Source organism: Rhinolophus ferrumequinum, chromosome 17 (genome assembly GCF_004115265.2).
Source record: "Rhinolophus ferrumequinum isolate MPI-CBG mRhiFer1 chromosome 17, mRhiFer1_v1.p, whole genome shotgun sequence".
Classification (NCBI taxonomy): Eukaryota; Metazoa; Chordata; class Mammalia; order Chiroptera; family Rhinolophidae; genus Rhinolophus; species Rhinolophus ferrumequinum.
The window spans coordinates 31,382,383-31,794,466 of NC_046300.1; the positions used below are offsets into that span (position 1 = coordinate 31,382,383).

General features: G+C 39.0%; 3 protein-coding genes and 4 pseudogenes across 3 annotated transcripts; 5 read left to right on the forward strand and 2 right to left on the reverse strand.

The window, feature by feature from the left end:
- The first annotated feature begins 1,463 nt into the window (after window positions 1–1,463).
- On the forward strand, window positions 1,464–99,499 carry LOC117036601 (collagen alpha-4(VI) chain-like). The gene is made up of 38 exons (XM_033131593.1): window positions 1,464–1,548; window positions 11,537–11,625; window positions 16,230–16,844; window positions 17,205–17,792; window positions 18,702–19,313; window positions 21,509–22,138; window positions 26,066–26,611; window positions 26,977–27,531; window positions 32,246–32,580; window positions 33,669–33,747; window positions 35,712–35,857; window positions 36,010–36,102; window positions 37,723–37,776; window positions 45,170–45,241; window positions 46,330–46,356; window positions 47,805–47,849; window positions 49,861–49,914; window positions 53,159–53,221; window positions 53,563–53,628; window positions 59,526–59,579; window positions 59,695–59,730; window positions 65,372–65,434; window positions 67,191–67,253; window positions 68,285–68,347; window positions 68,855–68,917; window positions 70,979–71,029; window positions 74,733–74,768; window positions 74,873–74,935; window positions 76,258–76,320; window positions 77,542–77,577; window positions 78,655–78,691; window positions 80,656–80,667; window positions 80,754–81,247; window positions 89,350–89,440; window positions 90,717–91,400; window positions 93,164–93,260; window positions 93,762–93,970; window positions 98,887–99,499. Exons 2-38 carry the CDS (start codon window positions 11,550–11,552, stop codon window positions 99,060–99,062), a joined length of 7,047 nt encoding a protein of 2,348 aa, XP_032987484.1. The 5' UTR covers window positions 1,464–1,548; window positions 11,537–11,549; the 3' UTR covers window positions 99,063–99,499.
- Window positions 22,351–22,500, forward strand: LOC117037348 (uncharacterized; annotated as a pseudogene).
- On the reverse strand, window positions 57,773–58,909 carry LOC117036600 (leucine-rich repeat-containing protein 34-like; annotated as a pseudogene).
- A 51,241-nt stretch (window positions 99,500–150,740) lies between the features above and the next one.
- COL6A5 (collagen type VI alpha 5 chain) lies at window positions 150,741–264,574 on the forward strand. Its single transcript, XM_033131493.1, is given in 42 exon segments — window positions 150,741–150,997; window positions 172,866–172,961; window positions 174,405–175,004; window positions 179,738–180,370; window positions 185,045–185,605; window positions 188,699–189,253; window positions 191,328–191,903; window positions 194,774–195,349; window positions 197,126–197,466; window positions 197,572–197,653; window positions 199,476–199,618; window positions 200,161–200,253; window positions 202,380–202,433; window positions 204,219–204,290; window positions 204,632–204,658; window positions 204,766–204,810; window positions 204,925–204,978; window positions 206,848–206,910; window positions 207,600–207,665; window positions 208,077–208,130; window positions 211,369–211,404; window positions 211,927–211,989; window positions 213,665–213,727; window positions 214,782–214,844; window positions 216,156–216,218; window positions 217,559–217,609; window positions 217,733–217,768; window positions 219,265–219,327; window positions 220,400–220,462; window positions 222,733–222,768; window positions 222,885–222,921; window positions 226,130–226,141; window positions 227,118–227,605; window positions 230,419–230,512; window positions 231,058–231,717; window positions 236,962–237,052; window positions 239,970–240,127; window positions 240,130–240,177; window positions 255,769–256,458; window positions 257,790–257,886; window positions 258,649–258,893; window positions 263,805–264,574. Coding segments are annotated over 41 exon segments (7,839 nt in total). The 5' UTR covers window positions 150,741–150,997; window positions 172,866–172,894; the 3' UTR covers window positions 263,825–264,574.
- Window positions 175,041–177,456, forward strand: LOC117037071 (NEDD8-activating enzyme E1 catalytic subunit-like; annotated as a pseudogene).
- Window positions 264,575–285,281: 20,707 nt separating the features above from the next.
- On the reverse strand, window positions 285,282–285,656 carry LOC117037183 (60S ribosomal protein L31-like; annotated as a pseudogene).
- A 3,079-nt stretch (window positions 285,657–288,735) lies between these two features.
- COL6A6 (collagen type VI alpha 6 chain) lies at window positions 288,736–411,624 on the forward strand. Its single transcript, XM_033131771.1, is given in 39 exon segments — window positions 288,736–288,925; window positions 323,575–323,674; window positions 326,090–326,686; window positions 328,010–328,630; window positions 329,720–330,280; window positions 331,075–331,632; window positions 334,621–335,196; window positions 337,089–337,658; window positions 345,367–345,710; window positions 345,795–345,873; window positions 349,166–349,320; window positions 351,701–351,793; window positions 353,321–353,374; window positions 355,161–355,232; window positions 355,321–355,347; window positions 355,682–355,726; window positions 355,816–355,869; window positions 356,950–357,012; window positions 361,194–361,259; window positions 362,541–362,594; window positions 368,437–368,472; window positions 370,054–370,116; window positions 371,747–371,809; window positions 378,529–378,591; window positions 382,461–382,523; window positions 383,329–383,379; window positions 385,766–385,801; window positions 386,422–386,484; window positions 389,253–389,315; window positions 390,452–390,487; window positions 390,604–390,640; window positions 392,776–392,787; window positions 396,160–396,653; window positions 399,031–399,127; window positions 402,088–402,759; window positions 405,626–405,719; window positions 411,405–411,474; window positions 411,476–411,568; window positions 411,571–411,624. Coding segments are annotated over 38 exon segments (6,810 nt in total). The 5' UTR covers window positions 288,736–288,925; window positions 323,575–323,613.
- The last annotated feature ends 460 nt before the right edge of the window (window positions 411,625–412,084 follow it).

The following is a 412,084-nucleotide window of genomic DNA, read 5'->3' on the forward strand; positions in this document are numbered from 1 at the left end:
GAGAACCATGCTTTCCAGCTATACATGAAATGACTCTATGTCTGAGCAGAACAAAATTGTGCCCACTTATCCCCACATCGTGAATAATTAAGGGAAAATTGATGAAACGTGAACTAGCTTATCATTTTAGAAGTTATCCTCTGTGTAGGAAGCTCTCTAGGTTTTATGCCAAATTTCAAAATCTTGGGAAAACCCAGAGAAGTTTGAACTCTGTTAGTGATATACGGTCCTAATGACAGTTTATTTCAGGAAATTTTATTTGACCACATTTCCTTGAATGCTTGGACCAGAAAACTAAACAACATTCCAAGAATGGGTCTTCTGATTTTGAGATATTATATACAAAACGTGATAGAGATGGTAGCTGACCACTCTTGCTCCCCATCTTTCCTCCGTCTCCTTCTTCCATGGTAATAGAGTTGAGCGGGGCACACGGCTGCCTAATTGGAAATCAAATTGCAAGTCTTCTCTGCTGCTAGGTGTGGCTGTGTGACTAAGCTCTGACCAGTGGAATGTGAGTGGAAGGATTGTGAGTAACTTCTGCCTCACTTATTTAGGAGGAAGTTTCTAGGTTTAACTCTTTCATCCTTCCCACTGGCTACCCTGGTGGTACTTGCAGATACCACATGTTGAATATTAGCCTGGGTCCCTGAATGACTGTCTGGAGGAAAGCCTCTTGCTGACCTAGACTACCCAACTTGGACCGAATTAGGTGAGAGGGAAATGATCTCTGTTCTTTAAGCAATATTATTGTTAAGTCATTGTTACAGCAGCTTACTCTTACCCTAACTCATGTATACATATGTATAAATAGTTATATATTTCCTTTAACTCCATCCTGACCCTTAATCTGGTTGGTATGAGCTAGTTTAGAGCATCCAAGGTGAATATAGTTACTTGAGCTTCAACCTGCTTGGTGAAGGTTATTAATGCAGGGAGTGTTTGTCATTGTTCAGTTCATTAATTTATCCATCCATCCACCCACCCATCCACCATACATGCTGTTTTGAGACATGATACATGCAAGACTCTTTGCTGGGGGATATCCAGGGGATATGAATGGCACAAAGATGAACGATATTCACTCCCTGCTTTCAAGGAGCTTATAGTCTAGAGACATTGCATGGAGACTAAATCATTCAAATAGGTATAATTAGGGTCAATTTTTATTCTAAAAATTTTAAATTAAATTTGAAGAAGACTAGTTTAATTTACATTATTTTTATTGTTAATTTTTTTGAGAATGCTCTCTCTGATAAATTTTTATATTCCTTTCCAAGACCAGTGTTTGCAGAATGAAGGACCAAGTACCATTTTTATTTAATGGCAATAAAGCATGTGTGAGCAGAAGCAATGTGTCACTCACCATAAACACAGTCCTCACTCCTCCTTTTGCTCCTCCTACTTTCAGGAGAATCTTTTTCCAGTATTAAACAGCAGAAAAGCTGATGTGTCATTGTGCCCTTGAGCCTTCCTGCACTGTAGGCTCAAACAGCTTCTTAAGGGATGAAGAATAATTGAAAGGACCAGCCAGAACTGCTTTGCCAGGTAGGAGGAAATTCCTTTTCCCAGGGATAGTTTTCTTGGTGGGAACTCTAGTTTCTTTGCAATTAGTTTTTGCAAATACACTGCTTCTCTTTCATTTCTAGGCAGAGACACAAAAACATATAGACAGATAGAGGAGAAAGAAATAGAGACTGAAAGAGAGACCTTGAATAGCAAAGAGATGGAGAGAAATTGAAACAGGGAGAAAGATGTAGAGAAAAAAACACAAAAACCAAAGAGTATCTGTTAGATATACATAGAAAGAGGAACCTCTAAATGAAAAATATGACAAAAAGGGATCTGCAAGTCTTTGAACTTTTATTAAGCAGGAAGATGTGAAATATTTTGAGATTGTGCCTAGAATTTATCATCTCTGTGGAAAGGAGAAACTGACTTATGAGGACTCACACATGTTGCATGAAGTATTTTATTGATGCAAATCTTTGGAAGACTTTAAAAATGGAGGTTAGTGTTAGAATGTAAGGCCAAAGGAAGAAGAAAACACTAAAGATTTAATGTGTAAACAGACGTAGTAGAGAGATAAAACTCAGGTAAAAATGACTCTCCCTCTCAGAGCATTCCCAGTGTAAATAGGTGCAATTTTGAGTTAGAAATAGGAGTTTTTGTCCATCCAGTTTGCCAGGATTCGTACAATTTGACTACAATTTTCCTTCACATTTGACTACTATACACAATTTTAATAAATAAGTTAGATGATTATTTAAATTTTGTAATGCACACAGCAAAATTTAAAGAATTCTGAGAATATGTGTTCACTCAGCCATTAACATTTTAATATAATTGCTTTTCACATATCGATCCCTCTATCCATCCCTTAATCCAGCTTATTATTTTATGCAGTTTAAAGTAAATTGTAGAAATCAGTACAGTTCTTCCTAAATACTTCAGCATACATATAATTTACTAGAACTCAAGAAAGTGATTATTTTTATAAAGAACTGCAAGAAAAGTTAAGGTTAAGTTGTTCAGATTTAGATTTTGTATGCATTTTTTTAGATAACTAGGGCTGGTATATCTACATTTAAATTCATTGAACCAATACAGGGATTGATGACTGTTAAGGATGACTTCTGTGGGGTGAAAGGATCAAATATTGGCTGAGAATTATTCCACAGGATCTGCAGGAGAAAAATCTATCACCTTTTTGTCTCTTTTGTATTGATCTTCAGAGACTAAGAAATAGGCCCAGGGAATACCAAATACAGAAGGGTCCTTTTTTATTTCAGCCCCTGAGTGTATAGCCCATAGGGTTTTTGAAAGTAGTCTACCATTACATAATTCTGTCTGGAAGTTTATGACTCATAGGAATAGGTTTTGAAGTCTAAGGTGGTGTTTATTCTGCCACGGACCAAGAGTAATGGAGCCCTGTCTATATTTTTACAGAAACTGCAAATATGGTGCGTTACAGAATCACTAGGAAGTGAAATGGTGGATATTATCTATCTGATATTTTGGTCTGAAATATTCTGGGCCTTAAAACGTGATGACTCCTTTTTAAAAGATCATATAGGAAATTGTTTTGCCCAAGCATTCCAACCTAATCTTGAGTCTTATGTTTGAGCAACTCACTAGCTAAGTGAATTTTTGTGGCTGTGAGTTTTAAAAGATTCATCCTTCTGGCTACATCTCTCCCTGCCCCCCTGGCACACGAGTTGCAGTCCCAGACTGGCTTCATTTTAGATTTCTCAAAGGTCTCAAACCAAGCCCCTTCCAACACTATGCCCATGATCTGGTTTTACCCATTCTACAGATTTTCCAAATGTTTAGATTTATGCTGTTTGTTCTAATTATATTTTTAATACAAATGAATTAAAAATATAAATGTAATTAAAATGTAAAAGTAAATCCAGTTGGCTTTGAGTCCTCCATTTACCAAAAATTAATGGCCTAGGGGGCAATAATCTTCCCAAGAGTGCCTCTAAATCTTTGTATAGAACATTCTATCTTAAGAACAGGAAGCCATTTTTTCATTCTGAGCAAATGAATTTATGCAACAAATATTTGTTGAGTACCTGCTATGTGCCAGGCCCTGGGGATACAAAGAGACTCCTTGTAGTGCTTGTATTCTATCTAAAGGTGGAGGTGTGACAACAGATGATTAATAAAAACCATGATGAATATTATATAGCATGTTAGGAGGTAATAAGAACTATGGGAAAAGAAGAAAAGCAGAACAGGGTTTGGATGTGCTGGGAGGACAAAGGTGGGTAGCAATTCTAAGTAGAATGACCAGGGTGGACCTTACTGTGAAGGTGACATTTGAGCAAAGACTTGAGGAAGATGAGGGAATTACCCATGTGAATATATGTGGACATATGGGGAAGAGTGTTAGAGGCAGAGGAAACAGCATGTGCAAAGACCCCAAACAGGGAGTGTAACTGGTTTATTTGAAGAACATCCAGTAGGCCAATGTGATCCAAGTATACTGAGTGAAGGTGAGAGACGAGTCAGAGAGAAAACTGGGGGGGCCAGATCACAAAGGGCCTTGTAGTCTGTTTTTGTCTTTTCACTCTAAGGGAATCAGAGAGCCATTGAAAGGCTTTGAGCAGAGGTGACATGGGTTTTAAAAAGATTTCCCTGGATATATACTGAGAATAGACGTAAGGGAAAAAGGTTAGGAGCAAGGAGACCCATGGTGGTTGCTGTAGCAATCAAACAAGAGAGGTGAGGGTGGCTCAACACAGGTTGTTTATAGTAGAATTTGTGAGAGATGATCAATTTTAGAATAGGCAGCTTCAATGGTGAGCCAACAGGATTTCCTGACCAGTTAAACATAGGGTGGGTTTGTGAGAGAGAGGAGTTAATGACGACTGCATGGCATTTGGTTTGTGCTTCGAGAAGGTTGCCCTTGACATGAATTGAGAGAAATTCAATGAGAGAGGGAAGAAGAAAGGAAGAGATACAAAAGACCAAAGAAGGGAACTGTTCTAGGTGCTGAGCATATATAAATGATGAAAACACAGTCTTAACCAAGCCCGGTTATTCGTTAAAATAAGTGTGCATGGTTCAGAGGAAGAACAGAACAGGAAGCGATTTGCCGTCAGGCTTGGGTTAGGGTGGTGCCATCTGAGCTGGGTTTTGAAAGATGAGTAGGAGCCTGACAGGTGTGTGTGTGTGTGTGTGTGTGTGTGTGTGCACGTGCGCATGTTTTTTGGGGTCAAGGAAAAGAGTGGATCCTTCTAGGTAGAGGGAAGGGATAAATGACCTATTGTGAATCTGCAATGTCTGAATGAACTTGGAAAAATACACTGTCTTATAATTATGCGATCTTCAGAAAGTTAGCATAGTCACTGCGTCCTACAACCTGTAAAGAAATATCTTTATGAGGGTCAGATTGGTTTGTGCTGACACATTTAATGGGAATTTTTCAATATCTCTTAAAAAATTTTATTATGTACTATTTAACATATTCAGAAACAATACAAAGAATAGTTCCATGGCATTTTGTTATTTCAAGTTGAAGTCCTGGAGACAAAAGTGAAAGATTTAGCTCAAAGAACAGAGGCAGCTAGTTTCGAAGAGTTTGTCTCATCCAAGTGACCACACTGCCACCAGCTTGGGGTCACAACTGGTACCCTACTCCTTTGGTATAGAGAGTCTTCTCTCACTGTTGTAAAACTATTACAATCCAAAATCTTACTTTCATCAAAGCATGGTTATTTCCTAGACGTAATGAAATAAAAAATATAGTCATAGCTCTTTGATTCAAGCAAAGCATACTCTTGGAATAAAAAATGTGGAGGCTTGGTTCTCTCAGTGAGAAAGGACTAAATTTTGGAGACTTTGTTTCGTAGATTATTGCTTGACAAAGGTAATAGTAACCTCTCAAGTTTTATAGCTTTTTCCAAAGTCCTTTCTCCTCCATTAACTTATGCTATCCTCATAATAAGCCTGCCAAGTGGTGATGGCAAGGTTTCATCGCCTCGTTTTGATGCTGACAGAGCTGAGGCTTAGAGAGTTCAAAAGACTTTCAAGAAGCCACATAACAAGACTGTGCCAGGGGTGACACTTGAACCAGAGAATTCAAATTCTGTACAATTCTTACTGCTCCATACTACACTCTCTCTCTAGTTTCTGGAGCAACCTTTTTCTGAAAGGACATAAAAGAAATAAAGGACCGTGTATGTGGCACCAGACTAGCTAATTGCAGAGGGCCATCTTGTCCTTGTTCACTGTCATGACCAGCTCTTTCTATGTTTTCTGGTGACAGGAAGTAAAGAGTGGCAGAGTGCCTTGACCTACCCAGGGCCTTTGGAGAGGCCTGATCGGCTTAGTGTAGGCATCCTTCCTGAAGGAAACCTCAGAAATATAGGCTAGTTATTCCTATTTCTCTGGTGAGACCAAGCTCATGAAATGCTGGGGTGATGGAGTTTATCAGCCACACTTAAATTGAAAGAGTTTGAGAAAATATTCCTTTTTCATTGGATCAAATCATTCAGTACTTTGTTTAATCATTTATACAATGATCATACAAGGAAAGATTTATCTGTCGGCTTCAATGTACCCCACACTGCAATGATTTCCCAGACCAAGCCTCTATCCCCCGTGTGTTCACAGCCCAGTGAGGGAGACAAACAATTAAGCAGGCAGTGACAATGCAATAGGGCAAATGACATACCTGATGCATGAATCAGGAGTTAGGGGAAACTAGATGAATCAGGATATGAAGAGTACTTAGGATGGTTAAAAACTGCCCAAAAGCTGAGATTTTGTTCAGTTCCAAAGTTTTAAACACCTTACAAATTAATTGTATGTTAATCTTGTAATTACCACAGCTGATGGGAGTATCGTGGGTATCAGCACCCCTATATTGCTTTGCTGAACATCGTCATCCGTATCCTTCCCTAGAGGAAGGCTTTAAACTGCATCTTGTTATATTTTTCTTTCAGAGCCTAATGACACATTAATTTTCATTGAAATGTTTGACTTAGCCTCCCACAAATATTTTAGGACAAAGTTGTATATATAGCCAAGCTGGCACGAGACTTGTGAATGGGCACAGAAAGCAAATGTTAGTGTTTGTGCAATAGGTTAAGGCTAACCTTTAGTTTCTTTTAGCCGTCAGACATGCTGTGTGGATTCTAACATGTTGTATACAGAAGAATCTGTTCATGTTCCCCAATTGTTTGTCTTCTGGAGCTTCCTGTTGTCTAGATGTGGTACACTGCACGCCTGTCTTATAGGAAAGCCAAATCTATGGTGCTTAAAATTATCCTGTTTAAGTGACCAGAAAAGAGAGAGAGAGAGAAAGAGAGAGACAAAGACAGAAGAGAACATAGCTCTGGAGTTCAGAGTAGTGTATAATTAGAAAGAAAAATGAAAAAAAGTGTTAAATTAATTTTGCATATTTGCATTGGATCTTTCATCCAAATATATTAAAGCTTCTGCTTACTTCTCAGTCAGGTAAATATAAACAAAACATTTTTTAATTGATCATCTCTTCCCTTTCCCCACTTAGCTGATAATAGGCACTTGATTTTCACCTTATGGAGCTAGAGATGTTGTTGAAAGTAAGTGGAGCAGACATCTGTGCGGGCAGGAACCACCGCATGCTAAATGCATAGAAGAATGGTTTTCAAAGTGTGGTCCCTTGACCAGCTCAGCATGCAAATTCTCAGGCCCCACCCCAGACCTCCTGAATCAGAAACTCTGGAGGTGGGGTAGAGGAATCTCGGTTTTAACAGGTCCTCTGGGTGATTCTGCTGCAATGCTCAAGTTTGAAAGCCACCATCATAGGACATTAGAGATGTCATCTTTACTTTTATAGTTGAGGGGTCCACAGAGAGAGAACAGAAAGGAGACTGGTATAGAAAGGAGTGCGAATCTAATTAAATGAAATTAAGGTGGTTTATGATTGAAGACTGAGAAATTCTACCCAGGTCCTCTCTTCTATCTCACCTTCTCAGTTCAAGTATTTCAGAAAACCAAAGGTCTCCATAAAACTCATCATGCCTTAAGAGCTTATGCAGCACTGGTGCATGAGCTCCAATGGAGGCTTTACCCAGCACTCCTGAGGTCTTGGTAAAGCTCTACTTGGGTTGTCTAAAACCTTTTGCGTGTCCTCGCACATGCTGTCCTTCTGCCTGGAACTCCCTTTCTCCACTTGCTCACTTGCAAATTTCTGCTCATCCTTCAAGTTTCAACTCCAGTGTCATCTGCTCTGTACACTTTCACCCAAGTGAAGGGAGGTGCTCGCTCACTGTGTTCCTCAGCATGGTGTATAGTTTTCCATATTATTTTCCTCATCTAATCATATTGCAATTTATCCATATCTCCCTTTCTACTAGAGTTCCAAGTCTTTTGAGAAAAAGAACTATTTCTTTAATCTGTTATTTCTAGTACCTTACACATTGTCTGGCAAACAATAAACACTCAATAAAAAAGTTGCAAGAGTATTGCAGGCTTTATTTCTCTCTCTCTCTCTCTTTGACTTATTGAACATTTGAGAGTAAATTGCTGACTTCAAGACCCTCTGCTCCATAACATATCTATCATATGTATTTTTTAATAACAAGGGCATTCTCTTACATGACTATACACAATGATCAAAATCAGGAAATTTAACATTCATACAGAATTATTATATAATATTTAGCCATATTAAAATTTCACCTACTGTCTCATTTAATGTCCCTTATAGCATTACCCCTGCCCAATCCAAAATCATGCATTGCTTTTCGTTGTCATGTCTCTTCAGACTGTTCAAATCTCAGTCAGTTCTTCAGCTTTTCTTTGTCTTTCATGACATTACTATTTTTGAGGAGCACAGGCCAGCTGTATTTTGGACTGTCCTTAAGTTTTGGTTTATGTGATTGTTTCCTCATTATTAGATTTAGGTCATGGATTTTGAGGAGGGCTACCATATAAGCAATGTGGAGTTTTCTCATGCATAAATATCAGAAGGTATTTGATGTTGGTTTATCTTATTATTGTTGGTATTAATTTTGGTTACTTGGTTGTGTCCACCAAATTTCTTCATTATAGATTCTATTTTGCTGTTTGTATTTATAATTAATTTGTCAGGAGATACTTTGGGATTGTGTTAAAATCCTGTTTTCCAACATACTTTTACCCAATTATTTTAGCATCTCTTAATGATTCTTTCCTAAATTAATTAGTACTATGGTGGTTGCAAGGTAATTTTTAATTTAATGAATTAGTTTTGATAAATAGGTTTCCCTAGTGAATTAACTATTTAAGTAGCATACTTTGAGAAAAGTCTCTCTCTATCCCAAACCAATTAGAATTATTTCTAGAAAGAATTGGTATCCTATGCTATCCCTACCTAATTATACTTCATTTAATGGTTTCATTTTTTTGCCTTCATGTTGGGCCCTACGTATTCAAATGTAAAACCCTTTCAGCAGCTTGAATTAGATATAAACATTCTCGTGAAATAGTATATATAAAATGTATATTAAGTCCTTAGTATACAGACATTTTTTTCTCTTTGTTGATATAACCCACGCATATGCACAGCTGTAAAATGTTTATAAACTTTTGACTTTCCCACGAGATTTCCATAAACAACTCTGGTGCTTTATTTACAACTAAATAGAAATATGTCTCATTTCTTATGACTAATTACAGTATACTAATAATATAAATGTAAAATATAAATATAAATACAAAAATGTAGATACTCGACTTTTTTTTTTCATGTAACTTTTATTAACCCAGGTTTAAAAAGTTGAATTAGTATTTTGTTGTATTCATAGTCATAATCATGATCAATCATAATCATAATCTATGAATTTATTTTGGATCATTCTTTCTGACACCGTCAAACTCTAAAGTTCTTTACCCTCAGACTGTCCTTAATCCATTAGAGCAGTCTATTCTTTAAGATTCATACATTCATTTATTTCTCATTAGAGGAAAGTTTGTTGGGGAATAGAATATTTATATTCTTAAAGTATCTTTTCTCAAATTACTTGTATGCCTCCTTGAGGAGGCATTAATGGGAAATTGATGTAGAAACTGAAGAACAGACAGATACAATTACATCACATCTATTTATTGGAAAATCACTGGACCAAGACATCTCCCAGTATTTTCTGTTGGCATAAAATAATAAAATAAGTGTGTATCCTTGAGGCACTCTCACGGAGTAAAGTAAGCATGCACAGTAGAAATGTGTCCCGAGGGAAGCAGGATGGCTGTTATTTCTGGGCATCATGATAAGATTTCCACACAATATTCTGCTTAAAGGGCCAAAGACTGCCAAGTGACTTAGACACTGAGATTCTTGGTTAAACTTTTTGATAAGTTTAAAGAAGGCTCCTTAAAGTTAACTGAATTTTTAAAAAAATTATTTCTGGTATGTAAAATTTCTCTCCCCAAATAGATTGTTCAGTTCTCTAAACCAACAGCATGGTTTGTAACTCCATTCTCCGGAGCACCTAATACAGTGTTTTGGACATAAAATTGCTCTTTGAAGACCTAATTGATGGAAACATGGAACTTAGGACTTGAGCTCACATTTTTACTCCAGGGTAAATTGCTTACAGGTCTTCATTTTACATGAAGTGGACTCTGGGGAGTTGAATGACAGTCTGGACTTGGAGATTTTCATTGAAAGGTCTGAAGCAGATGTCTGAGGTCCAGGCATATGAGTGCTGGTCCTGGAGTCAGGTTACCTGGGAAAGAATCTGACAGTGCATGGTTATGTAGCTCTGGTGCGCTGTTTAACATTTGGGACCCAATTTCTTCATTTCATTCAATAAAATGACTAGAATAAGGTCTGCTCTGCTGACCTTTTCCAGGTTTGAGGTGAGGAACATGGAGGTATTCGCATAGTAACTTACAAAGCAGCACTCAATTAAAAGTGAAAATTAAATGAATTAAATAAAAATAGGAATTAAAATACACAAAACAACTGTTTTATTAATATTTAATGCAAAGTATTAGTGTTCTACTTCTCCAGATTCTGAGTTTCAAATTAGGGGGAGAATACTTTTTCCTTTTATATAGTGGGTTTTCAAGAAGACTTATTTAACAAGCATGTAGAGAGTGTTTTCTATGTGTCAGACGTGGGTAAATTGTTGTAAATAAGGAACTCAACGCGGATGACAGGACAATACTAACAGATGCCATTATTGCCTACATTTTAAAAATGGGGAAACTGAAGCTCAAGGAGTGAAGCAACTTGCTTAAGAGCAACTCTTAAATAGTGGATCTGGGACTCAAACCCATGCAGTCTGTCTCCAAGAATACTTAGTTTTAACCCCACTACACTCTGCTGAGGATGGCTGTGAGTTTGGCTGGCTAAGGTGGTAAAGATGAGGTGTTTCCCTGTTGCAGCTGGAACACTGCATTCGATGTGATCGCTGCTTTGTTTTTATTTTTGAACACCTGGACTTTCTTAGAGTCAGCAAGTAGAAATGGAATTGGGAGAGGATAGTACTTATGGAGGCCTTTGGAAATGGATCCAAGTTTAGGGGCGGGAAGTCTGATGTTCTGCTTCTTCTGGGAATATCTAAAATATTTTCAGATTAGCCTGATTTCATCAGGCAGATGTGCTCCTGAGAGATTCGAATATTTCTGCATGCCACAAATGTTTATCAGGTCATCCAGTGCGTGTATAAAAATACAAGCTAAATCATCTGGAAATGTTTATATTCCATGAAATGAATTCAGTGTGTGAAACAGAAGTTCTACCTCATGTCCTATATACGCTTTCTCCTTTTATGGCCATATCTGCACAACTTTGAACAGTGAAGTCTGAGGTATACACTCTGGGTATTTACAAAATTCTTCCAGAGTTGGGTCAGCAAGAGCATTTTCCTCAAAACAATGTGGCAACGTGTCCTTCTTTATTTTTATAAAGTATTCCATCTGGGCAAAGACACAGTTGTGTGTTGTTTGTAAAAAATTAACTTTATTGAGCTGTAATTAACATACAATATGATGCACCCATTTAAAGTGTATGAAGACATAATTTTAACTATGAGGTTTCTTTTCTCTCTAGGTACATATCTAGAATGGAGCCTTTCAAGACGGTTTGGGGGATCACCTTCCTCGCAGCTAGTTTTGGCTTCATCAAGTCACAGAGAATGGGTAATGCATCAGAATCTTTAAGCCAAAAATGATGACCTTGCCAGGAACCTAGTGGTGGTGACACTCTTCAAAGAAAATGTTATAGGAGCTTCATGAATAACAAAAGGGAAACAACTCTTTAAGGAGAACTTAGAATCTGGAATCTTTTAGTGAACAGTGGACACTTAGTTTTTTTTTTTTAAAGCTTAACATCTAACAACAACAACAAAAATAGATATTGAAAAATACTATACTTCTGAATGTATTATCAGGCTCTCAAATGCTTTTGTAAACATGGGCCTAGTGTATTGAGTCTGCATTTTACTTTGTCTCCTTTGGCAGAGCTAGTCCCAGGGGTAATGGCCATCACAAGATGGATAGCTTCACCTAACGCTAGTGACACCTCTGAAATTTTTTGCAGTCATTTTAACAGATTATTGGGACTGTTCAAGATGAAAGTCTCATCAAAAGATTGTTTCAGTAGCCTGAAGCCCTCCTGAGACAATACTGAAGTTTAAATGTTCAGATATAATTACATAGACTGTAATTTGTTGGGAAAAAAGACTCAAAGGTCTTCAAATTTTCCCTTCAGCTCTGACTTCTCTCACTTATGAACAGAAACTGTGACAGTCAGTCTTTTCATGTTTCAAACACCTTCTAAAATGACAAAAAGCTAGTGGAGGGGTTAAGAAAGTAACACTGTGATCATGGAATACATCTCTCAAGTTGTATATAGTGGAAGCAGTAGTTACTTGCCTGAAAAATATTCTACAGTTGTGAGGTTTCTCCTGATTGGAAAGATCAGTCAAACACTTTATGGTCTGTGATCTCTTCTGAAAGAGATGGTAAGGGGACAAACCACTTAGCCATCCCTGGAGCACTCACTGAATTCTCTTCTCCCAATAGGATTGCACTTCAGAGAGCCAGAGAGAAATAAAGCTTAAATGGCCTTAAGCTCATGTATTATCTACTGTTTCAGTAATCGTGACTCCACTTAGCTTTATGACCAAGATTAGGCAAAATTCCAATGGGTGGTGGGATTCAAGACGCTAGAAGCGAGAAATGGATTTAGTGTCACTGGAAGATGGCAACCTTCCCAGCCCTTCTCTATCTAAGCTCTGATGTGGTCTTTGCCTTTCTGTAGTGTGGACTTTTAATTTAATCTTCTTTAAGGCAGTCTGGGATATGGACTGCTTTCCAATACTGGCTCTCAAATGAGTTTACCTGAGTTACTTTGCCTTTTTAGGTCTTATTTTCCTTATCTGTGAGATGGATGAATGGGATTCATTATTCTATACTTGCACTGTTCAACAATGGCTACTAGCCATATGTGACTATTTAAATTAAAATAAAGTAAAACTCAATAATAAAATTAAAAAAATTTACTTTCTCAGTTGTACTAGTTACGTTTTAAGTGCTCACGCAGCTCACATATCTAGTGGCTACAGTATTATGTTGTATAGTCTCACAGGATTATTTCTAGCTCTAAAATTTTCTGATTCCCTTATTTGGTTTAATTTATGTTCAATATTTCCATCCTTGTAAGTGATGTCTTCTCTCTCCCCCCTTCCCTTTCTCCCTTTCTTTTTCCCAAATGTTTCCTTCCTCAAATATTTTTTGGGTAACTACTCCAGGCTAGACATTCAAGTGGCAGATGAGCAAACAAAAGATATGGTGTCTGTTTCCATGGAGCTCACAGTCTAATTGGTGAGATTGACATTAATTGAATTAGCATATCAATGAATGTTACATTACAAACCAAGATAAAAGAACACGAATCTATGGGCATTTGTAAGAAGAAAAAGAGGAGAGAGAAAGAGAGGGAAAGAGAGGGAGGGAGAGAGAGAGAGGAAGGAAGGAAGGAAGGAGAAAAAGAAACTCGATGGAGAGAATAGTGTTAAAGGTCAGTGGCAAGTAGGAGCATGGAAAGTTTGAGAAACTGGACTAAGGAGCCTGGAACACACAGAGCAAAGTGGAGAAGCTAGAGAGATAAAGCTAGAGAGGCAAGGTAGGGCCAGCTCAAGCCAGTATTTGAACCCTCCTGGCACAAAACCAAATGCAAGATGTATTTAACCAGTGTGAGATGATTATCCCTCGGTTTTTCAGCCACTTCAAGCTAAAACCATCTTTACCGAGTTTCTGCTTTTGTTTCTCCTCTCATGACTAATTTATGTATTCTTCTCCCATCGTCACAGATAATCAAATTTAAGGTATTGGAGGACAGAAGTCATGGTGGTTACTGAGAAGTAGATAGATCATAATTACCACTTCTTTTTGTCTATTGAGCACTGTTCTAAATCCACATTTTACTTCTTGTCCCAGAAAAACAATGTTTGAGTTGGAAGAGACCAAGTAACCTGATCAATCCCTTATTCTAGAGAAGCACAATCTGAGAATGAGAGAGATTGGCTATTTGCTCCGAGTCCTGCAGCCACCTGGTTGGTGTCTGATCCCTTGGATGCTGGAGACCAGAGAGGGCCAGCTTGAGTATCGCTTGGTCTGACCACTCTTGGGATTTTGTTTCCCGGGATTAGAGATGGGTTTGGGAGAAGTAGTTGCACAGTGCAACCTTGAATTCAGGGAGCCAAAGGACTAATGTGAAGCACTTATGATAATGTCATGAGTCAAACTAAAAGGAGGTGGTGGTAGTCAGGGTGTACTAGAGGTCAAAGCTGGAAAACTGATGTTTTAGGTAAAGATCTCTAGAAATAGAGCCCCAAACAGGGATTTGGTGAACATGTTATTTAGAGACTACTCTTTAGGAAAAATCTGTAAGGGACTGAGAGAAGTGAGATAGGCTAGTGGGAGAAGAAGTGAAGCAAGTAACCACCATGACTTCAAGCCTTGGCCTGAGCCACGGGAGATGCTGGAGCATAAATAGCACCACGAACTGTTTCAGTTAAGCCTAGGCGCCCAGACATTTGTATTTCAAGGTGATCAAACATTGGCCACCCAGGGTGGTGGTGTTGGTTAACTTCCCAGGTGTCTCCAGGTAAAGCTGCTCCTTTTAGCCAGCAGTAGGTCTCTGGACAAAGTGTCAAATGGGAAAAGTTAACTGTTGCACTTGAAACAGCTGGGGCATCAGTGTGCTAGCTGGCAAAGGTGATCTAGGTGGGGTACCAATGGCATTCTCTACTGGTAGAAAGGTGGTTTCTTTTAAAAGAAATTTTTATTTTATATTTTATTTATGTATTATTATTATTGTTGACATAATATTAGTTTCAGATATACAGCATAGTGATTAGACATTTATATAACTTATGATCACCCCAATCAGCCCAGTACTCATCTGACACCACACCTAGTGACACCATTGACTATATTCCCTGTGCTGTACTTTCTGTTTTTATGTCTGGCAATTTGTACATCTTAATCACTTCCCCTTTTTCACCCAACTCCCCACCTCCCCCCCACTCATCTGGCAACCATCAATCTGTTCTCTGTATCTAAGTTTGTTTCTGTTTTGTTTATTTTTAGATTCCACATATAAGTGAAATTATATAGTATTTCTCTTTGTTTGACTCATTTCACTTAGGATAATACCATATAAGTCCATTCTTTTTTATGGTTGAGTAATATTCCATTGTGTGTGTGTGTGTGTGTGTGTGTGTGTGTATATATATATATATATATATATATATATCACCTCTTCTTTATCCATTTGTCTATCAATGGACACTTAGGTTGCTTCCATATTGGCTATTGCAAATAATGCTGCAATGAACATTGGGGTGCATATTTCTTTTTGAATTACTGTTTTGGATTTCTTTGGATAAACACCCAGAAGTGGAATTGCTGGGTTATTAGGTAGTTCTATTTTTAATTTTTTGAGGAATCTCCATATTTTTTTCCATAGTGGCTGTACCAATTTACAATCCCACCAACAATGCATGAGGGTTCCCTTTTTTCTACATCCTCACCAATACTTGTTGTTGACTTATTGATGATAGCAATTCTGACAGGTGTGAGGGGATACCTCATTGTGGTTTTAATTTGCTTTTCTCCAATGATTTAGTGACATTGTGCCATTTTTCATGTCTGTTGGCCGTCTGTATGTCCTCTTTGGAGAAATGTCTATTCAGGTCCTCTGCCCATATTTTAATGGGAATGTTTGGGTTTTTTGGTGTTAAGTTATATGAGTTCCTAATATATTTTGGATATTAACTCCTTATTGGATGTATCATTGGCAAATATCTTTTCCCATTCAGTAGATTGTCTTTTCATTTTGTTGATGGTTTCCTTCTCTGTGTAAAAACTCTTTAGTGTGATGTAGTCCCCTTTGTTTACTTTTTCTTTTGTTTTCTCTGGTTTCTTTTATTAAATTTAAGGGATGAGTGGAGGGCCATTATCCAGGATCAAATTGAAGATAATGCCATGAGTGAAACTACAGGGTCAAATGTGTGTTAGAATGGAACAGAGGGTGGCAGGCGAAGGGTAGATGGTGGCCATGAGGAAACAAAGGAAGATAGATGACCAGGTGCTTAGGCTGCATATATCTAAGCTGTCATGGAAGAGTTGTGCAGGCAGATCTGTGGGTTGTAAAGGCACTGATTTGGGAGAGATGTATTCAGAGCCAGTAGCTGTCAGTTTTGTAATGTTTTATCTTAAATTGATTCTCTCCTCAGTCTGCAGGGAGGCCTCTGTGGGCGATGTTGTGTTTCTAGTGGACACCAGCATCAACAACCCTCGATATACCCAGGTCATGCGGAACTTCTTGTACATCATGGTGAATGGCTTCAATGTCAGCAGAGAGACCATCCGCGTGGGCCTGGCCCAGTACAGTGACGTGGCCCATTCCGAGTTCCAACTTTCCACCTACCGCCACAAAGGCAATGTGTTAAACCACATTCGGAAGTTTCAATTTAAACCTGGGGGCACTGGGCGCCACAATATGGGTCTGGCCCTGCAGTTCCTTCTAGATCACCACTTCCAGGAAATAGCGGGGAGCCGGGCAAGCCAGGGTGTGCCTCAGGTCGCTGTGGTGATCAGTGGCAGCCCAGCTGAGGACCCTGTGCAGGAACCTGCTGAGGCATTTAGGAGGGCAGGCATCCTGCTTTATGCAGTTGGTGTCAGAAATGCATCTTTGGCAGAGCTCAGGAAGATTGCGAGTCGTCCTGTGGAGAAGTTTGCCTCCTTTGTTTCCAGCTTGTCTGGTCTGAGCGTTCTTGCCCAGAAGCTGCGGCAGGAGCTCTGTGATACTTTGGCAAAAGCAGCTCAACCGGTTGACCATGTCTCTCCAGGTACAAAGGTGTTTCCCTTCCTATTTCTGATCTAGAAGTCACAGAACTCAAAGCTTTATCTCTTATTCCTCCCTCCCACTGTCCTTCTTATTTTCCATATGTTTGCATGTTTGATTATAATATTAAATTTTTGCTAAACCATCTGTACCCTATGCTTCTCTCCAATCACTGACCCAAAACTTATCAATTCTTTCAATTTCAAGATTGGAGGTATCAGTAGAGCAGGACAGAAGTCTCAGGAGGTGTTTGAGAACCATTGAATATAGATTTTCTGGCATTTCTCTCCCCTTCTGTATACTGTTCCGCTCCATTGGTTCTAAGGATTGTGAGTGAAGATCCCTCTTGCCCTCTCTTGTACAGCTTGCAGAGAAGCAGTCGTGGCAGATATTGTCTTTCTGGTAGACAGCTCAACCAGCATCGGACCCCAGAATTTCCAGAAAGTGAAGAACTTCCTTCGTTCTGTTGTCTTGGGGCTTGACATCCGCAGTGACCAGGTCCGAGTGGGTCTTGCTCAGTATAATGACAACATCTACCCAGCCTTTCAGCTGAACCAGTACCCTCTGAAAAGCGTGGTCCTGGAGCATATCCAGAACCTGCCCTACCGTACAGGAGGCACGAACACCGGGAGTGCCCTGGAGTTTATCAGGACCAACTACTTGACGGAAGCAGCTGGCAGTCGGGCCAAAGACAGCGTTCCCCAGATAGTTATCCTAGTGACAGACGGGGAGTCAAATGATGAAGTCCAGGAGGCAGCTGACAGGTTGAAAGAAGATGGAGTTGTTGTGTATGTGGTAGGGATTAATGTCCAGGATGTCCAGGAGTTGCAAAAAATGGCCAGTGAGCCATTTGAGAAATTTCTCTTCAACATTGAAAACTTCAACATCCTGCAGGATGTCTCAGGAGGCATTCTTCAGACACTGTGCTCAGCAGTGGAGGGTAAGATGAAAGGTAAGAAGCTGTGTCAAAACCCAACATCCCAACCAGGATGCCTACTTACAATATGAGCCAGGATATGCGGAGTGCAGTGGAAAGTAGGAGACGGAGCTCCCTGCCATCCCAGGAGAATGTGGGGAGACTTCCTAGATGAAGGAACATCTGAGGTAGGGCTTGAAGCAGGGGTGTCCAAACTGCGGCCCGTGGGCCAACTGCGGCCCGCGATCCATTGTTACTTGGCCCGCAGCAAATTCCAAAAATAGATTTAGTTTACTTAAATAAACCAGGTGAGGCAACACGTACTTCACCTCGAGTGAGTGGCCCGGCTGTGTGTGTATTTTACCGCATATGGCCCTTGGTGAAAAACGTTGAAAAAAGTTTGGACACGTCTGGATTGAAGGATACAGGACGTTCTCATGGGTAGAAAAGAACATCCTACCGTGTTGTTAAAAGGAAACAGCATGGGTTTTGGAGTCCAGAAAACCTGTTTTTGTTTTTTCCAATCCTGCCTTTGCTACTTTCTACTTTTGTGAGTATGCACACGCAGCTTCACTTCTTTGCTTCCGTTTTCTCATCTGCACAATGAAGATAATAATACTTGCCAGCAGGGTGTTTGTGAGGAGACAAAGTATACAAAAATCTCTAGCATAGTATATGTTAACTTTCTTTGTCTCCTCCATTGTTTGAAGAATAATAATTAAAAGGTACTTTAGTCTAATGAAGCAGACAACAAAGGCAGCAGGGTATAAGTGGGAGAGAGCTTTGTGGGGGAAGAAGTGGATATACAATATGTACAGTGTTACATAAATAAAGTACCTCTCCCTCTTATACCGCGCCCCAAAACCATTGCTGTATTCAATTTTCATGAGATCTTGATTTGCTTTGTTTCATCTGCTGTGTCTTTTCCTTCCCTGTCCCCTTCAGTTCCAGGATTCATCCAGGCCCCTGCAGATGTGGTCTTTCTTGCTGACACCTCACAGAACACATCACGGGCCAGTTTCCAGTGGATGCAGAATTTCATCTCCAGAGTGATTGGCACGCTGGATGTTGGCAGGGACAAGTACCAGGTTGGGCTGGCTCAGTATGGTGGTCAAGGTCACACTGAATTTTTGCTCAATACCTACAAGACCCAGGATGAGATGCTTGCTCACATCCATAAACACTTTGTGTTCCGGGGTGGCTCTAGGAGGACAGGCAAAGCTCTGCGATACCTTCATCAGACCTTCTTCCAGGAGGCAACGGGAAGCCGGTTTCTCCAGGGCATTCCCCAGTATGCAGTGGTCATTACCTCAGGCAAATCTGAGGATGAGGTCTTGGATGCTGCACAGACATTGAGGGAGAAAGGCGTGAAAGTCATGACGGTGGGCGTACAGGACTTTGACAGAAGAGAACTGGAGGGGATGGCGTCCCCACCTCTTGTATATGAGATGCAAGGACACGATGGAGTCAGACGGATGATGCAAGATGTGAATGTGGTGATCCAAGGGATTGGGAAGCCTGAGTTCAGGACTGAGCCTGAGAATGAGGCTGTTGTAGGTGAGGTTTGGTTCCTAGGTGTGTGAGCCATGGGGAAGTCTTAGCATAAAAGAAAAGTCTGGGGACAGAGCAGAGAAGGGGGCATTCTGGATTCCTTCATACCGGGACACCAGCACTAGAGGATTGGGAAGAGGAGGAAGCATGGAGCTGCCTCAGGCCCACTCCTTGTATTAGTTAACTATAGTCACAATGATGCTACATAACAAGCCATCCAAAGAGTCAGTGGATGAAAAGAATTACTTATTTTATCTGCTGGGGGTCAGCTTCTCTTCACTGGGCTCAATTGAATGGCTTTGCTGATCTTGCCTGGGTTTATTCACACATTTGGGGTTTGGCTGAGGGTTGGCTGATCAACATTTGGCTCTGCTCCATAGCTCTCTTCTTCCTCCTGCGATCATTAGGCTAGTCTGAGCATGTCCTTCCCATGGTAACTGCAGATGTGCAAGAGAGAAAACCCAATTGCATAAGTACTTTTCAGACCTGTGCTTCATCATCTGCTAACATTGGGGGAGGGTCTAGAAGTAGTGCGGGATGAGATTGGATTAGGTAGGGTGGACCCTGATCACGAGGTCCCAAAGGCACTGGGAAGTAACAGTAGGCTTTTACTCAGGAAAAATGACATGACTAAAATAGTCTGTAAGGAAGCCTTCAGTAGGCAGGCTGGACTCCACATGACATCTCCGACTCAGAAGGTCTTTAAGGATAAGCTATCATCTGTCCATATAGAGAGGATACCGGGGTCTAGCCAACAGTGACTCTCATTATGAAGAAAGGTGATTAATCCTGATGACAACTGGAAAGGAGAATAATAGCACTTGGTACCCGCAGGTGAAACAGGGGAGAAGTCAAAGTTGCTTGGTGTTTTAGACTTGGCAAAACCGGGAGCAATATCCTCTTTTTAAATCTAGGATTGATTTTTGGTTCTTTATATATATTAAAAAAAAAGACCAAGAAGGAAATTTTAGGACACCAACTGATCAAAGATAAATCAAAAGGTTATTTTGTTGCCCTTATATTCTCTTCTCCAAATTTTGTTTCACAACATTCAGTTGTCTACAGACTGGTTTCAGCCTCCTGCATATGTGGTTTTGGCTTTTTGCTGGGGAGGTTTTTTTTTTTTCATACGTCAAAGCAGATTTGGACCTTTTTGGTATGTGGACACAGTGGTTTTCCCTACATTAGACGCTGCCTTAAAGTGGGAGAGAGGTGTCTGGACTCCTCTGAGAAGGGAATTTAATGTAGTTATAACTCCATTATCTCATTTGAGAAAGGTTAAAGGGAAGATTCTTATACAGCAAAATAGAACAGCCACGTAGCCCGATTTCTGGACAGCAAATTTTGATAGGAATTTGCCATATTTCACGTCTCTGTGGAAATGACATGAAATTTATGAGAGAAAGGTACACAAGTTATTATTTCTTGTCTATAGAAATAAATAGACAAGATTTATTAATAAATAGTCACAATTTATTATTTCTATCTTTTACTAAGACAGAGGAAAAATGATTAAATCCAAGAGGTTTCAGGCCTATGAAAGAGAATTTCATTCAGGATTTCCTGGAAGTCAAAAATGAAGAAAAAAACTAGTTAAGCAAGACTCATATGCTCCTAGTGGACTTAGATGAATTGAAAAATGACCTTAAAGCACATTCTTATGGATATTTACATATTTTACAAGTGGATACTCTTTCGTGTGAAAAATTTTGAGATATATATGAACCCTGTGATATTCTTTGACCATCATGCCAAATTATGGTCATAAAGGCTTCCACTAAATTCTGAAGTGTATTAATATAAGTTAATACATATTATAAGTTAATACACAATAAAGGTTAATACATGTAATATAAGTTAATATATATTACAATTTGTAATACCAAATGTTATAAAAATGAATATGTAAATATTACATGTAAATATATAAATATTATGCTATAAAATATAGCATAACACAACTTTTATATACAAAATAAGTGTTGTCTGTTCTTATGCTAAAGCCCTTCTTCTTTTTTTTTTTTTTTTTTTTTTTTTTGGAAATATTTAGCATTTATCTTTTTTTTTTTTTTTTTAATATTTTTTTTATTTTTTTAATTTATTGGGGTGACAATTGTTAGTAGAATTACATAGATTTCAGTTGTGCAATTCTGAATCACATCATCCATAAAGCCCTTCTTTTTGTTTTTGTTTGTTTATAGCATGTTCAGCTGTTATTCCTGCCGACATAGTGTTCCTCATTGAAGAATTTAGCAGAGTTAGGCAATCTAATTTCCAACAAGTTGTCAATTTCTTGAAGACCACCATCAGCTCTGTAAGCATTCATCCTGATGTTGTGAGAATTGGCTTGGTCTTTTACAGTGAGGAACCACGACTTGAGTTTTCACTGAATACATTTCAGAATCCAGCCAAAATCTTAGAGCATTTGGACAAATTAACCTATCAGGAAAGAAGAGGAAGGACCAAGACTGGTGCTGCTTTGGATTTCCTAAGGAATGAGGTTTTCATTCAGGAGAAGGGCAGCCGGTCCAAGCAAGGAGTGAAGCAGATAGCCGTGGTCATCACGGAAGGCTTCTCCCAAGACTCTGTATCCAGACCGGCTTCTCTCCTCCGCAGGATGGGGGTTACCATCTATGCAGTGGGTACCCAGCTTGCCTCAGAGAGTGGGGACCTGGCAAAGATAGCTTCGTATCCTCCTGGGAAGCATGTCATCCATCTGGAATCCTTTTTACAACTCTCCATAGTGGGAAGCAAGATTAAGAACCAGCTCTGCCCTGGGATTGTGGGCAGCAGGGCTCCCATTACTGGGATAGGCTCTGCCCTACAAGAAGGTAGGAGGACCTTTTCCAAACTTGATATATATATATATATATATATATATATATATATATATATATATAATATATATATAGTTTTTTTTTTTTAATCTTTACTCTGCTTGCTCCATAAACTCACCTCCTCTACCCCTCACGCCCACCCCCACCCAAGAAAAGATTTTGGAGTCAACTCATTAGAAAACAGAAACATAAAACTTATAAAATCAATCTTTACCTGGCAAGGGAGGTACCATGATCACGAAGGTGGTTTCCCCAGGGCGAGGCTTATCCATTGCACTCCAGATGTGATGACCCCAAATGTGGGAAACGCGACTGCATAATTTGTGGTAGTGGGGACTGTGTTCGCGCTCTCCCCTGATGTTCTCTGGTAGAAAAACAGATGATTTAACAGCCGTAGTATGATCTGACACTCTAGTAAAAGTTGTGAATTCAAACAACAACAACAACAACAACAACAACAAAAAAAAAACAATACAAAAAAACTTATGTAATCAAAATTATTTTGTCTTGATTCCAAACAATGTAGAAGCATATGAAGTAAAAAGTGAACATTCCTCCCTCTTTCTATCTTACCCCTCATCTCTTTGAACAATTTGTTGCAAATATATGTGTATTTACAGTGGAAGCCCAAGGGATCTGAGTATGGATTGACCAAATCTGAAGTCACTTAGAGCACGAAATTATTTCTAAAAAGATACATTCTTAAAATTTAATATTTTTATTTTAAAACACAATAAGTGAACATTAATTTTCCAATCTTTGGTGTAGGGCCAAAGCTTCTTTGAATGTGAACCCTGTTGACTGGAATTCTGTATCTTTTCTTCATTAATCATCCAATAGTGTATTTTCTATAATTTCCAGCTTCTTTAAAGTGGGAAGATAACTGAAACAATCTGAGTACAGAAATCCTTATTGAGTTTTATGACCTCAAAAATTCAATTTTTTATAGTGCCATCTAGCACACCAACAATTTCTTTGATAACAACTTGCCTTTATTGGCTTTTCTAAGCAGTTAACCTGGTTTTCATAGACGCAATAAACTTCCTTTATTCGCACTCATATCCTGTTGATTTGTACAGTATTTTATTTGTTGTGTAATTAGAATAACAAAACCACCATAAACAGGCTGGGGACAAACCCACATTGCTCTTGGTAGGTTTATTCTTCCACTGAGCAAAGCAGAACTGTATAGCGTTCAATTCGGTGGTGGGGAGGGCGCCTCCAGGGAGAGGGCACTCAATGCATTGTGGGAACATCACTTTTTTTTTCAATCTAGGGAGTCACTTAAGAGAAGGTAGCTTAGGAGAGTTCCTACTGTATGCAGTTAAAACAAAACAAAACAGAAAAAACATAGCAATTAAATATATGCACCTTGGAGTCAAAATGCCTGAACTTTAAATCCCAAATTTGCCACTTACTGGCTGTTAAAAATATCTTTGTGTCTGTCTGTCTACCTGTCTATTTTTGTCCACCCATGCTAGTGTTTCTTAGATTCAAATCAGAACTGTAGAAAGAAGATGACAACTTGAAACGTAGATAATTAACTTAAGAATTCAAGGCTGTCTGTGATTTTTATCTTTAGTGGAAAATGAGCTTTTTTTGCTTTTTTTTTAAAAAAAACCAATCACTAAAATGATCTTGTAATTTCTTGATTACTTGTGCCAAGGTCTAGAGATTTAAAATATCTAAATAAATTTCCATCTTTCTCTGGGGCCTGTATTTTTAGTCCCTTTCTCTGTCCTGGGAAGGAGGAACAAAATCGTTAAATATGAGTTTCATTTCCCTGTACCCCCCCTTGCCTATATTCTGTAGGGAAGGAGAGAAGTCTCCTTTTGTCTCCTAATTCACAGTGTAAAGAGTTGAGATCTGATTTCTCTTCCAGACTGCATAGCAGCTAAAAAGAAACCTGGAATCAGGAAAATCTGTCCAAAGTGTAGAGGCATTAGGGGTGGGAGTAGCTTACAGGTAAATAGAAGTTGGGACATTTTTTAAAATCAGAATTCTGTCCTGGCTGATGATAATGGTCATAATATCTACCACTCATTGGTCATCTGCTATGTACCAGACGCTCTGCTAATAACTTTGTGTATGTAATAAATGTGGATGCTTAGCAGCAACCAGACTCTAAAAATTATCTTTCTCTTCTGCCAACCGCCAATCCCCAAATCTTCATCTGCCAAGACTGGCAAGAATATGTAGTGCCAGGCAGTACTCAGGGCTCTTGGCTCTTCTGGGCTGCCATGGAGCCTCTTTGGGCCACTGCTGCATGGGGTTGGCTACAGAGATCCCTCTTCCTTCACAGTGGTCCTTTCCTCAGAATGGGGCTAGCCGTCTACCTGTCACCAGTGGGTGCTGGGTTCCAGCAAGGTCTGAGTTTCTGCCTTCTTTTTTCATAATTTCCCCTCTGTTCTCCTTGCATTCAGCAAACACCATAGCTGCAGCTCTCTATTCCTCTAAGCCACATCCCTTTCAATGCCCGCCCCTCTAGGGTAGGGTTGCCGATGAAATATCAGATGCCCAGTTAAATTTGAATTTCATTCAGAGAAACAAGAAATATATATATATAGAGAGATATAGATATATTTATATAGATCTCTCTCTCTCTCCATATATATATATATATATATATATATATATATATATATATAGACTATATATATATATATGTTCAGTGTAAGTATGTCTCATATTGGCTGGACCAAGGTCCTCCCAAATGGAAGGCATGAGCAAGGGAACCCAACTCCCACCTCAGACTACTTCCCTTTTGGCCAGGAAACATGGAAAGACTCTTGATTCTTCCCTGCATCAAGGGATTCCAGAGATTAATAACACAAGGCTGGGCAGCCCTTACTGAAAGGAGCGAGGAGATAGCTACCTTTCATTCTTTTTGAGGAATCTGCAACATGATAAAAAACAAAGCACTGAGTGATCTTAACCGTGAATTTTAAATACTCAGTTCTGCTATGTTTCCATAGTCTTACTTAATTCTCACAATAAACTCACTGAATAGGTGTTAAGATTCTTGTTTTATGGATTAGGAAACTGAGATGCAAAGGGGCAAGCCTGCTAGTAAGTGGTGGAGACAGGGTCTAAGTGTAGAGCTGTGTTGCCCTTTGGAGTCTAGGCCTTAATACAAAGTGATTCATTTAAGTAAGGCTCATTTAAAGCAGGAAGTTTTAAATCTATTTGAATTAATTCAATTAAATTAAATTTCAGAAAATGCCCACATATTTTAAAAGTGCCACTCTGTTGTCCATATGCTTAAAAAGTGCAACTTGCATGAGAAACAGAAATATTAGATACTGAGACAATTCATACTTTCAGATATGCTCTGCTATTTTACTTTTAGCTTGTTCTCAACTTCCCCGTTTGAGAAATGTCAAGTAATATTTACTTGATGTCTCAAGTGGGGTTCACCAGAAACAGACTCTGAGACAACGATATGGATGTGAGTGGTTTATCTGGGAGGTGACTCCAGGGCACACTGGTAGGGAAGTGAAGATGAGAGACAGGAAGGCAGCCAGAACAGGCTGAGTGAGTGAGCAGCTAATCGCTGTAGGCAGCTGGGGCTCAGTTCTGCTGGGGACTCAGGGAAACTATGTAGAACTCACCTCAGAGTTGTCCCACCCAAAGGGCAAGAGAGCTGGAGTATTTATCCATTACCTCCTGTCAATCCTTGGTGTTTAGCTGCTCCCAAACTCTCTCTCAGGCATTCTGGCCTGCCTACTGTATCAGCTGATCACGCTCCTGCCAAAGAATATCCCTAGACAGAGTCACAGATGCTTTCAGTAGAAAGCTGCTGGCTCTCAACAGAACAAGGAGTGCGGAGGGAGTATGGGGGGGGGGCGGATTGGGATCAATAGCTCTGGCTACACACTGTCTCACATCTGTTCTAATGGGTTGCTGCTTCTTATTGCCTAGGCTGTGTGTACATCGAGAAGGCAGATATTTACTTCCTTATTGATGGGTCTGGCAGCATCACACAAGACGATTTTCTTGAAATGAAGATGTTCATGAACGAGGTGATAAAGCTGTTCCATGTTGGGCCCGACAGAGTGCAATTTGGTGTCGTTCAGTACTCAGATAGAATTCATAGTCAATTTGTCCTCAGCCAGTATCCCAGTGTGACAAGGCTAAAGGAAGCCATTGATGGCATCCAGCAGACTGGAGGGGGTACCTTGACAGGTCAGGCCTTGAGTAACATGGCTCAGGTCTTTGCAAACACTGCTCGCCGCAACGTGCCTTGGTATCTCATAATCATCACTGACGGTGAATCTGCGGACCCCGTGGCTAAGGCTGCAGAGACACTGCGGGAAGATGGCGTCATCATTTACGCTATTGGAGTCAGAAACGCTAGCACTACTGAGCTTGAGGAGATAGCTAAGGATAAGACGTTTTTTGTGTACGAGTTTGATTCCTTGAAGGCCATCCAACAAGAAGTGGTACAAGACATCTGCTCCTCAGAGAGTAAGGATTCTTTTCTTCAATCTCTCTCTCTCTCTCTCTCTCTCTCTCCAAGTTTATGTGTCTAATCTATGTGAATTATTGAAGTGTGGATTCACTGGTCCAAAAGTGAGTATTGGACCCAGAGTGACCATTACCTAGAATGAACCAAGCCTGTCAAATTTTATATCTTTATCATACTGCTGTGTCTTATTTTGAGACTGGTTTGTGCTGGGTCACAGAAAATTTATTTCACCCACTTCCTCTTCCACTCCCTTTAAAAATATTTTCATGTTGTGTATATGCCTCCTCAGACTATCTCTGGGGACTTATAATTAATTGGTTTCAGGCTCTGAATGAATGTTCTGTTCTGCTCCTTTCCCCCGCAGCCTGTAAGAATAGGAAAGCTGACATTATCTTCCTGATAGATGGTTCAGAATCCATCCACTCAAAAGACTTTGAAAAGATGAAGGGATTCATGATGAGCATGGTGAATAAAGCTAATATTGGTGCTGATGAAATTCAGATTGGCCTTTTGCAGTTCAGCTCAACCCCCAAGGAAGAATTCAGGCTCAACCAATACTCTTTAAAGGTGGACATTCACAGAGCCATCTTGAATGTTCAACAAATGAAAGATGGCACCCACACCGGGAAAGCCTTGAATTTCACTCTGCCTTTTTTTGACAGTTCAAGAGGAGGGAGACCCAGGGTTCATCAGTATTTGATTGTGATTACAGATGGGGTCTCCCACGACAATGTAGCCATACCAGCCAAGGCCCTCAGGGACAGAAACATAATTGTTTTTGCTGTTGGGGTGGGAGAAGCCCAACGCTCTCAGCTCTTGGAGATTACTAATGACGAGCACAGAGTGTACTATGAAGAAAATTTTGAGTCCCTGCAGAATCTGGAGAAGGAAATCCTTTATAAGGTCTGCATTCCACAAGGTGAGTGACAGAGTGTTTGTTATTTGATCCCCAAGCCCATTGTAGGTGTCAGGGACCTTGTTGACTCTCTTAATAAAATAAAACTGATTCTTCTAGCTGGAGGTGGGAGGGGTGATCACCCTGGGGAGGACAACTGGCTTTAACTCCCAAGACGCAGTGGTTCACCTTCCCCTGGGGATTCTTTTAATCATGCCCTGGCCGTCACCACTCTGGCCTCCAGAGGCCTGAACCTTCTCAGAACTCTGTCTCTAGAAAGTCCTAACTCTTTCTCTTTATTCCTTGTAGATAGATGAAACCAGACTGGAATGTGTAAACATAGCTTACTGAAGGTATGGGCATATCAAAAGGGAAATGGAAGCAGAGAGCAGTATCAGTTAGACAGTAGTTCTTATGAAATAGAACGCACTCTTTTCTACGTGTGTTCTGTATAGGGATCTCTCTGTTTTGTTGCCAATCTGCTTCCATATGGCTGAGGTCATCCTCAATCTTATTTTATCTCCTCAAACTTTTATCCAAAACAGCAAGGTCCAGAGACAAGGGTTCCTTTTCCCAACAGTCTGAGTCTGTTCAGCTCCTTTCTCAAGAGTTGCCTTTCAGAGGTTAATTGACCCAGAGAATGTCTTCATGGATGATTCCACCTCCTTCCCTCCCATAGGGACTGAGATTCTACAGCATAACCAAATGATAATCAGGATAGCTCACCTTTAGATGGAACAGCCTACCCCACCAGGGGATGTTCCAAGGGCTTTTATATGTTAAAACATAGAATCTTCACATAACCTTATTGAATGGGTGTAGATACTATTTTACAGATGAGGAAATCAAGGCACAGAAAAATCAGGTCATTTGACCCAAGTAAGTAGCAAAAGCTTAGGTTTGAACTTGAGGCAGTCTGGTTCTAGAGTCTGTGTATTAAATACTGTTCTATATTGCCTTTTGGTATATCTAGTAGAGTAGAGCATAACAGAGCCTCTCAAACTTTAACACGCATGTGAATCACCTGGAGATCTTGTTAGAATTCAGATGATGATTCAGTAATTCTGTGTGGGATTCTATATGACTAATGCTCCCTGCTGATCCTGCCAGTCCTCAAATCACGCTTTGAGTAGGAGGGTAGTATAGCATAGTATGGCAAAATGAAACATAGTATAGTATAGAAGAGTGTTATATGATATATAGTCATGTGTTGCTTAATGAAGGGATATATTCTGAGAAATGCATTGTTCGGGGATTTTGTCATTGTGTGAACATCATAGGTTACACAACCTAGATGGTATAGCTTACTACTGTAACTGTAGGTGCTATACTTTCATAGGACTGGTGGTACAGGAGGTTTGTTTACACCAGCATCACCACAAACACGTGAGTAATTGTAGTGTAAGCTCTGACAGTTGGCTTTTCTATTTGTAATGTGAGTGCTTAACTTAAGCTTTGATTGGTGAGGCATTCATTTCAGATACGCAGCTGCTTCAGTGGAGTCTATCTTGAATAAACACATTGCCAGCTACACAAGATAAAGTCAGGCTGCCTACCCTCCTGTTTTAGAAATCTTGGTTGATTTCCATAACTGACCATTTGGGCTACTTGTTTTTTCCCTTTTTGCACTTTAAATTCACCCTTATGTTTTAAATTCATCAATAATGAGCTACGGAACCTTAGCCCATCCCCTCTCACACTTGGTCCCAATAAAAGCAGAACCCAAGGGCCCTGCATTCTCTCTCTACCTGTGACCTCACTATGTGCCCCCGGGTGTGCCTCGTACACTCCAGGGCCTATAAGTAATAAACTCTTTTTTTCCTTCAAATTTTCCTAATGGTTGTTGCTAAAGGGCATCTTGCAATTGTAACAACCAAAGGGTTGGTTCAGCTGTAACATTGGTTTAGAAAGAGAAGATGTTCCCCAGTAGGAAGCTCACTGGGGTCCAGGTGAGTGCCCCCAGGCATTTCTAGTGATAGCATTACTATCCGCAGGCTGAGACTGGTACAAAATAGTAATACATTGCACTATGGCCTTACACTATGGCTACGACATCACTAGGCAATAGGAATTTTCAGCTCCACTATCATCTTCTGGGACCACAGTTGTATATGTTGTTTGTTGGAGACCAAAATGTCATTATGAGCCGCATGATTGTAGTATAGTATAGACTAGCATAGAATGCCATCAAATGGTATAATATGGTATAGTAATGTGTAGTATGGTAAAATATAGTATAGTATGGAATCATATAGAAGAGTATATAGTGGAATCCATGAAGTCCAATATTCCTACATCAACCCCATGTGAAGCAGATGCTATTATTATAATACCCAATTTCCAGATGAGAAAAGTAGGAGAGGTTAAAAAACACAGCTGGGAAATAATGGAAGTAGGGATTGAACTCCCTAGCAGTTTGGTGTCAAAAACTGGAGCCAATTTTTTAGAGTTATTAAATTCATATTTTTGTTTATATGCCTAAAGAATATCAGTATTTTGCAGTGTTCTTGGTGATTTAAAAAATCAATTGAAAAGAGTACATGTGTAACATTATTTGTTAAGTAAGCATGGATTATGGGATGTCCTGCATTAAGCAGTTCTATTTTCTTTGTTTATATTCACCTAGGTATTATCAGGGGAAGGAAAAGAGATATAGGATTTGCTTCGCTTTTCAATTCATTTTGCACCATGTAGTAAATTAGGATTTATATTTATCTACAGCTTTGTCGTTGACTTTTATTTTTAATTTATTTTTATTTATTTATTTTTTATTGGGGAATATTGGGGAACAGTGTGTTTCTCCAGAGCCCATCAACTCCAAGTCGTTGTTCTTCAATCTAGTTGTGGAGGGCGCAGCTCAACTACAAGTCCAATCGCCATTTTCAATTTTTGTTGCAGGGGCTCTGCCCACCATCCCATGTGGAAACTGAACCGGCAACCTTGTTGTTGAGAGCTCGCGCTCTAACCAACTGAGCCATCTGGCTGCCCCTGTCATTGACTTTTTTGATGAAATTAGCTGGATACTTTAATAATAGCTGGAACCTAATTAATTCTAGAATTCTAGAATCATAAAGCTGAATCATAAAGACCTTAGAGGTTATCTCACAAGGTTCAGCCCTCGCTGTTAACAGGGAAAGGAATGCTGCTTGCATTACAGAATAAAACCAGCTGAAAATGTTCCTGGGGAAAATATAAATTAGAAATGTTGGAATAATATACCATACTGCAAAAAGGAAATTTATTTTTTCTGAAATTAGATGTGATATAGAAATGGGATGTACATTGGTGAAAACTCCTTTTGGTGAATTTCAGTTAGAGATTTAAAAATAAAAAAAAACCCAAGATACTTTATATGAAAGGAGGAGAGGAAGGCATTTTCTTTCTTGGAAACTCCAGAAACATACTTGAGCTAGCATGGAGTATGATATTTAGGGGATGGAAAACTCGTGACTCAGATCTCTGAGAAACTTTAAGTCACTGTTTATGAATCTTTCCACTGGTGAAACATCCAGTATTCAATTAATTTCCTCAAAATTGCCCCCCCCAACATCTTAGTTTTGTTTTGTTTTTTTATTCTGAGCCAATATTCCAGTGTGTGCTGGTCTAAGGAGAAAATGTGCACGTGTCCAGGCTTGCCCTGGAGAGTTTCAAGCTATGTTCATTGTGCAGAAGTAGTTAAGAATAGTGGCCCTTTTATGGTTGATAAGTTACATTTTAAGTCATTTATTCAGATACTAATCCAGGTGCACCTGAGACCATCAACTTTTGCCTCCTCAGTGAAGTTTTGTGGATGTTCTTATTATTCACTTGTGAGTGGCTGGGTATAGCCTGAAAATCAGTGGGCCTTCAAATTCTAGCTACATCTTTCTGGGAAGGCTTAAAAGTTTTTGTGAATTATATAAATATCTCACCGCTATGCTGTACACCTGAAACTAATATACTATTGAATGTCAACTGTAATTGAAAAAAATACATAAAAAGTCCATCATGTTTGTTATCCATCAATATTGGAAAGTTGTACATTAAGAAATATTTAAATAGTACTAATTACAATAGTGACAAATCTTTACAAAAAGTTTTCAGGCAGAAGAAACAGAAAATTAGGAGTCTTTGTCAGTCCTGATCTTTTCTAATATGTGTCCCTGAAACAAGGTTTATGTGTAAGTGGTGAATGAGGAAGAAAACTTCCAGAAGAAAAGGAAATAGTAAGCTCGTGCTGAAAGAGACTCAAGGCTCATTTACATTCCCTTCTTCATTCATTTGTCACACATTTAATGAGCATCTGTATTAGGCACTGGGAAAGTAAGATGATATTGCCCCTACTATCAAGAAATCCTGTTTAGTGGGAGAGAATGTCAAGTAAAGTAACAATGAACAATCAGGGACATTTGGCAATTCAACCCGAGGAGCTGGGGACATGAGTCAGAAAGAGCTTTAGGGAGGGGGTTACTTGAACTGTTACTTGAAAGACATGCATGAGTTAACCAGATTGGCGTGGAGGGGAAGGGAAAGGACAATTCAGGTAGAGGCATAGGATCAGCAGAGGTGTAGAGAGGTATGAAATAGTACATAATGTATCAGTTAGTTTTTGTTGTGTAACAAATCATCCCTGAAATTAGACAACAATCATTATTTAGCTTACACTTCTGTGGATTGTCTGGGGTTCTTCTTCCAGGGCAGGCCTGGACATGCATCTATAGATGACTAATTTGTTTTTTTTCCTCCTCCACCTTCAAAGGATGCAACATAGATTTGTCTGTAGGAATTGATATCTCCATTCCCACAAGGCAAGTTCATCAGAAGCTTCAAGGATTACTGCCAGAGCTGATGCAACAGTTGTCCTTGCTTTCTAACATCAGCTGTAGCGTTCCTGGTCAGAGCAACATAATGTTTCGCTACCTGGTTCCTGGCTCAAATGGTCAGGTTATCTTTGACTCAGGCTTTGGGAAGTATAGTGATGAGACCATTCAGAAGTTCTTGGTTCATCAGGCTGCCCAGAGCAACCACATGGACGTGGGTTTTTTGCAGTTCCTGGGCAACAACGCTATCCGTTTCTCTTCTGCTAAAGTGAAGGTAATAATGCTGAGAATCCATGTGACGGAGCCATCAGGCAGAGTCGGGGGTGGGGTGGGGCAGTAGAGTTGGGGGACATAAGGCTTTTGTGACTGTTCTTCACTGGAGATCCTACATAGAGGAAAACCGTAGTCTTACTCAGTAAAGACCAATAAAAATGTACTTTCATTCAGCCAAGATATTTACTTAGATATTTACTAAGCCCTAGAGGCTGTGTGCTGAATACGGCCAGTAGGAATGAAAGGATAAAAGTCCCTGCCCTCAAGTTGCCCACAGTTCAGTGATCCAGATTCTTCCATGGAACAATTCATTCCAAAGATCACTGGAAGATATTTTAAGACTCCTCAGCTCCTCTAGTCACTGACTCCCATGTAGAGTAGAGCCTAATTTTTTTTCCCAGTCAGCGCTTTGAACTGTCTTTAGTGACAGCTAATGGCTCTGTAGTGAAGCCCACTCCTTCCCTTCTTGGTGCCCCCAAACGTTACACCCACGCAAGTCCACAGAACTTGCAAGGTCTCATGTGATGTTTATTAAGAAATGCCATCTCCAAACTTGGAAAGTTACATGTAGATTTCCCTTCAATCATACATTCAATGAGTTTATTACTTGACTAGTATAATTCATTTTTTTAAATTAAAATTTTCCATGAGTGAAGGTGACACATTTTAATTGTAGAAAAATGCAATAAATTTTTGACATTAATAAAGATGAGTATTGTAAGACAATTTTTGGAAGATATTTTTAAGTGAACATGTTAAGCTGGTTCAAATTTCTTTTCTTCTTCCTCTTCCTCTTCTTCTTCTTCTTCTTCGAGGGGAAGTTGAAGTAAAAGCGAATGTGTAATAAAATAAATAATGAATGGGTGAAAGGGAACAGGGTGAAAGGCTGGATACAACCAAGAAAGTTAAGTTTACCCTTGAATTTTAAAGAAATGTGCATCTTATAGCATCCATCTTCTCCATTCCCTTTCCCCTCTCCCCTTCTTTCCTTTCCCTCCCCCTCTGCCTCCTCCCTTGTCCTACTCCCTCTCTCCTTCCCTCCATCCCTCCCTCACTCCCTCCCTGCTCCCCCCTTTCCCCAAACAACAGGTCCTTTTAGTGTTTACTGATGGACTGGATGATGATTTAGAGAGACTGAAGAAGACATCTGAGCTTCTCCGAGGCAAAGGTAAGTGCATGGAGTTGACCTGCGTGGGCATCATTCGTCTCACAGGGACTGAGGTACACGCTCAGGTTTCCAAACGGCACTGGATGCTACTAAGTCTCGGCATGCCAACCCAAGTGATAAGAGCTCAGTGCCCCCCAGAATGATTCCCAGTCTCCCTCCGTATGAATTGGGACTGTTCAGGGCTGAAAAACCCCCAGGATCCCTAATCCCCGACACTGACTAAGAGCCTCTCCGAGACAGGACTGACCAATTACCAGCATGGTGGGGTCGGGTGAAGGTGCAACTCCTAATTCATGGTGAGTGTGTGTGCTCTTAGTTCTTTTAGGCCACCTAGGGGTCCATATGCCTCTTTTCCCTAAACTCTGGAATCAGCCTAAATCTGGGCCTTGCTCTTTCTACTGCCTTTCCTCTCTCGTATGCTCCCTCATTCTTCCTGCTTCTCCGTCTCCAAGGGCTGCTGCTATTCGATATGACATCTTTGTGAAATTAGAAAAAGATGCCCAATGCTCTAGGAGGGTGCAAGCGTAGGTACCTGGCTTGGTGAGTGGTGTGCTGGCTGTATTACAGTACCCACCAGTTCCCACAGCTGGGTGTCCAAGGGCAGTGCCACCTGTACAACTGTGCCTGTTTGCTCTGGCCATTCCCAGTTTGTGTCCCATCAAGGTTGTAAAACAAACTCAGGATGAACAACCAACAACCTAACTTGTTAAAACTCCCTTCACCCTTCTCCCTCCTCGGTGGAGTATGTTCAACATTTTCTTCTGGGGATGATGTTTTCCCTTGGTTTATAATGTGTTGGAATATATTTTATGATGATATGCTCCCAACTAAATTTATCACCTAGATAGCCTCTGAAAATTTAAATTGTTGCACCTTTTCTGAAAGGGAATTTAGAATATATAACAAAAGACTGCAAACTTTGCCTGTGTGCCAGATCAGCAATTCCATTTCCAGGAAATGATTTTCAGGAATAATTAAGAATATGTACAACAGCTTTAAACCACAAGATTGTTAAACAGCTTTTTTTTTGTTTTTTTGCAATTGATAAAAGCAATTTGTGTGTGTATGTGAATTTACTATTGAAAATATTAACGCTAATATTTGTTCTGAAATTCTACGGACAGTGATTTCTAGCCAAATTTGAAAAGTATACTTGTCCATTTGTCCCTGTTATGTGGACAAATCCAGAGGGTCTTTTAGTGACTGATTCAGTAGAATAGACTAAGTTCTGCAGTAACACCAAACAATCTCCAAACTCATGGTTTAAAGTAGCAAGAATATATTCATTTTATGCCTCGTGCCCACTTATTTATGTCTCCTGCTCATGTCTCAATGACTGAGACTGAAGGAGGGGTCTATTCCTATGGCACATGAAAGGAAATGGGCAAACTGTGCAGCACTCTTAAAATTTCTTCCAGGAAGTGAAACATGTCACTTCTGCACACAGTTTAATTGGTCAGAGCAAGCCATATAGTCAGGTGTAACTTTCATGAAATAGATAATATTTCTACAGGTAAGGAATTGAAGCTTAATGAGAGTTGATAACTTTCCCAAAGTAGTAAAATCATATATATCAGAATATTTGTGAACAGTCTCAGTGATTGCCACAGTTTCTGAGAGTAAACCACAAACATACTTCAGGAATGGGTTTAAAAAGATGTAACTTAATACAATAATGGGTGAAAACTTTCTATGAAATAACAAGGAATATAAGAGAGCTCTGAGAGTCTTTTGTGGTTCTACCTAACTACTGGACTTTCAGCTGGTGGGATTGAAAGGTGTCAGACCAGTTCTTCAAGAGGGAATGTCATGAGCCAATTTTGATTTTAACAAAAATGAAGTCTGAGAAAAGACAGGTGAAGGAATAGGAAAGACGGGATGATGGATGAATATCTGAGTCCAAGACAAAGACGGAACATTCAAAAGACATACAGGTAAATTGCCCACCTGTTGGTATCTTGAAGGATTCTCTGGACTCCTCATTGTTGGCTTGGAAGGTGTGCATAAATTAGAAGAGCTTCAGGAGCTAGAATTTGGCAGAGGATTTGCATATAATCAACCTCTGAGCATCACACTGCAGTCCCTCCCAAGCATCTTACTGAAGCAACTTGTGAGTATATTTTTTTAAACACCACCCTTCGCTGGATCTATTAATTCTAATAATTTTTAAAACCCTGAGGTAATTTTGTCTCTTTAGTGTATAGTGTGATGTAGGTTAAGAGATGGAAAAAAAAATCATGCAATGGGGATTCTGTCTTTCAGGACACAGTTGTAGAAAGAACATGCTGCAATATGTATGCAAAGTGTTTTGGAGAAGATGGGCACAGAGGTGATCACGGGAGCCCCGGGAGGAAGGTGAGGATTTGTTGGGTGTGGGTGTGGGAGGGAGAGAGATGACATTTCAGGTAGATGACTGCATATCAGGCTCTGTGTTATGTCTGAAACACACTTTTCCTAATTCTATCCTCTTAACAAAACTTTTAAGTAAACATTATTTTACAGGTTTGAAATTGAGGCTCAGAGAGGGAACATCACTTTCCCAAAGTTGCACAGTTACAAAAGAGGCATTTTTTAATTTAAGCCCCTACGTCTGCCTGATTCACATTCTGTATTATGCTGCCTACTTACATGTATTTGACAAATACTTTCATAGATTCTCTCACTGCATCGAAGTTTTTACTTGTCTACAAAATTTTCACTTGTCTAACACCTGCTTTCTTTACAGTAGTCAATGCTTCCTTCCTTCCTATCTAACATCCTATTCTATAACATGAAACTCTGATAAAAAGATATAAGCACTGGTTCACTAGTGGTTAATTTACATCTCTCTGTTAACTCTCGGGTTAAGAGATAGGAAAATTACTATTTCACAGTTTTAAGGGAGAATATCTCATTAGAAATGGTCCTCAGGTGTCCAGGGACTGAAGGTTCTGTTCTCAACTTCACGATGGGGGTACAATCACAAATCCACATGTAAGGTTGAATCAAACGTTGGCTTTGCTCATCTTTTTACATTTTCTCTTTGTAAGAATTTCCATCAGGTTGTTGGAATGAGCTCTTATTGACTTTGCAGATCAATCTTAATTTAAAACTGTATAAAGTATGTAATTACTTCTGGAAAAATAAATTGTCGTTATGCATTAGCACTGGATTGTTTTCCCCATCAAGTTGTTCGTAAATATCTGACTAGAGAATCAGAAAATCAAATTTGGGCACCTCTTGACTTTTGGCAACTTAGAGACTATGCCTCAAAGGCTAAAGATGAGAATGTTTTCAATTTTTGACTTCTCTGCTCCTTCTGTTTGTTAGAATTCAGTGGTTGGTTGCAATGACTTTCATATCTTTGTTGATCACAAATAGACTATGGCTCCCATATCTTACTGACCAATTTGTAGTCTAAATAAACACACCTGGCTATGAAATATCAAGCCAAACTCCCTTGAGAGGAAATGGTTTGTGGGTTTAGTATCTAAGAATTAAAAAAAAAAAAAAAAAGAAAGAAAGAGAGAGATAGAGAAAGAGAGCGAGACTAAATAGCTGAGTCATACAGAAATAAACAGCCATTTCTCATAAGTAATATGGGTGGTAACACCTTTGTTTACTGACATTTTGTTATGAGAATGTAAAACCCATAACATTCTCTTTAAGAATAACAGTTTTCCTTAAACATTTAACTAGTTTTGGTTTCGATTTTCATAATAGAATGGCTTAAAAAGGTATTTTAGAAAAATAAAAGTAGGTTGTTGTACCAACTATTAAGACAAGTAGGTATTCAAGTTTTCGCTGTAAGACAGGCCAAGAATACTTGTTTCTATATATCTTTGGGCATGGCGTTCAACATTTAGTAGAGTCTCAGTAAAACATCCACTCAGTGAGACAGGGGTACCTATAATTAACAATTTTTATTTCATGTAGATTTAAGAAATGAAGAATTTAGAGTCCAAATTATTTATTTTGATTTTTTTCTCTCCTCAGGGGCAGAAGGGTTCTGGCGGATTACCTGGTCATCCTGGTGAAGATGGTGGACATGTAAGTACTAAATCTTTTTTCTTTTTCTTTAAAAGAATACAGTACAATGGGTCTATTATCAGCAATACTTAATTGTGCTTAAGTCATGACATTTTTCTCCTCTATGCCATTTAAAATGGGTTTAAAATATCTATATAAAAATAACTATTTATTGTAACAAATGTCAGGTAGACAAAGTTTGTAAAGATACAGTTGCTAGAAGATGTTTAACGAGAAAGTACGGTCATTTTGTTTTTTAAATCAGTGAATTTGAAGTAACTGAAAATATGGTCTGTGTCTAATGTGCATGCATATAATAGTAGTTGTTAATCGTGAGCTAAATTTCAGAATTTGTTGTTAATGAGGTAGTCATGTCTATACCGTGTTTCCCCAAAAATAAGACCTAGCCAGACAATCAGCTCTAATGCATCTTTTGGAGCAAAAATTAATATAACACTTGGTCTTATGGCTAGGTCTTATTTTTGGGGAAACACGGTAGGTGGTTTAACAAAATAGATTGAAAAGAATCAAGGCCATTCTCATAATAAGATCACTCAGATATCTTCCAGAATGGCAGAATGGAGGTGTAGTTATCTACTGATGGTTTGTATATAACCCTGGATACATCCTGGACAACAGAAAGTTATCTATCATTTGATTGGCTGTAGAGAAAAATGTACCTCATAGAGAAAATTATTAGCTAGGGCACTGAAATATGGTAGGAATCATCTTTATTACATCATGTAAATACCAAAAAGATTAAAAAAACAAACATTGTTTTCAGTTCTTTTAAATTGTGGAAACCATTTTGCTACAGGTGTGTGTTTTAAAGTTGATTTGTATATATCACTGGTTCTCAAACTTTTTTGTCTCAGGATACTTTTTACTCTCAAAGATTACTGAGGACCTCGAAGAGATGTTTTTGATGTGCTTTCTATCTATTGATGTTTGGCACATTAGAAATTAAAACTAAGAGAATTTTAAATGATTTATTTATTTTATTTCAAAATAACAAAAATAAACCCATAACATAAATGACATTCCTTTATGAAAGATAATCATATTTTCCAAAGTAAAATATGTTAGTGAGGGGAGTGGCATTTAAAAACATGTTTTCAAATATCTTTAATGTCGAGCTTGTTAGGAGACAGCTAGAGTCATGTATCTGCTTCTGTATTCAGTCTATCATGATATCACTTGCTCTGTGGCCCTTTAAAAACTCTACTGTACACTTGGGAGAGAACAAGAGTAAAAAGCAAAGTGACATTCTAGTATAATCAGGAAAATAGTTTTAACTTTGTGAGAACCCCCTCCCAAAGGGTCTTGGGGACCTGAGGGGTCCTTGGACCAAACTTCCTAACTACTGGTATACACAAACATTAATGTTCTCATTGTTCCACCTAGACTAGCACATCATTTTATTGTTCTGAACATTTATGCTGCCTGGACATGGAAAATAAGCAGAAATTAGAGAAAAATATAGCTGCTGTGACCTATATAAACTGATCCATCTCTTTGATTATGTTTATGGGAAAATTGCTCAACTTTTCTCTTTTGTTCGCTTTAGTAAATGTAGTATTAGATGTTAGAGATACATTCACAAATAGGAATTGTGAATTTTTGCTGTTTTGTGCAGGAGTAGTGAAAATATTCCTTCCCATTTTTATGATGTTTTAAGATGTCCTTTAAGTATTGTGTTTTCTACTCGGTCTGTGGTTCAATGAGCCTGGCCAAAGTTAAGAGAGTGTTTTAAGTTCTGACCAACCCATCAGGATCATTGACACCAATTTCAGACAAACAGGATAAATAAGCCCTTATCTGTCCAGGGTGGGAGTTGATTTTTGTCCTCCTTCTCTGCTGTCTTAACATCCTAAAACTAAAATGTTTTATAAAAATGTTCAAGTACAAAGTAAGAAATATAAAGTGAGCAACATACGAAGGCCCTATCCTTTTCCACAGTTTCTCTTTCTGTTATTTCAGTTACCTGTGGTCAACTGCTATCCGAAATATTAAATGGAAAATTCCAGAAATGAGCAATTCATATGTTTTAAATTCTGCACTGTTCTGAGTAGCATGACAAAAATCTCACACCGTCCCACCAGAGAGGAGACCAATCCCTTTGTCCAGCATCTCCACACTAGACACTCCTGCCTGTCAGTCACTTAGTAACCCTTCCAATTATCAGATTGATTGTCGCAGTATTGCAGTATCTGTGTTCAGTTAACCCTTATTTTACTTAATAATGGCCCCAGAGCACAAGAGTAGTGATGCTGGCTATTTGGATATGCCAAAGAGTAGTGGTAAAGTGCTTCCTTTAAGTGAAAAGGTGGAAATTCGTGATTGAATTAGGAAAGCAGAAAAATTGTATGCTGAGGTTGCTAAGATTTATTGTAAGAATGAATCTTCTGCCTGTGAAATTGTGAAGAAGGGAAAGAAATTTGTGCTAGTTTTGCTGTCACATCTCAAACTGTAAACACATCTCATCGGGTAGGCATTTTGTCATCTCGCATCATCACAAGGAGACAGGAGAGTGCAGTACAATAATATATTTTGAAAGAGACACCACATTCACATAACTTTTATTACAGTGTATCATTATAATGTTTCTATTTTATTATTATTGTTGTTAATGTCTTACTGTGCCTAATATTTGGTTGGTGCAAAAGTCATTTCGGTTTTTGCAATTATTTTTAACCTTTTAAACCGCAATGACTTTTGCACCAACCTAATATATAAATTAAACTTTATCATAGGTATGCACAGGAAAAACGGCATACGAGTATATAGAGTTCGGTACTATCCATGGTTTCAGGCATCCACTTGGGGTCTTGGAATGTATCCCCCCTGGGGATGGGGGTGGGTACTGTACGCAATTTTATATAATTTTTAAATTTTATAACAGCCACCTTAAAGAAAGTAAAAAGAAATAGGCGATGTTAATTTTATTAATATATTTTACTTAACCCAATACACCCAAAATATAATCATTTCAACATGTAATTAACATAAAAATTGATGAGCGATCTCACTTTTTAAAATATACTGTCTTTGGAATCCATTATGTATTGTGCACTGATAGCGCATCTCAATTTGGACTGGACCCATCGCAGCTCTGGCAGGTCTCATTTGCTTTTTACTGTATTTCTCACAAGAGAAGGTGACTTTAAAATATGTTGTCTTTTGAATGGCTTTTCAGTTCATCTTCCATCAAAGCAGGTCTGACTGGTCTGCTCAATAGCAGACATCTCTCTGCAGATGTACAGGTTTCGTCATGGGGCCCATAATTTGTAGGTTCAAATTGAAAGTGTGTAAGGATAAATAACTGACACCCCAAACCCCCCCAAAAACCCAAAACAAAAACGCTTATTGGTGTAAAACAACTATCAGTTTTATTGTTCTTGAACTCTGGGTCGAAAAAGTGAAAGGAGAACGGGGGCGTCTGGGGTCTAAGCTGGGCTGACTAGACCTTACGAGGCTGGAGGAACCACTGCTGAGATGGCTTCCTCTCTCATCCTCTGGTGCTCAGCTGGGGTGGCTGGGATGGCGGAAGGCAGAGGGGGAAGTGTGTGGCATATGGCGACTGAGTCTCGGAGGGCACACCCAGCAGGGAGGGTCAGTCCTGAGAGTGAGCATTCCAGGAGGCCAGGGCTCAAGCTGCAAGGCTTTTGAGCAAGACTCACAAGTCACATTCTATTGGGTACAAGTGAGTCACTAAGTCCAGACCAGATTTAAGATGTGGGTGGGAAGGTTAGACTCCTCCTCTTGATGGAGGTGTGGCAGGGTCACAGAGCAGAAGACCATGCAGATTTTGTTGTGGCCATCTTTGGAAAATACTCATGAATTCTATGTATTTTCAAAATTTACCTATTGGGAGATGGTTTAAATATGCATTTGTTACACACTGAAGACTTAGTTATGTATCAAATTAGTCAGATTATCTAAAATCACAAAAAATAGTTACGTAACTTCAATAGTAAAAAAAAAAAAGCTAATATTTGTCCCCAGCTTCATATGTGCCAGATACATGGCTAAATATTTTGTATACATTTCCTCATTTCATCTACAAAACAAGATATTATTATTACCATTATTCTCATTTCTCATAAGGTAACTTGAAGCAGCCCAACATTTGAAAAGCTGCTGATGTTATTTTTTCCCTTAAGTCATGGCTATAATTGCTAGTTTTAAGCAACTACTGTGAGCAAATGGGAAACCAGCTTTTGAACATGATGGAGCTTGATGTTGAATGAGAAACCCAGTAAGGCCGAATTTTATTCTCAAAACAATTTAGCACCTGTGCCCCTTATAGGGCAACTCCCATTTTCTCATGAGAACTTAAAAAATGTATTTGCCCAAACTTTTAGGGATGTACGTGAATTAGACAAATGTCTACTTATAATATTTAACTTATTAGTTACACATAAATATTTTAAAGTCTTCATTATGTCAAATGATATATTAAATTAGAAATTCTGCTTTTTACTCTCTAATATTTCATCAACCATTTTATTAAAAATTCTTTTCATGTGGTTTCTATATCAGTTTCTTCAGCATTACTGGAGTCACTTTTGGAAACATCTCACCTGGTTTTCTAGAGTATATTGTGTTCACTTCTGTCTAAGTTGTTTGAGCTAAACCACTTTTGAATCTGTTTATGAAGTCTGTCATTGTGAATTTTATTTCTAGCTTCAAAACTCATTGCTTTATTTTTCTTATAAGAATATTTTTATGGTATCCATAATGTAATCATGAAGTCTAGTGCTTTTAAGGTAATTTTAAGTCATATTTGCATGAATCTAATGATGAAATTGTGAAGTCTCACCCTCAAATATAATAAATAAATAATCTCTGTTAGATTTCTTTACCTTCTTTGTTTTTCTTTTTTAACTGGTCTGATAGGTGACCTTTATAAGTATCCCAAAAAAGTCTCAAATTAACACTGACTGGGTGTCAATATTATGCTGTTCAAAGTTAAGTAAAAAGAGCAGTTAAGAGAGTACTCTGAAATATGGGAAACTTTGTGAAGACTCAAATGTAAGAATACTCTTTTTCCTGAGGACTAATTTTGGGAAAACAAATACCCAATTATGTATGTACAGCAACTGAAACTTTAGAAGTTGGGAATAGAAGTCATAAGAGTGGGCTTTTTCTTTTTATTCACAATTTTCTTTTGAAAAAAATTTTAATTGTGGTAGAATACACGTGGTATAAAATTTACCATCTTAATCATTTTTAAGTGTAGAGTTCTGTGGTATTAAGACCATTCACATTGTTGTGCAACAATCACCACCATTTATCTCCAGAACATTTTCATCTTATAAAACTGAATCTCTGCACCTGTTAGACACTGACTTCCTATTCCTCTCTCTCCCCAAGCCCTAGCAATAACCATTCCACTTTTTGTCTCTGTGAATTTTACCTCTCTAAGTGCCTCATTAAGTATTTGTCTTTTTGGTTATTTCACATGAAGTTTATCTATGTTGTGGCATGTTAGAATTCCTTTTTAAGGCTGAATAATAGTCGTTGTATGTTTATGCCACTTTTGTTTATCTGTTCATCTGTCAATGGACACTTGGGTTGCTTCTACCTTTGGGCTATTGTGAATAGTGCTGCTATGAACATGGGTGTGCAAATATCTCTTTGAGACCCTACTTCCAATTCTTTGAGGTATATACCCAGAAATGGAATTGTTGGATTATATAGTAATTCTCTTTCTACTTTTTTTAGAAACTACTGTACTGTTTTCAACAACAGCTATACTCTTATATTCTCACCAAAAAGTGCATAAGAGTTCCAATTTCTTCCCATCCTTGCCAACACTTAAAAAAAAAGCCATTGTAAGAGGGGGTTTATTTTTAATGTTTTGTTAAAAATAAACTTTAAGAACTTTTCCTTGGTGTCCCTGCTTTATCAGGGACATTTGTTTTGTATATATTTTGCATGTATTTTGCATATATTTGTTTGGCTTATTTTCTAATAAAGACAACAACCAATTATCCATGATTGATAACACTACATAGTGCAATATAGTAAGTGTGTTAGAATTAAATTTTCCAGATGAAGCTAAGCCCCACACATTGAACCTAAAAATGCATATAGACTAGGAAGAAGGGGAGAAAGCAGACATCTATTTGGCATCTACTGTGTGTTAGGCATTGTGTATACGTTATGGCATTTAATCTTCATCACAACCCTACTGAAATGTGTTAATACTTTCATTTTACAGAGGTGAAAGTAGAAACTCAGAGACAGTAAGTGATTTATTAAGGTCAGATAGAGAGGATTGGAGATATGCCCAAACTCATGTCTATCTGATGCCAGAACCTGCGCTTTTCTCATTATCTCTTGCTGTCTGTTGAGTATAAAACACCTCTTTTGTCCAATCCATTTGTGAAGTACTTTCAATACAGTATCCCATACATTCATTGCAACAATCCTTGAATGGTTATAATCAGTATTATTCAGATCCACTTTTTATAAATGGAGAAAATTGTAATTCATTGTTTGTCCAAGCTTATAAAATAAGTTGGAAACAGAACTGGGCTTGAACCCAGATCCTTTCATTTTTAGATCCAGAGAACGTCACACTTTACCATATTCCTTTTTACTGTCCAGGGCAATTTATGTAGGGAAGTTATATAATCTCATTAAGCCAAAGTTAGAGGTTACATTTATAGACACTGTTTTGAGGAAAACTCATGGGGTATACCGTACTTTCTAATTTATATTTGATCAGTTTGGCAAAAGGCATGATATCTACCATTCCCTTCCTTTTTTACTACGTAGATCAAAGAGTAATATTCATTATAATTCAGGAAGTCATTCTTCAAATCCTGATTGGAAGTCTACTGTGTGCAGACACTGTGCTTAGGGCTGGGAACCCAGAGATTAATAAATGGGACACTGTCCTTGTCTCCAAGAAGCCCACAATATAGCAGGAAACAATATAACCCAAAACAATAATAACACACGATGTAACTGAAAAACCTTTTTAGAAGAGGAGGTGACAAATAATCTATACCTTAGGAATGGGCAGGATTTCACCTACAAGAGAAAAAGTTACATAGTGGTTTATTCTTTGTGGGACCACAAGGAAACCATCCAACTTTAATTGCCTGAAGGAAATATTCTGACATACACACCTCGGTTTTGTTTGCTGAAGTTTTGCCCATGTGGCTTGACTGCATTGATCAAAAATATAGATAATTTGGATTTGTATGATTTGGGGTCATCAATATGGGCAGTTGATGAACATTCTGATTGCCTTGTAGGTGATCTGGTCAAGCCTCTGAGAATGTAAAGTAATTGTAAGGACCACATCCCATTTTAGTCATTCTGATCGTCATTATTGCTGGTTTGAATCAGTTGGGTGGTAATAGAGACAGGTAGCTCCATGTGTATCTTTATTTCACAGGGAGAAAGAGGCCCCCAAGGTCCTCCTGGACTCCGAGGTGAGGAAGGATGCCCGGGGATGAGAGGACCTAAGGTGAGTGTCCTTCGAGCTGTGCAATTCTCTCTCTATCTCTCTGTTTTATCCCTTGAGTTTGAGGAAAACCTTAATTCTTCAACATAGGTCTGGCATCTTGGCTCCTTCTCAGATGGACCGTTTCCCAGAAGGAAAGCCTGAGAAAAGGAATCAAGTGCAGATAGTTTACTGGAAGGCAATCTCAGTAAACACTAGTAGGGAGTAGAAAAGTTAGACAGGGAGGGAAGGTGGCCTAAAAAATGTGTATTATCAATTCAATTCCCACCATGGGCAGACAGAGCGTAATCCTGCAGAGGAACCCTGGCAGCCAGTATTATCCCATTAAGGAGTGAGGGAGCTGGGGTATTCATACACCAAATCCTCTCAGGCATTAGGTGAGGGCTGTTCCCATGGGTCATTAATTCCCCAGCACTTCTGGCCTGTCCTGCATGTGGGCAGGCTCTGGTACCAGAAAAAAGCCTCAGGAAAAGAGTCACAGTGCTGGCAGTTGGAAGGTGGGCTTGACAACACTGAACATTTAAAGGTTAAAGGGATAATGGGTGGGGCACCCTTGTGGTTGCATGTCTCTTAATCTTGCAAGATTAAGATTAAATGTCTCTTAATCTTCTGCATTTAGAGCATCTCCTTTAATATGGCCAGAAAAGTTTTTCTATAACCTCAGAGTCTTATAGAGAGTTTTTTTTCCTGACCACAGTGACCATATTCTGTGTATTTTAACAAATTTTTCTTTCATTTAATTGGTCTTCTTGTTCTTAGAAGCCCACTCATGCTTGTTATCCAGTTATTTCATTTTAGTTTGAAAAATACTTACAATAAATGGCAGGTCACTGCTGTTTCTTGCTCAGAACAAGAATCTTGCTCTACGATGTGAAGAGTTGCAAGGCGCAATTTTTCTCCAAGCCACAAGCAAAAGGGAGTGGTAGTAATCAGAGTACTGTGACGTCCATTACAGTTGCTTGAGAAGAAATCTTCATTTTGATCTAATAATTGTGTTTTCTTGATATCAGAGAACATATGGTTACCTAAGTGAAACAATGGTATAAAAGTCTCATTTAAGCTCAATTCTTTTTATTTCTTCCCAACTTTAGGGAGAAAGAGGATTTTCAGGAGAGAAGGTAGGTAACCTTATTCACTCTTCCTAAACTGGAGAGCAGTTTCTTTTAGAAACTTTAAAATACTGAGTCCAATCACTTTTCCTTTGCTTGAGGGAGGTGGGGCTTAAAACTTTTAGAGGAAGAAATATGTCAGATGGTATTAACAGCTAAACTGTCACGCTAATGAATGGCCATTTCAGGCTTAAGGTAGGGATATATGTTATCATTTGAAGGCTTGCTAATGCTAAAATAATTAAGCCACCATATTTATCACATAATAGTCTGGAAGAGTTTGTCCTGAATTCAAAGTGTGGTTGGGAGGGTCTGGTCATGGTGATATCAAATGGGAGAGAAATGCTAGGACAGGGTTGGTGAGAAAGGAGTTGGCAAAATAAGGGAATAACTTCACATTCAGATTCAGAAGCAAAGTATCCATTTTCTCATTCATTTATTCAAAAAAATATTTATTAGGTACCCACTCTGTTCCCCACATTATCCTAGGCAGTGGTTGCAAAACGATGAACAAGAGAGACAAGGGCTGATAAAGCTTCTTTACTCGTGTCTCCTGGTATCACTGATTCACCCCATATGGCCTGTGGCAAATTTATCATATAATTTTAGTCTGAGAATTTGGCATGTTATTTTCATGCACTAGCTTGGCTGTGCTTTGGTTAAAAAAAAAAATGCCTGGAACTTTATTTCCTCATGTGGACAGTAAGAGTACATCAACTATTTCACACATGTGAAATGCATTGTATTGTATTTTGCTTGCAAATCTCTGAACTTTTTTTCAAAAGATACTTTAAAATAAATATTTTAACTGTCATTTTGAGGTTGTTGGCCAAACAAAGGGCTCATAATTTGAAAGTGATGACCTATTTGATGAGATGTCATCATGCAGCTGCCGGTTTTTACTCTTACCATCTAGTAGCCTAGGTTTTCATTTCTTATGGAGCTTTTTTATTGTAAGTCTCCCAAATGTACATGTATGCATACACTGCCATTTCATTTCTCCTTAATCTGAGATCACCCAAATTTCCCTTATGCAGATTAATTCAGGCATATTTGCCAGTCTTCTTAAAGAAAAACTGGTTAAAAACAAAAGGACCACCTTTAACATTACAGATACCCGGTGGGAAATGTTTCACTTAGTCTTGTGAAAGAGTTACTTGTTTCCAGTGCAAAACTTTAAAAGCAAGTCTTTCTATCCATTCAAAATTCGAGTTTTGTTTTTTTCTTTGGCCCCTAAAGCTGCCGGCAAAAACAGTATATAATGCTAATGACTACTTCAGAAAGAAAATAAGCATTGCTTTTTAATCATGGAATACAGTATGTAAATGTTGCTTTGGGAGGTCTAGATTCATCTAACTAAAAAAGTAATATTAGCAAGGAAATTAACATCAAAGCAATAATCATGTATTTCTGGTCTTCTTGTCTCTCTAATGTTCTCATGTTCCTTTGCTCTACAGGGCAACTCTGGTGAGGAAGGTGTTGATGGCTTGGATGGAGAACAGGTACAGAAAGTTTCTCATTCTATGTTTCACTCCTGTACTAGCTTGGCATTTAGCTCTCTATTTATACTTTTCATAATTAGTCTAGAAATTTTAACATGCGTGCTCAATAGTCTAAAGTTAATATTTGCCCTTATCTTCAAAATACAAGGACTCTAGAAACTTAACCCTAATGAGCTGCCTCCCATATTACATATTATTGTCCAGTATTTTATTTCCATCTTTTTTTGTTAAATTCTACTGATTAGACACTATTATTATTTTATCAGTCAATGCTTATCTAGCTTTATTTACCCTTATATTTATTCTTATCATTGTTGACTTCAAAAGAACACGAAAAGGTCGTGTTTCTTTTGCCTAAGGTAAAACTTTTAGAATTTCCTTTAATGAAGTTCATAAACTCCCTTGGTTTTTGTTTCTCTGAAAATCTCTTCATTTTAACCTTTTTCTTGAGAAATAGTTCTTGAGTAAACAATTATTTTCTTTCAGCACTTTGAAAATGTTATTTTGTAACGTTCTGGCTTCTACTGTCTTCTGTATTTCATTATTGCTATTAAGTTATCCATCAAACTAATTGTTGTTCTTTGATCAGCAGTCTTAGAAGCAATATCAGGCTGCTTTAAAATTTCCCATTCTTTCTATCTAGTTTTCTGTAGTTTTTTTTAAATTTTTGCTTTAGGTATAACTTTTTTCATTTTTTTCTTTTTTCTTTTCAATTACACTTGACATTCAATATTACTTTATATTAGTTTCAGGTGTACAGCATAGTGGTTAGACATTTATATAATTTGTGAAATAATCCCCCCAATAAATCTAGTAACCACCTGGCACCATACATTGTTATTACAATATTATGGGCTATGTTTCCTATGCTGTACTTTACATCCCCTTGACTATTTTGTAGCTACCAATCTGTACTTCTTAATCCCTTCACAGTTTTCTGCAGTTTTGATATGATGTGTCCAGGTGTGGATTTCTTTTTATTTATCCTGCTTGGGACTTGTTAGGCTCTTGAATCTAAGCATTTGCGCATTCTGTAATTTTTTGAAAGTCCTTAGCAAATTATCATTTTGAAATTTTTCTTTTTCATTTTCTCTGTTATCTCTTTATAATGTCTAATAAGAAATTTGTGAGACCTTCTCATTCTAACCTCAATGTCTCTTAACTTTTCTTTTTGCTTTGTCTTTTCTGTGCTGCATTCTGAATAATTTCTTCAGTTTCTAGTTCACGAATCCTTATGCCTCTTATGTTTAATATATCATTTCACCTGTCAATTAGATTTTTAATTTCAATTATTCTAATTTTCATTGCAAGAAGTTCTATTTGATTCTTTCTCAAATCCACTTGGTCTTTTTTAAATATATTTGCTTTTACTTTTACTCATTCTTTTTTTCTTACTTATTTAAATGTGTTAAATATACTTATTTTATATTCTGTGTATGATAATTCTAATATCTATCATCATTGCTAGTCTGATTTTGTTGTCTGTTGTTTCTGTTGGCTCCCCATCCTGGTGTCTCCCTCATGTGTGATGTGATATTTTGATTTAAACTTATTTTTGATTGAACTTTATCTATGAGAAGTCATTAAGGTCTGAGTTGAAGGTTGTTTGCTTCTGCCACGTAATTGGTGGCACTACCTCCTAGGACCACTTTAGTATAGATGATCAAGTCGTGATTTTTTCACACCACACTGAATGATAATTTTTAGGACCACCAATGGCTATTACTTCTGTGGAGTCTTGCTTTCTCTTTATTCTAAACTCTAAGGATTTCTCTTTTTCTCTATCAGCTCATTAATGTATATAAAATATTTTAAAATTTATTTGTAATTTTAAATTGTTTTTTCAAAGGGAGGATTGTTCATTGCATTTAGTCTGTCACATACTCAGAAATAGAATGGTAAAAAAACTTTCCACTGTTGGCTAGAATGTGAAACTATGTGAAAAAAGTTTCTGGTGTGACTAATATAACAAAGATTCTTTATATATTTATTTTTTCTTTTCTTTTTTTAGGGTAATCGTGGAATCCCCGGGTCATCTGGAGAAAAAGGAAACAGGGGAAATCGGGTAAAGTATGAGGATATTCTTTTCTCATATTTCTATCGCTTTTACTGACCTTGATAGTTTACTTTTAAGTTTTGGGAAAAAGTCATCTTGTGGCTTAAGTACTACATTGGGAGTTAAAGGGAAATAAATATTAGAAGACTGTTTGGAAGCTTTAACTTAAGGCCTGACTCTGTTGATAGTGAAATGAATAATGTAAACTAAGTTATTTAACTTTTTGTAATTCTCAATCCCTATCTCACAAGCTTTTATGTCTCCCTATTGCCAATGATTCAGTCTTACATCCAAGGTCTTTTAACCACATCCTTCACTAATCTCAGTCAAGAAGTGTCCTTCCCAGGATTAAGAAATACAAATTGGCAGTTATAAAATAGTCCTGGGGATGTAAAGTACAGCATAAGGAATATAGTCAATATTGTAATAACTATGTGTGGTGTCAGATGGGTACTAGACTTATCAGGGTGATCACATCATAAAGTATATAAATGTCTAATCACTATGTTGTATACCTGAAGTGAATAAAATTTTGTATGTCAACTGTAATTGAAAAATAAGGGAAGAAGTATCCTTCCCAGTCAAATTGTACTACTCATTGTCCCCCGAAGATTCCTTATGAATACCTCCCACTGTGTCTTGGCTTGTGCTGGGTACTCCACCCTGGAATGCCTTTTCCCTGCCTCCATCTTCAGTGCTTATTTGAGCATCACTTTTTCTTCAGTTTCCACTTCTCTCTATCCTCCTCATGATGCTCTCATTGACCATGTCTGTCTGTTGTGATCTCCTTCTCTACATCCTTCCAATGTACATTATTTGTACTATCTGCTTAACAGTGACTATACAATGCCTCCTGCTGATAATTATATTTCTATGTAAGGAAAGGCATATGTACTCAACTGTCCCTTCCTGTGCCAATGGTAGACATTATTAACCAATTATAGAATACAGCCTGAAGGATCCATCTCAACACAGTACTATAATCAGCTTCTGTTGAATGATTGGATTAGACAAGGGGATAAAATTTATTTACTTACTATTTTTTTTGTACTCCTCATGGAATTAGAGTAATGCTTAACCTCAAGGTGTGGATTGATTTCCTGCTAAATGAAATAGGACATCATAAGAAATGGCTCTTTATGGAGGTTTAATTTTTAATCTGCAGTTTGTGGATCAGATTTTGGAGAATGTGGAAGACACCATACTTCCCTCAAGAGAGGAGAGCCTTCAGTTTCCGTTGAATCTAGTTAAATTCAGTAAACACCTGTCAAGTGTTTCCTACCTGTAGGGCATTTTGCTAGACACAAAGAAGAGTTCAGAGATAAATAAGTCATGGTTATGACCAACAAAGAGCTTATTAAGTGGTGAAAGAGATAAGATTTATACAGGAAGAACTATAATACAAGATAGGATGGATAAAGGCTGCAAGAATGGTGCAAATAAAGAACAAGTGGGAGCACAGTGACTTGGAGAGGAATCTAAAACAAGGTCGTGTTTCTTTATGAGATCAATTATCAAAATTTATTGAGCATCTATTGTAATTCAGATGTGACTGCAGAATGGGGAGCAAAACAGGCCTGGGTTCTGTTTCTCAGAACTGGCCTCTATGGGGAGAGAGCCATTGATGAAATAATCATGGAAGTAGACATACAATTACTGCTGAGATTAGTGCTTGAAGGAGAGGTAAATGACAGTGGGATCTGATCTAGCCTGTGCAGTCAGAAAGGCTTTACTGAGGGAGTGAAGATGGGATGAAACTTAAAAGATGAGTGACAACTAGATGGTGAGGGAGGAGAGAAAGGGGCAAGAGACTAACTTTCCATGCTAAGGTCTGTGACATTTGAGCATGGCGCTGAAAGGTGGAGAGGGCTCTGGAACACCAGGGAACACAGGAAACCAAGACATTTTTCACTCAGACCTCCGTGAGAGAGACACACAGGGTACTCCAGGTTAAGAAAAAGGAAAAACTTAGAGTTAGAAGAACTCCGAATGGGTTTGGACAAACAAGGGTTCCAATTCAACAAGAGTGGAAAGTGAGATAAAAAACATAAAGAATGGGAGGAAAGCATGGAAGAGCAACTTGGAGTCAATTTACTGTCATGAATAGGGGTTTTGTCTTTACTATTGCATAGTCAGGTGCTATCGAAGGTTTCTAGGCAAGGAAAACATTCAAAGCTACGTGTTTAGAATATTACTCTGGAAACTAGTGTCTGGGTCAGAAAAAGGAAGGACTAAGAGTTCGACAAATCGTAATAGGAACCACATGCCAGGGTCTGTACTCAGCTTTTTAACTTACTATTCCATGTAATTCCTATACCAACTCTATGAGCTAGGTATATCTGTTTCACCAATGAGAAAATTGTCTTAGAGAAGTCAAAGAAATTTGCCTGCCTAGTAAGGTAAGCAGCAGGATTGGAAATGAGAATTAACAAAATTTTTTTTTACCATTATATCAGTCCAGAAAAGAGGTAAGGATAAGTTTCAAGTTATAATGAAGAGCCTTCTTTCGGAGCCTAGAGAACATTCCATTCTTTGTGTGTCTGAGACCCAGATCTCAGAAAAAGGTCCCACTTCATTATTTTCAGAGTGGATGTATACCCTCCAGAACTAGGCACATAACATCATCTGGGGAAGGTTCTTGGGGTGGGGGCTGTCCCTGACTCTGTGACTCTGTGGGAGCTACTACACAGGTGTGGTACCATTAAGGGCAAGTTTTAAGAGAAGCCACTATTTGCTGATCATGTCATAGTCTTACAGCAAGTTGCTTCATCTCTCTGGTGCCCTGTCTATATCAGTCAGGAACTCTGGAACCATTTTCTTCTCTTTTTTCCTGTGTTTCATAAGCTCTTGCTCTGCTTATGTTACCCACGTTCGTGATGGAGAAAACCTTCTTATCCTTACATGTGTTACTGTGTGGGAGCATCACGGAGGAGTGGAAAGATCAAGGGACTTGGGTGTAGGGAGACCTGGATCCAACTTCTCTGAGCCTCAGGTCTCTCATGGAAAAAGGGGGTAATTCCTGAGTTGTGAGGGTTAAATGAGGTAGTGCACTCTGTGGGCCAAGCATAGGACAAATTTCAAATAGTAGTCTATTCTGTGTCTCAACCTCACTTCTTTGTCAGTGAATACTTTAAAGTTTAAGTAATAAATTGCTCTTTTAATTTGATTCTCATTTTTCCTTCTTAATGTTTTCTTTTCTTTAGGAAATAGGTGATTTAAAAAAGTGACACTTGTTTTTGTGTGTGTGATTTAGGGCTTGATTGGACCACCTGGACAACCTGGAGAGCATGGAGAGCCTGGGTTAAGGGGAGATCCTGTGAGTAGTGGCTGAGGGGTTTCTACTGCTTTAATCCTGGGGCTTGTAAACAGTTTACTTGAGCACAAAGGCAGAGAACAATTAATTATTCATTCGTGAGGCATCATTCAGCCTATTTTAGTGTGGTAACAAGAGATTTGAGAGAAAACCTATCTTATAGGACATTTGATTCTTAAAGAGTTTGGAATTATAATTGCATTGCATCATTGAGATTACTGAATAGGCCTAGACAATTAAAAACATCCAATCTGTGCCTTTTTTTTTCCTTAATCCTGCTTCCTATAATTTCTTTTCTTGTCTTTCCTGTCCAGCTGAGGTAAGCAATCTTTTATTTTTTTCAGGGGGATTCCGGAATTGATAGTTATATCCAAGGCCTTAAGGGAGAAAAAGGAAGGCATGGACCTCAGGTAAGATGGTCTCTGTTTGCTTAGGGATATTAGTATCCGTGGGAAAAGATGCTAGCAGGTGCCGAAGTCTTGGCATTCTGGTTGGATCAGCATAGAAAACCAGAGCAAACCTGTGGGACTCCATTGTCTATTCAGAGATGGGAGCTCTGAATGCGAATCCCCACGTACATCCTTGTCCACGTGTCCGTGTGTCATAGGGTTTTTTTTTTACTTCTGTACAAATCTTATCTTCCACAACGCTCATAATACATGTTACTTTGCCTCTTTTGTCCTTGGTTTCTTCATATCCAAAATGAAAGTATCAGACTCTGAGATCACTGAGATCTTTCCAGTTTTAAATTCTCCAATTTTATAATGATGTCTTGATGTAAAAGATGCTCTGGGTCATTATGCATCCGGTGTGCTTTCCATCACAGCCAATGGTGACTGATGTGAATTGGGCACTAGCCCATTTTTAAACACAGGATTCCTGTCTAGTTCTAAAGACTAGAAGTGTCGTGACAGAAGACATCACAAGAGGAAAGAGACTTGTTAACTTGACAGACGCTAACTTGCTGGAAGCCATTTTTAGGTTTTTATGTCTTAGACATTAAAATGCATGACTCTGAAAAGTGACTAAAATAACCCAAGTGTCTCAGTCCTCACAGCTCATCATTCCCAATTTCCAGGAATGAGGTCTGCATACCAACATATCTACAACTGTAGAGAAACCTCTGTTTGCTTTGAACTCCAATTTTCATCCTTTGACAAAATGGTGGGATATCAAGGTTCTCTTTCCTGGACTGTGGCTAGTTCACATCCGTTTTATATATGTCCAGGTCCTGAATAAAATCCAGTTTGTAACAAAGTCATTATTATGTAACTATGTGAAAAAAAAACCTGTCACGATTTGCTGCAAGAATTTCTCATCCTGGTGTTAATGACAGTTATTTTGGACAAACTTCACTGAGAGGGTTCTCTTTGGTGAGCTGAGATTAGAAAGCCCTGTGAATATCCACTCAACAAGAATAACCCACTCAGCGATGGGATTGAGCTAAGAAAACAGCAGGGTAGCAACCCTTAATTCATCTGGGCTCCAGTTTCCTCCCCTGCAAAGTGGGCACATTAGAGAAACCATTTCAAAGTTTCCATGAGCTAGTGGTTGTCATGGGAAGAAAGGGCATGACCTGTGTATAAACTGAGCTTTGGTTCCATGGTTTGCTCATGATTTAACAGCTGGAAAGGAACTCAGGTATCTAGATAAACAGTCTAGTGCTGTGTCCATCATAGCACCACAGCTATGGGAAGGAAGCTTACAGCTTTCAGAGGTTTCCATCACTGACTTTAGCTAAGGTTAATTTTGAACATCAGATCCCTGAATTGTGCGTACAAACAAAAATTGTAACCCTTTGAGGTAGTGCCACGTTGTTTTGCATTTGTGTCCCCCATGACCAGCTTAAAGAAGGGTGCTCTAAGAATTTAGAAGATAGCCCTCTAGGGGGCACTCTTTCATTGGGATTAGTTCTGAGTTGACTCGAAGAGCAGATTTGACGTTGCAGTTTGGATGGAGATGCCCTGATGAAGCAATAATGAGAAACTTTATTATATACTCAGTTTTGGGGAAAAAATGGAAAACCAGTCATGCTTTCACACTGGGGAGAATGAAAAACAATACAACCTTTTTTGGAAGGCAATCTTAGGCAACATACTCATATGTAAGCACAATGCCATCGTCACACTCAAGGAATTTAATATTGATGCAAAATTATTTCCATTATACAGTCCATATTGAGATTTCCACTCTTGCCCCAACAATGTCTTTTATGGCTATTTTTATTGTTCTGGGTTCCAATCAAGGATTATGCAGTGCATTTAATTGTCTTGCCTCTACAGTATGCTTTAATCACATCCATTGTCCAGTATTTGTTTGTTTACATGACATTGACTTTCCAAACCAATTATTTTGCTAAACATCCCTCAATTAAGGTTTGTCTGATTGTTTCCTCATGACTAAGGTTAAACATTTTTGGTTAACCTCAGGTTAAACATTTTTGGAAAGAGATGAAGAAATGCTGTACCCTTCTCAGTTACCAAAAGGGACACTATGTCAGCCTATTTCATTATTGGTACATTAATTTGGTCACTTGATTAAGGTGGTATTCACCAGATCGATTTATCGTAAGCATACTTTCCCCTTTCCTAATGATTAAGTAATCTGGACAATGATACTCTGAGACTAAGTTTTTTTGTTTCCCAACAATCTTTTATCCAATGGTTTCTGCATCACCTCAAATAATTCCTTTATTATGCTGGATTCAAAAAACTGTTTACTGCTGAAATGAGAAAATGATAAATGCTTTAAGAAAGAATCTTTATTATATATAGACCAATTGTGAGCATGCTCTATGTAAAGCTTTCTCCCTCATACAACCTATTTTATTTTAAAAAAAATCCTATTATAAAAATCACACTACAGATATTTGTGAATACAGAAAAGCAAAATGTAGAGGGAAAAAAAAAAAACAATAGTAGTTCCAGTAAGCAAGAAAACCATCAGTTTACTGAACTTTCCTAACTTGTTGATGGCAAAGTTATTTTCCCTGAGAAAGTCAGATGAGGATTCCATGGAATTATTAAAAAATGTTCTAGTGCAATATAAGAAAATGACTTTGTCTTTCTCCATATTTGGGATAAATTATTCTTACACAGAATTTAGCATACTCGAAAAGAACATTATAGCACATTTTTCTACTTTATAAACTTTTGATAAACATGATTTTTAATTGCTGCATACTGTTTCAATAAACATTTCTACCATAATTATTTAACACTTCTCTCACGTTGTGGAATATATAAATTTTTCAGAGTTTAACCTATTATAAATAACAGCTGGAAGAACACTTTCCACAAAATGTTTCTTTCTGCATTTCACATTCTTTCCGAATTTATGTACTCTTATTGAGTTGGAATGTGACTTCGCTCAATCATAATCTAAGATATCTCTACTTGGGATCAGATGGCATGCATTTCTCCTGAAAGATGGACACATTCTTTCTCTGGACACCACTCATTTTCCAACTTCTGACCCGAAAAATGTTGAGAGCACTAGAGAGCTTCCTCCTCATGACTGTGTATAACTCCTGCTTCTGTCATCATCTGTACACGCCACTCCACATGTGCAGAGACACACGCTTCCACCTTCTGTTTCTGCCCCACTGTGTAGCCTATAGGATGCAGGTAGAAAAGGAAGTGCCATTTTTCAAATATGAAGCGTGGCTTGTTGGAAAATATGTGTGACTACTGTCCCAACTGGGTAAACCCTGAATTATCAAACAAACAATCTCTGGGGAAAGGTGCCTACAACATGGATTGGTTATTTGTTTGTTTGTTTGTTTAATCTGTACAATTAAATATTATTATTACTATTTTGGCTTATTTATTTATTTTATTTTTCAATTATAGTTGACATTCAATATTATTTTTCGTTAGTTTTAGGCACATAGCATAGTGGTTAGACATTTATATAATTTATGAAGTGATGCCCCCAACAAGACTAGGACTCATCTGGCACCATCCATAGTTATTACTGTATTACTGACTATGTTCCCTATGCTGTACTTTCACATTCCTGTGACTATTTTGTAACTACCAATTTATACTTCTTAATTCCTTTACCTTTTTCACACAGCTCTCCAACCTTCTTCCCATGTGGCAACCATCAGTTTGTTCTCTGTATCTAAGAGTTTGTTTCTGTTTTGTTTGTTTGCTTATTTTGTTGCTTAGATTCCACATATAAGTGCAATCATACGGTTTTGTCATTCTCAGTCTGACTTATTTCACTTAGCATAGTATCCTCTAGGGGGACCCCCTAGGTCCATCCACGTTGGAACAAATGGTAAGATATCATTCATTTTTATGGCCGAGTAATATTACATTTTATGTGCTCGTATGTACCACATCTTCTTTATCCAGTCATCAACATGGACATTTTCTATTATTTTTTTTTGTAATGGACAGTCATACAAAGTTTAATATAGTCATATCTTACACATTTGACAAAAGTAACTTGTTCTAATTTATGAAAAAAAATTTAACAGGCAGTAAAATATTAATCTCTGTGAATATAGTTAGACAAATATGTGAAAATGATTTTAGAGCTTGTTTTTCATAGATGGCAACCTACTGGTAAGAGACTAAAACCTGCATTAGCTGAGTGGATGCAAGTTTTTCCATAAATTAGTGTCCAGTAATAGTGCTTTTTAAGGCATTGCAGACTTCTGCAAGATACACACGTCCATCCACCACAAATGGCTCCCATTTGAATTAAGTCTGAATATGCCGCACATGTAGCCTCATCAACTTTGTTTCTCCAGATGTAGATATTAGAGAGTGTGGAATTTGCTTTCATTGAGTGTGAAAGTGCAAGCAGTCTTTCTCCCTCTGTGTTGTTGCTGACTACTGACGACGCTTGAAGACTCCTGTTGTGTGAAGCATCTCACTGAGATACCTACTTGGCTCCTGCATTTTCTATTCAGCTGACATCAAGGCAGCACAGGCTTTTGTTCAGATACAGAGCATCACATCCCTGTTTTGTATCACAGTTTCTTATGCTGTGCTTCTACCTGTGTAGTTCAGCAAGGCAGTGATTTTTTTTTAACATGTGGCGGAGATGAACTGTGGACCCCTCCTGTTCACTGTACAGTATACCTCGGTTTAGGTTTATCCTTTTAATTGTTTGGTTTCGAGTTAGGACTGTAGCAAATGCTATCACACTTTGCATTTCCATATCTCAGTCACCCAGATCTAACTTTTCTAACGAAGAATTAATTTGTAGCACTACAGCAAAAAAAAAATTCCACCTTTATTTTCAATCTTGTTTCAGGTCATTCTTAGGTATTTCAGAGTTGTATTCTTATATAGTGCTTTGGAAATCAATTCTCCACCTGCAGGCCCAGTATCATTAAACACAAGGGTTAAATAAATGAGAATGTATTGTTTCTGAAGCAGTTTTGCAGCATAATATGCACCAACATCACTGAGGAGGTTATGTCTAACATCCAAACCATTAATATATAGATTCTTCTCTAAAATTTTGGAAAGAATTCAAAAATCTTCACCTGTTGCTCTTTCCACTGGTATTCAGTGATTGTCACCAGCAACGTTTAATGTGATTCCTTCCAATCCCTTTTCAATTTTTTCATCCACTCCTTGGAGTATATGTAACAAAAGGATTAATTTTCTGGGAATTTTCCATACACAGATTATTATAACGTTCCTGGAGACTGCCAGTAGGTTCTGGAGCTTCCTTCAGGCAGCCTATCACATGACGGAAGGGAAATCCTGTGGGAACTCGGGGCTGTCTTGCTGCCTTAGGGGGCACCCCAAAATCCCAGCCACAGCTGGGGTTCCAGGACATCCTACTGTTGCACCGCCTTGGGCCCCCAGCCTGCTTGCAGGAATTGGCTGGCGCCACCCCATAGCTCGGGCTCTGGTGCCCCTTGCACGTTTCTTCCGTGCCAAGTCGGGGCCCGAGGACACCCTATTTCTTACCGCTGTGGTCCGCCAGGGCCCAGACCTGAGTAGGGCTCGGAGTCAATATGGATATTTTATAACACCAGAATTAAATCCGTTTGCTTCTAGAGTTGTGCCGACCAATAGAACTACCTGAGATCATGGAAATATTCTCTATCTGTGCTGTATAACATGGTAGCCACCAGCCATATGGAGTTATTGAACATTTGAAATGTGCCTAGTATGGCTGAGGAACGACATTTTAAATTTAATTTTAAGTTTAATTCATTTAATCAATAGCCACATGTATCTATTGGCTTCTATAGTGGACAGCCTATGTCTAAGAGAATAAATCCAAAAGTATATAAACACCTAAACTGATGTTCCCTTTACCTCTTACTTTTCAGGGGCGTTCTGGTTTTGATGGACTTCATGGAGAAACCGGAAATGTTGGCCGTCAGGTAGGTATAACTGCTCGTGGGATGTATTTCACCTGCTTTTGTGGAAGAGAGAGGTACTCTGGGGTGAAAATTGGCTGATTCCTTCTCTCACGTCCCATTTCCTTTCTATTCTTAGGGGTCAAGAGGAAGACGAGGTCTACCAGGATTGAAGGTCAGTGCTTTCTGGAAAGAGTTGCTTCTTGTTCCACATACATGGCTCTTTAAGCAGTTCTCTCTGAGGGGTCAAGGATCATGAGGCTCACTGGGAAGTTTCCATGGGGACATGCTCCGTGAAGAAGGGAAAGTTTATATGGTTCTTCTCTGCTCCCTCTTCAACTGCTAAAATATTTCATTTAGATTGAAAAGAAGCTGATATCTAAGAAAATGGCTTTTATTTCCAAAATGATATTTTTTCCATTTAAAGGAGTAGAACTTCCTAAGGGTGCATAAAGGAATCTCACAGTCACTAAATGAAGGAAAAAGATTGAGCTTTTGCTCTTTCCAAAGGGGGAATTACGTGATTTGAGGGGCGGGTGGGGAGTATAGCTCTGTGGGGGAAATGATATTTTACTGAGCATTTATCTAGCACCAGCCACTGTGTTACACCTTCATTTATATTCCCTCATGTAAACTCTTCTCCAGCCCTAGGAGTTATGATGGATTACTTTTTATGGATAAGAGGAAATATAGATTTAGCAAAGTGAAGTTACTTATTAGAGGCAACATAGCTGATAATTGGTGGAGACAGGATCCAACTCCAAGAATCAGGATGCTCTTGGAAGTCTTTGTACAAGAATTAAGTTTATTGTGTAGAATTATCTCTAACATAGTGTGGTCATGCTTTGCTGGCATTTTTGTTTTCTAGTGTTCTCATGATTTAAAGATGGAGAAGTCAGAGATTGACTACTGTCATCTCTGAACCTGGGAATGGTTATGTGTGTGTGTGTGTGTGTGTGTGTGTGTGTGTGTGTGTGTGTGTGTGTGTGTGTGTGTTATCCAGGACCTAGGTACAAAAGATTAGCCGCGTGTGTCTTCAAACCAAACATGTTGGAAAAACACGGATATTGAGAAGTCCCAAGTCTCAACATTCCGCAAAGTTTTGTTGACACCAAGTAAAATATTATTTCTCATGCAACATTAGGATTAGAAATAAATCTTTCGATAATTTTTTGTGCTAGTAATTAAATCTTGACACTTGTGAAATAAATCATGTCTTGAAATATTATTTTATCCCATTGTTTTTATCCCCCAAAAGGCAGAAAAAAATAGACTACAATTGACAAGGCTCAGTTTTGGAGAAATTAAGGGGCTCTAGGCAGCAGAATGAATTTCCTACTCTTGAATTATTTAATTCTTTTGTGATGCGATGTGTAATTTATCTCAATATCCATTAATGGTGGGTCCTCTGCTCAGCTGGATCTTGGTTAATTTTGATTCCCTGTGTCACTCCATCTCCTATGTCTTTCTATTTTATTTAATTCAAATCAGAACCAAGCCTGAGCATAAATTTAAAGTGAAATTGCGCTCTCATGCTTATAATGAAAAATATTTCCCTGCCCATTCTTCCTCGCTGTTTCTGACTCCTAGATCTCCAGTAGCACACACTTTCCTCTCTTTGGGCTGTTCTTTCTGGTATTATTTCCATTTTCTAAACAACCTGTTTAATTTGCTCTTTCTTGGTTTTCAGTTTTGGATGCTTATCTATTGATTTCTTTCTTTCTTTTTTCTTTTTCCTCTGTTGATTGTAATTTGGACCTGAGTCACCCGGTATGTTTCTGAATCAGAATATGTTTCCCTCTGGGCTCTTACTGTGTGTTTATTTGTGGTATATTCTATCTTGTTTTCTCAGCTAGACTCTGACCAAGCATTCTTTAAGTCCCTTGAAATTTTTTATATTCAAGAGTAAAGAAAATTTTGTTTTTCTAACCCCCTTTCTCTAGATCTTTGTATTTTAACTTAAATAAATTTACTGTTATGGTAAGTTTATTGTAAAGTAAATACATTGGGTTTGCACTATATGGCCAAGATTAAGTTCCTAACCTGGATTCTTGTTCAGGATGAACTTAGGGCTGAAATACATTGTCAATTTGTAATTCCTTGTTGATGGAGCCTTCTGAAGGATTTTTCCTACGTTTTTATTTGGTAAACCTTGTTTGATTCAAGATTCGTTCTAAAAGGCAATTTTCTTGAGTTTTAAGCCGTTGAGTAGAAAGAACTATTCCAGTTTCTCTGATAGTTGAATATTTTTCCTTCTTTCCTTCCTTCCTCCCTCCCTCCCTCCCTCCCTCCCTCCCTTCCTTCCTCCCTTCCTTCCTTCCTTCCTTTACTCTGTTTCACCTTTCCACCTATCTCCCTATGCCCCTCCCCTGTGGCAACTATCAGTTTGTTCTCTGTAGCTATAGGTCTGTTTCTGTTTTGTTTTGTTTTGTTACTATGGAGGATAAAGATTTTTCTTGACCTGTCCATCTCCTTCTCCATACTCTATCTCTCAACTCAACCTTGCAATACATTTATTTTCTCCACTTTTGGTCCATTCAATTCATCATTCACATGATGACTAGGTAAATATTATTTATAGCTATATAACTTTTATTCTCCTCAGTCACCCTTTCTCTCCATTTGCTTTGTGTTCTATGTGCCTTTTACGAGTTAATCATAAAGCTCTTTGACAAAACTGGTAACCTCTCAATATATTCAAACATGTGGTTTATTTTTCTTGATTCCTCCTTCCTGGGCCCTTTGTCCTCCTGTTCCAGTCCAGACTAATTGTTCTCTGGGTCTCTATACTGTTGTCATATTGGGACAGATTTTAGAATAGCAACCTCTCATTTTGGAAGCAGAGAAAATGTGTGCAAACTGCCATCTTCAATAGGGAGCCTCTCCATTTAATACATTCTAATCTTGATGAATCCCTGCAATTGTTTGCTCTTTTTCCTATTCAAGCTTTGATTTTTTTAAAAATAAAAGATAAAATCATAACTAGTTGCAGAATTTAGGGTGAACTGGGTTTATCCAACATGTAAATGGTTTGCGAGTTAACCCAGTGTTGGAACATTGGTCATAGAGTCTCATTTATGTTTTTTGAGACTGTAACTTGCTGAAGATTACGATTGGAAGAATATAGCTTATAAAAGTGCTGAATTCCAAATTACAATATTCCTTGGCTCATTACTGTCTATAAAATTAGTTATGCTGGCTTATGCAAGATGCCTAATGAAATGGAATTCTAAGTAAGATTTTATTAATGGAAAAGATTGTATTATGACAAACAAATCAGGATAAAAATCATATGATTATATCAATAGATGCAGAAAAAGCGTTTGACAAGGTACAACATCCATTTATGATTAAAACACTTAATAAAATGGATATAGGAGGAAAATACCTCAGCATAACAAAGACCATATATGACAAACCCTCAGCTACTATCGTAATTAACGGTGAAAAACTGAAGCCCTTTGCTCTATGTTCAAGAACATGACAGGGCTGTCCCCTATCACTTCTGCTTTTCAACATAGTATTGGAAGTCCTAGCTAGAGCAACATGGCAAGGGAAAGAAATACAAGGCATCCGAATTGGTAATGAAGAAGTTAACGGTGACCATAGGATGGCCACGGGCTTGAAAATTAATCTGGGGAACGTAATTTGGTGGTTACCAGAGGGTAAGGGGGTTGGGGGGTGGGGGATGAGGGCGAGGGGGATCAAATGTATGGAGATGGAAGGGGAGCTGACTATGGGTGGTGAACACACAATGTGATTTATGGATGATGTGATACAGAATTGCACACCTGAAATCTATGTAATTTTACTAACAATTGTCACCCCAATAAATTAAAAATAAATTAAAAAAAAAAAAAGACTGAAAAAAAAAAAGAAGTTAAATTGTCACTCTTTGCAGATGACATGATGCTATATATAGAAAACCCTAAGGACTCCACCAAAAATTTGTTAGAAACAATAAACAAATACAGTAAAGTTGCTGGCTACAAAATCAATCTACAAAAGACCATTGCATTCCTATATACTAACAATGAAATCTCAGAAAAAGAAATAAAAAAGACAATTCCTTTTGCAATTGCAACAAAAGAATAAACTACCTAGGAATAAACTTAACCAAGGATGTGAAAGACTTATATACTGAAAACTATAAGACATTTTAAAAAGAAATTGAAGAAGAAACAAAGAAATGGAAGAATCAACATAGTTAAAATGGCCGTATTACCCAAAGCAATATACAGATTTCATGCAATCCCCGTCAAAATCCCCATGGCATTTTTTAAAGAAATAGAACAAAAAAGTCATCAGATTTGTGTGGACAAACAAATCAATGCCTAAAATATTTTGGCAATAAGCTAAAACCTTTATTTGTTAATTATAATAAAATTAAGACTATCATTAATTTTTAAATGACCATAAAACCACCATCCTCCTGTAATTATTTTCATGGTTGTACATTTCCTTTACTTGCATAGATAATAAAGGGTTATCATAATAGTATATTAGTATATACTATTTTGTATTCTGCTTTTCTATGTTTCCAAATCTTCCTATTAACATTTTTTTTGCTTCATGCTCTTTATTTATTTATTTTTCACAGCTCTTCTCCTCCTATTCTTTTTCTTTCTTTTTTTATTAGTTTCAGGTGTACAAAACATTGTAATACGTTATACCTTACTCTGTTAAAGAACAATGATTTGCTAAACTATTCTTATGTTGAACATTTAGATAATTGTGTATCATGGCAGTGGTATTATGGGTTTTTTTCTTTGCTGAAATGATTTCCTATATAAATGTATTGCATGGAGTTGTAATAAAAGAGTCTGAGGTTTGCTATATGGAGCCATGTTGTTTTCAGAAGTGTTGCATTAAGAATGTCATTCACTAGTGTAATGTCAAATTAGGCAACATTTCACAACCTGTTTCAAAATTTCTAGCCACATGCCTTTTAAAACTTGGTTCATATTTGTAAATCTAGAAATCAGCTCTTGAAGAGTAGAATAATGTAAGAGGAATGATTAATATAAATGTTTCCCATTTATCTGAATAGTTTAAAAAACGTAAGAAGCACAACTAATTAATTCACATATTGATTATTCTGAGTTTAAGATTTTTTCTCTTTGCAAATTTATGAATAATCAGTAGCTGAATTAACATGTGAGCAACATGAGAAAGAAGACCGACTAATTCACAAAATGATTATTATCTTCAATCATGGCAAATGTATCTTCTCTGTAGAAATGAAAAATATTAATTTGAGGGAGAAATTAAATCAGTTATCAGATTAATTATTTTAACAACTCACCTTTGCCTAGATAACTAGTTTACTGCTGTAAGAACCTGTAGGGTTTTAAAGCCAGTTTTCTGCTCTTTCTTTATGCACTTTATGGGTCTTTTTCAATGTCAACATTCTGAGTTTCCTCACATGGGATAAGGGTCCTTAACACCAGTCATCATTTAACCCGCATCCCTTAGAAGGAGTGGATGGGCTTTCAGTAACCAGTTATTATATAAAATGAGAGTTTGAGTAATTTAAACAAAACATTTTTGCTTCCATCACTAGTTGAGGCATTGGAAAGAGACGTGGAAAGACTAGGAAAGACAATAAGAATCTGGTCTTGCATTTTCCCATCATAAGTGGAACTCCCGCCTCCGTTTTTCCCCAATTCCATATACTAAGAGGACTAAGCACAGAAAGGGAAATCTTTCTTGTCTTTCTCTTGTGGCTTTCAAGTGACATCTTGCAGGGAAGGCTACCTTCAATAAGAACACTAAAGATGCCTGGTGAACTCAATACATTTTATTTATTTTGACAGGGTGTGCGTGGAGAATCTGGTGAACGAGGTTACCAAGGACAGCTTGGATATCCAGGCTCACAGGTTGTATCAGTGAACTTGCTTTTAGGGCTAAAAAGGACGTTTAAAATTTTAACTTAGATTCTTTGATAGGGATTTCACATTTAGCAGAGCCTCCCAAAGCAAATTGTATAGCTTCTCTTCTGGGCAGGTTAAACCCCAATAGCTAATATTTATTGAGCTCTTACTATATTCTAGGCATAGCCCTCAGCACTTGTATTAACTAATTTAATCCTTCAGTGGGGGGTTGATTACTCCCACCTTACAGGGGACAAATGGAGGGAGGATGGGGAAGTTAGGTAAATTGTCCAAGGTCACACAACTGCTAAGTGATAAACATGGGATTCAAACTCAGGCAGTATAGTTATAAATCTATGCTCTTAATTACTGCCTCTGAAGGTGTGTATTCAAATTACTCAAATAATATTTAATTCATTAAAATTGTATTCAATTTGGCAGGGAAAATAAGCAACGTGTTTCTTGAGTATCTATTACACATAAGGCGTTTTGCTAATAGGCCTGGGACATTCAGACCATACGGCAAGGATCTTGCCCTCAAGGAGTTCAGTCCAGTGGGGTGTTGTAAACGATTCCATGATAATTGGAAATTTAAACTTCCAAACAGTTCTTTTGGAATCCTCAAAGCACAACCCAAATGTCATTCTGTAAACACTTCTGGAATACTTTCTACATCTTTCTTTTAAAAGCCAAATTGTTTTCAAGTACCCTCAAATGGAAGAACTTTAAAAACAACAAATTTTACCAACACATGGAACGATTCCCCTGAACTTTAAAGATCCTATGAGTGTCAGATGATAATTTGAGAAGGTTTCTGCTGTTTTTCCATTTCACAAGGATACTAAAGAAAGAAATGGGACATCAATGCGTAATTAGAGATTGCATTTATGATAGAAAATAGGATCTGAACATAGCGGGGAATAACTGAGAGATGTATTTTTGCCTTTTCTTTTGATCACTGGCTTAATTCAAATTTGGACCCCCTAACCCCTGTTGTGTCCTGGCGTTCTTTATATTCAGTTTAGTCTACTGCTGAGTGCAAAAGGAGTAGGTTTTGTGGCGAACTGTGAGCAAGATAATCGATAAAGCTTCCCCTTCATTCTCACTTCCCACTGGGATGTGGGTATGATGGTCTATTTAAATAGATGACTCAATAGTTCGACCAGGAGTATAGAGGCCATGATCAATGCTTCTAATAAGAAAGCATTTCTCAGAAGAGCTGGAGAGAAATTACAGTGTCAGGAATCAGTAAGGTACAATAGAGTGGGAGAAAATGAGCGATGCCCCAGCCATGTGCCCGGTGAGATCAGGCCGCTTAAATGTACTTTTGGTGTTTGATAAAATAAGAACGTGTTTTCTTGTTCAGCCTTTGCATGTATAAGGAAAAGGTTGATTTTTCAAAGGAGAATACTACCCTTCCAGCTCCCCTCATTCCCCTTTTACGATTTAAAATTAGTGTGGTGAATTAAAATATAAAAGCAATGTTCTCAAACTTTATTCATCATCAGATTCAACCAAAGAGATGGTTAACAATATAGATGCTGAAGACACACATCCTGTGCTTCAGACGGAGTGTGTTTGGAGTGAGTGTGCTTCCCTGTGCAGACGCTGCTTGATCCAAGTGTGATAAACGCGACAGTGATGGGTCAGGGCACTTTAATTTGTGTTCCCATCGACTTCCAAGATGGTTTTGTGATTACATTAAAAATAAGTATGTAGCTCTGTGACAACTGGTTAAATTTTGATTTCATCTTTGGACCAGGGACAGAGAGGAAGGCAAGGACCACCAGGAACTTTTGGACAAAAAGGCTTACAGGGTGCTCAGGTAGGTTTTAAAAAAAACAAAAACGAAAAGCTGCAACACATGAACAATGGCCAGTTCACACAACTGAGCATTCCTGGACAAATAACATAAAGCTACACTGTTTGTTCTGGGATCTGTGGATATCAGGAATTTCTAAAAATAACTGATTGGATGTACTAGACATTGATCACCAGCTATGTACCCCCTTCTGCTCCAGGTATATTGTGGAAATATAGTAATCAGTGAGATTGGGTTTGAGCCTCAAGGGTGTGTAACACAAGCTCATACTTACCTACAGTGCAAGAAAAATAGTATCAAGAGAAGAATGACTAATTTACTCCTTAAAACATATAAGAAAGTAATTACCATCCCAATTTTATAGATGAGGAAACTGAGGCTCAAAAAGATTAAATGACTTGTCATCTAGATATTAAGTGGCTGAACCAGCCAATAACTTGGGTCTTTCTGTGACTGTTCTACTCCCTATGCAATATCCCCATGGTTCACAGAAGGGTCAGCTCAGACTGAGGCAGATGATGGGAGTGACTTCTTAAGGAAGGGAGCGTATGAGATACCTGAAACCTGAGCAGCATGATTTAAGTCAGGGACAAGAGTATCTGGAGATTCAAAACAGCAGTTCCAGGATGGCCCAAGCCCTAGTTCTGTCCTCATTCTCTCTCTTGGTCAGGAAAAGTCAAGCCCCATGACTGGTTCTATTATTTTCATCCTCATTTGATAATATTTTCTATTTGCGAAGGGTAAAAGTCCAGGTGTTTGTCTTCTGGATTCCTAAATCAAATTCCTCTAATTCTTGGTATGTGGTAGACATGGCCTCATGCACAGAATACCTTACTCCGCCACTCCAACCTCCCAGCCCACATGTTAAATGTATATATGATGCATTTTATCTGTTGGAGGGTAAAATTAATTGTATAAAACATTAAAGGTGATTCACGAACATATTACCAGTTGCAGACCATATGAATAATAACAAGAGAGTCAGGTAGGTAACTGTAGCTCTTGAGGTGATTTTGGTCGTGTTCTTGTTGCAGGGGAATCCTGGGCCGCCAGGGTTACCTGGTTCAAGAGGAAAAACTGGACCAATAGGAATGAAGGTAAATGTCATAGAACCTACTTCCTTGATTGCAACTTGAGTTTTCTTGCATGAATCTCTCCTTGTGTCATCATTTCCAGCATGAGTTTCTGATGTGGTTGGTGATGTTATCAACTGTCCATTACCTTATAGCTAGACACAGAGAAGAAAAGACATACAGACAGACATGTGGAAAGATGGATAGATGGTCACAGGTGTCATTAGACAAAGACATCAAAGGATAGATAAATATATGCATTCATCACAAATGTAGAGTCACACACTCATACCTGGAAAAAACCCACAGCAATATAAAATTCTATAACTGGTGCTGCATACCTGGTTTTGCTAGTTTCCAGTACCAAGATTTTAATATATTTTTAGTTTTTTATATTGAACACAAGTCTAGAGGAAGATATTTTTCTTAGACTGTAGAATGATGCCAATGAGGCTTGAAAAGAAACACAATATAAAATTGCATGAACTCATAGGAGAAAATTAATTTCATCTTTATTCTTCATTCTAAAAGGGAGATCATGGTAATGCAGGAGAAAAAGGCCCACGGGGCCAGCAAGGACCAAGAGGGCAACCTGTAAGTCTAGTTTCTTTGTTTTGTATTCTTGATTGAATTTCTTGTGTATTATTTGCTCTTATTTTACATCAAATTGTAATATTCTGGATGAATATTTGGGGTCACAAATATGATATGATCATTCAAGCTGTTGTGAATCTAAAGAGTCAAAGATCCTCAAACTCCTCATATAAATAAAGAATCCAGAGATGTCTTAGGGTTGGTTTTGCCTTCTCACATGTCATTAAAGAGGGAAGTGTCAGTGAGCCTCTTCTGTTTGACAAAGATGTTTCAGACGCATTGGAATTTTTTAGGAATACAGAGATGTTCAATGATACAGTTTTTCCAGGGAAATAAATAAGACAGCCAGTCAGAGTTGCAAACTTTTAATGGCATAGGTTTGATTATCCAGAGCATAGAAATAGTCTTTGAAGACCAAGGCTCATAAAAGGTTTACTTTAACAGATAATATTTCCAAAGACAGGGCTGTGCATTTTTACCTTAGTCATTTCTCTGAGCCTGAGACCAAGTTAGTTATTTTATGACTGTTTTTAATTCACCACCTTACTGGAAAGAGCTTTATGGTACAGAATAATGTTGTCTTTCCTGCAACTCGTATTTCTGAGATTTCTTTCACCAGCAGTAAGAAGGATCTGCAGTTATTTTACACTCAGCACTGAAATTGCATTTGTTAGCCAGGAGAGAAAACAAAAGCAGGTCTAAGAAGCTTAAACGTAAATGTGGCAAGGGCAAGAACAGAAAGGGATTACTATCACGTGAAATATAGCGCAAATAATGTTTCGCATGTATATTCAATTCAGATGGTGAAGTTAACACTGTTTGAATTTCTAAAAATATCCTGATTTAAAAAACTCAAAGCTTGTTCCTACTGACCTCTTTCCAGACAGACAGAGCTGGGGAGCAATGCCTTTTTTGAAGGTGGCTCTTCTGGAATGTTAGAAGGTGTCAGACATCTCCAAAATATACAGTTTGGGTCTCTAGGGTTGCAGATGCTGGAGGCTCTGCATGTCCTTCAGCAGAGAGAAGCTGGAATAACAGCAAATGAACCTCGTCTGCATCCTTTTTCCCTCCAAATAATTCATTTTTGGCAATTTTATCTTCTAATATTTCAAACTTTTCTCCTTAGCCATAGGAATGATCTTTGTGGCTGAAAATTAAAATTTTTTTTCCTCAGTTGACCAACTTGTCCATTTAGCATAAAGCACCTAAAAGATTCTGAATTCACTCTTTATTACAGGAAGCTCACTGTCTACATGTACAGATGCTAAGATCCCAGTAATAGCATCGATGTTTTCATAATTATTATCAGCAACATCATGCTCACTACTACTCCTCTGCCAACCTCATCACGACTACAGCCACCATCAGTGGCAGATTAATGACCACTTACCGAGTGTTTTCTCTGTGCCTGGAGTCATACTAAGTGCTTTCCATGCACAATCTCACTTAATCTTCTAGCAATCATACTGTGAGATATTATTAGCCCCGTTTAACAGATGAGGAAACTGATGCTTAATGAGGCTGAGTGACTTCCCCAAGGTCACTCATACAACCAGCGTTGCAAGTAGAATAAAAATTCAGGTCTTTTTGGGTTCATAGCCTATGTACTTATTCACTAAACTACATGGCCTCTATTCCAATCGTCCCCCCGCCACGAGTCTATCTTTAATCTTAGAGATTTACCAATTCTGGAACTTGTTCCATTGTTACTTTGTCCTATGAGGAAAGCAGGTTTGCCCAAGGGGAACTTTGTGCAGTGATTTGGCTTTGTACACCTGTGGTATCATCTTGCTGAGGTACAGAATTTTGTTGAAGAGGGGGTTAAAAATTAAAAAGAGAACACAAATAACTTATATAATTGGTCTTAAAAACTTTAAACCCTATTTCCTCCTTGTCCTTTGAAGGTAGTCCAGTGTTTATCCTATGAAGGTACGATAAACCTCCATCAAGCCTCTTCTGCCTTCCCCACCTCTGTGCACTGCTGATTTTCCCAAGCATTCAGATAATGTTATCAACCAAGTATTGATCTGGATGACAATTCATCTTGTGTCATTTTCTTAGGGTAATTTTGGTCCTGATGGGTATGGACATCCAGGAAGAAAAGGAACAAAGGTGAGGGTTACTTTACAGAGTATTCTGAACTAAGGACTACAGCTTTTATTTTATTTTACTACAATAAGTTATTACCCAAGTGGCATTCTGGAAATAGTTTCTGCATGCTGTTTATGACATGTTGTAGCTGCCAGAGTTCCCTCCTTAAACAATAAAATCTGATTTTTTCACTCCCTTATTTAAAAGTCAAACTCCTTACCTCATGTTCTACCTACACCAGATATCCCACCCCAGCACTAGGCATGCCAGGGCCTTTCCTAACCGTTGCCTTTGTAAACACTCTCGCTTCTATGGGGGATGTCCTTCCCCATTTCCCTCCTTTGGACAATTTTTACTCGTGTTCTAAAACCAACTTCTCCTGTGGAAGGCTTCTTGGACTGCCACAGACAGAATGCATTGTCCTATACTCTGTGTTCCTAAAACACATTGTTCATATTTCTACAGTAGCCCTTTTGAATTGAGGTTACATTATAATTTATTCCTGCATATTTGTCCACCTCTCAGCTTGTGAAGTTGATTAGCAGGATTGCATCTTACTCACTTTTTGTATTGCTGGAACAGAGCCTAGCACAGAGTAGGTGCTCAGTAGGTATATTGGAATATTTCCACTCCGATAAGAAGCTGGTGTTTTAACATGTAGTTAATGGGTCACCGACAAAGGTTTTGAAGCCTGGAAGTCACATGAAGCTTGTTGAATAAATCAAATGTCAATAGCCACAGTGAATCCTGGTGCTTTAGTATGCAAGTTACATTTATTGCCTCACAAACTAAGGAATCATTAAGATGTTTAATGATACTCAGCTGCTTCACAGTGTCAGGACTCGGGGCTGACTTCTCTGCAATTCTCTTGTTTCCTTTGTGACTGCGAGCTGGCACCACTGTTACTTTATTGAACAGGAAAATGCCCCCAACATAGCAAGCTCTTAGTAAATAGCTGTAGAATGATGTGTGGTGGGGGACCTCTGTGATCTTCTGGTTCACTCTTGTCGATGTACAGAAAGGAAAAGTGAGACTCAGAGGAGAGAAGTAACTTGCCCGTGGTCACATAGCTAGTTAGAGACAGAGCTGAGTGTGGAAACTAGTTCATCGGAGCCCCATCCTGACAAATTAAGTCTTTCTTCTCTAGGGGAGAGTTTGCACAACAGGGAATGTTAGGTCGAATTCAAGTGTATGTGTTTTAAGCCACATACCAGTCCTGAGCTAAGCTCAAGGGCAGTCTATGCTTATCGTGATACACTAACATTGTGGAACACGCAGATTCACTCCACATTTGCATGAATTTTTTCCTGGCAAGTCCTAGTGGTCTCACTTTAAATAGCCGTTACTGCTGCTCAGTCAGCGAACTATGTTTTCCTACTCTGTTCACTCTCCTCCTCTCTGAGTGGTCTACTTCATACCTTTTCTTCTTCCTTCAAACCTCCAAGACCTGTTTTCTCTTCCACATTTGTCAGCAGACATGCATGCTTTCTATTTCGTTAATTAAATAGAAGCAATGAGAAGAGAACCTCTACACACACCCACCACCACGTAGGCCAAACCACTCGCCTCTGCACGCTTCTTCCCTTCTACTGCTGTGGAGGAGTCCATGCCCTATCTTAGCCTAATCTCTCTTCTCATAGACTGAATTCCATTCCCTTTTTGCTTTCTTAAGGCCCTGGCTCCTACAGGTGTCATCTTTCTCTTCTGCATCATCAAATTTTCTTCCCTCTGCATAGATCATTCGCATCACTATCCAAAGAGGTGGGAATATCTGTCATCCAAAAAAGCCCCAAACCAAAAACAAATCCCTCCCTTAACTATTAACACATACTCCCATTGCCCCATTTCTCTCTGGCAACTCTTTGCAGGAGTAGGTCTATACGTGTGGTTCTCACCCAGAGATGATTTTACCCTCCAGGGGACATTTGGCAATGTATTTCATGTACCACAACTGGGGCAGGGGATGCTGCTGGCAACGAGCAAGTAAAGACTGAAGACACTATTTTTCATCTTATGATAAACAAGGCAGCCCAACCTAACAAAGGACCACTAGTTCCCAAATGTCAGTAATATGGGGCTAAGAAACTCTACTTTCTTTCCTCTGTTCTCTCTAACTGATAACAGTTGAGCCTTTATCCCTCAGCTCTCCGCACTCCACTACTCTGCTTTAGTCAAGGTAAAACCCATGTGCTAAATCCAATGGTCTCTTCTCTGCCCGCATCGTAGTACATCTCAGCTGGCATTTGACAGAGATGATTGTGGGCTTGTCCTTGAAACCTTTCTTCTCTCATCTTCCAGGACACCCCACTTACCTGGTTTGTGCTGGCTGCCCTTTCTCAGTCTCCTTTGCTGGATCTTCTGAATATTCTTGACCTCTAATTATTGGAAGACTCAGGGCTCGCTCTTCCTATTTCTCTCCCTCTTTACTCATTCCTCAGGTGACCTTATCCAGTCCCATGGCATCAAGTACCAACTATCCTGTGATCTCCAGCTTATTTCTCCATCTCGGACCAATGCCTTAAACTCCAGATGTTTCCACTTGGTTATCTAATAGACATTGCCATATCCCCAGACATTTTTCTTCTTCTTTTGTTTGTTAACCTTTTATTATGGAAAACCTTTTACATTTCATCACTTCTCACTACCACCCCTGCCACTCTCTGGGCCAAGCCAATATGATTTTCCACCTGAATTGCTGTAATAGCCAAATAACTGGTCTCTCTGCTTCCACCATTGATTGCCTCATCTACTTAGTTCTCCATGCAGCAGCCAGGACCATCTTTTAAACACATAGTCAAATCACGTCACTTCTTTACTCAAAGCCCTTCTATGGCTTCCGATGCCATTCAGAATTAACCCCGCTGTTCACTTGGCCTATGAGACTCTACACAATCTGGCCCCTGTGAACTCTCTGATCCCACCCCCTTCAGTGTTCCTCAAGCATGATACACATTCATACTCTTGCCTCAGGGTTTTTTACATGCCCTTCCCTCTGACTGGAACGCTCTTCTCCCAGATATCTGCTTGGCTTTCTTCCTCAGTTCATGCTAGTCTTTTCCCAAATGCCACCTTTACCAAAAGGTTTGCCTGTCTGCCTTATATAAAATAGTTACCCTCCCCGCCATCATTCTTCATCCCTTAATCCCCTTTCTGGAATTGCACTTATCACTTCCTGACATACATCTTTTCCTCACCAGTGCGTAAGTTCCGTAATAGCAGGGTCTTTGTTCTGTTCACTGCTGAATTTCCAGTGCCTAGAGAAGTACCTGGCACATAGTAGGTGCTAAATAAATATTTGTTGAATGAATAATTGCTTTGTAGTGTGCCTTTGATCTGACAATGATCAAATGAGCACCTGCTTCCTACCAGTCAATTCCGTGCTCCTTCCTTTGGTTTCCATTGCATCAGAACTCTGGTTCTTTAAACCTATAGATAAAAATGCTTACGAAGGAAGTTTAATTGCACAATATATCAAGGAGGGGGAAAAATTTGTAAAAATCCTTTGCAGGTTGTTTCACGATGAATTATAGAAATAAAACATGACCACTTGGGAGTAGCTCAACTGTTGTTGTAGTTATTTTTTCTGGCACCGGTTTTGAGAGTTTTTTTCCTCAAAATTACAGAATTTCAAAATTACAAAATTTCTTCTTTTCCCCTGAGGAATGCCAAAGAAAGACTTAATCACATGACATTAAATAATACCTTATCTCATTTCTGACACTAGGGCAGATCTGGATTTCCTGGCTATCCCGGCACAAAAGTAAGAAGATATCTTTCTGAGCCTGGCAATTGGTATGCAGCATGTCTCATTTGTTTACACTTATTTTTCTTTACACTCAAGGTTTTGCTTTTGATTCTATTAAGGGAGAAGATGGTAACCCGGGCCATCGAGGAGAGAAGGGGGCAAAGGGAATCAGAGGGAAGAGGGTAAGAACCAAAGGAATTTCCCAAGATACATAGAGGCCCACAGCCTGACACTCTACTCACAGGAGCATATTTCCATTGGGTTAATGGACTTCTTAGCAGAAAGCCTGTGTCCTCCTTAGGGAATGCACATTCCAAACTTTCCTTGGGCCAATCCACTTCCCACTTAATCCCACTCTCATTTATCTTCTGAATGCAAATGTAGCTCCACAAACCATAACACAAAAGCCAAGTTGCAGTTTTGGTTATGCAATATCAACCTTTAACTAAACAAGTTTGGAGGCACCTCTGTCCTTGGTAAGTCTAGATATCATTTGGAATGGTACTGTTTTAGCTGCAGAGCAACCATTGCTATTTCTTTAAGATTCTTCCATGCCTTAACTTTCTCTTAGCTATTGTAGGACTAGACTCTCAAGAATGTGGCTGCCATCTTAGCAGACTTTGAGTCATATTTTCATTGTGCTTTACAGAGTCTGCCATTAAAAATCTATTCCTTCAGGCTCTGAAGATTCAATCTTGAAGAGCCACAATCACTGCCAGCTCTTTTTGGAAAGAGTAACCCTGTGGATATCTTTTTGGAAAGAGTAAACCCTGGTAATGTTTAGCTGATATAGAGAGCAAGGCCTTCTAAGAAAAGGACATGGTCCAGTGTTCAGTGAAGAAAAGAGGAAAGGAAAGAGAATGCATATTTTCTAGGCACTCAGTAATTGGTATTTTCATACATTGTCAAAGACGTAAAGAAAAATTTGATCTATGCCTAACTTGGCTTGCTGCTGGCTGATATTGCACTGCTCAGCTAACCTTCTCTCTCTCATTTCAAATAAAAAGAGAGAAAACATCAATCACATACAGATAATGCTTTGTCAATTCAAATATGTGTAAGATGAGCAGTGAGCTCACGATGAGCATATACCTTTTCTCAGACACTGAAGGCTAGAAGGTGGTGGAGGAACTTTTCTTTTCTCCCGATGCCAGGTCCTCAATGCATATTTCCTGCATCTTTTAAATTATATGACTTGGAGGCTCAACTGAGGATTGACATCCTTTAAGGCTCTGGTTGGAAGTGTGTGTTTGTGTGTGTGTCCACATGTTGTCTGGGGTTAGGTATGCAGGGGGGGAATTTAGATGGTTCCCATAAAGGGACCCCTTCTCTTTCTAGTCTCTGTGTCTCACTCCACTGAGCACAGTTCATAAATTAACTTGTCCATCTCAGACTCATTGGACCTTAGATATAGTGACAACTTAGTACCTCAAAGTAGGCCTGACAGCTTTAATCAAGTTGTATTCAAGGGAGGTACTTATTCCTTTGCTTTGGTCATTTTTAGGGTAATGCCGGCTTTCCTGGATTTGTTGGAACTCCAGGTGACCGAGGCCCTCCAGGACCAAGGGTAACATGGACTCTTCTTTCTCTTATTTTCAACCTTTGTATAAAAATGAATAAAGATTTGATAAGAGGCATCTCCAGGAAGAAATGAACATTTGGGACACACAAGAGGATCTATACAGGGACTGGGCCACATTTGCTTTACATTCGCTTCAAGTCCTTACGCAGTATATTTATTCAATTTAAATGTTTTACTTGAGCATCGGGAAGATATTACAGTGGCTGGGGATTTATGAATCTGTGTAAATACATAAAACATACATAATATTTACTGGAGAATGAGTTTATCAATGTAAACAAGAGGAGCAACAACATTTATGCAAAAACTAGAAGGAAATCCTAACAAAGAATAATATTTATATAATCTTAACTGAACTGACAATGTTGAAAGCCCACAAATGTTTTTTACTTTGCTTTTTTTTTTGGCCCACAACTATTTTTAAAATTCTCTGGAAGGTTGTGTTTGGTATGAAAGGAAAGACTTGGGGCTGTTGTTATTTTGCCCTATGCCTCATCAGGCTAGGCTGTCATTACATGAGGGATGACACAGTGAGTCAGCCATAAGGAGAACCCGGTGTTTTCATTGCAGTGTAGTGTTTACTGGAGAGGCGCAACAAAGTCATAGAATAAAAAAATCTTAGGAGTAGGACAACCCATGCCCATTTTACAGATGAGAAAACAAAAGCTGAGAAGATTATAGCAACCTACCTAAGGTTACAAATTATTGCCTTGTAGAATTTAAATAAGAACAATGACCTGTAGACTCCTGGAGAGCCTGAAATCAGGTAGCTCTATTCTGAAGGATCCAGGGAAGACTTGTTCTGTACTAGGGCAGAGATAGTGTGGTAGTGGGTGGCCTGAGGATAAGGGGGAAGGGAGGACTGGGGTCTACTTTGGAACTGCCTATGAATGGTCCTGAGTTCTTGAATTGCCCATTCATGAATTTTATCCTCAACTGTGTCTTGGTCTCAAAATGGCTTGATCTTCTAAAAGTCTTTATGTACCATCTACTAGGGCATCCTGGACTACCAGGTCTGGGACACACCTCCTAGGCACTCTGACCTCCTTCCTTTAAAGGGTCAGACAGAACTCCAGGGCCAGGAGTGAAGGGCAGAAGGTGGTCCCTATACTATGGTGACCTTCTTCAGAACCTCTTGTGAATTCTGGAGAAAAATGTATTGAACCTCAGAATTTTGAGTTTTAAACCTGTTTCTGTTCTTTCCAGGGTATCAAGGGCCCCACAGGCACGGTAGACATGACGGTAGGTGAAGATTTTAATTCTAAACTTTATCCTTTTCAGAACACAAAGCTTTTGACTTTCACAAAATAGAAATCTATAAAGATTCTTTAGTTTCTAGTAGATTGGGGTGGGGGTTTATCACTTTGTGAAGGGTTTAAAGGTCTAACTATTATATCGTTTTGTACACCTGAAGCTATTAATAATAATGAAAAATTTTCTTAGTACTTTAGGCTTATAGACTTTACACTGGAATGTTGTAACCAAAACAAATAAAAAGAGTAGAATAATATTTTACATCCTGGAGGGACTTTGGATATATTTGAGTAACATTAGTTGAGATGAAAGGAAAGACTTTGAGATCACTACCCCTGTACAATATGCCTTTTTGTAAGTTCAAAAATTGCTTATAAGGTATTTATAAGCCAACACACAATATAGTTACAGGCCTTTGTGTCTCATGGCACATGTGAAAACAATCTCAAAATTATGATGGGTTTTCATCTTCCAAGTACAGAAATGCTATTGTGGGGTGGGGGGGGGGCGGTAAGGGAGGAATTGGAGACAATGGAGGAGCAGGAAGTGATGGGGCCTGGGGGTGAAGAACAGGGCAGAGAGGAAGTGATCAAAGGAACAAAGCAGAATTCTAGGGGAGGTGTTAGGAGTACTTGTCTTGGCAGTCATTCTGAAAAAGTATACCAGGAATTGCTAACATAGAGATCTAAGAATTGAAGGCATTTCTCTCCCTTCTGTGCTGAGGTTCCTGGATTTAAACTTCTTCAAAATCAGATTCGATTCCATTGCTTCGTGAGGCAGATGAGAAAAATAAACTCCCCTTATCTACCTATCTCTAATAATACAGGCACGATATTGTATGTGAACTATTTTAAATGTTTCAAAATATCCACTGGATCCAGAAATATAACTAGTGGATAGTTTCATTTGCTGTAACAATTTTCAGGATTTCTGTTGTAGCTCAAAATGCTTCAGATAGGCACTGATAATATCCCTATGACATTTCTGAGTCACCAGCGTGAGGAGGAGTATACTTTAAATTAAATACTTTTTTGTTTTTCCTCTCTTTTTCCATCTTTCTAACAGCCTTGTGAAATTGTTGATTTTATGCGAGCAAACTGCCGTAAGTTGAAAAAGGCTCCAAAGGAGCCAGTAGTGTGAAATGGGGATGAATCATGGATTCCGCACATAAGTCAGCATGGATTTGACTGAGGTTTGGGAGGTGCCATTTTCCATCAAGAAAGGCTCCTGTAAATGAATTTATTTAGCTCAGTAGTCCCTTGGGTAAGTAATCTTGTTCAATGTGATCTCAGAAAATGAAACGGGTGAAAGGCCTGTCATCTTAATGGTGAAAAAAAATTTCACTGTACAATATGGCACCCCATAAAATGTAATGATAATCACACAACTGCATATCTGTATCTTGGTACTTCTTATCATGAAACAGGCAAAGAAAAGCTTTGTTCTTTTTATCATATCCATTTAAACAAGAGGGATCAACAGTGAGCTTTCCATCAGAAATGTGTCATATTTTATATTTGTGTTTTAAAAATGGCATTACGAATCATCAAATATTAAGTAATGTTTTATCACATTCTCAGATTGGAATTTATTTACTGTCTTCAATGTATTCTAGGATATTTGAACCCTGTATTATACACATTTCTCTCCTTACAGGCAGTAGGGAGAGAACATTGACTTAGCAAATTGCTTAGCTTGAACACTTGAGTTTTCTCCACCCTTATTCCTTCCTTTTTATTTTAAGTCTTCCATATCCTGTTCATTCCCATCTAGTTGCTACTCAGGGAGGTTATGGAATCCTATTTCCTAGAAATCATAAAGAATAATACCATCGTTTTAACCAGAAAGGAAAAGAGTGTCCGAGTGGGCCATGTATTATAAAAATTGAAAATCCCTTTACATTGGAGAGCACTGTAAAATCAAAAGTAAACAGAAAAATGGGAAAAAAATATATGCAGTATAAGCAATGGACCCAATCACAGCACCTAACTTCCTTACTCTATCATGTCAAGCATATATAAAATTGCTGCTACTCAATCATTTTCATCTACACACAAATATTTCATATTTGCTAATCTAAATAGAAAAAAACTTTTTTAGATAGAAAATGGGCAATAGACATGAAAGGAGGATTCAGAGAAGAAACAATGCAAATGAACAACAAACCTGTAAAAATGTTTGACCTCACAAGTCAAAGAATACAAATTAAAATGAAATATTCTTTTTATTTCTCAAATTGGAAATTTAATTTAACTTAATTTAATTTATTGGGGTGACAATGGTTAGTAAAATTACATAAGATTCAAGTATACAATTCTATAATACATCATCTATATATCACATTGTGTGCTCACCGCCCAGACTCAGTTCTCCTTCCATCACCAAGTATTTGATCCTCTTTGCTTTCTTCTACCATCCTCCCTACCTCCGGAAGTATTTGTTAAATGACAAAAACATCCCTATCAACTAATAAATGTGGGAAATGTATAAAGTACTCATTACTGCTAGCAGTGACCTCAGTGCGCAATAGCTGTGACACAAGTGTGTTTCTCAAATCAGAGCCTGGAAGTGGCCATTCCAGGGTTGGTAGAAAGCGCCTATCGGGTTCAGGGACAGAGGCTCTTTTTGTTTTCTTGTTCTACCATTGGGGTGAGGATGTTCTGTTTCTCAAATTACCTCATGGTCTGAGATGTCTATGAAGCTTCCACTGGCAAGAAAAGGAAAAGAAAGAAGAAGGATAATTTTTCCAAATTGTACCTCCCATTTTTCTTATTCTGTTATCCAGAACTTAGTAAGAAAGCTACTCCACTGGGAAATGTAGTCTTTGTTCTAGGAAGCCATATGCCCAGCCATAGATTGGGGTTCTATTACTAGAGAAAAAGAGAGACTGAATATTGGGGAGCAAGTAGAGGTTCCGACACTCAGACAGAAGGAGTCAGAGAAGGCCAAGCTTGAATTTCTCAGAGGAGATGGTTTTTCATTTTTAAGCACTCACATGGAAAACATGCCACTGCTTATGTAAACTAACAATTTCTTCTTTTGTCTCCAAAATAATTTTCTTTCCAGCTTGTTCAAGAGGTAAATAATATTTCTTATTCACTCAAATCTACCCCTGTTTAGAGGCGTTGCAGAAAATCTTAAATCTGTGTATCCATTGTGTCAAGGTGTTTCCAGATGCCCAGTATTTCCAACCGAAGTGGTCTTTGCATTGGACATGTCAAATGACGTCTCTTCGTTGGATTTTGAGAGGATGAGAGACATTTTATTATCGCTGTTGATGAAGATGGAGATAAGTGAGAGTAACTGCCCCACGGGTTCTCGAGTGGCCATAATTTCGTACAACCACCAAATAGATTACCTGATTCGCTTCTCGGACTACAAAGGAAAGCCTGCACTCCTGCAAGCAGTCAGGAAAATCCCCCTGGAAAGGTCATCTGGCAGCAGGAACCTTGGGGATGCCATGAAATATGTGGCAAGACATGTATTTAAACGTGTGCGTTCGGGCCTTCTCCTGAGGAAAGTGGCTGTGTTCTTCCAGGCGGGCTGGACCCGTGATGCAGATTCCATCAACACTGCCGCCCTGGAGCTCAGTGCGCTGGACATCGTCCCTGTGGTCATCACCTTTACAGAGGAGCACAACCTCCCATATGCCCTGTTGGTACGTGGAGGAACCATCTGGGGGCTGGGAAACCCGGGTGGTTAGTACATGGTCCTTATCCCTCCATCAAGGACCATATGAAGGAGGAGGTATTCTGTTCAGGGGAAGAATTTCCCAGAAATTGGTATATAGGCACCGTGGTGGGGGGGCCTCATTATGGACTCTACAACTAATGCTTCTACTAGTGCCTACTGGCCATTCTCGAGCACTTATTCTGTGCTCTGTGCCTCATAAACATTATCTTATTTAATTATCCCGCAAACTCTATCAGGTAGGTTTTTTTCAGACGTAAGGAAACTGAGGCTTAGAGAGGTTAGGTCTACCATAGAAAGTCAAGTATGTAGTTAGTGTCAGATTGATATTATCTGCATTCAGAGCCTATGCTTAACCACTATTCTAAATTGTATCATGGGTATCCATACAATGTAATTTTTTTCTTTCTTTCCTTCTTTTCTTTCTTTCTTTCTTTCTTTCTTTTCTTTCTTTCTTTCTTTCTTTCTTTCTTTCTTTCTTTCTTTCTTTCTTTCTTTCTTTCTTTCTTTCTTTCTTTCTTTCTTTCTTTCTCTCTTTCTCTCTTCTCTCTCTCTTTCTCTCTCTCTCTCTCTCTCTCTCTCTCTCTCTCTCTCTCTCTCTCTCTCTCTCTCTCTCTCTCTCTCTCTCTCTCTCTCTGTATAAAATACATACCCATACAGCAAAGCAGCTAAAGGGCACTAATTTTAATTGTACAGCTGGTTGGATTTTTATATGTATTTAAACTCCCAAGACGTGATTCAAAATACTGAATACTTTCAGAATCCTGTGAGTTTTTCTTATGTCCCTTCCCAAGCCATACATTCCTCCGAGTCACTGCTCTTCTGGCTTCTATCACAATCAACTAGTCTGACCTGTTCTGGACCTTCATATAAATTGAATCCTATAGTATTACTCTTTTGTATCTGGCATCTTTCACTCAACATCATGTCTGTTCTTTTTGTTCATCTATGCTGTATATATGGGTAACCTTTTTTTCTTATTGTTTTCCTTAAGTGTTCTAGTGTATATATATACCACAGTTTATTCACCTATTCTTTACTCTTCTAACTGAAACCCATTTAACACATTCTCATGGAATATTTGGGATGATATATCAAAATGAAGGGTGATTCTCTATTTAAGAGGTTCCAGGAGGCTTATGAATATCAGGTTGAGCCATGTGACATTGCCAATGTTCAACTGTTTTTGACCGGTGAAAATGGAAATGTCATATGGTTTAAACTAAGAGCTAATGAGTTTAGCTGCGCTTGACCATTTGATTTTCTCTGAAGGTTGAGTATGCAGCAGAAGTTGTAGGTGAGAAATTTTGTTGATACAGCTGTGAATATGCTCCTAAGAATCAATAGGTAAAATTGTGACAGCTTGCAAACTGTTGGGAAGGATGGACAAACTATTTTGGGCTTTGAGAATCAAAGTTAAAATGCAGAGGGTAAGTTCTTTGTTTGCCGTTACATCCCTCTTTCCTAGCAGAATGTGTGGGTGGCGGGGGTTGGTGGGGGGTAGATGCAGCTCTCAGTAACCTCCTGAGTGGATTAGTAAAGGCAGGGTATAAACGGATAACAGTTTAAATTAGAGACATAGCTTTTGTCTTTGGCTCTTTCATCAATAATGAGGTACCTTTGGAAAAGTCTCTTCATCTTCCCGAGTCTCATTTTGCTTAGCTTTCAAATGGAGAGGGTCACACTTAGACATTATCTAGGCTCCCTGCCAAGTGTAATTATCTATTTTCAGAAGGCATTTCCCTAACATTTGGAGAGTGATACTCAGGGCACATTTCTATCCCCCAAATGCTCATCAGGGCTGCTCTCTGAGAGGGGATCCTGGGCAGACAGTGTTTGGATCCTACATAGAGATGATCCTTTGCCAAGATGTTCTTGCTCTCTTAGTTGCTTGAGGTTCCGAGTAAAAGCATGTAATGGTTTGTGAAAAGAACTTGCCAGCTTAAATATACCTGGACCTCAGTTTTGTCATTTCTATCTGCTCTCCTCTCCATTTATTGGACACATTCTTGCCCCAGGATGCTATTCCTTAACTTCAACAATTTAGAAAGGATGTTAAATGATGTTTGGCAGCTCAAATGTAATAAATGACCTCATTTCTGGTGACTTTAGCAAGGAGAGAAACTGTAAAAATGACAGGCTCCTTTCAGGGCTTTTCAGAAAATCCTTCATTTCTTCACAACTTGGCATATTGCCGCCCTGATCCTCCCCTACCTGGTGCTCAATCTTTGTGGGAATCCAGTTAAGAGAGTTGGGAATATCTGGTGATTTTTCCTCTTAATTATCTTCCTGAGGGCTCTCTTTATCTGTGGAACTTTTGTCTTTCATTTCTATGTTATTTTATTTGTCAGCACAACACCCATTTGCTTCTGGCAAATTGATGGTTGTTCAATTTTAAATGATTATACTCATATAAACAGATGCCCTAACTTCTCTGTCCATTTAAACATGGTTGGAGGCTGTGAGCATATTGAAAACATTTTTTTCTAAAGCCATATATTGAATTCTCACAGCCCTAAATAAAACAGTATTACAGTATTTGGACTATTTATGCCTAATCCCATTGTCCAATTGCCTTATGTCTCAACACATGACTTCATTCAGCCCATTTTTTAAAGTGAAAAACCAGACAATTACAGGGAAAAAGCAATTTATGTGACAGTTTTCAAATTTCTTTTTTTTTAATTAAAATTTATTCGGGTGACAACGGTTAGTAAAATTACATAGGTTTCAAGTGTACAATTCTGTAATATGTCATCTATATATCACATTGTGTGTTCACCACCAAGAGTCAGTTCTCCTTCCATTATCATATACTTGACCCCATTTTTCTTTATAAAAACTCCAGCATGTGTTCCCTTGAAACAATACCTAAGAAAATAGCTCATGTTTATCTATCTAAGATCTTCCCACTTACTGATGCATTTAATCCTTACAATAACCCAATGAGATAGCTATTATTATGGGCCCACTTTCTAGGTGATGAAACTGAGACACAAAGAAGTTAAATAACTTTCTCATGGTTTCAGATTCTCATTAGCAATGGGATGTTAATCGAAAAGTCAAAAACAGGGAAAAGAGAGAGTTTAGAAGTTCAAAGTTCTTTTCATGTATTAATTCATTTTATCTTTATAATACTATGAGATAGATCTATGAACTGCCCTTATTTCTATTTCTATGCATTGCTCTTTCTAGAAAAATCCAAAGAATTGATTTGGATTTCTATCACAGAGACAAAAAACAAAAAATCAGCTTTAGAAGATTAAAACATGTTAAGAGGAAGGTCAAAGGGATTGGGGGGGTGATTTTTAAATTTTGGTATAACTTCAGAATTCAAGTTGCAGGAGGACATTCTCTTTTTTTGAAGAAAGGGTTGAGTTGTCCAGATAGGCCCTTTCAGAGGCCATGGATAAACCCCTGTTGAGGCTTGTGGGCTGCTGTTTTCTGTTAGATTGTTCCTTCCCTACAGCCAGGATCAATGACCGAGGAAGGAATTAGGCAATGAGGCTTCATACTTCGGCTTTGCCCCTTAAGTTATCTGGACATGTTATTTGGCACTGGGACCTCAGTTTATTCACCCATAAAATGGGAATAAACTCAACAGGTTTGCTGTGAGAATTATTAAGAGATAGTGCCTCTAGGGACATCTGACATTTCCTACGTGCATACTCAACGCAGGCCGTTATACGTACCATCGTCTCAAGGTCCTTAAGAGTGCGTCTTTGCCCAATAACTATTTGTTAAATTGGTGACTTCCACTTAGTGAATGCCTGTGACATGCCAACTATCATGCTGCATGCTTTTTGTGCTTTGTCATTTTAAGCCCTCATTATTCAAAATGTGGTCCTGGGACCAGTGACATAGCATTACCCAGGTTTGTGAGAAATGCCAAATCTCAAGCTCCACCCCGATCTAATCAACAAAGCTCTGCATTTTAAACAAGATGCCCTGATTGTTTGCATGAATGTTAAAGTTTGAGGGGTGTTCGTATGATGCTCAAAACTACCTACAAGTTAATTGTGATAATCCACGTTTTCCAGAGGAGGTAAGGGAAGGTCAGATGTGAAGTGACTTATTCTAAACTACAGTCCTGGAATTGGCACTCCCCTATATCTGATTCCCTAGTCCTACTCTGCCACCCAATGCCCTCAATCCAATGCTGACCTCTAATATTTGCTGGGGAGTCCTGAAGAGTCAATTGCTTTGTAGCTGTCTTGGTGGGACCACACCAACTGGCAGGAGCCAAAACTGGACTCAAACTCCTAGCATCAGTCACAGGTTACGTTAGTCTCTTCTGTCTCCTTCCCCTAAGCCTTTCACTCCTTTCCCTAAGCCCTTACCTCAACTGGATGCCAGACTGTTTCTAACTCTCCCTTCTTAGGGCCTACTTAGCTCTTGCTCTGTGCAAGGCAATTCCTCCTCCCCCGCATTTTCTTCCTTCCCCTCTCCTCCCATCTGTCTAAGTCAAGAACCTTCCTCAACTCAGTTCCAGGAATAAACATTGTCCTGTGACCTCTGGCAGCTTAACACCGCAGCTGAAGCATTGAATTTAACCCTGTGGTTCTCTCTGGCTCAGGACCCACGGCGGGTTCTTTAATAGTGAGGGCTGAGGTTTAAGGGTTATCTGTATCCTTTCAGAAAATGTCTTTCTGTGTATTAAATAAAAGAGGATGTTAATGCAAATCCCTGTGCTGCATCCCCTCCCCCCGATCCCTGGCCACTGCCACATTATATAGTCCTGTCTTTAGTATACAATTAGTCCCAACCGACCACTGGATACTCAGGATGAAGTTAGTTGAGAGAATCACTAAAGGTGCTGATTCAAACTATAATAATGCTTTGAGCCACAAGCAGATCACTTGGTTTGTGTTTAAGTTCCTCATTTTTGAGATTTCCTTGGTTTGTGTTTAGGTCCTCTGTTTTTGAGCTTTCCTTCTCTGGTGCTGATGGGAGTTTTTAGTAGGAATCATAGAGCCCCTTTTCTCGTCTCACACTGGGACTCCCTCCCACACCAGCTCTCTGCTTGAGCTTGCTCAGGAATTATCTTGTTCCTTTATCAGTGACTAGGACCATGCTGGCTAGTCCAAAGTCAAAGTAATTAAATGTTAATTAATAACAGCTAGATATAGATGAATCTATACTGAATCATAGTTCCCTCTGGACTTCCATTGTGTTTTTGTGTACTTGTTCCCACGAGTTTATTTTTGTAGGAGTAGGAAACATTTTAAGCATGATCATAAAATTATTCTTCCCAAGAAAAATTTTTAAAAAGATGCAAGTTTTGCAGCTATTCCAATTCTGAAGCAAATCCAGAACACAATGATGGAGGACCAGGCTGTGTTGAAACAGGAAGAAAACTCAGCAGCATTGATTCCTACCCTAAAACTCTGTTGCTGAGGAAACACAGAGCCAATGATGGCACATCAAAGGCTAAGACCCGGATTCATGACACCTAATCCATTCATGCTGCCTAGAACCATACCTTTGTACAAACTTGGGAAATACTTGAATTTGTTTGAAGTCTTTCATACTACCATAAAAATTCACACAAATTCTCCATTTTATAACACACTTGACCCAAATTTCCTGTTATTCAAAAATGATGTATACTAGCTTAGCATTTTCTCACAATGCATGAGCTAACATGGATGCTCCTAGCGTTTTCCCAGTCTCCTCCTATTTTCTGTAACCCGGCCGGGGATCCTGATTTCAGAATCCTTCCAAGTTGACTCATGTAATTGCCAGTAAAGCTATCGATGTGTCATATGTATGCCTACACTGTTTTCTCTAATCCTTGGTGATTAATTAGATCCGTTTGGTTTGGTCAATACTCAGATGTGCTAACCATACGGAGTAGATCTGAATGAATGTTGATTCTTGGTAACTCCACACTCATTCTTCATGTCAGCCTCCTCCATCTGGCAAGGAGTCCCAGGGTTTCAAATGTGCTGTGTAGCTGTGCATTGGAGGTGGGTGTTCTCTAATCTCTGGGGAGTGGGAGCACCGAGAAGAAGTCTTTATAATCACTGCCTTCTTCAGGGCCATTGTACACGTTGTTCCTCCACACTGTAATGCTTTTCCCTGCTTCTTTGCTAGGTAAGTATCCTACCCATTCTTCCCAAAGTGCCAGATGCCATTATCTTCATCAGGTTCTCTCTATTCCTTCTCCTTCAAATTAGTCTCCTCTTCCTGTGTTCCTAAAACACATTATTGGGCCTCTTTTTTTCTCGAAAATAATTTGTCTATCCTTCCACTTCGGTTTTAGGCTCTTTGAGGGTGTGACTTTGTCACTTTTGTATGTCCACATGGCTTGTTAGCACTGTTATATAGTAGCTGTGTAATCAGTTTTGGTTGATTTGAATTCCCAAGTCAGGAAAAAAGCATAATTTAGGTTGCGTTTGCCATGTGAGGAACAAGAGAAGATGCATTTCTCCTTTCTTCTTGGGAGACTTAGGAATTTTCCCATGTTTTGTTTTGTTTGTTTGTTTGTTTGTTTGTTTTGGTGTTACATTAGCATAAACAAAAGTTCAACTCTTTATGTTTCTTTCCCCACAAAGGTTTTTCCATTTAGTAAAGCTCACTTTGAGAGACAATGATTGGCATATGCTGCAGTCCTAAACAGAAAGAGGAAAGAGCTCCATGAGGAGTCTGTTACAGAAAATTCTTTTTCAAAGTAACCCTTCCCCATCAATCTCCCTGAGAGGTAGCATGACATCTTCATATGTCCAGCACCTTGCTACCATAGTAGGGTCCAGAACCTGCTTGGTCCTGGCCACAGGGAGGAAGGAGGAAGAGCTGACTTTCAGTGGGGCCCTATCCTAAATGCTTTGACAGAGAGTAGACAAAGAGATGGACAAGACGAAGCTCAGATACCTGCCTCTTTGCAAACCATACCTCAATTTCTGAGAGAAGTAATTTGAAAGCATTTCTAATGTCATCATAAGGTAGAAATCCACAAATAGTCTATATGAGTCAGGGCAAGTTAACTGTGAAACCATTTATGCCTAAGTCTTAACACAATATGCCTAAGTGGCTTAATACAATGAAGTGTTATCTCTGCCATCTATAACACATCAATGTGGGACCTTGGCTTTTGTGTGGAGGGGAGGGGTGGTTTGCTGCATGCAGCTATTTCAGGACCCTTGTCAATGGCCCCATCATACCCTGGAGTCTCAAAACCTTTTTCTGCATCCTCTACATATGGCTGACAGATGAGGGCCAAGGGGCATGCACTGAAAATGGCGTACGTTACTTCCACCTATAGGCCATTGGCTAGACCCCAATTATATGGTCCCAATTACCTGCAAGGGAGGGTGGGAAATGTAGTGCAGTTGTGGCCCTAGGAAGAAGAGGGAAAGGTTTGTTGATTATCTAACCAGTTGTCACATGGCCTTGATGGATTTATTATTGTTATTATTAATATTTTACTTTTAAGCCTTGATATCAATTATTAAATGAATCCTAACTGGAAAGGTTAAGTGAAGGAGATAAACAGATTTGCCATCTCTACAAAGGCTTCTCTGATTCCTCCTCATTCTTACCTTCTGGTTTTGATATGCCCCAGCTCTGAATACCAGGAATACTCTAGAAGAGTCTCCCTTAGGTACCTGCCTCTTTCCAATCCAATGGTATATGACTTACATGCCTGCCTCGTTGAAGGGTCTGCTTGTTCATGTTTGTAACTCCCAGTGCATTACATCTTGCATACTGTGGACAATCACTAAAGATTTAATGAATTCATAAATGAGTGAACCACCAACTCCCTTACCCTCATTCTAACACAACATGACATTGGTTACGTTTCACACACATCGGGAGTCTGAAGACCCACAGCTCATGTACCCACACTAATGACAGTCCAATCTCCAGGTTAGAACTAGAGAACTAAATGACTGTAAATAACTGTAATAGATAATGCCAAATTATGCCACATATATTTATATAATTATATTCTCTTAAAAATATCACACTGATATTTTTCTCATCTGAATTGGAAGAAGACATGAAGAAAAGAACATGGCTTGAAATTTAATTCAGCTAATGACAACCTTGTGTATATGTTTGGATTAGATGGATGGAACCGACAGATTTCACCTATTCGTCTGGGAGACTAGACTCCACCAGAATGTGGAGTACATGGCCCGCTGTACTCTCTGCTATGGTAAGCCTGGACAGCATTCCTGATCAGACGGATATCTCTAGAACAGGATGAATCAACTGATGGCCACAGGCCAGATTTGCTTTGCAGATGTGTATTTACTTGGTATATGCAGAGTTTTAGAATCTGGGAATTTCCTATTAATTCTGGATTACCAGGCTTCTTTTTTAGAAAGTTAGACTAGTCTGGAGAATCACAGATGCGAGGTTCCCATGTGGCCACAGTCAGCCAGAGGGGGGCAAGTGCCTGCAGTGCCCCACCGTCCCTTCCCCTCCCTGTTGTTTTACCTCTGGCCTGCTCGGCTTCCTACCCTGTCCTGCAAGGCTCCTGTGAATGGCTGGGCTTGTGTTCCTTCCTCGTGGCCCCATAGTATGCATGGAAGACCACTGAACTAAGAGTCAAGAGTCCTGGCTTCTAGGCTTAGAACTGCCGTTGACCACCAGCAGGATCCTAGCAAGTCATTCGATGTCTCCGTGTCTTCAGCCTCCATCACGCTAACCCACACCCCACACTAGCCTTTGCCAGAGAGAACTTTGTGCTGAAACCCATGCATGCCCAGGTGTGGAGAACCCTGATCTATCCCCATGTCACCCAGGGCTAGAGTGAGTCCTATAGGTGAAATCAAAAGGGGATCTAAATGTTTCCTCCACTTGATCTACACTAAGACCTCACACTGCCTGAGAACTTGGCCAAGTCAAATGCAATAACTGCCATGTGTAGAGTATGTTACAGTTGATGAACAGTCTTGACATCCATCATCTCGTTTGGCGCATTGTCTCTGGGCCTCAGTTCCCTCTCCTGGAGAAGCATAAACCTGGCTGGTATTTATTGAGCTTGAGCTTTTACTACACACCAGGCATTGTTCTGAGCACTTACATAGATCAACTCGTTTTTTAAAGTTAAACTTCATAAGGTAGGTACTATTATTATCATCATTGCCCCCATCTGACAAATGAGGAAACTGAGGCAGTGGGAAAGCTAAGTAATTTGTCCAAGGTCACACATCCAGTAAGAGGTAGGGCCTGGACTGATCCAGGCAGATGTCTGTGAACCTAAAGATTAGTTAGGAAGCCATGTGGCCTAGTGGTCAAAAACATTAAATGTGGAATCAGATCATGATAATTCTTCTGAAAAATGGGCACATTTAGAGTGCCCATCTGCTGGCCGTGTTAACGCAACGCAGATAGCGGCTATCCTTATCAAGAGTCTGGAAATGTGTTTGCATGGAAAGAAAAGGGATGCATGGTAACCCTGGCCTCTCCCTGCTCTTCCTCCCCAGACAGGTGCCGACCAGACCCAGAGTGCAGTTCGGGCAAGCCTGGTCCCCTGGCAGTAGATGTGGACGTGGCGTTCGTGGTGGACAGCTCCCACAGCGTTGGCGCCGACCTGTACCGCGCTTCCTTGAGTATAGTGGACGCCACGCTTGACCACATGGAGATTGCTGCACAGCCAAACGTGTCCCTCCGTGGGGCGCGGGCAGCCCTGGTGATGCACACGACTCCAGGTTTCTGGCCGGGCACAGGACAATCCCCTGTGCTCCAGGGTTTCCTCCTGACCTCCTATGGCCACCGGACGCAGATGCAGAGACACATCCGCAGGGCCGCGGGCCGCCCCCTGCAGGGAGCCCCTGCCCTGGGCCACGCCCTGGAATGGACACTAGAGAAGGTGCTCCTGTCAGCCCCGCTGCCCAGGAGGGCACGGGTTCTCTTCTCCATCGTGGCCAGTGAGACCAGCAGCTGGGACCTGGAGAAGCTAAGGACTCTGTCCCTAGAGGCCAAGTGCAAGGGCATCACTCTGTTTATTCTGGCCGTGGGCAAGGGTGTGGGGACTCATGAACTGGCTGAACTGGTCCAAGTGGCCAGCGCCCCCTCTGAGCAGCACCTGCTGCGCCTGGAAGGGATCTCAGACCCAGAGATAGCTTACGCCCTGGGCTTCACGCGGGCCTTCCTGAACCTCCTAAAAAGTGAGCAGCCCTCAAGCACTGGGGATGCCATGGGTGTGGTGCGGGCATTTGGGCAAGCAGGTGCTCACTGCACCTTCACCCTTGCTGAGCTGTGTGTAGCCCCATAACGTCTGGGGAACCCCCAGAGAGAACCCTGTTTTCTGACAACCCCAAGCTGCCTTTGCCCTCACACTGTGCCAAGCCTAATGGTGGTTTCTTGTCTGGAAACTCTCAGCTGGTGGCTGGGAGGCTTCAGGTTTCCACCTAACCCCTCAATTTTCTGTTTTGCCAAAATGAAAATTACAGTCTCTTCCTTATTTGTGAAGCTTAAATCAAATATGTGCATGGAGGGGCTCTGAAAGCACTGTGCTGTACAAATATAATGCACAGTTATTGTTATTACTATATCCCATAATCCAGACTCCAGAATCCTGTCGTATATAACAGTGCTTCTCAAATTTTAACTTGCACATGCAGCATCTCCTGGGGATCTTGTTAAAACGTGGATTGATTCAGTATGGATAAGCCGGGGCCTGAATTCTCCATTTTTAACAAGCTCCCAAGTGATGCTGATGTTGCTAGTCCATGGACCACACTTTGAGTAAGAAGAGTCTATGACATTTATTTTCAGAGGTCTTCAGGGACTTGACAAAAGGTAAGGGAGAAGTCCAGGGTCTCCCACCTCAGATTGGGTGGATGAAGCCGACAGTGAAGGAAGGTTACAGGGCACACTGACAGTGAGTCCTGGCTGGAATTCTTCCCTGCCTCCTGTGCTAGTGCCCTCACCTTCAATGGGAACAAGCTGAACCAAATTCATGGGCTGCCAGTATCAAAGCTGTATCCCTAGCATGATAATGGAATTGTTAGGGTTGGGGGTGGGTATTACTCTGGTCACATTTCCAGAAATTTGTTTTGGGTTTTGTCTACCAGTACATAATCCAAAACAACTCTAGTGCAGAGTGCCGTCTTGTGACCTGTGAGGCCTGCTTGCCCTCCTTGCTGGGAGACATGAATTTATCACTTTATAAATGGATGAGACGTCCTGTTGGGAGCCTCAAGGGACATCTGTCCCTTTATCACTGAAGGGATAAAGGGAGTCTGACGGATGTGTTAGAAGTACTGGCACAGCATTTGTACCTCTTCAGTTTGAGAGGTAGAAGGGTCAATGAACTGGTTTTAGTCATGGCTTTGCCACTAGTGAGCTGTGTGATCCTAGAAATGTCAGTGAACCACTCTGAACTTTAGATTCCTTATTGCTGCAGGAGGTGGAGGAGAGATTTGTAATAGATGCCTGGTGGCTTAGTGACTCTTTGAGGGAGAAGCAGGCTGAAAGAATCCCTTTTCTAGTCTTTTAATTTCACTTTACTTTATTTTCTATTATGTTAGGTTGCATTTTATGTCTTGTTATATTCCTTTATGTTGTGATTTTATATTATTTATATGATAGTATGCATTTTATGTTTTTATTTTATTTTATTGTATTTGCTTTTATTTTTGTATTTTATGCTTTACTTGAATTATTTTACAACTTTTTGATTTCATATCAATGATTTTTTATTTTTATGTTTTATTTTATTTCATTTTTATTTTGTTATGTTTTTCCATTTTGCTTTATTGCATATTTTACTTTTTTACGCTTTGATTTTTATTTTGTCTTTTAAATTTTATATGTTAATAGGTAATATGGTTTTTTTTGCTTATACTTTATGTTTACTTTATTTTTTAAGTTTTATATCATTTTATGCTGTATTTGATTTGATTTGATTTTTAAATTTTATTTTTAGGTGGAACAAACCAGTACCCACCCCCAGAGCTCATTGAAGAATGTGGGGGCCCAAACCGAGGGGACACTCTGCTGAAACCACTTATGTTTATCAAGAGGTACGCTGAGGGCAGAGCTGAGGTTGTCCTGTAGCTCTGTCACCTGAAGAAGACAGTTCCCCTAAAGAAAGTTCACAGGCAATGCCCAAAAATATTGGGGCTAGGATGCTCCTGTGTTTGGCAACTCTGATATGGTTTGTTTTTCTTTTCTTCTTCTTCTTTTTTTAATATCAGGAGTAACATGGGACCAATATAAAACATTCAAAGAGCACATAAGTGTATAAAAGCAAAAGAATGAAATATTTCCTTTCCACCACATCCTTCCTCCTTGCCCCCGTCTTCTAACCCCATGACCTAGAGGTACAATTAATAATGCCAAACATATTTTTGTGATGTTTGTCCAAACATCCTCTGCAAACCTAAGGAAGTAGCCAATGTGCTAACAAAGTCATCAGGAAATGCCCAAACCTAAAGCTTATTGAGCCCAGCTATATCCATTGGGAATTGAACCTCTGTGTTCTCATTTGGTTATGCAGTTTGACATGGATTGTTTCTGTACAGGTTGCCCACGCTCCAGCATGGCATATCTGGCTTTGCTGATGACTCAGAAGAATTTGAGGCAATAGACATTTTTCTAAAAAACAGAACAGCCACAATGACAGCTGTAACTCAGCAAGAAGCACTTGAAAATTATGAAAAGAATCAATATGCCACTGAAGAACAAGAAAAGCCTGCAAAGCAAAAAGAAAAGGGAAAAAAAAGAAATTCAGGTACTGCCTATGGTAAAAACCGAGACACTTCTTGTTCCCTAGGTTGCATTCACTTTTTAAAATCTTTATCTTTAAAAAAATTTCCTATGCACTGTTTTAGCGTGCAATTTTTGCTTTTTTATACACTTTCTTTCCAAATACACAAATTTATGTGTGCAGCTAAAGAAGTAAGTTTAAGAAAACATAGGAAGGCTAAGTTTCATCTAACTGTGAAACTGGAGCTGAACAGAAGCTATTTCAGGGAGTATGATGGAGGGACACCCTTTGAAATGTCTGTACTTCATTGTGGAGAAGTAATGATCTGTTGCTGAAGTGGGGAGCATACTCCTGCCCTTGAAGGAGAATGCACTGGCTTGTAGAACATGCTTCTGACCAAGTTTCAGGAATATTTGGATCCATGTAGAGCAATCTATCCAAGCATCGATTTTGGATCACAGAATGTAGTAATACAAATGCTGTGTTACCTCTTACATGGGCTCAACAAAGTCTGCAAAAAAGTGAACGCATGAGAAAGGGATTTGGGGAGGATTGGACTCTGAAGTTTTTAAGATGCAGGGAAAAGGTGGCTGAAAGAGTTTCTCAGTGAGTGGTATCCTCAGTCGTGGTTAGATTAAATGAGAGATCATTGCCCAGAAGTTTTTGAATGTGCCTAGATGGTTCTCCATTGGGGGCTGTTAGCTAAGTGGCCATAGGAAAGTTATTTAATCTCTCTTTGCCTCAGTTTTCTGATCTGTGACCACCTACCTCATAGGGTTGTTTGGAGACCAAATTCAGGTGTTTGCCACACAGTAAGCATACAATCCAAGTTAGCTGTTAGGATACTGATATGTCCCACCTCTTAGATTCCCAAGCCAACACATGGAGATAATGGAATCAGATAGAGGAATGGGCACTCCCAGCAGTGAGAGGAACATTTCACCTCCTTGGGCTAAAAATTAAGCATAGAAGGACTTATCCTGTTGATTTTTCTATTTTCAGTATATAATATTAGCAGGCAATCTTAGTAAGGCCGCGATTTTTAGTCTTGGCTATAAATTGGGATCACCTGGGAATCTTTAAAAATTCTCAATGCCTACACCTCACCCCGGATTAATTTAATCAGCATCTCTGGGTGAGGGACTTACCCAGTAATTCCACTGAGCAACCAAGAGTGAAAACCACAGCTCTAAGGCATCCTTCCTGACAAATTCAAGGTGAAAGCGATGGAGGAGAGCTTACTGATCGTCTAATCCAGTTCTAGTCACAGACAAAACCTGAGGCCTAAAGGGTCCCCAAATTTCCCACCCACTCTGTAACTTGGCTCTGGCCAGTTCCTCTCCCATTTCATTCTAAGGTCACTGTAAAATTTAATCACCTCCTCAAGCTCCTTCCCCCCTGTCTCTTTCTCTAGCAGATGCCCTTATTTATTTTATTTATTGCTTTCAAAAGAAATAAAGGTGGCTAGGTGCAACCTCCTGCAACTTCCTGTATTGCTGCACACCCTGTGTCCCTGCCCTCTAGTCAGAGAAAAGAGCTACCTCTTGTCTTCTGGGGTGCTCTGTCTGAACTGTCAAAAAGACCAAAGGACTCCTTCAGACCTCATTGACTTGAGCTCCTTGAGACGTGGCCACTGTTGGCCACTACCTTCTTCTTCAAACTCTCTCCTTTCTTGGTCTTGGAGATAAGATTCTTTTCTTGTTCTACTTCTGACCAGTCCATCTTTGTGGGCTCCTCTTCCCAAGTCCATCCTCACAGGAGGATCCAGCTTTTATAGAACTTGAAGTTTATACAATTGGGGGGGGGGGGCTCTTGTTAAGAAAAAGAACACAAAATTATAAAATAAAGCACAAAAGTGAGTCTTTACATAGAAGAAGATTATGCAAATGAGTGGCCCTGAAGCTTAGGCTTCATTAATTTCATGGTAAACCTGCAATGCTTTCCCCAAGGTCTTTTCTTCCGTCCTTTAAGCACTCTACACACATTACTGGGGCAAGCTTTGCCACCATGACTTCAACTATTCCCGTCTGTACTGATTACTTCAAATCCATGTCTTCCATCTTGAACTCTCTCCCGAGCTGCAGACCAGTCTATTCAGCAACCCTCCACATGGCACCACTTCACATGCCCTCAATCATCTCAAAAAAACCCAGTTAAACAAACTGGACTCCTCTTTCCCATTCAAATCTTCTTCTCCTTTGTTTCTTTATGGGAATGAGCCCCTAGTGGCCCAGGGATGGAAAACCAAAACCCAAACATCACGCTAGTTGTCCTCTCCTCACCTCCTGCCTCCAACTGGTGACTACATCTTGGGGAAACTTCCTCCTCAGTATCTCTCAGATCCAGCCCCCTTTCCCACAGTCTTCCCTCCGAAGACCGTGGCTTTCGTCTAGAGTATAATTTCAGTGTTGTCTAATTGGTCTCATTTCTTCCAAATTATCCTCCTTCCAATTCCAGTCTGAGTACCAAATTAATTTTTCTGAAATGCAAATCTGGTCATGTCATTTCTCATCTTCCATGTTTCCCATGGTTTATAATATAATTTTCAGGTGCCTGCGTAGGCACACAGGCCTCTGCGATTAGACCTCTCCAAGGGTCCGCTGGGGCCTACTGGCTGCCACTTCCCTAGATATACCTTTTGTATTATTTGCAGTTGTCTCATGCCCTGTTCTTTATTCCAAGTCTCCATGCCATTGCTCACCCCCACCTACCCATTTGTATCCTCTACAGTGTCCACCTGGATTACATCTACTCATCTTTTACTACTCAGGTCAAGTTTCACCTCTAACTAGAGTCCTTTCTGGCCCCCAGGTAGTATTAAATTTTCCTGACCTCCTTTGTGCCCCTGTATTTTATGTCCGCTGAATTCTGCCATAGCACCTGCAACCTTTCATTGCACCTACTTGTGAAGAATTAAATGATGTTATCTCTCTTCATAAAAGCCAGGAAGATTTGGGTGCAATTTTCCATTTCAGTGTTATCTCCAAAGCACACAGATCTATTTTTTTGGTTTTCTCTTCCAAATAGGGCTCCATTATAAAACATCCACCAGGAGACAGAACCAGCCCAGGCAAAATTGGAATTTCATCATAGCTATTCTTTATACCTATCCAGTTTTCTTCTTTCTCGTCCCCTTTTCTTTTCTTCAGTCCTAGATTCCATGGACTTGTTTGAGTAAAACTGATTGCTGCTTCAGTATTCTTCCAAGAAGACAAAAGTTAACACTCATGGTAAAAATAATGCAAATGTAAGATTGGGGGCTAGCAATAATTACTTGGGAGAAAACTTGTTTGCCCCCAAAGCCATATCATACTGATAAAAGAGAACTTAAGACTCTGAGTCTTCCTGAATGTTGCAAAGAATGCCTTTGAGATAATTAGTTTAAAGTACTGAGAGTTTGCTTATCTAAATCTGTGCTGGACCAACTACTGGCCACAAATTTAAATAATTTGAAATTAAATAAAACTGAAAATTCAGTTCCTTAGTTGCAATATCATATTTCAGATACCCAAATAGCCACATGAGCAGGGGCTACTGTATTGAAGAGCTCAGAGCTAGAACATTTTGCTCATTGCTGAAAGCTCTGCTGGACAGTGCTGCCCTAGAGAAATAATCGAGGAGAAACAGCTTCTGTTTGATTGTCTCCCAGACTAAAGGCAAGGATGGGGCTTCTCAAGGCAAAAGCCACAAGATGTCACTAGAAAAAGTAATGATTCGTTTAAACAAGTCCTTGGCTTGTCAGTTTGGCATCAGTTTGTAATGGTAGAAGTTGGTGCCAGCTGATTGTTGAGCCCCAGATCTATTTGTTGAATCTATTAGTTGAGTGAGTATCGTCAAAAGTTCACCACTGGAATGTTTTTCTGTTGATGCTGATAAGTGTTTGGAGAAGCATTTGCTGTGGCTCCTTCTCCTACTTGCTACTAACACACCCCAGAATTGGAGTCGTGCAGCAAGCCAATTCAAATGAGCCCATTCAAGATGTAGGACAGTTTCTATGATCAATTATTTACCCCACTAAGAGTGCACTTTATCCCCTTGGGTCCAGCACATCTGGTCATTCCTTCAAGAAAACTTGTCTGTGTTGATTATATTAGTGGGTGAGTAGGCAGCGTCCCAGGATCAAACCACAAATTTTAACTCTTGCTTTCTGAAGATAATGTCTCCTTTATTTTGGAATGCTTGGCAGGCCCAGGCGAAGCTATTTGGAGGATATCGCTATTCTGTGCTACAGGGCTGACTTGAAACAAAAATATTTTTTTATGATATAAAATCTGCTCTTCCTAGAAGGCAGAGGTTGCATACCTGAGAAAATTAATGTCTTATTTAAAATTCAAGGCATCTCAGATTTTGCTCTGTTGTAACTTGATTCTCAATACTATTTTTCATTTTACAAGAATATCATGTTTTTCTTTTAATAGATTTCTTTACTTCTTGGGCAAGTTTCAGGGTAGAATAAATAATAAATAAGCTGGATTTATTATTAGGCCATTAGCAGTACCGGACGGTTTTGGGATTAGGCAAGGGATTAAGATGGTTTGAAAAAAGAGGGAAATAAGTATAATAAGCAAGTAAGAGGTTCTCAGAATCAGAAAGATTTATTTATTTATTCACTCACTCACTCATTTATACACTCTCTGGTGTATCTGCCATATGTTAAGTATTGTGCAAAATAGTAGCTATAACAGTATTGCACCATTCACATGTTATGTGACATCTTACAACAAGCTTGTGATGTAAGTTTTTTTTTTTTAATTTTTTTATTGCTTTTATGGTTGAGAAAACGGAGGCTCAGAGAGGTTAAGTTACTTGCTGCAGGTCACACAGCCAGTTGGTGGTGAAGCTATATGATTTATTCCCATGTCGATGACACCAAACCATTGCTCCTTTCCTCTCATGCTCATGCGGAAAATTCATCTCTCTCTGCGTTTGTTTTATGGCAGGTCCTTGTTTTATGGATCCAATGGGAGGCGAGTGCCAGGATTACATCCTGAAATGGTACTATAATAAGGAGGAGCAGGCTTGCCAACAGTTCTGGTACGGCAGCTGTGGGGGCAATGCCAATCGGTTTGAAACCAAGGAAGAATGTGAGCACTGGTGTGTCCCAACACCCCTATAACGTCAGACAGAACCTCAATACTGCTTCCTCTGTTTCAATAGCTGATGAAACCAAGATTCCCTTTCCTGAGACAGTGCCACACAGCTCATAAGTGGTGAAGCCCACTCTAGAATCTCAGAGGTCGGATTCCTGACCCCCAGAATTTTTTCCTGCCTGTGACTGCTTGGGACAAATGATTTGTGAATTGAAAAGAACTGCATTTTAGTAGTTTAAAAAAGTAACTGAAACTTGCCTGAAAGTTGCTTAAATGATTTAGAACTGAATGAAAAAGAAATTTGAACTTGACCTAGAAAATAACTAAGTTTTTTGTTTTATTTTTTATTTTTTTGCTTTTTTTTGTGTGGCTATGTTTCAAAAGAAAAATCAGTGTAAGCAAGTGAGTAAAACCTAATTAGGAAGTGAGTTGAAATGTGATTTCTTTTTTTACCACAAGAACCTGGAAGTATTAGTCAAAACAGGGGTCTGGAAAAAAGGACATCTAATGTGAAATTTCATCCTTACTACCTAGTGTGAAAATAAAGGTATTCTCAATGCAATCATTTGGTGTGAGACTGCATATGATACCTGCTCACTGCAGTCAGTGCAGTACTTTGTGACATAGTAGTTGATGGAGGGGAAACAGCAGTTGACTTTGCCATGGGACTGATTCTTTGTCATCAATTACAGTGACTCTTGCCCTTGGAAATTTGGTGACTCAACCATTAAGGCTGACGTTGTCATTGAAAATATGAAACGAAGGGTCTTGGTTCACCCTGGATGAAAATTTTGCAATATGGGTATTGAAGATAATTGTGATTTTGTGAGATCTTTCCTCTGGCTCATAGCTCTGTTCTCCAGGCCTCTCACCTTGGGCCCAGGTTCCGGGCAGAACTGGGCATTGCATACAATTCTGGAGCTGCTGGGTACTGAGAGTGCCTGGCACAGATCCTCTGGAGGATCACATATTAGTCTGCTTGGGCGGCCATAACAGAATGCCACAGACTGGGGGGGCTTAAACAACAGAAATTTATTTCTCACAGTTTTGAAGGCTGGAAGTCCAAGATCAAGGTGCTGGCTTGCCTGGTTTCCGGTAAGAGCTCTCTTCCTGTCTTGCAGACAGCTGTCCTCTTGTTATCCTCAAATAGCCTTTCCTCTGTGGAGAGTGAAAGAGGGAGGGAGGGAGACTGAGAGAGGGAGAACAAGAGAGTGAGAGTGAGAGCAAGAGAGGAAGGGGTGGGGGGTGGAGAGAGAATGAGAGAGAGAGAGAGAGAGACAGAGAGAGAGAGAGAGAGAGAGAGTTCCCTGGTGTCTCTTCTTATGAGGACACTAATCTTATAGGTTTAGGGACCTATCCTTAGCCTTCTTTAACCTCAGTTGCCTCCTGAAGGCCATGTCTCCAAATTCAGTCATATTGGGGGTAGGGCTTCCACATAGGAATTTGGGGGGTGGGACATAAACATTCAGTCTAATATAGACCACAGGCAGCTGGTGATTGCCCCCAGGGACCCAGAGTGGAGCTTGCTTCCTGGCAATTTCCTGTTCAGTAATGAAAGTTGTGATTTCTAGAATCCTTTTTATTCCTCCTCTCAAGCCCAATGACACTGCAGATGGGATAGGAAGCAGCTTTATACAAAATCATAGAAACAGTAAAATTTTTATTTTATGACAATTATTTTATCTGATCACAACGGGATCACTGTGTGTTTATGGTAGCAAATTTATAAACTTGTAATTTAAATTTGTAAATTTGCAGAAACACGCACGGAAGAAATAAAGATCACTGATAATCTTTTCTCCCAAAGGTAACCATTTTGCTATAATGCAGGGTTTTTTCTAATGCCTGGGATACTATTTTTCCCCTTCATTAACACACTGCAGTGGAACCAATTTTCGCTAAAGCATTTTCATGATGGAATGAAACGGCAGATGTTTCATCTTGCTTGGCAGAGGTGCATGTATGCGTGTCATTATTTTAAGGCATAACCTCATCTGCTTGGTCATGGAGGAGCCTATCTATCCTGAGGATGGTATATGATTTGATAGTGTTTTCTACTTCTTACTCCCACACTGCCCCTCCTGTGTCCAGGAGCTGGGAACACAAAGGCAAAACAAAATGTTGGAATAACCCTTCCACGGAGCTCCTCTGACGCTGGCAGAAAGTCTACTTGAAAAACCCTGAAGTACAAAGACAATCTGACCAAGGGGCATAAACACTGTCTATTGTTTTAACTAGCATTCATCCCCACACCTGTCTGCATAGTTTATAAAGCGCTTTCCAACAGTATCTCCTGTATTTGCCCACTCCCACCACCGAATTTCTGATAATGGCATTGTTCTTCCAAGTTTTCCCCATTGTTCTCCCCATCCTCAGAGAAGCAAAGTGGCTTGACCCAGACAGATAACAGAAACTGGCCTTGAACTCCTTTTGATCCCAACACTAGGTTTACTTTTGCTGTACTCTGTTGGTTCCAAAACATGAACTGCTGCCAATGGATTCTGAAAAGTCAGAGCCACAGGGAAAGGAGGATGGGCTGAGACAAAAGAAAGGAATTTCCTGCTTATCATAAGGGAGCTTGACCTTGTGGTCTGCCTCAGATACTTCCTTCACCATCCTTTGGGGGATCTAGTCTGACCCTACCTTCATCTAGGAGAGGAAGAAGCTGGAATGGACTAAAAGAGAATTGCATTGTGATGCAGGACAATTCTAATGACAGCCTTCGCCAACCCCACAGGGAACTCTGGAACAAATAGGATGACCAAAATGACTGGACCTTTACCCCCTGCCTCCATCAGCCACTGGATGTGGGCTACCCCTGGAAGAGGTTGCTCAAGGGTGAGTCAGCTCTCCAGCTGTGTCAGACTGCACAGACGCCAAGCTGAAGGCTGTCTATCCACAGTGCTGTTAGCAACTGGGGAAATAAGTCCTTCATTTAAAGGAGATCTGGGGAGTGCACGCCCCTATCCATCACAGTGCTTTGACCTTGAATGTCTTTTTGCATTCTGTTTCAGATTTCTCTAGCTTCCCACATACAACAGGACACACCCACAAGCATTAGTATGATGTGCCAGGCCTCAGAGAGCTGATCTTTGCGTGCGTCTCTAGCCACATCAGTGGTGGCTGTTGTTCTGTCCTTCCAAATATTCGCTGGCTCAGGATTAACTGCATCACGTGTAGTTTTCTGGAAATTCTATATTCTATCCATCTATGCTGTAGATGATACTTCTGTAGGTGATACTTCTGTAGGCAATGCCTTTTTATTTGTTTGAAAAATATTTAATAGGCATCTGCTATCTACCAGATCCATTATCTGTGTGAAAATCCAGTTCATGTCTCTTGCCTCCGTGAAAACTTCTCTGACTATCCCCTTTCAAGAAAGACTTGGTTATTATCTCCTATAGGCTGCCTTGTACACACTTCTCCTTTTGCCATTTTCCCATTGTATTTACACAATTTGTCCCTTAGTCTCCTTAGACAATGAGCCTTTTTACTTTGGAATTGCCTGCCCTGCATGGGGCCCCATGCATTTCCTTTTGGTTCTCATTTTTTAACTCTCTGCCTGGCTGTTTTCAAAGACTGTTAGACATGTCCCCTAACAGTGGTTGACATTTTCTTTCCTTCCATATCTCTTGCTCTAGAAAAACTTTGTTTTGTAGATGTTTTGCATTTGTTTCAGATCAGAGACCAAGGCATCAGTGCTCCATCAGCCAAGTGGAAAAAGGTTCATGCGTTTTTAATTGCTGTCTTAGATCTGTCATCTCAATTATCACCGTGCACAGCTCTGGGGATACTAATTTTTCTGATGAAGAAAGTAAGATGAAAAAAGGTCAAGTGACATCAAATCTCATTCAACGAATCAGTTGGTAGTCTAAAATTAGAATTAAAATATGTTTGTAATTGACTTGGCATCTGCTTGGTTTATTCTGCAAAGCTTAAGGGTTTTAATTATTGCTTGAATTGATTGCTTTGTACTTTTAAGCATGTAGTGGATTTTATTGATTCTAGAAAATTGGAGAGTTTAAGATTGCTAGGCTCAGAATTTGGATCCCAGTGATCTATCAAAATGTATAAATGAATCCAAGGATTTGTCCTGAGCTCTCCTGAGTGGAACTCATGCTAACTGGGCATTTTCCCAGGGTTCCTCCTTTGTTTCATACAGCTTGGGATTACCTGTTGGAATTATGGTATTGGAGGAAATACCAATGAATTCAGCATTTGGTTTCTTCCCTGGTGACCTTATGCAAGTTTCTATGCATTTTTTTCTGGGCTTCCGTTTTTTTCTGGCTGAGGAGACTGGGCATGAGAGAAGCATCTCTTGCATCTCTATGTTCTAAATTCTGCATGCAAACTAAATCATTCTTTCTTTAGCTCATCTCTTATCTTAGGCAGTTAAAAGAAGCAAGCCTAGCTGAGGACAATAAAACTACTCCCTGAGCCCAACACAAATTACTGACCCAGAGAATAATGAACTAAACAAATAGCTGTTCAAAAACACTAAGTTTTGGGGTGATTAATATTTGACAGAAGTTGTGGCTGGGCTGGCTCATGTGTCCACTGTTGGTCAGTCGACTGGCCTAGGGTCAGTTCCTAATGATAAAAAATTATGTATTTGTATTCACCTAATAATACAGCCTCAAAATATATAAAAAGTCAATGCAGTTAGGTTAGAGAAAGCACTTAGAAGCAGAAGAATTGGAAAGGAAGAAGTAATAAATCTCTGTTTGTAGATAACATGAATGTACATCTGGTAAAACAAAAAGTTCTAAGAGAACAGTGATGTTTCAGATAGAGCCTCCTTCATCAGCCTGGATCTGGCAGTGTCGCTTACTGCGGTGGACATGAAGTACGATTGAGAAAGAACCCTTTGTTGTAAGCCACTGAGATTTGAGGGTCATTACTGTAGCATTACCAAACCTACCCCCGGTGATACAGGTAGAGAGCAATGGGGGCTCTCGGACATGGCTTTTGGGAGTGGAAAAAAACATTTTGGCATTTTTTGTTAAAACTGAAAATACAAATGCCCTAAACCGGCAATTTTACTTCTAAGCATATGTCCTGGAAACCCATGTGCATGATCTCAGGATACCTACACATTCATGAGCAATGTTCAAGCAGCAATTTTTAAAACCCTTAAGTCTTGAACAATCCACATGTCCATTAACAGTGAAATGGGTGCATATGCTGTGATGCATTAAAACAAGGTGCACAACAATGGAAATGAATTCAGCTGGTGTTATCTTCATATGACCCTTGATTCAGGAAAGTAAAACATATTCTATGTTCGCCTGAGTTAACCTCCTTCTTTGGAAGTGGCAGTGGATTCTTCATTATACACTTTTGAGTGGCCACATTTTAAAAACATAACTTTTTCATTCATCAAAACACACCAATTACACCAGAATTCCTTCTATTCGGTAAAGAAAACCCCAGATTTGGTCCTGGTCTTGACTTCTTTGTCTTTAATTTTTTATAAACTTTTACATTTATTTTTAAGTGTGTTTTTCCAGGACCCATCAGCTCCAAGTCAAGTAGTTATTTCAATCTAGTTGTAGAGGGCACAGCTCACAGTGGCCTATGTGGAGACTGAACTGGCAACCTTGTTGTTAAGAGCACCGCATTCTAACCAACTGAGCTAACCGGCCACGCCCCTGGTCTTGATTTCTTAATCACTTTCCTCAGAGGAAATTAAAGAGTGAAGTCAGAATATTCAGTCTCATTTGAATCTCCCAAACCTTTAGAAATGCCTTAGTTTTCATTCTTAGAACTGGACAGGGGCTTAGATAGAAACTTAATAGAGTAGAGGTAAGAAGTGACATCTAATTCAAAAATATTTACTGAGCACTTACTGAATTGTTATATGCTAAGAACTCTTCATTAGCTTGGGTATATCAGTGAAGAATAAAGAAAACAAATCCTTGCTCTCATCTCCTCGGTTTCCTTTTTTTTTGGTGTGTAGAGAGAGTACCTGAAATGTACCCTCTTAACAAATTTCCAGTATACAATACGGTATTATTAACTACAGTCATCATGCTGTACATTATATCTCTAGATTTATTCATCCTACGTAATTGCAACTTTGTACCCTTTGATCAACATCTCTGCATTTCCCCCACTTCCTTGCCCTTGGTGACCACTGTTCTACTTTCTGTTTCCAAGTATTTGATGTTTTCAGATTCCACATGTACGTGAGATCATACATGATTCTTCTTTCGGTCTGGCTTATTTCCCCATTGTTATGTCCTTCAGTTTTATCCATGTTGTTGCAAGTGGAAGGATATTCATCTTTTTTAAAGCAGAATATTCCATTGTGTATACATATATATATATAATATATATATGTACATATATTAATAATAGCTTTGTCTATTCACCTGTCCATAGACTTAGGTTGTTTCTACATCTTAGTTATTGTGACTAATGCTACAGTGAACATGGGAGCACAGATATTTCTTTAAGATACTGATTTCAATTCCTTTGGACATATACCCAGAAGTGGCATTGCTGGATCATATGGTAGTTCTATTTTTCATTTTTTGAGGAACCTCCATACTATTTTCCATAATGACTGTACCAAGTTACATTCCCACCAACAGTGAACAACGGTTTACTTTTCTCCACATCCTCACCAACATTTGTTATCTCTTGCCTTTCTGATAATAGCCATCCTAACAGGTATAAGGTAATATCTCATTGTGGTTTTGATTATCATTTCCCTGATGGTTAGTGATATTCAGGACCTTTTCATGTACTCGGCCATTTGAATGTCTGGAAAAATGCCTGCTCAGATCTTTTGCTTGTTTTTCAATGTGGTGGTTTGTTTTTTGCTATTGAGTTGTATGAATTCCTTATATATTTTAGATATTAAACCCTTATTGTATATATGGTTTGCAAATATTTTCTCCCATTTGGTAGGTTGCCTTTTCATTTTGTTGATTGTTTCCTTTGCTGTGCAGAAGTTTTTTAGTTTGATGTGGTTTCCCTTGTTTATTTTTGCTTTGCTTTTGTTGCCTGATTTTTTGGTGTCATTTTCAAAAAACCATTGCCAGTCAGCAAGATGGCAGAGTGGGAGATACCAGCCTTCATCTCCCCACAGGAAAAAATAGCAATTAGACAGCTTTCCATAAGTGAAAATAACCCTGGGAGGGCTCAAGAGTGTTACAGGAAGTAATTGAGGCGATGTGACCACCAGTTGACCCTTTAAGACCTGAACCTGGGCAATGAGAGGCTCCTCACCGTCTAGCCTGTACTTACAATGTATGTTTTCCCCATAGTTCCCACAATGGGAGCCATTTTCAAAGACACAGCCTTGAGAGAGCAATGTGTTGTTGAGACCATCTGGACACTATAATGACCGAATCCAGTTAAGACTTCTCTATGTAAAGTTTTAAGATTTGGCAGGCAGGTGCGGACATCTACTCGTCTTATGGCCGCCCAAGACAAGCCTCGTAAGTTAGTTCCCTTGCTTATGAAAACCACCATCTACCAAGCTGGAGTGCTCTGCTTCTTTCTTCAGTCTCTCTTTGCCCTCCATGTACAGGGGTCAGTTTGTGAACCAACAAAGTCCAATTAAGAATCAATAGTAACCCAGTGCAGTAAAAATGGAGAACAACTCCACAGAAAAGATCATGGGGATATTGCCTTAGCTGTGATGTCTGGAGACTAAGAAGAAACGAGAAGAACAGGGGCTGTCAGGGTCAGTCATGCAGAAGGTGTCATCTGCTACTAGCTCCCTAGCAGCCTGCTCTGGTAGGTCTCTGGTAGTCTTTGCCACTGAGGACCTCACAGTCCCAGTGACAGCTGCAGATTTCTCACAGCTTTCACAGCAAAGGACCACATGATGTTCACAGGCACGGACCCCAGCTGCCTGTTCCACAGAAGTTACCAACAGCTTTTGCCACTGATGTATGAACAGCCACGGCCACCATGGACCCCCCAGAAAGAAGATGCTGCTGCACACCTCCCTTCTAGAAGGAGCTGCTGTCATGCTGCCCTGGGTTGAGGAATGCCAGCCCCCGCTAACTCCATGTACGTCCTAGATCCCAGAGCTGTGGCTTCTCCACAGGTGCCTGCACTTCAGATCTTGGCTCCATGTGCACCTGCTTTCCAGACTCTGGCCCCATGGTTGCTCTGAATCATGAAGAAATAGAAAATATGAACAGACCAATAACAAGTAAGGAGATTGAATTAGTCATCAAAAATCCCTCAAGAAAGAAAAGCCCATGTTTCATGTCAGTCTTAATATATGGATAGTGATGCTACCTGTCTAGAAACACCTTGGGGCATCCACCTGGGCCAATACTACTGGTGGTGAGCCCCCACAGACATGTCTCGTACTGGAACCAATGCTGTGGCTGGATTGGCCCTTGTGGTTGTTATTATGATTGCAAGATGCACCTCAGCAACAACTGTAAGGAAACTTTATAAAAATAATAACAAAAAATAAAAATAAAAAAAGAAGAAGAAAAGGAAAAATAAAGTTTTGCTCACAAATCCTGGAGGCACACAATATGACAATATGCCTGGTGCCACATAGTGAGGTTACCTAGGTGGGGGGAGGGAAGAGAACCTGGGGTTCTGCCTTTATTAGGGTTGAAATGTGGGGTTGAATGTAGGGTTTTACAGGTTCACTCTGTATTGGTGAATTTAAAACATAAGAGTGAGATTTAAAGCACAGGATGGGAAACCAGAGTAACTCAAACGGTCAGTTATCTAGGTCTCCCAGGGTTTTCTCAAAAGAAAACTTCATGGGTGTGGAAGCCTGGCTCTTTATCTAGCTGTGTAGCTTGCAATGTGTTTATTTGAGATGGATGTGATTGATGTGGATGCCTCAGAAATCAGAAGTATAAAGTCAAGCACTATATTCCAATCGAAAAGCTCATTGTCAACATCTACACCACAGCCCAGAACTAGATGTCTTCAGTGATTAATTCTACCACACATTTAAAGAATTAACACAGTCTTTCTCAAACTCTTTCAAAAAATTGATGTGGAGGAAACACTTCCAAACACAACCAAATAATTTTACGAAGCCAACATTACCCTGTTACCAAAGCCAGATAAGGACGCTAAAGAAAAGGAAACAGCAGGCCAATATCCCTGATAATATAGAGGCAAAAATATTTAACAAAATGCTAGCAAATCAAATTCAACAGCACATTAAATGGATCATATACCATGATCAAATGGGATTTATCCCTGGGATGCAAGGATGATTAAACATACGTAAATCAATCAGTGTGATACACCACATTAACAGAATGAAGGAGTAAAATTGCATGATCATCACAATAGATACAGAAAAAGCATTTGACAAAATTCAACATTCTTTCATGAAAAAAACTCTTAACAAATGGGGTATAGAAGAAACATACCTCAACATATTAAGGCCATATACAACAAAGCCATGGCTAACATGATACTCAGCGGTGAAAGGTTAAGAGAGTTTCTGCTAAGATCAGAAACAAGACCAGGAATGCCCACTCTCCCCACTCCTATTCAACCCAGCACTGGATATATTAGCCAGAGGAATTTGGCAAAAAAATAAATAAATAAAATAAAAAATAAAAGGTATCTAAATCAGAAAGGAAGAAGTAAAATTGACTCTGTTTGCAGAGGACATGATATTATATATAGAAAACCCTGAAAACTTGAAGACTCCACTAAAAAAACTGTTAGAACTAATAAACAAATTCAGTAAAGAAGTTGCAGGATGCAAAGTCAACATACAAAAACCAATTGCATTTTATACACTAAAAACAAGCTATTTGAAAGAGAAATTTAGAAAGTGATTGCATTTACAATAGCATAAAAAAAATACTTAGGAATAAATTTAACCAAGGATGTGAAAGACCTGTACAGTGAAAATTATAAGAAATTGAAGATAATACAAATAAAAAGAAAGATATCTCCTATTCTTGGATTGGAAGACCTTAATCTATTTAACTAGTCTCTTGTGGACAGATGAATTGGTAACTTCCAGTTTTTAGTCAGTACATAAAAGTTCAAGACTGATATTAAAGATACTATTACATAGGCACTTATCAAACAGACGGACACCAGCCATACCAATGGGCTGTAATGGCTGAGTATCAGCTTTGATTGCATGATGTCTTGGAAAATCTTGATAAATAAGTTCACTAGCAATAAGATTGCTGCAGCAAATGAAGTATGCATTTTAAATTTTGATAAATCTTGCCAAATAGCTCTCCAAATAGTGTCACTAATTTAAACTCCCACCTGTGGTGTGAGTTCCCACTTCCTCATACATTTATCAGCACTGGTTTCATCAAATTTCCAAATTTTGACAAATCTATTAAACATGGTAACTTTTTTGTAGTTCTTTAGTTATAAATATGGTGAACAAAGAAACCAACATAGCCACCACTCCCAAAAAGGTGAGGGCTGTTTTGGTTTCTTTGTTCTGGAAACTGCCTATTATACCCTTTAGGTCAAATTTTCTAGTGAGTTGAATCTTTTACTTGCTGATTTTAGGATCTCTATGCAAAGAAAGAAAATGTCTGTCATGTGCATAATTTTTCAGTTCACCATTAGTTTTTATACCTTTTTAGATAAAGATATATGATATTTTATATATAGACGTATATATGTATATATATATATATATACACATATATACATATATATATATTCAATTTACCAATCATTTCCTTTTCGGCTTCTTTTTTTTTTTTAAATTTTTTGGTGTCTTTTCTCCTGGATTATAAGAAAACAAAATTTTACACATGATATTTGCAACTATTATTTCCCTTAGCAGCAAGGCCTTCCAAATGTGTACCTCCCCAGGACTCTCCAAAATTGGCAGTGGGAAGAGAATCTCTTAGCTGAGGGAACAACTGACAAACAAACCAAACTCTGTCTCTTGAGTTTTCACTTCCTTTCTTACTGCCTCTTTTCCTCACTGCCACATTGTCTTTTGGGTTTCAGCCTTTCCAACCCTATTTTACCATGCAATTTGGGAAGCTGAAAACTCAATTTCCCAGACTCCTACGTAGCTGGGGAGGTCCTGCAGCTCAGTTACTGCCAATGAAAAGTATGGATGTAGGAGCCTGCTGGTACTGCCTTTTCAGCTTCCTAATTCTTTTCATCTAGAAGGTGGACATGAGGCCAGAGATGCAGAAGCCTTTGCTAAGGATGACAGAAAATTGGGAAAAGTCTGGATTCTTGATGTATAGACTTTAGACCTACCTGTCCTGGACTCCCTATCCTGGACTTCTTGTCATGTGAGACAAATTCCTTATTTTTTTGAGCTATTGTTTATCAGGCTTTCTGGAAACAGCAACCAAACAGGACCCTAACTGATACATAGGCATTCAAAGCTCCTCCTTTAAATCTCTAGTTCAAGTGTAGGTAAGTCCCTTATCTCTTGTGCTTTAGTCAAAACTCTTGGCTATAAGTGACAGAAGTGAAACAAATGAATTACCAATTAGTTAAGGCAATAAGAAGAATTAATTGGCTCATGCATCCCTTTGAAGGAATGGATACAGTTGGGTTTCTGGAACCAGAGACTCAAACACTGACTAAGCTGCATAACCCTATCTTTAAATCTATTTGTTTCAATTCCAGTGTTTCAGACCGATTCTTTCTAGGCATCTTTAACCATCAACCCAATAGTTCCTTGGTCACATGTTACTATATAAAAACACCAGAAAATAAGGATCTTCCTCTTGTTCTGTGATATTGGCACAATTGCCACAGAGTGCTGGGGACTTTCTTACTCCAAGGTCCCCTTCACCTGGTGGATGTCATCTATAATCTACCACTAGGAAACCTCTTTTTGACACTCTGACTCAATATAGTCAAAATTAGAGTCTCCCTGCATGTTACCTTGATAGCCCCTTCCAGTCTGGATTTCCAGTCATATGACCTCTACTTTCTGGCTGACACATACAAGAGGGTAGCTTTTATTTTGAAATATTGTCAGCATATATTAATAAAACATAAGCATCCCTATAACTGTAACTGCATATCTAGGTAGGAGGAAAGGAGAAAAGCATGTTGTTATCTCATAGGTCTCCCCCCATTCCCACTCCAAATCATGTGAAATGTACTTTTCTAAGGAAAACAATAAGATAAAACTCAAACCATTTGCGATAAATCAACTAATGCTCAAGGGGACTAGCAAGAGTTCCGTGAGTCATAGTGTGATTTTTGGATTGTGGTTGGATTCAGGACAGCAAAAGAGTGGTTGGGTTTCAAGAATTTCTCTACCATTGTTTTATATAGAATGAGGCCAAAGTAAACAGACAGAAAGTAAAGCTTTACTACAAATTTGTGAAATAAGTTGATTTATGCCAAAGGAGATGGTAGAAGACTTCCAGTTAAGATTAGCAGAATAGAGATAAACCAACCTTATTTTCCTGTCTGAAACAACAGAAAAACAGTAAAAAGAAGAAAATCCCAAACCGTGATATATAAAGAATAGCTGCCAAATGCAGTGAAGTCCAGATAATTTTATTTTAAATTGCAACCTGCTTATCCCCTACCACTCCTGAGCTTCCTGTCCGCCTACCAAGCATTTATCATCTTTTATCATACTATATAAATTATACCAAGTTATAACATTTATATTTTATTGTCTGTTGCCCTTTCCTTTTTCTCCTTGATAACAAATTCTACAAAGGCAGGGTTTTTTGCCTCTTTTGTTCACTGATGTATTTCAAAGTGTTAGAATAGTGCCTGGAAATGGTGACTACTAAATAAATTTGTTGAATGAATGAAGATGCTTCTGAAGGCCCTAGAAGTACATAGAATTCACCATGAGTAGGCGGTATAATGAGATTACCAACTGGCCATTTCTGATCTTGGAGTAAATGGTTTTCTAGAATTTCCTTGAGCACCATTTGATGCTAAGAAGTAGTAAGAAACTTCAGGCTTAAAGAAGAATAGCAGACAGGCCATCTCATGAGACACAAACTGTTGAGTGGCAGTGGAGAGGAGAAATGTTGGAGGACAGGGTCATTTAAAGAGAAGGAAGCACAAAATCACCACACGAAGAATCTGATTTTGGCTTCATTGAGAGCTGTGTATGACTCCTGATAGCTGAGACAAAGGAGAAAAGTCCTAAAGCAGATAGTTGGTGGGAGAATGTTTCACAACAATAGATATAAACCCTAACTGCCAGTTGGACCAGCTCACCCAGTCTCATGTCTGTTACCGTACGCTATCCTTTAGCAAGTAGCTGACCAAGAAAGACAGGCTCCCATGAAAAGATGAACAATAATCGTAAAGAAACTAGCTGGGAACTATGAGAAAAAAGCTAAAAATGGAGAAATTCATTATAACAAGGATAACAGAATAATGATTTTACAAAGCAGAAGAAAATAGAACAAACACTTTCCTTGAAATCAAATAAAGAAGATGAATTAAAAGAAAGATGGCTCTTTTGTATCCAGAGTTCACAGAAGCAATGGTACAAAGAAGGTAAGGAAAAAAAAAAAAAGGAAAAAAAAAAGAAAAAAATGAGCTGGGAGAGCTCAGGAAAAAAATTAAAAGGGTTACTAAAGCCATTATATATGATGGTAGCCATATTCGAAGCAGTAAAAAATGGAGCAGTACTAAAAATACAGTCAAGGATAGAAAAAATAGTTTTTCAGGAAACTGTGAAAAATAAAATAGAAAGGAATAAAGGAGTTTAATAGGATTAGAGAGAATATAATAGAAAGATACCAAAAGGTTTTCCTTATACATAATTGTGTTCTTGAATTAGAGTAGAGAACAAAGTTAGAAGATGTAAATCCAGAATACTTTTCTAAAACACAAACAATTAAGCAACACTCAGGCCTGTTCCAGTGACTATGACTAAGTAACAAATGATCCCCAAATCTAGTGATGTAGACCCTGCTTCTTATGCTCACAGATTCTGTGGATCATGAATATGGACTGGGCACATTGGGGAGGGCTTGGCTCTGCTCCACAGTGTCTAGAATCTCAGCTGGAAGATGTTTTGCACTAGCTTTGGAAACCATGCAGCCATCATTTCCACTGCATTCTGTTTATCAAGGCAATAACAAAACAGGTTCAAGGAGAAGGGAAATATACTGTACCACTTGGTGGGAGTAGGGAGCGGCAAGATTTTGGAAAAGCAATTGAGACGGAAAATATTGCTGTGGCCAGTTTTGGAAAACTAAGAAAATTATCTTCCTCTAAATTTTCAAATTTAATGACATTGCATGTTAGTATTTTCTTAGGGTTCCTACACCTCTATTTAGCTATGGTTATGTCTCATGTTTTATTTTTGTGACAGATTGTTTTCTTAATCACATATTCTTTTCCCTTCTCCTCATCCTCCAAATAATTGTATCTATTTAAATGAGATCATCGTTCAGTGTTTATATTACTATGATTATGTAAATATTTTTCCTAGCAGAGCCATATCTTGTATATTTCATACAAGTTATTGTTTTCTTTGAGAGCAATAGTCATCTCTATTTTTTGTTTTGTTTTGCTAGCCATTTATATGTGCATTACTATTTCATTGCCAAATGCTGTGAGAAGTGTAAATTTCCCCTCAATCCATTCAAACACATTAGCTATTCTATCAGCTTTATCTCTTTACATCTCTCCTGGAGCCCTCTACCCTTCTGCTTTGGTTGGGACTGGTTGCTCTTTGCTGCATAGCTGTCACCCTGAGAATTGTAGGGGAGAAACTGGAGAGTGATGACTGTCAAAACTCAGGACAGTGATGGGTGTTTGGATTAACACCGGTATATGCACTTATCAAAGCACAGCAAATGTACACCAAATTTGTGTATCTAATGGTATATTTTTGACATTTCACATCAAAAAAACAAAAACACAAGCAAATATTAAACTCTAGTTAATGGTACATTGATTGACATATTCAGGAAAAAATATACTGATGTCTGAGACTTTGAAATGCATCCAAAAATAAGATGATGCAGAAAAAGCATTTGATAAAATCCAACAGCCATTTATGATAAAAACCCTTAAGAAAGTGGGAATAGAGGGATCTTATCTCAACATAATAAAGGCCATATATGACAAACCCACAGCTAACATCATACTCAATGGGGAAAAGCTAAAACCATTCCCCCTAAGATCAGGAACAAGGCAAGGATGCCCACTATCTCCGCTTCTATTCAACATAGTTCTGGAAGTTCTTGCCACAGCAATCAGACAAGAAAAAGAAATAAAAGGCATCCAGATTGGTAAGGAGGAAGTAAAGTTATCATTGTATGCAGATGATATGATACTATATATAGAGAACCCTAAAGACTCCACCAAGAAGCTATTAGAGCTGATAGATGAATTTAGTAAAGTGGCAGGATACAAAATTAATATTCAGAAATCAGTTGCATTTGTATATACCAATAATAAAACATCAGAAGGAGAAATTAAAAAAACAATCCCATTTACAATCGCTCCAAAGACTATAAAATACCTGGGAATAAATTTAACCAAAGAAGTAAAAGATCTATACTCAGAAAATTATAAGACACTGAAGAAAGGAATGAAGGAAGATATAAATAGATGGAAACACATATCATGTTCATGGATAGGAAGAATTAATATAGTTAAAATGTCCATACTGCCTAAGGAAATATACATATTCAATGCAATTCCTATCAAACTGCCAACGTCGTTTTTCACAGAAATAGAACATATAATCCTAAAATTTATATGGGACCATAAAAGACCCCGAATAGCAAAGGCAATCTTGAGAAATAAGAACAAAGTGGGAGGTATAACAATACCTGACTTCAAATTATACTACAAGGCTACAGTAATCAAAACAGCATGGTACTGGCATAAAAACAGACACATAGATTAATGGAACAGAATAGAGAGTCCAGAAATAAATCCACGCCTATATGGCCATTTAATCTAAGACAATGGAAGCAAGAATGTACGATGGAGTAATGACAGTCTATTCAATAAATGGTGCTGGGAAACCTGGACAGACACATGCAAAAAAATGAAGTTGGACCACCTCCTTACACCATATACAAAAATAAATTCAAAATGGCTTAAAGACTTAAATGTAAGATCTGAAACCATAAAATACCTAGAAGAAAATATAGGAAGAAACTTCTCAGACATTACCCGGAGTAAGATTTTTACTGATATATACCCTCGCTCGAGGGAACTAAGAGAAAAAATAAACATGTGGGATTATATCAAACTAAAAAGTTTTTTCACAGCAAAGGAAACCATCAATAAAACAAGAAGGGATCCTACTGAATGGGAAAAGATATTTGCCAATGATATATCTGATAAGGGATTAATATCACAAATCTATGGAAAACTCACTCAACTCAACTCCAAAAAAACAAACGATTCAATTAAAAAATGGGCAGAGGACTTGAAGAGACATTTTTCTAAAAAGGACATACAGATGGCAAACAGACATATGAAGAAATGCTCAACCTCACTAACCATCAGAGAAATGCAAATAAAAACCACAATGAGATACCACCTCACCCCAGTCAAAATGGCTATCATCAATAAATCAACAAACAACAAGTGCTGGCGCGGATGTGGAGAAAAGGGAACGCTTGTGCACTGTTGGTGGGATTGCAGACTGGTGCAGCCGCTATGGAAAACAGTATGGAGGTATCTCAAAAATCTGAAAATGGAACTACCTTATGATCCAGTAATTCCACTCCTAGGTATCTATCCGGAGAAATCCAAAACTTCAATTCAAAAATCTTTATGCACTCCTATGTTTATTGCAGCACTATACACAATAGCTAAGACATGGAAACAACCAAAATGCCCATCGGTAGATGACTGGATTAAGAAACTGTGGTACATTTATACAATGGAGTATTATGCAGCCATAAAGAAGAAAGAAATCTTACCATTTGCAACAAATGGATGGATCTAGAGAACATTATGTTAAGTGAAATAAGTCAGACAGAGAAAGATAAGTACCATATGATCTCACTTATTTGCGGATTCTAAAGAAAAGAATAAGTGAATGAACTAATCAGAAACAGTTTGGGAGACAATGAGGAAAAACTGAGGGTTGCTAGATGGGTGGGAGGGGTGGGGGGTGGGGGGGAGGGTGAGGGGATTGGAGGGCAGTCGGTGACCACAGGATGGCCACGGGGTTTGAAAATTAATCTGGGGAACGTAATTTGGTGGTTACCAGATCGTAAGGGGGTTGGGGGGTGGGGGATGAGGGTGAGGGGGATCAAATGTATGGTGATGGAAGGGGAGCTGACTCTGGGTGGTGAACACACAGTGTGACTTATGGATGATGTGATACAGAATTGCACACCTGAAATCTATGTAATTTTACTAACAATTGTCACTCCAATAAATTAAAAATAAATTAAAAAAAACAAAAAAACAAAAATAAGATGACTAGATGGATGGATGGGTAAGAGGATGGATAAATATGTATTAAAACAAGTAGAATAAAATGTTAATGGTAGAATCTAGGTAGAGGTTATACTGTACAATTCACTGTAAAATTCTTTCAACTTTGCTATATGTTAAAGATTTTCATAATGAAATGTTGGAGGAAAAAAGAGTGGAGACAGTAAAATAAGTTAGTGAGTCTTGCAACGGTCTAAACATGAGCTCAAGACAAATGTATCCACTGAAGCAATGTTGGTGAGGAGCTGAGGAAGAATAAATGAAAAATAGTGTGTTAAAAGATAAACTTAGGGACCCTCTCGTCAATGTGGGGTCTCTGACTCTCTCATGTGAGCAGGGTTCCCATACATATGTATGTATTAAAATTGGTTATTTTTTCTTGATTAAAAAAAAAAGAAGGAAAGATAAACTTAGCTTCTTGAAAAGAGTAAGTTTTCAGTGTTCTGTCTCAAATATGATCCAAATCCAAAGGCACTAATAAGCTTATCTGCCTCTCTTCTCAGGAAGAGTCCCTAGAGATATAAGGGAAAAGGAAATGTATTAATAGAAATTTTAGAGACAGGACCTCTTCATGAGTGCCAATGTGCCACAAAAAAACACTTCTGCCTTCGAGTGTCAGCTTCCCCAAGGAATCAGAGCTTTTATCCAGTTTGGAGGTGGAAGATTCTTTGAGTTAGGAAAATTTTCACACAGCTTTATTTTTACCGATGACATAGATAGTCATCGACATAATCATACCAAATAAGCAGTGTGTTCAGAAGACAATTCCCGACGGCTTTAGGTTGCTATGGTAACAGACCAGCCAGCCAGATCCTGCATTTCTTTTTCCAATTTCTTTTTAAATTTCCAATTTCCAATTTCTTATTAAAAAGAAACAGAACAAGATAAAAACTAGGAAGCACAGGGGCGGCCGGATGGCTCAGTTGGTTAGAGCGTGAGCTCTAAACAACAAGGTTGCCGGTTCAATTCCTACATGGGATGGTGGGCTGTGACCCTGCACCTAAAGATTGAAAACTGCAACTGGACTTGGAGCCGAGCTGCCCTCTGCACAACTAGATTGAAGAACAATGACTTGGAGCTGATGGGCCCTGGAGAAGCACACTGTTCCCCAATATTCTCCAACAAAAAATTAAAAACAAAAGACACAAAAAACTGGCAAGCACACTGGATAATAAAGATAAGAGATGTCAGAGTTAGAGTGGAATTTTTTCTGAACACATCATTTTAGGATGATCAAGGAGCATCATTTTAGATCATTCATCTCCTTGTCTACCTTTTGCAAGTAGACAGTTCAGAGCCCTCAAAGAATTGAGGACATTTTGAGTGATGCATTCCTAAATCTGGGATGCAGGAGTTCGAACACTGACTGAAAAACCATGACCCTCACTCCCAAAAGCAGACTCCTGTCCTTCCCTTGCCCCATTAACACCTTTCTTTCTATATTCACTCAGCGATTAATACTCCTAGCAACAAACATGGCAGGAATAGAAGATGGGCAGAAGTTCGTTGGGTCCTAGAATTCTTTGTCACTGAAGAAACTCACCAAATGGCTGCAGAGACAAGAAGAGTTTTGGGAGCAGTGCTCACATAGGGTTTAATATTTCATGTAATATAGTTCACTGAAACAAAAGCTATAAATATCTGACTTTGAGTTAGAGATCTCCAAATGTTAGATCCGAAGGACACCCAGTCTCAGGCCAGCAGACTCACGCTAAATGAATACTGTTAGACTTTACTACCTAAATTAGTGGCTGTCCAGATTTACCGGACATTCATTTCTAGGTCTGAGATGAGGACGCTGTCAGCACTCAAGAGGACAGTGAAAGGAGCTAAGAACATTCCATACTGTTGCCAAATTCTAGGTAAATTCTCTCTCTCTCTCTCTTACTCTCTCTCTCTCTCTCTCATAAGTAAACAGAAAAACCTCAAAGAAAAACTCTACAAAGATAATGCAACACAGAAGCAAGGAAATACTTTCTTGAAGATTCTGAGGAGAAAAATGATTTTTTTTCATAAAAAGGAATATTTTAAGGCACTTTTTGGTGTTCTTCCTAAAAGATGAAAAAGATAAAACCTCTACAATGCACAGGTGGGTACATGAGGGAAAAAGTTAAGGTGAAGGCAGAAATACAAAGTGTGCTGATTCATATAAGAAAATAATGCAAGGAAACCCAAAATATGATAGAGTACTTTACAGCGGTGACAGTCAAAGGCAGAAAACTATCATGATACAGAGAACGAATGTGGAACACTTCCAGGACATGGAGAAAAATGAAGAGAAGAAAATTATGAGGAAGATGATAGACATAGGAAAGAGATAGTAGAGACTTTTGTTTCAATAAATTAAAAAAAAAAAAATAAGGGCATGACATTGGCTGACAGTGAGGAAAAACATCTGGAGCTAAATAAAACCTGAAACTTAAAATTCAAAAAGGCTCTTTTTTGTTCTTGTTAAAATTAACAAAATAGACTCAACAGGTGGGAATATTCTGACAAGAAACATATTTTTATTATAATTGACATTCATATTAGTTTCAGGTGTACAACATAGTGATTTGACATTTATATACCTTATGATGTGATCACCGTAAGTCTAGTATAGACTTACTAGACTGTAACCATCTGTCACCATACAAAGTTATTATGATATTACTGACTATATTCCCTGTGCTGTACACTACATCCCTGTGACTTATTTGTTTTATAACTGGAAGTTTGTACCTCTTATTCCTGGCAAAATTTTCCCTCTTATTCCTGGAAAAATTTTTAATATGGAAAGAGGATAAAAAAATGGTTAGTATTCAGATTGAGAAGGAGAGTTACATGTAAAAATGAAAACATTAGGCAGTCCTCAGATTATTCCCCTATAATATTTAACCAGAAGACAGTGAAGTAATACTGACAATGTTTTTCAAGATTTTTATTAAAAAATATAGTTAGCATACAATATTATATTCGTTTCAGGTGTACACAATAGTTATTCAACATTTATATACCTAAAGAAGTGATCACCATAAGTCCAGCAACCATCTGACACTGTACCACGCTATCACAGTATTATTGACTATATTCCCCAGGCTGTACATTACATCCCCATGACTTATTTGTTTTATACCTGGAAATTTGGATCACTCATTGCCCTTCACTTCCCCCCTTTTTTAATTTTTCAGTTACAGTTGACATTCAATACTATTTTATATTAATTTCAAGTGTACAGCATATGGACATTTATATAATTTAAGAAGTGATCCCCCTACTAGTCTTCTACCCACCTACCACTATACATAGGTATTACCATATTATTGACTATATTCCCTATGCTTTACTTTACATCCCCATGACTATTTTGTAACTTCCAATTTGTACTTCTTAATCCCTTTATCTTTTTCACCCTTCCCCCAACCCTTCTCCCATCTATCACCCCAATAAGTCTAGTACCCATCTAACACCATACTCGTATGTAGTTACTACAATATTATTGACTATAATCCTTATGCTATACCTTACATCCCCATGACTACTTTGTAACAACCAATTTGTACATCTTAATCCCTTCTTCTTCTTCACTCTCTCCCTTACCCCACCCCCCATCTGGAAACCATTAAAATGTTTTCTGTATCTATGAGTCTCTTTCTGTATTGTTTATTTTGTTCTTTAGATTCCACATATAAGTGAAATCACATTGCATCTGTCTTTCACTGTCTGACATAGTCCACTCAGCACAATACCCTCCAGGTCCATCCATGCCACTGCAGATGGCAAGAACCCATTCCCTTCCATGGCCAAGCAATATTCCACTGTATATGGATGTGTACTATCTCTTCTTTGTCCATTCTTCTATCGATGGACACCCAGGATGCTTCCAAATCTTGGCCATTGTAAACAATGAACATTGTAAACAATGTAAGCAATGAACATATGGATGCACAGGCCCCTCGAAGTAGCATTTGGGGTTTATTAGAATAAATACTTGGGAGTGGGATTACTGGGTTCTTCTTTGTCTCTTGTTATAGCCTTTTGTTTTAAAGTCTATTTTGTCTGTTATAAATATTGCTACCCCAGTTTTTTTGTTTGTTTGTTTCCATTTTCATGAAATAACTTTCTCCATAACTTTACTTTCAGTCTGTGTCTTTCAATCTGAAATGTGTCTCTTGTCGGCAGCATCTGTAAGGGTTTTGTTTTCTTATTCATTCAGCCACCCTATGTTTTTGATTGGAGCATTTAATCTATTTACATTGAAAGCAATTGTTGATAGATATATAGTTATTGCTATTTTATTATTCATATTTTTTATCTTTTTTTTTTTCCCATCTTAAAGAAGTCCCCCTAACATTCCTTTTAATATTGGTTTGGTGGTGATGAACTCCTTTAGCTTTTTGTGTCTGGGAAACTCTTTATCTGTCCTTTGATTTTAAATGATAGCCTTGCTGGGTTCAGTACCCTTGGTTGTAGGTCCTTGTTTTTCATCACTTTGAGTATTTTGTGCCAATACCTTCTTGCTTGCAAAGTTTCTATTGAGAAATCAGCTGACAATTTTATGGGGGGCTCCCTTATGAATAACTGATTGTCTTTCTCTTGCTGCTTTTAGGATTCTGTTTTTGTCTTTAACCTTTGCCATTTTAATTATGATGTGTCTTGGTGAAGGCCTATTTGGATTCATCTTGTTTGGGACTCTCTGCACTTCCTGGGTTTTTATGTCTATTTCCTTCACCAGGTTAGGAAAGTTTTCAGCCATTATTTCAGCAAATAGATTCTCAATCCCTTGCTTTCTCTCTTTTCTTTCCGGTACCCATATGATGCGAATGTTGTTACACTTGATGTTGTTCCAGAGGTCTCTTAAACTATCCTCATTTTTTTTTAATTTTTTTTTTATTATTATTATTTTTTAATTTTTTAAATTTATTGGGGTGACAATTGTTAGTAAAATTACATAGATTTCAGGTGTGCAATTCTGTATCACATCATCTATAAATTACATTATGTGTTCACCATCCAGAGTCAGTTCTCCTTCCATCACCACATATTTGATCCCCCTTACCCTCATCTCCCATCCCCCAACCCCCTTACCCTCTGGTAACCACTAAATTACGTTCCCCAGATTAATTTTCAAACCCCATGGCCATCTTGTGGTTACTGATTGTTTTTTAATCCCCCCCTTTTTTTTTTGATTCTCTTTTCTTTTTGTTGTTCTGATTGGTTGTTTTCTGCTACCTTGTCTTCAAATCACTGATTTGACCTTCTGCTTTATCTAGTCTGCTAGTGATTCCTTCGAGTGCATTCTTCATTTCAGTTATTGTATTCTTCACTTCTGACTGGTACTTTTTTATGGTTTCTGTGCCATTTTTTTTAATGCTTGCTATCTCTTTGTTGAAGTTCTCACTAAGTTCCTGGAGCATTCTTATAACCATTGTTTTGAACTCTGTCTCTGGTAGGTTGCTTACCTCCATTTTATTTAGTTCTTTTTCTGGAGTTTTCTCCTGTTCTTTCATTTGGGACATTTTCTTTGTTTCCTCCTTTTAGCTGCCTTTCTGTGTTTGTTTCTATGTATTAAATGGATCTTCTACGTCTCCCAGTCTTGTTGGGTAGCCTTATGTAGTAGAAGTCCTGTGGGGTCCAGTGGCACAGTCAGGTGCCCCAGGAATGTCCCTTGTGTGGGTTGTGTGTGCCCTCCTGTTGTAGTTGGGGCTTGATTGCTGTTGACTTGTCAGTGGGTGGTATTGACCCTCAGGCTGACTGGCTATGGGGTTTGGCCACATCCACAGCTTATGAGCTGCTATGGGGTGGGCTTACTCCATAGAGCAGGATTCCCCCCAGTGGGTTCTGGTGCCTATTGAGACCAACCTTTGTGGGTGTCGCTTGTGGGCTAATTGGGTGATGCTCTGCTGTTGTCTGAAGCCAACCTCCAAGTATGTTGGTTCTGGGGCCTCTTGGGAGGGGCTCCAGTGCAGGCCCAGGTCAGCCACTGCCTGTGACTGGTCGGGGACTACCTGGTAGGAGCTACAAAGCAATCAATGTTTGGTCATTTTCTGTGCTGTACCTTGAGGTGCATGGGAGAGGCTACCCTGCAAACTGAGGATGGCTGCCATCTGTACCATGTCTGAGGTAGCTCCACAAAAAGTCAGGTAATTCTGAGGCTGCCACCTGCCAGCTTCCGTAAGGTTCAGCCATTGATAAAGCCTCCTGAAGTAAGCAAGTTGAGTGAGGCTGTGTCTCAGTGAGTCAGCAGGGTGGAGCAACGGAGCTCACCAGATTCAAATTTGGCCTGTGGGGGTGGGCTCAAAAGGAAAGATGGTGCCCACCTGCAGGCTGCATGGGAGGAGGACTCCACACAGAGGAAATGGAGACTGTCCCTCCAGTCCTCACCCTGAAGTTCCACAACTCAGTCTCTTCCCGTATCTCTCCAATGCCTCCAGAGTCACGGTCCCTCTGCCGGAGCCCAGGGTGAGTGACTGCCCGGGCCCCCTAAGAGGATGTCTGGGTTTCCCACAGCCTTTTGCCCTACTTAGATGGTCAGAATCTCCATTGTTTTTCACAGCCAGAAGTTGTGGGGGCTCCGCTTCCCAGCACCAGAACTCCGGGTTGGGGAGCCTGGTGTGGGGGCTGGGGTCCCTTGCTCTTTTGTGGGGAACCTCTGTTGCTGAGATACCTCTGATTTTCAACCGCCACACATGGGTGTAAGACCAGCCCATTTCGCGTCTCTGCCCCTCCTACCAGTCTAGATGTGGCTGCTCCTTTATTTCCTTAGTTATAAAACTTCTGTTCAGCAAGACTTCAGATGGTTCCCCAGGTTGATTGTTCTATAATTTAGTTGTAATTTTGATGTGCTCACGGGATGAGGGAAGCACAGCATTTATTTTCTCTGCCATCTTGGATCTCCTGAAATATCAGTGTTTTAAAGGAGAAAAAAATGGCTCAGTAATTCTACACTTTTTCACATGTTATGGGTATTCAAAAGTCTGAGACATCCTGAAATATGCTAGAACTCAGAAAAGTAATAATTACTCTTTCTTCCTTAAAAAAATTTCTCAATGTGTATTTCAGTTAATTCAATTAATCAACAACTAAAGAAAGAATTCTGGTCCTGCTCTGGGGTATAAACCTCCCATAGCCCATTCTTCTCACCAATTACAATGAAACAATCTGGACAAAATGCAAAAAACAACTCCTTGAAATCTGAAAAGTAAACAAAAGGAGGCAGTTTTGGAGGGGGTTTAAAACTGGAAGGGGCCACATAATGTTGAATTTATCTATTTTTTCAAGAATGTGTGTTTTCACTACTTTTTGCAACACAAACAGCATGGTGATCAGAACTCAACAGAACTGCGTTTGTGATCTCACCTTGCCACTTCAACTACATAAGCTTGAACTTATGTAACTCTCTGAGTCTCAGTTTCCGCGTCTATGAAATGATTGTAATAATGCTTACTTTGGGGCTTGGAAAATACCTGGCACAAAGCCTGACAAAGAGAAGAGGCTTAATAAATGACATGAGTATTACATGTATACCTACCCAATAAACTATAAGCTCTCCGAATGTGGAAACAATTTCTCTTTTGTGTACTTCCATACCTTTGGTGCTTAGCTCAGTATCTGGCACATAGTAGGTATTGTGTAAAAATTTGTTGCCTAATTATTGAGATTAAAACATTGATAAAGGGACCTTAAAGATTGTTTAGCTTTCTAAGTGAAATCTGAAGACTGAAAAATAGTTTTCTTTTTTTAGATGAAGTTTGTATTGAGTCATTTATCTTCACTTGACACGTGGCTGCTTTTGGAGAGTCTGGTTAATCATGTATGCTTTCATTATAAGCTGAAAGACAAGACAAATGCTTTGGCATTGAACTCGGGACTCTCTCTCTCCTAAGTCTTTTGGCTAGTCAAGTGAACAGTCCTCCATTCTAGCTAAGTTGATTTCCCCACTCTTCTCTGAACATTCTTGCACTGTACCACTGTAGTGTTTGCTTGGATCATCTTTTATGCCTGCAATGCCTCCTTCCCTCTTCTTCTCAGTCACTATCCTACCACATCTTCAAGACCTTCCCGTTAGGAGTTCTCCTCTCATCTGACATCTACCTTGTCAGAAATGTTTATTTCGCTGTCTAGGATTTATGGGAAATATAATTAAGAATACAATCTCCTGCCAATGCAGACATTCCTCTCCACAAAGTATAGGAAAGAAAAAAAAAGTTCTTTATTGAATAAACATTAAACGAGACCGTGATGTGCATCACAAGTAATCTGCTATAGAGATTGCAAAGACAGAAAGAAATCTTACCCTTTTGTATAGCCAAGCAGTTATAACCCATAGCATACATGTTCTGAAGATAAACGATAACTAGTTATCAAGTAAGAAGGCGCTATAGCAACATTTGTCACAGACAGTTCATCCTAAATTCACTGGTAATGGGGGTGGCCATCTTTGGTTAGTTGACTTTACCCAAAGGAAAAATTTTTTGTATCTTTACCATAAGAGGTAGTTTTGCAGCTTGAAGTCAGGTGCCCTTCCAAAGTTAGGATCCTTCCTTTCCATGACAGCGGGAATTAGGGGTATTGTCCTTGCTTGATGATTACATTTCAAACTGATGGCCTCCAGATTCTTGAGGAAAACTTTCCAGGTTGTAAAACTGGCAAAAGTTTTATTTAGCTTTAAAAAATATTTACATACATCTTAAAGAGGCAGAAAAAGAATTTACCAATACAAATGTTCTAAAATAAATGCTCTAAGAAAGGTGAGAAGTCTCTTTTCTCTCTCTCTCTCTCTTTTTTTCTCCAAGAGATTTATCCCCTAATGCCTTAGGGTGGTGGTTCTCAAAGTGTGGTCCCAGATAGTAGCAAAGTAACACCTGGGAGCTTGTTAGAGATGCAAATTTTCAGGCTTCACCCTCACCTTCTAATTGAGAAACTATGGGGCTCCAGCATTCTGTGTTTTAATAAGCATCTCAGGAGGTCTTGATAGTCACTAATGCTGAGAACCACTGACTTCATACATCGTTTGCATGCCATGAGTTTACTTCTTTCCTTTGCATCTTGAATTGTACTAGTTATGTGCCATTCTTGGGAGATTTGAGAAAATAGTCACTCAGATAATTTTGTGTTCTGTGGTTCAGGTTGAGAAAGGCTAGATGGTATTTTAGCTTTTTCAGGTTCCCACCCACCCTATAGTAATGCTGATACACAGGACAAGGGGGTGACATGTCTGGGACCTGGACTCCTGGAGATTCATTTCTGAGCTTGCTGTTTTTCTATTCAGCCCCATCCCGGCTTTGGTCATCAGTTCACAAGCATCTCCTTGAGATGTTGTGGTCTTCTGTGGCTTGGCCTCAACTTATTCTCTTGGGAACTGCCTCCTCAAGAAGCCCAGGAAGGTACACCACATGCATTTAATGGAATCTGCCTGTCTTCCTGGTGCTAGTTCTAGGGGAATCAGCCATAAGAAAAATAGTACACATGGCTGCAAAGGTGGAAGGATGCCCTGTGTACTTAATTTAACTAAACCAAGCAAAACCTAAGAGCTTCAATGTGAATCAAAAAATGAGGAAAAAATAGAATAACGTCTTCCACTGCTTTAGGGCTCATCATCTAACAAATGTGAGAGGTTGTAGTTTACACTTCGGAAAGAAATACCCAATAAAATGGGGAGTATTGAGGTTTGGTGGGAGTATGGAGTGCAGGGGAAAGGCCAAGGAGAACTCCCAGAGGAGGTGGCAAGGGAAGAAAGGGCAAAGGATGACATGTCTAATGAGAAGTTTTTTTATCCCAGCCACATTTTATTGACCAAAGCTAGCCACGTGACAAAAATAAAGACATACTTGTTCAACAGGGCAAAGAGTAATCCTCCCATGGGGAGAAGACATGGATATTGGTAAGCAGTAATAGTCTGCAACACCCCAACTTTTCCAAACATATGGAGAAAAGTTGATTTTGAGTAACAGAGGAAAGAGGTCTATCCTTGGAATTCTATCCTGTAGATCCATGATTGACCCAAGAATGGGTGCATTTAAAAAGCTTCCTGTTTGATGTATTTCACTCAGCATAATACCCTCTACGTCCACCCAGGTTATCACAAATGACAATATTTCATTTTTTTTAATGAGAATTTTTATTAGTTTGATTTGTGGTGTGTGATATAAGTCCTATTGTCTTGCTCATGCAAAAATCTTCAACAAAATCTGCATTGCTCATTAATGCTTTCATATGAGAGAATTCTCTTTAGGGAACGAATGCAACTACTGTTGAGTTTTGGGTGGTTAAGCATAGTAAAGAGCAAAAACAGAGGCTCCATATGGGGACATCTGACCTCTGGGTTCTACTAGTCCTTAAGAATGTTAATTTAAAATTATTTCCACAAAGATGCTGACTCCTGGCTGTTTTCCAGTATTCTTAAGGTCAGAATAGAGACAATGGTTTAATTAAAAAGTAATTCAGAGATTAATTGATTTAAGAAGAATTTCCTAACTGTAGTAGTGCTGCATAGTGGTATTATTTCAAAAAAGGTATTCAAGAATCAAACGGGGGGGAAGGGGGAGTTGAAGAGTTCTCTTATCTCTTTCTCTAGATTAAGACTCCTTTACAAGATTCATTTTCATTTGACCAAGAGGATAGGAATTATGGCCTCTTAACCCAGTCCTGGACTATTTAAACCTGTACAAGGACTGCATCCTGGCCTCTTTTCCCCATCCCCAGCTTAGCAGGATATAGCTAGAGTAGCTCACGCTCCACTAGCTGGGGGACTATGAGGTGGGCTTCAGCTACTATTTGCACAAAGACTAAATAAAGGCCTCTAACTCTCTCCCCAGTGCAGAACTCACCTTTCCTTAATTTCTCATGTTTTTATATAGAGCTGTTTATCTTTGACTGAGCTATCTTGGTCTAGTATGTTCACATGTGCTACTTAATACTCTTTTCCAAGTATGTGAAAACTTTTATACTGAAGACGAGGATTTTGTTTGGTTTAAGAAAAAAGAAACATCCTCCAATTATTTGGATTGTGATGAATAAACAACTTTTTCTCATCCCACCCATCTCACTAAAAGCTCCAGTGATTTTTAAATTTGGTCAAGAAATTGACAAGCTGACTCTAAAGTTGATATTGAAATACACAGGTTCGAGAAGGACCAAAACAACTTTGAAAAGAACAAAGTTGAAGGACTTTCACTACCTGACCTTAAGATTTATTATAAAGCTACAAAAATCAAGACAGTGTGATATTAGCATAAAAATCGACAGATAAATCAAAGGAACAGAATGAAGATTTCATAAATAGACCAACATATATATAGTCAATTGATTTTGACAAAGATGAAAAGGCAACTCATTTGAGAAAGAATTGTCTTTTTAATAAATTGTGCTGGAATATTTGGATATATACATGCAAAAAGTGAATATTGATCCATATTTCACATCGTATTCAACAATTAATGCAAAATAGATCCTAGACATAAGTGTAAAACCTAAAATTATAAAACGTCTAGAATAAAATAGGAGAAAATCTTAGCGATCCTAGGTTAGGCAAAGATTTCTTAGAGAGAATACCATAAACACAATACATAAAATTATTTGAGAAATTAGACTTTATCAAAATGAAGAACTTCTCCTCTTTGGAAGGTACTGTTAGTGTATGAAAAGACAAGAAATAGCCTGAGAGAAAATATTCACAAATCATTTATGTGTTGAAATTGTAGAAGACATTCTTATGTTCTTTCTGACTACAAGGGGATTTTCCTACATTTTTCACCATTTATTAAGAAGGTTGCTTATTTGTTCTTGATCAACACTATTCTGCTTAATAAGTTTATTTATATTCCAATTTTAATAAGAGGTTTTACCAAAAACAACGGATGGATTTTAGCAAATACTTGATTTTTTTGAAGCATGTGTTGACAAAACTTTTATTTATCCATTACTACCCATCCACACTGGTCATTTACCCTACCAGCTGTGTCACTATAGTAGGGATTAGAGAGAGGATGAGAGAGGCTCATAAATTACAATTTGTCTCTTTCACATTTCATAAATAGTTTCATTCTCTAAAAGATAAACTGTTTAAGTCTGCAGTTCTTCTGTTGATAGAAGGTGGAGGCCATAAGAATTAACTCTTTTGTGGACTGCAGGTCTTAAAGAAAATGGTTTTTGGTAGTCTCCCAAAAGTAAAGCTTATTATGTTGAGAATCTTCTTAACTGACAGAAATTATTCTTTTATGTTCACCTGAGTAAATACTCCATGTTTTGTGCTATTAAGATTGTGAACAAAGATACCCACTTCCAGAAAGAGGTCTAATCTACTTGATCATGGGTTGAGGTGAAGGCTGAAAATATTTTTTTCCCCTAGTTCTAGCAATGCTAGAGTCTCCTTGTGGAAAATTGCTGTGCTCTATGGGATCCATCACCAGCAAGATAACTGTCACTAACATGACGGTCCTAAACAATTCCCAGGAATGATGGGGGATCATGGGCAATACCATGTCCATCTCTGATGATGTAATTTGATGATTCTTCAGTTAGAGAAAATATTTTCCCAGGCTTTGGAGAGAAACAGTGTTCATGAAATGTCTGCTCCAAAATAAGTCAACTTAATTCCCGTCTCATACAAAATGTGTACTTTCTGAAATGGGAATAAACATGGTTCCACTCTCTGTTGGAAGATGAGAAGGATAACGGAAAACTGGAAATATTAAAATCTCACTTTCTAAGCCAGGCATGTCACTCAGTGTGACTCCTAAGGGTCCTCTCACACATCAGGGAGCAGAATTCTGCCCCTTTCTTCCCATGACTGAACACACAAGTATTGGATAATATCAATAAATCAGGCTCTTTCCTATTAGGCAAACATTGTGGGTGGAGACGGAGGTTTAAAACACAGGATGAACAGACTTCACTTTCTCTTTTAAAGAGATGATTTGAGGCAGAGTATAACCAGCTTAAAGTCTCCCCATGACAGAGGCTACACGAGGTATGATAATTAAGTTCAGGAACTTTGTCGCAATGATGTTGCAAATCTTTTTTTTGACATCAGAGGGATTATTCATTATGAATTTGCACCAACTGCACAGTTAACCAAGTTTACTATTTGCAAGGGCTGAAAAGGCTGTGTGAAAAACTTAGACGAAAACAACTTGAACTTCTCGCCAATTCCTGGCTCTTGCATCACAACAATGTACCAGCTCACAGGGCACTGTCTGTGAGGGAGTTTTTAGCCAGTAAACAAGTAACTGTATTGGAACACCCTACCGAGTCACCTGATCTCACCCCCAGTGACTTCTTTCTTTACCCAAAGATAAAGGAAATATTGAAAGGAAGACATTTTGATGACATTCAGGACATCAAAGGTAATATGATGAAAACTCTGATGGCCATTCCAGAAAAAGAGTTCCAAAATGGCTTTGAAAGGTAGACTAGGCGTTGGCATCGGTGTATAACTTCCCAAGGGTAGTACTTCAAAGGTGACTGTAGTGATATTTAGCAATGAGGTATGTAGCACGTTTTCTAAGATGAGTTCACACACTTAACTGTCCAACCTTGTAGAAGGAGTAGTAGACTTCTTGCTAACAGAGGAATCAAATCTGCCCTTAGGAGTTCCATTTTCCTCATCTATATATTGAAAACATAAACTCACTTATTTAACAAGTTTGCAAGTTCAGTACACTTTTGATAGTCGCTGTTGGTTGTATGAAATTGAGAAGCTATGTTTTTTCCCCTTTTTGGCAAAATGGCAAAAGCTTCCCAGTTGAATAGACACATGGAACAAGAATTTTGGATTTAGGCAGTACTGCATTCGAATCCTGTCTGTCTCATTAATCACCTGTGTGGTTTGCAGGAAGTTATTTAATCTTTATACTACATGAGATTATGGTAATACTCAGGCCCACTTTCAAGGTTTTTTGGGAAAATTAAATTATAAATAATAAAATATTTAAATTATTTAGTGTAGTCTCTCACACAAAAAATATACTTGATAAATAGTAATTATCATGAACACCAAAAAATGCCTAAAAATTAGACATTTTATAAATTAAAAAATAGTAATAAAGAAAATTAATATTCTAGGAGTTCAAAGAAAGAATTGACCAAACATATTAGTTATGTTCCATGATAGGATTGTGTAATAAGCAACCCCCACAATCTAAGTGGCTCAAAACAACAAATGTTTAGTTACAGTTCATGAGTTTTAACTCAAACTGTAGACCAGATGATTCTGACTAGAATCAGCTGGATTGGGCTGGATTTCAAGCTTCAGTTTGTAGTCAGGTCTGCTCCATGTATTTTCATTTGGCTGCTTGAATTATGCTTTTCTCATGGCAAAGATTGAAACTTTGGTGTAAAGCCCATATCTCTTAAAAGTTTAACTAAGAGCAAGCACTGTCCTGCTTGCTCATATTCCATTGGCCAATATATATCACAAGGCTAAGCCCAAAATAAATTGAGTGAGGAAATACAATATTTCCTTTACAGTGAACTTGCCAAAGTTGTGGAAGGAAGGAAGGAAAAATCACGTACAAACATTGCATCCTACCATTCCAAAGAAGGTCTCCCAAAACAGATATGATCTGAATTCTACATTAAAGAAAAGGTGCTCATAGTAGAGCTGAATGGAGGGACAAAAGCCATTCAGGCAGGGAAAACAATGTAAGTAAATCTACAGTTATCAAATTCTTCATAGAATGTTCAGAAAACAATTAGAAGACAAGTTAGCTGAACCAGAAGATTCACATTTATAAAAAGTGGAGGAAGTTTGAAAGTATTATGGCCTACACTGTCAAAGACCTTGCATAGCTAGTGATGCAAAGCACTGGTAAACACCAAGTTGTATTGAATTACATAGGCAATAGGGATCCATGGAAGATTTTTGAGAAAGAAAACAGCATATGCAAAACAATATTTCAGAAGGTTAACCTTGAATTGGACCATAGGATATACTGAGCACGAAAGATATTGGAGGCAGTGAACTTAATAACAACAAACTGTTGTAGCAGTGTAGGGGATGAGAGCTTGGAACAGAGGTTTAGAGAATGAAAATAACCAATATTTCCAAGAAAAATACCAATAAGATCTACTAAGTATGTATTTTTAATTGAAGGTAACTGAAGCCTAGATTAGACTAACATAGAAAAATGGGTTTCATTATAAGGATTTGAAAATATCTTACCAACTCCAGGTGAGGATTAGAGCTAGGTCTCAGAAACAATTGGGATCAAATTCTGAACTTCGTCATATATTTTCTCCATTTCTTATTTCTACTCCTTTTTCTATGTTAATTCTTATTTTTCCTTTTTTTAGTCAGGATTCTTCAACTTCTCCCAGTTATATGGTAGAAAACCTGGTCACTGACAGCTCCTGAATTTCAGTCGAGGCACCAGAAAGGGAGTGATCCAAGTTCCTATTTCCCATGGCTGAACCATAATTGGGACCATAACTTGGGTCAGGTTTCTACCTCTGGGTCACCTCTGAATGGTGAACAGGAGGCAGATCTTCTTGAATAAATATTGCAACTTCAGTAGCAAGCATGTAGGTGGGGCCACGAAGACAGTCCAAAAGGGATGACAGATAGTCTGACTGGGCTCTTCGTGCTTTGTGACTGCCTATATTTATAGGGAATGCAGGACGGCACAATGAAAAAAATGACTTTAAGGTTTGAGTCTGGGATAAAACTGGTAGCACTGAGAGAGATATAGAGTCTGGTAGCATTGCCGGGCTTTAGAGAAAGATTGTAAGCTTGTGTGAGGAAATGTCTGTAGTGAGATGGTCATAAAACATCCAGGCAGAATTGTCCAGCAGACAGTGAGAGTTGTGAAACTAAAACTGGGCAAAGGAGTGTTGTGCTGTGGTGTTAGCATTCGTATGCTCAGAATTGAGACATCAAGTCATGAGAGAGGATGAACATGCAGGAGAAGTAGAGCAGAAGATCATGGATTAAACTGTTTGAAATGGTATGGCTAATGGATAGGAGGCTGGAGGAGGAAACAGAGTCAAAGAAGAAATGTGAACTGTAGTCAGAACACTTAGAGTATATGGTCTCTGCAAAAACAAAGGAGGAAACTTTCAATGGTGAGGTCAAGAGAACCTAAGTCAGCATAAAAATTCAGGAGAATGAAGCCTGAGATTTAGCAGTTTAAGTAATGCAAGAGGTCAAGTAATTGTTTTAGTTAGGATGTTCTCAACAAGTCATAGAAAATTCTCTGACTTCGCTGGCTGATTCAATAAGGATATTTATCTCTCAGATAACAAGAAGTCCCCAAGAAGGGCACCATAGGCTTCAAGCTACAGCTGCTCAATGACATCATCAAAGCCCAGGTTCTTTCCATTGCTCTGCTCTGTCATACTCAAGCTAGTCACAAGATGGCTGCTGTAGCACCAGGCATCTTACTTGAATATGATAGTGTCTAGATAAGGACAGAAAGTGTATTTTTTTCCAAAGAGAGAGAACATTTAGACCTTCCCTTGTGTATCATTGGCAAGAAGGTCACATGCCCACTGGCAAGAAGAATAGGACATGATTGACTTAAACTGAGTTGGGAATAGGGTTAAATTCCCTGAGTATAATGTCACACAGAGAGAATAGACACCTGAACAAAATCTGGGCACTACAGAGGAAGAAGAGTGGCATAATGGATTTCAAGTAGGAAACCAATATCATCTGCTACTATTATCTCTAGGAAATGGATAGCAAAGAGCATGTCAGAGTTAAGAGACTGGTGTGGAAAGTTTGAAATAGATTTGTGTTAAATTTAGTGGAATCAAAATGAAATAAGTACAATGCTTGTCACATGGCTGTGAAAGCCTATTGAAATTAGACAGAATTGCTCAGAGTATGTGATCAGCAAAGTTTTAAGACATTGAATGATATTCAAGCCGTTTATATTTACAGGAATCATCATTATTGAAGTTTCTGACACTAGTTTGGGGAAAATTCAGGGGCAGTTCAGGAGCTTTTCCTCATGTCCATAGAATTATGTCTTGTTTGTTCAGTTAAGAGAACTTAGATCCAACCTTATTTGTCTTGATTCATGAGTTAACTTAGTCTGCTTATCTTATTAGAAATCGTAAGATTTCTGAAAACTGAAAGCACAATGTGGCAAAAAGGCAAATAAGTTATCTTCTTATTGAACCTCACATAATCATGATGAATGAGCATTTTCTAATATGTGGCTTTCCTCTGAAGAGATGTTATCAGCACAGTCGAAATGCCCTTGAGTTTCTCACTGTATAAGCAAAATCAGGTGTCACATTTTTTAAGTAACCTCCCTTGTTTTGTGGAAGTGGTAGTCAAGATGTGCCTGCCCAGCAGAAAATTCTGATCTCCAGTCAGTAGTGTGAAACAATGTTTCAGAATTGTCTTCCTGGGCTGTTGAAAATTAAGTTAAACTCAAGAGGACTCCATCTGTTTGAAAATATGAACCTTGACTTTGAAGAAAATAAATTTTCTTCCTATTTATAAATCCCCTCCCAAGTTTCTTGGCTGGGGATGTGAGTTATAGTCTTAGGAATTTCAGAAGGTGTGAGCATAAATTTCATTTGTGTTATATCCTTTTACACAAAAATTTGGGAAGCATTTGGAATCTTTCTGTAAAATTTATTCTAACCACAACAGTAATAATGGAGAAATCCTAATCATCAGACTGAGAACATCTTGCAAACTTATGTGATGGCCAGAACACCAAGATTCATTCACTTGTACATATGTCCCCTCTTATTTGTTTCTTACCTCAATCAGTTACATTAATTTCCTTTTAGGGAACTAGTGCAGCACAGGGCAGAAATTTCAGTTAGAATAGTTGCAGTGAACACGAACTCAAGACACCCTGCCAATGTGCAGCTTGGTAATTGAGTGCATACAGCAGAGTTAACATTGAGGATTTGAAACTTTTCATTATTTCTCAGGGACATGTTTACAGAATTATCGTGCTTATGCTTGCCAGATGTTTGGTGGTCCAGCAGTGAATAATTAAGAATGCAGATATGTAAACACAGATTTGAGATACTCAATAAATCAGACAGGGAATACGGTTATCAACAGAACCAAGTAAAATGAGCAGAAAGGATCCCAGAACATCTGGCTTTCTTTAAAACCTTGTACTTGATTTCCCTTAGGTCTTTAGATTCTTTCCATCCATACAAGTATTTATTTGTGAGGTGGCAGTAATAATAAAACTCATAAAGTTTTCAGAGGTAGTAGTATCAGTTATATGTAAGATTTATATAACAGAAGCCATTTCAAAATGGTGGAAAGAGCTCGTGCTGCAGTGTCTTTCACACAAAAACCCTAAAAAGGACAGAATACCAAACAGATACTTGTAAACCAGTTGATAAATACATACAGTTGCGAATAGAAATTGAAACAATTGTAGGACTGGAGGCTATGAAAATGTTCCTAAAGATAAAAATTAGATATTCTCAGGTTAAGGAGGAAAACCACAGCCCAGTCCATTTGTAAGAAAATATTACAATATTTTGTGAAATACAAAAGTATCAAGAGTCAGGCATAAGATTTTCACTGCCATTTATAAAAACATGAAGGGAACTTGAGAATATCATGCTAAACAAAATAAATCAGATGGAAAAAGTCAAGAATCACATGATTTCACTCATGTGAGATATAAAACGGAAAGCAACAAATGAACAAACAAGACAAACAGACAAAAACCCATAGACACAGACAACAGTATGGTGGTTACTGGAGGGAAAGTGGGGTAGAGGGGAGGTAGACAAGGGTCAAAAGAGGTCAAACATATGGTTATAGAAGGAGATTTGACTTGAGGTGGTGAATACACAATGCAATATACAGATGATGTATTATAGAATTGTACACTTAAAATCTATTTAATTTTATTAATCAGTGACACCCCAATAAATTTAATAAAACCAAAAACAAACAAAAAGAACCCACGAGTGATCCATGCTGAGATAGATAGAGAGTAGAAACTGTAAGCAGAGAAAGGCTCAGGGATAAATGACAGGGTGATTAGTTGGGTGATCTAGGGGTAAACCTAGGGAGAAACACGCCTGTGATTCTTCTCTATCTTGGGCCAGGCAGTAACAAAGGAGAATATCACTGCTCTAGGTAGAATCAGTGAGTATGGAAGATTATATTTCAGAAACAGGATCCTGAGTGGTGCATGCTATGCAAGAACACTCTGAAGAATGACAACGAGGAATGCTCCATTCTTCTCCAATACTCACTGAAAGCAGTATAGTGGACCAACGAAGGCAGCAGCTCCTGCTTATTCTTCCTCCCTAAGTGGACCACACAACAGGAAATCTCAACTGCAAAGATGACCATACAATTAAAAGTCACCAAACATTTAAATAAATCTAATATAACTTCAGGAGAATTCAAGCTCAACAAAAGGAAGAATTTACACCTAAGGAAATAAAGTTGTTAAAGAAATAAGAACTCATGTAGAGTTTGACCAGACTCTGATTCTGTGTAGTTCTCCCAGCAATCTTTCTTTTGGTATTCAGACCTACTTCCACCATGGAAACAAGATGGCAACAGGAATTTCAGGCCTCATATCTATATATACCACACCATATAGTGCAAGAAAATGTCTGTATCCAAAAATTTCCAGAAAAACCATACAGCAACACACTGTCTGGACCACTCTTGGACCAATTCATGTTTTCAGAGGAATAACAGACACTGACTGTATTAGCCTAAGATTACCTGAACTAATATGGTGACAAAGGGGAGATTACCCTGATTGTCTTAGACCAATCAAGGCTTATTCCTGGACATATAGTTGAGGTCAATTTTTCCCAAACCTCATGATTGCTACACAGTGAGAAAGCGGTGGAATAGATGTTGGGGAGACAATAAAAATGTCAGTATAGTACAAATCTCGATGAATTGTAATTCACTCATATCAAACAGGACATGCTCAATGATTCCATGTTGTAAAACCAGAAAACATACATGGAAAAAGGGCGGAAAGAACCACTTTAGAATAATGCAAGTTAAACAAAAAAATTTAAATGGAAGTTTAAATGGAAATGTAAATGGAAGTATTTAGAAATGAATGAAAATGAGAAGACTATACAAAGAACTTTGTTGCTGCAATGAGCAATAGTCAGGAAATGTTTGTAGTCTTATATAATTCATTTTTAAAAGATGGGGAAAATTATATATTTATATCGAGAAACTGAAAACAGTGAAATAGAAATAATAAAGCAGAAATTACTAAAATTTAAAAATGGCATTTGGTCATTAAATCATAATGCCAGGGAATAGATAATATTTTGAAAAGTCTGTAGAAGAAAAACATGAGAAGGCACAAATAATTTATATGAGGACTATGTGCAAAACTGCATAAAACAGTAATCATATAAATATTAGCTATTGTTGTGTAGATATAGAGGACAGTAATGAGAAAGTTATAGAAAAATCTGATGACAATTATTCTAAAAATTAGACTAAAGTTAAAAATTTTTAGAAAAACATGAGGTATCAAAATTGCCTGAAAAAACTTAGACGTTAAAGATCTAACCACTAACACTCCTAAATAAAATCTCCCCATGTCCAAATAGTTTCATAGAAAAGTTCTACCAAGTTTCTAAGGCATCAGTTATTGCCATCTGATATCAAATATTGCACATAGAAAAAGATTATAAACTATCCAATATCTTATTCAGCTAAGAGAACACACTGACACCAAATATAAGGGTAGAACAAAAAAAGAATTAAAAAAAAAGAATGTAATATTAACAAATAATGTTTATCTGGGAATGCAAGAATAGTTAAACATTAGACAATAAAGACACTTTAACCAATTAAAAGAGAAAAATAATAGTATTCTGTTATTGGTTTCTAATTTAACTCCAATGTGTTCAGAGAACAAACTTTGTATGAGTTGAACTCCTTTAAATACACCGACATTTATTTAATGGCCCACAATATGTTCCATCTTGGTAAATATTCTGAATGCACTTGACCAAATAAAAATGTAAAATTTCAGTGTGATAAAAAGCTACATTTGCAAAGAACATGATAAGTGATAGAACGGAAACATATTTTATATACATATATACATATATATTAACATTAGAATACATAAATAACTCGTATGAATAAATTAGAAAAATATCTAATTAAAAAATAAGCAATGAATGAGAACAGGGAATTCAAACAAGAGGAAGTATAAATCATAAAACAATTAAAAGGATGTTAAACCTCACTAATATTTATGGAAGTGTAATTAAACAACTGTGATATTATTTTTCATCTATGAGACTGGCAAAAAAACAAAAATAAAACCAACAAACCTTTCATGATATCACTTGTAGTCAAGTGTATAAAGAAACAGGTTCCCTATTTGTTGTAGTGTCAACTGTAATGATGAAGCCAGTCATTCATGACATATATCTCTTCTACTTAAAAGGTAATCTTCAGTTTAGTTATCTGTACGAGCAGTATTAGCTGTGGATTATTGTTCTTTTCTCTCTTTCTTTGTATCCATGCCCTTTGCCACTTGACTCACTGAGTCATTTCACTAGAGTTGGAAGGTATATTTATGTACCTTCCATGTGACTAGGTAACCCTTGGTCCAAGGAGAATATGGACACATTTAAAGGAGACCTAATACAAACCCAAAGCCTGGAGTCAAGCCCACTTTGCTCAAGAGACACTTTAGCCCACGGGTGTCCAAACTGCGGCCCACAATCCATTGTTAATTGGCCCACAACAAATTCCAAAAATATATTTAGTTTACTTAAATAAACCAGGTGAGGCAATACGTACTTCACCTCGAGTGAGTGGCCCGGCTGTTTGTGTATTTTACCGCATATGGCCCTTGGTAAAAAACGAAAAAAGTTTGGACACCCCTGCTTTAGATAATCCAGGGACCCATACATGAGGGAAAAAAAAAAAAAAGCTTTGATGTTATAAGCCTCCGGGTCTTGGAGCGGTTTGTTATGCAAAATGATTACAGTGATAAATGCATAACTGATGCATCACAGAAGTGGAAATGAGCCTGTAAACTGGATAGAAGTTTCAAATCTAACACCCAAATAGTGTTCACCTGGATGTGAATGATAGATGAGGTAAAATGTGGATGGGTAGTTGTATATAACAGCAGACTTCGTAAACAGAGGGAATCTTTAAGTTTCTCTAAATTGTTTCATTACAATTTTACTTTGAAAAGTATTTATTGAGTACAGACTGACCCAGTTGATTGTCTGGGTTCCTGGGGTTACAACAGTAAACAAGGTTAACATAGCTCTTGACCTCAGAAACTTGCAGTCTGGTGGAGCATCTGGTATTGAATACAGTTCAGTATTTTACTTCCTGTGTATATAAAACAAAGAACAAGCACAAAACCAAACCCCTGGATATGTAATTTTCCATTTAAAAATAAGGAATGTTACTATCAATACCTACATAATGGTTAGAAATAGGGGCTGTTTCTTGCAGTCCACTAAATGTAACTCCTCCTACTAGAGTGTAGACACACACATGTAATGAAAATAAAACACTTCTAAAAATGGAACTAGTTGACCTCAGGTTTTATTGTTGACAGATGTTCTGCAAACTTAAGAAACTGAATTTATTATGAATGTATGCTGAAATGAAAGATGTTAATACGTGCAAATAGAAAACAGAAGGGAGATGGTTATCGAGGAGTGCAAAACACAGATCTGGCCTGTAGGCTTTGACAGTTTTTATATCCACCTTCATTTATGAGAAAGAGATGATAATACATTGAATATTTCATAAGCTTAGATAAGTGAATCCTATTGTTGGAATTGCCTAACCCTTTGGATGATGATACTGAGATCCAAAAGAGTGAAGTCATTTGCCCATTCTAAGTTACCACAGTGAAACTGGAGTGTTGTATCAGCCCCTGCATAGATCTGTTTCTTCTTTTACCTGGTAAACTTCTGTACATTTTCAGAACCTTGAGCCATCTCCCCACTTTAACCTTTCTCGACTTCATCAAGTGGTATGAACAGTTACTTTCACTGTAATCTTGTAGAATTTTGATATTTACTCTACCAAGTTGTATAATAATATATTATGTTGTTTGTGTAGACAATTTTCTCCTCTGTTCCTCACCCCACTAAATTATGACCCCCTGGGCAGAAGTTGCATAATGCTTAGTTGTTCCTACATAGACCATACTTTTACTCTTACTTTATTCCTTCAACAACCATATTTAATAATTTGGCTTCTCCAAAACCAGATTGTTAGGAAGGGTGGATGGAGACCATGAAATTTAGGCCATTCGAAAGTCCTACTCATAACAAAGGCAAAATAAATGGGCATTGCAATTTGTAAATCAGGATTTCAGTGTGTGAATCAATTTTTTGGACTAGTGGTACTCAAACCTGTCTGGTCAAAAGAATCAACTCTGGAGCCTTAAAATATCCAAATGCCTGATACCAACTTCAGGGATTCCGATTCAGTAGGGTTTTGGTGGGGCCTATATATATACATTTTTAAAACTCTCTACTGATATTTATATACAATTGACTTGAGAAAATATGATCTACAGCTTGATCTCTCCAATCACCTAATAAAATAAAAGCAAGAAAACTGAGTCCAGAACTCACCAGGATACAACAGCTCCTTGAGATGAACATGTGCCAGTAAATTGACCTTACCCATTTGTAACATTACCAGTTTGGGTTTTGGGGTTGCATGGTTTTTGAATTTGAACGTAATTTCTGTGCGTTATGCGCCATTGAGTCTGCTCCACCTCCTGGTGATACTATGACTGAGTGACGTCCACAAGGTCCTGTCCTCAGCAGCCCTGCTCAGCGCCTGTAGACTCATGCCTATGGCTTCTTTACAGAGTCAATTCACCTTATCGTCAGTCTTCCTCTTCTCCTGCTGCCTTCTCTTTTTCCTAGCATTGTCATCTTTTCCAAAGAACCCTGCCTTCTCATGGTGTGCCTGAAGTATGACAGCTTCAGTTTTGTCATTTTTTTTCCTTCAGAGATGTTTCCGGCCTAATTTGCTTGAGAACCCACTTGTTTGTCTTTCCAGTGGTCCAAGATATCAGTAGGATTCTCCTCCAATAATGTATTACAAAGGAATCATTTCTTTCCCCATCAGACTTCTTCACTGTCCAACTTTCGCATCCATACATAGTAATTGGGACTACAAGGGTGTAAGATCTTAGCTTTGGTCTCTAATAACACATCTTTGCTCTTGGTGATCTTTCCTAATTCTTTCATCACTGCCCCTCCGAGTCTCAGCCTTCTCTTGGTTTCTTGGCTGCCGTCTCCATTTGAATGGGCAACTGAACCAAGGTAAGCAAAATCTTTAGCAATTTCAATGTCTTCACTGTCTATGTTAAAGTTGTGTATTTTTCTCTGTAGTTATGACTTTTGTCATCTTGATGTTCAAATGCAGTCCTGCTTTGGCACTTTCTTCTTTCACTCTCATCAGCAGTGGTTTCAGATCCTTGCTACTTTCTGCGAATAAGACCATTTCATCTGCATATCTTAAGTTATTGATATTTCTTCCACCAGTTTTCACTCCCTCCGCTGAGTCCAGTTCCTAGTATGTGTTCTGCGTACAGATTAAACAAGTAGGAGGTAAAATGTACCCTCACCTGACATCACTGTCCTGACAGTGGCTTTCTGTCCACAATGCAGGTTACACATTAGGACAATCAAGTGCTGAGGCATGCCATTTCTTTCAGAGCAACACAAAGGTTTTTATGATTGGTGCAAGCAAGGGCTTTACTGTAGACGAACTTTCTGAAATTCTTTAGCACACTCCAGTACCCAGGGAATGCTCGTAATTAGATCTCGAGTACCTCTTCTTTTTCTGAATCCAGCTTGAACACCTGGCATTCTTTTTCCAAGTAAGGTAGAAGCCTTTGTTGCATCACCTTGGTCATCACTTTACTTGCATAGGAAATTATAAAAATGGTTCTATAGCTCCTGTGCTCCTGACCTCTCCTTTCTTGAAGATTAGGATGTATTGAATGTTCCCAGTCCTTAGGCCGTGGTTTTGTTTTCCATATTTGTTGACATATTCTTGATAGGATTTTGACATATTCAGTCTCTATGGTTTGAAATAATTCTATTGGTATCCCATCTACCCCTGGTGATTTCTTTCTTCCCAGTACTTTCAGGACAGCTTACACTTTGCTTTCTAGAATTACGTGTTCTTCCTCATAGGAATCTTCTTCAAAGGTATTTGTCATCCTTTTGCCTTCTCTGTATAGATTTTCAGTATACTGTTTTCATCTTCCTTCTGTTCCCTCCTGGTCAGGTAGTATACTTCCTTGTTGGTCGTTCAGCATTCTTAATCTAGGTGTGAATTTCCCTTTCATTTCTTGGAATCTTCTGGCTTTCCCTTTTTGTTGTTCTCTTCTATCTCCTTACATTGACTTTTTGTAATAATCCTTTTTTATCTTTACATGATAGTCATTGAGAATCCACATTCAGGATTCTAACCTGCTTTTGTCATCTTTTATTTTTGCCTCTTACCTGTCTGTAAGAATTTTTAATATTTCTTTTGTAATCTATCTCGATTTTTCTTTCCTTTTTAATTGCAACATTGTCTTTTTGCATAGGAAATAATATTTCTAGTTTCAGTCCACAATTCTTCTGGTTCTTGGTTAATTAACAGTGCAAATCTTTTATTTTATTTTATGTGGACTTTAAGTCCATCAGGAATGGTATTTATGCTTTATTTTGGCACTATGGTTCTTCTTCAGCTTTACTCTAATGTTTGTTATTAACAGTTTGCGGTCAGCACCACAACCTTTTCCAGGTCTTGTTTTGGCAGAGAGAATACAGCATCTCTATCTCCTACTTCCGGTTACATAGCCTATTTGATTTCTGTCCTGGCCATCTGGTGATATCCTCATATTCAGTCATCTGTTCAGTTTTTTGAAACTTATGTTTACCATGGACAAGTTGTTGGCTTAGCAGAAATCCAAGAGTCAATCTCCTGTTTCATTTCTGAACCCTAGTTCAAGTTTTCTTGTACCAGTTGATTCTGCTTTATTTCCTAATTTTGTGTTCCAGTCACCTATAATGATCCGCATGTTTTGCCTCAGTGTATGATGAATTTCTCTTTGGATACTTGTGTAAAGTCTTTCAATTTCATCTTCTTTAGTCTCTATAGTTGGAGCATAGACCTGGATGATGGTTGTGTTAATAGGTTTTCCTGGAAGTTTTGATATTATTTAGTCAAACTTTGCATTTTAGCCCCTACCTACCTGTGCTACATCTTGTCCCAGTATTAAAACCACTTTGTTTCTTCTGAGTTTGTTGTTTCTAGAGTAGAACACTTTATAGATGTCTGACTGGAAATGTCTCATTCACGTCCAGTATAGTTCACAGACACCAAGCACTACAATATTTAGATGTGCCATGTCTCGCTTTACAATTTCCAGTTTACTTTGGTTCATGCTTCTGCGTTCTGATCGGATGTGTTGTGCAGCATTCAACCCCTCCTGCCTTGGTGTACATCAGCCCTTAGATGTCCTCTGGCTTTGGTCTAGTTGTTTCATTAGCAACAATGCCGTTTGTGCTTGTTCTCTGCTCTTTCCCAGTAACTGTTTGGGGGCTCTCCAACCTGGGAGTCTCATCTGTCAGCACTATCTCATATTTCATTTGGGACTGTCTGATCATAGGGTTTTCAAAAAAAAAAAAAAAAAGAAAAGAAAATGCAGCCGTGGTTTACCATTGCCTCCTGTTGTGTGAAGTGTGTGGGTCCAAACCACATGTGCTAGGGTCTATGGTGTTGCAAACACCTACAAAACGTTAAGTGCCCTTGTGCTTACATTTGGAACTTGACCTATGCTTACAAATAGGATTTGACCAACCCCTAAAAATCTTCCCTGGGGAGTTGTCATTCTGGAGACTTAACATTTTGAAAATTTCCCCACCTGCTGAGCAGGGGCTGTTGAACCTTGTTTCTGATGTATACTTAACACACATGGCTCCATCCACTGAGAAGGATTTGAGATATTCTGAAGTTTCTAGTGGTTAGTTCTCTATTTCAAATAGAGACAAAGAACATAACTTTATTTTTTCTACTGTGGTGCTTTTTAAAATTTTTAAGTTACTTCAGGGCATTTCTGAGATACCAAAGGTAGTAAGAGATGATTACAGTAATTAAATACAACTAACATTTAAGTAAATGAAATAGTCATTGTATTAGCCAAGCTTCTTTTATTGAGTGAAACACAACTAACTGGTTTAAGCTAAGAAGGGCTATTTCCTGGCCAATGTGCACACCTCATGGGAAAGACAAAGTCTTAAAGATGACTGGAACCTGGGACTTCTTATGCTTCCAGAAGGCTCTCCTTCTCTCCTCTCTGTAGGTCAACATTCACGTTTAAATAATCTTCTTTCACAACGAGCTTCTGTCAGCTTTCAGACTCATATTTACCTCCTGAGTCATGGAAACTGAGCCCATCTGAACCCAAGATCCCAGGGCTGACTGCCAATTTTGGGTCAGAGGCTATCTCCCGACCAAGAACTATGGTTAGGCGGTGGAAAAACTGGCAGCTTTCTTTGGAAACATATAAGGAGAAGCGTTGTTTCCCAGGAGAGTGGGGGGGAATGTTCTAAGAATTCAAAACAATAGATATGCAGTAGAAACATGGAAGTTAATTGTGACAATGATCATATTGTGATTTGTGTAGGTATATACCTGTCTCTATGTCTACTGTGTATATTGTTAACGAGCCTGGAAACTAACACTGAGTGGAGGTGATGATGAGGAAGAGGCTTCCATAGAGGAGGTAACATCTGAGTAAATCTTTAAGGATCAAGAAGTTTAGAATTTACTAGGCACGCAAATGGAAACAGCATTTGCAAAACTATGAAAGGATGGAGTAGCATGGTATGCGTGGACAACAGACAGCTTAGATTTTGGTGTTAAGTTAGAAAACTAGACTGTGTCTAGATCACTAAAGAAATTTTATACCTTGGTCTAAGTTTGACTTCATCCTGTAGGTATTGGGGAGTCTTAGGGGTTCCTGGATGCAATATCCGAAGTGTTTGTTGGGGTGGTGGGGGTGGGAGGGCTTCCTACACAACACCAAGAAATTCTCGGACACCAGCAGGGTATCCGAGAATTCAACTCAATTATGATAATGTCTATCCAGAGGTAGTGTCAGATTCCATGACTTGAGGACTTAGTCCTACAAGACTGCCCCCATCTACCTTCGGACTCCAGTTGCAAGGTCAGGCTCTTACCTGTGCTTCTGACCTACAGCTACAAATTGGAGGTTGGACCCTCTCCAATCAGGTTGCCCATCCCAAATCTAGCTTGTTATCTGCACGTCTGACTGACTGGCTATAAGTCAGAGGTTCCCACAACCCCCTCCTCGGGTTCCGTTAATTTGCTAGAATGCCTCACAGAACTCAGAGAAACATTTTACTTACAAGATTACTGGTTTACTATAAAAGGATAGAACATAAGAGCAGACAAATAGAAGAGATACATAGGGCAAGTTATGGGAAAAGGGGGTTGGCTTCCATGACCTCTCCAGCGAGACACTCTCCCTGAATCTCCATGTGTTCAACAACCTGGAAGCTCTTTGAACCTTTTAGGGTTTTTTGCAGGCTTCCTTACATAGGCATGATTAATTAAATCATTGGCTGCTGGTGATTGATTCAACCTCCAGCTCCTCTCCCCTCCTGGGAGGTAGGAGTGAGGGACCCTGAAAGTTCCAACCCTCTAATCACAGGGTCGGTTCCCCTGACAATCAGCCCCTATCCCTAGGTTACCTAAGGTCTTTCCAAAAGTCACCTCGTTAACGTAATTAGACACTTTTATCATTCTTATCATAGAAAATTACAAGGGTTTTGGGAGCTCTGTGCCAGGAATGGGGAAGAAAAACCAAATATAATATATTTCTTATTATGAGTCACATTATCATAGGGAACCACTGAGTTTTTTCATGAGGTGAATTTAAAATCAGATTTTCATTACAGGAGGATTGTTAAGCAGTCCTCAGGTTCAGACTCCAATCTGGAAACTTGAAGTTGGCCTACAGCTCTATACTCACCTACAGCTCAGCACCCTTCCCAATCCCAGGGACTCATGTAAAGGGACACAGTTTGTACTGCTGGAGAGGCACACTTTATCTTCTTCATGATGCCTCTGTATGACTTTTTACTGGAGGTCAACAGCTCAGACTCGCACCAACACCAGGGTGAATACTGGGGATGAGGAATCAAGGAAGGGTGGATCCTTCAGGAATGTAAGTGCTGGTTATGGAACATCAAAGACAAATTGAAACCACATCAGTAGGTTGTCTGGGTTTGCCTTACTACCTTCCTTGAGGAAGCCGACTTTTATCGCAAGTACCTGGGCTCATATTTCCACTGGCCTTTGAAAACCTGACAGACTGAAACTCTTGGGGGCAAAACCTTTCTTTCTTGCCTGTGTTGAAGCAGGAACAGAAATCCCTAATCATAAGGTTGTATTTTCTATGTTTCAATCCCCTCTTGCTTCCACTATTATTCCTTCCCAGGAAAAACTAATACATAGAAAACAACATATACATGTATGTATAGCAAACATAGCTTTCTCCTCCTTGGTAGCTGAAGATGCTTGGTCACAGGCTCCAGTGAGTGACAGGGCTTGCCTGCCACCCAGTGTTGCATTACAGGTGATGAGAAAGTAACTACACTGGTGTGTCCTCTGTTATCTGAGGTCTTCTGCAACTCCTCTGGGCCTGGGGTGCATGTGCTGTCACTTCTTGCAGGGCCCTGTCCTCAGTCCATGCAATTTCTCTTTCAATAACCCTAAATATTGTTGGCAAAGGCAAAGGAAATTTCACACTAGAATTTTGCTGTGTCTAAACTATCTGTGTTCTCTCCCACACAGAAATGCTTTGCTAAAAAGATCTTACCTGTTATTTGGTGTGAAAGAATTAATTATTGCATTCCATGTCGTTTGTGAAATGTACTATTTCCACCAAGCAGGGGAAAAAATGCTGTACCGAACGACTTTTAGGACAAGTATTCACATGAGCAAAGGGGAAGAAAGTAATATTTACTCAGCATGTCTATATCCTTGCTTTTACACTGTCGAATTAGACATCGGTGACATATCTTGTCCTCACAAGACTCTGTAGCAAAAATATTATCTGTGATTAGTAGACGGGGATTCTGAGACTTAGAGAGAGATTAAGTAATTTGCCTAAATCACACAAGCAATAAAAAAGAGAGCTGCATACTTAAAAAAAAAAAAAAAAAAAAAAAAGAGAGAGAGCTGGGTTCAAACTTAGGTTGCTCATGTTCCAAAGACTAAGCTTTCAGCCACAATGTTCAGACTCACAAGTACAGTATTGCATTTAATTCTTATGACATTGTGTGTGGCAAATGCAATTCTTTCCATCCTTTTGAGTCACCTAACTATCAAAGTTCATATAATAGTTCAGATGTTGAATTAACAGGGATAGCACATTTCCCGCAATAACTTGGAAATACACAACAGAATTGTTATTCTTGTCCAACAGGGTTTTAAGAAGATATTTTAATATATATATATATATATATTTTAATTTATTGGGGTGACAATTGTCAGCAAAGTTACATAGATTTCAGGTGTACAATTCTGTATTACATCATCTATAAATCCCATTGTGTGTTCACCACCCACAGTCAGTTCTCCTTCCATCACCATATATTTGATCCCCCTTACCCTCATCTCCCACCCCTCACCCCCCTTACCCTCTGGTAACCACTAAACTATTGTCTGTGTCTATGTTACTATATTTTTATTACCTTTAAAGTTAAGGTGGAGAACCAAAAGTGAAATTGGCTTTGGGTTGTTTAGAAAGACTCGTAGCTATTATTCTTGCTGGATAAATCAATGGCACCTGGGCTTTGAGGATTTTGGCTTCCGCTGATCCTGGGGACCTCTCCCCTGTTATCTTTACATTCACCTTCCTACCCAGGATACATGAAGTTTCTTGTATTTTTTGCATATCTGAGATTTTCTTAACCACTTAGGAAGGCAGGGTTGCCACTTATTTTTGCCAGAAACTCTTGGGATTTCTCCTTCTAACTGTTCTTCTTGGAAGTGGAAGGTTTCTCCTAACAAGACACTGTGCCCCACGTTTTCAGAGTTGGACTCGAGGACTCTTTGAGACCTACCTCTCATGTCCCCCGCTTATTCAGCCTTTATTGATTCTAATCCTTTCAACCACTCACACACTGTTGACTTTCCCTTACTCTGTGATGCTGTAACATGAAACAAACCCGGATCACAGCGTGCTTGTCAACTCTTGAGTTTCCCCCCAGACCACCAGAAAAAAAACTGTTGATCAATGGAAACTAGTTAATCAGATTTATTACGGATGCACACCCTATTGACAGAGTCTTAGTAGTGTCTCAGCAGAGAAGTCAGGGCCGGATGTTTATAGGTTTTATTTCCTGCACTGGGTGAATTTTAGGTGGTTTTGCCAGCTAGTGAACTGGTTGGGTTTGGCAGAGTTTATGATATACTAGTTTTGGATTGGTAGACACGGGGAAATGAAGTTGTTGAAGCAAGTCTTGAACAAGCTGGTTGGTATTGCTAAGTAAGCTGTTTTGGTTAGTCACAATCCTGTCTTTTAGGAGCAAGTATTCCCTGGAACAAGTAGCTAAGTCATTTTTGCTTGTTCTCAATATGGCTTAACATAGAGAAAGGAAAGTATACCAGATTTCAATATTGTTTAATACAGGAACAGGAAAGTGCGTTGGCTTTCATTATCAGCATTGCATTTTATTTATTATTATCATTTTTACCTACTGGTATATAGGCCTACAGAGTACTATTGAGTCAGGTGGTGAGAACAATGTTTCCTTTTTTCCCTTTTAATAATTCTGATTGCATCAAGGAGAAAGTCAATCATGTTCATTTAAATCATCGCCCATCCACAATCATCTTGCATATTTCTGGAAATATGTGTTGCACAGTGTTGGAAATATCATCAATATTTCTCTGTGGGAATTAAGGAGTGTAAGAGTAGAATGCAGCTTGATATTACTCAGTCTAAAACAGTTGCAGAAAACCCAGACTGTAGAGGTTGGGTTAATGAAAAGCAAATATAACTAAGAATGAATTCTGAGAGAATAAAATCCACAATTTTGGAATTCTGGATTTCTTTTCTTTTATTCAACACTTTTTCTTTTTCTAGAAAAAACTGGTAAGTGAAACCAAAGCAGATAAATGTCCAACTAGGCTACTTTTTGTGTTAGGAAATTGAAAACTTGGTGATTTTAGTATTTAAATTCCTCCAAATGTCCAGCTTAAAACTCCTACTTTCTGAAACAAATTAGATTAATAGATCCTTAGTATAATAAATGTAGTTTTCAATAGAGGACAAATTTTGCATTATAATTTCTCTAGGGGAAAAAACTTGTTTCAATTTTATAAGCAGAAGAGAGGAAAAGGAAATGTTGAATTCTACAGAAGAGGCTATAGATGGCTAAAGCCACTATTACATCACATTGTGATTGTGAAACCTAAATTGTGATTGTGTTACAAGTGAAAACATTCCTGCAATAATATTTTCCAGAGAAATGACTAAGATAAAAAACCCAACTTCCTTTGACTCCATTGATACTTGAATACTACTTCACTAATTGTGAAGTAAAAACCCCACCCTTCTCCTGAAATGAAATAGGCTCCTTTTTTCCCTTGGGATTTTACTAATGATTGGGGAAGAATGTCTCAATTAATCTTTGCACACCAAGTTATATGGACATAGCATAGGCAAAGCTTCCACAGGGCCAGGCATGACTGTGAACTGGACGTATGTTTTGTCTCTGAGACTCCAGCTTTCTGACCTTCCAGCTCTCAATGTCACTGTTTGTTTCACTCTGGTGGCTAAAGGCACATCTCCATTAAAGCCTGGACAGGATCTGAGATTCATTGATAGTAAACGATGAGTCTTGGGGTGGAAGAGAGTGGATCTCAACTAGGGAAACCATTCTTTGACATCTTGAGGTTTTTTTTTTTTTCTGGTTATGTTCTAGAAACAACACTGGGTGCTGGTGTGTGAAGAGCACGCCTCCAATTTCTCCCCTCCATTCTGCTTTAATTGGGTTGTGTTGGTGGTTTTCATTCCATCTCTTGGGGGAGTTTTGTGGGGTCATGTTTGACAGTCAGACCAGGTCTGGTGGGTGGTGTCACGAGCGGTGAATATTCACAGCACACTTCGCTGCTCTCCAACACACACACACAAAAGAGAAACCTAGGGAGAGAAGAATCAGGTTTTGAAGCTCTGAGCCCCATGATCCAAGCTGAGACCTCCTCCCCAAGTTAAACAGAACTGTGTTCTGTGCTGTGGAGAATACCCCATAATCCTCACTGTGCTGAGTGGATTCCAGAAGTCCAGGACGATTTTGGCTTAGAGTAAATACGCTGTCTTCTCAGGGAAACCACTTCCCTCTTATTAATAAAAAACAAAAAGAAAATCAGTTATTCGTTTACACATTTGTGTTCTCTTTGTTTAAATGATAATAATAATAATAATAATGATAATAAAAAGGAAAAGGTCCTGACAACCCTCATTCAACTTCCTTCTCTCCGTCTTTCCAACCCCATTCCTTCTGAAACATACTTGAAAACTCTCTAATTAACTTCAGAAGCAGTCCCAGAACCAAGAGCTTTGGTTCCCAAGAGGTCCTTTCTGAGCCATCTCTCATGTTTCTTCTTGGTCTTTTAATAAACTTTTATCATACTTGAAAACTTTCTAATTAACTTCAGAAGCAGTCCCAGAACCAAGAGCTTTGGTGCCCAGGAGGTCCCTTCTGAGCCATCTCTCATGTTTCTTCTTGGTCTTTTAATAAACTTTTATCAGTGTCATGTTAGCATGTCTCATGTCTTCAAGGACAGCCTGCAGAAGCTGGCAGGTTGAAGCAGTGCTCTGACAGACTGAATTCAACTGTACAAGCCAGGAACATGTTTACATATAAAATCTCAATTGTGGCTACATGTCCACGACAAACGAGCAAACAAACAAATATGCCATTCATCTAAGAATAGGCAATGCTTTCCAAGTTTCTCATTGGGATCTCTGTGCTAAATCGCATGTTCATTATTGTTGCCGGATCCGTTTCCCAGCCCTGCCCTTCTCGGAAGATGCCTGAGAGAACTCCTGCTACCCTGAGCAGAGGTTCTCTCTGTCTCTCTCAGACCCCAGCTTTCCCCTCTGAGAATTTTCTCTGGTTCTCTGCAGGCTAGCTCTGAGGAAACCACCAGGGGAACCATGGGCGCTAAAGGGCGAGAGGTCTCAGCCCAAGTCGCAGCCTTGACCTCAGCTCAGGGTCCAGCACATGAAGGTTGCCCTCAGTTTCTGAGGAATTCTGCTTGTCCAGCTCTTTTGGCAGCCCACGGCTTTCCCAAAAGCGCCTCTAGCAGCTGTGGACAAAGCCAACAGGCAGCTGGAACATCTCCGGACTCTCAGAAGAAAACGCGCAGAGTTAAAAGCCCCTCGGTGGAGAGCCAGGCCAAAGTCAAGGGTCAGCGCTGGCTTAAAAGAGCCTCCCAGCACAAGCAGCGCACACTGGGTACCCACCTGCTGCGCAGCGTGGACCAGGGCTTCCCGCGCTCCCTCGCGCGGTGTAACCCTCTGGAGAGCTGGGGGCCGGCTCTAGGGTTCTGAGAGTCCCCAGACCCCGGGAAAGTTCGGTGAGTGTGGGGAGTGGGGGCTTGGAGCCTGAGAGTGCAGAGGACCTATACGTAGGTGTGCATAAGGATTACCCCTTCCTGCGATTTTGCGCTGGTAGGATACCTTAAAATCCCAGACCCGAAAGAATTTTGCAAATGGTTGAGACTAGGTTCTTAACGCCAGACTCTTAGAGTTGGAAAGAACCTTAAAGCAAAGCTATTTGAAATGTGGATCAAGGACTAGCAGCATCTCTATCCCATGGGACCTTGTTAGAAATGCATATTTATGGGCCCCACCCCAGACCGGCTGAACCAGAATCTCTGGTTTGGGGCCCTGGAATATGTGTTTTAGCAAGCTCCCCAGGAGATTTTCCTGCAGCTAAAGTTTGATAACCACTGACTTAGAAGTCATTTACTCTAACACTTAAGCCCCTCACGCCATGCAGGAATGTTTAAATAAACAGCACAAACATAAGGCATTAGATACTGGGGTCTATTCAGATATAATAAGAACTTTGAAACACTTGTGGTTTGTGGGGGTTGCTATTCTCTTTCGAAGTGTGAACTGTGGTCTTGGAGATTTCTTCAAAATAGCATTCAAGGTTTTAACAAACATTTCTGAGTTTCTACTATGTGTAAGGCTCCAAGCGAGGTTTTTTCAAACTGAAGGAGAGAGTTATACACTCTTAAATCCCCAAGCTGGCACCACATTTTTTCTTTAACCAGGATCTTTGTAACTTGGTGTAGTGCTTTATACCTCACATTTATTTTGGTGTGGTATTTGAGTGCTCCTTCTGAACTTAATTTTTATTATTGTTGTTAACCCAGAATATCGGAATAGATACTTTGGAAGAGATGTATTTACTTCGTGAATTCTGAACAAAAACCCTTAAGAGAAATTCATATTGCCAAGACATTTTTTGATCTTTGTATTGAAGTTTATGTGATAAATTTTATAAGTAGAATAGATAGGGACCCTGAGATTTCTTATCAATCAAAGTGAGAAAGACAATTTGTCAACTTTTCTGAGGAATCCAGTACCAGAGCTAGCTACTTCATGCAAATTCTGAGAAGAAATCAGATGCTATGGGAAAGACCCTTAGAAACAAATGTGAACGCCATGTAGACCCAAATTATGCTGTTCCCTGTTCTCCAAAGTTCTGAACCATTCCTGCAGATGAAGCAGGTTCTTTATCACTGCTGCGAACCTTAATCATGAAATATTTGATGATGAAGATTCTATGAATGGTTTGCTGTCTGTTGTGTGTTTTTTGTTTTGTTTCTTGTTATTCTCCTTTGGTGGTTTAACTTAAATATTAAGTCTAAATCCACTACTGAATATTCTGAGACTCTGGAGCAAAACTCTGCAGATACTTCTCTGTATTTTCCCTACTCTTCAATGAGTGGATGCAGGATGTATGGTCTTGGTGGCATTTGCTGGCATGATTCCAAAGTTTCTTCCTGGAGTTCCCTACCTGCTATATAGTTACAATGTTGAATCTTTATTAACATGTTAAAGAAGAGAAAATACTTAATATGGTAATCATATATTTAATTGTGTGTACATGTTTTAAGTTACAACATCTAAAAGGCTTGCTCACAGATTTCAAAGTCTAACAGAAGTTTGAAAACAACTTTGGAAATGTTGGTTAAATTGAAATCCATTGCCAGGAGTGCCATAAGCCTATGTAAGTTAATTTTGCCACTGTAAATATTCTCTATCCTGAATCATGGGTGCGCACAGGGATTGTTCATAAGTATTAAAAGAACATACGACAATTAAATTCTCGAACTTGTTGCAAAGATGTTGAGGGATTATTCATTATGAATTTGTGCCAAATGAACAAACAGTTAACCAAGTTTACTATTTGGAAGTACTGAAAGGGCTGTGTGAAAAAGTTAGACGAAACGACCTGAACTTTTCACCAACAATTCATGGCTCTTGCATCACAATGCACCAGCTCACACGGCACTGTCTGTGAGGGAGTTTTTAGCCAGTAAACAAATAACTGTATTGGAACACCCTCCATACTCACCTGATCTGGCCCCCAGTGACTTCTTTCTTTACCCGAAGATAAAGGAAATATTAAAAGGAAGACATTTTGATGACATTCAGGACATCAAGGGCAATGTGATGACAGCTCTGATGACTATTCCAGAAAAAGAGTTCCAAAATTGCTTTGAAGGGTGGACTGGGTGCTGGTGTTGGTGCACAGTTTCCCAAGGGGAGCACTTCGAAGGTGACCGTAATGATATTCAGCAGTGAGGTATGTGGCATTTTTTCTAGGATGAGTTCGCGAACTTAATTGTCCAATCTCGGATAATCAGCCTCCCTCTATAAGAAAGTATAAGGTTTACAAATATGTCTTGTTTTTGCGGTTGTTTTATGTGATTTTTTTCTCCTTCAAGTTACAATCACTTTCCAAAGGGACGAATTTTTAACCCTAGAACATTTACCCAGAACCCTCGAGCTCTAACAGCGGAAGACAGGAATTCACTTGAGATGTGTACTTTTCATGACATTACAGTTTGCTTTGAGGATGCCCCTGTGAATTTTGTAGGATCTCAAATCCAGGTCTTCTCTGAACAGGTGCAGAAGAGGAGGAGGGGGGCACTGGGCAAAGCTGGGGCCTAAGATACATAGGCGATGAATGCCTACCTTATTAGGAGGGGCTAGCTGGTGGGGCATTGGCAGTTACCTGCATTTTTGTCAACCCCGAGTGACCTGTTATACTGCCTAGATTCTCTGACCTGTTTAAATTCTGATCCTTCAAGCCACTCTTTGGGGCATAGGGTAATTCAGGACTTGATCTCGGTTCAAGTTCAACATTTGATGGGCCCAAGTGACACCTTGAGCCTTAGACATGGTTAACTAATTATTATCTTTGACTAAGATAAGGGACATAAAGAAACCAGAATAGTGTTCATCTTTGCAGTCAGAAAGACTGAAAGTTTTAGGGTAAACTGTACCAGCTCCCTGAGCCTCAGTTTCTTCATCAGTAGTATGGGCATAATTATCATGCAAAAAGACCTACTTTACTTTTCTTTTTCCTTTTTATTAGTTTCAGACTTACAAAACATGTAATAGTTAGACATTTACAGCCCTCACAAAGAGATAACTCCCTCTCCCAATCTACTGCCCCTCTGATAGCTTATATAGCTGTTACAATTGACTCTACTCCCTATGCTGTGCTCCACGTCCCATGGCTATATATATATATTAAGTTATAGTTGACATTCAACATTATTTAGCTTCAGCTTCAGGTGTACAGTACAGTGGTCTGGCATCTATACTGTCCATGAAGTGGTCTCCCTAATAAGACGAGTTCCCACCTGACACCCTACAAAATCTTTACAACATTATTGATTATATTCCCCAAACTGTCTTTCATATCCTCGTGGCAATATCGTGGCTACCAATTTGTGCATTCTAATCTTCTCACATTCTCCCTCATCCCCACCCCCTCTCATCTAACAAACATCAGTTTTTTCCTCTATATCTTTGAGACTATTTCTGTTTAGTTTGCTCATTTATTCTGTCTTTTAGATTCCACGTATAAGTTACATCATATGGTATTTGTCTTTCTTCATCTGACTTATTTCACATAGCATAATGTTCTCTAGGTCCATCCATATTGTTGCAAATGATAAGATTTCATTCTTCTTTATGGCCGAGTAATACTCCATTGTATAAATGTACCACAGTTTCTAAATCCAGTCGTCTACTGATGGGCATTTCGGTTGTTTCCATGTCTTGGCTATTGTGAATAGCGCTGCAATAAACATAGGGGTGTATATATTGTTTTGAACTAGCGTTTTGGATTTCTCTGGATAGATACGTAAGAGTGGAATTGCTGGGTCATCAGGTAGTTCCATTTCCAGTTCTTTGAGATACCTCCATACTGATTTCCATAGTGGCTGCACCAATCTGCAATCCCATCAGCAGGGTATGAGGGCTCCCTTTTCTCCACATCCTCGCCAGCACTTATTCTTTGTTGATTTGTTGATGATAAGCGTTCTGACCAGAGTGAGGTGGTATCTCATTGTGGTTTTTATTTGCATTTCTCTAATGATTAGTGAGGTTGAACATTTTTTCATATGTCTGTTAATCTATACGTTCTCTTTAGAAAAATGTCTCTTCATGTCCTTTGCCCATTTTTTTTTTGGGTTGTTTGGTTTTTCTGGTGTTGAGTTGAATGAGTTTTTTTAAATATAAATTTTGGATATTAACCCCCTTATCAGATGCATCATTGACAAATATCTTCTCCCATTCAGTAGGGTGCCTTTTTGCTTTATTGATGATTTCTTTTGCTGTGAAAAAACTTTTTAATTTAATGTAATCCCGTACGTTTATTTTTTCTTTTACTTCCCTTGCCTGAGGGGATATCAGTAAAAATATTATTAAGGGTAATATTTGCAAATTTACTTCCTACATTTTCTTCTAGGAGTTTTATGGTTTTGGATCTTACATTTAAGTAAAAAAGACCTACTTTTCTGCTGTGTTATACACCTTCTGAGTATATTTCATTGGCTAAGTTTAGCTACAAAGAAGGTTTGGAAATGAGTTTTTAAAGCTGAGCACATTGCCCCATCCATCAATATACAGGTTTCACTGATAAAGAAAGAAGGACTATTAGATACTGGATAGGCAACTAGAAGTCTCTGTAACATGGATGCAGTACAAGAATGGTTCTTTGGAGAATGGCAGGTGATAACAGTTGTGGTGGGTTTGTGCTGTGTACATGGGTATGCATTGGGGAATAGAAAATGGTAGAGAAAATATGTCAATAAGAAGTTTCTAGGCAACTGGGTGACTTGAGGATGACTATGTCAAACAGAACAACACCTGAAATAAAAGTACTCTGGGTGTGAAATTGTAGTAATAATGATAACTTTTTCTAGATCTTGGAGCAGTTTCTATAAATGTTTATATTTAAATCTCACAATAATCCTGAGAGGTAAAAAAAAGGTCGATGTGTTTATTGCTATTTCATTGATGAGAAAGTTGAGACTCAGAGTTCTTAAACCCTTGCCGAGGAGTACATGCCCAGTTAGGACAGAGCTACTCTAGACATTAGCTTTTCTGACACCCAGCTGATCTCCTTACTGGAGAGGGGCAGCTTGTAGAAGAAATGACAGGATGAAGAAAATTATGCACACTTCATTGTAACCATTGCAATAAGGTAAGGAAAAAAAGTTGGAGAGAGGGAGATAAAATCAAGTTTTGCAAACAGTATCATGATTTAAAAGCCCAGCTACCTGGGTTCAAATGAGCATTTTATCACATACTAGCTGTGTGAACTTGGGTAAGATACTTAACATGACTTTCTTCTTCTGTCTTATGGACTAATAGTAGTACTCACCTCGTAGAGATGTTGTAAAGATAAAGAACAAAAAAACAATGACAGGCACATAACAAGAAATATGTAAATGCTTGCTGTTTCATGTAGACCATAGCTAAGAGAAACAATTGTAAATTAATTGAGTTAATTGAGATAGCTGATGACAAAATAAACCAAAGAAAAATCAATAGCTTTTATGTAAAGTAGTAGCAAGCAGCTAAAAGTATAATGAGAGGAAAATATCTATTCTAAACAGCAATAAAGCACAAAATAGCTGAGAGCTATGAATGTGAAATGTGTAGGACCAACTCCAGTTGGATCCCTGTGCCTAAAGTTTACAGCCCTCCCTCCCCACCGAACACACCTTCAACAGCTGCACAGAAAACCGAAAGCACCATAATGGGTCTTATGCAAAAATACTTCCAATAAAAAAAGAGGCATTTGTTGTATGCAAAGCAAGGGTTTAGAATTATTCCAGGAAACAGAAGAAAATTATTCCAAACTCTAAAGCATTAGAGATCACAGGTTTTATAAAGCAAGAGCTCAAAGAAACACAAGAGATGATGAGAGGCAAAGCCAAGGAAAGCACAAAAAGAAAATAAAAACTTTACAAAACCCAAACCCAAATTAGAAGCAGGTAGATATAAGTCCACCTTGTGAAAAATTGAGTTCTGACTTAGAGGACAGCTTTGGGAAAAATTTCATAGAATGCAGAAGACAAAGACAAAGAGACAAAAATAGTTAGAAAGAATAATAGTGATGGAAAACAAAGAAACGGTATAGGAGGACTATGTGGACTTTCTGGAAAAAAAAGAGAGAACAAAAGAAACTGAAAAATATAAAAGACTGTATTTCTTTGATCTTAAATTATTAATTTCAACATGTGTCATTAATTTCAAAATAGTTTTTGAGGGATAATATATTAAATGAATGTGTCACAAAATATTTCTCAGTTTGACAGAGACTAAAATATAAAAAAAAGTATCTTTTAATTGAAGAAATATGCAATTATATGAAAACCTTCCCAAAGTAAAAGAACATCTGAATTGGCAGATCAAAAGTTTCATCATGTTCCAGAAAACAACAACAACAACAACAACAAAAACCCAACAACAAAAAACAAATAAAAATTAGCATGTTGTTATTTAAGGATAAAGGATAAACTATCGAGGCAGAAAGGTTAAAAATAAATTAGGCTGACCATATAAATTATCTCAGCTACATCAGATTCCAGAAGACCATGATAAAGAGCTTAGAGGGAAAATGAAAGGAATGAGACCAAAGAATTCTGTAGCCACCTTCTATATATGGCTGTGTTATATTTCTATCGGACAACACCGATTGAGGTTGCTCTACATGGCAAGTTGAAAGGTATCAGAAAGACATTCTCAGTTATTCCAGACCTCAGTATACAGAACCTAATCTATTGCTACTCAAGTGTTTTCCGAGGATCAGCATTCTCTAGGAGCTTGTTCACAATGCAGAATCTCAGGACCCACTCTAGAGGTACTGAATCAGAGCCTGCATTTTAACAAGGTGCTCAGGTAGTTCTTGGGCACATTAAAGTTTGAGAAACACTGTCTTAATTAACCACTTCCTAAAAGTCATCCAGCCCAGTGCTTCCTAAGTGGTGAATGTTGGAAGGACTGAGTGTGCTGAGACGTTGCTCTCATTAGCCTGGGGCTGTGGGCTGGAACATCTTGGGATGAGACAAAGAACATTGTCATTTTTTGTGTGTACTGTGATCTATAGTTATGCTGTCCAATGTGGGTATCTAGTCACCCTATGTGGCTATTGAGCAGTTGAACTGTGACTAGTCTGAGTGGAGATGTGCTACAGGAGTAAAATACACACTAGATTTTGAGGATTTAGTAAGAAAAAAAGGATGCACAATGTCTCAATAGTTTTTAATTGATTGCACATTGTAATTATATTGTAGATATATTGGGTTAAGTAAAATATATTATTTAATTTTTTTTCCCATTTCTTTGCTGATGTGGTCACTAAAAATTTTTAAATTACATATGTGGCTTGCATTCTGTTTCTACAGTGCTGATCTGGTTGCTTTGGATGGCAAAAGGAAGAGTCAAGCTAAAGAACCCGACAATGTATATGGGCTTAATTAATTCTAGAAACTTAGAGAAGTCTATAATTCTTTAAACTTAGAAATAAAATGGAAATAACAGTGGTATTGTGATCACAAAGCAAGAAATATAATTCTTGAGAGAAAAGCTACAGTATAAAAAAAACCCTGAAGTTTATTTCATGATAATAGTTTGGGAGACTCTGATTGCTCTTATAAAATTAAATTAAAGGAAACAAAAAATAAAGTGTAAGCAGACTAATTTTCTTACCTTTCATAGGTAGGGGCCATAGGTGTTTTTTCATTTCTAAAGTAGGTGAATTTAGAAAATTAAATTAAAACATTTTATTTACAAATAATTTTGTTTAGTTTGCTGTAAGTAAAAATCTGATATCTGCTCTTCCAAATTAATGATTAAAGACGGGGAAATGATTAAAAACAGATGATAAGGCAAAAAAGTTAAACAAAAGAAAAGTAGAGGAAAATAAAGGATAATATGAGGTGTGATAAAAAATACAATGAATGTTTAAATTAAAAAAAAATTATTGCAGTAAAAGACACATTGCCATTAATCCCCCTCAAAATACTCTCCCTCGCTCTGAACACACTTATCCCATCGTTCTTGCCACTGTCTGAAGTAGTTCTGGAAGTCGTCTTTCATGAGTGCCTTTACTTCATCCTCCATCATGACAATGCTCCATGTCACACATTGTTTCTGGTAGGACAATTTCTGTCAAATAAAAACATTATGGTGTGTCCTCATCCACCTTATTCACCGAATCTGGCAGCATGCGACTTCTGGCTATTCCCCAAAGTCAAAATGACCATGAAAGGTAAACGTTTTGGATCAATTCAGGACATCAAGGCAGCCACACAGTGCAACTAAAGACTCATGAAAGAAGACTTCCAGAACTGCTTCAGAAAGTGGCAAGAACGATGGGATAAGTGTGTTCGAAGTGAGGGGGCGTATTTTGAGAGGGATTAATGGCAATGTGTCTTTTACTGTGATAAACTTTTTAAAAAACATTTACCGTGTTTTTTGATCACACCTCTTATCAAAAATAGATGACTGAGATAAGCCCAAACATATATTTTATAATATAAAAAAAAAAGAATTTAAATTCCTCTCTTAAAATAAAAAGATTCACAGATTGGATCAAAGAACTGAATCCAGCAAAATTCTCTCTTCCATATTTACATCTAAAATAAAGAGATTTAATAATTGACATTAATGATATGCTATCCAAGAGACTATAATGTTATACCATATAATATTGAGAGTCTACCAATGGGCATTTGGCTGTTTCCATGTCTTGGCTATTGTGAATAGTGCTGCAATAAATATAGGAGTGCATATAGTTTTTCGAATTAGCATTTTGGATTTCACTGAATAGATACGCAAGAGTGGAATTGCTGGGTCATAATTGAAAATGGAACTACCTTATGACCCAGCAATTCCACTCTTTGGTATCTATCCAGAGAAATCCAAAACACTAATTCGAAAAAAATATATGCATCCCTATATTTATTGCAGCGCTATTCACAATAGCCAAGATGTGGAAACAACCGAAATGCCCATTGGTAGATGACTGGAGAAAGAAACTGTGGTACATTTATACAATGGAGTATTACTTGGCCATAAAGAAAAATGAAATCTTACCATTTACAATGATATGGATGGACCTAGAGAATATTATGCTAAGTGAAGTAAGTCAGATGGAGAAAAACAAATACCATATCAGTATGATCTCATTTACATGTGGAATCTGAAGAACATTTTCAATTTTTTGAAATACCTCGTACTGTTTTCCACAGCGACTGAACCAATCTGCAATCCCACGAACAGTGCACGAGGGTTCCCTTTTCTCCACATACTTGCCAGCACTTGTTGTTTGTTGATTTATTGATATACTTGTTACAGTTGGTCGACATACATTGACATATTATTATCACCCAAAGTCCATATGGTACATAGGGCGCCCTCTTGGTGTCAGACATTCTGTGGGTTTGGACAAATGTATAACGACATGTATCTACCATTATAGTATCATGCAGAATAGTTTCACTGCCCTAAAAATCCTCTGTGTTCTACCTATTCACTCCCCTCCCTCACAAACTCTGGCAACCACTGTTTTCTTTACTATTTACATAGTTTCCTTTGCTGGAATGTCGTATAATTATAATCATACAGTATATTGCTTTTACAAATTGGCTTCTTTCACTTATTAAGATGCACTTAAGGTTGCTCCATGTCTTTTCACGGCTTGATAGCTCATTTCTTTTTAGCACTGAATAATATATTGCATGGTCTCGATGCACCACCATTACTGAAGTACATCTTCGTTGCTTCCATGTTTGACAATTATGAATACAGCTGCCATAAACATCTGTATGCAGGTTTTTATGTGGGTGTAAGTTTTTTACTCATTTAGGTAAATACTAAGGAGCACGATTGCTAGATTTTATGGTACGAGTTATGTTTAGTTTTGTAAGAAACTGCCAAACTGTTTTCCAAAATAGCTATACTGTTCTGCATTTCCACCAACAATGAATGAGAGTTGCTGTTGCTCCATATCTTTGCCAGTATTTTGATTCTCAGTGTTTTGGATTTTTGCCATTCTAATATTAATAGATGTGGAGTATTATCTAGTTGTTTTCATTTGCAATTCCTTAATGACATAAGATGTGCAGCATCTTTTCATATGCTTATTTGCCACCTAGTGTATTTTCTTTGATGAAGTGTCTGTTCAGATCTTTTGCCTATTTTTTAATTGAGTTCTTCATTTTCTTACTGTTGAGTTTTTAGAGTTCTTTGTGTATTTTGGATAGCAGTCCTTTATCAGACATGTCTTTTGCAAATATTTTCCCCAGTCTGTGGCTTGTCTTCTTATTCTCTTGACAGTGCTTTTGCAGAGTAGTTTTTAATTTTAGCAAAGTCCAGCATATCCATTATTTCTTTTATGTATCTTGCTTTTTGTGTTGTATCTAAAAAGTCATTGTCAAACTCAAGGTCATATAGATTTTCTTCTATGTTATCTTCTAGGAGTTTCAGTTACACATTTTATATCATGTTTGTGATCCATTTTGACTTAATTTTAGTAAAGGGTATAAGGTCTGTGTCTAGATTCATATTTGTGCTTGTAGGTGCCCAGTTGTTCCAGCATGATTTGTTGAAAAGACTATCATTTCTCCATTGTATTGCCCTCACTCCTTTGTCAAAGATCAGTTGACTCTGTTTGTGTGGGTATATTTCTCTATTCTGTTGCATTGATCTATTTATTCTTTCACCAATACTACACTGCCTGCTTATTGTAGTTTTATAGGAAGTCTTGAGGTCAGGAATGGCACCCTCTGACTTCGTTCCTCTCCTTCAATATTGTGTTGTCTATTCTGGGTCTGTTGCCTCTCTATTTACATTTTATAATCAGTTTGCCAGTATTCAAAAATAACTTGCTGGGATTTGATTGGAATTGAGTTGAATCTATGTGTCATGTTGGGAAGAACTGACATTTTGACAAGACTGAGTCTTCCTATCCATAAAAATAGAATACCTCTTCATTTATTTAATTCTTCATTTAATTATTTTATCAAAGTTTTGTAGTTTTCTTCATATAAATCTTGTACATATTTTGTTAAATTTATACCTACGTGTTTAAGTTTTGGGGATGCTAATGTAAGTGGTATTGTGCTTTCGATTTCAAATGCCAGTTCATTGCTAGTATAAATATAGGGAAGCAATTGACTATTGTATATTAGTTTTTTATTCTTCAACCTTAGTTCCAGGAGTTTTTTGATTTTTGGGGATTTTCTACATAGATACTCATGTCACCTACAAACAATTATATTTCTTCCTTCCCAACCTGTATGATTTTATTTCCCTTTCTTGTCATATTGCATTAACAAGGATTTTCAGTACAATGTTGAAAAGGAGTAGCAAGAGGCAACATCCTTGCCTTGTTCCTGATTTTAGTGAGAAAGTGTCTAGTTTCTCACCATTAAGTATGATTTTAGCTGTAGGTTATTTGTAGATGTTCTTTATCATGTTAAGGATGTTCCCCTCTACTGTTAGTTTGCTGAGAGTATTTTTTTTTCCTTATAAATGAGTGATGGATTATTGTCAAATGCTTTTCTGCCTCTGATCATATGATTGTATAATTTTTCTTCTTTAGCCTGTTAATGTAATAATGGTTTACATAAATTGATTTTTTAATGTTGAACCTGCCTTACATTCCTGGGATAAATCCCACTTTATCATAGTGTATACTTCTTTTTATACATTGTTGGCTTCAATTTGCTAACATTTTTTGAGGATTTAAAAATCTATATTCATGAAAGATATTGGTCTGTAGTTTTCTTTTTTTGTAATGTCCTTATCTGGTTTTGGTATTAAGGTAATTCTGTGCTTATAGAATATTTTAAAAAGTGTTCCCTCTGCTTCCATTTTCTGGAAGATAAATTGGTATAATTTCTTCCTTAAGTGTTTAGTATAATTCACCACTGAACCTGTCTGGGCCTGGGGCATTCTGTTCTACAAGGTTATTAATTATTGGTGCAATTTCTTTAATAGATATAAACCTATTCAGATTGTCTATTTCTTCTTATGTGAGTTTTGGCATATTGCAGCTTTCAAAAATTTGGACCATTTTATGTAGGTTATCAAATTTATTAGCATAGAGTTGTTCATACTATTCCTTAAACATCCTTTTAATGTCCACAGGTATAGTGATGTCCTCTCTTTAATTTCTGATATTAGGAATTTGTATTATTGCTTTTCCTCTTAGTTAGCCTGACTAGAGGCTTATAAATTTATTAATCTTTTCAAAGAATCAGCTTTTGTTTTTTTGACTTTCTCTATCAATTTCCTGTTTTCAATGTCATTGATTTCTGCTCCAGTTTTCAATTATTTCTTTTCTTCTCCTTACTTTGGATTTGATTTTCCCTGCTCCTCCGCTCCCCAAGGTGGTTGCTTATATAATGCTTAGATGATTGATTTTAAATCTTTCTTCTTTTCTGATATATGCATTCAATACTATACTATAGGTTTCCCTCTAAGAACTATTTTTGCTTCATCTCACAAATTTTTGTAACTTGTTTTTTCATTCTCATTTAGTTAAAAATATTTCAATGTTTCTCTTGAGATTTCTTTTTTGACTCATGTGTTATTTAGAAGTGTGTTGTTTACACTCCGAGTATTTGGGGACTTTCTAGCAATTGTGTCTAATTTAACACATTGTGTTCTGAAAGCAGACCTGTCTTGCTTGAATCCTATTCCTTTAAATTTATTAAAGTGTGTTTTATGGCCCATAATGTGGTATATTTTGGTAAATGTTCCATGTGAGCTTGAGAAGAATGTGTATTTTGCTATTTTTGGTAAAATATTCTATAGTTATCAATTATATCCAGTTGATTGATGTTGTTGGGTTCAAATATGTCCTTACTGATTTTCTGTCTGCTAGATCTTCCCATTTCTGATAAAGAGATGTTGAAGTCTCCAACTGTAATAATGGATTCATCTATTTGTCCTTGTAGTTCTATTGGTTTTTGCCTCACTTACTTTGATGCTCTGTTGTTAGGTACACACACGTTAAGGATTGCTATGTCTTCTTGGAGAATTCATCCTTGATCATTACATAATAACTCTCTTTATCACTGATAAATTTTCCTTGCTCTGAAGTCAGATCTTCTGAAATTAATATAGCTAGTGTATATATATATATATATATATATATATATATATATATATTTAAATTAAAGTTTATTGGGGTGACAATTGTTAGTAAAGTTACATAGATTTCAGGTGTACAATTCTATAATATATCATGTATATATCACATTGTGTGTTCTCCATCCTGAGTCAGTTCTCTTTCTATCACCATATATAGGATCCCCTTTACCCTCATTTACCACCCCCCACCCCCCTTAACCCTCTGGTAACCACTAAACTGTTGCCTGTGTCTATGAGCTTTTGTTTCTTCATTTGTCTTGTTCTTCAGTTGTTTTCAGTTTTATATACCACATATCAATGAAATCATATGGTTCTCTACTTTTTCTGTCTGACTTATTTTGCTTATCATAATAATCTCAAGATCCAACCATGTTGTTGCAAATGATACTATTTCATCTTTCCTTATGGCAGAATAATATTCCATTGTGTATATATACCACAACTTCTTTATCTAATCATCTATCGAACGGCGCTTTGGTTGTTTATAGCTACTATAATTTTTTTTTTAAAAGATTTTATTGGGGAAGGGGAACAGGACTTTATTGGGGAACAGTGTGTACTTCCAGGACTTTTTTTTTTTTCCAAGTCAAGTTGTTGTCCTTTCCATCTTAGTTGTGGAGGGTGCCGTTCAGCTTCAAGTTGTTGTTCTTTCAGTCTTAGTTGTGGAGGATGCAGCTCAGCTCCAGGTCTAGTTGCCATTGCTAGTTGCAGGGGGCACAGCCCACCATCCCTTGCGGGAGTCGAACCGGCAACCTTGTGGTTGAGAGGACGCGCTCCAACCAACTGAGCCATCTGGGAGCTCAGCGGCAGCTCAACTCAAGGTGCCATGTTCAATCTTAGTTGCAGGGGGTGCTGCCCACCATCCCTTGTGGGAGTCGAGGAATTGAACTGGCAACCTTGTGGTTGAGAACCCACTGGGCCATGTGGGAATCGAATAGGCAGCCTTCGGAGTTAGGAGCATGGAGCTCTAACTGCCTGAGCCATCGGGCCGGCCCTATAATTTTGTTTTGATTAGTGTTAGCATGGTGTATCTTTTTCTATGAATTTTTTTTTAATATATATATGTCTTTGTAGTCAAAGTGGGCTTCAACAACGTATAGTTGAGCCTTTTTTTGAAACACTCTGATGTTCTCTGTCTTTTAATAGACGTAGTTAGGCCACTGACATTTAAAGTGATTATTGATATAGTTAGATTAATATATCTTCATATTTATTAGTTTTCTATTTGTTGTTCTTGTACTTTATTAGTATTTTTGTCTTCTTTTTTTCTGTCTTTTGGTGTTTTAATTGAGAATTGTATATGATTCCAATTTCTCTCCTTTCTTTCAATATCAATTATCCTTGTTTAAAAAAAAAGGTTTTTAGGGATTGCCCTAAAATTTGCAATGTACATTTACAATTAATCCAAGTCCACTTTCAAATAACACTATATCACTTCATGGGTACTGCAAGTACCTTATAATAACCAAATATCCCTAATTTCTCCTTCCTGTCCCTTGTATCATTGTTGTCATCCTTTCATATATATAAGCTATAATTACCAAATGCATTGTTATTATTTTGAAGAAAATGCTATCTGTTAGATCAATTAAGAGTAAGAAAAATAAAAGTTTTTAATTTCACTTATTCCTTCTCTGATGCTATTGTCTTAATTTTTTTTTTTTTCCTGTATTCTTGATGCTCTAACAACTGGAGCCTTGCTGACCAGGAAGGGACTGCCACTCCCCAGGATTAGCTAATTCCTACAGCTAGTAAAAAATTTGCCTGCAAGCCCTCCTTTGATATACAAACTAATAAATTCTGAGTCCATAACCGCACATGACTCTTCTAACAGAGCTTTTAAACCCTAAAACACTATCACCGTTTCTTAATTGTCCCAGGATCAGGTGCTAGACAACTAAGGATCACGCCTTCAGTCCAAATCCCACTGAAATTACTCAAACTGTCCAATTCTGTCTGCTTAGTTTGCTTACTTTGCCTTGCTCCTTCCTTCCCAGGGAAACAACAATAAAGGCTCCCTTCCACTATTCCTCTCTTTCTCTCTCTGTGCTTGCTCATTTTCCCTCAATTCTTCCCTGTGTTGTCCTGTATGGTGTGCCATGCTTCCTGTTTCCAGGGGACTGTGCACAAAATTACAACTTCTTCCTTCATGACAATCATTTTCTGTGTCTGGTGTATCTTAGTACACCTCTTTAAAAGAAATCCTGGCTACCATTAAGACTTTAATCTTTATGTAGATCTGAGTTTCTGACCTATATTATTTTTTTTCTCTTTGAAGAATTTCTTTTAACATTACTTGCAAGACAGGCCTACTAGTGACAAATTCTCTCCATTTTTGTTTAAGAAAGTCTTTATTTTTACTTTATCCTTGAAGGATAATTTTACAGGGAGTAGAATTCCAGGTTGGTGGGTTTTTTCTTTCTCTCTCAACATTTGAATTAAAATATTCTGCTCCACTCTCTTCTTCCCTGCATAGATATTGAGAAGTCATATATAAGTCTTATCTTTGATCCTCTATAAATGGTATTTTTGTTTTGTTTTAGTGGAGGTTATTTTTTTTTTTTTTTTTGCATTTATTCTGCTTGTTCTCTGAGCTTCCTGGATCTGTGGTTTGGTATCTGACATTAATGTGGGGGAAATTCTCAGTCATTATTGTTTCAAATATTTCTTCTGTTCTTTTCTTTCTTCCCCTTCTGGTATACCATTATACATATATTACATTTTTTGTAGTTGTCCCACAGTTCTTGCATATTCTATTCCTTCTCTTTTCTTTTCACTTTTGCAAGTTTCTACTGACTTATCCGCAAGCTCAGAGATTCTTTCCTCAGCCATGTCTAATCTAATCTACTAATGAGCCCATTAAACGCGTTCTTCATTTCTGTTACAATTTTTGACCTCTTGTATTTGTTGCTTACATTATCTATCTGTTCTTGCATGTTGTCTACTTTTTCCATTAGAATCATTAGCATACTAATTATTGTTATTTTAAATTCCTGATCTGGTAATTCCAACATCCCTTCCATATCTGAGTCGAGTTCTGATACTTGATCTGTGTCTTCAAACTGTGTTTTTTGCCTTTTAGCGTGCCATATGATTTTTTTTGTCAAAAGCCAGACATGATGTAGTGGGTAAAGCAAACTGCAGTAAATAAGTATTTAGTGATGTGGTGGTGAGCTGTGGAGGGAGGGACAGCATTCTGTAGTCCTATGATTAGGTCTCAGTCTTTCACTGAGCCTGTGCTCCTGGGCTGTGAACTTTATAGGTGCTCCTCAGTTTTTGTTTTTTTTTTAATTTTTTTTTTCACCTCCTTAGGTGGGACAGGATAGCTACAGGGGGCTGGAGTTGAGTATTTCCCTTCCCCCGTGTTGGTTATGTTCTAGTAAAATCCTAGTAGGTTAGGCTCTGGTTAAATAGTTTATACTGAGGGCTGATTTTGTTAAGAAGAATAGAACTCTTTCGAATATTTCAAAATGGTTACTTTTCCCCTTCCCCTGCTGGAAACACAAGGGCATTCTTCTCAGATCTCTACTGTTAGAACTTGCTAGAGCTAGTGGAGGTCAAACTTACAAAAGTATGGGTGCCACCCTAACACTGGGCCATCGCCTGGACTTTTTAACTCAGATTTGTCCACATTGAGCTTACAGCAATTTTCAGTTATAGCTCAGATTTCCTTAACAAAGACACTGGTTACTACAGAGGTTTCTGCATGTGCGTTTCTGCTCCTTTAAGTTGTGATTTTCTGTATCTTCCTGTCTGTCTCTCCAATTTAGGGGCAGTGGTTTGCCTCTGACCTCACTTCTTTGATGGATCTAAGAAGAGTTGATGATTTTCAGTTTGTTCAGCCTTTTTACTTGCTGTCAGGACAGAGTGCTAACTTCCAAGCTCCTTATATGCTGGACTGGAAACTGGAAGTCCTAGGACCATTTTAAGAAGAAATAAGGTACTGTTAATCATTACACTGGGACAAAAGTCAAGAATTGGCACTGTCCTAGGAAACTGCATCATATATTTCAGGGTTTTTTTCTCCCTCAATTTTGTGTCGCTTTATTTAGGAAAATATAACTTTTAAATTTAAGAGTGAACTAAGAATATCCTCAACTCCACATCCTAGAAATAAATGCATTTGACATTTTTAAAAAATTGGGATCATATTCTTATATAGTGAACTGTGCATTTACCCCCTAATGTATGCACAGTTGAGTATATAAGAGTATATACCCATTTAAATAAATTTAGCAAGATTTACTTGCCTTGTATTGTGTTAGGAGAACCCCAAAGTAAAAGAAAACATGGTCCATTCTCTTAAAAGTTACACTACAGATGGGATGACCAAACATGTACACAGAAATAAACAAGACAGCTAAATGAAATAAATATCTGACCGAGCTGGTAAAAAATAGTAGTGTAGACTGAGTGTTTGGAGCACATGGGAACATGGAAGGTGGACGCAGCTGCAGTAGTCAGGGAGCAGGCTGGGCAGGTCTTGAAGCATTGCTGGGATTTGAATTTGTGCGTAAGAAAAGACAGTTCATGCTTGGGGCATGAACTCTGTGTTTGGTCAGTTCCAGAGTGATTGGGAATTTGAGAGCTCTCCAGTAAGTGGTTCTGGAAAGTTGCAGTAGGAAGGAGACATCATAGAGGCCCTAGTCTTGGATTTCCCAGCAGGTTTGGTGCCCAAGCACTGTCAAAGTCTACAAGTGTACATTGGACAGGATTCTTTTGTGTGAATTATCAACATAGCTCAAGCATAATATGGGACTTATTGCATGAGATACCTAAAAAAGTCCAGGGGTTGGTCAGGCTGATCAAGGTGTTGATGTCATCACAAACATGTCTCTCTTGATCTTGGGGTTCTCCTTCATGGTGGTAAGATGACCCCAGAAGCTGCATGCTGCTGTGGAGTACAGACAGGGAGGTGACCTGGCCTTTATTTCTTACCATCTTTCGGGATCTCTTGCTCCTTTGGCTGAAAAACGAAAGCGAAAAATTAAGCTTGGTGGTTTTAGAATGCTATTTGTACTGTGTTTGATTTAGGATTTAGCAGTGTAAACCTCCAATGATCTGTTTACATATTTATTTCCAATCCAGCAGGCTCAAGACTTATACCAGTGCCTTTGATGTATTATTATAACTTACTAAATAATCATTGTTTTCTTTTAGTGTCTGAACCAGTCAGAAGGTTGCAGACTTTACAATGCACCTTTGCATTTCACTAAATTAAGCATTTTTGTTTTCCTGCTTCACCAAGTCATTTTTAGAACGCATGCCTTATGTTGTAAAACAGACTCCCCCATAGAAAGTGCAGTTTGCTATTCAGAATGCGTGAGAATTGTCTTCACAAACATTTTTGATGCAGGAATGTAATCAAAAGAAAAGAGATGATTAGTCATTATTCTGTTAGTCTCTTATTTGTCTTCTGGCAATGGTGGGGAAGTTTTGTTCCCCATCTCGATGTGGCTGGTCTACATGTGCTGAACACCCTCACAGAAAATAGCGAGGCCAGCTGGTGGCTGCCCAGTATGCAGGGTGTGGACCCTTGTCTCCAGATGTGCAGTTTGGCTCTTGATTCCCCCTGAAGTGGGCTTGGGGTACTCTCCCCTCAGAGATGCTGCTAGCTTTGAATTCCCAGTCAGCCTCTGAGAGTCTGAGCATTTGAAAGTATGAGAATGGGCAGGTTGATTCAACCAGCAGCTACTTGAGCTGTGAGTTTCTCTATGCCCTAAGTCTGGTTTGGGATATATATCCTCCAAAATGGCCAATTAGCTTCCCTAAAGTATCGCTTGCTCATGCCACTCTCGGCTTCAGGACCTTCCATTGCAGCATCAGGGGATCAGAGACTTTGGGGTTAGAAGGGGCCTTAGAGATGTGATTCAACCCTCTTCTAAGTGCTGGTTCCCTCCACTCTGATGTCTTGGGATCTCTATGTCCCATTCTTTCCTTCACTTTTCCCCTGTTCATTTTTGACAATTGGGCAATTTAGTACTGGCTACTGGCTTCCTTTACCAAATTTCAAGATGCCACAGGAGATGTAGGGAAGTTTAACTATCAAAGAACCAAGAGCCATAAATAATTAATAAAGGTGGCTGTCCAAGAATAACCATAGGGCCAGGCCTGGGGTAGAAGTGCTTGGATAAGAGGTGGGGCTGGGAAGGGGGATTAGGGGTGATGGACCTAGATTACAGCATTGGACGTTTTTTGTTGTAGGAGGCTTCCCTCTTCAATCCCCCTGTCATCTGGAGAAACAGTGGGGATTCTTTAGGGCTTGACAACTGGGAATCAGATAGAGACGGGGAAAAGGGACAGATTAAGAGCAATATATTTGCAAATCATATATCTGCTAAGTGTCTAGAATAGATATTTCTTCAAAGAATATATACAAATGACCAATAAGTACATGAAAAGATGCTCAATATTATTCATCATTAGGGAAATGCAAATCAAAACCACAGTAAGATACCCATTTACACTCACTAGAATGGATATAATATATATATATATAAAAAGACAATAACAAGTGTTGGTGAGCATGGGGAGAAATTGAAACCTTTATACATTGCTGGTAGGAATGTAAAATGATACAGCCACTTTGGAAAACAATTTGACAGTTTCTCAAAATGTTAAACGTAAAGTTACCATAAGACCAGAAATTCTCCTCCTAGGTATCTACTCAAGAGAAATGAAAACATATGTCTAAAAAAAAACTTGTACATGAATGCTCATAGCAGCATTACTCATAATAGCTAAAAAGTAGAAACAAATGTCCATCAACTGACAAATAGATTTTTTAAATGTGTCTACTGATACATTAGAGTGTTACTCAGCCATAAAAAAAGGATTGACGTATTGGTATATGTCACAACGTGGATAAATGTTAAACATATTAGGTTAAAGGAAAGATTCCAAACACAAATGGCCATGTATTATATTATCCCATTTATCTTAATGTCCAGAATAGGCAAATCCCTAGAGAAGAAAATAGATCAGTGGTTGTCAGGGCCTGTGGGAAGGGGAGAATGAGAAGTAACTGCTCATTGGTATGGGATTTCTTTTTGGAGTCATGAAAACTTTCTGGAATTAGTGGTGATGGATACAAATCCTGTGACTATATTAAAATACATTGAATTATACACTTTTAAATGGTAAATTTTATAGTATGTGAATTATATCTCAATAATAAAAGTAATGAATAAGTGAAATATATGGTATATTAGACTATGATGAGTATATATTTGAAAGTCATCGTTGACATGATTCAGGCACTAACTGTTGGGAAGCCTAGTTAGTGGATCCTCATTAGCAAAAGAAGCATTTAGTCTACATGAGCTATAGGGTCTCCCAAATCTAGCTTCCAATGATTGTCTCAATCTTCCTGCATGATCAGCAACTTCAAAAGAATTGCAGGAAAAGTCAACTCTAGAATGAAAACAAGTAAAAATCTTTTTTTTTTTTTTAAATTTATTTTTAATTTATTGGGGTGACAATTGTTAGTAAAATTACATAGATTTCAGGTGTGTAATTCTGTATCACATCATCCATAAATCACACTGTGTGTTCACCACCCAGAGTCAGCTCCCCTTCCATCACTATACATTTGATCCCCCTCACCCTCATCCCCCACCCCCCAACCCCTTTACCTTCTGGTAACCACCAAATTACGTTCCCCAGATTAATTTTCAAGCCCGTGGCCATCCTGTGGTCACCGACTGCCCTCCAATCCCCTCACCCTCCCCCCCACCCCCCACCCCTCCCGCCCATCTAGCAACCCTCAGTTTTTCCTCATTGTCTCCCAAACTGTTTCTGATTAGTTCATTCACTTATTCTTTTCTTTAGAATCCGCAAATAAGTGAGATCATATGGTACTTATCTTTCTCTGTCTGACTTATTTCACTTAACATAATGTTCTCTAGATCCATCCATGTTGTTGCAAATGGTAAGATTAAGAAACTGTGGTACATTTATACAATGGAGTATTATGCAGCCATAAAGAAGAAAGTAAAAATCTTTTACCTTCAGTATCTCATTGAAGTTAACTGTATATTTTTGGGTATTGGTCATTTGATCTGTTTGTCTTTTTATAAAGAACAACTCTGATTTGGTGGAATTTCTATAAGATTGTAATTTCCCCTGAAGATTTTTAATTGATTGTGAGCTGTGTGGAGAGGAATGCTAAAGTTAATGTGTAAAACTGCGTCTGACTGTAAATAAGGGAACAGTTTCCACAAGGGATAGCTGTTGGATATTTTTGGGCCAAGTCAAATGACCATATACAATTATCAATTTTGGCATAAAAATAGAGGGTAAAGAATAGTGACGGCATAAATTTTCTGTGGACACAGATTTTGTATGAGGCTTATTGCACAGTGGTTAAGAGCTTGGGCTCCGCAATCACCTTGTCAGGGTTAGGAACCTGGATCTAACACTTATGAAGTCACGCTGTGCCGATTTCTTTATCTGTCGTATGGCTATAGTCATTGTACCCTCCTGTAAAACTGTCGTGAGGAGGAAATTAGATGATAATTGTAAAGCACTGAGAAAAGAATCCGAGCAGTGGTAAGAGCTCAGCAAACATTAACATTACCTATTTTCAGCAATACTCTGAAGGCTCGATGAATGTTTTAAAGAAATCTGGCATTGCTTGACAAATACTTGTTTACAGTGTATTGTTCTCTAATCCAAATTTCCCAGTAGTTATTTCTTGTTATACAGTGAGATTTCTCATGTAAATAATGTTTCTTACAGAATAAGATCAAGAGAACTTCACTAACAAAATGAAGATCCTGCTAATTATATTTGTCCTAATCCTTTGGACTGAAACATTGGCAGATCAGAGCCCAGGTACTGGTATATTTTATGTTAATTATTATTTAGGAAAATAAACATTTGTATGTGTCAAAACTTTATTTTAATAAATACAGAGAAACAAGGACTTTATTTATTTGCTGAAAAATCAAAACAGGCAGCACTTTGTTGTAGTTGGACGTACACAATATCAAGCTAATTTAACCTCTCAAAGATGGCAGAAAGCCAGGGGCAAAAGTCATGAATTATGGTACACCTGGCTAGAAAAACTTGAATTACTCATTGATTTGTTTACATCCCAATGTTTCCTGTCTCTATGAATAGAATTGCCCCATTTGGTTTGTAGGTCAGTTTGCATCTTAGCCTTAGTAAATTGCAAAAAGGTAAAAAGGGAACCCCACATAGGAAATAAATTCTCTGTATTTTTGTGGCAAAATCATTGCCTTCCTTTTACAAACATGAAAATAGGGAAGGCATCTATCTATCTATCTATCTATCTATCTATCTATCTATATTTTTTTTTTCCCTACTCTCCTGCTACCCTAGGGTATCCTGAATTTCTGAGTTACTTTGAAATAAAGCCCATTGTTAGTCATCCACCAGCACATCACTAATTTGGAGAGTGGAAGTGGCTGACCATGACTGCTGAAGTCGATGCTGGTAAAGGCTGAACAATCACCTCTGGCCCAGACTCACTTTATCAGGCTGATATTTCCCTTCCCTCCAGATGCTGGGAATACTGCCTGCAACAGCTGACACCCTACTTTCTCAGGAGAATTGCTCTCAGCTTTCCCAGAGCCACCTAACTCAGGAGGTTATGCTTGGAACATCCTGCCTCTTCCCTTCAATTCCTGAGTATGGTCTGTAGCCTATGACTATGATAGAGGACTATCCAAAAAAAAAAAAAAAATAAATAAAAATAAAAAGTCCTTTTTGTCTCAGAGGGCACAGTCTGGTGTAGCTGACACTCCAGAGTCCCCTCCAGTCAGGCCACTGTTAGACATCCTGCTTTGCTCCTGCTTTGGTCCTGCTTCCCCTCACCAAAGACCTCACCTAAATCTCTGTCTCAGATCTGCTTCTGCGCCTCCAACCCAACACGGGTGCTTACTCAATACTGTTTCTAAAAGTTGCTGTTACTCCACAGACCACTTTGGCACTCTCTGGTATCATGTTGTTTATTCTTTAGTGCAATAGCAGAGTTTGGGGTACCCCAACCAAAAAAAGGGGAAAAAAATGTCGATTGCCTCTGGTATAGAGTTGAGAAAGAAAAATTTATTAGCTCACTTAGCTAACGTCTTCTTGTATGACATTTTAGCAAAAACAAGTACAGTTTCTTCAGTCTGACAGCCAGAAGACACTTTGGTTGGAGTTCTGAATTACCCTTAACACTAGGACATAGTCTCAAATGAGTACTGTGGTCTGAAACGTAAAGGCTGAACAATCACCTTGTTTTGGTTTGTTGTCATCTTATTTTAATAGGGCCAGGCCCTGAGTTTGCAGATGTCGTGTTTCTGGTGGACAGCTCTGATCACCTGGGAGTGAAGTCCTTCCCTTTTGTGAAAACGTTTATCAACAAAATGATCACCAGTCTCCCCATAGAGGCCAACAAATACCGCGTGGCCCTGGCCCAGTACAGCGACAAGCTCCATAGTGAATTCCAGCTGAACACCTTCAAGAGCAGGAACCCCATGTTGAACCACCTCAAGAAGAACTTCTTATTCATGGGTGGCTCCCTGCGCATAGGAAACGCGCTCCAGGAGGCTCACAGGACCTATTTCTCTGGACTCGCCAACGGGAGAGACAAGAAACTGTTTCCCCCGATTTTGGTGGTCCTGGCTTCCGCCGAGTCCGAGGATGCGGTAGAAGAGGCTGCCAAGGCCCTGCGGAAGGACGGGGTGAGAATCATCTCCGTGGGGCTGCAGAAAGCTTCTGAGGAGAACCTGAAGGCCATGGCCACGGCTCCGTTTCATTTCCGCCTCCGATCCGTCAGAGACCTCAGCGCGTTCTCCCAGAACATGACGCGGATCATCAAGGATGCGGTTCAGTATAAGGAAGGAGCCGCGGATCCCGATGTACAAGGTAAGGAAGCCTTGGGTCGAGTGTTGCCCAGGCCCCATGCGATCAGATCTGCGTCTCTCCGCTCTCATCGCTTCCAACTCCCATTCTGGCTGTCATGATTATCCATGCAGAAGTATTTGAAATTTCTACACAACATATTCTACGCTTCTGCCTTTGCTGGTGCCATTTTCTCTGACAGGAATCCTTTTGCACCCCTTAGATTTCTTACAGTTTGAATAACTTCTGTCACCATTTAAGTCTCAACCCTATGGTCATATCCTCTTGGATGGCTTTCCTTTCAGATTTCTTTTGGGGTCTCCCAGTTCCTTGTGTACATTTGATGACAGCAGCACTTCCCATACTGTATACTTACCCGTTTCTGTGTTGGTCTCTACCACCAATGAACTGGTAGTACCACGAAGGCAGAATTTGCAACTTATATTTATCTTTGTGTTGTTTGGGCATACGCAGTGTCTGACAATGGGCTGGTATTCTGTTTTTTAATGAGTGACTAAATTAAAGTCTTACAGATAAACAAATAAGGTCCATGTCTGTTCTCTTTCCCTCGCAGTCCTAGCACAGTGTGAGACACACGGTAAATATTCAATAAATGCCTGTCAGTTAATAGGTAGTGACACTAGGTAGAGAATGAGGCCAGGCAGAGAAAGGATACCGTCAGTTGTCTGCGAGTGCAGTGCAGGGGGCTGTAGTCTTGAGCCCTACAAGCTGTGTTGGCTTATCTCCCCCTGTACCACTTCAGTTTGTGTGTTTGTTTGTTTTCCCTGAGAGGTGAACTCTCTCTGATGAGTGTCAGGATCTGCTAAAGCCAGAAGTTTGACTCGTTTCCCCTCCCTGCCATGGAGTCATTTTGTGCTTATGTTTTTTACTCCTAAAACACACATTTATTTCACATTGTAACATTTTTTATATTAATAGGACATGTCTTTCAGTTGTGCTTTAAAAAAAATTCCCGAAGACTTGATATTAAATAGTAGTATATCTTATAGTAGACTGGATCTTTGAATCGAAAAAGTATTAAAAATATTTCTAACAAGCTTCTGGGTGTGAATGAGATCAATTAAAAGCAGCTCAAATGGAACGGACTCAGTGCCCTGACTTGTATAATTTAGGACTTCAGTGGGAGAATATGGGAGATGGTGAGGAGCTGTTGGGTGTGGGGACACTGGAGACGGGGAAGGTCACTGGAACCACATAAAGAAGTCCTTTGAGCAATCTGGACCCTTTACACGCTCTGGTTTTGAACCGAGCACTGAATCTCTCCAGTTTTTGTCCGATACATATAAAGTTCTAGTCATAGGAACTGGCGGCTTAGGATATGAGCCCCTGAAAAATCTGGCACTGTCTAGTTTTAGGCAGTTTCATGTTATGGAGACTGTAGATGTTTCCAATCTAAATAGACAATTTTTATTTAGGCCTAAAGATGTTGATGTTGGAGGACCCAAAACTGAAGTCGCTGCAGAATTTTAAATGACAAAGTTTCTCATTGCAATATAGTTCCACATTTCAACAAGATTCAGGATTTTAATGACATTTTCTATTGACAATTTCATGTAATAGGGATGTGGACTGGACTCCATCATAGCCAGAAGACGGATAAATGGCATGCTGATATCTCTTTCTAAATTATGGGGATGGTGTATTACATCCAAGCTCCATGGTCCCTTTGGTAGACGGGTGGGGGGGGCGGGGGGAATGCCTGGGTGATCTTGCCTAGAGTGACTGCTTGTACTGGACACACTGGAGCCGTATCCGCCCATGTGCACCATTGCACCTATGTCCAGGCTACCCAAACACTGTAGTGAGTATGTAAGGACCTAAGGAGCAGCCTTTTGGAGAAAGGGTTTCAGTAGATGGAGATGATCATATTTAGTGGATTTTCCAAAAATCCCTAGAGAGAGCATCACAATATAATATTAGGGGTGTTAACATATAGACTCACGCAAGGAGTAGTCAAATGAATCGTTTATGCAGTAGCTTCCACAAATGCAGTCACTGCAGCTGTGTGTGTCACTGAGGTCTTTGAAAATAGCCATAAGTGCATATATTTCTCATAATAATTATTTGATATTCAGTGATGTACATAGGCTGTACACATACACCTGGGAAGCAGAAAGAAAGGAACACTGCCCAGCTTATAGCCAGCTTCCACTGAATATTCACTTTTCTCCATCAGCTAAACTACAGGAGGTTTTGGATTATCTAACCAATAGTGCATCTCTGCAGATGAGATCTTCAGCCGTCACAGCCACATCAGAGGGAAAAAAATAGAACACTTTACTTACAGTCAGTAACCTCTATTAAAGAATGTACAAGGCCAAATCTCTCCAAGATGTTGAAAGAATTGGGACTTATTGATGGGCAAGAACTGGCAGCTGCTTGTGTCACCACACCACAGACTGTACTATTCAAACTTCATTTTACGTCTCAAGGAAAATATGTCTGCACACAATAGGAAAACTTATAGAAATATTATACTTTGTGGAAGCTAAAAAACTTAATTTGATTTATTTTTAGCATCATTGTTGCTGGCATTGGACTTTTTTAATATGACAAACCACTTTTTTTCTTCATAACTTTCCCTTGAAGACAGAATTTGAAGGTTGGTGCTTGTAAGCATTTTCATTAATAACATGGGAAATGATATCTGGAGAGAGAAGTGATGAGCAAATGTACTGCTTCTTTTAGAGGAGGTGGCAAACATCTACTTGTATGTGAATTTTGTTATTAGGGTCAAAGAATGCATGCCTCAGTTTTCGTTTGAACACATATACAAAAGATGTCCCTTCTAAGAAAATTAAGTTTTAAATAACATTCTATGTTATAACTTGACATCTAGAGCATATTGAACATCGCCTACATCTTGCTTGTTTAGTATTCATTTAACTGTGGCTGTCCAAATGACTATTCATCACTGCAGAGGTTACCCTGTCCATCATACTGTGGAAATGGTGTTATAGCTGAATACCTGTGCATTGAAATGGGAAATGTTTCCCTTACCTGTAAAGTGAGGATAATAATGCCTACATTATAAGTGTGAGATGGCTTATTTGACATTTGGCACACAGTTTACTGTTATTAATAATGATAGCTATTTGCAAATAAACACGAAACAGGTCATGTTAGGGGTTTGGTTTTGCCAACTGTGTGGGTTCAGAGTACATGTAGGTTTATGAGAATTATTTTTGATTCCACAAATATTTCTGAGCTCCCACCAGGCACCAGATCCTGCCGGGATTGAGATAAGTAAGATGTGGCATCTGGCTTCCAGAGCTCACAATTCTAATGGGTAGTTCTTGGCAAGATTGAGCTTATCTCTTGGCTACACTTTCCTCAGCTGTGGCTCCTTCACCTGTGCCTGGAGTAGGAGTTTCATGTGCACATGGTGTTCTCTCCCCTGGATTCTAGATTCATAGAACCAGCGGCTTACCTGGTATCTCCAAGAGTATCCCAGACTTAGCATTGTCTGAAATGGAACTTTTGAATTCCTCTTGCCACTTGTTCTTCCCACATTTTCCCTATCACAGCAAAAGACACCGACCGCCAACATCCACTCGGCTGTTCAGGCCAAAACAGGAGGAGTTTTCACTGCTTCCTTTTTTCACTTTCAACACTTGCATTCAATTTATCATCAAGTCCTCTCTGTTCTATCTCTAATTCATACATCAAAACTACCTTTGTTGTTTTGTCTTCTCTGCTGTTATCCTTGTCCAAGAACAATTATCTCTTTCCTGGACTAGGGCCACTGTTTCTTAATTGAGAGCCCTGAATTCATTATTTCCCCTCAGCCACTGGAAAGGCATTTCAAAGATTTAAATAAGCATATGATGCCCATATGATTTGGGCCCTGCCTCCCTCTGATCTCATTCATCATTGCTCCTCTCACTCCCTGGCTCCCGCCACTCTGGACTTCTTGCTTATTCACTGTCTATTGTTCTTTTGCCAGAATTCCTCTTCCCTCTGAACAACATGTAGCTGAATTCTTCTCTTTATTCATATCTCTACCCAAATGTTATCCTCTCGGAAAGGCCGTTTATGACTTCTTAATGTCTCAGAAAAGGTAGTCCCCACCCTATATGCCCAGTCTAGTAACTCAGTTCAGTCATCTGTTTTATTTCCTTGCTAGCACTTAGTACTGTCTGAAAGAATATAATCTAATTATCTGTCCTGCCCATAGAATGTGAACTCCCTGAGGTCAGAGATATTTCTGTTAGCTCATCCCTGTATCACAGTGCTTGAGAGTGGTAGTGGTGGTGGTCACACTGTGGTGTTGGAAGTGGTGGTGGTGGTGGTAATGGCAGAGGTACTGGTAATGGTATTGGCGGTGGTGGTGGAGGTTGGTTGATTGTTATTGTTGATGGTGGTGATGGAGGTGAAGGTGGTAGTGGAGGTGGAGGTGGAGGTGAAGGTGGAGGTGGTAGTGAAGAAGGAGGTGAAAGTGGTGGTGGTAGTCTTACTGGAGGTGATGGTGGTCATGAAGATGATGGTAGTGGTAGGAAAATTGGTAAGAAGCATTCCTCAGGTAGAGGCACGAGCATTGCAAAGTCTTGGAAGTCCATGACCTTGTAACTCTTGTTTGAAACTTTTATCTTTTGTTTACTAAAAGAAAACACTACTAGCTTCGTTTGTCATGACTACCTCTATTTTCACTAATATCTTTTGAAAATCTGTAAAGTGCCTTTCTCCCTCTGAACTGGTGATTTATACTAATCCTCATACTTTTTCTCTCTCCATAGTTTCCTTACCGATGACCTGTCAGAAAGATTCGCTAGCTGACCTTGTGTTCCTGGTGGATGAGTCACTTGGGACCAGACAGAATTTAAGGAACCTGCAGAGCTTCCTAAAGAATATTACCACCTCCCTGGATGTGAAGGACAACTGCATGCGGCTTGGCCTTATGAGTTACAGCAATAGAGCCCAGACTATTTCTTTTCTGAAATCCAGCGCAAATCAATTTGCATTTCAGGAGCAAATCCAGAAGCTTTCTATCCAGACTGGGAAATCCAATGCTGGGGCTGCCATTGAGAAACTGAGGAGAGAAGGCTTCTTAGAGTCAAGTGGCAGCAGAAGGGCACAGGGTGTACCTCAGATCGCGGTCCTGATCACTCACAGACCCTCAGACGATGAGGTGCGTGAGGCTGCAAAGAGACTTCGTCTGGAGGACGTAACTGTGTTTGCCATGAGCATCCAAGGGACCAATAATACCCAGTTAGAAGAAATAGCATCTTACCCTCCGGAACAGACAGTTTCCATGCTAAAGTCCTATGCAGACTTGGAATCTTACAGTAAGAAATTCCTGAAAAAGCTCCAGAATGAAATATGGTCCCAAATTTCTACTCGTGCTGAACATATAGATCTTGACAAAACTGGTATGTTTAAAATAATATTTTTCTTATTATAAAAGTAATAGGAGTAATTGCCTACGATCAGGAGTGAGGACTGACTGAGATTCGATAAAGAAACTTTAGGAGTTAAGGAAATGTTCTAAAACTAGATTTTGGTGATGGTTGCAAAACTTTATAAAATTAGTGAAAATCATTGAATGATTATAATGGGCAAACTTTTTAGCATGTAAATAAATCGGACCTCAATAAAATGTAAAAAGCTTAAAATGTGTTAATTATAAAATAGTTAAACAGTATTGGTGAACATAAAGAAGACAAAATTGTCTGTAATCCAATCTTTCAGGTAAATCTGTTCTTAACATTTATTTCTCTTGTCTTTTAGTCTCTTCTCTCTATATACTTGTGCACACACAGATACACACATACATATTTTTTAAAAATAATATAACATTGTGTATTTCAGTGCTGTCCCACAGAACTTTCTGTAAAGATGGTAGTGTTCTCTATCTATAAGGCAGACACAAGTCACATGTGTCTAGCGAGTACTTGAAATGTGACCGAAGTAACTGAAGAACTGAATTTTAATTTAATTTAATTTTCATTTGTTTTTGTTTTAATAGCCACATGTGTCTGGTGGTTGTCATATTGGACAATGCAGGCATATATAGCTGGGCTACTTGTTGTATCAGTTACAGTTACATTTGGGTGTGACTAACAGAAGAAAAAATAACAATGACTAAAACAGGATAAAACGATTTTTTCTGTTTCACAAACAAGTCCTGAGGTAGGTAGACTGAGCTGGCATGCTAACCAGAGTGCTAAGGACCCTGTCTCTTTCTGTGTTATTTCTTTCGCTATTTGTGGCCTTTATGCCCAGGATCATAATCCGATATAAGGGCTCCAACCATCACATTCACATCCAACAAGCAAGAAAAATGAAAGATAAAGGAAAGGTCAGGCTTCTACCTCATTTTCTTCAATAATATTCTCAAAAATTACATATACCATTTCTTCTCACATTCTCTTGGCCAGAACTTAGTCACATGTCACACTTAGTTATACAAATGGGAGCTTGAAAATGTAGTCTTTATTTGGGGCAGCCAAGGTAAATTTTTACCTAGGTAAAAATTAAGGATTCATTTACTTTATAAGAAGGAGAGAATGTATATTAGGAATAACCACTCTTTTCTGCCTTACCCACTTTCTTATCCCTCTTATATCATGCACTTTTGTCCATTTTATTAAATATCCTTTTGCAACATTTTTAAAAAATTGGGAATAATATTCCATCATATGGATATACCAGAATTTGATTAACATATCCTAAATTTTTGTATATACAGGTCATTGCCAATGCTTTGCTCTTATAAAAGTCTTACAGGGAACATCCTTATGTACTATCACTTTTTGATCTTTTTGATTATTTTTTTCTTCTATCATTCTAATGAAGGCTATTCTAGAGGGTAGGGCCTGGGCACATGCATTTTAGTAAGCTCCCCAAGAAACTTATGGTAGCGGTGTTTAAGAATCACTACCTTAGTGAGTTTGCCGTGGTCTAGAGGGTGGTAGCCAGCTTTGTCGTTTCAGAACGGTCAAATGTCGAGAACGCATCTATATTGACTTAGTCACTTCTCTGTCTACTACATCTGACACACAGTAGGTACTCGATTTATTAGCTAGAACTTCATTAAATCAAGGGGAGACGCACATTAGCCAAAGCAAGAGACTGGTGTATAGAAAAAGAATAACCATTATCTTTGGAGTGAGAACTGTCAGTGCCCAGGAGGCTGGGCATTCATTTCCACTGAGAAGTACAGTCTTTCCCTGTAGCCATGCCAAGTGAGAAGCTAAATTGTAATCAAGACTGTGGAGGGTGTAGAACCAGAGCAAGGGAGTTTTATGACTGAAATGTCTAGTGACATCCAAGGGTGGATGACTCCATTTTAAAATCAAATACAGCTCTATCTCTATCTCTCTTTCTATATACCTGTACAGGTGAGGCCTGGGGCCGAGAGACACTGGCTTCTTCAACACTGTCCAATTGAACTTATTGTGATGATAGAAATGGTCTATAATTACACTGTCCAATATGGTAACCACTAGCCACGTGGGGCTGTTACCACCTGACATGTGGTAGTGCAACTGAAGAGCTGATTTTTAAGTTTTATTTAATTTTACAATAGTTTAAATGTAAGCAGTTTAAGTTCATACTTTATAGCAACATGTGACTGGTGGCTAGTGTGTTGGACAGCACGGCGCAAGGCAGGGTTGGATGGGTGCTGCCACGATTACCCATCGCAACTCACATTTTTCTCTCTTCATTGCTGACCACCACTACCTTTCATCTGAAAAACACCTAATTCTTCCTCATTCGTATGTGACTCAGTTTGTTCTGGTTGCTGTCAAGTTTGGCTGACCTGGGATCTACCCTGTCTTTCGCAGATAACTGCTTATCTTTTCCCAAATACTTTATGTGTTGATTGTATAGTTTAATTCTCAGAGTTATACTTATTCCCAGTATTTCTGATTTCTTTAGGACGATAGCCTGAAGTACTGTCAATAGCCTTAAACTTCCAAAAAGCTGTCAAAAGAAAATAATATTTCTGAAATGACTAAATTGTCTTGTATTTTAAAGATCTTTCACGACTCAACCAGATCATTGCATAAATAACCTAAATTTTAAAAGTATGCTCTTTCTTCTAACCAGTTGCAACAAATGACTAGATAAAGTGGTATATAGACTCTTAGGAAAGTTAAAGCCCCTCCCCCCTTTTTCATAGAATCTGTTCAACAAAGGAAGGAACATGGAGAGCTCTTCTATTTAAAAAATTTGTTGAAATCTTGTGAAGTACCAGGCCTTCTGGGCAGGAATAGAGAACTAAGCAGTGTCTGCTTTGATGGAGCTGACATTCTGTGTCAGGAAACAGCCTGTGCTCAAGAACCAATGAATAAGAAAATTTCAGAAAGTAATGGGTATCATAAAGAAAATAAGATAATAGGATAAACAATGACTGATGAGCTTTAGCTGGACAGGAAGAGAGGACCTTTTTGAAAAACAGGCATTTGAGTTGGCACATCCATAAAGACAAGAGAAGGAACCAGCCGTGCGAATCTTTGGGGGGAAGAATTTTCCAGGAAGAGAGGAGGGCAAATGCAAAAGTCCTGGACCACATTCAAAGTACAGAAAGAAGCCCAGAGTTTTTGGAGCACAGTGAGTAAGAATAAGATGAAGAATTGCTGAAAATTGCTTCAGAGAGAAAAGCAGGGGAAAGATCAGGTCTTTTTTTTTTTAATTCTAAATGCAATGATAAATCATGTAAGTGGAAGTGTCATATGTTCTGGTTCTAGTTTTAAATATATTGCTCTAGTTGCTCTGGGAAGAAGAAGTTATTGGGGAAGTAAGAAGGTCATCTACTATGTTGTCACAACTCATTACTTAACAAAGCCAAAACACTCCCCACAAGCAATCAGCCATTAAGTCTCAGATTCTACTCCTAAATATCTCTTAAACCTATCCTGTTTTCTCGATCCTCACTTGCTTTAGTCCAGTCCTTTGTTATTTCTCATCTATGGTGTTGAAATAGTCTTCTAATTAATTTCCCTGCCTCCAGTCTCAGCCTCTTTTAATCATTTGTTCAAGAAATATTTGTTGAGTATAGAATTGTGTGTCAGGCACTGTACTATGTATTAGGGAAGCAGAAATATAAGGTATCATCTTTGTGGGCAAGACTCTGAAATTATATTTCCAAAATACAAATGTGGATATGTTTCTCTAACCATCTTCAGTAGCTCCTCAAGCAGCATGGTAGGATCCAAACTACTTGTCCCAGTGTCTCAGTCAACTTAATTTAATTATAGGGCACAGACACCCACTTAAGCTGGCCTAAGACATTATTGCACTGGCTACTTCTGTCTGTTCTTTCTCCAGTTTTTCACATAGCTAACATTCTTCCTTGAAGCCTTTTCTCAAATGTCATCTTCTTTATTTAACACTGTTCAACAAAGGAAGGAATATGGAGAGCTCTTCTGTTTAAAAAAATTGTTGAAATCTTGTGAAGTACCAGGCCTGCTGGGCAGGAGTAGAGAACTAGGCTCCACCCCCACCTCTTAGCATTTCTTTTCGCTCTATTTGACTTTCTTTTTGTAATAATACTTTTATCTTTCTAAAATACTAAATAATTGATTTATTATCTTCATTGATTATTGTCTCTCATGACCTAATATAATGTGACCTCTGTAAGAGCAAGGATTGTTATCTCTATTTGCATTTTGATGTATATATATAAAAAAAATAAAATAAAAATAGAAGAAGGTCATCTCACCCCGTTTCTCAAGAAATAATAAGACATAAATGTCTAAAAAGGAAGGTGACAATACTACAAAAACAATTTGACTTAGAGCCGGGAAACTCAGAAATCTGGTCCTTACTCTTTAATTTACTGGCTGTGTGACCTTAGCCAAACCACGAGGCCTTGCTCTGTTTCAATTTCCTCACCAGGTTGTTGCAAATTTCAAAGGTGAAAATGGGCGTGGATGTGCCCAATGAAGTGTGCCCCCAATGAAGTGTACAGGCTCTGTGCAAACCCGAAGTGTCCTCATCATGTTCCGCTACAAACCCTCTTGTCAAGTTCTCTCCAGAGTCTGTATAACTAACGAAGAATGCACTTTCCATTTTCCCTTTTTTTTTTTTTTTTGCAGGCTGTGTGGATACCAAAGAGGCCATTCTCTATTTCCTCATCGATGGCTCCACCAGCATCAGGATGAAGGAGTTTGAGCAGATCCAGGAATTTATGTTGGCCGTGATAGACATGTTTAGCATCGGCCCAGACAATGTCCAAGTGGGAGCCGTGCAGTATTCACATAAGCAGAAAGTGGAATTTGATATTCATGTTTATACCAATGATGTGGATCTAAGAAAGGCTGTTTTAAACCTCAGGCAACTCAAGGGCAACACTTATACTGGAGCAGCCCTGGATTTCATACTGCCCATAATACGGGAGGGAAGGAAGCGTAGGTCAAGTGAGGTTCCCTGTCACCTCATAGTGCTGACGGATGGGAAGTCCCATGATGACGTCCTGGAACCTGCTGAGAGACTAAGGGCAGAACAAATCACCATTCATGCAATAGGCATTGGGAAGGCTAACCAAACACAACTGCTACAAATTGCTGGGAGAAAAGAAAGGGTTAACTTTGGGCAGAACTTTGATTCTTTAAAAAGCATCCAAAATGAAGTTGTTCGCAGGATCTGCATTGAAAAAGGTAAGCAAAACAAAAAGGGCTTCATTCTCTGCACTCCGTTAGTGGCTTCAGGCAGACCAACAGCCAGGCTGAGACAAGGAGTGAGGTTACCAGTGGTCTGGCTAGCATTTTGTTCCTTCCCTTTGGAGGGATTCAGGCCCTTACTTTAAACCCATTGCCAAGGTTGGAGAGTCCCTCTATAGACAGCTGCCCTGGGACCACCTTGGAAGTCAGAAGTAGGAGGTTGCTAGGAGTGTGTCCTTGAGAAAGCTCACTGCTGTGACGGTAAGAGACTGTTCTATGTATGAACTGTGCATGTGTGTATGCGTGTGCATGCACCAATAGAGGCACATGAGTACAATGAAAAGAAAAGGGGCTCTGGCTTTAGGTAGATCAGGGTTCCACTCACTTTTCTACTTGATTTTCAAACTTCCTTGTCTATAAAGTGAGGCTGATACCTACATCAGAGAATCCTTCTAGGTTTAGCATAGTAAAACACCAATCGTTTCTCTATTATGAATGCATGTCTAGAACATGTATAACTATTGTTTATTTATAACAGAAATACATATTTGCATTTTTGTTCTGATTTAAAATTAAGTAACAAATGTTAGGAAGAACAACTTTGCACATTCTTATGTCTGATTGGTATTTATCTTATTAATAATAGCCATTTACTAACTGAAGATGGCATGAAAATATTGAGTGCTGAGAAGCATGGTAGCTTACTGGTTAAGAGAAAGGATGCTGGAGTGAGAGTCCAAATTCAAAACCTAGCTTTATCACTTAGTAGCTGTGGACCTTGAATAGGGTACTTCCCGTCTACCTGCCTTGGTCCCTTTTGGTGACTTACTGTGAAGCTTAAAGGTGACAATATATATGGGACACTTAGAGGAGTGCCTGGCACCCAGTAAGTGCTACATAAAAATCAGCTATTGTAGAAGTTGGTTAAAGTGTTCACTGATGAGGAAAGGAGAAGAATTCTCACTTATTTGAACTCACAAAAGTGAAAAATGTGTTGGAATTTTCTGAGTCACTCAAATCAGAAGGAAAAGAAACAAACAAATAAGTAGCATTCACAGCAAAATCCTAAGTCACAACTTTGTTCATTATTCTCTCTGGTATGTAGTAATATTAAGGATACAGTTGGGTCTTAGGAAGAATACAAGAGTAAAAGGCCCCCAGCATTTCCTGGGGTTGATGCCAAGAGAAGTAAAAGGGTTTTTCAGGAAGCATAAAGTAGATTGTGTCTCAGTCCCTCTCAAGGTAGAAGGGCTTGCGGGAGTAATCTGAGGAGCTGCAGTGCATCTCTTACTGGCCAGGTAGTTGCACTTCAGGTACCCAAACACTGGCATACCTGAAGGAGGAGAAAAGCTGTGGACAGGAAATGAGCCATAAGATAGTAAACACAGAGTCTGTTAAACTAAAGAGCCAAAGCTCAAGGGCCTGGAAAAAACTGGCTAGTCTCAGAGCAGATGTAGATGGAGTGAGACACAGTATATTGGGTAGGGGTCAGGTGAAGTGGCTGTAACAAAAAGACCCCAAATGACACAACACAGAATATTATTTCTCTCTGCATAATAGGGTAAGCAATCCAGGTCTAGTGGAGAGGCTATTCCATGCTTAATACATAGGTTAAAAGTGAAGCTCCAGTTCTCACCATGCATTTGTGGAAAGGGAGAAAGGGCCAGGGGAGCCCACCATGCTTAATTATTTTAATGTCAAGACACAGGAGCGGTCAAATCACTCTTGCTTATATCTATTGGCCAAAATTTAGTCACAGGGCCCCATCTACCTACAAGGAAGGCTCAGAAATATCGTCTTTACCTGGGCAACTATCTGCCCAGCTGAAACTTTATTGACAAAGAAGAGCTGCAGGACAGATGGTAGAGGATAAGAAATAGTCTCTGTCACAAATAAATACAAGGAGGTAGAGCCTGTGACAACTGAACCATGTTTACTCCTGAGAAAATAGGAGTAGTGAAAGTGAGAGAAGCTTCCCATACTTCACAGCAATGGGGCTTTGCCAACGCCACAAACATCTTCAGTGACCTCCCTATTTATGACTTTCAAGATGGCACCCGGGAGGCTTGGGTCTCAAATGATAGTTTTAGTCCTCTCTGGTGGGTCTTACCCAGCAATTAAAGTAATTAAAAATAATTAGCATCTTTTTTATTCTTCTATGGCTGATGCTAATTTTTCTATTTTTAAGTACAAGGGATAGACTCTGTGAGTGTTGAGGGAGGGGCTGATAAGAGAATGGCAGTGATCACTGATAGAGAAAAGGGATAAGACTAAAGATATACATGTTAAAGACAATATATTTATATATTTTATATATACTTATACACACTCTCACAACTCTGTACCATGAATTAATAACACTTTTTTTCCATAGCTTACAGAAATTGGTCTCATATGTGTGTATAGATGTATGTGTACATCTATACATAGTCATATTATCTGTCCATTTCCAAACAGTAGGGCATCTACTGTTTTATGTGTAAATAAAGGAACAGTCCATGTTGAATGGATATGTGCTTGTGATGCACTTATTATCTCTAATAAAAGCTTTTCACCCCACTTTCTGGTATTGATTTATAATGCTTATCACATCACTTTAAATTTATCCCAGGAAATCTTTCTATGTAAAGAATACTTGGAATTTTGTTTTTCAAGAATATACATAAAATACTGGAATATTATTCCTATGAGTACAGGGAATTGATTCCTTTTTTTCTGATTTCTTTTTTTGATCCCTGTTGCATCCTTAACACACAGCCTGCTGTCTGGCATTGTATACACTTCAAGAATCATGAATGAATGATGAATAATGTATTATGCATGTATGCATGCATAAATGAATGAATACACACTTTGGAAGTTGCATTTTCGCTTTAAAACTTCTTGAATGATCTTCAACGGATTGCCAATCTATGTTTCTAGTAAGCAGGCTTCTACAAACAAGTGAATAAAATTTCAAGTGCTATAGCAGTTGCTTGAATTAATTTTTGATGTTTTATGATTAATGCATTTATTTCTGCTGTACTGTTTCTACATATGTTGAAAACCATGCCAACCTGGATTATTTCTGGTCTTTTTGATAACATTCAGGATGTGAAGACATGAAGGCTGACATCATGTTTCTGGTGGACAGTTCTGGCAGTATAGGACTTGAAAATTATGGGAAAATGAAGACCTTTATGAAAAACCTGTTAGCTAAGATTCAAATTGGTCCAGATAAAACTCAAATTGGTGTCATTCAGTTCAGCGGTAATAATAAGGAAGAGTTCCAGCTTAATAAGTACTTTACACAAAAAGAAATTTCAGATGCAATAGACAGAATGTCTCTCATCGGCCAAACCACTTTGACTGGAAGTGCACTGACCTTTACAAATCAATACTTCACCCACCCCAAGGGGTCCCGTCTTGGAGTCAAAAAGTTTCTCATTCTCATCACGGATGGAGAAGCACAGGATGATGTGAGAGACCCTGCACGAGCTCTTCGGGACAACGGCGTGATTATCTTCTCTGTGGGGGTGTACGGTGCCAATAGGACTCAGCTAGAGGAGGTCAGTGGGGATGGCAGCCTGGTCTTTCAAGTTGAGAACTTCGATCATCTAAAAGCAATAGAAAGTAAACTCATCTTCCGTGTGTGCGCTCTCCATGGTAAGTGATGAGGACTCAAGGATATAAACTATTGACTGTATAGTGGGTTGTACTTTGGGCTTGGCCTGTAACTGGACTTTGGTGTTAAGTTTCAATCTCATCTATGTTATATTAAAGCACCCATGACCTCCAGGGATATTCCAGACTAACAATTATGTCAGCCATCTTGGTGACTTTAAATACATCGCAAGAGGTTCTCAGGATTTTACATTAAACTTCGAACTCCTTAATACCTGCATACCTAAATTTTCCAGAGCCAATTTTTAACCCCAAACGATTCCCCAAAATTGTTTCTTGGCTACCTATAACCAACGTGAAGCAGTACATAATTAGAAATACAAATTTATCTTTCTCTTCATTAAATTAAATTCAGTACCCTAAGCATCGTCCCCCCAGAAAACCCTGTTATTTTAAAGATGTAGTATGTATTTTCATTACTGCACATTATTATTCTTAACTTCTCTCAGGTAGGTATTTTACATTTGCCTGTTCATGTACCTATCCTTTTGGAAAATTTTAATTCATTACTTTTATAATTGCTTCAGGGTCATCATTTTTAGCTCACAAATTGTGGTCCTCTTCTAAGTATATTGAGCAACCTTTAGTTTCAGCCCATCAACTTTAATGGCTATTGAACGAACACTTGCTATACATCCACATGTAAGACTAAAAACACGTGTGCTTTTAAATCTATTATGTGCTGTTATCTATGTTTTGGGTACAATTAAGAGAACAAACCAAAGTATTAGTAAGTTTGCTGTATGTTGTCCCCCTGGCAACATAGAGACCTCCTTTGGGCTTCACTCTTCACAATTATGTGTGTGAAATTTTCAGAAAGTTAACAAGTAAAATGTCTCAGTATAAACTCTGAGTTCTGTCAATGGTGCTAAGTTTCTCTTATAACAGCTTAATTGGAGGGTTTTGTTTTGTTTTGTTTTGTTTTGTTTTCTCTCTAAGAACGGCAGTGATTCCAAAACTCTTGGTAATGTTGAGACATTCTAAGAAAAGCTGACCTTAAGACCCCAGCCCCACATTTGAAATCTGCAGAGCTCTTTCTGGTATTTCTTCATTTTGATAAATGTGATGTTCGTGGAGGCCCTGTCTATCGCCTAAGGTCAAATTTCAGCTGACTCATACATTAGATCAACTCATAACATATCATCAGGACGAGTCACCCATCTTGATAAATATTTATTAGTCTAACAAGGTTCCTATATCTGTAGGAACCTGGGTTAGTGCCCAAAGATAGCCTGAGCTCATCCACAGTGTCTTAGACTTGAAAATTTGAGACCTCAATGCCAGAAATAAGGATTGGGGGTATGATAGGCTGGTGGAAAGTGGAGAAAGCCAACCTTGGGAAGGCATGTGCTTATGTAACTGAGGGAGGGAAAAGAAGGGAGAGAAAGCCCATACTTTGGAGACCCTAGGTCACTAGGCTTCTACTGTGGAGGAAGGAGGGCTTGGGGCTAGGGGTGAGGTAATAGAAACCTTAGCTCTCCCGCCACGTGAGGCCACTCCTTTTCTGAGTTGTAATTCAGGAGGTCAGGGAAAGGAGGAGCCCAAATAAATGTGGAGAGGCCCAGCAGAAGTTTGCCTATCAGAAGCTGAGAAGGTAGCTGGTGCCAGAGGGAATAAAATAAAAATCCCAGCTTATACAATGAGCCTCTGAGCTGTTTAAACCAGCAGGCCAGTTTGGCAAACACCAGTCATGTCTCACCCATATGTTGACATTGAACTACCTTCTGACATTTCCTTCCAGTTGAAAGCATGCTTAGTAACAGGCATTACATATCCTAGTGAGATATAGCAGAAAAGTGTGATGTGGCATAAGAACCACCGCTCATGGAGTCATATTGATAAGGGTCCTTGAAATCATGAGCTCAGCAAGTTGTACATCACTGAGCCTCAGCCTCTTTCTCTGTAAGATGATAACAGCCACCTCTAAGAACTAAGTGAGATGCAGTGTCTGCCACATAGAATGGCTCACGGCAAGTATTAGTTTGCTCCCCTTCTCAGCTGTCTGTGTAGAATGCACTGCAGAAAGTTTGTGATGCCTGCTTTCTTCTTCTTTCAGATTGTAAGCGTATTAAACTGTTAGACACAGTGTTTGTGCTGGACCATTCAAGCAGCATAAATTCGCAACAGCAAGAAAGCATGATTAATCTAACCATCCATCTGGTAAAGAAAGCGGATGTTGGCAGGGACCGAGTTCAGTTTGGAGCTGTCAAGTATTCTGACTATCCCGAGGTTCTGTTCTACCTCAATACGTACTCAAACAGATCAGCAGTCATTGAGAATCTGAGGAGACGCAGGAGCACAATAGGGAACACCTACACGGCCAGGGCTCTCGAGTACACAAACAGCCTGTTCACGGAGGAGCACGGCAGCCGCATCAAGCAAAATGTGAAGCAGATGCTTATTGTCATCACTGATGGGGAATCCCATGACCGAAATATGCTCAATGACACGGCGTTGAAATTGAGAAACAAAGGCATCATCATCTTTGCAGTGGGTGTAGGAAAGGCCAATCCAAATGAACTGGAGGCTATGGCAGGGAATAAAGACAACACTATCCATGTAGATAATTTCGACAAACTGAAAGATATTTACCTGCCTCTACAAGAAAGTATGTGTACCAATGCACAAGAGGGTAAGTTGTGATTTTTAAACTTTCTAGGGGGGTAGCAATAAAAGTTGAAGCAGAAAGTAAATTATGTCTTGGCTCCCAATTACCTGGCTGTCATGGGCTGAACACTTCTCTGCTCAGGCAACATGTTTTCTCATCTCTGAAAGAAATGAGTTGATTGAGCAAGATCCTAAAGGTCCCTTCCCACTACAGTGTGCATTGAAGAGGTAGAAGAAGGCTTCAGAAGCATCCCTTGCTGTCTTACCATCTTGTTGCCTTTTTCTTGTTTAGAAGAGAACTCTCCTCCTCAGGATCATGTTCACCTTACCCCATTTCATGACTACTTATGCTGCTCCATTTGCTTCATGGCCTCAATGTAACCACTGGGCTTCAGTTTCAGGCCAAACTCAAGTGGAGAGTTTCATGGTTTAAATAGATAAACTTTTGTCTTCAAAGGTCCAGGATCCTCTAAATGGGATTCTAGGCATTCTATAGGGCTATAGGAAGTTCAAGCGGTCTAATGAGCTTTTCTGGATGAGGGCCGTTAAAACTCCTGAGGGAAGGACATGGGAGTTCAATATGGGGTAATGGAGACTGGCTGCTGGGAACAGAGAGGGAAGGGGCCTAAGCTGATTTCGTTAGATATCACTGGGTTAGGGTAAGCTGCAACCATCACAGCTGAGCGAGGAAAGGATGAGATGTGCCACTTGAGCTGAAAGCAGCAGAGATTGAAAAGTCGTCGAGGAGGGCCACTGTCTCCTTGGAAGGTCAAGATCCTTCCGGTAAGAATCTCTCCTTCCAACCTGGCAAATGAATCAATCATCGAACTACTTCCTTTCTTCTTTTCTTCTTCACACCCTTCCTATGGGCTTCTCTTCTTCCTTTTGTCCTTTCCGCCTTATTCTCTACCAGTTTGAGATCTACTTTTGAATCCAACACAAATCATGCTTTTAAGGCTGACATTGACCTATTCCCATCTCTGTAAGCAGTCCAATCCCAAATAAAACCTTCTCCCCAAATCCTGTGTCAGATCAGAATCCACTGTGCTGAATGAAACTACGTATGTCTCACCACCATAGCTCTACTTTACTTAAGTAAACAATAAATTTATCTTTTTGGTTTCAGATACTGAATGATGGTATAATCTTTAAAAAAAAAAAAAAGCATGACTTTTCACAGAACCATGGGACCATCTCATTTCTTTGTGGTTTTTGGCCTGTTCCTGGACTCCCACCTGAAACCTGGTCTCCCCGCCATCTTGTCACTGTTCAGTCCATTCTTAACACTGAGTGATCTTTCTCCTACTTACTGGACTATGTCACTGCTTTGCTTACAGTTTATAATTTCTAAACTCCTGAGTTCTATCTAGCTCCTGCCCACCTCTCTAACCTCATCTGTTACCCTTCCCTTCCTCAGAATCTCTCCTGTCATTCTGAAATTCCTCCATATCTTTGTATGCACCATTCTACCCACCACGAACACACAAGTGCACCACTTCCCCTGCTCCCCCTAGCTTGTCTGTCACATTTCAGCCTTTGTATGCCAGTTTCCTGACCCAATACCCAACAGTGTCTCCACTGTGTTTCCCAACTCCTGCACCTCCTATTTCTCTGATGGTAGCACTTAACATATATATATTTGCTATTTCCTTATCTGTATCTGTCAGAAGACTGTGAAATCCTTGGGCAGGTTTGGTCCTTGTTTATCATTGGGTCCCCACAAATCTAGTAAGTCCATTGCAAGTACTATAGAATAGTCCTATAGTCCTAGGAATATGGGGGCTATTTTATTCTCATCTCCCATCCTTACCTTATGGATGTAGATGCTGAGATGGAGTTCAGGATGCAAGAATTTTATTAGGGATCCGCACCTATGAAAGAAAGGGGGGAAAGCAGAATAGGCAGAAGAAGAAGTCAAAAAGTGATGCATACTTGACAAATCTTCAAACATGACAAGGAACTCTGAATTGAGAATTGTCCATCAGAGTTGTCCAGCATCAGACTAAGACGACTGGGTTTTTGTACCCCCTTTTCACTTAGTTCCCAGATGTAGGATGCCATAGGAAGGACATGGCCTTTCGCTGGGCATCTCTGCAGTGAGGCTGACCCTGAAGGAGCTAACAGCTAGAGCTGTCTGCTGACCACATTTCCACAGTTGGGCAGTAAGTCCTTCCTTGAAGGTCTATGTGGGTAGCCCATCTCTGTGTCTTTCAAGGAATTGTGTGAGAGTGGGCATTCCTTTGTCTCAATTATCTTTAGTAATCACTTTAGTCCTGCCCCTATACCTGCTATTGTGTTTGATTGAAACTTAGTGTAGAGGATCCTCCTCTTGGTTATAGGATATTTTACACTGGACTTCAGGGAGATGACCCCATGTCCTGTTTATTAGCCATTAACACTTTTCTCTTGAAGTTTTAATAATTGGGTGATGCTATTATTTTTAAAAATTTGCAATAGAAAAAAAATGCTAGATTTAGGATAAGAAAGATTGAGGGGTCTAGGTACCAGCTTCATTGCATAGCAATTGTGTATTCTTAGGCAAGTTACTTAACCCCTGAATTGCATTTCTGTATCTATAAATTAGAACAACTCAAAAAATGGTCATGAATATTGACTATTACTGTATGCCCAAAACATTTTAAACTTTCTTTCTGGGAGTAGCTTTCATTGTCTTTTCAAATGAATCGCGAAAATTTGAAACAAAGTCTATTATCTTTCTCCTTTCCACTGTTTTTCCTTCTCTTTGAAGGCCAATTGATGATTTTCTCTTCTTTTAATTTATCTCAGTTTGCTACTAAGGTAGGTATTTAGCCAAGCAATTTAAGTATTTAAATAAAGGAAAAATTTAGAATGATTTATGAGGAAAATAACTGATTTGTTTTTTTCCAATTGCAGTCTGTAAGATTCCAGAAGCCGATGTGATTTTCTTTTGTGATGGCTCTGACTTGGTATCTGATTCAGAGTTTGTTACCATGACGACTTTCTTGTCAGACTTAATTGATAGTTTTGACATTCAGTCTCAAAGAATGAAAATTGGGATGGCTCAATTTGGGAGCCGCTACCAAGAAATGATTGAGTTGGAAAACTCTCTGACTAAAATCCAGTGGAAGAATCAAATTCAAGCTATCACCAAGACCAGTGGGCCTCCGCGAATCAACTTGGCCCTGAAACAAGTGAGCGTTATGTTTCATCCATCCGCTGGTGGGAGAGGAAATGCCGGTGTTCCGCAAACTTTGGTTGTTATCACATCTGGGGATCCCCAAGAAGATGTGGCAGATGCAGGAAAAGTCCTGAAAGACCTTGGAATTTGTGTCCTGGTTTTGGGCATAGGACATGTTCATAAGGCACAGCTTCTGCCAATCACAGGCAATTCTGAAAAAATAATCACTTTTCAAGACTTTACTAAATTAAAGAATGTGGATGTGAAAAAAAGAGTTGTCCGGGAAATCTGTCAGAGCTGTGGGAAAACCAGTAAGTGTTCATTTGCTTTTTATTTCTTTTTCTTTAATTGCATCTTCCTAGTTCTCCATTTCCCAAGATGTTTTAGGGGCTCGCTCTAGCAGAACATATTTTTAGAATAGTGTGCAGTGAGAATGGACCTCTCCCCTGTTTCCAGGAAGTTTGGGGTCAGTAAACCTCCCTCAGAAGTAAGAAAAAAGGTGCAGAGGCTGCAGGAGGCCTTGGTTGTGTCTTCTGGTCAGTCCTGTCCTCTCTCTGCAGCCCAGTATTTATGCTCCGCTTAACACCTGGAACCCAGTCTCCTAGTTCTACTTCTCAACCTCCAGAAGTCCTAAAACAATGCCTTCCATCCAGTAGGAAGTAAGTAAAAGAAATATTCGCTGATGGGAAATTTTACTATTTTAACTTTATTAAACCATTTCATAAAGGACTCGGTGAACATGTGCGTGTCTGTGTGAGCACATGTGTGTGTGTGTTTTCTTCCTTTAATGATGACATTCGTATAACTGTAACATTGTAAAGATTTGAATTGTCCTGAGAGATTATAGAATTTCCAGAGATCACACACACAAATGGCTGCAAAAGCCAGGTAGGTAATATAAATGGGTCAAGTGGGCAGGGAGTGAATAAAATGAATGAAGAGCAATGCCTCATCTAGTGGGGATGTCACTATTCAGCTCCAGCTCATAGAAGCCATCTGGGACTCAGGTTCTGTACATTTGGGCTGAGAGGTGGGAGGATAGCATCTGGAAGTACCAGGGAGTGATAACATTTTGTGGAATTTGCATAACACAGGTAGACATTCCTCAGAGTGCTTCTATTTCTAGAATTGTTATGACTGAAGCCACTTCTTTCATATAACATGTTGTCTTTCCGAGCTCCCCCATTCGGGATGCTCAACTGGAGGCAGATTTCAGTGGTAGAGAGAGCCCTGGGCCTGGAGTCAGAAAGCCAGGGTTCTAACTCCACCAGCAGCAGCAACCTCCATGAATCCCTGTCTCCTCATGGGTAGCATGAGCAAGTGGACAGTCAGTGGTGACCAAATGGCATCTTGCAGCTGAGTTGTGCTTGTCTTGTCCGGTGTTGACAACTCGTTCAATTAGTTGACAGCTTTTGCAAACTGGAGAGTTTACATTTAAAATGTAGATTCTAGGCTTTTCTTTGAAAAATCAGATGATATGATCGTAACACTGGGTCCCCATTCCCACATGACTATTCTCAGCTGGAGCTGAACAGCGAACAGGTAGGTCATCGCTCTCCATTCACTTCATTCACTCTTTGCCCACCTGACTCATTTATTAGGTTGGTGCAAAAGTAATTGCGGTTTTTGTAATTATTGTTAATCTTTTAAACCGCAATTACTTTTGCACCGAACTATTATGTTATCTACCTGCACTTTGCAGTCATTGGAGTTTGTGACCTCTGGATTAAATCACCCCTAAGGACAATTCAAATATTTAATATGAGTTAATGAATCATAATATGTCACCATTAAAAGAAGAAAATACACACACACACACACACACACACACACACACACACACAAAGCCAGATACTGAGAATGAGACTAAACCATGATTAGAACTTCAAATAGCTATTGGAAGTTGTGTTAGAGGAAGCAGCTGTATCATATGTTGATCAAGCAGCCAATAGCTTCCTTCTTGGACACTTTTTGGCTACTAGAGACCCTCTAGCTCTGGGCCATGACTGCTCTCCTTTTTCTGCCGAGTCTGCCCTTCCTTCCTCCTGTCCACTCACTAATCTGGCCTCCTTTCCCTTGGTCTCCAGATTGCTTTGTGAATATACTGATCGGGTTCGACATTTCCACTCACGTGCCAGGGCAGCTGTTGTTCCATGGCCACCCCCGCCTGGCATCATACCTCCCAGGCATCTTAGAGGACATCACCTCCATCAGGGGTGTGAGCTGTGGGGCAGGGGCAGAGACGCACGTGAGCGTAGCCTTTAAGGTGAACAATGACCAAGAATTCCCTGCCACGTTCCAAATCTACCAGGAAACAATATTTAACAGGCTGCTGCAAGTCACTGTCAATGGGCCAACTCATCTCAATGCACAGTTCTTGCAGTCGCTGTGGGACACTTTTGAGGATAAATCTGCATCCCAAGGACAGGTATCTGTATCCCATTCTGTCTCCATGTTCTGTCATGTGTTTCTCCCTCCCAATTATATATTTCGTTCTCACATCACTCCACTCTCTGCTTTCCTCTTTCTCTAGGTGCTACTCATCTTTTCAGATGGCATTGGGGATGAAAGCATCACAATGCTTGAAAATCAGTCAGACAGGCTCAGAGAAGCAGGTACGTACTGAGTTAAAAATGTAAATAATGAAGCATGGAATGTACTGAACAAATCTCTACCCTATCTGTTTAGTCACTTGTGGCAGATGTTGTTGTTGGTGCCCTGTCCAAAGCCGCTTGACCGGCCTGCACATTCATCCCTCAAAAGCTGCAACTGCTGTGGCCAAGTGCTCATACTTGTGACCTTCTGCAGACATGTGCCCTTGACTGGTGGGGGTGCGGTTGTATCACTTCCCACCTGGGGGTAGATGGGAGGCAATCAATGATATAGAAAAAGTGGGTTAACTCTGGTGCAATTTACACTCCAGAATCCCGCATGAATCAGGCCAAAGTGAAGACCTTACTGAGTCATCCTTCCTTCCACTTCCCCTTCCCTTTCTTCCTCCTCTCTCTCCCGCGATAAACCACATACACACAAATTCCTCTCTCAGATTCTGCTTCTGGAGAACCTAAGACACTTCCTATTGTTTCTGATTTTCCACGTGCATGATAGCAACGTGGATTTTGAAAAGCACTTCTTACTATACAATCACTGTCCATGTTATAGTTTCAGGCTGAACTGGAAGCTAAATGTAGAAGTTGAGCATAATATGCAATGACAGGAGGCTCCACTGATTGTCAGAGGGAGTGTGTTAGTTGAGACTTCCTGGGAGTAGGGTTCACCTTCTATGGGCAACCTCCCTCCCGCGAGGCCACAAAATGTCCTACTCTATTGCTGGGTTGTGTCACCCTCCCTCCTCAGATCTCTTCAACTCTTCCCACTGTGTGGCCGATGAGGCTTTGTAAGATCTGGCCCTGCTCCCCATTCCAGCCTTACTCCACTCCTCACACTTAGTGCTCCAGCATATGCAACCTTTTCCATTCTTCTTCCAATGTACTTCCCAGTCCTTCTGTATACTCTCTTCATTTGCCTCCAACTTTTCCTACTCTCCACTCCTTCCCAGTTCTCTCCACCTCCCATTTTTGGTTCTTTTTCCTTAACCAACTTCCATTCATCCTTTAGGATCAGCTTAGACATGAGTTCTTTGCAGAAACCTTCCATGGCCTTCCCAAACTGAGTTAGGAGCTTCTCCTTTAGGCTTTCATAGCACCCTGACGTTCCCTCTCAGAGCACTCACCACATCTCAGAGCGACTATCTGGTTCTCGTCCACCTCCTCCAAGAGACCATACCTCTGTGAAGGGAAGGAGCGTGCCTCTCCTTGTCATGTGTGTCCCTGGTATAATGATTAGTACTGAATAGGCTCCTAAGAAGCAAGTATTTGTTTAACGAAAGGATGGATAGAGTAAATGAACTAGTGAATGAATTAGTAAGTGAGTGAGTAAATGAGTAAATGAACTCCTGGGTATGCACTGAAATCACCCTGGGCTTTCCTTAGGCTCTCAGATCTTGGGCTCCCAGGGGTGTTTGGCAGTGGAAATGACTTCAGAACTTAATTTACATTCAGTAAAATTCAGAATAATTCTGAAGATGAACAAGAATAACGCCCCTTCTTAAAATTTGCTTTCAAATTCCTAAGAATTGCATTAAAATTGGTGGTGAGATATTAAACAGTTTTCTGTTAGTGTTTTTATGTAAGATTATAAGTAGTTTTTCTTGAATACTTTCTCTTGGGAGACTTCATGCTAAAATTCGGGGATCACTGCCTACTGTTTTCATTGAAAATACAGGCAGTCTTCTTGTTGGGTTCTTCATATGTCAAGAGTACCACTTCTGCTTACTTTTCTTCCCCTTTTTGATTCTTCGAATAATGTTCATTGAGTGGCTTTTCTCCTTCTTTATGTACAATTCCTTTGGTTTTATATCTTGTTTTTACTGCACAGGTCTTGATGCTCTGCTGGTGGTATCATTAAACCCAACTGCTCATGATGAGTTTTCCAGCTTTGAATTTGGAAAAGGATTTGATTACAGGACTCACTTGAACATTGGAAAGAGAGACTTGGGCAAAATACTATCACAGTATCTGGTGAGTCTTTGAACAAAAAAATCCAATTATTCACAATGCCATGGGAACAAATTGGACCACTAATGAGTATTCCCAATGGCTGCCTTGTTTTACCTAAATTCAGCACATAGTCTTGAAAGACCAAAACATTGTATTTTTGTTTTTGAATGCCCTTTCACCCTTTGTTATCTCACCAAATGAGTGCATAGGGAACTAAAAACCAATCAATCCCTAACCAAATAAAAAGCTCCCAGCAGTTTATGCTGTAGAAATCCCAGGAAACAAGAGCTTGTCAACTGGGAACCAACCAGTCTTGTGCAGACTTGGCCTGTGGCCATCCATGTGGCTGGCGTCCTTCCTATAAATAGAGCTTTTTTCCTTGGGGAGGGTATGTTGCCAGCGCAATTGCTAACCTGGCACCCTCTCTAAAGTGTCAAGTCAAAGAGCATGTCTTATTCTCTGCAGCCCCTCACCCACAGGGAGAGCGTGGGCTTGTGATTTGTGTGAGTACAGTTCTGATGTAATGAAGTTCCTGTTGCTCACGTAAGTCTGCTCTTTTCCAGGGAAACATTGCAGAGAGGACGTGTTGCTGTACACTTTGCAAGTGTTCAGGGCCTCCAGGACCTCATGGGACCCAAGGACTACAAGGCTCGAAGGTGTCATTTAGTTGCAACTATTTTCCTTAGTGGGCCTTGGTTTGGTGTGGGTGAGACTGAGACTGAATGGTTGAATTTGCAACCTTCAATTGATGCTGATGTAAGGTGACTTCTGTGGTGTAGGAGCCCGTTCAGAAAGGCTCTCTTTAGTTTTTAATTTTTTGATGGCTTAGGTGCATTTTATTGGTTTTCTTTCAGAAGGCCTCACTTTTGATGCTGCTATCAAGAATAACTCCCTTTTATATCTCCTTGGTGATGTTGCTTCTTGGTTTTGCAATTTATACTTTTGTACCTGCTTTAGATAGTTTGAAAGGTGGCCATTTGTATGTCTTCTTGGGAGAAGTGTCTGTTCAGGTCCTCTGTCCATTTTTTAATTGGATTTTTTGTTGTTGTTGAGTTGTATGAGGTCTTTATATATTTTGGATATTAGCCCCTTATCAGAGAAGTTGTTTGAAAATATCTTCTCCCATTCAGTTACAAGAAACATATGATTTTGCTCATATGTGGGATATAAAACACAAAGCAATAAATGAACAAACAAAACAAACAAACAAAATATTTACAAACACAGACAACAGTATGGTGGTTACCAGAGGGGAAGGGCATTTGGGGGAGGATGAAGAGGGTAAAGAGGGTCAAATATATTGTGACGAAGACTTGACTTTGAGTGGTGAACACACAATGCAATATACAGATGATGTATTATAGGACTGTACACTTGAAACTTATATAACTTTATTAACCAATGTCACTCCAACAAATTTAATAAAAATTAAAAAAAGAAAGTTGGCAAGAGGTGTTAGAAATAGTGAGGAAAGGTGTACTTTATCAGCAATGGATTGTGATTGAACTGCAAAAGGAGCATAGCATTGCAGATTTGTAGCCCTTTAAAAAACAAATTACAAAAGATCAGTGACACAACAATGGCATAGATGAGTGTATTATGATATTCTCATTCAACGGAATGCTCTAAGATGATGAAGATGAATGAACTACAGCTACCCATAACAGCATGAATAAATTTTACAAACATATTAATGGCCAAAAAAAGCAAAACATAGAAGAATTCAGGTGGTATGATTCCATTTATAAAACAGTTGAAGCTGACCTATAGTGTCTAGGGATGAATAGTTAAATAGTGAGGTATAAGTAACGGCAAGGAATTATTCTCATCAAAGTCAGGAATGTGCCCCCTGGGGTGGGGTGGGGAGTGGTTTGTGACTGGGTACCTGCCATGTCCTATTTCTTGGCTTGGGTGGTGGCTACACAGACATACACTTCATAATAATTAAGGTGTACCTTTATATTTTATTTACTTTGGTGTACTTTTTCAAATGGGTGTTAGATATCACAATTAAAAGTAGTCTGGTTTGTTTCATTTTAAGGGATCAAATACTATGCTTGCTCCTGACTCCCGCGTGTCCATGCTTATGGAAGGATAATTTATCTTGAACTTTTTTAAACTGAGTTATGATGCTTTGCTTAGCACAGTTTCCTTTCTCATTACTTTGTTCAGGTCAGTATTAGAGTTATATTCCAAGAGCAGACCCCCTATGTCCCCTTTCTGTATACTGAGCACACAGCTAGGACCTGTCTTAAAGGAGGAGGAAAGCAAACCTCAAATGAGCTCCTTGCCACAAGTAAGCCATGAGGCAGTTACATTACACATGACAGAGGAAGAGGCGATTGCACTTGAAACATATATAAACTTGTTGCGAGGAGTGCTTATTCTTCCTTGAGCTCTCAAAAAAGCAGAAGAAAATAACCCGATCTGTTTAGAAAAGTTATTGATTTGCCTGCTGAAAGAGTTGTGGTGGCCGCCACTGTGCTTGGTGCCAATGCCCCAGGCGTCACAACGCTGGCCCTGGTGCCCAGAGCGGCAAGGTGAGTTCTAACGGTCACTCTCCTGTGGGCATCAGGAGGGCCACCTCCGCAGAGGGCTTTAGAGAGGGGTGCAAGGACAACAATCAGCTCCAGAGGTTGTGAGACTCTCCCCAAACTCACAGCCACACCTGCAGAGACTATCACCACGTTGGAGGGAGCGCCTTGCCTAAAATGCCCAATGACTTCACAAGTGTGAATTGATGGAAGATGGCTAAAATTTAGTTGTTTCTCTTTCCTCCCAGGGTTCTCCAGGTCTGAAAGGCAGCAGAGGACACAGAGGAGAGGATGGAAACCCTGTAAGTTTTTGTGACCCACTGCCCCTACACTTGTTGATTTTCTTTTTTATCGAAAGCTTTATTCGATAAATAAAGCTTCTACAGAAGAGGTTGATGGGGATTTGTTTACGTATTTTTTTTTTGTAGTTTTGGGGGTAAGTGTGTTGCTTTGCCTTTCCTTTTTCCTTGTCTGAATCACTTGCTAAACGTATTTTGGGGGGTACGGGGGAGCAGACTCATCTACGTGCTTTCTAGCACTTTTTTATCAGTGGCGCAGGGAGGTGGGCACGCTCCTATCTACCTACCCCCATGCAGGGCGAAGCAGGGTTATCTGCAAGGGGTTCTCTTTGGACTCGAAGTCCAGCGCTTAGTACATGGAAAGGGAAGCGTGTAGAGCACCCCCAAAGTGTTGGCATCATGGTTACATGGTTCACAGAGGTTTTGGAATCTTAATCTTTGACCCTAAAACCAGAATTCTCACTTGGGTCTTCAATCAAATTTTGAAAATGGGTTTGGAGGAACTGACACTGCATGGGTGGCTCCATTTGGTTTGGGCAAAGTTCAGGAAGCATCCAACCTGCACCTCCATCCCCTTAGAATCAAGGCCCGCTCCTGGTCGAGGCTGCAAGCAAGTTGTGATTGAAAACACAGGTTCCAGGGTCAGTCAAGGGCTGACCTCGAAGTGAAACCTTAACACTATACTCAATTGCTTGACCTTCAGTCTCCTCGTCTGTGAATACTTATGAATTCCTCTAAAACTGTAGTTTACAAAATGACCAGTAAGAAGAGTGCCCTAACTCACCCACCCTGTACCTGCAGAGGGGTCTTGGAGGCCACTAAGCCAGCAGGGAGGGGCTTTAAGTGTGGGGATTAGTGTCAAGCCACTGTCTGGCCATGAGTCCGCTGCCTTCCGGTACCTCTCAGCAACCTGTGGTCATGGACGAGACCTCCTGCTCTACTGGGAACAATCCTCAGAATAAAGAAGACAAAGCAGAGGAAAGTAGAATCACTTCTCCCCTCACCTACCAGGAAGGAGAGAATTAAGCTCATTGCTAAACAATTATTTATCCGTACAGCAAACCATTAGCCCCTGCTGTGCACCCAGATCTGAGCCAGGCACAAGGGACACGACTAGGAAAGAGACAGTTGGGGGCTCCCCCCCTCTAGAAACACAACAACAGTGTTTTTCTCTTGAGATTCATTTGACTCTAGCATTTACCTGTATTTAAGTATTTCCTGGGAGAAACAGGATCGGCGGGGGGTGCCCATGTCATTGACCTTGAGTGCTCTTGCCTGTGTGGATGGTCTGAGTTTGGGGATCTGCAACCTTGTGGGCCTACTGTGAACACTGGCTTGGAGTAGTGTCACTTCCCATTAACTGCTTCTACTCAGCTCCAGGCCTCTGGCACTGCTTCTGTACCATCAGCCGTGCTGACTTTTCCAGGGCAGCACTAAGGCCCTGGGCAAGATGTCGGGGCCATCGTGTACTTCCGGAGCGTTTGGAATGTGACTGGAAAGGAACGATACCTCCGAACCTTTGGCTGCGCTGTCTGACGAGGCACTGAAGCAGCTGAGCTCATCTTGCACCTTTGTGTGATGTTGGCTCTGAAAGAAAGCCCTGAAGCTTAACAGGGAAAATGCTTGCATAAAGGGGAGAAACAGAGTTAAATGAACAAGTTTGTGGGAGGATTTGTTTGTCTAAACCTTAGAATGCCCAGGTAGTCTAGCTTCATTCTCGAAAAGTAAACTGCTGGCAGCTTCTGGCAAAAGAGTGACTTTGGATACTTGTTTGGTTACCTTTCTTAGGGAAGACGAGGAGAAACTGGACCGCCAGGAGATAAAGGGATTGCAGGATGTCCAGGGCAGTGGGGTCAGAAGGTAAGGCTCTGCTGGACATGTTATTTTAAATGTCGTACAACATTGTTTCCCTCTATCCTCCATTCCTGCCCTCCCTCGCTTTTTCTCTTCCTTCTCCCCTTCTTCTTTCCCTCTCTCCGATTACAGGTTAGTTTCCTCATCTGCAGATTAATTCTCTTCTTAGTAATCTCAAGGAGTTTTGAGCATTAAGTTCTATCTATAACCTCTCTGTGGTTGTAGAGCCAAAAGCAACTAAAGAAATACACAATCACTGTCTTTAGGGAGGCAGCTCCTTCCTGCTCCAACAGTCTAGGAATCCACGTCGTCTGTGACACGTCAGTGAGATGTTTAATCTTTTACAGGGAGACAGAGGATTTTCTGGATACAAGGTACTGTAGTTTCTTCTCACACTGGATTTCCTCATGGGATTAATTTCCCAATAAACGCGTGGCAGAGATCTCCTTTGGCCTGATTGCTGCCCCTTATTGCCTCTCAGGGAGCCCAGGGAGACGATGGAATTGATGGACTCGATGGGGAAGAGGTAAGCCATTTTTCTTCAAGTACCATAAAATCAGCATGAGGTTGATATATATATATATATATGTATACACATATATATTTTAATGGGAATTTTGTTTTCTTTGTCTTCTGTTAGGGCTTTCAAGGATTTCCTGGAAAAAAGGGAGAAGCAGGTGATCCAGGATCCCAGGTAACACTTCCATACATCAGAGCAGAAGAACGTGGTGACAATGACAGCCTTAATTGCTGCGTGTGGGTGGTTATGAGGGATAAAACTGACAGCTGACTTAACCACATAATGAAGGCCTATGAATGCAGCACCAAAATAGGTGCTGCATTCGATTGCTGGGCAAGTGAGTATGTAATTTTCAAGAATTTCCAGCTAGAAAAATTCAAGGCATGCAAGGATCGTCTACAGGCATGTTTTTCAGAAGTCTGAAAATGAATGCTTTCGCCTGTCAGCAGCGTCCTTGTTCTCTTTATTGCATCAGAAAATAAATAAATAAATAAATAAATAAATAAATAAATAAACAAATAAATAAATAAATAAAAAGCAAGAGAAAGAGACAAAATGATTTTGGTGGCCTTGGCATAGCAAATCACAGTGAAACTGTAACAATTTTGAATACATTTCAGCACTCATTAATATGTGCCTCCTTGGTTCCAAGCAGCTCTGCTTTTGCATTTTTAGTCCACTGAGTTACGCACTAAAGAATCAGGGGTGAACCATACAGTCATAGCTAATGTGATTGGGACGACGTTGCATCTACACAGAAGCCCAGAGAAGGACACCTAACTCAACGAGGGGTAGGGGGAGAGACAGAAGGGAATTCAGCAATTCTTCCTGGAGGAAATGGTCCCTGAGCTGAAGATGAATAGGAATTAGCAAGACATGGAGGAAGGGCATTCCAGACCAAGGGAACAGCATAAGCAAAGACCTGGAGGCCTGGGGGCCCTGCAAGTTGTTCTGCCGTGAGCAATGTTCGGCGTAAGCATTAGAATAGAGGTAGAGGGAGGTGAGGTTCAAGAGGTGGGGGGAGGAGATCAGGAAGGCACTGGTGAGCCATGTGGAGGAGTTGGGCTTTTAACCAGTAGACAATGGGGAGACTTTGAAATATTTTAATCAGGGGATCCCAATTGAATTTGCATTTTAGAAATACTACTTGGCAGTAGTGTGGAGGTTGTGTTGGAGATGACACAGATGCCAGGCAAAAATGAGAGGCAGATCTAGAACAATCAAGGTGAGAAGAGATGAAGCCTTCAAGTAAAGCAATGGCAGAAAACAGAAGCAGGACATAGTAAGCACACAGCAGAGCCCAGACTAGAGGAAGCACCTAGGTGTAAAATTTAAGGGAGCACTCATTCTCCAAGTGATGCACAGAGTGAGTGCTTCCCTAAGTTTTGCTGGGTGACATCCGTATTTCACCGTAGTCCTGGCTCCGAGACATAAGCTCTCCAGATCTAGGTGACCAGCGGAGCACGAAATGAAGAGTCAGTCCAGAGGCTTGACTTGGACAAGTCTAGTTGGAAACAGTGCAGTTTGACATGACAATGGAACATTCCGGTGGAGGTTTCCAGTGGGCAATTTCATTATAGATGTCAGACGTTGCTATTAATAGACCGGCTGGGATGTCCAATACAGTACCGAGTAGCAATGTGTGACTATTAAATTCAAATTAATTAAAATGAAAAATTCTGCTCTTCAGTCGCACTAGCCACATTTCATGTACTCAATAGGCGCATATGGCTGGTGGCTACCGTATCAGACAGTGCACATATAGAATATTTCTATCCCTGCTGAAAGTTCTATTGGATAGCACTAGGCTAGACCCTGGGAAGGTTTCCCATTTCTCAGCCTCACTGTAGATAATCCTGATCACAGACTTAATACTGACTTAGTTCTGCTTCAGAAGTCAGGGAACCTGGCTAAGGTAGGGGAACATGGATCTTTTTGTTTGGTTGATTTCCTCTCCTCCAAATACACAAGACACTTGACATTTTAATATCGTTATAAAAACGTCTTACAAGCTAACTCAAAAGCTCGTTTTATTTTTTCCAGGGCAGCCCAGGTTCCAGAGGCCCCCCTGGGGAATATGGGGAGAAGGGCTTTCCAGGGGATCCTGTAAGTTCCTAGGGCCCAGTTGGCTCTGAATTTCTAACTGCTCCATCGTTTGGATTTCCTTTCTCTTGTGTCTCCCGATAATCTGTAGGCAAAGGCTTCTCTTGGGAGTTGGGGAGGTAGGTTGATCAAGGCTTATTTGTTTGGGAAAAAAAAATCTGTCTATATCTGATCTAGGCTGAATTACATTAAAATTCAGAACCGGGATCTAAAGTTCCATCTTAGTCATCCTTATGGTATGTTGAGAGGTTCAAGTTGCTTTGACAGGGGTGGGGGGCATTCCCATAGTTTTGCTTATTGGGCTTCTAGTCTTGCAGATTCCCTATTTGCAGACTTTATTACAAGGGGTTCTTGTGACACCTTTGAGGGAGTGGCATAAGCTTGTTTGGACTGGTGCAGCAATGAAGCTGCCAGTACAGGGAAAGGAAATTGATCATGACGTCAACATGCACCCTTATAATTTGTCATTTATCACCAGGCCCCCTTCAAACGTGGGGAAATATTACTTTCATTTTTTCAAAAAGATACGAGTTTCAAATATGGAGGATTTTCTCACACTCCTCTTCCCTTCATCCAAATTAGTTTAGTACTTGAACATTGTACCATTTTGAGTACTTGAACATTGTACCCCTCCCCCCAAAAAATCCCTGATATTAACTTGATTCTGAAATACTTTTTAAATCTTCCTCTAGGGTGATCCAGGACAAAACAATAACATCAAAGGACAAAGGGGCTCCAAAGGAGAACGAGGAAGACAAGTATTTGGATCTGTTTTATATATATGAATTGGTTAATTCTGTTACTGAGCTGAGGTTTTCATAAAGTGTGAATGATTTACGGAAATATGCAATCCTTCTGTAAATGAACAAACACCCTGAAATTCACGTTTAAAAGAGCCTTGTGTCTGTAGCAGGTTACACTTCTGTGGGCAAAATTCTGAATTTTCTGGCAGGTGATATTATATGGGGAAGCTGGTAGTATCAGTGCATGTTGCAACACCATTTTCCTCTTCAATGGATTTTACCCCGTAGTGCTGATATGCAGAAAGATTCTAGCATGATACATCTGTTCTGCTGTTTTAATAGTGCTTGAGGTTTTGATGCTGATGGCTTTGCAATTTATTCAGAACCTTTTGCCTTATGATCTTGGGGGCACTGTTGTACTTCTAGGGTAGAACCGGACAGAAAGGGAGGCAAGGCAGTCCGAGTTCCAGAGGAAGCAGGGTAAGTGTTTCCATGGACATGCGTTTCCCTTCCTTATCCCTGCCACAGAGGCAGTCAGAGTATTTGTGGCTGCAGAGTCAGCTGATCCAGGGCTGATCCATTGGCACTACTGACATTTTGGGCCAGATAATTTGGAGCGGCATAAGCATTAGGGGATGTTTGTAGCATCCCTGGTCTCTACCCACTAGATGCCAGTAGCACCTCCTACCCCTGGTTATGACATCCAAAAATGTCTGCATATATTACCAAATGTCTGTGGGGGGTGGGGTGGGGGCAAAATTGCCCTGGTTTGAGAACCACTTTGACACAGCTTGCTTGACCCTTTCTACTTTCCAGAAGCTTTTGAATGTCATTTCGAAAAGTCACTGACTAACAGAAAAGCCCTCCTCTAGTAGCTAGCATCTTTGAGTTAATATAAGAATATTACGAACTGGGTAATCACTCTTCATATATCACCAGTGGGAGAAAAGAATCACAGATCAATTCTTCCTGAATGAACACAAACACTGGCTATTAAGGCCAAGCCAGTGTCAACCTAGAGGTCCTAGGGTAACATTATAGCATTCATGTGATATCAAGCCTAAAATAGTAATATTGGATTTCCCCTTCTTTTTGAGGAACAACCAAGAAATCACTTTCTCTTTGTGGACTAAAGTCAGAGATGGTGTTTATAATGTGTTAGAAACCGCTTTATCACCTGCTCAGCATGGAGATCATAAAAAGAGAATGATGTACAACATCCTAGATCTGGCCCTGAATGTTATTCAAGAGGGAATGGACAATACTTGGCTTTCTTTTCTATTACAAATTTGGAATCTTCTCATCGCTTAGAAGGCTGTGTCTGATTCCCTCTCTCTCTTTGATAGGTAGTAGATAAATGTGTTTTAATTTCCTCTTGCCTTTGTTTATCTTGAATCATAGTTTTAAAGGAAAGGATCTGTAGAAGGATGGCTTAGACTTCCCAGTGGTTCTGGTAAAATTCTTTGAGACATTGCCCTCTTTTCCACACCAGGGAATAAAAATCAAACAAAAGAAGGAAGAGAGCAGCAAGATGAGCTAAATGTTGTAAAATTTAAAAACACATACGTATTGTTGTTGGTTTAAGAGAAAATCCTTTTAGTTTGAAATAGCTTTGTAACTGTGACCATCAATCAGGCACTTTTTAAAAAGAAATGCTAGTGTTGTGGCAGGGAATTACTACTTGGACAAACCAGCGGATTACGCTTAGTCACTCCAAGCACAGGAGGCTCTCAGCCTCCCTTCCCCATCTTCACCCGCTTCCCTGCCCATCTCCTCCTTTGGAACCTCTTTTATTTTGAATTAAATAATGCAACATGGATATAAAACAACACCAAGCTTTTCTACTCTCCCCCACCTTTCCAGGGAAGGTCAGAATTCTCTGTGAGGCTCGAAGGGTATTAAGTGGATGATAAATTCTAAAAACACAAGCAAACCTGGGACACTGCCTCCCGCTTGACAGAATTTCAACTTCTGTAAATTAATTGTACTAGCTGTTGCCTAAAAAATGGATCAATGTCCTGAGAACCAGAGCACTTGAAATCACTTTCCAGGCTCACTTCTTTTGCCCATCACACACAAATAATACTTATAAATAATAGTATTTATACTTCTATAGCATCTATTTTATGCCAGGTCCTGGTCAAATTACTTTCAAATATTAATTCATTTAATCCTCATAATAAACCTATGAGGTAGATACTATTATTATACCCAGTTGACAGAGGAGAAAAATAAGGAACCTTGGGCAGCTTGCCCAGGATTACGATAGGTAGTAAGTGACGGAGCTGGAGTTTGAAGCCAGACTGGCACGCTCCAGAGTCTGGACTCCTAACCACCCTGGCTGAAGTTTATAGGGCAAATACCCTGTGCCACCCAGGTATTGAAAGGGAATGGTTGAGCTCAAGATTGCTTGACTTCTCAGGACACACCCGTAACCATTGTGTGTACTAATAGATGAAACACTATTTTATCCTTGTTTTTTAGTGGAGACAGAATTATGACAGTGTGGAAATAGTGGCTTCAACCTTTCTTTACTATTTCTTTTCTGCTTTCATGTGTCAAGGGTTCTATTAGTCATATCAGGGTACAAACAGCTGACAACTTACAATGGGTATCTTGTTCCAAAGGGTATCTGCATTTTAAAAGCAAATAGTACCTGCATCAAGGGGCACAAGCTGGGTGGAGGAATTCTAATCATCACCCAACTTGGTGGAGGTGATATTTGGTCAGGTAGTTTTATTCGTAAAAAAGCTTCAGAGCAGATGAAAACAACAGTGCTTCTGAAATAACAATTTCCACGGCTACCTTTCTGAATGAATGAATGGATAGAATTTTAAAAAGTACTTATTTTGCAGCTAAAGTAATCATAGTTGTTTATCAGAACACAAAGTAAATTGACGGCCGAGATATTCCACAGCTCTCTCAAAGAGGCCAGGGTGGTAGGTGGGGAGGTCAGGGCACGGACTTTATCTGTCAATGCTGTTTAGGGGAAAAGGAGTTCGGATCTGGGGTCGGAATCATCTTCCCCCTTGGTTAACGTTTTGGAAAGGAAAGGGTGTGGCAAAGACAGCCACTAGGTGGAGAGCCTGAGCTGGCGACATGAAATCGCGTCTGGATAGATGCAGACAGATTTCCGTTTCAGAGGTCAGCTCGGCTTTCCTCAGATGAATCCGGATGTGCCATTTGGACCACCACATATTGGAACAGACCCTGTCAGTCATTTCCTCCTTGTAGAATCCCATGGAAACAAATCCCAGTGGGCCCTTATGAAGCACTGCGTCTAACACTTTTTTTATTCTCCCCCAAGATACAATCAGGGGCCCAGGACAAAGAGAGACGGATGTTGCACAGGTTGTTCTTACACAGGAAGCCTCTGGTTAGCAGACAGTGCTTAGTGGGATTTGCCGGAGAGGAAAGGGAGAAGACAGGTTCTTCAGGATGGTTTGATTCTCCAAACAGCCTCCTGGATAGTTGTCAGAGGTTGTCAGCCTGGAGTTGGGTCTATGACTTTTAGATTGGTTTGCAATCAATCCTCCAAATGTTAATCCGTAATTAAGTGACTAGTGTGAAAAGTTACCTTTGGCAAGTGCCTCGAGGAGGCCATTTCTTTGAGTAGCTAGCTTACTTATGTCTATCAGGCAATGAGACAGGCTGGTTTGCCTCTAAGGCACCTCCAGCCAGACACCCATACACTAACATTTTGCCTTTTCTTTTCCAGGGAAGAGAAGGCCAAAGGGGACACGATGGTCCCCCGGTGAGTATCTATTACTTCCTGTCCTCTGTGGTAGATGGGGCCAAGGAGATTCTCACATGCACGTGGCACTGGGGAGGAATGAGCATTGGACAAGACTGTTGGAGGAAGTGCCAAGCACTGGACATGATAACCACTGACAGGGGAGAGGAAGGGAACACAAATGTCTATCAGGTCAGCTACCAGACGCGAGATGGGCCTGACCTCAAGCAAAATAGCCTTCACAGTCACTTCAGAGACAAGAGGCTGTGTTTGATCCCAAATGCTGTGCCCTTGAATGCTCTTCACGTGCACTGGGAATTGCCTGCAATTAGTGAAATTCTTTACTAGAATAAGAAAACGTGTGTTCATTTCTTATACATCAGGGAAGCGTAAAATCCTGGGCAAAGTAGGGTGTGAGCCAAGAGTCAGGCAAAAATAGTCCTTGTGTACTGTGTACTGCAGTACTATGTACTACAAAGAGAAAATCTCTATGGGAACTACTATGTGGAGAAAACCTTAACACTGAAAACTCTCGTTCCTCAGGGGGAGCCGGGAAATCCTGGACCTAACGGTACACAGGGAGCTGAAGGATTACAAGGCCCACAGGTGTGTTGGAATAGTTCAAAAATATTGATAAGTAATGCTAAGTTATTGTGGTAGTTCTGTATAAAAATAAATAACTGAGAAATTTGTAACCCGCCCCCACCCTTCTTCATGGTATATATCTCTGGAAGTCTGTGTTTCCCATCATGGTGGGGGTGTTGCTCCATCAAATCTGCTCCTACATTTGCAGCTCACTGATAGAAAAAAGGCATGCTCTTGTGTTAACCTAGTATTATGTCTGCATGTTAGTAATAATGAATTATTAAGACCTTAGTATTATATTAGTAATCAACATCAGGGTCAACAAATTGGTTTTCCTTAACTGAGGTCCTGCACACAGACTGCCATGAAGGAAAATTAAGGATTGGAAACTGTTATTCAACTCGCCTAAAGCTAACTCCACAGGGGATGACAGTGCTTCTGGAATGTCACTGACAGGGCTTTATGTGAGCCATATACATTTTTTTCTTGGTCATATCATTAGTGTTATGGGCATTGGAGTCAGGACATCTCTGACTGACTTCCATGTCAGAAAGATGCTGGGGTCATTCCTAGAGAATGGCTTTGTAACACATGGGTATTTAGTCCCCTTATGGAGCCCACTTTAAGCCTGAGCTTGTCTGGAAGAGCCTGTGTAGATGTGTCCATTCTAAGACCTTCCTACCCTGTTTCCCCGAAAATAAGACCTAGCCAGACAATCAGCTCTAATGTGTCTTTTGGAGCATAAATTAATATAAGACCCGGTCTTATTTGACTATAAGACCACATATAATATATAATATAATATAATGTAATATAATACCAGGTATTATATTAATTTTTGCTCCAAAGGACACATTAGAGCTGATTGTCCAGCTTGGTCTTATTTTTGGGGAGACAGGTTAGGCATTCATTTTAATTTTAGAAAGTTGCAGATTATTAAGATTAAACTGGAATTTGGGACTCTCTTTAATGATTCTGGAGTCCCTGAACCAAGCCACCAGGTAGCAGTTCCTTTAGATTGAATAACCATGAGACCAAGTTAGGTCCTTCCCAGGTGTTGTGAGGAGAGGGGTGACATTACCTCAGCTACTTCAGGGTCCCCCTTAATACAAGACTATCCCAGTGGCTCCAAACACCGTTGGCATGGGGCAGCCAGTGCCATTTTATAGTTGTTGCTTTGGTAGTGAGAAATGTTACCAGCAGCTCTATTTTTTCTTCTATGTGAGAGAACCATATGAGAACCCTATCTTTGATGGTAAATATGGCAGAAAATGTGCTTTAATTTATCTGCTGCTAAAATGTCCATTTGTATGAACTTGAAACAACTTTGCTCTCCATTTTACACATTGAAAGCACGTTGGCCCAGGGAGCCTGCCCCATCAGAGGAATCCATCTGACAGTTGTTTGTGTCTTACTTCCTTCTCCTATGGGTTTTATTCTCCCTTTAGTCTCTTTCATTTCTCCCTCTCCAAGAGAGATAAAGGTCTTAGATTCAGTCTGGGAATTCCATAAGAAGATCTGTACCCCTGATCTGGGTCTCCCCTCGGTTCCTCTTCTAACACATGCTTAATCTCAGAATTGAAAGGCTGCTTGAAGGGTTGGACCATTGCTTTCCCATGGGGTTGTTTCAAAATAATTAATAAAGTTAAGTTCTCATTCCCTTCATTGTACTATGTTTCTTTTGTTACGACAAAAGGGGTTAATTGGAATTCCTGGCAGGAAGGGAGACAAAGGAAGCCCGGGGCATAAAGGACCTCAGGTGAGTGACTGAGAAATGTTACTGTCAATTGTTTTCAACCTTTAGTCTCCTCTTACTTCAAACACAACTTCATCTATAGTTTACTTTATATTATCGACATAAGGAATATTTCATTTTTGGATTAACTTGGGACAAATTTGGGACACATGTTTAGCACAGCTCAGATTCCTCGTACATAACTTAAGCACCCCTTTCCCCTTCACTGGGGTTTACTTAGGAAGCACAGACCCATTTCATCAGCCTGAAGAAAGCAGTTGGAAGAACACAAATCTTGCTGACTCCTGATCATTTCAAAACCTGATACCTTATTCTGGGTTTTTAATTTTTAAAAATTAACGGTGCCATGCCCATCTCCATTGACGGCCGATATTTTAAAATTGTCTCTACAAAGATCCCTCACTACCCAAATTTATTTAATTCCCAAGTTCATCTTTGAATTCGCCATCTGAATCCATTCGGTTCCCGAGTTTCTGAATGTGAGGGATGAGAATTTGGATGGTGAGGGATTCATATGAAAAATGTTCCAAAGCTATTCAGTTCTCCAGCTCAGCTGTTGAGAGTTCAGAAGGTGAGGGATACCTGTGTTTGCTGAGTTACTTTCCTACCATGTTTGTGAAAGACATTTTTACCCATTTTCAGGTTGGGAAACTGAAACACATCCTATACACTGTTTTGTATGTGTGCATGGTGCAGTGCACAGAAGTGCCAACGACAGCAAAGTATCTTGTTCTAGCAAAATCTGTGCATTACAACAACAAATTTGCCACATTCAGCAATAATGTGTGTCGAGTCAAGGGTGCCATTTCCATTTCTCTCTAATGCTCCCTGGGGACAGTGGCATCTCTGCAGATGAAGACTTGTGGTCCTCTAATCAGGACTGTAGCCAGAGTCACCTGATTTCAGCCCAGATGTCTCTCTTCTTTGGGTGGCTGGGTTTCTTATTAAGGAGGCCCCTCCAGTTGTTAGAAATGACATGAAGAAAAGCAGATCTAATCTAAATGGTCTTCTAAGAATTTCTGCAGCACCAACATTTCCATTTCCCATTTTCTTTCAGGGTTCTCCTGGGCCAATGGGAACCAAGGGGAGTGTTGGAAGACCTGGACTCTTGGGGAAAAAAGTAAATGTCACTTTTTACAGATTTCAAATACTGAGAGAAACAAAGTTCTTTCATTCTTTTCATGATTTTCATGTTAATTCCTCACGATTGAATCCAGTCACCATCACCCACTTACCAGCTTTCTGCTAATACATTCTTTTCCTTTCATTGAGAGATAACTGCTTACCTCCCCATGAAACTGCCCCATTTCACTAGAAGAGATGCAGTGATCTCACACATCATGAAACAACTCTGAAAAATCTCCTCAACATCCCGATTTCCTGAATGCATGAATGCACATGGTGAATGAGTTGGGCAGAGAGTAGGGGGTGTCAGAACTCAAATCTGTTTATGCATGTAGTTCTCTAACTCAGCCTACCTTCTCTGAGGTGGCTCTGTTGGAGATTGTCAGAAAGCAAACTACTGGCCTATTCAGAATCTCATCCCCCTGAATAAAACCTTTCATTAGCTGCCTCCCCCAGGACCAGCCTGAGGGGCCTGGGACCTGTGCCGTCATGCAGGGGGCCTAGCTTAGGGGGGCCCTATGCTTGGTTTAATGCTCTCCTGTCACCATCTTGAAATCTTAATATTTGAGCAGGGGCCTGTGCTTGCATTTGACACTGAGCCCCACAAATTATGGAGCCAGTCTTCACTTCCCCATGACCCTCAGGAAATTCTCCAGACTTTAAAGTAGCCTAGAAGACCTTTTATAGTTTGACCCTGTTTAATTCTAAGGCTTCATAGCTCCTCTCCCTCCTGCATGCCTGCCTCAGGCTTCTCACCAATGCCTTCCTTCCACCTGGATCATTCTCGCTCCTCCCTTGATCCTTCTTCCAGCTCAGTCAACTCATCCTTGAAGCCTCAGCATCCATGTTCTTTTTTTTTTCAGGTAGCCAGCCTCCCAGCCCCACCAAAACTAATTTAAATTCCTCCTTGTTTTGTGGCCAGAGCACCCTGAACTTTATCACACAGGTTTAGAATCGTCTAATTGTCTTTTCAACCAGAACCACACCTATCATGTGCAACAATTTATTTTCCACGACAATAAATAATTGTTGGGTGGGCAAATGAACAACTTTCCCCTCTTTGCCTTCTCCTTCTGTCCTTCTCTAACACTAGGAAAGCAGTACTAGAGTCTAGCCCTGGGTGTGCTGATGTTTTCTGCTTGCCTTTGGGAAAATCACTGTTTGTTTCTTACACCCCCATCTCCCTACTGAGTATTGAACCCTCACTGAAAATGCTAAGTCTCCCCATCTAATAGACGGAACTTCATATGGTAGGAGATATGCCTGATTTCTACCAATCTGAAGCTCTTCTTGTCTCATTTACTAGGGAGAACCTGGCATTCCTGGAGATCCTGGGCCAGTGGGGCAAGCTGGACAGCGAGGAAGACAGGTATGAGGTTTCCGGACCCTTACCCTTTCCCAGCTCCGTGTTCAGTTCTGAGGTCAAGAGAAGGAGGCTGACATCATCAACCTAAGCACATGGGGTAATGCAGGTATTTCAACACCTCCTAGGAAGATGTGGGACCACTTCCCCACCCCACGCAGCTTTCATTTTATAGCTAGTCTGTTAAAGTGAGGGAGAACAGCAAGAGAGAAAGGGGGCATGCAGAGAGGATATAGAGGGCATTTCAATATTTTAACAACTAATATGGCCATAGAGACACATGTTGGTTGAAAAACAGCACCACTTGTTTCTCTCCCTGTCTTACAAAATTCTAGGGCAACAACAAGAAGAGAATAGGGCCAAGAAGTGGGGCATCTGTTCTAGTGGCTCTGGCTGTACCAGGATCTCAGTCTATGGAGCAGCCAGCATAGGAACAATTTTTAAAACTCCTTTTTAAAAATAATGTTTATTACAATTGTTATGCATAGATATTATAGAGAACTTACCAAGCACAAAGGATGGGAAATGGGGAAGAAAAAAATTACGTATGTACCTTAGTTCATTTGACCAATCTCTTAATATTGGACATTTAGTTTGTTTTTAATTTTCACTGTCATGTAGCACAGAAATGAACATTCTTGTACCTAATTAAAATTTTTGAACAAAACTATATTTCATTTCTACATAGAAAGTTCTAGAAATAGAAATAGATTATGTACACATTTAATTAAGGCTTGAGCTCTATTGCAAAGTTCCCTTAAGAAAATTCAAATGAAAAAAAAAAAAGAAAATTCAAATGAGATGTGCAAATATATGTACCCATGTGTTACTCAGGAGCATGCTTGCTTCTGGGCATCCATACCAACAAGGGATATTACCGCTTTCTTATTTTTATCTTTACCAATTTTATTGACCAAAAAATGGTATCTCATTAGTGTTTCAAATTGCATTTCTTTGGTTACTAATGAGGATGACATTTTTCTACATGTCTATTGGCCATTTATAATTTTTTTTTTTTATGGGGGAGGAATTCCTCACCCATGTCCTTTAGACCAGCTCCTCATTTTCCAGGCAAGTAGCAGCCACTGACTCCATAAGTCATGAATGACCATCCCTCTGCCTCTTGCAGTGTTTGTAGAGCACAGCTGGCCAAAGAAGTACCAGGGCACTTACCAGGAAGTGAGCAAAACCCAACTATAAGCATGTTCCCAGTGTTCAAGGTCATTGATTAGGCCCCCTCCGCCTAGACATCCTTAGTGCTTCTCCCTTGACATTATCATCTCCCCAGTACAGATGACAATTAATTTTGAGTTTTAAGAAATTGAAATGAACTGATGTGTTCACAGGGAGATTATGGCATCCCAGGCTATGGTCATATAGGACGAAAAGGAGTAAAGGTAAATATGGAAAACAATTATTTCTTTAATTGATGAATCAAACCTAAGTAATACAAGAAAAAAATTGATCATATTGCAGAAGTGGTGTGTTGATTTATTCATGTTCTCTGCTGAAAATTATAGGGCTCACGAGGATACTCTGGAGATATGGGGCAAAAGGTATGGTGCACGTGACCTTCTTTTGAAATTACCATGACTCAATTCTCTCTACTTGAGAATTGAGATAAGCTTATAGATCTCAATGAAACAAACAAACAAAACAAGGCAGTTGTTTTGCCTGGGTTTCAGGAAAAAAGGACCATACTTAACTCTTATGAATCTTTAAAGTGGAAAAGGTTGTCCTACCTTTCATTGCTTGATGTTTCTTATCCTGAAACGCCAACTTTAGGTATCCGCTCAAGTTTAGTCCTTTGTCCTCTTCTTGATTTCTCTGCCTCGGTGATAGCATTCAAAACTTTTGGCTTCACCTATTGCTATTTGTCCTTCATTTTAGTGGCCTTTATTTCCTCTCACCTGAAAGATTACAATATGATTCTCATTGGTCTCCTACTTCCAACTTCTCCCTGCTTCAGTTAATCCCTAACACTAGTGTCAATTGATTTTTCCCCAAAGTATAGCCTAATTATGTTACTCTCCTGATCAGACATCTTCCAGAATATGACCTCATCACCTACCAGACTGAAATTCATCTCCATGCTCTAGAACCAGACAGACCTTTCATTTCAATCAGAGTAGCTCTTGTTATATCTGTTTTATACACCAGAATCGTGTAATAAGATTGCACTTTGTAAGTTATATAAATGTCTAATCACTATGTTATACACCTGAAACTAATATACTATTGTATGTCAACTGTTATTGAAAAATAAAAATAAAAAAACATTTAAAGAAAATGTCCTGTCTCAAAGAGTGTGTTCAATATAGTTGAGGCTCAAAATAAAATTCAAAATATGGGTTAAAAAATAATGTCTAATTAAACAAAGGAAATCAACGACAGGAAAATAGCCAATATTTGAATCCTTCAAAAAGTACATTTTTTTTTTAAGTGCTTTTAATTGATGAATTACCAAAAGAGATTCTTTCTTTAGGCAGAGAAGGGTGCAAGAAAGGGCTATGTAAGTAACTGTTAGGATAAGAGTTCTCCTTGTAGAGGACTAAACTTCTAATTTATTTATAAAGGGAGAAAATTAGCATATTCAATTTAGGGATCAATATGAAATTAACATTGATAAATAACTGCTAAAATTAGTTTCCCACCAAAGTCAGAATAAATGATTTTTACCTTCAACTTTTTCAGAAATGATTCATAAATTTAGGAAGCAATTCATTATTTAGTATTTTATGTAGTCAATACTCCATATGTTCTCCCTGATTTTCAAGCATTTTTCTTTGGATATTTTTAGTAACTGGTTGGATAGCCATTACATTGATATTTATACACAAATATTTGTATTCTTAGAAAATTAAAAGTATTTTGTAGAATATCTAAGTGTAATAATAACTTAATTCCAAAAGATAGATGACTTTTAGTGTTTAATATATAGTATATTTATAAGATGAATTCGGTTTTGGATTGGAGAGAATTATTTTTATTCTTTCATAGCAAATATTTTAACGTTTGATTAAACATTGATTTCTTATATCTGAATCTTCAGGGTGAAGTTGGCAATCCTGGAATTCCTGGGGGGCCTGGATCCAAAGGATTTAGGGGACTAACAGTAAGTGGCCTTTAATTCCAGAAATAATACCTGTTTCTTTGGAAGACTCCGGCTTTTAGGTTGTAATCATAAATATGGATTATAGATTCAATCCAAGGGCATCAGAAATGTCACTTCCCAGCAGAGTGACCTTCAATACATCGTTTCAGGGTCTCTATTTCTATAACATGAGAGTTGAACTTAGTGATACTAGAGGTCATTTTCAGCTCTGAAAGTCTATGGCTCCATGACTCCGAGCTATTATATTATAATGTTATTATATTACAAAGACTTACAAATTGATAATTGGCTGTTCTAAGGGCTGTCAGTGCTTTCCAGTCCTTCCTAAGGCACATATTAAAGCTCAGCATGTTAATCCCGTGAGTGAAAATGGAACTGGCATCTTTCCACTGTGTCCCTGAGGATTTTCTGACAATCCCACTACCTATAACCAAGGTCATCTGGGGTATTTATTTTAAGGAAGACTGTTGAGATCTCCTAATTAGCAAATTAGCAAAGGGCAGAGTAGAATGTTATACTTATTTAAAAACAAAATGCTGAGAGAAACACCTTTTCATTTTGATGTTTGAATGTAATATCAGTAGTCACTATCAGTGTGAAAGAGATGCAATTAATTCAACAGATACTTTCCATCTGGCTGGATAAATTTCATTAGTATCCATATCCATCAACTTGAGGTATGGGAATGACACAGCCCACCCATGTCTTCTTATGCATGTGGGCAATTATTTTTTGTATTTGATCTGTTGCAGATGGGAAATTTTTTATTAGATCTCTGTGTGCCCTAGTATATTTGCTTTTTTTAAGCGCCAACCTAGCTATGACACTAATTTAGATTTAAATGCACTGCCAGTACCAGAGCAAAGTGTGTCTCTATATGAAGAGGCTAAAAGGAAAATGAATGTTTACCAATAATTACGAATGGCTATTTATAATACAAGTAAAGAATGTACTTGACTTGAATTAATAGTTGCTTTCTTTAGAAAAATATTTAAAATTATAAATCCTCATTAAAACTGAGGTAGTCCCATGGATAGACGAGGTGAAATGTAACACATTTTTCTATCTGCAGCTCACTGTAGGTTTGAAAGGAATAAAGGGATCTCTAGGACCCCCGGGCCCTCCTGGACGGAGAGTGAGTATACCCATGATAACTAAGTCAGGCACCGAATACCAGTTTCTAGGATGTTCAATGGACAGGGCATAGAATTAAAGTCAGAAGCACTGGGTTCAAGTCTAGATTCTGCTTTTTACTAGCTGTGGGCTCTTGGGCCAGTCACTGAATCTTTCAGTGAACCCCAAAATAGGGATGACATATCCTGTGCTAACCACTTCAACAGGTAGCTATGAGGATCTGATAATCCAAAGTGACCACTCTTTGTAAACTCTGAAGTTCAATGCAAATATTAGCTGTTACTGTTATTTTGTACTCAAGTTTTTAAATAGGAAGGGGATTGCATAAGTTTAATAAAGGTGTCCTGGCAAAGTTCTATCATACTAGTCAATTGTTTCCCAAAACCATTGTTGTTGGCTTCCTACCCTCAAAATTTAGATCTAGAGAGATTTGGAAATATAACTGAAGCTTTCCACTATGATTCCATTACAGGAGAAATGTCACGTCTGAAAGCATTCCCAGGCAGTCAGGCATATCTCCCTCTGATGAAATATCCACCTCTCTATTTTAGTGCCTCTCATGTGATTGTAATGATTTATTTACATGTCTCTGTCCCTTAGTGAGCACAGTCAGGTAAGAACTAAATGTTACCAGCACCTGTGTTTTGCGTAGGGGGTGCAGGCAGCATTGTGTAAGAAGTGGAGAAACCATTTATATTGTTTTATGCCCTGTGAATATTTCCTGACTACCTGGAGGCGTTCTTGAACGTGGGACTTTATAAAGAACACAGAAAATGTGGTTGTTTTGTGAAGACTGAATCCATAGTAAAATGAGAATCAACGACCTATAACAGATACTCTGATACAATCTTTTCTTTCTTTCGCATTAAGGAACTGGTAAATATCCTTAGTCTTGTGGGTGAGAATCTAGCCTCTGAGCCAACCTGGATTTATCTCCTGTCCAAATTCTCTCATTTGGTGGGAGGTCCCATATCTTCCTGACCTTGTGCTTGGCCCTGCTGAGCTTGTAGAATGTGGCTTCTTTATCTCAGGCTCTTGATCTTAGCCTCTGCTTAAAAACTTGCTCAACATTACTCTTTAGTCTTTTAAGGACATACTCTCTGCAGTTCTGATTCTCTGTAAGATGGAGGTTGCCTATTCTATTTATTGGCCAGAAACTGTTCGTCTCTCTGTTTATGTGGCTGTACATTATTTTCTGTTTTCTGTCACAACTTGTAAAGGAAAAGATGTGATTCAGCATCATTTAGTGAGATGCATGATTTCCTGATTTGGGTCAGGAAGAAACTATTCCCTCATGGGTGGCATCGTGGATGCCCCAATAGTTCTGTTTAATACCAGCAGCACACAGAGGGACACCTCAGCATTCAGCAGACATTTAACTGAATATTGGAGGAATGGATGTACAGACGACCCAGTTGATATTTGAAAAAAAGATTCTTGCACTGACATGGTTGAGCAACTGGGGTGCCAGTGAAATTGTGCTAGTATGAACATGTAATAACATTTTCTAAAGCCAGCATCCTACCATTCATCAGTTGCCCAAAGGGATCCATGTGTACAAACATTTTCAGAACCAACTGCCAAGGAGAAGCCTGTTCCTGATAAAAAGAAGTAAGAATGGGGAACGGAGAAAAGCTTAAGCTGTCAAGAAAGGAGGACTGCCTTTTTTTCAGGAACTCACCTTGATTAATCTCACTCAATTACTGTGCTCCTTTGTTCCATAACTTCTCAGCATGTCTGAGCTGAGTGTGTATGCTATTCTTTTATATAATGCTCATTTTACTACATAATTGTCTTTGGTTATGTCACAAATGTAGAGGTTGTATGTTGCCACCTGCATTTTAAACTCCTTGATTTGTAGTATGCCTATATCTCTGAATTCTCAATAAATTATTCTCTTTTGTGCTGTGCTTTGGGAAGTCTGCTGTTTACAATTTTAACTTTTCTAAGGAGAATTGCCTTCTAGGTGTCACATCTTTAGTACAAATAGCTTTAAGAAATACTTTTGTGTCTTTACTTCCTCTTACCCTGGATAAATAATTCAGTTCACTCAGGACAGACATTAACTGAATTGATCTAACATGGAAAAAGGTTTATAGTCCTGATTTAAGTGGGGAGAGCTTGATAATCCACCAGTTCAGAAATATTTTAGTTGCACACTGCCAGCTGTGCTTTTTAAGAATTAGGTTTGTTTTTTACCCTTTGCTTTTGTTTTGACATTCAAGACTACAATTCACGTACCAATAACTTGCTCTGATTTTGTTCCCCTAGGGCCCTAAAGGCATGGCAGGAGAGCCTGAATATTCTGTATGTATCTCCTTATTCATGAAAGAAAACCCAACCAGTCCACTGGCCAATAAATATGGCCACTCGGAGGTCACTGTGCTCATGTTCCTCTTCTCTCTCTCTCTTTTTATTTGCAGCAATGTGATCTGATCAAGTTCATGCGAGACCATAGTCGTGAGTATCTGTGTTATGGAGCAGCGGCGTGAGTGGTTGGTGAGGGCATGTAGGATGGAGGCAGTGTAGGTATGAGGAATCAGTAGGCCGACTTCACTGGTAGAGAGGGCAGATGTCTTCTGCACTAGGCTTGTTATGGGGGCCATCAAAGGTGGGTGGGGGGCAGAAGGGGTATAAGTAATTGATGCAGTACCTTAACTTAGCTCATGAGGTGCTGTTCATACTGCGAGAGGAAACATGCCCATGGGAAGCAATTAGAGACCAACTCAAATGGTGTGTGAATTAGATCACACTAGTATAACGACTATGTACAAAGGCCTGAGAAAGCATGCTGTTACAGGGGTGAACAGGGAGTTTGGGGTCAGTTGATTATTAGTTAGTGAAGTCTTCTTGGATGGGAGTAATTGAATCTGGCTATGGGGAAATGATGGGGAGTGGCAAGATAATAATTTCAGCAAAAGAATAAAGCAGAAGGCAACAAATAGAGAGGTTGTTTTTCATTATAAGGAAGGGGAAAATGAGGTAGAAAACACCCAGTGATCTCACTTCTGAAAATTTATCCTCAGGAAATAAAGCAGAACAAGGAAAAAATTATAGATACTGATGATTATTGAAATATTCATTAGAGCAAAATAACTATACATTTAGAGTCTTTAAACTTATAGAATAATTAGGTTGTGGTACATCATCTGATAAAGACAGCCAGAATATGAAAAATATTGCCATTAAAAAGCAAAAAATTAACTTGGATCCTCATTTTCACACACACACACACACACACACACACACATATCTATCTATCTATATCTATATCTATCTATCTATCTATCAGAGATGAAGGTAGAAAATTGTAACAACTTTTGGGTGATTTTAGGTGATTTGCCTTTTTTCATATTTGCATTATGTTTGTAATAATGCTTATACAATCACAGTCAGATGAATGTAAAATGAGAACATCAGAGAGAATTTACTGAAGGATTTGGGATGAAAATGTAGTCACTGAAAGCATGTGACAAGGACAGAACAACAACTAAAACAAGTTCAAAATTACTGTAAGGCTAGACGCGGAGAAGCTTAGTAACACTGTGGGTCAGGAGACAGAGAAGGGGTTGTGAAAGGAAATCAATTGGTAGGAAGACGTGATGACTGTAAACTTTTTAGAGGCAGAAGAATGGTGTGTAGGCCCCAAATTGAAACAATACAGCCAGCTGATGAAATGCGGCTATAAAAAGGTGAGGATCAGGAAAGGAGACTCAGATGTTGAAGTCACTCAAATACTTGTGGTCCTTAGAGCCACATGGATGGGTGAGGTTACCAAGGATGTAAAACTAGAGAGACAGAGACAGAACCCCAAGGGATGAGCCCAGGAAGCAAAAGGATTGGGGCCCAAGGACAGAAAATGGCATCGTAGCAATGAGGAATTCCTGCCAAATGTAGGCAAGTTGAAAAACAGGAAGAAGCTAGTGGAGAGAGGATTCAAAAGGAAGGAACCTTGTGAAAGACATTGCTTGAGAGTTAGAAAGGCTCCAGCACAAGGAGGATGTGAGAACCAGGCCTGGGGCCACAGGGAGGTGACAAAGGGAGAGCCACTGGAGGGGACATGAATGTGTGATCATCCTCCCTCAAGATGTTGCTGGTCTTCTCAGCAAAATAAAATGATGTCTTCCCAAGGAACACCAAAGGAGGTGGAAGGGGCTGGGGAGGTAAATACCAGCCCTTGTAGGGCTTGGGTTTTTGAAGACAGTTTTCCAATAGTCAATGAAAGGAGTTAGCCAGAAAATTAAGGGGCTAGGGGGAGTATGGGCGGTTCTATAACCAGACTGGGTGCTGATCCGTGAGCATGGAATTCTGGAATTTGGATCTTAGATGAGGATTTTGGTGACAGGCCTTTAGAGCTAATTCAAATGGCCTCACTTCATAGATGAGATCATCGAGGTCCTGCAAGGTTGGACACCTGGTCTAACATGTCTGCTCTTCAGTCCTGCAGCAGCTCTCTGCCACACAGGAATGAGGGCCCAGGTCTTGAACGGGTGGCTGGGACCCTACCCCCAGAACCAAATAAGAGATCTAGGAGGCTGGGGAGAATGGTGAGAGGAAGGTGGTCGAGAACAAAACAGGAGGACCCAAATTATTAAAGTTTTGGAGGGAGAGGTATAAGCAAAGAGGATTTTTTTAGGAAAAATAAATTTAAAAAGAAACACACTACAAGAGGTTAACTCATTTGCTCAAAGTCACCCAGCTTTACTAGATTTAAACCCAGAGAGGTGTGTCTATTTCCAGAGCCTGTGCTGGGTTAGAGGTTGACAAATAAAAAAGTTCTCTGTCAGAAAAAAAGGGATCTGTTTCAGGCCTTGAGATGCAGCGGAAGCTGTGGGTTATGTGTGCTGTCTGCTGGCACAGGCGAAAGACAAAAGATGTTAACAGGGTTGGTGTGAGGGAAACATGCTCTGTGGGACAGCAGGATGAAGGACCAATTTGTTGTCAGTGCTAGTAAAATCTTTTATTATATTGCAGTGACTCATTTGCTTCCTAGGAATTGAGTAAAATGAACATGGAAATTGTCAGGCCTGTGCTTTCTTAAAGATTTACCGACATTTCCCCCCTCTTCATCTGACAGAGTAAATCACTTAGAGAAACCAGATGCTATTTTGCTCAGGAGAAATCTTTGGGGGGTTTCCCTCCTCTCTCTTGATACAGAGATCACTCAAATGTAGGAGCTATATTTTTCAGCCGAGACAAAATTCATTTGGAAATCCTCAGAGTTCTGCAGGAATAGAGAGGCTCCCAAGTTGTTCATCAGGGAAGAAAATAAAACCCCATATTTTAGCCTTGCCTCGCTGAATGAGTCTCAGAAGGCTATAAGCAGAGAGACAAAACAAATTGAATTTTAGCTATCTTGCCATTTAATCAGAGGCTCATCTATTCTGCTTCTAAGACAAGTGATCAGTGTTTCAGGTTTCCACCAAAATTCTGCTGAAGTTTGCTGGCCATGGCTCAAAAGGAGAAAGGGCCAAGAAGGTTCACCAATTAATAAAGTTCTGTGTATGTCTTCCTCAATCCTTCAACTTTGGCTTCCCAAATCTTAGACATTAGCCTCATGGGCACTTAGAGTCAAACAAAATATTGTTGAAATTTTGTTGTTTTGGATTATTTTCAGTCTGTGTTCCAAAATGTAACTGACTCTTTTCTCTCTCTTTCCTTTTCATAGCTTGTTGGGAAGGTGAGTAGTCTTATTACACCGTGTTTCTTGCTGAAATAATTACTGTGTTCTGACAAGACCAATTTGAAAGAAAGTCTCGCGCCCATGGGAAAAAAGGACGTCTTCCTTCTATGCAGACACTTCTGTCTTTTGATTTTGACTGTAATGGTCAATGCCATGTTTCTACCTGATTGTAGAATGGTGACCACCCCCCACCCCCAGCCTCCATCCCCTTCACACTATTGTTCTTTCTAGGTCTTGTCACAGTTTGTAACTCAGTTTCTTCACAGAGTAGGCCCTGTGTTGTTGGGGCATTCAGTGACAGAGCTCTCTGACCACATTCTGTTGCTCTGTCTGCCGCTGGACCCTGTAGACACCAGCTTCGTGCATGGGCGATGTTTCCTTTCCTTCCTCTCACCCACATTTACACCTTCCATCTCACCAAGTGCCCATACTTGTCAACCTGACTCTGCAATAGTCTTCTCCGGGCCTAGACTGCAATCGGTATTGCATGGTGTCTTAGATCCTTTGGATCACATTGCCACAGAAGCCAGTTATGTCAACATCAAGGGTTCCTGGTCTCCTAGCGGCCTGCTGAAGTAGACCTGCGGGGTCTGTGAGCGTATCCCAGGTGTATGGCACCATTCACTGGGATTCTGAAACAAAACAAAATGACTTTGTACATGTAAGTGCCCTATCAAACTTTGTGGATTTGAATTAAATCTACCAGGTACCCTCCTGGCCAGTAGGATAGAGAGGCTATGAAGTCTGCACTTTACATAGCCAAATATTAATACGCCATCTTTATGCAACACCTTTAAGCTAATAGAGCAGATTCCTTTCCTTCCTTTACATGTGGGATCCTCTAGTTCTAGAGCTGTATGGAACACTTGCATTTTTTAGACCTCAGTGTGAACCAGCCTCACTGGAGTGAGGGAGTGGGGAAAACTTTTGATCCGTTGAAATACCTTAATACTTTTGCTTTTCATTCTTGTAGAAAAGTGTCCAGTGTATCCAACAGAGCTGGTGTTTGCTCTGGATCAGTCCTACGGTAGCACAGAACAGAAATTTAACGAAACGAGGGACATCATCACTTCTATCATCAGTGACCTTACCATCAGGGAAAATAATTGCCCTGTGGGAGCAAGAGTTGTTGTGGTTTCCTATGACTCAGGCGCCAGCTACCTCATCCGGTGGTCCGACTACCACAGCAAGAAGCAACTCGTCCGGCTTCTTTCCCAAATAAAATATCAAATCCCTACAGAAGCACAGGACATTGGCAATGCGATGAGGTTTGTGGCCCGGAACGTTTTCAAGCGGACATATGCAGGAGCCAACGTGCGGAGAGTGGCTGTGTTTTTTAGCAATGGACAAGAAGCCAGTAGATCATCCGTCATCACGGCCACCATGGAGCTTAACGCCCTGGATATCAGTCCAGCAGTCTTTGCTGCTAATGAAAGGGTTTTCCTTAATGAGGCTTTTGGGGTAAGAATTTCCCTTGGCAACTTCTTCATTCTTAGGATAGTGTGGTACTGGCAGGATGGGAATAGTGGGGAGTAGGGGGAGATATGTGGCTTCTTGAGCATCTTTGCAGTTTTCACAGCTGTATCGTTGCCAGAGTCCATGAAATCTAATATCTAATAATAACAGCAATCAATACTAATAGCAGCCACATTTACTCAGTTCATGCAGTGTGCCAGACACTGTCCCTAGCACTGTATATGCATACTCATACATTGTCACAATCCTCTGAAGTCAGTGCAGTTGTTATCTCCATTTAAAAATCAGGAAACTGAGGCTCAGAGTTTGAGAGACCACCAATTTCGTACAGCTACTAAATGGCTAAGTCAACGTTCAAACTTAGGTCTGCCTGAGAGAAAGGGCTGTGACTGTGGTGCCCTTCCAGCCCTCTGCAGATCTGTTTCTCAAATCTGTCATCTGCTCACTGTATCTCATTGAAGAACTGGTCTTAACTTGTGACAGATGGAGTTTAGGGCATCTCTGAACCCCTAAGGTTGTGTATTACATTGATGTGTACGAACATTTTTCCCAAGAGAGGTTCCTTCCTTTTTTGGATGCACAGATTCTTGTGGGATCTATGCTTCCCTCTCTCTCCCCACAAAACTGAAGAACTTCTCCCTCCACTGTCCTACTATTTTTTGATATATTCAGATTATCCATGAAATACATGTTTGTGGAGCTGTGTGAAGGCATCATGTTGTCCAAGAGGTTATAAAGGTCTATTTTCATACAAATTACTCATATTTTTACTATAAAAAGAAAAACAAGCTCTCTATAACATGAAGAGAATCAATCTGCTTATAACACATCCAAGAATTTTTTAGAAATAGGAGCCGCAGGGAGAGTGACAATAGATCCTGACAGAAAGGACTGTAGGAAGTCAAAGTTTTTCTTCTAAAAATCATTACCCCCCCACCAGCATATTAGATAATTTATTTATTTGTTATGTTATGGTGTATGTCTCCTCACTAGAATGTAAGGCAGAGATTTTTATCTGCTTTGTTCATTTCTGTATCCCTCGCACCTAAAAAAAGTACCTATAGCATGGTAGGCATTCAATAAATATTTGTTGAATGAGTGACTGAATGAAGAACATGTGGTTTACTCCGATGAATAAACTTCCTTGATTTATCAAGGCAGCATTTCATCTTTACAAGGAGGAACCAACAAGGTCAAATACAAAATAACACTCACAGCATACAATTTCATAGAAAGTAGAGAGTAGGAATATAGTAAATACTTTCTAACCATAAGGCTGGAATGATTATAAATATTTCCAAATCCTCACTCAGCACTATATAGAAACATAGAAGGCGTGGCTTTCCTAACCCTTTAATTTCCCAAAGGAGAAAGAGAAAAAAACATGAGCATCTTTGTGAATTGAGCGATACCTTCATCAGTAACCTGGGAATGGAAGATTTCTTTCATTTTTAAAAAGCTTCTGCCTCATATGGTACCTCATACAGCAAATGCCCAATAAATAGCTATTGACTCACTGAATGAATGCTATCCATTGCCCATTTCAGTGAGTATTAAAGTGGAAAATGTAATCAAGAGACAGACAGTGCACTACCAAGAATTTTGAATAGACTTAGTGTCTTCTGTCTACTGCCTTATGAAATAGACTTTTAATTGAGATGTCCACTGGACATCTGATACTATAATCAGGGTATAAATAGTTGGGATTACTACTTAAAGAGGCCAAAGAAAACCTGTGAATGTAAAATTTCTGCAGGACCCAATTTCTTTTTCTTTTCTTTTCTTTTTTTTTTTTTGTGGAGAAATAATGTCTATTTTATTGATGAATGGTGCCATCCAGGAGACCGGGAAGCTCATGCTCAAAAGCCTGACCTCCTCAGTGGTGTGTAGGTTATAGATTACATAGAGTAAAATCACAAGACACTGTAGGTTATGGATTTGGGGTCATGTTGGGAGCTGATTGGTCAGAAGTGAGATAAGGGTAATGAATCATTTCTTTAGGTCTTGAAGACAGTACTGAGGTCTGTTCCAGAGTTCATCTGTCCAGTCTCCGGGGAAAGTAGCCAGGAGGTCGTTCCTAGGGCTCAGGAACTGAAACATAACTTAGGTCAAGATGCTATCAGCCTGCCAGAGGACTGGACTGTGTGACCATTAGTCAGGTCTGGGCTACGGTCTTCTGCTGCCTGGGGGGGATGCTGATTATCCGGGGGAAAGGCTAGGTCTCTGAGGGGCATAGAGAAATAGATGATTTCCAGAGCTAGGATTTAAAACTAAATTTAATCAAAGTCATAAGCACCCTTGGTTTCACTGAGTGACCTGGGGGACATGATTTGACCTCTGTGAGCCTCAGTTTCTTTATCTGTGTGGGGGTTCAGGACCCAATTTCAGAAGCTGATGTGTGGTATGTAATCAGTTAGTACTTAGTCAGAAGCATCTAAAAATTCAGCGCAAAATTGTAGGCTTGGAAATAAGATTTTAATACTTGCCGCAAAGGTGAAACTGGTGGTTATCTTGTGCCAATTTTTTCGTCATAAAACAGGGATGCAGATACCTGTTCTATATCCTTCTTTCGGTTATGTTTAGAATAAAAGGTGGATAGTGTGTGTGTGTGTGTGTGTGTGTGTGTGTGTGTGTACGTGCGTGTGTATAAAGATGTACTGAACTGAACAAAAGGCTATAATACAAGGCAATAGTAATGAGGTGTTTTTCAAACTGATCTTTAACGTGGGTGTGCAATAGCTTACTGATAGTCACTAAAGAAAATGAGCAAATAAGCATATGCTTCTTTTTCAATACAGTTTGACAACACTGGAACATTTCAGGTGATTCCAATTCCTTCAAATGAGGACCGCAAACCATTAGAAAGACTTTGGAGCTGTACACTTTGCTATGGTAAGACCAGTGAGAAGAATTTATTGTGCTGTAACATTTGAAATGCCTTACTGGTGATTTACTAAATCTGGCTTTACCAGAGATATTTCTATTTTTCATTGTAGATTCTATTTTCAGTTTTCCAGTTTTCCAACACCATATGTCAGGGTTTCAACCTCTGTAATGTTTGAAGCTTCCATAAAATATGAAAATTGGTTTGGAAGATTATCTCAATTAATGTGGTTTTTCTTGGGGACAATTTGGTAGCTTGTATCAAAAGCCTCTAAAATATTGAAAATATTTTCTAAATGAGTTTGGACATGATTTGTAGATTTCAAGTATATATGCTACCTACACCTGCTTTTAACAAGGACCTTCCCAAATGTCTGCTACCACAGAAATGTTGGGACATTGAAAATTTCCCATTAAATGATGTGAGATTGAAAAGATATTGATCAGATTATTAGTTCTTGCTAATCAGTCACTGAATCACTTGAAAATCTCCAAAAACAGTATCTTGTTGTGCCAACATTGAACCAATGATGAGTCTCTCTATGTATTTTCAGATAAATGTTTTCCAAATGCCTGCAAGAAAGAGAATCTTTTACCTGAAAATTCACACATGGATGTAGCCTTCCTCTTACACAATTCTTGGAATATAGCAAGTGATGAGTTTAAAGCTGTGAAAGACTTGGTGAGCTCAATGCTTGACATCTTCGACATTGCTTCAGACCCTTCAGTCTCAGACTCTGGTGATAGGATTGCCTTGTTGAACTATTCTCCTTGGGATAGTTCTAGGAGAAAGAAAGGTGAGGTAAAAATAGAGTTTGAGTTTACAACTTATGACAACCAAATCTTAATGAAGAGCCACATCCAGAATGCCCTCCGACAGCTAAATGGAGAAGCCACCTTTGGCCATGCTCTACTGTGGACCATGGAGAATCTCTTTCTAGGAACACCCAACCTGAGAAAACACAAGGTCATCTTTGTAATCTCAGCAGGAGAAAATCATGAGAGAAAGGAATTTTTGAAGAAGATGGCTCTGAGGGCCAAGTGTCAAGGCTATGTCATATTTGTGATTTCCCTGGGTTCTGCACGTAAGGACAACATGGAGGAGTTAGCCAGCTACCCACGTGACCACCATCTGATACAGCTTGGGAGAATTCATAAACCAGATCTGGATTATATTGTGAAGTTTTTAAAGCCATTTGTGTACTCAATCAGACGTAAGTCATTATTTTGTTTTTCCTCTTTGTTTTAATAAATTAGTGTTTGTTAATAGTGTTGATAACATGTCTTTGCACCTGTAACTAACTCAAACATGTGAATTAGATGGTGAGAAGAGGGCAGGGATAGGATCTGTTTATACCTTGGTCATAATATGGTGAGACTTTTTTCTTGATAGAATGTCTCTTAGCCCAAATCTCAGCACTTCTGAAACACAGAGTGACTGGAGGTCTCCTGGTTTACAGTCTCTCGTCCTAAAGGAAATTTAGTCTCTCTTAGATGGTCCCCAGGATGAGCATTTAAATAAAAGTTTTCCCTGCTACATCTGGTTTATTTCTAACCTTAGCACCCTGGAGACCTGCGTGAGGATGTAAAGACACCACAGTCCCGTGCTGCTCCAAAAGAGTCTGATCATACAAATCACGTAGGAATCTTGTTAAAATGCTGATTCTACTTCAGTATGTCTAGGATGGAGCCTGAGAGTCTGCATTTCTAACAGGATCCCCAGTTAAGTCAATGCTTCTGGTCCAAAAATCACACTTTGAGTAGCAAGACCATTGCACTACAGAGTATCAACCATTGGATGGGCATTAGTTCACCAACTGAGCTGTGAAGAGAGAAATACAGAAATTGAGAATAAGCATCTAGAAACTTTAAAAGGAATTTGACATTGCCACAGCGTACAAGTGCATGAACAGTGGACTGTGTCTCATTGAGCAAGATATAAACCAAAAACATTAGTCTACAAAGGATTAGAAATTAAAAAAATACCTTGTCCTTCACCACGAACGGCTTGAGAAGCACTCTTTCTAAAGCAGTGGTTCTCAACTAGAGATGATTTTGCCCCCAGAGCACATTTGGAAATGTCTGTAGACATTTTTGATTGTCACAACTGAAAGAGAGGATGCTACTGATATCTAGTGGGTAGGGACCAGAGATGTTGCTAACCATTCTACAATGCACAGGACACCCCCATCCACAGCAAGGAGTGATCCAGCTCAAAATGTCGAGAGCATTGAGGTTGAGAAAACCTGCTCTACAGGATTTCCACAGAATCGGAGTGGAACCTATTCTTTATGGGAATTTGACAAGTTTAGAGTTAGGTTCTGCTGGAACCAGTCCCACTACCCTAGAATTCCAAAGTTGTTCTGGTATCCAAGGACTCTCCAATGCCAATATAGTCATAATGTTTTGAGAATTCACCCTTCATTGCAGAGAGAGCTCCACCTTTCTCCTCTGACTCATATTTGATTGAAGAAGCCAATAATTGCCCACTTGGGAATATCATGTTATTTTTTTTTAACTCTAAATGCCTTCGATTGTATGATGCAACAATATAGTACATAAAAAGAAAGGGAAAAAATTCTTCCAATTAAATGTTGATACCAACTTTCTTATTAGAGTTTTTCTATTATAGTAGTCGAGAGTTCTTTAGACAGAGTAGTATCACTTGTACAGTAAAATAGACTGGTTAAGGCATCCCTAAAACTGCTTATTCAAAATTTGACTTTTGTAAGCTATTTCTTGATCCAGTCATTTCTATCCATCTTTTTCCATACTGTTCTTCATGCCATCAAGATTGATTATGATGCAGCACTTTTAAAAGACCAAAAACACCTCATAGCTAGCCTTGTTGGGCTCTTAAGTGGCTTTGCAATTATGTAGAACTTGCTTACTTTTTATTATTTTTCAATTTTTATTTTTCAATTACAGTTGATATTCAATATTATATTGATTTCAGGTGTACAGCATACTGGCTAGACATTTACATAATTTACAGAGTGGTCCCCCCGATTAGTACCCACCTGCCACTATACATAGCTATTACCATATTAATGACTATATTTCCCGTACTGAACTTTACATCACCGTGACTATTTTGTAACTACCTATTTGTACTTCTTAATCCCTTCACTTTTTTCACCAAGCTCCCAACCCTACTCCTATCTGGTAATCATGAATTTCTTCTATCAATCTGTTTCTGTTTTATTTGTTCATTTATTTTGTTCTTTCAATTCTACATATAAGTGAGATCATATGGTATATGTCTTTCTCTGTCTGACTTATTTCACTTAGTATAATACCCTCTAGGTCCATTCATGTTGTACCAAATGGTAAGATTTCATTCTTTTTTATGGCTGAATAGTATTCCATTTTATATACGTACCACATCTCCTTCCTTCCTTCCTTCCTTCCTTCCTTCCTTCCTTCCTTCCTTCCTTCCTTCCTTCCTTCCTTCCTTCCTTCCTTCTTTCTTTCTTTCTTTCTTTCTTTCTTTCTTTCTTTCTTTTTCAGTTAAAGTTTATTGGGGTGACAATTGTTAGGAAAGTTACATAAATTTCAGATATACAATTCTGTATTACATCCTCTATAAATCACATTGTGTGTTCACCACCCAGAGTCAGTTCTCCTTCCATCACCATATATTTGATCCCTTTTACCCTCATCTACCACCCTCCTTCCCCCTTACCTTCTGGTAACCACTAAACTATTGTCTGTGTCTATGAGTTTTTGTTTCTCAGTTGCTTGTCTTATTCTTTTGTTGTTTTTGGTTTATATACCACATATGAGTGAAATCATATGGTTTTCTACTTTTTCTGTCTGACTTATTTCACTTAGCTTGATAATCTCAAGATCCATCCATGTTATCACAAATGGTCTTATTTCATCTTTTCTTACCGCCAAATAGTATTCCATTGTGTATATACACCACAACTTCTTTATCCATTCATCTATCGAAGGATATTTTTGTTGTTTTCATGTCTTGGCCACCATAAAAAAAGCTGTAATGAATATTGGAGCACACTTGTCTTTATGGATAAATGTTTTCATATTTTTTGGGTAGATACCCAGGAGAGGGATTGCTGGGTCATATGGTAAGTCTATTCGTAATTTTTGAAGGAACCTCCAGATTGCCTTCCATAGTGGCTGCACCAATCTGCATTCCCACCAACAGTGTATGAGGGTTCCTTTTTCTCCACAGCCTCTCCAACATTTGTTAGTATTTGTCTTGTTGATAATAGCTATTCTAACTGGGGTGAGGTGATATCTCATTGTGGTTTTTATTTGCATTTCTCTGATGATTAGTGATATTGATCACTTTTTTTGTATGTCTATTTGCCATTTGTATGTCCTCTTTGGAGAAATGTCTCTTCAGGTCCTCTGCTTATTTTTCAATTGTGTTGTTTGTTTTTTTGTTGTTGAGTTGTATGAGTTCCTTGTATATTTTTGATATTAGCCCCTTACCGGAGGCACTGTTTGTAAAAATCTTCTCCCATTCAGGGTTGGTTGCCTCTTTATTTTGTTGATGGTTTTTTGTTTGTTTGTTTTTTGTTTTTTTTTTGCTGTGCAGAAGTTTTTAAGTTTGATACAGTCCCATTCATTTATTTTAGCTTTTACTTCCATTGCCTTTGGAGTCAAATTCATAAAATGCTCTTTGAACCCAAGGTCCATAAGTTTAGTACCTATGTTTTCTTCTATACATTTATTGTTTCTTCTATGCATTTTATTTTTCTTCTATGCTTAAGTCTTTGATCCATTTTGAATTAATTTTGGTACATGGTGACAGATAGCAGTCCAGTTTCATTCTTTTGAAAGGCTGTCTTTTCTCCATTGTATGTTTTTTGCTTCTTTGTCAAAAATTATTTGTCCATATTTATGTGCGTTTATTTCTAGGTTCTCAATTCTATTCCATTGGTCTATGTGTCTGTTTTTCTGCCAATACCATGCTGTTTGATTATTGTTGTCCAGTTGTACAGGCTAAAGTCGGGGAGGGTGATACCTCCAGCATTGTTCTTTCTTCTTAGGATTGCTTTGGCTAGTCAGGATCTTTGTGGTTCCAAACAAAGCTGATTATTTTTGTTCTATTTCTTTAAAAATGCCATCTTTGTCCATTTGTCTACTGATGGACACTTAGGTTGCTTCCATTATCTTGGCTATTGTAAATAATGCTGCAATGAACACATGGATGCATATATCTTTTTGAATTAGTGTTTTGGATTTCTTTGGATAAATACCCAGAAGTGGAATTGCTGGGTCATAGGTTGTTCTATTTTTAATTTTTTTGGAATCACCATACTGTTTTCCATTGCAATTGCACCAATCTACAATCCAACCAAGAGTGAGGGTTCATGAGGATTCCCTTTTCTCCACATTCATGCCAACACTTGTTGTTTGTTGATTTATTGATGATAGCTATTCTGACAGGTGTGAGGTGATATCTCATTGTGGTTTTAATTTGCATTTCTCTGATGATTAGTGAGGTTGAACATCTTTTCATATAGAGCTTGCTTACTTTTGATTTCTACCTGAGCAATGTTAAACACATTCAATTTGCTGCCTTCCCATAATCTCTTGTTTTGTAGGGATTAAAAGATTCCTAATACTTCTGGGAATGTTTTCTAAACTACTGACCCCATTCTACAAGTTTTGGTTCTGGCATGTTTGCTGTTCCCAAATGCACAGACTGTGAACAACTGCATCACAGTTCCTGCGTCACTAACAGCAACTTTCAAATGCAATTGATTAGAAGACAAAGTCTCATTTCAGAGCAATGAAAGAAAATGCTCATCTTAGGACCAGAGAAAATGATTATTATAGAACCATAAATATTTTCTGAGATGTTTTAATGGAGTTTTGGAATATTCAATGGTCAAAGGACTCCTTTAACTAAAAACTATTTGTTTTCCTGAACAAGGGGGGAAATGATATATTTCTCAATATTCCACAGCTTATAGAATAACTATAGGAAGGAAGTGAAGGAACTTATTTAAGTCAGTAAGTGAAAACCTTTTCTGTGATTTTTTTTTCCTTCTAGGAAATCAGTGTTAATTGGTATAGAAGCACAGAAATAGGATCATGTAATAAAATATTACCTTTTTGATATTTGATTTGTTAGCATAAGTCTGAGTGAAAAAGCTTTATACAGTCAATAAAATATCCCTTAGATAATGTTGGCCTGAACATATAGAAATCATGGATCTCTGCATTACAATTAACCCTTAAAAGAACAATTTGAGAAGGTCTGTTTCCTTGATGCTGGTAATTTGGCTGCAGAACACTCTAAAATTAAGTTTAGAATGCTATTGCTGGTTGCTACTATTTTCTGTTTTCACCCCAGCCAAATTTTGCTGAAATAGTTTAGTGATATTTATTGCTCCAAGAAGATTCCTTTGAGAATTCTCTATACATAGCAAACACAATTTCTGTTTAAAAATCTAACTATAACTTTGTTCTCTCAATAGGAGGATTCAATCGGTACCCACCACCGATGCTTGAGAATGCGTGTAGACTCATCAATTCAGAAGAAGAGGATAGTCAAAATAGCGGCTTCCTGTGAGTTAGAAAGCTCTTATATTTACAAGTGACTGTTAATGGACTGATAGGTGTATACCTAGCTAATGGCAGGTTATTAGGTTGAGGAAGATAGTAAGGTCTCTGAAGTAAAAGCTCTTCTTGTGTTCCATTTCTATAGCAGAAGTTACATATCAAGCATGCTTTCTGGATTGATGTTTTTTTTAAACAGCCTCATGAGTTTTATTATAATTTTGCCTTTAAATTTATGATTTCCTCAGAAATTCCCACATTGAAATTTTGTGGGAATATTGAAATATTGGTAACATGTAAAATATGATGCACATTGTAGAGGTCCATCTGATTTCAGCCTGCCTACTCTGTCATCATTGACCTGATGCATCACCACTTGTCTTCACCTGCACTACTTCCCAGTGATCATTCATGATGTGTGTCATGATATTATTTTGCTTTTACTTTGTGTGATGTATTATTCATGTATTATGTCTTACTTTGTTTCCTTTCTTCACTTACTCTCAGCAGTTACTAGTGGGTACCAAACACTGGTATCAAATACAAATGTAAATATGTACATTGAAGTTGCATGAATAGAATAAAAATGAGAATAAACTTATATTGAATATGTTTTCTATCATCATCTAAATAAAAACACAATCTTCTCAAATTATCATAGAGAACTCATTTTAAGATTTTTATTAAAAATATACCTAACATACAATATTATATTAGTTTCAGGGTATACCATAATTATTGGTAGGTTGCTTGTCTCTTTTTGTTTAGTTCTTTTTCTGGAGTTTTCTCCTGTTCTTTCATTTGGGTCGTATTTCTTTGTTTCCTCATTTTGGCTGCCTCTCTGTGTTTGTTTCTATGTATTAGGTAAATCTTCTATGTCTCCCAGGCTTGGCCGGGTGGCCTTATGTAGTAGGTGCCCTGTGGGGCCCTGGCACAGTCTCCCAGGTCACCTGCACTGGGTGCTCCAGGAGTGTTCCTTGTGTGGGTTGTGTGTGCCCTCCTCTTACAGTTGAACCTTGATTGCTATTGGCATGTCATTGGGTGACACTGGCTCTCAGACTGGTTGGCTGTGGCATTTGGCAACATCCATAGCTTATGGGCTGCTGTGTGGGGAGCTTACCGCATGCAGTGGTATTTGCCCCAGTGTACTGTGGTGTCTGTTGAGACTGCCCTTTGTGTGTGCTGTTTGTGGGGCTAATTGGGAGGTGCTCCTCTGGTCTGAAACCAATCTCCAAGTATGTTGCTTTGGGACCTCTTGGGAGGGGTTCTGGTGCTTTGCCCAGGTCACCCACTGCCTGTGACCAGCCAGGGAGCTACAAAGTGACCTGCAGTTGTTCATTGCCTGTGCTAAATTTGGAGGCACATGGGAGAGGCCATGCTGCAAACCAAGGATGGCTGCCACCAGTACTGGGTCTGGGGTAGCTCCACAAAAAGCCAGACCCCCGAAGGCCTGCTGCCACCTGCCAACTTTCTTAAGGTTCAGCCACTGATAAAGCCTCCTGTGTTATGTGAGTTGGTGAGGCAGGGTCTTAGGGCGTCACTAGAGTGGGAAGAATTGTGGTCACCAGGTTCAGGTAGACTCTGGTTTGGTGCCAGTGCTGAATCTGGGGCTACTCATAAAAAGTCTCAGAGCACACCAAGGCTAGTTGCCACCTGGAGACTGATAGTTTTACAAGAAAAAGTGCAATGTGGGTGGCGCTGACTGCTGGCAAGAAAGTACCTCCAAAGTTGTGGGATTTGGGTGGGTGGCGTCCCAGCAGAGCTCACCAGACCAATTCAGATTCAGATTTGGCCATGGTGGGGACGCGCTCAACACAGGAAAGATGGCACCCATCTGCCGGCTGCACAGGAGAAGGACCCCACACAGGGGAAATGGCGACTGTCCTCCAGCCCTCGCCCTGAAGCCACACACCTCAGTCTGCCCCCTTGTATGCCTCCGACGTCCCCCAAGTCACCGTCCCTCTGCCGGAGCCCAGGGTGAGTGCCTGGTAATGAGAGAGTCTTGTGCAGGCCGTTTAAGAGGGCGTCTGGGTTTTCTGCAGCCTTCCATTCTATCCGAATGGTCAGAACACCTACTATTTTTCACAGCCAGGTGTTGTGGGGTCTCCTCTTCCTGGCACCAGTAGTCCGGGCTGGGAAACCTAGTGTGGGGCTAGGGTCCCTTGTTCCTCCAGGGAGAACCTCCACTGCCAAGATATCCCTCCTAATTCTCAACCACAACATGGAAATTTGGGGTCAGCCTGTTTTGCATCTCCGCCCCTCCTACCAGTCTCAATGTGGCTTTTTTGTATCCTTAATTATAAAAATTCTGTTCAGCCAGACTTCAGAGGGTTCTCCAGGTTTATTGTTCTATAATTTAGTTTTAATTTTAATGTGTTCACGGAAGGAAGCATTCACAGTGTTTATCTACTCTGCCATCTTGGATATCTCCCATGGAGAATTCTTAAATGCTTAAGAATGTAAATGTAGACACCATTTAAGAGGTATGATGTCAATGAGATATGTTATATGGTTTTATTCTTCTCAGAGAAGTTCTTAGTGAGTTAAGACTATTTTCTGTATTTTCTGTAGTGATTGATATCAATCTGAGACACATTATTTGGTTGTTCCAAAAAACCAATGATTGAGTTGTTCTTGTCATTTATCTAAAAACCCTGTGGCAAATCAGACTTGGTTTATTCCAAAGTAGTATTTCATAAGCTATAAGCAGGAGGATAAATGGGAACTTTTAAATTTATCACTTTAAACTTTTAAATAATAAATATAATGAATCTTCATGAATTATTTGATTAAATGAAGTTAGTTTTTTACCACTCATTTTTCTTCTAAGAAATAATTAAGTAACTATATTAAGTTCTTGGGGTATTTTATTTGCATGCCCCAAAGTTATCTAGATTCACCTGAAACTTTGCTTTTTATCTTCTAGATTTACTGCTGAGCCACATGAGATTTCTTCCAGAGAGAACAGCTTCATTCATCATGAATTAACTGCTGGAATAGAATCATCTTTTGTGTTGGAAGACAGTGGAAGTGACCATTTGGTTTACAGTTCAAGACAGATGTTAAAGCCACCAAAATTGATGATTAATATGAAAAAGATCAGGATTCTGAAGAAATTGCAAGTCTTACTTCTGGTAAGGAAATGAAAAGTTATGATGGAAATTTTTAGATAAATGGGTCCTTGTCTTTTAACACCAATAGAGAATCAAACTCATTAAGGTAGGTATCTAAAGCAACGTTTTTGAAGTTCAAGATGGTAGCTACAACTAATGCTTTCATTGAAGTGAAGAATTAAATGGTTTACAGGCACAACGAAGGAGATTTCTAATATAAGCTGCAAGAAATGTCCCTGACAGTCTTACCCAAAGTTAAGATTTCTCTAGATTCCACAATTTAGAAGGTTAGTATGAATAGGAGGAGATATATAGAGAACATCAGAGCAAAGGAGGAATTAAAATAACTTTAAAAGTTAGCCTTGCAGTGCCCCAGAATTTGTGATTGCATGAGAAGGTATGTTATTTTTGAGATACCTGGAAATGATAAAGCATGAACTTCCCTACTGCCTACTCTATGTATTTGAATGGCAAAGCAGTAACACCTTTGGTCAGGATTTAAGGTTTCAAATAGATCAGATACATAGGATTTTTGTCTGTATTTTCATTAAAAAGGATGGCATTGTTAAACAGACTATTCAGCCATTCCATCTATGCATTTAGAGTCTCCCAAATGCTTATTTGGCCAGGATGCCAGCATTTAAAGCATTATGTCATGAGTATCATGTGTGTTGTTAGATTATGCAAGTTTAAGAAAAAAGGGGCTAATTTCATGCCAATTATTCATAAGAATGAATAATACTTACTCTTAGTAGCTTCCTTAGATAATAAATTTTCTTTTCCTTGGGTTCAATACTCATGTCCCTACATTGAAGCCCCCCAGTTTCTGAACTGTAAATATTTGAACTTTATCTTTAAAACAGCTGAACTTTCTACAAATTAATAAATTTCTATAAAAGAAATTAGAATTAAGAATAAAAAGTCATCAATCATTAGATGAAAAATAAGACTTAAAAAAGACGTAGTGTAGTAAAACTGGATATATGTAGTACCATGGCATTAAGGCATTCAAGTGTGTATATTTTCAGTTAAAACAATTGTTTATTGTCGTAGCTTAAAGAAGAGAATAAAATATATTTAATGGGCATAGTTAATTTGGGGTGTTTAATGATATGGGAATAACAGCAGCCTTCAGGGCAGAAGAATTTATTATGTTTTGGTTTAAAAAGAAGGAAAAGAAAAAGAGAAGTTGTTTTTGGCAGTGTTAGAATAGCAAACTATCATTTGTGATATTTTGTTAGAGATAAGCATTCTAAAATCAAATAATTCAGAAGTGTGAATCTTTTCAGGAAACACAGATAAGACTGGATATTTAAGAAAGAAAGCTCATCTTTGCAGCCATCTTTAATGACCATTTTTCAGTCATAATAGAATTTTCATTTGGTTTTTCAGATGTCTGAGAATCAAGATACTTAAAGCTAGCATAAGGTCCAATTTGGCTGAAGATATAATTGTACATGCTCTATTAAGAAAAAAATATATAAATTGTTAGTTACCCCCACACCCCCATTTTCTCTTGTAGTAGGTTGAAGTGTGCTGGGAGTTCTATGAGGATCATGTCAGTTTGTGATCGCCTGGAAACAGTGAGTCTCAGACCTAAGGATAACATGTATTTTTTATTCTTTAAAATAAATCTGTATCTCAGATCATGAGTACTGTCTAGGGACTTTGTGCTATTCCTTTTTTTTTTTTTTTTTTTAATTACCGTTCGCCATTTGCCAAAACCTGCTGAGAACTTTCTATTTAATGTGTTATGGGGACAGAGTCCCAGAGAGCAGTTTCCAGGCTTTTGGCCTCACGTGGAAAGGTGCTGGCTTAGGTAGTAGTAGATGGCCATCAGCTGTGATCAGATGGCCATCAGCTGTAACCAGTTGGCCATTAGGCACTACTGTTTTGTATATAACTGCTGTGGCTGCCCTAGGGGGTTGGTAGGTTGGCAGAGAAGTGGAGGGCAGATTGCACATCGTGTGGACCCTGTTTCCTATATCTCCAACCCAGCCACCAGTGAGAATATAGTGGCATGAACCCCCTATCCATGGCTCCATTGGTGTTCCCTTTTGGTCTCACTATATCCTGCGTTCTCGTGCGTGGAGAAGGACTGGAGACCTGGCATGACACATGGTGCAGCAAGCAGGGTTCTCCTGGTCAGGTAACGGAGTCATCTGCCCCTGGTCAGGAGGACATGTGGCCCCCACACAGCGTGTGGTGCATGGTGGCTGCTGTCCTCATGAGCTGGACCCCCGTGGAGGGGTGGGAAGACATGGATGGTTCTCCAACCAGCATAGGCCGGAGAAAGCAAAGGTCGTTGCGGCTGTCTGGGCTGGGAAGTGCTTGCTGAGGCAGCCCAGATGCGGGACTTGCAGTCCCAGGAGGAAACAATTGCTGAGTCCTCGGTGGAGGATGCGGGTGAAATCAAGGTCGTCCCTCACCCCCAGGATTTGGAGCCTGCACCCTGCAGAGAGGGCACACATTGTGAGGCCAACACACAGCCCTGGCAAATGACTGTGGACTATGGGGAATTGCCTTATGTGGGAACAGAATCCCAGAGAGCAATTTACACACTTTTGGCCTCACATAGAAAGGTGCTGGCTCGGGTAGTAGATGGCCATCAGCTGTGACTGGTTGGCCATCAGCTTTAACCAGTTAGCCAGTTAGCCACTAATATAACTGCCATGGCTATGCTGGGGGGTTGGTTGGCAGAGAAGTGGACGGTGGATTGTGCATCATGTAGAGCCTCCTTCCTGTATCTCCAACCCAGCTGCCAGCAAGACTATGGTGGTATGACTCCCCTATCTATGGCTCTGTGGGTGTTCCTCTTTGGCCTCACCATATCCTGCGTTCTTGTGCAGGGAGTGAACAGAGTCCCCGCATGACACCTTCCATCCCTGATTTGATGGACTGCTTGACTCTTTGCTTGGGAATGTACCGCCATGTAGTGGAACAGGCGGGTGTTTGCTCCCGGGCCACCAGAGAGACTGGGGTGCAGGAAGACCCCTTGTTGGAGCACTGACGGATGTTTGCTTTTGTGTCTCAGCCAGCTGCCATTGAGACTATAGTGGCATGGCTCCCCTATCTATGGCTCCGTGGGTGTTCCTTTTTGGCCTCACCATGTCCTGCGTTCTTGTGCGGGGAGCGGGAGCTGAGTCCCTGCATGACATGCACCGTCCTTGGGGAGAGTAAATTGTAGTTCAGACGTTCATTCAGTCACTAAGAGATGATCTTGATAAGTTCCAGATGTATTGCACAAATAAAAGGGTGATAATTTTTATAAGCACCTCCATGTGCTATGCTTGTTACTCATTCATATGTGGTTTTTATGGCTGGCGGCTGATCTTTCTACCCTTGAACTGCGAATCGGGGGAAGTGAGGAATCTTAACCAGTTAAGAAATGCGTAGGGGCCCGTGGGCTGCTAATGGCTTGTGTGTCACCCCGTTTCACAAGAAGCACACCACCGTCTCTCTAATTATGTCTCTCTCTGCTCCTTACCTGCTCTGAGTTCCAAGTTGATTTTTAATGCCATCACCTGTCCTGGCTGTGGGGACAGAGTCCCAGAGAGCAGTCTTGACCTCACGTGGAAAGGTGCTGACGCTGTTATTAGACGGCCACCGGTTGTGATCAGATGGCCGTCCGCTGTGGCTGGTTGGCCATCAGCTGTTACCGCTTAGCCATTAGCCACTGATGTAACTGCCGTGGCTACTCGAACAAGAGCGGGTTGCGGCTAGCAAGTGGGGTTAGCAAGCGTGGATGGCAGATTGCGGATCGTGTGGATTCTACTTCCTGTGTCTCTCCTGGCCACCAGCGAGACTAGGGTGAAGGAAGACCCCCTGTTGGGGTACTGGTGGACATTTGCTTTTGTGTCTTGACCAGCCGCCATCGAGAATATAGTGGTATGACTTCCCTATCTATGGCTCCGTGGGTGTTCCTTTTTGGCCTCACTGTATCCTGCATTCCTACGTGGGGAGCGGGACCAGTCCCCGCATGACACCTTAAAGCAGTTCAAGGACAATCTGTACCAAAATCACTTGGAAGTCCTTCGTAAGCACAGGTTCCTAAGGCCACCTCAGGACTACTGCTTCATATTTAGGAGTGTGAATGGGGAGGAAAAAGCTACAAGCTTTAAAACCACCATAGGTGATTTTCGTATGTCCTCAAGTTTGAGATCCACTATCCCAGTGTGGGAACAGAGCCAGGAGTGCAGTTTCCAGGCTCTCTCCCTCACATGGAAAGGTGCTCACTCAGGTAGTAAATCGCCATCAATTGTGATTTGGATGGCCATCAGCTGTGGCTAGGTGGCCGTCAGCTGTAACCAGTGAGCCATTGGCCACTAATGTAACTGCCGTGGCTACGCTAGCGGAAAATGGGTGCTAGCAAAGGCAGATTGTGGATTGCGGGTTGCAGAGAGGTGGATGCCACTAGCTAGAATATAGTGACTCCCCTATCTATGGCTCCATGGGTGTTGCTTTTTGGCCTCACCATGTCCTGCATTCTTATGCGGGGAGCAGGAGCTGAGACCCCGCGTGGCACCTTGCATGACACCCAGTGATTCCCAAAATGTGGTCCCTAAACCAACAGCATCAGGGTCACTTGGGAACTCATTAGAAATACACATTTTCACTGTTCATCCCAGACCTGCTGAATCAGAAACTTGGACTGGTGCTCAACAATCTGAGCTTTGACAAGCAATACAGGTGATTCTGATATAGGTTAAAGTTTAAGAGCCACTGCATATCCTACCATTTGGGTGTGCCACATTTGCTCTGTGTTCTCAATGGAGCTCAAAGCAATTGGGTATCTAGTATTACAGAACAGAAGGAAGACTTTGTTTCCAAAGGGTCCCAGGTGAATTGGGTTATAATTTTATTTTACTCATCCAAGACCACTGAACATCCAGCATCTATCTAAGAAAACATTTTTTAAGATCCAAATACAGTATAGAGAGATTATTTAGAGATGCTATCATGTATTTTGACCACAACATCTGCAATATAAAAATTCCTTGGAAATTCAGTCCCTCCAAATTACTTACCAGTAAAACACGCATAGTTTTTTGGAATCATGTAATGAAAACTGTGTGGTTTAATTCTAATTAAATTGCAACTGTTGACTCAGTGGTAAGCCTAGCACTTTCATCAAAGGTGAAAGTTAATCAGTATTTAAAATACATTTAGTCTACTTTCTGGATTAAAGAAGGACAAGATAATTTGTAAGGAATGTGAAATACTAACCCAAATTCAGCCTCAAGCTCACTCATAGCCTTAAGCATTCCCAGGCCTTAGCATAACTTCAACTAATGTTCTTTTTAATGAATTTCATTGAGAAATGAGAAGCAACACTTTCCTCTTCAAATGAGGCTGGGAGTGAGCTCAAGGGACTATTCATTGTCTTTGTTTTATATTTTTTATTTTCCTAACTTTACTCTTTTTCTAACCTGCTTCTGATCTACAAATTAGCTCCTTTTTTTTTTTTAAAGCAAATACATCTTTTGTCTTTGAGTCAATCATAGGGTATTAAAGCTAGAAAGGTATTTGGTGATCACCTCTTACAAATTCACCTGGGGGCAATTCCACTCTGCCCTGCCGTAGGAAACATTGCAATATCTGGAGACATTTTTTGTTGTCACAACTGGAGGGTGCTACTGGCATCTTGTTGGTAGAGGCCAGGGATGCTGCTAAACATTCTACAATACACAGGACATGCTCCTCACAACACAGAATGATCCAGTCAAACTCAATAGTGAGAGAAATCCTGTGTTAAAAGAAATTTCATTCCCCCAGTCATGGAACTAGAAGATTCAGTAGAGGGACACATGGTTCCTGCATCCTGTCCACTGTTTCCCCATCACACCCTCAGAATTCTGCTAATTTTAAAAAACTTATAAAAATACTGTTATGCCATATAAATTTTAATAGGAAAAGTCTCAAATCAAACAATTTAGCATGTTGAGCTATTTGCAATGTAGAATATATTCTTTGGTGTTTTTTCCGTAGACATGTAGGTTTATATAGTTTTATTCAATTGCATACCCTGCTTTTCACATAATATTATACATTTTACATATTACTGCAATTTTCATACTGATTCTTCTGAGTCCTCATAATGTTACTTTCAGTGAATGAGTGTATTTAACTATTTACCTCTTGTGGAACATTTAGCTTGCTTCTAATTTTGCTGTCATGTAGTGAACTAATACATATCCTCACCTCTACTAAATTTAAATCTGTACTGGAATTAAAAGCAGCAGAATTGGCTTCTGAGTCACCCATGGAACATCAGCTGAATGTCCCGCTTTCATATCACTACACAGTCTAAAGAGGAGGGCAATAATAGATTTGTGGTCATGTCTAAATTTTAATGATATGTTTCATGAAGTCTTTAGGAACCTCAACTAGATGTTCCTTGGAAAATAAGCTGTGTCCCCTGTTTCATCTGAAACTTTAGACTGAGGTTGTTGCATTTTCTTTTCCTTGGGAATTTATTTTATTGGGTTTTGTAAGGGGAGGGAATCTTAGGATTTTGCTTTGTGTTTCCACTTAAGGAACACTTCTCTTCTGCTAATTTCAAAATAAAATGTAGATAGGATCATAACCTAAAGTTTTTAATGAAAGTGACATTTTGTCACATTCATAGATTTTTCTACCTTACTTCAAAAAGCATGTAAATTAGCTCTGGGAGAAGGGTGCCTAGAAATCACTACCCTTGCCCCATTTGACCTTGACCCTCTGAAGTTACTGATTCCTGAACATAATGAGAATTCGTAGCCCTGATTTTATTTGTAACAATTGGAGTGACATGGTCCCTCCAGAATTATTACATATCGACAGTGTACAGATTATATGATATTTATAGTTCTAATTTAATAACAAACACAGTTTTTATGCTGCAAATGGCTATTAAAATCATGGGACTCGTGAAAATTAGATTTATTGGAGCTTCTGTGGCTGCCTGACTTCCTGAATTCCTGTGGCAAGATAAATGCCAGATTATTTCTTATTGCCAGACTCCATAAATAGGGAAACCATGAAAAACTTAGAATGTCCTAAATAACTGTCACAAATATACAGTTCAAGTTAGACTCTAAAAAAATCCATTGTTATGGATTTCCTGCCCCCACAAATATTGCCGTGCATCATTTCTTTCCTTCCGACCTCCAGTAGTCCTGCCTTGCTGCTCAGATTTTATCAGCTTCATATTTGACATAAAATTCTGAAAATATTGTCACTATGGATTACTAGTTTTATTATTAAATAAAAACTCATAGCTAAATTTTATTATCTTAATAGTCTTTTATTGTTTGGGTTAGAGTCTTTTTGGTTTGTTGTGATTGCTCAGTAATGTACTTTAATTAATTAATTTATTTACTTATTTATTTTCCTTTTTACCTTATGGCCCCCTTCACCCATTTCTCACTCCTCACCCCCACCGCCCACCTCTGGCAACCACCACTCTGTTTTGTGTATCTATAGGCTTGTTTTTGTTTTTGTTTTTTTTTCTTTTTTAGATTCCACATATAAGGAAGATCATGTAGTATTTTTTCTCTAACTTATTTCATTTAGCATAAATGCCCTCATGGTCCATCCATATTGTCACAATTGGCAAGATTTCATTCTTTTTTATGGCTGAATATGGACGTATGTTGTTTCCATATCTTGCCTATTGTGAATAATGCTGCAACAAACTTGGAGATGCAGATATCTTTTGAGTTAGTGTTTTCATTGTCTTAAGATAAATACCCAGATATGGTAGTTCTATTTTGAATTTTTTGAGGGTTTTGTTATATTGCTATCATAGTATTTGGTATCTTCCTTGAAGGTTTTATGTGTGATCAAAACTAATGTGAACTGAGAGTTCAGGGTAGGTGGACTCCTTGAATTCAAACATACATACACCGAAGTTGCTTCCATATATCTCATGCAATCATTTATTGCAATTAATAAAGCAATGTTCTAGACTATTAGCGACAATTTTTCATGTGGACCCTTTTCTAATGGGATAAAATTTGGATCCTTGAAGTAGTAGTTCGGTGATAATGGTGGTGATAATGTTGGTGCTGGTCACGGTAGTAGTGAGGACAGTAGTGGGGAAGGTGTTTGCTGTTGCGGATGGTGGGTGGTGGTCGGGGCGGATGGTCAAGATGTTGGTAGCGGTGATATTGATGGTGGAAAGGAGGTAGAGTTATGAGGGTGGGGTGGTGATGATGGTGGTGATAGATTAGTAATGGAGATGGGAGCGTGGTGGAGTAAAGGTGAAAGGGTGGGATGGTAGCGACTGGGGTGGTGGTGGAGGTGGCAGTGGCAGCCCTCATTGAGTGCTTATTATGTGACAGGACTCCGCTAAGCATTTACACGGATTTTCCCATGATTATTCAGACGTCCTGTTATGTAGCAATACGTATTTGGCACCTCTTCTGAGTTAACCCCTAAGCTAGTCTCTTTGGTGGGGTTAGAGAGGTTTTTTGTTTTTTTTAAGACTCGGACAGAGGCCCTTTTTTAAGGAGCTTTAAGTCTAACAAGAGTATAGTCTGTGTGTAGAAAAAAAATACAAGTTAAGAAGTATTCAGTTCAATAAAAAGTACAATGGAATGATTTGGGCGAATATTTATTCGATGTAGTACAATTATCAAAGCATTGCATACGCTGTCTGGCTGGATGATTGAACAATACCTGTGGAATAATAGTAACCACAGAAGCTACTGCTTATTTAGTGCAACTATGTGCCAGGCACAATGATAAGTACTTTATATACAGGATATCATTTAATCTTTACCAAAAAAATCTATTATTATTATTATTATTATTATTATTATTAGATTTTATGTTTTACAAATGAGGCTACTGATGCAAAGGTTAAGAACCTCAAGCAAAGTCACATAGCTTGTAAGTGGCAGAACCAGGATCACACCCATGCCCCTGCACATAGAAACACTGACTTTTAACTATGTGTGCCGTGTTGCCTGGTGATGGCATTGGCTGCATTTACAAGTGAGGAAATGTACCCAATTGCCACATTTGAGAATAATTTGGGTAAGTTATTTTAAAATTATGTTGGTGGCACAATTCTTTTTTAAAATTTCATTTCATTAAAAAAAACAAAAACCAAAACCCTGCTTATAAATTCATCCAGAGGCCAGAGCACAGAATAACACCATAAAAGCCACAGAACAAGATCCAGGTATTTGGGTATATATAACTCCTAAGGCATGCATCACTTTTTCTCAGTATGCTGGTAGCTTCTGCAGACTGTTGTCCTAGACTGCAAAATAGATGGCGAGGATGAGTCTTGCAAACTTAAGTGTCACCTCGAAAAATCTAGGCCAAGAAAGACATTTATTTTAAACCTTTGGGGAAAAGGATGAGCTCACTTGTAAGACAGTCACTCCAATTTGTTCAGGCAAATGGTGGGGGGAGGGCGGAGAAGGGGGCTGGGTGGTGGTTGTGGTAGAAAGGACCTCATACAACAAAACAACAGAATTTTAAGTGTGTCTCTATTTCCCTTTGGCATAAAATCAATGACATGCAGTCAGCTATACACTCTTGTACCTGCCTCCCTTAATGCTCTAACTTAGAGTTTGATTAGTGGTCTCACCAGACAGAAGGGAGGACAGGTCTGGGATGGAGGTGTTAAATGGAGAGGTGTCTAAGTTATTGCCAACTCCTCTGCAGTTAAACATGCATAAACACAATACAATGAGCTTTCTCATTTCTGAGAGCATGCACACACTTGTGCACATGTGTAAGGTGTTTTCTATTAATACTAGTTGACTTTGTATTTTTTCTTATGGAAATTCTGATTTGCAGAATATAGTATCATGGGCAAGATAATTCAGATGTCCGAGACTTTAACATTTCTTTGTTTCCCTCTAAAAATTGTATCTGTAGAGTACACTGGATATGCTAGGCACTGTGCAAACTTCATTGGATTCTCTCAAAAACCTTATAAGGTTGTAGTTCATTACTACGATATTTTTAGATAATGAAACTAAGGTAAGGAGGAGATTCAGGATCACAGAGCTAACAAATTGCAGACAGGACTCAAACTCCAAGTTTCTGTTCATAACCACTGCCTAGAGAAGAAAATGTTACAAATTTTAATTCCAATAATTGCCTACTTTTGGAAGAAAACTTTCTCTCGTGGCTTCGAACAGAAGTAACAGCAATTGAGCAAGACCCTCATTCTTCGGACCAGAGCCCAGCGCCTTTGGGGAAGCAGTTCATGTGCCCCTTGATGTGTCTGCTCTATCTACCCTTATAGCTGATGACCAGTTCTTCTGAAGGTGTTAAACAGAGTGGGGTTCAAATCCTACCTCTACCACTTGCAGGCTGTCATTTCTTAGCCAAGTCATTTACCCTCTCCAAGCCTCAGCTTGCTCATCTCTAAAATGGAAACAATGATAATTCTACCCTCTTAGTGCTATATGGAAGATTAAACTAGAGAAGACATGCATAGAGCTGAGCACAAGACCTGAAGTGAACTGAATCCTCAATTACTCAGGAAGTGGAAAAGTGAAAAAGAAAGCATTGCCAGCCTCACAAGAAGTCTTATAAAATAGGTTAACTTGCAAAACGCCTGTTTCAATTCACGTGGACAGAAATAACGTGGCCTCAGTTGTACAAGTACATGTGGCTTACGTATGGGGACCACACGGCTAATTTTGGCCCACGGGTAAATTCCAAGGCAGACAGCTGAATAACTGTCTTATCTTGAGATTTTCCACAAATGCCATGAAAGGCGGCATAGCTACTTCACAGCATACTTAATCCCAGTCCAGATGGCTCAGGTCCTATAGATTCTCCCTAAATTCCCTTTCCACCTCCGCTTCTCCCTAAAGTTACTGAAGTGTCTTTGGCATTGTGACTTAAATCTTGGCCAGTGTTAGGCTAATCTCTAGGGCCACTTCTCTGGAAATCCAACTGGGTTCCTCAGTTTTTCTAAGCCTTGTCAATAATAAAATGAGTCAGTCTTTCCTCCTCTGCCATTCTGAGGAAATTCTTCCATAGATTTGAAGACGAGAATTTGGCTTAGTGATATTTCCAAAAAATACTCAGCATTGCTATGTATGAGCTATGAGTATATTTTATCCACACTTCTGTCAGGTTTTCTTAAGGAACACATTTTTGAGGGCCCAATATCCCTAAATAAGATGAATTTAGTCTCAAAGTAAAATGAACACACCTTATACTTGATTAAATTTTAGAATTTTCAAGGCATAATCACCTACATTTAGCTTCTTTGAATCTCCTGCTAGTCCTGTAAGTGGGTAAAGAAACTCTTTTTGGAGATTTTGTAGGTAAAATACCCCTCTTTAGAATATAGTTCTGCTGGGTACTTTGGAAAAGGATTGAGAATTTTCTCAACTTATAAAGAAAAAACGGGGAAAAAGCAATATTTCTGGTGTGGGTAAGCATGAAAAAATATTTCACTAACGTGGTAAGTCAACCCTTCCTCTTCTACCAGAACATTTATGAACTACTCTTCCTTGTGTTTTAACAAAGCATGTTGATTGGCTTGGCCTTTTTAAAGAAGCTGAAATGCTGTTGTTGGAAAACAGAGATCCTGGTGGGAAAGCAGGTAATGATTAGGTCATCAACTCCAGGATTGTAAATTGCAAAATGACAGAAATGTTCATTTCACTAATCTTCACAGTTCCTAATACACCATAGCCAAGAACTCTAGAAATGTTTTTCATGGTGATGTTTTAGGGCTAAAGTATATTATATAGCATCTTTATATACTTTATAGCATAAAGTATATTATATAGCAGATAAAAAATATATGCTTTTATCTGTACTTCCTGTTTCATACTTAGTAGTTTCATGAGACTTCCATCTTGATCAAAAATTCTAAGAGGAATTTAAAACTAGATTTCTGGTGGGGAATGAGAGGCCTATAAATTTCAGACATTCTTATGAAATTCAAAATCCTGTTCGATTACTGCAAATGTATTGATAAAAGAAAAATCAGATACATAAATGATCAGGTCTTAGTCCTTTGTGAGAAGGAAAAGAACATAGGAGCATGTCAGACAAAATGGTCAGTTATTATCTATTCGAAATTCCCAAGATGAAGTAACAGAAACTAGGTTTACTTCCTAAATGAAATAACCAAAAGAAAAAATACACACACACGAAACAACGGTTTTCAAGATACCCGACATCAGAAAATGAAAGATAGCGATCCTCAAGAGATAGGAAACAAATGGGGTAAACCCTATGCTGCTTTAGCTTACTGCCATGAGAAAGTTTTCAAGCCATGGTGTGGGAAGGGGAAATTGAGATGGAACCCAATGTACCCCTTGAGTTGAGGAGACAGAGCTAAGAATCCAGCAAGACAAAGGTAGTAAGAGTTCACAGGATAAAATACCAAAGAGGAGGGAGATGCACAGAGAGAGAACCCCAAAGATCTGCAGAGGGTCCCCCTTGAGTATTAAGTAGAGTGCTGATAGCACATACATGTGAGAAGATGACCTGAGCCTGAAGGAAGAGCCATCTGAAAGGACAACAGAATAGTGCCACTTGCTCACACAGGGCCAGGAATAATGTCTTTTTCCACTAGCAAGACTGGAAAAATTCATGATTCCTAGATTACTGGGGAGAAAACTCAGGAAGGTCTTGCCTCAGTATAGAGAATAATTAGCCTTAAATTAAGCACTGTTTCAGACTTGCCTAAGAAGTCATAATAGCAAGACCCCAAAAGTTCAGATTGTTTCCATGTAACTTGACTGTCTCCCAAAACAAAGCACATAACTATTTATAGCAATGCAAAACTGTCCCACATGCAAAAATAAAAATTTCACAATGTCTGGCATAAAAGGAAGCAGAAAGACAACCCATAATAAAGAGCATAACCACTCAAAACCAAACCAGAACAGACACAAATGTTAGAATTAGCAGACAAAGATATTAAAACAGTCTATATTCCAATACGTTAAAACTATAACTATATTCCAATACATTAAAAAGTTAAGTAGAGACATGGAAGATAAAAAAAGATTCAGTAGAATTTGTAGAGATGAAAACTGCAATGTTGAGGATGGGATTAATGACAAATTAGATTTGGTAAAAGAAAGAATTAGTGAACTCAAAGGCGTAGCAATAGAAATTCTCCAAAATAAAACTCAAGCAAGAAAAGAGTTTTTAAAAATAAAAAGAGCATCAGTGAATTTCAATACCTTCTCTCAATAATTGGCAGAAAAAGTAAACAAAAAATCAGCAGGAATACAGTAGGCTTGAACAACACTATCAACTAACTTGACCTAATGAATATTTATAGGACACCCCATACAACAACAGAATACACATTCTTTTCAAGTTCACATGAAACATTTACCAAGATAGGCAGTATTGTGGGCCATAAAACAATTCTCAAAAATTTAAAGGATTCAAGTCACACCAAGTATGTTCTCTGACAAAACCAGAATTAAATTAAAAATCCATAGCAGAAAGATCTTTGAAAAATCCCCAAGTATTTGGAAACTAAATATAAAGCACTTCTAAATAATCCATGATCAAAGAAGAAATCAAAAGGGAAATTAGAAAGTATTTTGAAACGAATTAAAATTAAATCACAATATACCAGAATTTGTGAGATTCCACTAAAGCAGTATTAAGAGGTCATTTATAGAATTAAATACTCATATTGGTAAAGAAGAAAGGTTTCAAATCAGTGACCTCAACTTCCACCCTAAGTAATTAGAAAAAGAAGAACACGATAAACCCAAGGTAAGGAGAAGAAAGGAAGTAATCAAACTAAAGTGGAACTCAATGAAGCAGAAAAGAGAAAACCAATAAAAACAAAAGGAATATCAATAAAATTGATAAACCCATAGTCAAACTCACCAGGAAAAAAGAGAAGACACTACCAATATCAGTAATGAGAGAGGAAACATATTTACAAATATTCAAAAGATAATCAGGGAATGTTATAGACAACTTTCACCTATAAATTAACTTAAGTGAACTAGACAAATTTCTTCCAATGCGCAAATTACCAAAGCTCATTCAAGAAGAAATAATCTAAATAGCCCTAAACCTATTAAAGATATTGAGTTTGTAGTTCAAACCTTCCCATAAAGAAAACTCCAGGCCAAGCTCACTTCACTGGTAAATTCAACAAAACATTTAAGGAAGAAATAATACCAATTCTACATAAACTCTTACAGAAAATTAAAGTAGGAATAATTCCCAACTCATTCTTTGAGGCCAGATCACCATGATACCAAAACCATACAAAGACATTACATGAAAAGGAAACTACACATCAACATTTCTCATGCATATAGATTTAAAAATTCCAAACAAAATTTTAGCAAATCAAATCCCACAATATTAGCTTGATTGTGGTAACCATTACACAAGTTATACTGATATCAAAACACCACATTTTACATCTTAAACATATAGTTTTAATTTGTCAAACAAACAAATCAATAATTTAAAATATATATATATATATATATATATATATGCATATATAATGTGTTTACCCCATAAATGCTGAATTCTTTGAGCATTCAGACATCTAATAGGACATTTTCCCTGTTAATAACATTACCCATGCTGGTTTTTTTTTTTTTGCATCCTATTTTAATATTAAGCTTTTATGATGTTAATACAGGTTAATTGATTCATTTGTGAGAATTTTTATTGTGAGAATTACATAAAGTAATAAATGTAAAACATTAATAACTGGTTGAGCACAAAATGGGATCAGTAAATTTTGCCAGTTAGAAATCTACTTCTTCCTTGATTAGGTTTGCAAACACACTTCTTTCATAGAAAAAACACTGGCCACCTACTTCTTGTCTTTCTGAGCTGGCATTTCCTGTTGTGGCCTCGCCAACCAGCCATCATCCCCATGACTATAGACATGGTTTCATGATCCTTTAGCCTTAGAGCAGCGCTACTTTAAGTGCTGGTCTGCAACAAGAATTTAGCCTCAGAATGTTAGTTAATGTAGCTTGCCACTTTTGAGTACCAAGGTCTTAGAGTATGTCATGTCTTGCACACAGAGTTTGGATTTTAAAGTCAGCATTTATACTTGCTCATGAGATCACACTGTGGTGCATATTTTGAATATGTGTATAAAGGTATATGTATTTATGACATCAATAAATGTGACTTTGATGTATTTACTTTTCTCTTGGGGTCATCACATATAACTATTAGGTTGGTGCAAAAGTAATTGTGATTTTTGCAATTATTTTTAACTTTTTAAACTTCAATTACTTTTGCACCAACCTAATAGATCTCATGCAAACGAATGCTCCAAATTTTGTAACCATATGAAATGCCCTAAAAATAGTGATATGTTTCTTACCTTGCATATGAAAATAGCTTCAGGATCAATCAATCCTTTGACAAAGATCTGAGATGGGGTAGCAAATAAGTTTCTTGTCATATGATAACCCTGTCGAATGGTAATGGCTCTCTGTGCACTGTGTGGAAACATATTTGGAGAATGAATCTGGGAAAAAGTACTCTAACCGATTAGTGATGTCTACCATGAGCGTGGGGGTGAAGCCTGGCAACATGCTATGCTGTGTATTTGTTTTCCTCGGCTAGGAGTTTTGCGTTTTTCTTCTACTAAAAAGAGTGACTTGAGTTATTCTATTGCAGGACATGAAAATCATGGCAGGAAAGGAGAACCAGGTCTTACTGACAAACCTAGAGCTGTCTCTCTTGAAGAATACTATATGGATGTGGCTTTCCTCATTGATGCTTCCCACGGAGTAGGAAATGATGACTTTAAGGAAGTGAAAGCGTTTATAACTTCAGTGCTTGATTACTTTTACATTGCCACAGATCCACTGACCTCCACCTTAGGAGATAGAGCGGCAGTCCTGACCTACTCTCCTCCAGGCTATACGCCCAACACTGAACAATGCCCCGTCTACCTGGAATTTGATTTGGTTACTTATAACAGTGTATACCAAATGAAACATCATCTCCAAGACTCTCTTCAACAGCTCAATGGGGATGTTTTTGTCGGCCATGCCCTGCAGTGGACAATTGACAATGTGTTTGCAGGAACCCCCAATCTAAGGAAAAACAGAGTTATCTTTGTTATATCTGCTGGCGAAACCAACCCCTTAGACAAGGAAGTCTTAAGAAATGTATCTCTGAGAGCCAAGTGTCAGGGCTACTCCATATTTGTGTTTTCCTTTGGTCCTAAACACAATGATAAGGAATTAGAAGATTTAGCTAGCTACCCACTGGATCATCACTTAGTCCAGCTTGGCCGAATTCACAAGCCAGATTTGAACTATATTATTAAGTTTGTCAAGCCATTTGTCCATTCAATCAGACGTAAGTCATTAAACCTTTCTATTGCTTTTGCAGTAGATTTAATGTCTCTGCATACCAGTTGACTTGATAACATGATCCTTATTTCAATCAAGAGTGCTGGAGTCTAAGACATGAGTAGGACCTGGCAGTGAGAAAACTGCAGAGAAAAATCTCAGGTCTTATTGACCTTGAACTTTACTGCTGCACTGACAAGGTCTTGGCCAGAAAACATATTGGTAAAAAGTGTCTTTTAACACTTACCTGGGAGTGTTTATTATGTCCAAGTTCTTTTAATGGATTATATCCTTAGTATAGCCTTCATAGGAAAGTATTAATATCCCTATTTTACAAGTGAGAAAACAGGTTCAGAGACATTAAATAAATTGCTCAAAAACTCACAGTTAATAATTGGCAAATTCTAGACTCAACTCCATGCATTCTGATACCAGAGCTATGCTCTTGTCCTTTAAACTATACTTCAATTCCTAAACCCTTAACAAGTTATGCTGCTCTAATAAATAATATCCCATTACCACCATCTTCCACCTACTCCAAGGACTTCTGTTTTATCTTGCCATTATAAATCACCTTTGGTTCTGACTCGAATTCTTATGATCCATGGGGCACAAATCCCTTCTAGAGCCTGTGTGCCAGAAAGCTGGCTTAAGCACAGTCAGGCAGGAGAATTAAGGGTATCTTTTCACAGTGGGGCTTTGAGAGTGGCTGCCCCAGCCTCTGTCTGTGTATTGTAATTTTAGACACGTATAGTAGCATACCTAAGAGCTTCCAGCATCAAGCAAGTCCTGGCCTGTGCTGGGCATTAGGAGTGGGTCAGAGATCACATTGCAGCTACAGCAAGTTTACCAGAGAGCCTCAGGAATGCAGATTTTCTGGCCCTCATTAAGCCCCCAGGCTCACATAACCCTCAGGGATTTTAGAACTCTAGATTTATATTTAGTTGCAGGCTTATCAGTTGCAAAATATTGGTGCCTTCTTCCAACCCCAAGATAAATAGGCCAGGCAATTTCAATAGTCAATGGTATCTTCTAGAAAGATCCTCCTTTTATAGGGAGAGAAACAGATGATAGAAGGGATTAAGCAATGTTCTTGAATTATATCACAATCCTGTGATGTATGGTGCATGAGAAGTTTTGACTCAATCACTGCAATATCTCGTTGACTTTGCCAACGAGGTATTGCAGTGTCAGCGAGTGCCCACTTTGCTGAGTCCCTTATAAAATTAGTTTCCTCTTGAAAACACCTCCAACTACAGGAAAAGATGAACTGACTTTGGGTGATACTCAGAATGTGGAAGGATAAACTTTAGATTAACCGGCCTACTCTCTCTCCAGGTGCCATCAACAACTATCCCCCTGCAGATCTGAGACCCAAGTGTGTTAATATCACCTCCCCCAACCCAGAAAACACTGGCAGAGAAAACACTCTATTGTAAGTTGACAAAGTCACAGTTTGAGTAATATGACAGCTGGAAACAGTACTTACGAAAATAATTTGAAATGAATAGTATTTTAGTTTTCAAGATGCAAGTTTGGTTGCTGTGTGTGTGTGTATGTGTGTGAGTGTGTGTGTGTGTGTGTGTTTTAAATGTTCCTGGTTTGTGATGACAGCACAGATCTGGTGTTAATAGCAGATCAACTATGACCCTTATTAGAAAGAAACATGTTTCCATTTCTGTTGCTTTTACAAAAAAAAAAAAAAAAATGGAGGGCGGCCTAAAATTACCTTCTTAGTTACTATAACACCACTCTAATGTTAGGTACTGCCAAAACATAAAATTTACAATATCAAAGTTTAGATGTGATAATTTTAGAGCAGCAGAAAAACATAATAAAGAAAATGTCGCAAAAGCAGCAAAAACATTTGCCATTTAGTAAACAGAACCCATATGAAGAGTGGCAGGAAAGACACTTTTAAGTTTGATTTTGCAAAGTACAACTCTAAGTACCCAATAAAGATTCAGTGATGAGAATAATGTTGTTTTGGAGTCCTAAACCACTAACACAAAGGCTAATTTCCCTTTGGAATATTAAAATATCACCCCTCCATCAAATTTCATCTACAAACTGCCTTTGGACTATTACAATCACATGCATAAAATTGGTTCCTATTGTATTGTCTGGCTGTGTTTACAGTTAATCCTTTAAGGGACTCAGCTAATGTATTTTTCATCTCTTTCCTCTGTCACATCAGCCTTCTTCCTGAAGTATATGAGATAGAGACAGAAAATGGAAAGCTGTTTGGTGAATTTGGTTCCCAGGAGCAGCATGCCTTTGTATTAGGGAACAATGATAGTAATGATTCTGAGATCACTACTGATTTGATCCAAAAGTTATACATGCTCTTTTCAACTGGGGAACTGGTGATGAAAGACAAGGAAGAGGCACATTCAGAAGAAATTACAGCTCCAGCAAATGGTGAACAACGAGATAAAAAAGGTAACCTTGAGTACAATAGAATTGAAGACCCTGGAGTACCTTTGTTTGTATTTTCCCCTGTTGGAAGATGAATAATAAGAACTCACTGGGACCTGTAGGGATGATGTGGTAGAGAGGCTTTACCATCTAGGGCTACAAGGGGTTCCCAAAATAAGGGGGCAAGGGAGCTAAAACTCCAGAGAGGCAAAAATGGGAAACAGTGGTGTTGACAAAACCAGAACTAGGAGCAGGTTTAAATGTTTGTTGTGAGGTCAGGGAATAGAGACATGAGAAGGACCAAAGCAAGGACCACGGTCCTGAATAAGCAAGAGGAACCCCGCACCCTAGTGCAAAATAGGGGTGAGGAGCAACTGCACAACAAACCGCCCGCATTTGAATACTCAGTGTCTGCCTTCTACCTTTGCAAGCGGAGCTTTCCTGGTCTGAGATTCAGGCTCCTAGCTGAGGCCACACTTCAGTGGTGCCCAGAGAGAGCAGGAGATCTCTGGAGGTTGAGGGTTGCTTTTCAGACTGCATGAGGAAGTGGCTATGGATCTACAGCTAAGGAGAAAACAGGAGATGGAGAACAGGAAGTTATAGTAAGCTCTAGGGCAGCTGTTCAAAATCTTTGCTGTATACCAAGATTATGTGGACAATTATTTTAAAATAAATATTCCCGGGTATCTACTAAAGCAGAAAATATGCATATCCTGTGATCCAGCAATTGGATAAAAATATAGATTTGCCAAAATTTAGGTACTAGAATGTTTATAACAGCACTATTTGTAGTAGCCCTAAAGTGGGAACAAAAGTGCCCAACAGCAGATATGATAAGTAAATTTTGGTCTAGTTATATAATAAAATACTATATATGTATGTAAATACTCCATATGTACATATACACGTACTATACATATATATGTGCTATATATTATGTATTACATATATAATCTACATATTAGATATGGGTATAATTATAGATATAGAACAAAATCAGCAAAATGATGAAAATTAAGAGATGAGGATAGAGGAAATATGAAAAATATAGCCAGAAAGAGGAGAGAAGGTGAGATGTAAGAAAAGGAAAATAAAATATAAATATGATAAAATACCTGCTTCTGCTGAAGATGGACTAATCCCACTTTAGCCTCAAGACAGAGTAAGCCCAGACTGCCTATTTCTTCCACTGATTAATTACTCCTCAAAATTCTGGACAAAACACAAAAAGCAGCCATTTGAGAACTCTGAAAAGTAAACAAAAACAGATATATTGAAGGGGAATGAGTTTCCCACTTTCTTTTCTCTTTTCTTTTGTGACTTTGTACTGAGGGCAGGCCCCAGTCCTGAAGCTGTGTGGTGGGAGTAGAGCAGGTGGCTAAAACATGGTAGTGACCCCATATTTCTAGGCAGAAGAACTAGAAAAAGGGGCCCCTCGTTGTCAAAGATAGTAGAAGAAACCCCCGTTTTCCCTCTCTTTCCTCTCATGGTTTTACTCAGAAAGTGGGCACAGTTTAGAGCTGAGTGGAAGGCTAGCACAGCTATAGTGAAAGAGAAAACCTGTCTTTCTGGTCAGAGGAACCATGAAGAAGGCCCTGTTAGTCAGCATGTGGGGGTAACCTCAGACAGAAGAGATCTGGAGAACGGGAGCCTCTAATTCTAATTATGGAGACGACGTAAGTCCTAGGCTCTCCCCTAAGTTGTGCATGGATGGGAAAGACCCAACACAGGATAATGAAGTATTTGGTACTAAACTAAGATGAGACAGCACCTGCATTCTGAACCTCGCAGGTTGATTGCCTACTTTAAAAAAATTGAAATTCTACGGAGAATTATATAATAGGACATAGAGTCTATACAACATAATATTCAAAATGTTCAGGATAAAAATCCAAAATTATGCAACATGCAGTGAATCAGGAGATGTGAATTACTTTCAAAGGAAAAAACAATCAACAGATGCCAACCTCAAGCTGACTCAGATATTGCAATTGTCAAAGACATTAAAGGAGCTATTATAACTATGCTCCATGAGGTAAAAATAAGCAAGTTGAAATGAACAGATAGATAGACATCCTTGGCAGAGAAATCAAGATAACAAAAAAAGAACCAAAAGCATATTTTAGAAGTAAAAAAATAGTACAATATCTGAAATTTAAAAATTCACTGGATGGGATCAATAGCAGAATGAAGATGACAGAGAAAGAGTCAGTGAACTTAAAGATAGGCTAATTATATAATCCGAAGAGAGAAAAGAAATTTTTAAAAAATTAACAGAACCTAGTAGACTTGTGGAACAATATCAAAAGGTCTAACGTTTGTTTCATTGGCATTCTAGAAGGAAAGTAGAAAGCAAGTTAGATTCATTCAGGAAACAAAAAATGGCGCAAAACTTACCAAATTGGTAAAGATATAACTTTATAGATTTTAAAAGTTCAAAGAAAACCCCACTCAGACACATCATAAACTGCTGGAAACAAAAGATGAAAGTTTTAAAGCATCTAGAGAAAAACTACATGTTGCAAAAGGGAACAACTATTCAAATTAACTGTAGATTTCTCGTCAGAAACCATGAAGGCCAGATGACAGTGAAACAACATTTTCTTCTTCAAAGAGCTGAAAGATAAGAACTGTGAACACAGAGTTTTGTATCCAGTGAAAGGAGTCCCCTGGAATGAAGGCAAAATCAAGATATTCTCAGATAAAGGGAAAGGAAGAGAATGTGTTGCCAACAGACATATACAAAGGGGCACCATGATGGCAAAACCAGGGAACTGGAGTGAGGTCAAATGACTGGTGATTAGATGGGTAAGAGAACTGAGGAAGGGACATAATGAGAACTCAAGGAGAGGATTGGAAGGGAGGCTGCTTGAGTAAGAGAAAGTAGCAGGTGCCAGATGCAGCTCACTCGTGCACGGAGCTATACTTTGTAAGGTAATTTTATACACGTGATCTCATTGGGTTCCCTCTAAAACCCCATGTGAGAGACTGGAATTAATATCCCTCATATACAGATGGAGAAACTGAAACTCAACGAGGGTTAGTGCCTTCCTGGGACTTAATCCTGGTCTGGCCACTCCTGATTTAGTGTGCTTTCCTAACACTGGAGGAAGGAATTGGGGTAGATCAGAGACAGAGTGGGTGAGTGTAAGAGGGGATGTCTTAGTCAGGTCAGGCTGCCATAACAAATGCCATAGACTGAGTGGTTTGAATAATAGTAATTTATTTTCTCACAGTTCTGGAGGCTAGGAAGTCCAAGAGCAGGGCACCAGGCAATTTGGTTCCTGGTGAAAGCTCTCTTCCCTGCTTGCAGAGGGAATATCAAATCACTGTGATATTTAGATTCCATGGGGTGAATCAAAAGAGAAATGTGGAAGTTTTATTTTTAAAAGTCAGTTTTTATAATATGTCACAAATTATATCCTTTTCAATTACTTAACCTCATAATGAAAAAAAATAGATACTATAAAGTGTACGGGAAAGAGCAGATGATCTTTTTCCCTTGAGGTGGGTATGTAAGGGAAAGTGTTTGAAGAGAGTAAACACGAGCATCTCTAAGTTCCTGTCTATGGGTCAGGTTCCCCGGAGTTGGCCCTGAGGTGAGGATTCATGTGCATGTAACTTATTGAGGAGGTGCTCATGGGAAACCGGGAAAGGAATGGAAGAAGGAAGACAGGGAAGGAAGGAGTGGAAGCCAAACAAGGTGTTATCTCGGGCAAAGTGCCACAGACAGCAGCTTCAGCTTGCTCCTTCTTGCACTTTGGCATGAGAGTTGTGCTGCAGAATCGTCCTGACCCGAGATAAGAAAGTTGGGCTTTCTCACTCATAGATCATTGATTGCTGAAGGGCTCCCTTAGGGAGGGCTGTACACTCCCAGGTACTCATTCTGCATGTGCTTAAAGCCATTCTGGTGGCTGGACAGCAGCCCTCCGAAGAAGAACAGTAGGTGCTGATGCTGGAAGCAAAAGCTTGTATAGGGATGAGGGGTGAGGAGGACAGGGATAGGAAGAGAAGGAATGTTGTCTAGAAATTAATGCTAAAAAATAGATCAGAGGGACATGGACAGTCCTGACATTGTCTAATGCATATTCCTTTTAGTTCCAATTCAATTATACAACTACTAAACGTGGGAAGCATGGAATTTCAGATCATGATATACCAATGTTTTCCCAGAAGACGTATATCTATACTAGTTTATATGAGGTTGGACAATTAAGTTCACGAACTTATCCTAAAAAAATTACTACCTACCTCATTGCTGAATATCACTATGGTCACCTTTGAAGTACTCCCCTTGGGAAGCTGTGCACTGACACTAGCACTTAGTCCACTCTTCAAAGCAATTTTGAAACCCGTTTTCTGGAAAGGCCAACAGAGCTCTCGTCATATTACACTTGATGTCCTGATTGTCATCAAAATGTCTTCCTTTAGATATTTCTTTTACCTTCAGGTAAAGAAAGAAATCATTAGGGGCCAGATCAGGTGAGTAGGGAGGGTGTTATTTGTTTACTGGCTAAAAACTCTTACAGACAATGCCCTGTGAGCTGGTGCATTGTCATGATGCAAGAGCCATGAATTGTTGGTGAAAAGTTCGGGTCATTTAACTTTTTCATGCAACATTGTCAGCATTTCCAAATAGTAAACTTGGGGAACTGTGTGTCCAGTTGGTACATATTAATAATGAATAATCCCTTTGATATCAAAAAAGGTTAGCAACATTGTTGCAACGAATTCGTGAACTTAATTGTTCGACCTCAAATATTGCTCATTTATATCTATAATCGTATCAACCTGAATTGAACTTTTATTTTGACTATTGAAAATGGCGAAAACCATGTGTGTTTCATATGTGGCATTCAAAGGAATAGGCTCTAGAAATAACATTTAAAACAAATCCAGTAACATTAAGAGCAATCACATTTTTGTGTTTTGCAGATGGTGAGGGCACCAGATGATTGCAACAGAAAAGATAACTCTGTTGCCGTGTGTATGTCCATGTGGTTCTAACCAGAAAGTATGTATCATCTATTGAAGTTGGAGGGGTAAGTGACAGGAATGTTTCACGAAACAATTGGCTAATAAGGTGCTAAATTTGTTGTTTTAAATCCGTGGAAAGACTTTTCTGAGCAAAGACATCAGTGAGCAGAACCGAGAAACTAGGAATGATTTCATTTCTCCTGAGAACTGGGATAACTGACCTTGAAGAGTTAACTGAATCTTTTCTTTGACAGCTCTGTACAGTTCGTGCATCAATTTCAATGATGTATCTGCCTAAAGAAGATTTTTGTCATAATTTTCATCACATCTATATCTCAAATTGAACTCTTGAGTAAAAAGTAGTTAGATTTAGAATTTCCTAGGAATGTCTTGTATTTGTTCGCAGAACTAAAAACCTATGCCCATGTCTTCAGTTCTGTTACTACCCTAATGTTGCATCTTGCACTGATTGCCCTGGGAAATCTATCAGGCTGCTGTCACCATTGTCAACGCTTGCTCTTACCAGGGCATTTGCGAAAGAATGGAATTTTTGATAAAGAAAAAAGTGAGACCAGGCTAATTTGATGAACTGCTATTTTGTGCTCTGATCATTTGTTTTACATTTTAGCATGCCTTGCTTTGTGTGTAATTAATTTTGCTGCAACAAAACAAAACATTATGAAAAAACATGAATACTCTATATGACCAGAGCTGTTCTTGGGAATTACAACGTAGCAAGAGACAAGTTCTAAAATAAAAGCAAGTCTGACCTGGAAGCTTGTTCTGTTCATTTTTATTTATCTGTAATCTATCTCAGACCCATTCAAACACCAGTGCAGGATTAAACATATTTGGAAAACATACATAAATATAAAATAAGCTGATAGTAAATTCACTTAAAAAATCATTCAATTTGGTTAAGGCAACAATTATTAAGTCAATGAGTATATGCTATAAATTTAAAAAGTGACTATGTTAGTGGGGCAATACTATAGGCAATTTTGTACTTTTTCCACATGATTTTCCTTAACATTACTCTTATTCAAAATTATTTGAATAATTTTAAATAATTTAATCTTAATTCTAGGTCATAAAATATGTTAAAGCAGCCATTTATTGCTCCCTGTGAAGTTTTAAAGCAAATGTTACCATTTGATAAATTAAAGTTCTGTTTTTCCATAGACTCTTGGTAGGTATATGTGTGTGAGTGAGAGAGTGAGAGAGAGAGAGAAAGAGAATGTGTGTGTGTGTGTGTGTGTGTGTGTGTGTGTGTGTGTGTGTGTGAATGTATGCATGAAGAATACATCAGATCCCTAAATCCAAAAGTAACATGGGTTATCAAGAATGTGAAGCGAGGGCGGCCAGATGGCTGTTTGTATGAGCGGGAATTCCTAACAACAGGGTTGCTGGTTCAATTCCCACATGGAATGGTGGGCTGCACCCCCCACAACTAGGTTGAAAATGGCGACTGGACTTGGAGCTGAGCAGCGCCCTCCACAACTAGATTGAAGGACAACGACTTGACCTGGAGCTGATGGGTCCTGAAAAAACACAGTGTTCTCCAATATTCCCTAATAAAAATTAAAAAAAAAAAAAGTTGAAGCCAGAGGAACTCATACGCTGCTGATGGGGATATAAATTGTTCCACCTTTGCACAGCATTGCACCAACATCTATTTAGGATGATGATGCATATATCCTTCAACTCAGCAATCAACTGTAGTTCTCTATCCCTATAAAAGCTCTCACACATGTACACAAGGAACCAAATGCAAACACGTTCACCACAGCATTGTGTGTTTTAGTGAAGAGTTGAAACCAACGGAAATGTCCTAAATGTACTACATTCATACAATGAAATATAATATGGCTACATCTATAAACAGGGACAAATCTCAGATGATATTGAACTAAAAAGGGTTTCAGGAAGATACATTATGTCATCATTTATACAACATTTTAAAACCTGAGAAGCAATACCACGTATTATTTATGGATATCCACAACTGTAATAAAAGCATACACGGGGATGAAAAACACCAAATTCAAGAGAGTGTTTATCTTTCAGTGGGAAGGGTTAAAGCAGAGGTCCAATTGTCATCGTGTTACTTTATGTTATACCCTGGGTGATGGCAAAAATGGGTGTTCCTTATTTTTAATTTAAATTTTTAATCTATTTTTGGATGCCTGACATATTTCATAATTAAAAAAGAGTCAACCAAGTCATGAAAATAAGTGTAAAATTCAAGTAAATCCTTATGTTGTATCTAGAAACGTGTTAAGAATTTGGTGGTTACCAGAGGGTAAGGGGGTTGGGGGGTGGGGGATGAGGGTGAGGGGGATCAAATGTATGGTAATGGAAGGGGAGCTGACTCTGGGTGGTGAACACACAGTGTGATTTATGGATGATGTGATACAGAATTGCACACCTGAAATCTATGTAATTTTACTAACAATTGTCACCCCAATAAATTAAAAAAAATAAAATAAATTAAAAAAAAGAAAAAAGAAAAAAGAAAAAAAAGAAAAAGAAAAAAAAAGAATTGTGAAGAATTACATATATATATCCTTGCCCATGAGGAGTTTACATTAAGTCAAAGTCACTAGAGTTACGTAACATTCTAGCACAGTGGTTCTCCTTGAACCCCAAGCACCAGGGAATCTTGTCCCCTTCACTGGTATGCCACATAATTTTGAGCAATGTGCAAAATTAGTTTATGTTATCACTGAGTGTACATGTTACCACTTTTGATGTGAATTTTATGTCTCAGTGGTCACCTGAGGTTGTATAGCAGTTTGATGCATATAAAAGGTAAGAGGGGGTGATATTAAGTGACATTGTTTCACTGGAGGAACCATTACACTGTAAATATAGGGAACCTTTTAAATAAATGTATTAGGTATTTTGGACATTCAAGCCAAAAATATAATGCCTAAATTTGTGTTGTGGGCACAAAAACAGTTGAGAACCAACAGCAGAGGGTGACCAAAGGATGAAAAAAATACAGTGCTTAAATTCAGAATAAGGCTGCTAAGTAGAGCCAGGAATTGCTTTGGAAATCAAAGAAGGAAAAAGAATCACCTGGAATTTAAATAATTGGAGAAGACTTCAAGGAATACGTGGGATTCACACCAGGTCCCTGTTTGCAGATCCTTAATGTTCTCCTTTCAGTTCTTGTAAGATAACAATACAAACTCCTTTCATGCCTTAAAAAACCCTGCAAAATCTGACCTTTGCTCACCTTTTCAGCCTAATCTCTTCCCACTGTAAGGAACTTCTTTCCTTTCCTAACTCCTATTCATCCGTCTGGGCTAGCTGTCATCTTCTTGGCAATTCCTCCCATAAACTTCCCAAAGCTGGGCAATGTAATCCCCACCCCACTGTATATTTTCCTAGTACTAGATTTCTCCCTCTGAGTCCTCACTAGGGAGGATTAGAATGGCTCGGTCATTCACTTGTCTATTTCCCCAAGAGGCACTGAAGTAAGCATCCCTATTTGTTCATCATTGTACCCCTAGAGCCCCGGGTGGTGCCTGGTACTTAAAAGGCACCCAATAAAGATTTGGTGAATGAATGAACAAACTCACTTGAAGAGATAAATATGGTTTGGTTTGATAGAGAGGAGAGGAACTGGCACGAGCAATGACAAGAAAAGAAAAACCAGCAAGACCCATGTGTGTATTTTGTACACTGAGGTGAGTGGGAAATTGGGAGTGTGTAAACAGGGCTTGTAAAGGGCCAGTGTGATTGGATTGAAAATCTAGGGATTAGTGGAAGCTGAGGCCACGGTAAGTGTGGTGAGTTGCTGAAAAGCCTTTTTAAATCAGCTTTAAAAAAAAAAGGGAAATTTAAAAAAAAAATCTTGAACCATTCCACAATAGCCAATCTATTTGAATATGGAGTGGTCTGTAAGCAAAACTGCACGTTCTCAAAAGGAGCCACGCACAGGCATTAAACACACATTTTTTGAGGGGTCCTGTGTAGCGGTGACCTATAGCCAAGCCACTGATGACTTACATGACATGGACAACACACTGCAGAAGAGCTGGACAGAATTCCAGATGACTAAGAATCCTGTGATCTCTCTGGAAAACTTCATCTGATCCTAAATCTTTCATCTGAGTATGAGTGGTGGGGGTGGAGAATTTGAATAGTCATAGTTGAAAATCTGCGTGGTCCCTATCGGACTCCCTAAATTGGAAACTTTTTATCTCTGATGAAGAACTCTGGAATTTTCTTTTGATTAAATTTCTTCTCAACCTTTCCCCCATCCCCCACCCCCCACTGTCCACCTTGACAACCCTAGTGCCTCTCACCTTGTAATCTGCTAGGAACATAATAGGTGCTCAACAGTGACTTTTCTTTGTGCAGGAAGGGGTGGCTGAATAAAAACTATCTTGCTGAGCCTGGCTACCATCCTGTTGGCCTCCTTCTCTTCTTCTCCCCAGCTCCTACTTCCCAAACTGAATTTGGATTCTATGCTGAGAAAAAGTCCTGTAACAACTAGAAGTTGTCCGCTACAAATGCTGCTAGTAAGGAATTTCTCACCTCCTGTGATGAGAACAGCTGTGTGGCGGCCTGGCTCATCAGAGGACTATTTGCAAATCTCTTACAAAAGACTATCTTCGACGCCAGATGACAAATATTATGAGAATAGTCTAAGAAACAGCATAAATTGTCTTTTATCCTCTCAGTGACTAGCTCTTCTGCAAAGTAAAAAGGTTTATTTTCTAGTACAATGAAATTGATCTACAAGTGCCCTGTGTTGTGTGGCTTTGAAGGGCCACAAGTCTAGCTACTCAAAGTGTAGCCGATGGCATACGAACCAGCAGCATTAGCATCACCTGGGAACTTGTTATAAAGGCAGACTGTCTGGGCTCCACCCCAAACCAATCGGATCAGAAGCTACAATTTAACAACTTATTATTATGTCCAGGTGATTCGTGTGCACATCTGAGTTTCAGAAGTGCGGGTATGGAATTCACTCCCTTGAAGCTCTGCCAGTGAGTAGGCGCATTTTGCAGGTTTTCAGTTCAGCTTGATATCATATATACTGAGCATCTCAAATGTAGCATGCATTATGCCAGAGAGAGAATATAAAGGTAAATAAAAGGTGACATATGACTTGAGCTCGTGGTCTAGCTGGGAAGACAGACCCAGAAGGAGATCATTTCAATTTCACATAGTAGTAGTGATAAGGTGAAGGTAAACAGAGAGCACTTGGGGAACATGGAGGACTCCTTACCCAAGACTAGGGATCCAGAGAAAGTTTCTCCAAGAAGAACCCCTTTGATTTGAATGAAAATGACTGAATCCAAATTAGCCAGGAGAAAACTGGGTAAGTAATCCAGCAAAAAGTAATTATCTCTCCCAGCTCTTTGTCTTTAAAATGGGTTTTTGTTTAAACAATGAACCCCATTATGTTTATGGGGAAAGGGGATTGACCACATGGATTTTGTATTGCTAACCTGAGTCCAGGAGTGATGGGAGGTAGGAGAGAGAGGTTAGTACAGGCCGACCATAGAGGACCTTATGTACCATGTTGAAGAGTTTAGATTCCATCCTGGAGGCACCAGAGAAGGATGTGATTAGAGTTTTATCATGGCTGGTACTGGCGGCTGAGGGAAGGGGGAATGGAGGGGAGAAGAACTAGTCACAGGGTAATTAGTTAGTAATCCAGGTGAGAATGGACAGTGGGGTTCAGGTTGGAATGAGGGAACATACTATAAGGTAACTATCTAAAAGGTAACATGAGGAGGGCATGGATAATAAATTAGTTTGGACAGAGGATAAGGGAAAGGACTGGATATCTAGACCAGTCATTCTCAAACTTGAGTGTGCTTAAGAATGCCCCAGACTTTCTGATCCAGCAGGTCTGGCGTGAGGCCTGAGAATGTGCATTTCCAGCTGATGCCGATGGTCCTGGGACCACACTTTGAGAACCCCTGCTCAATGGTTCTCACTTTTGATGGCTCATTGGAGTACCTAGGAACTTTTTAAACTACTGATGCCTGACCCTCATCCCCAGGCACACTGACTGAGTTGGAATGGGATACAGCCTGGATGCTGGGCGTGTTTAAAGTTCTGGGTGATTCTATTGTGCAGCTGAATATCAGCTAAATACCACCTACTTTTACTAGAAACACAGGAAAAGGAACCATGTTGGTAGTTTTTAAATTTATTAAAATTATTTCTCAATATTCTTACTTTTTTTCCCCTCCAAATACTTCATTATGTGTGTCCTCATATGTGTGCAAATGTATAGTCGAACCATTTGGAAGATCAGTATGATATATGGTGATTACTATTTAAAAGGGCAGGTGCCAAAAAGACCAAATAGAAATTATTTCTGTACCTAAGGCAGGAGGAAGACGGGGGGAAAGAAAGCAAAAAACATTTGTTGAATTCTTCCTGTGTACCAGATGCTATAATAAGTACTTTATATACATCGTTTCACTCAACGCTGACAGCAAAAAGAAAAGTAACATATCATCATCTCCATTTTATAAATGAGGGATCCAGGACTCGGAAAGAGAAGGTCACAGAGTCCAAGCGACAGAGAGTTAGATCTGGATTTGTCTGGTTCTTCCAAAGACCGTATTCTCTACATGCATTCTCAGGGGAAGAGAAATTGGCTATAATGTACAGAGAAAAATAGCTGGGATTAGGCATCAGGTGCTTGAATTCTAGTTCTAACTCTAAGTAGTTGTGCCACTTGGAGTGAATCACATCTTTGGGCCTTGATTTCCTCATGAATAAAATAGGGATAAAAATTGTATCTAGTCCATTGGATTAAATGAAATAATACTTAGCACAATGCCTGGCACATGCAGATGGAAGATAAATAATGTTAACTCTTTCTATACTCATCCTTTTCATCATCTTGACCAGTAAAATGGAGGAGATTGGGATAATCTTCCCTAAAATTCCCTCAAAATAAATTCTGTGATTAAGAATTTGCTACTTTCCTTGGTATCTGCAGCCTTTTTCTGAAACCTTTCAACCGATGACCTCCTCTTAAGAACTGGTCTCTGCTTAAAATCCACCACTGCCCTCCCGTAACCCTCCCGCTCCCTGGGATGTCCAGCCCGCCATGGGTTTCATTCCTAGCTGTGACAGAGAGCTGTGTCGGTGTTTTGGTGACTTGCAGGAGCAGCATTGAGTCTCTCCTGCTGCGTTGCTATGTTCAGCTCCGTCTGCAGCACCTGTGAGAGTCCTTATGCCAGACCCACAGGCGTTCTGGCCAGTGAACACATTTGCAGTAATAAATGGATCACCCTCCTCAGCTTCAATGCTAATGATCTTGTTCCGTTATCTGATATCCTGTAGGCTATTTGATGATCCAGAATGCAATTTGGAATCATGGCAAGAGTAAGACTTGCTCTACCACAAACTAGGTATGTGATACTCAGCTTGTGGCTTAAATTCTGGGACCTCCATTTTTCTCAGCTGTGAAATTGGTTTGTTGAGGCTTGGCATGTGTAAAGTGTATTATACAGTGTCTGGCTTGCAGCAGCTACTCAATAAAAGTTAGGGACCATCCCTAATGACTCTATTTGGGAAACTGGTGATAACTCTCAAGGTAGACCAAGGAACAGGGTTGTGTAGAACTTTGGAGAGTGCTGATCACGGCTCTATAAGCTTTTACAGTAGATTTGCTTTACTGTGACTCTTTGTCCCATTCAAGTAGCAGATCTTGCAACAGCTTTCACTTTAGCATTTCCAACGGGTACGTTTCTAAGATTCTCCTTGACATAGGCTGGGATATGACCTCAGTCACCTTCACCCCCTCAGCTATTTCTTAGCAATGGACTGTCTGCATGGTGGGGCAGAATCAATGGCATTCCTATTTGCATATGCCTTCCAGGACCCAGCAGGCTGAGTCTGCAGGGGAGTGACTGTCCCTGGGGCTTTTGCCAAAGTTTGTACCATGCAAACATTGCAGGTTGGAAGACTCTTTCCTCAGAATCTAGGTCTCTTGTTTCTTCTCTTACTCTGAGTTAGAGTAACTTTCAATTAAGTAGGGTTTTAACATGCAACATAGTTTTACCCCAATGCTAATAAAGAATGGTATTGGATCAAATTTGCTTAGTTTTTACCAGAAACCAGCTGGAGCTGATGTCTCAGCAATGTTGTGGCTGTTTTCCAGACAAGTGTTTCTCAAAGTAGAGTCCAGGGACCACTCCCATCAGAATTTCATAGACCTCGTTCAAACGCAGATTTTCAGCACCCACCTCCAATCCTACTTAATTAGAATCTCTGGGTATAAACACAGAAGCTACATTTTAACACACCCTTTAGGTGATTCTTATGCATATTGTATTATACTTCTGTCTTTTAATTTGAGAAGCTATAAAAATATTACTTGCTCAAAATTTTTGAAAATCAAATGACACTAAAAGGCTTTTAATAAAAGATAGCCATCACGTCCTCTCCCCTCCCCAGATCCATTTCCCAGAAGTTAACATATAAATTTTTATTACTTTCTTCTTGTAATTTTTACCTGTCTATTTCTAAATAAGGTGCTAATACTGCAATTCTATGTCATATTAATTTTAGACATTATCTACTGATTTCCTGTAATGATTGATAAATATTTAGCAAGTTATGTAACATAATTATCCATCCTTACCTTCTTGACATAGTCTCCTAAGTTTTTGTTAAATTAAGAGTTGCAGTTGATAATTAATGACTATATAAGGATTGCTTAGTATTGAGCCAAGAAGGGACTATAAAAATCTCTTTCTTATTCAAGTTCCATTTTATCTTTGAATTTGATCTCTGTCAAACAACTGTCAAATTTATGTTCCAAATATTCAAATATATCAGATACTTAGCGATTTCTCTCCTCTGCCCTGGGAGCCTTCACTCCCACAGTACCCTCATTCTTCTGCTCCATGCAGACTCTTTTCTTTTCACATTCTTTTCTTTTTAATTAAAATTTATTGGGGTGACAATGGTTAGTAAAGTTCATAGGTTTCAAGTGTACAATTCTGTAAACATCATCTATATATCACATTGTGTGTTCACCGCCCAGAGTCAGTTCTCCTTCCATCACATATATTCGATCCCTTTTACCCTCATGTACCACCCCCCGCCCCCTTACCCTCTGGTAACCACTAAACTATTGTCTTTGTCTATGAGTTTTTGTTTCTTCATTTGTTTGTCTTGTTCTTTTGTTTTCATCAAAAAATACTTAAGCTGCATTTAGATTTCATAAAATTAAAAATTAAAAAACTGGACTGTACTGGGGATAAAGGGGTAGAGCACAGAGGATTTTTAGGGCAGTGAAAATTTTTTGTATGATACATAATGATGAATACATACTACATATTGATTCAAACCATATAGAATGTACAATATCAAGAACAAACCATTATGTAAACTCCAGACTGTGGGTGATAATAATGAGTCAGTGAGATTCATAGATTGTAACAAATGTGCTGCTCTAGTGGTTCTTGAGTCCTTTCTCTCTTCTCCTTCTGGTACTCCTATGATGCAAATGTTGGTACGCTGGATGTTATCCCAGAGATCCCTTAAACTATCCTCATTTGTCTAGATTATTTTTTCTTTTTGTACTGATTGGGTGTTTTCTGCTACCTTCTAATCCAAACTGCGTCACATTAAGTTTTAGGTTCTTGATACAAATTGCCAAATCATTTGTAATAGTTTACGTTCTCATCTGCAATATATAAGCTCATCATATCACACCCTAATAAGTAATCTCTTTTATCTTTTTTGTATTTTTCCAATTCTACATGTAAAAATATCCATAATTTTAATTTACATACTTTTGACTATGATGAGGTTAAACATTCTCTCGTATATATTGACCATTTATTCTTCTTATTCTATTAATTGTCTATTCATTATTTTTGCCCATCTTTTTTATGCAAAAAACAATGAAGAGATCACAAAGGAAAAAAGCTCATTATAGTCAATTTCACAAAATGTAATAAAATCTCTATAGAAATAATAGAAACAAATGATAGACTGGGGAGACTATTTGAACAAATATGACATACTTAGCATTGATATATTAATGTTAAATTTCCACTGTCCAATAAGATTTTGAAAAGTAGTGAGCTTTCTTGCAGAGAAGGTATTTAAGCCAAGAAAGGGGGACTAGTGTCAAGGTTGCTCCCAAATGGGTTCTTAAATTAAGAATTGAATTTTATACCAAAACGTGTGACTACTCTTATAATGGCCCTTCCACCAACATTTGCCTGCCGTGCAAAGATCCATATGTAGAACTGTGGTTATTTCCGGAAATATCCACTTAACATTCTTTAGCACAAGGTCTTTCCAGTAATAATAATAGCCCGGCACTGTCCTAAGCTCTTTACATACTTATTTAATCCTCATAACAGCCTTATGAGTAGGTACTATTGTAATCTCCATTTCAGAGAAGAGAAAACGAAAGCCCAACGAGACTAAATAATTTACCAGTCAGTTACAGAGTGGCGACACATTACTGGCATTCACTGATTATTATTTCTATCCAGTTGACTAATTATACATTTGTTTATTCTCAAACTAATTCTCAGAAGAGTTTGGCATGACTTGCACAAATAAACGTCCAAGAAAGATGTTTAAGAGCAAAACTGAATATCATCCTGATGACTTGAGATGAGCACAAAGAAGTAAAAGGGAAGGGGAGGGATAGTTGGAAGAGCTCAAATTAGAGTGGTGCCAATTGCATGCCTCAAACTTCAAGGATGTTTTTCAAGATACAGTGGAATTTTGTCCAGGTTCCAAGAAGAACCAACACAGAATTCCCTTTCTCAGGAAAAACTGGAGAAAATTCTGGCAAAAACAATCCCAGAGGGACAAAGGCTAGAGGTGAGGGAGAGATGGAACCTTCAAATCTGAGTGCTTTCCATTCCATGGGTCAGTTCACGCCAAGTTGTCATAGATAACAGACATCAAAGGGAAAGCTTCCAAGCCAACCACCTGACTTTTGATTGGCAGCTCTAACTTCTCACAATGTGAGCATTGGCTGGATCTCTCCAATTATGGACAGTTAATAAATGGAAATCTCAAAAAGTTTCTAAAATTCAATAATAAAATACTAATAGAAAAAAATAGACAAAATGCAACAGAATATGCAATAGAAAAATGAGCAGCATCGTGCTTAATGATCAGTTAATAGAGTTAATTAACTCAGCAAATACTTGTAAAGGATCACCCAGGTCAGCCCCTTACCCAGTGCTGGAGATGCCATTGTGAGCAAAATCAGACAAGTTCTCAGATTTCATGAAGTTTATAGATAATTGAGGAAGACAGTCATTAGTCACATAACCCCACAAATAATCTGAAATTACAGCTTGAGAAACTGACAAAATGTAATAAGGAGACATGGTGGAGTTAGGCCCATCAGGATTGGTCATCCTGGAAAAAGTGAAGAATTGAAATCTGAAAAAGAAGTAGGAATTAGTAGGGGAAGGCGAGGAGCTGAGTTGGAGAGAAGAGCAGTCAGTGTATGAGGAGACACGCAATAGGGTACCTTCTTATTCAAGTCAGAAATGAAGAGTGATGCCTATTAATGTCACTATTGTCAAACTCCATTCAGGAAATACAATGGGACATGAAAACAAAATGGGAAAGGAAGAGGCAAAATTGTTATTGTTTTCAGATAATATGATTATCTATCTAGAAAACTGTAATGAAATTATTATATTGGAAAGGATGTTCAGTAGATTGATAGCTTATACAGATATAAAAAATCTATGACTTTTTAATGTAGCAATAACGAGGGGACAGTATTTACAATGACAATAACAGTGTAAAATGTCTAGACATAAACATAACAAGAAATGTAGAGAAACTATGAAATTCCACTGAGCAATATGAAAGAAAGCAAAAGTAGATACATTCCGTATTCCTAAAAGACAGACTATGTAAAGATGTCATTTCTCCCCAAAGTATTATATAATTTAACATGTTGGGGAGGGTGGGCATAGAACTTGAGAAAAATTGTTACAAATTTCATCTGGAAGAATTAAAAAAAACTGATATTGGGTGATTTGCTTTATCATATATATTAAAACATACTATAAAGCCATAATTGTTTTAAGTAGATACAAAAAGACATAGGTGAATCAATGAGTGATACAAAGTTCCAGAAACAAACTCAAATAAATGTAGGATTTTAGTACATTAGCATTTTTAAGAGCTTGATTGAATTCTGTTATTTGGCTATAGACTACCCTTATGGTACTACCCTCTGACCATTGATTATGTATAAGGTGACTACAACCATTCCAATTTGACTGAAACAGGCTTAGTTTATGCATCTCAGAATAATAGTGCCATCTTTCACTCTCAAAAGTGTTCCCTTTTGAATGACACATTATATGGTCATCCAAGTCATATATATTGTTGCTAATTGTTCCCAATTATAGACGACACTTTAATGAATATCCTAACAACTAAGTCTTTATACATAATTTTTGTGACTCAAAGTATGTGGGTATTTTAGGTTTTTTTATATATACTGCCTTACTTTCCAGAAATACTGTACCAATTTAAACTCCCACCAGCAATTGTGAACAGTCATTTTTTTCCATCCCTGAACATAACTGGGTAGTACTATTCATTTTTAGAAATCTTTGCAAGGTTAAAAAGTGAAATTGTATCTCACTGCTTTAATACATATTTATTTATTTGCTGTTGTGGATGAACATTTGTATAGATCAGTGTTCTTTCATTGCAAGCAACAAAAACCATTCTGGGTGGTTCAATCAAGAGGAATGCAGGGGCAGGACCTCAGAAGCCCACAGAACTAATGGCAATGGGGCTTAGGAATGGGTAGGACGCAGGCATTTCTGGAGCTGAGGAAGCAGCCTCCCCAGCAATGGAGTCAGTATCAAAGGGCATCATTGTGTTGCGCCTGCTTAGGACACCGTCACAAGAACAAAATGGCAGTGCAGCAGTTTGGGTCTCTCTTTCCTCTCATAAACTTCAAGTTCCAGTTGACTTAGCTTCAGCCAAATGCCTGCCCTCAGTCTAGGAGTGGACAATGCCCTGATTACAACCACTGAATGAATCATAGCTTAGAGGAGAAGTGATAATCAAAGTGTGGGGAAATCAAAGTGTTGTCATGAAGGGGAAACAGATCTTGGGCAGCCAACCCAACAAATAACTATGACAGTTTGTTGTTGTGTTGTAGTTGTGGTTTTTTTTTTCTGTATTAGCTATTCACTTTTCCTTCTGCAAAGCACCTATTCAATTTCTTTGCCTGTTTTTATCCTAGAGTGTTGTTTGTTTGTTTTCTTGGCTTTGTTTTTTGCTGACTTACAAGAGATCTGCGAGCACATTTTAAAGTTGAACTCAGTAGGGCTTTGCAGAAGCTCCTAAATGTCTTTTCATTTTGTAATTCATTAAAGTGAAAGTCTCCCTTCTGTAGATTTTATTGTTGTTTGTTGGTTGTTGACCCATAATTAAAATATGTAAGACTATTAAGGAGCTGGCACTTTTTCTTTTCTCTCACTGTAGTAGTTGCAACACTAGCTGCCTTGCCATAAAAACCTCAGTATCACAGTGATTTAAGGGCTGATTTTAAAACATGGACACAAAATTATTTGACATGCTTCCCACTAAAAAGTGATATCTATGTCCTGTGACCGTAATTCTGGGCTCTATGACATTGATCAATAAATGATACTGTGTCAGTTTCTGGGCCCAAACTTCAAAAAAAGATCAGTTTCTACAATCTGTCTCTTGGGACATTTGCTCTTGGAATTGAAACACTGTGTCTTGAGAAAGGCAGGCAGCCAGTGGAGAGTCCAGAATGGAGAGGAACTGGGGGCCTCCATTCCTCCGCCCTGGCTGAGCTCCTGGCTGACACCCAGCACCGACTTACCAGCCATGTGAGTGACTCATTTTGAAAGTGGGTCCTCCCGTGGTTCTGTCCCAGCTGATGCCTTGTGAAGCAGGAGACAACTGTCCCTACAGAGCCCTATCCAAATTAAAGTTCTGTGAGTACAACAAATTATTGCTGTAATTTTAAGCCTCTAAGTTTTGGAGTGGCTTGTTGCACAGCAATAGATAACTGATGGAGTGTAACCCATTTCTCATTCATAATCTAGTACTGAGGTAATAGTTAGCAAGAAGCCTTCTTTCTGCATGCTTCTTCCATCTTCCAACTCCACCTGCCCATTGTGGATTTAGTTACTCTGTGAGAAAAGAGGGGGGTGAGAAAGCAAGTGGGGATGGAAAATTTGTTTCTGAAACTCTTTGGTCTGGAAATAACCCATCACCTCCACCTGCATTTATATTGGCCAATACTAGCCATATGCCCACATACGGATGCAAAGAAGTCTGGAAATGGAGGTGCTTAGAGTCCCAGTAAAAAGTTCACACTATGGAAGGTTCACACAAGTCTTTGGTAGAATAACCAGCTGTGTGACACACTCATTTATCAAAGACATTGAACCTTATTCTTCCTTGGACAGCAAAGAAATAAGAGTACCAGAGGTTTCTGTTAGAAGAATCTTATGGTTCACCCTGTGTATTAGTCTCCTCCAGCAGCATATTTCTGGAAAAAATATGTGAAAACATAGAAACCTAGTTGTGACTCGTGGTCTTTAAAATAAATAGTAAAATCTATACCTTTCTGGCCTATGAACTTGTTTTTTGGAAATTAAGTATTTTCCCAGTAAGGAGTCAATCATAGGAAACACAGAGGGAGATTACCAAGAAATAAAAACTGGTTTGGGTTGTATATTTCAAAGCATGGCAGGTCTCACAGTAAGAAGCATCAGGTCAGAGAAGAGATCAGGGAATAGCAGTTTGAGGCTTGGCTCTGCCACCAACTTATGTGACCTTCCTTGCGCTTCCTGTACCTTCATTACTTCAGGTGAAAAAGGAAGAGGTTGGACTAGGCAAACTTGAAGGTTTTTTTTTTAAAGTTACTTATCTGTGAATCTGAGTACAAAAATAGAAAAAGTTTCACTCTTACAAACATGAAATTAATTCCATGAAGTATACTATTTAATATTCTCCCCTATTAAATAATCCACTTGTCAAAAAGCTAGAGTGGGAACTATGGATTTTTCTACCTTTGCCTGGTGTTCCTTTAGCAACAACAACAACAACATAAACTGCTTTGAACCTTAGTAACAATCAATGAAGAGACATATCTTAGAATTCTTAGCCAGGAATAGAAAAACTACTCCCAGCTTAGAATTCATATGAGTCTACAATTTCATCAGGAAAGAATGTACCTGTATCATTTCCTCCTCACTCCCAAATTTTAAGTTGAAGAGATGAGCTCCAAAGGTGAGAAGGGCATAGAGTCTGTAGGAGGGAGTTCTGCAAGCAAATTCTGTTCCCAAAGTTGTAACTAAGAGGAGAGAGTGCTCTGAGGCCCTGCTCTCAGAGAAATGCTGACCAGATAAACCCCAAGCTTAAGTCACAGGAAATAAATCTTTGAACTTGGGATGCATGTACTGAGTTTTCTGTTTCTTTGGGAAAGTTTTCATTTCATACATGGCCATAACTATTTTTTCCACCATTCACACAACTACTGTACAGAGGAATTCTGGTTTTTGTCCCCAGAATCTGCAGCCTCAGCAAAGTGGAAGAATATGTATATGAATCTCTGCGTGGAGTGTATATGTACATGTATTATGTGTATGTTTGTGTGTGTGTGTGAATATGCATAATTCTTCACTACGCATCCCCAAGAAGATGGGTGACTAATGACCATAAATCTGAACTTCTTCAAAGCTTTTGGGGAAAAGAATGGGACAAGAACACCATTTCCAATGTTTAATAACAAAATCCAATACAAAAGACCTTGAAATAGGAATGATATCCAAGATGGGGTTATTTTTGAGACTTTTTGGGGGAAATGCAAATTAGTCCTTAAAAATGTTTTCCTGAGAGAAATAAAACACTAAGATGTTTACACATATTTATTCAATAATCTTTCTTACAGAAAAAATATCAGATGGAATGTCAATTGCTGTTGCTTTCATAAAAAATTTCATTGAAGTTTTTAATTTATAAGCTGTCCTTGTTTTTATTCCAGTCTATTATTAGAGTATTAAAAGTTAGCTAGGAACATAGATTTGCTATTTATACTCTACACCAAAGACTGAAAATTTAGGCCATCTTCTTAAGGAGATGAATCAGACTCTTCTGAAAATCCTGACTTATTAATTTTGTTTTGTACAACAGAGATGGGCGGCTTCTCCAGATGCCTAAAATGAGGCTTTAGTTCAGGCAATTTAAAGAATGCCATCTCTTATGACTGAATAAGAGTTCAGGGTAGGGCTTCTTCAGCGCAGAGTGTCCACCCATAATTCCATGAGAAACCTGAGATAATATTTTAGTAAAACTTGTCTGAACTCTTTTTACTGTGTGCCTACCACAACAAACTCCCTTCGCAAGTTAACATTGCTCTTTATGTGCCTCCTAAAAAAGTTCAAGGTAAGCGTGAATGGACAGTGGGGACACAGCTTTCCAATACAGTCCACTGGGCTGCTTACAGCATGTATTACAGCCACTGTCCTATGTTTCCTTCAATAATGGGTAAAAGATGTGCTTGCAGATTGAGAAATGACACTTCTAATCAATATTTAAGCCTTAAATCTGAAATTCATTATTTTTAATGTGAAACTGTAGCCTTGGAAAATTTAATATTTGTGGGTCACTTTATAAAAAAACAGTCTACCTTAACTTAAACTCATAAATTATTGAAAAGGGATAAGAAACCTCAAATGAAATTTGCCTCCAAAGAGTATCGTGTATCTTACTGAGGGATGTATTCACAGACTCTTGAGGACCCCAGAAACATGTCATAACATCTAAATAGAACAAAACTGTTGGTGTTTTCATTTCAAAAATGAAAAACTTTGCAAAATACACTATGATAGATGAATCCACCTCTTTGTTAACATACATTCATATTAAGGCACTCAGATTATGAGTTTCAACCTTTCTTAAAGCTTTTAGGTAATTTCCAATTTAGAGAGATTTGATCATCTGGGTTTGGGCACTCAGTCAACAAACTGAATTATTTTAGATGTCACCAAGAAGAACAATTCTTGTCAGATAAAGGAAAATCACATAGATATAGACGTGTGTTTTTCAATAATTTTCAACTAAACTCATCAGTAGCTAGCGTTAACTACCCCTGTGAAGCTCCACGTTGCACAAAGTACAATGACAGTCTCTCTGAATAATGCAGGGGTACTTCTTCTACATTGATGTTCCTCAAATAGAGATGTAAATGCTTCTAAAGTAACATCTGTGTGGGCAGATAGGTGTTCGTGAGCAGCAGGGAACTGGCAGGGGCAGATGGGAACTGAGTGGGAGAACAATTCTAGGCAGGCAAGGACGGAGACAGGAGAGTGACAGGGGCCAGTGTGGGAGCATGCCTGCACACCACCTAACAGGAGGTTACATTCTGTTTGAGTTTGGTAATATGAGCCTCTATCACGTCTTCATTTTCTTTTCAGTGGCTGTTCCACTCTTCTGATTTCACACACGGACCCAGTCACCCAGACTGGAAAGGTCTCTTCAGCAGATGTCAGTGTTCCTTCCCTCCCACTCTGCACCCAGTCCTATAGGCTGAAGGTGCTCTGCCAGGTCCCTGGGTCAGCCAGATATGCCACAGAGTTAATCCTTCTTAGAGGACCTCTCAGGCAGTAAGCCAGAGGGATTTGGTGAATAAATAACTGAAGCATGTTCTGCACTGTTTCCCAGCATGACCCAGTGGGACCGAGCCCCAGTTGTCCACAGTGGTCACTTGCTTCATGACACTCCCTTCATTGGCAGCCTTCCTTTTCTTGTCTCACTCTGTCAGCAGTGTTTTCTAGGATCACTTCCCAAATAACTTCACATGAATCCTTGTCTCAGGGGTCTGCTTTTGAGTGGCAGTGGGAAAGGAAACAAGGAAACAACTTCCATGTCTAGCACACAGAAGACAATGAAATTATGTTTCATCGATTTGCAGAGACAGAAATATGAGAGATATTGCTGCAACCATCTTTAGAAACACAATCCACCACCCATACCTTGTATGTCAGATTGCTTGGGTGTTTGTATACCATGTTTCCCCGAAAATAAGACCTAGCCGGACCATCAGCTGTAATGCGTCTTTTGGAGCAAAAATTAATCTAAGACCTGGTCTTATATCATATCATCCTATCATATCATATCATATTATATCTTACCTGGTCTTATATTACATAAGACCCCTAGTCCTACATTATACTAAAATAAGACCTGTCTTATATTAAATTTTGCTCCAAAATATGCATTAGAGCTGATTGTCTGGCTAGGTCTTATTTTCGGGGAAACACGGTATTATCCCCATATTCACTTCCTGGTTTATTCCTTATGTTTCAATCTTGGCTTCAACAATTAGTAGCTATTGCAACTAAGCTTGGGCAGCATTCTTGAGATTCTGTGCCTGTTTCCTCATCTATAAAAAATACCTACCTCATGAGGTTGACTAATTGCTGTCGTCATCATTGTTGTTGTTGTTATTATTTCTCTGTTATTATCCTAAGTCTTTAGACAGTCCTGTAGGGTTGTCTTGGGCTTTCTTGATTGTGATTGAGGAATTAAGAGAAAGCTTATGAGCCTCCTCCTCGGCCAAAGGGTGAAGGTGAGATACTTGGGAGAGATAGCAACATCTCTGAGGAGAAGTTCCCACAATCGGGTCAGATTCACAAAGTACAGCTGCCCCTCCCTTGCCAGCCTTGGACGATTATGTTTTGGCTTCATTATAGGAGCCAGTGGGTTTTCTTATGGAAGATGAGAGGAATTTCACTCCATTGTGTGTTTTATTTGTTTTCTGTCCCTTCAAAGCAGAATACATATAATTTAGTCTTGAGAGGAGGATTTAGAAAATCTCTGCTGAATCCTAATTACTCCCTAATGGCCTATAAGAGTGAGTTAATCTCTCACTGAATTGTACTAGAGGAGTAAGTCACACGATGAGAGAATCTGGCTCAGTGTCTCCAGCTTCTTAACATTTATTTGTCTGAGTGGGGAAAAGTCTTCCTTTACTCTGACTTCAGAACTGATTCAAAACCAGAAGGCTTAAAATATATACCTCTCTTTGACTGATTCAATATACACCTTAAGTAATCGTACAAGTAAGCTCCTGCCATGAGATGGTAAGCGGGTCTGAAAATCAACTGCATAAAATTTGGGGTTGCATTATTGCAAGATTAATAAAAACCAATGTTTCTGGATATTCTTTGAGGTCTCAGAGGGCACAAAAGTAAAAATAGTGAAATTTATACTGTGCAACTGACAGTGTAACTGGCAATTTCCCCAGTGACAGACAACAAGACAGTTATTTCCTAACAGGCCTCTCCCTCCCTACCACCTGTAATAAGAACTTGCGTGAGCCTATCTTTGTCTGAGAATGGGGATGGGTGAGGAACAAAAGCCAGTCACCAATGGTGATAGATTCAAATTCACCGACCCAACTTGGGGTTTTGTTCTATTACTTTAGAATCCCTCAGGTACAATTAGAGATTGTCCCAGAACCCTCCCCACTTCCCAACTTCTTTGCTAGAAGCCTATTTAGTGTTATAAAGTGGGGACTCAGAACTTCTGCAATGTGGATATCTTCTGCACTCTCCTTTTCCCATTCCTGGTCTATTTGATGAGCACAAAAGTTCTCCACTTGTTTCCAAGAAATAAAAGCTATGCTATCATCAGTAAGATGAACTGCCCCCCAGTACCAGGCCGTGGTGAAGTTCCAACCCAGCTCTTCTTTCCCTGCCATATTTCCTGAGTCTGCTCTTCTGCAACTTCTTCATTTCCCATTTACTCAATGGGCCACCAAGTTCTGACTCCCACCTCCACCCACCCATTTCTGCAGCAGCCATCACAGAGCTCTCTGACTGCCAAATCCAAAAGATGCTTTCCAAGCCGTATTCTTCCTGACCTTTCTGTGACCTTTGGCCCCATCCCAAGTCTTTTCCTACACAGCTGTCCTCCCTTGGCTTCAAGACAGTGTTCTTCCCCGGTGTCTTTTTGCCTTGCTGGCCATTCTCTCACAACTATTCACCATGTCCTGGACAGTCTTAAGACCCTCCCTTTTCTTCTCTCTATTTCTTAAATGTCAGCTATTTTCCAGGACTCTGATCTCAATCCCTGTCCCCATTATAAACAGGAATCATACAATGTCACTCTTCTTCTCCAAACCCTCCATTGCTCCGCATGACTGCCCCCTTTCCCATTACCTCTCTGATTTCAGGTCCTTCTACTCTGTTTCCTTACCCTGTTTGAGTCACACTGGCCTCTTCTCTTTGCTCAAATGCACCAGCCATCCTCCTGCCTCAGGGCCTTTGCACTGATTATGCTTTCTGTGCGGAACACTCTTCCTCCAGGTATCTCCCAGGACTTATTTCTCATCTCTATTCAAGGCTTTGCCCAAAGTCACCTTATCACTGCATTAAAATTGTAATCTCCCCCTGCCATCCAATAAGGTACCCCACCTCCTTCTCTCACCTCATTTTTATAGCATGACCCTTCATTGTCCAGCCACTATTGATTTCCATGCTTTCATACATGCTGCTCCTTTAAACTGTTTCGTCTCTCTCTCAACCGTCCTCACCAATCCCCTTTCCTCAAGCACCGAAAGAGCAGAATCTTGTTTGTTTGATTCCCTGTTGTGTCCCAAGGGTCTAGAACAGTGCTTCCCACACAGTAGGTGCTCAGTGAAGATTTCTTCAATCAATGATGAAGGAATGAGCTCTCCCTATATGACTTCATACACACCCATGGCTTCAACTATTAATTTTATGATGAACTCATATCCATATCTCCAGTTGAGGCCTCACTTCCAAGCCCCAGACCAGGATGTATCCATCTGGCCACTGAGCATCACCATTTGGACAGCTCCCAAGCATCTCAAGCTCAAAATATCAAAAATAGAATCATTTTCTTCATCCTCCGTCCCTAAACCTCCTCTTCCTACGTTCATCTCAATAAGTGGTGTTGCGCTCCACACAGCTGCAAGCCGGAAACCTGAGAGTTATCCTAGACTCCTTTCATTTACTTGCATCCAATCCATCGCCTACACCACCTCCTTCTCTCACCTCATTTTTATAGCATGACCCTTCATTGTCCAGCCACTATTGATTTCCATGCTTTCATACATGCTGCTCCTTTAAACTGTTTCGTCTCTCTCTCAACCGTCCTCACTCAACCCCAGGTCCAACGTTTATCCCAAGTATCACTTTTTTTCCATGGTTCCTCCCATAGCAACCAGTGCATGTGACAGATCCCTATCACATTAATAATTCACTTACTTGTCCACCTCCACAGTAGCCTCTGAGGTCCTAAGGGCAGAGACTATGGCTGATTGTATCTTAAGTGTCTGATACAGCATCTACCACATGTTAGATGTTGAAAACTTTTTTTTTTTGGAGTTTTATAACTTTATTTGACAATCATCAGTTAGTTCTCATCCACATTAACTGCTTGTAGATTTTTGAAAGTGGTGATAGGTACATAGGTAACCAACATATAAAGCTTATTTGGTGAATCTTCATTCTCATTACGTTTTCTAGACAACCACACCCAGATTCGGGATGGGACATTCCTTATTCCTTTAGCCCAGACAACTTTCTTTAGTCAGGTGTCAATGCGCACGTCTGAGGTTCCCATCTCCTTTATGGCAAATTTCTGGATCTCTTTGAGTACCCAAGGGGCACACTTCTTGACACACACTCTGTGGATGTACTTGTAAATGTTGATGGTGTATTCTCCGGTCATTACCTCGTTGACGGCAGAACGGCCCTTCTTCTCACCGCCCTTCTTTGCAGGAATCATTGTGCTGTGCCAAAGTTGGAAAAGAAATAAAACATGTTTAATAAACAAATCGATTTGAGTAAATTAAATAAAATTCCTGTATTGGATATATTATTTTAATTTATGATGAAGAATATATAGATTATCATTATAAAAATGATTCCAATCTTTCACAGTGACTGGCTCATAGTAATATATATATGTGTATATATATACACACATACACACACACACATATATATATATATATGTGTAAATAAATGCAGAGGAAACAGCCTCTGCAAACAGCCTTGACAATGGCAAGGAGCTATGAAAGCAGCATGAGATCAGTCAATGTGGGTCATTACTAGGGTTGTGGAGCTCAGGATTAGTGGTGGGAGTGTGGCAGGATGGAAGGATACGAGGCGAGAAGAAAGAATGGGGAGAGAGATAAAGGGCTTTGAGTTTGGGCCCTGCTCTGCAGACAGTGGGGAGCCCTTTATAGCATTAAGTCAGCAGAGTAATCAGATGTGTGGCTTAGAAAGATCCCTCTGTCAGAAGAATGAAGGAGGAATTGGCAGGAGTTGCAGTGGGTGAAGGAGAAGACAGGACTTTCTAAGATCAAATATAAGGCATCCTGAGTAGCTGAGGGTCTGAACTGTGCAGGTCTAGCTGGGTTGAGTTCTGAGACCTTTCAGAAGACACCATGGCTATCGCCAGGCTAATGGTAGCTGACTTTCTTCCAAAAGCTGAATTCTGAATGGACAAGGATCCCAGAGTCCCAACACTGTCATCGTGGTTGACCAGCTCCTATGTATAGATTAGGTTGTGTTGCCTTTGTCTTCTGATGTAACTCTGGATCGGTTTCATCAGGTTGTCAGGGCTCCAAAAAATCCATTCCAGCACATATAGCACCAAACTTCCTCTTGAGTTACAGCTGTTCCTTGAAAAGCTCCAAAAACACAGCAAAGGACACTGGTTACTTGCCCATCATTTCTCTGGTCCAGAAATCGAGGGTTGCATCATTGGGTCACTTTAGGCAACCATCTGCATCTGTAAGATCCAAGGGCCTTTCTTTCTCTGTGTTTTTGCTTTAGTCTAGGTGAGAGGAAGCCTAATTCTTCGAGTGCTGGTCAAAGTTTATGATGATTGGTTTGGACATCAAAAGATCCAGGACATAAGACCAAGTGTTTTGAGATGCCCAAAAACAGTATGTCAAGGGGACTTGGCTTGTTGGTAAGGCAGAGCTATCAAGCCTGCCAACTGAACTGACATGATCATTGGTGCTGGCTAGGCCGTGGGTCACAGGCTTACGACTCCCAGAAACCCTTGTATCACATTGGTATTTCCTGCGGGATTACAAAAAATAAAGCGGGCATTATTTGCATATGTGGTACTCTTTTTATTGATATTCTAAAATCCCTTTTCATTGAGTAGCAAGTGTTTTTTTTTTTATATGTGGTACTTTTAAAACTAGCTTTGGGTGGGCTGGCAATTGGCTAGAAACCTTGCCACCAGGAATTACATCTGCCTCTTTCAATAATGATCCTGAGAGTAAGAAAGTATTCTTATGTTTCTGAACTGTATTTTTAAAAATAATAATACTAGATGAGACTGTGAAAACATGAATTACTTAATTATAATCATCTTAGGTAAAAGCAATAATTGAGATGTTCCAGTGTTTGCTATTTTTGTTGTTGTTGTTGTTGTTCCAATGTTCTCCCAGCCTCGCTTGCACCAAGGCCGAGGGATCCATACCAGAGTCACCATTGTGAAGCCACCTGTCCTGGTGCTGCTCTGCCAAGTCTGTGAACCACAACGTTAAGTCTCATGATTCAAAACACTCAACGAAAGACATGAGAAAGTGTTTTTATTATTTATATACATTACACTGGGAAAGAAACTGAGGTTGATGACCTGGCCAAAGATGTAGTTTGTGATGGTCTAGCTAAGACCTGAAGTTATGGTCCAGATTCCAGAGGAATCCCCCATTCGTCTCTTTTGAACTTGTCGTTTGCCAAGTTGACACTCTGCCCTACACATCACACTCCAGAGCTAGACTGTCTGCATTCAGGTACGTTTTACCACTTACAGGTTTGTCTTTCCTAAGACTTTTCATCTTTTTAAAAAAAAACATCTAGGATTTTTAAAAACACACACTCTTGGTTCCACTCAAGAGGGCCAGTGCTCCCTGTGTCTTCCCACAGCTTCTTTGCAGCTTCTGTTCCATTTGTCTGGGACACTCTTCTCCGTGCTTTTATGCCTAGCTCACTCTAGATTTCAGTTTGGAGTTAATTTCCTTGGGGAAGCTTCTTTTGGTCTTCCAAGGTTGAGTTAGAATCCCTTCTTTATGTTCCCATAAGCACTTGCCCCATCCAGCAATTACCATCCTGTTTTCCTGTTTCAATCTCTGTTCTCCTCAGTCAGACTCCAGGCTGAGAGCCCGACTTGGTTCCGGATCTCACTTAATAGTAACACATACTACGTGCTCAAATGTTTGTGAAATGAATAAGTAGGTAGATTAACGAACCGGACAGTCAGAAAAATTCAGTGGACCAAGGAGTCAAGGATATTCTCCTAGGCAGCCTGGCCCCGTATGGCGCTTAGCTTCAATCATGAGGCACACAGGGGCTTGTCTCTTTTCACCGGTAAGAGGTAGGAGTTCCCACCACCCCGAGACTCGAGAGCTCCCTTGCTAGCCCCTGCCTTCTGCAAGAATACCCCGAAACACAGACAAAGCCGCTAAGCGACAGCAATTCCAAGCTGATGTGCGCCTCACTTCGCGCGCCCTGCGCGTCTGCTGCGCGCAAAGGTGCTCACCACAAACGCCCCAGTTCCCCCCGCCCCCCCCCCCCCCCCCCCCCGCGGTCAATATCTTCCCAAGGTCTGGAGCAGAGGGTAGAGGTTCCACATAGGGGAGAAACTGGAAGGGCAGTTACAATCCCCATATTTCCCCAACTCCCACTTCCATCACCTCCCTAAGGCTTCACCCCCTTCCGGGGACGTGCGCTGGGCCCTGGGCTGCCGGGGCGGGGAAGGGTCGGGCAGGGGCGGGGAGAAGCGTTTATATAGAGTCAAGGAGGGGCGTGGGAGCTGCTGCCAGCCCACGGGACATCAAGAGGCGAGAGGCTGCCGGCACTGCCTCCCGTCCCTTCTGCGGTTCCCGAAGTCCCCACCGGCTCCCTGCAGGCGGGGGCACTCGGCTGTGCGCTCCTGGCGGTGCGCTCTGTCCGCTCATTGCACATCGGGGAGAAAACCCGCCCACGGCTTGGAAAGCACAGGGCCGGGGGCCGCGTGGAAGTTTCCCCGAGGTAAGTCCTGGAGCTGAAGCCCGCTGGGACCGCAAGAGCCAGACATACGTTCGCAAGTGGTCAGTAGTTGCCTGGGAGGGTTGGGCTAGATGGAGGGGCTGCATGAGGGCTGTGGTGATGGAAGGAAGGGAGAATCATCTCCTGCTTTTCAGCTCCTACAGGCTGTTAGCTGCCCTCACCTCATCTTTGTTTTAATCTTTTGCATCACTCTGTGGGAGAACCTGCAGCACACTCTGCTGTCACTCTCTGCTCTGGGCTCCCTGTCCCCCACCACCCATCCGAGTGCCTGGAAAGCTGAGAGGTGCCTCACCCAACAGTATGTCCCCACGTCCAGCACGGGGACTGATGTGTGGCAGGCAGCCAGCACTACACAGGGAATGGATGAATGAAGTGAACCAGCCTGGGTCAGGAAAAGTCACTCCCAAGCCTGTACAGACACAGCCTGTACTTTTGCTCTTGCACTCCACCCACATTCATTAAAGATGGTTGGGGTTTTATTGTCTGGAGGGAGGGGAGAAGACCACAAAAAACGGGCCCTTTTACGAATGCCCAGTAACATTCTGCAATAAGTGGAACCCCACTTACCTGGCTCAGTATCAACTGTGCAAATAATTTTGTTGAGGGGAGGAGGCAGGCTGGAAGAGGGGGAAAATATTGGAACTAGGAAGTGATTTCTTTTATTCTGCATTCTTTTGTGATAAAGATTTTTCATTTCTGTTTCTAGAAGTCCACTCTGTGGAGGTAGTTAAAGAGGATCTTTGCCAGGGTGGGGGGTGAGGGCGGGAGGGTGAATTTAGACAGAGGACATAGGTGGTGATATTCATTAGGAATGTGTGAGGTGTCAGTGAATATCAAAAGACTTGAGATAGAAAGGATATTTGAAGTCTTTTGTCAAGAATTTCTATAGTTACAGAAACAGCAGTCACATTGCTTTTTAAAAGACAGAATCTATTTAATGAGTAGTATTTTTGATGTAAAATTTTCAAGTATGCCATTTTGAAGTTACAACGTTAAACTTATTGTTTAGTGTCCCCTAGATGGGACCACCTACAGAAAAATCCTGAAGAGTCTAAATAAAGTGTTTTAAAATACATGGCCTTGGAAGTTTTTTGGTTTTTGTTCTGTTATAAAAGAAGTTGTCAGTTTCCTCCCTCCTCCCTCATTTTATTCCAAAATCCCAGCTAATCAATCACCAAGTCTTATCATTGTATTTCCTTACAATCTCTGCAAACCTCTCTCTTCTCCCTGTCATCTCTTCTCTTCGTTCCCAAGCACCATCCTTTCTTTCACCCCAACAACACTATCTCCTAATCTCCTTCACTGCCTCTGGTCTTGCTCCTCCTATAGCATTCTCCACATTTCAGCCTTAGTGAGCTTCCCAAAACCTGTATTTTCCTCTGCTTGAAATGCTCCAATGCCTTTGGGTAATATCCAGAATCCTTACTGCGGTTGAAAGTCTTCCCACCGTCCATCTTTTATCTGCCTCTCCTGCCTTCCTATTTCTTCCAATCCTCCACTCCTAACCCTCCAGTTTTTTAAGGAGACCTTGTTTTCTCCCAACTCCTGCCATTTGCATTTGGAATTTCCTCTACTTAGAACAGTATTCTCTAGACTCTAAATCTGGCTAACTCTGTCTGTCCCATTAGGGCTTAGCTAGTATGTGCATTCTTTAGGAAAGCATTACTGGACTCTCTCACTAGGGGAGGTATCCTGCCCTGGGTCCCCTGGGTCCCCTGGGCTTCCCTAGTCATATTGCTCTCCCACTGAACTGTGATTACTTTGTCTTTCATGTTCACCAGGCTACCTGCTGTGCTAGCCACTTACTAGATGTTCAATAAATATCTATTGTATGAGTAAATGAGCTGAAATCAGGTTCCTTACTTACTAGCTGATGACCATGGACAAGTCACATAAGCTCTCTGAACTTTAGTTTTCTCATTTAAAGTAGAAACCACATCCAAGCACAGGGTGATTGAAAGGACTTGATGAAATTATGGATTTTTGGTCCCTGGCACATAGTTGGTGCTCAGTGAGTGATCATTCCTTTGGATATAGCAAGGTAAGTACTATGCTGGACTTGATCCTGTGATGTTTTGAGACAGTAAAGGCCACGTATTCCGGCAGGTATAAGTTAAATGTTCACTTTGATGTAAGGGCTTTGGGTGGAACCCAGAGGAAGGAAAGTATCATTTAGCTAAAAACATCCTGCTTTTCTGATGTCCTTTCAAACCACGCATAGAGTGTGTTTTTGGAAATGTAAGCGACATAATGACATATAATGGCATCTAATTCCCTCGCACAGTTTCTTCCAAACAATCCTTCTTCTCAAGCTTCAACATCTGCATTCCTTGGATTAGTGCCACGATTCCAGTTTCTAAACTGAGGAGCTTTTTCCAAGAGTTTTGCCTTAATCAATTATTCCCAACTGCCATTCCTCCTTGATTTCCCTGCTGTCATGATTACTGCACGATTACTGCTGTCATCCTAAAACAGCACCATTAGCACCTAATAATGGGACCTCCAGGGACCTGTCAGGAATATGCTCACCAACCCTGATGCACATTTGCTGGTGATTTAACTGGGTGGAGGCAAGAACGAAGCAAACTACCAGGCTTGCATGGGTCAATGATTAAAGCACAGAACTTGTTAGATTTTAGTAATCGGCAGTGAGTTAAGTGCATAATTGGGGTAGGTATCAACCTCAGATTTCTGTCTGGCACTTTAAGGATTTTTAGGTATTATTTGGTAAGTTACTGCTTTAGAGCACTTACCTAAATCTATGGCGATCCGGTAGTCACACTCACTGGGCCAGGGGTGCCCCGCCCCACTTCAACACACAAAGTTTGTGAACTCCCTTTGCTTCTATATAGCCCAACAAATTTGGACACACATAGTCACTATACTAAGAAAAGTAGATAAATTGATGGTGGATGGTGCTGTGTTGGGTCGTGCACTAGACACTGAAAGAGACGTGATTTCATACATTGCATGTCTGCTAAACTCCCCACTGAGAAAGGAGACATATAGCCATGCTACTAGATTCATCCAGAAAGCAAGAGGTGACCATCCCACGTAGAAGGAGATGGTTGACTCCAGGTTTCTTCACATGGTGGATTTTTGAATAATCCAGGGAGTTACATCAATTAGCTCAGCATTTATTAAGTACTTTATGTACATTATCACACTTAATCTTCATAACAACCTAGTAAGGAAAGTGCTAGCATTATTGCCCTCCCACAGACGAGGATCTGAAGTTTTAAGGTGTATCAATTGCTGTCCAGTGGAGAGATTTAAATTCAGGACGTGATAAAACCCAGACCTTGACCTTGCTACCTGCCTATTCTGCTGGGTAAGCTGGGAAAATGTGTGCTTCAAAAGTCTAGAGGCTTCCAATGCTGATGTTTTACTTAGACCCCTGTATGTTTGGAATAATAGTTCAGAAGTCATATTTTTCTTGGTAAGAGGAAATTTTGACGCCATATATCTTTCTTAGGGGAGGGAAGAAAGGGAGAGTCCTGAACTCAACATGAACATAAAGTACCAAGGGGGTGAAGTTTGAGTAGCTACAAAACCCAGCAGCTTAAATTTCTGTCACTGAAATTGACATAGGGTAATATTTTGAAAAGTCCATTCTCATTTTGCTATTTGACTTTTCACAGAATCCTAGAATTTCAGAGCAAAAAAATGGGTCTTTCAAATCATTTCAAGTATTTTTTGTGAAAACAGTGATTGGTCCTCCCCCACCCTTCCTCACAATTGAAATCCTTTAATAACTTCCCACTGATCTTGGGATAAAGTCAGAAATTATTAGTGGATCCTGCAAAGCCATGCATAGCTTGGCCACCTCCTTCCCAGCCTCACTGAGTGCCATGCTCCCATTTACTCTGTGTGCTATTAACACAGGACTTCCTTTGATTCCTTGACCATTCTGTTCTCCTTCCTGCCACAGGATCTTTACACAAGTTCTCCTCCCTCCTGGTTGACTCCTCTTAACCTGGTTGACTCTCACCATTCCCCAAGACACTAGCTTTAACAACAGTCCCCTGAGAAAGCCTTTCTTGATCTCTCTGAGTTAATCAATTCTCCTTATTATATTTCACCACAGTATATGGTAATTCAACAAACACTTATTAAGCACCTTTTTTATGTATAAGCCTTATTTTAGGTCCTGGAAAACAAGATGGACAAAGTCCCACCTCCAGGGAGGGTATAAACAACAGAGAAGTCAACAAATAACTTCTAGGTAGTGTTAAATGCGGGGGGGGGGGGGGCAGAAACAGTTATTTGAGGGTTTAGTGACGGACTCTAAGGAAGTGGGAGGTTGTTTTGGATTGGATGATCAGAAAAGCCTCTCTGAGGAAGTCACATTTGAGCAGGGACCTGAGTGAACATGGGTGCGAAATGAGGCTACCTGGGGAAAAGGACATTTCCAGGCAGGAACAACTTTGGTATGTTTGAGAAAAACAAGGAGGCCAGTCTGGCTGGACTGGAGGGAATGAGAAGGAGAGTGAAGAAAATGAGTTCAGAGATCATGAGGCGTGGCCTATATCGTATAGAACCTTATGGGCTATACATAGGGTATTGGAATTTAATCTAAGCTTGATGGAAAGTCATTAGAGATTTTGAACATGGGGATATTGATCTAATGTATGGTCTTAAAAATTACTCTTACTGCTGCTTGAAGGATATAGTAAGAAGGGTAGGAGTCAAAACACGGAGATCTGTTAGTACAGTAATCCAGGCAAGAAGCAATGCTGGCATGGACACGGGTGGGAGGTGGTGAGAAGTGATTAAATTTGGAATACATTTTGAAGGCACTGTTGACCAGACTTACTGATGGATTGGCTATGGGGTCTTAGAGAACCCTCTTCTTTACAGCATATAACACCTTTGTAACGTTACATTTATTGATGTAATTCTTTCAAAAATACCTTTCTCCCTCAATGGACGGTCAGATACATTGGCTTTACTTTTCATTGCCTGCCTGCTGCCTAAGACAGTGCCTGGCATAAAGAAATGAAAGGATAAGTCAGTATACTAAAACCACCTTATTTTACAGAGGAGGAACATGAGTCTCTGAGAATTTAAGGATTGGCTTATAGCCTCTCGCCTTGAACTAGAACCTGTGTCTACACATTCCTCATTCAGGCTGCTTTCCCTCTGACAGTGCAGCCCCCTCCAAACACGATGCTCTTTTATTTGGGAATGGGGGTTACCAAAACGTTTTTCAAATATTTTTTTTGAGCCAGGCACACACAAATGGCAGCCAGCATTATTCTAATCACCTTTAAGGCTCTACTGGGGCACCTTGAGTGTGACATCTCTTCTTTCCTTCTTTGAGTTTGTTTTCTTCTCCAGTAAAATCGGTGACCTTATCTCACTGTTGGTGAATGTTGTACCTAGGACCACAAGGAAAGAGGTCGGCCTAAGCCATCTGACTTGTGTTCTGGTTTGAGAGACAGGACAGCTTTAGACAAGAGCAGCTGGTGCGCTTAATCTTCACACAAGAACTTAGCTATTCAAAAATGTTCATTCCCGAAGGGCATTTTGAGGGGGGAAAAAAAAAACAGTTGAAGCAAGCTGTGATTAAGAGGGGAAAAAAGAGTAGAATGCAATTAGGAGTTTCCTTGGTTCTCTTGGAAGGGAAAAGAGAGTGAAATGTAACTTTCTCAAGCAATGAGCACATCCTTGGACCTCTGCCTTTCTAATTAAATCCCCAATTTATATGTATATATATGGATATTTCACTTAATGAACAGCTGGTAAAATTGGATCCTTGCTCTGCAGAAGGTTACTAAAGCACTTCAATGTTTCTGTGTGATTGAATCCTATTTAACCCTGGAACGCAAAAAGAGAAAATTAAACCCAAACAAGCTGCTTCATCCAGGACCTTCTAGGCTGCACCCTCCCTGGTCTGCAGAGTAATTGGTTCTGTTCTTTCCTATCAAGTTACTTCCAAGGTAACCTTTCCTCATTTCATTACTCCCTCTTGGAAGCAGCACCTATTTCGCTTTATACCTTTCTCATGCCCGGAGACCCAGTTTCCACCCTCCTGAGACCTTCAGTCTAGTGGGGAGTAAATGAAATAAATACTCAAATGAAGGTTTAATCACAGATCTGAGAAGAGCTATAAAGAACAATAGTAAGGTGCCATGAGAGAAAAATCACAAAGGAAATCTAATTTATGAGTACAGGAGGGGAGCGTCATTGCATTGCAATGAAGACCTAAGCAAGGCTGGAGGGGTGGCAAAGGGTCTGGAGAGGGTGGCAGCGGTCAGATGGGCATAGGGCAGGGTTTCTCAAACTTTGATGTGTGCACAAACCAAACCCTAGATGTAGTGCCACTGCAGACTATTCACAGGGCTGAAGATTGTGTTTCCAACAGACTCTCAGAGGTGCTGAGGTGAGACCCACACTTTGAGTAGCAACGGGTTAGGGCAAGTGTTGACAGTTTCTCTGTAAAGAGCCAGATAACAAATATTTTAGACTTTTGGGTCACAATGTCTCTGCTGCAACTATTCCAGTGTGCCACCGTGATGGAAAAGCAGCCAGAGACGGCATACAAATGTGTGCATGTGGCTGCGTTCCAATAAAACTGTGTTTAGCAAAACAGGGTCCAATTTGGCACAGGTGGTAGTTTGCTGACCCTTGCTGTAGAATCAGGTGGTATCATTTCTTAGCCTTGGCTGTACATTAGAATCACATGGGTTTCAAAAAAAAAACCCACCAGATTCCCACTCCAGATCAATAAAATCAGGCCTCTGGGGATGGGGGCCAGACATTGGCAGTGTTGAAAAGCTCCCCGGTGATGCCAACGTGGAATCCGAGAGCCACTGTGGGCCTTATTCTCATTTGATAGTCCCATATTCTCTTAGCCCCAAGAGATCAGTGAAGCAAAAATGATTCCACTTTTCTTTAATTCTGAGACACCATCAGGGGCCCAACAGCTTTCAAGAAAGCAGGAAAAACAAAAAAGCAACAGGAAATGTACAAATCCGTAGTAACACTTACCCTGATTTCACGAATGTTAAAATGGTGAATGTTAAAATTTAAAATTTAAACCCAGGAAATATGATATTTTCATTCCTATTTTACAGATGAGGAAAACTAGACACAAAATGTATAGTACAAATTGTATGATGATGTACCAAGAAGATATAAGCAAAATATGGTGACTGAGCTTTCTGAACTACCTTTGGTTCCCCAAGTGTGCAAACCCTTCCTTTCCCTCTGGGCCTCTCTAGTTTCCCTGCCTTGGACACGCTATGCCTCCTCTTTAGAATCCCCTGTCTAATTCCTGCTTTTCCTTCAGGTCTCAGTGTAGACATCAGCTTCTTCTGGGATTTCTTCCCTGACCCTGGGGCTCCTGCTGAGAACACCTCCCATCCTTAGTGAGGTTCCTCATTTTTGGGACAGAATCCCAGAAAGCAGACTCCAGGCTCTCGGCCTCACCTGGGAAGGTGCTGGCTCGGGTAGTAGATGGCCATCAGCTGTGAGTAGTTGGGCAGCAGCTGTTACCGGTTAGCCATTAGCTGCTGATATAAGTGCCGTGGCTACAGTTTGGGGCTGGTTGGTTGGCAGAGAAGCAGACGGCGGATTGCGTGGATCGTGTGGCTCCTGCTTCCTGTGTCTCCAACCCAGCCTCCAGCGAAACTGTAGTGGTATGAACCCCCTATCCATGGCTCCATGGGTGGTCCTCTTTGGTCTGGCCATATCCTGCGTTCTTGGCCGGGGAGCGGGACCAGAGACCCCGCATGACACTCACAAAACTAATCCTCCAGGCCTTGGAGAAGTCCTGAGGGCAGGGCCAATGGCCACCTGGTCATCATTTTATCTCTATCTCTTAGTGTGATATTATGATTTATTTTATATACAGAGGGTGCCAAAACATGTATACACATTTTAAGAAAGGAAAAAACTGTATTAAAATGTATTAAAATAAATATCAATATATACTGATAACAGAAGATGAGTACAAGTCACATTTGACTTCTGCAATTACAAGAGGTGCTCAAAGTGGTTACTATCAGTATAATTTTAATATAGTTTTTTCCTTAAGATGTGTGTACATTTTTTTGGCACCCTCTGTATATACCTCTATACATCTATATCTTAAATATATTATAAATATATAAATATAAATATATCTTTGTCCAGGGTTCCTGGCTCACAGCTCCCAAAACCCCTGAAATTTCCTAAGCAATCAGAGCAGTGATATTTTGTGTCTTGTCCTCAGTTCCTGAAATAGCTTCAGAGCCATAAAGTTGAAATGATGTTTTGTTATTCGTAACAAGCCCCTTTCTACCACAACTGGGTTTATGTCAATGCAGGGACTTTTGGAAAACACCTCATGATGGAGGCTGGTTGCCAGGAGAACCAACCACAGACGGTTGGAACTTCAAGTCCCACTCTCTGATTTCCCGGGAGAGAAAAGGCTGCAGGTTGACTCAATCGTCAATGGCCAATGATTTAGTCAGTCGTGCCTATGAAATGAAGCCTCCATAAAACCACCAAAGGACTGGGTTTGGGGAGCTTCTGGAATGGCGAACGCCTGGAGACGCTGGGAGTGTGGCACGCTTGGAGAGGGGATGGGAGCTCCGCATCCGTTCCCTGTACTTTGCCCAGTGCACCTCTTCCATCTGGCCATTCCTGAGTCCTATCCTTTGATAATAAGCCAGTAATTTCGTAAGTAAAATGTTTCTCTGAGTTTTGGGAGCCAATCTGGCAAATTAATTGAACCTGAGGAGGGGGGTGGGAACCTGACAGCCCGTAGGTCGACATCACAGGTGATAACCAGGACTTGTAATTGGCATTTGAAATGGAGAAAGGAGGGGTCTCGTGGGACTAAGCCCTGAATCTGTGGGATTTGATGCTACCTCCAGGTAGGTAGTGTCAGAATTGAGTTGGATTGTAGTATACCCAGCTGGTGTTAGAGAATTATTTGGGGCTGTGGAACACACTACACACATCAGATTTGGTGAATAGAACTGCTATACCTGGTATGTGGGGGGCGGGGGGAGCTCAGGAATGTTTGTGGAATGCATGCACTTTGGCCCAGTCCTGCTTATTGTCACGTGAAGCAGAACACAGAACCGTGATGTAGAGCACTGGTTCTTTTTTTTTTTTTTTTTTTTTTTTTGGCTGTTGTTTTATTTTGCATTTTTCTATAGATGAGGCACAAAATACTCACAGAAGTGATCCAAAGTCACACAGTTAACTCTTGGTCAAGTCAGGATACAAACTCATTTTAGTAACTTTTCTTTTTTTCTTTAAATTAAAGTTTATTGGGGCAATAATTGTTAATAAAGTTACATAGATTTCAGGTGTACAATTCTATAGTACATTATCTATATCTCACATTGTGTGTTCACCACCCAGCGTCAGTTCTCTTTCCATTACCATGTATTAGACCTCCTTTACCCTCTTCTAGAGTCCCACTCCTCCCTCCCCACTTACACTCTGGTAACCCCAAAACCATTGTCTATGTCTATGAGTTTTTGTTCTTTCAGTTGTTTGTCTTGTTCTTTTGTTGTTTTCTATTTATATATGACATAGCAGTGAAATCATATGGTTCTCTCCTTTTTCTGTCTGACTTATTTCGCTTAACATTATAATCTCAAGATCCATCCTTGTCACAAATGGTCCTATTTCATCTTTTCTTACCACCGAATAGTATTCCATTGTGTATATATACCACAACTTCTTTATCCATTCATCTATCAAAGGACATTTTGGTTGTTTCCATGTCTTGGCCACTGTAAATAAAGCTGCAATGAATACTGGAGCACATTTGTCTTTATGGATAAATGTTTTCAGATTTTTTGAGTACATACCCAGAAGAGAGATTGCTGGGTCACATGGTAATTCTATTTGTAATTTTTTGAGGAACCTCCACACTGCCTTCTATAGCAGCTGCACCAATCTGCATCCCCACCAACAGTGTATGAGGGCTCCTTTTTCTCCACAGCCTCTCCAACACTTGTTACTATTTGTCTTGTTGATGATAGCCATTCTGACTGGGGTGAGGTGATATCTCATTGTGGTTTTTATTTGCATTTCACTGATTAGTGTTGTTGAGCATTTTATGTCCTCTTTGGAGAAATGTCTCTACCCATTTTTCAATTGGGATGTTTGTTTTTTGTTGTTGTATGAATTCCTTGTATATTTTGGATATTAGCCCCTTATCGGAGGTACTGTTTGCAAAAATCTTCTCCCATTCTATTGGTTGCCTCTTTATTTTGTCGATAGTTTCTTTTGCTGTGCAGAAGCTTTTAAGTTTGATATAGTCATAGTCCCATTCATTTATTTTAGCTTATACCTCCCTTGACTTTGGAGTCAAATTCATAAAATGCTCTTTGAACCCAAGGTCCATAAGTTTAGTACCTATGTTTTCTTCTATGCATTTTATAGTTTCAGGTCTTATGCTTAAGTCTTTGGTCCATTTTGAATTAGTTTTGGCACATGGTGACACATAGCAGTCCAGTTTCATTCTTTTGCACGTGGCTATCCAATTCTGGCATCACCATTTATTGAAGAGGCTATCTTTTCTCCATCCATGTTTATGTGGGTTTATTTCTGGGTTCTCAATTCTATTCCATTGGTCTATGTGTCTGTTTTTTTGCCAATACCATGCTGTTTTGATTATTGTTGCCCTGTGGTACAAGCTAAAGTCAGGAGTGTGATACCTCCAGCATTGTTCTTTTTTCTTAGGATTGCTTTGGCTATTCGGGATCGTTTGTGGTTCCATACAATTCTTATGATTTTTTGTCCTGTTTTCTAAAAAATGCCATTGGAATTTTGATGGGGATTGCATTAAATCTGTATATTGCTTTGGGTAATATGGCCATTTTAACTATGTTTATTCTTCCAATCCATGAGCACGGAAAGTCTTTCCATTTCTTTGTGTCTTCTTCAATTTCTTTTAAAAATGTCTTACAGTTTTCAGCAAATAGGTCTTTCACATCCTTGGTTAAGTTTATTCCTTAACCATTTTTGTTTTGTTAAGGAATTTTGTTGCAGTTGCAAAAGGAATTGTTTTCTTTATTTTTTTTCCCTGAGATTTCATTGTTAGTATATAAGAATGCAATGGACTTTTGTTTGTTGATTTTGTAGCCGGCAACTTTACTGTATTCGTTTATTGTTTGTAATAGCTTTTTGGTGGAGTCTTTAGGGTTTTCTATATATAGCATCATGTCATCCACAAAGAGTGACAATTTAACTTCTTTATTCCCAATTTAGATGCCTTTTATTTCTTTCTCCTGCCTGATCGCTCTGGTGAGCACTTCCAACACTGTGTTGAAAAGCAGAGGTGATAGGGGACAGCCCTGTCGTGTTTCTGAACGTAGAGCAAAGGGCTTCAGTTTTTCACTGTTAATTATGATATTAGCCAAGGGTTTGTCATATATGGCATTTATTATGTTAAGGTATTTTCCTTCTATGCCTATTTTATTAAGTGTTTTAATCATAAATGGATGTTGTGTCTTGTCAAACGCTTTTTCTGCATCAATTGATATAATTATATGATTTTTGTCCTTTATTTTGTTTATGTGATGTATCACATTGATGGATTTGCGGATGTTGAACCATCCTTGTGCCCCTGGGGTGAACCCCATTTGGTTGTGATGAATAATCTTTTTAATGTATTGTTGCATTTGATTTGCTAGAATTTCATTTAGGATTTCTGTATCTGTATTCATCAGAGACATTGGTCTGTAGTTTTCTTTTGTTATGTTATCCTTACCAGCTTTTGGTATCAGGGTAATGTTCGCCTCATAAAATGAGTTAGGTGGTATTGTCTCTTCTTCAATTTTTTTGGAGGAGTTTGAATAGGACAGATATTAAATCCTCTTTGAAGGTTTGGAAGAATTCACTAGTGAAACCAACTGATCCCAGACTTTTGCTTTTGGAAAGGTTTTGGATGACTGATTCAATTTCCTTACTGGTGATCAGGATTTTAGATTTTCCAGTTTTTCATGATTCAGCCTAGGAAGGCTATAATTTTGTAAGAACTTGTCCATTTCTTCTAGGTTATTGAATTTGGTGGCATATAATTCTTCATAGTATTCTTGGATGATCCTTTGTGTTTGTGTGGCGTCTGATAACTTCCCCTCTTTTTCTCTTAGAGAGTCTAGCCAAGGGTTTGTCAATTTTATTAATCTTTTCAAAGAACCAGCTCTTTGTCACATTAATTTTTTTCTATTGTCTTTTTGTTCTCTATTTCATTTAGTTCTGCTCTGATTTTAATATTTCCTTTCTTCTGCTGAACTTGGGTTTCATTTGTTCTTTTTCTAGTTCTTTAAGGTGTAGTGTGAGGTTATTTATTTGGGATTTTTCTTGTTTCTTGAGATAGGCCTGTAATGATATAAATTTCTCTCTTAAAACTACTTTCGCTGCATCCCAAAAGTTTTGGTAGGATGTATTTTCATTCTCATTTGTTTCTGTGTATTTTTTAATTTCTTATTTCTTCTTTGACCTGGTCGTTCATTATAAGGATGTTGTTAAATCTTCATGTATTTGTGGTTTTTCCTGCTTTCTTTTTTACCGTTGATACCCAATTTCAAAGCCGTGTGATCAGAGAATATGCTTAGTATGATTTCAATCTTCTTAAACTTGCTGAGGCTAGTTTTATGTCCTAATATATGGTCTATCCTTGAGAATGTTCCATGAACACTAGAAAAAATACATAATGTGATGTTTTAGGATCAAGTGCTCTATAAATGTTAATTATGTCCATTTTATCTAATGTGTCATTTTGGGCTGTTGTTTCTTTGTTTATTTTCTGTTTGGATGATCTATCCATGGCTGTCAATGATGTATTTATGTCCCCTACTATAATTGTGTTTTGGTCAATTTCTCCCGTTAATTCTGTTAGTAGTCGCTTGGTATATTTCATTGCTCCCTGATCGGGGGCATAAATATTGGTGACTGTTATATCTTCTTGTTGTATCGTCCCCTTTATCATTATGGAATGTCCATCTTTGTCTCTTGTTACCTGTTTTATCCTGAGGTCTGTTTCATTTGGTATCAGTATGGCTACACCTGGTTTTCTCTGAATACCATTTGCTTCAGGTGTCAATTTCCACCCTTTCACTTTGAGTCCGTGTTTGTCCTTGTAACTAAGATGTCTCTTGGAGGCAGCATATGGTTGGGTTTAGTTTTTTGATCCAATCTGCTACTCTGTGCCTTTTTATTGGTGAGTTCAGTCCATATACATTTAGGGTGATTATTGATACGTGAGGATTTCGTATCATTCTATCTTTAGTTTTCTGTTTAAGACTGTGTCTCCATTGTTTCTTTGCCTTTTTATTGTTTATTATTTCTATGTGGTGGTATTCTGTGACTTTTCCTCTCTGTTTCTTCTTTTATTACTTCATATATTTCAGTTCCGGATTTTTTTGAGTGGTTACCATTAACTGTATGTAAAAGAAAGTTTGATATTTAGAGAATTCCATTTTCTTCAGCATGCTTACTTTATCCATTCCCAAATTCCGGTTCAGGCCTTTACTCTCCCTTCTTTTATGTTTTGATTGCCACAAATTAACCCTATTGATGTTCATCGAATAGCCTCCTTCAGTATTTCTTGTAGTGCAGGTCGTGTTTTAGAAAATTCCCTCAGCTTCTGTATATCTGGAAAGGTCTTTATTCCTCCTTCATATCTAAAGGATACCTTTGCTGGATATATTATTGTTAGCTCATAATTTCTCTCTTTCAATAGTTTGAATATTTCATTCCACTCCCTCCTGGCTTGTAGAGTTTCTGCTGAAAAATCTGATGATATTCTAATGGGCTTTCCGTTGTAAGTTACCGTCTTGAGGCTGCCTTGAGGATTCTTTCTTTGTCATTGATTTTTGACAGCTTCAATACAATGTGCCTTGGTGAAGTCCTGTTTGGATTGAGGTAATTAGGTGTTCTATTTGCTTCTTGGATTCGAGGATCCATTTTTTCCACAAGTTTGGGAAGTTCTCATCGACTATTTGTTTGAATATACTCTGTTCCCTTTTTCTTCTCCTTCTGGTATGCCCATTATTCTTATATTGCTCTTTCTGATGGAGTCAAAAAGTTCTTGTAGAGTTCTTTCATTTCTTTTAAGTCTCAAGTCTCTTTCTTCTTCTATCCATATCATTTCCAGATTTCTATCTTCAATGTCACTGATTCTTTCCTCCATCTTGTCAACTCTACTACCTAAGCTGGCTATTTCATTCTTCATTTCTTCTATTAAGTTCTTAATCTCCAGAAATTCTATTTGGTTCTATTTTAAAATGTCAATCTCTTTGGTAAAATATTCATTTTGTTCTTTGATTGTGTTTCTGAGTTCATTAAACTGCCTTTCTGTGTTTTCTCGCATCTCATTGAGTTTTTTAAGAACTGCAATCTTGAATTCTCTGTCATTTAAGTCACATATTTCCATGTCTTTAAGTTCATTTTCTGGAGACTTTTCATTTTCTTTCTGAGCTGTCTTGTTGCCTTTGCTTATTCATGGCAATTAATGATTTATTATTTATCTTCCTAGACATCTATAGGAATAGGTTCTGCAACAGGTTGATAGAAAGAGGTCTTTTCCAGTGTGTTTTGGTAGAATTTTTTATTTTCTCTCCACCTGAAGCCTTTTATTCTCCCTCACACTTTGGTGTTATGTTTTCTCTGCACTATTCCGGCTTCTCACACAATGGGGGGATTCCCTGGAAGGCAGGTTTCTCCTCTGTGAACAGTTCGCCTGAGTCATACAGCGCTGCCTCCGTGGGGGGATGTAAGCATTGGTTCTTTAAGTGTGGTCCCCAGGCCTGTCAGCATCACCTGGGAGGTTGTTAGAACTGCAGATCCTTGAGCCCCATACCTACTGATTCAGTTCCAGAGTAAGGCCCAGCAATTTGTTTCTAGTCCTCTTGGTGATTCTGTGTTAGGACCACAGGTTCAAACTTCTATGTTTTAAATCCGTGCTCTGTTATTTAAAAACTGTTTGGCTCTGGTAAATTTCCATTGTCTTTCTGTGTCACAGTGTTCTCACCTAGAAAATGGAGATGATAAAAATAATAACTATCTCAATTGGGTTAACAACAACGTAGAGCTGTTAGCATAGCACCTGCTGACTGTAAGTGCTCAAAATAGGTAAACTGTAAAAAAGTAGTGCTGTGCAACTATGGGAAAATTCATTAACATCTTTGAATTTTACTTTTATCTTTAAATCAAGGATGAAATCTTGGCCTCACAGGGTTTTGAAAGTTAAATGTGTGTGATGCTTAATTTTATATGTCAACTTGGCTAGGATGTGGTCCTGTTATTTGATCAGACAACAGTCTAGATGTTGTCTAGAGCTGTGAATGGAGTTTTTAAGAAGTAACTAACATTTAAATTAGTGGACTTTAAAGCAGATTATCCTCCATTATGTGGGTGGGCCTCACCCATCAGTTGAAGACTTTAAGACAGAAGACAGGTTTCTCCATTCTCCAGGGAAGACTGCCTTCAGTCTCGAAAATGCAACTTGAGACTGCAACAACTCCTGCCAGAATTCCTAGCCTGCCCAGCAGAGTTCAGACTTGCTAGTCCTCACAACCACGCAAGCCAATTCCTTAAAGCTCTTGCTCCACATATCCATATAAATAGACATAGGTATAGTCTATACATAGATATAGCTTATCACTCTATCTCTCTATATAGATATAGTCTATATATAGCTCCTGCTCCATACAGATACAGATAGTACAGATAGTCTATATATAGTGTATAGGTATAACGATATCTATATATAGGTATATCAATATTGGCCCTGGGTATTGTAAGATGTTTAGCAGCCTTCCTGGCCTCTACTGACCAGATGCCAGGAACTCTGCCCTCCTTCCACAGTGGTAAAAATAAGAAACCTCTCCAGGCATTGGCAAATGTCCACTGAGGGACAAAATCTCCTCCACTAAGAACCCCTGGTATAAATAACTATGAAATTGCAGGAGCCATTTCTACATGGTTCACTTCCATGAAACTAGTGCCATCCTGCTGCCCATGTAGGTCACATACTCTTTCCTTCCCCCATCACAATAAGTTTATGACTTTCCACAAACTTGAGCTTAAAACCCACTGCCCAAAGCTGAGCCAGTAGGCCTCCCTACTCCTCCATCTCCTATTTCTCTGCCTGTGCACATTTCACTTGATCACGCTGCTTTCGAATGGTCTTTTAAGAGCCTCACATACATGTACTTTGCCCACTTCCACTGAACCTCCTCAAAGGAGAGGCAGCCCTGGGAAGAAGAGTAGATCATTCTATTTGAGTTTAAATCCTGCTGTTTGCCATCCTGTGACCTTGGGCTAGTCACTCATTCTTCCTGAACTTCAGTATTAATATCTATAAAATGGGAATATTTGAATCTACTTCATAGAGTGGTGAAGAAGTACAAGTACTTTGTGAACTATAAAAATATTGGATTTTCCCCCAAATGCAATACCATGGCTTTTATATTTTTTGTAAGGATAGTCAGTACAGGTGGGTTTACAATGAGATAAAACCTTGGAAAATGCGCAGTGAATTTGCCTGTCATAGTTTCCATTTTGTTTTAATTTGTTTTTCATATATTTTAAAGTAAAGTAGACAGGGTCCTTTCTGTGTCCTTCCGAGATTAATATATAAATTACCTAATGGGACAGTTGCCAAGGCAATGCAATTTGCCTAGTTATTGACTTCAAGTTCCCGGAAGATGGCACTCATCAATAATTCTCCCTACCCCCATTGTCTACATCTTTATTTCCTTAGGGAGCATCCATGCTTGAGACCAAGTACCTGTCCTTTAGAACTGGCTAAATCAGTCCTCTTCCAGAAAAATCATCTCTGCTCCCTTCACCCGTCTCCCCTGCCAAGGCGTCGAGATGCTTTCTGATTTCCTACAGCCCTCTGGGCTTGCTCATCTGCATCATAGCATAGATCTGCTTTTGCGCCACCCCCCACCCCGTGCCCCATCAAACTGTGGGTTCATGAGGTCCAGGGCTGTGTTTTCTGGATTTTGTATTCCCAGGGGCTGGTGCACTGTTTGCTCTCATGGGTATAATGACTCACTAAGGGCTCCAGTACTGTGTTTAGCTGACTGCAGGATGTCTCTACTTTCATGACATGTGGACACCTCAAACTCAGTATTTCAAAAAACTAAGCCTAACTCTTCCTTCCTGTACCAGCTATCTAAGTTTGCAAAACCAACCATTGCAAAACAGTGACTTAAAAACAGCAATTTTTCTGTCATGATTCTGTGGGTTGACTGGTTTCTTCTGGGCAGTTCTTGGTCAGGGTATCAGTCAGATGGTGGCTGGGGCTGGAGTCATCAGAAAGCTTTTTGGTCACATGTCCGGTACCTGGGTTGAGATGGTTGCATCATCTGAAGGCTGGTCAGGCATCTCTCTCTTTTCTTTTCCACATAGCCCCTCCATGGGACTAGCATGGGCTTCTTTATAACATCGTGGTCCCAGAATAGTGGAATTTGTTACAATGGTGATTGGTTGCTGCTTCTCACACTCCAAGAGCTCCATGAGCCTGGTGAAAGCCACAAGGCTTCTTAAGACATAGTACCAAAAGTTTTAAGACATGACTTCTGCCACATTCTATTGATAAGGTAAGTCATAAGGCCAATCCAGGTTCAAGGGAAAAGAAATTAGATCCCCACTCTCAATGGGAGCAAAAGCAAAGAATTCATGGCCATATTTAATCTACCACATTTTATAATTAGTGCAGTTTCTTGTCTCTGTTAATGATTCTTCTGTGTCCTTACATCTTAAAAAAAATTTTTTTAAGAGAAAACATGTATTGGAATGAAATAGAAATTTATTTATTTACTATTTTCAAATACATAATTTCCTTACCAGATTGATTTTCATAATACATGAATGCTCCCTTTTCAATAGTCTCTGTTCCTTCTTCCTGCATTATGTTGTTTAGCATGCTTTTTTCTTATCCATGATTTCTTTCAAATATACAAAAAACTATAAAGAATGATATAAATATCTCTTTCCCAGATTTAACACTAACACCTTGCAATGTTTGTTTCAGACTTTGTTAAACAAATAAAATACAGAGGATGCCAAAAAAATGTATACACATTTTAAGAACAGAAAAACCGGTATTCAAATTGTAATACTCAATATATACCGATAATAAAAGATGAATACAAGTCATATGTATACTTTTTTTTGGCACCTCCGGTATTACAGATAGGGTTGAAGTCCCCTTAATCGCCTTCCCTGATCCCATTTTCCATTTTGCTTTGCTAGGAGGGATCACTGTTTTTAAAGTTGATTTGTGTTTTTCCCAGTTTTGCTTTAATATATATATTCTTTTAAAAAAGTAGTATTTTGATGTATTTTAATAGTTTTATATGGATGGTATTATACTTCTTTTGGGACATCTTCCCTCATCCTGCTCTGGGTATGTCATATCAACCCACAACTAGTTTTCTCACTCTGTTTTTGAAATTTATTCTTATCATAACAAGTAGAGCTAAATTATTCATTCAGTGCTTGAAGAATAATCCCATGTATGAATAGGCACCAGAGTTATTACTCCTTTTTCTTCACAAACATTTAGGTGATTTGCAAGTTTTATAAATGTCTTCTTGCACACGTGTCCAGAGTTTCTTTAGGGTATTTACATTAAATGAAATTTCTGGGTCCTCTTTAATTTTACCAAATCACTCTCCAAAGTGAGCGTATCAAATTGTATTTCCGTCCATCATGTACATGAGCTCTATTTTCCTAAATCCTTGTTAACCTTTGGTATTGTCAGTCTCTTTAAAATTGCCAGTCTAATAGGATGGGAATGGTGTGTTATTGTTTTAATATGCATTTCTCTGTTATTGGTAAGGTTAAGGATCTTTTCATGTGTCTACTGATGACTCAGATTACCTCTGCTGGGAATTGCCAATCCATATCCACTGTCCAGTTTTCTATTGGGTATAATAATTTCTTATTGATTTGTAGAAATACTTCATATATTCTGGATATTTATCTATTGTTTGTTACATGTGTTTTTCCTCTAGGCTAGTTGTGTCTCTATTTATGATGTCTTTGTCAACATTTAACATTCTAATGTACATACATTTGCTCCTTTATGGTCTGTACTTTATTCTATCTTCCTTAAGAGTTTCTCCAAAGTCACAATGATTTTGGTTTGTATTTTGTCATATTGCTTTTGGAGAATCGTTTGTCTTATCAGAGTTTAACCTTAAGAAATATATGTTTTCCTTGAATAACATGCCCTTCCCCTCTTCCATATGGTTGAATATTTTAGTTGCAGTTTATCTTAAAACACCCCTAATAATTTTTTCCACAGTCAATACTGTGATGGGGATAGAAGATATGTAAGGGGAAATTATTTTCAACAAGGAGCTAACCAAAAGTCTAAGGAGGATATGATATTTAAACATCTAAGTAAAGTGAGGAAATAGAAAATGCAAAGGCTCAGACAATTTAGGGTAATTTCCAATAAAAAATAATTACAAATATAGATTATCTGTTATATTCTAACACACTAGATAAAATTCCTTTATCTTCAGAGAACTGGATAGCATGCTAGGCTTTGCCTCAAAGAAAGCTATATGATTTAGCTGAAAAAGCACTGGACTCAGAACACCGCGGCTGGCTGTGACCTGGAGAAATGCTCACCCTTGCTAAGCTTCAGATGTTTCCTTTGTGAAATGGAATAATACTTCCTGCCTACCTCACAGAAGGTGCTATCAGGATTCAGGGAGATAATGGCTATGAAACGACTTGGGAAGGTGCAAAGTACAAATATTACGCCTAAACAAATGTTCTGTTCAAAGAAAAGCAAGATTGGCAAAGCTGGAATGATTTGGGGAGGGGAAGATAAGAAGGACATGGAGTCAAAGGGTTAATAGGAGCCAAACTAGGTAGGGCCTTAATTGACATGGTAAGGAATTTTGAGTAGATGTGGGATACTTTTAGTTTAAAATAAAGTACTCTAGAAGAATCTGTAGTTGGGCAAGAGTGGGAGGAGGGAGTTCAGTTAGGAGGCTTTTGCTAAAATCCAGGTGAGATGATGGTGTCTTAGATTCAGGTGGAAGTAAAATATATTCAGGAATGGCTGGATCTGAAATCTACTTTTAAAAATAAACCCAACAGTATTAGCTCATGGGTGTGGGGAGAAAAGGGAGGAAATCGATGATAACTTCTATGTTTCTCGCCTGGGCAACTATGTAGGAGTAGTAGCTCCTATAGTATTGAGGTTAACTGCATCATTTAACAGGTGATTGTTCTTTCATTATTTAGTGTATTTGTTATAGCTCAACAATCAGATGGTAGGTTTCTGTGTCGCTCAACATAGGCACACACAGTGGAGGACATTACCTTCACATTTGATTGATTTGTTGATTCCACTTCTATTGATAGCCGTGTGACTTTTGGCAAGCTACTTAACTCTCTGACTCAATCTCCTCTATAAAATGAGTCTCGTATTTATTGATACTCATTGGGTTGTTGAGAATTCTTAAAGAATTCCCGGCACATAGTAAGTGCTCAGTATTAGCTCTTCATGTGTGTGTATGTGTGTATAAAATGTGAGCATTTTAAAGAACAATTATAAAGTAACCACCGTTATAATCACTGCCCAGGTCAAGAAATAAAATATTGCAAGGACATCAGAAGCTCTCTACATACCCCATGCCCTGTCCTAATCACAGTCCCAGCACACCCCCTCCAGCAATGTCCATTATCTTGACTGTTGTGACGTTTCCTTTATATTTTACTACTAATTTTTGCATTCTCAAACAACATAGTTAATACATCTACTTGTACTATTGATTATTGTTTTCAGCATTATGTTTGTGAGAATCAATCACATTTTATGTGGATATAGTTAACTCATTTCTAATGCTATAAAATATTCAACTGAATGAAATACAGTTTAAATGCGTGAATGTAGTTTACTTTATTTTACTTTTATTAAATTTGTTGGGGTGACATTGGTTAATGAAATTATAAGTATTAGCTCTTATTATTATTCATTTTGGGAAATCTGCCCCCAACTATAGTCAGTCAAACCAGCGATCTTAAGAGTAACTCTCTACTTTGTTTGCTCAATGCAAAGTCACTATGTTTCAAATGTACCTAATATTTTTCAAAGCTGACAGAGAAAAATCCATATCAACTTTAGAATGCTACTCTGTGTCTGAGTCTCTTTAGTTAACCTCTTGCTTTTCCAAGCATGAAACTAGGTCAACAATTAGTAGATATTTGTTGAACGTTTACTTTGGGCTTAACTGCCAGGATATTGAAGAAGACCAGTTAGATCTAATTCCTATTTCCTGCCATCCTAAGCCATGTATGCTTTTGATCTAGCTGCAATGAATAAATATTTTATCAGTGACCCCACATGTTTTATTACCTCTCTGGTCCTTCTGGGTATTGCTGGACAGATCTCAGACTAGCTGATGTCATTGTTGGCTTTTGTGAACTGTATCAGTATGGCTGTCCTTTTGTAGCTTTAGCCAAACAAAGAGAAACATCTTGAAGATGAAGAGCCTCTATTCAGACGTAAGGGGATCAGCTGTAAACAGAAATTCAGAGCAGTTGATATTCATACATTGAAAAAGAAGACAATTTAAAATAATTTCCAGTAAAACAATAATTACAAATACAGATTATCTGTTACATTTTAACACATTGGATAAAATTCCATTATCTTTAGAGAAATGGATAGCATGCAAGGCTTTGCCTTAAGGAAAGCAATATGATGTAGCTGAAAAAGCACTGGACTCAGAACACTGGGGCTGGCTGTGACCTGGAGAAATGCTCACCCTTGCTAAGTCTAGATGTTTCCTTTGTAAAATGGAATAATACTTCCTGCCTACCTCACAGGGGATGCTATCAGGATTCAGGGAGATAATGGCTATGAAAGGACTTGGAAAGGTGCAAAATATTACACCGAAGCAAATGGTATACAAGCCTACACGAATGTTACGGTTTGAAAATAAATGGGGAAAGTCTTTAGGAGAGGGAGTTCCTTTCTCGGGTATTTATTAGTCAGTGCTTTTTCTAGATTGCTGAACTCACAAGCTGTACCATTGTAAATATGGCAATAACAAGAATAAAAATAACATTTACTATCCACTGCAAAGCAGATGCTGTGCCACCTCCTTTCCATATATCAGTTCATTTAACTCCCACAACAATTCCTTGAAGTAGGTGTGGTTGCTAACCATTTTATAGATGAGAAACAGGTTCAAAGGGATTAAATTACCTGCCTGGTTGACTTCATTTACTTAGCAATATGAATCGAAGTGTTCTCTATGTCTTTTCATGGCTTGATAGCTCATTTCTTTTTATTGCTGAGTAATATTCTATTGTCTGGATGTCCCACAGTTTATTTATTCATACACCAGCTGTAGGATATCTTGGTTGCTTCCAGGTTTTGAAAATTATGAAAAAAGCTGCTATAAACATTTTGGAGGTGTTGGTGTGGACATACGTTTTTAACTCGTGTGGGCAAGTACCAAGGATTGCTGGATTGTTTGGTAAGGGTATGTGTAGTTTTGTCAGAAATTGCCACACTGTCTTCCAAAGTGGCTGTGCCATTTTGCACTCCCACTAACAGTTTCTGAGAGTTCCTGATGCTCCACATCCTCGCTAGCATTTAGTGTTGTCAGCATTGGGGATTTTGGCCATTCATGTATATGTAGATGTATAGTGTTATCTGGTTGTTTTCATTTGCAATTCCCTGGTGATATGTAACATGGAGCATCATATGCTTATTTATCTATGTAAACTTTCTTTGAAGTGTTGTTAAGGTCTCTGGCCCATTTTTAAGAGTTCCTTGTATACTTTGGATAACAATTTTATATCTGGTGTGTCTTTTGCGCATATTTTTACCAGTCGTTGGCTTGTCTTCTCATTCTCTTATTGTCTTCATATCAGAAGTTTTTAATTTTAATGAAGTCTAGCATATCCATGATTTCTTTCATGAATCATGCATTTGGTGTTACATCTAAAAAGCCATAGCCAAACCCAAAGTCACCTAGATTTATTCTCTGTTGTCTTCTAGTATTTTATAGTTGTGCATTTTTAAGTTTGATTCAGTTTGAGTTACTTTTTGTTAAGGGTGTAAGGTCTGTGTTTAGATCTTTTTCTTTTGCATGTGAATGTCACATGTGAAATGTCTTTTGCATGTAAAACACAGTCTGTTTAGAATTTTTTCTTTTGCATGTGATTTTTTTCTTTTGCATGTGAAGTTGTTCCAGCACCATTCGTTAAAAAGTTTATCTTTTCCCCATTGTACTGCTTTTGCTCCTTTGCTAAAGATCGGTTGACTATACTTATGTTGGTCTACTTCTGAGCTTTCTATTCTTTTCCCTTGATCTGTCTGTTCTTTCTCCGATACTACATTGTTTTATTGTAGCTTTATAGTAGGTCTTGAATTGGATAGTCATCCAACTTTATTCTTCTATTGTGTTGGCTATTCTGGGTCTTTTGCCTCTCCATGTAAACTTTAGAATCAGTTTGTCACTATCCACAAAATAACTTGCTGGGATTTTCATTGAGATTGTATTGAATCTATAGATCAAGTTAGGAAATACTGATATGTTGACAATATTGAGTTTTCCTACCTATGAACATGGAATATCTCCACTTACTTCGTTCTTCTTTGATCTCTTTCATCAGTTTTTCAGTTTTCCTCATATAGATCTTGTACGTATATTGCTAGATTTATAACTAAGTATTTAATTAGGAGTGGGGTGCTAATGTAAAGGGCATTGTGTTTTTAATTTCAAATTCCACTTTTCATTGCTAGTATATAGGAAAGTGATTGACTTTCTTCTTTCCTGATATTAACCTTGTATCTTGCAACCCAGCTATAATCACTTATTAGTTTCAGGAGCTTTTTTAAAAAAAAATTCTTTCAAGTTTTCTGCATAGATAATCATGTCATCTGTAAACAGACAGTTGATTTCTTCCTTCCCAACATTTATACTTTTAATTTCTTTTTCTTGTCTTTTTGAGTTAAAAAAATAATTTTAAAGATAATACTCATTTCTTCCAACACCCATCTCCTGCCTCTGGCAATCATCAATCCGTTTTTTGTATCTATGAATTTGAATTTCTCTGTTTATTTATTTTTGTTTGTTTTTTTAGATTCCACATGTAAGAGAGATATGTTATTTGTCTTTCTGTCTGACTTCACTTAGCATAATGTCTTCAGTTCCATCTATGAGGTTGCAAATAGTAGGATTTCCTCATTTTTATAGCCAAATAATATTCCATTGTACATACACATCACAATATTTTTATCCATTCACCCATTCACTCTTAGGTTGTTTTGATATCTTGGCTATTGTAAATAATGCTGTAATAAATATAGGGGTAAATATATCTTTTCAAGTTAGCGTTTTTGTTTTCTTTGGATAAATACAAACAGAATTGCTGGATCATATGGTGGTTCTATTTTTATTTTTTTAGGACCCTCCATACTTTTTTCCATAGTGGCTGCACCAATTTACATTCCCACCAGCAGTGTATAAGGGTTTCCTTTTCTCCACAGTCTCACCAACAATTTGTTATTTCTTTTGATAATATTAATAGCCATTCTAACTGTTATGAGGTGATATTATGGTTTTGATTTGCATTTCCCTGATGATTAATGATGTAGAGCATTTTTTCAAGTACCTGTTGGCAATCTGTCTTTGGGAAAATGTCTATTCAGATCTTTGCCCGTTTGTTAATTGAATTACTATTATTATTATTATTTGTTGAGTTGTATGAGTTCTTTATATATTTTGCATATTAATCCTGTATCACGTATATGATTTGTAAACATTGTCTCCCATTCAGGAGGTTGCCTTTTTATTTTGTTGATGGTTTCCTTTGCTGTGCAGAAGCTTTTTAGTTTAATGTAGTCCCACTTGTTTATTTTTGCTTTTGTTGCTTTTGCTTTTGGTGTCAGATTCAAAAATCATTGCCAAGACCTATGTCGAGGAGCTTACTGCCAATGTTTACTTCTAGGAGTTTTATGGTTTCAGGTCTTATGTTCAAGTCTTTAATCCACTTTGAGTTAATTTTGTTTATGGTTTAAGATAGTGGTCATGTTTTATTGTTTGGCATGTGGCCATTCAGTTTTCCCAAGACCATTTATTAAAGAGACTGTCCTAGTCCCACTGTATACTCTTGGCTCCTTTGTTGTAAATCAATTGACCCTATATGCGTGGGTTTATTTCTGGGCTCTCTGTTCCACTGATCTGTGTCTGTTTTTATGCCAATACCATACTATTTTAATTACTATATCTTTATAATAGTTTGAAATCAGGGAACATGATGCCTCCAGCTTTGTTCTTTTTTTCTCAAGATTGCTTTGGCTATTCGGGTCTCTTGTGGTTCCAAACAAATTTTAGAATTGTTTGTTCTATTTCTATGAAAAAATGCCATTTGGATTTTGATAAGAATTGCATTGATACCACATACTTTTTTGTCTTATTGCATTAGCTGGGGTTTCCAGTATGATGTTGAAAGCCAGTGATGAGAGGGGACATCCTTGCCTTGTTCCTGATCTTAGTGGGAAAGCTTTGAATTTCCCATTATTAGGTATGATGTTAGCTGTGGGTTTTTTGTAGGCAGTTCCCCTCTATTCCTAGTTTACTCAGGGTTTTTATCATGAATGAGTGTTAAATTTTCTCAAATTTTTTTTTCTGTATCTATTGATATAATCACATAATTTTTCTTCTTTGTCCTGATAGATTATATTAATTGATATTCCAATGTTGAACCAGCCTTGCATACCTGGAATAAATCTCATTTGTTTATGGTGTATGATTCTTTTTATGCATTGTTGGATTGGATTTACTAATATTTTGTTGAGGATTTTTGCATCTGTGTTCATGATGGTATATATATAGTGTTTTTCATAGTCCTCCTTGACTATCCTTTTAATGTCTGTGGGATCAGTAGTGATGTCCCCTCTTTCATTTCTGATACTACTAATTTGTATTCTCTTTTTTTTCTAATTAGCCTGGATAGAGGATTATCAATTTTATTGATCTCAAAGAACCAGCTTTTGGTGGTGTTGATTTTCTGTATTGATTTCCTGTTTTTAATTTCATTGATTTCTGCTCTGTTTTTATTATTTCTTCTGCTTACTTTGGATTTAATTTACTGTTTTTCTGGTTACATAAAAAGCTTAGATTATTGATTTTAGATCTTCTTTTCTAATATATGTATTCAATGCTACAAATTTTAATTTAAGCTCTTTCTTTGCATCCCACAAATTTTGATAAGTTGTGTGTTCATTTTCATTTAGTTCTAAATATTTTTAAATTTCTCGAGATTTCTTTTTTGACCCTGTGTTATTTAGTAGTGTCTTGTTTAGTCTCTAATAGTTTGGGGACATTACATGTATCTTTCCATTATTGGTTTCTAGTTTGATTCTATTACAGTCTGAGAGCAGACATTGTAACGATTTCTATTCTTTTAAATTTAAGATGTGTTTTATAGCCAAGAATGTGGTCTACCTTGGTGAATGATCCATGTGAGATTGAGAAGAATGTGTGTTCTGCTGTCATTCAGTGAAGTAGTCTATAGATGTCCATTATATCCAATTGATTGATAGTGGTGCTGAGTTCAACGATGCCCTTACTGGTTTTCTGCTTGTTGGATTTGTCCATTTTTGATAGACGGATGTTGAATTCTGCAACTATAATTTCTCTTTTATTTCTATCAGTTATTCCCTCATATTCTGAAATTCTGTTGATAGATACATACATATTAAGGATTCTTATGTTTCCTGAGAGAATTGACCCCTTTGTCATTATGTAATGCCCCCCTTTATTTCTGATAACTTTCCTTGCTCTGAAGTCTGCTCTGCCTGAAATTAATACAGCTACTCCACTTTCTTTTGATTGGTGTTAGCGTGGTATAGTTTTCTAAATCAATTCACTTTTACTCTATGTGTGTCTATATGTAAGTGGGTTTCTTGTGGACAACATAGTGTTAGGTCTTGTTTTGTTTTGTTTTTTTTTTATCTATTCTGACAATCTGTTTTTTAATTAGTTCATTAAAACCATTGATGTCCTATTTTTTCTTCCATTCTTTTTATGACTTTCAATGTTTTAATTGAGCAGTTTACATAGCTGGATTTTCTCTCCTTTCTTAGTGTATCAGTTATATTTTTTATTATTAGTGTTTACATCAGAATTTACAATATACATTTACAGCTAATCGAAGTCCACTTTCAAATAGCACTATACCACTGCACAGTAGTGTTAGTACCTTATAATAAAATAACCCTAATTCTTCCCATCCATTGTAACATTACTGTCATTCATTTCACATATACAGAAGCATACATAAGTACATATATATAGTGTATATATGTGTGTGTGTGTGTATATATACACAGATATAAAATACATAATTGAATATACTGTTGCTGTTACTTTGAACAAACTATTATCTGTTAGATCAATTAAGAATAATAACAATAAAAGTTTTTACTTTACCTTTACTTCTTCCTTCTCCAATGCTCTTCCTTTCTATATGAATGAGTTTCTATCCTATGTTATTTTCCTTCTCTCTGAAAAACTTAACATTTTTTGCAAGGCAAGACTTTGCCACCAGCTTCCCTCAGTTTTTGTTTGTCTCAGTCTTCTTTATTTCTTCACTTTTAAAAAAAAAATTTATTGAATTTATTGGGATGACATTGGTTAGTAAAATTCTATAGGTTTCAAATGTACATTTCTATAATACATCATCTGTATATTTCATTGTGTATTATTTCATAAGGTAAAGCATTCTAGGTTGGTGGATTTTCCCCCCTCAATTCTTTAAATAGTTCACTCCACTCTCTTCTTGCTTGCATGGTTTCTGAGAAGTTGAATTAATTCTTACCTTTGCGCCTCTATAAATAAGCTGTTTTTTCTTCTGGCTTGTTTTGGGATTTATTTCTTTGATTTTCTGAAGTTTGAAAATGATATGCCTAGGTTTAGATATATATTTTTTTTATCCTGCTTGGTGTTTTTTGAGCTTCCTGAATCTGTGGTTTGGTGTCTGACATTAATTTGGGGGAAATTCTCAGTCATTATTAATTCAAATATCTCTCCATTTTCTCTTTTCCATCAGGCATTCCCATTTCATATTACATTACACTTTCTGTAATTGTCCCACAGTTTATAGATATCCTGGGTTTGGGGAGGGGATTCAGTTTTTCCGTTTTCTTTTCAGCATTGGAGTTTTCTATTGAGATATCTTCAAGCTCAGAGACTTTCTTCAGCTATGTCCAGTCTACTAATAAGCCCATCAAAGACATTCTTTATTATTATTACAGTGTTTATCTTTAACATTTTTTCTGGTTCTTAGAATTTCCATCTCTCCATACATTGTCCATCTGTTCTTGCATACTGTCAACTTTATCCATTAAGGCTTTAGCATATTATTCACAGTTGTTTTAAATTCATGGTCATATAATTCCAACATCCCTTGTGGAGAGCAGGATGTAGCTGACAAGGTCCTTGCAGCCTGCGAGGTCATCCAGGGAGGCGTTGCCTCAGCATCTTCCCCCTGAAAGAACAAGATAACACAAATACACCCACAGGGCATAAAACCTTACCAATACTCAGTACAGAAAGTCTCGTGCCTAGCTCTCCTAATAAAAATAAGAGTCCATAAGACTGATCCTTTCAGAGACTTTACTTCACCTTTGTGCTTACACCTTATATCTCCCTGTTTGTCCCCAAAAGATGGCTGGTTAGTCAATGACGGGTAAGATTCCTCAAGGAAGGAACAACCTAAGACAGGCACAGCCACATAGGGGCCATCTGGAGAACTCGACCCCAAAAAGATGGCTGGTAGTCAATGACGGGTAAGATTCCTCAAGGAAGGAACAACCTAAGACAGGCACAGCCGCATAGGGGCCATCTGGAGAACTCGACCCCAAAAAGATGGCTGGTAGTCAATGACGGGTAAGATTCCTCGAGGAAGGAACAACCTAAGACAGGCACAGCCGCAGAGGGGCCATCTGGAGAACTCGACCCCAAAAAGATGGCTGGTTAGTCAATGACGGGTAAGATTCCTCGAGGAAGGAACAACCTAAGACAGGCACAGTTGCATAGTGGTCATCTAAATGCTCACAGGGTTAATAGAGGTGGGCATAGATCCCCCCTTGCCCTGGTTGAGGAGAGCTTCTGCCTCTGTGGCTATATTCCTTCCCTCAACCTGCTTGGGAAGTAATTCATTGATGTGATAACATCAGTTCTCCATCTATCAGTAAGTTTCAGCAAAAAGTTTTGCCCCCTGGGGAGGTGCATACAACAATTACTCACATCATGACACTTTCAGCAGGCAAGTGTGGTTAGTTTAATTCAGTTTTCTGGTATGACTTATAAAAATCACAAACTGCAGCTTGAAACAAAAAGAGAAGGGGGAGATGTGGAGAACAAGATGTAAGTTGACAAAGTCCTTGCAGCCTGCGAAGTCATCCAGGGAGGCTTCGCCTCAGCATCTTTTCCCAGAAAGAACAAGATAACACATATATAGCCACAGGCATACAAGCTTGCAATTACTCAGAACAGAAAGTTCTACTAATACTTGCTTGAATAGACAATTGTTCTGAAACAGTATAATAACTGTGTGAGAAATAAAAACTGTGCCACTGCTCTGCCATCTGTGGACTGTGGACCTCCTGATCCAACTTTCCTGTCTCGGTGTTTTTCTTAATCTCCCACCCTTCCTCCTTAGGCCTAGCCGCGCAGGTCGCAGCATCCCTGCCATATCTAAGTCTAGTTCTGCTTGCTCTGTCTCTTCAAAGTCTGGTTGTTTTTTTGTTTTTGTTTTTGAGTATGTCTTGTAACTCTTCTTAACAGCCAGATATGATGTACTGGTAAAATAAATTGCTGTAAATAAAATGCTATAGTGTGGTGGTAAGGTATGAGGGAAGGGAATTGTTCTCTGTGATTATGTCTCAGTCTTCAAGTGAGCCTGTGCCTCTGGATTGGGAACTTTAAAAGTGCTTCTTAGCGCCCTCACTCTCAAATGAGATAGCAGGGCTAGAGAGGGCTGGAACTGGGTATTTTTTACTCTCATGTGAAAAGCTAGTGTGGACTGGAGTTGCATATTTTTTTTCCCTCAGGTTAGTTAGACTATAATAAAACCCCAGTGGATTAGGCTGTGGTGAAATAGTTTCTCATAATGGCAGACCTTGTTAAGAACAATAGAATGCTCTGGTGTATTTCAAAATGGTTCCTTTTCCCTTATCCCTGTGAATATTTTCCTCAGATAGTCACTGTGAAAACCTAGTAGAGTTCCAAAGTAAAATGCACAAAAATATGGGGGCCCTGATGACTGGGTCCTCCCATAGGTTTTATGTCTCAGACTTGTCTACAGTGAGCCACCAGCAATTTGTCAATTACATTTCAGTTTTTCCTACCCCAGTACTGGTTCCTGGGGAGTTTTCAACTCATCACTTTCTGCTTTGGTTAAGTTGTGATTCTCTGTATTTGTCTGACAGTCGCTCAAATTTGGAGGGCAGCAATTTGCCCTGTAACTTCAGTTCTCTTACAGATCTAAGAAGAATTATTGATTTTTCAGTTTGCGCACATTTTTACTTGTTGTTGGGAGGGAATGACAACTTCTAAGCGTTTTACATGCTGGACCAGAAATCATCCTTTTGCTTTTTAAAATATAGTTTCATTACATTTATATTCCTTTAAAGGGATATTATTCTGCATGTAGTTTTTTGGAACTTATATTTTCACTCATTGTATTGCTAGGTCATTCACATTTTTGTACCTAGCTATAATCAATTCAATTGATTGATGTGTAATATGCCCTTATGTCATTATGCTACATTGATTTATTCATTTTTCCCATCAATAACAACTTCTAAAAGCCAGGTCATGTGACTTTATAGCCTGTGCTCTTTCCATTGAGCCAAACACTCCTCATCACAAAAGAGTGTTCATTTTACAAAGTGGCAAGTTCACCTGAATAAACTTGTTCAAATATGATCACCATATGCAGCCTCTTTTTGTGACTCAAGAAAGTGCAATTGGGGGAAGTGTGACTTTAACAATAAAACTATGCAATTTACTTGCTTACAATCCTCGATTCAATGTTTGTTCCTATTGTGTTCCAAAGATTTGTCCTGCAGCATTTCAACATGAACTTAAGTTTAATCTTGAATATTTTTCTTTCTACCTTTTAACTTCTGAATACAAATGGCTTGAGGAAGGGAAATAGGAAGAGATCAGGGGTTAAATAAGAAAGTAACCATTTATTTTGAACTCTATGGCACAGACCCAGTGTTATTTCTAATAGTGCAACAGCTGACAACATTGTTTCTTAAGAAAAGTAAAATTAGTACTTAGAAATGATGTATCATGTGCTTATTTTAAATGAAAGAAATGACATTTAATTCTACTGAAGCTTCTTTTGTATTCCTTCTGGGCTCTTAAATTTTTTTGTTTGGTTGGTTGTTTGGGGGAGACATGTCCTAGATTATGAATTGGCTTGTAGGGAGCAGAGGTCTCCCTGAAACCCTAGTGCTTGCTAGCCTCAAGAGAAGTGTTGCACAAGTTCTAAATATTCTGGTTTGAAGCCAACAGTTGGATGGCTGTGTTGCTTTTGCAGCTGTAGTTTAAATTAGAAACATCCTACCTTCTCAACAGAATGTTTACAGACATCCAGATTTTAAAAAGGCTTTTTATAGCATACAACTTCCAAAATATGTGTATTAGACTCAGTTTACTTGATTCAGAATGAATAGAGTACAACAAAATTCAGGTTAAAGAGAAGTGTACCTATGAGACTGTTTCTATAATGAGAAGCAATCAGTCTCATCATTGTTATGTTAAGATGGACTGTACCATGAATTTAAATTTTACGTTGTTACTTTAAGTAAATCTCTCCTTCGTTCTCCCCTCATGCCTTTGGGTATTTAAAAAAATTTTTTAAATATTCACGTTTGAAATTTTTAATTATATAAATTCTGGTCAGTTCTGGTGGTAGAACAACATGTGAGGTCTGACATTGAAGTTAGTGAATTTGTTGCAACGATGTTGCTAACGTTTTATTGATATTAGAAGGATTATTCATTATGAATTTGTACCAACTGAACAGTTTACAAAGTTTACTATTTGGAAGTGCTGAAAAGGCTGCGTGAAAAAGATAAAAAACGATCAGAGCTTTTCACCAGAAATTCATGGCTCTTGCATCACAACAATGTACTAACTCACACAGCACTGTATGTTTTTAGCCAGTAAACAAATAACTGTATTGGAACACCTTCCCTACTCACCTGATCTGGCCCCCAGTGACTTCTTTCTTTACCAAAGATAAAGTAAATATTGAAAGGAAGACATTTTGATGACATTCAGGACATCAAAGATAATACGATGACAGCTCTGATGGCCATTCCAGAAAAAGAGTTCCAAAATTGCTTTGAAGGGTGGACGTCAGTGCCTAGCGTCAGTGCCTAGCTTCCCAAGGGGAGTACTTGGAAGGGGACTGTATGATATTCAGCAATGAGGTATGTAGCATTTTTTTCTAGGATGAGATTGTGAAATTGTCATACCTCCTCCAGATTATAGGCAACTCATACATGTTTTGATGTGTTAAAAATGAACCCAAGCCTCCCAAGCATGAGCTTGACGATTTAGTCCCACCACGGGTCGTATCACACACTAAAAGCAGGTCACATAAGCACTTCAAGAGAACTTTTACTGGACTTCCACAATGTTGTATAGCCTTACAGTACACCATATTTGGGGTTCCACTTAAAGACTACAAGAAAATTGTTTCAGTAGATGTCATTCCGAATAACTCAACTTTTAATTCACCAGTGGTATTGACCATCTGCTTGGGAAAATTTCCAGATGCTGCATGCTGCTTTGGGACTACTGTGGCCTTATGTAATCCTTACTTTTCTATCCAGATTTTAACATTCATTCTTTTCTTCCAATTTTAGACATTTATCCTGTGGACTCTTCCTGAAGCATCTTCTCTTTTCTCTTATAACTCCTAAAGATAGCACTTATTTATAAAACTCATGATATAAACACAAAAGAAGTTTTGAAAGGTAAAAAATAAGAAGGCATGAAAATAACTATGAATATTTCCTGATACTTAGGAAAAAAGACATAGAATAAAGAAACTCGGAGACACTTTCTGTATTCATAACATTGAGTTTAGGATGCAGGGTAATTGAGTTTGAAAGTACAGATTTTAGAGTCAGACAGATGTGGGCTCTAGTTTCAAATGTGTCCCATTTTATCAATGTGGCCTTAAGTCAGTTATGTCCCCTTGATGAATCTCTGCTTCCTTATCTATAAAATTGGAACAATAATATCTGCTACTAGGTTTGTTATCAATATCAAACAGGAGAACAAATATAAAGCTGTCAGCACAGGGCATGGCACGTAAGAAAGATTCAACAAAGGTAGAATTTATTGTTATACACATTAGTTAAAAAAAAAGTACATATAGTATGATTTGGTTTTTACTTTGGGCACTCCACTTTGGGACCAACGTTCCTCCAAAATGAAAGGGTTAGACGAGAAAACACACACACACGAAAAAACAACCTCTTAAGAGCCCCTTCCAGCTTACTGATTACCTCTAGAATAGGATTGATAAATTGGCTTACTGCCGGAAAAGTTTATCTCATCTAGTCTTCTTATGAAGGAATAAAACAGAGTCCCAAATTCCAGAATGTCAGAGGGACAATGAAGTAGGTTAGGAAACAGGTGGAATTTCTCATGGCACAGGTCCCTTTTCTGAAGGGGTGAAATATGAAGCACTAGGAGCCTGCCTGACAAAGAGTGTCTCTTATTAATAAAACTCAATATTGCAAATACAGGTTTGAGTAAAAGTTAAGTAAGAAATAGACACTAGTTTATTAATATGGATCAATTCATTTCTTCATTCAATGGATGAATGGGTGAATGAATGAGCCTAACCTGCTTAATTAAAATATTTATTTTCAATACCTTTACTATATTGTTTCATTCTATGAAATGAATGATTCAAGGTTGTTGAAATGCCTTAGAATTGGAAAACCCTTGTCTCATGCTGTTCTAGATAGTTAAAAGCAAAGTAGTACTAATTGTGTCATTCTGAGGAGCAAGACATCGTATGGAGGATCACTACTTATTTTTTTTCTTCTCTCAAATTTAAGAATGAAGGGAAATGGTTACCTTTCTAATTATGTAGGAAAGGGAATAGTTATTTTTAATTAACCACATCCAGAAATACTATTCAAATATGAAATATACCTATGTGTTCATGATGGAGAAATCACGAAATCAGGGCTTAGATTGTGTCCCAAAAACGAGCTCTGAATTGTTTTGGCAATGAGTAGACGGAGGGTGACACTAGGGTATAGGGAAAATGACTAATAGGAACACATAATATTGTTGGGGCTAGAATGCTTCTGGCTACCTCTACTGACAATCTAAAATCTTGTGTTTCCATAGGGCCTGGGGATGAGGAGAAACTTATGATTCTCTAAATGTTGATGGTTCACTTTTCTGTAAGACATTTCACAGATCAGAAGTTCAGGGAACCTCAACAATTCCTTGTCCCTTGTTGCACCCAATTTATTACATAATTTTGTGTACTCTTATATGTGTGAGCGTTGTTTCTCAAATAATATCCACAACGATTTTAGATGATTTTTTGTTTTGTCTTTTCAGATTTCAAGTTGGAGTCTTTTTCAGGTTCATAATAGGAAAATGCTGCTGATTTTGTTCCTCGTAATAATTTGCTCCCATGTTTCTGTGAACCAAAATTCTGGTAAGGAAAAATAAGGAAAAGAATTCTTTTCTTTAATTTTCATTTTGGAAAATAGATAATACGTGATTTTGACCTCCTTCAGAGTTGAGTTTTGTTTCACTTTGTTTTGGTTTTAATAGTGGTAAGGGTGAGATGGTAACTCAATTTCTTTTTCTTGTCACCACTCAATTTCTTTTTCTTTGTTTCTTGTTCCTTAGAAGATCATTTTTTTCTGGACTTTATTCCTTGATAATAATAGAAAGATATTAGAGCTGTTATTTTGTCCTCAGTTTCAACCCCTTTTAGGTTCTGGGAGGTTGCATAAATTTATGTCTCTTAATATTAGGTTCAGGCTTGGAAAATTTGGAATATCTCTTCCTAATTTGTGCCAAAACATTATCTTGGTTAAGAATTCAGATTTTGCTTCAATTTAAACTGTTTGCTTATTGTAAAGAAAGTGCTTTTATTGTGAAGAGAAACCACCATAACTGTCTATTGCCTGTCAGCATTCTACAAGCATGTCCAGCGGACGTGAAGTCAAAATACTGGCCTACCTTACATTGCCTCTACCACCTCTTAAATAATTAGTTCTTAGACTGTCACTTCATGTCCTGGGCCACCTATATTAGCTTTTACAGCTTTCTCAGGGACTCTGACTTTGGTAGCAAGTTTTCTGAAGAAATAAACTAAGACTTTGTCCTGCAAACGTCTTCCTTTGATGTTTCATTGGGCCTGATATTTTTTTTAAAAGGCCATACTTTTTCCCCAATTGTTCCGTGGTTCAGACATAGTGATGGGCCTTATCAGAACCTGAATCTAGCTCACAGGCTGGTTGTCTACATTTCCTTTCTCCACACAAGATGTGAAGGTTTATCCATGAATAGAAAGGTCACTTTTGGTCACAAGTCAAGCCATCCTGACAGTCTTTGTAGGGGTTCCAGCCTTCTCTTGGAGGAAAATATTGATTCACCCTCACTTATATCTTCCCATGAGATGCTGCTGGCTATATGATCATCAAACTTGTTGAAATTAGATTATTTAGAAGAAAAGAAAGAATGATTTTTATCCACTATGCCTTGATCAGACTGCTATAAAAAAAAATGAAATAGTATGCAGGGGTGTCAAAGTTGGTTTCCTAACATTTGTAGACAGGAAAAGATTGATGTTATTATAATTTCATTAGAATTTATCTAGTAATCAATTAAGATAATCAGAATCTCAGAGTGAAGCAAGATCTTAGATATTTTTTCATTGAATCTATTCATTTTAAATGTGAGGCTACTGAGGCCCAAATATGTTAAATGGCTTGACAGAGCTGGTAGAATTAGCTGATAACAAAGTCAGGAGTTCCGTTACTTGTTCAATTACACTGTGTTTTCTTAAATACACACCATCTAGACACACGCAGACATTTCCCTTCCCCAGATAAGGAATGGATCTTATACTAAAGTGGTGAGAGCTCTGAATTCAAACCTAACCAGCAGACCACCAACAAACAACATTTTGTGCTTGAACCAATGATTCTCTATCATATAAAACTGTAATTCTGCATACTCAGCATTGCATCTGACATTGAATGAAGTCTTCAAATTTCAGCAAAGTATTGTATTCCTATATAAAAAGTATATTTTGAATAGAAACTAAGACCAAAATCCTTTTCCTAGCTTAAGGTTTACTGGTTTCTATCAAATTTTATGTATGTGAGAGTAAATTTACCAATTATAATGCTCCCTCATAGGATTCACCAAAAATTTTATAAATAACTTTAAAATAGATTAAGGCAATCCCATATCCTTATGATATTTGGGTATTTTATAAACTGAATCAATTTGACACTTTGGCATTAAAAAATCAGTATGTTGTAGTTGACATTCATTATTGTTCAGGTTCAGGTTCATTATGTTGTTTTGTACACCTGAAACTAATAAAAAATAATAATAATAAATCAATGTGTTTATAAATTAATCAGATGGCTTGTTGGAGAGCTTAAATTGGAATCACAATGAAAGATTCAGATGTCTCCATTCAATCAAATCTAAAGCAGTTTAATTCTCAATTAAAATTTTTATCCTCTTGATATAAATTGAGGTCAAATTCTGAAAGAAAAAAATACAAGAGGGAACTATCCACTAAGTATATAAAAACCCAGGATTTTCACTTCTCTAAATTTAGCTATTTCTAATTAACTAATTCCTTGCAAAAGAGATGCTTAATTTTGTAATCAGTTCAAATGAGAGGGTATCTAAAAGAATCAGCCCAAGAAACAAATTTTTTATTTTTTCTTGACAGGATGAGTAATTTCAGGCTATTTTCAGTTCATTTGGCAGATATTAAAAACACAGATAAAAGATGAAAGTTTTTCCCATATGGTTGGCATTAAACATGGTAGTAAATTTTTAAAGTTTATGCTTTGTTTTTCCTTGTGTATGGTTTTAGGCCCTGAGTTTGCCGATATCGTGTTTCTGGTGGACAGCTCTGATCACCTGGGAGTGAAGTCCTTCCCTTTTGTGAAAACGTTTATCAACAAAATGATCACCAGTCTCCCCATAGAGGCCAACAAATACCGCGTGGCCCTGGCCCAGTACAGCGACAAGCTCCATAGTGAATTCCAGCTGAACACCTTCAAGAGCAGGAACCCCATGTTGAACCACCTCAAGAAGAACTTCTTATTCATGGGTGGCTCCCTGCGCATAGGAAACGCGCTCCAGGAGGCTCACAGGACCTATTTCTCTGGACTCGCCAACGGGAGAGACAAGAAACTGTTTCCCCCGATTTTGGTGGTCCTGGCTTCCGCCGAGTCCGAGGATGCGGTAGAAGAGGCTGCCAAGGCCCTGCGGAAGGACGGGGTGAGAATCATCTCCGTGGGGCTGCAGAAAGCTTCTGAGGAGAACCTGAAGGCCATGGCCACGGCTCCGTTTCATTTCCGCCTCCGATCCGTCAGAGACCTCAGCGCATTCTCCCAGAACATGACGCGGATCATCAAGGATGCGGTTCAGTATAAGGAAGGAGCCGCGGATGATATTGTTGCCCAAGGTAGGCTTAAGGGGCCCATACAGACATGATGATAAAACGCTTTTGAGAAATGAATATGGAGAGAGGATTGAGACTCTGTGAACATCCCTTTCCTCAAAAGCTGGGCTGAATTTTCAGGTGTTAAATACCTGTGTGTTCAAAAGGGCCCAATGCGTGCGGCCATTTTAAATCTAGTGAACTCCACAAGCCTTGGTTTTCCATGTTTTAACCATCCTGCATATTATTTATAGCCCTCTTAAAATTCATGGATGCCTTCTCCCTGCTACCAGCTTGTCTCTCTCCGAGCTATTTCTCCCGGGCTTTATTTGCTATGTAGTTTTATTACTGGTTCATTTAAAAGGTAATTTTTTTTTCTGAAAGAAACCCTTGACTACTGAAGTCACATAATGTAACCACAGAATGTTAGAGCTGAAAACAACTTCAGGTAGTCCAAACGCTCGATTGTGAAGGGAGGAACTTGCAGGTGTCCTTAGAGGTAACATGGCCTGGCCCAGGGCCAGGATGCAGCTTGAAGTCAGGTCTCCATTCCCAGATCCATGTAGTTTGGGCCCCGTGCCGCCTCCCTTCCTGATTCTCTGTTCTGAATTAACTCCCCTGTGTTGTGTTCCACCTCTAACCTCCTGTTCTGGTCTGTCCCCTTGTACTATTCTCTTAACTAACAAGAAAGGCCAAGAGTTTATGAATATCATTCAAGTGAGGAGCAGGAGAGAGCCAGTAAAAAACAATTTGCTCAAAGTATACAAGTCCAAATAAGTAACATAGGAAACTCCCATTATTTCTGGTTACATCAATTTGAATGACATGACATATATAATTATCTGTTGTAACTAAAGAATGCTTTTCTTGTGGTAATCTGTAAAAATATGAATCTTATTACTAGCATCTTCCCCAAATAAAATAATGGAAAATGCAGTTGCTATGCCATTACCATCCCTTAGGAATATTTGGACTATAACTGCTGATTTTAACGGTGATGATGCTTAAATGATTTTAATATATAGTAGTTGCTGCTGTTCATTTTATGAGTTATGCACCAGGCTCCATGCTAATCATATTATCTCATTTAATCCCCAAAGCAACTCTATGAGATAAATATTGTTATCTCCATTTTACAAATGAGGCTATTGAAGCTGGGTGTTTAGCTAAGATCTAATATTTGAACCCAGGACCCTCCGATCTCGGCTTCATAATCATTTTGTATACCTCCTTCTTTCTTTAAGTGCATAATCAAGCTCTGGTAGATGTTCTCCATGCCTTCTAATGCTGAGCAGAGATGCTGAACCTCCCACTCAAATTGTGCTTTCTCATTCTTTGCCCTCACAGTTTGCCAAGGCACATCTGTGGCTGATGTTGTGTTCCTGTTGGATGTGTCCATCAATGGCAGCCAGGAGAACTTGGACTATCTTAAAGAATTCCTAGAAGAAAGTGTCTCTGCTCTTGACATAAAGGAAAACTGCATGAGGATTGGCCTAGTGGCTTACAGCAATGAGATAAATGTGATAAATTCGCTGAACAGGGGCACAAATAAGTCGGAGGTTCTCCAGTATATACAGAACATCTCTCCCCAGGCTGGGGAGGCCTACACCGGAGCTGCCATCGAAATGATCAGGAAGGAAGTCTTCAGGGCACAGAACGGCAGTCGGAAGAATCAGGGGGTGCCCCAGATTGCGGTGTTGGTGACTCACCGACCATCAGAAGACAACGTGACCAAGGCAGCCATTGACCTCCGGCGCCAGGGCGTGACCATCTTCACCATGGGCATAGAGGGGGCCAGCGACATCCAGCTGGAAAAGATAGCATCACACCCCAGTGAGCTGTATGTCTCCAAACTGGAGACCTTCTCCCACCTGGCTGCTCACAACCAGACATTTCTAAAGAAGCTGCGGAAACAAATAACGCACACAGTCTCTGTCTTTTCAGAACGGACTGAAACGCTCAAATCTGGTAAAGTCTTTTGCTGAGAGAAAAATTATTCAGATTCTTTTTCTTTTTTCTTGTCTTTTAGGTATTATATTTACCAAAGGGATTGGTGGGGTACGAGGTGGAGAGCGAGAATACACTCCTAATTTTTTACTTTAGCTTGATCACATGAAATGTAACTTGGGGGGGATATAAGCTATTGAGGTATTGGAATGTGGAAAAGGGATTTCCCTTTTTTCCTCTTTTGAACAGCTTTAATTAGATTCTTTGTTATTTATAAACACCCCAGAATACCATCCTTTGCTATTTTTCTTCCCCTCACTTATTTCTTTCTCTTCTTTGCCTTTCATGTTCACCAGCTCTTTCCTTTGTTTCTTTTTATAATTTGCTCTCCTTTTTCTTCTTTCCTCATCCCCAAATTCAATTTTAGAGAATGAATAGGAAATATGATTTGGATTAAGGACAGAATAATTAATTTGTCTAGTCTCTGAGTTGAGAGAGCAATGTATTTTATATATTATATGTGCACATGTATGCTACATAAGTGTGTGTATGTACACATATAAGTATATATGTATATATTCTTCAACAAATATTTATAGCATGTTTACTATGAAACTGTCATTGTCCTACACAAATAAGGCCACTGACAATACTGTTAGTTTTAGTAATTGACTCAGAGTGGATGAAAAGTAAATAATTTGTTCAAGATTTCAAAAAAGAGAGCTCATATGTCCACAATGTTCAGTTAAAAACCTTCTCTGTGTCACAACACACAAACTGACTTTTTGTGAAGTAGTTATTCACCAATGAAAGAAGTGACTTATACAAAGCCTCTTCAAGTTTTCTTTCTAATTTTTATTATATCCAGATTTATCTGATTCATGGCAGAGAGTTATGCAAATAGTCTAAAACTGTGAGAAGAAATTCATTTGGCCCAACTGATGCTGAGATGCCCCTATGTTAAGCTAGCAGAGTGTGTTTTTTTACACCTAGAACCTGTATCCCATTTTTCTGTCTGAAAAGGCTCGTATTTGTTCTTCTTCCTATCTGCTCCCATTTCTTTTTCACACTTATCTCAATGACACACTCAGCTTCCCTGTTCCATTTTAGGTTGTGTGGACACTGAAGAAGCAGACATCTATCTGCTCATTGATGGCTCTGGAAGCCCTCAGGCCACAGACTTCCAAGAAATGAAGACCTTCCTGTCACAGATCGTAAAGATGTTCAACATTGCTCCCCAAAATGTGCGGGTTGGGGCCGTTCAGTACGCTGACAGCTGGGACTTGGAATTTGAGATCAGTAAATACACTAACAAGCATGATTTGGTAAAGGCCATTGAGAACATCAGGCAGATGGGTGGGAGTACAAACACAGGCGCAGCCCTGAATTTCACACTGGGGCTGTTGCAAAAAGCAAAGAAGCAGCGAGGAAACAGAGTGCCATGTCATCTTATTGTCCTGACAAATGGCATGTCCAAGGATAGCATCTTGGAACCTGCGACCAGACTGAGAGAAGAGCTCATCCGTGTTTATGCCATTGGGGTCAAGGAGGCCAACCAATCCCAGCTGCAAGAAATTGCTGGCGAGGAGAAGAGGGTGTACTACGTGCATGACTTTGATGCTTTGAAAGACATAAGAAACCAAGTGGTTCAAGAAATCTGTACCGAAGAAGGTAGGAAAATGGTGGCTTTACCTTTGTTCTTCAGCTCATAAATTGCCTTCCTGCAATATTTGACATGGCAGGTTTAGAGAAACAACATAAACTTCGAAGTTGAGACTTGTTGACTTGTGTAGCTGTTTGTTTCCAGAACAAAACTGAGGGCCCATTATTTTGCTGTTCTATATCTGAGCATAAAAAGCATAAAAATGTTTGGAGGCATTTTCCCTAATAAGTATTAGTGAGCTTCTTCCCACAAATCCCTGCTTGTACAGATACATGATTAGGCACTACATATGATCAAATGGTTTCTGATTTTAAGGAGTTCTTCAGGTTTATTTAAATTGCTTTTTAATAAAACTTGTATGAAATCTTTTAGAGCTGTATCAGTAGTTTTCAAACAGGGGCGTTCTGTCCCCTCAGGGGACACTTGGCAATGTCTAGAGACATTTTCAGTTGTCATAACTAAGGGAGTGCTAGTGGCATCTAACAGGAAGAAGTCAGACTGCTAAACATTCTACAGTATCCTATAGTGCATGGACTACCGTTCACAACAAAAATCACCTGGCTCAAAATGTCAGTAGTGCCGAGGGTGAGAAACTCTGAGTTACATATTAAGGGAAATTACTAAATAACAGAACAGTCTCACTTTTATTGCCTCCAATGCTTTATTTGCCTGCTAACAATCCTTACCAAGCACACACTTAACTTCAATGTAGAATTATTTGTGTTTTGGATTTTCCTGTTCACTCTTAATTTTGTTTTACACGAAGCCAACTTGAGTAAACATCTCACTTTCTCCCATGCAGCCTGCAAAAAGATGAAAGCTGACATCATGTTTCTGGTGGACAGTTCTGGCAGTATAGGAAGTGAAAACTTCATTAAAATGAAAACATTTATGAAAAACCTGGTGAACAAAACCCAGATTGGAGCAGATCAGGTGCAAGTTGGTGTAGTCCAGTTCAGCAACATCAATAAGGAAGAGTTTCAGCTCAACAAATATGTGTCCCAAAGAGAGATTTCAGATGCAATAGACCAAATGATGTACATTGGAGACACCACGTTGACTGGTGGTGCCCTGACCTTTGTGTCTCAGTACTTCAGCCCCATCAAGGGGGCCCGGCCCAACGTCAGGAAGTTTCTTATCCTCATCACGGATGGTGAAGCTCAAGACGTAGTCAAGGGCCCAGCAGTGGCACTTCGGCAAGAAGGCGTGACTATCTACTCTGTGGGGGTATTTGGCGCCAACGTCACCCAGCTGGAGGAGATCAGCGGGAAGCGGGAGATGGTTTTTTATGTTGAGAATTTTGACATTCTGCAGCACATTGGAGATGATCTTGTCTTTGGAATATGCAGCCCCCGTGAAGGTAGGCCTGGGCATATCCACTAGTGGGACTGTCCAAACAGCATGTATTCATTGTTAGCCATTATTTCTTGAATTAAGTCAACTGCTATTTGAACATTGTCAACGTTTTGTTTAATTGAAATGTTTAGCCAAGTGGCTTTTGACCTACGTATACAATGCAACTTTCCTCAACAGAACTGTTGAAGTAAACAGTCAGTAAGGGACAATTTTGGTCGACTTTGGTTCTTTCCCATTTGTAAACAAATAGCACTAGGGCGATGAGGCATCCATTTAAGAAAAGTGGGATCATAGTGGGTCTTAGGTCTGGCTCCCTAGAGGCAGAGGCTGAGGCAGGGATTCTTGCGGAAGTGGTTTAATGAAGAGGTGTTTTCAGAAGGGGAGTAAGGAATGTGGGACAGGGCATGGGTAGGAGCTAAGCAAGAAGGTGAGCTGAGCTGGAGTGTAGCTTCAACATGATCCCATGGAAAATGTTAGAGCATGAATTATACCACAGAATTTGTGCCACCTTGAGGCAAAGGGCCCAGCCTCATATAACCTGAGTCCTTGGGCCATGTGTGGGCTGCCAAGGTAGGCAATAGAGGGCGAAGGTAGTTCCCCTTTGACTTAAGATCCACTCTCTATGTTAGTTTTATAGTTTTTAAAAACTATTACTTGTATAAAACGAGCTAATGTTTGTGAAAACTTCCAAGGAACTAGTTTATACTGTGACTCACCAGGCTTGATGACAGAAGCATTCTGAAAAATATCGATGAAGGAGATGGTCTTAATGGAATTTTGGTTGAAGGGAGGGACATTGTTCTGTTATTCAAATAATAGTTCTATTCAACTCCCATGAGAAGGTTTGGTGACCATGATCTGTGTTTTGTGGAAAGAGGAATACACCTGTTTTGTATTTCCTAGTAATTCCACCCGGAACAAATCTGAATTCTTTGAAGGGTGCTCAACCCTGAACCGTCTACCCCCAGACCCCCAATTAATCCAAGCAGGCTCCCCAGGGGAGCTGAAGGCCAGAGGGACATAGTTTCTTCTTTAGTGGAACCAGCCTGTAAAGGAAAAATTCCATTTTTTTTTTCTCCCTGTGTAGGGAAAAGCCCAGTTCTTTCATATTGTGTTTTATTCCTGTTATCTCCTTTACTGTTCACATAACACACTTCACTTCTGACACTTCTGGTCACCAAATGTGTGAAGGGTTTTTTTTCCCATAGCAATAATCAATTCTCAGATACCGGCAGGGTGTCCAAGAATTCAAGTCAGCTCTGATACTGTCTACCCAGAGATAGCATCAGATCCCACAGATTGAGGGCTCAGTCCCATAAGACTGCCCCCACCTCCACTTCAGACACCAGTCACAAGCCCATCACCTATGCTTCTGACTGACCCACTAGAGATGGGAGGTTCCAACAGCTTCCTCCTTGGGCTCCATTAATTTGCTAGAGTGGCTCACAGAACTCAGGAAAACATATTTCCTGATTTATTAAAGGATATGATAAAGGGTACACATGAACACCCAGATGGAAGAGATGCAGAGGGCAAGTTATAAGGAAAGGAACACAGAGCTTCATGCCCTCTCCAAGCACCCCACTCTTCTAGCACCTTGATGGGTTCAGTAACCTGGAAGGTCTCTGAACCCCATACTTGTGGGATTTTTATGGAAGCTTTGTCACATAGAAATGATCTATTCTTAACGCCGTTTTCAGCCCTTCTCCCTTCTCAAGAAAATGGGGAGTGGGGCTGAAAATTCCAAGCTCCTAACTATGGCTTGGTCTTTCTGGTCACTTGCCCTCATCCAGGAACCATTCAGGGACCCACTCAGTCACCTCATTAGAAGAAAAAACACTCTTGTCACCCAGGAAATTGCAAGGGTTTTCGGAGCTTTGTGTCAGGAACTTTGGACAGAGACTGATACATATTTTCTGTTTCACACAGCTTTTCTTGAAAATTTGGTTTATGGCTATGCACACATAGTTTCTAGTTATTGGGGTAAATGTATTGGTTTTAGGGTTTTCAACAGCCCTATCACAGAGCAAGCAAGTGCCGGCGAAAGAAGGATATGTGGTGAACCTCTTGGCAGGGGCGGGGGGGTGGGGAGGAGGGCGTTACTTTGTCAGAGTTCCATTTCTCCAGAATGGATGAGTTAATATTTGGAACATGTCTTTGTCCAGCCTGTGGAGACATTGTGCTACATAGGACTAAATCATTAAATACCTTCCAATTGTACTTCTCTAGAACGAATGAGTTGGAGTTTAGAACTCTGCACTTTTAGATAGAATATGCTACGTACACATGGATTAAGAATTAATTGGGTCTTTCCTGCTTTCATTTTCCATGGCATTGACCCAAGGAATAAAAAGTGAATAGAAGCGTCATGCCAGGGCAACTTAGTTGGGCCAAGTGTGAAATGGCCTTATTTCTATGATGAGGCCCAACAATGAAAACAGACAATGTTTCAAGAATGTCAAAAAGGGAGAAAATGTAACCTTGAAAAGTCAGCCATCGTATAACCATGAAAAAATATATATGGTGGTGTCAAATTCATTTTACTTGGTCATTTCTCCAAGGTTTATATTAAGAATAAAATCTCATGATCCCTGTGGCTTAAGAAAAACAAACAAATTTGTGTAAATGAAAACATATGTTGAAGGAACCATTTATAATTTATACAGGAAAATTTCCAAAGAATTGCAGTTGTTTTTTTGTTTTGTTTTTTTAGTCCAGAAGAATGCCCCCCCTTTAACCTCTACCTACAGAAGGCTTCACTTCCCTTCTGCCTTTTCCTAAAAGCTCACCTAATTTACATTACTACGTACTGGCAATACAAATATACATGCATTGTGGCTGTTATGTAAGAAATGTACAGCTTGATCCCATGGAGAGGAGACACTGGCAATTAAACAGCAGGGGAGGTGAGGGGAGTCTCCCATGCTGTCCGAAGCTAATCTCATGATGTTCAAAGCTAATCTCATGGCTTTCCTTTCTCTTCCTCCTTCAGAATGCAAGAGGATTGAAGTTTTAGACGTTGTGTTTGTAATTGATACCTCTGGCAGCATTAACAAGGATCAAAGTAATACCATGAAGGACTTCATGATTGACTTGGTGAAAAAAGCCAATGTTGGCAAGAATCAGGTCCAATTTGGGGCTCTGAGGTATTCTGATGATCCAGAAGTGCTGTTCTATCTGCATGACCTTGGCACAAAATCAGAGGTGATTTCAGTGCTCCAGAATGAGCTGCCCTTGGGGGGTAACACATACACTGCCAAGGCACTGGACATCTCGGGCCAGATGTTCACCGAAGACCGGGGCAGCCGCCTGCACCGGGGAGTCCCCCAAGTCCTCATTGTGATCACCGATGGGGTATCCCATGATGCAGAAAAGCTCAATGCCACAGCCAAGGCCTTGCGAGACAGAGGCATTCTTGTCCTGGCCGTGGGGATCGGTGAGGCGAATCCTGTGGAGCTGCTGGCCATGGCAGGATCGAGGGACAAGTACTTCTTCGTGGAGAATTTTGGAGGCCTGAAAGGGATCCTTTCAAACGTGTCAGCCAGTGTGTGTAACACTGCACAAGTAGGTAAGGTTTGTCGGTTAAGTTTTTCTTAATTATCAACAGAGATCCAAATGAGGGAGAAAGCAATAGCCCTCAGGAGCAAATTCTCCAACCAGGAGAGAAGGAGCATTGATTGTTTGGTAGGACTTCCCATGTTACAGAATCTCAGGGTTGGAAAGACCTCAAGGACATTTCATTTGGCCTCCTCCCCAAAGAGGAATTCCTTCTACAGTATTCCTACTCGCTTTTGCCTAAACTCTTCTAATGATGGGGAAGTCACCATTTTTTTTTTTTGATTAAGCTTTATTTATTGGAACACAAATTTGTTTATGTGTCATTTCTACCCACTAGTTCTTCCTGCTCTTTACACAAGAAATCAAATTCCATGTCTTCCTAACAACCACAATCATTGCCTGAAGTCCTCTCCTCCAGTCTTGAAGTCCCCAGTTCCTTCACCTATTCCTATAATGGCACAAGCTCGTTAATAAACATTCTATTCCAGCCTCAGATGTCTGCAGAGCAGAGGACAGTAGGAATTCTTTTGCCATGGATGCCATGTTTCTATTCTGGCATCTGGAGATTGCATTGCCACGTTTATGTATATGTTCATTCATTCATTCAGCTGTCATTTGTTTCAAAGGATATTGTGGTCTATTAAGATTCCTTATTTTTATTAAGATGCAGTATACTAAAAATAGTATTTTTATTAGATGAATTGCTGTTAGTCTAGGATTCCAATATCTTGGTTCAGTTCTTTTTAAAAGTTAACTTTTCTGGTTTTCATATGTGCTGCCTCCTTAGAATGAGACTAACTACTGTCTTTTTCTTTCACAAAACTAACAAAATCTTTTGGGATCTTACTGAAAACTAGGACAAATCTCTTACCTTCTGGTGGCCTTTGGTCTGTCCTTTTCAAGTTCACTGTAGAAGTTGACATTGTATTTTTATATGGAAAGCACTCTCTTAAGAAAAAAAGTAGTTTATTTCCTTTATTTGAATCAAACAAAGGACTTTTTAATAAGTTAACCAATTCCTGAAGGATTTATTTATCATGTTTCTCTTTATCGCTTTTTTGCTTATCTTGACTTGGAAACTCTCAGACACCTTTAATCTTGCCCGAGGCTAAAATGAGAATTGAGTTAGGTCAGTGGTGAGATCTCTGGGGAATTCAAGGAAATGTTAATGTTCACCAGAAGGCTAAGTGATACACATAAGCCGGTGCCAAGCATAACTCACTCACTGGAAATGGTCTTTCATATTCATTTTGTATTTGCTGTGTTAATACAAAGGAAGCATCTCTAAACTACGCTGCATTGTTTGCTCAAACTACTATTCTCAAGTAGACATTTTTGCCGGTATGCACCACAAAGGGGGCTGGTAAAGAGGAAAACTGAATAGATATAGGTCAGAAGGCTTGATTTTAAAACTTTAATTTGTCTTAATAAATCAGAAAATTGCTTATTGGCTCAATGGCCCAGGGAGGCAAGTCAATAGTACAGACCTTCTGTCTCTGTTTGAATCTAAATAAATGTGTTATTTTGTTTTTTCTTTCTGTGCTACTATTGTCACTGGGTTTTCCAGAAGAGCTAAGACCAGATTGCAGGTAAGAACAAGGTCTCTGTAGCACCACCCCTGTTCTCTGGAATCTTGGAAAAGAAAATAGTGTAAGACCAATGGAAAAGCTAAGAGAAGCATAAAAGGACGTGCAAGTCGTTCATGCCTAGTGCCACCTTTCTGAACTGATTGTTTTTATTTCTCCTCCAATTAACGTGACCACAAGGTGGCATAAGATAAGAATCCACTGTCAGAGATACCAGGTCCATGTAGGTGCAAACATTTAATTTACTCTGGCTGGGTTAAAGAAAGAATAACAATCTGATTTTTTTCATTTTTTTTCCCTTTCCTCGTCTTTGTAGATTGTGAAGTTGAAAAAGTAGACCTTGTTTTCCTCGTGGATGGTTCGAATAGCATAGACCAAGAAGACTTCAAAAAGATGAAGACATTCTTGGCATCTGTTGTTCAAGACTTTGATGTCAGTGTCAACAGAGTGCGAATAGGAATGGCCCAGTTCAGCGATACCTATCAGTCAGAGTTTCCACTGGGAAAGTTCACAGGCAAACAGGAAATATCACTTCAGATTGAAAACATCACGCAGATCTTCGGATACACACGCATCGGTGCTGCACTCCAGCAAGTGGGGCATTACTTCCGGCCAGACATGGGCAGCCGGATAAATGCAGGTACCCCACAGGTGTTGCTGGTCATCACTGATGGCCAGTCCCAAGACGACGTGGCTCAGGCCGCTGAAGACCTGAGAAACAAAGGTATTGACATCTACTCCGTGGGCATCGGGAAAGTGGATGACCAGCAGCTTATTCAGATCACTGGGGCTGCAAATAAAAAACTGATGGTTCATAACTTCGACGAACTGCGTAAGATCAAGAAAAGGATCGTTCGCAACATCTGTACCCAAGGGGGTGAAAGCAGTAAGTATTAAAATATGTCCTTCATGTTTCTTCCTGCCCTGTCTTCCCTGACATTTTCTTTAAGGTCTATGTATACCTCCTAGGGCTGGTCGGAGAATTTAGATTGGTACCTCTGGATTTCACATTGAACTTTTAACAGTTATCAAGTATTTTTGTGTGACTTGTGGATTGAGAAACAGGGCACCTGAGAAGCTGTGTCTTTTTTTTTTTCTCCCTATCTCCTGAGAGAACATGCCCCGTTTCTGAATGGGAATTCTTTGATTTCAGAAGGTGTGAGGAAAAAGTCTTTGTTTACAATCTAGTTGCTTTCAGAGGCGAGAGAACATATATATCAAAGAAATAAACTATTTGACAGATTTTGGTTGCCTGGCAATAGGGCCTACAAGGGCTTCCAAATGCGTCAGTACAAGTATGTAGGGACTATCTTTAGAGCTTTGTATCTTTATTGTGAAACTTTACTGTAGAAGTTAGTAAGCAACTTCTTTGAAATCAGTACATTTTGACATTTGTTCCAACAGATGGGAGGAAAAGTCTTGAAGGAGGGAGAACTTTTTTTTATTTTTTATGTAAAAGTGCCCAACATGTTGGCCATGATTCTGTGTAACTACCCAAGGTAAACATGAAGCCTGGAGTTTCACCAGGGAGACAAAAGCTTACATGGTTGGTTAGAGACCGCTCTGGAGATAAATCCCCCCTTGATGACCATTTTTTCTTGGACAAGTCGCTTAACTTTTTTTTTTTAATCCAAGTTTATTGGGGTGACAATGGTTAGTAAAGTTACACAGGTTTCAAGAATACAATTCTGTAATACATTATCTATGTATCACATGGTGTGTTCACCACCCAGAGTCAATTTTCTTTCGATCACCATACATTTGATTCCAGACAGAAAAAGTAGAGCACCAGATGATTTCACTGATATGTGGAACATAAAACTGAAAGCAACAAAGGAACAAGACAAAGAAACAAAAACTAATAGGCATAGACAATAGTTTAGTGGTCACCAGAGGGTAAGAGAGGATGGGGGTGGCAGATGACAGTTTCTTAACTTTGATAAGTTTAATTTTTTTCTCAATAAAATGTGAACAATAGCAGTACCTAGTTCAAAAGATTATTGTGAAGATTAAATTAAAAATGCATATTTAAAATTTACTTTGATTTATCATGACACCTTGGATATAATTATAAAGTCACTATTTTTGGCTACCACGGACCCATTACATTTATTCATGGAGTCCAGCTCTTCCCTTGCCCCTAATCATCACTGTCAGGAAATGAGTGAATCTCTTCTTGGTGATTAAATATGTCCATCCCAGTCTAATTGTTAAAACTTCAAACTTCATTCAAGGTTACTCCACTTTCCTAGCCTGCCACTTGCGGCTCACCTGCCACAGAGAAAGGGCCATTTTATCCACTGTTCTCCACCCCTCACTTCTACCCCTTTCTCCCTGGCCTTGCCGTTTTCTTGCTAACCATTGTTTCTGGCCTCTCGAGAATGGGTTGGGCAATGCAGAAGAGCTAAAGAAGTACAGGAAAGTTCTTACTTGATGGCACTTGTCAGGAATTGGTTTTCTCTGATGATAGCCCATGTCTAAAGTTGGGTCCATTTCTGAGTCCTTGAAAGATTTCCCATCCTGCCCCCGTCCCATCACTTCCACCCCTACCACAGCACATTTGTCAGGGGATCTTTCCATTGTAGTTCCCTTGAGGAAGATAAGCATGTCTCAATTCGAGACATCCCTTCGGGCCTTCCTCAGCCTCTGGGCATCTTGATGCCTGCAGCTTTATTCCGCTGCCATCTCTTTGCCCCTACAGGTAGCTTCTTGGACAGGAAATCAAAGGAGCCCACAATAGCTCTTTCTTATACGTGGCCATAGCAGCTTCATGGGAAACAATAACATATCAATTTCCCTGATAAATACTGGAAGTTATGGCAGCCGAGCATGGCCACCTCTCCTTTGCAGAGAGAGTAAGCAGCATGCCATCTTGTGCCTCATTCTTTAGACTTTCTAGGCTTGTGTCATCGCTAGTTATATCTTAAAGCTCCTCTCTCTTCACTTAAAGAGAAAATTACCTCTTTTCCTTGTATGTGTGTATATGTATGCATGTGGTGGGAAAGCTCACAGCACACCAGCAGCTCTCTCCAAAAATGTCCTTCTGCACTCCAAGTTCCAACCTTTTTTATAAGACCTAGTGTGTAAGCTGAAGATCTAGAGTCCCATAATTGATCAGGGACAATTGTTTTTATAAATTTTGCTTCATGATCTTTCCATATTTTGGAATGTGTCTGGTGACAGACCTCCCACATTAATTTACTGTTTCACACAAAATACCCATTTCCAATTATTAAGCAGAAAATTATTTTGGAACCATGTGGTCTCTACTTGAGAGAATAAAAGAAAACCATGTGTGAAGTCAAAACTAGGATTATATGTTTCAAGTAGTGAATGGGTGATTTTTAAAGGAAACAGTCATGAATATAAAAAGGAAGGAAGGAAGAGAAAGGAAGAGAGAGAGAGAGGACTCCGTGTTAAGATAAACTTAGTCATTACTGCAGCAAGCAGGAATGTGAGCCCTTCGTAGCCAAGCTGTGGGCTGAGGACTGATGAGGCTGGAATGAACACTGATAAAGCTTCAAAGGCATATGCAAATATATTAGACGATGCCAGTTCTTCTTAAACTATAAACGCCTAACTCAAGGAAATCAGACAGTAGCTTGATGTGGCTCAAAGCAAACCACACTTCAGCCTGAACATCTAGCTTTGCTTCTTATTAAAATATGCATTACTTTGGAGACATCGCTATCTCTTCTCAGTTTTCTCATTTGTAAAGTTAAATCATCTCTGTTTCTTTGGTTGTACACTACGATTTAATATATGTAAAAAGAAGGTCAGCTGCATGGAGATAGGAGGGAAGTGACTAAGGATCAATATTTCTTGAGCGTCTATGAAGGGTCAAGCCTGGTGCTCTAAGCACTTTAAATGCATCATTTTGTTAAATTTTCCCCCAACCCTATATCGTTTGTATTTTAATTCCCATTTATCAGTAAAGAAACTGAGGCTCAAAGAAATGTTGGTAATGTGTTGGTAAATGTCCAGATCATACAGGAAGTAACAGACTAAACAAAGTTTGAAACCTAGGTGTGTCTGACGCCAACCCATTTTTTTTTGTTGTTAAATTAAGCTGCCTGTTTTCTTGATATAGTTGTTGTCTAGAGAGTCTGATGTTGATGTGATAAAGAAATAGTGTCTAAATGTTGTTCTTCACCAGTTTCTATCTGCAACTTATTAAGACATCATGGATTTGTATCTTAAAATTGTTTCCACAAGCTGCTGCTCTCTAAGGGAAACCACTGGCTGCTAAGCTGTCACTTCCAACATCACCATCTAGTAGCAGAAATGGTAACCTACCTGACCGGTCAGCCCTGGCTACACAGGAAGTGGTGGAATGAGGTAGTTTAGCATGTGGACTCCAGACAAGCCTGGATTGGAATTGCAAGTGTCAGATCCACATTAATTACTGAAACCTTGGGCGAACTGCGCTACGTCAGTTTCCTCTTCTGCAGAGGGAATATTAGGAGCTTTTCTACTTAGTCTGTGTTTCTAAGGATAGGTGAGATGAGTGGGAAGCATATGGTAATGGTCAGTGAGTATTAGTAACTATCATAGCGTATTGCTAAAGGTAGATAGAAATGACCTTATAAATGCAAATATATGGAGTGATGAGATTATTAGTTCACAGAAGGACAATATACCAAGAGTTCCTTTGTTTAGGAACTTGAATATTTCAGCAACATTTCAGAGCCATATTCAAATTGAATGGGTCAACATATACCCAATTCCCGCAAGCAACTACAAAGTCTGTTTGTTTGTTAGACCTTCATTCATGCTTATTTTCCTGATTTTTCTTTGAGTCTGGCTATTCTGAAAACCTGGAGGAGACCAGACAGTTCTCAGAATATGCAAGTCCTGCCTTTTTTGGCATGGAGACATAATGACCGTGTTTCCCCCAAAATAAGACCTAACCAGAAAATAAGCCTCAGCATGACTTTTCAGGATGACATCCCCTGAATATAAGCCCTAATGTGTCTTTTGGAGCAAAAATTAGTGTAAGACCTGGTCTTATTTTCGGGGAAACACAGTAGATAGCAAAAGAATCAAGAGTACCTCTCATCTTTTGCTCATCGTGGACAAATGGGTCAAAAGGGAGATTAAGTAAAAGGGCAGTCTGATTCGGATGAGGTAAGAGACATCCTCGGGATCTGATTCAAGAAACTCGGGAGATACAAGGAGAAAAATAGATGGTCATTTCCAACTTTTCTTGACAAGGATCTCTGTATGTTCCTATCTTTACTGCGTTGTCTAGAAACAGAGCTCTAACTAAAGTTTAGGTGCTAATACTTTATTTGCTAATATTTACAGGGGATACAATCTCAGGGAAGCCAAAGTGAGTGGAAGGGAAATGATAAAGGAAGGGAAGTAAATACAAGATGTATGTTACCAAACTAGCTGCAGCTTCTTGAGAAAGCATAACTGGCATGTTGGTCATGCAGAACGTCGCCGAGGAAGCCATGCAGAACCACTGCACAGACCAGTCCATCAGGGGAATATCGGAGGGATTCATCTGCCAGTTCCTTCCCATCTACTGCCCCTCATGGGTCAGAATTTACCCCATGGAGGATTAACTCTCCCACACTGCTGTGTTGTGTTTCCAAGCCCTTTGGAGAAACCAAGTACAGAACCCATAGTGCATTATATGTGTGGCTGGAAGTGGTAGAAGAATCCAGAACTGCCATGAGTTCAGTTGGTTTGGACATGGGCACCAGAATCATTGTGGCCCTACTGCAGTGAGCATGAGGGAAGCCATGTCCAAATCTGCCCCCCTCCACCGTGTTGGGAGACCAGATTGTGGTGGCAGCTGAGGCTCTCCATTGAACAAATGTCTAAGTCCTTGGGAGTGCGTGTCCAAACAAATCTGAGAGGTATATAAACTAGGTCTTTTACAGTTTTCTACATCATTTTTTTTTTCATCTGCGATACCTCTTCTTTCAAAGGCTCCAAACAAATTTCTCTTCTAGCTAATAACTGCCAACAGCCCGACTTCCCCCTTTAAAGTATTTTCTCAAGAATCTCTCTTCTAATCTTAATATACCCTACCTTCTTGACAGCATTTTTAATACTAAAAATCTGCCATAAGCAACTCTTCTTTGTAATCAGACAATTAAAATCAGCTTTTGAGTCTGGCAGGGAACCAGAAGACTGTAACTGTCACTCCAATCCCTTCTTTTCTGTTCTTTGTATTTTTATTTTGAAATATATAATCTATTTTTACAGATAAGAAAATGAATGCCTGGATTGGTTAAGAGGTGTGCCAGTAACAAAGCAGTAACAAAGTCGTGACCAGTACTTGAGTAACACTAATCTTTGTGCCTTCCTGCTCAAACACCTGCCCCCTCCAGACTTCCACACTGCTGTTTGTGAGGACTAGTCAAACATTCAGAACACTAGTTTTCCTTCTCCTTTTCATCCCCTCTACAGCCAAGCCTGCGGCGGATTACCTTAATTTCCCTTGCTTTTATTGCCCTTATTTGATTCTAATTCCCACTGTGTTTCCGCAAAAATAAGACCTGGTCTTTTCATTTTTGCTCCATTAGAGCTTATTTTCAGGGGATGTCTTATTTTTCCAAGTACGACAATCTACATTTATTCAAATACAGTCATGTCATCTTCTGGAACTTCGTCGTAATGTACTGAACACGTCTGTCTAGCTGAGATCTTAACTGGGGCTTATTTTCGGGGTAGGTCTTATTTTGGGGGAACAGTACTATCCTAATTTAATCCTTCATTATTTCTCTTTGAATCCTATTTCAGCCTTTTCTCTAGCTCACTTCCAAGACTATCCCTGCCTCTTAATTAATTTTGAAATCTCCTACGTTGAGGGCAGATGTCTCTGTAAAGTTTGCAAAGCCATTACGTATGAGAGTCCGCTTGATTAGTTTGGTCTAATTTCTCTAATTATATTTAAACACAGAGCTGCTAACTCTGGCCTTGCTCTGCAAGTTCTGTTCCTTTAATCACATTATTATGGAATGGTTTGTCAATTTGAATTAGCTGAAGAAAAACAAGGAATGTATTTACTATAGTTTGTACTTTCTGTAATCTAGACAAAAAGTTAAAATACTCAGTTTTTATAGGGGACACTCAATGACATTTCGTCATTTCTGTGAATGTTTGGTTTTTTCACAAGAGGCTGTTTTCCTTGAAGGCAGTCACATATTTTGGTTACTGAATGGTTTTCTGTTCAGGGGTTAAAACAATGTTCATCCAAGAGTGAAATTTTCAATCTCAAGATAGAAATGAAAGGATATAGATCCAAAAGGAATTTTGGAAAGGACATATTCTGATGTTTCCTTCTGACTAGTTCCTTTTTCTTCATCTCACTTTCTGAATATTGAGAAAGACATTTTCCAATAAAGTAAGTATAGTAAAATAAGAAAACCCACTTTTCAGATTTTTTTTTATCACATATTGATTTACTTCAAATGTCATGGTGAAAATTGATTATCAAATAAGCCTTTCATTTTCCCTCACCTGACTATTTTCTCACTAAAAATAAATCAAGTTACTGGCCCTTGTTTTAGGAATTGAAACTGACATTTTGTTTTCAAAGACTTACAAATGTTCAACTGTCCAGTGTGTTGGGAGGTAGTAGAACAGGCTTTTGTCCATACAACCAATATCTCAAAAATTGCTTATCTAAAGAAAGCAATTTAAAAATATACACTCCTCTCCCCTAACTTACCAAGCAAGCTGTTGAATTTGCTGGAAAACGTTTGAAGTTTCTATCCTTGAAAGAAGAGTCTATAGGTCATATGACTTGATTCTCTAATTATCTTCCCTTTAGGAGTCTCAGCTTAAAATATCAAGCCCCTTCTAGTTTCTCCAGTGCTTAAATGTTCCTGGAGTTGAGAAAGATAAAAGCAACACATTTTAAATGCAGTACCTCTGTAAGTATTTCTTGAACCCCAAAGTGGCATTGGCTTTGGCTTCTTGAGGTCCTGAGCTTTGAAGGGATCATCATCTTTGGCAGAGTTAAATATGGGGAATTTTGTGCCCAGTTTCTTCACTTGTAGGACTTAAAGCAAGCAAGATCTCAAAGGATCTCTTGGAGTATTTATTTGTCCTTTTACTTTTTCTTTTCGGAGTGGGTGTTAGAAGACCAAAAGAGGAATCAGATTATTTTTAGAAAGATAAATAAACACAATCATTCCTTTAGACAAGTTCTTTGTGATTTATTTTTTTCTCAATGACTTTCTCGATGCAAATGTTTTCATAATTATCTTATAATTTCATGTTTGTTGAATGACCTCAATTGATAAGTCACGAGATATGAATTTCCTATTTTAGTCTATCAACATTTCCACAATATACTTAAGATATTTAAATGACAGCATAGCTTTTTCAATGGCCACAATAAAATTTTTCAGAACTTTAATTGTTATAGAATCATCTAGATTTTATCCTAGCTAAAAAAAAAAATACTATATACTTTTACAGGTTATGGAAGAATGACTCTGAGCTTCTTCCATTGTTTCCTCGTGCTCTTTTTTATTTTCCAACTTGGTAACTTGATTCAGATATAGCATCCAAGTCAAATAAATGGATTTGTTGATCTAATAAGGTTATGTTTTTTTCCCCTTGAACCCTAGATTGTTTTGTGGACATTGTGGTAGGATTTGACATCTCAACTCAGCAGAATGGGCAGACTTTGCTTGATGGTCAGTCTGAGATGGAAACCTACCTTCAAGACACCTTACGTACCATCAGCTCCCTCGGTGGGGTTAGCTGTGAGGTGGGCACAGAGACTCAGGTTAGTGTAGCTTTTCAAGTGACCAATGCCATGGAAAAATACTTTCCCAAGTTTGAGATCTACAGTGATAACATACTGAGCAGCTTGAAGAATATAACAGTTAAAGGACCATCTCTTCTCAATGCAAACTCCTTGAGTTCCCTGTGGGATGCGTTTCAGAATAAATCGGCTACTCGTGGAAAGGTAACTTGGTTTCATTTTATTTGTTGGTCTATAGTTGCAATGATCTCCTTTTTACTCACTTTTCTTTTTTGAATACTTTCCTAGGTGGTTCTCTTATTCTCAGATGGATTGGATGATGATATTGAAAAACTTGAACACAAAGCAGATGAACTTAGAAAAGAAGGTATTGAGCATGAGGGAAGGGTGGGAAAGGGGTGTTTATTAATTTTATATCAAATCTCAATTCTAGCTCTTAAATTTCCAGGCACTCAGATAACCCTGAATTTCTCACCCTTTCCCCTCTGTATGCACTTGACAGAGCAAATGAGCTCTGAGAACATTTTTTTGCCTCTACTTTTTTTCTTCATGCCCTATGTATATGAAACAATACTGAATACAAAGTCCTGTTTCTCTCGTATTACTATATATCTTCTTCCTAAGCTTTCCTGGAAAGTGCTCCTTGCCTCACATTACCTAATATTGCTACTTCTTCAGTATCAGCAGAAGTGAACCGTGTATTTCTGCTTGACCAAAGAATGGAAGAGTTGGATTATTTTCTTCTAAACTCTTAGAAAGTTTCCAGAGTTGCAAGCATTGTTGGACAAGTTTACTCAGTTTTGGGGCTTTTGAATCAGTTCCTTCCTTCCTTCAGACCACAGATGAACCAACCATGGTGTTTATGAATTTTTAAAGCTTTGGCACTAAGTTTTTGGCTTCAGGAACCAATGCCCAGTCTGACTTACTGTCGGTTCTTACTAAAATATGGATCAATGGAAGAAAAATGCATCCACATGGTTTGACTAAAAATAGAAAAACTTTCCTATAAGTCGATGCTATTGTGCCTCACCCAGACTCCCCCTTCCAGCCAGGCTCCCACATCTTCCAGCTGCTCTGCGTGTTGGCTGCTAACAGCTCACAGGTCCCCCTTCACTGAGGAATAGCCCTTGGTCAATAGCCCTTTGTCAATGAGAGCCACCTCACCTGGAAGGTTACTCTCTGTCACCCCTACGCAGCAGGGAAAGTACAAAGAGTTGGACCCTTGCCTCAAAATGGCACCATGGGGTGCAGTTTATGATTTTTTTGTTTTTTAATTTCAGCTTTTCTTTCGTGAGGAAAAGATGTATCTCTTACAGACAACATCAGAGTTTTCTCCAGGGAGTTTCTCTTGGAAAACCCAGATTTCTAAGACCAATCTTCTTTCTTCCAACTCTCAAGGAAAAACTAGTAAATGAATTTCAACTTCAGAAGCTAGATTTTAATATCCTCAGAAATTGAGAATCTTTGGGGAGAGACAAAGGGATGATGCCCACAATGTTCTTTGAAAAGTGTCAAATGGCTGTCAGTGTGGACAAGAAGTACCTCCAGCTCGGGCTTCCCGTATGCAAACACATGATTTCCGTTGATGCTAACTAAGTACTATAATCTATTGACCTAGGGAAGCCTCCCTAATGTGACGCCATATAAACTGCTGTAGTTTACATATATAAACTGTACACTTACCATGGAATTAGAAGAGACCAGGAGAAATGGTGGGTGTGGCTTTATAACTAGTGTATGTGGATTGGGGTTTGAATTCATTTCTTAATTTTTAAAGGTCTAATACTCTAAAATCTACTCAGTGATTATCCCCTCCCCCCCAATTTTTGAAATCTTTTCTCCTGAATTCATTTTTAGGAATTGAAGACACTGTATTTAAAAAAGTATGACTTGTCTATTGGATGAGTCTGAAAGAAGCAGGATTGGAGCCTCCATCCTGAGAAAAGCAGTTACAAATAATAGTTATATGCATATTTCCTGCAAATCAACAATTCCATGGTTCTCATAACTCTTACAAGTTTTACGTTTCCTAGAACTTATAATCAAATGTGAGGTTTTCTTCCCCCTTATAAATAGATCCACTAGCATGCCTTCTCTTGATCATTTAACTCCAGTTGACGAACTCAGCGTTCCTTATTGCCTATCCCAGCTCACCTCTCCATCCATTTATTCCCCTTAATTCTCTGTTTGGGAAGAGTGACTGGCTGTCCTTGTTTGCTTGAAACAAATCAGAGACTCTCAGCATGAAAACTAGGAAAGTCTAGGCAAACCAGGACTAATTGTCACCCTTTTCTTTGGTGTGTCTTCCTTTATTCCACTTCAGCCAACCACTCTGTTTTCCTCCCCTAGAACTTGAACTTTCCCAGTGTGTCCTTGAAACTTTATTCTCCTCATTCCCCTCCTTACCTGCCTTTCACTTCATTCAAAATCATATGCAAACTTATATAAGGAGCGTTCTTAACTCTCAGTCAAGTCCTTGAACATTTCTGTATCTATTCTAGTCCATTGGCTTCCATGTCCCATCCAAAGAATTTTTCACCCATCCATAAAAAAAATGACACAACTTAGGCCAGTGGAGTCAGGTTTTCATAAAACTAAGTTTATTTAGTTTTAGGACCGCTCTTAACTCTCTGGTTATGTCCTTCGTACACTTTTGTTACTAAAATGCCTTTTGAGTCTAGGCTTTGGAATTGGGCTGTCTGGGTAAAAACCTAAAAAAATAAAAAATAAAAAAATTTGAGCCCGTCATGTGACCTCTCCAAGCCTCAGTTTGCTTGTCTGTAAAATAAACCTATAATTGTACCTACCTATACAGTCGTATCTGTATCTTACAAATACGGTAACACATGTAAGGCACTTAATCAACCTCTAGGCACATAGTAACTATTAATACATGAGAGCACAGTTGTGCTATGGTTACCGCCACTATAACAATTGCCAGGTTTATTACCATCATTATTTTAACATTCTTACTTTGCAAAAGAAGCCAACCCTCTGTTAGTCCCTAGAAGTTATCTTTGAAATATTCTGGTCTATAAAATCCCAAAGCCTGTGAGTCACAGCTCTAGATGATGATGTGTCATTTATTTCTAATTGCCTGACAAAAGGTCTTTTACAGAATTTTGCTACCTACAATTCCAACTGGATTATCTATCCCTTATGAGGTTATTGAGGGCTGTGCTTCTCCAACATTAATGTGCATGCAAATCTCATAGGGATTTTATTAAAGTACAGTTTCTGATTCCGTAGGTGTGGGATGGGGCCTGAGATTCTGTATTTCTGATAAACTGCAAGGTGATGCTTGCACTACTGTTCCAAGGAAGCCCCTTTGAGTGGCAAAAATTTAGAACACTTACTTCCTTGATGTATGTATTCCTCTGTACTTTAGCATGCTTTGTGGACGCTTTTTTAACTCATTCTCTCACTGTTAGAATTTACCCTGTCTCCAATTTAATTAGTTTTGAAAAATGTAATTCCTTTTGTTTTATGATTAGTCTTGTCACTTGTCAGTTTTACGTGGTGTGGTTGGAGTAAGTGCACAATAAAATGAATGTTCCTCTTGCAACTGTTTTCCAAGAATAACAATTTAGATACATATGCAAAAAGATTAAAATAACCAGACTCCCCTCACTTGGAGAATGTTAAACTCTGTTGGATAGGCTTGAATGCCCTCATAACTGTTGCTCTGAGTGAAAACATCGACTCAAGTGATCTGGCTGACCTTCTCTACATTGAATTTGGGAAAAGATTTGAATATAGGACCCAGCTCACTATTGGAATGAGAGATCTTGGGAGCAGACTGTCAAAGCAGCTGGTAAGTTATTCAGGAAAAGCAGGTGAGTATAAATTTTTTATTGGTTTCATATATAGGTTTAATATTTATGCTTATAAATTTGAACTATGTTCATTGATTTGGGAATGAAGAAAGGCTTTTCTGAATTAGTGGACAGCCTAAATAAGAGGGTGTTTTGAAAGAAATGTAGTAGAGTAGAGATATGTCAAAGTATGTCTATGTGCTCGGCCAAAAAAGGAAAGAAAAAAGGAAGAAAGCAAATAGCATGCATAATCCTGCTCAAGTTATAGTCAAGGAATGTAAACACCAAAGAAAGTCTGAGACGTGAGAGAGTCAATGAGCGGCTTTCTCAGCCAGCCGGTTTTCATATCCCCTGTGGACCCTAAGTGTCACAGCTCACCACATGGAGGATAATTCTAGTGTCTAAGACAGGTGTGTCCAAACTTTTTTCAACGTTTTTCACCAAGGGCCTTATGCGGTAAAAAACACAAACAGCCGGGCCACTCACTCAAGGTGAAGTACGTATTGCCTCACCTGGTTTATTTAAGTAAACTAAATATATTTTTGGAATTTGCTGCGGGCCAATTAACAGTGGATGGCAGACCGCAATTGGCTCACGGGGTGCAGTTTTGACACCCCTGGTCTAAGATGTGTATTTTTCCTGCAACATGGCCTGTAAATGAGAGCCAGTTACTTTTAGGGTTCAACTAGAAAAGAAGCAATCTGCTCCAATGCTGAAGAAAAAGTAGTGACATAATGATAGACGTACTATGTGGTACTTTGAGCAATCAAAGATTTTTGAAGACAGTCTTGACCAAGATTTTTGCCTTATGATCTATTTTTAGAACCTAATGTCTACATGAGATGCATCTTAATCATATTTCTTTCAGAAATGGACAGGAATTCAAACTAGAGTGGTGAAGTGTTACCAAGATATGTGGTACTACTTTCACCTTAATAAATGGCTAATAATTTGTAATTTACTTATAATTTATAAAATCTATAATCAGCACATCAGGACACTTTCCAAAGAAGTGCTAGCTCCTGCTGTTTTATACCTATAGAATTTGTATACAGATAAATGTTTAAACACGGTTGGTTCAGTATAGTAATTATGTAAAAACAATTACTTAAAGAATATGGGAGTTTCGTTGGAATTCCTTTCTACATGGAAATACAGTGTCTGTTTTTAAAAATGTATGTTTTTCTGTCTACTACTTTTTGAAATCTGCATTGGTAATTCATAGAGAGAGGAAGTTATTCCTCAAAACAAGCATGTTAGTTTTTAGGTATCACAAATGCAACTCTACAAGAAAATCTTAATTTTAGACAGATTAATTATAATGTTAATAGTAAAAAATTTGACGTTGTAGGATTTTGGTGATCCAAAGAAAATTTATATCTAGTATGAAATCAGAGAATCTATTTTGTTGTTGTTACTTAGTTTTATATGTTTCAAGTGTTATTGGTTTTTCTGAGATTTTTAGAAAAATATTTCTAATGTCAGAAAAGCAACATTATATAATAAAAGACAAAGAGGGGAAATCACTAAGTGGTTGTAACAAAAGATCTTCATTTTTCATCACACTAGAATTTTGATGGGAAACACCTCAACACAAAGATTGATTCTCCCCCATCAAGGCAAAACATGGCATTTACTATAAACAGAATTTTCCTAAAATAAATCTTGTGGGTTAATTATAAAAATGAAACAGAATATGTCAGTTATTCAGGGGATGACTGACTAGGTCCAGGATGACATTCACTCACATTTTTAAATATAGAATGTGATTTTGGGGGGCCAAGGTATAAAGAAGAATATTTTCATGACCCCACCCTCTATAGCAAATGCTTCTGAAATGTTGAACATGTAATTGGTATTTTTGAAATCCCATCACACACAAACTGCTCTGGAAGTGTTTACCATTGGACTTAGTTCTCAGCAGTGTGACACCGGGCACCATCTGAATCTTCTAGCATACAAAGAGTTCACAAGACAGGAAACAGAGAAAACAGTATGCATTCACTTTATTGAATGAAATATTGGAGGCAGAATTGTATAGGGTGATCACCAACACCATGGTCAATGCTGGGATGTTGTGGGAACGGAAAATCATATTAATAGTATGTAGTGAGCTGGCCATGGCTAAACTGATACCATTTTGAGAACATAAAAAACATCTTTGAGTTGATTCTCAATTCCTCATATGCTAGAGAATGCAGATCATAGAAGGAAAGATGGAAGCTAAAGAGCATCTCATGCATTCTCTCTAGAGCATCATGACTTTGATGGTAAACAGGCTTCTGAAACTGATCAAAGTCTGAATCACCCTGGTGAGCTTGTATGTGTGATTGGGATGCAATACCACCAAATATAATGTATTTCCTATCTTCACCCAAGATCAGTGTTGCTGAAAGGACGTGCTGCTGTTTATTCTGCAAGTGCATTGGAGAAGATGGCACAATGGGAGATCATGGACCACCAGGGAAAAAGGTGATTTTAAGATTTATGGCTCACTTAATTTGAATGTAGTATGTCTTTCAGACATGAGTTTAGGTAGAAATAAAGGGTGATTTTTAACTGCCCGGTGAAGCCTCTGAGGTAACAATTTATTACACTTGTCCTCTTATAAGACAAATTAGATCGTCATGGCTTTTCCTTGGCATTCTAAATTGGAGACTTTCTAAAAACTTTTGATACAAGTCTCAGGAGAAACAACTGCCAAGATCCTTCATTATCCAGTGTTCTCGCAGAGATGACAATGAAGCAGAAAATCATTTGTCATCTCGCATGTTAAATAATGAAAACCTCCTGAATACCAAAGTCATTTTAATTTTCATTTTTAATGACTGTGGAGTCATTTAAATCAAGTAGGGAATATTTTGTGTTGTCTGCTGAAAATCAAGCTAGATCAGATTACCCTATGATATGCAGCAAAAGATGTTAAGATGTTCCATTCAGCGTTAGCCAGACTAAAATGTTATCATAGATGTATAGGCAAAAACAGACCTATTATGAAAACAGGACAAAAAACAGATTCAGATATTTCCTTTGGTTAAAAGGAAGTTTATGCATCCTGATGTAAAAATATGATTTGGGGCTTTAGAAAATATTCAAATATGTGCAAACATACTGTATGGAAAAACACACTAAATGTTCAAATCTGTACAAACATACTAATAGTAATTTGAGTGCTGTTTACAGGTGCGTTTGATTTTTGAATAATGTATAGATAGCACTGTAACTCCCAAGTTACCATGACTCTGTCTCTGAAGAACATTTTTGGACTAATGATTTCCTGAATGCTTCTACTTCATGTAAAAAGAGTGGTAGAATTTTTTTAAAAAACAGGGCGCAGAAAGAATGGAAAGAAATGCAGGTGGCCTCTTTTTCTATGATTCCTATAGAAAAATTTTTTTAATGAAAAGATAATTCTAGTCTGTCAGGGGCAAATACAGCTGTGTTAATTTGAACATTTGTCTGGAAAAACTCCAGCACTGTGTATAACCCAGAGAAACTTACGGACAGCGTTACAGTTCACATACCCACACACCCTCGAGTTATCTGGAAATATTTCTCAAAATTCCACTTATTTATTTATTTTTAAATGAAGGAATATAAAACTCACAGACACAGACAATAGTTTAGTGGTTACCAGAGGGGAAGGGGGAAAAGGGGTGGTCGATGAGGGCAAAAGGGATAAAATCTATGGTGATGGAAGGAGAACTGACTCTGGGTGGGAACACACCATGTGAGATAGAGATGATGTATTACAGAATTGCACACCTGAAACCTATGTAACTTTGCTATAACAATTGTCACCCCAATAAACTTTAATTTTAAAAAATCCATTTATTTTTATATGTATAAATGCAATGTAGGTTGTGGCAGAGAACTGATTTTTTTCAAACTCTTCCTTTTCTCAATAAAGTAAAACTGTAAAGTTGCATGATGTTGCTTGAGTACCTCTGGTTTTGGGGCTGTGGAGTGCTAATGTACTCTTCCTTTCCTTACTTCCAGGGACCCACAGGTCTTAAAGGCAATACAGGCTATCGGGGAGAGGAAGGCATTGATGTAAGTCAAGGTTTTTTTCGCTTCATTTATTCCTAATAACGTATCTACAATATGAAATCATTTGTGTCAATTCAGAGACACAAGAAAAGTCAAGATTCTAAGGGTTTATGTGCAAAACCAGAGGTCTTTCCTGTTCCTCATTAGCCTTTGCTTCTAGTGATTATTAGTGGTCTATTAACCTACTGTCTCCTCTTTTACCATCCACCAACATTGCACAATGAACTCTAGGCAAAAGGTGTCTTCTTCACCAAAAGAGTCAAGCCACTACCATTTCGCCCTATCTGATTCACTTTGCACAGGTAAACCAACTCACCACATTGTTTATCAAGGATCTTACTCTTGATTGCATCCATCCATCTATCCATCCATCTATCCTGCCTTCCTTGCTTCCCTCTTTCCCTCTCTCTCCCCCTCCCTCCCCCCTTCCTTCCATCAATACATCCATTCATTTAACAATTATATATTAAACATCTTAACATTTACCACATTATTTTATCAAAGACCTCACTCACAAATGTATTCAACCATTCATTTATTCATTTAACAAATATATATTCAGGCATCTTACCATGTGCTAGACACATGCCAGGCCCTAGAAATAAAAATAAATAAAAGAAAAAATATCTATCTCACATAACTTCCAAGTCTCTATCTCACATAACTTCCAAACTAGTAGAAAGACAAATGAGACAACAGTGGTTCCAGCTGTTATACACAAGGCCTGTGCTAGAGGTATAATAGGATGCAGTATGACAGTGTAGCAGAATAAATAACCTCAAGTAACAGCCATGGTGACAGTTAGGACTTGGAAGAGGAAACCTGCAAATAAGGGTTAATGCTTAGACAAACATCTGATGGAGAAATAGAAATTTCTCCAGGCAAAGTTTGTGGGGAAGAACATTGTACCACAGAAAGAACAGTGTATTCAAGGGCATATAAGTCGGAGAATTGTGTGTCTGCAGAATGGCACATGGCCAACATGACTGGAAACTAGGACCCAGAGGAGGGTTATATATATGGCAAGCAAGACCCAGATTATTGGGAATATTGACTATCCTGCAGAAGATTTGGATGGTGTCTTACAATTGATGGGTAGTTATTGAATGATGTTTTGTATAGGAGTAAAAATTATGGCGGTATGGGTTTAGAAAGCATGCCAAGGTAGCATTATGGATGATAAGGCAGGAATTATGGGTGGAAGTCTTGCAGTAGTAGGTGCAAGACAAAGAGGTCCTAATTTTAGTTTGGGGCAGTGTAAATGCAGGTTGAATAGATATAACTTGGTGACAACTTGGGGAGAGAAACAGAGGATGGCATCTTTGTTTTCAGCTCACAAGACATACAGTCTGGCGGGGTTACCAAGATAAGGACTGCAGGAGCAGTATTTTGTTTAAGAAAGAGAGAGATGGATTTTGGTCTAGAAATCATGCCTCTTGCTTAGATCGTACCTGGAGCATCCTTCTCTGTCTCACTAATTTTTCCTTATCTGTTCCTGGAATATCTCCTGAAATCTTGAGAATACATCTTAGCTGCCAGTTGTTTGTATGTCTCTTTTATTTAGATGCTACCCCGCCCATGACAGTGTCCATGTAGGATCTGAAGCAAAGCACAGTTGTCAATAGAGTAGTTCTGATTTATTTCCATTCTTAGTTTCTTTAAGCACGATTTCTGGATTGTAAACCATGAGAAGCCACGCATTTTTTCCCAACATAACAATTGTCAAATGTCCACGACAGATTCCAGATTACAATAGAAAAACTTCATTTGGGTATGTGGTCTTTCTCAGGGAGAAAGAGGAACCAATGGACGAGTGGGAGACCAAGGTATTAAGGGATGCGATGGCGCCAAAGGTCCTAAGGTAAGGGTCTCATAAGACATTGTGAAGTCTTCCCAACTTATTCCATTTTCTTACACTAACTAACCACTACTGTCCTTTCTATTTTCAGGGAAACAGGGGACTAAATGGCCAGGAGGTATGGTACCAAACATAACCATTTATCCCCCCATCTGCTTTCTAGAACTATTTTTATTTTTGAGATTATTGACCAGGAGATTATATAAATGAAGTTTCTGTTGACCTTCCTTTTTTTATTGTTAAGAATTTCATTTCGTTGATTTCTGTCTTTTATTGCAGGCAATGTATATTATTTATTGAAAATTTCTATTACTCAGTAATCTTTGATACTGCCCAGGGCCAGCCTAATAAAGAGGCTGTATATGGAGCCTAAAATTAGACTTTTTGTTTGATGTCTGACTTCTTTCCACATAAATGTAATGCACTCTATTCTGATCACATCTGTCTTTTAGGGAGAAGTTGGAGAAAGCGGAATTGATGGATTAAATGGAGTACAGGTAGAGCTTTCTCTTTGTGTCATAAAGACATTTGTGAGCTATTTCTCATTAAGAAAATGGGAATTTGAGTTTATTCTTCTGTTTCTTAGGGCGACAGTGGTCTTCCTGGAGGAAAAGGAGAAAAGGGTGATAGAGGATCCCAGGTAGGGATTTAATAAGTAGACAACATGAAAACTGTACTGGGAATTAAAGATGTGATTAACAGAGTAGAAGAGCTACCCTAGGTGTTTAGTGCCACAAAATTGCTTTGTGACAAGCAGTCATGAAACCTCAATCACATGCAACAATAAACTTGTATTTCTTATGTGCCTGAGAGGTTCAGCTGATCTAGGCTGAGCCTGGCTAATCTTAGCTCATGTGTCTATAGTTTGGCTGGAGGCTTTGTTCCTTATGTCTCTAATTCTTCTCCTGGGACCAGACAGTTCCCTGGCCATGTTGGCTATAACCTTTTCATGGCCATGGCAGAAATACATGAGAGGAAGTAGAAACACACAAGGTCTCTCAAGACCTCTTGAGGCCTGGGCTTAGAATTCTCACAGTGACATTTCCATTTCCTTCTGTTGGCCAGATCAAGTCACAGCCAAACTCAGGGGTAGAGAATCTTAGCCCACCACAGTTGGTAGGCACTACAGAGTTACATGGTAAAGAGCATGGATACAGAGAGGAGTGAAGAATTGGGGTCCATAATGAAAAGCAGCTACCACACTAAGAACAGTCAGAGTGTGTTGACAAGTGTGTGTGGTAGGGTAGCACATTGAAGGTGTATGGCACTCATGCCCATCTAGAACAAATACCAATGTCAGCCATACTTCCATCATCTACTTTATCTGTCTTTGGAATGTGAACAGGTGAGTCAGAAACCCACTTTCTCTAGCTGATGCAGCCAACTTGGGGGAAAATGGATAATTTCTCTGAATCTCAACTGCCTCATTAAAAGAAAGACAATAAACAACACCTGGTTTATAAAGTAGTTGTAAAAACTAAGCAAGATGATAAATATGTCTGGAACACAGAGTTCACCGCTGTGGCAAACGATTGAGGTCGCTCTTAAATTATTCACATGATGCCGGAAACTATTTTTTAGTTGTTCCTCCTTCCAGTTTAAAAATAACTTTAGAGAAAAATATTTAATTATTCAAATCAGGGAGAAAATAAGCTCTTTGTTTTTATTAATGCTATTAAAAGTTCTTGTCTTCTCTTTCTTTGATTTTTATTAATTTTAGGGAAGCCCAGGAAAGAAAGGGATTTTTGGTGACCGTGGAGAAAAAGGGCCGCGAGGAGACCCTGTAAGTGCTGGGGCTACACGGGCTGTGAACTAACATCAGGGTCCGGTTCCCATCAGCACGTCTGATAGGGAGAGACACCCTTACCTTATGGTATTACAATAGCAACACTGAGTTTAAATCATCATGGGCACAATTGTAAAATTTGAAAAGTAGATCCCTTGTGCTGGATCCTCGAGATATGCGGGATGAATATGGACAATAAGAAGCCCTTGCACATCATTTGTCCCTGAGAATACACATTCACAATTGTCCTCATGCTTCATAGCTGTGAAGGAATTTCACCCCGTCTAGTTCATTATCTTCCTCTGACTATCTCAAAATACGGACAAAATAGAAGAAACAAAGCCATCTCTTTTTTTCCTATTCTCCAAGAGAACATTCACTTTATTTCCACATAGGTGCTTGCTCTCACAGGGACACAACTCAGTTGAGTCGGCATCACCACACCAAAAGAAGGCATGACCCACACCAACATAGGGAATATACCAAGTCCAATGGAACATGAGTACTATAGGGCTTTCCTCACCATGCTCATATGTGAGGAAATCTCTAAAGCCTTAATGAATTAGGATTTAGGTTTGTTTTTTAAGTGGTTAAACTTTTTTATTGCTATGTAATTGACAGCACCTTGTATAAGTTTAAAGTATACAAGCTGTTGGTTTCATACACGTATACGGCCATATGATGACCACCAGAGCGTCAGCTATGTCCTCTGTCATGGCGCATAAGTATCATTTCTGTGATGAGAATATTTAAGATCGAGTCTCTTAGCTATTTTGCAGTATATAATACAGTAGTATTGTCTATAATTACTATGCTGTGCATTACATCTCCAGAACTTATTTTTGAACTGTAGCATACATCAGAAAAGTATACAAATTATAAATATACAACTTGATGAATGTAAATGCACTTGTGCGCTCACTACCCTGGTAAAGAAATAGAGAAGGGCAATCCAGAAACTCCTCTCTTATCCATTCCAATCACTACCAGCCCTCTCTAAGTTAATCACTATCCTAGGACCATTAGTTTCACTGTTCTTGAACTTTAAGTAAGTGAATCATTTATAATACACTCTTCTGTTTCTGGCTTCTTTTGCTCAATTTTGTTTCTGAGACTCATTTTTTTGTTGTGGAGGATAAAAGTTCATTCAATCTCTGCTGTATAGTATCCCATTGTGTAAATATACCGTGGTTTATTTATCCATTCTGCTGTTGGTAGATATTTGGGTTGTTTCTGGGTTTTGCTGTTATAAATAGCGCTGCTAGGAACATTCTCATTTGTGTCTTTGGGTGCTCTTTTGCACACATTTCTATTGGGTCTATACTTTAGAAGTAGAATGTCTGGATGATAACTTGTACACTTCTATTCAGCTTAAGTCTTTACAGCCAAATAGTTTGCAAAAAGTTTGTACTAACTTACATTCTCACCAGCAATATACCAGAATAGTGTACTATCCCAGCAGAATGGCTAAAATTTATAAAAACTGATAATACCAAGTGCTGATAAGGAGTTGGGGCAACCGAAAATCTCACAGGACTTTGTCTTTAATAACTCCTCCTCTGTGGGTTGATAACAGAAAGAATCTGGTACAATATGAATTGACAAATGAAAATGTTAGATATACACTGATGATAACTCTAAAAAGCAGAAGAATTTGCACTTGAAGACAACATTGTTTTCTAAGTGACATCTGAAAATAGTCTGGCGACCTGAGCGTTTTCAAATAGCTTCAAACTATCTGATTAAAAAAAAAAAAACTATCCACAAATAAGGATAATTAAAAAATAATAGTTCAAATACAGAGACATTTCACTTTTCTATATATGATGGCTAAAAATCCACTTGGTATTGCTGTAAAATTGCCACTTTGATCAGAATTTCCCCTAATTGCCTGCTAACTTGTCTGTATGTAACACCTTTGAAGAATCGGAATAGTATAACATAATTGTTGTTTAAAAAGAAATGTTCTGTGACTTCAGGATGGCTGAAAATTCAGCCCACTAGAGCTCTGTGGTGTGCTGTTTGTTGGTATGCTAACTTTAAAATGGTTTTACAATGCATAATAATTCTTCCCAGCCACTTGAGAATATACCTCTCAAATTGAAGACAACTCTACTTTTTTACGTAGGTTTTTTTCCTATTTCAGGAAAAATTTGGTACAGCAAGATTAATAGAACACAAATGTGATCTTATTATTCATAGGAATGCGTGCAAATGGCACGAATTCATGTAAATCGATGCTTATTCAGAGAGAACTTTCAATCACATGAAAGCTATTTTGGCTCTTTGGAATTCCTCATTTTGATCTAAATATTTTTTAAAAAAATCTTGTATAATTTGAGGGGAAATGGAGTAGACTATTTGTCTGAGCTACAGAGTTCATCATTCTAGAACATATTATTAGAAGCCCATGTTTAATCATAAATTTGCGTTAGATGATGCTCTTTTGTCTAGTTGCATAGAAATTGAAAGACTAGACCAAATCATATTCAGATTGACAACTGGTACACGTGCAAATTGGGATGTTCTATTCTGTAGAGTGTGCTGGGATACAATTTTTTTTAATGTAATCTCTTCCATCAAATAATTCAAAGTTGGACCATAATAACAAGTGTATACATCCAGCGGAATAAAATTTTGGACTTTACATCACCTTTCTCTTCTTTACACACCTTTCTCATCAAAATATAATTCTCTAATATTATAATTCAGGTATGCCCTGCTTGGAGAATTTAACAGACAAATATTTAAATTTAAGAGTAAAACAGAAAATGTAGAAAGTAATCTTTGGCTTCAATATATGGGAGAGAGAAATAATTTTTCATGTAAGTTTAATAATATCAGTTATGTGCCAACCGGGTGGCTCAGGTGGTTAGAGCACCATGCTCCTAACACCAAGGTTGCCGGTTCGATTCCCATATGGACCAGTGAGCTGCACCCTCTACAGTTAAGATTGTAAACAACAGATCTCCCTGAAGCTGGGCTGCCGTGGGCAGCCGGAGGTTGGTATGAGCTACAGTGAGTTGCTGTGAGTGGCCAACCGAAGACCGACTGCCTCAGCCAGGGGGCTCATAATACAAGCATGGGTCAGGGAGCTGTGTCCTATACAACTAGACTGGGAAACAACGGCTTGACCCAGAGTGGGGGTGGGGAAGGCCGAAGAAGGGGAAAAAAAATAATATCAGTTATAAAGTCAAGTCTAAGCCCATCTTTTTCACTCTGTTAGCCTATAAGCTCTGTAAGTTTAGAAACTAGTTGTTTAAAAAGCTTACTAAGTATCTGGAACAATGACATGTCCCTGCTGGTGATCACAAATTACCTATTGATTGATGAAGGCAATCTGGGCTGCTGTCAGCCAAGCAGCCCAGCAGCTGGCGCTCAGCAAGCCTGGATAATTGTTGTCCCCTCTCAATTTATTGGAACATTGACTGACTTGACTGGCTCCATTGATTGTCTCAGCATCATGACGACACTGCTCTGTTTGTGGTCCTAACTATCCAAGATAGAAAGCTTTCAGGTCTGCTTGCTAAGGATAATAGCCCACAATGTGTGCCTGTTTTCAATGGGTTCCTACTGGAACATTTGTATGAATATTGGGAAAAACTCAAGATTCCAGGATTTCCCCCAGAAAATTAGGGGAAAGCATTTGGGAGAAAAAGGCAGCCAGGCGTCTAAGAGGAGAAAGAGCGAATGGGTGGCAGACGCAGTCCTCAGCACTGTGTCCTTATGTTCTTGTGCTAGAACCTATTACAAACATTTGCCTTTTCCCAAGAGTAAGGAGAGAATAAAATCTACCAACCCTCAAGTAAAAAGCGGTACCTGCAGACCCAGGATAAGAGTTGTCATAAATGTCATGTCACCCTTGCTTTTTTTGGTTATGCCTTCTATGGAGAGCTCTAGATTACCCCACCACCACCACACACACACACACACACACACACACACACACACGCACATGCGTTGGGTCCTCAGTCCCTTCTGAAAATGCAAAGCACGGGAGGAAAAGAAAACACTTGTAAGCCATTTACATTCTTAACCTATTTCTGCTTTCAATTGGGTTGGACTTCTCTTGCCAACGTTTTTGGGGGTGACTAAATGTGTTTTACATAAGTCACATTTTCAAGAAGAAATGTTCTTTAAAATGAAAACCTATTTTTCTTTTTATTTTCTGTTTTTAGGGAGTTCTTGGACTTGACAATACCATCAAAGGATCCAAGGGCTTGAAAGGAGAACCTGGAAGACAAGTAATTATAGGGGCATTTGAACGTAAACTTGTAATGATGTGACAACAGAGGCTCAAGTTCTCAGTGATAGAATATGAAATGACTATGAAGAATTTGGAATCAGAATGGATAGACTTCATATAGAAAAACTATTTTTAGGTGCAAAAAGATCTTTTACTCCTCCTTTTCTGCTACTCTAATCTCAAGAAACATTCTCTTCTGAATTTGGGGTGACTTGCTTTCCTAAGCTGTACCCTTGAGGTCATCATTTGTGAATGCAAACATCTAAACTCTAACTTAAAATGTAGGGCTAGCTGATAGAAAGAACTAGCAAAAGAGCTGTTGGCCTTCCCAGGATCCAGAGGACACACACCCTAAAAGGATGTTATAGTATTTATAGTACATGAAAACCAAACAAAAACTAGATCTGGTAGGTCTATACAACCCATTCTCTCAAGGCAAGTCTTCTGGGATTAATCTCATAAAATTTCACACGTTACCATTTGATAATCTTATTTTCAGAATTTTGAAAGATTATCTGAAGAATGTGTGTCTCTGGATCTTCTTGATGAGGAAGTTCCCTTGGTGACCCCACCTGGAGTCACCAAGGGACAGGTCTGATATGATGGAAAGAACCTTACTTTGGGGACAAGCCTAGGTCCTGTCTCAGGCTCTGTCCCTTACCGTTTCTGTGGCCTTGGGCTACTTTCTGTAAACCTCGATTTTCTCATCTGCGAAACATGACAAATAGCCTACTTTTGAAGGTTATGATGGGAATTCACTGACTGACACCGCCACATCATAAACCTTCAGGAAATGTTACCTGTTTCTTTTATTAAGTGGTAAATGTAAGTCTCATTATAGACTCATAATTATTTCCTCCTTTCCTACCTTGGGAAGACGCATGAGTATTGTGAGATTTTATTTACATTAGGGTGTTAATCTACACAGGCTAGCCAAACAGAACAAGAAGTCCACAGGTAGAATTCCTAACCAGTACTAGCGATACTGGATACGTGGCATGCTTCACTTATCCACTCTGTGGCAATACAATGGGGATAGTTTGATTTAAATACTCAAACTTCAACCCCAAACACAAGATAGACAGTGGGAATGAACATGCCATTAGCATTTTATCCCATAGTTCCTTGTCACCCACGTAGAGATGTGATTTATGACCAGTAGATGCCACATTCCAAAGTACCCTCTAGTTGGTAGAACTCCGTGAAACAAATAAGCTGACACGGAAGAAGAGATGTATCAATGTTGTGTAATTACTGTCACATCTGTTTCATTTGACAGGGTAGAAGAGGCTGGCCAGGCCCCCCAGGAACACCAGGATCCAGAAGACAGACAGTAAGGAGACCCATTGTGATGAAAATGGCTGATTGTGGGGAGTGAGTGGGGTGGTTCTACTGGGGCTCAGTATCTGGGAGAAATTAACCTAGGATGTTCCTGAGAACACAGCTGGCACAGGACTTGGGAAAGCCCCTGAAATGGAGCTGAGGCTGGAAGGCGCTAGCTATGGGGGAAATTACCAATCGGCAGAAAGAGCTGGGCAGAGAGAACAAAAATGCTGCCAAATAGGGGAAGAACGGTCATAGTTTGGCCTACTCACGAAGCTAACTGAGGCTGCCAGTGAGGTGTTAAGCCCCAAACTCCATTCTTTCGCCAAATTTTATGGCGACGTACTTAGAAAAGTGAGTCCTGAGGTAAGTCCTCTCTCTGTTCTTACCTCTGTTTTTTCCACCTTGCAAAGGAGAGGAGTGTGTTTCAAGAAACAAAACTATTTTGTTGATGGAGTACAATAGCTGATTCTACGAACTTCTTAGAAAACACAATGCATGATAAATGCAATATATTAAACTAATTTTTATTTGTGCTCAATTAAAAAACATTTTACTGAGATATAATTGACATATAATATTAATTCTAGGTGTTCATCATAATGAATGGATATGTGTATGTGTTGTAAAATGATCACCACAATAAATCTAGTTAACATCCATCACCACATAGTTACAAATTTTTTTCTTGTGATTATGAGTTGTAAGATTTACTCTTTTAGCAACTGTTAAATATACAATACAATATTATTAACTATAGTCACCATGCTGTACATTACATCCCATGACTTATTTATTTTATACCTGGAAGTTTGTACCTTTTGAACCCCTTCACCTACCCTCCCCCACCCCACCTCTGGCAACCACCAATCTGTTCTCTGTGTCTATGATTCCCTTTTTTTTTTTTTAAGATTCAACATACAAGAGAGATCATATGGTATTTGCCTTTCTTTGACTTATCTCACTTAGTGTAACACCCTCAAGGGCCATCCACGTTATTGCAGATGGCAAGATTTACCTTTTTATGGCTGAAGAATATTCCACTGTGTATATATACCACATTTTTTTTATCCATTCATCCATCAGTGGACACTTAGGTTGCTTCCATATCTTGGCTGTTGCTGCAACAAACATGGCAGTGCATATATCTGTTTGAGTTAGTGTTTTTGTTTCCTCTGGATAAGTACCCAAAAGGAGAATTCCTAGATCATATGGTAGTTCTATGTTAAGGCATAAAAATATATATCTGAGAGTGAAATCTATGTAATTTTACTAACAATTGTCACCCCAATAAATAAAAAATAAATTAAAAAAAAACAAAACATTTGATTTTGTAAAACATATATGCATATGTTTTGTATACCTATGCATGCAAGAGACGTTTAAAAGGAAATATATCAAAAATATTAGCCATGCTTATCTCTTGACTATGAGATTGTTGTCATTTTAATTGTTTTTTCTGTGATGTTTTGATTGTTTTTCTATAAAAAGCATGTATTATTTTACAATCAGAAAAAAAATAAAAAGCATTTATTAAAAAAAAATATATATATATATATATATATCTGAGAGTGAAGTTAGTGCACTTGCTGAAGGAACCTTTCAGGGTCTTTTCTATTTGTTGTTAATTTTTCAATAAGTAATATTTTAAAGAATGATTCTGTTCTTGACTTCTTAGAAGAGCACAAATATTATAAAAGAAAATCTTTTTTATCCAACAAAAAGAGATAACTTTGATAAAATATACTTAAATGACAGCATTGGGTTTTACATTAGTCCTGTCTCTTCTTGTGCAACATTTTCTTTCCATTCTTTATTTAGTTATCTAACCTTCTCCAACTTCCTCTATTCCCCACCCCCAAAATACATGATATTTTTAAATTGAGCACAAATAAAAACTCGTTTAATATATTGCACTTATCATGCATTGTATTTTCTGAGCAGAAGTTCATAGAACCAGCTGTTATACTCCATCCAGAAAATGCTTTTGTATCTTGGAATACACTCCTTCTTTGCAAGGCAGAGAAAATGGAAATAAAAACAGAGATTATGTTTAAAATGTGCAGAGTTTAATTGCTGAGAAATCACTTTACTACTGCAGTTTTTAATGTGTCTAAAGATAAAGAAGTACATTTGCTATTTATTTCACCTTCTAACAGGGGATAGCCAACTTACAATACCACAGGAAAATATTTTGAACTTAAGGAATATCATCCAAGAAACCCTGGCATGGGAGATGTACTTTCATTATTTTATAGAGGCTCTAGTCTCTCTAGAGGCTAATACAGAATCACCATGTATTGTTTAAACCACACAACTGCTGAGAGATACCACCCCGTGTTGGGTTACAGATTCAGCAGAGTCATTCAGGAGTAAAAGTAGGACTTCCAGATAAAGATGGCAAAGTAAAGGGTTTTTTTTTTTATATACTATTCCCCGTTTGTGCAACTCACTAAAAACAAAAGAAATATAAAATAGATTAGCAGAGAATGACCACAACTTCAAGCCACACATAACAAATATTGGCCACCTATTTTAAAATCTGGATCCTAATGAGCTGACACATACCACCTCAGACCTCAAGCCAGCTTTTTCTAAAAGTAGCTGCCATAGTCCTAAAAAACTGGTGAACAAAGTCCAGGGACACTAGATTTTGAGAATATCAGGGAATATACCAATAGAAACACAGTTTAGCAGAGGAAGCAGAACTAATGAGAAGCTGAAGAATATTCCATTTTTAATATCTACAACTTAGCAAACTTAGGCCACAGAGGCTGCAAAGACAGGAGAAGAATTGGTGACTATTACAACACAGAGAAACTGTGACTTGTGGGGCTTTGGGTGAGTTCTCTGAGTCTCTTAAATGCCAAAAATTGAAGGGAGAGGTAGCCATAAGGTAAAAGAAATAACTCGTGATGTAACAGTGTTTGAAACAACATATCCATATTGAAGCTACTGACCCAAGTCCAGCTATACCCCATTCTAATTATTCAGTAAATAGGTCCTTATTCAAAGGTTATTAACAATCAAAAATGTTAATCTTCATTGTTAATCAGGTGATTACTAATCAAGAGCTATGCATAGAAATTTCAAGAAAAGAAGGGGAAAGCTACATGAGCACAGGGCTTTTATGAATGTTTACAGGGCAGGTAAACCCTCATTAGAAGAGGAACGACTTAAGAAAAAGGTAAAACAATTCTGGCAAACAGTTCTCCAAAATCTTAAAAAAACAAAATTAAGACGATATGACTGCTCTAAAAATCTTAAAAACTGACAAGACAATAGAAAAAAAGAAAGCTGGTAGTACTTGAGGAACAATGGAAAAGGAGGAAAGCAATGTAGAATGTAAAGTATATTAGAAGCAACAACAAAATGGAATAAATATCACTGAGAAATATAGTCAGGCATATGGTAATCAAGAAGTCACAAAAGCAATAATAGAGGTAGAATATTGACCATGAAAAGTCAACAAATGTACAGTTTGCATTACGGAGTCCTCCGTGCTCGTTATTTGCCTACATCTTAGAGTTTTTTAGTCAGTGGTATAGATTTTTCTTCTTTCTAGAAGGTTAATGACTTTAGTGTTATTACAAAATGATGCACACTGATTTTTAAATATTCAAATGCAGAAAATATGCAGAATGAAAATTTTAAAGTCATCTGACATCCTCCATCTAAAAATAACTATCATTAACATTTGGTAATCATGATTCCTGGCATCTTTTTTATGCATGTTTACAGATGGAGTTCTAAACAGTGGTGCTTCTGATTAAAAAGAGATCATGCTATTCTCAAATCAAAACATTATGTGTACTTTTATTTGAATTTAATAGAAAAAATAAAACTGAAAAATTGTAAATGTCAGGTTGTAGCATTTCTTGACAAAAATAAGTATGCACGCTGAAAAAAGAATGATTATGAAAAAATTAGGAGGTTAAGGTATGTTTGTAATACATATTTGAGCTTAAGTGATGTTTAGACACTGACTCTCTACCATGAAAGATGAGGACATAGTATATTGGCACTCACCCCACACCTTTCCAACTTTCCTATTTTCATAGGATTTTTAGATTGTCAAATGTATAACATTTATATTTTGTTCTGTAATCACAATTTCTATGATTCAGTCTTATTTCTACACTTAAAAGGGTTTAAATTAATATAAAATTTTAAAGAAAGGCTCATGGGGCTATATCGTCTGAGTTTTTGAAGGCTTGGTCATTTTGATTACTTATATGCTTAAAGGACAACTTGGGTGGGTGTAACAATCTCTTCCTCCAGGAAGATGTTCCTCATTTGACCAACTGGAAACTGTTGCTTTTATAGATGAGCACAGGGCTTTCTTCAAAACCCATATTTCTATCTTTCCCCTTTCATGTGGCACTTGTAAATAGAGGGTGCCAAAAAAACATGTGCACATATTTTAAGAAAGGAAAAAACTGTGTTACTATATACCGATAACAAAAGATGAATACAAGTCGTGTTTGACTTCTGCAATTACAGGAGGTGCTCAAAATGGTTACCATCAGCATCCAGACACTTCTGATTACAGCAAACAACTACTATTGACCAAAGTGTTAACATCTCTTAAAATGTGTATGCATTTTTTTGGCACCCCCGGTATTTGTAATATTTATATCCTCCCCTCCAAACCACATCAAGGACTCAGTGTGTTTGTACATGTATGTGTCATCTTTATGCTCCTATGGTTATCATCCAGTGTGCTTTGTGGGTAGTGGATCATGGTAGACATTTTTCTGAATGAAACTGAAGTGAACTGATTCCAAACAGATAAACCCTTGTGCTAAATGAGTAGAAAGAACTTCTTTTCCTCTCTCTGAGAGTAGAGAGGATTTGGACTTTCATCTCAAGCTGATTCATTGAGGTTTTAAAGAAATAGGCCTCCAACCATTTCCTTAGACACAGTCTGTTTCCTAGATAATAATAAATTTTGACTGAAATATAATTAGCAGAATTTAAAGTCTGCAGTATTGGCCTCTCACAGAATTTTGACCTGAATATCTCAAATAAATGTTGAACAAGAAAATGTTGTCTGATATTTGTTGAATTTTGAATTTTGCAAACCCTGGATGTCAATATTGCTATTATGTTACTGAGAGATCCTAAGTTAGACAATAAAATGTCTTTGCCTCTTTGCCCCTTGACTTCCAGATCTGTAATATGTTTATCTGGAATATACCCAGACTCTAATCTTACATATGCGAGTAGTAGGAAAAAATCTACCTAAACTGTTGCTGCCATTGTTTTGATTGGATATTTTATTAACATGCTGAATTAAATAACTTTTGAATGCTTGGGATGATTCTTTCATTTTTTTGACAGGTATTTGGCTTTGGGGGAGGGCGTGAGATAAAATTAGTTTGGCTACCTTTAGCTTCTGAAATTAATCTCTAATAAAGTTCATGAAATCGGTTCTCCCAGTTTTTCCTCTGGATTCCTGCCTTTTGGCCACTCTACTCCCGATTTCTGACTTACGTGGTAGTACTGTGGAAAAATGAAAAAAAATAAAACCAAATCAGTCAATTTTGGAACTTGTGTGAACAGCTCTAGAAACAGTTTACTGGAGGAGAAATTATTGACCACAGTCTATTCTCATGAGTATCTATAGATTTCAATTGTCTATGATTTTAATTATCTATTGCCTTAGGATAGAAGTTCAGAGTTGGCAATATTTTGCTTTCATGGTACAATAGATAATTAAATGTTTTAAACAACATGTGGGAACTTTTTTTTTTAATGTCAGTGCCTTAAGGTGACCAATAATAATTTAAATTAATTATTAAAAGCATTTTTTCTCAGTTAATGATATGCACCTTTTCCTCCTATTTTAGGCAGCTCATGGCCGAAGGGGACATACAGGCCCACAGGTACAAAGATTTTATGTTTCTGAAGTCCAAATAATAAATATTTTGTGTCCAATCAAAGAGGTAGAATAAAGACTAGAAAGTCTTTTCCAGGCCTAAAGTTCTTTTCTTTTTGATGATATTGGTCATGGCATAGAATGTTAGAAAACTTTTAGGCTACAATTTCAAGAATGCAAATCTTAAAAGAAAATGAAAATTTGGGTACTTTAGTCAAAACCATATAAATTAACGATAAGAGACATTACTTGGCCCACTCATTGTTAAATTGAACTTTGTTTGGATATTACAAACTCTAGTAACTTATTGGGTGACCTTTCTTTTAGACTTTTGCTGTAAATTTTATTTACAATTTACATAAACTCCTTTTAAACCGAGATAGTACATTAAAACCTGAATATAAATGGGATATTCTGAATATTTTGTTCAAAAGTGAACAATAACAAGTATCATATCTCCTTTGTATGTGTTGATACATTATACATGCTCATGAACCTACAATATTTATGAAAGAGCAGTTGTCAAAATTGAGGAAACACACATCCTCAGATTGAAAATACAATGAGAATAATGATAAATCCACTCTCAGTCACATTATGGTGAAACTCCAGAAGGTTAAGGAAAACATCCTAGGCACTACCAGAAAAAAAGACAATTTTACCCATGAGAGAGATAAATTAGATTGCAGCATACTCTGTTCAATACTAATACATGTCAGAAAACAACAAATTAATATCTGGCAGGTGCAGAGGAAAAATAGTTGTTTACCTGGAATTTCATATGTAGCTAAACTAAGAGTGAGTAAAATAGACATTTTCACATAGAAAAAGACTAAGAGTTTACCATCCACAGACATTACCCCATATAAACCCACTTTAAGGTTAGACTTAGACAAAAAGGAAAAACCAGATCCAGAAAAATGGCATGAAATAAATGAAATGAGATTGGGATGAGAAAGTATTGAGAAATTTCCTCTTTCTGATTTCTACGAAAAGGCATCAGTAAGGGACATTTAATCACATCCAACTGTATAACAACTGAGATAAATTTGGACTACCCTAGTAGTTGCATAAATGAAACTTTCTTAATTCTTTCTTACTCTTCTTGGAATTATCTGTGGCAGAGTTCAAGAGCAATGTGAGGAGACTGCTCAGCTGCTAATCCCTAGATATTTAATCTGTTTGAATACAAATATAATGTAAAATGCTGAAAGATTTTTGAAGAAAATGTGAAGTAAATTGGGAGATTTTTCAAGCCAAATGCCCAACTTGGATATAAGTATTATAAGAAAAGAAGGGAGTGTGTGTGTGTGTGTGTGTGTGTGTGTGTGCGCGCGCGCACGCACATGTGCTCATGTATATATAAAGACTGAAAGTAAATAATATCAACATATTAGTTATGGTTGTTTCTGCTTGATGAGATGAAAGGATTTTTTTATTTCCTTCTTTGTATTTTCCTTTATTTTTCATATTTTTTGCAAAGATCCTACACTATCATTGTGATTGAACAAATATTTATAATCTTGCACATAAAGGGGACAAAATTCTCAGGAAACAGTGTTAACAGGTTGATTCTCTGTCACCACAGGGGATAACAGGCCTCCCAGGCCCAGATGGACTTGAAGGCTCCCTGGGATTTAACGGTCGTCAGGTACATGTTAAGACTAATCATGATGTGAGAATTAAAGAATCTGAAGCCTTGATAGAATCCCTCTACCCCTCCCCTTGTAGAATTATTGTTGTTTCAAGTGTTTTCTGGGTAACAAAGGAAGGAAGCAGTACAGTCTTGACCAGTATTTGTTCTCCTTTATGTCAATTTTGTCCCAGTAAGGAGGTGAAAAGAAATTAACACACTGGGCAGTGGTCCCTGTGCGATGGGTTCAGGCTAGCTATGGGATTCTCGGGAGACCTTGAGCCAAGGAACATGGTGAGCCTCAAAACTGGGAATCTGGGTCAAGTTAGTACAGTAAGTACTCAATGTTACATATCTGAATGCCCACGGTGTAGAAAAATTGGCTCTACTCTAGGAAACAATGATTCCAAATTCAGCTGAAGTCTTCCGTGGGGTGATCTGTAGTGTGGCATTCAGCCTGTGGTTTCTAGCTTACTTCTCCTGGGAGCTGCCTCCAGCACATTTTCCTTTACAAGGAACAAGCTGTGGTTGACGGTCACACTGATCACATGAGGGGAAAGGAAGCATGTGCCAGAAAGGGGAATGTAGCCTAAAATAACAACAAGAAGAGAAAGGAAGTCCTAGAAAAGGCTGAGATGAATACAGAACGTTTGACCGTATTGTTTTTCTCTCCAAACTTTTGGTTTTGAAATTTTTAGAAATAATATTGCTGTTTGGCAAATGCAGGACCAGCAATGGTTCTGCAGTTTTTCAAAGTTTTAATCCATATAGTTAAAAAAAAAAAAAACACTAAAATAACTATTATATGTTGGCAGCTTGGTTGCGTGGAAGTTGGGCAAAATATCCTTGGACGTCAAAAGAGAAATTTTGTTCACATTTTACCAAGATTTCAGAGCAGTAAACAGTCTTCCCCTTGGACCTCTATCTCTTTCTAGCTTGATTGATTTTCTTTGTCTTACTTGCCAGCTGAGGAAAGTTCATTTTTCTTACCTTTAAGTGAGACATATTTGCCACTGGGGTTGTGGGGAAGCATTTCTGTCGATTGGCTGGTTTTATTTCATTCTAAACAAGCAATACAACTAGAATATCCTTTCTTCCATTTTGTAGACTCTTCCTTTTGTCACAAAATAGTTTAAGAGGAGATGCAAAAACCAAGCATGAAGGTTTCTCTGTGTATCATATGGTAGCCATTGTTTATAGGCAATATAATATTCCAGAAGTAGAAATATCCAAATTTCATCTTATTGCATGCCATATCTTATAGATGACCAGTCTTCAGTGTGATTATTGAATAGAAAGTCCTTAAATATTCCAGCTTCCGACTTATAATTAAGGATTATTTTCTTTTAACATAAGAAATATATGCATGGGGAGTATAAAGATGCTTAGGATAATTAGCAAACAATACTGAAAAACTCACTTATTCAGTATTTCTTCATTTTGACTGCAAACGCCCAACCAACTGAATGTCAGATTAGATCCTGGTCTCCCCACGCAGAGGGAGAGCTCAACATATCAAGACAGAACCAAAGGCAGGAGTGGAGTTCTCCTTCCAATTTCTGTTCATGTTACTAACTTAACATTTCCGTTTTAATATTCCAGTGTTTTCTTTTAGGGAGAAAATAATGCTTTAATTCTCTGTACATAGGGCCCAAGAGGAAAGTCTGGTATGAAAGGAAAAACAGGAGATCTGGGAAGCAGAGGTCCCCAGGTATGTAATAAGAGAAAGTGACTGCATGTGGCTTTGATCTTGGCTTTAATATGGATGTGCTTGTGGTTTCTTCTCTGCAGACAGATTAGTTGCTGCCTGTAAACCAGCAAAGTATGTTAGATTTGACTTCATTGCTCAATATGGCCACGTTACATCCTAACCCCTACCTTGCTGAGCAGGCTGTCATTCTGCCTGGACCTCCTTGCCTCAGCAGCCTAGCCATTCCTGTGGGGTTAAGGATTCCTCCTCTATGTAAATCAGATCTCGCCATGCCCCTGACCTCAGCCCTCAGGAGCTTCTCATGCACCCAGAATGCAACCCTCACTGGCCCTCAACCTGGTGACACATGAGAATCACCTGGGCAGACTCGTGAAACACTCCACCACTTGGGACTCTCCCCAGACACTGAAATTAGACTCTCTGGAGGTGAGGCCTAGGGTAACAGTAACAGTAACTTTCAGCTCTCCCCAGGTGACTCTAACATACACACCCAATGTTGGGAATGACTGTCCCACACCAGCATTCTCCAATGTCAAAATGCCTAAGAATCACCTGCAGCACTTATTCAAATACAAATTCTGATTGAGTAGGTCTGGGATGGGCCTGAGAGTCTACCCTGCATTTCAATGAGTTCCTCTGACCACATTTTGAGTAGCAAGGCCTTACATAATTTGGCCCTTGCCTACCTGCATTCCCAGTATAGATTTGTTTAGCTGCTTTTGTCTCTTCTTCTAGATTGTAAGTGCTGTGAGGGCCAGGACTTTGTCTTGCTTGAACTATATCCCAGATCTCAGAACAACAGTGCTGCTACTCCATAGCGCTCAATGAATATTTGTACAGTGAATTAATTAGTAAATGAATGAATGAGACATAGTTGGGACTTGCGCTCTAGGCTAACATGAGGATAAAGGGAATCCATTACTTAGTGTCCATTAGTTAAACTGGGCCGTGGTCCAACACCAAAGTGGATGCGTTCATCATCAAAATATTTAAGAAGCTATTTGCATAAATTTGAATCTCGTGCTACAGTATTTTAGAGCTTATTAGTTACTGCTCATGAGGATATTTGTTCCCATTTTTGATGAATATGCTCTTTCAAAAAGAATGACAATTTTAAAATTTCATGGTAGGACTAAATTGATGAAAAGTCACTATTTTGCAGTCACGTCCTTGAATCATTAAAAGCTCACTGGCACCACAAATGGGATTTTTTTTTTTTTAAAGTGAATGCCAAGGGAAACATATATCGGGTGATTATCTCATCTGTTTATATAAAGTATTGCAACATGGATGGGTTGAAATTCAAAAAGCTTGGTAATTCCCTTGCTCTAGAATCCAATATTGTATCCAAAAGGCTGTTACTCCAATAAGTTACTCCACTTGCCCTGTAGTGTACTTCTGAGTGGGTCCCCTTTAATCTTGCCTTGGCAAGATTGGTCATAGTCATAAATCATTCAACCTCTTGGCCAGCCAGAGCTAGTCAAAAGGCACAACTTCTCCCTCGTCTAGCTCTTCCATTTGTCTGGCGGGAAAGCACAGTTTTCTTTCCTTGCTTGATTTTCTTTAAATACCCTTGTCAGCACAGTGAAAGTGCTATTTCTAAGATATGTAGAATTTTCTATGTTCAGGACATGATGAATGAGATCTCAAAATGGTTTCCAAAGGAAAACCACAGAGACAAACACAATCAGATATACAAGAAGGTGTTATTCGTTATTGGCTCTAAATTCACTGACATAGGCTTCATATTCTTTCACACAAGGACCAGCCATGCGGGTGGAATCACGTGAGTGTTTTCTAATTGCAGGCTTAAAGGTTGTTCTTAGGATATACATTTAGAAAAGGGATGTGAATTCAGCTGGCAGTGTTCTGAATACTTATTAATTTATGCAATGTTGGGGCATCCTGTGTAAATCAAACATGTGCTAATCCAGCCAAGGATATGGCTGTGATATAAAAGAAATACAGTCCAGGGCACAATGAAAAAGAAGAAAGAACTTTGAAAGTTGTGGCATGTTCTTTTGTACCTTCCTTTGTTCCCTTCTTGTTTGGTTTACCTTAAGGTCCCACAGTAAAGCAACCAAGGCCTAGAAAAGGAATGGAAAATCAGACACAAAATATTAATTCTAATTAGAGCTGGAATTATTCTTTAAATAGTTAGGATTTTTAGTGAAATAATCACTAATATCATATGCATTATCAAGGAAGGTTGAAATTATTCAGTGCAAATATGGGATACAAAGTAGAATTTCATCTTTACAAAGAATAGCATAGTGGTCAAGGACACAGAGTCTAGAGCCAGGCTGCCTGGGTTTGGTTACCAGCTTTGTACCTTCCTAGTTGTGTGGTCTTGGGTATTTTACTTAACCTCTCTGTGCCTCAGTTTTCTCTGCTGTAAAATAAGAATAGTAACAGTAGCTACCTCGTTGGATTGTTGTGAAAATTAGATGGTTTAATATATGTAGGTACTTAGAACAGTGCCTGCTATATAGTAAGCACTATATAAATGTTTATTACTACTATATTGTATGGATATTACCTCATGTAACGGGCAATTTTATGCCCAAAGCATACTCATAACCAATCCAAGGAAAACCAGAATAATAGCAGTATAACAATGTGTAATCTATATTGCAATCATTGGATTTCGTCATTCTGCATAATCTAGACTAGATGATCCATCACTCATTCCTTTTTCTCATTTGACAAATATTTACTGAGCACTTCCTGTGTGCCAAGCCCTGTAATAGGATAAAAGGATGAATCAGACACAGACCCTAGTCTCAAGAGCTCCCGGTCTCATAAAGGAGATTCAGGCAGACAGATCATTGAGATGTGAGGTGCTACATGTTAAATAGAATCATACCCAAGGTGGAGTGGTGAGAGAAAGGATGGAGTTGAAGGAGGAGAAAAGTGGCTTAGATTTTGCAGGATAAGAGGTGTTTGCCAGGTGATCAAGAGAGAGAGGCAGGTATCCAGGAAAAGGCCCAGGTTATATATAATAAAAAGAGATACCAAGGTGCTTTTGGAGAACCATAAATGGTTCAGTGTGGATGGAGTGTAGGGTAGACTAGCACCATCATGCTCAACATCTTCTCTTGGTGTCCTGGGGTTTGTTCTTACATTAGAGGCCACCCCTTGTTGGCCTCTTGATTTGTTTTTGTTCTTGGACTTCACTCCTGTCTGGCTCTTACAGAAGCTGAGCATTGACTCTCCTTGGATTGTATCATCTCAGCCTAGTATTTGCTGTGAGTGTAGGCAAGGTTTCACCGCCATGAATATAATAAGTGACAGGATTCCTTTTCAAGATGAGAAGAACCCACACCTTTTGCCCGTGCCCTGCCGCATCCCATCCAAAATTGAAGTGTCCTTGGCAGTGCCGCAGCCATTAATCCTAAACTCTTAGTACAATCCCTTCTGATGAGATGCTATCTAAGGACAATTTTTTTAAACATTTGAGGAGATGTTCTCAACATCTCCTTTCTGACACTAAATCAGTTGTGATTGCTGAGAACTCTGTGACAGAGTCTCAACATGAACAAAAGAGCCCCTAGCCCAAGTCCCCATATTGGAGGTTAGATCTGGCCCCAGCCTCCTGCATCAAGTTTGGAGATTCACATTTTGAAACTCCAATCTCAGCTGGTGCACGGATGGTAGGAGTTGGGGAATCCTGCCCCAGACCTGGGCCTTAGAACAGGAGATGGAGTGGCTGGGAGTTCAGTCTTTAATGTCAGAACCAGGTTCAATTCCAATCTCATCCTCTTATTAACTGAGTGATTTAGGGTTAAACACTTTGAGAATCTGTTTTTATTGGTAAAACATTAATAATATGTATCTCATTGTGTTGGTTGTAAGGATTGAAGAAGTCTATATATAAATACATACCTCTTAGCACAGTGCCTTGCTCAAAATAAATTTTCAATAAAAGGATGCCATTACAAAACAAAGCCACCCCCAAGATATCAAAGAGTCAAAAATTACCTTAATTTGAGATCAACAGTTGCTGTGAATTAAAAGAGTAGCTTCGGGCATTGAAAGGTTTCCCTATATAAGAGCATTAGCTAGAGGTCAAATGGATGGGTGGATGAGAGAGAGAAATAAATGAACAATTATATTCTGAGGCATCTGAGACAGTTGTAACACCCAGCACAACCAGGGGGCTCAGGTATTCTTTTCTGGAACGGTGATGCTAAAAATAAGATTTTCAGAAGAGGGAGATTTATCTCTCCCTAGACGGAAAAAAAAAACCAACCCTAAACTAAGAAACAACTTGCACAAGTGTGGAGATGTAAGACAACAGCTGGTGACTTCAGATGGTTTGATGAGCATGAACATGGAATGATTGAAGGAGTCACAGATGACTACAGAGGCATGTAGTACCGTGTGTCCCTGAAAACAAGACCTAGCCAGGCAATCTGCTCTAATGCGTCTTTTGGAGCAAAAATTAATATAAGACCTGGTCTTATTTTACTATCCTATAAGACCAGGTATGGTATGATATATGATATGATATGATTATGATTATGATATGATATGATGATATAAGACCGGGTCTTATGTTAACTTTTGCTCCAAAAGACGCATTAGAGCTGATTGTCTGGCTAGGTCTTATTTTTGAGGAAACGCTACCAACATTTTGAGGGATTTTATGTATTATTAAATACAGTATTTCAACTTTATTCTGAAACTATTCAGAATTTAGAATTGCAGACAACGTGACAGCATCAGCCTGACATTTTAAATCGAAAGGAGAAAGGAGGAGAGAATGGATTAGAGAGAAGCCAGGGAAACCAGGAATTCAGGCATAATGCAAGAGCCTGGAGGTAGTGATAGCAATGGGAATGGAAGAGAGATGGATACAGAAAGGGATCTGTGGGACTTGTAGCTGATTGGTTTTGAGAGATGAGCTAGAGAGAGGGATCTAGGATGATTCTTAGGTTTCTAGCTTGGGTTTCAGAGGGAGTGAAGGGAGGCACCATACCTTAATGGAAAAAAAAAAATGACACTAAGCATGACTTATGGTAAATATGATTATCTTTGGTAATCAATTCCTATGGGTTAGTCAGTAGGCATTTTAATATGAGTCTGGTGTTCAGTTGTGTGGTTTGGACTGGGGATCTGTATACCTAGGAGTCATTTTGTAGAAGTGGTATTTGAATCTATGGGGCTGTCACTCAGGGAGGGGGATAAAGTGAGAAAATAAGGTCATTGGAGCCATAAGGCACCTGGAGATTTAGGAGGCAGATTGAAGAAGGAACATCTTCAACATTTGCTGAGAAGAGACCAGAGGGGGACCAGGAAGAAGATCATGGTAACCTGGTTTACAGAAGTTAATGGAAAAGTTTCAAAGAATACAAGATTAAACTCAAATAAGGTAAGAACAGGGAAAAAAGTCAACTGGATTGAACATGAAGGTCATGGGAGCTAGCTCCACGTAGCGGTGGAAGTGAAAGAAGGAAAAGGGTTGAGAGCTATGGAAAGTAAAGAAATTGAGATTCTTTTAAGACAAAGAAGGGAGGGGAGAAGACGAAAGGCTGTGGAAAGATCGTATTATCATCCCTAGTAACCAATTCATACTTCAATAATCTTTCCTATTAGGAAATTTTTTATGTCCAACTTACTACATTTTAAAGTTTTAAAAAGATGGAAAGGTTAATGTAATTTTTTCTTCTGAACAAAATTAATTTGCTAAGTATCGTGCTTATTACACAGATTTGGTTTATTTTTAAACGATAGTAACCATGATTAAAAATAATTGTGAAAATGGTTTCAGTTGACTGGTATTAGGATTATTTACAAGTACCTGCAATATTTTAACCAAAAGAGATTTCTGTTGCCACATGTTTTGATAACCCAAAGGAAATATCTAATCCCAAGTGTCAAAAACATAAGAAGGCACTTGGACTACCTCTGAATTGGGATTTTTAAATGTTCAGCTCTAAAACTGTTCCAATAAAACATGCTTTTTAGAATGTTGGGGAGACTTCTATTATATCAAATAGATATTCCATATAGATGCATGGTATATTTATTCATCTGTTTAAGTTTTGGTATTGTATTTTTCAATAAGATTTTAAAGTTTTCTTTATGCAGGTCTTTTATCTTTAAGTTTATTTTAAGAATTTTACAGTATTTTTCCCCCATTGGTAAATTGAAATTTATTTACATTTACTTTTCTAACTTACTGCTAGGAAAGAGAAAACTATTTCAGAATATTGTACTACCTGAACATATCTTGTTATTAATGCTAATTATTTTTAGTAAATATTGCTTGCAAATAAAGATATTTACTGTAAACACACACACACACACACACACACACACACACACACACACACACACAACTTTCTACCAAAGCAAGGAACCAGGAAGAATATAGTACAAAGCAAATGTCATTTGAATGCCCACTTTAGATGTCTGTCATTTTAGCAACATCTGCTCTAACAGTAAAACAATGTGAGCCTAAAATTTCTGTAGAAGAGAAGGCTCACAAGGAAGCACAATCATTTAGGCATCATCTGGCATGAAGTACTTTATTAATTTTCCTTTATTTACTCGTCTTTATTTGACATCTGTGATAATTTTTTCCAGAACAGGAATCAGTAAAGTCACAAGTCTTTTCCCATCTGTGGTTCATTTTCCTCTTAGAAGAGACACAAAGGGTTTAAAGGAAAGTTGCTTTATGTTCTGCTGTATTTGCAATCCTTATTTTGTTTCAGGGGCCTCCAGGACCAGAAGGGAAAAAAGGGAGTCAAGGCCATTTGGGAAGCCAAGGAATTAAAGTAGGTCACATTCTTTTTACCCACCAAAGTTAAGATTTTCTTCTCAAGGGAAATGTGTCTAGTGGTATTAGCCAGAGCCCTTTCAACACAAAGGAGAACATCCCATTGCCCGTACCCCCAGCTTGATTCTTAGAGAGCCAGCAACATTTAAGGACATGGGTGTGGACCAGGATGATGTCAGTGATTCCAGCTCAACATAATTTCACCACAGGCAACACCCAACCTGAGCTGAGGGATGTCAGGGAAGGGGGACTGTTCTGGATCAAGCCTGCCTTTCTCTCTCCCTCCCTCCCTTTTTGTCTCCCTCTTCTCCCCTCCCCTCCCTTTCCCTTCTCTGCTTATTTCTTTCCTTCATTGATACAAACCTTTGCTGAACACCTTTTAAAGCAAAGGCACTGGACTGGCCTTCAGCCGGACCAGAAAGTCAGCTCCAGGAGAGCAGCTATCTTTGTCTGTTTTGTTCAATGGTGCATCCCTACTGCTTGGATCAGCACCTGACACAGAATAAGTACTTAGTCAATATTTGTTTAATGAAAGAGTTTCTTGGTTGTATAATGATAAATGTGATATGGAATCAACCCCTACAGAATTCAGAATATTTCTATGACAAAAAGTCGTCAAGAAGAAGGGACTGAAATGGAGGATTAAACAGAGTATTAATAGAAGTATTTCTGGGCTGGGAAAAGAGGCATCATAGAGGATACAAACTTTGAGTGGTCCTCAGAAGGTAAGGACTTTAGTAAGCAGAGAGAGCGCCTGGGTAATTTCAGATAGAAGAAATGGGGTGAAGGAGATAACCGGGTTGGAAAATCCTGGGAACGGTGGTTGGGAAATGAAAAATGATCCTATCTGCTGGGTACATAAAGAACATGAAAGTCTGTGGTGATCGACCTTATTAGGTGGCCAGTACAGTGCTATTTGTGATTTTTGAACAGAGTGTATGAACTCAGCCAGACTTTGGAAGATTTTTAAATAGGCAACTCAGTGTAGAAATATTTTGAAGGCTGAGGTATTGGAAGCTAAGAGACTAATTGATACGTTCTCACAGTCTGCAAGACAAGCATGATTGGATGGCTTACCAGGGTGAAGACAGGAGGGGCTCACGATGATTATGTAGGACTCCTCCAGTAGGAAACAGAAACAGAAGGAAGAGGTCAAGATGACTCGTGAGTTTCCAGCACAAGTGGTAACAAACATCACAGAAATGGGAAGGTCATCACATCTGGTGGCCAAGATGCTCCAAAGAATAGTTTCAAAGTGTAGCAATTAAGGGAAGAAGAAAGAAAGGGAGACAGCCTGCAAAAGTGTTGGACAATGTGTTAAGGAGGAAATGATACAGGGCTCTTAATTACTCTTTGGAGCCACTAGGCTTTGGAGGGGAGGAAGGGGCCATTAACTACTGGTGCAGGCACAGTCTAGGACAGATTGGCATTTGGTTGTCTTCAAGGATAGGAGAGGCCGTAGCATGTTTATGCACAAACAAGGGAAAAACAGAGAAAGGAGGAGGTTGAAGATATAAGAAAGAGTACATAATTAATGGAGAAATTTCTTGACAGAGAGGATGAGATTGAGGGCATAAGAAAAGGGGCTAGCTTTGTCATGGAGAACTGCTAAGGAGGACTGCAGTGATAGAGGCCAGCAATCGAGTGTTACTGTGACAGTTGATTGAAGGATGAAATGAGGTACATGGATGAAAAGGTAATCAACTCCAAAAGGAAGGGATTACTAGAACACATGTTGCAACAATGGTCTGGAACAGAAAGTTTGGAACAGAGACAATGCTGCCTTCTTGCCTGGGAGAAAACCTCAGGGGAAGTGGTGTCACTGTGAGAACCAAGTTTATTTTACAGTGAGGACGGTGTGTGTGTGTGTGTGTGTGTGTGTGTGTGTGAGATGGATGTATGGAGAGTCTTTCACTGCATGAAATAAAGGCATTTCATAGGGTGTGATAGAAGAGACCAATAGGAATGGAGGGACCCTAGAGCCGGATATATAGGTGAGAGTGTGGAAGAAGATAGATATGAGGTGAGTAGTTGTGCCAAAAACGATTGTTGTTAATAAGGAGGATTTTTAAAGGGGAAGGAGCAAGAATTTGGGAGGTAAGTACCCTCAAAGAAAACCCAAACTCTTTGAGCAGCCCCAACATGGACCAAGCTCTCCAGACTCATTATTAACTAAGATGAGCCCCAAACACTTACTACTACTTTACTCCAATCAGCTCAAGTTCCCAGGGAGGCAAGCAACTCGGCAATTAATCTGAGCTCGACAGCTTGACTATGAGAAACAACGAGCTTGACCCTGGACAAGCCCCATGGCTTCCTTCAGTTCCCTACCTTAAGGCAGATGTTCTCAAATTTCAGTGTGCATAAGAATCAGCTGAGAAGCTTATTTTTAAAGGCATATTCTTGGGCTCCACTACCAGAGACTGATACTACGAGGGTCCTGGAACTTCCTTTTGCATGTGGACCCCAGGTAATTGTGAGGCAGGTGGCCCCCAGAGCACACTTGGAGAGCAACTGCCCAGAAAGAAAGGCGTCAGGACAGGTGATCTGCTTCCCTTCCTTCCATAGAAACCCCTTCTGTTTCACCCCAGAGTTCAGCGCTGGTGGACATTTGTCCATTTGCAATTCTCTCCCTTACTATGTTGCCTTTTCTATCCTTAAAACTGTGTTAACCACTCCCACCCCTTGATGTGCACTATACCCATTTCCACACTGTTTCTTCCAACGAGCACATTGTGAAAAGGGCAAGGGCGGATAACTAGACAGTAGATAAACTTGACCGACATGACCTCAGCCAGATGATCTAAGTTAACATCAGTGGTGATGGCCAGGTTGATCGTATATACGCTGGATATGATGTGATAAGAATAACGTTACCTCTGTGGTCTTTATAACCAAAACCCATAAAACCCAACCTAATCATGAGAAAAATATCAAATAAACCCCAACTGATGGCCATTCTACAAAATACTTGACCAATACTCCAAATTGTCAAGGTCATCAAAACAAGGAAAATTTGTTAAACTGTCCCAGTCTAGAGGAGTCCAAAGAGACATGACGCGTGGTACCCTGGGTGGGATTCTGGGACATAAAAAGGATATTAGGTAAAAACTAAGGAAATCTGAATAAAGTATGGGCTTTAGTTAATGACAATGAATCAGTATTTACTTATTGTGACAAATGTGCCCTCCTAATGTAACTAATGTAATAGTAGCAATAGGGGGAACGAGATGTGTAGCACATAGGAACTCTCTGTACTCTTCATAAGGTTTCTGTAAATCTAAAATTTTGCAAGTCTTTAAGCCTTCTTTTGTAAACCTGTGTCAACTTTCCCAAGGAGCTGCACTTTCCTTAACATCATACTGAGATCGATTTAGAATCCACAGTAGACGTTCTACTAGTCAGAAGTCAGAAACTATTGCCAGGGAGTCTGCACTATCTTGATTGACTCTTCAAATCTTAAAGCTGGATTAGTAAGTCTGTTGTCTTTGCAGCAGCCAGATGACTTGCACGGATCATCATGGAAAATGGTTTTAATTTTCTTAAACAGTACCAAGGTTCCTCTTGGACTCATGGTGAGACATTTCCAAGGGTGCGGTTCATGTCACTGAGTTGCTAAGATGGCAACTTGCACTAAACAATACGTCAGACTTGCTGAGGCTTCCTCTATCAGTAGAGGAGACCTCAGTAGCCAGAAACAGCATTCCTTGTATTGCTTGCACAATTCATAGTCCTGGCCACAAACCCAGTGTCGCTGTTTATGATACACATGGATGCAGTTAGCAAGTGTTGTCTCTGTGCCACTGTTTCTAATTTCCTTTACAAAAACAGCCTAATGAGGACACATTTCACTGTTCTGTTTAACAGGGAGAACCTGGAGATCTGGGAGAAAAAGGACCTATCGGCCTACCCGGTCCTCGAGGCTTGCCGGTTTGTGTTTTATCACTGCTTTTGTTCTGGCCCTTGGAATCTGTTCACTCAATGAATATCAGGGTGGTTTTTCTGAAGAGAGTATTAAAGATACCATTCCAATCTAGCCTCACAGCTTTCTAGAAATTGAGCTATTATGCTCATTGTGGAGTAGTTCCTTAGCCAGCTTTTCCAAGGTGGCGACTTCCCGGGTACCAGACATCGTGGCCAGGGTGTCCTTGAGCCCAATGATAAAATGGACAACACTTGTCTCTTCTTCCATAACTCTTCTTCCATTCTTTCCCCTATCAGAAGCCATTCATCAGAAAGTCACCCCAGCCTTGCCCCAGTGCTCAGGACTTCTCACTAAGGCCTTCCTACAAGGGTCTGTCAGAAGCAATGCCCAGACATTTAGGAGGTCTTGTTCTTATCTAGCAACTGAAAATGCATTCAAGCTAAGGTATTAAAATACAAATGTTACCCAGAAGAGAGACACCACTACCACCTTTTATGGAGATGACTGTATGTGTAGTTTTCTCATTTTATCCTCATAAGAACACCATGAGTAGGTATAATTTTTAATATAACTCTTCCCACTTAATGGATAAAACAGGTGAGGCTAAGGGATAGTGCATTGTCTGTATATGTTATGGAGAGTTGCATTTAGTGCCACTGTCACCAAATGTCAATAGCCTGCCCCAGAGGGAGAATCCTGCTGCTTCATTTCTCCTAATCAAACCAAAAAGCTGGCTGTGTTGTTCTCTGGTGAGTTAGCCTGCCTTGTCTGTAGTCTGGGATGTTTGTAAATACTTGCTTTTTTTTACAGGGTGATGAAGGCAACCCAGGTTATGGAAACATTGGTAGTAAAGGAGCAAAGGTAAGACTTGTCGACTGCAAGGTGGACATTTCCCATTTATTTATTTATTTATTTGGATTTTTTTATTAGTTTCCAGTGTACAAAACAATGTACTAGTTAGACATTTCACCCCTCACAAAGTGATATCCCCCGCCCCCAAGCTATTGCCCCTCTGACATCATATATATCAATTACAATTCCATTGACTCTATTCCCTATGTTGTACTCCATATCCCGTGACTATATATATATATATATATATATATATATATATATATTAAATTATAGTTGACATACAATATTATTCAGCTTTAGCTTCAGGTACACAGTGCAGTGGTCAGGCATCTACACCGTCCATGAAGTGGTCTCCCTAATAAGACATGTGCCCACCTGACACCCTACAAAATCTTGTTGCTTGGATTTTGTTTGCCCCGTTTAAGAGAAAAAAGAAAGCAGTGAAGAAGGTAGGTCTAGACATACATAGATAGATTTTTATAATTTATTTGCAGATATCCTGTGTGGAATGTTGTAGAATAAAAAACAATCTGATGGTTTAAGGTACGGAGAACAATTGAAACTTGAAAATTAATTTTCTGGTCTTTGCAGAGATGTACAGCCAGGGCCTTATTTGTTCCAGCCTGAACAGTGCACTGAATCTTAGCAGCTCTGTGCTCAAGTATACCTCGGAAGGCATTCAAACATGTGTCCTCCTCTTAGTATGTTTACTTTAGCCATTAGTGAGAGGTTTTACAGGCCTTTCTAAATTCACGGGGCCAAGCAGTAACTTAAAAATAAAACCTTTTAACCATGCCAGAATGACAAATTTATATTATTATTGAATATGTGTCTGGAAGTAAGATAAGTTTTTCAAAACCAGTAATTTATATATATTTATAATAATCGCTTAGAAATCAAAACAACAGCCACAAAAATAATATAGTTAAGAATATCCTTTATACAAAATGTTTTAAACCTTTGACAAAGAATTACTGAGCTATAAAAGAAAAATTTCAATAAGTAGACACACGAAATGCATGTTGAAATGCCTAAAACATTATAAAGGATCAGTGTAATTCCAAGTGAAATACCAGTGGGAATGATGCCAGAGGCTAAAAAAAAAGCACTAAAAATGCGCTAAAATGTCTTTGAAAAAAAATACTGAATGATATGTTTCCAGTGAAATGTTCTTTACAACAGAGAATAATTGAAAACAACCATAATATCTCATAAAAAGGGGAAATGTTAAGTAGCCTATAACATTGGAATATTAGCCACTCTTTAAAATTGAGCATCAACATTTTTTCAGTTATTAAAATCAATGCAAATCTCTCAAAGTACTCTATTTTATTTTTTAAAATGAATGTATAAATTTTATAATTATGTAAAGAAATTGTTACAATGTGAAGTAAAAAAAATCAGAATGTAATCAGAAAAAAACAAGCACATCCCAATTTTGCTAAAATACATTTTAAGAAGCTAAAAGAAAATAAAGACAATATTTATAATGGCTAGTTCTGGGTAATGAGATTTGGGTGACTTCTTTTTGTTCTTTTTTGTATATGTTTGAGGAGGTATTACTTTTAATAATGAGAACATAAACTTTATTTTAAATAAAATATTTTTTTTCATCAAATGGAGATTATCATACTTCTTAAACTGTAGTCCATGGCCAAATAAGGTAAGCACAGGACAAGAAAATGAATGATCAAGTTTAGACTCTCCACGTCCCATTTCTCCATTGAAATTCATTCTAAGAAGACTGTTTCAAAGTCAAGAACCATATGATTTCACTGATATGTGGGATATAAAACTGAAAACAACAAAAGAACAAGACAAATAAATGAAGAAACAAAAACTCATAGACACAGACAATAGTTTAGTGGTTACCAGAGGGTAAGGGAGGAGGGTGGGTGGGAGATGAGGGTAAAGGGGATCAAATATATGGTGATGGAAGGAGAACTGACTCTGGGTGGTGAACACGCAATGTGGTATATAGATGATGTATTACAGAATTGTACACCTGAAATCTATGTAACTTTACTAACAATTGTCTCCCCAATAAACTAATAAAAATTTTTTTTAAAAAAAGGCTCTTTCAGAGACACTTGGCCAAATAACCAGTTTTCCTGTGATGTGCCTACAGTAGAAGGAGAGCTGATTTGTGATTCCTCAGATGCGTACATTTATCAGCTTATCTTAGGTTGCCATGATATTTGGGTGAAACCAGTAGTAAATAATTTAGAAATTAGTTTCTCAGAAAGTTCTGTATAGTTTCATTTTTAATTGTTTTGGTCTTCCTTGGTTTAGAAGCACTAAAACTAAATAAGGCAGCAGGTAAAATTAAAGTCAGTATAAACCTATTTTGGTGATATGCGCATATAGTAATTTTCCCTACTGTCAATTATAGGGACAAGAAGGATTTCCTGGAGAAAGTGGACTTAAGGTATTGTGTGCTTCATACTAACTAGAGATCAATCAGAAATACTCCTGGGGTTATGAAATGTACCGTGGGATGATGGAAGGTTAGTAAAGGGGGGGAAGGAGGGAAGACAGAAGCAGGTCCTTTTAAATAAAAAATTCAATTCACAGGTAAAGGAAGAAATTATCCTTATTTATTTTTGTCTGCATCATACATGTTTTCCTCTTTGTTCAAAGGAAAGTAAAATGTAAGGAAAACCAAAATGACCTGATCTCACCTGGCCCAATTTTCTCAATGTGTTTATAAATCACCTTGAGATAATGTTAACCACGCTGTCCTCTACCTTCAGGCTTTCACTTTTGCTAGAAAGACTGACTGACCTCAGTAAGTGTCAGGGCACAGCTCATGTCTCCAAAGAGGCCGTGTGCTGACTGGAGCGAGAGACAGCAGTAAAACAATGAGGATGCAGGGTGCTATGTAGAGAGCTATAAAAATGAGGGCGGGGTGGGGAGCGCCTCAAAGAAGACCGTTAAAGATAAAAATGTATATGAAAATGTCTTCATGTTGTAATCAGTTTCAAAACACTTTGAGATATATGTCTTTGATTTTAATAAACATTTCCTTTTTATTTTTCTGAACTTTAGGGTGAGATTGGGGACCCTGGTGGTCCAGGAGAAACTGGACCCAAGGGAGCTAGAGGCCAGATGGTAAGCTTCTTTGATTCCAATGCCTTCAACCTCTGCTACTTTGGGAAGTCCTTTTTCATGCTTTTCGAATCCTTTGAATTGTCACTTGTTCCCAAAGACTTGTAAAATGTGTGTACTTTTGAAGGCAAACTTGGGGAAGGGAAATGGATATATTGCTCATCCTTCAATGCCAGCAAGAAGGCAAGGAACTCTTTGCTTTTAGTGAACAAGTTCACCTGCTCTGGCTGCTAAGGTACCCTTGTTTCACACTGGAAATAAGGTTTTAAAGGAGTCCTTGTGGTCCAAAACAAGTCTGCGCTGCCAAAATATGGTCAGTTAAATTGAGTGTCCCTGGCAGGTTTCCTGCAACCTAAAGTACACTGCCGTCTTCATTCTGATGGTTTTGTTAAACTGTTTTAATGAGGTGTATACCCTGAAACGTCCTCTCTTTATACGGAAAGTTTCCATTTATTATGTAACGAAATATGTCTTTATTATTCCATGGAGTGGTGACATATTGCCTAATGCTGTGGATCAAACAGGAATCTCCGGTGTTTCTCACAGGCATCAGCATTTTCGGGTTCCAGTGGCTTAAGAATAGATTTGCATCAGCTGTATCTTAGACTGTGTATGAGATGGCTGTTTTAGCAAAACAGAAAAACACACAGTCTGATAAAACTTGATAGTTGAGGTGATTTTCCAGTTTTGTCATCATAGTTAATTTTATTCTTATCTGGGTTGTTGTTGTTTTAACAAAGTATATATAACAGGAACTTTAGAGACTATTTATAAAGAAACTGGTCTTTTCCTCCATCCTGCCTCTCCCAAGAGGGACTGCTTCCCAGCTGTAATTCTTTCCCTCATATGTGTTTCTGGATGACGATCCTTTAACATTATGTTCTTAAAAAAAAAGTTGAAAACTGATAAAATTAGAAAGATAATTGGGATAGACTTTCAGATTAATCTAGATGTTATCTGCATTGAAGTATCTCTGGTTCCTTTCCCTCGGCTTGTTATGAAGTCATTTACCCTTGAACATTGAAAGCCTGCTAACAAGTTCAGCTGTTTATTGGATTCACTCCCGTCAGTGGCACATTAATCATTTTTTTAAAAAACAATAAGCTAGTAGGTACTTTTTCTCTTGGCCTTTGGTTACTTGAATTTCTTCTTTCCCCCACACTGGACAATTTATTACTGTTTGTAACTTGGGTATTTCACCTGCCAAGCTACGTGAGTATTGCTGAATTTGAAGTTGAAGTTTAGACACTGAAAACTTCCAAGTTTTCTCTCTCAAAGAGTTGTTTCTACTGGAAAATTTGGGTAAAGCTTTGCCTTACCTGTTGAGTGCCTCTTTAGTTCTCTTGGAATGATTACATTCCTAGTTTATTAGTAAGTTTTCTAAATCTTCACCTTGGTGTTTCCCCCAACTGAAGCATTTTTAAAAATTTACCATGCTTGTTAATCTGTCTTATTTTATGTCTAATGTATGTTTGTAGGTATTTATATATTTGTAATTAACTTTACACCTGCATATACTTCAAGGCAGCGTTGCTCAAACTTGGCACTTTTGGCGTTTTGGGCTGGATGACTGCTGTGAGGGCTGTCCTGCGCATTAGAATATGTCAGCAGCATCCCTCGCCTTGCCCTACCCACTGAGTCGCCGGCAACAACCTCCGCTGTCTCCCTCCCCTTAAGGACAGCCAAAAATGTCTCCAGAGATTGTCACATGTCAGAGGGATTGCCATTGTATTCCTAACAAATATTGTGAAGGGATTTGACTCTTTACAGTGGTTCTCATCTGGGGAGAATTCTGTGCCCTGTCCACAGCATACTGTGAATATCCTTGGAATACACAAAGGACGTCAGTAATTATTTGCTGTTCCATAGGCAATACCTTTACACGTTAAGTTGATTTTTGACAATTTCACTTTTGATTCCTTTAAAGGTTATAAATCCTCTGGCATTTTGAATGAACAAAGGAACATGGTCCTAATTTTTAAACTAAATTCTAGCTTTCCTTATGATAAATTATATTGTTGAATGCAATTCAACAATTCCTGGCATGCAGTGTCAAAAACTATTGTTTTTATTATGACTGCTGCTATTCTCCATTTCACTACAAAGATTTCCAGCCAACTGTTAAAGGTTTTCTTGTTGTTTCAAGGGTTTTTGTATTTAATTTTTTGTTTTTCTGTTTTGTTCATTTGTTTTTCACGTGAGTCACTTATGAAATTTAGATAAATTTAGATAAAATTATGTAGATAAATATTTCTGCCTTGATCCATCTATTCCAGTTCTAGCATTCTTCCCCAAGGAAATAATTCCACACATAACTTTATAGTGTCATTGCTTATTACAACCACAAACTTAAATGCCAACAGTAAAGGACTGATTAAATAAGGTCTGGTATATCCAGGTAATAGAATACTGTGCAACCAAGAAAAAATGATTTTGCAAAAGAATATTTAGTAACATGAAAATGTCCAGAGATGTATTAGTTTAAAAAACAACAGGAAAAAAGTATAAAATGATATTAAGAAAAGAATATATAGATTAATACCAAAAGAATAAATGAAAGACCAGAAGAAAAGACGCCAAAATGTTAGCAATCATTATTTGGGGGAGAGGGAATTGCTGAGGATTTTTTTCCCCCCTCTGTGTGTTTTTTGGAAATCTTTCAATTTTTTAAAATGAAAGTGTATGCTGTCTTTAAAATTTAAAACACCCAGACCCACAAACATACATATATTTATAAATATAATTTTAAAGTATATAAATTCTGCTTTAAGATATCTGCTGGGCTTCCAGGAGAACCAGGATCCCCTGGAGAGCTGGGACCTCCTGGACGCAAGGTAAGTTGACAGCCATAAATCACACCAGATTCTTTCCCAAAGAAAAAGTCAGTGCATAGTGTCTTCATTTTCCAAATGTGCATGCTTTCTGTTTTTGCAACTTGGCAACTGTTTTCCACCTTTATGTGCTCAGAAAGAGGAAGGAAAATAATGCTCATTAAATATCAGTTGCCATTTCTTGGGAGGTAAGGGGACTTGAAAGAGGAAATGAACAATATTAGATTAAAATGAGATTTTGCAATTATTAGTAAAATTTATCTGTCCAATCCTTGCCCTCTTTGTACATTCACTAAATGATCAGTGAATGAAAGAAAATGAGATGAAATTAATAAATGAGTGAATAATCAAAGTTGCATTCACATGGAACTTATTTTCTTCAGGAATTTGAGTGGGCTCAATTACATTTTTCTTTGGGTGTCTCCCTTAGCCATACACTTCCTGTGCCAAAGATGGGATTGAACACACGAAATTAAAACCAATTCCACTTTGATTTTCTATCTCCAATCCAGATGTAAAAGATAGCTAGCTAGCCAGCTAGATAGATAGATAGATAGATAGATAGATAGATAGATAGATAGATAGATAGATCAATGTCGATATAAATATAGATTCATTTAAAGAAGATAATTGGGATTACCTTTCCAGATGTTCGGGTTGAGTCTGGTCCCTTTGTCATCAAATCGATGATGGGAACAGACTAAGGTTTAGCTCAGCTACTATTCAGTGGCCAAGGCAAAACACTGGGTTGAGACATTCCCAACCCATGCCTTTAAGAGGGGCAGCCACAATGGATGGTTCAGCCCTGTCTAGTTAAGCCATAGCTGTCCATGCCAGTGTCACATTGTCAGCTCCACCCTTAGATTCTGGACAACCCTTGTCATCCAGACCTGGGGCTGCTGGAGGGAAGTGGCCTTTGGAGGTTTGTGTTCATTAAGCTTGCTACTTGTAGGTTATTCCCCTTAGAATGTTATTGTTAATTAGGTGGTGAACATCTACAGGTATTCTTTTTACCCCCTCTAAATAAGAATAAAATCTTCAAAAAGTTATCACTTTCTTAAGGTAGTGTTGGTGCATATTTTGACTACTGATGTGTGTGTCTAGAACAGTGAAACCACATTCTATTTTTGTTTCCCTAGGGTGTGAAAGGGGCCAGCGGACAGGCTTCATTTTCCGTATGTATCCCCTGACTCCAGCAGTGCTCTGAACACTCTATTCAATTTATTGATTTTTAAACTTTGAGACCTGGCTGTCTGTTGGTTAATTATTTTGTTTTATTTTTGATCTGTAGACATGTGAGCTCATTCAGTTTGTGCGGGACCACAGTCGTAAGTACCCTGCTTAAAATGATCACGTTTTCAGCATTCATAGAAGAAAAGAAGCAATTTCTGCACTCAAAATTGAGACAATTTACTGGTCAATTTTTTTAAATTGGAGATGTCACTGCATATATTTTGAGTCAGCATAGACTGGTGACTGTTAACTAACTCTCTCTCTGGCTGCCAGCATGTCTACTGGAACCTGTTCCAAGCACTATGTAATAATATATCTGGGTGTTTTTAATCTAGGGAAATTGAAATATGAGGTCAGAACTCTCCTGATGGTGAAATCAATCAGTGGGCAATCACAGTAAACTCTTTAAAATGATTATTAACACCTGACCCTAACAGGATTGAATTCACCGGGTGTGAAAGAGCTATGATAATAGCTAGTCCTAGTGGGTGGAAGCTCTGATTTTGGTTTATAGATTATTACTCCTTTCCTGGAAAGTTATGCTTGATTACTTTTAGTTGAACTGATTGGTTTTACTTGTAAAAATTACTCATTCTGCCAATATTTTTTCCTCTCAAAATTTTAAAAGTGAAAAGGCATTTTGATTTGGCAAATGTTCTTTCAAATTTGCTTTAGGAGCTTGTAATAGCCTCCTCGATCAAAATGGGGGCTAGCACCATCAAAGGAATTCCATATACAGGATGAGGAGAGGGTCGCCTATTTAATGTTTAACTACTAATGCGTAATGACTTCCCAGATAACCATCAGGACTGAAAGGACGAGTCAAAAGTTCCCTCAAGGCATTTTGGGGCAGAAAAATAGACACATTAGATCCCACTTCTGTAGTAAGCATTGGTCTCAGAGACACAGACTTTTAAAAGCTTGGAATGCAGGGTTGATTTTAACTCTGCCTTTGTGTAACAGAATGGAGCCATCCCTGACGAGAATCAAAATACAGAAGATGCCAAAAATATGTATACACATTTTAAGAAAGGAAAACTGTTAAAATTGAAATACTCAATATATACCGATAACAAAAAATGAACACAAGTCACGTTTGACTTCTGCAGTTATAAGAGGTGCTCAAAGTGGTGACCATCAGTGTCCACACACTTCTGATTATGGCGTACTACTGCTTGAGCAACGTTGACCAAAGTGTCCACTTGTATACATTTTTTTTTTGGCACCCCGGTGTATACATTGGGTCATGAAGCCTGGCTGCTTTGGGGCTGAATTAGCTCGTAGGCTACTGATATGGGAGCCACGAGAACTATAATGACTTAAGGGTAGATCCAAGTATGATACGGCCTGATCTTTTAAAATTTGAGGAGCTTGATACAAAATTACGAATCCAAAAGTAGGTACACAATTATTTCAAAAGCAAGTGTTATTTAGAACAAGAAAGGAAATCATAACCAATGACTTCTGCATAGTATAGAAGCACACACTTGTCCATGTGAACACATGGCTGGGAACCCTTCCAGACCCTTGCAAGGGGTCCCTACAGCTGAGAGGTCAAAAGCAGTGCTGTCCAGTAGAACTTTCTGCAATGACGGAAGTGTTCCAATGCAGTGTCCAATATGGCAGCCGCTATCCATATGTGACTTTGAGTACTTGAAATGTGCTTAGTGTAATTGAGAAGCTGAATTTTTTAATTTCATTTTAATTCAAATGTAAAGTCACATGTGACTAGTGGCTTCCTTATGGGGCAGTGTGGACCTAAAGCTTAAGCTTCGTTTGCTTCAGAGTAAATCTATCTCTGATGTTTTATACATACACATATATAAACACACACACACATATATGTGAAATCAATAGCTGTAGATACCTACATGGGGAAATTTTAGAGCAAAGAGAAGTTAGAAGCTTTAACTTTCCAAGTTCAGTGGACCTCTCTGCAATGTAATGTTCCCTCCCAGGCAAAAGTCCTTTCCCTCTGACAGCTGGCTGCAGGCTGATGATTTATTGTTCCACTCCTTTTCCATTCCAATTCCCTGTGGAAGGTACAATTCCCTGTACCAAGATGCGGGGATCCATCTGTTTTTTCTCCAAACCCTATCTGTTGCTTTGATTTTTGAGTCATCTACAAAAAACACACAGTACACAATCTCAGCTGCCAATATTTTCCTACACAGTGCAGAATTTTATTCTACCAAATAATAACCCAATATCCTTTGTTTTTCCTCTGCAGCTTGCAGACACGGTGAGTAATTTTTATTTATAGCACATTATAATCAAGCTAAAAAATGTCATACACCTGGAAAGATGAGTTAGACTGATGTGTCGCCTGCCAAATGATATAAATTTTACCTGGGCTGTCTTTGCCACCACATACTGGTAGCACAGACCTGCCTCCAATAAATCACTCAGTTTTAGCTGAGTCTCACAGCAATTTCTCAACCAATTGGTTTGATTTCTTTTAATTATTAATATTTTAATGACAAACATTCCCATTTATCTTACTGTTAGGTTTTTGTAATAATATCCCTTCCTTCATTTTATCTCTTTCTCTCTCTATTTGCCATATTGTCTCTGTAGTTTAGTCGTTAGGAATTAATGTGCAGAGGGGAAAATGTGGAAAATAAAAGTCGGGATGATAAGATAGCAAGTAAGCTGAATGTGTAGCTCAGCTCACGTTGAAATCCATGGAGCTCATGCCTGATGGTAATTACCAACTTGATTTTTTTATCTTTCAGTGATAGTTTTTAAGTCTTACAAATGCCTCTTACATGATATTATTCTATAAGTCCATCATCTCCCTCTTACACCTTTATACCCTTATGCCTTTTGTGTAAACCCACCAATCCAGGCCCTCTGAATGCCTGTTCACTCATTCAACAAATATTTATTGAAAGCCTATTATTATGTGCTAGTCTGCCCCAGGCACTAGGGACACAGGGCTGAATAAGATGGACATGATTCCTGTTTCGGAAGCTTCCATTCTAGCAAGGGATCCAGATAATAAACAAATGAAAGAATTATAGAATCCTATACTTGCTGTGAAAGAGGGAAAGAACAAAATTGTGTTGGGGGCGGGGCGAGAAATGTTTTCGGATGGAGGGCTCCTCTTTGAGGTAATAATGACTTTGATGTTTGGGCTGAAGAATTAAAAAAAAGCCAGCTTGGCAAGAGCTAAGCAGAAAGAAGTAGTAATGCAAAGGCTGTGAGACAAGACAGACCTCGGCGTTTTCTAGCAAACTGGCGGGAAGCCCTGTATGATTGAGACAGAGTGAAGGAGGGGGAGGTTAGCATGTGAGAAAATAGAGAAGTAAACAGGGACCAGATCAAACTGGGCTTTGCAGGTTATAATAAGCTGGTTTTGAATTGTAATGGGAGAGTATTAAAGAGTGTATTGAAAGTATGAAGGGAGGAGCATGAGCTGATGAACAATTGTTTGACACTTATTTGGGCCGCTATGGGTGAGTGAATTGTAGGAGGGATAAGGTGTAAAAGCCAGAGGACTAGTTAGGAGGTCGCTGTGGTATTTCCAGCAGATGATGGAATCCTGGGCGAGGGCTACCTTGCTGTGTGTTAGTTGCACGGCAGTGGTTTGGTTGGTCTCCTTCTGTCCCCATCATCACTTGTTCTGTGCCAAGCAGCAACCCCCAGTATATGGTGTGTGGCCACGGAGCCATGTTAGGTCTCCACATGGCAATCCGTGCTGTGAGGACAGCCTCCTAGGCGGCACCATGCTGCCACAATCCAGCCTAACGTTCTTCAGAATCCTTGGGTTCCGGGCAGCTTGCTGGAGTTCAGAGAATGTATTTGGCAAGTTGCATCAGCCCTTTGGTGTTTTTCCTGAAAACTTGATTTTTTTCTGTCTCTTCAGCCAGTGCCGGGAATCTTTTTTTCCCTTTATCTCTAAATCACACCTGAAGCTGCATTGTTTGTTGTTGTTTCCATATGCAGTAACAGCCCGAACAAAAAGCTGGCGGAACCACTTTTATATTTGGTCATAATTCCACTCATTGTTCACTATAAAATTGATGTAACCTTGATTATATATATATATATATATATATATATATATATATATATATATATATATACACACACATATATATATATGCTCAGCGCTCTCAATTAGACTCAGAAGCTAACAAATTCTGTCCCCATTAAGATGCACAGTTTTATTTGGGGCTGAACGTTGACTCTTATTGATCCTTTTGCCTGTGAAGGTCGTGGTGTCCAGACCAGAAGGAGATAATTAACTAGCACTGAGGGGCCACGGCAGAGACACTCCCTCCTGGGCCAGCCTTTGTGAGCCCCCATAGGTCTGACTTCCTGAGCTCCCTCTGAAGAGCTGGGGGGCCTCCTCCTGCATTTATTGTCTCTGAATCTGACTTGCTGGCATCTGAAGGAGAGGAGGCACCCCACACATGCACCAAGAGAAGCACATCTTTGGGGTTTCTTTTTACCAGCCTACATCTCAACACCAGCCATCTCCCCCATTATTAAAGTTTTCTTCTTCCTGTATCTGTTGCAAAGAGCTGTCCTTTGTTCAACTCTTTTTTCATTCAGTCAATATTAGATCCTGATATACGGCAGGAACTAATAATTTGGCAGATCAAGAGAGAGACAATCCCTGTCTCCACACTTCTAAATTAGTGAGAGAGGCAAACATTAATCAGATAATCAGATAAATAGAAGTTGCCAACTGTGATAAGTGCAGGGTAATTAGAAGGCATGACTTGGCACCAATGAATAAATCTGAAGCTAACACTTATATTCGAGTTTAACAATCATAATTCAAAGTTTCTCTAAGCAATAAAGCATTTATTGGTTAAAATTGCCTTTTTAACTGTTAAACAATAAAATTATTAAAGATTTTCTTATTTTAAGTGACATAGTACTCTCTCACAGTGAAAAAGTCAGTGATAATAGTAATGGCTAATCTTAATTAAGCACCTATTATGTGCCAGGCACTGTTATCCGAAGTGCTTTATCCACGTTGATTCATTTACTCCTCAACACAGGCCTATGCAGTGGGGGTAACATTAGGACTGACATTTTACAGATGAGCAAACTGAGGCATAGAGAGGATAAGTCACATGGACAGGGAAGTAGGTAGGTCAGGGTTCTAAATACTTCCCTGTGAAGCTTCCTGTCTTACATGTAATGGTCTTACAGTGGATGTTAGTCAGTTCTCTTCCAATCTTTCTGAAATTATCAACAGGGCTTTTACACCCATTCCTTTTTAATCCCTGTTACATTTCCTCAGTAAGTAAAAAAAAAAAAAAAAAAAAAAAAGTATGTTTTAGTTTATTTGATTGAGTAAAGCTCCAGCAACAAACATGATGCCATTGATCCGATCTCTGTAGGTAAAAGGAAGGGTATATCCATAAGCTCTTTATTATTAAGAAGGAATTCAGTAATTAAATTACAAATTTTATTACAACTCAATTTGAATTATAGACCTTTCCTTCTGCTTTAAAAGAGCAAATGCAGTTTTTAGAATAGCATTTTTAATTATTCAAGATTTAAAGATTTACTGTTTCAAATGCTTATTTTAATATTTAGGTAATTCCTACTTAAATGCTACTGAAATGATCAAGAGCATATTCTTGGCTTTTAGGAAAACCTGAATGCCCGGTGCATCCAACAGAGCTGGTGTTTGTCTTAGACCAGTCCCGGGACGTGACAGAGCAGGAGTTTGAGCAGATGAAGAAGATGATGTCTTCCGTGGTAAGCAGCATCAGAGTCCGGGACAACAGCTGCCCCGTGGGAGCGCGCATTGCCGTCCTCTCCTATAACTCCCACGCCAGGCACCTCATCCGCTTCTCAGATGCCTACAAGAAGCCACGGCTCCTCAAGGAAATCGAAGCTATCCCTTACGAGAGATCCTCAGACGGCAGGGAGATCGGCCACGCAATGAGGTTTATTTCCAGGAATGTCTTCAAGCGAACTCTCCCAGGGGCTCACACAAGAAGAATCGCCACGTTTTTCAGCAGCCGTCAATCTGCGGATGCTCAGTCCATCACCACGGCCACCATGGAATTCAGCGCCCTGGACATCATTCCCGTCGTCATTGCTTTCAGCAACGTGCCCGCCATCAAGCGTGCATTTATGGTAAGTGGGTTAAGCCTTTCGCAGAACTTTTTTTTTTTTTGGGGGGGGGTGAGGGGTGGGGTGGAGCCAAATTCAGAAGCCTCCATAACAAAGTACAGCATTATACTATTTATTACTCTATACCGGATAAGACCCTTATATGCATTGTCCTGTTTAATTCCAACAAGTATTAGGTGGGTGCAAAAGTAATTGCGGTTTAAAAGGTTAAAAATAATTGCAAAAACCGCAATTACTTTTGCTTTTAAACCGCAATTACTTTTGCACCAATCTAATATAATTGTTATTCCCATTGTATTAATGAGAAAACTGAGCCTGGAAGACTTAACTTGTATGCCCAGGGCCAAATAGCTAAGAAGTGGCAATGTCAGGACTTAAACCCAGGTTTGCTCTTCTAGTGCTTCTGCAAGGGACTCTCTGAGTTGCTGCTGGGTATAAAAATACTACCGTGTTTCTCCTACAATAAGACCTAGCCGGACAATCAGCTCTAATGCGTCTTTTGGAACAAAAATTAATATAAGACCCAGTATTATATTATATTATACCCAGTCTTATAGTAAAATAAGACTCGGTCTTATAGTATATTATATAAGACCCGGTCTTATAATAAAATAAGACTGGGTCTTATATTAATTTTTGCTCCAAAAGACACTTAGAGCTGATTGTCTGGCTAGGTCTTATTTTCGGGGAAACACGGTAAATCAGGAAGGCCAATAAACATTCCTCGATGTCACTTCTATGGCTAGAATAGTAATCATTGCTCCACAATAAAAGCCACTTGACTGATTTTATAACTTCACCAATCATTTAACTATTTTATGAAGGAAAAGCCATTCTAGTTGGAGCTTCTTAGATTAAGGATTAAAATATCCTTACTGTGTAGCATTTCTAAATAAACCACCTGGGATCAAGACAACATTTTTTTTTAATTGAGGTATAATTGAAATATAACATTATATTAGTTTCAGGTGTACAACATAATGATTTAATATTTGTATATATTGTGAGATGATCACCACAATAAGTTAACATCTGTCACCTTACATAGTCACAAAATTTTTTTTCTTGTAATGAGAACTTTTAAGGTTTACTGTCTTAGCAACTTTTAAATATGCATACAATATTAACTGTACATTACATCCCAGGACTTACCTATTTTATAACTGGCAGTTTGTACCTTTTGACCCCCTTCACCCATTTCAACCATTCCCCCACTTCTGGCAACCACTAATCTGGAGCCTCCTTTTCTTTTCCCTGCTCTCCAAGCCTCAGACTCCCCAGGTAGGTTACTAACAATAAGGCCAAATTGGAAAGGGTTGGGAGTTGTACAAAGGAGAGCTAGCTGCCTGGACACGGATCTGGGTCTGCACTGTAAAGCCAGCTTCAAGCCTGGTTCAAGCCTAGTGGGGACTCAAAGATAGTTGTAAAATGCATACTGTGATTTCACTTGGTCTTCTGGAACTTGGGGCACGGCAGGGGCTTGGGGGCTGTCTCTGATCCTCCTTAAATGGCTTCTGTGTCCAGTGTAGTTGGATCAGTCCTTTTGTTACCAAATTCAAGGGGTTCACCACTTGGGGTGTTCTATTCAAGAATGAGACATGGTTGTTCTTAGGTAGTTTCTTTTACTTGCAGCAAGTAAAGGAGACAGGAGATTTACATCCAAAGCTCTGTCTCCTCCAAAGGAGGTATAGCCATTACTTATATACACTATTCGGTTAATTATATGTTGATTTCTTCTTTCAGGGGGCTAAATTTATCCTGATTTGGTTAATTATAAGCTGATTTCTTTTTTGCAGTTGGCTGCACTTATTCAGTTGGGTTCCAGTCAAGCTCATCCTGTTATATCTGTGTCTGCAAAATACTGTGCTGTGTTTTAACATTTAGCAAGAATAGCATTGAGTAAGAACTGCCCAGACCTTGAGACCTTTGTCCTCTCTAACACTTTAACCTTTCTTTGAGCTTCAGTTCCCTCATCTGTAAAATGGAGATGATGAACATAAGAACAAACTCATTGGGTTGCTGAGATCATGAATAGGAAAGTGCTTTGTAGTCTCTAATGACCCATGTAGCACCCACCCTGTGCCAGTAAGTGCTTTTCAATTATGAACTCATTTAATGTCTACAGTAGCCCTGTTCAGTGGAAAGTAGTATCATTATTCCATTTTGCAGATGCGGAAACAGTGGCAAAGTAACTTGTCATACAGCTAAAGGGGGCGTCAGGGCTTAAACCCAGGCAGTGCCCTCAGCCACTCTGATATGCTGTGCCACCATAGAAGCAGCAGCATTGCTCTTCCTACCTCTTAGTTTTCTGAACAATCCTGGGAAGTTCTTACAGCCCCACCCACTAAGCTGTTCTTTCTCTTGCTTCTACTTCTTGCAGATTGATGACACTGGCACATTCCAAGTAATAACTGTTCGATCTGGGACCGACTACATGCCGGCATTAGAGAGACTCCAGAGGTGCACTTTCTGCTATGGTAAGACCCACAGAGAGAACATAATTTGATCAGGCCTGTTAAATATATTGAGGCACTGTTGGCAGGAGTGGCTGGAATTTGGCAGCAAGAACACGCATGGCCTTGGGAGAATTTCCCTGGGACTCACCTCATCACACTGCATCGTCCAGGGGTGGTGCTCTCAGCTCAGCGAGCAGGTCGGCTCCATGTGTCACATCAGGAGGGTTACATTCCAGGCTTCTCTGCTTCATGCCGCTTCCAGGAAACAGTAATGATTTTTAGAAAAATTTAGCCTGTCTCATTGCCAAGTTTTTCATGTTGCAAAGTATGCTTATGTGTTTTCTAAATCTCAAAAGTTCACAACCCCAAAGAAATGTTTTACAGTAGAGGGGGAAATTAGCAGAAACTCATGTATGTCTCATTGAAAAGACGCTTCATAGATTCCCAAATGTCAAGCATCATCAACAAGATTTGCAGTGCTTGTTTGTGTGTTGTGTTTTATACAGTCTATAGGCCTAGCTAGAGAACTGGCTGGACCTGTATTTGAGTATTCTAATAATTTGAAAGTTCTAGTAATTGTGAAAAGAGTGAAAGCCGCTGAGATTATGGGTGGGTGTGAGAGCTAACCGTTATCAAATATTTATCAGAAACCATGCACTTTTCTGATAGCGTTACATAACACTGATGATGGTGAGGATGACATTTAGTAGTTAAACTATTGTACTTATTGTGTTCCAAACAGTCTTCTAATTGTTTCCTTCAATCCTCATAGTCACCCTAAAACATTTAAACTATTGTTAGCTCCATTTTACAGATGAAGAAAGTGAGGCTTAGAGAGATGAAGTAATTTGCTCAGGGCTTCACAGCCAGAGCAAACCCAGGAAAACTGGCTTTAAAACGACTGCAATTTATGGGGCACAAAGATCCCATTATTCTGTTCCCTGAAACTGTATTTGTCCTTGAAGGAAATGCTTAATTCCTCTCCTTCTCTATGTGTATCAATGTGTAACTCTTGCTGTGTAACCGACCTCACAGGGAGGTGGTAACTCTGAGGGAGAAGCAGAATTTCTTCTAATAATGCTCTCTTCTTCCCGTCTTCCCCTCTGCTTCCTTCTAATCAATCTCTCCCTCATTACCTCCCCTCTTCTCTCTCTCTCTCCTCTTCTCTCTCTTCTGTCTCTCTCCCTCTCTCTCTCTCCCCTCCTCTCCCTTCCCCACCCCTCCGTTCCCCTCTTTTCCCCTCCCCGTTTCCCCCTCCCCCCATCCCCTCTTCACCCCCTTCTCTCTCTCTCTCTCAATTGCACAGGTCACGTAGGAACTAGCATTCTTACTCAGAGCCTGTAATGTGCTAACCAGACTGTGGGGAGGTGCCTCCCACCCTCTACAGTCTCAGGTGCACTTTGGAACATGTCAGTTATAGCAGCGGGCTGGTATATTACACAGTCAGAAGTTGCACATGTGCGACTGGGGATAGATTTTGGCTCCATTTCTTGGCTTAAACCCTTGTTTCGTCTCTGAGGCATATAATGGAAGATATTTTGGCTATCGTTTACTGCAATTAAAAAACCCCACAAAATTGAACAAATGGGAAGCCTGCTGTCCCTGATTTTAGAAACTGCCTTGTACACAGGTGACTGCTCTGTCATCTGACTATTAAACATGGTCATAAAATTTTACTGCATTTCAGTAAGGGAAATAGAACTTGTCCAGAGCCACATTGAGTCGAGGAGCAAGAATAAAGTTGGGAAGTTTGCTACATCCCCTAAGATCTGCACTCTGGTTATTAACCTTTTATCTCATCGCTTTTATTTGTGGCCCGGGCCTGTATCTAAGTACCAGCTGTCCACATGCATGTTATTCCATTCTCATTCTTCTCTTTAGTTTTTAAAGAGGCCATTCTCATCCTTAACCATTAGCTATTACTGCAAAGCTAGGATTACAGAATGTCAGTCCTAGAAGGGCTCTCCGGGTGAATCTGATCCAATCAGCTAATTATGCAGAGGAATTGTGCAGAACTTAGGCCCGGGGTGACTTGGACAGAAACACACAGAATGCACGTTACTGGGTACAGTAAGACCAAACCCCAGGTATCCTGGCTTTCAGGCCAAGGGGCCTCCCCGCATATCTCTAACAACAGAACACTAACTTCCTATGTAGAAACGTGCAGAAATACTGCTATATCCTTTGACAAAATGATGTTACTCTCCTACCCTCAGTGTCTTCTGTAAAATTAGAAGATTAAGTGAACTTTAAGATCCTTCTATTTCCTTTTTTTTTATTTCTCTGAATATTCATTGTGACAGAGTCAATCAAATTCACTCTTTTAATTACGATATATTCTTTTCTTAAATGAGATATGCATATTTATTAAAATGACTTTGTTTTATAAAAGTCCTTTAATATTCAGTATATTCATTTATGTAACAAACACATATTGAGCTTTCAACTAATAATCACTGCGGAGATAACAGCATGAACCGCAGTTTTGGCCTTAAGGTCTGTACACAGACATTGAATTATAAACCCCTTATTCAAAACGAAATAAAAGATTCACTGCTTTCTTCATTCTTTTTAAGCAGATTACTTTTCATAGCCCAGTGTGAGCCATTGGTTTAACCTGTATATTGTCCATTTTGAAAGACCATTAGCTTTTATGTAATGATACAGTATACTCTTACAAGCATGAGATAAATTGTCCCTTGTAAGCTTTAAAAATTTAAAACACAGCCAAGATGAAACTTCTGTTGCAAGCTGCCTAAATTTTAAGTCAGATAGCATTAGTGACGACACGGGCTGGGTATAAAAATCTGTCCTTTTGGATATAGATACAAACCACGCCTAGGAAATCTTCCTTTGTTGCTATCACAGTCATTGAGTAACTATTTTAACATCAAAGATCACGCAGCTTCCAAATGTTGAAATATTTGAGAGGCTATCTTTCCACTTCTGTTTAGTAACCCTACGTGACTTTTGGTTGGCAGATGTATGCAAACCGGATGCTTCCTGTGATCAAGCCAGACCACCCCCTGTGCAGTCTTACATAGATGCTGCTTTCCTTCTGGATGGCTCCCGGCATGTGGGAAGTGCTGAATTTGAAGACATAAGAGGCTTCCTGGGAGCGCTGCTAGATCACTTTGAAATCACGCCGGAGCCTGAGACCTCTGTCACCGGAGACCGGGTGGCCCTGTTAAGCCATGCTCCCCCCAACTTCCTACCCAATACTCAGAGGAGTCCCATTAGAACTGAGTTCAACCTTACCACCTACAACAGTAAACGCCTCATGAAGAGGCATGTGGAAGAAGCAGTGCAACAACCGAATGGAAATGCTTTTATTGGTCACGCCTTACAGTGGACGGTGGACAATATCTTCTTAAGTGCGCCCAATCTGAGAAGAAACAAGGTCATATTTGTGATATCTGCTGGGGAAACCAGTCACTTGGACAGGGAAACCTTAAAGAAAGAGTCTTCGAGAGCCAAATGTCAAGGCTATGCCCTATTTGTGATTTCCCTTGGCCCTGCTTGGAACGACAAGGAACTGGAGGACCTAGCCAGTCACCCTTTGGATCAGCACCTGGTCCAGCTTGGCCGAATTCATAAACCTGACCACAGATTTGGTGTGAAGTTTGTGAAATCCTTTATAAACTCAATCAGGCGTAAGTCACCAAATCAGTTCTCTCTTGCACATTTATGGTATACTTCGTATTCCCAAAAGAAGGGTTGATGAGCTGACATGGATTCTTGGAAGCCTCTGTGTGTCTTCAAGGGTACTGCAGGGTCAGAAAGGAAAATATGTCATGATGAATAGTGGAGGGAGGAAACCTCTGATTCCTAAGCATTTAATTTTCTGGCTCATCTTTTTTATGTCTCTGGTTCCTATGGAGAAGCAATCAAAACAAGCAGCTGCTCACACATCTGTCTAGTGTAGCAGTGTAGTGGGGGGGGAGCAGGGGGGCGGGGTCAAACCTCAGCCTTGACTTTAGCTACAAAGTAGAAACCCTAGCCATGTAACATTAGCATGCTGCCCTTTGATGGAAAGTTTCATCAGTTAACATACCAGAAGAGAGAGCCAAAGAAAAATTCAACAGTTCTTGCCTTTGTTTCTACAAGTTCCAAGGACAGCGTTTGAAGTATTAGGAGATACTACCATATTACCTGTCAGAATGAAGCATATATCCTTGTAAAACTTTCTCAGCCTTGTTAATGACTTTTTATGATGGCAGTAATTAGTATAGCTGGTGCCCATAAAATAAAAATGCCCATATTTCTTGGAGTGAGTTTGCCTTGAATGTATGCAATTCATTTTTAATGCAACAGGAAACATAAAAATAATTTTTTTTAAAGCCGTATCTTGATAATGACTGGAGGTTGGAAAGCACTTGGTTGAATTTCTGAATGTTTTCATGGCAAATGAACCCTTGGAGTTCAGAAAAAGAAAAATGAACACACAGGCTAAAGAGCACCCGGTGGAGTAGTGTAAGGGAGGTTCTGAGTGTGTCTCCAACGTGTCACTAAAATGACATGGTGAGAGCAGTTAAGGCTGCAAAGACACCGTCTAGTCAGTGCAAGGGAGGTCTGAGGAGCCTTGGGAAATTGCTGATGGGACTCGGCTGCTCCAAGTGTGAGGCGAGGACCAACGGTGGCATTGGCATGACCTGGGACCTTCTGAAAAATGCAGAATCTCAGGCCCTACTCCAAAGATTCTGAACCAGACTCTGCATTTTATCAAGACCTCCAGGTGATTCCTATGCACACAGGGTTTGAGATACAGTGACATGGGAGCAGTAAGCTCCCACAGTGAAATCCTGTGAACGTGTTCTGGAGTAGGAACCAGAAAGAGGAGCTAGAAAGAAGAAGGAAAAACAAATGGGGGCTCGGGGTTCATTCTGAAGGAAGTAATCACAGGCATTCGTATGGGTAAAACAAAAGAACACCTTGAGAGACTCTGAGAAACTTATAAAGAAATACTCCATAGGCAAAAAGTTGACAGGAAGTTTAAAATGGAACTTCCTTCCCCAGTCCCCCAAAATTCTTAGTGGTGTTTCATGGTAATTAGGCAAACTACAGACATACCTCAGAAATATTGCAGGTTTAGTTCCAGACTACAGCAACAGAGCAAGTATAACAATAAAGTAAATCATAATCTTCTTGCTGGTGCAAAGTGTTGCTTTCGATTTATAAAAAACGCAACCTCTGTGAAGCACAGTAGAGCAGGGTGCCTGTATTTGATTAGATAAATGACTTCCTCACCACCACCCAGGACAAGAGGAAGAGCTGTTTTAAGAATAATTACTTGGAGTCAGTGAGAGATATCGAAAGTCCTTTTTGGAAAACTAGAGTCATGACACAGTTATACACCACTTTTCTAGAAATTAAGTATCTAGAAATCTCCAGTCTTTAAAATATAGCTGTAGAAGTGCAAGAGGTTGAAAAAGGCTTTGACAAAATCATATTCGAGGCTGCATACTTAATTTCATAGCAGGTCCACAGACTCTTACTCACCCATTCAACATTAACATGTATGTATCAGGTGTGGGCCACCCACTTTTCAGTGTGGAGTATCAAGGAGTGAGTGAAACAGACAGGTCACCGCCCTCCTGGGGATCCTAGTCCAGCTCCCTCTCTGTCATGTGACTCTTACTTAACACAGTGTTGTGATAGTTGGTGATCAAGCACACTCCATTTCAAAATCAACACATTTTCTAAATGAAACTACTAACAAATAACCTGATGCTTAGCGTTAAGACAGATAAAAAATTAAAAATCAGAGGCACAGTAAGGGAAACTTCTTTCTCGGGCCATTCAGTCTAGAAGCACACAGCCCAATCTATGCCAGCAGCTCTGGAGACGGTACTGTATCACAAGCCCAGGACAAACCTGCTACTTAGGACCTTGGTTCACCAGGAAGAGATGTAATTGTGTTTAACAAGTTTGTTCAATGTAATGCTTCAAGGAAATAATACATTTTTTAAAGTTTCCCAGAAAAATGGTTTTTAAATGTTGAACTGGTGTGGAAAGAGGCATGCTTTATTATTATGAAAAATTAATAGACTTCCAAATAAAATGAGCCACTAATGAATTAAACCCAAGATGGCGCTACTGTTTATGTTGTTTTTAATGATACAGAGACTATAAAGGGAATGTCCTTTCCCTTTGCATTTGGATATTTCAAAAGTGCAAATAAAAATAACTGTTGTAATTAGTTCATGTCAATTAGAGGCCAGACTCTTAGGACTGGCTCATGATATCGCCTCTAATGTCTGACCAACTTGGGCAGCTAAGGGTATCTTATTGAAAAGTACATTGAATTCTCCACCTATAAATTTGGCAGAGATGTATTTTTTTAAACCCAGTTTTAGAGACTCTCCTGAGAAATCTGCTTTCATCTCATATGGCCACCTTAGTTGGTATATTTCTTCGCTGGATGTTGAAAACAGTGAAGTGAGACTTTGCATACAGAGCAGGTTGCTATAATGTTAATAGCGTGAATAAGAGACTCATCACAACTTGTTGTCTTCCTAGGTGCCATCAACAAATATCCACCAATAAACTTCAAAACAAAATGCAATAGACTCAGCTCTGCAAATCCACAGCAGCACCTACAAGAGTTGCGAAGGTATTATTCATCTGCTATTACTTGACAAATGGACCCTCCTCTTTCTTCTCCTCCTTCTCTATTGTTTCCTCTCACTCCTTTTCTTCCTAATCCCCCTCCTCCATCCTATTTGGACAAAATCTATTGCTAAACAATGGAAACTATAATGTGAAGGAACAAGAGTTAATCAAAAATGACCAGGTTGATTTGAAAACCAAAAAAACAGATTAAGTAGAGAAAATCTAGTTGTTGAAATAAAACAACCACTGGGACTCCCCAGTGACAATAAGCATACCTAATGACCAGATACTGGCTCACAAATATCATGCCCCCCTAAAAAGGAACCAGGGCTTCTTAGAAAAATGGCTAATTCTAGGCTGCAGTGGGGAACGTACAATGTGAGCCTCAACGTATGTTATGCCAGAAAGCAAGAAAGTAGTCCCAACCAGCAGTGTCGTATCAAAAGGACAAAGGACCTATCTTGAAAGGATATCCACTGGCCCAATGTTGGACAATTTGAACATCAGAAAGAATAATGACAGTAATGGATTAAAATACATTGAATCTTAAAAAGCCACAAATCTATAGAAATGCCCTACAAAGGAGGAGGTGAGGGAAAGCTTTTTTTGTTTTTGTAGAAGTATGCTAGCTAATAAATGTAGAAGAAATGGTAGAATTAGAAAATCACCAATTTGTAATCCCAAATGTAATAACTGAGTCAGTAAGGATCAAAGAATGCTAAAACCACTGGGTGACAGGTTGTTGGGGTACAGGCTAGTTACACAGTCTCGTGGAACCGCTCTCCTATTATGTATTAATTACAAAGAGGGAAATGTGCTTTTACATGGTGAGGTCTGGCAGTAAGATCAGGCAGTACCCACTTCAACCACGATCTGACATCATGTGCCTCCTGAGGTGATGTAAGGAGACATATAACATCATCTGCGTGACATTCCTCCTAGAAATGTTTGACCTAAGTGTAATAATGAGGAAACCATTGGACAATTCCAGAATGTGGAATATTCTTCAGAACTGTTAGCATATATTCTTCATAGGTTTCAATGTCATACACAGCAGAGGGATGTGGGGTACTGTTCTAGAATGGGAAAGACTAAAGAGACTTAAATAGCCAAGTGCAATAGTGTGAATTTCAATTGGATCATAGATCAGGAAAAAAAAAACTTACATACCTGATATTTGTGGGACAATTGGGGAAATTTGAGTATAAACAATATGTTGGATGATATTAATCCATGTGGATTTCCTTATTGTGGTAAAAGCATCATATTAGTATAAGAATGTCGTTGTTCTTGAGAGAGATAAGCTAAAGTATTTGAAAGTAACATGCATGATGGGTGCAGCCTACTGTCAGGTGGTTTTCCTAATGGGAAGTAGGATGGTGTGCGTGTATGTATGTTATAGAATAAAAAGAAACAGAATATACCTAAAGATAGGAATGCAAGTAGAACTTAATGCTTTTCAATTAAGACATTTAAAAAATATCAACAAAGGCAAAAGTTATTTCTTTTAAAACTTAATAATATATATCATCTTTCACATTTCCAAATATTACTTACACTTTTAAAATTAGAAATAATTTACACGAAGTAGTTACAAGAGTGCTTCTTTTATTCAGTGGTAAAACCATGCTGTACTAACACACACATACCTGCCCAACATCTGACTGAAGTCAAATGTGCACCAGCCCCCGGGAAGCACACTTAGGCAGATGCCTTTGACAGCTTGCCTACTTTTATTGTGTAGCGTGTGCATTTCTGTGTAGTGATCAGGGCCAGAGAGGTACTCCCAACCCAGAAGCCCCAGCTCCAGAAGCTCTAAGAAGCCTCTGCCTGGAATCGCTTTTCTCATCTTGCTGGGAGTCAGGGGAACTGTCCAGCACCAAATGGTTCCTGAAGTCAGGCCTAAAATAGGCCTGCGCAGTCAGTCCAAGAACAGGGCTCCCCCTGCTGCAGGTGTCTGGAAGTGTGGAAAGGTGTTTCGCATTTGCATTTGTGTTAGGCTCCACGGGTTATATAGCAGGCCGTAACTGCAAGGGCAGAAGCGGGAGCCAGCTTATACAAATTAAAAGGCACTTTTGGAAACCCCTCCCACCATGTATTCTATTTGAAGAGCAATATGAGTGGGGAGGGGGATTCACAGTGCTATTGGACGGGAAGTCTCTTCCCCTTCTCCACAGTGCCCTAGATAAACTAGAGGCTCAGCTTCTCTTACGAATCCAAAATGGTAAAATGTCAGGAACTGGTTGGGGCATCAGAAATTGAGACATGAAATCCACACCTCTCTGTGGGTCAAGTCCCTGCTGGTATGCTAGGCTGGGACAGCCCAGGCCTTCCCTAAGTAACCAAAGGCTGTAACGGTACCCAGCCACACAGCTGATTCTGAAACTCCCTGCCTGCGCCTTTCAAGAGAAGTGAGGCAGAACTGAGCACATAGAATTGAGGAAGATGAGAATGCCTGCTAGGCAAGAGGCCTGGCCATAAAGATGCCTTGCCAAGTCGTCAGAATAACTTACATAAAAATGAGATCATTCTGCTGTGAGATTTTAAGAAATACAGGTAGAAGGTGATTCTTATCAAATGGAAAAGAAAAGAACTGGACCAAAACACAGGCAACCAGGGAGACAGATGGCCAGTGAGGGTGAGATTGCAGAGTAGCCTCTTTGTCAGCACTTAGAGCTGCTCAGAGGCAACAAAAGACAGAAAGCCACCTGCTTATTGCTTCATCCAGTCAGGAAAGCACTTGTGCCAGCCTTTAAAGCAGTGAAAGACCAGAGCCAGGACAACTGAATTGTAAAAATGGACATGGTCACCAATGCCATATGAATAATACATCTGTTGTAATTCTGCTTTCCAAAGTATGTTTTCTGGACACAAAATATGTATTACAGTAAAAAGAATTCTTGAAATAGAAGCAATCTTGTCTGCATTTTCTACTCCAGTGAATCCAGTCAATTAGTAAATGCAATATGACTGAGTCCTGATTATCTGCATAGAGGGAGGAATCTGTGATCACAGAGAACTGAAATCTACGATTTGTCCTACCCACCTCATTTTATCTAGTTGCCACATCTTTCCACAAGCTTTGCTGGAGCTGGGCACAAGTTGCAAAATGAATCAATTGTATTTCATTTCTGTTTCTTTATCTTCCCTACCTATTTGTTGGAGTTACCAATCAGTAAAAAAGTATCTAGAATAGGAGAAAGAAACCCAAAAAGTCTATATGATTCCCAAACAAGGTAATCAAATGCTTCTTATCAAATCCTAGCTCCTATATACAACAGAGTGAAAAAATGGGAATTCAGACATATGGTAGTTATCGTTGTTCAACCTTGTGAGAATAAAAATATTTGTGGCAAAAAAAAGCAATGCCATGTTATAGAAGCAGTTACCAATTGAATAACTTTTTCTTAACAAAGATAACTAAACTTACCATAGTAAAGATCCAATAGAAAGAGAGGTGGGTTGGGGGAAAGAGACCAGTGTAGATAAGATAAACTCAAACCGTGAAAACTGTTCCAGATTCAAAAGAATGTAATCTCCATGACAGTGGAGCCATGTTCTGTGCATACAGACAATTAGGATTTTGCGGAATTTGAGTTCATAATATTTACCCTGGAAAATAATAAGAAAATACAGAGAAGAGCAAAAGATGGGAAAGGTGTGAGGAAATTGGATTTGCACTGAAATTTAGCCAAGACTGCTGCTCTTGGTAACTGGGAGAAGTTTGTTGATCAACTTAGTACCTTCCTGAGAGCACTGACGAAGGGAACCGAGACACACTTTGGGATTTGAGTTTCAGAAGCCCAGACATATAGGATATAATGCATGGAGGCTTCGGGGTCTGTGTAACATGAACGACATGGTTTTCTTTGTTGGTTTGATGTCTCCTTCACCCCTAACGAGGATTATAGATGAAAGAAGAGTATGTGGTGTGAGAGAGAAGTGAAAGTAATTTAGTTTTAAATTCTTTCTGTATCTTTGCTGTACTCATTTTCTAAAGAGCGATGTGTCTGTGAGAGAGATTAGATTTATTACTGGTGAAAGGAGAAAAATCCCAATGTGAAGAAACAGATCATAGTGAATATTGCCATTGTTTTCCTTGTCTCCACATTTGGAGTTTTCGACTCTTCCCTTGACCACAATTCAGCGAATTTCTGAGACTTATTAGTACCGATAAACCTTCTCTTCTTGGGCCATCAGGCTGTCACATATTCACTGTCTATGAAGAACGTATATGCCAGGCGCCTCATACCTTCTTATCTGTCCAGCCGGCCCCAGGCCTTCTGCCTTCCGGTGGTTCTGCACCCATATCCAGGTGCTTCGGAAAGCATGACATTTCTCATTTCACTTTTATTCCAAATGTCTTAATAGTTCTTCTTAGTGTCCTGAATAAAAGCCTAGTTCACTGGAAGTACCCCTGGACTCTCAGTATCAGAAGAGTTGGGTTATAATCTCAGCTGTCACTGAACTTCACCCCTATATGCACCTCCGTTTCCCCACCTGTAACCAACAGAGGCCACGGTCACCAGTCTCGGGGATTTCAATTGTTGCTCACAACGTAGGTTGTTTCTATCCCCATTTTACACCTGAAGAAATAAGGATCACTCTAGTTAAGTGATTGCTCAGAGCTACTCAGCTAATGAGAAGCTGGAATATAAGAATGTTTTTGGAATCAGAACTCTTTCCATCACCTCTCTGTAAAATAATGACATCTGAAATGGCTCCGTTTCCTATGCTGTCCAATACAGTAGCCACTAGCTTCCAATGAAATGAAATTTAAAATTCCATTGTCTCAGTCACACTAACCATGTTCCAAGTGCTCAATAGCCACATGTGGTTGGTGGCTGCCATACTAGCCAGTGAAGATTATAGGACTTTTCCATCAGCTCAGAGTTTTATTAGACAGGCCAGAACTTCTAATCAGCACTTGGCTTCTATAATTCCTTGACTTCTGTCTAGCATCCAAAGCCTTCCAGAGCCGGACTCCTGCTCTCCTTTAATGTCGGGTTACTCATGATTCCCAAACTCTTTATGCGCCTGCCAGACAGGGCACTGTTTCTGTGTCGCTCACTGTACCTAACACAGTACCTTCCATAGAGCAGAGAGTAAACATTTGGATGGATGGGAAGAAGGGAGGGGCATTCATTTCTGCTGTCATTAGACAAATAATTACTGAGTGTCTACTATGTGCTACATAGTTCCTGGGATTACTATGGTGACCAGACATGGTCTTGTGAAATTCACTTTCTGTCTGGGAGGGTGGAAAAGCTGAGAACAGATCACAGAGAAGTTTACAAGTAAATAAAAACTCATAGTGTCATGAAAAAAATAAGCATGTTGTGCTAAGGGAGTGGAAGTTGAGTGGGACTAGGAAAACTAGACCTGGTGGTCTCTAATGAGGCACTATTTGAACCAAATCTGAAGGAGTCAACCATATGAAGTTTTGTGTGGAACCTGTTCCATGAAGAAGAAACTGTGCTGTTGAAATTATGCTTTTACATACTTTGATCAGATGTTGTATTCACCAGCTTCTGATATATCTGCCCAGTGTAAATCCCAGTTTAATAATCTTAATACAATTACTCTGAAGGAAGGATGCAACAATTAAATTAGAAAGACAGGCTGAAATAATCTACTAAAGGTGAAATGGCATTTATCTTTTATGTTTCTCTCTTTTGTTGTATAGCTTTGTTCGTGGACCACATGCAGCTGCCCTCAAAGAAGATGCATTACAGAAGGCTAAATTCTTTCAAGATAAAAAAATACATTTCAGGAGTAGCAAGAGGCAACAGAGATAATATTGTTTGAAATTTTATTAGAAACACATCCCGTACCTTTAAAAATGGGAAGAGGTGGTAGAAACGGTTCCCAAATGACATGATAAAGGAAGTGCTCCGAGAATTTAGCCTTAGGAAGCACGGTAAGACTCTGGACTTAAATGACTAAATTCACTGCCAAAACTATAGACAACTTTTATTGTGCTGTCTGCCTGTATCTGGAGTTCCACTCTGCAGGGCTGGTCAAACCACAGGTTATAGATTGTGAGGCAACTTCACCTCTTGTATTCACTGGTATTCAAATGTATCTTGTCCACTTACTTGCCCACTCCTGATAATTGCATAATGCTAAGACTGGTATGTTCAAGAACTGTTATCATTAAAAGATGGAAGAATGAAGTGTTTTGAAAAGTCTGATGGAGATAAAATTTGAAGGTAAATTTTATATAGTGTATATATGTGTGTACATGGGCTGATGCCATCTCTTTTGATTGCACATCTTTGTCTAGTCCATTTTCTGCAAACCAAGCTATCTTTCTCACTTTAGTTCTGTTTAATATCATCTGTTTAACCAAAGGTTGTTTTGGAA

Coding starts and splice junctions, on each gene's coding strand:
- LOC117036601 (XM_033131593.1), top strand. CDS start 11,550: ATGGAGCCTTTCAAGACGGTTTGGGGGATCACCTTCCTCGCAGCTAGT. Junction 16,845..17,204: donor GGTTGACCATGTCTCTCCAG/GTACAAAGGTGT, acceptor TCTCTTGTACAG/CTTGCAGAGAAGCAGTCGTG. Junction 68,348..68,854: donor CTGGACCAATAGGAATGAAG/GTAAATGTCATA, acceptor TCATTCTAAAAG/GGAGATCATGGTAATGCAGG.